We start from the raw sequence: 576,716 nt of genomic DNA, 5'->3' as shown, positions 1-576,716 counted from the left end.
GGAATAAGCCCTGGGGCCAGACCTCTGCCCCAGAGATCACCCTGGAGTTGATCCAAGGTCCTTGGAGGATGACGGAAGCCCAAAGTCCAGACTGAGCTTCCAGCCAAAGGGGGCATTTTTCAGATAATTGCCCTGGATCCTAACTCCACATTCCTCTAGCTGTCAAGAGAATTCTATCTGGTTGTGGCTTTTGAAGCTGGGTTTATTTAGAGCAAAGTAAACAACTGGGTTCCAGAGATGAACCACACTGATCTTACATCAGTGTCTTTTCTGATTGGTTGAATTTTTTGTTCTTCAGCCATCAGCGATACCACATCGTCACTGTCTGTGAGCCATTTTGATGGTGACATGTTACATTCCCAGGAACCTTATTTTTCAGCTGTGACACACAGGACCATTGACACCCACGTGCCCACACACTGCCATAAGCTGTCTTCATGTTCTGTGCATTCCCAGCTGTCACCCTCACCTCTTTCCTTCAAGAACATGTGTGGGAATAAAAAGAATGAGTGTGATGTTACTAGAGGTATCCACTTGGATGAGTTCCTTAACCTCTCTGAGCCTCAGTTTCCACATTTGTAAACTGTAATTGAAATACACATGCTCTGGGTTGGGGAGGGGTTGGGGAGGGGTCTTCCAGGGTGTGGAAGAAGGAAGGCATGATTTGTCAGAGCAAATTTTTATCCCAACTTCTCCACAACATTCACATCCATAGACTAGATGACATTCTTGAGTTGTAAAGAATGAGATACTCACAATAAAATACCAAAATTTGCATTATCATTGCCATTACTATTACAAATATTACTATTATCAACAACAACAGTGATGCTATTAACAGTTGCTATGTATCAGATATTTACTACATGGCAAGCAGACTGCAAAATGAGATACATCTCATATTTCATTCATTCCTTAAAACCACCCTCTGAAATTAGACTTCATGTAGGTAGGTTTTACCATTGCTCTGGCTTAGAGGACTAGATGAGTGGGTCCCAGAGTGGAGGAACAGATCTAGGTGGTCTGCATAGAGACCCAGAGTCCTCCAGTGCCCACCAGCCAACACGAGCATCGTCTGCTGCTGCCATCAGGAAGCCGTGTGGGTTCTTACTGCCTCGGAGCCTCCAGCTTCCATCCCAGTGAGAAGCATTGCCCATGCTGAGGGGCTGCACTAGTCATCCTGCCTCTGGGTGCCCAGGGAAGACATCCCATCCTCAGCAGCCAACAAAGTTGTTACTGCCTAAAATCACACAGCAGAAGTGATGTCTATCTGGCTTCAACATGTGCAGTGCTCCTGTGACATTTTCCACATGACCCGTAACACTAGTAAGCTCCCCTGATCACAACGAACACTGGAGTCAAAAGCACCAGGAAGACTGGAGAGGCATGGAGCCCTTCTGATGGGCCTGTGCATCTTCCTTGTAGCCAGGGCAGTGGTAAAACACACCCACATTAGTGTTGTTTTGAGAGATGAAGGAGTATGAGATATATGATATTAAGCACAGTCCCTGGGACATTATAAATAATAGTGATTGTTATTATTAGTAAATAATACCATACCAATAAAGTAAAGAGTGTGCAAGCATTGGTACAGGCAAGCCTTGGAGATACTGCAGGCTTGGTTCCAGACCACTGCACTAAAGTGAATATCACAATAAAGCAAGTCACACAAATATTTTTGTTTCCTGGTACATAGTTCACACCATATTATAGTCTATTAAGTGTGCAATAGCATTGTGCCTAAAAAAAACAATGCACATGCCTTAATTTAAAAGTACTTTATTATTTAAAAAAATGCTAACCATCATCTGAGCCTTCAGCGAGTCATAATCTTTTTGCAGGTGGAGGGTCTTGCCTCCATGTTGGTGGTTGCTGAAGGTTGGGGTGGCTGCAGCAATTTCTTAAAACAAAAGAACAATGAATTTGCAACTTTGATTGACCCTTCCTTTCATGAATGATCTCTTTGTAGCCTGCAAGGCTGTGTGATAGCATTTCACCCATAGTAGAATGTCTTTCAAAATTGGAGTCAATCCTCTCAAACCCTGCTAATGTTTTATAAAATAAGTTGATGTAATATTCTAAATTTTTTGTTGTCATTTCAACAATCTGCACAGCAGCTTCACTGGAGAAGCTTTCATCCAAAGAAACCACTTTCTTTGCTCACCAGTAAGAAGCAGCTCCTCATCCATCAAGTTTTATGAAGAGATACAGTAATTCAGTCCCATCTTTAGGCTCCACTTCTAATTCTAGCTCTTTTGCTGTTCCATCGCATCTGCAGTGACTTCCTCCACTGAAGTCTTGAATGCCTCAAAGTCATCCAGGAGGGTTGGAATCAACTTCTTCCAAACTCCAGTTAATGTTGATATGTTGACCTCTTCCCATGAATCATGAATGTTCTTCATGGCATCTAGAATGGTGAATACTTTCCAGAAGGTTTTCAATTGACTTTGCCCAGATCCATCAGAGAAATCACTACCTATGGCAGCTATAGCCTTACAAAATATATTTCTTAAATAATAAGACCTGAAATTTGAAATGACTCCCTGATCCATGAGCTGCAGAATGGATGTTGCGTTACCAGGCCTGAAAACATCATTAATCTCTTTGTACATCTCCATCAGAGTTCTTGGGTAACTAGGTGCCTTGTCAATGAGCCGTAATATTTTGAAAGGAATATTTTTTTCTGAGCAGTAGGTCTCAACAGTGGGCTTAAGATGTTCAGTCAGCCCTGTTGTAAACAGATGTGCTGTCATCCAGGCTTTGTTGTTCCTTTTACAGAGCACAGGCAGAGTAGATTTAGCATAATTCTTAAGAGCCCTAGAATTTTGAAATGCTAAATGAGCACTGGCTTCAATTTCAAGTCACCAGCTGCATTAGCCCCTAACAAAAGTGTCAGCCTGTCCTTTGAAACTTTGAAGTAAGGCATTGACTTCTCCTCTATGAAAGCCCTAGATGGCATCTTCTTCCAATATAGGCTGTTTTGTTTACACTGAAAATCTGTTGCTTAGTGTAGCCACCTTCATGAATATCTTAGCTAGACTTTGTGGAGAAATTGCTGCAGCTTCTACATCAGCACTTGCTGCTTCACCTTACTCTTTGATGTTACGGAGATGTTCCTGTCTCTAGAAATGGCCACTGATGAACTGGCCACAGGGTGTGGATATAAACACTGGAAAAAGTAACCTGAAACAACCTGATGCAGACATGAAACATCGTATCTCACTGGCATCCGGCCAGGATATTGACAGTGTCATGTTAGATCTAAGTGTTCTTGCTTTCAAGGTCATTCTAGCCAGAATAAAACTCTTCAAATCACTAGTACCTCATGGTTTTTGTCTTGTGTTTTTAGTGTGTCTAGAGCTCTTACTAATAAGTGCCCATTTCACTCTCTTTCCATAGTTATGTTAAGTCATGCTGAGATTGAATTCCTTTGCTCATCTTTCAGCCTAAGATAAACCTCATTTTCTTACCTTAGATGTAGAGTCTTTGAGTCTTGGAGCCAAAAAAGCCCTCAAGCCCATTAATCTGGTGCTATCTCACAGAACAGTCTGCCAGGATGGAATATTCCAGATCTGCACTGTCTTGTGTGGTCACCACAAGACACAGGTGCCTACTGAGCCCTTCAAGTGTGGCTCATGTGACTGAGCAATTGAATTTTTAATATTATCTAATTTTAATGAATTCAAATTTAAATAGCCTTTTGTGGCTAGTGCTGTTTCCTGGATGATGAAGATCTACTTCAATCCCTTCATTTCACCCATGAGTCCCACCATCAGTGACCCAGACACAAGCACACACCAGTTACAGGTACAGAGAAGCACAGAAAGCACTGAGTGCTGTCTTCATCCGTGTGAGCTCCTACAGCAAAGTGCCATGGACTGGGTGGCCTACAAACAATAGAAATGTGTTTCTCACAGTCTGGAAGCTGGAAGGGTCAGGTACCAGCATGGTCGAGTTCTGGCAAGAGCCTGCTTCCTGGTTCAGAGACAGTGGGCTTTTCACTGTGTCCTCACATGGAGGAAGGGGGACAGAGGTCTCTGGGGTCTCTTTTATAAGGGCACTAATCCCATTCGGGAGGGTTCCTCCCCACCTCCAAATACCATCATATTAGGGATTAGGTGTCAACAAATGAATTTGGGGGAAGGGTTGCAAACATTCAGTCAAAAGCAATTGCCAGGCTTCCCTGGTGGCACAGTGGTTGAGAGTCCACCTGCTGATGCAGGGGACACTGGTTCATGCCCCGGTCCAGGAGGATCCCACATGCCATGGAGTGGCTGGGCCCGTGAGCCATGGGCGCTGAGCCTGCACGTCTGGAGCCTGTGCTCCACAGCAGGAGAGGCCACAACAGTGAGAGGCCTGCGTACAGCAAAAAAAAAAAAAAAAAAAAAAGCAATTGCCAACTCTGTTTTTTCTATCATATCATGCTCGCACTCACTTGTCCCCAGGCAGAAACAGCTTGCCACATGCCCACTCAGGGTATTGGGAGGGAGGGTGGGTGGGGAGATGGGCAGATGCAAGCTGCTTTGGTTGTCTTGGTACATCAACTATGCAAACACTCTGAGGAGACAGGAAAAATATAAAACATCTTGTTTGAAATACTAAAAGTTAAGGAAAAGCAGAAGATTGTAGTGATGTGGGGCCATGTTTGCCTCATCTAAAGGTAAAGGTCACTGTTAATGAGAACTAAATAGACACTATTCTTCTCCTGCCCAAGGTTGTAAAATGTGTGGAGAAAGGAAACTGACTGCTTAGGGGACAAAGATAAAGCTGTTTTCCTTGCTCATGAGACAGGTGCCCTTTTGATTGCCTGAGTTTTGTGTGGCTTTAGGATTGTGAAGGATGGGAAATAATAAAGTGCTGCTTTCTCCATCTGGAAGCACTGTGACTTCATCTGTATGTTCTATAGCTAAATCTAGAAAGAGTGACATTACTAAATATTGGCAAGGATGTGGAGCAACTGGAACCTTCCCATGGTGCTGGGGATAGTGGAAAGATGGTACGAGCACTTGAGAAATATGTTGGAACTTTCTCATAAAGTTAAGGCTAACACCTATTCTATGGTGCAAAATTCTTCTTCTAGATATTACCCAAAAGAAATAAAAATGTTTCCATAAAAAACCTGTATAAGCATGCTCATAGCAGCCTTATTCATAATAACTAAGTACTGCAAACAACCCAATGTCCATTAACAAGTGAATAGATAAATTGTACAATTGACTATTACTACTGAGCAATAAATATGAACATACTAACATTACACCCAGTCATGTGGATGAATCTCAACAACATTATGCTGAGAAAAAGAAGACAGACATAAAAGAGTATATATTGGTTGAGATCATTTATATGAAGACTGGAAATATGTGATGGATATCGAGAGGGGTTGACTCTGGGAGGAGAATGAGGAAACTTGCTGGGCACAGAGAATGTTCTTATCATGATGCTTGCGATGGTACGTGGATGCATACCTTTGTCAAAACTTATCAAACTGCAAACTTAATATCTATGTATTTTACTGGATGCAATTTAGACTTCAATTAAAAAATTAAAAGTAAAGTGATCTATTATAGCCATAAAAATCAACTTTTGACCTTGTTCTACTTGTTTTATTTCCCTAATGTGGTCTACTTTAAAATTAATTCATCTTGTGGACTAATCACAAACTGTCATCATTTGGACTATAAGTACATTTGATAAAACCCTGCAGAAAGGTCCATAGTTCATTTCTCTTCTGTTAAACCATTCCGCTTGTCTTTTTAAATTTTAATTGTAAATGTGTTTCCTGTTTTAGTAACGGGAATAGCATTGAATTTGGGGGGATGTCTGTTGAATTCAGGTGATACCTATCTGATCAGTTAGCACTTTGAGTTACCAGAAGTGTTATTGCTCACTTTGGGGTTAAAATTTTCTGGAAGTTGTTCATTTTTCTCAAGAAAGCAGAATATTTTCCTTCTAGAGTAGTGAATTAAGAATGACCCTATTAGGCACATCAATATCCACGTTGTACATAATGGCTTCCTTTTTTTTCTTGTCCTGTTGGTTCTCAGATTCTTCGTTTAATTAAAAATGGAAAAAAAAAAAAAGCAGTTTCAGTCTTTACCCCAAACCCAATCTTCCCAGAGCCTCAGAGACTGATCCTTTGGTTGTTTGACGTAAGCAAGTTGGCTCCATGGTGACTGATCTGGTATTTGCTGAAATTACCCAGCGCGTAGTAAGCAAGGGTCAGTCATTAAGAGGCATGAACCACAGGTCATCTGAGCCCTAGTCTGGTTTTCTTGTTGTTATGAGAATGGAGCCCGAGGTCACTAGAGACTAGATCCTTAAAAAGAAAGATTAGAAACTGCTCTTTTTTTTTTTTTTTTAACATCTTTATTGGGGTATAATTGCTTTACAATGGTGTGTTAGTTTCTGCTTTATAACAAAGTGAATCAGTTATACATATACATATGTTCCCATATCTCTTCCCTCTTGCGTCTCCCTCCCTCCCACCCTCCCTATCCCACCCCTCCAGGCTGTCACAAAGCACAGAGCCAATATCCCTGTGCCATGCGGCTGCTTCCCACTAGCTATCTACCTTACTACGTTTGTTAGTGTGTATATGTCCATGACTCTCTCTCGCCCCGTCACAGCTCACCCTTCCCCATCCCCATAACCTCAAGTCCGTTCTCTAGGAGATCTGCGTCTTTATTCCTGCCTTACCCCTAGGTTCTTCATGACATTTTATTTTTCTTAAATTCCATATATATGTGTTAGCATACGGTATTTGTCTTTTTCTTTCTGACTTACTTCACTGTGTATGACAGAAACTGCTCTTTAACACAACCTTGCAGCTAGTCAGCCACCTGGGATGGGAAAATTCATGAGTAGATAAAGAGAGCTCTGCGTTTTCTCTCTTTGTCTCCCTAAAAGGAAGAGGACATTCCAGGCTTGGGAACACTTTCCAGCTGTGCTGTAGTGATAATTCTGCTCTCCCTTCTGTGTTGATTCCCCTAACTAACTATAAGCAATATTAGGTTTGGTATTGAAATGACAAACGGCTTGATGTTTAGCAGGACATCAAATTTATTTTGTGGAAAATACTGTTGCTTTACTCTATAGCAACATTCAAGCGAGAATGGGCAGCCCAAGGAATTATTGTTCATATTTTTGGCTTTTGGCAAACCTCATTTTCCTTTTGATTCACTGTCTGCTTAACTTCTTTTGGCTTTCTGTTCTGCTGGCCTTGGGTGAGCAATTTTATTTATAACCCAGAGAAAACGAGTTTTAGGTGGGGTTCACCAGAGACCAAGATTTATGTTAAAATACTTTATTGGGAAGAATTCCCAGGAAGAAAAAAAATAAGATAGTGGGGGGGCGCGGGGCGGGGGAGATTTGATGAGGAACAGAAGGAAACTGATCAGGAGGGCAGGTCCAAACAGCTCACCAAGGCCAGTTCCAAACCTGCGGGGGGCGGGGGGCCTGCAGAAGGGCGCTATCTCAAACAGGTGAGAGACTTGGGGTATTTATACTTGCGTGTCCGTCAACAGTAGGTAAAGGCTGTCCCAGGAGGGCACAAAGGTCCAGGCCCTCCCAGCTTTCTGCACATGAAACAAAGGGAACGCTGGTCCCCAGGACAGTCCTCTGGCAAAGAGACCCCTGTTCCAGCTGTCTGTCTAGCTGCAGGCTTCTCCTTTGGGGCCTGTGGTGGGACAAAGCCGACCCCTTCCTTCTGTATTCTATTCTTCCCTCCTTACTGCTTTCTTTTCCCTTTTCCTCCTATTCTCCTAAAAGCAACCTTCTGAATAGTGGGCTGATGAGGCTGGGTTTTGGTTTTGCTTTTTTTATTTGAAAAAATGAATATTCATTGAAGATACTTAGACCATAATTTAGTTTGATACATGCCCACCTGCAAGTCCATCCAAGGAAGAAAGAGGCTCCAGAGGAAAAAATGTAACATGATGTTACCTGCAAGAGATAGTGTGGCACAGACCCATGAGCAGCAACAAAGGGAGAATATAGTGCTTGTCTTACCTTTATGTCTTTGTGTGAGTTACACACAGACACAGACATAAACACCTCAGTTTTCATCCAAAAACATCAATATTAAACACAAATTTGAATTTTTTTAGTTTCTCCTCATTCACTGCTAGCCAACTTCCTCATTCATCCAGTTTCCACTTTGGCACTGACTCTTGATCTTTCTCTCTCTCTCTTTTTTTTTTTAAATTAGTTTTTATTGGAGCATAGTTGCTTTACAATGTTGTGTTAGTTTGGTTTTGCTTTTAAACCCCTTGGCTAATTTCTCAGATTGTTCCCACTGTCCCGGTACAGTACTTTGAAGATTTTTTTTCCCAGTTTTATTTTACTCTTAAAAGAACATCAAATCAACGTTCTGTGAGGCTCCCTCAGGCTCTTTTGAGTTCCTGTCATACCAGGCAAGTCAGACAATGGTTCACTCTGTTTCCTTCCTCTTAATCGCTCCCTTTCTATCCTGCCATGACTGTATCCACTTTGGGGATCTTGAGTTTATAGTATGTTTCAGTGTATGTCTAGAACATATAGACTTCATATCAGTTAGGGTTGCTTCAAGAAATATAATAGCAACAACCACAAAACAACAATGAAGACCACAGAGGCTTAAACAAATAAGGTTCATTTGTCTTGCTGGGAAGCTTGGAAGGAAGCAGTTGGTAGAATGGCTGGATAACATCTAGGACCCAGATCTTCTTTCTTCCTTTATGCTCTGCCATCTTTAGCACATTGCCTTTCACACTCATGTTAATCATTGTACAGGGACAGGATGGCTGCTGTATTTCAAGGCATCACATCCACATTCAAAGAAGAAAGAAAATGGAGGGATCACGCTAATACCATCTGCTCCTTTTGTTGGAAAAGCAAAAGCTTTTCTATGATCTCCCCAACAGATGTTTCATGATGCCTTTTTGGCTAGAATGTGACCAAGTTGCCTCTCCAACAGCAAGGGAAGCTGAGGAGCAAATATGTCAGACAAGAAGGTGAAAAGGAGAAGGCATGAGAAAGAGTGTTGTGTTAGCCAATGAGCTGTAGTGGCCAGAGGTACCGTGGAAATACTTGAATTGGTAGAAATGTTTATATTTTCCTCCAATAGCTTTTGTGGCTTAAAATGAATAGGCTTTTCACTTGGTCAGGACAATCTTTCTCTCTCTCTCTCTCTCTCTCTCTCTCTCGCTCGCTCTCTCTCTCTCTCTCTCTCTCTATATATATAATGTATAGTATATTATGTATTATACATTAAGAAAATATATCTACAGTTTTTGCTGGAGAACTTCAGGTTATTAATTGGACATATTAGGTTTGTCTAACATTTCACTAGGCACATGATCAATATATATTTGAAATCTGAATGAATAGCAAATAATTCTGCTGAAGAAAAATGTAAACCACATTTTTTCAGCATTGTTATACTTATTAGCAAGAAAATCACATAATATTTAGTAGCTGTTCCCAAAAGTAAGCTAGCTTTCCAATGAAGAGATTTGTCCTCACTATTATTTTTAAATTGTGAAGGAACCACATTTAAATGATAATCCTATCAAAATAATCTCACACAATTATCCTTTCAAGTGCGATATTCATTTTTAATAGTGCCATCTTTTTGTCATTTGAGATTTCCACTTCTCAGGGGTTTCCTTACACGTTCTTATCTCTGACAGATGCCTCAGGGAAGAAAAACAGCTCAGGCAGTTGGTAGAAGAATGAGGAAGGATATGGTTTTGAAAAATTGCAAAACCTACTGGAGTCCAATATCACTCATTATGTGAATTAATATAATTAAATGCAATTTAATTTGTAGTGTAATTAAAAAGAGTGTAAATGGCTCTATTCTTCCAATTCTGACATTCCACCCAGAAGCTCTTTCTTCTGACATCATCAGTCAATGATTTATGGGCTTCCTCACTTTGCCTGGCATCACCAATGAGTTTCTACAATCTGAGTGGGCTGTCTGGGGAGTGATGATTCAAAGTCCATGGCTACTGGGCTTTTCTTTATGTCTAAGGTACTAGGCCAGATTCTACTCCAGGAGGAGATAAAATGAGAAGTTGCTGGAACACTTTGCAAGAGGCATCCAGCTGCACATTGTTCTTCAACTCCTAAGGGCATCCCTGCTAAAACGATAGCTGCTTAGTTTCCAGAGTCAAAGTTACTGATAAAGCCCAAAGGCTTTCTCCCAGTACACAGTGTTTGTGTGTGTGTGTGTGTGTGTGTGTGTGTGTGCGGGCATGCGTGTGTGTATGAGAAAGAGAAAGAACACCTTGATTGGAATGGTGAAGGAGGCCCCATTGCCTGTTTATTCTCAAGACTTGATGGAGGTTATTGTTCTTCCTTCAAAAGCCCACCTCTGCGTAGGTAAAAGCTTTTCCTAGTAGACCATGAATCATTAACATCCTGTCCTTCTGAAGAGCTGAAAACAAGACAGCTTAATGCAAAATTCCAGGCTGTAAAGAACTGTTGTTAAGACTGAGTTTTGGTGGAAGGTGAGCACAGGCCTGGAACCATATATGTCACAGTGTATCTTTTACAACCCAACCTTAAGCTATAATATAAACTTAAAGCCTCATCAGAGCATTCTCTGTTAGTTTGGGGTTTGGTGGGACAGGAAAGAGGAAAGGTATGGAAGGAATAAGGAACAAAGAGAGAGTGCAGAAAACATTTTGGGACTTCCCCAGTGATGCAGTGGTTAAGAATCTGCCTGCCAACACAGGGGACACAGGTTTGATCCTCGGTCTGGGAAGATCCCACATGCCACAGAGCAACTAAGCCCATGAGCCACAACTACTGAGCCCATGCACCACAGCTACTGAAGACCGTGTACCCTAGAGCCCGCGTGCTGCAACTACTGAGCCCACGCTCTGCAACCACTGAAGCCCGTGTGCCTAAAGCCCATGCTCTGAAACAAGAGAAGCCACCACAATGAGAAGCCCATGCACCACAAGAAGAGTAACCCCCGCTCACTGCAACTAGAGAAAGCCTGCGTGCAGTTACGAAGACCCAACACAGCCAAAAAAGAAAATGAATTGAAGAAAGAAAATATTTTGAAAGCAATAGAAACTTGGCAATGTTGGATTTGCTCTGGGTTTTGTTTTGTTTTTTTCATTTATTGAAGCAATTTTCATACATAGTTGCATGTTCACAACAGAGAACTGGTTCCATTATACAAAATGTCCCACTTGGAACTTTGCAAGTTCTGAATGGAAAATCATCTTTTTCAGCTTAATTCCTTCTGGCAAAATTTCATATACACAGACTGCTGTGTGCTTCTTGGAAACTGTTGATTATACCAAGCTGTAAGGGAATTGAAAGTATCTTTGGTCACTGTGTAAGCACTTTATTTCTTCCTTTTGCCATTTACCAATTCAATGCATCTGTGTTGACAGCTAAAAACTGAAGATTAAATTAGAGGAAGGTTCTTATGGCATTTTAAGATTATGTTAAACACTTGAACACTAGCAATTCTCCAAGATGGATATGGCTCCTGTGATCTTTCATCAAGATTTATGACCAGTGTTTCCGTCACTGACAGTATCAAAAAGCTACAGCGGCCAGGGAGCGTTCTCAGCCCCACAGCAAAGGGATATGATTATATTCTCCAGTGGAAGTTAAGACTTCCTGTTGCTTTTTTTCCTCTAGTGAAAACAATGGTTTCTGGTTATCCCAAGGGTATTGTGACTTCATGAAACACCACTTCATAAAACCAGCTCTGCAGTTGTTGAAGGGGACCTAGGAGAGGTGGTGAATTTCTCTTCTGGAAGATGGCTGGGAAAATAAGATTCTAGGCCAGCACCTATTACTGTCCAGGGAGAGCTTGGGCTTTATCAGAAACGATGATTGCTTGACAGAAGATTTATTTCTCCTGCTTCAGCCTGGCATTGTGCACATGGTCATTGCAAGCAGAACACTTATCAGTGTTTCCCAAGAAGGCTTTTGCTAGAGGAAATCAACCTCTCTTACTTTTATGTTATCAACAGAGAAGGAAAGAGATGAGAAAGCTAGAAGAATGGAGAGCATTTTCTTTCTCTTTCTTGCTTTTTTTCTCTTGTTGGTGTTCATTTCTTTCCTCTTCTATTTTTATTCTTCTGTTGCGTTTTTATCTTCTTTTTGTTGTCTTACTCATGTCCAATCATGTTTTCTGTCTCTTTACTTTGCTTTCTTCCCCCTTTCTTCATTCAAGAGGAAATCTTCTCTCCTGAGTGGAGGAAAGGCATAGGTTAGGGGAGGAGCATGGAGTAAAAACAGAGGCATTGGTGATGTCCTGGTCCTTCAGTTGGGCTGGTGGGCTCTACCTTCAACATACATCTAGCAACAGACCACTTGCCCCCACTGCTGCTGCCATAGTTTAATCCACCCCCGTCTCTTACCTACATTATTATGTTAGCTTTCCAACCCATCATTCTCATCCTACTTTTCCCCCTTGATGCTTAAAACATCAACCATAGGGACCCTGCTAAAAGTTAAATCACTACTGTTCTCAACCCTTCAATGGTTTCAGAATAAATTTGGGTTCCTTAGAGTGGTCCATTAACCTCCATTAACAGACTGCTTGCAACCCCTGCTGCTTCCTGCCACCCTCTTCCTTGTTCACCACACCCCAACTGATATTAAGCAGGACCCTGTGGGCCTCCTGGGAACAAAAGCCTTTCTGTGTCCCCAATTTCTTGATTACAGGATGTAGTCTTCCTTCAGTCTCCATGACCTTCCCTGAGTTCCAACTGGCAGATTCAAGCAGTTGTTAATTAGGGAAGGGAGGGGATTCAGAGACAAGGGAGGAGTGGCAGAGAAACAATAGTGCAGCCTTGGGGCAGGGTCCTGGTTCCCCATCAAGGGATACACATAACAATATCTTTGAGCTGTTTTGCAGATACTGAAACCCCCACCAGGTGGGAGAAGTTAACTATGCTGCCCACAAGCACAAGTAGACCCCAGACCAGTTGGAACCAGAAGGTTGATGGTGCTGACTCCTGCTTACCTCACCACCAACCAATCAGAAGAATGTTCATGAGCTGATCACACCCTCTTTGAGCCATTACTATAAAACTTCTCACTACTCTCTCCAAGGGGGGACACACCATTTTGAGGGCATTAGCCCACAGTGGCCCCCTTTGCCTGGCAAAGCAATAAAGCTATTCTTTCCTACTTCACCCAGAACTCTGTCTCTGAGATTTAATTTATGGGTTACAGAGGCCAGATTCGGCTTCATAACTGCTCTGTGCCCATCACCGTTCTGCCCTCAGGGCTCCACAGTCACTCACCTCTCTGCCTGGACAGCTCTTCCCCGAGAGAGAGAGGCTCCCCACCTCCCTGACTTCCTTCATGTTTCTGTTCTAATACCAACCTCTCATCAAAACTTTCCCAGAGGAATCTCTCTAAAATAGCACCCCTTTATCTCTGTCCCCTTTATTTAGCAGTTCTTACCACCTGACTTGTATAATTATTTGCTTATTAATTTCTGTTGTCTCCTTACACTAGAATGTATAATACAGGGATTAGTCTTTATCCCTAAAAGATTGTCCAGAACATTAAGCATAAATGTTTGTGGACTGAGTAAATATAAAGTTATCATACAGCATTTGGCCAACCTCCCTTTCTGTGACACTTGTGTGTTATAAGGCCAGATGTCTTCTTAAAGCCATGTAGGAATGCTGAGACCCTGACCAGAAGCCAGCTGCTTTCTTCTTGATGGCAGCTCTGTGAGCCCATGAGCCTGCCTGCTTCCTAATCCACAGCTCGTGGTCAGAAAGGGTGTGACTTGTCTTGTACTTGATTTAAGCATTTTCTAGCCAGAAGAGTGTGCACCCACCCTCCCCTAGGTCCCAGCTCCAGGGACTGTACCTGTGAGCTGCATTTTTAGCTCTTATTCATGATTCTGCCCCACCTGAGTACCTTTATGCCTGGGCAGTCTGGGGAATTGTAGGTCACCCTTGGGTTCTCGAAAACTAGTCAAAGTGGGAGAGGAAAGTCAAACCCTCTTCCGAGATGACTTGGTGGACTAAGCCACCACCACCCAGACTCTCACAGGACCCTGGAGTATTAGAGCAGGGAAGGATTTGGAAGCCCTTGGAGTACAGTGATATTTAGTTTGTTTACAAGAGCAGTGATGTTTTTTCTTCAAACTAACTCTCCTCTGGAAGCCCAGCATGTCCAACAAACCAAACTGGACCTAAGGCAGAGGCTAGGGTCTGCTGGGCTCTATCCAGCCCCTCCCAGATGGGGTCCTGAGGAATTTTGCAAAGCCAAGAGTTTCTACAGGAAAGAGTGTGGAAACCCCAGGTGTCATCCTATGCCATTGCTTTATAGACAAACAAAGGTTCAGAGGAGTGGAGGGATTTCCCTAAGGTTGCACAGGGAGCAGTCTCCTAATTTCTAGTTTACACCTCTTCCCACCATATACACCATACTCTGCCCATACTCTACCATCTATAAAGTATCTACTATATGCCAATCATCTTACTAGGTGTTTTGCATTTATCATTTCATTTAATCCTTCCAACTACCTTTTGTGATAGATATTATTAATCTCATTTTATTGAACAGAGACTACAAAAGGGCTCCCAGGAAATAAGTAGTGGAGTGTGGATTTGAACTCAAGCCTGTCTCATTCTAAAGACTGTGTTCATTCTGTACCTCAGTTAGAATAAACAGAGAAACAAGCTAAATAAATGTAACAAATGGACCTAACCATGTATAATGACCCAAAAGCCCAAACAAAAATCATTTCTTGTTCTTGTAAAATCACTGTGCAGGTGAACACGTTAGCTAGCGAACTTCACCTTGTAGTCATTTAGGGGCCAAGTGTCAGAGGCTCTGTTTTGTGTAACACAATAGCTTCCAAAGTCACTTTGGATATCATTTTAATTCCAAACAACCAGAGAGGGAAATGGCATGGACAATCACTAAATGGAAAAATGTTATAAGCTCAGTGTGGAAGTGGCATGCTTTCCTTGCACATGGCACTCACTATACACTGGCCACCTGGGGCACCTCAGTGCAAAGAGCTGGGAGCACTGGGCCGTGTAGTTCCCAGACCTGAAGGCACTGCTCTTCGAGAAGTCTACACTAAGCCTCACCAACCAGGAGCTGGGGCACATGCAAAGTTCTGGATTCAATGTTCTTATGAATGACACAGGTTTCAAATGTCCATGGCTATGATCATAGCTGTCGTGAACATTTATTGATTTTTTTTTAATTTCCTACATTCAATCTCCCTTCTTATTTCAGAAGAATCTACCCATATGCCTATTCTTATGGGACACAGTTCCCCTCAACTTCCCTTGCCTCCAGCAGTGAGGACTCAAGCAAGATTTCACCAGTGGATCAGATGGTCCCTCTTGGCCCTTTGGATCTTCTGAGTACGATGCAAAAGCCTGGTGATGCCCGGGTTCACTTGCACCATTTCAGCAGTGCCTGTGGGTGGCCACTTTTTGTGGTTGTGTCCAGCTGTGGGCTGGCATTAAGCCAGAGAATGAGAACCTGTCAAACTGTTCCTGTGATGACTTCTGAAGTCCTTCCGTTCCTACCTGTTTTCCAAGATGTCCCTAACTAGCCACCCCAGCCCCTGCCGTTGGTCAATTCTGTGAACCACCTCCTGATAGCTTTCAAGGATATTTTCTTTTTGCTTGTTACCCAGAGCTGGTTTCTCTCTCCTGGACCCACAACCTTGATTGATACAAAGCTTTTTCAGAGTATGTTGTCTAAATCTGCCTCCACCTGGTCTGCAGCTTGGTTAATTCTGATTAGTCTGGTAACAGCTGGAAACACCATGGTTATTGACAAATCTGGACCCCTGCCTCCTTAAGAGCTGCTGGCACGAGCTGTGCTCTTTTCTTTCTTTCTTTTTTTAAAGATGGGGAGAGTCTACTAGCGACAAAGGTCCCCTGCTTCCTGTGAGAAGAAGGGGGCATGGAGTAAAGAGGCTAGCAGCCTGGCTTCTGCCTGCTCTTTCCAGCCACTGCTCCAAGCAGAATGCAGGGCATAAAACAATTTCTGAAGAATCCTGCATGGTATTTTGTGCGGCAAGATATCTGGCTGGATTAATGTGTGTTGAGGGTGTGAGAGAAAACCTGTGTGTGTGTGTGTGTGTGTGTGTGTGTGTGTGTGTGTGCATGTGTGTGACAGGGAGTGTACACACACATGTGTCAGAGAAGGGAGCCAGGTAACCTGTGCCAGACTCTCCTGAGAAGGGCATGGAAGAAGGAAATGAACAACCAATTTGTTCTCCAGTGAACTTTTAAAAACTGAACATTGTGTGCTTTCTTTCAGACACCCAAATCTGTTGATTGTATTTTTCCCTGCAAGATAGGAATGAACTTTTGGGGTCAAAGAGAGGACCCCAGGCTTAGTATTTTCAGGCCATTAACTGTTAATACAAGGAAATGTGATTGCTGTGCTCTTTAAAGAGAACTTGAGCCCCTGGGGTTGTGGGCATTGCCTTTTGGTATTGATGGAATCCTGATTCAATATTGAAAATAATACTCAATATTTATTGTCAGTCTTTCCCAGGAACAGCTACCTCTGTACTCAAAATTTGTTAAGGCCCCAAAGCATACAGACCTATTTACGTCCTACCTGAATCACACTGGTTCATGGCCCTCCCCCATCTCCTGCCCTTCCTCTTGCTTGATACTCAGGTGTCTGCTCACGGTGGTCCTCTGATATTCTCAGCTCCAGCAATCCCATGGCTGCTTCAGCAATGTTTCATGGACTGAATTTTTGAATCCTCCAAATTCATATGTTGAATCCCTAAACCCAGTACCTCAGAATGTAACAATATTTGGAGAGAGGGCCTTTAAAGAGGTAATTAATTTAAAATTGGGGTCCCAATCCAATCTGACTGATGTCCTTATAAGAAGAGGACATTTGGACACATAAAGAGACACCAGGGATGCAAGTGCACAGAGAAAAGACCCTGTGAGGACACAGTGAGAAGGCGGCCATCTGTAAGCCAAGGAGAGAGGCCTCAGAATGACTTCAACCCTGCTGACAACTTGATCTTGGACTTCTAACCCCCAGAACTATGAGACAATAAATTTCTGTTAGTTTAGCCACCCAGTCTGTGGTGTTTTGTTACAGCAGCCCTAGCCAGCTAATGCAGGCCTTTACTATGACCACAATTGTTGAGACTTGCATTAACCTGTGTTTCTAGTTCCTTGACATCCTGGGGATGGCACCTCCTAGGGTAGCCAATTCCTAGAGATGGTAAAGGCCTCACCTATAAGCACACATAGGCAAATCAACCTCTCCCCAGCCCATGCCCTGCTCCCTTATGGGGCTCTTACAGGGCTCTCACACTCAATACCATGGTCCCCATGCCCTAACTGCCATGGCCAGGTGCCAGACAACTAGAGACAGTCCATCGCCCCAAGACTGACTAAAACTATTTAAACTAACCACGCCTGCTTACCCTGCCTCAACTCTTCCTTCTCAAGGAAGCCCAATGAAGGCCCTTGCCTTCCTCTTCTCCCTCCCTCTGCCTCCCAACCAACCCTCATGCCTCCCCATGTGGCCCTGCATGACCTGCCATGACCCTGCTCTTGGGGCCAATGAGTAACAAACTATCTTTCCAGTGGGAATTGTCTTCTGATCTGTTGGCCTGATCATACCCAAATAGTAATAAAATCTATATTTTAAAACAAGGCTTTTTGTGAAAACCTGAGCCCCACGCAAGAGTGCTGTCCACTAGCTCCCCCATAGCTGAAAACCCTGGAGGTGGCAAAACAATGGTGGTCCTCCTTAGTAAGAACCATGAAGAATTCATACAGAAATGGGGAGAAGGACCCCAACTCTAAGCCGCACCCTCACCTGGCCCTGAAGCAGTACTGCTAATACCCTACAAGCTACAAATCCCCTCAAGAATCTGCACCTTCTGCTATTGCAACAGCTCCTTCCCTCCCTGGAGTCCAAATGAATCCCCAGGACCCAGCTTTGGTAGCTAACCTCAGGCTCCCCTCTCCAGCTTCAAGCACTAAACTTCCTCTTGGAATGTCCCTCCCCCTCATGCAAAGCAGCAACATGCAAATGGATTCTTGTATGTATTGCCCTTCCATGAGCAAATAAGGCTACATTTGTATTGGGGTTAGCCTGGACCTGTCCACATCCACAGCCACCTCTACTAAGAACTCAGCTAATTAAAGTTGTGCGACAGACAGCACCACGAGACACAGTGCCTGCCTCCAGGCTTGGACCACTTGTCCGGGGAGACTAACAGCTAAAGAATGGAGCTGTCTCTGTGCTATTCAGGAAACACAGGCAAATCCCCTGACAGGGTTCAGTGTGGGAGAGATGTCTTCTGACTGGAGCATCAGGATGATGTTGTGAGAGATCAGGGACTTGAGACAAAAAGTCAGCACCATTTTGATGAGGAGGTTAACCAGGAGTTAAGTCCTCTCCCTCTGGCAAAGGTCAGAAGAGTGACTGGCTTACTTAGCCTGGAAAATAAGAAAGTACAGGAAAGTGAAGAGGTTTAAGGCTGCAGAGCAGTTGGTGCCTGACTGAGGAGGCGTCACAGAGAGTACAAATGACATGGGTGACTGGGCTTTGCCCTCAAGATTAGATTTCTTGTAACAGAGATAAATAGTGAAATGTAAGAGAACATATCATTTATAAATTGACATTTAGGGGTCTTGCATATATGATATAGAGCAGGGCCGACAAGCATTTTCCAAGGTTCACATAGTAAATGTCTTATGCTTTGCAGGCCATTTGTTCTCTGTCAGAACTACTCAACTCTGCCATTATATTGAGGAAGCAACCACAGACAATGCATACATGAGCGTCATGGCTGTAATTCTAAGAAAACTTTACTTATGAAAAGTTGTTAGCGAGCTAGATTTGGCCCATAGGCCTCAGTTTGCTGACCACTAGTGCAGGACACAATTTTTAAGTAGTTTGGGTCTCAAAGTCAGGCGCTCTCTTCAAATCTCAGGGAAAAACTAGATTTTGAAGGATGATTACACAAGATGACATGTCCCAGCGTTCAGGAACAAATAACATCTGGAAAATTTGGACCTCACCTTAGATGCATCCTTAGATACATCTAGAAGCTAGGCCTTTCCAGCCAAATACAATGAAACCATCTTCCCCTCTGAAAATCTGAATCCTAACCCTAACACTTAACCTTGGAAAATCTATAAAGTAAGTGTAAGCAAGTGCTCTTTGCTGCAGACCTGAAAGGATTGGTGATCCATCTGTTTGTTCTCAATCCTCTATATTTTTTTAAGCTTATATTTATTGAGCGTCTGCTGTGTGCCAGGTGGTGTGCCCAGAGCTCTCTGAGGATTCTTCACCAATCACACACACACACACACAGAGACACACACACACACACACACACTCCATTCTGGGACCAGGTAGAAGAGATTGTACTAGTGTAAAAAGCTTTAGTTAATATCTCAGAGTTCCACCCTACCACTCATGCAATCCTGTGAAGTCGGCACTATTGTTACTATTCCTATTTAACTGGGAATGAGGAGACTGAGGCTCAAAGAGGCTTGTTACTTACCCAAGATCATATAGTAAGTAAATGAGTCAATTGCAAGCTGGAATTATAACTCAGGTGACTTGACCCAAAGCCGACTGAGTATAGGCTTGGCCTTGTCCATGGCTGTGCTTGACTTCAGCAGATTACTGACCACCTGGGGAAGACATTTAGTCATAAGGAAAAAGACCATTCCTTGTAGGGTTGTCCAGTTTCCTTTGGACAGGACCAAAAACTAGCTGACCATAACGGTCAGCACTGGGGTAGGTCCCAGGCCCTGAAATGAGTCATGGAACACACCCAGATCTCCCATCAGCAGACCAAACCCAAAAGGCAAGTAGCAATGCTGGAGCCAAAGAAGGGAACTCTGGGCCATGGTCATTTCCAGAGAAGCCAAACTGGTCTTGGGTCCAAGGGGCAAGTGTGAGGCTGGATACAGGAGATGAGACACAAGAACCAGAGCCCCAGAGATCAGAAACAAGTCAGGAGGAAGAGGAAGAGACAGGAAGAGCCAAAAACTTCAAAGTATAGACCAAGAGCAAGGCTGGGGCGTGGGGAGTTTGGATTGGATTCTGGTTACGAAGGAAGCAGCAGCACAGCTTAAAACTACAGGCTATGGACAGACAGAAATCATAGAGAATGTCATCATGGAACAGGTGATAATGGGGTTTGAGCTGGTCCTTAAGGGGTTGATGGGGTTGGATTAGACCAGGGAGACCTAAGTCTATGCCTCATCAAGGAACAGCAAGCAGGTATTATAGTTACATGGAATTTAGCAGGAGGTACTGCTTTGGATCCAACTATTCCATGAGTACCCTTGATCTTTACCTCTCCATTTGTCCAAGAATGAAGCATCTCATGTTCATGTAAAGGGATTACCCTGAATCTAACCAGAGGATCTGAGCTTAAGATTCAGGGCAGGGCTTCTGCCAGTGAACACCGAGACAGTGGTATTCTTCTTACAGAACATACACCCCAGGGTTTTATGGCTATATCTTATGAACTCTTGGAGACTTTTCTCAGTTGTACAGCAGGGAATCTATCTTAAAGAACTCTTTGCTCTAGATGTATTAAAATGTGCATATTGCTCAAAATATAGAGCTGTCACTAAGATTCTGAAGCAAGTTGGACATCAATAATAGGTCAATCTGGAAACCTCTGATTCCTCAGAAAGTAAGAATTACACCAAGTGTCTTTCTTCCTTTGCAGAGGACCGTATCCGAGCTTATTATAAATTAAACAATGAATTGAGGCTTTGCTGCTGCTTTGCTGCTGCTTTGCTGCTTCTCCACCCCTCTGGACTCACCTCAGCAAAGGTTCAAGGTCACACTGGCTAAAACTAATTCTGAATTCAGGAATGAAAACTGGGAAGCTAAAGGGTGATCACATGACTGTGTAATGTTAACTTTCCGAAGAACAGACAGAGTAAGGACATGAGCTGACTTGTCAGGACAAAACATCCCTTTCAGATGAAGATCCTGGAACAAGGGTTGTGAGGAAAGACCCGCATGGGAGCAGGCAGGTGCCCTTAGACCATCCTCGAGGGTCATTGGGAAAGATTATGTTGGGGTTCAGTAAAATATAGCAAAGCAAACAGCCTTTGTGCCCCTATTCATTGTAGAAATCTTTAGTACTGTACCCAGGAAAAAAAGTCCAAGAATGATTCAGAAAATCTGCAAAGCAAATGAAGGCCATGGAGGTGCCCACAGCAAATGGGCACCCTGAGTGGATTTAAAATTCTCATCAATCCATCAGTGTGTGGCCACAGTGTTCCCCAAATCTGAGGTCCTGAGAAGCCCCAGGCCCAGCTGGGAGCACACATGAACAGCCCAGGGGCTGTGCCTGAGTCTTAAATCCACACTTAAGAGGGGAGGCAGGCTTTTCAGCTCCCCCACCCCCACCTCCCAACCCAAAGCCACATGAGTGACTCAGGGCCTGTGCAGAGCTTGCTTCCTGATTGTCAGGGGGATGTAGTGGCACGAAGTCTGCTTTATTTCATTTTGTCTGAGGACTGAAAGACAAAAAGATTCTAGCACATGGCACTTTTTCTAAGCAGGAAAACAGCAGATGGGGTACAGGGCTTCTACACAATTATTTTATTACTCTTGGGTTGTTGCTAATGTTTGCTCCATCTCAGAACAGAATTATGGGAAACTTTAATGTCATTAGACAGTTGTGTGCACAAGTGTATATGTGCTGAGTAAGTCTCTGACTGATGGGACGCTGTCCCAGTAGGGTTTTGATTTTGAGCTAATCCAGCCAGTTCCGAGCACAGTTATGAAGCAAAATCAGACCACCAGAATGCAAGTTTTGGGGGGGCCCTTAGAAATCATAGTTGCCAAGCCCCTCATATTACAGATGGAAAATTGAAGCCCAGGGAGGTGACCTTATTTGGAAGATCACACAGCTTGCTGATCACCAAGATGGGTCAAGAACCCAGGACTCCAGCAAGATACAGTGGAAAGAACATTAAGCTATGACCCAGCAGATCTGGGTCCTTGCATCAGGTCTGCCACTCACTGGCTAGCTATGTGATCTCAGATAAGTCACTTAACCTCTCTGAGTTTGTTTCCTTATTTATAAAAATGTCTGTAGCAATTTAATACCAGTCTTTTCTCAGAGGGTGTGAAGGTGCTTTACAAAGTGCTCTACAAAAATGATTGTGTGTACATATGGGGGTGTGTGTGTGTATGTCTATACCAAAATGTAGCCTATACAGTATCATGGGAAACCCTTGGGGAGAAGAGTCCAACTTTGTTAGGATTCTTTTGCTTGTTCCACTGCAAATAATAAATCCCAACTCAAACTTGCTTAGAATGGAAGAAGGGAGGAAGAGAGGGAAGGACAGAGGGAGAGGATGAATGTAATGGAGTTACTGAGATTGGCTTATTGATCCTGTAACTGAAAAGTCCAGAGACAATAGACATCAGATTCAGCTGGATCCAGGGGCTCAAGTGGTGCTGGGTGGTTCCTCCTCTCTCCTCCGTGTCTGTTCTCTTTGATGCCTCTGTTATCAGGCTCTTCACAGTGGCTCCTGGTGGATTCAGGTTCATACACCCTTACACTTGCTAGTCCCAGTGGAAAGAGGAGCTTCTTACTTTCTTTCATCTCATTGAAATATAGGCCTGACTTGTGTCCATCTTTGGACCAATAATGGCCAAAAGGAGAACACACAGTGATTGGTTGAGCCTGGATCAAGTGAGCTCCTTGGAAACTGGGGGTGGAGACATCTTCCCCTAAACAACAAAGAGTGAGGGAAGAGGAATGGCTTCCAAAAAAATGGGGTATCATTACCAGAAGGAGGAGAATGAATCCTGTACAGAGAAAAGACGATGGGAGTAGCTCAGAGTCAGGTGGGCTTAGGCTCCATTCCCTGCCTGTGGAGGCTTGGATGCACGTCTTCACTTCCCTCACTTCACTTCACTGAGAAGGAGCCTCAGTTCTCCTTCTGTGAAGTAGGGAGAATGCTCCTTTCCCCATGGGGAGCAGTGAGGGATACACAGGATACCCTGAACATGGACAGGAAAGTTAAGCAACTGCTGGGAAGAGTAATCAGCTCTTGGGGTACCAATGAGACGATGCCAGAACTGTAACAAGAAAAAGAAAACTGCCTTCTCCCCAGCCAATCAGGAAAGTACTGTATGTGGCTAGAAGCAAGAGGCTCATAAACAATCTGGTGGAGTAAGGAATGGGAACCCAAACCCCTCATCTGCCTCTGGGAGAAGGTGCAACTATTACCTACAGGGCTTGCACTTTGTTTGGGGGACTTTAGACTGTGGAAACAGAGCTGGATCCTGTGGGACAGAGGAGGGGGTGGGGTGCTGCCCACCCCCCTCCACCCCCCAGCCCCCCCACCCCCGTCTTCACCCCATCACCCTCGGGAAGCCCTTGCCTCTCTCCTGCTATGTGGTTATGACATATTTTTAACATGTGGGTTGACAGGGTGTCACATTTAAAAGTAACTTTGCACATAGTCTTTAGTAGATAATTTATGTTCCTTTTTTTTTTTTTTTAATTTTACTTAAGCGGCTGTGTGAGGGATGCCTAGGAACTAAAAGCCACATCACATGACGAATAGGATGAAAGAATTGGAGATGCTTAAAAGAGAGGTAACGATGGCTGGGCAGAGGGACTGTTGTGACTCTTTCCAGGTATTTGAAGGGCTGACAAGGGGAATAGGCAGTAGATGTTCTGAGTCACTCATGGGGCTCAACCAGCAGCCCAGGAGGAATTTAGAGATGAGGAACTTTAGAATAAATGGGGAAGCACTTCTAACTCCTGGGTTTGCCAACAATGAAGTCACTTGCTCTGGAATGTGCTAAGTTTCCCGTCACTTCTCTGTGGGGGTGGGCGTGGGGGACCACCACTTGTGGCTATACCTACAGAGGCTGTCCAGGCCTCCTGTGAATATTTTCCCTGGAGGGTGTGGTAGTAAACGCTCCCCTCACCCTCAGACTTTGCTACCTTAAGTCTTATGCTCTGGCTGACTCCCACCTTCCAGCATCTGCCCCACGGAGCCTGAAGGAATTTTCTAGAACTGTAGAAGGTCACCTTGTCCTCCTGTGTATGGCTGGCTTGAAGGGCTGGGGAATTATTATTATACCCCCAGGAGCAGCCCTCCACCAGCCTCTCAGCAATTGAGGTATAAATATCTCAGCCCCAGGCAGGATGATTCCCAGGACAAGTTTGCACCTTTCCCAGAGCTTCCCTGGGAGCCTGGGCTGCAGTTGCCCATAGAGATGACTTGATAATCATATACCTTCTCTTCTCCACCTCACTTCTCCCTCCCTTGTGGGTGTCCCTAGGGTCACTTGCCAAATAAACTACTTTCACTGGAAGCTTTGTTTTAGGCTATGCGCTGGGGAAGCCCAGATTAGGAGAGGGAGCTTCCAACACTGTTTGTTCATGGAGTCATTTAGCGACCAATACTAGGGGTGACTCTGGCTGGGAGGGACTCCTGGAGGAACTAAGGTGGCTACGAGGAGGTTCCCGTGGGCGGAGAGCACTGATGCACCAGGACACATTCTGTACACAAGGTGGTAAGAAACTTTATGAGATGCAGCCCCAGCAGCAGTCAGGCAATCACCCTGGGAGTCCTTTGGCATCTACTCGGTTTCTACAAGCAAAGAATATTTTTGGAACAAGAGCTCCTAGAGTCTGGGCCTCCTTGCCTTTTTTGGCCAGGCCCTGCATGGGAGTCATCCCATGCACACCCATCCGTGTTCTTAGGAAGCTCTATTTACCAGTAATTCGGTCTTTCCTTCTTATGCTGAAGCCAGGCAGGTGGGAAGCTCACAGCAGGCAAGTGGGCAGGTGTCTAGGCCCTGGACTGCTGAGGAGTAGCAGGCCGAGGCTGCTGCTTTATTTTAGAAATAGAAGGACCAAATCCCCTGATCATCCTACTCATCCTCCCCCAGTTTCAGTCCCAGCTCCTGTCAAGGTTTTGTTAGGTATGTGTTGACCCATCCCTCCCCCACCCCCCAATCCTCTGCCATCACTTTGGGACTCTTCCCTTTTCATCTTTGTTTTTTTTTTTTAAGAACAAAACAGATATATTTCTATTGGACTACCTGATACAGAGGATAGTGTGGTATAGATGGGTAGCCTGAATGGCAAACAATACGTATATATTTTATTTGAAATAAACAAAAATGCTTACACAGCTCAATGCCTCACTTGGAAACAAACACTTGCTTGACTGTATTACTGAGCAAAATCAAAGCTGAAACACAAACACCTTCCTTTTTTGACAGGCATTGGGAGGAAGACACTACTTCGTTTTTAAAAAACTGACCCTCCCTTAAGGCTTGGTCATAGAAGTGTAAACAATGTAAATGAATCCACCTTTACCAGTTGTCCTATCATATCTATGTCACCTGTGTATTCTGAGATCACACCTATACCTGCCAATAAACCTGGGAAGTGGAACACTTCCCTCTTCTTGCTTTGAGCTACCACCACCCTTTTCTTGTGTATGTAGTTCTTCTTTGTGGACAGAAGAAAGGCTTTTTACTGACACCAAGTTTTATGTGTAAGGAGTACAAAGTTTAGTGGGAGACAAAGATATGTAAATAGACAATTAGAAAACAGGAAAAAAGTTATGTGTCCGCCAGGAAGGAAACAGATAAAGAATCTCGTGCAATCACATTATGAAAGACTTATGTAGCTATTAAAGAGTAAAGGTAGATCTACACACATGAAGACGTGGGAAAACATTGATGTCAGGTTTTTTTCAATTAATTATAAAAAAATTTTTTTTAATTAATTACAGCCATGAAAAGACATGGAGGAGCCATAAGTGTGCATTGTTAAGTAAAAGAGGCCAGCCTGAAAAGGAAACATACTGTATGATTCCAACCATGTGACATTCTGGAAAAGGTAAAAGTACAAAGACAGTAAAAAGAGCAGTGGTTGCCAGGAGCTGAGGTGGCGGAGGGGTGATAGGTAGAGCACAGGGGGTTTCAGGGAGGTGACACTATTCTGTGTGACACTGTAGTGGTGGATATGTGACATTGTGTATCTGGCAAACGCACAGAACTGGAACCGTACAACAGAGTGAACCTAATGTAAACTGTGGACTTTAGTTAATAATAATGTATTCATGTTGGCTTATTATTATAACAAATGTACCACACAGAGGAAGGAACCAAGATGTTAGTAATAGGGGAAACCGTGGGGAAGAGGAGTAAATGGGAACCCTCTCTACTATCTGCTCAATTTTCTCTAAACCTAAAACTTCTCTAAGAAATAAAGTCTATGAATTTTTTAAAATTATGAAACTATAGATATAGTGTGATTCCATTTGAATAAAAAATAATTGCATGTGTATGTGTGTATTTCCATGGTTGGACACAGCACTATGTCTAGAAAAACGAATACACAAAAAACTGTTAACAGTTTTTTCTTGCAAAGAGGATCAGTAGCAAAGAAAAGGAAAGCGTCACTTTTTTTGTGGGCCTCTCACTGCTGTGGCCTCTCCCGTTGCGGAGCACAGGCTCCGGACGTGCAGGCTCAGTGGCCATGGCTCACGGGCCCAGCCGCTCCGCAGCATGTGGAATCTTCCCGTACCGGGGCACGAACCCGTGTCCCCTGCATCGGCAGGTGGACTCTCAACCACTGAGCCACCAGGGAAGCCCGAAAGCGTCACTTTTTAATGAAATAGTTCAGATATAAAAAAGTACACTGAATGATATATTGAACACCTGACTGTTCTTCCCCGGCTCCCGTCAACCAACTTCTTTTTTTGTTTTCTATTTTTGTTTTATTATTATTATTACTATTATTGAAGTATAGTTGATTTACAATGTTGTGTTAATTACTGCTATACAGCAAACTGATTCAGTTATACATATATATATATTCTTTTTCATATTCTTTTCCATTGTGGTTTATCTCAGGTTATTGAATATAGTTCCCTGTGCTATACAGGAGGACCTTGTTGTTTATCCGTTCTCTATATAATAGTTTGCATCTGCTAACTCCAACCTCCCACTCCATTCTTCCCCCCAACTCCCTCCCCCTTGGCAACCACAAGTGTGTTCTCTATGTCTGTGAGTCCATCTCTGTTCCATAGATAAGTTCATTTGTGCCATATTTTAGATTCCACATATAAGTGATATAATATGGTATTTGTCTTTCTCTTTCTGACTTACTTCACTTAGTATGATCATCTCTAGTTGCATCTACCATCAACCAGCTTCTGAATCAAAGTATGGGTGAAGGGATCCATACTTGCCACTCTAAGTACTTTTACATTTTACAGTATTAATACATAAGCATGCTTATGTATTAATACTATAATTTTTTTAAATAAAGAAAAAAGCTAGAAAAGTGATAGAACAAGGTGCTGCATGAGAACAAAGGTGAAAATAATGAATCATGCCTTGGGTTGAGGAGAGGTGAAGCTGGGCAGAATTAGAAGAAGAGGGAAAGGGGAGTTAGCAAATGCCAAAACAAAAAGCTGGGATGGATTGAGCTTCTTTAAGGAACTGGAAGTGATTCTGAAAGATGGGGGGCAGGGAGGAGAGAATGTTCCAAGAATTAATATGGAACCTGGACTGTTTGGTTGTGGTTGGATTGTGAATGGCATTCGACAGTGTGGTAAGGAGTTTGGTCTTTATATTATCAGCAAAAAGCATGAGAAGCAGCTTTTAAGGTGGTTCAAGACATGCTGGGGTTTGTCTTGCAGGGAAGAAGCAGCAGGTGGCAAGGACAGGAGCAGGGATCATCAGGAGCCGTCAGTGGCGGCTCCTGCATCCACTTCTTAAGAAGGCATGCATTTTATGTTTTAGTCTCTAAATATTCTGTTCACTTGTATTGGAAAAATAAACCTAAACATTTTCTCCTGATATGTTGAAACAACACAGAGACATGCATAAAAGCCTGTGACGGCCCCCTTCACCCTTCCCTAGCCCAGTTAGACCCCACTGACCCTCACTGTTCTTGGATGTCAAGGTTCAGAGAAGACCACACATTCCCAGCAACCTCAAAAAGGGACATGAACTATCTTCAGGAGGTCTCAGTTAAAAGCAGATATGTTACCTGCGCTGACACTAAATTACCAAATTCCCAGTGATAACATCCTCTTTCTTTAGAGTTGCTTGGATACATTTTATATTTCCTCCTTAATGACATGCCATTAATTTTGTGAGTTCAGAGGTGACTAACCTCTCAGCCGGTATGAATCCAATTGTCTTTTCTAGGAGACAGTCTGATTTTGCCTGTAATGACAAAGGGTCACTATTTGTGAGTATCAATATCAGAAACAGAGATGCATCTTGCTTTGAGGGGTGTTACAGATGGGTTCCTTGAAAGCACAGTCTGCGATGGAGCTTGTGTTCACGAGCATCCACACTGGGGAAGGGAAGGACATGAAGCATATTCAGGCAGAGGGACAGGTCGAACAGCCACGCTGGCCCAGTGATGGCCTCAGCCAACCCCAAAGGGAGTTCCGAAGACAGGAGAGTCCAGAGCTGCTCTGGATCGGGGCAGGAGGGCAGGGTCTTTATATCCCACATCAGTCAGTCGCTGGGTTTGGGCAGCTGGTAGGGGGTGTGATGTTGGGGGAGGCCCCTGTCTTTGGCTCAGGGGATCCCCAAAGGGGCTGCACTGAGAAGATAAGACTTTCATTCCTGAAGGGTTGGCTGAAATAAGTGTCACAATGTCCATCCCAAAGAGGGTATATCTCAGTGTTTCACTGTCTGCCATCCAAGGATGACACAGGGCCTGACCTCCTCTCTTCCCCAGCTTGAGCTTATGCAATGGCCAAGTGCCTTGCAGAACAAGCCCTCAACATTTTTAAGTTAATTTATTTAACAACTGTTTAATGAGTTTCTACCATGAGGCAGATACTGTTTTCAATGCTAAAGTATCACAGCATCACGACAATGAATAAGAACAATAGTGCTTACATTCTAGAGGTGGTGGATACAGATGACAGACAAAAGAACTGACTAGGAGACACAGTGTGAGAAGGTAAGAGTTACTGTGGAACAGGAAGGGAGGACAGGAGGTGTGAGTTAAGGTGGGAGCAGGGTGAGGATTTCCAGGCAGATGGAACAGCAAGTGCAAAGGCCCTGCAGTGAGGTGAGTCAGGGAGGTTTAAGAAATAGCAAGCAGGCCAGTGTGGCTGGAGGAGAATAAAAGAGGCAGAGAATAGCTGCAGGAGAGGCTCAAGAAGTGAGCAGAGAAATTGGGGAAGGACCCTGGGTCTCAAAGAGCCTTGTGGATCATTGTGAGGCCTTAGATCTTCCTCTGAATGAGACAGGCAGCTGGTGGAGGGTTCCGAGCAGAGAGGTGACATGATGTGACATACCTCAACAAGGTCACTGTTGAGAAAAGACTGTGGGAACAAGAGTGAAAGCAGGGAGGCCACCCAATAGCCCCTCGAGGGGATGGTGGCTTGGAGCAGGTGGTAGCAAGGGCGATGCTGAGCAGTGATGGGACACCACATGTTGTCAGGGCAAAGGCAGCAGCATCTGCTGAGGAATCCACCCAAGTAATGAGAAAAAGAGAGGCGTCAAGAAGAGTACAGTGTTTGGCCTGAGACAACTGGGAAGATGTTGTTTCCATTAACTAAGATGGGAGATTCAATGGTAGGGAAGGAACCAGAGCTTAGTTACAGACTTGCTACGTTTCAAAAGATATTAGAACATGCTAGGTTTCCACTGGTTGCCCAGTTTTCATTGGCTACCTGGATTCTCAGTAGAGGGACTACTTTCTTTTTTTAATTTTAATTTTTTTTATTGAATTATAGTTGATTTTCAATGTTTCAGGTGTACTACAAAGTGATTCAGTTATACATATATGTACATATATTCTTTTTTAGATTATTTTCCATTATAGGTTATCACAAGGTACTGAATATAATTCCCTGTGCTATACAGTAGGTCCTTGTTGTTTATCTATGTTATTTATAGTAATGTGTATCTGTTAGTCCCAAATTCTAAATTTATCCCTCCCCTACCCCTCCCCTTTGGTAACCATAAGTTTGTTTTCTATGTCTGTGAGGGGTTACTTTCTGAAGTAGGATCCACGTCTGCCAAAGTATATTATTTTCATGGAATATGCATTCTTCACACCCTGTGCTTTTCCGTCAGAGCACATGGCAGTTTTCAATGATATATACATAATTCTTTGATTAATTTCTGTCTCCCCCACTCACCTGCAAGTTCTGTGAGGAGAGGGAAGTCTGTTTCACTGCCTGATCCCCAGCTTTCAGATCAGTTCCTGCCATGCTCCAACAATTATCTTGAATGAATAAATTGAAACAAATTTTTGTGGAGAAGGAAACTTCTTCCCTTTTCTTTTTTTGTAAAAGCTAACAAAATCCTCAACTAAGAGCAGCCCTACTTCTAATATTTTTAGCCACCAATCAGCCCTCCACACTTCCTCCAGAGTTATGTTTCTAAACCCAGCTCTGGTGGCAAAAAAGCATGGAATTTGGGGGTTCAAAATCTGTGTAACTTAAGCAAGTATATTAACCTTTCTAAACCTTAGGGAATAGTAACAGTACCCTTTTCATAGGTTATTTTTAGGATTAAATAAAATAATTTATGAAAGATGCTTTGTGCAAAGTTTAGCATATAATAAGTGCTTAATAAACATTAGTTATTATTACCACTACTACTCATTATTATTATTATCATCATCATTATTATCATTATTATTTTATCCATCCAACCTCAGAAAGTTCTCATGGCTTACATCAGTGCCTACAGAATGATGTCTAAACTCTACAGCAGGCATCCAGATCCATCATGCTTTGTCACACCTTAATTTCATCGCATTTTTGTCTTTAAAGAGCTTATGATTCATGAGGGCAAAGACAAATTCATAGATGAAAAGTTAAAAGAAAAGAAGAAAACAGATCTCAAAACAACCTCCAAGAAAGGACTAGGAATGGGGATAGAAAGAAATTCTGGGAGTTTAAAGGAGGGAAAAGATACTGGAAGGGAAGAAAACTAATATCTCCCCAGCTGAAGGGACTTCATGGAGCCTTGATAAAGCCAAAGTACTAAAGACAAAGCTCTCAAATCCACTGTCCCAAAGCTTGTGAATCTGGGAAAACAGCTGAATTACATCTTGGCCTCCCTTGCTGAGATGATAGTCTGGTGGAAAGAACCTGGGTGGAAGTACTGTGCTCCACCACCAGCCTGGACAATAAATCTCTCCCGTGTGTGATCTCCCTTTCTCTCCCATCCTCCAAGGGCTTTGGAAACCACATGTGGAGGACACTGATGCACAGGTGGAACGAACATGAATCCCTGTGTGACTATATGGGGCAGAATCCCCAGCGCCACCAACCACATTGCTCTGACAAGAACAAGAAAAAACTTTACTGAAACATGAAGGCTCTTAGTTACAGCAGCTGCCATTACCTACCCTGTCTTGTGCACAGTTAAAACCAAAGGCTGGATTCAGAAGACCTGTGTTTATATCCTAGCTCTGCCACTTAGTTACAGATGAGCCAGGGAAAGTTACTTCATCTGGGAACTGCTGTGAGAATTAAATGGAAAAAGGATTTGTAAACTGTGAATGTGCTGTAAACATTGGATATTATTAGTATTAGTCCATTCTTTCTAAATTGGCCAAATAACAGAGCCTAAGAATAGTATATAGGGATTAGTCATTCTTTCCAAACTAACAAAAAGAAGAACACAGTCTGGGATCTCATGATACTGGTATTAACTCAAGTGTTGGAAAAAGAGTTTGGGTAGATCTGTAGAAGGCTAACGATTCACTTCAGAACTCCTGGAGTTACTTTTCTGCTTTGCTGTTATGGGGTAAAATTTTTGTGAATATTTCAATATTTGCAGGTAACCACAACATTTGCATCTCTTAATAATTCAACTTTTGTTGGGGGAAGGCAACAAGAAGGAAAGAGAGGAGAATTATTTCTAGGTGGAGTTTACCAATTCTTTTCCTCAGAGTCAAATGTATTCTAAGTATTCTTTTTGACAACACGTTGGAGTTGGCTTTTATTTTTTTATTTCTCACAAATATTAACAATTATTTCTTTAACCAGACAATCCAGAAATCATATTCCAATATGGTTTACATTTTTAAGTAAATGATGGAAAGGATCAAAAGAGACTTCCAAGGCTGAGAATTATTCATCTTATAAATCCTACCACATTTCTGAACACTGGGCATGTCTGGGAATGGGTGAGCAGGCTTCCTAGTGTAAGGCTTCGGGTGTGAGGTTTGGAACCCAGGCTCAGTGAAGAATGTGTGAGGCACCAGTGGGAACCTGGGAGGCAGATCACTGATGAGATAAGGCCCTTCCCTTCTGACAGTTCCTGCTGCAGCCAGAGGAAAGGTGAAAGGAAAAGTCTGGTCATTAAAACCATCTGGGCCCTTTATTCCTGGCCCTGGACCCACCCCATTCAGAGGAGATAATTTCTTAAACTAGCCATGCTCCTTTCTTCTTCTTTATGCCTCCACTTCCTGTGTGAATGCCAGGCCCCTCTTCTCCCCATTCTTCTTAAGCTTTTCTTGTTTATTCTTACATTTTGGGGTGAAGGATAATTCTGGAAAATGAAGACACATCCTCCTCCTTTTCTGGATCTTTTCTCCCTGTAGCTGTATTCCCTTCCTTCCTTGTTGACTCTTCTTATAACCATAAGAACTGTTTTCACTTCTTACTGGATTGGGGGCATTGGAATGGGAGTCAGAAGACTGGGCTGCTGCTCATCAGCACATAGATAAAGTGAATTTATTCTCCTTGGACTCAGTATCTCAGCTGTAAAAAGAAAGGAAGGGTAAACTAGTGTGTCTCTCCATCTATTTCTCTCTCAGTTTCTGTGTAAAATCAGGTCCCTATCAACAGCTGAAGAAGAAGGTCTTCAGAATTATCTTGCTAACTTCTAAAGCTCTGCAGTTAAGCAAATGTTCCTTGTATTTGCTGGGTGAGCCATCTGGGTGAATTTCCAAAAGAAGCAAGTTGAAACACTGGAATATGAATAAATTAGGAATCAGTGGAGATGCACCTGGAGAAGTGATCTCAAGCTTCGTTAGGAGGGACATTGCCTTCTATGTTAGATTTGGAACTTTATTCTCTGGATGATGGAGAATCTTGAAAGTATGATCAGATTTGTGTTTTAGAAAGTTCATTCTGATGGTTACATGAGGGATGGTGAAGACAGAAGTCAGCGCCACCAGGTAAAACTACCACTAATTTTTCAGGCAAGAAATGGGGAGGATCTGTATTTTAAAAGTAGACTATATTTGGAAAAAATGGGAGGGGGCCAATTTGATACATTTGGGGATTTTCTGACTGAGGGAGCTGATGTGAGTGGGTGGATGATCACAGTGGACACCTATGGCTTTGTTTACCTAGAATTCTGTGTTTTTACTGAAAAAAAAATACACTTTTTCTTCCGAAAACTGCTTAACTATTTACTTCAAGGGAGATGCCATTGTTTTTCCCATAATTTTGCCCCCGTAGACTTAACTGATTGGTCCACAAAGACACCTCACCTGTGACGATCATGGAACCTCAACTCCTGGAAGCAGGTAATGGATGCAGAGAAGGGCAACTGACTCAAGCCAAGCCAATCAGAGTTCTTGTCCAGATGTTTAACTTGGAACCAAAGCAAGCTTCAGTCAGTCCCTTTTCATGGATAGAAATTTACTAAGGACTGAATTTTGTGACCGCCCCCCACCCCCCAAATTCACATGTTGAAACCCAATCATCAGTGCGATGGTGTTTGGGGTTGAGGATCATGAATGGGATTCATACCCTTATCAGAAATGACACGAGAATGATGCTCTCTCTCCGCCATGTGAAGATACGGTGAGAAGGCAGCGGTCTACAAGCCAGGACATGCATGCGTATCAGACACGAGATCTTCCAGAGTCTTGATGGTAGACTTCCCAGCTTCCAGAACTGTGAAATATTTTTCACTGTTTGTTATTTAAGTCACCCAGTCTATGGTTTGGTTTTTTTTTTTTTTTTTTGTGGTACACGGGCCTCCCACTGCCGTGGCCTCTCCCACTGCGGAGCACAGGCTCCGGACGCGCAGGCCCAGCAGCCACGGCCCATGGGCCCAGCAGCTCTGCGGCATGTGGGATCCTCCCGGACTGGGGCACGAACCCGTATCCCCTGCATCGGCAGGCGGACTCTCAACCACTGCGCCACCAGGGAAGCCCTATGGTATTTTTATTAAAGTTGCAAGATAAAAGATGATGGAGAGGAGTGGGAAGATGGCGGAAGAGTAAGACGCGGAGATCACCTTCCTCCCCACAGATACATCAGAAATACATCTACACATGGAACAACTCCTACATAACACCTACTGAACGCTGGCAGAAGACCTCAGACCTCCCAAAAGGCAAGAAACTCCCCACGTACCTGGGTGGGACAAAAAAAAAAAAAAAAAGAGACAAAATGATAGGGACGGGACCTGCACCAGTGGGAGGGAGCCGTGAAGGAAGAAAGCTTTCCACACACTAGGAAGTCCCTTCGCAAGCGGAGACTGCGGGTGGCGGAGGGGGAAAGCTTCGGAGCCACGGAAGAGAGCACAGCAACAGGGGTGGGGAGGGCAAAGCTGAGAGATTCCCGCACAGAGGATCGGTGCCGAACGGCACGCACCAGCCCGAGAAGCTTGTCTGCTCACCTGCCGGGGCGGGCGGGGCTGGGAACTGAGGCTTGGGCTTCGGTCAGAGCGCAGGGAGAGGACTGGGGTTGGATGCGTGAACACAGCCTGCAGGGGGTTAGTGCACCACGGCTAGCCGGGAGGGAGTCCGGGGAATAGTCTGGACCTACCGAAGAGGCAAGAGACTTTTTCTTCCCTCTTTGTTTCCTGGTGCACGAGGAGAGGGGATTAAGAGCGCTGCTTAAAGGACCTCCAGAGATGGCCGCGAGCTGCAGCTATCAGCGCAGACCCCAGAGACGGGCATGAGACGCTAAGGCTGCTGCCACCAAGAAGCCTGTGTGCGAGCACAGGTCATTATCCACACCCCGCTTCGGGGAGCCTGTGCAGCCTGCCACTGCCAGGGTCCCGGGATCCAGGGACAGCTTCCCCGGGAGAACGCACGGCGAGTCTCAGGCTGATGCAACGTCACGCTAGCCTCTGCTGCCGCAGGCTGGCCCCGCACTCCGTAACCCTCCCTCCCCCACGGCCTGAGTGAGCAAGAGCCCCCGACTCAGCTGCTCCTTTAACCCCGTCCTGTCTGAGCAAAGAACAGACGCCCTCAGGCAACCTACAGGCAGAGGCGGGGCCAAATCCAAAGCTGAAGCCCGGGAGCTGTGCGAACAGAGAAGAGGAAGGGAAATCTCTCCCAGCAGCCTCAGGAGCAGCGGATTAAAGCTCCACTATCAACTTGATGTACCCTGCATCTATGGAACACATGAATAGACAAGGAATCATCCCAAATCGAGGAGGTGGACTTTGAGCGCAAGATTTATTATTTTTTCCCCTTTTCCTCTTTTTGTGAGTGTGTATGTGTATGCTTCTGTGTGAGATTTTCTCTGTATAGCTTTGCTTTCACCATTTGTCCTAGGGTTCTATCCGTCAGTTTTTGCTTTCTTTTGTTTCACTTTAAAAAAATTTTTTTGTCTTAAAAATTATTTTTTATTTTAATAACTTTATTTTATTTTATTTTGTCCTCTTTCTTTCTTTCTTTCTTTCTTTCTTTCTTTCTTTCTTTCTGCTTTTTCTCCCTTTTATTCTGAGCCATGTGGATGAAAGGCTCTTCGTGCTACAGCCAGGAGTCAGTGCTGTGCCTCTGATGTGGAGAGCCAACTTCAGGACACTGGTCCACAAGAGATCTCCCACCTCCACGTAATATCAAATGGCGAAAATATCCCAGAGATCTCCATCTCAACACCAACACCCAGCTTCACTCAGCAACCAGCAAGCTACAGTGCGGGACACCCTATGCCAAACAACTAGCAAGACAGGAACACAACCCTACCCATTAGCAGAGAGGCTGCCTGAAATCATAATAAGTCCACAGACACCTCAAAACACACCACCAGACATGGACCTGCCCAACAGAAACACAAGATCCAGCCTACACAGGCACTAGTCCCCTCCACCAGGAAGCCTACACAACCCACTGAACCAACTTTAGCCACTGGGGACAGACACCAAAAACAACGGGAACTACAAACATGCAGCCTGCAAAAAGGAGACCCCAAATACAGTAAGATAACCAAATTGAGAAGACAGAAAAATACACAGCAGATGAAGGAACAAGATAAAAACCCACCAGACCTAACAAATGAAGAGGAAATAGGCAGTCTACCTGAAAAAGAATTCAGAATAATGATAGTAAAGATGATCCAAAATCTTGGAAATAGAATAGACAAAATGCAAGAAACATTAAACAAGGACCTAGAAGAACTGAAGATGAAACAAGAAATGATGAACAACACAATAAATTAAAAATACTCTAGAAGGGATCAATAGCAGAATAACTGAGGCAGAAGAACAGATAATTGACATGGAAGATAAAATAATGGAAATAACTACTGCAGAGCAGAATAAAGAAAAAAGAATGAAAAGAACTGAGGACAGTCTCAGAGACCTCTGGGACAACATTAAACACAACAACATTCGAATTATAGGGGTCCCAGAAGAAGAAGAGAAAAAGAAAGGGGCTGAGAAAATATTTCAAGAGATTATAGTTGAAAACTTCCATAATATGGGAGAGGAAATAGTTAGTCAAGTCCAGGAAGCACAGGGAGTCCCATACAGAATAAATCCATGGAGAAACATGCCAAGACACATATTAAACAAACTGTCAAAAATTAAATACAAAGAAAACATATTAAAAGCATCAAGGGAAAAACAACAAATAACACACAAGGGAATCCCCATAAGGTTAACAGCTGATCTTTCAGCAGAAACTCTGCAAGCCAGAATGGAGTGGCATACATATTTAAAGTGATGAAGGAGAAAAACCTACAACCAAGATTACTCTACCCAGCAAGGATCTCATTCAGATTTGATGGAGAAATTAAAAGCTTTACAGACAAGCAAAAGCTGAGAGAGTTCAACACCACCAAACCAGCTTTACAACAAATGCTAAAGGAACTTCTCTAGGCAAGAAACACAAGAGAAGGAAAAGACCTACAATAACAAAACCAAGACAATTAAGAAAATGGGAATAGGAACATACATATCGATAATCACCTTAAATGTAAATGGATTAAATATTCCCACCAAAAGACACAGACTGGCTGAATGGGTACAAAAACAAGACCCATATATATGCTGTCTACAAGAGACACACTTCAGACCTAGAGATACATACAGACTGAAAGTGAGGGGATGGAAAAAGATATTCCATGCAAATGGAAACGAAAAGAAAGCTGGAGTAGCAATTCTTATATCAGACAAAATAAACTTTAAAATAAACAGTGTTACATGAGACAAAGAAGGACACTACATAATGATCAAGGGATCGATCCAAGAAGAAGATATAACAATTGTAAATATTTATGCACCCAACATAGGAGCACCTCAATACATAAGGCAAATGCCAACAGCCATAAAAGGGGAAATCGACAGTAACACATTCATAGTAGGGGACTTAAACACCCCACTTTCACCAATGGACAGACCATCAAAATGAAAATCAATAAAGAAACACAAGCTTTAAGTGATACATTAAACAAGATGGACTTAAGTGATATTTATAGGACATTCCATCCAATAACAACAGAATACACATTTTTCTCAAGTGCTCATGGAACATCCTCCAGGATAGATCATATCTTGGGTCACAAATCAAGCCTTGGTAAATTTAAGAAAATTGAAATTGTATCAAGTATCTTTTCCGACCACAACGCTATGAGACTAGATATCAATTACAGGAAAAGATCTGTATAAAATACAAACACATGGAGGCTAAACAATACACTACTTAATAATGAAGTGATCATGAAGAAATCAAAGAGGAAATCAAAAAATACCTAGAAACAAATGACAATGGAGACACGACGACCCAAAACCTATGGGATGCAGCAAAGGCACTTCTAAGAGGGAAGTTTATAGCAATACAATCCTAACTTAAGAAACAGGAAACATCTCAAATAAACAACCTAACGTTGCATCTAAAGCAATTAGAGAAAGAAGAACTAAAACAACCCAAAGTTAGCAGAAGGAAAGAAATCATAAATATCAGATCAGATATAAATGAAAAAGAAATGAAGGAAACAATAGCAAAGATCAATAAAACTAAAAGCTGGTTCTTTAAGGAGACAAAATTGATAAACCATTAGCAAGACTCATCAAGAAAAAAAGGGAGAAGACTCAAATCAATAAAATTAGAAATGAAAAAGGAGAAGTAACAACTGACACTGTAGAAATACAAAAGATCATGAGAGATTACTACAAGCAACTCTATGCCAATAAAATGAACAACCTGGAAGAGATGGACAAATTCTTAGAAATGCACAACCTGCCAAGACTGAGTCAAGAAGAAATAGAAAATATGAACAGACCAATCACAAGCACTGAAATTGAAACTGTGATTAAAAATCTTCCAACAAACAAAAGCCCAGGACCAGATGGCTTCACAGGCGAATTCTATCAAACATTTAGAGAAGAGATAACACCTATCCTTCTCAAACTCTTCCAAAATATAGCAGAGGGAGGAGCACTCCCAAACTCATTCTATGAGGCCACCATCACCCTGATACCAAAACCAGACAAAGATGTCACAAAGAAGGAAAACTACAGGCCAATATCACTGATGAACATAGATGCAAAAATCCTCAACAAATACTAGCAAACAGAATCCAACAGCGCATTAAAAGGATCATACACCATGATCAAGTGGGGTTTATTCCTGGAATGCAAGGATTCTTCAATATACGCAAATCAATCAAGGTGATACACCATATTAAATTCAAGGAAAAAAACCAAATAATCATCTCAATAGATGCAGAGAAAGCTTTTGACAAAATTCAACACCCATTTATGATAAAAACCCTGCAGAAAGTAGGCATAGAGGGAAATTTCCTCAACATAATAAAGGCCATATATGACAAACTCATGGCCAACATCATCCTCAATGGTGAAAAACTGAAGCAATATCCACTAAGAACAGGAACAAGACAAGGTTACCCATCCTCACCACTCTTATTCAACATACTTTTGGAAGTTTTAGCCACAGCAAGCAGAGAATAAAAGGAAATAAAAGGAATCCAAATTGGAAAAGAAGAAGTAAAGCTGTCACTGCTTGCATATGACATGATACTATACATAGAGAATCCTAAAGATGCTACCAGAAAACTACTAGAGCTAATCAATGAATTTGGTAAAGTAGCAGGATACAAAATTAATGCACAGAAATCTCTGGCATTCCTATACACTAATGATGAAAAATCTGAAAGTGAAATCAAGAAAACACTCCCATTTACCATTGCAACAAAAAGAATAAAATATCTAAGAATAAACCTACCTTCAGAGACAAAAGTACTGTATGCAGAAAATTATAAGACACTCATGAAAGAAATCAAAGATGATACAAATAGATGGAGAGATATACCATGTTCTTGGATTGGAAAAATCAACATTGTGAAAATGACTATACTACCCAAAGCAATCTACAAATTCAATGCAATCCCTATCAAACTACCACTGGCATTTTTCACAGAACTAGAACAAAAATTTTCACAATTTGTATGGAAATACAATAGACCCTAAATAGCCGAAGCAATCTTGAGAACGAAAAATGGAGCTGGAGGAATCAGGCTCCCGGACTTCAGACTATACTACAAAGCTACAGTAATCAAGACAGTATGGTACTGGCACAAAAACAGAAATAGAGTTCAATGGAACAGGAGAGAAAGTCCAGAGATAAACCCACACACATATGGTCACCTTATCTTTGATAAAGGAGGCAGGAATGTACAGTGGAGAAAGGACAGCCTCTTCAATAAGTGGTGCTGGGAAAACCGGACAGGTTCATGTAAAAGTATGAGATTAGATCACTCCCTAACACCATACACAAAAATAAGCTCAAAATGGATTAAAGACCTAAATGTAATGCCAGAAACTATCAAACTCTTAGAGGAAAACATAGGTGGAACACTCTATGACATAAATCACAGCAAGATCCTTTTTGATCCACCTCCTAGAGAAATGGAAATAAAAACAAAAATAAACAAATGGGACCTAATGAAACTTAAAAGCTTTTGCACATCAAAGGAAACCATAAACAAGACCAAAAGACAACCCTCAGAATGGGAGAAAATATTTGCAAATGAAGCAACTGACAAAGGATTAATCTCCAAAATTTACAAGCAGCTCATGCTGCTCAATAACAACAACAAAAAAACCCAAACAACCCAATCCAAAAATGGGCAGGAGACCTAAATAGACATTTCTCCAAAGAAGGTATACAAATTGCCAACAAACACATGAAAGAATGCTCAACATCATTAATCATTAGAGAAATGCAAATCAAAACTACAATGAGATATCATCTCACACCAGTCAGAATGGCCATCATCAAAAAATCTAGAAACAATAAATGCTGGAGAGGGTGTGGAGAAAAGGGAACCCTCTTGCACTGCTAGTGAGAATGTGAATTGGTACAGCCACTATGCAGAACAGTATGGAGGTTCCTTAAAAAACTACAAATAGAACTACCATATGACCCAGCAATCCCACTACTGGGCATATACCCTGAGAAAACCATAATTCAAAAAGAGTCATGTACCAAAATGTTCATTGCACTTCTATTTTTGATAGCCAGGAGATGGAAGCAACCTAAGTGTCCATCATCGGATGAATGGATAAAGAAGATGTGGCCCATATATACAATGGAATATTACTCAGCCATAAAAAGAAACGAAATTGAGTTATTTGTAATGAGGTGGATGGACCTAGAGTCTGTCATACAGAGTGAAATGAGTCAGAAAGAGAAAGACAAATACTGTATGCTTACACATATATATGGAATCTAAGAAAAAAAAATGTCATGAAGAACCTAGGGAATAAAGACACCTACCTACTAGAGAATAAGATGGGAATAAAGACACAGACCTACTAGAGAATGGACTTGAGGATATGGGGAGGGGGAAGGGTAAGCTGTGACAAAGTGAGAGAGTGGCATGGACATATATACACTACCAAATGTAAAGTAGATAGCTAATGGGAAGCAGCCGCATAGCACAGGGAGATCAGCTCAGTGCTTTGTGACCACCTAGAGGGGTGGGATAGGGAGGGTGGTAGGGAGGGAGATGCAAGAGGGAAGAAATATGGGGATATATGTATAACTGATTCACTTTGTTATAAAGCAGAAACTAACACACCATTGTAAAGCAATTATACTCCAATAAAGATATTAAAAAAATATAAAAGGGTCTTGACTAATTTCGCAGTCCATTAATTGAGCTGGGAAGAAATAGAGAGAGGCAAGTCTGAGAGAGAGGAGAATGAGGTCAGTTTTGGACACTTTAGGTTGAGTTGCTTTGGACATCCGCATGAAGATTTCCAGATGAAGTGTCCATGATTAAGCTGAAGATCAGAAGATAGATCACATTCTCCAAGTCATCAAAAATATATTGAAAAAGACAAGTCTAAGTCTGATGTCCTATAGTGCATCACTAGATACACCCAAGTCAACACTGATCCTTTTAGGATGACATTGTTTAAGTCAACACCTCTGTTCAGTTGAACTAGCGTTCAATTTACCATTCTCACACTGGTTCAACAATATATCATAAAGTGTTTTCCTAGGAAGCTTGATGAAATCAGGATTGAGTATCTCTCTGGCATCCCCCTAATCTATTTCAGGAGGATCACATAGACATAAGGTAAGCATGGCATTAGCCTGACATGACTTGATCTCGGTGAACATAGCTCCCAACACTGGCTCCAAATCAATGTTGCTGTTTCTAAATATTCATAAATCAATTATCAATAACTTATTTTTTTGGCTAAATCATTTGTCATCATCTAAATCAATAGAACTAAGAAGTAGTAGGTGGGTATACTGAATCTTAAATAAATTCTTCACAAATTATAAGACATTTCTCTTTCAGATCTATTCATGGATGCTTGTGGGCCTCCCAGCAGGGAGGTCCCAGCATTCCATGAACTTAATGGTGCCTATTAATTGTTCTTGTTGTTCTGTTCAGCATGGAAGGGTGCTGCTTCAGAAATGCCAAGTTGACCCCCATAGGAAAAGTATCTTTTTCTTTATGCCACACCAGAGGCTGTGGGCGGCATGCTTGTCCTTTCGAGGCAGAGAAACCTGGGGTGCAAATATTGGTTCCAGCCCTTACATGCTGTGTGATCTTGGGAGAGTTGTTTAAACACGCTGAGCCACAATTTTCCTCATCTGGAAAATAGGAACAATGATTAATTCTTTAGTACATGTGTGAGAATTAAATGTGATAATGTGCTTACTATACTAAAATAGCTCCTCGCACATAATCAGCTTTCGATAAAGAGTAGATGTGACTGTGTTTGCTTATTTGTTTTATTTGATGATGTTGTTTGCTTCTTCCTGTTCCCATTTACCCATGCGTATCAGTGGTCTCAATTCCTTTGCATATCCTTTCTTTCTGGCTTCCTATTTGAATTATTTCTTTCATTTTGGCTGGGCATAGTTCATCTTCAAGAAAAAGCTACAACACATTCCTCTACTGATAAGAGTCATCCATATGGATAGTTTGTATAATTGGTGACCTTCTTAAGCAGCTAGTCAAGAGATGCCCATGGTCATTTCTGTCCACAGACCTGGCACAGTGTTCATTTCTGGGCTGATTCTCCAGTAAGTCCAGGTCAATTAAAACCACACTGTGTAAATTACGTACACTGTACTAAATATGTTCATGTAAGAAATGACACACATGTCATTTCCTATCCCTTTATGAGGTATTCATTTCTTGCTAGTGGAGTTGGCATGACAGCAATGGCTGAGACAAAACTGCCCTGCAAAGTTCAGACAGCAGGGCCTTGCCATGTAATATGCAACATCAAAGCACAGGCAGAGAATAGGCTCAAAGATTTTGTGTCCAGAAAAGCACAAGACCATTGTGGAGTAACCTCCTGAGTAGCTGTCGCATCAATCTACTCCCCCCATACCCACTACATTCCCGCAGTAACACTGTGCTCACTGCCAGCCCTGTTTCTCCTCTAATGCCAGAGAGAGTTTTCTAACTTACAAATATGATTATGTCGCTTTGCTGCGTGGGTCATTCGATGGGCTTGAACAAGGCCCCCGGTGACCCGGACATGGCGCACATACCCGGTCGTGTTTCTCACCACATACAGCCTTCTTTCTGGTCTGTGGTTCGACTGCACTAGAAAGTGGAGTTTTCAGTTTCTCCAGTGCACCACTGACATCTCTCCTCGCAAGCTTTGCCCTGATTAGAACCTCCCTCCACTTCCCCAACTTTTTTGCTTTTTGGCCTAATCTAGATATCGCTTCCTCTGGGAGTCTTTTTCTGATCTGGGTTAATTGCCCCTCTATGAATAAAGACACTGTGAATCATGGAATTTACCACATTATATGGGAATTGCCTTTTTACTTGTCTAGATCAACCTATTAAACTGTAGGGACCATGGGGAAAGATCATGTCCGATTTGCTCATCACTGTGTTGTCAGGACAACACACAGCTCAGCCCAGAGCAGGCCTTTAGTAAGTCCATGTTGAATCAGTGAATGAATGAATGAATGAATGATGACATTAGAAGGTGGCAGGAATCAGAGCTGAGATACCAATCCCAACTATATGAAATGTTTGAGACACATTTATACTAAAAAATTATTTGTTGTTTATCTGAAATTCAAATTTAACTTGGCATCTTACTTGTTAATGAAATGCCTCTTTCTGTATGTCTCAGAAATAAATGTATTAATTTCAACAAAGCCAAATCTTAGACTACTGACTACCTTAGCATTCAATGTAGAGAATAATCATGTTGCTGGTGATGAATAAATTGCTTCTCTTTCTCTTTCTTAAACCATGGGGATTGTGTAGGGTTTTTTTTGCTTGAATTTCAGCATTTCAGTGCCCTGGCTGAATGTGGACCAATATAACATGCATTCCTTTACATACTCTATTGTTCTGAACACCATGGTTGGTTAAATTCCTAGGAAGAGCTGTGACCCTTTAAAATTGCTAAATTCTAATTCTTTTACACATTCCATTGACAGTCTAATTTGCTGACTCTTTTTGGACTCTCCCACTTTTAAATTTTACTTTCATTATTGCACAATCTGTAGTTACTGCTGTTGAGTAACTCATGAGTAATCTGATTTCCTTTTTTAATAAATACAATATATCTCTCTAATTCAGTTTCACCAAAAACTTATCAGACATCCTTTTTAAGATAGAATTTATTTTCTCAGTGAATTAATAAGGGAACAAACACTGATAAGGTTAAGGGCACAAATATTTATAACACAAACTATATCATAAAAAGATATAGGTAACAAAGAAGGGAAAAATCTGTAATATGCAATTGGTTACACAGTTTAATATATTTGTTGAGCATCTAATGGAAAATACAAAAATTACTAGATCACTAGGAATCTTTAACCTAAAATGTCATAAAGAAAATCAATTTAATTCCAAAATTATTCATTTATTAAGAACATAATTATTTATTTCCATTTAAGGTTTTAACCTAGGAGAATTGCAAATAGAAAAATGAGTGCCTTCCAGAAAGAACAGTCTTATTTAGGGGTATGACATAATTTGGCAAGATAAAAGAAATTGACACTACATAAGAGGTACAGAAAAAATTCAGTAAGAAATAAAATGATGTGAGCGAGTTCCCTTCCAACTGGAGGACCCAGGTAAGAAAGGCTTTGTTCCTGGTTTTTACAGACATGGTGGCATCGGTCCTGGGCCTTCATGGGTAGGTAAGATTTCAAGATGGGTGAGAAGGCCCTGCCTTGCAGAAGGGTCCCTGTGGCAAAGCCCTCCTCCACAACTTTGAATTGCTTGAAAACTACATCCTCTAAAGAAGGCCCAGAACAATGATCATACAGTGGCCACAAGTCTGAGAATTTCTGAAATGGCATCATAATTGCTAATAGGGCCTCTAGAGATACTTAAGACACCAACTGAACTGAGAGCATTACTAGAGGTACGCTGAGAAAACATGGGGTGGGGAGCTCTCTGTGTCTGTGACAGTTACGTATAACTAGATTTAGGAACTAACGTGTATTTGAAGATGATGTTTCCAAATAGTGTACCTGTGACTGGATGGTGCAGTCTCTTGAAGCTCTTTCCCTAAGTTTAAATACAACCAGCCTCTCAGTCGACAGACACAAATACTCCTTAAAGAGGTGGCTGCCTTTTCTCAGCTCAGGGGCCCAAGTGCTAGCAGCCTCCATCGGGATGCTTTAGAGGAAGTTTCCATGGGTGTGCTACGGTGTGTAAGGAGACAAGTACAGGAGAGGTTGTGGGGACTTTCGGTTCTGATTCATTTTCTAGGATCATGTAGCTCTCAGTTATCTGGGCCAAAGGGTGTGGAAGGCAACTGCAAAGCACAACCCTAAGCTTTCCCCGTAGCCTCACCTCTGTATCCCAGGATGCTCTCCCAGCAAGCTCTCCTCTCTCGCTTAGTTCTCCTGAGGTCACTGCAGCTGGAGTGTGAGTGTGAGTGGCTGGGGAGGCCAACCATGGAAACAGGAACTACAAAGCTACTTGCCCCAACCTGCATCTCCAAAATCCAGGAAGCTCCACAAACTGAGTTTTTGTAACTCATTTGGCAGCAAAATCTGACCTCACCTGAATTCATTTGAAAACAAAATCTCACCTGGACTGACATGAGGCTATTTAAAGTCTTCAGCCGCCTGGCACAGATACTCACATGCTTTATTGCAGAAATGTAATTTAGTACAGAGTGCTGTCCTGGAGTCTGTTGGGAGTGTAAATAACATACAGTACTTACACTGTACTACTTTTTTAAAAATCCAAGATAATTCTGAACTCTGACATCTGGCCCCAGGATTTTGGATAAGTCCTTGTGGTCCCACAGTACAAAGTGTACCATTGATCAGGCACAGGATAAAGAGCTGAACTCACTCTACAAAAGATAGACCTTGGTTCATTTATTTCTAAATTCTCACCCTTTAGCAAATGAAATTAATATTTTTCTAGATCAATAGGTTTCAATAAGTGATCTTGGGACCCTGGAAATTTGTAAGCTGCTTTATGGGGTCTATACTTTCATTGTTATATAGTAAAAAATATTATCTGTACTTTATAATGACAGCAAAGACATTACTGATAGCTCATTAAAACCAAGTCAATTTCTTCTTCCTACTAGTCTCCCTCTCTCTCCCTCTTTCTCTCTCTCTCTCCCCCCCAACTCCTGTGTGTGTGGAGGGGGCAAGTGAAGAAACTGGCTTCATTGATACTACCAATGTAGTACAAGGCTTTGTACTCAGGAAGTGATTAGGGAAGCATTTACCAGAGAAACAGAATCAACAGGACACACAGAGAGAGAGAATTTATTATAAGAAATTGGTTCATGTGATTATGGAGGCTGGAAAATCCGAAGATTTTCAGGGTGAGCTGGAAAGCTGAAGACCCAGGAAAGCTGATTCAGTCTGAGTCCAAAGGCCTGAGAATCACAAGAGCCCAAGGTGCAATTCCAGGCCGGCAGCCAGTAGGATCGAGATCCACGAGGAGCTAATGTTTTAGTTTGAGTCTGAAGGCAGGAAAAACTCTCTCTTACTCAGAAGAGGATCAATGTTTCTGTTTTACTCAACTTATTGAATGAGGCCCATCCACATTAGGGAAGGAAATCTGCTTTACTCATTCTATTGATTTAAATGTTAGCTTCATCTAAAAACACCCTCACAGAAACTTATAGAAGAATGTTTGACTAAATATCTGGACACCCCATGGCCTGGTCAACTTGACGCAGAAAATTAACCATCACAGACGGAGAACACATGCTTGGAGTTTAATACTCTGTGGTCACCATCTGGGAATTTTCAATACTCTTCACTTGAATTTATATTTTCTAATTGAAGCCCACCCAATCAACATTAAGAACTTACCAGGGTCTTGGATCCTCAATTCACCCAAAGTCCCACCTGCACCACCTTGCAGCCTCCAGGGACCAGTTCTTATCTGCCAGTTCCTGCATCCCTGACTGGTGACGGCTGCAGCCGCGGTTCCTGCACAGGACCTGGGCCTGGGGGGAAGGACCAGGGTCAGGCACCCGGAGGGTCTGCCTTGGTTCTGCGAGTGTCCCTGTGCCTGAGGTCATGTGACATTAAATAGCAGAAACAAATGAAACAACAGCAAAAACACCAAGACACATCAAGAGAAAGACTATGGAAGAAAGGAAAAAACTGTTTTCCTGATTTTTTGAACAGAGGCCTGAATGTCCCTTTTACACAGGAACCTGCGAAGCTCGCAGTTGGCGCTGGATGGGAAGACACTCCAGGAGGCCAGTAGCTGCCTCTTCGGCCTGCACAAACACAAACACATACAGGGTGTTTTTCACTGTTGTGGGGTTTTCTATTTTTGGTGGTATGGATGCGAAAGAAGGAAAAGTTCCAGAATTGGTTAATTCAATGGATATTTTTACCTTGGATCATAACTGACTTTCCTTTCCCTCCTTTCCCGTTGGCAGGCAGCGCAGTCTTGCAGATGCTGGCCAGGGGCTCCCATGACTGTCCTTCTTACTCACTTCCGCCCTGCCAACCTGGTCCAGGAAGAGTCCTCCCCTTCTCCTCCTTCATCCTCTTCTGTCACCATGACTGCCACCCCTGCTACTCTGAAGAGCTGTGGCGGAGTGGGGGAAGATGGCAGAAGAGTAAAAAGCGGAGATTGCCTTCCTCCCCACAAATACATCAGAAATACATCTACATGTGGAACAACTCCTACAGAGCACCCACTGAACGCTGGCAGAAGATCTCAGACCTCCCAAAAGGCAAGAAACTCCCCACGTACCTGGGTAGGACAAAAGAAAAAGGAATAAACAGAGACAAAAGAATAGGGACGGGACCTGCACCAGTGGGAGGGAGCAGTGAAGGAGGAAAGGTTTCCACACACTAGGAAGCCCCTTCGCGGGCGGAGACTGCGGGTGGCGGAGCAGGAAAGCTTCGAGGCAGCGGAGGATAGCGCAGCAACAGGGGTGCGGAGGGCAAAGCTGAGAGATTCCCGCACAGAGGATCGGTGCCGAACGGCACGCACCAGCCCGAGAGGCTTGTCTGCTCACCCGCTGGGTTGGGCGGGGGCTGGGAGCTGAGGCTTGGGCTTCGGTCAGAGCTCAGGGAGAGGACTGGGGTTGGCGGCGTGAACACAGCCTGCAGGGGGTTAGTGCACCAGGGCTAGCCGGGAGGGAGTCAGGGAAAAAGTCTGGACCTGCCGAAGAGGCAAGAGACTTTTTCTTCCCTATTTGTTTCCTGGTGTGCGAGGAGACAGGATTAAGAGCGCTGCTTAAAGGAATTCCAGAGACCGGCGCGAGCCGCGGCTCTCAGTGCAGACCCCAGAGACGGGCATGAGGCGCTAAGGCCGCTGCTGCCGCCACCAAGAAGCCTGTGTGCGAGCACAGATCACTATCCACACCTCCCTTCCCAGGAGTCTGTGCAGCCCGCCACTGCCAGGGTCCCGGGATCCAGGGACAACTTACCTGGGAGAACGCACAGCGAGCCTCAGGCTGGTGCAACGTCACGCTGGCCTCTGCCGCCGCGGGCTTGCCCTGCGTCCGTACCCCTCCCTCACCCCCACCCCGGCCTGAGTGAGCCAGAGCCCCCTAATCAGCTGCTCCTTTAACCCCGTCCTGTCTGAGCAAACAACAGACGCCCTCAGGCAACCTACAGGCAGAGGCGGGGCCAAATCCAAAGCTGAAACCCCGGAACTGTGCGAACAAAGAGAAAGGGAAATTTCTCCCAGCAGCCTCAGGAGCAGCAGAATAAATCTCCACAATCAACCTGATGCACCCTGCCTCGGTGGAATACATGAATAGACAACGAATCATCCCAAAATGAGGAGGTTGACTTTGAAAGCAAGATATATTATTTTTTCCCCTTTTCCTCTTTTTGTGAGTGTGTATGTGTATGCTTCTTTGTGAGATTTTGTCTATATAGCTTTGCTTTCACCATTTGTCCTAGGGTTCTGTCCGTCCATTTTTGGTTGTGTTTTTTTACTTAAAAAAATTATTTTTCTTAATAATTATTTTTTATTTAAATAACTATTTTATATTATTTTATTTTATCCCCTTTCTTTTTTCCTTCCTTCCTTCCTTCCTTCCTTCCTTCCTTTCTTTCTTTCTTTCTTTCTTCCTTTCTTCCTCTTCTTTCTTTCTTTCTTTCTTTCTTTCTTTCTTTCTTTCTTTCTTTCTTTCTACTTTTTCTCCCTTTTATTCTGAGCCATGTGGATGAAAGGCTCTTGGTGCTACAGCCAGGAGTCAGTGCTGTGCCTCTGACGTGGGAGAGCCAACTTCAGGACACTGGTCCACAAGAGATCTCCCACCTCCATGTAATATCAAACGGCGAAAATATCCCAGAGATCTCCATCTCAACACCAACACCCAGCTTCACTCAACAACCAGCAAGCTACAGTGCGGGACACCCTATGCCAAACAACTAGCAAGACAGGAACACAACACCACTCATTAGCAGGGAGTCTGCCTGAAATCATAATAAGTCCACAGACACCTCAAAACACACCACCAGATATGGACCTGCCAAACAGAAAGACAAGATTCAGCCTCATCCACCAGAATACAGGCATTAGTCCCCTCCACCAGGAAGCCTACACAACCCAGTGAATCAACTTTAGCCACTGGGGACAGACACCAAAAACAACGGGAACTATGAACGTGCAGCCTGCAAAAAGGAGACCCCAAACACAGTAAGACAAGCAAAATGAGAAGACAGAAAAACACACAGCAGACGAAGGAACAAGATAAAAACCCACCAGACCTAACAAATGAAGAGGAAATAGGCAGTCTACCTGAAAAAGAATTCAGAATAATGATAGTAAGGATGATCCAAAATCTTGGAAATAGAAGAGAGAAAATGCAAGAAACATTAAACAAGGACCTAGAAGAACTGAAGATGAAACAAGCAATAATGAACAACACAATAAATGAAATTAAAAATACTCTAGAAGGGATCAATAGCAGAATAACTGAGGCAGAAGAACGGATAAGTGACCTGGAAGATAAAATAATGGAAATAACTACTGCAGAGCAGAATAAAGAAAAAAGACTGAAAAGAACTGAGGACAGTCTCAGAGACTTCTGGGACAACATTAAATGCACCAACATTCGAATTAGAGAGGTCCCAGAAGAAGAAGAGAAAAAGAAAGGGACTGAGAAAATATTTGAAGAGATTATAGTTGAAAACTTCCATCATATGGGAAAGGAAACTGTTAATCAAGTCCAGGAAGCACAGAGAGTCCCATACAGGATAAATCCAAGGAGAAACATGCCAAGACACATATTAATCAAACTATCAAAAATTAAATACAAAGAAAAATATTAAAAGCATCAAGGGAAAGACAACAAATAACACACAAGGGAATCCCCATAAGGTTAACAGCTGATCTTTCAGCAGAAACTCTGCAAGCCAGAATGGAGTGGCATACATATTTAAAGTGATGAAGGAGAAAAACCTACAACCAAGATTACTCTACCCAGCAAGGATCTCATTCAGATTTGATGGAGAAATTAAAACCTTTACAGACAGAGAAAAGCTGAGAGAGTTCAGCACCACCAAACCAGCTCTACAACAAATGCTAAAGGAACTTCTCTAGGCAAGAAACACAAGAGAAGGAAAAGACCTACAATAACAAAACCAAGACAATTAAGAAAATGGGAATAGGAACATACATATCGATAATTACCTTAAATGTAAATGGATTAAATGCTCCCACCAAAAGGCACAGACTGGCTGAATGGATACAAAAACAAGACCCATATATATGCTGTCTACAAGAGACCCACATCAGACCTAGAGATACATACAGACTGAAAGTGAGGGGATGGAAAAAGATATTCCATGCAAAGAGAAATCGAAAGAAAGCTGGAGTAGCAATTCTTATATCAGACAAAATAGACTTTAAAATAAACAGTGTTACATGAGACAAAGAAGGACACTACATAATGATCAAGGGATCAATCCAAGAAGAAGATATAACAATTGTAAATATTTATGCACCCAACATAGGAGCACCTCAATACATAAGGCAAATGCCAACAGCCATAAAAGGGGAAATCGACAGTAACACATTCATAGTAGGGGACTTAAACACCCCACTTTCACCAATGGACAGACCATCAAAATGAAAATCAATAAAGAAACACAAGCTTTAAGTGATACATTAAACAAGATGGACTTAAGTGATATTTATAGGACATTCCATCCAATAACAACAGAATACACATTTTTCTCAAGTGCTCATGGAACATCCTCCAGGATAGATCATATCTTGGGTCACAAATCAAGCCTTGGTAAATTTAAGAAAATTGAAATTGTATCAAGTATCTTTTCCGACCACAACGCTATGAGACTAGATATCAATTACAGGAAAAGATCTGTATAAAATACAAACACATGGAGGCTAAACAATACACTACTTAATAATGAAGTGATCATGAAGAAATCAAAGAAGAAATCAAAAAATACCTAGAAACAAATGACAATGGAGACACGACGACCCAAAACCTACGGGATGCAGCAAAAGCAGTTCTAAGAGGGAAGTTTATAGCAATACAATCCTAACTTAAGAAACAGTAAACATCTCGAATTAACAACCTAACCTTGCATCTAAAGCAATTAGAGAAAGAAGAACAAAAAAACCCCAAAGTTAGCAGAAGGAAAGAAATCATAAATATCAGATCAGAAATAAATGAAAAAGAAATGAAGGAAGTGATAACAAAGATCAATAAAACTAAAAGCTGGTTCTTTGAGAAGATAAACAAAATTGATAAACCATTAGCCAGACTCATCAAGAAAAAAAGGGAGAAGACTCAAATCAATAGAATTAGAAACGAAAAAGGAGAAGTATCAACTGACACTGTAGAAATGCAAAAGATCATGAAAGATTACTATAAGCAACTCTATGCCAATAAAATGGACAACCTGGAAGAAATGGACAAATTCTTAGAAATGCACAACCTGCCAAGACTGAGTCAAGAAGAAATAGAAAATATAAACAGACCAATCACAAGCACTGAAATTGAAACTGTGATTAAAAATCTTCCAATAAACAAAAGCCCAGGACCAAATGGCTTCACAGACGAATTCTATCAAACATTTAGAGAAGAGCTAACACCTATCCTTCTCAAACTTTTCCAAAATATAGCAGAGAGGAACACTCCCAAGCTCCTTCTCCAAGGCCACCATCACCCTGATACCAAATCCAGAAAAATATGTCACAAAGAAAGAAAACTACAGGCCAATATCACTGATGAACATAGATGCAAAAATCCTCAACAAATACTAGCAAACAGAATCCAACAGCACATTCAAACGATCATACACCATGATCAAGTGGGGTTTATTCCAGGAATACAAGGATTCTTCAATATACGCAAATCAATCAAGGAGATACAGCATATTAAATTCAAGGAAAAAAACCAAATGATCATCTCAATAGATGCAGAGAAAGCTTTTGACAAAATTCAACACCCATTTATGATAAAAACCCTGCAGAAAGTAGGCATAGAGGGAACTTTCCTCAACATAATGAAGGCCATATATGACAATCCCACAGCCAACATCATCCTCAATGGTAAAAAACTGAAAGCATTTCCACTAAGATCAGGAACAAGACAAGGTTGCCCACTCTCACCACTCTTATTCAACTTAGTTTTGGAACTTTTAGCCACAGCAAGCAGAGAATGAAAGGAAATAAAAGGAATCCAAATCGGAAAAGAAGAAGTAAAGCTGTCACTATTTGCCGGTGACATGATATTATACATAGAGAATCCTAAAGATGCTACCAGAAAACTACTAGAGCTAATCAATGAATTTGGTAAAGTAGCAGATTACAAAATTAATACACAGATATCTCTGGCATTCCTATACAGTAATGATGAAAAATCTGAAAGTGAAATCAAGAAAACAGTCCCATTTACCATTGCAACAAAAAGAATAAAATATCTAAGAATATACCTACCTAAGGAGACAAAAGACCTGTATGCAGAAAATTATAAGACACTCATGAAAGAAATCAAAGATGATACAAATAGATGGAGAGATATACCATGTTCTTGGATTGGAAGAATCAACATTGTGAAAATGACTGTACTACCCAAAGCAATCTACAAATTCAATGCAATCCCTATCAAACTACCACTGGCATCTTTCACAGAACTAGAACAAAAATTTCACAATTTGTATGGAAACACAAAAGACCCCAAATAGTCAAAGCAATCTTGAGAGCGAAAAACGGAGCTGGAGGAATCAGGATCCCAGACTTCAGACTATACTACAAAGCTACAGTAATCAAGACATTATGGTACTGGCACAAAAACAGAAATAGAGTTCAATGGAACAGGAGAGAAAGCCCAGAGATAAACCCATGCACATATGGTCACCTTATCTTTGATAAAGGAGGCAGGAATGTACAGTGGAGAAAGGACAGCCTCTTCAATAAGTGGTGCTGGGAAAACTGGACAGGTTCATGTAAAAGTATGAGATTAGATCACTCCCTAACACCATACACAAAAATAAGCTCAAAATGGATTAAAGACCTAAATGTAAGGCCAGAAACTATCAAACTCTTAGAGGAAAACATAGGTGGAACACTCTATGACATAAATCACAACAAGATCCTTTTTGATCCACCTCCTAGAGAAATGGAAATAAAAACAAAAATAAACAAATGGGACCTAATGAAACTTAAAAGCTTTTGCACATCAAAGGAAACCATAAACAAGATCAAAAGACAACCCTCAGAATGGGAGAAAATATTTGCAAATGAAGCAACTGACAAAGGATTAATCTCCAAAATTTACAAGCAGTTCATGCTGCTCAATAACAGTAACAAAAAAACCCCAAACAACCCAATCCAAAAATGAGCAGAAGACCTAAATAGATATTTCTCCAAAGAAGATATACAGATTGCCAACAAATACACGAATGAGTGCTCAACATCATTAATCATTAGAGAAATGCAAATCAAAACTACAATGAGGGCTTCCCTGGTGGCACAGTGATTGAGAGTCCACATGCCAATGCAGGGGACATGTGTTCTTACCCCGGTCCGGGAAGATCCCACATGCTGCGGAGCAGCTAGGCCCGTGAGCCATGGCCACTGAGCCTGCACATCCAGAGCCTGTGCTCCGCAACAGGAGAGGCCACAACAGTGAGAGGCCCATGTACCACACACACACACACACACACACACAAACTACAATGAGATATCATCTCACACTGGTCAGAATGGCCATCATCAAAAAATCTAGAAACAATAAATGCTGGAGAGGGTGTGCAGAAAAGGGAACACTCTTGCACTGCTGGTGAGAATGTGAATTGGTACAGCCACTATGCAGAACAGTATGGAAGTTCCTTAAAAAACTACAAATAGAACTACCATATGACCCAGCAATCCCACTACTGGACATATACCCTGAGAAAACCGTAATACAAAAAGAGTCATGTACCAAAATGTTCATTGCAGCTCTATTTACAATAGCCGGGAGATGGAAGCAACCTATCCATCAAAAGATGAATGGATAAAGAAGATGTGGCACATATATACAATGGAATATTACACAGCCATAAAAAGAAATGAAATTGAGCTATTTGTAATGAGGTGAATAGACCTAGAGTCTGTCATATAGAGTGAAGTAAGTCAGAAAGAGAAAGACAAATACCGTACGCTAACACATATATATAGAATTTAAGAAAAAAAAATGTCATGAAGAACCTAGGGGTAAGACAGGAATAAAGACACAGACCTACTAGAGAATGGACTTGAGGATATGGGGAGGGGGAAGGGTAAGCTGTGACAAAGCGAGAGAGTGGCATGGAGATATATACATTACCAAACGTAAAATGTATAGCTAGTGGGAAGCAGCCACATAGCACAGGGAGATCAGCTCGGTGCTTTGTGACCACCTAGAGGGGTGGGATAAGGAGAGTGGGAGGGAGGGAGACTCAAGAGGGAAGAGATATGGGAACATATGTATATGTATAACTGATTCACTTTTTTATAAAGCAGAAACTAACACACCATTGTAAAACAATTATACTCCAATAAAGATGTTAAAAAAAAGCTGTCATGCCTTTATCAGGTGCTGACTGTGTTATTGAACGTCTTCCTCACCGCCATTCAGTGGGGTACATGGAGTCACACCCCACTCTGCAGAAGGGGACACAGTGGCTCGGGATCTGAATGGGATCTGTCACCCGGAGGTGATGAGGCTGGAAGCCGCTCCTGGCTGAGCTATTTCTACAGAGCCACCACGTACACGGTAACAGCCTCCCAACTTAAATTGCTCATCTTGTCATATTCAAAAACAAGTCCAAACCTTTTTTCTAGGACTCAGGGCCTCCGTAATACAGCTGTATCTACTTTCTAACCCTATCCCCACTTACTCCCACATTAGTCAGGTCTCTTTCAGTTGCAAGGACAGAAACCCAACATGGCAGAAACACAAGAAGAATTGATTGCTTCCTGTAACTGGAGAGTCCAAGGTGGCACAGGAGTTTTGCTCCAGGCACAGCTGGCTCTGAGATTCAGACTCTGTCCTTAGGATCTCCTTTCTTCCCTTGTGGCTCTTCATCTTCCAAACGGGCTTAATTCTTAGGCAACCTTCTCCGTAACAGCAGCGTTGCCAGTGGCAGAGCTAAATTTACATGGTCTTCATAGCTAGCAATCACACAAAAGAGAAAAGAATCCCTTCTCTTCTTGTATCCTTATTAATCTACCCAAAGGACTCTGCTTGGCTCTGCTTGGGTCATGTGCCTGCTCCAGAGAAGTTCCACGTTCCAGCCCAGGGGCGTACAGCATCCTGATGGCTCAGGCTGAGTCCCACATCCATTCCCTTTAGGTGGCAGGCAGGGCCCTGTGATTGGCAAGAGTAGTGAAGAAGCAATTCCTGAAAGCAAGGGAAGTCAAACACACAAACTAAAATATGTCCATTAGACCTCCTATGTGAGCTGTCAGCTCTGACTGAGCACAGTATACTTTTTCCTGACTCTAGATTACTGTTCATGCTGCCATCTTCCCTCCACAACTTCAGGTTCCAGAATACTCTCTGTTTCTAATGTTTATCCTTAATTTAGGATCTGAATTAAGCCCCCTCTTCTATGAAGCCATATCCACTGTTCCTTCCCAAGGGCATCATAACTTTCTTACTACCTGGGCTTTATTTGTTTATAGGTGCTCCCCATGCTTCAAAGATCTGGGCATGAACCAAGCGAAAGGTCAATGCAGCTTCAGCCTCCCTCTCTGATGAGGTTTAAGTTCTGTGGCCAGTTCAACCCACCTCTGTTTTGCCAGAAACAAGCTTACCTGTTGCCCGAAGCATTGAGTACGATGTTCTATCCTTCCATTTGTCCTGCATTCCCTTGGTGGCACCAGCTTAGGGATTTGGGGTAGTGTTTTTAGCCCCACAAAATAGTATCTCATTCCTCTTTCCTTTCTGTGAGAATTTGCTGTCTGGCATGAAGACAGGAGGTTACCTCCCACTGAGCCAATCCTCTCCCTCCCGTGACCTTCTTGATGCCCTCTCCTCTGTCATTCATCTGGCACTTAGCATAGACCAGCTTGTCCTGTTGGGTATCTTTGCATACTAATATTGACCAATGATTATGATAGACTGTACCACCAAAATAATAACTAGCAATCTGTGGTAGGAAGTCCCAGGTAAACTGTGCAAATAATAATAGAGGTTTTAGTGTATTTATGGAGCCCTTAATAATTGCTCCACTCTGTACTAAGCACTGGCTGGGTGGCATTTGGAAATATGGAAGAGAGAGCCTCTTTCCTTAAGGCAGTGCCATCTTGCTGCAGAGACTAAACTCTTTGAAAATAATGAGAGAACAAGTTCATGCTGCACTACAAACTGTTGACTCTGAGAATGACTGAGCAGCAGGTTTACGGGACTCAAGCAACCAGTTCTGGTCAGTCCAATTTATTTCAAAACCTGGTGCTCATTAGGAATCTACAACAGGAATGAGAACCAAGAATTCATAACATAGGCTGCATATATGGATGGAAACAATGATTGAGTACATAAGACAAATTTGTCAAGAACCTGAAGGACAGAAGCTTAATGAAAGTCAATTGAAGATAGGAAAAGTTCCAGGCCAGATTAATTTTGATTGTGTCAATGTATTACTTACTACATAGCTTCAGCTATAATAACAAAGACCCAAACATAGCAGTGTCTGAAATAAAACAGACAATTCTTTTTCCTTCATGTTAACTGTCCAAATGTGAGCTGTCCAATTTTAATGTGCCAGCTGCCTGGTATCACAAACTCCTATCACAAAAACTCCTTCTATGTTCCTGTTCCGTCATCCTTGGCATGCAGCTTCCATTTGGAAATCTAAGATGGCTAGTCCAGGTTCTGTCATCAAATTTGAATCACAGTAAATGGGAAGAAAAAAAGGGACTAAGAGTGAGTATGCTCATACCATTTAAAGGCATGATTCATAAGTGAAACACATCATTTCTACTAACATTCTATTGGTCAAAACTTAATCTTATGGTCTTACTTAGATGCAAGGGAGGCTGGAAAACATGGTTCTTTGTTGGGCTGCCATTTGCTTAGCTAAAACTGAAAGGGTCCTCTGACTGAAGGAATAATGGTATAACCAGTAGTAAGTAAATTAGAGCTTAAATAGAAGCGGGATGGAGAGATATATGCTTCATCTATTGATCAGTTGCTGAAACAGAAGTGCTTCTAAATTGTTAAATTTAAAAATACTTCTCTTTTGACCTTTAAGCTTCTTTATGTCTCCAATATTTTAGTGTCCATCTTCTGTTCTTTTAATTTCATTGTTCCATCTATCTCTAAGCCTAGCATTCTTGAGGAGCTAACACACCTAACAGGATTAGGACATGGACAAAGGTTAGTTCATTTACTTAGTACATTTTTGTTCAGTGCCTACCATATGCAAAGCACTGTTCTAGGTGCTTGGACACATCAATGAACAAAACCAATACCCCACCTTGTGTAGCTCCTGTTCTGATAGGGGTGGGGAATACACAGAAAAGAAGAAACTTTGGTTTCCACAGGAACAAAGCTAATTGTATCTCTGACAAGACTACAAACTAGAAGGGTGGAGATGACATCCCCTGGTCTATAGCCTTATAAAGGTGGAATACCCTATGTGTGTGCTGTCTAGATGTTTGTTGAAAGATAAATGTAAATAAATATATCTCTATATGTAAATAACAATGTAAATAAATATCTCTTAACAATGTAAATAAATATCTCTCTATAGTCCCTTGGATCAAATTTTCTTTGAGAAAAAACGTTTGGCAACCTTGACTCATTTTTTCATAATCAACTGCATCCATATATACAATAAGACTCTTTTTTTGGTGTATTAGAAACTTAAGTAGGTTAGGCAAGAAAAAAGGTGGCAGTGACAATTTTTTAAAGGATTCTGGGATGTCTTATGTCTTAAAGACAAGCTGCATGATCTTAGGGACAAATGGAACTAAAAATTCAACTGCAGCCAGTACTTTTTCTGTCTCACCTCTCTAGTTGTGAGCTCATTTTTTTCTCTGAATATTGGCTTCCTCCATGGGGTAAGGAACACTGCACGTGCAAATTTCACACCCCATGCTCTCAGACAAGAGAATATGGGATTCTTTGCCACACTCCAGTGTGAAAAACCCCAAGGCAGAACTCCAGCTGGCCTGGCTTGGGTCAGGTGTCTAACCCTATATCAATAATCTATGGCTAAAGAGTTGGGGTAACAGAAAAGACATGATCCTAGGGAAAGAGATCAGATGTGTGGTTACCAGAGGCAGGGGTAGGGAAAGGAGGAACTGGATGCAGGCAGTCAAAAGGCACGAACTTCCAGTTATAAGATAATGTTGTTAAAAGAGCAAATCCTAAGTGTTCTCATCACAAGGTTTTGTTTCTGTATAAGATGATGGCTGTTCACTAAATTTACTGTGGTCATCATTTCATGATGTACGTAAGCCAAACCATTATTCTGTACACCCTAAATTTATGCAATGCTGTATGTCAATTATATCTCAATAAAACTGGAAAAAATAAATACAGAAGAGCAAAGACATGTTTCCTGGGTGCCCACTTCCTGGCTATGCCAACTCAGTTTTGGCATGGAAGCCGTTTGATGGGTTGTCATAAACTATGAGAGTATCTCATCAGTCACTTATCCAAAGAATGATCCCCAAGACAGAGCAGGTTAAGAGCAGAATTATTTTGAGAAAGTGGAATGACTCCATCTGCCATTCAAATTCTAACTCCTCACTTTTTTGAGAGAATAGCAGGTTAGTTAAGCAAAAACTCACAATCAGGAGTATGTGTTAATTGGTTTTGATTTGTTTTGGAATAGGCCTCAGTGTATACATCTTTCGAGTGTATAAGCCTACAGCAAATGGGTGTTCAGGAAGCTCTGCAATATCCACAGATAATTACCTTTAAAACAAAAAACTGAGATATTAATGTAAAAAGTATTCTGCAAACATTTTATTTTAAAATGTCGGGTCCCAGGAAAACAGCTCCAAGTTTATAATCTTTGCATTACGTTTGGTGCTGATGTGCATTATAATTTTTTCTCCTCAAATGAAAATGTTTTGAAGCAAAACTTCTTCCTTCCTTTATGACTCGTCATGGATTGACATCAGAGTTAGTTTTTATTATCTTTTCCTGCCAAGGATTTGTGTAGTTTGACTAACATTGGAATGAGAGGGCAGGGCCTCTGTTTTCTGAGCTTTGTAAAGTCCTTAGTAGCGACAGTGTGTGGGCATCCAGAAATCTTTTAATTATATATACGAGAAATAGAGCATAGTATCTAGCCGCCAATGACATATAAAAGGTCCAGCTTTGACTTCCACATTCAAACCAGTTGAAAAGTTGAAGCTCTTTCCACTAGTGATCCCTCTGCTTTCTTCCTGGGTCAAATCCAGGAAGATTTGAGCTGTCCACAGCTCAAAACCTGTTTCTTTGGTGATCACCTTATGTTTTTCAGCCACCTTAAGTGGCTTGATTTGTTGGTCAATATTACTGAAATAAAAACTAGCTGTTGGTGTAGCCCAAACTGTCAGATCACTGTTTTTCAAGCTGGTATAGTTGGCACTGGTCCCCGTGTGACACTGGGACTTTGTAGATCGTTCCTGCTGTAGAATTCTGGGTGGTCTCGAAGTGCTTTCCAGGAATAAATGGTGCCAAGCCCAGCATTGAGGTGAGGGACATCAGGAAGATGTCCTTTCAAAGCCAAGATGGTCTTTCAGGTTCCAGAATTGTTGGATGGTATTGGCAACCCCCCTCCTCCCACCCACACTGCCGGGCCAGTGAGGAGCAGCACACAGGGCTCCTGGGCCATACCAGCCGCCAAAGGCCCCCTGCAGCTGACAAACAGGCAGTTGTCTATTTTTACTTTGACTACACTCTGCTTCCGTTTACTGCAATCACATCCTCTAAAGACTTATGTCCCCTCCTTCTTCCTCCTTCCTCTTTCTCACCGTTATTTATAAATGCTGTATACTTGTTTATAGAGAAAAGAGCTGCGATGCAACTGCCAACTGAACTTCCAGGTGCCTTTTTTTAAATTTATTTATTGGAGTACAGTTGTTGTACAATGTTATGTTAGTTTCAGGTGCACAGCAAAGTAATTTAGTTATACATATATCCATTCTTTTTCAGATTCTTTTCTCATATAGGTTATCACAGAATATTGAGTAGAGTTCCCTGTGCTATACAGTAGGTCCTTGTTGGTTACCTATCTTATACATAGTAGTGTGTGTATGTTCATCCCAAGCTCCTGATTTATCCCTCCCTACCACGTGCCTTTTAAGCATCAGAGACATTTCTATGCATCTCTTTTTAGTTGTTACCCCTGAATTGAGAAGACCAACAGCAGGATGGTGGTGACTCACACCCAGAACCCAGAAAACAAACACCCACTACTGACTCACATGCTGGAACCGGGGAGATTCTGAGACATTCCTTTGCTGAAAAATGCATATGTGAACAACACTCCACATTCCCGTCTACAGGAGGCCAAGCTGGCCCTTCCTGTTGAGGTGGGAGGAAGTCAAGGCTGTGTCACTAACTCCAACAGGGAGTTTACTGGGTCAGTAGAGGGAGGGCGGTCGGGACTCATATTTCTTTTCTTTTTTTCCAAATGCCCGTTGGAGAAAATCTCATGTATCCTGTGTGAGTCAGTCGTGAGTGTTTCTGCTTCTGGGTAAGGGTGCTGAGTCACCACTCTCCCTCTCCCCTGCTAGTTTTAATTGTGATTTTAATTGGCAGGCTGGTCCTCTGATCAGAGATGTGGGCTTTCATCAGGAGGAGTTTTCTGGCTATGCGGTCCTTGGTTGGCCACTTGGATCTTATAATGATAAAATATTCTTTAGTACTTTTCAAAAGTTCAAAGGGCTTTACCAAAATTTAACCCTGAGGGTTCTCAGTTTATATTTAGATTTAAAAGTGAGTGAAGATGGGGATTTTTTTGTGGCAAAGTGCTTTGAAACCCCGAGATGAAAGGGAACCCCTAGAGAGAAATTAACTTCATTTATTTTTTAAGCAGTATTTTGCATGCATGTGTGGACAAATGTAATCTGAGGCAGCTTGAATTAAGAGCTTCTTCTTCACTCTGCTTGTGACCCTACCTGACTCCAGCTAAAGGACCTCTTTTTCTTTTCACTTCTCTGTTTCCCAAGCCAAGGCCTCTCTGAAAGGGAAGACTGGTTCAGACTTATAATTAACTCTGGTCCCTGACTCTGGGCCTGGACCCCTGTGTGTCTAGGCCTCCCCAGGTGGAGGAATCCAAATACAGCACAGGAAGTGTTACCGAGTCCAAGCTCACTCTGCTTGCCACACAACAGGCCAATAAACTGGAGATGACGTGTTGAGGCAAGGAATACGGAAAGCCTGCAGACCGAGATGGCAGACTGATGTCTCAAAATAACGCTTTTCGGGGTTTGGATGCCAGTTTCTTCTATAGAACTGGAGATGAGGAAGTAAAGTAAATAGGCCATAAGATTTGCAAATGTCCCCTGGAATGGCCAGCCTTGGGGAGGGTATGTGTTAATTTCTTCTTTCTTGCAGCCATTCACAGGTGGGCAGGGTCAGGATGTTTCCCTGAACAAAGGCACTTTGGTTTAACATTCAGGCAGAGGGGCAGGGTTCCCCTAGGCAGGCCATTATGTATAGACAGTATCCTTTTAGTGAACAAAAGCAACAGGAAGCAAAGGTTAAAGTAAAAGAAACAGATCCAACATGTAGACAGATTTGGCTCTTCCCTGCTACAGAAGGGGCATTCGGTGGAGGCCCCAGCTTGGTTTTGCTTCTGTATCTGTTCCGGGAAGGGGGACTCCCTCCAGGGCCCGAGAGTGGGCTCTTGTCTGACACTCAGAAATGAATTGTCCAAGGAGACACACGTGCTGACAAAGCAAGAGACTTAATTGGGAAAGGGTGCCTGGCTGGAGAGCAACAGGATAAGGGAAACCAGCAGAACTGCTCTGTCACGTGGCTGGCAGCCTCAGGTTTTATGGTGATGGGGTTAGTTTCCGGGTTGTCTCAGGCCTATCATTCTGACTCAGGGTCCTTCCTGGTGGCTAGCACATCACTCAGCCAAGATGGATTATAGCGAGAAGGATTCTGGGAGGTTGGTAGGACATATGGACTGGCCTCTCCTTTCTCCTTTTGGCCCCTCCTAAATTCTCCCAGTTAGTTTTCAGCAGCAGCACTATGTTCCTAATTGGGACGTCTCGTTGGGAGACAACTCATGCAAGTGGTTATCATCGTGCCTGGCCAAGGTGGGTGGTTTCGGTCAGCGATTCCCTAACATATCGCTTGCATTCTTCATTGCATTCCTGAGTCCCAGTGCACACCTGGCAGAGCACTCCTAAACTCTTTGGGGCAAGGCTAATGGTATTACCATTCATATTACTAATGTAGTGCAATACTCCTATATTGATTTGTATTTAAATAGAGTTGGCCCTTGAACAATACTGCACTGGTCCACTTATACACGGATTTTTTTCACCAGTAAATACTGCAGTGCTACACAGTCCATGGTTGATTAAAACCAAGGATGTGAAACTGCAGATCTGGAAGGCCAATTGTAAACTTATACATGGATTTTTGACTGTTGGGAGGGTTAGGGCCCCTCACCTCCATGTTGTTCAAGGTCAACTGTAGTTATTGCCTACAGCTCCCATTGTTAAATATTTTGAATTTTACTCTGCTTTGTGAGCTAGGAGAGTGTCTTCCTTCTTAGTTTCATACAGTGCTCAGCATAACATCCTGCTTTATATGTGAAATGCATATACTAATTGATTAAGGAGGAGAATGGAAAACTCCAGCTTCTTGTTTAGGCCATCAGAGTAGTGGAGGGCCAGCTTGGAGTTTCCCTACAAACTGTATTTGGGTGTTTCTAGAAGAAAATTTAGAACTCAAATTCTCCCATTCACTCCCTTGGGGGTTCTGAACTGAGAGAGGGCACACAGAAAATCAATGACTGGATAGGAAACAGAATGCCCTCTGGTTATGGAGAGCTGACCAAAAGGCTGATAGCCTCAGGAAGTCTCTGCTGGAGGCAAAACCCAGAGCTGAGGCCTAAGGTATCTGTTAAGGACTGAATGTTTGCATTTGCCACCCCCATAATTCGTATGTTAAAGACCTAACTCACAATTATGGGGCCTTTGGAAGATAATTAGGTTTATATGAGGTCATAAGGGGAGGGGCCTTCATGATGGGATTAGTGCCCTTATAAGAGATACCAGACAGATATCTCTCTCTCTCCCGCTCCCCACTTTCTGTCTCTACCTCTCTGTCTTACCCTCTTGTTCCCCTTTCTCCCTCCCTACTTGCACAAAAAGAAGAGGTCTTGTGAGGACACAGCAGGAAGGTGGCATTCTGTAAGCCAAGAAGAGAGCTCTCACCAGAACCCAACTACATTGACACCCTCATCTCAGACTACCAACCACTAGAACTGTGAGAAAATTAATTTCTGTTGTTTAAGCCACCAGGCTATGGTATGTTTGTTATAACAGCCTGAGCTGATGAAGACATTGTCCTACTCCCCACTCACTGGATTTTCATGAGAGACTCCAGTCCCACATGCAGAGATTTTGAAATGGAGGGGACCAGTGTGCCTGAGTCCACCCCAAGAAGGCCAGTGGCCTAGAAACAGAAAAATGGTCTATTTCCCCAGATACTAAGAATAGAGGGGAAAGGATGGAGCCTGGTCTCTGCCTTCAAGACACTGCCCATCAGTGTCTCAGGTTTTGACTAATCAGAACTCCTGTTCTGGTGAGTGAGGATGATGGAGGGAAGACAGGACCCTGTTGTGTGCCTTAGGATTACCCAGAAGACACATTCCTACAACTGTACCAAAAGAGGTGGGGTTGGGCTAGAAGTGCAGTTTGCCCCTGGCATCGTGGGGGTATGGGAGGGAATACCCATCTTCTCTCCCCATTGGCTCTGCATCTCCCTACCTCTCCCTGGGCTCTGATGAGATTTGGGAAATGGCAGCTGCAAGCCCAGTCTCATGAACTTACCCATTAGGGCTATGCTTCTCCACCTCACTACACATTGGAATCACTTGAGGTACTTGGGAGACGATTCTGATTTAATTTAATTCTAGGATGTGGTGTGGGTATCAGGATTTTTTAAAGCTCCCCAAATGAATCTAGTGTGCAATCAAGGTTGAGAACAGCTCCAGATGAGCTCTGAGTGAGCACCTGACACAGATCTAGCTCACTAACTTGTCTCATGATTCTGACCTATCTCACACTCCTGTCTGGGCCAAGTGAATGGATTCACTACACATGCAGACACATAAGGTCTTTGCTCAAATTGCTTCATTGTTTTGTGTTTCAACAGACTTGCTGGACCAATAAGGATGAATTGTTCCCTTGCTGTGCCTGAGTTACTACCCAATGAAGTCCACATAATTTCAAAGGATGTGATACTGTCATACATTCTTGGACAATGTGCTCCTAGATTCCATTTTCTGGATCACTTCCTTCCTCCTGTGTGAAAGGACTACAGCAAACATCTAATTTTCCTATCTTTTTTAAAAACAAATAAATTTATTAGCTGTTTATTACAAACCAGGTACTCTGATAGAGGATTTTGAGGCACAGTGTGTCATTTAATCTTTTTTTATGTTTTAATTTTTATCAAAGTTGTATACGTACCTTGTTTTAAAAGTTAAATGAAGCTTCCTATGGAAGTAGGAAGGGCACTTTTATCCCTTCCCCAGTCCCCACTCCCCAAAGGCAACCATGTTTACCCTCAGCTGTTCTAATATTATCCACTATATGTCCACATAACAGGCCTACCCTGCTATTCTTTGATTTTCCCCTTTGAGAGATAATCTGTTGATTTCCTAAAGTGAAAGATGAGGAGTTAATTCTCACTCTGCCTCTACTACACTCACAAATACTTCCTCTCTGATATCCTAATTAAGGCATAGACTTTGGTAAATTTGATCAATACTCAGTTAATTATGTAATATTACCCACAGCTGAACCATGTAATATGCTGATTAGATTTTCTTGCTTGAATAACTTCTTGCTTTCTCTGGATTTAAGAATTATCTCACTTTTTTATTTTCTTAATTTTCTGTGTAAATTATAGTAATTTACCTTCAAACTCTCTTCCAGAAGAATACATCTGTGACTATGTTCAAGTTTATCAGGTAATCCATCAAATTCAAGGTCATCTTTCTTTTTAGAATGATTGCTGGTGGTGTCCTCTTTGTGTTGCTCCAATCTGGACTTGCTGTGCACTGGACATGAGAGCTGGTGTTTGAGGACTTCCCTCATCAGCATCTCAGGTATTACCTTCACCTCTCTCCTGGGTTGGATCTCTGGTTTCTAGAAACTCATGTACTCCTCTTTCTTGGTTTACTCCCTCAACTTATTGCAGTATGTCCTCCAGTAGCTTCCTTAGCAAAGTTGTATGGGAGGAAAATCATTTGAGGCTTTGCATATTCTAGCTTCACAATTGATTGATAGTTTGCCTGAGTATAGAATTCTTGATTGGAAATAATTATCTTTCAGAATTTTGAAGACATTGGTCCATTATCTTCTAGGTTCTAGGATTCTATTGAAAAATTCACTGCCATTCTGAAAACCATCCCTTTGTATATTATGTACTTTTACATTCTGAAAGATTTTAGGATTTTTTTTGTTCTCACTATTATGAAATTTCACAACAATATGCCTTGGCAGGAAGTTTGTTTTTATTTATTGTCCTGACTCTTGTCAGGATCTCTCAGTCTGGAAATTAGTGTTCCTTAGTTCTGGGATATATTCTTGAATTATTTCTTTGACAATTTCTTCTCTATTTTCCATGTTCTCTCTTTCTGGAACTCCTATTAATTAGTTGTTGGATGTTCATGACTTATCCTCTCTTTATTATGTTTTATTTTCTATTTTCCTTCTCTGTATTTTAGTTCTACTTTCTGGGTGTTTTCCTTAATTTCATCTTTTAACTCTTCTATTGAGGTTTTCATTTCTGCTATAATATTACTATTTTTTTCAAAACCACTTTTTATTCTGTTTGTTTTCTCTCTTAAATAGCATTTCATTTGTTTCATGGATATAATATGTTCTTATCTGTCTAAGGATATTTATAGTATTAACTTGAAGTTTGATCCTTCCTGTACAGCTCTGGTTCCTCTAAGTGGCTTTTCCCCCTGTGTGTTGTTGTTTTCTGTATTCTTCATATTAGAGATTTTCCTTGAATGTTGGTATCATTAATTTTTCCACTTATGTTTAATAATGGGAGACTCTAAAGTTGATGGAAGCTCTGAATGTGTGTAATGACCGGCGTAGGCTCTGGGTTACAGAATCCCTGAGGTCAGTAGATTTGGATATTTTCTGTTAAGTTGGTCAGAGTTCTCCAATACAGGCTCTTTCAATCTCCTGTCCAGAGGCAGGTATAGATCTGATTGCCAATGTTCCCAGGGTAGAGGGCTGGACACGTAGGTGGAGAGCATCTTAGAATACTGTGAATTCCTTCATTTAATCTTTTTTTTTTTTTTTTTTTTGGTCATGGATCCTCTCTGCTGAACTGTGCCTAATACTCAGATAAAGAGACCCTGCATTTTACCTTTTCCAGAGAATAAACTTCCAGACTTCTGCCAGGATGGGAGAAGGGCATCTTGCCCAAGTACATGGTGTGGGAGAGGGGATATAGGAACCCAACCACTTTTCACACATCCTTCAACCAGTCTCCTTGTATCAGCATTCTCTTCACCTCCCACTTTCAGAGGGTTTCATCAATTCTTGGACATTTTGATGAATCTTAAGCTAGCTTTCTCCACTGTTGGCTTAAGATTCAGCTTTCTTGAGTTTTCCAATTTGATTGCCACTTGACTATTTGTCTTCGTGTCTCCAAAATTCTGTTTTTTAATTTCCTTTTCTGCTCCATCATTATAGTTTTACTTTTATTGATGCTGCAGTCAGATTTTAAGAGGACTGTGTTCAATCCACCACCTTTATATAGAAGTCATTAAATTCTCACTATATATTAGTGAGAATATATATATAATCTATTATATATGTATACTATACATATTAGATTCTTCACCATGTCTTGGTAAGAAGATAATCCCCATTTTACAGCTGAGAAAACAAAGGCATGACATCACCCAGTTAGTGCAAGATTCAAACCTAGATCTTCTGAGTTCAAATCCATTGTTCTTTCCATCACCCCATTCTGCTTATCTTAAACTTAAAATGTGAAGAAAAAAAAGTTGGTCATGATATTTCAGTGACACTAGAACAAAGGATGGAGTAGCAAGCTGAGTATAAAACAAAGTAGAATTAATGAAGTAACTAAAGATATAAAACTTTGTTTTACTCTGAAGATGTAAAACTATGTATCTCTAAAGAATTTCCCTAAGTAAAATGGAATCTAGGTTACCCAGACAAAAGAATACATGACCAAACTCCTGCCAAAACGTTGCATCCTTTAACCCCAGAGTTACTAAAGTTAAATAGTTATTTCATTCTAAGTAACATAAAGCCACTTAAGTTGGCTCTCACACAGGCAACAAGAAATCATCTCATGAACACTCAAGGACAGGAAACCTCAAATCTTATGTCTAAAAATTATTAAATCTGGAAAAAGACTAAGTTAGAAAATTGGTTTGCTGGGAAATTTAAAAACATAATAATTTTAAGTTTAATGGTTATTAAATGCAAACAAAGTGTTAAGGCCATATAGGTTTGGTTTCCTCTCTAGAAGATCAACATGCAAATAATTTCCAAAATATTTTCTTTCTGTGTATGAACATCATGGAAACTTCTGTGCAGAATTTAGCATAGTTCACTTGCTTGAACCATGTTGTGTTACTAATTTACATTGCTGGATATTTTGTTGTTGTTTTTTAATTTTTAAACTTTCATCTGGAAATTACACAATTTTCTCCAAAAGAAAATTCTTATGCATATTTCCTGGCTCTGAAATATGGTTTTGTAACCACAGAACAAATATTTCTTTACCTATTGATTTTTTTCCCCATTTCACAAGCATGTGCATTTTAAATGGCATTCTGCATGGCTCTGAATGGTACCCTCCCTTAGCAGAGTCACTGATAGAGCCGTGAGGGGCTTAATGAATATACTAAATATGCTTTCCAAAAATAGATTCCAATTCTTATACATTTTCAGCAATGACTGTTGTTTGAATGTTTACAAGGTAACATAGATCAAATTTTGAGACTGACTGTTTGGTGGTGTCTCCTGGATAGCTTCAACCCATACTGGTAAAAGTATATCTATCATTATCAATTGATATTCCATCCTTGTCTGAGAACTAAGTTAGGATTAAGTAATATTTTGAACAGCCAAATTTGTTCTGTTTCTTGATTTTGTCTATGGAAAACCCTTTCAGTTGTGTTCAGATCTGGTTTTCTTCTGAGCTTGGCATTTCTGCTTTGGTTCCAAACTGTGAATTACTCTAACCGAAGTAATGGGTTGCTTTGAGCATCATTTTTTTTAAATTGAGGTAACCCTGTTTTATAACATTATATTGATTTCACTTGTACAACATTGTATTTCAACTTCTGAATATACTATAGTGTTGAACATCATTTTTAATTGGAGAGACAGAAATTCCAGCATAGCTCCAGATCATAAGTCTTGTTGCCAAAAATTTTCCCGAGTGACAGCACGTGTGTATTTGTGATCTATTGGAGAGTTTGGGTGTCCCAGAATGATGAGTAGGAAAATGAGCACTTTAAGGCAAATGGTGAACTGACTCAGAGAGGCTCCTCCAATCCTTTGAGGTCACTTGCCCTCTTAGGAAGGGTGTGTGTGCATGTGTACGTGTGTGTGTGTGTGTGTGTGTGTGTGTGTGTGTGTGTGCGCGTGTGTGTTTTCTGGAATTACAGAAACTATGATCACTGGTCTATCAGGTTCCATATTGAACCTCTGGTCCCAAAATGAAATGGCCAACATTTCTGTGCTCAGAACAGTTAAAGTCCCTAAACAATTTTCAAAGTCTTTTATCCGAGACATTTCTATGAGTAGGCACAGAGATCCTGAATGCATCATACAATTGGACTGAAGCCTGGAAATTTACCCCAGTGTGTTTGAACAAACCATAGCCCACAAATACCATATTTTTTATATTGGAACATTCCTTTCCTTTTTAAAAGAGACTTAGCATCTGTCTTATCCCTTTTGCACATTCTTGAATAGTTGAAGTATCAGTCTCAAAAGTCTTTTCAAAATTTCACTTTTATCCTTTTACAAGACTAGGAAACAATAGATCAAGAAGGTAAATGCTGGATCCTCAATTTAAACTGTATTAAACATGTTTTTTCAGCTTATAAGAATCCTTTATCTCTCTGTCTGTCTGTCTCTCTCTCACACACACACAAAACACATGTAAACAAGCACATGCACACATACACACAGTATATATAACATGAGTAATAATGTTATTTATGGAGTTAACAATGTCAAATGATTACAGTACAGTCTATTTATTATATACACTCACATATACAGATAATATATGAGTACACATCTTTTCTGCTTTAGTTGATCATATAGTGAGATGAACTATGTTGATATGGGAGGACAGAATCAGGTAAAATACAGTTGAATCTGATGATTTCAGATATTTTCTGAATAACTGCAATTATTCATTCACCAAACTTTTGAATATTTTCTAGATGTCCCAGACTCTGTTCTAGGCTTTTGGAATATAAAGATGAAAACCATCTGCCTTGGGCTTCCCTGGTGGCGCAGTGGTTGAGAGTCCGCCTGCCGATGCAGGGGACACGGGATCGTGCCCCGGCCCGGGAAGATCCCACATGCCGTGGAGCGGCTGGGCCCGTGAGCCATGGCCGCTGAGCCTGCGCATCCGGAGCCTGTGCTCCGCAACGGGAGAGGCCACAACAGTGAGAGGCCCAAGTACCGCAAAAAAAAAAAAAAAAAAAAAACCATCTGCCTTGTGTAGGAGACAGAGGCACAAACATAAGTTACAGTTCATGAGACAAATATTGTAAAGAGATTTCTGAGCAATGTGCTAGGGAAGTGCTGTAGACTGAATGTTTGTGTCCCCAGAATTCATAGGTAGAAATTGAATCCCCAATGTGGTGGTGTTTTGGGGGTGGGGTGTTTGGGAAGTGATTAGGTCATGAAGACAGAGTCCTCGTGAACAGGATTAGTGCCCTCATAAAAAAGACCCCACAGAGCTCTTTTGCCCCTCCTGCCATGAGAGGACACAGCAAGAAGACAGCTATCTGTGAACCAGACACTGAATCTGCCAGTGCCTTGGAGTTCCCAGCCTCTAGACTGTGAGAAATAGATTTCTGTTGTTTATAAGACACCATGCCATGGGATTCCATTATAGCAGCCCAAACTGACTAAGACAGGGAGCAAAAATTTAAGCTACTATCCTACATGATGGAGCTTTCACAGAAGGGACACATTTCACTTGAAACGTGAAGCATGAGCAAAACTAGCCTGGCTTAGAAAAGGGTCAAATGCATTCCTGGAAGAAGTGCTACATCATGCCAATGGGGGTTGAGCAGATTTTATTTATAAGATGCCCAAAATATAAATCAATTGATTTTTGTAAGTGGGATATTTTTATTTATGGAGCCATCCTTGGAGTCATCTTGGGCTCCTCCATTCTCACATATACCATATCCAAGCTACTGGCAAATGTTATTGGCAAAATCTCTATGTTCAAAACACATCTCAAATCAGACCACTTCCCCCCATCTCCATTACTACTAGCTATCATCTCTTGCCTGGACTACTACAAAAACATTTCAGTTGGTTGTGTTGTTTTTCTGTTGCTGTGTAACAAATTACCACAAACCATGCACATGTATTATCTCACAATTTAAAACCATGCACATTAATTATCTCACAGTTTCCATGGATCCGGAAGGAGTCTGGAAATAGCTTAACTGACCCTGCTCAGCATCTGACAGTCTGTAATCAAGATGTTGGCAGGCTGCATTCTCATCTGGAGGTTCAACTAAGGAAGGATCCACCTCCTAGTTAACTCAAATAGTTGGCAAAATTCAGTGTCTTGTGGTTGTAGAACTTAGGGCTCAGCTTCTTACCAGCTCTTGGCTGGGGACTGCCTTGCCCATAGGTCCTAGAGGTCTCTGACACATGGCCCACTCCTAGGCCATAGATGGTTTGCTTCTTCAACAGAATCAAGAGAATGTCTCACATTCCAGTCTGCTAAGATGAAGTCTTATGTAATGCAACATAACTGTGACATTGAATCCCATCACCTTTGCCATATTCTGTTCATTAGAAGTAAGTCATAGGTTCTGCCTGAATTCAGGGAGAGTACCAATACGAGGGTATAGCTTATTAGAAATCAACTTAAAGAGTGTCCACTACATTGGTCTTTCAACTTCACTTATGTCCTCCAACCGTTTATTCTCCATGCAGTAGCCAGAGTGATCCTTTAAAAATGAAAACTAACAATACCATTCTTTTGCTCACAACCCTCTACTGGCTTAGAATAAGGCCTATGAGATCATGCATATATGAACACTGGCTACCTAACTTGCTTCATTTTTCACCAGTCTTTCCCCTGCTTATTTCTCTTCAGCCACATGGGAATCTTTGTTGCTCCTCAACCATGCCAAGCACGCTTCTGCTTGAGGGTCTTTGCAGCTATTTTCTCTACCTCAAACACTACCCCAACAGAACTTTATGACTTGAACCCTCTCTTCATTTAGGTGTTTGTTCAAAAGTCACTTTCTCAGAGAGCACTTCTCAGAATCCTCCAACCTAAAATATCCCCTCCACTATGCATCTCTACATCTTTCCCATACCATATTTTATTCCTAGCTCTTATCTCTAGAATATACTTGTTCATCTATTCATTGACTGTCTCTTCCACTAGAACTTAAGCTTCATGAGGACAGGGACCTTGTCTATCTTATTCACTATTGTTTTCCCCGTGTCTACGTCATTGCCTAGAATTAAGTTGGCACTTAGCATCTTGTGTGTGAATGAATATTGAAAGGAGTTAAGACACAAAATAAAACTTTTCAAAATATTTTATATTGTCACTGATAATATGTTGAATTCTTCTAGCAAGTGGTGACTAAGCCCTAAACTATATCATGAAATCTTTCTCATGATTTGGTTTTATTGGAATAGTGAAGAACAATCAATATCTCAAGTGAGATTTAAAGTCACCTGGGCAACCTCAGAGTGGTTGATATTTCTTAGTTGTCAAATGATCAGAATTAACATTACTAATAGTGGAGAACTGGACTTTAACACAAAAGGAGGCAATAATGGAAAAAGAAGAGATAAAGACATAAGACATGTAGAAAACAAATAGCAAAATGTAAATAGCAAAGGAAATTCTACTTTATCAGTAATTACATTAAATATAAGTGATTAAACACTCCAATTAATAGGCAAAGATTTGTAGAATGGATTTTTTAAATGATTCAAATATATGCTGTCTACAAGCAACATACTTTAGATTCAAGACAAATAGGTTAAAAGTAAAATGATAGAAAAACATATACCATTCAAACGGCAATCAAAAGAGAGCTGGACTGGCTATATTAATATCAGACCAAATAAACTTTAAGATAAAATTTTTACTAGACAAAAAAAAACAACACATTTTGTAATGATAAATTGGTCAATGCATCTGGAAGATATAACAATTATAAACTTATATGTACCTGACAACAGAGCCCTCAAATTCATGAAGCAAAAATGTCAGAATTTAAGGGAGAAGTAGAAAATTCAATAGTAATAACTGGACACACCAATACTCTACTTTAATAATGAATAGAACAGCTGGACAGAAGATTACCATGGAGAAAGAAGATTTGAACAACACTACAAACCAACCTGACATAACAAACATCTATAGAACACCCAACAAATGCTAAATACACATTCTTCTCAAGTGAACTTGGAGTATTCTTCAGAATGGACCATATATTAAGCCTTATAAAAGAAGTCTTAAAAAATTTAAAAAGATTGAAGTCATACAAAGTATGTTTTCTGACCATAAAAAAAAATGAAGTTAGAAATCAATAACAGAAGAAACTCGGGGAAATTCATAAATACTGGAAATTACATGACACACTCATAAACAACTAATGGGTCAAAGAAGAAATCACATGACCTTAGGAATACTTTTAGATGAATGAAAACAAAAGCACAACATATAGCATAACTTATGGGATACAATGAAAGCAATGCTCACTTTATAGTTCTAAATGCCTATATAAAAAGAAAAAAGCTCTCAAATCAATAACCTACCCTTTCACCTTAAGAAACTAGGGAAAGAAAGAACAAACTTAACCCAAAGCAAGCAGAAGGAAGGAAATAATGAAGATTACAGCAGAAACAAATGAAATAGGGAATAGAAGAACAATAGAGAAAATAAAAACACCCAAACTGTGGTTCTTTGAAAGCACCAAAATAATTGACAATATTTAGCTAGGTTGACAAAGAAAGGAAGAGGACTCAGAGTACTAAAACCAAGAACGAAAGAGGTGATACTATTACCAACCCAACAGAAATAAAAAGGACTATAAGGGATTATTATAAACAATTGTATACTAACAAATAAGATAACCTAGATGAAATGGACAAATATCTAGAGTGCCAGGAAAAATCAATGTGGAAAGAATAGTCCAGCAAATAGTGCTAGGTCAACTGGTATTCACATGCAAAATAATGAAGTTGGTCACCTACCTCATAACATATACAAAATTTAACCCAAAAAATGGATCAAAGACCTAAATATGTAAGAGTTAAATCTATAAAACCCTTATTAGAGTAAGCCTATGTGTATATCTTCATGACCCTGGATTAGGCAATGGTTTCTTAAATATGACACCTAAAGCATAATCCGCCAGAGAAAACATAAACTGGACTTTATAAAAATTTTAAACTTTTATGCATCAAGAAAGTGAAAAGAAACCCACCAAATGGGAGAAAATATTTGCAAATCATATATCTGATAAGGGTCTGGTATCCAGAATATATGAAGCATATTTATAGCTCAATAATAAAATGCAGCCCAATTAAAAACTGGGCAAAGGTTTTGATTAGATAATTCTCCAGAGAAGATAAACAAATGACCAATAGGCACATGAAAGGATGCTCACCATCATTAGTCATTAGAGAAATGCAAATCAAAATCACAGTGAGAGCAATTTCTCACCCACTAGGATCACTTTAATCAAAAAGGTGGACAATAACAAGTGTTGGGAAGGTTGTGAAGAATTTGGAACACTCCAAGATTGCTGGTGTGAATAAAATGGTGATCTTTATTCTGTTAAAAATTCTGGTAATTCTTCAAAATTTTAAACATAGAGTTACCATAACGTCTGGCAATTCCATTGTAGGCATATAGTCAAGAAAATTGAAAACATATATTCACACAAAAACTTGTACAGGAACGTTCAGAACAATATTATTCATAATAGCTAAGAACTAGAAACAATTAGAATGTCCATCAACTAATAAATGGATAAAGAAAATGTGATATATCCATACAGTGAAATATTTTTCAACTATGAAAAGGAGTGAAGAATACTGCTATGACATGGATGAACCTTAAAAACATGCTAAGTAGAAGAAGGCACACACAAAAGGCCACATATGATGTGATTCCCTTTATATGAAATTTCTAGGATATGCCAATTGCTAGAGACATAAAGGAGATTTTTGGTTTCCAGAGGTTAGTAGGAGGAGGGAATGAGGACTTACTGTTAGTTTTCATCCAGTTTCTTTTAGGAGTGATGAATATTTTTGAATTAAGTAGTGGTGATGAATGTATAACCTTGTGAATTTACCAAAAACCCTGAAATATATACTTTTAAAAAGTGAATTTGATGGTATTTAAATTATATGTCAATTTTAAAAAAAGAATCTAAGAACCTAGGAAATTCATAAAGAAGGAATCATTGTGAGGAATCATTTAAGTGACTAAAGAGACATGGCTCTTCGTAGAGTCCACAGCAAGTGTGGGAAACCTCATCCTGTTGCTAGACCTACCTTGGACCTGATCTCATTCAATCTTAGCATTGCTCTGATCATAATGGCTGTGATAGGAGAGAAAACCTTTCCCCCCATTCCCTTCCCTGATGGTGGATGCTGTTCTTCACTTTGTCCAAATGTCCGCCACTCCGCTCAAGAAAGCAATCTGCTACTCCTTTTTTCCTCCATTTTTCTTTCTCATCCTTTCCCCTGCTCTTTTTTTCTCATGCCCCTCCTCTGTCAGTCATGCTTTTCTTTCTCTTTTTCCATCTACTCACCTCTCTGTCTCTATTTCCCATCCTTTGTTCCCATCTATTCTTTCTTCTCATCCTCTTTGTTTCCTCTCTTAACTGGCCACAATGTGGAAATAAAACATATTTTAAAGTATTTTTGTAAGACATGTACTTTTTGGCTGTCTTTGCATAGGTAAAAAAAGAAGTGATTTTGATGTTTAATAATTCTTTAAGAAAAAACAGCTCTAAATTAATTACAAGGTTGGTTTTGCTTTAGGAGATGTAACCAGCAATTAAAAAAACCATTATCCACCCATGCTATATGACTAGTTACAAATAAATAATTGAGGTAAGATACTTTCATGAACATTATAAAGTGATTTGTAAATATGAGCAGATATTGCGGGTAAACACTGATAATATCTAGTGTGGTGGTACTCACTAACAGTTCTTAATTATCATTCAGCTGTTTTATGTGTAGACATGCCTGAGTTAACCATTTAGGCTACAAAGCAAAAGCCTCCCACACAGACAGTTTTGTTTGACGCATAAACCTGATCACATTTACCCTCAGGAATGTCCTTTTTGAATTAAAAAAACACAGTACGGGTTGCAAGCTCGCCTGCTGTGAACCCATCTTCAGAATACTGATTATTCTCTGTCGTTCATCTGGAAGAGCGAGTAAGTACAAAAAGAATACCATTAACCACCAGTTGTCATCTTCAAATAAAATTCTCATCTCTGGCTTGAATGTTGCAATGAAAGAGTCACTGTTTTCTTGTGCGACTAGGTCAAGAGAAATGCTTATTTTTTTCTTAACTGTCATTTTATGAAAAGAGCCTATCCATTTGTTGACAAAACATTAAGAAAACGAACTGGTTAAGTTTCACAGGACTTCAAGATTGAAATTCTAGTGCCCACAGTAGCAGTGTCAGAGTGATGAGGCATCCAGATAATGATCTCAGAAACCTTCCCAAACAATGTGACTATTTCAGTAGAAGGAGGGAGGGGGGGAAAAGACTGACTTAATTCTTTGGTCTGTCCCTAAGAGGCCATCTATCCTGTCTTGGAGAGACAAAGTGCTTTACTGTGAGGATCACTTTGGTGGTGTATTGGTACAACTCTTACTGAAAGATTAGAATTATTTTAAAATGTTAAGTTTTAGGCACTCTGAGGAGGGCTGAAGAACATGGATTCCCATTGACTGGTTCCAGTAGTCAGCCCACTGGCACCTTTAAGATTCCCCCAGTGTCGTTTGAGAAGCTTCGTATTCACTTGTCTTCCTTAAGCCTCACAAAGGCTCTGTGTCTGGGTCTGCTGGCTGTTCAGCAAGAATGTTTCCTCTTCTTCCTGCACACAACGCTAGACCACATTTCCCAGGCTCCCTTGCGGTTAGTTGTGGCTGTGAGTCTGAATTCCAACCAATGGAACACGTGCAGAAATGATTTGTGCCATTTCTGAGCCAAGCCTTTTAAGAGATGGCTATGTCTCCTCCTCGCTCTATTTCTTCCTTTACTGACTGGATGCTGATGAAAGTGAGTCCTCAGGGAAGCGAGGGCTACGTGGCACCCAGGACACAGTACAAAGGGGCCTGAGGTGCAGGAGAGCCTCCCATCACCCAGAAACAACTTACCTGAGCAAGAAATAAACTTGTATTAGGCTTGCATATTTTATATTTTGAGGTCTATTTATTACAACTGCTAGGATGACCCTAACTAATAAGGCACTTGAGTAGCTAGCAATTAAAGGAGGCAGCGCCAATGGATGTACCTTCTTGAAACTCATGGGAAACATTTCAGAAACATAATCCTTTCACCTTTTCTTTCTTTTGTTTCTCATTTTTAGTCTACCATTGGCTCACTTTGTATTTTCATGTTTTAACTGATTAATTTGTTGGTAGTGATAGCTCTTCTATAAATCTTGTCACCTCCACCCCCACCCCCCAAACACACACCAAATAAGACTGAGTTTGGAAAAAGTCACCAGGAAAGATTTTCATAAATTCTCCAAGGATGAAAATGAGAGTGATGGGAGCTTAGTGAGTGAGAGGCTGAGTGGTGATTAATGGGAGGCCTCAGGGAGCATACAGGGGCCTTGTTTCCCCGCAATGATAGTGAGAAGACACAGCTGCTCATTAAGGATGATGGTGGATTATTTTCAGGTATGTTAAGTTTTTAAATTCTCATTCAACAAAATGCACATTGTTTACATTCCATCTACCTATTCAACTGTCAAAAAGTAGATGTAGGCGTAGCATGAACAGCCTGCTGGATAGCATGAACCATCTAATTTATAGTCTTTTTTTCTTGCTTCTTGGGGATTTTGATTTTATTAAATATGGTAATGGATAGTAACTTAGGGAGCGTTCAGGTAAAGAAACTGATCCAGAGTGCCTACTCAATGAAATTGATCTGATAATTTCTGCAGTTTAAGAAATAATTTATTTTAAATTGTTTTATTTACCTGGATATAGATTAAAATGTGAACATTTTTATTAAAAACACTGTCTTCAATTTAAAATACACAATCTTTGAAGCATTGAGTTATGAGACAAGTGTATATCACATTTTATTGTAAGAAAGCTGAATGAAAAATTCTGGAAATATTTGTTGAACCCTTCTGTATATCAGGTGCTGTTACACTTGTCTCCCATGGGTCAACCAAATCTACACGCTTTATTTTTCCATACATTTTAGTAGTAGAATACACAAATATATACTAACACCTTCCAAGATTTTGTGACACCATCTTATATATAAATCTTATATATACTAGGCAGAGTGCACAGATGATAGTAAATCTAAATGAATGAATTTTTATCCCTCTTGATCTTATTTTATTTGTGTCGTAGGTCAGGTTCCTGAGAAACAGACTCTGAGATTCTAAGAGAGTCATTCAGAAGTTTAATTTGAGGGTGCTGTCAGGAATAGTACTTGTGAAGAGTAAGGAAAGCAGAACAGGCAAAGGGAGAAGGTAAACCATGATGCAATTGCAAAAGAAGCCTCAGTTGATCCCATGAGGAGCTTAGGAACTGGGATGGTCCTTCAGAGTTGTTCCAAACTGAGACAAAGTGTCTGGGTCTTTTTGGATGCAGGCTATCCCCAGGGTGGAGCATAATCTTGGGCAAGGTAGCTTCCTTCAGCTGAGGACAATTTTGGAAAAGGAACTGAGTTGTGAGCCATCAGCTGCCAATATCCCTCAGCAGGAGGGGTGAGTTCCTTGATCCAAGAGGGATGTGTTGGGCACACAGCATCCACTGTCAGCACACTATGTGAGATTGTATCATTTTGTCATAAAAAGAGAAACGACAGGATAGAAATAAGCAAAGGGAGAAATGAGGGTAAAAAGGGAAGAGAAGGAAAATAATACATCAGTATTTTGGGAAAAAGGGAAAGTATAGTTTTCACCGAAAGGCCTCATCCAGGTCCTCTTCTTCTGTGAAGTATCAGTATTTGGGAAAAAGTATCAGTATTTGGGAAAAAGGGAAAGTAAATAAATCTAAAAATAAAAATTTGTGTGTACCAGCCACTGTGATTTCACGCACAGCACATTCCTGGGGAAGGTAGTTGCTAAAATGGCCAAGGTCACAGAATGAGAGTTTTGGAAAACACCTGTGAATCAGAGGATTGTGCCATAACCTTCAAAGCACATGAAAATGAATGGAAATGCATCCTGTTAAACTATTTCCTAACAGAGGTCATTCAGTCATAAGAACACTTTCAGAGCACGAAGAAGCAGGTTTGTTGAATATTGATGCTGTAAGTGAAAGAACTTAAATTTAGCAAATTTGAATCTTGGCTTATCTATGAATTGTCAACTTTTAATCATCCTATGGATGATTTGTTTTTGTTTTTTGGGTTTTTTTTTGCGGTACGCGGGCCTCTCACCATTTTGGCCTCTCCCGTTGCGGAGCACAGGCTCTGGACACGCAGGCCTAGTGGCCATGGCTCACGGGCCCAGCCGCTCCGCGGCATGTGGGATCTTCCTGGACTGGGGCACGAACCAGTGTCCCCTGCATCGGCAGGTGGACTCTCAACCACTGCGCCACCAGGGAAGCCCTATGGATGATTTTTAAATGATGTTCATTTGGCTTTGGAATTTCTTACAAGAATTTTGGGAGGAGCCCACTGATCATCTTGGTTTGGGTTTCCCCAGAAACGGACCTGAGACAAAAATTCAAGGGCTAGTAGTTTCCTGGGGAAACTATGTGGTTTTATTTGTTTGTTTGTTTGTTTGTTTGTTTGGTCTTTCAAAAAGCTGTATTTGGCATAAGCTAATGCCACTGCTAGTGCTGCCAGTGGCCAGGCACAGACACAGAAGGTCCTGAGGAGCTGGGCAGAAAGGAGAATGTGCAGGCAGAGCAGGAAATAGCCAGCTCACGTCCCTGTCCCAGGAGCCCAGAAGGATAAAGGCCGTGCAGTAAAGGGTAACATACAGTCCTCCTCTTTGGTCACACAAAGGCCCTATCATGGGCCTGGGAGGTGAGATGGCTGAGGGGTGCAGGCTCTGCCCTCGGACTCCAAGCTTTAGGCTCATCACATTGAGGTGGTAATGCAGTGAGAGGCGAGGCAAGGAGACAGAGCAGTCAGGCTGGTAATCTCTGGCTCCTAGGAGCTGCCCTTGTCCTTGTCATCCATGAGGTCATACCACTGGACTGCACCCTGGGAAAGGTCTATCTCAGCGAGGTCCAACTGCACCTTCCTCAGCAGCTCACGCTCTCTTGACATGAAGGAGGAACTAGACTTCACAGAGACATCCAGCTTTCGCCGAAAGGCCTCATCCAGGGGCAATTTCCACTCAAACTGTTCATTGAATTCAGGATTTAGGGTCCTCTTCTTCTGTGAGGACTTCCTCTTGGTGCCCCAGTTCTTGTCTGGCAGTAGCAACAGTGACACGTAGGGGTCGGGGGGATACCGTCCATTTTGTCGAAAGGCCCAGCAACTGTGAATGATGCTGACCAGCTTGCGTTCTTCACTGTAGTACCAAACAGTCAGTTTCACCTGGCCCAGAGTCCAGGCTGGAGCCTCAAGGGGACTGTCACTGTGTGTTAGGCGCTGCCGGAGCTCTGGGGCTGAGGAAGTGTTGTGAGGGAGTCCCCCCACCCCCCCGCCGAGCTCTGGTTCTTCGCTCAGAGAAGAGGAGCTGTGGCTGTAGCTGTGGCTGTGAACTTTCACCCCTGAGTGCTGGGACACCAGGATCCCTAGCTGTGCTTGCAGTAGCTTCTGCCCTGGACCATTGCTGAGCACAAACCAGTGGTCCAAGCAGAGCTGGTCAGCCACGAGGAGCTCAGAGAGAGGCAAGGATAACAAGCCCAGTGTGCCAGTCCCCTCACCCGGAACCTGCAACTCCAGGCTCTCAGAGTTTGGTTTCCTGATGAGAGAGGAGGCACTCCTGACATTTGGAAAACAGTCTTAGTTTTATGAGAAGTATTTCCCAAAGCAAGAGTAGCATAAGGGCTGGAAGGCTTGGTACCTTTTCGGAGCTGCAGGTCCTCAGCTCGCTCCAGGTAGACAGAGAGCAGGGCTGCGCCAGTTCTGCACTCTTCTCAGTCTGGATCAGACGGTTCATCTGCAGCACCGCCTCTAACTCAGCAGCAGTGGGACGGGGGGGTCAGACGCAAGTGTAGGCAGCCAGATGAGACATCCTCCAGGGTCAGCCACTCATCAGGGAAGCCATTGTTTAGGACTGTGGTGAGACTCACTTTACACCTGCCCAGAAAGTCATCCTTGTCCAGGTCCTTGTCAAAAACCTCAATCTCTAGCTCTTGGCCTGGAATTGATGTGACGATCACCTCAAAGGCCTCGTTCCAATGGGGATTGAGATCTTCCTCAACAACGCGGCTCTGGAAGCTTCGTCCTCCCAGATTTAGGAAATGTTAGATGGTAGCAGGTGATGATATAGGGATGGAGAATGCAGCCTATCAAAGGTAGTCAGGAGCTTAACCCTACTATGAAAAACAAAACACACTGGAGAATTATCTTGACGGAAGGGCAAGGAAGCAGGGGTACTAGTCACCAGGGCTTATTGTTCTCTCAACTTCAGGTCTGCTTTGTGCCCAGGGGGAGCAGTCTCCCTGGGCTTAAGGAAGTGGCCGGGAGGGACAGAGAGGCAGAAACTGACGGTTGGAAGCCTGCAAATCAAGCCTGAGGGGTGCATGCAGGGAACTGTCAAGGCAGCCTCTGCTACATTGATGGTCTGAATGTATTTTTCTTGTTATGATATTAAAGTTAGTTTCCATCCCTGAGAATGTGCCAAGTTGTGGCCAAGGGAGAGAGAGCTGGCTGTGTGCCAAGAAACAGGAGGAAACCCTTGTGAGATTAGACATTTGAGCATGGGCTGGGCACAGGGCCATGGAGGGTTGACAGCAGCCTGAGCAGGCACTCACGCCATAGGAAACGTCCTGTAGATGAGAGCTCATTATGGTCACCAAAGGTGAAAGATGGGGGAAGAGATAAATTGGGAGACTGGGATTGACATATACACACTACTATACATAGAATAGATAACCAACAAGGACCTACTGTATAGCACAGGGAACTCTGCTCAATATTCTGTGATAACTTACATGGGAAAAGAATTTGAAAATGAATAGATATATGTATATGTATACATATACATGAATCACTTTGCCATACACCTAAAACTAACACAACATTGTAAATCAACTATAGTCCAATAGAAAATAAATTTTAAAATAAATAAATGAGAGCTCACACGAGTAGTTTCCTCCAGTCGTCCATTTGGACCATAAGACTCCTGAGCTGGAGAATAATGGCAGAGTGGAAAGTTTTCAGGTGGCAGTTACCTTGGTCCTGTGCCAGGTGTATTACTCACTGCTCACAAAACTCCAGCTGGTATTTACCACCCAGCAAAAGGGGAAAGAAAAGAGAAGTTCTTCTGCTGATTTTCATGTCATAGAAGGCATGAAAGAGGAGACAATGCATTGAGGAAGAATGAGAAAATTTTCCCATGGTCTTCATTTATTTTTATCACAGGATATCAGTTGTTTGTACCACTTTAGGGAAAATAAGAATCTAAAGAGTTTTGATTCTTTAACTAAATTTTGTTTATTAGCCTCATATCTAAGGAAATCACATTTAATCGGCTCACTTCCTGAAGAGCTAGTTTGATATCCTTGACTTAGATTACTGCTGTACAGTTAGGGTCAGCTTCCCCCTCTCCTCCCATGCAGAGCTGAAGGGCAATGTTGGGGCTACCAGGACATGCAGTAAAGGATGAACAAGAGACGTCCTGACCCTGCACATTTTCTTATGTCTTCACTAAGAAAATCCCCCTAAAAATTTAATCTGTTAAAAACCAGCCAGGATCATATTACCAAAGAGGAAGGTGTTTAATTCATTCATTTATCTAACAAATATTTATGTACTTTATGGAAAATGTACAGAGAGCTGAGAGGGAGGCAAAAATGAGTGGGCCATGTCTCTAGTCCTTAGGGAACTTATTGGTATTCAACACGGAAGGCATGAAAGCAATTAATTATAACCCAACACGAAGTGAAATGGTACTCTGATATCCTGTGAGAACATTAGTGGTGATAGCCCTTCTCTCATTAAGTCTTATTACCCTTTTATTTCATGCCACATTATTTAGCGGTTTTTAAAATTTCTGCCCTCAATGGTTGCCTATGGCTTTCCCAGCTCAAATGATAACCTTCTTATGGTCGGAAAGGAGACAGTAAAAGCTGTGTTTCCTGACCTTTAAGTGTGTACAAATGTCCACAGTTCTGCACATCCAACAAGCTCCTTGGACCAGCTCTGCTATCCCTTACAGCACTCGCCACACCGTTCAGCAAATCAGATTCAGATTCCAAATTACTTTTGAAACTATCAGTCACTTTTATTGCACCTGACAGGAAAGCTAGGGATTGCTAAAATACAGTAGATACTTCATGTGCTCAGAAAGTTGTAGGGCAAATTGAATGTGTTAGGATACCATCTCCCCAACATTTACCCCATGATGCTATTCTATGTGCACAGGCCTAAAGATTAAACAGAAACACATATCCCATGCTTTTTAAAGGGAACGAAATGTGTCTTCATATTTTACCTGTGGTCCATTTATGGAATTGCTGAGATAACATTCCCCCAGCGTTGTTATATTTGCTTTGCAGAGTAAGTTCTTTTGTAAGGAAGGGTGTGGAACTGAGCGCTGTTAACAGGCCCCAGAACAGCGCTCAGGTTTCAATGCTGTGTCACAATTTTAGAACAACGGGTGGCCAGAGCCTATAGCTAATCTTGTCCAGGCCTCCAAAGAAGCATGCTCAATGCAGGTTTCAGCCTGCTCTGTCTTGATACTTCTGCTCCCCACCTACCAGATTAATATTGAAGGGAATTCTACATGCCTCAATCTTCTGTATCCAAGCTCTTCCTTATACCGTGCAAGTCCCCTTTAGTTACCTAGTGCCTCCCATACCTCCCCAAACTGCCCTCTACTGCCTCTCCTTTGACCCTGACTGCTCTCTCTGCCAAATTTCCCACTCTTTGGAACTTTTCTTCTTCGCACTGCAACTTGAATGATTTTATACAACATAGGTCTGATCAAGTCATTCACTGTCTTAAATTCCTCTAAATGTCTCCCATTGCCCTCAGAAAATGTTGGAATTCCCTAACATAATGGAGAAAGCCCCCTCTTCCCACTTGCCAGCCCTGAAATGTGTATTCCTGATCTAGCCAACCTCTTCAGGTCCTGCAATGTCCCATGCTCTCCACCCCTAGTTCATCCAGGGCTATTTCCTCTGTCTACAATCTTCCTCTGGTTTTATTCCTCCTCTACTTTAGGTTTCACTGAGCAGTATCTGTACTGGGGACTCCTTCCTTGACACCAGGACACAAGCTACCATGGTCTGCTTGTGTTTGTATCAATGCTCTTAAACGCTGCAGGATCATTTCCTCTTTTCTTATCTGCTCTCCCTGTTAAGACATAGAGGTTCCTGGACAGGCCTTGTCTTTGTCTTGTTTGCATGCTACACATGTGGCCTAGCACACAGTGGGTTCTCACTAGGGCCATCTACAGGAGCACTTGGAAGGGAGATGAACATTTGGGGTTTAACGCTCATCAGTGCAGTCTTGAAATTCTGAATCATTTGTCTTTGGATTTAATGTTTTATAAGTGAAGTCAATGGAATGATGGAGCATGTAACAGGGGCGTGGAGCCTAGGCTCCCACCTGGTCCCACCTAGTTCCACCTGGTCCCTGGGAGGCTCCTCCACCTCCAACCCGTGATCACTGTCTCCCTCGCCCATTCCCCTCCAGCACCCCACTTTGGTGCAGGAACAATGAGGGATTGGGCAGGTTCTTGTGCTCACATGTGGAGTCCTGCACAGAGTCTGCAGCATCTGTGAGGATATGCACTCTCTTTGCAAGTACCCATGTGTCCAAGGGGACATGATGCTGAGCAGCAAATAAAAAACGAAAGGACAGGTTGAGAAGGAGACTCAGAAGAAAAAAACAAACACTTTTTTTCTCCTTTTTGAACAAGGTACCCTGCATTTTTATTTTGCACTGGGCCCCACAAATTATGTAACTATCTCTGGCTCTCCATGAGTGTTCGTTGAATAGATGAATCAGAGGAATTTGATGAGCCAAATGCATGTTTCTTCAAAGCAACCACCCTGATGGATTTTCCAGTAGTTGTAATTTCCTGTAACATTTTTGGAACTTCTTTTTGAGAAGGTCACCATTTGGTCACAAATATTTTTTAAACATTTATTACACCAGGTTCTGGTGTACAGCAGTGAACTATTCAGATAAGGCTATGGAAAATCTTCATCCTTAAAATTGCTTTGGGGTGGATTTACTTCTCTAAAGAAGTCAGAAGTCTCTGAGGGGTCATATCTGGTGAATAAAGCGGGCTATAAAACTAAGTAATATCAATAATACCACTTGGGACTAAAATAAACTTTTTAACTATGGAACCATAAATTAAAAACACTGGGTTTCTTATGTGAGTAAACTGGTTCTGAAGATAATTTTCAAATATAAGTTTCAAAAACATTTTGAATTACTTTTAGTAAATGAAGAGTATCTCAAGGGGACTAACTTGAAGCATAAATTATACTTTAAATATAGAAACTCTGGAGTAAATAATTTTTGAAGAAAGCTTTTTTGGGTAATTTCTGTGTTTTTAATTTTCTTAAACATTACTTTTTCCATCTAATTCCATACACAAGAGAAATCTGCAGCTGATCAAAATGTGGTTATTAGTAATAACCTGCTTCCATGATCGCATTGTTCTTACAATGTCCATCATGATTTGTTTGCTTCTCTACTAGAGCTTCCAAATTATGATTTTGTTCATCATTTTTGGAGCCCTGTGATAACCTACTTATTCTGCAGTACATCTCCTATCTAGGCTGGTCCCTGTTAGCTGTGTTATTTTAACCTCTTAGCGCCTTAGTTTCCTCATAGGATTGTGAGGAATATTAACACATGAAAAGACTTTAGACTACTACCTGGCGAACAGTAAATGCCACATAAGAATTTCATTACAATAATTGCTATGATCTGGCCCCATGCATCCAGGCAAGGTGTAGGCAAAATTGTTCTCTAATGGGACAGACAGTAGATAATTGAGGCTTTGTGGGTCAGATGATCTCTGTCACAACTACTCAAGTCTATTGTTGTAATGCTGAAATCACCCTTAGACCATACTTTTATGAATGGGCATGACTAAGTTTTAACAAAACTTTATTTGCAGAAACAGGTGGCCGGTCAGTTGTGCCCATGGGCAATTCATCTGCTGACCATCCCTGCCCCCCACCCACAGACACACCTTTTTGACAGGTGAGTGTGAAAGCTTACCCAGGAGTCAAGAGTAAGTAGCAATGGTGACCTCAGTCCTCTGAAGTCCAGGTCACAGTAGTAACAGGCTTCTCTAGGTGTGATGGCCCATAGTGAGGGCAGAGGTGCCATCTCTGTGGACAGTGCCATGGGGGCTGGTGGAGGTAGTAGAGTAGATAGGCTACAGCTGGAGAACTCCATGTAGCTCACTCTCCAGAATTAATTCTGTCCTGACAAGTTGATTCAATGAGCATTTTATAAACATCTGCTCAGTGGCTACGTATGCAATCATTTACTGTATTTTCATGGTAGCCTACTGTATAATTTATTTAACTATACAAGGGCCATACTTCAACCAATTAATAGTCAATACTCATCTCTAATTTAATCTTTCAAAAACTAGAGAAAAATTTTTTCTATAATATTCTTTGCCTGTATAGTTCTTGGTGAGTCTAAATATTAGAAGAAAGTGGAACCCTATTCAATTGTACTGGCCCTTCACCTGCTTGGCAATCTCTTCCCCTCAGAGTGGCCTCAAAGGAGCCAGGAAGTTATGTCTTGTATTTTTTTTTCATATCAGATCAGCATGCAATATGCTTGCCTAAGTAATAAGTATTATCTAGATAGATAGGTAGATATGGACAGGATATTTGTTTTCTCTATGAATGTGATGTCTTAATGTGTCTGGCAGTCAGCGTCTCCTCTTTTGCAATACTCTTCCCGTTTTGCTCGGGTACTCTCCTTAAGGTAACAAAAGGTCACTCCCTCCCAGAGTATAATATATTCTACGTTCCATTGTGCTTTCCAGAGGCAGGGTTTTACCTACAAGCTTGAGGATGATTCAGACTTAAAGTGGTCTCTTATTAGATACAACAAAAGAAATTTTGATTCACTGATTGATTGATTCAAGAAATGTCTACTCAGCTGCTCATCATATGTACCACACAGGTCCTTGGAGGGGCAGGAATGAATAGATACCATTTCTGCTCTCATGGAACTTGCTGTTTGCTGGTAGAGGCACATGTTAAACAGTTATCAAACAGATAAGATAGCATGTAATTAGAACTAGCAAGAACTGATAGAAAGGAAATGAAAGTTTGTAATATATCTCAAATATTGCTGGTCATAGTAATCATCTAGGGCCCTTGCTAAAATAATGGATTTCTTTTGGCCCCATCACAGATATGCTGAATCATGATCTCTAGGGAACTCCATATATTTCACAAGTAGCCCAGACAATCCTTATGAACAAGCACACTTGGAAAACGCTGGTCGAACAGAATTTAAAGCAAAGACGACTCTAACTTCCAACCAGGCTTTCATTCTAAAGAAGGCTTATTTGGCACATCTTTGAAGATTGGTTATAATAAGTGGCAGAAAACTTCCAATTCAAATTTGTGTTTGCTGATGCTGATGACCTATGGACTTGAATGCCACCTTTATGAAACCTTCATTAGGTTGCTAGGCAATGGGCTACTCTACCAGCTGGATTTAGTTTCCTAGATACAAGACTTTCTGAAACTCCTGCAGTTTTCTTTCTCTTCACTAAAAAAAAAAAATTCTTATCCAGAAAATATGCCATTGAGAATATTTATTTAATAACTTAACAATCTTCTCCCTTTGGAACCCCCAGCATACTCAACAGACTTCATGGCAGGCTTTAGTTTAACCCATTCAGGTTTTGACTTGGCCTCAATGAGAGAAGTGGTCCCTCTTAACAGGTTATGAATATCTTTATACTGTATTTACACTGTTTAGCTTTAATGTGTTTGGCTTTTTAAAAGTGGTATTTAAGTTTGGAATATTCCTATTGTAAAACATTGTAAAATTTCCACTAGTATTTTAGACTATTTTGTATTAAAAATAATGTTTACAGCTTTTTTCTCAATTAAATATAATTTATTCATAGTAGATATTTGTAGAACCTACAAAGAATGAAATTTTAAATTTAGAAATCACCCATAATCCTACAACTCAGCAACATCTGTTAGCATTTTAGTCTATTGTTAATTTTTAATATTTTAATTAAATTTTAATATTACTTTCAATTGATCACTCACTGATAGATAGTTATAACTGGGATTATACTCTATATCAAGTTTGTATCCAGATCTTTTAACAAAACTTGATACCATGAGCATTTTTCCATTAAAGTTTAGAATGTCTTTTTGATGAGTACATTATATTCTATCATACTGGTATGCAAACATTTATTTAATAATTTTTTCATTGCTTCAGTTTTATATGGTTTTAAACTTTTCACTTTCACACATAACATCGGCATAAACTCCTTTGTATGTAAATCCATATCTGTAGCTATGACATCTTACAAGACAGTCCTAGTCATGAAATTGCTGGATTGAAGTATATGCTTTTTTTTGAGATTAATACATGCTGCCAAATTGCTTTTCAGGAATTGAAAGGATTCTATCCTTGAGTAGATGGATCCACAGGGACCAATAAACACTAGGAAATAGATGTGATTTATGGATGCACCAATTAGCCTCCATGTGTTCTGTGATCCCAGACTTGTATTCCTAACTCTGACAATATATTTTCACAAATGCATACCATTGGTAGCACATGGAAAGAGCCATATCAACTTATCTCTGCTATTGCACCAAAGTCCTGAAGAACATGTCTTACTGATGATAAGTACCAGGCTATCTTTATATACAAAGGGCAGCTAATGACTGGAACCGTGGTCTGTATCTCTGCTTATATTATAAGCACTATTGTTAATTGTTGTTTAAAGGGGTGATACAGCTAGTGAATAATAATACTAATCACTGGTGAATAATAATACTAAGATTCCTATTCGTGAGGGATATATTCTCAGTCCTCAAACGGAAACAAATTCTCAGTGCTTTTTCTTGTTAATTGTCTCTAAGAAAAGATGAAATGCTCGTGCTCATTACTTCATACCTTGTAAAATATCTTTTTCAGCTTTCTCTCCCCACTCAACTTTCAATTGTGTATAATGTCTCCATGAACCTTAGTTATGAAAAACAAGTAAAAGGAAAGCTTACCTTTTCAGTAACTTTTCAGTCCTAGTTACCCCAAGTTACAAGGACACAATTATATTTAAGAGAAGTTGTTGTGCGGGTGGGTGTGCCCAGTGATGTGTGATGAACTGCTATTCCCACCAAATGAATCAATTGGTATAAGAAAGGTACCATAATTTATTTGAATAGACTGGGGCTTGGGTTGCATGTGTGTGTGTGTGTGTGTGTGTGTGTGTGTGTGTGTGTGTAAGACAGAGAGAGAGACAGAGAGAGAGAGAAAGGGAAAAGTATGTGTCCTGTTTCACATACAAGTGCAGGTCGTACCCTATATTTGGCTTCTGGCCTCAAACAGTGAAGATTGCAGAAATCTCCAGAATGATGAGAACATTCAGAAGCACCTCAAAGGCTTATGTTCCCACTTAATCTGATTTCTTTCCACTCTCTGTTGGCAATTCCTTACCAACCTGAGTTTAGCAAAGCTACAGAACAATGAGAGATACTCAAACTGGCCGGGTGGGGATGAACCCCTAACCATAGGTAACTGTCTTTAAGAGAAATCTTAAGGGAGAGGGACAGTGTGGGTGTGCGACAGGAAAGGAGGCTGGAAGAAGACACGTAGAAGTGGAAGCTGCTCCTACCACAGGAGGAGAGAGTCTCCACACCAGAGTTCTAAAAAGTAGCATCCCCAGGGCTCTCTGTAGTTAAAGTAGGTACAGCACCATTCTGTCAAATATTTTCTTATGTATTATCTTATTTGGCTTTTGCAACATCTTTGAAATAAACAGAACAAGTATTACAGGTCTGCAATCCTTTATTTGAAACCCTTAAGGCCAGATATTTTAGATTTCAGAATTTATCAGAATTTAGACAAGTGATATAATGCCAGTTATGTATGTTATGAAACACCCCTAGTAGAGTCTGGGACAACATCCTGTTTTCAGACACATTAATATTTCAGTAGTGAGGAATATGGGCATCTACAGTAAGGAGATAAAGACTATAAATAGCCTCATCTCAGTCTAGGTTAGGTTTTTGTAACCAAATGAGTTATGAAAAGCCATAAGTTTTTCAGAGATTTATGAAGGTTGCAACTGAAGATAAGGAATTATGGCCTCAATTATCCCCATTTTATAGATGAGGAAACAGAAGTCCAGAGGCATTAAGTGATATATTCAACGTTAGTTTTAGATTATTTTAAAATGGGATTATTATGAATATCCCAAGATTATCTAAAACAATATAAGTACTTACTTTAACATTCACTCATGGAAAGTTTTGTTCTGAGCATTTTGATTCCTTGGCAAAAAATGTTTTTTCTATCTCTGTCTCCCTGAAGTCTATTACGTTTTTGTATTGTTTCTCAAAATGGGACCTTGAGATTTTAGATTCCCCTTTGGTTCAGATGAGTGCTTCTCCAAAATTCATTGTAGTCTCAGTCATGAACATGGTTGAAGGGAGCACTTTCGTAAAAGGGGTAAACATTTATCGAAACTTAACTATATATAAAGAGTGGTTCTGAGAAGAAAAAAAATAAGCCACAAGGGTCTTTCAGTGCTTCCCTAGCCCAAGCACTAAGAGGAATAGCCTTTGGAAAGCAACAAAAATATAAACCACACTCAGATGTGCCTAGGTGTGACCAATATAGACTCTGACTTTGAAAGAACACTGCCTACATCAAAACATACAACACTCTTTAAAAGGAGTTTGCTGGCACATCTCGGAGTGCCAATCCTGTACTCACTTGCCGCTTGTTCCTCAACAGTAGATGACACTATTCCAATGCCTGAGCAAACTAGATGGTGACCAGTGACTATGAACTGACTCAGAAAACCTCAACATTATTGAAGAAACAATGAGCTGAGAGTCAGCTAGTCTAGTCCAGTCGGTCCCAGGCCCCTTCCTAACTTGCTATGTTATTTGGCCATGATAGTGCTTACAATCTTTAGTTTCAGTAATTATAGTTACTTTTGAATATATGTGCATAAAAGAATTCAGAAACAGACACACAAAAGGTTTTGTATGTATTAGTAAGAAACCAAAATCGTTGAAAAGGGTCCATTGTACAGAGAGTTCCCCTACGTGACCTGCCCCACACAGGCACAGCCTCCCCCATTATCAACATCCCCCACGAGATGGTGCATTTGTTACAACTGATGAATCTACATTGACACATCATAATCACCCAAAGTCCATAGTTTACCTTAGGGTTCACTCTTGGTGGTGTATATTCTATGGGTTTAGACAAATGTGTAATGACATGTATCCGTCATTATGGTATCATACAGAGTAAAAATACTCTGTGCTCTCCCTATTCATCCACATTCACCATCCCCCCACCAATCCCTGGCAACAAGTGATCTTTTACTGTCTTCATAGTTTTGCCTTTTCCAGAATGTCATACAGTTGTAATCATATAGTATGTAGCCTTTTCAGATTGGCTTCTTTTACTTAGTAATATGTATTTAAGTGTTTTCAGTGTCTTTTCACAGCTTGATAGCTCATTTCTTTTTAGTGCTGAATAATATTTCATTGTATATTCAGTTTATTTTTTCTATTAACCTACTGAAAGACATCTTAATTATTTCCAAGTTTTGGCAATTATGAAGAAAGCTACTATAAAACATTGGTTTATGTGTATACATAAGTTTTCAGCTCCTTTGGGTAAATACCTAGAAGCACAATTGCTGAATCATATGGTTAGAGTATGTTTATTTTTGTAAGAAACCACCAAACTGTCTTCTAAAGTGGCTGTTCCATTTTGCATTCCCACCAGCAATGAATGAGAGTTCCTGTTGCTCCATATCCTTACCAGTATTTGGAGCTGTCAGTGTTATGGATTTTGGCCATTCAAACAGGCGTGCAGTGTTATCTCATGGTTGTTTTAATTTGCATTTCCCTAATAACATATGATGTTGAGCATATTTTCATATGCTTAACTGCCATCTCTATATCTTCTTTGGTAAGCTGTCTGTTAAAGTCTTTGGCCTATTTTTTAATTGGGTGTGTATTATTTTATTGTTGAGTTTTAAGAGCTCTTTACATATTTCAGATAATAGTCCATTACCAGATGTACCATTTGCAAATAATTTCTCTCTTAAAATGCTTTTTTAAGTCTTGAAGGGGAAGTGTCCCTATCAAGGAAGAGGAATGATGGTGATCGTGGTGTTACATTCTAGGTGAACTGTATGTGTACACATAGATTTCCTGTCACATTTACCTTGATCTTAGTGATCTGTATCCTTCTCTCTCTCTCTCTCTCTCTCTGCTTAACTCTTCAAGTAATAATATGCTCCAGAGTGTCTGGGAGGATACTGGCCTAGGGATTTAGTGCTTCAGTGGAGACAGGTAAATTTCACAGACTATATACATCCAGATCAGTTTTCAGTTCCAGACATGTTTATCCTGAGGACATCAAATTTAACCTGTTCATGGACATGGATCATCTTTGGTTGTTCCTCCTGCAGCTTCTAGACCTAAGGAGTCACTATGTTCTATCAATTTTACTTCCAAACTATCTCTTATATCAGACTTACATTTTCTATTTCCTTTGTCATTGCCTTAGCCCATGCTTTGTAACCCAGGGCCATCCAATAGAAATATAATGTGAGCCACATATGTAATTTAAAATTTTCTAGTAGCCACATTTAAAAATGTCAAAAGACATAGGGGAAATTAATTTTAATGTTTATTTAACCCAACATATCTAAAATATTTTCATTTCAACATGTAATCAATATGAATAACAAGATTCCACTCTTCTTGTGTGTGTCAAATCTTTTAAGCTTGCAGCACATCTCATTTAACATGTGCCATATTTCAAGGGCTCAATAACCACCATGTTGAGCAGTGCAGTTTGCACCAATCTTGTTCTTAGCATCTCTCCTTTCCATCCTTTTATATAGTCTGTAATATATCATTTCCCTCCTTAATGCCCTCTGATGATGTGTCTGTAACTGCATGTAGCAAAAAGTCCAATTTCCTTAGTGCTGTTCACTCATTCATTCCATATTTTTTATGTACCCACCATGTGCCAGGTACTCCAGGGTGTCCCCAGTGACAAGACAGGTGTGGTCTCTGCCCCTGAGAAGTGTAATGGGAATTACACTCTAATGGGAATGTAAGCTCCTCAGGGGCCTGGTGAATAAGGCTCTTCCTTTTGTATGAGCTTAAGCCCACCTTTTTCCCACCTCATGGTTTCCCAAACAGATAATCATAACGAATGTGTAATGAGTGTTTCTTGTCTGTTATGTGCTGTGCCTTATGCTCTCACGGAACACCCATGACAGTGCCACTATTACCCCAATTACAGTGTCCAGAGGGGTTCTAAAAAGAAGACTGGCAAGGTGGGTGACTTGCCTACAGACACAACCACTAGCACAAAGGGAATCAGCCCCATGCAGTTTGCCTCCAGAGAGGAGGATGCTTCGCCATTGGACTACCCTGCCTTTTCAGGTGATGCCATTGATTTTGTTGTTGCTTCTGCTTGTAATGCCCTTCTTCTCCCCATGCTTATTTGATGAAGTTATGCCTTTATCATTCATGACTCAGTTTAAATCTACTGTATCTCTGTAGCTTTTTCAGACACCTTCATATGCATCCTTTTCTCACAGTTGACAGTCCCCTGCCCCTTCTACCTCTAGCAAAAGTCATCCCACTCTCCTTCATTGAGATTCCCACGTTAGAGTGTACATATTGCATTGCTGGCATTTGTTTCTATATCAGTCTCCACTCAGAACTCCATGAGATCAGGTCTGTTTTTTTGTCTTGTTTCAGCTTATCTGTAGGCCTAGCCTGCAGAAATAAGAGGAACAATTTTTTCAACTATTTTCCTTTTGTCTTTTCCCCACTGAGGCTGCTCTGATGCTCTTGTAAACACTATTCCAAGGATTTTAGTTTTCCTTATAGAATCAGATGATTGGGAATATTTAAGTTTCAGCTAGCACCAAGAAGAGGCAATGAAGAGATAAAGAATTGTCAAAGGATCCTCTGCTAAAGGATGGTTCCAAGCTGTTCAAAATGACAGAGAAACTGCTATTTTTCTTTAAAAAATATGTTCTGGCTCATAGAGAGTTGTTGGTGGGAAGATTATTCACGCCTCAGGATGAAGATCTTGCCAAGGGGTTGTATCCAAGTCCCTGCTAGTATTACCTACTGTTCCAGAAACCCAGGAAGTGTACTGAATCTGGGATATAGCTAAATGTCATTAATTTTAGGTGCTACAAGTTCATCATGAGTGATGAATTTAGGTTCAGATTCACCTTTGGTTAGCAAATGTTTCCCTGTGCTACATTTTGGATGAGTATTTAAAATACTAAGAGAACAATTTGCCTTTCAGAACCTTTGAACATTTTATAGCCATCACCATTTGCATGAAAGCAATTTTAATACATTATCTTCTTTACTTACTGCAACCATCGCCTCGGGATGAACTCTGGCTGAATATGAATTAAGTGGGCAATTGAGAGTAATCAGTTCTATAATTCAGACCTTTACTACACTATTTTTCCAGCAGGTGGGATGAACTGAGGAGTGGAAAAAGTGCATGGCAACAGAGAGGTCACTCAAAAAATAATTGTGGATTAAATAAACCAAGGGCTTATTATTTTCTTTTCACAAGTTGGATTAAGAGAAACTCATTTTCTAGCATGGTCTCCTGAACATATATTTTTAAGCCCTTCTTGAAGTTGCCTACTTAGCTCTTTCAACTCTGGCACCAAGGGTATAGGTTCCTATTTTGCTCCTGTCACTACTTTGGCCACATCCCCAGATTTCTCCCAGGATGCTCCTAGGTCTTAAAGGAAGTTTACCTCCCCCCTTCCCCACCTCCCAAATTCATTCAATTAACACAGGTACTGAAAGCTTACAAAGGCCAACCACTCTTCTAGGTATGCTGGGAATATAACAGGAAAATGAAACAGGCAAAAAAATTACTGTTTGCATGAAGCTTACATGGAGCAAACATTTTTTAAAAAATTAATTAATTAATTAATTAATTTTTGGCTGTGTTGGGTCTTTGTTGCTGCGTGCGGGATTTTCTCTAGCTGCGGTGAGCGGGGGCTACTCTTCGTTGCAGTGCGGCGGGCTTCTCGTTGGGTGGCTTCTCTTGTTGCAGAGCACGGGCTCTAGGCATGCGGGCCTCAGTAGTTGTGGCACTCGGGCTTAGTAGTTGTGGCTCGCAGGCTCTGGAGCACAGGCTCAGTAGTTGTGGTGCACGGGCCCAGCTGCTCCGTGGCATGTGGGATCTTCCCGGACTAGGGCTCAAACCCGTGTCCCCTGCACTGGCAGGTGGATTCTTAACCACTGTGCCACCAGGGAAGCCTGGAGCACACATTAATCTGTGTTTGATGTTAAAATTAATCGATAATTTAAAAATTAATTGATAGTCAACCTAAGAAAGAAGTGGACAATTTTATTCGAGCCAATCTGAGGGTTATAACCCAGAAGATAGTCTTTCAGAAGGCTCTGAGGACTGATCTGCCCATTAGAGGTCAAAGCACAGCTATGTAAGTTTTTGAGACAAACAGTTATATATCAAAGTATATTGACAGTTTACATAGTCCAACAAGGTGATAGTGGGTCATTGTGACCCCTTACAGGATTGAGAAAGGAATGTTATCTCCTAAGGAATTACCTTGCTGGTGCCAGGAGGATATTGCCTTTTTTTTTTTTTTTTTTTTTTTTTTGGCTAGTAGGCATTCCTGTGTCTTCTAAGGGGATCTAATTAATGTGTAATGCAGATGCACAATACACATGAAAGGGGAGAGGGTAGTGGCTCAGATGGCAGAAAAAAGTGCATGTTAAATTTTTCTTGTCTTGCCTTTAAAATAATTTTGTTACATCAGTGTGTGTGTGTGTGTGTGTGTGTGTATACAGATGATAAACATAATGAGGCATAAATATATAGAATGTTATAAAAGAATAACTGCTGTATAGAAAAATAAAGCAGAGAAAGGGAATAGAAGATGTTCTGTATACACTAATTAGTTTTTTGGTAGGGAGGCTGCATTTTAAGAGACCCCAGAACTAATTCTTCAATATAAATCATATTTACCTTGTGATGGTATGGGTAAAAGTGATTGAAGCCTTAAACAACTTTAGGAGGCTCTTTTATTTTTTTTTGATTCCAGTTCCTCTCTTTCTCCATATTCTTTCCTTTTCATTCTTGTTTCATCTTTTCATCCCTTTTGCTTGTTGCTGTACAACTTTCTTTAATGAATCATTAGAATGGTGCAATACAACACTTCCACTAACTAGGATTTAAAACCAGTTACCTCTCTGAAGCTCAGCTTCTTCATCTGTAAAATGGGGATAACAGAAAACATACTGTGGTGTTGTGAGGATTAGAGATGCAGCATGTTTGCCTTAATGTAACAGTGTCTAATTGTAGGCTTCTTTATACTGTAAGTGAATAATGGGTGCCCACCTAGAAGTAACTCTCTGGGAAATTTAGAAAAAAAGGGGACTAAGACCCAAACCAGGAAGGAGTCATCCAGCATACTTAACTATTTCTGACAAAGGGCTTTACTAATATCTATTTTGAGATGGATAGGGTAAGCGCTCCAGACTTGCTGGAATATAAAGTTTCCTTCCATAGCACTGATTTAGCTCTTCCCAGCTAATCTTTTTGTTCTCTTTTTTAAACACGCAAGACAACCTAGTAAACAATAATGCCTCTAATAAGCATGCTATGTTTCGGGTACGTTTAAGGATAGAAATTCACTTGATCCTTCAATGACCCTGTGTAGCAGGCACCGTCACCATGCGCAGTTAGAGCTGTGGATATTGGGGGGGGGTGCCCCAGACGGTGGACTTAGGTGTGGGTGCCGCAGTGGTGCCCGGTCAGGGGCGCAAGCACACAAGGACACCTGGCCAGGAATGCTCCCTGTTTCACTGGCCCCAAGTTGGAGTTCGTCACAACAGAACAGAGAAAAAAACCTTGCAGCACTCCTAACGACCCGTTAGTTTCTTTGGGGTTCCCGTGAGCGCCCCTGTAATGGGCAGCGACCTTCTTCCCTCCTGCCACGAGGAACGTGGTTAGGAGGTAGGCGCCATGGTGACCCCCAGCCCCCCTCGGACTAGGAAAACGAGCTACACGCTAGTCTTGGTCACTTAAGATTTTACAGAGGGGCGGGCCTCCTGAGGAGGTGGCGTGGCGCCGGGATGAGTGTGGAAACCCGAAGGCCTCCGAGTGGCTGGAACGCCCACCTCCCTCCCACCCTCCCGCTTCACCTCTGGGCTGCCTGGCCGCCGGGCCAGGACTCGCCTGGGAGGACCCCGGCCAGCCGGGGGCGTGGCGCCAGGGGGCGGGCGTGTGGGCGGGGCCTAATGCGTCACGGCCTGGCCCCGCCCCCGGGCCTCTGCGGCGCCCTCCTCCCCGCCTCGGCCTCCCTCCAGCTCAGTGCTTGCTCCACGTTCCACGCTGCGGCCTCGAGAGCCCGCGAGAGGCAGCTTCGCGGTCTCCGCGCACGCGCCTCAGTCTCTGTCTCACGGCTTTCCCCACGCGAGCGCCTCGCTCACGAGCGCACGTTCGTTTCCCCTCGCGCGTCCGGCTCTCGGCCGCGGCGGCGGCGGCAGCGGGCGGACCGCGCCGGCTGGACGGCCGACCATGGAGGCGGACGGGGCCGGAGAGCAGATGAGACCGCTTCTCACCCGGGTAACGAGAAGGGTGCGGGCGGCGGGGCTCCTTGGCAGGCGGGCGCGGGGCGCGGCGGACAAAGGCTGGGGCGCGGCGGGCCGGCCGCAGGTCCCGGGTCGGGCCCCCCCACCGCAGGCGGCCGGCGCGCCGGGGCAGCCCCTTTGTGTGACCGCCCGGAGCTGGGGGCGGGCGGCGCGGCGCCAAGGAGGCCGGCGTGGGGGGCCGGCAGCGCGCCGCCGGCATCCCGGCTGCCGCGTCCCGGGGTCTCGGCATCCGGGGGGCCCGGCAGCCCGCGAGCTCGGCCGGTCAACAGCCGGACAGGCGCCTCCTCCTCTCCGCGGGGCTCGCCTCTCCTTGCCGGCGTTCTCCCCGTCAGGTCTCGGTTCCAGTGGCCTTGGCGCTGGACTTGAGGTCAGACCGTCGATAAACCCATCCTCTCCCCGCGAGGAGGAGCGCGGCCCCACCTGGCTAAGCCACAGGCCGTGGTGAGGAGCTGGTTAAATCTTCTCCGTCTTCCCTGTTTCCCCACCCGCCTGCCGCACGCTTTGTTCCGGGACTTCTCCGGCCGCGTGGACGAGCCGCCTGCGTTGGCGGCCAAGGCTGCGTCTCAGTGCCGACTCTGCCCGGCCAGCCTCCTCCTCTCCTGGCGAGAACCCGAGTGTCTTCCTGCCGCAGGCCAAGTGCAAAGTGGAAGGTGTTCTGACCCTGCGCGCTGCTCTTTACAGCAGCCTAGCAAAAGCGCGTTTTCCGCTGAAGCTGGGGGTGGCTTCAGGGTGAGATGGGAGTGGGGGTGGGCTTTCAAAAGGTCGGCATTCGCATTTGGGATGCCGGACGGGTGGCCCACGCTCAAGAAACTGACTTCCTGCTTTCATATAGGATGCATAGGTACCCACGGTTGTGATTCTTTCCTCCCTTCATAGTTCGTGACTCAAAGGGCATAGAGGTGTTAGAAATTTTCCTGCTTCCAGCTCTCACTTGGTGACCAGGAAAGGAGGGAAGGTTGCAGTGAAAAACGTCCAGTCTTTCACAACTAACAGGAAAATTGCTTTTCACATATTTTTATTAAAGAATTTCACTTATCCCCCACCCCACTCCCCCCGTCCTTTTAAAGGTTATTGTACGGGCCTGGAGAGTAGCCATTCATCATTTCAACATGTTCAACTATAAATTCTCAAAACGTGGAGAAAAACTTAGTCTCCAGACAGTGAAGTCATTTAGCAGTGGTTTTTGGGAAGATCACTCATATTGATGGTAATGGAATCCTGGAAGCTCGTTTGTCCTAAGGATCTTCTGTAATTCTTTGTGTGGCCTTTGAATAAACTGTTTTAGATGTATTTCTTAGCACCTTCCCTGATACTATGTATCAGATACACTTGGCTGTTCTTAAATTTATTATTTGCAAACTTTCAATTCAGAACAGTAAAGAGCCTCAGCGTTTACATAAACAAAACTGGAGAGAAACTATGATGTGTTCTCAAATATTGCCTCCTTAGCTAGCAAAGGAGGCCTCTGATAATGCCATTGCTTTCCAAATCATTCATTCATTCATTGTGATAACACTACTTAGAACCCATTCTGTAGTACCCAACAAGACAGAACCAGCTCTGCTCAAATGAGGGAGACAAATGACAAAGGGATTATCAAACACCGTTATTAATGGCATGGCAGGGGAGCATTTTGGAAGGGTATACCTCCTAAATCTTGGGAAGATAAGACTTGGCTACAGTAACCATGTACAAATTGATAATATAAATCAAATATGGTAAGCTATCATACAGTCTAAAAATAGAATGAGAGAACAGGAGAACTGTTGGTTTAAGTAGTAGAGACTATTACTTGAAAACTGGGAAGAGGAACTATTTGTATTGACAAAATTAACTCTTTCCTCACTGATTTTCCAATGGTAAATGCATGTCATAAAAGTGGAAGATTATGGTATTCATCAGTCATAACTTCTCTAACCCCTAGCCAACTGCTTAGCATAGTAAAAAAAAAGAATAAAATTATTACTCCTAAAATTCTATCTTAGATAAGTAATTATGCAAAAATTTTTGAATAAATTGGTGGCAGTTTATATTACTCTGAAACTGGAGCCCATCTGTTTCATAAATCAGGCTCTAAGGTTTCTTCTGCTCTTAAAATTCTGTAATTTTCATTGATTATGGTTTTGAGGAAAGGCATTTATCTTATAGAAAAAAATGCAACTTTTGTTTGCTTTGTACAAAAACTCATTATCCTAGGCCTCCCTGAGAATTGATTTGAACTGTCATTCTTATTTTCTGGTATAGATTAAATCCTGTTACAACAAATAGCACTGTTTAGAAGGTTCCCAGGTTTTAGCAAATGTTCTACTTTTAAGCACTATATGATTTAACAGGATTCTGTTAATAATTGTTATGTAATTTCATTCATTTTACCACTACCTATTAAGTATCTCCTAGGTGGCAGGCACTGGGGATATAAGCAGAAAAGGTAGGCAGAAACCTAACCTCACTGAGTTTATTTTGGCATGTGTAGTGAATACAGTGATAGCATTTGCATTCCTGCTAATTCCACTTGTGAGTGCCAGTTAAAACATTTTCATGAGTTAGAAATACTTTTAGAAAAGTAGTTGTTAGTAGAAATGAAAGAATTTAACAACCTGGTATGAATTCAGTGGTGATTGGCAGTAGAAGGTGTTTTGGTAGGTCTTTAAGTATGCATTCTCTTTGGGGAGCTCTCTGACTAGGTATGGTTAGCTCTAGAGATATTAAGCACCCCAGGCACATTATAAGGATTTTAGTTCCCTTTTGGCCTTATAGTTGGTACCTCTGGGCCACGATCTGTGGATATGTAATAAAGGGAACAATAGCAAATCTGTCAGCAGTCCAACTGAAACTGTGGGACAGTTGAGTTGGATTGAAGAATTGGTTTATTTGGTAACTGAGCTGGGGAAGTACACAGGTTTTCTTCTAAGAGAACTTAAGATATGAAAATAGAGTGTTTTGTTACACTAAACTCCTGTTAATTGAGTAGGTTAAAATCGAAAGCCAAAGTAACCTGGTGTTGGAGGAACCTGGTATGTTATTTTAGTGGTATGTGGTGTGCTAAAACCTTGGCACTTATACTTGTCAACATCCTGTAATGGGTTTTTCTTCCTCTTTCCTTCCCTTTCTTTCTTACTGTATTTTGCTGCAAATGTGATCTTCAAGTAGATAGTATCTGCAACTCACAAAATGGGCCATTTATATCAAGGAGCATACAGGTGATTCATAGGGTTAATATTATAGATTATTCATTGTGGCTTTTGATTTATATTATAGCTTTCTCTTATTGATTAAGGATTCTTCTATAGTTACTACTTTTTTGCATACATTATTTCCAATTTTGCAATAAGCATGTATCAGTAATAAAGATAAGTATTTATATATGTGAAGGTTCAGTTAGCTACCTCCCCCTCTTTTTTAGCCTCCTTTTGAACAAGAGAATTTTTGATTCCTGTACAAAGCGGGTATATTCCAAGGTTCTAACTTAAAATGAAGTTTGCCTCTGTTTTTGTTAGCAGACAACTTGATGTATTTTGTTGAGTAGTACTCATTGAATTTTACAACTTGGGGAGACTTTTAGGATTATTTGTAATTGTAGTTGACCCTTGAACAGCACAGAAGTTAGGGGTTCTGACTCTCCATGCAGTGGAAAATCCTCTGTATCTGCAGTTCCACATCCACAGATTCAATCACCTGTGGATCGTGTAGAGATGTGGTATGTGTTTGTTGAAAAAATATCCGCATATAAGTGGACCTGCGTTGTTAAAGGGTCAGCTGTATAATGATAATAAACCATGAAGGGGTCTGTGGTTGGCATAGTGTTACGATGGTGTTTGGTGATGCTGCTGCTGACAGTCTTCCTGAGGGCAGAGGGCCAGCAGACTGGAGTAGTCCTGGATTCCTAAAGTACTGACTCTTTGCTTCCATGGGCTGAATGCTTTTCAGTGACTGCTGTAAGATGAGAGTGGCCAAACACTATTTCAGTGCTTGATTTAGGAAGATAATGAGATTATGCTATAGATTTGCATATTTATCTGGAGCTGATATACCAGTATAGAAAGGTTCTAGTTTGGCTATTTTAAGCATATTTTCAGATTTCCTCCAATGAGGTTATTTTTAAGTATTTTAATTTTTCTTTAGCCATAGTTTGAATTTTTTTTTCTTTCTTTTTTTTTTTTTTGCGGTACGAGGGCCTCTCACTGTTGTGGCCTTTCCCGCTGCGGAGCACAGGCTCCGAACGCGCAGGCTCAGCGGCCATGGATCACGGGCCCAGCTGCTCCACAGCATGTGGAATCTTCCCGTAACCAGGGCACGAAGCCGTGTCCCCTGCATCGGCAGGCGGACTCTCAACCACTGCGCCACCAGGGAAGCCCCATAGTTTGAATTTTGATAAGTTTATTTAGAGCAGTTTTTTGGGGGGGCACAGTATCACAGTGAAGGGTAAAACACAATATACCTTTCATAACAAAATAGAAAAGATGCACTAATATTTTTAATATTCTTTCTTTTTCTTTGTAGAGAGTGTTATGTTGACTGGTATCATTTGGTTCTCATTCTTTTCGCATGTCAGGCAGTATAGAATCGCCTTCTCTCCGGATTCTAGGACTGCATTGCTTCTTTTTGTCAGATTGCTCGATTTGGAGAGCTGTTGAGTTGTATATCATCTCTCATGAGACATTTGGGAAATGGATATATCTTTGAAAATGGATTCACATGTGCAAGATGCCTGTACTCATATAGAGCATGAGAAGGGACAAGATGATACTCAAAATCTTTTTTTCTCATAATTTCCCATAACATAATTAACACTTGGTGCTTTTGTGCTTGGTGCCTGTTCTTTTATATACAGAATATTTTCAGCCTAATACTACTCTTTATTCTGGAAAAAATACTGACAATACTTACACAGAACTCCTCTCACTTTAGGAATTGATACATTCAACAACAACAAAAAAGGAATAAAGCAAATTTATGTATAGTAGACTCTTCCCATTGAGTTCATTGGAGATGTTTCTGTTAAAATAAGTCCTTAAGGAACAAATTTTTGTTGAGAATTCAAATTAGAAGTTCCCATTGTACTATACTTTGGCTACTGGGATATTATCTTGATCTAGAAAACATCTTTCCTTTTCAAAATTTTAGCACTTTTTAATATTTGCCATGGGTGGGTGGGATTCTGGGGGGACGAAGTGTCAGGGAAGGGAGGGAAGAGGGTATTACAGGGCTGTGTTTGTCTGAATTATGACAGATGAAACTTTAGCATCAGGCTTGATGAGAGGAGCCTGGACTGGGCTTCAGCCCCTACTGGTTCTGTCTTCCAAATGCTCTTCGGTATCACCCTCAAAACCAAATGTGGTGGCCCTGCATGTATCACCTTTTCAATTTAATACCTCTTCTCTCCTAATCATTATAGCATGACTGTAATCATGCTTGGGGATTCTTTGATCTGCATTTAAAGCACACAGAATTTTTTTTGTTTCTCCTGGGCATTTACACAGTCATGTTCAAATTTGCTGCAGTTATATTTCTAGTAGATACTACTGTCTAATGTAAAATGTATTGCGTTTTTAAAATCCCAGATAAGATTACACATTGTATAAGATGAATTAAAGGCCAACTTTCTTAATCCTGTAAGAACCTAATTTATTTATTTAAAATAAGAGACAACTGTGTAAAAATCAGACCACAACCCCTTGTAAAAGTTCCCACAGTAATTTAATAGAATTTACTTTGCCTGATATCATTAATTGTTAAATATGATCCCTTTGAGTATGCTTTATTCACTTTGCACCAAGGAACACCTCATGGCGAATTTTCTGCTGGTTTTTCATTAGCTTTGCATGAAAAGTACTCTGAGTTCTGTCCTAGAGTTGGGTATTGATGGTGCCATAGATAATATAGCACTGTCTATTTAAAATTGCTTCTAAAATAGATATGCCCATGGGGACTGTGGAAGGGCCTCAGGGGTCTGTGAATCCCCAGAAGCTGAAAAATTTTAAGTTTATATGCATTATCTAGGAGAGGGTCAAATAGTTTTACATTCAGATCTCAAAGGGGTTTATAATTCAGAAAATAGCCAAGACCTAGTCTAAAAATTAGCTCAGTTTGGTTTTGTGCCTTCATTGAAAGTTCATAGTCTTATATTTTGCTTAACTAGATGACAGTAGTTATTATTATTATTTTTTTGGCAGTCATTGATAAGAACTTTTTTTATTAGAAAGTAATACAAAAATATAAATAAAATTATATTATTAGGTTGTATTTGGCTATAAGTTACATAACTTCAACTCCAAGTGATTTAACAAAAGGAAATTTACCATCTTGTTATCTCACATGATGAGAATACAGACTTGGTAACAATTCAGCGACTCATTGCTTTCATTAAGAACTCATATTCCATCCATTACTCTACCGTGCCATTTAGTGGGGAGGCTTTGGTCTTAGACTGGCTCTCATGTTCACAAGGTGGCTGTAGCATTTCGATCACATTCTAAAGCAACGTTATCCAAAGACAGCAGAGACCCTCTGTTGTGCAACATTTTTTAGGAATAAGGAAACCTTTCCCAAAAGCCACTTGACAGACTTCCCCATATGTTTTACTGACCAGAATTCTGTTACATGCCCTTTTTTTTTAACATCTTTATTGGAGTATAATTGCTTTACAATGGTGTGTTAGTTTCTTCTGTATAACAAAGTGAATCAGCTATACGTATACATATATCCCCATGTCTCCTCCGTCTTGCATCTCCCTCCCACCCTCCCTGTCCCACCGCTCTAGGTGGACACAAGTACCGAGCTGATCTCCCTGTGCTATGCGACTGCTTCCCACTAGCTATCTATTTTACATTTGGTAGTGTATATATGTCCATGCCACTCTCTCACTTCGTAGATGACAGTAATTATTAAATTCACCCCAGTATTTGCTAAAGTTTGTTTTGCAAAATACTATACACCTGTAGAAGGTTTTGCAAAAGAACCATCCTGTAACCAAATTAAGTTCAGCAAATGTCATGTGCTATACTTTTGGGAGATTCACAGTGCACAATTAAAGGCTCTGAGAAAGACATTCAGCTTTGATGGGGAGAGAATGCAGCCATGTGGGGTAGAAATTTCTGATGGTTCTTACAAAATATGAACAATAGGTCACTGGGAATTCCCTGGCAGTCTAGTAGTTAGGGCTCTGTGCTTCCACGGCAGGGGACACAGGTTCAATCCCTGGTCTGGGAACTGAAACCCCGCATGCTACGCGGCGCCCCCTCCCCGCCCCCCTGAAAAAAAGTAGGTCACTAATATGTTGTGTTATTATAAGTCTAAGAAAGCAAATCCTATGGTATTTATAATTCACTTTGTTACAGTAACAGGAGAGATTTGAAAAATGTATCACTTAAGAAGATACTTTGGAAGCAACATGATAGGGCACTGTATGAATAAATTATGGTATATCCACACCGTAGGTTGCTACAGCTATGAAAAAGGAATGAGGAAGATCTCTGTACTGATGTGGAGAGATCTCTAGGATAAATTGATTTAAAAAAATCAAGGTGTGGGTCAGAAGATACTATTTCATGCCTTTTCTCTAAGGGGAGTAATAAGAATGTATATTTGTACTTACTAGTATTTGTATAAATACCCTGGAAATATTATCAAAAAACTAATAAAAACGATTGCCATTGAGGGTATGAGGGAACAGGACTTGAGACAAGAGTGGGAACAAAACTTCAGTGTACGGTAAGTCCCCTACGTAGGAACTTTCAAAGATATGAACATGCATGTCCAATCGTGTAAGTTAGTTCATGTGTCTGGCGTACATTGTCACATGCGTGCATCCTCTACAAGTGATTGTACTTTTGTGTACTTTACAGTACTGTATAGAGTACAGTAGTACAGTATCTTTATTTCAAGCCCAGGATGTCTGGAAGCAAGTGTAAAATCAGCAGTGATGTAGCTGGTACTGCTAAGAAGTGCCTGGAATTGGAGGCCCAGAGAAAGGACAGAGAGAGACAAGAGGAAGAAGTAACTGAAGAACCGAAGAGATTCACGATGCAGGAAATGGCAAGGGGATTTTCTTTATTTGAGGAGGCATTGTTAGTTTTTGAGGCACAGAACCCGAAAGTGGAACGGTACACAAAGGTTGCAGCAGCCATTCAGAAGGCAGTCCAGTGCTACCGTGTCATCTGTGGTGAAAAAAAAGAGCTACTACCCAGACATCACTGGATCGTTCTTTCAAGAGGGTAGATAGAATTGAATCCAGCAAGGAACCAGAACCTGTGCCATCAATGTCAGGCATGAGTGAAATTGCAGCTTGCCCTCCGTCTCCTATTGCTGACGATCCTTCAGCTCTACCACCTCCCACCTCCTTTCCCTCCTCCAGTCAGTAACTCTTCTTGCCTGTTCACTTGATGCCAGTCCCTGTATGCCAGCTGTTGTACTGTACCATTGTACTTTTCAAGGTACTGGACTGTAAAATTAAAAATGTTTTTATTTTTTGTGTTCGTTTGTTTTTTATAGAATATTTGTGTGAAAAGTATGATAAATTTATTACAGTACAGTACTATACAGCTGATTGTATTAGGTGGGTACCTAGGCTAACTTTGTTGGACTTACGAACAAATTGGACTTATGAATGTGCTCTCAGAATGGAACTCGTTCATATGCAGGGGACACACACTGTATACCTTGCAATATAGTTTTGATTTTTGAACCATGCAAACATATTCAGTAAAATAGGATGATTTCTTATATTGTTTTATGTCATGGGTTGACATATTTATCTAGCTATTTCATGAAAGAGAATTGTATAGCTGTCGATATAGTGTAATATATTATGAACTACGTAATTTTTCATGTTCTAAAGGTGCCATATAACAATACATGTCTATCAGTAAAATCAGATACTACAGCCTAATTATGATAATGAATGCTCGATTCCTTTGGAAATTTTAAGTTTGCATGTTATTGATGTCCTGATCCTTCTCTCCCTTTTAACTTCTTTCTATCAAGGGATTTAGATTAGTGAGGAGTCAGTGGAAGGTAGGATGTGGGAAGAGACTGAGGGTGATGCTGTTATAAATGAAAGTGCCTTAGGTGTAAGGAAGTAACTGCCTGGTTATATATATGTCTTTAAACTTTGTTTTCCTTTATGATGTTTATACTTCCCTTCGATTGAGGATCATATACATTAAAAAAATTATCCAGGTTAATTACATTTGTTGAGAGTACCGTGGCACAGTTGCAGGGGCCCCACTCGCATTGCTGTCCTGTGTCTGCTCCGGAAGGCAGCATCTGCCTTGCTGACTGGCTTCTCTGGGCTGTGCAGCATGGCATTGCTCTGGGAAGATGCCCCTGTAACTGCAGGTTCCTCCTGTTCTGTGTAATCCATGTGAAACGTCTAGCCCTACACTTTAAAAAATTAGTTACACGTAAAACTAAAGAAATGATTTCCACTTAGCCAGTTTTTAGAAGCCAGTAATTTGGAAAAGAGCGATGATCATTTTTTTCCCTCTCCTGAAGGTGTTTTTATATTTCCATTTGAGTGTAAACCTCAGTGATATTCTGAGACTACAGCACCTCAGATGAAACAGTGAAACCCCACTGAAGACTGCTAACTCTTCCTTCAATCGCAGCACTGGCGGTGAAGAATGTCATTTTTCTCACATTGATGTGCGTCACTTATCTAGGATTTTTGGTTTTAACCTTGCTGTGGCTAAGTTGGTGAAGAACTGGAAACTGACTTTTTAGAGAAAGCCTGCTTTGAGCCATGCATTTTTTTTGGCATCTTTAAATCACTTACTATTCCTGTTGCAGATGTGAACTCATAGGCAGAGAGGGTTTCTGAAATTTCCCAGGCCATACGGTTAGTAAGAGGCTAACCTGAGATTTGAACTCATGGTTGTTGCCAGACCACTGCTTATTCCTCGTCTTCCATCTCTCATTAGTCTGGAGTAATGAGAGATCCCTGTTTGTCAGTACCTTAACATTAAGCATACTAGGTGATTTTATTGGTGTGATAGTTGAAAGCTCTATTTGCCTCAGATAACTGTGGTTTTCTTCTATATTTAAAAGCTTTATTACTATAACTTTTGTGAATTAGTTGCTAATATTACAGAAGTTAAATATTTTAATGAAATTTGCCCCTTTGCCTCCAGGTTCTCTGAGGGCTGGGATAGAACTTTTCTGGATCATTACTCAGTTCTCAACTAAGTCTGTTCTAGGTTTTCAAACATAGAAGGTATTCAGTGAATATTTGTTCAGTGAACGAATGCTAGGATAATGCCATGAACTCAGATTTGAAATTGAATATATTTCTAGTTAATTGTTTAATCAGTAACTTAATAAATTTTATAACTTTTATTTGTGGTTAAGAGAAAGGCTTCTACTTTGCTTGATATAACTGCCAGTAGAAGAGAATAGAATGTTCCTTTCCTTGGTTCTGTTGAGGGGGAATATTGAATAAATGGTTTGGATTGATCCCAAAGTAAGAGTACTTAACATTTTTTTTTAACCTGAGCTAGGATTTTAGGCAAGTGAGCATTAAGCATCATTAAAATGAAAATTTTATGACTCTTAAGATATTTTCACAAGTTTGAAATACATATCTATTGATTGTTGGAAAACAGTAGGTATTTTACTTATATATTAATACTTCTATAATAGTTTCTTCATGAAAATTAGTGACTTTCAAAATATATGATTATAGCCAATGGCAAGAAAAGGGATCTCAAATCCCAGATATGATGTCAGCTGTTATATATATTGGTTTAAAATTGTGCTGTTTTTATTAATTCTTTAGAATTATTACTTACATAATAGAACGTTTTTGTTCATCTGCTTTTAATTTTGTACCCTTGAGGTTTGTGGACCCTCTTCCTTCCTGGACTCTGCCTCCCTAACTTTGCAGTCCACGCATCACTGCCTGTGCAGGTGCTGTAAGTAACCAGTGCACTGACTCAGCATCCTTCAGTATTCTGTGCTTATTTCTGTTTTCCTTTAATTGTTCCCAGATGACCTCATAATATGTTCAGGAGGAACTTCCTTTTCGATTTTTGCATGTGCCATTAGCAGTATCCTCAGGATAAGGTTCTGTTAGGAGCCTGTTTATGTCTGGCCAACTTGTAATAACGGATTCATTCAGACTAAAATTGGCCTTCGTTTGGTCTTTCGTTTTATTTTATTGAACTATTTTTATTCAGTAATAGGAAATTTACTAAATAACCACAAGCCCAAAACCTCTTTTTCAAAACAAGGTAAAATTTGGAAGTAGCTTAACTTTAGTCCCTGGTGTAACAACTACATGCTTGGGTTTCAGACACACCTGGGTTCCGTATCCCTAATCTGCCACCAGGTGGCCTTGGGCAGCTACCATCTTTGAATCTCATTTTTCTCATCTGTATAATTGATATTATAATACTTACAGGGCTTTTTCATGATTAAGGAAAGGAATATACTGTATAAAATGCTAACTGTGACCTTGGAAACTTGTTATGAATATTCATCCTGTGTTCTTATAAATTAGAGTTAGTGTACATATTGATTGAAGAAATAGGTAGAAAATAGAAAGCCTTAACTCCCCTTAAACCCTGGCATTGAGAGATTCTGATTAGCTCTGTGCGGAGGGACTATGTATTAGGAAACACTTGGTTTTCCTCCTGTGCTTCTCGTCTATGCTCATGCAACTACTACCCTTGCAGCAGTTCTGACATCAGATGTGTGCGGGTTGTTCCCACACCAAGCAGTTCTGTGACAGTGGCTGAGTGTTCTGTAATCTTACTCAGTTCTGACACTCCATCTGCAGATGGTGTCAGGTGTCATGGGCTCAGTCTCACAAGGCTGCCTGCCCCCCGCCCCCACCCCTTCAGATGCCACTTGCAAGTCCTGATGGCCCCCTGGGCATCTGAGTCATTAGCTATAAATCAGAGGTTTCCGTGACTCCCTCCTTGGAGCTGATTAATTTGGTAGAGTGGCTCACGGAACTCAGGAAAAGTTTACTTACCATTTGCCAACTTACTATAAAAGGGTGTGATAAAGGATACAGATGAACATCCAGATGAAAGAGATACACAGGGCCAGGTATATGGGAGGTGCCGTCTCTGGGAAGCCACTCTCCCACTTACTCCATGTGTTCAGGAACCCAGAAGCTCTCCGAATGCCTTACTTGTGGGATTTTTATGGAGGCTTCATCATGTAGGCATGACAGTCATTAAATCCTTCTCCAGTCCCCTCCCCTCTCTGGAGAACGGGGACTGGGGCTGAAAGTTCCAAGCTTCTTGTCATGGCTTAGTCTTTCTGGTGACCACCCCCATCCAGGAGCCCACCCAGTCACCTCATTAGAACAAGACACTGCTGTCACCCAGGAAACTCCAAGGGATTTAGGAGCCCTGTGTCAGGAACTGGGGTCAGAGACCAAATACTAGAACAAAAGATGTTCTTAGTGCTGTATTACTTAGGAAATTACAAGGGCTTTAGGAGTTCTGTGCCAGGAACTGGGGACAGAGACCAATATATATATTTATTGGTCTCTTATCTCACAGGTTAGATAATGGGTTATTGCCTTACACCTCAGATTTAAAAGAATATAATTATATTTTGACAAAGTGTTCAGAAGTTTAAAGCATAATATAGTTATTTTTCTTTAAATAATTTTAACCATTTGACAAAACATTTAAAATGTGATATATGTCTCTCCTTTTAAAAATAGACTACGATCATTAGCTTTAGGCTTGTGGGTATTTTTAATCTTATCTTGTTTTAATTATTTTCTTTTGTCATTGAATTTCTTATCTACTATAGATTTGTTATAGATAACAAATGAAATCTTGTAGTTATTAAATGGGATGGGGGAAGGGTTTTCTGCTATGTCACTGGCACAAATTTTACCACCTACTATGGATGGTCTTCTAATTCTTGGCTTGTTGTAGATTGCTGGGGTTGCTAGATAGCTTAATACTGTCTTGATGAGATTTTACAGTATTTTCTTGTTAGGATATCAGAATTTAGTCTGCAGGGTATTACAATGCAAAAGAGTTTCACACACTGCTTGGCAGAGTAGGTATAAGATAGTTCCTAGTTATTCTGCTGAGGCATGATAATAAGAAATTATACTTTATAAAGAGTTCATAGTTTCTTCTTAAATTTAATTGTCATTTATATTATTTTTTCTGTAATCTGAAGTAACAAGAATGTATTTTATTGGATAAAGTGAATGTTCTGAGTTTTGTTTTGCATATACATACACACATACATACATATAAATGTATACACAGTCATTTTATATACATGATTATGTGTTTATTTGAATCATTGGCTAATTAAACAACATAGAGACACTTAGGAATTTTCAGATTAACTATGTAACATTGAATTTTATTGAGTTCAAATAGTCAAGTTTTCATTCTGTTTTACAAACATGTGATTTCTCATGGGAGTTTTAAAGTAAGGCAGTTTGTTTTAAGGACGGCAGTACGGACTTAATTAAGTTAACTGTACTTTTCTGAGGTTGATGTTTTCTTACCTACATTTTTCAAGCTACTTCAAATCATTTTTAAAGACAGTTTTGATAGACTAAGATATAAATAAATAAAAGTAATTTTATTGATTAGAAATCAAAACATAGTATCTTAACATAATGATCTCACAGCAAGGTATGACCTCCCCCAAATTTAGAATTCACATTGGAGGTGTGAGGAGGGGTGGGCGATAAGGTGGTAAAGGGGGATGAGGGAAAGGATTTTAGATTAAATTTCATCATTTCAGATCACAGTTGAAAATTACCAGTTGCCTGTTTTGCATAATTGCATCTACTCAGTTTTTATATGTTAACTTATTTTGCTATCATCTGCTAATTGCATTGATTTAGCAATAAATGGGTTTAAAAGGTTAAGTGCTGAATATTGAGTGGATTAGCCATGAGGGATTGTTTTACACTTGCAGTGCTGGTGCTTCTCCCCTTATGGTTGTGAACTTCAGATAGTTAGGGGCAGTCTGAGATGACAGTTTGGTGGCAGTGAATTTCAGATCATTGGGAATTGCTTCATCTCCCTGTGTCTAGAATAGCCAGAGAGAGGTATCTGATGGAGGAGTAAATCGTGTTCATTGAGAAAATTTGTGTAGAAAGCCAAAATGATAACATTTTCCAAGCAGCCTCAAGAGAATGGTCTAGATACCTTAATAAAGGAGCATTGGTAGACTAACTTTGGTTGGGCCTGTGGGTAGGGGCCAATTACTGTTTAAATGCCTTGAATCACTGTAGTGTCACAGCTTTTATCTTAGTTTGTTGTCTGAAGTAAATAAACTTGACCTGTGGTTTACAGAGTGCAGGTCTAGGGTCTTTAGTGAGAATGTTTTACTTACTGTGTGGGTTGTGAAATACAGCTTTAACTTGCTCCTCTTCACCTTGTCCTCCACTTTTCAAAGTAACCATGGAGTTAAAACCCTGACGAGCCTGTGCTTGTCCAGCTTTTAAAGTACAGATCTTCCTCAACTTACGGTGGGGTTATGTTTCGATAAACCCTTCGTTAGTTCAGAATATCCTAAGTTGAAATTGCTTTTAACACACTTAACCTACAGGACAGCAGAGCTTAGCCTATCTGAGATGTGCTCAGGACACTTAACCTTAGTCTATAGCTGGGCACAGTTATCTATCTCAAAGCCTAATTTATGATAAAGCATTGAAAAATATCTCATGTAATTTATTGAATACTGTACTGAAGGTGAAAAGTGGAATGGTTGTCTGGGTACAGAATGGTTGTAAGTGTGTTGGTTTGGTTGTTTACACTCAGGATTGTGTGGCTGAGTGGGAGCTGTGGCCGCCCAGCCTCAGCAGAGAGGGTCATCCTATGTATTGCTAGCCTGGGAAAAGATCAAAATTCAAAAATGGAAGTACGGTTTCTACCAGATGTGTATTGGTTTAGTACCATGGTAAAGTGGAAAAATTGTTAAGTTGAACCATTTGAAGTTGGGGACCATCTAAAATTTAGGGCGGGTTATCCCACGTATTCATTGTCTCTGAATTGTCTCACTGTTTTCCAAACTGCAGGTTGTGACTTGTTAGTGGTTGCAGAAACAAGTAGTGGATTATCACAAGCATTAAAAAAGAAAAGAAGGGCTTCCCTGGTGGCACAGTGGTTGGGAGTCTGCCTGCCGATGCAGGGGACACGGGTTCGTGCCCCGGTCTGGGAAGATCCCACATGCCGCGGAGCGGCTGGGCCCGTGAGCCATGGCTGCTGGGCCTGCGCGTCCGGAGCCTGTGCTCCGCAGCGGGAGAGGCCACAACAGTGAGCGGCCCACGTACCGCAAAAAAAAAAAAAAAAAAAAAAAAAGAAAAGAAACAGGAGTAGAAAATAACAATACATTGCAATAGTAAGGGCAAATATTGTTTTGTGGAACTTTTGTTTTATATATACATACGCAGACATGTAAACAGATATATGCATACTGGTTGTGATGTAAAATGTATTCCCAGGGGTTGCTATTAAAAAAAATTTTTTTTAATCCCTTTCTATAAATTAACATTTGATTGCATTCATTTAGGAATAATATTTACACTTTTTTCATTTAAAAGTTTAACATATGCAAGTAAGTATATAGATGAGACGCTGTTACTTGACTTATAAATTAATGCTACATCAGCAGTTTTTATATTGGAGAATTGAACTTCATATTTCATTAATAGTAGCTTACTGGGTCTATGTATAATAAATGAAGTGTAATGAAAAGGAAGAACTGTCAACAGATTTCTATTCATTTTCAAACTCTCATCAACTAATTCTTTAGGCTTGTGAGCAAAAAAAAATTTATAATATTTGCAATTAGTCTGTTTAGTCTGTTTGACCCAGAAGTACCTGAAATACTGCAATATTTTTAATGAGACTATCCTTTGGAAAGGACCTATATGGAAGATGCTGTAGAGATCTTGCCTTTACTGTTGAATCAGTACTCTATTAGTACAGTTTAAGTGCTTTGAGATTTTTTTAAGAGGCAAGATGAGAAGCGTGGAATGCTTAGTGACATTGAATTAGAAGAGGCTTGAAAGAAGACAGGTATTGTTTATTGTATTGGATAATCCTTAGAGACTGAACTATAATATAAGACTCAGTATATTTTCAGATTAAGTATCTGAAAGTGAAAAAAGCAGAGTATGTTCCTGTATGATTTAACTTTTTGTGCGTATATTCAATAATTATTATTAATATTGAATACTGAAGTAGGTCAAAAGTAAATATTGACTATCTCTTGGAGGTGGAATTTGAAGGTAGACAGATTATTATGTTTTAGTTTTCAAAATTTTTAGAGTGTGTAATATTTTTGTAAAATAATGTATTTTTAAGTATCTGAAGTTATCCCCTTATAGCCATTTCCCACACAGATCAGTCAAATGATTATCTCTAGAAGAGTTAAATTATTTTTTGGGGATTGGATAAAATGGTCAGTCATGTTTTTCGGAGACTGCCAACTGTATCATCATTTTTGGCACCATAGCAATGGCTTTTAATTGCTATGCGTTTTCAATACCTGTGTGTTTTGTTTTTAATGTGAAGATGGTTGTAGTGAAAACCATTTTCACATAATTGAAGTTTAGGCTTTTGAAGAGTTTAAGTGTGTTTAGGCATGCCTCTCATCTTACCAGAAGCCCTCTAAATTACGTAGGCCATTCTAGAAATGAGTCTCTTTAAGAAGTTTTCAAGGCTAATCAATGTGTAAGTTTTTGATGACTGTTACAGAAGTTGACAATGAAACTATGATAAGAATTTATGCCCATTTCTAATTTACAGGGTCATTAACGTGATTTGGTAACCAGTATATTCCCATCATTCTTATCCTTTGAACTTCGAGGATTCTTTGTTGCTTATTCTCCCCCCACCCTTTTCTTCCCCTCTTTCCACTGTTTGCACTTTCTTTCATATCTAGTTAGAATCTGTGGCCCATATATATTTCATTTAAACACCTAAGCTGTTACCTAGTTTTTTCTTCCAGAATCTTTTTTTGAAGGGCATTCATTCGATACTTGCCAAGGCTTTTAAAAATAAAATTGTTAAGTTGATGGTTTTCCTTACTTTTCCTTTCTGTGCTCTTAACTGCATGTTTCCAGTCCCTCACCCAGACTTGCCCCACTGTGAACAGTAGTCATTACATTTCTTATTCTTTACATGGAAGCAGTCACTGCTGCCAAATGCTGCATGAGAAACTGTTTGAGACAGACATTTCATAAAGATGTACTTTATGAAAGTTCATTTACTTCGCAGGATATATATTTGTAAAGTATAAAAATTTAAAAATAGCATCAGGACTTACTTGGTGGCACAGTGGTTAAGAGTCCGCCTGCCAATGCAGGGGACACGGGTTCGAGCCCTGGTCTGGGAAGATCCCACATGCTGCGGAGCAACTAAGCCCGCGAGCCACAACTACTGAGCCTGAGTGCCACAAATAATGAAGCCTTCGCGACTAGAGCCCGTGCTCTGCCAACAAGAGAAGGCACTGCAGTGAGAAGCCTGCACACCTCAATGAAGAGTAGCCTCCGCTTGCTGCAACTAGAGAAAGCCCACGCACAGCAACAAAGACCCAACGCAGCCAAAAATAAGTATTAAAAAAAATAATAAATAAATTTATAAAAAAAAAAGAAAACATACTTATGGTTTAAAAAATAGCATTTGTATAGAGATATCTAATAGTATTAGTCACTTTGTAAAGTAATTGATTTTATATAATTTTCAGTTTTTATTATAAATTAGGGTGATATTTCTGATATTGCTAATAGTTTGTTTTTTTAATTTTTTTATTTATTGATAATAGTTTAACTGAATATTTACTCATGTGCTGTGAGTAGTGTTAGAACATAACCCTGTCAGTCACATGTGATAGTGTAACGTTCCTATTGTACAAATGAGGAAAATGAGTCTCAGGAAGATGAGGCCTTTGTGCACGTTCACTCAGCTGGTAAATCGAGGAATCAGAGTTCACACCCAGGCTGTCTGGCCCTCAAGCTGGTACAGTAAGTGCCCTTAATATCCATCTTAATATTGTGGAAAATGCTCACAAAGCAAACATAAAATACCTTTTGTGCTCAATCCTGTCGTCTTCTTAATATGAATGGGAATGTTTGTAGTGGATATATGTAGTGGATATAGCCTATGTCTTTCTAAAAGTTAAAAGATAATGGTTTTCGTTGATGGTATTTAGCCAGTTTTTTCCCCTCTTCCTGCTGAGAGAACTGATTGAAAGTATGTTATTACCTTGGCATATCTGTTGAACTTTTGAGGCTTATGCTGTGTAGCCGTAGCACCCTGTATCTTTCTTCCCTGTTACCTACTAAAGTGTAGTCAGCTATTGTAAATGTTGACACCTGACTCACAGTCTTCCCGTAGGTCCCCTAGGCTGAGTCCTGTTATTGTCTTAGGTTATTTGAGAGTGCCAGTGGGGTGACCCATATCAGTTTGTTGATTTTTCTCATCTGCCAGGGCCCTTACTTCCATTCTGCAATGCTCATGGCCTTATGGCCTTAACTTCTGGAGCTCCTCCTGTATAAGTGAATTTTTTTGTGTGTGGGACGCGGGCCTCTCACTGTTGTGGCCTCTCCCGTTGCGGAGCACAGGCTCCGAACGTGCAGGCTTGGTGGCCATGGCTCACGGGCCTAGCTGCTCCGCGGCATGTGGGATCTTCCCGGACCGGGGCACGAACCCGTGTCCCCTGCATTGGCAGGCGGACTCTCAACCACTGCGCCACCAGGGAAGCCCGTGAATTCTTAAATTTAGATATTTGAGTCTAACCACAAGCTCCTTTTTTTTTTTTTTTAAAGCTTTCTTCTCTTACTCTACTAATCCCATAATTCTTATTCTTTGAACTTTGAGGCTCTTGAGTCACATACTACCCCCATCCCCCGCTTTTTTTTGGTCCACTGTCTCCACGGCCCTATCCAGTTTAGAATGCACGGCCCATATCCAGCCTCTGTCTTGTTTGAGAGAGAATACCATCATGTCTATTAGTATTAAATATGTTGGTAAATCCCTAATTCTTAATCAATCTAACTGCTGAGATTGCTCAACACAAGTGGAAAATTGTTACGCAGCCTTATAGGTTGGTACCCCTCTCCATTCAGGTTTCTCTCTGGTTCCTCAGAGATAGAAAATACTCCCCTGTCTTTCTAATTCTCTCCTATTCTCTGCAGTGGGTACATTGAACATTCCCTGCTCTCTTCAGACTGTATCCTCTCACCCCTCAATCCTAGGAAATGCTGCTACTTTCTTCACAGAGTCAGTAGAAGATGCCAGAAGGGAGCTCCCATCCACTGCTATTTCCACTTGGATAACTCAGCTGAGACTTAACATGTTTTACAACTTATCAAACCTTCCCTTCTTTCTGCATTTCTTATCTCAGTGAATGGGTACCACTCTCTGTTTGGTTACTCAGATTTGAAAATGTGAGCATTATCTATGACTTTTCTCTCCCTCTACCCAAACACCAAATCCAGTGGACTCAGCATCCTAACTGTCTCTAGTTAAGTTCTGTTTCTTTCCATATTTCCTTTGACCATCATATTTGCCATTGTCTGGAATAATGCAGCACCCTTCTAGTTGGCTTCCAGTGTTAAAGAAAAAATATTCTGTTAAGGAAAAAATTATTCAGTGACCCTTGTTAAAGAATGAAAGCAGACTTTTTAAGGGAGGCTGTCATGGTGGGTGTAGGGACTACTGCAGTGGGGGAGAGATATGGGACTCAACTCTTAACAAGGACAAGTGGCCATTTATATCCAAGAAGCAGGGGTAGGGGGCAGTGGGTGGAAAATTGCTAAGAGGAAACATCAGAGGGAGGCGGGTTCTTGTTAGAACAACTCAGCCGAGTTGCTGAAGTCAGGACAGGGTGATAAGATACTGATGATGAAGGATTTTCACCAAATTGACTTAGCAAGATTCTTGCTCATGCTGGATTCTACAGGGACAGAGAGGGAAGCTGGAGATTGGCTCAGAGGATCCTAGTTAAAGTTTGGCCAAAGGAGAGAGTCTTTATTATAATTCTCTACACTGTTACCTTGCTAGAGAGACCTCCCCTGTTTAAAGCCCATTGCTCTCAGAATGAGTCTGAAACTTACCTAGGTCCTGAAAGGTCCTGCCCATTTTGTCTGCTCCATCTTTTTCTGACCATAGTCGGTGTATTTTAGTTATTTGAACACAGTAGACTTTTCTCATCTCTGGACCTGGTATTCCTAGTACAGTGCCTGGCACATAGTAGGCACTTGATAAATATCTGTTAGATGATTACGTGAATAAAGGAGCAAATGAAGAGTGTATTGTAGTAGAAGGATAGGTATAACAATCTCGGAAATATATAGATGTCCAAATGATTCAGGTAGTTTAAAAATACACTTAAAATCTTTTATTCAACTGCAGAATTAGTTGATAATGCAGGGACGACTTGGCTGTTCAGAATAGTGTATACTGTAATTTCAATTAGATGTAAATTTTGTATAAAATGAATGGAGAACCATTTGCATTGAGGAAGCCTTTGATATAAAAGTTGGTGCTCACTTTCCTTACATTCAGGTTTGCATGCAGTGTCATGGCTTATAGTTCTTGGTTGTTTCTTCATCTGTCTCTTAGACTCATGAGGAGGTGACTTAAATTAATATGAAACCATTATCACAACTGGAAAGGCAGTGAAGCATTTGTCTTCCCTCTGCTAGGAGATTTTTTTTAACCTTTCTAAATGTCAGTGCTTTCTAATTAAAACAGATAAAAGCTCTATATGACTTGCTTCCAACCTATCTAGTATAGAACATTGTGTTTTGTTTTTATCACTAAGAATCTATTGCATACATAGAGTCAATACAATTCTGCATAAAGAAAATTATATCTTCAAGGAGCTTGAAATAAGTTGGGAAATGGTGGAGAATATGTAGAAAATAAATTCAGTTTTACTTAAATATAAAATCTAAAAGTAACATAGTAGGGCCAGTAAAGATGATCATGTAGTAGGATGGTACTAATAGTAAATATTTAATTGAGGGCTTATTTTGTGCCAGGAACTTTTCTAAGCACATTATATTCATTATCTTGTTTAATTTTTATCAGCTATTAGTTGAAAGTACTGTTATTATCCACATTCTACAAATGAGGACACTGAGGTCCAGTGAGGTTATAGCTTGCCTACCTAGTAAGTAGGAGAGCTAGGATTTGAATTTAGGCTATCTGGATCTAGAACCTATACTCATTAATGTTTTATCTTCAGCCAAAATAAACTAGTTGACAAATTGCATTATGTGTATATTGGTACAGTTTTCAGTAAATTTCATGGTAACAAAATTTGTGGAGATAGTTTTCTGGATTAGGTCATTAATTAAAAGCTGTTTTTCGAACATATGTAAATCAATAACTTAATGAAATTTTATGCAATGTTTCATTAATTAAACATGATTTTGCTTTCTGTGTTGTACTTTATTTCTTCCATAGACACCTATTTTAAGGTTGCTGTCTATTTTCCAAATGATGTAACCATTCCTACATCCACCTTCCATCTTCCAAAAATTCTGTGAAATCTCTGATTTGTTGTAGCTTTTTCTATTGTCTTTATCCTTGTCAGTTTATCCTTTTAAAAATTAATTTACTATCATGTTAGTAATATGGGAAGAAGAGATAAACCCAAACCCAAATCTTTGATTTCTCATGTTATCTTGATGACCTCCAAGTTGTTTTTCTTTACTCCTCTTCCTTCTGTAAGCATAGAATGAGTTACTATTGTAAGGAAGTTTTATTTTTATTCACATAAAATGTTTCTCTTGTTAGAGAACAAATATGGAACAATATTGGGAGAATATGAAATAAAATGTCTGACCATAGTGTGTGTTTGAATTGAACTGAATTACTAAAAGTGCTTAAAGTTAGATTATATTCTATTGAGCATGAGGCTAATTGCCTGTGAATGAATTTTCATTCAGATTTGGGTAATTTGAAAGGTAAATATTATCTTGACTCTTTAAAATTAATTTATTTATTTTTGGCTGCATTGGGTCTTCATTGTTACGCATGTGGGCTTTCTCTAGTTGCAGTGAGCAGGGGCTACTCTTTGTTGCAGTGCACGGGCTTCTCATTGCAGTGGCTTCTCTTGTTGCAGAGCATGGGCTCTAGGCACGCAGGCTTCGGTAGTTACGGCACGCGGACTCAGTAGTTGTGGCTCGCAGGCTCAGTAGTTATGGCGCACGGGCTGAGTTGCTCTGCAGCATATGGGATCTTCCCGGACCAGGGCTTGAACCCATGTCCCCTGCATTGGCAGGCGGATTCTTAACCACTGTGCCACCAGGGAAGTCCCTATCTTGATTCTTTAAAAGTAACTAATATCAAGGAGTAAATGGCAACAGCCATTTGTAATTGGTAAAGACCTGCCAGTTTGCTTGCATAACAATTAAATTTGGCAATATTTTAATCTTAAATTCTTAAATTACTGCTGTTTCAGAAATGACAGCTTTTATCTCAGTAAGTAAAAAACAAATGGAAGGAATTGTGTGAGTGTTCCAGGCAGGGTTCTTTTGGTTGCCCGGTGTCAGAAGTATATTTAAACTGTAGTCTTTAACTACAAGTTTAAATAAGCGTTAGATACTTGTTCTAAGTTTGTAGAGTTTTTGCTGAACAAAAACTTCAGAAAGAGGAAGGAGAACAGAAAACAGCTACCTCTAATCTTTATCTTTCTCATCTCTGATGTATGGCTTCTTTGTCAGGTACCACTTAAAGTCGCTTATTTCTTATATCTGCATCTACTTCAATCCCCCCCCTCTCTTTTTTTCTGTCAAGCTGACTGAGTCTCTAGTCTGCATCCTTCTAAGCAGGGTAGGACTATGAATTTTAATTTAGCAGATTAACCAGAAAACTGTGTTGTGGTGAAATGCACACAGGAACAAGTTACAGTGATTTTCTAGTGTAGTTAGTTGGTCTGGATGAGTCAGTGTAGAGGTGCTCTGCATTTCAAAAACCTGAGTGTTCGACCTGTAAAGTTTTAAAAGTATGCATTTAAAAAACATTTCTATCTCGCCTTTAGCTGAAAGTGTTATATTGAAACTACAGTAGGCATATTTTTTAGAATACAATTATCCACATGACATCATTTATATGTCTATACACTGAGATCAGGTAGCTTTCAGTGAAACTCTAAATGCAAGTTCAAGATGCATTTCTTAAAAAAAAAAAAGATGCATTTCTTCCTGTAGGGTTCATTTGCTAAATGTAGTTTTTATTAAAGGATGGAGGCTTTAGGTTATGTTTGCGTTCATGGTGACTTATGAGGAAGAATCTGGTAAATTTTTTTTTCTTCACAGCATTTTAAAGTGCTGGAAGTGAGTAGCAGCTCCCAGTTATCTTTAAAGCAGTGGTTCTCAAATGGGTGTGAGTGTCGGGGTGTGTTTTTACTTCTTAAGGGGCATTTGACAATTCCTGGATATATTTTGTTTGTCACAACTGGGGAGAGAAGTGTTATGTATGCTACTTGTGTGGAGTAGGTAGAGGCCAGATACTCTACTGACTATGCTGCAATGCACAGGACCACCCCACAGCAGAGAAGTATCCAGCCCGAAAGCCAACAGTGCTAGAGCTGAGCAACCCTGTCCGTAGACTCAAGGATTATAGAGCAAAAAGGTCACAAGGTTCAAAATAGAGAAGATAGAGGATTTTTTGGACTTAGAAAAATCACCCCTCACTGGTTTTGAATGTCTTAGAGGGAGTGAGAGAGGAGTTCACTTCTGCTGAAAGCTTGAGTTTAAATATATCTGAATTCACTTATTAAGCCATATTTTGACTTTGGTAATTGTGTTTTAAACCAGTTTCAGTTGTATTTAAATTCTTACCAATCAGATTATTTTTTAATATCTTAGATTAATTTTCCTAGCTAATGGTAGCCCAAGATGAGACCTACAAGAACGAAAAATAATTAATATTTAGGAACACTATAACTAAACTAATATTTTCTCAATGTAAATATAAATTGAACTACATATTCTTTCTTCCTAACATTTAAATGTGGAGTATTATTAACAAAAATACAGATACACTTTGCCAAGTACACTTGTCATTTTCTGTCATGATGTGTATGTTTCTGGAAAGTTTTTGATAAAACAGACAATTTTTATCCTGTGTTAACTATATTTTATCTGTGAATTAGATTCTTCAACTGTTTAATTCTCATGAAATTACAGATATACTTCTAAGTATGTTTAAAAACAAAATTCCAAAATGCTGCGGGTATTTGAAACAGCGTTAAAAACATGACTGGAATTCTATTTCACTGTAACACGTTGAGTATTCAGTGGTAAGTATAAATGCCCATATGAAGAATTTGACTCCACTATATCCTGAATATCCTAATATATAAACGGAATATTTATTCAATAGTTTTTTACCTTCTTAGTATTTAAGTGTTTTTTGAATGAAATTAAATGTCCAGGTTTTTTAAAAAAAACTGTCAGGGAAGTTTTTTCAAACTCAGTTTCTTTGCTCTTCATCATAAACACAGCATGAGAGAAAAAATCCACATGTCTAATGATGGCCACCAGATGGAGAGCTTATACTACACTGGTGAAGGCTAGTGATAGGTGGTGAAAACTGAATTGGTGTGAGTGGTGATATTTAGCAACGGTGAAAGGTGTGGACTGGCAGTGCTACTCTTCGAAACGTGTTTTAAAATTAGACAGGTTTCCATTTGTTTTACAGGAGGTTTTCTTCTTTTCTTGGCTGCTTGCTTCAAATATCTCTGTGGAAACCAAATTAAAACAATATCTTCACGTATTTATTATAATATTGATGCTGATTTTATTTTGTTAAAGTTTTTGCTTTTTATGGTAGTTACTAGCTGTTACTGAATTTCTAATACATTTAAAGCATTCAAAAATAATTAGGTGAATGTTTTTGTGACTGAATACTTGATATTTTACTTATAATTCCCTAAAATAAGGCAGATGAGCAAATAAAATTACATGTAATATAACTTAGGGGAAGGTATGTGGCCTAGCGGAAAGAGCTTAGGCTGTGAAGTCAGATGGACCTGGGTTGGAAAATGATCAGCCAGTTTACCTTACAGAGTTTCTTACAGTGAGAATTAAAAATAATGTTTGTAAGTGGCCTGCTGAAAAGTGCATGTCCCTGCAGGCGACGACATGATTTTAAATTCTAGCTTCTCCACGTACAGCTGTGGGGTCTTGGGAAAATTACTTAATTTTAGAGCCTAAATTTATTCTTTTATATGTTTAAGGTAGTAATACCTTATCCTAGAATAGTTTTATCCTTTGTAAAACATAAAAATGTGATCATAGTAAGCATATAACTCTACAACTTGCTTGTTCCTTACCAATATATTCCTGACTGCTTGACTGGGAGCTTGTAGTTCTGTCTCATCTTTATACTTCATAATATTCCACGGTAACCAGCCATTCCCATATTTATTTACTTTCAGGTTGTTTTCTGTTTTTGCCAGTTTGAACAGTAAACATTCTTGACCGCATCTTTATGTGGAGTAGGTACCCAAAAGTGATACTGCTACACAAAGGATATTCTCAAAATTTTAAATGAATTCTTGCTAGCTTACTCTCCAGAAAGTTTTGAGCAACTTACATTCCCACTAGAAAGTATGAGAGTGTCTCTGTGTCTCCCTGCCTTTGTGAGCTTTAGATGTTAGACTTTTTTTTGTTTTTTTTGCTAATCTGATGGATAAAATTTGTTGAACCACCAGTGAGAGTATCCATCTTAATATGTGGTTATTTATTGGCCATTTGTATTTTCTCTTAATGGAATTACTTGGTTCACATTCTTTGTCCATTTTTGTATTCCTTTCACTTCCCTGTAAAATCAAGAATTTTCTTGATTACAAATATTTAATGCCATGTCTGTTATACTGCGTATATTTCCTCTTGTTCTACCTTGTCTCTTTATTGTCTTCTTTGCTTTAGACGAATGTTGGATTTTTTATTTTCTTGTAGATACTATCTATCTGTCTTTCTAGATATCTATCTATTTTATTGCAACATTGGGTCTTCATTGCTGCGGGTGGGCTTTTCTCTAGTTGCGGCGAGTGGGGGCTATTCTTCGTTGCAGTGCACAGGCTTCTCATTGCACTGGCTTCTTCTGTTGTGAAGCACGGGCTCTAGGCACACGGGCTTCCGTAGTTGTGTCATGTGGGCTCAGTAGTTGTGGCTTGCAGCCTCTAGAGCGCAGGCTCAGTAGTTGTGGTGCACGGGCTTAGTTGCTCCGCAGCATGTGGGATCTGCCTGGACCAGGGCTCGAACCCGTGTCTCCTGAATTGGCAGGTGGATTCGTAAGCACTGCGCCACCAGGAAAGTCCGAATTTTTTTTTTTTAATACAGTAAAAAAATCTATATCAGTCTTTTTCTTTATGACTTCTAGGTTTCTCATCTTGCCGAAGAATACATCCCCACTCCAGTAATATAAAGTACTATTCTAAATTTTAAATACTACCCTTCAAATTATCTTTAATCCATTATAATTTATTTTTACCTGTGGTTTGATGTAGACAGCTTCATCAAATTGGAGAGCCAAGTGGTCCTTCCTGCAATATATATTTAATCTGTTTCTTCATTCTGTTTTGTCTTGAAAATATTTACTATATTGAATTGTTTCCATTTTGGTACCATACTGTTTAGCTTACCATAGGTTTTTGGTATATTGGAATATTTATTAGGCATAGTGCTCCCTTATTTTTTTCATGATTTTATTGAGAATTCTAGTTTTTATGGAAACTTCAAAATCATTTAAAAAAGATAAACATAACCCTTTGGGATTCCGATTCACTTTATAATTTCTATATTAGTATAGAAAGCTTTATTATTTTTTTCTTGGTATATTTAAAGTCTACCCACCCAGGAGAATAGAGTATAAACTTTAGATTATTTAGTGTCCTTCAATAAAATTTTATAGTTTTTTTAGATTAAATTTATTCCTATGTAGTTTATCATTTTGTCCTTATAGGACAAAAATCCTTATAGGATCTTTTTCTACCTCTATCTCTAGTTTGCTATCTGTAGTTTAAAGAAAAGCTATTGGTGTTTATTTATCTTGTAACTGGCTGCCATCAAATGAATCTTTTCATTTGTGCTAATTGGTGGAATCTATTGTATTTTAGGTACACAATGATATCATCTGCAAATAAAGATAATTTTGGGTTTTTAAAATTCTGTTTCTTTGTTACATTAGCTACAGCATACAAATTGATGGATTATCCTAGAGATAGTGGAGACTTATGACTCATATAAAGAGTGAACTCTTTAGTATTTTGCACTTTAATATGTTTGCTTTCGGTAACTGGTCAATAATCTCATCATTTTTAGGCAGGTTCTTTTTATTCCCATTATACTTAAGTCACAAGGAAAGGGACCTACTTGACTTTAATGTTTGAGAGGGTCTCTTTTTCTGTTGGTCCAGTCATTAATCTTGATTCTGAATCAGATAGTATTTAAGTAATCCTAATATTCCCAATTATTATTATTATTGTTATTTTTAGTTAGGACTTCAATATAATAAATTTTTCGGGGAAACAATTCAGTCCATAACAGGCAGGGAATGTAAAACAAACAAAAGCAATTATAAAAGCTCCTGGAAGTATGAGAGGCTGAGCAAGAGAATGTGTTCACAACTCCAACTTGATAATAGTCTCTGTCCTCTTCCTCCACTTCCTTCTATAACATTCATTTTTAAACCCACATTTCCCTGAGAGTCTACAGTTATTACCTAAGATAATGCACTTGTCACTCAGGGCCTGCTCAGTTTAAAGGCTCATATCTCTTTTTCATTCTAGCAAATTCTCATAGTTTATTTTAGGTAATAATTTCCTTTAATCCATTTTCTGTTTACCCTTTTTAGCTCTCATACTATTTGGAAGTTGAACCTTGTGAATTGGTTGATTGTTTATCTCTCTTATCTTTAATGTTTTCCAACTCTTCTTTTTATTACACTGTTTGAGATATTTTATCTTCGAAGTCTTAGCCCTTTTATACATTGAAAATCTTATTTTTAATTTTCCAAAGTTCTTTCTTGTTCTGTTTCTTGGTGATAATGTAGTTATTTATTTTAGTTATTTTTAATTCAAGTAAAACGTACATAAACATGTACAAATAGTAAATGTGGCCAATTATCAGAAAGTAAACAAATCCATGTAACTATCACTTTAGAAAGAAATAGTAGAACATTGCTAGCGTTCCAGAAAGACCCTCTTAAGCATCTTCCGCATCATTGCTTCCTCCCTCCTGCTGTAACACTATCCTGACTAAAAACATAAGAATAGTTTTATATGTTTGGCTTTTTTCTCTCAAGATTATGTGAGATTTATCCATGTTCTTGCCTGTAGCAGTGGTTTGTTTAGTTTCACTGTTTCATGGAATTACATTGTATGAATATACCACAATCTATTTGTATTCTTGTTTTTGGATATGTGGATCATTTCCAGTTTCATATTACTATGAATAATGCTGCTATGAACATTCTTTTACATGTCTTTTTGGTGCATGTATGTATACATTTTTGTTGGATGTGTTAGCATGGGTTTTCCCAGAAGTAGAGTCTGAGACAAGGGCTCTGCAGGTAATTTATTTGTGAAGTGAGATCAAGAAGCAAGAGTGATGGACAGGGAATTAAAGAGATGCGAGGAAGCCTCTGCGAGCATAAGTGAGAGACTGGCCATTGCAGTGAGTGGCTGGCCCTCAGTCCCGCAGGCCCTCAGAGGACCCTTGTGTACTGTGTCTCAGACCTGTCTGCCTGAAGGATGGAGGAGGCATGCAAAGCATTTATCAGCTTCCCAAACCCCACTGGTTAGGGGTGGCCACCAGGGCATTACCTCCATGTACTTCTGGGTAGTGCATGCACATGTGCCTTCAAATGCTTTTGAACACAGGTTTTAAAATTTTAGAATTAGCTAGAGGACACAGCTTAGAAGACTTCATTATAAATATGGAGAATGTAAGTGTTATCAATCTTGATATAAAAATGAAAATCTAATTAAAACCGAGATGTGGAAGGGAGATTGTAAGTGAAAAAGGTATATGTGGGTGAAAAAAAATCTAATTTTTCTTTTTGTAGAATAAACAGATATTGTCTCAAATGGTACATTATTTAAAATTATGATGTCAACCAAGAACAATTATAAGGCAGAAACAGAAAGTAGTTATATTTGGTCAGTGGAAGTGGGATGGGAGGAATGCTTATTTGGGAACACTTCTGTAAGACTTGAATTTTTCTACTATACACAGGTTAATTTAATAAATAAAAATTAAAATGTAGTTTCCGTATACTGATGCAGAAAAAACAAGGATTTTTAAGTGGAAAAAAGTAAGTTATGTATACAACAATGAGTTGTACGTAGCTACCTTTTTTGGTAAGTGTATATGCATATATGCTTATATTTGTGTTATGAAGATGGAGAAAAGGTTGAAAATCGGGCAGAGAAACCAAGGGAACAAGTGAGACTTTTTTGATCCGTGTAAACATATTTATTGCTAAGTGAAATAAGCCAGATACAGAATGACAAATCCTGTCTGATTTCACTTATACGTGGAATCTAAAATAGTCAAAATCATGGAAACAGAGAGTAGAATGGTGGTTGCCAGGGACTAGGAGGTGGGGAAAATGAAGAGGTGATGGTCAAAGGGTACAAAGTTTCAGTTAAGCAAGATAAGTAATATGTACAGCATAGTGCCTATAGCTAACAGTACCACATTGTATACTTAACATTTTTTAAGAGTAGATCTTACAAGTTAAGTGTTCTTAACACGCACATGAACAGGCACACACACACAAATAATAATGATAATATGGGGCTGGGAGGAAACTTTGAGAGGTGACAGATATGTCTGTGGTCTTGAAGGTGGTGATGGCTTCATGAGTGTATACTTACCCCAAACTCAATCGAGTTGTATATATTAAATATGTATAGCTTTTTACATGCCAGTCATACCTCAATAGATTGGTTTAAAAGGATTAAGTATTGCTGTAAAATAAAACTGAAAAGAAATCTTTAAAGGACTAGCCAGATTAAAATTCCTGAGTTTATATTTGAGTTAATATCTTTATTTTTCAAGAAAGTAGTAGACTAAAACTGACTTCACCTTTCTATTTAACCTGTAAAACTTGATTTAAAATTGTTATTTGAATATTGGTTTAGTAGTGCCCAGGATAGTGTCATAACAGGTAACATATTGGAAAGATGGATATTCTGTATTTTGATGAATAACATTTGTTTTGCAATTTGGGAAATTAAAAAATTGTATGCACCGAATTCCTCCTTTTCCCCTGAGGCCTGTTAAGCTTCTTCTTTTTCTCTCTCCCTCCCTTCCTTCTACCTAAGTCCCTATGCTGAGGGCTCTTGTAATCCAGTGGGCGTGAGACATGTGCCACACCAGAAGTTTAAGCTCTTAAATACCAGTGGCAAGGGCCAAGAATTTCCACAGCAGGTAAATTTCAAGAAGTCATTGTGGAAATTGGTTTTGAACCTAATTGTTTGTAGATGTTCTTTACTCCAGGATTGATGTATTGAGGATTTTAAAAATCAGTGAATAACATACATTTTTATTTGTTTCTTCAGATTTATGTTCATTTGCCAAGTGTAAATCATAGAAGGGTTGAAGTTTTTAAAAATTTTTATTGTAGCTGTTGATGTCATTGGGGTCTCCAATTCTTAGAGAAGCTTACTAAAACCAAAGCTGTACTTGAAGACTGTGTCATGTCTTTTGCCTGGTATCTACTGTTTCATATAGATCATGGAAGATTAAAATAAAGTTTTTTTGGGCTTCCCTGGTGGCGCAGTGGTTGAGAGTCCGCCTGCCAATGCGGGGGACACGGGTTTGTGCCCCGGTCCGGGAAGATCCCACGTGCCGCGGAGCGGCTAGGCCCATGAGCCATGGCCGCTGAGCCTGCGCGTCCGGAGCCTGTGCTCTGCAGGGGGAGAGGCCACAGCAGTGAGAGGCCCGCATACCGCAAAAAATAAAAATAAAATAAAATAAAGTGTTTTTTTGTTTGATATATATTATTTCAATTTAAACTTCTTATTTTGTTATTTGGTGCATGTTGTCAGTAAGTTCTACAGGATTAGCTGGTAGTAAGACTTTACTTTTGGGATATAGATATTTCTATAGAAATTATCATTTGTTTGCTTTGTTTACCAGGAAGCAAGTCTGTCTATTCACAGAACATATTTCTGATTTAATTTAGATTACATTTTATTTGAATTCAGTAAACGTTTTATTTTATTCATCTGTGTTCAGTTAGAATTTTGTTTTATTCAACTATTATTGAAAATTTTTTCTTAAATTTTATTATATGTAGTTGGAGTAGAAGAAAAGTATGAATTGAGAAGGACTAGGTTTGAATCCTAAATCCACTGCCTACTAGCTCTGGGACTTTGGAGAAGTGACTTCACTTCTCTGAGCTTTAGTCAGAGCTGAGAGGAGAAAATGAAATATCTGAATGTGCTGTATAATATATATGATAATGTTTAGCATAGTTTTAGCACATAATAGGTATAATAAATATGTTTTATCATTTTTCTAGAAAACAGAATAACAAGATAATACTTTTTAATCTTCTCTCCTTCTATACACATTAAAATATTCATTGAACAAACAGCATCATAGAGAAAATGAAAAGAATATTCACCTACAATTCTTCAGTTCTATTTTTTATATATATATATTATTATTATTATTATTTTTGTGTGTGTGTGGTACGCGAGCCTCTCACTGTTGTGGCCTCTCCCGTTGCGGAGCACAGGCTCCGGATGCGCAGGCTCAGCAGCCATGGCTCACGGGCCCAGCCGCTCCGAGGCATGTGGGATCTTCCGGGACCGGGGCACAAACCCGTGTCCCCTGCACCGGCAGGTGGACTCTCAACCACTGCGCCACCAGGGAAGCCCAGTTCTGTATTTTAAACCTGAATTTTTTAATCGTTCTCAAAGTGCTATTCAGGGACCCCTGCCAGTCCCTGAAATCCTTTCAGAGGATCTGCAAGATCAAAATTACTTTCATAATAATACTGGGACACTACTTCCCTTTTTCCCCTGGGTTGAAGTTTGTGCGGATGGTGTGGGAGCAGTGCTGGGTGAGACTCAGGGAGGCACCAGGCAGCACCACCAGGCACTCTCCGTTTAAAAGCAAAACAAAACTGTTCACTGAAGAAAAGAATGTCCTTGATGAAGCAGTAAAAACTTATGATTTTGTTAAATCTGAGCCTTTGAGAACACATTGCTGTAATATTCCAAATGACAGAATAGGAAGCATGCATAGAAATACATCTGTATACTGAGGTACAGTGGGTTGTCTGGAGAAAAAGCTCTGGTGTGTTTGCTTGAATTGTGAGCTCCTCTAGCTGCTTTTTTTCTCAGGATGCCATTTTTACTTGAAAGAACGGACAAACTAACTATGATTATTCAGACTTGACCTTCGACAGATATTTCCTCAGAAAGAAATGAAGTGAGCCTGTCACTTCAAGAAAAACAACTCATGGTACTTGCTACTAATGATAATGAGTCTAGCTTTCATAAAACAAAATTATAGTTTTAAAAAACGTATCTGTTCTCAACACTTAAAACTTACGAGATTGATAATATTAACAAATGTGATTTTTAAAAATATTGTATAATGAAGTGTGGAATTTTACAAATGGATGAGAGGTCCATTCAAAGTATATGATAGACCAATGGATTTTAATGTAGCAGTATGTAAAACATTCACTTGAAATGGTTTCAGATTCCACCTTGCAACCTAACCTTTAAGAATGACTACTTGTTGGGCTTCCCTGGTGGTGGCTTCACGGGTGCCCTTCTACTTACAGAAGTAGATATGAGAATCCAATCATCTTCTCTTAAGTCAGATATTAAGAGATTTGAAAAAATGTAAAAGCTATTCTCACTAAATCTTGTTTTGTTTTTGAAAATTTTTTTAACTAAAATGTTATTTATGTTAACATGTAATGGCTTTATTTTTAAAAATGAATTTAAATAAATATTTTAAAGTTTTCTTAGTTTTACTTCCAATATCGTTAGTATAGATGGTAAACTTTATAAACAAAGGCCCTTTGAGGTCTTACGTAGTCTTTAAGGGTGGAAAGAGATCTTGAGTCCGAAGGTTAGAGGGGTGCTGCTTATTACCTTTTCCCTTTTAGCTGTTATCCATATGAATACTTAACTGGGAGTAAAATGATAATTAAAGCCACAATATGACTTATTAATCCTGTTATTAGTATATGGTTACAATAAGTTGGTATAAATATAGTAATGATAAAAAGGCAAAACTCTCTTCAGGCGAAAATATATTTGGATCTTTCCTGAATTTAAATGAAATTAAGAGCTAGATTTAACTATGTTGTTGAAAATTTATTCTCTAAAAAAAAAAATACACACACCCATTACATATATCCTTAGTGTATGCTTTCTTTTGAATTAATTGTTATAGAAAGGTTGCAGTTGAAAACTGGTTGCTACATTCTTCTTTTGGTATTTTCAGTTATAACTAAATGTGTGTATTACTTGTCAGATCTCTTATGCTCTGACCCTGCGTAAGCGGTAGTTATTAGCTTGGAAGATTAGGTAACTTAGAGGACCCTGATTGGTTGTACCATGAAAGCAACTTAGAGGGTTCATCTGTGTAAAGCACAGTGACCTAAATCAGCTATGTCCTCACTGCCCCTGGACTCTGCAAGGGACTTAATGCACTACACTATCAAAAACAAGGCATTTATATACCACTATGGAAAGATTTCGGCTGGAGAAGAAGTTACCTGTATGTACGCAGTTATGATCTTGTGTTTTATTTATGAACAAGTTTGAATCTTTCAGAGTTTAATAGTGAAGCTTGAAGAAATGTCAGGCTTACTAGCACTGGCTTAGAATAGTATCATCCTCTGTGTCCTTGGCTGTGGAAGTCATCTGCTGAAAGGAGTAAATCCTTGTGTTATATTAACAATGTCTGTAGCATTTTTATTATTCTGTAGAATTCATTTTTTGATTAGTTAGTATTACTTGAATGAGGCTTTAAGCAGTTTTATATGGCTAAGATGTTAGGAAAGAAATTACTTTGTCTTAATGGTTAAATATGTTTTGAAGCTAAACTGAAGTATTTGATAACTGAAATTACATGGTTAATAATCATAATTTATGGGAGGTGTTACTTTTGGGCTGTAGCCATATGTCTTATAATGAAGAAATTACTTTGTGATAGGGATCTTCTGATGCTGTTTTAATAATGGATTTCGTAAACCTCAGGTGTCAGAAGAGGATAATAGCCTAGGTTTATGACTTTATTGTTAAATAATCTTTTAACACTCCTTTCCCCCTAATATACCTTTGGCATGTTAAAGTCTCATTTTTATCATTTGACCAAGACAGTAATTGTGAATTTTGGCTTTTCAGGCAGGGTAAATGACTATGAGAGACATTGGTAAGACCTGTTTGATACAAAACTTAGATTAGATTTTGCTGGGAATTCCTACTAGTGAATTGAATTTTGATTTTATCATGTGTTGGTGCTGGGCTTTTTTGTTTATAAACTGATTGATTAAATTCCAAACTATTGAGTACCTATCTATGTTTAAGCTTTAATTGTGTTCATAAGGAGGCCTTAAGTGTATCCAATATAAATTTTTTAGCCCAGTGTCTTGTCCTTTGGAATATACACAGCAGTCAATGAGTATTTAACCAAGGCCCAGGCCCTGCTTGATGCTGAGGAGACAGTGGTGAGCAAAATGGACATGATTCCCTTCTTCTTGGAGCTTATTGTTCAGGCTGGGAAACAGTTAAGCAGCTAGTTACATAAATATATAATTACAAGTTTTAATAAATACTATAAAGTACTGTGTATTCTCAGCTTGTATTACAGTGACCTTGGTCTCTTGTCTCCTGGATAAAGAACAAGTCCCTTAAGCTCTGTGGGGTGTGTGTGTGTGTGTGTGTGTGTGTGTGTGTGTGTGTGTGTGTGTAAAATGAGAAGATTGAAATGGAAAAGTAAAACCCATCCATACCTATGAGTCTGTGAGACCTCATTTATTCATCAGGAATGGAGAAGATAATTCATTTACGCCTTGATTTCTTATCATGGGGAGCCCTACCTTAGCTGTAAATTAACTGATAAGCTGGCCATTTGATTATATTACAGTTTTTTATTCACTGATGTATCCTCCGTATCTGGAATGATGCTCAGCACATAGTGTACTTACACTCAGTAGATATTTGTTGAATGAATGGATGAGTCCAAACTCCTAGTCTTTATTTAAGGAAATGAGACTTTTTTTTATGGTCCATCAGATTCATACGGTCAGGGGTATTAACCAGGGAAAGAATAGGCAAATAGACCATCTTGCTGAGGGATTTCCTGGTTTTCTCTTGTCGATTTTTGGTAAAAAAAATTCAGTGGAATTCTAAAAATACCTAGCTAACGATAACCCCAACTGACCGAAATTGGGGAATTTTGACAGAATACCTGCTAGACCTTCTGCTATAAAACATCTACTGGATCTTTGTGTATGTGTGTTTTTCCTTTTGTGCAGAATGCCTGTACTTTTCTATACATTTTAGTTACTGATAAAGTTGAGGTAGTTTTTTTAAAAGCCCATTTCAGAAATAGATTTTATTATTATCCTCATTTCTGTTAATCAATTTATATATACTCGATAACCTAAAGTAAGTGATTCCTATGTGTTTTTTGGTGTGTGTGCTGAGTTAGAACTTGGAATGAATATAAGTATCTCCTCATAGCAAGAGTGCCATAAATATTTGTGATTTATAATTTCAGATAGAACCTAATGAGGCTTTCCATTTGTCCATGACTCTTGTGCTTTGTAATGAAGTTTCTGACAATAGTGTTTCACTAATAATCTTCTTTATTATTGGAATCTGTCAATTGTGAGTTTTTACACCTCACACCTCTTTGAGTTCTCTTGCTCTCATATTCTTTGACCTCTTCACTTTTTCCCTTTGTAACTTTTTCTTAGGGTGTGTATTTAAAATAAAAATTTCTGAAACTTTGTGTTCCAGTATCTGAATCTATCCAGTTCCTCCTCTGTCTGGTGACAAAGCATTTTTCCCAGGGTTTTAAATTTTTTTCTGTCGGAATCACATGATTGCCTGAGTTTAAAATTTGTGATTTTAAATTGCTTTCATTTTCCATATACCTTTTATGTCTCGTCCATCTATTTTAGAGTAATGAATCAATCAAAAAATGCCAAGTGAATTCTTTAGAAACTGAATATCATTCTTTGGCTTTTTATTTTGTGAAACAGTATTCACTGATGATTTCTCCTTTTACCTGGATTAGGAAAGGTTATTTGCTTACCCTTAAGCGTTTTGCCCATAAATTTAAAGTTTTTTTAATATTAAGTTCAACTCTTGGTAGTAGGTGGGATAAGATTGGGAATTGGCAATATTTGGAAGAAATAGATTTAGGGTTGCTTGTAATACAGTGAAAGTATATAGTAACTTTACAGTGTTTTCTTGTGAATTGGAATGTATATTTCATTTTCTGAAGGATTAAAACAATGTGAATGAAGTGAGAGTGGTCCCTATAAGGCCTCCTAAAATGGTTAAGGGCAGGAAGCAGCCTCTCTTGAAGAGCATTTTAAATATATATAGCTTAAGTCTGTAACATAACTGAGGACATGGTGTGCAGACTGGCATGCAGCAGAATCACACAGAGGTTATTGAAAATACGGGTGCTTGGGCTCCACCTAAACTACTGGTCAGCATCTCCAGCACTGGGCACAGGAAGCTGAATTTTAACAAACTCTCTAGGTGTGTCTGAATTTATAATATATCATAAAATCTGAAAATCTCTTAAAGTAATACAGTTCTAGATCCTTATGAGAGTTAGTTGCCTTCTCTTGGCATTTCATCCTAGATGCTTAGGAACGCATTTCCTATGAATAATTCTCCTATACAACCACAATACTATTTCAGGATATATTTTGAATCTTCATATCAGTTTTAATTAGGAAATTAATAGGTATTTGTTTCTGTAATTGTTAAGACTTTGCTAATTAATCTAGTTTTAAAGCTGTATGGTAGATGAGAAAGCATTTTTAGTCTCCATATTTAGATTCAGTAAAATGTGGGCCTCTTCTGTGCTTGTGCCCTTGTGCTTGGCACACTCACATGGCACCTCGCCTCACAGCTCTTTCAAGGGCAAGTAACACTTGTGGATGAGGACCAAGTAGATAGGTGACATGGCTTTCAAAAGATTTTATACTTAAGTCTACCTCTGTGTTCACATGGTTAAAATAAATCAAAGCAATATAAGAAAAACAATAAATCCAGAAGTCAGAGGTAACCAGTTATACTGTTTGCTTGTATGTTCTTTCAGTTTCAGTGTTCATTGTGTAAATTCAGATATTCCTCTTCTAGGGACTTTCTTATACAGAAAGTAGTATGCTGTACGTGTGGTTCTCTACCTTGTGTGTATTTCATTTTATAATAGGTCTTAAATATTTTTCATGTCAGTATATAGCATCTTAATTTTTTTTAGTAGCTTGGTATTCCATCAGATACATTGCCATTCCTCTTTTAAGGGCCCCTGGGGATGGTTTCCAGTCTTTTCCAGTTACAAGCTGCAGTAAATAACCTTGCACATTTGTTATGTCGTATAAAGAGAATTTAAACTTTCTTAGTGATCTTATATGGATAATTCTTAAATCTGTTGTCTTCTGTGTTGTAGAGCAGTTGTATTCTGGATAGTTACCTTATTTTATAAATAAAAAATTGAAACCAAGGCAAAATAATTTTCTTAAGATTAGAGTGAGTCAATCTTGCATTGGTATACTTAGGGTGCCTTTTTATTCTTCCATGTATTTGAGTTTTCCCAGTGCCTTGGCTTTATTTCATTTTAGGTAGGCTTTATAAGGACTGGCTTGTGTGGCTTACTCATCTGAGGTTAGGAATGAAAACATTTTGATGTCAGGGGTGGCTCTTTGCTTTTGCTATTTTTAGTTTTCCACTATATTCTTGGAGTTAAAAAATGAAGAAGAGTTTTTTCTAGATGCAGATTTAAAAATAACTGACACATTAAATCGAAACTTGAATTTATTCTTTTTAAAAATTACCAAAATTACATTTTTATTGTTAACAGAAAATTAAACACTACAGGGTTGTCTGTTTCTGCTTCCCCAGCCATCCATGTGACACAGTGTCAGTGGTTTGATGTTTAACCTTTTAAATATTTACATGTATTTTTTACATCTATTTCAAAAAGGAACTCAAATAAAATTGTACTTTATATAGTGTCTTAACTAGATCTGTATTTAGAAACATGGCTTAAAGCTTATCCTAAGGTGATAGAATTAAAAATGCAGTGTTTTTTCAGAAGTGTATTTTTACCTTGAAACGTCAATCCCTTCGTTCTGAGGGATATATTTATCCCTCAGGAAATATATATATTTTCAATATATAGCCATATGCACCTGCATATTTCGATGAGTTACTTGTAATATGTTGAGATGGGCAATGTGTGTGCCTTTCTGATTCATGTTTCACAGTTGTTGAAAAGTAGATAATGTTTTTAAGGGAAGAATGCAGATACCCCCTCCCTGTTTTTTTTTTTTTTAAACAGTGTTGTGTTGTAAATTTTCCAGACTTCAAAAATTTTAACCTTAGTTTTTTCTACAAGTTACGCATGAAAGCATTCTCATTGAAAACCCAAACAGTAACAATAAAATTATATATTCACTTGGCTTTGAGTCACTTACTCCAGGCTTCAAAGAGGGTATCTAAGGAGAGCAAGGTGAGTGGACCATGAGAAGATGGATAGATGGACATCCTCTTTTTTACATGCCCCTTTTGGCACACGTGGCAGTATTTTTCTGTGATAGATGTTTACAGGTCAAAGAGTATGTGTATTTTAAATAAATAAATATTGTGAGCTTGCCCAACTTCAGCTGTTTCATAGTGTTAGCTGATTAGTGTTAGTACATCTAAACATGTAAGTACGTCTGCATATGAATAAGAGGTTTTTTTGTTTGTTTGTTAAGGATGAGAGTTAAGTATATTGTTTTGCTTCCTTGGCAGTTCTGTTGAAACGCAAGTTTGGAATGGGAGCAGTTAATCCCTTTTAGAATACACAGTGTGCTACCTCTTGGATCATACAACATCTGTGTCTTTTGTTTGAGAGGCAGCTTCTTTTTTGTACCTACCTGTGCATGCTTAGTGACTAAATAGCATGACATCATTGGAGGAATGGTTTTAGAGTGTGGTATGCATAATGGATGGTAATGATTAGTTCTTCATTCTTGTACATGTGTGTGTGTTTCCTACTTTAGCCTTTCCTCAATATTAAGGGAGTGTGACTGCTGTGAGGTAGGTTACCACACATACAGCTGTCTCTTCTTTCTTAGTCTACTATATGAAAACGTATAATGGTCTACACAGCCTGTTTCCCAGTCCTTTAGATATAAAGCCTTAGCAAGTCATTTAACTTCTGAGTTTCCTGTATTAAATTGAATCCCAGTCCTTTAGAGTCATACAAGTACCTCTTGATATCCAGATCTATTTGATTCTACAGTTTGGATATCTAGCCTTCCTTCAGAAAGTAAGTTTGGATATTGAGATCTGCATTTTCTTAATATACTGTGTCTGTTTCTGAGTTTCGGGTAGCAAATAGTGAGGGTTTGGATAGTAGGGAATATATTTGAAAATTTAATCAAATTGATTCAGTTCCTGAGTTTTAAGATATAAGAATTAAGACACTGAGAGTTTGGATAGCAAGGAATAATTGTATATGAATTTATTTTGTATGCACTGAAAAAAAAACCCTATACCCAAAAAGTAAGATATTTTAAGGTCAAGAGTTAGAGGAGACCTTAAAAGATCATTTTACCCAAACTCCTGTTTGATCCTTTCTAAAACAAACTGGCCCTCCAATTGATGCTTGGACATGGAAAGTGGTGAGAAGCTGACTGCGTTATATGTCCTTGTGGTTTATTGTTTTAAGTGGAGAGGAAGTGCTAGGCAGTGAGCAACCACAGAGACCATGGGGAAAAATGACTGTCATCTGATGGATAAAATAACTTCCTTCTAGAAAACTGATAGTGGAGTACTATAAAGTTATCAATTAAAGCATAAAGACCATGAAAGAGAACAAATTAGATTAGTTCTTTTCTTTCTTGAAAGCTGTTGGGGTTTTTTTCCTCTTCTCCTTTGGGAGGTTTGTAGTACTTTGCTTCTTTCTGAGCAGGAATATCATCCATTTCCAGTTGCCCATCTTTTGCCTGCCCTGAATGGCTGGTTAGGTCATCTACCTCTTCATCAATCCCTCGCTCCTTTCTGCTCATTTCTGTGTTTTTTTAGCCTCTTCCTGGGCCATCCTTTTCCTTCCGTTCATCTCTTGCTTTGATCCTTTGACAGAGGCATTGTGGGACAGGATTTCTCCAGTATGAGTGCCTTTCCAAATGAGGTTCCATATTCTGGGTTCCTCTGTACTACACACATGCACACTCCACAAACTGATCCATGTCACCCTTGAAGTTCAGATAGGCCTTTGTCACATCAGTCTGCTCTTCCTCAGAACCTTTGTCTATCTTTTCAGAACCTTGAGTGTCCTCCTCCAGTGTGTGTCCCAGTCCCCCGTATGGTTGAGTACAGCGGAGTCCTTATCCACTGTCCCCTGCTCGTTGTACTCTGCTCTCTCGTCTTTGTCACTTAAGACGGAACAGACTTCCCTGAGGAACTGGAAGTGGCAGGTGCTGTCCTCCTCATCACTCTTGCCCACTGAGTCTGGGTGCACCTGTAGGGCCACCTCATGGTGGCTCTGCTGGCCATGCCCGTCAGCAGTGAAGGTCTGTGAGGCTGCAGAGCCCTGCTGGGCATGAGGCCAGTGTGAGCCACAGCTCACATTAAGACCTCTGAAGGGAAGGGGCTTCGTCCATCTGTCTCAGTCAGTGACGCAGAATCTTGTACATACTAAGTTCATAATAAGTAGTTAATGAGGATTATATAATGTTCTTTTGAAAGTTAAGAAGTTGAGAAGGGAAATTTAAGCTAAAATTTTCTTTTAAAAATAGTCTGTGTAGTGTTTTACAGTAAATATGGTTAGTCTTTTTGTTGAGCTGAAGAATGGAACAAAATTGTAAAGGTTGACTTCCACAACTCAAAGCTGGACTCTCCTTAGAGGTTACATTTTGGCATGGCTTTTCCTTTGTAGAGAAATAAAAAGTTCATATAACTTTGATTGTTTCTTGGTAACTTATGACTGAAAGTGATACTACATGTTAAGTCTATGGACTTATTTTTGATCATTATATGTTTAACCATAATCCAATCCAATATCCAATGTAGCTGAGCTAATAAGCGGGGTTTTTTTTTTTTTTTTTTGGTTAAGAGTACCTAGGAGCAAAAAAAAAAAAAAGAAGAAGAAGGAAAGAAAAAAAGTATTCTATATTGCTATCTAAGTGTTTCCCTCGTCCCCGATTTTCTTTAATTTCTGATCTGGAGGGTTGTTCCATTGAAGTGAGTATGTGTACCAGTTACCAGTAACTTCCATAGAAGACCAGTGAAAAATCTTTGTCATTTCAGTTCTTTCCATGAGATTTTTGAATGGTCTTCTGTGGATTAAAAAAAAAAAAGCCTATAAACATACTTTTGAAAGAATACAGTTAGCTGTATTACGAATTCAGTTCTTTGAGAGGAAGGCAATCTGTTACATATTTTTGGCTGTGTCAAATAACACACCCTAGTAAGTAGGTCCTCAGTATATATTGATTTCATGAGTGAATGGGAATAATTTCTTTTTAGGGTCCCGATGAAGAAGCTGTTGTAGATCTTGGCAAAACCAGCTCAACTGTGAACACCAAGTTTGAAAAAGAAGAACTAGAAAGTAAGTTTGTTTAAAATAACTTGATTAGCAGGATAAATTACTAATGAATGTTTGTTAGTGTCCTTTACCTATTATTTGTTGAAATATTTGTTGTTGTCATTGTAGAGCATACATTTAGAAGAGTGTTCAGCACTTTTCTAAATATAGTTTAAAGAAGAATAATACAGCAAAACCCCATTTAACCACTACCCATATCTGCAAATAGAACATTCCCTGAAATATAAATATCAGAATGCTTTTCAAACTTTACTGATGGTTACCATTACTTATCTTGGAAATTGAAATGCCACAATTATAAAATGAGTTAATTCTTTAATTGTTTTTCTAACAGCCTGGGTAATTTGAATTATGAGCAAACTATAGCGTGCCAGACTAATAAGCCACAGTTATGACTGGTTGTCATCTAAATGTTCATTTTATATGTCTGTTAATCAGCCTTTTAAAGTACTTATAAAAACCTCAGCATAGAATTGTGTAGCAAATGAGTTATTTGCCAATCTGTTTTTCCTGAGCCGGAAGAAGTCCTGACAAATGGTTTTTTTGTTTCTTTCTTTTTTTTGAAATAATTTTAGATTTACAGAAGAGTTGCAAGGGTAGTACAGAGTGTCCCCTGTATACGTTTCACCCAGCTTTTTCTAATGTTAACATTTTATTTAGGTGTAAGTTTATGAAAATGAAGAAATTAACATTGATACAATACTACTAACTAAACTACAGATTTTATTCAGATTTTACTAGTTTTTCCACTGATGTTCTTTTTCTGTCCCAGGATCCTGTTGAACAGCTCAGGTTGTGATAGGACACTTAGTTGTCAGGTCTCCTTAGTCTCCTGTAATCTATGACAATTTCTAGATCTTTCCCCCTTTTTCATGACCTTGACATTTGGAAGAGTAGTGGTTAGATACTAATAGAATGTCCCAAAATGTGGGTTTGTCTAATGTCACATTGTGACATTATAATCTCATAGCCCAGATCATGGGTATGTGAGGAGCATACCACATGTGATGTGCCCCTCTCACCTGTGGACAGGTGTTATTGACATAACTTAGCCTGTTATCGACATAACTTACCCTGTTATGTTAACCCTGAACACTTGCTTAAGGTGGTGTTCGTGGCAGATGTTTTGATAGACTTATTTTGGGGGTCTTTTTGAGACCTATATTTTTGAGTTAAAGTCTTCTGTGACAGCTGAATGGGGCCATTGCTTTACAAAAAGAGGTGGAAAGAGACACAAATAAGTGTTCTCCACATTTGCTTCCTGAAATGGAAAAAAAACCTTATTTTAAAGTAACCTGTGTATCTAGTGTATTTATCAGTCGATGGTATTAGCCCTTGGTGTAATTAGCCCTTGGTATAACAGAGCCCTTGGTGCTCTGTAAAATAAGAGAAGTAACAGGAGACTAGCATTGTTAATTACATGAACTTATACATAATTCTTTTTTTTTTCTTTTTTTTTTTTTTGGCGGTACGCGGGCCTTTCACTCTTGTGGCCTCTCCCGTTGCGGAGCACGCGCAGGCTCAGCAGCCATGGCTCATGGGCCCAGCCGCCCCGCGGAATGTGGGTCTTCCTGGACCGGGGCATGAACCCGTGTCCCCTGCATCGGTAGGTGGACTCTCAACCACTGCGCCACCAGGGAAGCCCCATAGTTCTTTTTTATCATAGTAAATTTTGGTATACTTTTTTGTATGTTACTTTTTTTCCTTTTTGGAAAACTGATACTAGCAATACTCAGAGATACTGCAGGTTTGGTTCCAGACCACTGCAATAAAGTGAATATTGCAGTAAAGTGAGTCACATGAATTTTTTTGGTTTCCTAGTGCGTATAAAGGTTATGTTCATGCTATATTGTAGTCTGTTTAAAGTGTGAATAGCATTATGTCTAAAAAACAATGTACATGCCTTAACTAAAACATACTTTATTGCTAAAAAATGGTAACCATCATCTGAGCCTTTAGCAAGTCATAATCTTTTTGCTGGTGGAGGGTCTTGCCTTGATGTTGGTGGCTGCTGACTGATGAGGGTGATAGTGGCTGAAGGTTGGGGTTGATTTCTTAAAATAAGACAACAATAAAGTTTGCCACTTTGACTGACTCCTCTTTTCATGAATGATTTCTCTGTAGCCTGCAAGGCTGTGTGATAGCATTTGACCCACAGTAGAATGTCTTTCAAAATTAGAGTCCTCTCAAACCCTGCCTTTGCCTCTGCTTTATCAACTAAATTTATGCAATATTCTAATCCTTTGTTGTCATTTCAACAATCTTCACAGCAGCTTCACCAGGAGTAGATTTCATCCAAAGAAACCACTTTCTTTGCTCATCAGTAGGAAGCAAGTTTTATCATGAGCTGGCAGCAATTCAGTCCCATCTTTAGGCTCCACTTCTAATTCTAGCTCTTTTGCTGTTTCCATCACATCTGCAGTGACTTTCTCCACTGAAGTCTTGAACTCCTCAAAGTCATCCACAAGGGCTGGAATCAACTTCTTCCAAATGCCTGTTAATGTTGATATTTTGACCTCTTGCCATGAATCATGAATGCTGTCCATGGCATCTGGGAGGGAATGGTGAATCCTTTCCAGAAGGTTTTCAATTAACTTTGCCCAGATCTATCAGAGGAGTCACTATCTGTGGCAGCTATAGCCTTCAAGACCTGAAAGTTGAAATGGCTCATTGATCCATGAGCTGCAGAATGGATGTTGTGTTACCAGGCATGAAAACATCATTAATCTCTTTGTACATCTCCATCAGAGCTCTTGGGTAACTAGGTGCCTTGTCAATGAGCAGTAATACTTTGAAAGGAATCTTTTTTCTGAGCAGTAGGTCTCAACAGTGGGCTTAAAATATTGAGTAAACTCTGTTGTCAACAGATGCGCTGTCATCCAGGTTTTGTATAACCTATAATGGAAAAGAATCTGAAGCTATACACGTGAAACTAACACAATATTGTAAATCAACTAAAGTTAAATAAAAAAGAAAGAACGAAGGAAGGAAGGAAGGAAAAAAGTATATATAGAGCACAGGCAGAATAGACTCGGCATGACTCTTACGGGCCCTAGGATTTTCAGAAGGAAGGAAGGAAAGAAGGAAGGAAGGGAGGGAGGGAGGGAGGAAGGACGGAAAGGAAGGAAGGAAGGAAAAAAAATACATATATAGAGCACAGGCAGAATAGACTGAGCATGACTCTTAAGGGCCCTAGGATTTTCAGAATGGTAAATGAACATTGGCTTCAACTTCACGTCACCAGCTGCATTAGCATGCATGTCCTTTGAAGTTAGGCGTTTGTCTTCTCCTCTAGCTATGAAAGCCCTAGATGGCATCTTCTTCCAATAGAAGGCTGTTTTGTCTACATTTTATCCAGACCAGTAAAACTTTCTCCTTATCAGCAGTAAGGCTGTTTCACTTTCTTATCATTTGTGTGTTCACTAGAGTAGCACTTTTAATTTCCTTCAAGAACTTTTCCTTTGCTTTCACTTCTTGGCTGTTTGGCACAAGGGGCCTGGCTTTATGCCAGTTTCAGCATGCCTTCCTCACTAGGCTTAATCATTTCTAGCTTCTGATTTAAGGTGAGAGATGTGCGACTCTTTCACTTGAACGGTTAGAGGCCGTTGTAAGGTTTTTAATTGGACTAATTTCAGCATTGCTGTGTCTTAGGGAATAGGGAGGCCCAAGGAGAAGGAGAGAGATGGGTGAACGGATGGTCAGGGGAGCAGTCAGAACACATACAACATGTATCGATTAAGTTCACCATCTTACATGGGCATGGTTTGTGGTGCCTCCAAACAATCACCATAGTAAATCAAAGATCAATGATCATGGACCACCATAACAAATACAATAATAATGAAAAAGTTGGAACCATTGCAAGAATTACTGTCAAAACACGACACAGAGACAGGAGGTGAGCAAATGCTGTTGGAAAAATAGTGCTGATACATTGGTTCAATGCAAGGTTGCCACAAACCTTCTATTTGAAAAAAACACAGTATCTGTGATGTGCAATAAAATGAGGTCTGCCAGTAATGTTTCCGAACATTTTACCAGGTCATCGAGCTGTGTATATAGGTGTCCACGTCCCATTTAGTAAAGAGAGTCGCCGGCGTCACAGGCATCGTGGACACAAACATCACCACCGGAGAAGAAAAGACAAAGACTCAGACAGAGAAGATGGACGGGAATCTCCTTCTTACGGTAAGAGAATGGAAAGTTCTCCATTAACAGTTTAAGGTTCTTTCCTGGAAAGTTTTTTTTTTTAATTAAATATTTCCTTTTTAAAATTGTATTTCTGCTATAACTCAGACACAGTATATGCATTGAGGAATACTAATTGAAGTGAGAATATTTTTTCTACAAGAAAAATGCTTAGTTTATAGGTTAAGATCTACTTAGGATGAGTGAAAAAAGTAAGGGGCTTTGGTTTCTTTATTGTATTCCAGCCTTGGAATTGTAAATGTTGAGTATTGGCACTTAAAATGCAATTTAGGAGGGTTTTTATTTCCTTTTCTCTATTATATATTTCACAATTAACATATGCAATGAACAAATATCTGGAATCCTTAGGCTCCTGGAAGAGATTGAAAAATTTTTTTTTCATTCTTAAATACATTTTTTACCAGAAGATTTTTATCCATAAAGCTGGATTACTTGGTTATCTGTGCAGAAAAGAGTGCTTTGATTTAATAGTATTGTCTTCAGAAGGACAGAATTTTTGTTTGAAAGCAGAGCAATAAAGAAGTGCCAGTAGACAGAGGAAATGATGGGAATCTCAGAAGGCAAAAAAGGCATATGGTAGAGGAAAATGAATTATTATCTGATAATAAAGATTAGTAGTTATTTAAGTGCTCCTGAAAGCTGGAAAGGCGAGAGCCCAAAAAAATAGCTGTGTGGCTTGAGCAGGACATTGCACTCAGTTGACATGTAGGGTGTCACTGGTTTTTTAGGACATCGTGGCCCATATGGCCATCTATGCCATAGGTCCTAGTGTGTGCATTTTCGAGGAGCCATGTGAGCTGCACCCCCTCAGGCACTTGTGTGCTGTGCTGAAGGAAAGTTCTTTTGACGAGGTAAAGAGGGAAAGAATTACTGTGTATACTACAGCTTATGTCATGATCATAAGAAAGAAGATACTGATTGCCTAGTAAAATATTAAGTGCCAATTCTTTGCTAAGTATTCCACCAAGCCCTTGACAACGTGCTTTGACTTAACCTTCTCAGCAGTTTTAAAAAATTAAAGATAGGTATTATTGTTTTCATTATATAGATGGAGAAACTTCAACTTAGGCTAAATGATGGGAATCTCTTAGCCAGAACTAAGAGATACTGATGGCCCAATAAACTATTAAGTGGTCATATAGCTAACAAAAATATGTCACTGGTGAAGGAAAAATCAGTAATTTTAGAAAGCATTATTAGTGGACCTTGATGACATTGGTAGTTGAGAAGTATTTTGCTGTAATTTTGTGAGTGGATCAGTATGCTTCTCTATTTCATTCTGAATAAAAAGGCACACCATATTTTTTATAGGAATGTGGCTTACTAGACTGTAAGTATGTTTATATGTTCACCTGGCTAGGTGGTTTAATGTTCAAGCTGAGGTCTGAAATATGAAGTCTAAATATAGTGGTTTGAAAATAAATTTGGTGGAGAAAATATTTGTAACTTTTTCATAGAGTAATTATGCCTAGAAAAGTTTTATGCCACAGAATTGGGTTTATTTTGGTTTTAACTCCAATCTGTATCCTAGAAATTGCTATGAAGTCCCTTCTTTCTAACCCCCACTCTCCAAAAAGAGATTACACAGGTGTTTTGCTTCTGGACATGATGGAATAACAGGAATTGAATTTGCCCTCCAATTTTAAACACTTAGAAAACTGCACAAGATATATGAAACAGTAATTTTCAGACAATGGACAACAGAGAGCATAGGATGCTGAGCTCTGAGAGAGGGGAAGCAAGTGAGATGACCCCTGTGGTCCTGAGTTCATCCCTGTGAGACAGTTTCCAGGCCACAGCATGAGGAACCAAGACAGAGAGTAGCAGGCTCTCAGAGTTGAGGAGACAGTGTAGAATTTGGGGAGGCCTAGTAGGTTAGGATTTAAGATGTAGAGTGCCAGAGAGTAGAGAGCTACATACAGAGAGTGTTCTAAAGGTCTGAAGAAGGGTCCTTTTAAATCTTTGGCTGGGTACTAGTCTGGGTATGTGTGACAGGAAACTACCTGAGGCTTGATAAATAGCCACCAGAAAGCAGTATGGTAAACAATTCCTGGATTTCACACAAAGACTGAGAATAGGATGTGTTCCCACCAGTCAGAGTGGAAAGACCTTGTGACATATAGGGCATTAGATAGAGGTCTCAGAAGGGTATTGCCTTAGTAGTAGGTCTAAATTAGTTTTACACTAAAGGCTGCACTGGATCTGCTAGAAAAAAAAAAAAAATTGAAAGCAGGTCTTGAAAGAATTAAACTGACTTCAGGTATCTGCATGCTGGAAGAAAGTCTGGTACTACTAAAAGAAATACAGTAAAACCTAGCACCTAACCATGAGAAATGCACAATATCTGACATCCACAAATTATTTGGAATATAATGAAGTAGGAAAATAGGCATAACCAAGAGAAAAATAAATCAATAGAAACAGATCCAGAGGGAGGAGCTTCAAGATGGCGGAAGAGTAAGACGTGGAGATCACCTTCCTACCCACAAATACATCAGAAATACATCTACATGTGGAACAACTCCTACAGAACACCTACTGAACGCTGGCAGAAGACCTCAGACCTCCCAAAAGGCAAGAAACTCCTCACATACCTGGGTAGGGCAAAAGAAAAAAACAGAGACAAAAGAATAGGGACGGGACCTGCACCTCAGGGAGGGAGCTGTGAAGGAAGAAGTTTCCACACACTAGGAAGCCCCTTCACTGGCAGAGATGGGGGTGGCGTGGGGGGGCAGGAGCTTTGGAGCCACGGAGGAGAGCACAGCAACAGGGGTGCAGAGGGCAAAGCGGAGAGATTCCCGCACGGAGGATCGGTGCCTGAGAGGCTTGTCTGCTTACCCACTGGGACGGGTGGGGGCTGGGAGCTGAGGCTCGGGCTACGGAGGTCAGATCCCAGGGAGAGGACTGGGGTTGCCTACGTGAACACAGCCTGAAGGGGGCTAGTGTGCCACAGCTAGCCAGGAGGGAGTCCAGGAAAAAGTCTGGAGCTGCTGAAGAGGCAAGAGACTTCTTCTTGCCTCTTTGTTTCCTCGTGCACGAGGAGAGGGAATTAAGAGTGCTGCTTCAAGGAGCTCCAGAGACGGGCACAAGCTGTGGCTATCAGCGCAGACCCCAGAGACAGGCATGAGACGCTAAGGCTGCTACTGCAGCCACAAAGAAACCTGTGTGCAAGCACAGGTCGCTATCCACATCTCCCCTCCTGGGAGCCTGTGCAGCCTGCCACTGCCAGGGTCCCATGATCAAGGGACAACTTCCCCGGGAGAAAACACGGCGTGCCTCAGGCTGCCGCAATGTTATGCTGGTGTCTGCCGCCGCAGGCTGGCCCCACACTCTGTACCCCTCCCTCCCCCAGGCCTAAGTCAACCAGAGCCCCCAAATCAGCTGCTCCTTTAACCCCGTCCTGTCTGAGCAAACAAAAGACGCTCTCAGGCGACCTACATGCAGAGGTGGGTCCAAATCCAAAGCTGAACCCCGGGAGCTGTGTGAACAAAGAAGAGAAAGGGAAATTTCTCCCAGCAGCCTCAGGAGCAGCGGATTAAATCTCCACAATAAACTTGATGTACCCTGCATCTGTGGAATACCTGAATAGACAACGAATCATCCCAAATTGAGGAGGTGGACTTTGGGAGCAACTATATATATATATTTTTTCCCTTTTTCTCTTTTTGTGAGTGTGTATGTGTATGCTTGTGTGTGTGATTTTGTCTGTATAGCTTTGCTTTTACCATTTGTCCTAGGGATCTGTCAGTCCATTTTATTTGTTTGTTTAGGTTTTTGGTATAGTTTTTAGCACTTGTTATCATTGGTGGATTTGTTTTTTGGTTTGGTTGCTCTCTTCTTTCTTTTTTTCTTAAAAAAATTTTTTTTTAATCTTTTTTATTTTAATAACTTTATTTTCTTTTACATTATTTTATTTTATCTTCGTCTTTCTTTCTTTTTTTTCCCTCCCTTTTATTCTGAGCCATAAGGATGACAGGCTCTTGGTGGTCCAGCCAGATGTCAGGGCTGTGCCTCTGAGGTGGGAGAGCCAAGTTCAGGACACTGGTCAACAAGAGACCTCCCAGCTCCACGTAATATCAAAGGGCGAAAGTCTCCCAGAGATCTCCATCTCAACGCCAAGACCCAGCTCCACTCAACAACCAGAAAGCTACAGGACTGTACACCCTATGCCAAATAACTAGCAAAACAGGAACACAACCCCATCCATTAACAGAGAGGCTTCCTAAAATCATAATAAGGCCACAAACACCTGAAAATGCACCACCAGACATGGACCTGCCCACCAAAAAGACAAGATCCAGCCTCATCCACCAGAATACAGACACTAGTCCCCTCCACCAGGAAGCCTACACAACCCACTGAACCAACCTTAGCCACTGGGAACAGACACCAAAAATAATGGGAACTACGAACGTGCAGCCTGCGAAAAGGAGACCCCAAACACAGTAAGTTAAGCAAAATGAGAAGACAGAGAAACACACAGCAGATGAAGGATCAAGATAAAAACCCACCAGACCTAACAAATGAAGAGGAAATAGGCAGTATATCTGAAAAAGATTTCAGAAAAATGACAGTAAAGATGATCCAAAATCTTGGAAATAGAATGGAGAAAATACAAGAAAAGTTTAACAAGGTCCTAGAAGAACTAAAGAGCAAACAAACAGTGATGAACAACACAATAAATGAAATTAAAAATTCTCTAGAAGGGATCAATAGCAGAATAACTGAGTCAGAAGAACAGATAAGTGACCTGGAAGATAAAATAATGGAAATAACTACTGCAGAGCAGAATAAAGAAAAAAGAATGAAAAGAATGAAGGACCATCTCAGACACCTCTGAGACAACATTAAGCGTGCCAACATTCGAATTATAGGGGTCCCAGAAGGAGAAGAGAAAAAGAAAGGGACTGAGAAAATATTTGAAGAGATTATAGTTGAAAGGTTCCCTAAAATGGGAAATGAAATAGTTAATCAAGTCCAGGAAGCACAGAGAGTCCCATACAGCATAAATCCAAGGAGAAATACACCAAGACACATATTAATCAAACTATCAAAAATTAAAGATAAAGAAAACATATTAAAAGCAGCAGGGGAAAAACAACAAATAACACACAAGGGAATCCCCATAAGGTTAATAGGTGATCTTTCAGCAGAAACTCTGCAAGCCAGAAGGGAGTGGCAGTATTTAAAGTGATGAAGGAGAAAAACCTACAACCAAGATTACTCTGCCCAGCAAGAATCTCATTCAGATTTGATGGAGAAATTAAAAGCTTTACAGACAAGCAAAAGCTGAGAGAGATCAGCACCACCAAACCAGCTTTACAACAAATGCTAAAGGAACTTCTCTAGGTAGGAAAACAAGAGAAGGAAAAGACCTACAGTAACAAACCCAAAACAATTAAAAAAAATAGTAATACGAACATACATATCAATAATTACCTTAAATGTAAATGGATTAAATGCTCCAACCAAAAGATATAGCCTGGCTGAATGGATACAAAAACAAGACCTGTATATATGCAGTCTACAAGGGACCCACTTCAGACCTAGGGACACATACAGACTGAAAGTGAGGGGATGGAAAAAGATATTCCATGCAAATGGAAATCAAAAGAAAGCTGGAGTAGCAATTCTCATATCAGACAAAATAGACTTTAACACAAACACTATTACAACAGACAAAGAAGGACACTACATAATGATCAGGGGATCAATCCAAGAAGATATAACAATTGTAAATATTTATACACCCAACATAGCATCTCAATACATAAGGCAAATACTAACAGACATAAAAGGGAAATTGACAGTAACACAATCATAGTAGGGGACTTAGCACCCCATTTTCACCAATGGACAGATCATCCAAAATGAGAATAAATAAGGAAGCACAAGCTTTAAATGATGCATTAAAGAAGATGGGCTTAAATGATAATTATAGGACATTCCATCCAGAAACAACAGAATACACATTCTTCTCAAGTGCTCATGGAACATTCTCCAGGATAGATCATATCTTCTTGGGTCACAAATGAAGACTGGGTAAATTTAAGAAAATTGAAATCATATCAAGTGTCTTTTCCAACCACAGTGCTGTGAGACTAGATATCAATTACAAGACAGAATCTGTAAAAAATACAAACACATGGAGGCTAAACAATACACTAATAACCAAGAGATCACTCTAGAAATCAAAGAGTAAATAAAAAAAATACCTAGAAACAAATGACAATGAAAACACCATGACCCAAGACCCAAAACCTATGGGATGCAGCAAAAGCAGTTTTAAGACGGAAGTTTATAGCAATACAGTCCTACCTTAAGAACAAGAAATATCTCAAATAATCAACCTAACCTTACACCTAAAGCAATTAGAGAAAGAAGAACAAAAAAACACCGAAGTTAGCAGAAAGAAAGACATCATAAAGATCACATCAGAAATAAATGAAAAAGAAATGAAGGAAACAATAGCAAAGATCAATAAAAATAAAAGCTGGTTCTTTGAGAAGATAAACAAAATTGATAAACTATTAGCCAGATGCATCCAAAAAAAAAAGAGAGAAGACTCAAATCAATAGAATTAGAAATGAGAAGAGAGAAGTAACAACCGACACTGCAGAAATACAAAGGATCATGAGAGATTACTAAAAGCAACTATATGCCAATAAAATGGACAACCTGGAAGAAATTCTTTTTTTTTAATTAAAATTTTTTTTTTTATTTTTGGCTGTGTTGGGTCTTCATTTCTGTGCGAGGGCTTTCTCTAGTTGTGGCAAGTGGGGGCCACTCTTCATCACGATGCGTGGGCCTCTCACTATCACGGCCTCTCTTGTTGCGGAGCACAGGCTCTAGACGCGGAGGCTCAGTAGTTGTGGCTCACGGGCCTAGTTGCTCTGCGGTATGTGGGATCTCCCATACCAGGGCTCGAACACGTGTCCCCTGCATTAGCAGGCATATTCTCAACCACTGCGCCACCAAGGAAGCCCTGGACAAATTCTTAGAAATGCACAACCTTCCAAGACTGAACCAGGAAGAAATAGAAAATATGAACAGACCAATCACAAGCACTGAAATGGAAACTGTGATTAAAAATCTTCCAACAAACAAAAGCCCAGGACCAGATGGCTTCACAGGCGAAATCTATCAAACATTTAGAGAAGAACTAAAACCTATCCTTCTCAAACTCTTCCAAAATATAGCAGAGGGAGGAACATTCCCAAACTCATACGAGGCCACCATCACCCTGATACCAAAACCAAACAACGATGTCCCAAAGAAAACTACATGCCAATATCACTGATGAACATAGATGCAAAACTCCTCAACAAAATACTAGCAAACATAATCCAACAGCACATTCAAAGGATCATACAGCCTGATCAAGTGAGGTTTATCTCAGGAATGCAAGAATTCTTCAATATACACAAATCAGTCAATGTGATACACCATATTAAGAAATTGAAGGAGAAAAACCATATGATCATCTCTAGATGCAGAGAAACTTTCGACAAAATTCAGCACCCATTTATGATTAAAAACCCTGCAGAAAGTAGGCATAGAGGGAACTTTCCTCAACATAATAAAGGCCATATATGACAAACCCATAGTCAACATCGTCCTCAATGGTGAAAAACTGACACCATGTCCACTAAGAACAGGAACAAGACAAGGTTGCCCACTCTCACCACTATTATTCAACATAGTTTTGGAAGTTTTAGCCACAGCAATCAGAGAAGAAAAAGAAATAAAAGGAATCCAAATCATAAAAGAAGAAGTAAAGTTGTCACTGTTTGCAGATGACATATTATACCTAGAGAATCCTAAAGATGCTACCAGAAAACTAGTAGATCTAATCAATGAATTTTGTAAATTAGAAGGATGCAAAATTAATGCACACAAATCTCTTGCATTCCTATACACTAATGATGAAAAATCTGAAATTGAAATCAAGAAAACACTCCCATTTACCATTTCAACAAAAAGAATAAAATATCTAGGAATAAACCTACCTAAAGAGACAATGACCTGTATGCAGAAATTTTAAGACACCGATGAAAGAAATTAAATATGATACAAATAGATAGAGAGATATACCATGCTCTTGGATTGGAAGAATCAACATTGTCAAAATGAGTATAGTACCCAAAGCAATCTACAGATTCAATGCAATCCCTATCAAACTGCCACTGGTATTTTTCACAGAACTAGCACAAAAAATTTCACAATTTGTATGGAAACGCAATATTGAGAATGAAAAACGGAGTTGGAGGAATCAGGCTCCCTGACTTCAGACTGTACTACAAAGCTACAGTAATCAAGACAGTATGGTACTGGCACAAAAATAGAAATATAGATCCATGGTACAGGATAGAAAGTCCAGAGATAAACCAATGCACATATGCTCACCTTATCTTTGATAAAGGAGGCCAGAATATACAATGGAGAAAGACAGCCTCTTCAATAAGTGGTGCTGGGAAAACTGGACAGCTACATGTAAAAGAATGAAATTAGAACACTCCCTAACACCATACACAAAGGTAAATTCAAAATGGTGTAAAGACCTAAATGTAATGCCAGACACTATAAAACTCTTAGAGGAAAACATAGGCAGAACACTCCATGACATAAATCACAGCAAGATCCTTTTTGACCCACCTCCTAGAGAAATGGAAATAAAAAGAAAAATAAACAAATGGGACCTAATGGAATATGAAAGCCTTTGCACAGCAAAGGAAACCATAAACAAGACTAAAAGACAATCCTCTGAATGGGAGAAAATATTTGTGAATGAAGCAACTTGCAAAGGATTAATCTTCAAAATTTACAAGCAGCTTATGCAACTCAATATCAAAAAAGCAAATAACCCAATCCAAAAATGGGCAGAAGACCTAAATAGACATTTCTCCAAAGAAGATATACAGATTGCCAACAAACATATGAAAGAATGCTCAACATCATTAATTATTAGAAAATGCAAATCAAAACTACAGTGGGATATCTCACACTGGTCAGAATGGCCATCATCAAGAAATCTACAGAGTGCTGGAGAGGGTGTGGAGAAAAGGGAACCCTCTTGCGCTGTTGGTGGGAATGTAAATTGATACAGCTACTATGGAAAACATTATGGAGGTTCCTTAAAATCTAAAAGTAGGGGGGGAATCAAGGTGGCAGAGTAGAAGGACGTACTCTCACTCCCTCTTGGGAGAACACCAGAATCACAACTGGCTGCTGGACAATCATTGACAGGAAGACACTGGAACTCACCAAAAAAGATATCCCACATCCAAAGACAAAGGAGAAGCCACAATGAGACGGTAGGACGGGTGCAATCACAGTAAAATCAAGTCCCATAACTGGTGGGTGGGTGACTCACAGAGTGGAGAACACTTATACCACAGAAGTCCACCCACTGGAGTGAAGGTTCTGAGCCTCATGTCAGGCTTCCCAACCTATGGGTCTGGCAACAGGAGGAGGAATTCCTAGAGAATCAGAATTTGAAGCCTAGTGGGAATTGACTGCAGGACTTTGACAGGACTGGGGGAAACAGAGACTGCACCCTTGGAGGGCACACACAAAGTACTCTGTGCATCGGGACCCAGGGGAAGGAGCAGTGACCCCAGGGGAGAGTGAACCAGACCTACTTGCTGGCGATGGAGGATCTCCTGCAGAGGCAGGGAAGGGGGGCTGTGGCTCACCGTGGGGACAAGGACACTGACAGTAGAAGTTCTGGGAAGTACTCCTTGGCATGAGCCCTCCCAGAGTCTGTCATTAGCCCCACCAAAGAGCCCAAGTAGGCTCCAGTGTTGGGTTGCCTCAGGCCAAACAATGAACAGGTGGTGAACCCAGCCCCACCCATCAAGTCAAGTGGATTAAAGTTTTACTGAGCTCCGCCCACCAGAGCAACAGTCAGCTCTACCCACCACCAGTCCCTCCCATCAGTCGTTTAGCCTCATCCACCAGAGGGCAGACAGCAGAAGCAAGAACTACAATCCTGCAGCCTGTAGAACAAAAACCACATTCACAGAAAGATAGACAAGACAAAAAGGCAGAGGGCTATGTACCAGATGAAGGAACAAGATAAAACCCCAGAAAAATAACTAAATGAAGTGGATACAGGCAGCCTTCCAGAAAAAGAATTCAGAATAATGATAGTGAAGATGATCCAGGACCTCAGAAAAGAAAGGAGGCAAAAATTGAAAAGATGCAAGAAATGTTAAACGAAGACCTAGAAGAATTAAAGAACAAACAGAGATGAACAATAAAATAACTGAAGTGAAAACTACACTAGAAGGAATCAATAGCAGAATAACTGAGGTAGAAGAACGGATAAGTGACCTGGAAGACAAAATGCTGGAATTCACTGCTGTGGAAGAGAGTAAAGAAAAAAGAATGAAAAGAAGTGAAGACAGCCTAAGAGACCTCTGGGGCAACATTAAATAAAACAACATTTGCATTATAGGGGTCCCAGAAGGAGAAGAGAGAGAGAAAGGACCAGAGAAAATATTTGAAGAGATTATAGTTGAAAACTTCCCTAACATGGGAAAGGAAATAGCCACCCAAGTCCAGGAAGCGCAGCGAGTCCCATACAGGATAAACCCAAGGAGAAACATGCTGAGACACATAATAATCATATTGGCAAAAATTAAAGACAAAGAAAAGTTATTGAAAGCAGCAAGGGAAAAACGAAAAATAACATACAAGGGAACTCCCATAAGGTTAACAGATTATTTCTTAGCAGAAACTCTACAAGCCAGAAGGGAGTGGCATTATATACTTAAAGTGATGAAACAGAAGAACCTACAACCAAGATTACTCTACCCGGCAAGGATCTCATTCAGTTTCGATAGAGAAATCAAAAGCTTTACAGAGAAGCAAACCGTTAAGAGAATTCAGCACCACCAAACCAGCTCTACAACAAATGCTAAAGGAACTTCTCTAAGTGGAAACACAAGAGAGGAAAAGGACCTACAAAAACAAACCCAAAACAATTAAGAAAATGTTCACAGGAACATACATATCGATAATTACCTTAAACGTAATGGATTAAATGCTCCAACCAAAAGACACAGACTGGCTGAATGGATACAAAAAAAAAGACCCACATATATGCTGTGTACAAGCGACCCACTTCAGAGCTAGGGACACATTCAGAATGAAAGTGAGGGGATGAAAAAAGATATTCCATGCAAATGGAAATCAGAAGAAAGCTGGAGTAGCAATACTCATATCAGATAAAATAGGCTTTAAAATAAAGAATGTTACAAGAGACAAGGAAGGACACTACATAATGATCAAGGGATCAATCCAAGAAGAAGATATAACGATTATAAATATATATGCACCCAACATAGGAGCACCTCAATACATAAGGCAACTGCTAACAGCTATAAAAGAGGAAATTGACAGTAACACAATAATAGTGGGGGACTTTAACACCTCACTTAACACCAATGGACAGATCATCCAAAATGAAAATAAATAAGGAAGCAGAAGCTTTAAATGACACAATAGACCAGATAGATTTAATTGATATTTATAGGACATTCCATCCCAAAACAGCAGATTACACTTTCTTCTCAAGTGCACACAGAACATTCTCCAGGATAGATCACATCTTGGTTCACAAATCAGTCCTCAGTAAGTTTAAGAAAATTGAAATCATATCAAGCATCTTTTCTGACCACAATGCTATGAGATTAGAAGCAAATTACGGGAAGAAAAACGTAAAAAACACAAACACATGGAGGCTAGACAATACGTTTCTAAACAACCAAGAGAGCACTGAAGAAATAAAGAGGAAATCAAAAAATACCTAGAGACAAATGACAATGGAAACACGACGATCCAAAACCTATGGGATGCTGCGAAAGCAGTTCTAAGAGAGAAGTTTATAGGAATACAATGTTACCTCAAGAAACAAGAAAAATCTCAAGTAAACAATCTAACCTTACACCTAAAGGAACTAGAGAAAGAAGGAGAAACAAAACCCAAAGTTAGTAGAAGGAAAGAAATCACAAAGAGCAGAGCAGAAGTAAATGAACTAGAAACAAAGAAAGCAACAGCAAAGATCAATAAAACTAAAGCCTGGTTCTTTGAGAAGATAAACAAAATTGATAAACCTTTAGCCAGACTCAATAAAAAAGAGGGAGAGGACTCATCAATAAAATTAGAAATGTAAAGGAGAAGTTACAACAGACACCGCAGAAATACAAAGCATCCTAAGAGACTACTACTAGCAACTCTGTGCCAAAAAAATGGACAACCTGGAAGAAATTGACAAATTCTCAGAAAGGTATAACCTTCCAAGACTGAGCCAGGAAGAAACAGAAAATATGAACAGACCAATCACAAGTAATGAAATTGAAACTGTGATTAAAAATCTTCCAAGAAACAAAAGTCCTGGACCAGATGGCTTCACAGGTGAATTCTATCAAACATTGAGAGAAGAGCTAACACCCGTCCTTGTCAAACTCTTCCACAAAATTGCAGAGGAAGGAACACTCCCAAACTCATTCTATGAGAGCACCATCACCCTGATACCAAAACCAGACAAAGGTACCACTAAAAAAGAAAATTACAGACCAATATTACTGATGAGTATAGATGCAAAATCCTCAACAAAATACTAGCAAACAGAATCCAACAACACATTAAATGGATCATACAACATGATCAAGTGGGATTTATCCCAGTGATGCAAGGATTCTTCAATATACGCAAATCAGTCAATGTGATGCACCATATTAACAAATTGAAGAATAAAAACCATATGATCATTTCAACAGATGTGGAAAAAGCTTTTGACAAAATTCAGCACAAATTTATGATAAAAACTCCAGAAGGTGGGCATAGAGGGAACCTGCCTCAACATACAAAGGCCATATACGACAAAGCCACAGCCAACATCCTGCTCAATGGTGAAAAACTGAAAGCATTTCCTCTAAGATCAGGAACGAGACAAGGATGTCCACTCTCACCACTATTATTCAACATAGATTTGGAAGTCCTACCCACGGCAATCAGAAAAAAAAAGAAATAAAAGGAATACAAATTGGAAAGGAAGAAGTAAAACTGTCACTGTTTTCAGATGACATGATACTATACATAGAGAATCCTAAAAATGCCTCCAGAAAACTACTATAATCAATGAATTTGGTAAAGTTGCAGGGTCTAAAATTAATGCACAGAAATCTCTTGTATTCCTATACACTAATGATGAAAAATCGGAAGTGTTTCCATAATTTCTTTTTCAATTTACCATTGCAACAAAAAGAATAAAACACCAGGCATTAAACCAGCTAGGGAGACAAAAGACCTGTATGCAGAAAAGTATAAGACACTGATGAAAGAAATTAAAGACGATACAAACAGTTGGAGAGACATTACCATGTTCCTGGATTGGAATAATCAATATTGTGAAAATGACTATACTACCCAAAGCCATCTACAGATTCAATGCAATCCCTATCAAATTACCAATGGCATTTTTTATAGAAGTAGAACTAAAAATCTTAAAATTTGTATGGAGACGCAAAAGTCCCTTAATAGCCAAAGCAACCTTGAAGGAAAAAAACGGAGCTGGAGGAATCAGACTCCCTGACTTTAGACTATACTACAAAGCTACAGTCATCAAGACAATATGGTACTGGCACAAAAACGAAACGTAGATCAATGGAACAAGATGCAGAGCCCAGAGATAAACCCACGCACCTATGGTCAAGTAATCTATGACAAAGGAGGCAGAGATATACAATGGAGAAAAGACAGTCTCTTCAATAAGTGGTGCTGGGAAAACTGGACAGCTACATATAAAAGAATGAAATTAGAACCCTCCCTAACAATAAAAATAAACTCAAAATGGATTCGAGACCTAAATGTAAGACCGGACACTATAAAACTCTTAGAGCAAAACATAGGAAGAACACTCTTTGACATAAATCACAGCAAGATCTTTTTTGATCCACCTCCTACAGTAATGGAAATGAAAACAAAAATAAACAAATGGGACCTCATGAAACTTCACAGCTTTTGCACAGCAAAGGAAACCATAAACAAGATGAAGAAAGAACCCTCAGAATGGGAGAAAATATTTGCAAACGAATCAATGGACAAAGGATTAATCTCCAAAATATATAAACAGGTCATGCAGCTCTATTAAAGAAACAACGCAATCAAAAAGTGGGCAGAAGACCTAAATAGATATTTCTCCAAGGAAGACATACAGATGGCCAAGAAGCACATGGAAAGCTGCTCTACATCACTAATTATTAGAGAAATGCAAATCAAAACTACAATGAGGTATCACCTCACACCAGTTAGAATGGGCATCATCAGAAAATCTACAAACAACAAATGCTGGAGAGGGTGTGGAGAAAAGGGAATCCTCTTGCACTGTCGGTGGGAGTGTAAATTGATACAGCCACTATGGAGGTTCCTTAAAAAACTAAAAATAGAATCACCGTATGATGCAGCAATCTCACTACTGGGCATATACCCAGAGAAAACCATAATTCAAAAAGACACGTGCACCCCAATGTTCATTGCAGCACTATTTACAATAGCCAGATCATGGAAGCAACCTAAATGCCCATCGACAGACGAATGGATAAAGAAGTTGTGGTACATATATACAATGGAATATTACTCAGCCATTAAAAGGAACGAAATTGTCATTTGTTTAGACGTGGATTAATCTAGAGGCTGTCATACAGAGTGAAGTAAGTCAGAAAGAGGAAAAAAAATGCCATATGCTAACACATATATATGGAATCTTTAAAAAAATGATTATTAAAAACCTTCAGGCAAGACAGGAATAAAGACACAGACCTACTAGAGAGTGGACTTGAGGATATGGGGAGGGGAAGGGTAAGCTGGGACAAAGTGAGAGAGTGGCATGGACATATATACACTACCTAACATAAAATAGATAGCTAGTGGGAAGCAGCTGCATAGCAGAGGGAGATCAGCTCAGTGCTTTGTGACCACCTAGATGGGTGGGATAGGGACGGTGGGAGGGAGGGAGACACAAGAGGGAAGAGATATGGGGACATATGTATATGTATAACTGACTCACTTTGTTATAAAGTGGAAACTAACACACCATTTTAAAGCAATTATACTCTAATAAAGATGTTAAAAAAAAAAACAGATCCAGAAATCACAAAGTTAATGGATTTCAAAAACAAGCATGTTAAAGCAATATAATAAATATGCTTCATATGTTCAAGAAGAGAGAGACTGAAAATATATGAAAGTCCCACATGGAAATTATACAGATGAAAAATGCAATATCTCAAATGAGTATTACGCTAGATAAGATTAACAGATGAGTTGAAATTACAGAATAAAAAAGATAAGTGACTTTTGAAGATATTGTGATAGAAACTAATAAAAATGAAACAAAAAAAGGCTGAAGACCAATAAACAGCATCAGTAATTTGTTGGACAGTATCAGGTAGTCTATCATATGTATAATTGGAGTGCCAGAAAAATTTCCAAAATTAATAAGAAGTCTGAACTCACAGGTCCAAGGAGTTCAGCAAAACGCAAGGAGAAGAAACATGAAGAAAAACTGCACAAAGTTACATAAAAATTAAACTGCTGAAACCAAGACATAACAGTCCTAGATGTATATAACAACGGCTTCAAAATCCATGAAACAAAAACTGAAAAAATTGAAAAGAGGAAGAGAGAAATCCACAAGTATAGCTGGAGATTGCAACTCTCCTTTCTCAGTAATGGATAGAGCAAGTTATCAAAAAATCAGTAAGGATATAGAAGACCTAAATAACACACTGTAAGTCAGATTGATAGTCACATGCATAGAACATTTCACCCAACCACAGCAGAATACACATTCTTTACAATTGCATATTGAAGATTTAACCAAGATCATATTCTAGACCATAAAGCAAGTCTTAATACATTTAAAAAGACTGGAAGTGTATTCTCTGACCACAAATAGAATTAAACTAAAAAGATATTATGAAAAATGCCCAGATAATTGGAAATTAAGCACGAAGTTTCTCAGTAACCCATGGGTTAAAGATGCAGTCACATCAGAAATTAGAAAATATGTTGAACTCAAGAAAACGAAAACACGGTACAGGCAGAAAATTGAGAGAAAATCTTGCAAAGTGAGGACACAGTTCTGACACGCACAGGTTTCATTTAGCATGGTAATGTGCAAAGTGAGGACTGCCTACATATTAGAATTTGTTAGATATTGCTAAAGCAGTGCTTAGAGAAAAACGTATAGCATTTAGTTTTTATACTAGAAAAGAAGGGACTTCCCTGGTGGCACAGTGGTAGATACTCCGTGCTCCCAGTGAAGGGGGCCCAGGTTCGATCCCTGGTCCAGGAACTGGACTTCACATGCATGCCGCAGGTGGGAATTCGGGAGTTCGCATGCCACAACTGAGGAGCCTACCTGTTGCAACTAAGACCCAGTGCAAACAAATAAATTTAAATAAAGAGGTTAATTTAAAAAACGCAGAATAAGAAAGACCTAATCAATGATTTAAGCTTGTAACTTAAGAAATTGAAGGAAAAAATAGAGCAAATTAAGCCTAAATAAACAAAAGAAAGGAAACAATAAAAATGAAAGCAGAAATGAATAAAATAAAAATCAGACCAGTAGTAGCAAAAATCTGTCAGACTGCAATCTGGTTCTTTGAAAAGATCAATAAAATTGAGAAATCTAAATAGCCAAACTGATCAGGTGAGGGAAAAAAAGATACAAATGACCAGCACCAGAAATTTTCAGTACAGATTCTACATATTAAAGAATAAGGAGGGAATATTATGAATGATTTTATGCCAACAAAATTGATACTTCAGATTAAGTGGGGAAGTTTCTTAGGAATACATGCTGTTAAGCAGAAATGGATAACTTGGATTATCCTACATGTATAAAAGGAAATTGAATTTGTAGTCTAAAGCATTCTCACAATGGAAATTTACTCCCAAATGGCATCAAACATATAAGAAAGAAATAACACAGACTCTGCTAGAAAATTGAAGATGAGGGAACACTTTCCCATTCATATTGTGAATCTAGCATTTCCCTGATACCAAAACCTGATGAAGATGTTACAATAGAATAAAACTACACACTAATTATTTCTCATGAATATAGATTCAGAAATCCTTAACAAAATAAAAGCATATCTAATCCAGCAATACTTAAGAGGGATAATACATCATGATGGTGGTAGTCTGAATAGTGGCCCCTACAGTGTCCATATTCCTACTGTCTGGAACCTGTGAATGTTAACCTTATTTGGCAAAAGTGCTGCATCTCTAGATGTGACTAAGTTAAAGGATTTTGAGAAGTGGGGATTATGCTGGATTAATGCAGATGGGCCAGATTCATCACAAGGAGTCAGAAGGTCAGAGAGGAGACAGTAGTTACAGTGATGGAATGAGGAGGCATCCAGACCTAAGGAATGTAGGCAGCCTCCAGAAGCTAGAAAAGGTAAGGAAATGGATTTTCCCCTAGAGCCTCCAGAAAGAACCAGCTCATGATTTTTTAGCCCTGTGTAAAATTCATTTTGGACTTATGGTCTCCAGAACTGTAAGAGAATAAATTTGTGTTATTTAAGCCACCACGTTTGTGGAAATTTGTAATAGCAGCAATAGGAAATTAATACGATAAACAAGTGGAAATGCAGGGTTGGTTTAAAATTTAAACATCTATCAGTGTAAATAAACATATTAATAGTATAAAGGAGAAAAACCCATATAATCATATCAATAAGACAGAAAAAGCCTTTGACAAAATTCCACCCCCCTTGTTTGCTAGGAGTTAAAACTGTCTTTAGATAAATTCTATTTATCTACATCTAACAAATTCTATTTATTTAGAAATTTTCTAAATTCTATTCTAGAATTTTATCTCCTTGCAAACTAGGAATATTAGAAAACTTCTTCAGTGTGATATAGAGCATTTAGAAATGCTGGTGAAAGACTGAATGTTTTCTCCCAACATGGTACTGGCACACGTAGCCAGTGTAATAAGGCAAGAAAGAAATAAAATGCATCCAGAAAGTAAATGAAGTAAAATTGTTTTTATTCACAGTTACAGAATCATATGTGTAGCAAATCCTAAGCAATCTACAAAACTACAGAACTGAGTGAGTTTAACAAGGTTACAGGATACAAAATCAGTGTACAGAAATCAACTGTATTTCTATATAGTAGCAATGAGCAATCAGAAACTGAAATAAAAAACAACACAATAGGGCTTCCCTGGTGGCGCAGTGGTTGGGAGTCCACCTGCCGGTGCAGGGGACACGGGTTTGTGCCCCGGTCCGGGAGGATCCCACATGCCGCAGAGCGGCTGGGCCCGTGAGCCATGGCCGCTGAGCCTGCGCGTCTGGAGCCTGTGCTCCGCAGCGGGAGAGGCCACAACAGTGAGAGGCCCGTGTACCTCAAAAAAAAAAAAAAAACACCACCACAATAGCACCAGAAGTATTACTTGGGGATGAATTTCACAAAAGATGTGCAAGACCTAATTGTTGAAAGGTTCAAATATTAGGAAGTTCAGTTACATTGTGTTTTTGTTTGTCCTGCATTGGTCTTAGAGTATTCCTTCATTATGAAGACCCATGTCGTGTACATGCTGGACAAGTTTCAGATATGTTTTTCATACTGCCTCTTCCCGTTTTTTCTCTTTCTGGAGTTTTTCTTGTGCGACGTTTTTATTCTGTTTTCTATATCTCTTAACCTTGCGTGTTTTGTCTTATTTGTCATTGATGCATTCTGTGTAACCTCCTCCTTATTTCTGTCTTTTCCTTTAACAATTTTACTTCTAATCTTTTTTTTCCAATAAATTTATTTATTTATTTTTGGCTGTGTTGGGTCTTCGTTGCTGCACGCGGGCTTTCTCTAATTGCGGCGAGCGGAGGCTACTCTGTTGCGGTGCACAGGCTTCTCATTGCGGTGGCTTCTCTTATTGTGGAGCACAGGCTCTAGGTGCGTGGGCTTCAATAGTTGTGGCACGCGGGCTCTAGAGCACAGGCTCAGTAGTTGTGGCGCACGGGCACAGTTGCTCTGTGGCATGTGGGATCTTCCAGGACCAGGGCTTGAACCTGTGTCCCTTGCGTTGGCAGGTGGATTCTTAACCACTGTGCCACCAAGGAAGTCCTTCTAATTTACTTTTTAACCTGTTTTAATATCCCTCTTGCAGCTATAAGTTCCTGGAGGTTTGTTTACCTAGATGTAAATTTTGTGTTTGACCTCCTCTATTATATTTGGAAGAATTTGATTTTGTTTTTAATTGATGCTTGTTGTATGCTTCAGTGTTTATTCTGGGACCCCTGGGGCTTTCAACTGTCCTGGACTAGAATGTACGCTAATTTCTCTGTTTGGGGATCCTGTACCACACAAGTAGTTTAAAACTCAGATGTCATGAGCAGCAGTGACCTGTCTACCTCCCTAACCTCAGCTGACAGACTTTTGCTTCTCCATGATAGTAGGAAAAGTTAGTTTTGAGTTTTCTCATCCTGTTTTTTGAACTTGGGGATTTCTTTTTTTACTCTTGAACTTAACTACATATTAATTAAATATTTGAAATGTTGTATATTATCTAACATTTCCATCTATTTTTGGTGAGGAAAAGGTCCTGTCTCATGCATAGTGTTTTCTTGGTTTGGGATGTTGCTTACTGTTATTTGTTTGATTTACATTGGTTTGTTAAAGATTAATGTGACTTTAACATATAATTTTTCTTTTTAATCTGTGGAGGTGATCTTTCTGTGAAATTCTTTTGTTCTAGATTGTTGGTCCTTGTTTCCTTCCAGAATTATAGTATTTTAATAATAATGAAAAGAAATTTGTTCTGATGGAATATATTTATAAGAAAAGCATTTCATTTTCAAAATTTTGAATTTACCTTTGTATTAATTGAGGAAAATTTTGAGTGTATATTTTTAAATTCTGATTTTGTCAAGACACACCATCCCAGAGAGTCCAGTTCATTCTGGGTACCGAAGATGATGATGAAGAACACATTCCCCATGATCTCTTCACGGAAATGGATGAGCTGTGCTACAGAGATGGAGAAGAGTATGAATGGAAAGAAACTGCCAGGTGATGATACTCTCTCAGTTTTTAACTGCCTTTACTTGGTTTCTTTTTGTAATGAGAATATAAGATTGAAATTGAGACATCCAGTACTTTAAAACAATGAGTAGAGAATTTCCTTCTGTTTGGAAATTTTATCTTTATTCTCAAAATTTGTTTCCTTAAATAATTCTTAATACTATAATATAAGAAAAGGAAATATGTTACTGTAGATTTTAATGTCTTTAATTAGAGGAAACAAGTTTGAAAAATCAATGTCTTGCATATTTAAAGTTTAAAATAAGATTGGAAGCTGAAACTGAAATTCCAGAGTTTGTTTCTGTAAACTTACTACAGTGATAGCTAGAATAGAAAGAGGAACTACAAAGATAACTTGTGCCTATCGACATTATAGACCATTAGCCTAATTTGTAAAAATGTGTTTGTAGCGAAATTTTGTTTTGGTGGTGGTGATCTTTGTTTCTGTTTAAAAGAAAAAGCTTATGTTTATCATATTAAAATAAACAAATGGAATCATTATTTGTAAAATATTGTTATACATTATACATTTCAGATGGCTGAAATTTGAAGAGGATGTTGAAGACGGTGGTGACCGGTGGAGTAAGCCTTACGTGGCGACCCTCTCTTTGCACAGTCTTTTTGAACTGAGAAGTTGCATCCTAAATGGAACAGTCATGCTGGATATGAGAGCAGGCACTCTTGATGAAATAGCAGGTGATAGCAAAGTGACTTCTTTATAGTTAAATTGTATTGAAGTTAGAGATACTTAAATAAGGAAAATAAAGTGGAATTTTAGACCATTGATTTGACAGTTACATGTTGAGCTTCCATTCTGTGCAGGGCAGTATGAGGAGTAGACATATAAATAACCCTTTTTGTCTTTGATAAGTATGGAGTCTAAAAGATTAAATTAGAGAGATGTAACTACAGTTATCAAGAAGAAAGTGACTAGTGCCATAAGCAAGATATGGAGTCTGTTCTCTGGAAATGCAGAGGAAGGAGCTTTTTGTTTCTTTGTTTTTTGGACCAAGGTATCTGGGGAAGATACAGAGAGTACATTAACTATTCAACTTATCCATAGAATTTGAACACATGGCGATAGGGAGCAGGGTGGTGCAAGAGAAAAGAAAGTATTCTAAGGAGGAGGAAGAGAAGGAAGAAAAGTCTAGAAAGTATAGACAGCTATGAATCTCAGAAAAGTCAATTATCTGTGAGTATACAGATTTCTTGAGATATGTTAGAAAAATAAATTAGAGGTGGATTGTGACTAGCCTTGAATTACTGGGTTAAGAAATTGGATTTTATTTGGTAGGCATTTTGGCTCTCAGTGATTTTTAAGTTGGAGAATAGTATGATCTTGATGTGTGTCAGGGATATCATTCTGGCAAGAAGAGGTAGGGTGGCTTTGGATAAGGAGATTAGAAGCAAGGAGGTCATTTATTCTCTTGGAATGTCTAAGCAAGAAGATGACGATCTATGTCTGGTAGGTAGTAGCAATGGAAACAAAGGAGAGAAAATTGAAGGATACTGTGGAGGTAGAAAGAAGGAAAAGATAGCTGTGATAAAGCTATTTGGTCATTAACTGAAGTTGCTCAAAACCAATATCAAGTTCAATAGTAATAAATTTGATAGTGAGACTACCATTATAGATTGTCCAATATAAAAACAAAAAACTATTGTATTTGATCTTCAAGAGGACCGTAAATTTATTAGAATTTCTCAGGCTAGAAATACCAGTATGTTGATATTACCAGATTGATAGATTTGACCTTGTGCTGCAAATCTTTAAGTTATGGAAGTCCTTTCTTGTTCTATATAAATGACTGAAAAACTGAGTAGGATTAGGAATATTGAATTCAGACATATTCAATATGTCTTACTTTGCCTTTTAATGATCACGTAATACAATATAATATTTTAGTAAATGTATAATCCAGTGTTCATTTGTATGGTAGCCTGTAGTCATGGTGTTGCTGTTAAGAGTTTACCTGCTAGGTTGATCTAATTTTCTCTTAGAGGAACCTTATCATAGATTTGAAAGCCTGACTGTTTTATATCAAGTTACTGCCACTTTTAAAAAATATTTATATGTCCTTTATAAATTAAAAATAGTCCAGGACTTCCCTGGTGGCGCAGTGGTTGGGAGTCCGCCTGCCGATGCAGGGGACACGGGTTCGTGCCCCGGTCCAGGAGGATCCCTCATGCCGCGGAGCAGCTGGGCCCGTGAGCCATGGCTGCTGAGCCTGTGCGTCCGGAGCCTGCGCTCCGCAACGGGGGAGGCCACGGCAGTGAGAGGCCCACGTACCTCAAAAAAAAAAAAAAAAAAAAAAAATAGTCCAGGCACCGCAGTAATGTATAAAATGTCATTGCCATCAATCTCCCCATTTCCCACACCTCCCTCACAGCCTGATATAGTCATCTTTCTAAAACTTATTACTTCATATTTTATCTATTCAGTTACTCACTGGTTTTTCTACCTGTGGATGAGTGAGAGCAGAAACTTGATCTGCTTAGTTAATTGCTATATTCCCAACACGTAATAGGTACTCAGTAAATAGTTAATGATTGAATGAATGAGTACAGATACTCATCTACAGTTTTGGGGAAAAGTATGAGGTGAAGCAAGAAAATACCTTCACTTCTTAGGAAGCCAATATTTGAATATCCATTTTAATAGAATTTATTGTATCATCAGTAAAGCACCTTCAACTATATAGGAAGGTTATTGGTGAATAACAGTAGCTTTTCAATAAATACTAGTATTTATTAAAATAAGGGTCTCTATTAATATGTTCATTTTTGTTGGATAATGTTCATATTTATCTTTATGCATCCATTATTCAATATTAGAAGAGAATGATACTTTCTAGAGCTATTTAAGAATCTTATTTTTCTGGTAAGATTTCACTTAAGATTTATTCTGTGTTATAGTCATCCAAGTATTAGTTTATTTAATAAAAATGATTGTTATCTATGTATTTTTTCTTTGCCTAGATATGGTATTGGACAACATGATCGCCTCTGGCCAGTTGGACGAGTCCATAAGAGAGAATGTCAGAGAAGCCCTTCTGAAGAGGCACCATCATCAGAATGAGAAAAGGTTCACCAGCCGGATTCCCCTTGTTCGATCTTTTGCAGATATAGGCAAGAAACATTCTGACCCTCACTTGCTTGAAAGGAATGGTGAGATAAGTTGTGGCATTCCTTTTTTGCTAACACGTCTACACTAATGGCATTCCAGTGTGTTACAATTAGCATTCAGGAAAAGAAACATATTTTTTCTAGATAATTACATAGGCCTTTATCTTTTTAATTCTCTTTAAAATAATAATTTGTGCATTTAAAGATTTCATTTCTAAAATGTCTTTACAGCGTGACAGAATTATCTGTAGAAATTACTTAGATGAAAAAATTAAGCATTTACTCTGTTAAAATGGGATAAGTATTGGTAATATTTAAACACTACACTATACGTAACCCTGAATTACTCTCCTTCTTGCTTTTTTGTTTCTGCTGAAGAATTCTTGTATATTTGATAAAAGAGCCATAAATTATTATCTATAAATTTAATCTTTTGAAAATTTTAAGTCTTGTGTTTGGGCCTTTAATATTAGATTTTTCCTGGAGATTTTTTTTTTTTCTCCTGAGTATACTTTACTTGCTAGGCATAAGCAAGTATTTTGGGGTTGGTCTGCTGATTTCACTGCTTTTTATTTACATAATTGGTGAAAGGTTTTTGTGCTTGTTCCTGTTTTATGCTAGGGATGATGCAGTTGATTTTTTCAAGCCATTGAGAATGGCACAGACCCACACACTGCTGCTCTCCCCTCTCATTCACGGTCTAGCATGGGTTATGTGGGACATGGGGAGAATGTGTTTTTGTAGCCATTTACCTCTGTCACTGTCTTAAGGCTGGCATGCTATCACTGGGGTTCTGTTTTGGGTCTCAAAGATGCTCTGATGACAGTGACTGGAAAAATCCAGTTGCAAAGAATTGGAGCTGGTTTTGAGGGTCACTGCTGCCTCTAGTTGCTACCATTACCCAAGGCTTGTGAGAATTACAGTGAAGAGGAGTGGAGGATGGGCCACAAATCCTTCTGCTCATCTTTTCTGTCTCTGAAAAGCGTATGGCTTTTAACTGTTCTACAAGCACACAGTCACAGGTGGTAGGATATAACATGTTTAAAGTTGACAGTACTTAGTTATCGTTTGCAGCTCAGTGTAAGATAATTAAGTCCATTTTCTTCTGAGCATTTGACCAATAAAACTCTTTAATCTATTTAAAATTGTGCCTTTCTATATTCAAGGAACCTTAAGAATGAAAGAAATCTCTTATGGACCTAAGTTCAATCTGAAAGCAAGCCATCTATGTCATGTCTTTTTTTCACCTTTCCATGTATTGCATATGCTCTACTTCAGTGAAGTGAATTTGTTTGCCTAGAGAGACCATATTAAATCTTTCTTCCCCATATGCAGTGGTTCCTGATTATTCTCCAATTGTCAGTTGATTCCTTTTAATCATAAGACAACGCCTGTTTTCTTTTAGATGCCATTTTAGCATGGGCATTTCATTATTTTGTTATAGTTGTAATTTAACAATTTTTTCTGCATGTAGCTTATTTTTTAACTAAATAGTGGTGGTTTATGGATTAAAAGTTCATATTTTTAATATTTCTGGGATCTCTTGAGCATGTAGCTTTGATTACTTAGATCATGTGGGGTTGTTATATTTCTCATGCTTTTCCTGAAAAAACAATGTTATTCCATTAAGCCACACTTAATTAGAATAAACAAGTTTTTGAAGTATAACTATACCTGACGTTTTGAAATACTGTAGACTTAACTTCCTCATCACTCTTGTTGGTAAGAAATACTTTATTCTTAGCTAGTTAAGTTAGAGATTGTATGTATTTGTTTTAATTTATCTGCTGCCTTAGAAATGTAAGCATATTTTAGGGCATTTATTAATACCAGATAATGAGCTCAAGAATATGTATCTTTTAAAATTGACGTTTCTCTTTTGAAAAAAAAAATTCCTATAACATGTCTTATGTTTTTAAATTTTACTTGAGAGTGCTATCAGTAGGTGATGCCCTATTGGCTTAATGTTATTGATATCACCTTTAAGTTAAGAATTATTAGATACCATTAATGTGGACTTTTCTTATGAGAGAATATGTAGTGGTTCGGTGCAATGTAGATAAAATGCACTAAATATCAGTGCTGTTAAGTTTTGTTTTGGGTTTTATTTCTTAGATTATTTTTGTGTTATATTCTGATTTGCTATTTATCATTTTTTTAAGCAGCAGCTTTCCATTGATATTATTCTTTAATTTTAAAGCCACACTATTGGACATTCTCATTACTAACAGAATATCGTCCCTGACCATCTATCATTAGCATTGTTTTTTATTTTTTGTTTTGATTTTTGGATACACCTTCAGAGAACTAATTACAGTTTAAGGCATTTTTCAGTGATTTTCTAATATTTAAAAATCTGATTGTTATACTAACCCTGATAGCATGAATTTGAAATTTTGGATCTTTTTTAAACCTTGCAGTTTATGGTGTAAATTGATATTTTGTGTCTCATTTGTCTTCTGCAGTGAACTTCATCACTTTTCATTTATTTGTTTTATCTCAGGGGAAGGCCTTTCAGCCTCCCGCCACTCTTTGCGAACAGGTCTGTCTGCCTCAAACCTTTCATTGAGAGGAGAATCACCTTTATCTCTTCTTCTCAGTCATCTTCTTCCTTCTTCGAGAGCTGGAACCCCTGCAGGCTCGAAGTGTACAACCCCAGTACCTACCCCTCAGAACAGTCCTCCTTCCAGCCCTAGGCTCAGTCGCCTGAACTCCAGAAGTTCCCAGCAGAGGCAGCTTCAGGCCCCAGAGCTACTGGTTTCACCTGCCAGTGACGATATTCCCACAGTAGTAATTCATCCGCCTGAGGAAGACTTAGAAGCACTGCGAGGCCAGGAGCAGAAGAATGAGGAAAATGTTGACATAACTTCAGGCAACTATTCAAAGTCCTCCATGTGTGGTGCTTTCTGCCTCTAGATCACTTGCACTTGGAATGCCTTTCAAGCACATAGCTTTAGCAGCATACATAGATAATGCTTATAATTTATTTTGACTTCTGCATGTTTTTTTCTTTATAGTATATTACAGAGAAGGATAGAATTATTTAAAATTTTAAAAAGACTCCAAATAAGACTACACATAATTTAATTTTTTTTTCAAAAAATTTCACTGAGATTTTACAGGTCAGTGCATTTGAATGGTTCAAAAAATGTAGACATTTTTACAAGTAATCTTTTAATTTGCCGTGATTAAAAAAATGGTGGCTCTTCTTGTGCATTTCATTCCATAAGGTGAATGAACACATGTTTTACATAAAGTAAAATGAGGTGATATGCCTTTTATCTACTATTTGGTGCTTTTGTTCAAGGAATGCAGTATGTTTTAACCTTCCTAACAAAAAATAGAATTGAATGTTCTTTTTCTCATTTTGTCTCCTGGGATCATCATTATTTCAAGACTAGTTTTATAATTTGGCATAGACTTTACTTGTCCTTTATTTAATGCCATATCTATTTTTAATCCTAATTCACCTTGAAATTTTCAGGACTAGAGTTCCAATAGTTGTGGCTAGGATATATTTCTATGTGAATTAGAAAAATTATTTCTTAGTGCATAAAAGGTTTGTAACTGACTTAAGGGTTATTATATATTATTATAATTTTGGCTTTTCCTCTTATATATTAATTATATGTATATTTATACATATTTATCTTTCTACCCAATTCATATGAAGAAGTATTCTTTTTTTTTTTATTTTGCGGTACGCGGGCCTCTCACTGTTGTGGCCTCTCCCGCTGCACAGGCTCGGGACATGCAGGCTCAGCGGCCATGGCTCACAGGCCCAGCCGCTCCGCGGCATGTGGGATCTTCCCAGACCGGGGCACGAACCCATGTCCCCTGCATCTGCAGGCGGACTCTCAACCACTGCGCCACCAGGGAAGCCCTAAAAAAGTATTCTTTAGTGACTATGTTTTACTGACAGCTAAGCATCAACGTGACATATGAACACTAACTATAGTGGTTTTAATCACATAATTATTATCACATTTCTGCATAACACTGAATAATATGTAACGCTTCAATAGTAGCTTATAGTTAGTAGCCTGTTTGATGTGTATAAAATTTTGTGTAAGTTGGGTGGATATACCTATTTTCAGAAACTCAGGCTCAGCCCCTGGATCATATATCTAGTAAGTGACAGCCCATGTCCTCTGACTAAACATCCTGTGTTCCTACCAGTATATGACCAACCAGCCTCTCCTTCTCTTTATTGGCTGTATCCAGACATACTAAATACATTTAATCAAAGCTCATTGTAGTTGCCAAAAAAAGATGATACTTTTAGAAGTTAAAAAATAGAAGTTTTATGGTTAAATCATTGTAACATTAATTATGATAGTACTTATAGTAACCATTGTTTCATAGGTTGTCACACACAGTGATGTGTACTTTTCAAATATCATATTTCTAATTTGTCTAACAATTTGATGAGTTCATGTTATCGCTGTTTGTAAAATGAAGAAAATTAAGACTTAGAGATGTTAAGGTTATACCGTAAATGACCAGAGCAAGGACTTGAACCCAGATCCACATACAACAAAATCTATAGTATAGAATTTAATTGTAAATTTTAATACTCTGTGGAAAAGATAGAGTATTATATAATGAGGTAACTAAACAAAAGAAAAAATCTAGAAATAATTACTCAGAAATAACAAACATTCTTATTTTAATTAAAAAGGACTAGCAAGGTTTACTACTTTTCTTGAACAAAAATGACTTCAAAGTTACTTCCCCTTGCATTTGTTTTTACCTATATCTGTCAGTAATACTGGACAGTTCTTGTTTTACCAGTTTCAATGTTATCAGTGATAAGGGACTATAAATTTTATATGGGAAGGAAGGGATGTACAGGTTCACAATGGCTTATTAGGTCATGTTGTTAAGAGGATAAAAAGAGCAATTAACTGAAAATTGAGGGACATGATTAAATTATTTCCCCCTCTGCCATTAAGTATGCCATGAGATTTATTAGCCTTTCTGAAGAAAAGAAATTAGAACGTAGGGAAGAGGGAATTTCTAAGGAAAAGGGAGAGCTCATAATTACTGTTTAAGAAGACATTTATAGGAGGAATGTAATTACAATAATAGGGGCAACTCTATATTATTCCTTGCCTTAGTTACCTTTGCTGCTTAGAGCAGCTGGAAACTCTATAAGTTTTCCTGAAGTCTGATGAAGAAGGTGGCCTTGGCATCATTTTTGAGAGACTAATGTCATAGATTTTTGTGGCACGGGGTCATGATTTGTGAATATCTGTAGTAAAAAGAAAAAAAGAAAGTGGTGTTTCCCAGTAGTTATTTTTTGGAGAATAATTATGTAAAAGACGTAACTCACTTTTAGTGTTTGTAACTGTCTTCTGACTCAGTGTTTCTCACCTTCGGCACTATTGACCTTTTGGGGTGGACACTTCTTTGTGGTGGGGGATGTCTTGTGCGTTGTCGGATGTTGAGCAGCACCCTTGGCCTCCACTCACTAGCCGCCAGTACACTCCCTAGTGGTGACAACCAAAGATGTCTCTAGACGTTGCCAGATGTCTCTGGGGGGCAGAATCTTCCCCAGATGAGAACCACTGCTCCAAATACTTCTACTTTCAAACTTTTAATGACAGAAAACTGATATCTTTGATTTCTGTTTCTCTAGGTAGCTTTGCTATTTTAAGAAAAAGAATGTAAGGCACAATAATAGATTTACCAGGGTATGATTTTTAAATCCCAGTACTGATTGTATACATACTCATATTTGTTTTTTCTTTTGCTCAAAGCAAGTAAAGTCCTTCTGAGTTATTTGTGCTAATGATAGTTTTAATTTTGGGGAATTTACTCATTTAATTCTGAGCTGTAGGAATTTACTGTAGGAGCAGGGATACTTCCTTAACCTTTTGAGGAAATAGCTTTAACTTAGCTGAGAGTAGGAAGGATTGCATGGAGAAGGCGATGGTGGGATCTCTAAGGTGTGCCTGGCATGCTGACTTTAACAGGTTCAAGATGACCAGGTGAGCCCATGACTTCACGTCATCTCTTCTGGCTTTGTCAGTATTGAGTTGTATATTATTTCTTCTTCCCATTCTACTGTATCCTTGTTTTCCCCCAGAGCCTTCTCCCCATTCCACTCTTCTCCCCAAAATCTGGTGCCTGGGACTGTTCTGGGAAGCTGTGCCTATGTTTTTTTTTGGTTACACGTTTGCAGGTTGGATGCATTTAGTAGTTAGCAGTGTGTGTGTGTTGATGGTCATTGCAGTTGCTGCCAGGGCCTTAATGATACTCTTCATTTTCTTGTGTGGGAGTTGGTGGAAACCACTGAAAAATACTGGTTCACTTTTTTTTTCCACTTGGGCATGTATTTTAATAAAGGAATGGACTCTATAATGGAAGTGTAGGGACAAAGTTCAAAGAAGAGGCTAAAATGGTGATAAATTAGTTGAGTTTTAGGAAATAGTTTTTATTTCAGAATTGTTTAATACTTCTAGGGAATGAGCACATGGCTAAGGGGATTGCACATACTTTTTACACTGAGATTTTTGGGTCAGAGTGACATCCTAGCGTAGATATTTAACATAGAAGTGGGTATCACAAAGGTCTTCTTTCACTAAGTTTAAGCAGTAAACTCAAATGACTTAAAGTTACTAGTGTATGTTGTATTCTGTAAAAATGAAAACTCCCTTAGAGGCATTGAATATATCTGATATGCTTAAAATTTTGGAACTCAGTTACGAATATTAACTTTAAAGTTTATAGGATCTAACTACAAACAATTTAATTGAACTTCTGTGGGTCACTAGATTGTCTTGAGTGGCAGAGTTAAAACTAAAAGTAAAGACTGTTGTAATTGTCTAGTGCATCTTCTCCTGTGATACTCAGTGTTTTGGGTAATATTAAATCTGTATTCTTGAACTAAAAAGTCTTGGGTGTTTTGAAAAAATTGGATACATTTAATGGTAGAAATCTGTGTTAAGTACTTAAACATTTTTGAGATTTGAACTTTATGCAAAATTCGTAGTGGTAATGATTGATCATATTCTACTGGGTGTTTTTATGTTATTATGTGAATTGTTGCTGAGTGTTACTTGAAATGAGTATACATAATGCATGAACATATCTCTATCATTTGTAATACAAATAAGCTAATTTAATAGAACGTGTATCTAAAATAGTAAAAACATTACTATTATGTTTTAACATATTTCTTAGGAATAATGACAGTAGGCAGCACATAAATTTCACACAAGAGAATGAAAATTCTTGAGGAAACTGTTAAGATTAGGGATGATTATGGCAAAATTCGTGTACGTTTAGTTGACGTAGCTCTTAACATTTTCTGAGTTACATTTAGGTTTTATCAGAAATTTTATATTGTTATTGATGTAAGTGTGCTAGACATCATTAAGCTAACTTAATGATGTGGAGTTCATGTGTCTATTGGATACCTTGAAAATGGATGCCCTAAGTATTTCTAGTGGTGATCAGACCCAGGTCTTCTACCTTCTACTCACTTTTTCTCTTTTTTCAAAAGGCCACCATTTTTGTAAATGCCAATTATATTATTTAAAATGTTAAAATATATAGCTTCATTATTGCTTAAAATGTTAATCTACTCTTGCTGGTATGGTACTAACACTTGGCACCTTTTTTTTTTTTTTAACCTAGCACATTTGCTTTTAATAAACCATCACTTTCAGGATATGAGCAGATTCAGGTTACAAAGTGAATTTTCTCCTTACTAGTTTGGAATTTGTTTGTTCTTAAATACAGGTATTTTGGCCTCTCCACAGTCTGCACCTGGAAACTTGGACAATAGTAAAAGTGGAGAAATTAAAGGTAATGGAAGTGGAGGAAGCAGAGAAAATAGTACTGTTGACTTCAGCAAGGTAATTCTGTTACTAACTATACATTTTCATAGTCATTTTTACTGAGAAAATTGTAGCAATGTGGCTTTCTTAACATTGATTATAATAATTTTTTAATAACTGGTGCCTATAAACCTGCATGTGATGCTTATGATATGTTAATTTATGATCAGAAATTGTGAGAAAGGTAACAGTCTCATAGCACTTGAATAACATTATATCTTACTAGTGTTAGAAATTCTGAAAAAAGAATACATGAATAATATGGTATTTTCATCTATACCTACCCATAGATATCATGAAACTTCAGTACCTTTTGAATTACAGTCGTTTGTTCTGGAGCTACTAGAAAGATTAATTCTGGTAATGATGTTATAGCAGTAATGATTCAGCTTTTTCTCGGCTGTAATGTGATCCCAGAATTATTGTCTTATGGTGTCAGTACTTTCTGGAATGTCACTGGGAAACATTGGTGCTTCCCCATGGGTAGGTAAAGGTAAAGGCATGGATTTAAAAACAATTCACCTATCTCAACTATGATTTTGAATTGTGGTAGACGAGTATTTAAATGAAATATAAAAAGAACTTATTTCAAAAGAACAGGACAAAAAACTACAAGTTCAAATTACAATTGAATTTAAAGCATACTTTGTGAGTACTGCCCCTGAATAATTGATCCCCTGTGGCCATTGTAAATTTTTTTATTGGTATTTACTATAGGATACGATGTCAGACTTTTAAGATTCATCTTTTAAGCCTTAATCTTATGATGCAAATTCTATAAATCACATTTTGCAGAAAAGGCATTTAAATGATGATTTGCGGTATAGCTTTGCTGAGCTTTATGCTCTAAAATTATAAAAAGCTTTGCCAAAAAAAAGCCTTGCTTATGGGACATTGTACTGTTCTAAGTCGATCATATTTTTACTGGTGCACCAATTATTTCAGATGAGTGTAAAGTGTTCAGTAACTAAATTGCAACGAATAAATTACTATAGTTTAAGTTATAGATCTCCTCTAGACATGGCAGATGCCATTTACTTTTGTTCCTCTGTCACAGTTTTCCTTTTTTTACTTGGTCTGTCCTTGTGTACACCTCCTTATCTCCTGTTGGGCAGGAGTCTGCCTCCTGGCACTGTAGTTGTGGCACACTGGGTGTGGGACTCAAGAGGCCCGCTGTAAGTGCTGGTTTTATTTTAATAGATAGCCCTGTAAGTGGTTGTTTAGTGCCTTGTGTGAAACTGCGTATAAACGAAGAAGTTGCCATACTTTGATATTATGCTCGTAACCTTTTCTTTGTAATTATACACAGACAACTGAATTTGATTATATAGCACTACCATATATGTATACCAATTATGGCTATTTTAGTTTTAAATAAACATAACTTTTCCCGCTTAATGAGAATACTGGGGGATGCCCAGAGTTCTTTAAAATAAAAAGGACTTATAAAAATATATAAAATATAAAGGAACTAATTGATTTCTAAGATTAAACAATAGATAATAATTAAATGAATATTTTTAGCACTGTGTATAATTTCATGGACCACTGTTAGCTTGTGAACTATATTTTTGTCTTTAATAGTTTTTAATGAATACTGCTATATTCATTGAAAATTTTCTCTAGTTTGTATGTTTGGTAATTTAGATCTCTGAAGTAGTAAAGACTATGACAGTAAAACAGTTGGGAGTATTGTTTGGTAGATGTGTTTTGCTTGCTTTTTTGTACTTGTCTTTTGTATTTGTGAGAATTTTGGCATTTTTACATCCTTTAGATCACCAGTTTTGATTAGCAAATAGTAGTCTTAAAAGCATCTTTTCTTTCCTATTTCCCTCTGGTCTTATTAATACCATGCACACTTTATTTTTAATTATTACTTATTTGTCACTAGGTTGATATGAATTTCATGAGAAAAATTCCTTCAGGAGCTGAGGCATCCAATGTTCTGGTGGGAGAGGTGGATTTTTTGGAAAGACCTATAATTGCGTTTGTGAGACTGGCTCCTGCAGTTCTTCTCTCAGGGCTGACCGAGGTCCCTGTTCCTACAAGGTAAAGAGAGGGTTAATTCCAATTTACATTCTCCCAGAATGTCCAAAATCTAAAAAATTTTATTCACTGAAGGAACATGTTGCTTTATGCAGCATAGCAAGCACAGGGAGATCGGCTCGGTGCTTTGGGATGACGTAGAAGGGTGGGATAGGAAGGATGGGAGGGAGGCTCAAGAGGGAGGGGATATGGGGACATGTGTATGCATGTGGCTGATTCGCTTTGTTGTGCAACAGAAACTAATACGGTATTGTGAAGCAATTATGCTCCAATAAAGATCTGTTTAAAAAATTGATAAATTTAAAAGCTCAAATTATAAATTAAAAAAAATACATTGGATTTATATTTTTACAAGAAGTGCGGTATCTTGGGAGCCTTGGTTTAAAAAACAGTTCATCATTTTAGACATAGTATGTTCTGTGCAGGCACTGAAGTCAGAGAGAATGGAACTGAATCCTTGCTCTGCCACTTTTTGTGGGACGGTCAAGCCAGACTTCAGTTCTCTAAGCTTTATTTGTAAAATGAGGGTAGCAGTACCTCACAGGGTTGATTAAATGTAATAATGCCTCTGAATTAGGCAAAATGCTTTGTTCTGACCTGATCAAATCTTCTGTTCAGTATACATTATAAGTAAAAATTAAAATGGGGGTCATATCCTTACGAATTAGCAAGTTGTGTTATAAAGGGTTATCAATTTGTTAGCTACTGATTGTATAAACTTAATTACAAATGAGAATAATTAAAAATATTTTTTTCTTATTCATATAATAGTAAACAAGAAGAATTAATTGCAGCTTGATTGAAATATATGTGCCAGTTCTTAATAAGCTTTACTGAATTGCATTAACGGTATAGTATTAAGATAAATGAGAAGAATAATTTCATAGATTCACATTTAAATTCTTACAAAGCAGGAAGCTGAATACTTCCAGTTTGGATTATTGTGAATATTAATATTTTACTGTAGTGTGAACAATGATATAACTAAGTAGGAAGTTAAGTAATTTTTATTTAGTCACTATAAATAAATTAAAATCAAATAATAAGAGGTTTGATGTTAAATTTGGAGTTGTAAATAAAAATGCTTTTCCTTCCAAAGGGATTAGTCCCATATTTACCACATTAGTGTCTTTATCCAGACTGTAGTTTGAGGGATCATGGATTTCTTGTGCATACTCTTAGCTATTTTATTAAGCCAAAGTAAATACTTAAATGGGATTAGTATTCACTTTATTTACTAATTTACTTTTTTTCATCAGTACAGACCAGAAAAAATTGTTACTCAAAATTCAAAAGGATATCGAAGATGGGAACTTTTAATGTAAAACACCAATTCCTTAAGTACTTTTTTACTCTAAGGAAGATGAAAAGTAATAACTTGGTAGAAAGTTATTTATGAATGCCTTTCGTAGTTTTGTGATCTGTTTTCATCTGAATAGAGTTCCATCCTCTTTTCAGCCATTGGTGTGTGAGGACGGAAAAGAGGTCTGAGTGTTGTTTCTGTGTTTACATTTGAATGATTTCTTTATGATTCCTAGATTTATGTGTGTATGTTGTTTATGTTTAAATCTGTGTTTTCATGTTTCCTTAGGTTTTTGTTTCTGTTATTGGGTCCTGCAGGCAAGGCGCCACAGTACCACGAAATTGGAAGATCAATAGCCACTCTCATGACGGATGAGGTAATTAAAATGCCCTTTGACATGGACACTAATTAAAAAGCATATAATGCATATTATAGTTCTCCTTTCATAGTGAAGCTTAAAAAATTGTCCTTGTTTGTCTTTACTATTTTATCTCATATTCACTATTTGCCTTTTGCAAGGTCTTTAGGACCTTTCTGTCAGGGATCAGTGGATACTGTTTGGTTTCCTCCCTCCCCCCCCACCCCAAGTTGAAATTATTTACCATCTTCTTGACATTTTGAAATTTTCTTCATCCTGCATTTCAGGATATTGGTTCTTTGGGTTTTCCTCAGGACTTTGTGTTTTCCCCTTTTTTCTTTATAATTTCTTGCTTTTGCGGACTTCATCTTTGACCATGGCCTGTATTGATCAGGACTTTGTCTCTTTGGGAGAGAGCTTTATAGTCGGGTACTTGTTAGACATCTCTGCTTTGTGTCCCTAAGGCATCTGAAACCCCACATGTCTGAACTGACCTCCTTTCTCTGTTCTGTCTCAGTCAGTAACCAGATTTAATTGATTTTACCTTTTCTGTGTATTTTGCATTTAATCTACCATCTCCTTTCCATCTGCACCATCACTTCTCCCTCCAGCTTAGACTCTCTTACCTTCTTTTCTTTGGTGACAAAAGTGGATCATATGGACCTTTCTCTTACAGTATTTTCCTCTGTACTATCAGTAATATGCAGATTTGAATAAATCATTTCCTTGATCCAGATGTATCAATGACATCCTATTGTATATTTGTTTAAATTTAAAATCTTTACCGTTGTCTTAATAGGGTCTGCCTAATCTAGCCTCTGTACGCTTTTTTTTTTGGAAATTTACATGCTATGACTGAGTAGTCACCTTTTCTCTACCACTTGCTCCGTCCACATCAGCTTCCTTTTTGTTCCTCAGATGTGCTATGCCCACTGCTGCCCCTGGACATTGCTGCTCTTCCCTTTGCCTGAGTGCTCACTCTACCACCTCCACCCCACCCTATGCATGCTTTGTCCCTCATTTCAGACAGATTTCTCCTGTAGTGTTTCCTTCTCTAAGAGACCTTCCTTGGCCACCCAGTTCTTCCCCATCAGCTTCCCTTCCTTTACCCTGCTTTATTTTTATAGGCACATTTATTATTACCTACAGTTGTGTATTTATGTAATTACCTGTTTCACTGTCTTTCCCCCTGAGTTCTTGAGTGTAGGGACTTTGCCATATCTGTGTCCATAGTGCTCAGAATTGTGCCTGCCAAATAGTAGGCACTCAGTAAATATAAATGATCAAATTAGTTATTTAAGTAAGATTGTTAGCATACCCATGATTATTCCTTTAGGATAAATGACATTAAAATGTCATAAAAGTAAATGATGCACCTACAGTATTATTTTATTCTGTATTTATTATTTCCCAAGTAAAATATTCTTTTTAAAAATTGTTGTGTATTAACACATCACTGGTTTCTTTTGTTGTTTGTTACTCTTAATTCATCTGGTAGTACTAATAGTGGGTTATTTTTTAAAGTTATTAGCGAGAGTGGGAACAAGAGTTAAGGTAATTATGTAGAGTTATGATATCGAAAGTGGATTACTATGTGTAGAATTTTCTTTCAGCTTTACAATCCTTTTACTCAATATATGTATTTTTCTTTAGATTTTTCATGATGTAGCTTATAAAGCAAAAGACAGAAATGACCTCCTATCTGGAATTGATGAATTTTTAGATCAAGTGACTGTCCTACCTCCAGGAGAGTGGGACCCTTCCATACGCATAGAGCCGCCGAAGAGCGTTCCTTCTCAGGTGAGAATCCACACAGTACTTCTTGGTTTATACATTTTTAAAACTCAAAAACTATATGAAGAACTACTCTCAAAGAAGTTGTTCCCCACTGTGTCCTGTTTGCCTTCTTACCCCCGTCCCCACCTCCTGTGGGTCACCATTTGTTTTAGTTTTTTGTTATCCTTCCAGCTTTTATTTAGTACGGGGAAATATGAACATATAGTCTTGTTCTCTCCTCTTTCTTACCAGAAGTTAACATCCTATTTGTAGTGTTCTGCACCTTGCTTTTCTCATGTAACAATATTTCCTGGGGATCTGATCATAAGAAATCATAGAAATACTCCTTCTTCCTTTCCTCACAGCTGTGTTTTATTCCAGTATGGATGCACCATAGTTTGTCCTGTTTCTGGTGCAGGTTGTTTTCAGTCTTTTGCTATTACAAACTATACCGTAGTGTTCATATTGCCATTTTAGTCTTGTGCAGATGTGTCTGTCCGTAGGATGGATTCACGCGAATAAAATTGCTGGCTCACGTGGGAATTTATTTATAATTTTAGCAGATATTACCAGAATCTCCTCTTCAGGTTGAACTGTTGTGGACTCATTTTGGTGATGAATGAGAATGCCTGTTTCCCTACAGCCTCAATAGCACAGTGTGTTGTCAAACTTTTGGATATTTGTCAGTCTGATAGGTATCATTATCTTACTATATCTGGTATTTTAATGTGGTTTTAATTTGCATTTCTGTAATTAGTCAAGTTGAATATTCCTGAATATTTTTTGCTCATCACCCTCCATCACTTTTTTTAACATTTAAATCATTTGTTGATCCTTTTGAATTTATCATGACGTATTATGTAGAGAATGCATGCAGTTTGTCTTTTTTCTAAATTGCAGCCTGGTTGTCCCTATTTATTAAAAAGCATTTCTCCACTTGATTGGTGATGTTCTTTATCATTTATTAAATTTCCATATGCATTCAGGTCTGTTTCTGGAATTTCTTTTCCAGTGGTCTGTCTATTCATGGACCAATTTCACACTTTAATTTCTGAGGCTTTTTGTTATATTTTAATATCTGGTAGGTCTGCATTCATTCTCAACCTCTCTCTTACTCTTGTTTTTCTGAATTTTCTTGGCCATCTTTGCATATTTATTTTTCACATGAGCTTTAAAATCAGCTTTTTACTTACAGAAATAAGATGTGATTTAAAAAAAATTGTGATGGAAATTAAATTTCCAAATGAACTGAGGGAAAGTTGACATCTTTATAATATTGAATCTATTCAAGAACATGGTACATCTTTCCCCAGTTGTTTTCCTATTTCAAGTCAGTTTTTGTGTCCTTAAAGAATATTATAAAGTTCTCCTTATCTGTGCCTTACACACTTCTTGGTGAGTGTATTCATAAGTATTTTATCTTTGTTTCTATTATAAATGAGATCTTTGTTCCATTATATCATCTGCTTGTTGCTTTATATATATATATATATATATATATTTTTATATGTATGTATATACACACACACATATATATATATTTATGAAGGCTATTGGTTATTGTATATTTCTTTTGTATCCTGCTACCTTTCTTAATGCTTTTATTGTATGTAGTAGTTTTTTAGTCATGTAATCTGCAATAAGAGATAATTTTATCCCTTATTGTGTAATTCTTATACCTCTAACAAGTTTTCTGTTAATTGTATTGATTAAAATCTCTAATAGTTTTAAGTAGTAGTTGACTTTAAAGGGCATTTCTTAATTTTTTCCTGATTGTAGTCAATATTCCTAGTGTTTCTCTCATTAAGTTACTGTCTTTAGTGCCAAAGTACACATTTTATCATGTTAAGAAAGTACCCTAATTTCTGTTTTATTGAAATTTTTAATATAAGTGAATGTTGAATTTTGTCAAAGGGCTTTTTAGCATCTCTGGAGATGATCGTATAAATTTTATTTATCGGGCTTCCCTGGTGGTGCAGTGGTTGAGAGTCCGCCTGCTGATGCAGGGGACACGGGTTCATGCCCCGGTCAGGGAAGATCCCACATGCCGCGGAACAGCTGGGCCCATGAGCTGTGGCCGCTGAGCCTGTGCCCCGCAACGGGAGAGGCCACAACAGTGAGAGGCCCGCGTACCACCAAAAAAATATATATATATTTATCAGTTATCATGGTAAATCTCATTAATAGGTTCTTTAATTTGAAAGCACTCTTGCATTGTTGGAATAAGCCAACTTGGGCTTTACAGTGCCTGTACTCTTTGTCTAATGTTTTATTTAAGTTGTTTGCATCCTTTGTTTGTAAGTGATTGGTATATAGATTTTTGTGCAGTCTTCACATTTTGGTATCATCATTATTCTTGTTTCATAAAAACAAATTCGTAAGTTTTCCTTTTTCTGTGTTCTTTAAACCTTAAGTGGTTTGGAATAATTTGGTTCTGAAAGTTTGAAAGATTTCTTTATTAAAATTTTCTGAGCTTAACTCTTGTGTCGTAGACTTCAACAACTTGCTTATTTCTTCTGTGGAAATTGGTTTGTGTAAGCTTTCTCTTTTTTCTGGAGTCAGTTTTGGTAAACTGTATACCATAGAAAATTACCTATTTTCTGGTGTCGATTTTGGGAAATTATGTTTTTTGGTATATTACCCATTTCATCAGAATTTTTCATTTATTTGCAGAGGGTTGTGTTGTGCAGTCTGTCTCTCTCTTTGTACATATATTTCTTATATATATGTAAAATTTATGAAGTTGCTCTCTTGTCATATCTTTGGTTGTATATTAGCTAATAGTTTATCATATTTTTCCAGTAGAGCAGCTTTTAAAATTTATTTCAGTTCTCCTTTTTAAAAAAGTATATTGTGGAGCTTCCCTGGTGGTGCAGTGGTTGGGAGTGCGCCTGCTGATGCAGAGGACGCGGGTTCGTGCCCCGGTCCGGGAGGATCCCATATCTCGCGGAGCGGCTGGGCCCGTGAGCCATGGCCGCTAAGCCTGCGCCTCTGTGCTCCGCAGCGGGAGGGGCCGCAGCAGTGAGAGGCCCGTGTACTGCAAAAAAAAAAAAAAAAAAGTATATTGTGTTTTGTAACTCGATTTCTGCTTTTAGCAGCTTTATTTTATTCCTTTCACCATCCTTCAAAAGATTTTTTTCACATTTCCTGAATTAAATGCTTAATACACTTATTTTTATTCTTCCAGTTTTCTTAATGTAAGTGCTTCATTTTCTTGAATGAAGCTTTTGCTGTATCCCATAGATTGTGGTATATAGTATTTTTCTTTAGATTTGTTTTCTAGGAATTCTGTAATTTTGTTTTCCCTTTCCCCTTTGAGCTATGATGTAAGTTAGTTTTAATTTTGACATTTTCTTTTTTTTTTTTTTTGGCGGTATGCGGGCCTCTCACTGCTGTGGCCTCTCCCGTTGCGGAGCACAGGCTCCGGACGCGCAGGCTCAGCGGCCATGGCTCACGGGCCTAGCCGCTCCGCAGCATGTGGGGTCTTCCCAGGCCGGGGCACGAACCTGTGTCCCCTGCATCGGCAGGTGGACGCTCAACCACTGTGCCACCAGGGAAGCCCCAATTTTGGCATTTTCAAATGGTGATCTTATGATTATAGATAAGTTGTGCTGCTCTATAAATACTGAACATGTGAACCAGGGAATTTAAGTCTTTAGTTGATCCAGAGTCTTTGATCCGGGGGACCTCCTAGGATAAACACCACCCCCAACCCCGTCTTTTTCTTCCTCCTCTTCCCTCTCCCTTTCTCTTTGGTCTCCTCTCTCTCCCTCTAGCGGTCTCCCACCCACCCCAACCCAAACCCCGCCACCCACCCACCCCCCCTGCACATGCGCGCATATGCGCGCACACACATACACACACACACACACACTTTTTTTAGTCCAGCAACCTCTGACCTTTGGAGGTAACAAATTAAAAGCTCACTCTGGTGAGGAGGAGGAGATCTTTTATCATGAGAATAGTACTCTTGAATTTGTAATAAAACTTAATTGGAAATTGATTTTTATGAAAATTTGTTTAATAACTTGTGCTACTTATGTCTTAAGGGAAGTATTTTAAAAAGGAAAAAAATAGCATTTACTCTTAATGTAAAGTGTATTTTTTCTATAGTTAACATGAGTAAGATTTAAAAAATTCTAGTTGGAGAGATGCTTTATTGGATATTTCTGCTTCTGTTGCTGAGTAGTAATTTGAAATGGGGTGTGTGGGTGTTTTATAGTTTATCTGATATTAGAATATAAAGCAGAAGAAAACAGTATAAATTTGAAATATTAATAGAGACAAATTTTAGATTCTATTTCAAAGTACAGTTTCTTTAAAGTGGAAGTTTACGTTAGGAAGCATTTTTTTCTAGGAATACTGGTTAGATATATAATCAGTATGATATCTCATGTTCCCTCTAATTGAAGATGCCTTCTCAGCTTCCTTAAAACAATTCTGAAAATGTGTTTTTTGTGAAATGCAGGAAAAGAGAAAGATTCCTGTATTTCCCAATGGATCTGCCCCCAGCTCGGGTGAGACCCCTAAGGAGGCCCCACACCATGCTGGGCCTGAGCTACAGAGGACTGGACGGTGGGTACAGATACTGATACAGTGTGGGTGTCTTTTAGGGGCTAGAGATTGATTTGATGGAAAAGGCATAAGCATTCTTTTTCTTTGCAAATATTTGGAAAGTAATTTTGTACAGTATTTTTTCCATATTTTAAAAAATGTATATTATTTTATAGGTATATAATGTTAAGGATAATTAATATGCACTTTAAAGTAGTTTACTAGACTATATTGGGCTCTGTATACCAGGATTTAATTTAAAATGAAAATATTATGCAGCATATGTTAAGAGTATTGTAGTTCTATAGTAGGTTAATTTAACTGCCTGTACAGAAGGTTCTTGAGGAAAGTGTGGTGTCCTATTGCCATTCTCATATGAAGTTAGAGAATTATGGGAACAGAGAGGAATTGTAACCAATGTGTCGTGTGTGTGCATAGATGTAAAACTCTTCCATGAGCAGTACATCATGAGGTAATGTAAAATTCGACAGACAAGCATAATTAAACCGTAGTAATAGTCTCTGGAAACCTAGTTAGAAAAATTGTTGCAGAAGTTAATTTTTGGAATAAAGAACAGAAATGTTACCAGTGCAAACATTGTCTTAAAATATTTTGTAGAGGTAGAAAATGATATGGTATTACCATTGTGTAGAAAAAAGCATGTGGATGTTGATACTGTTTTATCCATTGGTGGTCCCTATAGAACTAAAGATCTTGAAGCTTAAATATTTGTTTAAAAATCCAGGATAGCTTATACAGGATGTCTTAATTCATTGACTAATATAGTAGTCTCTGAGTATAATAGAGTAAGACTCTGTCCCCATGCGAAAGGGGCTTATTTAAGTTATTATTATTATTACTTCTTCAGACTTAAAACTGAGGTAGGGTTAGTCACTGAGAAGTACCAAGCCATACCCCCAGTGATCTCATGTTACCCTAGAGTCTCATATAAATGATTGATTTGATGATATACTTTCATTTTCTAGATTATCATTGGCACCATTTTTATTGCAAGTTGGCACCTTTTTTTACAGTTTTCTCAGTCCCCTTGCTGTCATATTATTTATAGGATAACTTCTTCCAGGTGTCAATGTATGTTTAGGCTTTATTTCAGTATTAACTTTGGAAAAAGCTAGAATGGTAAAGCTTGAAACATCTAAAGCATTTGAAAGCATAAGATTAATTTGTTTGGTGTATTTTTCTGCAGTAAGGATTTGAATGATATTTTATGAGTCACAAAATCTTTTTAAATTACTGATTTGTCACCGGTATTTATTGAGTACCTACTATTTCCCAGGCAGTGTTCTAGACACTGGAGATAATGGCAGTGAATAAGAAAAGGTCCCTGCCCCTCACAGAGCTTATATTGTAGTGGAATGCTTTCAAGTTAGATGTATCCAAAAGTCTGATTTTAAAAAACACTGAAATGATAAGTCATTGAAATGATTTGATATGCAAATATAGATTTTAAATTTACTAACTAAAACCTCTTAGTTTTATTAATATGCACACTGGTTTGACTACATATACAGTAAATTACATACACTGAAATAGTTTTTAGGCTTTTTTTCTAGACCAGAAGTATTCATGTGTTTGAAGTACTAAAATTTTAAAACTAAAATTATTTAATTCACTACTTGAGTGGGCCTGAGCATACTATATTCATATTAAAGGGTATTTGGGGACTTATGATTATATTATAATTGCATTCCTGGTATTTCTGACACTTGCCTTTAAGATTTATAATATAAATAATGATTAATAGCATTGCTTATGCACATTTTCATGAATGGGTTGTTAGGTTTTATTTATTTTTATTATGTATTTCCTTGCACATTTGTGTTTGATATCTATTGCATTTACTCATATAGTCATTTGCCTGTAGTCTTTTCAGTATATAGTCCATATGATACAGATGTTTGTGTCTCTTTTAACTTAGTGAGGTCTGCCTTTCCACTATCAGTGGATTAGATTAAATGAGTTTGTCTTCTATAATTTATACCATTATTTAAATAGGATATTGATTTTTGTTGACAAAACACTAGGCACCAGCAGTTTTATGTAGCCCATAGTTTTAGTTTGAACTAGCCAGAATCCTCTAGTGTACAGTTTGACGAGTTTCATCTCACCTATTTAGGCTTTTTGGTGGTTTGATACTTGACATCAAAAGGAAAGCACCTTTTTTCTTGAGTGACTTCAAGGATGCATTAAGTCTGCAGTGCCTGGCCTCGATTCTTTTCCTATACTGTGCCTGTATGTCTCCTGTAATCACTTTTGGAGGGCTGCTTGGAGAAGCTACAGAAGGCAGAATAGTGAGTACAAAGATTGGTAGTGGCCAGGCTCTTAGCTCTTCAGAGGCAAGTGTCTGTGTGCATTTGTCTCACTATTCATACTTTTATTTGAAGAGTCTACCCACAGCATGATTAACCTGTCCCAAAGCAGACTTCCCCCAAAGGTAATTGCAATGGAAAACATGGGGAAGCCATTTGAACAGGAGAAGATGCACAGTTGAGGTAAAAAAAAAAAAAAAAAAAAAAAAAAAGAAAGAAAGAAAGAAAAAAGTTTGTCATGGCTTGCTGGATGAATGGTTTTATAAATTGAGTAAAAGGCTTGTATTGTCTTTGTGGGGGGAGTGGGTGGGAGGAGACAGATCAATTGAACTGATTCTGGGTGGGTCATGGGTGGGAGAATTTATCCGTGGGGTCACTTTGTATCCTTTAAGGCATCATAGGATTAGTTAGAGCCATATGATTAACATTAACTAATCCACCCTGGCAGGTCCCCTGGGCTAGACTGTTTGGAAGAAGGGAGCATAATTCTGGACAAATGATGGATTTTTGAAGTGGTGTTTAATTTTGCTGTTATTAAATTTGTGTGAATGTTGCCAAAGTGTTAATTGGAAAGTATAACTGAAAACTGCATCTATATTTTGATATGACTAGAATGAAAGTTTTTATGTTTTTTGTTCTTAGTGATACTGTATTGGGGCTGTGGGGGCCTGATATTGGAACAGCATCTAGTGCTTCGTGAAATTTGGAAAGATTTTTTGTTGCTGTTTATATACATTTTAATGGCGTTTAAATGAGACAGTTTGTGATTCCTAAGTATATTTTGTTTAATGATATTCACTGTTTAGAGAAAATTTATTTTTTACAGATAAAAGGTTAAAAACCAACCAATTCTAAGTAGTAATAATTGTTCAATTAAAGTATTTCATAAGCTGAACATGAGATAAACCTGACAACTGAAATTTCCTTTCAACTCAATTTATTTTTGATTATTTAGATTCTTTTATATTATTCTTTTATATTATTATAGCAAAATAGATATTTTTAGTAAGTTTCTTTATGTGCTGTCACAAGTTGTACATGTAACTCTGCTGATCCCTGAGGAAGTGTGTCGTGTCTGTTACCATCATGGAAATACTGTTTCTTTCCTCTTGGACTGTCACTCACTGCCTGCCCGTCTCATCCTGCTGTTTAATACCCTGTGCATGTGATAGAGCTTTAGGCACTAGAGGAACATAGACAAGGGTAAGACATGGGCATGTGTCATCTATCCTCAGGGTCCTAACCTAGGAGAAAAAGATAGGATAGTATATATGTAGTTACTATGTCGTGGTGTTCTGTGCCACACGTGAGTGAGGTAAAGGAAGAGCTGTAGGAGTTGTAATAATTTAGAATAGAGAAATCGGAAATATTATGGAGGGAAATGATATGGAGATGATGCGTTTATTTTCAGATGCCTTATTGGAACTTCAGGTAGAAATGGAGACATTAGGAGGTGCAGTTCCAGAATTTATAGAGTGGTAAGAAAGAAATATGAAAATTGGGAAACTGAAAATAAATGAGGTTAACAATGTAAAGGGAGAGAAGAAGAGGAAAAAAGTGTGGGAAGTTATCCCCATTTATGAAATGGAGGAAGGATGAGAATGAGGAGAACAATGGCCCAGAGAATTAGACACAGGCACAATCAGAGCTCTGAAAGAGGAGTCAGGATGATGTAATTTTGTAAAAACCAAAATAGAGGTGTAGAGAAGGAGGAAGATCAGCAGGGATTGTTCAGTGCTATACAGTGGAGAGGCGTATGGGGGAGATTAGGGGAGGGCTTCTGGTGGGTAAAATGGAAGCTTTTGAATGTGGGTTAGTTAGGGCAGTATAGGGAGGGCTGTGATTTCTTTAGGGAAAGACAGGTTTTAGTTTGGGAATGAACATAGAAACAGTTTAAAAATTGGGAAAAAGTAGGTCTGGGTAAAAGAACCTAGTAAATGTGGCAATGAGGGGTTTGGGGAATGGTGAAAGGAAGGTCTTCACCTGGAAGTTTCTGCTCTTTCAATACAACATTGAGGAGGGAAAGTAATTTTGCGCCCAACTGCCTTCCCCACCCCATTAGCATTTCTTTATTTGCCATTTCCTTGTTTCTCTGCTCAATTTTTTGCTTTCTATTTCTAGATGTTGTTTAGACATTTTTTCCTTTGATTTGAACTCTAAATTCATTCCTAAATATACATATTATAATTGAACTAAAGATTTTATAATAGCTTAGTAGTGTCTTCCAGGACAATCTCTTGTTTGTCTGTGGGCAAGAAAACAAATTTATATCATACAATTCATAAATACATTATTAATATGAACACTTATTCATTTTGCCGAAAGTCTAGTTTGTATGTGGGTTTGATCCTATTTTTATACTAATAATTGAGTGTTACTTTTACTACATACTATTCTTATGTTGTGATTTTGATTTTGGAACATGCTCTTATTACTGATGATGATAATTGCTACCATTTATTGAGTGCATTCCATATGCCAGACAGTGTGCTTGCTAGTGTTTTCAGAAACACTGCTGCTTTAAGTTCTCCTGGCTATCATCACCCACATTTAAAAATGAGAAAAGTTGGGCTGGACAAGTCTGAGATACGGCCATGGTTTAGCACCTGGTGGGAAGCAGTCTTCTACTTCAGATCTGGTTCTGAAGCCCTGCTCTCTGCCTGCTGCTGGGTTGCCTCTCAAGTTCCAGGAGGCTTGTTTCTCACAAGTGTCTTGTCTTTGCTTTACCGATGATGGGCTTTTCCTTTCTTAATTGTATATCCCAGTTGACCTTGATGTTTGTGAATGGTAAACCGTTTTCTTTCTGACCCCTCCCCTCTGTCGAGTGTCATAGCCTATATGCCTTAGCAACTGATAACCTAATCAGTTAGGATGTAATGTTGGTAGTGAAACAAAATTGGCCTACTAGCTTTGATTTAAGGTTTCTATGAGTCTTTCATTTTATCATTTTTACCAAACTTTAATAATAATATTTCCTCATGTATGGTTTCTAGGAGTTTTTTAAGGAGATTTTTCATCTATTATTTATGTTAAGCAATTCATGTTTTATATATGTTGGTTAAGCCCATCATATTAGATTAATTTCTTTAAAATGTATGGGAAATTGCACTTTAGAAGCAAGTTTGAGAATGATAGTTTCAAATTTGAGCATGCTAATTTCTTGTTCATCTACTTGAAGGAGTCTTTTTTTTTGTAGCACACCACATCGAGCATTTAGTATGTTTTTTATTTTCTTAAATGAACTATTTCAGACATGCAAAAATATTCAAAATAATGTATACATCTTTATACTCACCATAGGCTTAAGAAGTAAAACATGTATAGATAGGGTTGGAGCCTCTGTGTCCATCTTCCATTTACCCCTTTTTCCTTACCTCCTGTAGTACTGAGTTTTAAATTAGGGTTGATTATAAAAGTTCACCTTTAATATGCTAAAACAAAACAATTTTTCTATGTATTTAAAATATATTTGTAATTTTCCATATTTAAAATTTAAATTTGAGATTTAAAGTTGCATTTGCTTTATTTTTTTAACCACTTGATTAATATTTTTATTTTCCAGGTATCTTATATATGTGTATTATAGTAGGTTAGAGATATATTTATGATGTATTACCTTTATTCGTTTCTTTTTTCCTTAAACAGAGTGCAATAGAGTCTCTTTTTGGAGCATCATTAACTGGGATTGCCTATTCGTTGTTTGCTGGGCAACCTCTAACAATATTGGGGAGCACAGGTCCAGTTTTAGTGTTTGAAAAAATTTTATTTAAATTCTGCAGGTATGTAATAGTTACCTACTTGTCACATTTGTTTATGTATGTTTATAATTATATATTATTGTTACTAACTTTAGTTAAAAGTACATTGTATATTTAATAGCTGAAAAAGAGGATCTGATGAGTATACATATTTTCAATATTTTGGGGCTACTGTGTGGTCAACCCTACTCTGGCTCCTACTCTCATCCCCAGTCACCTTGAATTTAAACTCAGTGGATTTGAGTGCTGATAAGAAGATCACTTGAGGGACAATAAAAGTCCTTTGTGTTAGCAAATTTCAACCTAGTAAGAAGGTAGTTAATCTGAATTATTTATTATACGGTATGTTGGTCTTCTAAAGGAAGTTTAGAAAGCAGTGGATCTCGAAGGCTCACGCTGACTTTACCCAGCAAGCCTGTGTCACAGAGGGAGCTGCAGCTCACAGTGTGGGGTTAGTGCAGATTACTGGAGCTGGTAGCCTCGGAATTTGACATGGCAGTACTATTCCTTTTGTGAGATAAATGCAGTTGAATATTTTAGTCTGAAACAACTTGATGCTGTTAAATGTTTGATTCACTAATTTCTCTTGTTTGGATTCTTTTGCCACTGGACAAGCTGATTCTGATTCTGATCTGGCACAGTACACACATAAATAGAGAATGTAGTGGCCTCAAGTGTTTTAGACTCCCTGGTAGTAATTTCTTATTTGAAATTGAATTGGAAAATGAAGTCACTGTGGTGATACTGGTGGTAGAGGAGCTGGTGGTGGTGGGGCTGGGGCGTGGCTGCCGTGTTGACGCTGGAGCATCTGGGTCTTCAGAGAGAGCGACATACATCCACTTGTTCTACAGGCTGCTTATCTGTCATTTACTCCTGATAACTGATTTCTAAAGTGAGGTCTTTGTTTTTAAAATATTTATTGCCTAGTAGATTTTCACTGTAAACCTTTTGTATAAGTAAAATATAATCATTAAGTCTACTAATAAGAAGCTAGTCTTCAGTTGAAGCAGAAAAACACATAGAGCTTTCTTTAGTCATTATTTTGTTATTCTGTAATGTGTTCTCTTTTAGAAATCTTAAGTTTTTATACTGTTCTTATTGTTTGTTATGAAAATTTTAAGTACCAGTACTGTTTGGCATGTATATGTTGATCATGTCCACATTTTTCTTTCTAAACAGAGATTATCACCTTTCCTATCTGTCTTTGAGAACCAGTATAGGTCTGTGGACTTCTTTCTTGTGCATTGTTTTGGTTGCGACAGATGCAAGCAGCCTTGTGTGTTACATCACCCGGTTCACTGAGGAGGCTTTCGCAGCTCTCATTTGCATCATATTCATCTATGAGGCTTTGGAGAAGCTCTTCCATTTAGGAGAAATATATGCATTTAATATGCACAACAATTTAGATGAACTGACCAGCTACTCGTAAGTGTTTCTGTTTCCCCTAATAGTAAATGTATTTTTGCAGAGGTGTCTGAGCAAAAGAAAATGGACTTTTTGCAATGTGATGCTCACTGTATATCTAGCTATAACTACCCAACTAGCAATACGGAGGTTGACTTGTTTGTTACAGATGAGATCTTACCAAAGCACACAGTGGATGTAAACGCGGTTGTACAAATTCAGTCATTTTTATTCACTGAAACAATTTGTCCAAGTGTGTGTATTTTTGGTTTTATGTGTAAATTGGATTGACCAATTTAAATTCAGTTGTTTGGCAACTAACCACCATATATTTATATATTCTTCATGTTTTGCATTTTCATTAACGTTTTTGAAACTTGATCATTTTTATTGGAAGTTATTTTAAAGTGTAATTTCAGTGCAGTGTTGTATGTTGTTCAGTGGATTATTTTCTTTGTGATAAGAAAAGCATGAAATGAAAATATTTTAGGACTCTAGAATAAAATAGGATTTGAGAAGTAATTATAATAGTTACAAAGGGTTGGCAAACTTGTTTAAACTTGAAAAAGGTTATTAAAATTAGACATACCGAGGTAGATGCCTGTATTTGCTGTCTTGAGCACAGTTGGTATGAGCATGAGCCTGCATTTGATTAACTTTCCTGGAGGAACGTGGTTACCAAAAGCCTTCCTTCCTCCTGCCCCCCTCGGCCCCAGTCCCTCACTTCACACCCCTCCTCCTCTCGCTGTCCTCACACACTCTCGACTTTGATGCACAGAGGAGGGAGGGATGTGAAACTTCCTATAAGACATTGACCTATTTGAAAATATTAGTGACACTTTGATGCCAAATCTATTTTGTGTCATTTTCTTTGTTCTTAAACTAGTTAATTTTTTAAATGTTATTTGTTGTCTTCTCTCTTTCCCTGCTACTTTGATCTTTAAAAAGCATGGTTTTTATAGCTAGTGCCAACCAGTTAGAGCACTGTTTCCTACCTGTGAACATCATTTGTTCAGCTAACATTCTGTGACCAGGCACTGTGTTAGGAATGTTGAGTAATATATTCATGTCAGTGTTTGCCATTCATATCGTAGCCCCTTTTGTGTATGAAGAAACTGAGGCTCGTGGAGGTTAAAACTTGACTTGGGTCAAACAGCTAGTAAATGATAGAGCCTCAGTTGAATCCAAAGTCCAGCCACCTGCCTTTTCTCAAACAGCTCATAATCCAATTGAGAATATTCTTGTTTCTTTTCATTTTTTAAATCCATATTTAGAGATTTCTTGGCTTATGTATGTGTTTCTAGCTTTTTCAGGCAGGTGAGATAGTTCTGGATATGAACTGAACTCTCTGATTGCTTTGACTCTCCTAGTCCTGTCCTGAAAAACTATGTTTGACCTATTACTTTAAGGATGGATCTTAAGATGAGTAAAGGATGAGCATGAGCAGGTAGGGCTAGAATTAGTAGGAGTATAGCTTATACTGGTTCCCAGTGCATGTTGTGTGTGTGTAGATGGGAAGGCGGCAGCGGCTCCTGTGGAGGTAAGTGGTAAGATTTAGTGGAGGCTGACCGTGTTAAACATGGTGGTGTCTTCTCAGATTTTTAAAGAAAATAGTACTGCCCCAAGGGATATATCTAACCAGTTTCATTAAGTAAACATTTTATTGGTATTTCTATTAGCTTTGTTATATTTATATAAGCCAAACTTTATTCCATTCCATTGTTTCTGATATTTTCACTTTTTAGTCTCCATGCTTTGCAACATGGAAAAAAGTTAAGAAGTTAAAAGCTACTCCATTGTGTGACTGATTTAATAAAATGTAAACATGAAATGCAGAATGGTTAAAACTACCCAATTCTGATTTCTCAGATGTGTATGTGTTGAGCCTTCTAACCCTGGCAATGAAACTCTGAAGGTGTGGGAGGAAAGGAATGTAACGGCACACAACATTCCCTGGGGGAACCTCACTGTCTCTGTGAGTATATGTGAAGTGAAGGCTGGTGCAAACAGTAACCTTGTTATTTAGCTTTTCCTTAGTAAACCTAAATTTCCTTCTTGATTGATGGATATCATATGTTTTCAGAATATAGAGTTGTGTTGACCAAATAGAAGTTACCACATTTTTATTTATCATGTACTGAAGTGTATAGGTTGAAAAGAATGAAGCTGGTAGGAAGGGAGATCAAGATGGACTATATTTGGCTTCCAAGATATTAATTATTAAAAAGATTTGAATAGTCTTCTGGTTTCTAATTCCTCTTGGATTCATAAGTTCATAGGCCTGTGGTTGCTGGTCCTCAGGTCGACAGTTCCAGCAGCTCTTACCCACTTGCGCCTTCTGTTGATCAGTCCATCTGCTCCGGCAACTGCTTATTTAGAAGATGAGGAATGCTCGTACTGAACCTGTTTACCTTGTAGAGACTAGTATGACTTCAGCACTGAAGGAAAGGAAAGGAAAGGAAAAAGGACAGAAACATATAATGAGCACCTACTGGGTACTGAGCACTATTACATACATATTTTTGTATTCTGTTGGGAAATGTTGTCCTAGCCCTAGAAATATCTGTTTTGGACACTTCCCAGGTTGGGATTTAGAAATAAAGATGTCCAGTGATGCTGGCAATATCAATTAAAACCAAGATCCCTTGAGCTTCTCTGGTGCTTTTTATATCATGTAAGCAATTGTAGGTCATTCTTTTCTCTCTAAGGGTGATAGCTCCTAAATATGTAACTGGAGGGATTTCATCTGAAATTTTATCCCATTGATAATTTACATCTGCACTGTCCGGTACAGTAGTCACTGCCATATGTGTCTATTTAACTGTACGTTCAATAAAATTAATTAAAAGTTCAGTTTCTTGGCTTCACTAGCCATGTTCCAAGTGCTCAGTCCTGTCGAGTGACTGACTGCTGGCTGGCTGTACAGGACGGTGCAGATACCTGACATCTTATCATCACAGACAGTTCTGGGGACAGTGCTGATGTAAAGCACTGTGTGTCAGTAATCAGCTTAGAATAATACTTTACTGTTTTATATTAGAATAATATTTTATTAACTCTATTTTGTTGTGAAAGAGGTAGAGTTAATAGAGGTGCCTATATGAAAGTGATTTGTTAAAAAAGCTCATTTCATGATGAATAGGGTGTCTTAATATTTTAGATTATGTATATGGTCTTTTCAGTGTATTTTCTTGATATCCATCAGGGCCATGTTAGGTTTTTTTGTGTAGCTATAGCTTTTATTTCTATGATCCATGTTGTAAATTGTAGGATTACTAATCTTAGCACGTAGAAATTGAGAATAATGGAAACTTTGTTTTTCTTTCAGTAAACCTGAGTTGTATTTTATTTTTGCGGTATGCGGGCCTCTCACTGTTGTGGCCTCTCCCGTTGCGGAGCACAGGCTCCGGGCGCGCAGGCTCAGCGGCCATGGCTGAGCCTAGCCATGGCCGCTGGGCCTAGCCGCTCCGCGGCATGTGGGATCTTCCCAGACCGGCAGGCGGACTCTCAACCACTGCGCCACCAGGGAAGCCCTGAGTTGTATTTTTAAAATGAGTCTCATTAGAATCTAAGTAAGGAAAAAAGGACTTCAGTTGCATGTGCCTTTGTTAATCTCTGGTTGCCTTTCAGTTATTTTTCCCCCCAGAGGAAAATCAAGTCAATATATTTCTATAATTGTATTGTATTATGTTATATTATTGACTATATTATTGATTTTATTAATGGAAATATTTCAGTGGTCACTTTACTGCTCACAGTCCCATGCGTTAATCTCACCATCAGAAAAGTCAGAAAGGGACTTCCCTGGTGGCACAGTGGTTGAGAATCTGCCTGCCAATGCAGGGGACACGGGTTCGAGCCCTGGTCTGGGAAGATCCCACATGCCGCGGAGCAACTAGGCCCGTGAGCCACAACTGCTGAGCCTGCGCATCTGGAGGCCGCGATAGTGGGAGGCCCGCGCACCGCGATGAAGGGTGGCCCCCACTTGCCGCAACTAGAGAAAGCCCTCGCACAGAAACAAAGACCCAACACAGCCAAAACTAACTAAATAAATAAAAGCTGAGCTGATGTCCTTCTTCACTAAAAGAAAAAGAAAGAAAAGTCAGAAAAGCCAAGCACAGTTTTTATTATTGATTCGAATTTAATAGTTTAACCATCTCTTATTCAGCATTCTAAAGGCAGAGTCGTAATTTTCTATAGCTTTTGTTGTAAGCAACTTGTTCAGAGGTAAAGGAAAGACAGTGAAATTGTTGAACAAGAATGCAAACAAATATTTGGGAATTAATAAAAGGCTTATATTGAGATATATGAGCCTTTCACTAAAGGAAATAAGGAGTTGAAAGAAAGGAGTGGAGTGTATGATGTGAATAACTTGACAAAAATACAGTATTTCATTTCAGTGACTTAAGATGCAGATTTGTCAAACCATGACCTCTCTGAACTCAGGATATGTTTTAAAATTGATTGTGTGTTAATGTTGACTTGATAGTGTTTTTTCTAAGTGAAACATAAAATAATGGTGTGCCTTATGATCAGTAGCATCTTAGAGTCAAAGAAGTTCTTAGTAATTTATTGGCTGTCTGAGAATCCCCTTCAATCCCTTCCTTTTTCTGTTTTTTCCCCTTTTTTCAGGAATGTAAAATCTTTCATGGTACATTTGTAGGATCAGCTTGTAGTCTCCATGGACCTTATATTCCAGATGTGCTCTTTTGGTGTGTCATCTTATTTTTCACAACATTTTTTCTGTCTTCATTCCTCAAGCAGTTTAAGACCAAGCGCTATTTTCCTACCAAGGTAATTGGGGTTTAATTTTGGAGTTCTTGTAATAGTCATGCTTTTAGTTTTCATTTCCTTGGTTTGGTTTATTTCAAAACAATAAGATATTGTTTGAAGTTAGTACTTTATGTCATATAGCTATAAAGAAATTATTCATAGTGAAAAGTGTATATTCCATGTCTGAGCTAACAGTAGGAAGACAATGCTATCATGAGAGATGATAGGTTAGTTGTCAAATGTGTTTCTTATCTTTTGCAAAAAATATTAGTTATAAATGTATTTCACTGATACATTGTCACTAATTAAAAAAAACCTCATTCACACTTTCTAGTGGCATATTTTAGTCTGTGAAAGATATGAATTATTTAGAAAGGACACATAGTATTTTTGTGTTTATACTAACGAAACCCCTTTAACATAGGTGCGATCGACAATCAGTGACTTTGCTGTATTTCTCACCATAGTAATAATGGTTGCAATTGACTACCTTGTAGGAGTTCCATCTCCTAAACTTCATGTTCCTGAAAAATTCGAGGTAAGGATTAAAACACTTGGCTATTTGTTACTTGGGAATACCAAAGTACTTTAAAGTGAGATACCACCTCCTAAGTAGTTATTTCTAAAATATGCATAGTCTCTCTGAAGAGCTGATGCTTTGAAAGCAAAAATTATATATATGCCTCACATATATAAAAAAATGAAAGGATGAACAGAGACAAGTGAACATATTTAGGAAATAAGCAAGAAGGTATCAAAGCTGGCCCATCAGGTAGAGTGAATGAAAATATTCATGGTGAGGAGTTGGGAGTCATTTAAAATTTTTGACCCTTCTCTCATAGCTGGAGTTCACAATATACTTTCCAGGTGAAAGAAACATTCTTTATTCCTTTATAAAGGAGTAACTCAAACTTGAATTTATAAGAGTGGCAAGGGGATCCTCATTAAAATTTTTAGAAGGGTGGTATATCTGACAGTAATTGGAAAGCTTTGTGTAACACTTCCCAGCAGAATCAAGAGAGAATCAATTTTTTTTTCCACAAGAAAAATGATACTTAATCTGAGCATCCATGAACTCTTTGGTTTCATTAGCAAACTACAGTTCTTTGGTATACAGTATATCATGTGCATAACACAGCATTTGATAATTATTTTCCCTTCTAAGTTAGAGGTGGTAGCTTTTGAATACTTTCTGGAAATTTTTAATAGTCAAATATTTGTGTCACTGCTTATATTTACATTTAACTAATTATATGACTTCTTTTATAAGCAGAAGATTTAAAGGGGATTAGGAATAAGGAATATAACGAAGATAAATTTAGTCTGTTCTCTCTCTCTGGGATTGAAAAATAACATCATTTTAAAAACCAGGGTGCTCAAAAGTAGAGGTGGAAAATGATCCAGCAAAATTGTATAAATCTATATTTTTATCTAAAAATAAGAAAAATTAAGCTTTATAATATTTATTGTATGAATTTTACTGTAAGGATAATTATAAGTAACATAATACATAAATGAGTATAGCATCATTGGGTATATATTTTTTTGCTGCTAAGAGTATATAATTTTTTTTTTTTTTTTTTTTTTGCGGTACGTGGGCCTCTCACTGCTGTGGCCTCCCCCGTTGCGGAGCACAGGCTCCGGACGCGCAGGCTCAGTGGCCATGGTTCACGGGCCCAGCCGCTCCGCAGCATGCGGGATCCTCCCGGACCAGGGCACGAACCCGCATCCCCTGCATCGGCAGGCGGACTCTCAGCCACTGCCCCACCAGGGAAGCCCCAAGAGTATATAATTTAAAAAGTTTTGGAGACCTTTGTTTAAAAGCATAGATATTGAGCCACTAAAGATTTTAGGCCATTAAGAGGTGACTATATCAAAGTATTCTGTTTTTACCAAGTCTTACAAATAGACAAAACTATAAATTATATTAATGTAATTTCCTGTAATCCTGGTCCCATTTCCTTATTCTGGTTCCAAATATATCCTTGTTATTCATTTATCTAGCTTTCAAGTAGCAAACTGATTTCAAGGGGTTTAAAATACACTTGGGGAAACAAGTTAAGAAACAGTTAAGAATATATGCATTGTATACATAAAACATTTATTCATGTGCAGTATTGAATATGAAGCAGTATAATGTATATCAGTGTGGGAAAATTATAATATCTGTATTCAAAAACAGTAAATTTCCCTTTTGTGTTGACAGATGTTTTCATGTAGAAAAAACAGGCTTAATATGACACCTAAGTAATAGAAGCATTTAAATTTCAATATATCCAATATCCTCCAAGAATGCTAAACTCTTATGATCTCTAAAAATGTTTTATTATAAAAAAATTTTATGTTAACAGCATTGAAATAGATTTTTAAAGTGCCAGATTTTTGTCAGCCAATGCTTTGGAAAAATAGTGTAGCGAGGCCCAGTTCTACTTTAGTACTGACCCTGACAAGATCACTAGTCTGTAGGATCTCCAAAGCAGTTTAGATTAGGAGTTGATCTAGTAGGTAGATTGATTTCACTTTATATGAAGTAGATAGGCATGTGTTGAAAGGACACTCTACTTCACTTATCTATTCCTGCATAACAAACCTCCCAAAACATCATACCTTTAAACGACAGCACTTTTTTTGTTCATAAATGTGCGACAGTTGGGACTAGGCTTAACTGGGTAGTGCTCTGGTCTCCTGGTTTGAGATCTTATACGTGGCTGCAGTCTTTATTGCCTTGATGGGAGCATGTCTGGGTGCTCAGTTCAGACGGCTGAAGAAGCTGGGTAATTGCCTCCCACCCCTGTCTCATCACATTGTGTCTCATCACATTGTGTCTCATCCTCAAGAAAGCTTATCCAGGCTTACTCAGAGCTTAATCTCAGGGTTCCAGAAGGGTTAGAGAAGAAGCAGCAGGGTCCCTTGAGATCAGGACTCAGAAATCACAGGGTTACTTTGGCCTTATTCCCAGGTTCAAGGGGAGGAAATAGACTCCCCTTCTAGGTGGAAAGAGTGGCTGAGTCACGGGGACAAGAGACCTGCCTCTAGGGATGAGAATTCCTATGGCTGTCTCTGCAAATAATTCACAATATATCCCAATATTTAATCCAGTCCTTTCCGATCCCTTGGCATTTGTTGGGGTAGACACAGTCTGTGCTGTGGAAATTTTGTGCAGTAGGAGAAGGAAGCTTTTTTTTCTTTCCTTCTTTTAATCCTTAAATGTTTTAACAGCCTACTGATACAAATAGGGGCTGGATCATAAGCCCTTTGGGAGAAAATCCTTGGTGGACCTTATTAATAGCTGCTATTCCAGCTCTGCTTTGTACCATTCTCATCTTTATGGATCAACAAATTACAGCTGTAATCATAAACAGAAAGGAGCACAAGTTGAAGGTAATTTTAAAATTTTGTCCCAAGAATTGTTTCTTTGAGTTGGAGATGGTGAAAATTAATTTCTTCTCTCTTTATAAGTAGTATAGAGTTTTAACCTAAAAGAACAATATAGGCTTACAAATATTCATGTTTGTTTCACTTTTCAGAAAGGAGCTGGCTATCACCTTGACTTGCTCGTGGTTGGTGTTATGTTGGGAGTTTGCTCTGTCATGGGACTTCCATGGTTTGTGGCTGCAACAGTGTTGTCAATAAGTCATGTCAACAGCCTAAAAGTTGAATCTGAATGTTCTGCTCCAGGGGAACAACCCAAGTTTTTGGGAATTCGTGAACAGCGGGTTACAGGGCTAATGATTTTTATTCTAATGGGCCTGTCTGTGTTCATGACTTCAGTACTAAAGGTAAAAAATCTCTTTATTGCAATGTTTTAAAATCTTTCTTTATCATAAAATTTATACTTGGTTGTATGAAAATGAAACATTAAAATATCTAAAATTAGTTTCATTTCCTAGAATTTACTTGGAAAATAATATTTTGGAATGGTGGTTAGTGTAGTAGGCATCAGTGTTAGATTGTATCCTTTTAAAAAATAATGTAGTTTAAACAAACAAAAAATAATAATAATGTAAAAGGGTAGTATTAAAGACTATAGAGTTTAGGAAGGAGTTAATCCATGGCTTAGTTATGATCTAAAAGAAGAATATACCAGAGGATTTTATAAGCATATTAGAGGAAATAATATTGAAAGATAGATGAAACAGTTATTTGACCACAATGTAAAAAATAATATTGCTATTAATTGAATTAATACATTCTTCCTGACAAAGAACGTATTAACGAAATGAATGTATTAAATGAAATATGAGTAGTAACACTCATTAGGAAAACAAAACGAGCTAATACTATAAATGAAGCATGTAAGAAATTATACTTTATGATAAACCTCTTTTAGTCACATCTGATCTTTACTGTACACATTCTACCTAATCTAGTGATTTAATAAAAAACAATAGCCATAGCAAACATAGCTAAGTATCTAATCTTAAATCTTCTATTCATCATGGAAGAGCTCAACTCCATTTTTTTTGGTGTTTCAGTTATGTTTGTTGTAAAGAAAATAAGTAAAAAGTTGTAAACTATTTATAAATTAGGGTACAAACGTGGAGTGTGTACGTGTGTGTGTGTTACATATTAACTAAAAGAATTGTAGTTAATACTAGAATTCTTTGGCCTCCTTTCATGGAGCCAATTAATTGACCAAATATTTGTTGAGTACTTTCTGTGCTATTAAGTACTGAGGCAACAATAATAAATAGGACACTTTATTGTCTACTTTGAAAAACTTGGCAATCTACTTGGTGAAACAGATAGGCAAATGGGCAATTACTGCATAGTGGTGAGTATATTGTTAGAGGTGCTTGGGACAAGAGGAGGAATGTGTAGTGCAGTCTTATGGGGATGCTGCGTCTCCTGATGAAGGTTGCCCTTTACATTTTTTAAGTAGTTCTAAAAATTTTTAAGTATTAACTGCTTATAGGCAGAAAAATTCAAGTAGAATATCAAGAAAGCTCTAAAATAAAAAGTTAGTCTATTTTCTCTCACTTTCCAAAAGCAACTCTCCAGAGGTAAACTTTTTACTCCTTTGTTTTTTAAGTTATTTTGTTAGTTAACACCATTATAGATTTATATACTTTTATAATTTTATTTTTCACTTTATTATCTTTAGACTGAATCTCTTTGCCTAAGACAGTGATTCTTAAAGTCTAGTTCAAGGACCTCTGGGAGTCCCTGACACTCTGTCCGGGGTCTGCAGGAGCCTCCCTTTCCCATTTATGTGACTGTGTTGAGGCCGGGTTGTCTTCATAGACTTTGGCCAGAACGATATATTGTAGCAGATTTAATGCAGGTGCAGATATGAGAGTGTAGTCGTCTTCTGTTAAGCCACCCGTTAAAGAGATTTACAGAAATACAGAACAGCGCTGCCCTTCTCACCTAATCTTATGTTCTTTGGAAATTATAGTTTTCCAGTAAAAATATGTTTTTTATATTAACTTGTAATAGGTTTATTATTATTTCAAAGTGAGTTTAAAAATAACTATTGGGACATCCCTGCTGGCGCAGTGGTTAAGAATCTGCCTGCCAATGCAGAGGACATGGGTTTGATTCCTGTTCTGGGAAGATCCCACATACTGTGGAGCAACTAAGCCCGTGCGCCACAACTACTGAGTCCGCGTACGCCACAGCTACTGAAGCCCATGTGCCTAGAGCCCGTACTCTGCAACAAGAGAAGCCACTGCAATGAGAAGCCTGTGCACTGCAACACAGAGTAGTCCCTGCCCTCTGCAACTAGAGAAAGCCCGCGTGTAGCAACCCAACACAGCCAAAAATAAAATAAAAAAACTATTTAAAATTTTTCTTTTAATTTCTAATATGGTGAATATCTATTTCCCACATACCTATATACCTATTTATATATCTATACCTATGTCTCTCTTTCTCTCTCTCTCTCTCTCTCTCTCTCTCTCTCTCTCTCTCTCTCTCTCTATATATATATATATATATATATATATTCCACATAAGAGTATTTGGGGGGAGGGTCCTCAGTACTTTTTAGGAGTATAAAGGGGTCCTGAGACCAAAAACTTGAGAGCCTCTGACCTAAGTTTATGTCTTTCATGAGGATTTACCCCAAACATCCCATTCTCCCTTTCATCAGTTGTTTTTGGTTGGCTGTGTTTTTAGTTTTATTATTATTGTAAAGGTTACCAACATTTACACTCTGTGCTTTTTCTGTAAGTTAAATTATAGCAATGTAAGCCCTCTGGGAACACGTAATCAGTATTATGATGAAATAAATATTCGCTGAGGACTAGGCGGTGTGATCAGCCTGCGTAGAGGCAGAAATAACCCTTATTTCCCCAGACTCCTGCGGTTTCAGAATAATAGTCCAAGCCGCAAGACCTGAGAAGTTTTCTTAATATTTGTTGACTTCTCTTACTTAAAAAAAAGTACATATACAGGTTCCACTTTTTCTTGTATTTCTTTTTTGTATTTCTAAAGGAATTCCTTGAGTAATTTTTTCATGTCTGGTACCATAATTAGTAAACTTTCAGAGTTCTTGCATGTTTCAAAATTACCCTCTATGATTGATAGATGGATATTCATTTCAAGTTTCAAATTTATTTTTCTTTGAGTCTTAAAGTTATTGTTGCCTAGAGATCAGTGGTTCTAGTAAGAGGTCTGATATCTATTTGGTTTTTGTGTCTTCAGAAGCATCTTTTTCCTTTCTAGAAGCTACCAAAATATCCTTTTTACTCTTAGAGTTTGGAAATTTCACTAGGATATTTAGGTAAATAGAAACTTTTAATTTACCTTGCTTCTCTCTCTGTGGGTCATTTTACTCTAGAAACTTATGCCTTTAACTGTGGGAGTGTTCTTCAGTTCTTTATTTCCTTTTCTTTATTTTCTCTTAGATATTTCTTCACTTTCAATTAGACAGATACTAGACTTTCCAGATATGTTGTTACATTCCTCTTCTCTACTCTCTCTCACTGTTAAAATTTCCTCTATTTTCTTTATCATTTTATTGATCTCTTTAGTCTTATCAAAATCGTTGTTACAAAATTCTTTTAAATTATTTTGATAATTGTATCTTTAATTTCTGGGAGTTTTTTTTTTCATTCTGGTTATTCATTTCTCTTAGCATTCTGAAGTTGCTTTATGGATTAAATATTTTCTTGAGATTCCCTGAGGATACTGATTAGATTTTTGATATGTTTTCTTTTCTCCCACGGTCCTTAGTTAAGGACATACGAGGTTGTTTACTAGAGAATGAGTGTGATTCTCCTCTGGCTGTTAGGTCTTTTTTCTTTATAGGTCTCTCCCTTGGGTGAGTGCTGATTGTGGTGTTTGAATCAATGAATGGGGCCTGTTGCTGGCTTTCCTGTGGGATGTCTGGGCATGGACTAGGTAGGCAGTTTGGGATCCCCCTAACTGCCAAAGTAACAAGGACATTCTTTTTCAGGCTGGTGTTTGTTTATTATACGTATTGTAAATGGTATTGTATAGCAGTCACTGTAGGGGTAGTGATAGTAATAATAATGGCTAACCCTTTTTGAGTGATTGATATGTACCATGTGCTTTTCTGAATATTTTATGAATTTGAAGTTTTTTAATCTTCAAGGCAATCTGATACAGAAACTAAAATAGAGAGATTAAGGCTCAAGAAGAGGTAAACTGGGTTTTTAGGCCAAGTAGTCTGATTGTAGTACTTCTGCTCTTAACCACGGAACACAGTCCCTTCTTAGGAGGGAACATGTAGATGGTAAATGATTCTTCAAGGAGGTTATTGTTTACTAGCATTTTTCTTTGTTATAGAAAAGTCTCATCACTGAAAGATCTTTTAACTCTATCTCATAGGCACTGACTATGTTTTTATGTATTTTTTATGTGAAATTGTTCTGGTAACATGGGTTCTAATTGTGGTCATTTTACTTACAGTTTATTCCAATGCCTGTTCTGTATGGTGTTTTCCTTTATATGGGAGTTTCCTCATTAAAAGGAATCCAGGCAAGTCTTAAGCATTTAATAACTTTCTAAAAAAAACTTAAACATTTTATATTTGCAATGATTGTTTTTCTGATGGTAGTGATTTATTCTCTGATATTTTGGGGGCAGGTTAACTAGTGACTTCAAATCCACATTTTCCAAGTAATTATTGCTTACTGAACATTTTTTTCCCCCTGAGAGTGAGATCATGAACTGTTATGTCCTTACCTATTTTTAATTGAAGCTAATGAAAGGTAACTATCAATGAAGACTAGTATAGTAAGAGGGAGGATCAAAAGGATTGGAATGGGGGGAAAGGGGCTATTTCTGACATGTTAGAACAGTAATTTCAGTTGCTTAAAAAGAAAGTGTAGATATTAGTCTTCTATAACCATGGTAATAACCTGCCATTTGTATGGTGCAGTACAGTTTATAGAGCCTAGTATACAGATGATTTTCTGTGATCCTCAAAACAACTTTGGGATATGAAAGGAAGAAGTACTAATTTTGTAAATCATGAAACAGAAATAGACTTACTGAAGGTTTTTAACTAAGTAAGCAGTGGAGCCAAGGCTAGAATCTAGTGTTTTCACTACTCTGTTTTGTCTTATTTGTAATATTTCTTGGGAAACAAGCTGATAGAATGAATTAGGATTTGTGTGAATCCAGCCTTAGTGTAGAACGTGTAGCTGCTCAGGCAGGGTTGGCACCACTCACCCAGTCCTGGCCGTGAGCAGCGTGTGGTCCCGAGCTGCCGGCTTCCGGCTGCCGGGTATCTCAGACGCACCAGCATTTTTTTTTTCAACACAGTCCAGTATCTACTCTCCAGTGGTCAAGAGATGATCTCATTAACTCAGCTGATTGTTTTACAACAATTTTGTGGGTTATGTAGGGCTGATCTTATTCCCGGTTTATAAATGAGGAAATTAAAACTCAAAAGGACCAAGGGATTGGCTCATAGTTTCCTTTTCAGTGGGTGAAAAATTAGTAATTGTTACCTCAGGTTATTTTCATAAAATTGGTAATGTTAGACTTAGAAAGTACCTTGGGAGATTGTTACTCTTTTATTTTACATATTAGAAAACAAGGTCAGAGAGATTAAATGACTTGTACATTTGGTTATAGCAGATAAATTTATCAAAATATTTTAATTCCCCAATTTAAAACATTTTGACTTGAGTTTTCTGATTAATGAATTACATTTGTTTAAGTGGTTGCCTTGATTTTTTTTTTTTCTCCTTGGATCAAGATGTTGTAAACTGAAACATTCTCCTGTGTTATCACGGCATATCAGGGAAGTTAGAGTTTAAATCACAAAACCCTAAAGCAGAATACAATTTCTTTTCCTAAGTAACAGAAATGATATTTTTGTTGAAAACTTTTTCTTGTTTTGCTTTCCATTCGATATCCAGTTTTTTGACCGTATAAAATTATTTGGAATGCCTGCTAAGCACCAGCCCGACCTGATTTACCTCCGCTACGTGCCCCTCTGGAAGGTCCACGTCTTCACAGTCGTCCAGCTCACCTGTCTGATCCTCTTGTGGGTGATAAAAGCTTCGGCTGCTGCAGTAGTTTTTCCCATGATGGTAAGTTTTTTTTTTTTTTTCAGACTTTATCACTAATTAATAACATTTTTATGTGTTTTGGTAGTACTTATCTTACTAATATTTATAATTGACTTTGAGTAAAGGATTTTAAGCACCTTAGGTGTTTTGAAATGTGAATTAGCCCTTTCTAGCTGTGAAACCAATAGTTTTCAAAATTGAATTTGCTTGTCATTTTCTAATTTTGGTTTGTTTTTGATTTTTAGTCCTTGGGTATAGAACACTGTTCCGTATTTTTAAACAATTTCAGAGTTTAGGACGTTTATGAAGCAAATATGGTAGCCTAACTTAAAAAGCAGAGCAACCAGAGCAACATGGTTCTTTAATAGGCTATTTCAATACATCTTTTTCAGAAATTAATAGATCTAGAAGTCAAAAAGTAATAAAGATTATAGATGATATTAATAATTCATTACATTATCATATACTTTAATAATTATTCATAATTTAATCATTAAATTATCACATTTCAAAATTGCATTTTGCAAATAGGGAATAGGCATCCTTTTGTAAATATTATGCAAAAGTTGGTTTATGTACATGGCCAAAAAGAAAATCTTTAAAAATTAAAAAGTTGTGAAAATTATACAGTTAATATTCCCTGATCACAGATAAATTAAGTTATAAATGAATAGTGAAAAGTCACTAAAAAATATTCAAAATTATATACCATGTTCTTTGTTTTGCATACTTAGTATTATAAAAATGTCACTTCCAAGTATGAAGCCTACTAGTTTTATTGCATGTGTGTTTCTGTGTGTGGGGGGGGTTGGTATCAGTGTGAACTGGGTAATTTTAAAGTTTATAGAGAAAAATAATACCAGAGCCACAACAACATGGATGGTAGAAATATTCTGTATCTTACTGGGGTTGCTTTACAAGAGTACATGTATTTTTCAGAAGCATTAAACTCTACACCTGATATTTTTTTATTTACTATATGTAAATTGTATATTAATGAAAAGATAAAGATATAATAAATACCAGAGAATAACAAAACAAAGATAATTATAATTCAGAATTCCTAGCTGGGTGCAGGGGTGAGGGGCTTGACTGTTCCTATGCTAATACCATGGTGTTTTTTTTTTTTTTTTAAAGGGAATTCCTTTATTTTTATTTATTTATTTGTTTGTTTGTTTATTTATTTATGGCTGTGTTGGGTCTTCATTTCTGTGCGAGGGCTTTCTCTAGTTGCGGCAAGTGGGAGCCACTCTTCATCGCAGTGCTCGGGCCTCTCACTATTGTGGCCTCTCTTGTTGCGGAGCACAGGCTCCAGACGCGCAGGCTCAGTAGTTGGCTCATGGGCCTAGCTGCTCCGCGGCATGTGGGACCTTCCCAGACCAGGGCTCGAACCCGTGTCCCCTGCATTGGCAGGCAGATTCTCAACCACTGCGCCACCAGGGAAGCCCACCATAGTGTTTTGATAACTGAATATTTACAAATTGCTGTCAAGTCAGCATAGCTAATACAGTATGAAGTTGGCATAGGAATTGACAAATAGATCAGAAAAACAGACTAATGAGTCCAGAAATTTGTAAGGATATATGAGAATTTACCGCCTGAATAACATAAGCGGATTATTTCATTAAAGGTGTTAATTCATTTAAATGGGAAAATTTAGTATATAGTATTAGAAGATTTGACTGAATACTGGGAGCTAAATAAAGTTGCTATCTTATCATATTCAGAAAGAAATAATAAATCAATTCAGGATTTAAATGTTAAAATGAATTGTAGTAGAAAATCTTGAAGATTATTTGTATAATCCAGTGATTGAAGGTAATTTTTCAAAGAAGGTAGATAAATCCAACAGTAAAAGAAAGATGATATGTTTGACCACATGATAATTGTTTTGTTTGTCCTTATTAAAATCAGATAGTGAACTGGGAGAAAATATTTGTAACATATAAGACAGGTAAAGTGTTTCTGTCCAAACTACACAGAACTTTTAGGAATTCATGAACAGAAGTCAATTGAAACCCTCCTCAGTGTTGGTGGGAATGTAAATTGGTTCAGCCACTATGGAGAATAGTATGGAGGTTCCTCAGAAAACTAAAAATAGAGCTGCTACCGTATGATCCAGCAGTCCTACCCCTGGGCATGTATCCAGAGAAAACCATAATTCGAAAAATACATGCACCCCAGTATTTATTGCAGCACAATATAATAGCCAAGACATGGAAGCAACCTAAATGTCCATCAACAGATGAATGGATAAAGATGATGTGGTATTTATATATACAATGGAATGTCACTCAGCCATAAAAAAGAATGAAATAATGCCATTTGTAGCAACATGGTTGGACCTAGAGATTATCATACTAAGTGAAGTAAGTCAGATAGAGAAAGTCAAATATCATATGATATCACTTATATATGGAATCTAAAAAAAAAAGATACAAAGGAACTTCTTTACAAAACAGAAACAGACTCACAGACATAGAAAACAAACATACGGTTACCAAAGGGGAAAGGTGGTGGGGAGGGACATATTAGGAGTTTGGGATTAACATATACACACTACTATTGTACATATAAAAGGTAATCCACAAGGACCTATTGTATAGCACAGGGAACTCTACTCAATATTCTGTAATAACCTCTATGGGAGAAGAATCTGAAAAAGAATATAGGTACATGTATATGTATAACTGCATCACTTTGCTGTACACCTGAAACTAACACAACATTGTGAATCAACTATACTCCAATATAAAATAAGAATTTTTTTAAATTAAGTAAAAAACAAAAACAGAAGAGGAAATACAAATGTCCAGTGAACATTTGAAAACATCTTCAACCTTAGCAGCAGTTAAAGGAAAGCAAATTAAAGAATAACGTGTCTTTTTCACTAATATAATTTGAAAGTTAAAACCTAATGCTGGAAAATGGGTTCTCTAATGCATTGCTGAAGAGATTTTTAAAAATTATATCTACTTAAATAATGTACATAATGTAAAGTAATCATAAAAATTAATAATCATGTTTGTGAAGACACTCATCATGGTTAATCTGCTTTATAGTTTTATGCAGAGTTCAAGGGATTTATATAGGAAAAGGCTAAAAATCTCATTTCCTTTATGTCTTTGAGCAGAAAGTTGAAAAAGATAAATAGGTGACTCAGTTTCTTTGAAATAAGATGGTGTATGGGGCTTCCCTGGTGGCGCAGTGGTTGAGAGTCCGCCTGCCGATGCAGGGGACACGGGTTCGTGCCCCGGTCCGGGAAGATCCCACATGCCGCGGAGCGGCTGGGCCGGTGAGCCATGGCCGCTGAGCCTGCGCGTCCAGAGCCTGTGCTCCGCAACGGGAGAGGCCACAACAGTGAGAGGCCCACGTAAAAACAAAAACAAACAAACAAACAAAAAAATAAGATGGTGTATGAAGTCATTTTAAAATAAAATATGTGAAGTACTTTTCAATTTACGATTTAATAAATACTTTTTCTCCAAGTGATATAATTTGCATATTTTTAGATGTTACTTAATATTCTCTCCATCACTTTTTAAAGGTTCTTGCGTTAGTCTTTGTACGCAAACTCATGGATCTGTGTTTCACAAAGAGAGAGCTTAGTTGGCTTGATGATCTCATGCCAGAAAGTAAGAAAAAGAAGGAAGACGACAAAAAGAAAAAAGAGAAAGAGGTAAAAAAAGAATTTTAAATATACACTGTTCACTTCTTTTTTAATATTTTGTACCAAGTAGCAAGCACTATTATAGTCACTTTGATGGAATCAACTCCTTTAGTCCTCCTAAGAACCTTATTATTATAAAGTGTAGGTACTTTTATTATCCCCACTTTACAAATGAGGAAACAGAGAGCGAGAGAGAGAGAGAGAGAGAGAGAGAGAGGTTAGTAGGTAGTTTGTCCTAAACACAGGCTCTTACCCATTTTACCAACTTGCCTTTATCCCTTGCCTTTATGTACATTTATGTTAAATGTACATAAGTACATTTTAGCATACATTTTAATTTTAACAGCATTTTAATAATCTGGCATATATTGGGTTGGCCAAAAAGCTTGTTTGGGTTTTTCGGTAACATCAAATGAACTTTTTGGCCAACCCAGTGTAAGGACAAAAAGGACTTTAAGTAAATATCTTTTTACAGAAAGTATAGTAAAACTTTAGTCTTTATATTCAATATTATGTACCCTTAGTTGATTTGTATACTGAGATTTACATAAATACTCTTTTCTGAATTTGATTTTTTTTAAGTAACCAGCTCAATATTATAACCTAGTAAGAAGGACAAATAAAACACTTGAGTATGTAGCATAGGTGATTTTGTTGATTTTAGTGCCTCACTTAATTTTCCCATTCAGAATATTGTTTGAAAATCAAAGATAAGAAGATATACATTTTTTAAAGTTGTGGTCCTATTTAAATAGATCTCAGAATTGCTGGGGGTTTTTTCTAATTTTTGAGGGAAATCAGCATAATTTATAACTTATTGCATAGTATTTATGGAAAAGCATTTATTAAAGTTTTGCAGACAAATGCGTTTAGGGCTTGTTGGCATTTTTTCATGGTTTCGATTGATTTTTCAGTGCTGATTTATGGCAAAATTACTGGTTGTGTATTTACTTTTCAACAAAAATTTTGACTTTTTAATTAGGACACTAATTAAAACATTTGAATTGAGTCTCCAAAATTTTTAAGAGCTTTGTTTCCTTCAAAGCTATATATGTATGTAAATGTTTATGAACTTGATGATTTTTCAAATAGGGTATAATCTATTTATAAAATACTTAGGTAAAATTGCTTGCTTATTCCTGTATCAGGGAGAATAAGGTTATTTGCATATCACAAAACAAAAGTAAAGCTGGCTTAAACACAAGAGCTTATTTTCTCCTATAAAAGGAATCTTGAAAGTAAGTGATCTGGTGTGATGGCTCCACAAAGTTATCAGGAACTCTGCTGCTTTTCTCCCAGCTCGGCATAGACTTTTCATCCTCAGAATCCCCTGATGGGTCAGAAGCGCTGCTGAGTTTGAGCTATCATGTCAGCATCAGAGACAGCAGGAGGTAGACCGTGGATATCTCCACCCTGCCCTCCAGAAATGGCATCCAGGAATTTCCACTGGCACCACACTGAGTTGCAAGGAGTGCTGGGAAATTTAGTTTAGGTTTTATTTTTTTATCTTTTATTATTTTTGTTAAAACTGGGTGCATCGCCACCCCCAAGTAGTGGGATTTTTATCAGTAAGACAGAGGAGAGAATGCTCTTTCTGTCTTTCCTGTACTGACCACCCCTCCCCATTATAATTGTGTCATGATTTTGGCTGTTTCATAGCTAAGGTGTTCTCAACCTGGGGTGAGTTTCTGATGGTCAAAAAGGGGCTGCTACTGGCATCTAGTGGCCTGCTGAACATCCTGCATACACAGGACTGCCTCCCAGACAATTGTTTGGCTCTAAATGTCAGTATTGCTGAGATTGAGAAACCCTGCCTTATCCAAGTGAGGTTTTGCTTATATTATAATGAGAGTTATGAGGTTTCACAAAATTTTGTCGCTCATTGTATGCCTGTGTCATAGTTGATAATAAAATTTATGTAGCTAAATTGATATTTAAACAGTATCAGTGACTAACTTACAGAGGTGAAAGTTACAACCTCTTAAAATTAATCTTTACAAGTGGTTTTCAGCTTGTGCTACAAGTATGTGTTCATGGTAAAATTTTCAGTCATGGCAGATTAAATAATGTCAGTTTGGTTTTCTGATTCTTTAAGATATTAATATATTAATTGGTCCTCCTGGAAATATTCTGGGAAAAGTAATCTCTTCATGTATGTGCTTTAAAGGAAGCTGAGAGAATGCTTCAAGCTGGTGAAGATACTGTGCATCTTCCATTTGAAGGGGGAAGCCTCTTGCAGATTCCAGTTAAGGCGCTAAAATACAGGTGAGATGCAGCTTCATCCTTTAAAATGTGCTTCATTTACATGTCAGATGCATGAATAAGCCATGCAATGTTTCTTTAAAGTCGCGTTACCTGTTTTTTAAAAGATGACAAACACTGCATCTGACATGTGGGCTAAAGGAGGGCTTCCTGTAGGTGGAAAAGAAAGTCACTGGCTCATCCCCCTTCTCACTTGTAGGAAGGAGTGAAGGAGACCTTGGCATCCATGCCAAGCAGAGATTGTCTTGTCGTTCATCACTCCTTCTGTTTCAGTGAAGTTTAAAATCAGTCTTAGAATATTCCCATTCTCTCAGTAGTACAGCTTTTTTTTTTCTGCCTTTCATTATGACTGGGGTTGGTGTATGCTGGAAAATAAACATTTTTAATCCATTTTTTGATAACCTGTGACAATGTGACTATGTTTAGAGGCCCTAGAACTCTCCTGCGGTTTCCAAAGGTGTGATTTGAGCATTGGCAGTGACGGGTCATACTAGGGAAAAATTAAGTTTCATATATAGTTTATCATGTATGATTTTGGCGATTTATATTTGAATCTAAGAACTAAGTACAGAGGTTGGGAGATGTAAGCTTTTTTGTAGATTAAAAACCTCTATTATTTATGTACACCTGATTCTTCTACACATTTATTCTATTTATGACTGGCCACTTATAGAAGAAAAGTCAGTTTTAGAATATATATAGGTTCCTTCCTTGACCAGTTAATGGAAAATGTTTGTTGATATTTAATTATCTTGCTTCAACCTTTTTTCATTTTTAACTTATGTTTATAGTTTTTATAAGGGCGCATTTGGACTTGTACATGTTGATTAGTTTTGATAAATGAATTCACAAGTAATTTTTCTCTTTTGTCATTGGTATTAACTTGTATCATTGGTATTATTCTTTGTCACCTTTCATGATTTTCCCTCAAATTTGTATATACCTAAAATTAAATGCCAGGTATAGACATTTTGATATATCCAAATAGAGTGCTCTGCTTCTCTAGATTCTGTAAATGTTTGTTAAATGAATTAATGTATTGACTTTGTTGCTAAAAAGTGTATAGGAACTGCCGTGGTAGTTACTGGTGACTCACCAGTTTGCTGAGATTGTTTGCCACTTAATTTCTGCAGGTCCTGCATTATCTCTTTCTCACTGTGATTACACATGGATCTTGACAAATTTAAATGGAGTCCATGCTTACACTGTCAAATATTTAACAAAAAGAATGAGTATATGTATATTTACTTTTGTCTTTTAAATGATGACGTGAACCATGATTAATGTCATTTGGATTAAAACTTGAACATCCAGAATGCCAGGAACTGACTGACCTGTTTATTTGCCAGAATTTTAAATCTTAAGTAGCTTTGAATTACTTGCCATGAAAATGGAGTGAGATAACATGAAAGCATCTGGAAACCATAAAGTCCTATAAAATATGAAAATAATTTATTTAATGTAGACAAAATTTTTCCCATCTAGTTTTATTTTGGGGAAAAACAAAATGTATACTTTCTTCAAAAAAGGTCTCAATTTCTACTAACGGGAAAGTTCTTAGAGAAGATCATTTAGAAGCTAGAAAGTGCTTCAAGAACTTCTCTCTTCAGTTATTTGAAGTTGGCAACTGAGCAAAAAAACGTTTTCTTGGGGTAGACAGGGTTTCAAGTTGGATGGCTCTGCCATGGTGAATTTGGGTGTCCAAATTTGTGCACTTTTAAAAACTTCACTTAGTGAAGCAGCCATTCCTAGAGAGTCTCCAGTGGCCGCTTCACTCTTTACTGCAGTCTTACATCATAAACGACGTGAGATTTAAAGTGTGAACAGGTGACTGCTCTTTAGTCATTTATAACCTGGCTGCCAGCACATTGTTAATTTAACATCTCATTTGACATTTGTATTTGTCGCTTGTTTGCATGAAATGTTTTCCTTTTGGTGAAGAAAAAGGACTAGCAAATATATTCCTGTTAACTTCCTAGTACTTTCATGTCCAAACTGACAACCTTGAGCCCAAAATTATTATGGATATCTTCATTATTGGATTTGGGGTCTTGAGGTAATTTTTGCAATATTTCACAGAGACATGGAATGGTTACATTTGTTTCTTATAATGAAAGGACAGTATTTGGATTTTGATAAATTTTATATAGTAACACCTTCATACTAAAAATATTACTGATATGGTAATACCAGCTAAAAGCAGTACTTATAAACCTTTTTTGTGTGTTATCTGTTGAAGTATTTTAATTTCTAATTTTAAAGTGTCCCATTTCCCAGAATTCTTTTTAATGATTTTTAAAAGCTATGAAAAAGGGCTTCCCTGGTGGCGCAGTGGTTGAGAGTCCGCCTGCCGATGCAGGGGACACAGGTTCGTGCCCCGGTCCAAGAAGATCCCACATGCCGTGGAGCGGCTGGGCCCGTGAGCCATGGCCACTGAGCCTGCGTGTCCGGAGCCTGTGCTCCACAACTGGAGAGGCCACAACAGTGAGAGGCCCACGTACCACAAAAAATAAATAAAAGCTATGAAAAAAATTTTTTTAAATCCTAATTGTAATTTTTCTTTACATACTTTGGATAGTTGTTTGCTGCAATTGAAATTTGTGCAGATTATAAAAGTTTTCTAACTGACTTGAGGCTGTATCACTTTTTATATTTATAAGCACATTAATATATTCCTTTATGTTATTTCAATAGTATACTTATAGCCAAGATAATCACCTTTGGGCATCATTGCCAATTTAATTAGTCTCATTGCTAGTTTTGATTATAAAGAAAGATGCAATTCCCCTTTAGACCTTTATAATAGAACTCCAAAATACTGCTATCTTGCTAGATCTTGGTTTAAGTGCATGACAAAGAATTTTCTCAATTTTAAGTTGATGAAAGCAAATATGATATAGATAATAGGAATGACTATTAATGCTTTTGCAAGTACTGAATACTAACCAGAAAGTGTATTTGTTCTTCAGTGTTGATCCCTCAGTTGTTAACATATCAGATGAAATGGCCAAAACTGCACAGTGGAAGGCACTGTCCATGAATACTGAGAATGCCAAAGTAACCAGATCTAACACGAGGTAGCTGTAATGATTTATGCATTTTCTAACTATAGCCAACTTTCAGTTTACTTATGGATAGCTATTCAGGAAAACCATTGTCTTAACTTAACAAAACCAACCTTTTTTTCTTCCTCTTATTCTTCCTTCTTCCTTTCATCTATCCATCATTTCATGTATACTGGAAGCAGATATAGGTGCTGATTGTTCTGTTATTTTTTAAATTTATAGTTGCCTATTTCAAAAAAGAATTGTTTTGTAATAAAAATGAATATATACATAAGGAATAAATATATAAAAGATCAGAAGCCATATAAAGAAAGATAATTACTAGGGATTGAATACTAAAATAGAATACTACCTCAATCATGCTTTCTGATGGTCCAAAAAAAAAGGCTTTCTTTTGTTTTGCTTTGTTTCAGCCTACTATTTCTTCTGGCAAGGTAAACATTTTCCTAGAAGATATTTGTAAGAAATTTAATCCATGGGAGTAAAGGCCATTCAGTTTTATAATGGACCATGTATTACACAACTGTTTCATAACCCCTTGCTTATATTTCTTGTTATGTAATAACCCTTTTTTCTTTCTTTCCCACTCACTTCAAGACCTAAACCTCAGGAATTCTGGCTTGATAATCATTAGTACGTTGATCCCTTAGGTCTCTGGAGAAATTAGGTATTATCCTGTAGAGTACTCAGTCATTCATAGTCAACAAATTTTTTTTTTTGGTGTTCACTTTGTGCCAGATGCTGTGTTGGGTGTCAGTATATTCTGCTTGGGTGTCAAAAATTAAAACTTTTCCAGGCAAGCAATCACATAGCTATTTCTGCTTCGTTATTGTCTTTCTGGCAACTGTCTTGATAATGATTGATTAAGTTTTTCTCCCAAGATATCTTTCCCTACCTGCTTTTAGAACCTTGCTCCTACTTAATCTCAGTTATCAACTCTTTTGGCTTTTCTCTCATCATTTCTTGAGTTTTAATTCTCTAATGTAGACTGTTTACTTCACTTCTATCTTTGATCTCAAAAGTTTTTAAGTTAAACTTTTTGTCATTTTGGATTATTTCATGCAGCCAGAATTTCACTAGATACTCTTTTTACTCTTAGTAACTTTTCGCACCTTGTCAGCACCCCTGGCCCAGAATGTTAGTATAGTTAGGATAAATAGAAAGACCTTAGAGTAGTAGTATTTTGTCTTTTATACTTCTGCCTTTCAGTCAGGTTGCCCCTCAATTCAAAATCACATGGGAAGAAAGGGAATGTTTTGTTACATTGTTGAACAGAAAAATGTTTGGGTTATCTTCCTTCAGTTTTGTCTGGAGAAGGCAGCAAACCATAGCGTGTTTCTATCTTTTGCAAAATTTTCAAAGCCCAGATATTCATGTTACAATTAAATCAAATCAGTTAATCAGTTAAATCCATATACATGGAATCATTGTATTTGATATTAACTTGAAAATGTAGAATTGTATTTTGATCTTGTATTTATGAACCAAATTTGGGGAGATAAGATTTGTTACATTTTGCAGGAAATTATTTGATGCTTATTTATATTGAGAAAGATTAATTTTTAATGAATTTGTCAGTAAAATAAAAGTCAAATGCTACAACTGTTCATATATAAAGTAAAACTATTGTCAAGCACAGTCATCTTACACTGACCAATTTTAAGGAGCTCCTCTTCAGTTGTAAGAAAAATGTGAAATTTAGTGGCAAAAATATCTTTAAAAAACTAAGACTTTTTAATATTTGCCTTTCCAGTTAAGTTTACTGATATGAAAAGAAAGCAGTAAGATAGAAATAGCAAGTTGTATGTTTATGGTATTAATAGTTGTCTCAAAAGGCTCTTATGGATATTTACTGTTGGCCATGTTTGAATGTAATATTTAGCCATCTCAAAATTATTTATTCTCATTCTTTGTTTTAAATAGCCCTGAAAAACCTGTAAGTGTGAAAATAAGTTTTGAAGATGAACCAACAAAGAAATATATGGATGCTGAAACTTCATTATAGAATTGAACCAAGAGGAATTATTTATAGATATATATACATATATATGTATGTATATATAATATTTCATGTCACTATATATAACAATATTGTATGTCATGCCATTTATGCATGACTATGGGGTTTTTTGAAGTAGTGTCTGAAGTTTGTTAGGAGCACCATGGAGACTGTGTATATAATGAAATGGTCTCTTAGAAGTGAGGTACATGATTCTTACTAGTCAAATATTTATTTTTCTGTTGGAAAATTTTTTCCTGTTCTGCAATAGAAAAATGTGGGGAAATGCATTCAATCTACTTTTCTTTAAATCTGTTTGTTCATCAGTGGCAGTCCATACCAACCTTCAGTGATACGTATTTAAATTTTTTCATTGAGTTGCTAGAAATGTTTCCATATTACTTCCTTTCTGCTAATGCTTTGTGGGAAGAACAGGGCGTCTCTGCCAGTGCTGGGGCACAGATGGGGCCGTATCCTGGCTGCTGTGTGTGTGTTGCATTACATGCATGTCCATCATGTTTCACAGGTGATGGGAACTTTTTCACTATAAAGTTAGAACAGTGGAAACTTTCTAGATAAGAACTATAATTTTGACCTTTATGTTTTTGACATTTATTTTAAACTTTAAAACCTCCGCATCTAGGTCTCCATTCTAATAAACAAGTATAATTGCAGGTGATTTTATAATTTAACTCCCATACCACTCATTAGTTTTTGAATTTTAAAAGCTATAAAATACCAATTTATGATAGTTAAATTTTGTTGCCTTTGTAGAAATTTTTTTCTGAATCCTAGTAGTCTATTAGAGCCCCAAATGCCCACTCTTCTCTGCCTTTGCTGTCCTTTACTTAAAATGTGGTTTAGTTTGTATCAGGTTCAAGTTCTTGATTATTTTTCTATTATAAGTAGTATGATTAAATAATCAGGAGTCAGAATTCTCTTAAGTGGGTTTAAGATCAGTATTACTTTATTACGAATTACCTTTCATTTTCCGTTTACGTTGTTCTTTCTGTTGTATAGGTAATATTTAATAGATTTCATTTTAAAATATTTTATTTATTTTAATTGATATGATGCTTAAATATTATATAAACATTTGAAAAGGTAACATATAGAGTAAATTGTTAATATAAATAGTTGGTGCTCACTTGCATTTATGGTTTATTATCTGAGAGCAGTTGATAGATTTTACATCTTTGATATAAAGCACTGCCATATTTGTATTTTAAAAGAAATTTAGACCTATTATGTATAGCTCAGATTGATGACATTCTTCCTAGTTTGTGTTTGTATGTTTTATTTAGATTTTGCTTTTCTAAGCTGTCTTTTTAACTTCTAGCAAATCTTTTTAGTCATCTTTTATATACTTTTACCTCCATATGAAATAAATAAATGTTGTTCTTGTTAAGCCTGTAGGACTGGATGAATGGGGTTGTGAAACTGATTTGGCAAGAGGATGATTTCTAAAAACCAAATGAGTATTGAGAAGCCACTGAAATATCGAAAATAATAACATGAATGTTAGGATGAAAATTTTAATGGAATTCCGATGCTTCCTTTAATCATTTTTAATTAAAGTACAAAAGTAAGAAGAATTGATCTTATAGATCATGAGCAATGCCAAAAGCTGATATTTTAGCAATTCTAGCAATCCATTCTAAACTACTTAACTAATAAAATTTCTACATCTAAGACCATGTGATCCAATTCTAGTTAAAATAATGGATTCAACTTCTGCCTCATATGGGAGGTTGGAAATGTAGCTGATTTTCTTTAGAAAATGTAGCTGGCACCATTTGGTACTGCCTAAAGAAGAGAGATGCTGTCAGCACTTGATGAGAGAGTATTACCCACGGTGCTTGTTACTGTTTATAAGCTTCCATTGAAGTGATTCCTTTTTATTCATAGCAGCAGAATCATTTCCAAAGACCCCAGTATTTGCTGCTATGATTTTGTATCTCCCCGATGAACCTGAACAAGAGGATTTCCTTACACCATTCCCTAGTGTCTGGATGTCACAGGGTTAACAAATGTGCTTTTTTACGGGAAGTAATTTTAAAATTTGAACTGAAATCTACCTGGGATCATAGTGTTTATGTGATTTTATTTATGAATACTGGTTGTCCAGTGCCAGAAAAACCATGACGTGCAAAATGCTTTGCACTCAGTGTTTTTACTATGTTTCTAATTGTTAGTAGTTTCTACTTTCTTTTGACTACTTGACTTACAAAATGATCTGATTGACTACTTCATTGAAAAGCAAAGGTAACTCATGTTTAATAGCTTGTTTATGTGGTTATGATATTTTTCCACTATTTTTGAAAAATAACAATCATGGATAGCATTCTTTGAAAAACAGTGAAAAATGTAATTTACTACATATATTGCTTTTTAAATGTTGCCTTAAACAGGTATAGATGAGCAGTAGTAATTGCTATGTACTGATTTACCTCAAGGTGAAAAAGAATTAAACCTGTGCATATTCCATTTATAAAATAAATTCATATAAACAGCCCTGCACTTTTTCAGATGCCTTGGTTTCCAGGATGGAGCTCAGTGCTACTGAGTACCCTGGCCGCAGGGCCACCTCAGGATATTCTTTCCTCCACCTATTTTATTTATTTATAGACATCTGTTTACAAGGACTGTAATACATCCTCATGTTGACCATCTGAAATTCACTTTCACTTGAATGCTATTTCACTCTAAAATTGCCGCTTTTGAGAAGACAATGAACTAAAAACTTCCTTATGATAAAAGGATGATGCTATATATTCTCTAATGATATTAGATATACGAAGTGAGGCACACGATCTTTCTAATGGGTGTTGTATATGTGAGTATGCTTGTGTGAATGATGTTGTCAATCATAAATCTCTCAAGTTGTTTAAAAAAGCTGTGGCATATCATTGTTCATATTTGCCAAGCATATAAAATGTGTAGGACAGAATTTTTTATGTGCTAACGCATGTATTTATAAAGCAGATTTCTTTACCACTCAAAATTACTTTCGTTTTCTCCATCTAAAAAAAAGTTTCTTCCATATACCTAAAGTTTATATATATATATAATAGCTTTATAACTTTTACCTTTTGCAAAAGCAGGTTCAAAATTCTGTAAAAAGGAAAATGGTTTCCGAAACAGAGGTATGACACCAGAGCTTGCTGTTTTTAAAGGACTGTATCATGTATATAAGTTCTGTAAATGTGCTCAACAGTGTAACATGTGAATCCTGTTTTAAAGTGCTCAGATTTCGGATGTGTAAGCCATTAATATAACATTGTAATTCAAAAACGTTTAAATTAAATAATTTAATGTTTTAAATTTATTTATGTAGATCACATCATTGTTATCATATGCAGTAGAACTATGTGAACTGTCTTGGTTTAGTCCAACAATTATTTTTTTAGAAAGTAAACTTAAAGAGTTTAAGGACATCCAAAATTTAAAATAGTGTTCATACTTCAAAATTTGGCAATTTTAATGTAAAGTTGGTTCTTTTCTAACTTTTCAAAAAGTAATTTGAGTGTCGATAATAGGAAAACATAGTTGGAAATGGAATTGTCTAAAGATCATTTTTAAAAATTTAATTAGCATATATTGACTTCTACATTTGTCTTAGAGTACTTGTTAACAGTTGTTTTTTTAATCAGAATTTTGTGCGTTGATGATTCTTGTGTTGTGGCTTTTCTTTTGTTACTTTCATATTAAGAGCTTTTTTTTTTGTAGGGGGGGTTCTCTTCCAATGTTTACTACATTTAAATAAATAGAAATTGAATTTTATTGTTCATTTATACAGTATTTGATAGCTTGGTATAATAACAGTACAGTTCTAATTTTTATGACTTTTATAATTATACAATGATAATATTTTCTTTTATAATAAAATCCAAAGTAAACATTTAAAATGTAGAAGTGATATTTTTCATCTATATGAAGTACAAGTATCTACCAAGTCTATAATGTGAATAATCCTGCCTTTCAAATCTGTTTCATAATATTAGAAGAAAACTATTTTTGGAGATGTTATTGAAGTTGAAAGATCAATAAAAGTCTACTGAATCAGTTGTTGAATATTGTCTTTATTTTGATATTAGAAGAGCTGCATGTCTTTCTCATGAGAACCTGATAGGGGATGGAGAAAAATAAGTGATTTTTATTTCCTGCCTCCTAATTTTCCTAAGCAGAAGACAGAAAAGAGGAAACAGTGAGAAAAGAAGACGAAACAAAATAGTGTATGTTTCACAATGATTTTTTGATAGTTAAGAAATACTGAAATTAAAGCCCTTTAAGATAGGCTGATCCATTATTTTCCCTATTTTAAAACACATCTGTTTAGAATAGAATTTTGCAATGGGATATGTAATAAACACACATCACATTACATGATATGTAATGAGCATGTTAATACTGAACTTTCATAGACTCAAGGCTTTTTTGTTTTTAATGGCTAATTTCATTATGAAATTTTTTTAGTAATAGCTAATGACAGGCCTTGGTTTGTTTTCCATTAGGCACGTATGTAACAATTTCCTCCTGTGTTTTCTGCACTGTAAAGTTTCTGATATCCCACAATGAATTTGTCAATTTACTATTCCCATCAACAGAACTTTGAGATTTTTGTGGGGGTTGGGGGCGGGGAGAAGAAGGGAAATAGGGAGTTTCTCACTAGTTTTTGTTTGATCTTGGTGCTTAAGGTATATCTGATCTCTCCAGTATCAGTTCAGTGACCTTTATCTCACTACCTCTATGCTTTTAATGAAAACATTCCTATTGTTTGGAAAACCTTCCTTTCTGTTTCTCTGCTATTCTTGCAAAGCTCAATTTAAGTTCTACATTTTCTACAAATTGTGCTCTGCCTTGTGCTGTGTTCTGTAAGATCATTCTCCTGCCTCCACACAAGAGTGTGTCTGGGGCTTCCCTGGTGGCACAGTGGTTGAGAGTCCGCCTGCCGATGCAGGGGACACGGGTTTGTGCCTCGGTCCTGGAAGATCCCACATGCCGCGAAGCGGCTGGGCCCGTGAGCCATGGCCGCTGAGCCTGTGCGTCTGGAGCCTCTGCTCCACAACGGGAGAGGCCACAACCGTGAGAGGCCTGCGTACCGCAAAAAAAAAAAAATGCCCTCTTTTTGTTTGTTTTTTTGTCCTAGACCAGTGATCTAGGAGTATTTTAGAAATTTGGTGAATTATTTTTTTCTTCTTGTTGATTCTGAATATTTATTTTAATACCTATTTAAGTTAATTTTATTCGTTCCTTATAGTTACACGTTACACTCTTTTACTTCCGAAGTACGTAATTTACATTATCTGTGGATTCACCTCAGGATAGTAAAAAGAGTATTCAAAAATACCAGAAGGGGATGTTAGGTCTTACAGATTTGGACCCTACCACATCAGCCATGAGCTTGATGCAGGCGTGACCCCTCTGGGGTCGTGTATATTTCTCACAGAGTATAGTGTGGGCCCTGGGTGGGTGTGGTGCTCCTCTCCTGGAGAGCCCGGTGTGTCCCATGCTTCATAATCATCTCTGCAATTTTCAGTTACATTCAGGGAAGGCCAAAACATTGGTTTAAGATTTTATTTTATTTTTATTTTATTTCATTTTTTACATCTTTATTGGAGTATAATTGCTTTACAATGGTGTGTTAGTTTCTGCTTTATAACAAAGTGAATCAGTTATACATATACATATGTTCCCATATCTCTTCCCTTTTGCGTCTCCCTCCCTCCCACACTCCCTATCCCACCCCTCCAGGCGGTCACAAAGCACCGAGCTGATCTCCCTGTGCTATGCGGCTGCTTCCCACTAGCTATATGTACCTTACGTTTGGTAGTGTATATATGTCCATGAAGAACCTAGGGGTAAGACAGGAATAAAGACACAGACCTACTAGAGAATGGACTTGAGGATATGGGGAGGGGGAAGGGTAAGCTGTGACAAAGCAAGATTTTATTTTAAGAGAGAAGAAAGGTGGGAAGCACATTCAATATTCTGATAAAGAAAAGTTCAGAGGAGTAATTTTGTCTCCTGCATAATGTTTAAAATGTCTGTAGAGAATACTTTTTCTACTCAGCATCAGTCTGCCTTCCCCCTCAACTTTTTGTGTTTTGATTGGTAACATTATTTCTACTGGTTTTATGTTTTCTGAAGTATAATTAGTTCTGCTCCATTCACCTGAGTTTGACTTTCATCTCACCTTTCTGTATTTCCAAAATGGTACCTTACTGTTTTCGTTTTAAGTAAGTATTTTCAAGTACTCAGACCTAAGTGTTGTTATTCCATTAGGCCTACTTTTCATTATTATTCAAAGCAGAGAAACATCACGGAAGCATTCACTGTATTCATTTTAAATCAGGTTTTGGGAGGTTGAATCACCACACTAATTGACATTCCTGTGGGCACTTGGAGCAACATTAAGATGGGATTGAGTAGGTCCTAGATTAAATTGTCCGGGGGACAGACAGCATGGTGGTTAAGACTGGGCTCTGGATTGAAATTCTAGGTTCTCCCCTGCCTCCATCACTTACCAGCTCTGCCCTGTTGGGCCTCCATGTTACAACTCTAAACTAGGATGAAAAATAACCAGATGGGGGCTTCCTTGGTGGCGCAGTGGATAAGACTCTGCCTGCCAATGCAGGGGACACGGGTTTAAGCCCTGGTCCAGGAAGATCCCACCTGCTGCAGAGCAACCAAGCCCGCGAGCCACAACGACTGAGCCTGTGTGCCTCAACTACTGAAACCCTCACGCCCAGAGCCCGTGCTCTGCAACAAGAGAAGCCACCACAATGAGAAGCCCGTGCACTGCAACGAAGAGTAGCCCCCGCTCGCTGCAACTAGAGAAAGCCCGGATACAGCAACGAAGACCCAACGCAGCCAAAAATAAATAAATAAAAAATAAGCAGATGATGTGAAGAGTAGGTGAAATAACGAGGAAAGAGTTTGGAACAGTCCCTGGCACAAAATAAACGCTCAATATTTTTCATTTTTTGAAGCTTCACAATGTAAAGAGTATTTTTTTAAAAAAAGCTTTAATAAAATTAAAATTTTTTCAATAAAAAGAAGCTTCAGACTTTCACAAAAGGTGAAGAGCCTTGCCCAGTGCCACAAAACGAACTAGTGACAGGTGTCCCACACAGCTCACTCGTACTTTCACGCCAGAGTCGCTGAAACTGTCTCCACGTTACACGAAAGCTATTCAGCAGGTACCGTTGATCTTTTTCAAACTAAGTATCTGCTTTGGAAGATAACTGATTTTTAGTCCATAACAATTCTTGAAATTAAACACCCCAAAATGAAGCTGCTTTCTCTCCTACCCATTTTATTTCAAACGCTGAAGGTTGGCACACCGAGTCCAGAAAAACCGACAGCGTTTAGGAAACCCTGGGTGGCAGGCAGCCCGAGGTCGGGGTGAGGAGGCTACCGCCGCCAACAGGCCCTCAAGCCCCACCCGACAGCGCGCGCTGCGGCCCGGCCCTGCGCGTCTCCGGTTGCTACGGCAACCCGAGGCCGGCGTCCCCGTCGCCACGGCGTTCGGCGGGCCGCAGCATGGCTACCTCTGATTGGCTGGGGCGCCCTGCCGGTGGAAGAAGAGGTGTCGGCATTGGCTGAGGACGCTCCGGCTTCATGGCCGGAAGGAGGATTGGATTGATGCACCAACGGTGCTGCTGGCAGCAGTGCCCCCGAGGTGGAGGGGACCAGGCGCGGGCTAGGGGAGAGGAGGACGGGCCCCCGATCCAGAGCAGCGTTACAGTAAGTAGCAAAGACGATGAGAAGGGCGATTTCGAGCTTGGCCTGAAGGAGGGGCCCTCCCTTGGGCGCGGTGAGTGGGGCCGGAGCGGGCGTTCCTCTGCCGGCGCGCGGTTTCAGGCAGGGTCTCCAGGGAGATGTCCGCAGGTGCTTGTGGAGCGGCCCGAGGCCTCGGAGTGAGCTCCCCTCGGCAGGAGGCAGGGCAGAGAGTGCGGGCTGTCGGGCGTGCGGGAGTCACTGTGAGCCTGTCTCATAGCAGACGGGTTGGTGTTAGCGAATGGATGGTGGGAAAGTGCCATCAACCATGCGTGATGGTCCTTTCAGTTCCATAAGGACTTATTCTGGTTACAGGAAGCCTGAGTGTGTCTCTTCCAATCTGCTCCTACACTCCGGAGGCTCCTTCATAAAACCCTTTATGGGCGTCGCTTCTCTGCCTTCCCCTTATGTTATGATGCTGCTCTGACAGTCCCTCTGCTTCTCTGCTCAACGTGAGTGAGCCTGTTCAGTTCCAGGCCTTCAGGTGCCTTCAGGCACCACATGTCAGCTGATTACTTGAAAACCTCCACCTCTAGCCTAGGCTGCTCCACTAAGCACCAGACCCCAAAACCCAACCGCGAGTTAACTCCACACGTGCACAACCCTAAACACCATCTTCCCCATTCCCACAGAGTGCTTCACCCTTGGATTCCCTGTCTTGGGCACCAAGATACAAAAACCACATCTGGACAATATCTTTGACACTTACTGCCGCTTCTGCATTTCTACCGGTTATCAAGGCTATACCTTCTTAATAGCTGTCAAATCAATTCCCACATTAATAAATCCCTTCTCACTACATTAGAATTTCCACCAGTTTCTTGGTTAAATTCAACACCCATCCACCTTTCCTGATGGCAGTTTGGCCCTATCTAATCCATTTTTCTCTCTATTGTTAGACTGATCTTTCCAAAAAACATATAAGGGTATTTCACTTCCTGCCAAGACTCCCTGTCATCCTCATCCACACTTCTTAGTTAGGCCGTCCATCAGCAGTTCCATCTTTGTTCCCAGAACATGCCACATTCTCTCCTGTGTGTGCTGATGTCCCCTGTTGCTCACACTGCCTTCAATGGACTCCACTTTTGCACCTTCCCCAACCCTGCTCTCACTCCCCAGTCATTCTCTGAATGTTGCCTAATTGCTTTTCTGCTTCCTCCTCTAGACTCTCTGAGCGCAGAGGTCAGGTTTGTCTTCCTCACCATTTGTTGTGTCTATCATAGCACCCTGCAAGTAGCAGGGGCTCAACAAATACTGGTTAAATGAATGATTCTCTAAAACAAGAAGTTACTGTTTTTCATAGCATCCAGTAAAGCTTTCATTTATAAAAGATGAATGTTGAACTTCCAGGTTTTACTTTAATTTCAAGATCCTTGGTTTGGAAACTATTTCAATTCACAGTCTGTATTTCATGCCATAATCATTTTAATGGTAGCTGTTGTTATATGGCATAAGTTTAACATGGGAAAGAGAGAGAGTACAGTGCAGTTTGCAAGAGATAGGCTTTGAGTCAGACATGCGTGGGTTTGAATCCTGGCTCCAACATTTTAGCTCTGTGGCCACTTATCTGTGGCTTCGTTATCTGTACAATGGGCTAATAATAACCCCCACCTCATAGGATTATATTAAAGACTAAATGTGTATAACCCATATCAAGTGCACAGTGCCTTATACTTAATAAATTTTCGCATGTCTAAAAACTAGAAACATTCACATGGATGTTTGTAGCAGCTTAATTCACAATTGCCAATACCTGCAAACAACCAAGATGTCCTTCAGTGGGTGAATGGATAAATTAGCTGTGGTACATCCAGACAATGGAATTGCTGAAAAGAAGTTAACTCTCAAGCCATGAAAAGACATGGGGGAAAGTTAAGTGCATATTACTAAGAAAAGAAGCCAGTTTGAAAAGGCTATATACTGTATGATTCCAACTACATGACATTCTGGAAAGAGTAAAACTTTGGAGACAGTGAAAAGATCAGTGGTTGTCAGGGGTTAGCTGAGGGTGGGGGAGATATGAATAAGCAGAGCACAAGGATTTTTAGGACAGTGAAAATACTCTGTGTGACACTATAATGATGGATACATGTCATTATATGTTTGTCTAAACCTACAGAATGTACAACACCAAGAGTGAACCCTAAGGTAACCTATGGACATTGAGTGATTATGATGTGTCAATGTAGGTTCATTCTTTTATTTATTTATTTATTTATTTATGGCTGTGTTGGGTCGTCGTTTCTGTGCGAGGGCTTTCTATAGTTGTGGCGAGCAGGGGCCACTCTTCATCACGGTGCACAGGCCTCTCACTGTCACGGCCTCTCTTGTTGCGGAGCACAGGTTCCAGGCGCGTAGGCTCAGTAGTTGTGGCTCGCGGGCTTAGTTGCTCCGCAGCATGTGGGATCTTCCCAGACCAGGGCTCGAACCCGTGTCCCCTGCATTGGCAGGCAGATTCTCAACCACTGCGCCACCAAGGAAGTCCCTGTAGGTTCATTCTTGGTAATAAATGTACCATTCTGGTAAGGAGGGAGGCTCTGCAGGTGTAGGGGTAGGGGGTATATGGGAAATCTCTGTACCTTCCTCTCAAATTTGTTGTAAACTTAAAACTGCCCTAAAAAATAGTCTTAAAAAAGAAGTAAAAGAAACACTGAAAGTTGGAATTGTGAAATTTCCATGGTCAGCTCACAAAAGGTAAAAATCAATCTTTTAATTCAGTCAAGTACAATTTCTAGGACATCATCCTCCTACCCAGTCACACTATACTACTTGATCACAAACTTTGTTCTGATACAGGTAAGAGACTCATTCAGTGACAACTTATTGACCATCTGATGGATCCAGGGCGCTCTGCCAGATAAAGGCGAGGCAAAAGAAAGTGTAACCAGTAAAGTCTCAAGTAAGTGAAAGAAGGGCCTGGAATGTCACTAGGCCTGTCTCAGCCGGTCAGACTTTGAGGTCAGAGTCAGAGTGGGCTGAGTGGAGCCCTTGGAGAGGTGGAGAGGAGGTAGAAGTTTACTGGGCGTCCAGAAGGGAGCATAACCAAGTCCCTGTGCCCTCAGAGCCCAGGATCCCAGGGGTGGTAGCCCAGAGTCCATAGAATTCAGACTCATGCTAGGTGCATGGGTTCAAATTCCAGCTCTGCCACTGCTGGACACAGGGCGTCTGCCAAGTTGCTTCATCTCGGCACTTCAATTTCCTTACATATACAGTGGAGTTGTTGTGAGTATTACATGAATCAGTAGAGACAAATTTCCTAGAACTATGGTAGGTACATAGGAAGTACCAGGTACATGTTAGCTGTTTCTATTATGTTTTACCTGGGGGAGAGAAATAAGTTAAGAGATAACAATAAAGAGGATGGGGGTGGGGGGATAGAAAGTGTCACCTTGGGAACAGGTTATGTGGCTTGGATTTGGAAATGAGTCTTACATTTTTGAGACTTGGTCTTCCACAGGAAAGTGAACTCTATGTGTACTCATATATCCGCCTGACATGTGTGATTAAAAAAAAACATGAAAACGAGCACTGAATAAAATAGATGGTTTTTCGTTTGGTAAAATGATTGTTCATTCATATCTAGAAGTCAAACTTCCCTTCATCTCAGCTGAAATCTGCAACAGTCATTAATAAAGGTCATGCACTCACATCCATGGGGGTGGCTCAACTCAGAGCTTATTCAGTCTTGTATTAGGAATAGTTATAGTTGACAGGGAGTCTAGCTTCACAACCCTCAAGAGAGTCAAAGTGACAAAATCACAATCAAATGGCACATATCTAGAAGAGAGACTAAAAAACCCTCCTACAAAAATTGAAATAAAAACAAGAGACAGAATGGATAAAGCACAGCAGCCATTCATCTTGGGCCAGCAGGAAAAAGTTACCCAGTATATAGTGTATTTTGCATAAATGACAGGGAACTTTTAATTAATTTGAGAAAAGTCTGTCTGAAGTAATATTTGGTTACTAAGGTGATAAACATTTACCTAGAAAATTCACTTAGGCAGATAGAGAGCTGGATAAAGGCCACCAATAAGTGAAAGTATAGCGTTCAATTAACAGGGAAGGCCCTGCCTGGCTTTAAATTCCTGCTCTGCCACCAGAGGTTTAAAGCTCTGTGACTTGGACAAATTACTTAACCTCTATGGGCCTCAGTTCTGTCATCTGTGAAATGGGGACAGTAAAGGTAGTTGCCTTATAGCTTTGTTAGGAGAATTATATTAGTTAACGTATGAAAGCAATTAGAATGGTGCTGGCACAGGGTAAGCCCCATGTAAACATTTGCTTTTATTATTGTTGTTACTATTGCCAGATATGAGATCTTAGCCAAGTTACTGAAGCTCAGCACCTCAGTTCCTTCATCTGTGAGTTGGAGATACAACACAACCATCTCCTAGGGTTGTTTTAGGATTAAACAAATACATGAAAGTGCTTATAATTGTAAACCCGAAATAACATCAGGTGTAACAAATTAAAATGAAGACTATTTGTGACATTAAAAATAAAACTTTTTTTTCATTTTATGTCTAGTATTTGTCATCAGTGAACCAAAGTCAGTGAATATAAGCAAATGACTTAAAATAAGCATGACTGAAGTAATAGTAATATTACCAATGATAGTATTTACAACAGCTGTCATAATAACAACTTAGCTAGCTACAGACAGTTTTTTGTTTTGTTGGTGCCACACCACGTGGCATGTGGGAATCTTAGTTCCCCAACCAGGGATCAAACCTGGGCCCTAACCACTGGACCACCAGGGAATTCCCCTGGACAGTTTTAAAGGAGTTTCACTTTATTTTATTTAGTTCCACCTACCATCTTATAATGGGGATATAATTATGTCTATTTTTTGGTAAATGAGGAAACTAATAATCAGAGAGGCCCGGGGACTTTTTGAGGTCACTCAGCAGGCATGTAGAAACCAGGTCTACTCCATCACTGCTGCTCCTTTCACCTGCATCCCAGCCGTGTAACAGGAAGACTTCATAGTCCCAAGCCTGTTAGCTCTCATCAGTGGAGACCACAGCATTCATATAATGTGTGTGTGTGTGTGTGTGTGCTACACTTGACATAAATGTGAATACTCATTCCTGTAGGAAATGTTATTGTCCTATCGTGTATACTTGAGGTAGCCCATATTTAACACAAATATCTTATTTACCTTGTGGCTTCCCTGTGTTTATAAAGAGATTTTTGTCAAACCAACATTCTGTAATAACTAGATGCTGGTCAGCTGGGGCAAATGTATCATTTGCTGATAGTTTTTTTCATAATCTTTATTCTCCATCTATAAACAATGATCCTCCGGTTATAGCTGGAGCTTCCCAACCACATTTCTCTTGGGATTTGTTTATTCATTCATTCATTCATCAATCATTTATTGAATACTTCTTTTGTTATAAACTAGCAATGCTGTGCTGGATGTTGGGGATGAGCAAACTGGCTGTCATCCACATCCCTGACTAGTTTATAGTAAGCTAGAGGAGACAGATGCATAGTTATTGAATTATTGCCTGAATCTGCCCCTTTATTAAGAGCTTCAAGGCAGGGAGGTCAGTGAAAATTTCCTTAAAGAATGAATACTTGAGTTGAGATGGATGAGCCTTCCAGGGCTTTCTGCACTAATCTGGCACTTGAGTCTAGGAATAAAGGTCGCAGGAGTGCAGGAAAAGCAGGCCTGGGGCAGGGACACACGGCCCAGGTCTGAGTGGAGCTGTTGCGGGCAGAGGCTTCATCTCACAGGGCACCTCAAATCCTCCTTACATTTGTTTTTATGCCGAGAGAAATGGGAAGCCCATGAAGGCTCAATTGGTCAGATCTGTACCATAAAAAGGGTGCTTTTGATGCTGTGTGGAGAACAGACTTCTTGTTGGGAGGAGAGAGAAACTGGAAGTTGGGAGTCCATTTAGGAAGTGGTTCCTGTAGTTCAGGTGGGCAATGATGAGGACGAGGGTGTTGGCAGTGAGGATGGAGAGAAGTGGGCAGACAGGGACTGTACTGAATAGAAAAATAGTGAGCTAATGAGTAAGGGCCTTAGGAAGAGGAAGTGTCATTTTTCCAAGGTTCATGCCCAAGGGCTCTTCTTGAGTTGAGATTATTTGAGGATCTTCTGTTCTATGAGCTGGCCGTAGCCTTGGAGGCCACCATCAACCCCAACCCAGCTCATCTGCTCCCTGTCTCCCCAAACCACTCTCAAGATCTGGCCTCCCTCCCTTTGTGCATCGCCTGAAGTATTCTTCCCCTGCCCCGGCCATTCTCCTAGACCTGCTTCACAGCTGTCACATGTGCCTTTTCATGGCTCTTTCTTCAGCCCACAGTGGTCTCTCTTTCCCTTAAATTCATTCAATTTATAATCTCCTTGGGAAACTAATTTTCTCTGCTTTTTGACATTTCTAGTGTTCTTATTTAATCCCTTGTATTAGGCCGAACCATAAGAAATTGTTCTTTTTTTTTAAAGGCCCAATATCAGCAGTTTCATGTTGTTTAACCTACATATTTCTCATTTCCCACACTTGCTGAGTTATGGATGGATGTTTTTGCAGCATCCAGTAGTGTCTTGTGCATAGTCAGCACACGATAAATTAAAAATGCACTTAAATGTTATTAGATGAAACAAAAGTTATTCAGTGCCACCAATTATTAGGAACATCAGTGTGTTTACCCAGTGTTCTCTTTACTCTTTGAGGGTCTAGGGGATTGGGCTGAATCCATACTCACTTATTATCATGTCTTATTTCCATGATGGCTAACTTTGGGGAGAAGGCAATTTTTTTTTACCATGTCTTATTCAGTGCAGTATCCTCAGTGCCTAGCATATATGAGGAAATCAAAAATTGTTTCTTGAAGGAATGAATAAACATTGTCACCTTTCTCTGTCTCACAGAAACAGAATTGAATGTAATCTTACTATGTTTGGAGGTCAATGAATAAAGAGAAATTTGGTGTGCTACTTTATTTATTTTCATTGACTGGTTAGTATAAATTCTTTCTTCATACCATCTGGACCTTTTTTCCCCTTTACAATATCACTACTTAATACATGGGTCTTAGGTTCATTCTACCCTTTGTCACGAATAGACTTGGGTAAGCAGCCACACAAGGCATGAGCACAGACTATCACAAACATTGTGCAGTGGCAGTTGAGGGGGCCCCCAGGAAATCCATTCCTATCTGCAGGCATTACCCTTTGTCACAAAAGATATGAGTTAAAATGGGAATACATCTTGAAAATAGGAAAATGATAATGGTGCCTATTGTCATATATTCTAGTTAACTTTGGAACAGCACTCTCAGTCCACCTTGGGTTACTATTCACCAGAAGAAGATGAAGGCAAACTCCTAAGGGAGTGTCTAACCTGTAGTAGGTGCTCAATAGATATTCAGGGGAATGAGTGGGAGACAGTCAGAATACTCTTATCATGTTTTATTCTTTTACCCCCAAGTGCTTGTTTAACTAGAAAATAGAAGGTTGTTTAAAGAATAAAGTGTGCATAAGGAAGGTGTCAAGTCTGCTGACTCGGGAGCAAGGACATGACAGTACTTGCCTTCGGCTGATGCCACTTTTGCCAATGGCAGTTCTGTAGCAAATGCATCTTTGTTTGGCACCACGCGATGGTATTAAAATACAACACCTACCTAGTTCTCATGAGTGAACCAGGATGAATGGATGTGTATTTGTAAGCACGCCAGGGTCCAGTTGCATTTAACCAATACACTTAAACACATTTTCCTTATTTCTGGGTGCTCTATGTGAATTATATCTTATTTAAAATTATATCTTATTTTAACCACTTTTTTCAAATTTTAAAGGAATTTTAAGGAAATATGTCTACATTAAAGGAATTGGAGTAATGATTTTTCATTTTGCATTTCCATCTATTTGTGGGGCTGAAAGTTCTGTAAGTTTTTAGTACCTACCTGAGCACAGACAGACTGCATCTTGACATCTAACATGGAGGTTAGCTGTCATTCAGCCAAGGAAAGAAGGACTCCCTGTTGTTGGTACAAGAAGTTCTAACTTCCGTGGTAGGGTTCATGACACTTTATTTTAGTGCCTTTTCAAAAATAATAAAGCTGATGTAGCAAAGTGGTAATTAACCTTAGTCATGCCAAACTCTTACTGCTATTATGTTCTAAGTGCTGGTTTTATTTTTTTTAACCATTAGTAAAGGTAGTAAATAAAATGGAATAGTTACAAAGATGCAACCTAAGTGATTAGAAGGAAAAACATGTATCTGTGGGATATGAAGCTATTTCCCAAAATGAATCAAATGATTTTTCTGTTTTGTCTTTAGAAAAGATGAGGCCATTTAAGGATCTCTCGAATAGCTAAGGCAATTGTGGTATAAAAAGGAATTTCTGGGCAGGGAATCTGAAAACCATATCATAAATACTCGCCATGTTATTTAGTTAGTGGGTTTATATTGCACAATTTAGATTAATTACAATCAATTAATTTTACCATGGCATGGATAATCTCTCTGTCATACGTGTTTACCCTGCAATTACTGAGTGAGGTGTGTGTCTCTGGGGACTTTCTTTTATTATTAACCCAAATTTCAGGTGACATCAGGAGAATGAATTACTTTCGAGAGTTTCTTTTTTAAAATGGGTTTAAAAATTCAACAATGAGTCAGAACTGTGATTATGCCTGTACTTGACTAGGGCTGTAAACACCAAACTATTTGACTATCTGATCTGAGATAGTATTTGGGTTCCATGACTGAGAGGTACAGAGGAAAGATACTGAATGTTTCTGTCCTTAAAGTAATATGCACTTGTATTTTATATGTAATCTTTCACTTCTATACCCATTCCATTTTAAGAAAAAATACTAAATTTCACATTTTCCATTTAGAATCAAAGGAAAATCTCCATATGAATATAAGTGAATACAAGTGTTTGTGTAGCAAGTATCATAATCTCTGGCCTCATCTCATCTGTAAAATAAATGTTAGAAAATGAGTGGTTTTCTATTTTTATTTTTAGCAGTGGAACCTTGTTTTCAAATGAAACTGTACAGAGACCCCCAGAGAAATAGGACATAGTGCATTCAGCCACTCTTACCCTCCCCTGGTTGTCCTGGAATTGACAATGACTGGGTTAGTCCTTTCAGGCACTCCACGTAGGGCAGTGATTCTCAGAGGATCATCTAGGGTCACTGTGAAAACAATATTGTTATTTGAAAGGAGAACCCTCAGGTGCCTAGGCCAGTGCTATTGAGGTAATCTTCAGACTTGTGTTACTGGTCCATGAGGGAGAGATACAAAATTGAGAGCAAGCATTGAGAAATGTTTATAGCAATTTGACATTGCTGTGCTATCCAAGCACATGATCAGTGATGGGCTTATTTTTCTGGATACGATATGGACCAGAAGTGTTGATCCATAATAGATTGGAAAAAAAAACTTTATGGATAATTTGAGAAGCACTGTTCATGAATATTTTCTTATTTAGGACTCCAATTTTCCTCCTAAAGATTGAATAAGTTAGATCATTCCTGAGTGTGTTCAATATTATTATAGCATTACAAATACTTATCAGTTGATTTGATTTATAAGGAAGCTTTATGAAAGATCTTTGAACTAAAGGAATAATGACATTGGTTTTTAAAAATATTTTATTCATCCATTCATTAATTTTTTTCAATAAATATTTATTGTTTGCCTACCATGTGTCTGGTGAATACAGGAGACCCAATCCTGCTTTATGGGGTCATCAGGCAATTGCCATACTTTTTGCACAGGTTTGCAGCGTGGGGAGTACAGGCTTCCCTGGGCTCTGAGGAGGAGCACCAGACTTGGTTGGGGGCGGGGGGGTGGTGGGTGGTCAAGGGAGGTTCTAATCCCCAAATTAGTAATTGTTAAAAAGCAAATAATTCACAAACTTTGGTAAAAATACCTGAGCCACTCCTTACTGATTGTGACACAAATATTTTTTGAGTCCATACGCTGTGCTTACCCTGTGCCACTTGCTGTTCTGTGTGTGAGGATAAAGCAGACACAGTCCCTGCCCACATGGGGCTTATTATCAAGTGCATGGAGACCAGTGAATGGCTAGGAGTTCTCCTGATGTTGATGAGCCCCACAAGGAAATAAAACAGGGTAGAGTGGTGAGTGTGAGCATGTGATGGTGAATGGGTCGCAGAGTAGTTCTCAGCAAGGAGGTGACATCTGAGTTGAGGCTGAGTGACCTGAAGGAGCTGAGCTGCAGTGGGCTGAGGGTGAGGGAGACGATGGAAGAGCTCAGAGAAGTCAGGGTCAAAGCAAGAGGGAACTGCCTTCGACTCTGCTCTGTGTGCATCTGCAGCCAGGCCCTTGCAGCCCCATCACCCACGCTCATCCTTGGGGGATGTGGGCATCCACAGAGCCCCCATCCCTAAGGCCTGTTTGTGTGTCCCAGGTATTGGCTTCAAAGTTCTTTTGCTTCTAATAGCCAGCTCCTGGGTCTCTTTTTGGGAGGACTGCTCAAGCTACTGGAGGCTCTTTGCCCCCAGTCAGCAGTGCCTGTGTCACAGAACCAAACTCAGGTCTGCTTGTCCACTCACAGTAAAGCCAATCTACTGACACCCAGCTGTGGCGAAGGAAAGTGCAGTCTATCGCAGGGGCCAGCAAGGAGTCCAGGCAGCTAGTGCTCAAAAAGCCTAAACTCCCCAATGTGTTTCAGCAAAACATTTTTAAAGGCCAGGTGAGGGAGGGGAGTCCCAGGGTATATGATCCACTCATGCACAATTGTCTGGTTGGTTGATGGTGAGGTTACAGGGTATTAACATTATCAATCCTTAGATGCCAATAGGTGCTTACGATTATCAACTAGTTAATTTCTTCCTTTTGATGGTGGTTTTAGCATCTGTAAAACAAGTCGGGAAATGTGCATCAGATACTACTTCGGAGAGGAGCTACAGCAGAGGATGGGGGAGGGGTCTGCCCCAGGAAGGCCCCATAGGATCCTGCTCCCTTACACCTGAGGGGCTAGGACCTCCCTCAGGGCCCTTTACCAACCACTCCTTCCCTCAGGTTTGGACACTGGCTCTGAGGCAAACTCTACCTGCACGGCTCTTGCCCTCACTTGCCCTCTGAGGAACACTTCCTCAGAAAGTTGTTTGCTTCTAGGAAATGACTTAAGAGATGAACTGTCCTCCCTGCCACCCACCAGTTTTGAAGTATAGCCTTTGGTATAGTGTTATCATTTTTGTTAATTAAAGATGGGATTAAATTAAATATTTTATAGTATTCCCAAGTTCTTGAAGTTTTTTTGTTTTTGGAACAGCTTCCATTTTAACAGCCATCAAGTGGAAAGGATTTTGTTTTTTATCCTAAAGGCAATTGCCTATTTCTTCTGATTCTGGTGAATTTGTTTACTGTTCAATTAAGTGAAACATTTCCAGAGAGTTATCTATTTTCACTCTTCCAGCTCACAGAGTAGAAGCTAATCTTAAACTGATAAAACTATTAGAGGATTATTTCCTGTTCACACACTGGGTCAATAAAATTACAGAGATTAAACAAGGGAATAAGACAGAGTGTTTAGCAGGGTTTGATTGTGGGAGATATCATCTAGCATCAGAAGCCTGTGAGCTTTTCCACACATTTTCATGTACTAATCACTGTGACTTTCACGTCCCTGTTTCTAAAATGGTCTGGAGCTATGGTTTGAGCAGAATTTGAAGCTGACAGGCCAGTGTGTCTATGTGGAATTTTCCCTCTGTTCTTCAGGGAAAAGTAAAGTTAGATTATATTTATTTTGACTGGATTTCCATTTATTTTAGAACTTTTGGGGCATTTTAATATCTATATATGAAAAGCACTTGGATCTCTTGCTTTTGAAAAATTATGTACAGATCATCCATTCTTCCTCTTTTCCTCCCTACTTCTCCCTTTGTTCCTTCCTTTTTTCTTTCTTTCTTTTAAACAGATGCTAAATCATCTCTCTATCTGAATATCTCACAAAACATAGTTTAAAGTTCCTAAGTGGGTTTTTCTTTGCTTGTAGTAGAATCCTATATCTGGGATATCCTCTTTTATCTTTAGTAGTTTTCTGTCTGAGATTGGACATAGTAAGCGTTCAATAAATATTTCTTGAAGGAATGAAGCCATGGTGCTAGGTCCTGGGCACAATCCTAAAATATTGATATTGTGCTTTTCTTGGTGTGCATCTGTGATGAGAGCCTTGCTTTTCAGCTTTTAGTTCCAGCTCAACTATTTGTCACAAGTATGACAACAATATTGGGAAAATAATTTTTAAATCCTTAGATAAACTGTGTTTGTTCATTTCACAAAATTAAATGTCACTAGATTCTGTTGCAGTAAAATACCCATTGGCACATTCCTTTTGCCTGTAAATACCTCTGAAACACTTGGATTTTGACCATCAATTTCATAATACATTGAGGCATGGAATTATAGGACAATAAGGCATGATTTTTCATGCCTGAAAAACACTCTGAAGTCTAGCAGTAGCATTGAAGCGCAACTGGAAAATTTTACATCCAGTCAAGAATTAAACCAATAGTACATTTAATTTTGTATTTGCTAGGTAATTGAAAGTATGAGTATCTTCAACTTTCTTTTTGTTTCTATTCTAAAACAATTTAGTCAGAAATTGATTAAGGAAAGGGTAAACAAATAAATTGTTTCCATTAGTGAACTCATAATAACCTTTTGAGTAGGAGTGGGAAATAGTATTAAAATTTATCCTAGGAAGGGTGACCAACCATAATGACTACAAAGCCTAATTCAGAAGAGTGAGATGCCTATTGGGTTGTGTTCCCAGGCTGGCAGCCTCACTGTCTGGATTGTTAAAACACAAAATTCAACTGAGTACATTTTGAAGATCTTATTGGCTTTATTCAGTGAGTCATGAATGGGCAGCATTCAATCTAGCAGATAGAAAGGAGCTCTGAGGAACTGTACAAATGAAAGACTTTTATAGGCAGAAGAGGGCAGGAGCGAGGAAGTTATTCTTCATTAGGAGTTAGTCAAAAAACGGATTGGTTATTGCAAGGTTACTTTTCCTAAAGAGGATAGAGGGTTTTATCAGGCAGCTTGCCTAACTAGTGCTGATCAGGAGATTCCTGATTGGCTAGTTTAAGTTCCCATTTCTGGGAGAGACAAAACTGTAATTAAGTTAAGTTTGGTGACCCAGAGATTAGCATAAACAACTCCATTGTCTAAAACAATGCGCCCATTGTCTTATTTTTAACAGGATGTTTGAGTGAGTCCAGGGGCTGTGCAAGACTGACCCAATTCTTGCAGAAGAGGTTATGACTAGAGTTGACTCACATGGGGATTCAGCTTAAAAACTTTAGGAATTCTGGAAACCCAAGGACACTTTGTGTGTTGCCCTTGAGACTGTAATGCTTATTTGCAAGTGGGTGGAGCTTTCTCTGGGATTTTTAGGGGCATGACCACGATGAGAGAGGAACTCCCTGAAGTAGCAGCGTACTCTACTGTTAAGGAAACTTGCCGAGAAAGACAAGTAAGATGGCATAAAAGTGTCAGTTGGACTTCAGGTATTTGCTTATGCATATTTTGGAAACCCCAAATTGGGGCACTTTTCCTGACAAGCAGAACAATACTTGTTGGGGTAATGGGTCAGAATATTTGAAATCAAGAATGACTCAGAAAATATAGGCTAAAGTACTACTATAATTATAAGCTATGCCCTAAATGTATCCAAAGGCCTTTGAATGATAAATAGTAAATGTTATTCATATTAGCATTTATATTGCTATATTACAAATAAATGTTAGTTTGTGCATATTTAAATAAATGTTATAAGTGAATTTTGCCTGCATTAATTGAGAATATGTTGGAGCACATAACCCAACTAAAGTTTTTCCTTCTAGTTTACTTTGAAAGGAATGTGATGTTAATTCTGGGGCATTGATGTTTTACAATGCCTGATCAAGACAAAAAAGTGAAGACCACAGAAAAATCAACCGATAAAAAACAACAAGGAATCATCACCAGGTAACTCCCTTCTGAGTCTTTGCTAATTATTAACTCAGGCAGTGGCCAGCAACCAGATTTAATGGCTTTTTGAGAAATAGAGTAGATCCTTGACAACTGCTGCTCTGGGGTACAGTGTTTACTGAAATGTTTGTGCATTTCTAGAGTTCTACAGAAACATTTAGCATGTATATGTTTCAGTCTATAAAAGCAGGCCTCCAAGTAGCAGTGTTCTATGTTACTAGTGGGTAACATGACTAGTTCACCTGGAGTCTTCTGTTGGTTGACACTGTGTTATTCTTTTTTTTTTTTTTAACATCTTTATTGGAGTATAATTGCTTTACAATGTCATGTTAGTTTCTGCTGTATAACAAAGTGAATCAGCTATATGTATACACATATCCCCATATCCCCTTGTGTTATTCTTTCTCCTAGGGACTATTCAGATCTTAAAAGACTTCTGTGCCTTTTGAACGTTCAGTCAAGCAAACAACAGGTAGTGTTTTCAAAGAATGTGCGTCTATTAACGACAGAGAAATCACATGTTTCCAAAGGGATCCATTTAACATCATGTGAACGATAAGTCTATTTTTCTTTGTTCTTTCTTATGTTTTGTCTTTCTTCTAGCTGTTTCTTTCATACCTGTCAGGTTCAGGATGCAAGACTCTGTATCCACAGCCTTTTCATTCTTTTGCTCTCATGCCTGGGGCCCGCTTTATCCTCTGTTCAGTGCCATGTGTCCTAATCAGCAAAAGCATTTCAGTATAGAAACAGAGCTCTCTTCATTTGAATGCCCAATGTTTGAAACTGCAGAGCTCTAGGGAAGTTGATTTCTCCAAAACACTGTTCATCACCTTTCCCTTCGTCTCTGCTTCCCCACTTCTGAGGCTGCCGACTTGCTACAGCACCACTTTTGATGCTTGCTGCAAATTATATCTCACCAAAAACAGGGGAAAGGAAGGAGTGAGTTTTGGCTATTTTTACAATAGAATTTTTTTTTTTAATAGACAGAGGAAGAATGGTACTGCTGCTTGAATTTATCTCTAAATGTTTCTTTTTGGTTTAGCTTCTGTCAGACTTTAGAGAGTCAAGAGATTAGAGGCTATCCATGGAGGTTTAGGGAATAACACAGAAATGCTAATAATAATGAAGACAGCTTATTTAGCACAGTAAATTAGTAAATGGCAAGGATGGGATTTGAACCCCGGGAGCCAGACTCCAAAGTCAACTGTGGTATACTTGTTAAGTAAATTTGTTTATGAGCTCATGTGGTAATACAGCCCTACTGGCTTTTGTTATATCCACTAAACCTACCAGAGAACTACAGCATTTACAACATTTTTTTTATTGAAGTATAGTTGATTTACAATATTATATTAGTTGCAGTGGTACAACATAATGATTAAATCTTTTTAAGATTATACTCCATTTATAGTTATTGTAAAATATTGACTATGTTCCCTGTGCTGTACAATATATCCTTGTAGCTTATTTATTTTATACATAGTAGTTTGTACCTCTTAATCCCCTACCCCTATATCACCCCTCCTCACTTCCCTTTCCCCTCTGGTAACCACTAGTTTATTCTCTGTGAGTCTGTTTCTGTTTTGTTATACATATTCGTTTGTTTATTTTTAAGATTCCGCATATAAGTGATAACATACAGGATTTGTCTTTCTCTGATTTATTTCACTAAGGTTAATAATTTCTAGGTCCAACCATATTGTTGCAAATGGCAATATTTCATTCTCTTTTATAGCTGAGTGAATTCCATTGTGTGTATGTGTGTGTGTGTGTGTGTGTGTGATATATACGTGTGATATGTATATCATCTACATAAATCTGTTGATGGGCATTTAGGTTGCTTCCATATTATGGCTATTGTAAATAATACTGCTATGAACATTAGGGTGCACGTAACTTTTCAAATTAGTGTTTTTGTTTTCCTTGGATATATACCCAGGAGTGGAATTACTGGATCATATGGTAGTTCTATCTTTAGTTTTTTGAGGAACCTCCATACTGTTTTCCATAGTGGCTGCACCTGTTTACATTCGCACCAGCAGTGTTCCCTTTTCTCCACATCCTTGCCAACATTTGTTACATGTTGTCTTTGTGATGAGAGCCATTCTGATGGGTGTGAGGTGATATCTCATTGTGGTTTTGATTTGCATTTCCCTGATGATTAGCAAGGTTGAGCATCTTTTCATGTCCCTGTTGGCCATCTGTATGTCTTCTTTGCAAAAATGTCTATTCAGGTCTTCTGCCCATTTTTTAATCATATTGTTTGTTTTTTTGATATTGAGTTGTATTAGCTATTTATATATTTTAGGTATTAACCCCTTACTGGTCATCATCATTTGTGAATATTTTCTCCCATTCAGTAGGTTGTCTTTTCATTATGTTGATGGTTTCTTTGCTATACAAAAGCTTTTAAGTTTAATTATATCCCATTTGTTTAGTTTTGCTTTTGTTTCCTTTGCTTTAGGAGACAGAACCAAAAAAATATTGCTACAGGTTATGTCAAGGAATGTTTTCTTCTAGGAGTTTTATGGTTTCCAGTCTTACATTTGGGTCTTTGATCCATTTTGAGTTTGTTTTTGTATATAGTGTGAGAAAATGTTCTAATTTCATTCTTTTACATGTACCTGTTCAGTTTTCCCAGCACCACTTATTGAAGAGACTGTCTTTTCCCCATTGTATATTCTTGCCTCCTTTGTCATAGATTAATTGACCATAAGTTTGTGGGTTCTTTTCTGGGCTCTTGATCTATGTGTCTTTTTTGGTGCCAATACCATACTGTTTTGATCACTTGTAGCTTTGTAGTACAGTTTGAAGTCAAGGAGTTTGATCCCTCCAGCTTTGTTCTTTTTTCTCAAGATTGCTTTGGCTATCCAGGGTCTATTGTAGTTCCATAAAAATTTTAGGATTATTTGTCCTAGCTCTGTGAAAAATATCATAGGTGTTTTGATAGGGATTCCACTAACTCTGTAGATTGCTTGGGTAGTATGGACATTTTAATGATATTAATTCTTACAATCCACAAACACAGGATATCGTTCCATTTCTTTGGTGTCTTCAATTTCCTTCATCAGTGTCATATAGTTGTTGTTTTTTTTTAACATCTTTATTAGAGTATAATTGCTTTACAATGGTGTGTCAGTCTCTGCTCCATAACAAAGTGAATCAGCCATACACATACATATGTCCCCACATCTCCCCCCTCCCGCATCTCCCCCACTCCCACCCTCCCCATCCCACCCCTCCAGGTGGTCACAAAGCACCGAGCTGATCTCCCTGTGCTATGCGGCTGCTTCCCACCAGCTATCTATTTTACGTTTGGTAGTGTAAATATGTCCATGCCACTCTCTCACTTTGTCCCAACTTACCCTTCCCCCTCCCCGTGTCAATGTCATATAGTTTTTAGAGTATAAGTCTTTTACCTCCTCAGTTAAGTTTATTTCTATGTATTTTATTCTTTTGGATGCAATTATAAATGGGATTGTTTTCTTGCTTTCTCTTTCTGATAGTTCATTATTAGTGTATGGAAAAGCAACATTTTTTGTATATTAATCTTGTATCTTGCAGCTTTACTGAATTCATTTATTAGTTCTAATAGTTTTTGGTTGGAGACTATAGGGTTTTATGTATATAGTATCATGTTATCTGAAACTACTGACAGTTTTACTTCTTCCCTTCCAATTGGGATGCCTTTTATTTCTTTTTCTTGTTTGATTGCTGTGGCTAGAACTTCTAATACTGTGTTAAATGCATGTGAGGAGAGTGGACATCTTTGTCTTTTTTGTGATTTTAGAGGAAAAGCTTTCAGCTTTTCACCATTGAGTATGATGTTAGGTGTGGGTTTGTCATATATGATCCTTATTATGTTGAGATGTGTTCCCTATACCAACTTTGATGAGAGTTTTTATCATGAATGGATGTTGAATTTTGTCAGATGCTTTTTCTGAGTCTATTGAGGTGATCATGTGATTTTTATCCTTCCTTTTGTTAATGGTGTGTATCACATTAGTTTATTTGTATATATCCTTGTGACCCTGGAATAAATCCCAGTTGATCATGGTGTATGACCCTTTTATGTATTATTGAATTTGGTTTGCTAGTGTTTTGTTGAGAATTTTTGCATTTATGTTCATCAGAAATATTGGCCTGTAAGTTCTTTTTTTGTAGTGTCTCTGTCTGGTTTTGGAATCAGAATAATGATGGCCTTGTAAAATGCATTTGGGAGTGTTCCCTCCTCTTCAATCTTTGGTAGTAGATTGAAAAGGATAGGCATTAGCTCTTCTTCGAAAGTTTGGTAGAATTCCCTCGTGAACCTGTTTGGTCCTGGACTTTTGTTGGCAGAGAATTGTTTAAACTTCTAATTCAGTTTCACTACTAGTGTTCTGTATGTTCAGGTTGTCAATTTCCTCCTCATTGGTCTTAGAAGATTGTATATTTCTAGAAATATATCCATTTCTTCTAGGTCTTCCAGTTTGTTTGCATATAACTGTTTGAAGTATTCTCTTTAGATTTTTTGTATCTCTTTGATATTGGTTGTTATTTCTCCTCTTTCACTTCTTATTTTGTTTATTTGAATCCTCTCTCTTTTTTTCTTGATGAGTCTGGCTAAAGGCTTATCAATTTTATCTTTTCAAAAAAAAAAGCAGCATTGGATTCATTGATGTTTTGTATTGTTTTTTGGTCACTATTTTATTTATTTTCTCTCTGATCTTTATTATTTCCTTCCTTCTGCTGACTTTGGGCCTTGTTTCTTCTTCTTTTTCTGATTCCTATAGATGAATGGTTAGGTAGTTTATCTGAGTTTTTCTTGTTTCTTGATATAGGCCTGTATCACTATAAACTTCCCTCTTCAAAATGCTTTTGCTGTATCCTATATAGATTTTGGAAAATTGTGTTTTTATTTTCATTTGTCTCAAGGTATTTTCTAATTTCCTCTGATTTTTTTTTTTTTTTTTTTTTGCAGTATGTGGGCCTCTCACTGTTGTGGCCTCTGCCGTTGCGGAGCACAGGCTCCGGACATGCAGGCTCAGCGGCCATGGCTCATGGGCCTAGCTGCTCCACGGCATGTGGGATCTTCCCGGACCGAGGCACGAACCCACGTCCCCTGCATTGGCAGGTGGACTCTCAACCACTGCGCCACCAGGGAAGCCCTGATTTTTTTTTTTTTAAGTGACCCATTGACTTTTTTAGTAACATGTTGTTTACTCTCCAGTGTTCATTTTTCTATTTTTCTTCCTGTAATTGATATCTAGTTTCAAACCATTGTGGTTAGAAAAAATGCTTGATATAATTTCTATCCTCTTCAATTCATTGAGACTTGTTTTGTGGCTGAGCATGTGATCTATCCTGGAGAATGTCCCATGTGTAGTTGAAAATAACATATATTCTACTGTTTTTGGATGAAATGTCCTTTATATATCTATTAAGTCCAACTGATCTAATGTGTGATTAAGACCACTGTTTCCTTATTGATTTTCTCTCTGGATGATCTGTCCATTGATGTAAGTGGGGTGTTAAAGTCCCCACTGTACAGTAATACAGTCCCTTACTGTTACTGTATTATTGTTAACTTCTCCTTTTATGTCTGTTAGTATTTGCTTTATATATTTATGTGCATCTATAATAGGTGCATGTGTGTTAACGAATTTTTATCCATTTCTTGTATTGATCCCTTTATCATAATGCTCTTCTTTGTCTTTTGTTGTAGACTTCGTTTTAAAGTCTACTCTGTCTGATGTTAGTGTTGCTACACCAGCTTTCTTGTCATTTCAATTTTCATGAAATATTTTTTTCCATCCCTTCACTTTCAGTCTGTTGGTGTCTGTAGCTCTGAAGTGCATTTCTTCATTAAGCAGCATATAGATGGGTCTTGTTTTTTTATCCTGTCAGTCACCATATGTCTTTTGGTTGGGGCACTTAGTCCATTGACTTTTAAAGTGATTATTGATAGGTGTGTACTTATTGCCATTTTGTTCATTGTTTGCTGGTTGTTTTGGTAGTTCTTCTCTGTTCTTCTTTTTGTTTCTTTCCCTATGGTTTGATGATTTTCTTTAGTAGTATATTTATGTTACTTTCTCTCTTGTTTTTGTGTACCTATTGTAGGTTTTTGATTTGTGGTTACCATGGGGTTTATATATATGTTGACTTATAACTATATCTACTTGTTTTAAACTGATAATTATTTAAGTTGAAACATATTCTAAAAGATCTACATTTTTTACTCCCCTCCCCCATGTTATGTCTTTTTGATGTCATCTTCATGTTTATCCCTTAACAGTTTGTTGTAGTTATAGTTGATTATACAACTTTTTTCAAATCTTTCTACTAGCTTATTTAAGTGGTTGATCCACAGCCTATACCATATATTTGCCTTTACTAGTGGAATTTTTTTCTTTCCTCTAAATTCTTACTTCTTGTTGTAGCCTTTTCTTTGCCAGTTAAAGAATACCCTTTAACGCTTCTTGTAGGGTCATTTTAGTACTGATGAACTCTGTTAATTTTTGCTTGTCTGAAAAGCTCTTTATCTCTCCTTCAATCATGAATAATAACCTTGCTGGGTAGAGTATCCTAGGTTTTAGATTTTTCTACTTTCAGCTCTTTAAATATATCTGCCACTCCCTCCTGGCCTGCAAAGTTTCTGCAGAAAAATCAGCTGATAGCATTATGGGAGTTCCCTTGTATGTGACTGTATTTTTCTCTTGCTGCCTTTTGAATTCTCTCTTTCTCTTGAACTTTTGTCATTTTAATTACGATATGCCTTGGTGTGGGTCTCTTTGGGTTCATCTTGTTTGGGACCCTCTGTGCTTCTCATACCTGAATATCTGTTCTTTCTAAAGGTTTGGGAAGTTTTCAGCCAGAATTTTATCAAATACATTTTTGACCCCTGTCTCTCGCTCTTCTCCTTCTGGAATCTCTATAATGAGCGTGTTAGTATGCTTGATGTTTGTCCTAGAGGTCCCTTATTCAGTTGTCACTTTTTAAATTTGCTTTACTTTTTGCTGTTCTGATTGAGTGGTTTCTATCTTCCAGATCACTTATACATTCCTGTGTATTGTCTAGTCTGCGGTTTATTACTTGTATTGTGTTTTTCATTTCAGGTATTGTAGTCTTCAGCTCTGACTGGTTCTGTTTTATATTTTCTAGGTTTTTTGTTAAAATACTCACTGTGTTCATCTATTCTTTACCCACGTTCAGTTAGCATTCTCATTAATAATGCTTTGAACTCTTTACCTGGTAAAAATTATTTATCTCTGTTTCATTAGTTGTGTTTTTTTCAGGTTTTTTTTTTCTTCTTCTTTCATTTGGAACAAATTCCTCTGTCTTCTTATTTTGCTTAACTTTCTCTGTCTCTGTGCAATTACATGAAACAGTTACCTAATCTGGTCTTGAAGTCATGTCCTTGTGTGGGAGCATACCTATGCAGGCTGTGTGTGCCCAGTGGCTTTGGTGGGAGAGCTGGATCTGACGTGAGCCCGAGGTCATGTCTTCCCCCAGAGTGTGCTGGCAGCTCTCACTATGGTTGGAGGTGGGGCGGGAGACAGAGGGGATAGAGCCAGAGCCAGGTGTGAGCCAGGGCTTCTCCTGTACTTAGTGGCCATCACTGCTCTATCAGGGGCAAGGTGGGGCCCGAGTTGCTGGAGCAGAAGCCCTGAGGGTTGGGTCTAAGTTAGACCCACCGCCTCTGTGAAAGCCAGTAAAGGCCACCCTCACTCTGTTTGGATGCTGTGCTGGGTCCAAGCTGGCTCTGTCCCCCTCCAAGTGTGAACCCTCCTCAGCTCTGGCGGCCTTCACTCTAGTGGGGGACTGTGCTGGATCTAGAGGGGCCAGAGCAGGCATGCGGCATGGGCTGGGGTGTGCGCTGGGGTGGTCGCGGGAAACCAGCCAGAGCCACAGGCAGTTTCAGTCTGCTTCCTCTGCCTTGTTCCCATGAGTAATCAAGCGTGTGAATGCTCTTCATGGGCAGAGTCTTTGTTTCTTACAGCCCTCCTGTAAGTCCCACTGGTTTTCAAATCAGCTAAGGGGACTCATCTTTCCAGTGTCGGCCCCCAGGTCTGGGGTTCCCAATATGTGGTTCGAACCCCTCACTCCCTAGGGAGGATCTCTGAACCCGTGATATTATCCTCCTCTTCTGTGTCTCCTCCCAGGGGCACAGGTCGACCCCATCACTTCTCCTCCAGTTGAGGCACAGAGAAGTTAAATGGCTTTCTCGAGATCATACAGCCAACTAATGGTAGGTACAGATCTAACCAAATACTCCATCTTTGCAATGTGTGCCTCTAACCACTGAGATATCTTTTAAATGACTTGGGAAGTTAAATTAAAAAAATAGCTGGATAAGCATTGATTTGAAGAAAACATGGCCTTAAAATATTTTTCTCCTCTTCCTTCTTCTCTGTTTTTAAGCCTATAACCCCAGAAACTCTTTTCTTCTCATCTGTCTATTTCAGCATCACTTACTCTTTGTCCATCTCCACACGGCTAAAACAGTCTTCCTGGCCCACTGCTCACTGATAGTCATGAGTGGGTGCCACACATCAAGTTCACTGTTTCTTAGTAAAGGAAGCACAGTGACTCAGCATACAGATTTGGTTGTATCAATAGTTTCCATTCTTTCTCACTGTACATCCTAAGATGTAACCAGAATGTCAAGTATTTCTACTTTTTGCTTTTTCTCAAATTTGTCCTTCTCCCAAGTTTCTTTTCTATAAAATCTTACCTATTTCCAGGGCTAAGATCTAATGATAGCACCTCCATAAAAAAGCTTTCCTTTATCTTCCATTCCAGAAGTGATCCCTTTCTTCCCAAAGTACCTTCTTTCAACATTATAGCATTATTTTTTTCTGTGCTTTGGAAAGACTTGTCTACATTTCTAATTTCCTGAGAGATTATACGTTTCCAGCTTTGACTTTTGCTTCCGGTTCACCGTATCCTCTATTCGGTGAGCTCTTGATCAGTTTTCACCAAATTGAATTGTAACTTAAAAATTAGATGACCTCATGGATACGTATAACCACCTGGCTAGTGTAAAAGAGACACCAGTGGTGGGTTTGGGCTCTGCTTGTCCAGTTTTGAAGTCCATGATCACTGGATCTGTTGTGCCTTCTCTCAACACCACTCCCTTGCTAACACCTGACAGACTTAAAGTAAATTTAAGAGTTTTGCCACCTTTAACCAATTTTAGAATTTGCATTCTGTTGTCTGACAAGTTCACGTGGCATATCTTTTTGTAAAATATTTCATACGTTCAAAAATGCATTTTTGTAATGCTTGAATTATTCAGAAAGTGCATAGTTCTAAGAAAAAAATGAAAATAACTGCTCATTTATATAAATGTCTTGAGGGTGACAAAATTCATTCTTAATTCTGTTTATAAAACTTTCATGCATTTATGATTTTGAAATAATAAATGTTATTCTAAACACCCTATTCTCCTTTCTGTAAAATAATGCGGAGACATTTATAGGAGAAGAAAGATATTGGAGAGGATAAATCAAGAATTTGTTTATATCTTGATTGCTCCAGAAAGAGAGTAAGGTGGCTTATGAAGATATGTAAAGTACTCAGATTATCATAAAAGAAAAGCAAGGTTTGGGAACAAAGTAGACTCAGAGTCCAGAGGAAATGACCATCAAAATATGCAAGTTGGCCACACATTAGGCTCTAAGATCTTTAGCAGTCAGTTTGAAAAGGGAAGCCTGGGGATTAAGGCCCACTCACCTGAATTTCTGTTCTAACAAGACCTGACCTGTCACTTGCAAATGAACCAAGATGGCTAATTAAGCAGTTGCAGAGGGAAGTGTACTTTGTGGGTTTGGGCAGAGAATTATAAGAACTGGATGTCCTTCATCTGAATTTCTAATGAGCCAAGCCCTTCCTCATTGCTGCGTCTGTTCCCCTGTTCTACTTTCGCTCTCTTCCCGTTTGCTCTGTGAGCCTCTGCGTACCTTGCTTCACCATCTTAGAGACTGCTGTTCTGAGGACAGTTCTGTTGTCACAGAAGTGGGGACAGAGACACACTGAGGCAGAGGAGCCCTTTCATCGTAAGCAGGGTAAGAATAATCATAATCCAGTAAAACCAAATACTTCAAGAAAAAGAATTGCCCCAGGGTTGTTGAAGCAAAGTAAAGTCATAAAGTTGGTTGGAGGTTTCACCAGAGATTTTCACAAGTCTTGAAATAATTTGCCTTGAGCTGGAATTAAATTTTTTTCCTACATTTAAAACCATAGGGAGCTGAGAAATTGGTTTGCAATTAGGAAAAAAAAACAGATGAAAGAAAGATAGAAAAATAATTCATTACAGGCCCATTACTTGCCTTGAAATAAAAGAGGTCTTGATAGATGCTGTGGAAAGAAAAAGTCTAAGGCACTGTTGTGCTCTGAGACACCAGGACTAGGAACGGCAGTTATGGTTTCCACGGCCAGTGGACACTTGAATCCTGTAGGAGAGGCATGGGCAGTGGCTGGGCAGATTCTGAGGAGGATGAGGAGGCCACTTTTAGCTCAAGTCACAGGAAAGGACATGGTTCTTGGAAAATGGTCTGGCTGTCCTCTGGTGGAATTGATGGGAAAGGCATTCTGGGTGAAGCGAGTAAAATAATCAGATATCTGAAGGAAAGAAAATAACACACACTGAAGCAAAATGGTGACTAGACATTTCTGTTGAAAGTAGTGATAAATAAAGCTGTAAGAAACTGTGCAATGTCTGAAGGCCTATCTACAAATTTTGTATCTATCACATAAGCAACAGAGAAGGTTGAAATTTCCAGACAGAAGTGACATGATCAAAGTTTTAGGAAGGTCCTTCTCTTGAATCTCTAGTCTCTTTCCTTTCCACTTATGCTACTCAAGCTGCTCAGGGACCTGCCACTTTCTAGAGCATATGTAGTTTTTCTCTGCCTTCCAGCCTGTGCAAAAATCTGCCTGGAATACTCTGGAATATTCCAGGCATCCTGGTTCAGGACCCACCCTATCTCTCTTTTACTTTCTACCACAACAAACCCTTGTTCACTCATTTTGCTGTGTGTTCTAGTGCTAGATGACCCCCGACCCCCCATTGGGCTGTAAACTTTTTGAGAAGGAAGAGGCTGTGGCTGTCCTGCTCACTATATACCCAGTGTCTCACACATCTGGCAAGAGATGTGTCTGCAACACACACACTGAGCGAATGAACTTGTCTGGAGATGAATCAGTTTAGCAAAGAGACTGGGGATGAAGTGAACTTCCCATTCCACAGTAGGTAAAGTAGGTATCCCATTCCCATTGGATCTGTGAGAGGTGCTAAGAACAGAAAGACAGACAGATGTGATGCTGCCCTCAGGGTGGCCAAATTCAGGGGGAAAGGCTGATGTGTTGTGCAGACATAGTATGGGATTGTGATAAGTGCTGTAAGAGAGATTGGCACAGTAATGCCACTGGGGAGGCAGTGACTGGCTCCACCAGGGAGGCTGGGGCAGGTGATCTCCAGGAGCTGTGTGTGCTGAGCCCTGAAAAGTGGTCAGCAGCTGTGTCCGCAGCATGCTCCTGGGCAGGAATGGATGCATGCTTACACTGCATGCTTTCTGGGATGGTGACCAGTTTAATGCACCTACAACTTGAGGAGTTGTTTTTATTCACCCCAATTTTTTGTTTATTTATTTTATGTGGACTTATAGTCAAATCTAACATTGTAAAAGGAGATGACGCTGGGCTGAAAGACAGGGAAAGAACACAGGGGGACAGATTTTCATCTCAGCCTGAAGGAAAACTTGGGCAAGAGTAGGACTCTGAAAAGCAAGTGGGCTGACTCAAGATAGTGTTTCTCATCATTGGTGATACATCAGAGATGCTGGAGGATTGAGAGTGTTGGAGAGGAAGGGCGATTGCCTGGATTTGAATCCCAGCTGTGCCCCTTGTGAACTATGGGCCCTAAGTAACTTAGCCCTCTGTGCCTTAGTCCTCTCATCATAAAATGGTATTTACTTCATACGGTCGTTATGAGGATTAAATAGATTTAAACCTGCAAAACACTTAGAACAGTGCCTGGCATGTGGTAACTACCACACAAGTGTTATCTGTGTTGATGGTGATGATGATAATCATGATGGTGATCATCATCATTATGATGATTATTATGGTGGTGATGATGGTGATGATGATTGGAGGCTGAATCCTATGCCTTTCGAGGAAGTTTTCAAATCTGAGAGTCTATAAGTCTGTCATTTGTAGGAAGGGACACACTTTTAAATTATCTATATGAATTTGTGTTATGCTACATTTATGATGCTGAAAATTCAGATTTTGAGTTGCCCAAAATAACCCATCGGAGGTAGTGTATCTTAACAGAACTAATGGCTTAACATGACAGAAGTCTGTAAGGGGCTGCTCACCTGGCCTTTCCACTCTGGATACCCCGACTGTGGCTATTTCAGATGGTGAGATTTCACTGGACCTACTTATGTGGTAGATAAAGGATTCACAAAGAGCCAAAGGGACTGGGGAGCCAAGAGAAAAGGCTGTAAGCTTTGAACTGGGTTTCAAACTCACGTTACTTTTATCTGAAGAAGGCTGGTTGCTTATAGATTCTCCTGTTAAGTTCCTGGTCTTTGCAACTATAGATGTCAAGTCTTTCTCATCCACTGCGTGTGCATGAGTGGATTCCCAACACCAGCTGCCCGTGCTGCTGCCGAAGGGAATGGCTGCAAGCTGCTGCCGCTTTCTGCCCTCTCCCTGGAGTGCACTGGGCTTGTTCTCTCTGTGCTGGCTACCTTCTCTTTGGCAGTCACTATTCTGGCAGTTGTGGTGACGGCAAGGGGGTTTGAGAGCCCTTGGGCCTGGAAAACCTATTTCTTGTTTTCTGCGTCATTCCACGTCCTGAGTAACACAGGACAGTCTGCTCATTGCTGTGACTTCATGCCTAGCATCATTTGGGTTATCACATCTAATCATCTAATTTGGAAGGTCAAATCTCATTTATTTAGCAAATTCATCTGTGCAATGAGAATAATTTGGGGGATTAAAAGAGTATAAAGCACTGAGAACTATGCCTGGCACATAGCAAGTGCTTTATAAATTCTAAGTCATTTAGTTTTCATAATAACTTTGAACTACATAGAATTATTATGATTTTCATTGTAATGATGTGGAAACTGATGTACAGAGAGATTAAGTAACTTTCAAGATCATGCAGTTGTCTAAGAGTAGATTTCAACCCAGGGCATCTGGCCTAGAGTTCGTTCTCTTAACCACTGAGCATTGTGCCTCAAGTGCCTGTGGCCTGTTGTCTTGTGGTGGCCCACTGAACTGAGATAGAAATGTAGTTTTACAGGATATAAGATTTATTATTAATATTTTGAGAATTCAACTATGGGTGGCATATGATGAAGAAAGGTTTGCTTCCTATTAAAGAACGCCCTTATTAGAATGTATCTATCAGCTGACTGCCTTGTGGGAAGTCCAGCATATTCTCTTTAGATGAGGAAACCATGTCTTTAAGCAGACTTCTATCAAATGCTTTGATGAAATAGGACAATAAGCATAGCATATTGTAGCATTATTTGATAATTATAATATATAGGACAGAATGATTTACTGAAAATAAAAGTTTATTTTGTTATACTATGCTTTCCGTACCTCATCTGTAAAATCTTAGCTAATTATAGAACATTCCTCATTTGTGCTTTGGAAAGAATAGGGTATTTGTTTGCACTTTGTTCAGCTTTGCTGTGGTACAAGAAACAATTCTCAGGGTTATCCCAATTATAGGTAAATGTTGGTAAGTGACACTACTTGAATACTGATAACATCACAGTTTACTATATAAATAATTACCAGTTAATATTGTAAATGGGGGCATGCTCAAATTGTTTTAGTTAATGTAAATTTTTCCTTTTCTTATGGTTAATTCTAAAATATATTTTCATGACTTTTATAAACATGATTGAGGAATCAGGATATTCAGACTGATTAAAAGTGATAGTATCTCTTTACCTTTACAACTCTTCCAGTTGGCAAGCAGTGTACGTGACGGGTAAGGATGAAGAATGAGTGAAGATGACTCACTCTCAGTTTGGGGCTCCACTCTAGGCCAGAGAGTTTCTAGCTGTATCTGTCAGCTCTCTGTTCTGATTGCACGTTTGAATTGCCCAAGAAGCTGCAAAAGCGCCTAATGCCCAGGCCTCCCCCAGGTCTGGATCCCCAGGACTGTGTAAGGTACTAGGGATACAACATTGAACAGCGATAGGAAAGCTCCTGCTTGTGTCGAGCTGACAGTATAACCAAGGAGACTGAAAATACATAAATAACTGTAAGATATCAGGTGGTGTTACAAGCTATGAAGAAAAAGCAGCATAAGATAGAGTAAATGTTTAAGTCAAGGATGTCTAAATCTTGGAAAACTCCTACATTTGACATAGCTAACTTGTTAATTGTTGGCTCGGGGAAACACTCATTCCCTTCACTGTTGCCTCTGCTTTTGTGACTGTCTTTATCCTGTGCTGAATTGTCATCCTCAAGTCCTCTGTGCCTTTATTTCTGTAGCTTCCAGCCATTAACTTCGATAGTGCCAGAAGCAGCATGACGAAGTCTGAGCCTGCCATCAGGGTGGGTGGACATGGAGCTCGAGGTCAGTGGCACGAGTCCACAGAAGCCATTGAACTTGAAAATTTTAGGTAAGAAATCCAGTATGTCCCTTACCTTCAGCAGCCTGGGCCGCTAATTAGCCCAAAGATTTATTTAAGTTTGTCACAGGAGCTAAAATTTAAAACCCATTTTAAAATTTACCATGGAGATTCTTAGTTTAATAATTTTAGTTAGTGCTTAACCTGTTCCCATAAGTACTGTGTGAATAGCAGGCTGAATGGCTGCAGGTGAAAGTGACATGGGAGTTTCAGGATACCTTCTTGACATACATTTAGTGTTTGCTCCATGAAGAAATGGCTCAGGCTGTTGACCTGATGAGGCTGATAACAAGCTTTGTCTTTAGCTTTTGGCTGGTGCATATCTTGCCAGCTGTGAGGAGGCATAAAGAAGCACCTGCTGTGAGCAGATGTGATGGCTGAAGGCTGTGGTTGTCAAGGCCATGAGGCTTTCAGTTGAAGCATCACCCTCCCCTTTCACGTTGAAAGTGTCAGCCCCTGTTTTGCTCTCCTGTTGCCATGGAGACCTCTTAGAAGCTGCACATTGTTGTGGGCCACCCTCCTTCCAGGAGCTGGTTCTCCCTATTTTACAGTTTGTTAAGGTCATTTGGCACTAAGTGTCATGTAAATAATGAATGACATGAAATATCAATATATATATTCTATGGCCATTATCAAAAAATCTACAAACAATAAATGGTGGAGAGGGTGTGGAGAAAAGGGAACCCTCTTGCACTGTTGGGGGGAATGTAAATTGATACAGCCGCTATGGAGAACAGTATGGAGGTTCCTTAAAAAACTAAAAATAAAACTACCATGCGACCCAGCAATCCCACTACTGGGCATATACCCTGAGAAAACCATAATTCAAAAAGAGTCATGTACCAAAATGTTCATTGCAGCTCTATTTACAATAGCCAGGACATGGAAGCAACCTAAGTGTCCATCAACAGATGAATAGATAAAGAAGATGTGGCACATATATACAATGGAATATTACTCAGCCATAAAAAGAAATGAAATTGAATTATTTGTTGTGAGGCGGATGGACCTAGAGTCTGTCATACAGAGTGAAGTAAGTCAGAAAGAGAAAAACAAATACCGTATATGCTAACACATATATATGGAATCTAAAAAAAAAAAATGGTCATGAAACCTAGGGGCAAGATGGGAATAAAGACACAGACCTACTAGAGAATGGACTTGAGGATATGGGGAAGGGGAAGGGGAAGCTGGGACAAAGTGAGAGAGTGTCATGGACATATATACACTACCAAACGTAAAATAGATAGCTAGTGGGAAGCAGCCGCAGAGCACAGGGAGATCAGCTCGGTGCTTTGTGACCACCTAGAGGGGTGGGATAGGGAGCATGGGAGGGAAGGAGACGCAAGAGGGAAGAGATATGGGGACATATGTATATGTATAACTGATTCGCTTTGTTATAAAGCAGAAACTAACACACCATTGGAAAGCAATTATAATCCAATAAAGATGTTAAAAAATTTAAATATATATATATAAATAAATATTCTAGAATGATAATTTATTTATTTGGCCTAGGTTTTGTTTCTCTGTTATTTTATGACAATGACTTTAATAGTCCACAAACATCACATGATGTTACATGAGTTAATATTTTTAAAATACATGTTTAGTGAGGAACACAAAATTCTTTAAAAATTGTTACATATTCAGTCTGCCCATGTCCATGTACTAAGAATTGACAGCCCTGGCTAACTTAGGGACACACAGTCAGTCCCATGACACCTGAAAGACTGTGAAGGCAGAACAGAACAAATGGCAATAATAAGGATACAAAACCTGCCTCTGAGGTGGTGCATCCATGTAATTCCAGCGTATTTCTCCTAGATCTTAAAATTGGTCTATTTTCTTTTTCTTTTTAATTTATCTATATTTGTTACAACTTTTAAAGCAGAATGTGACTTGAGCACTACGTCTCCATTCACAAAACTTGCTCCGAGTCACTTTTCAAACAGGTTTACAACATGCCTAGATAGGCTTAAATTGGTCTATTTTAATGGGCACAAAAATATTGTATTGTATATGCCATAGTGATATGACCCTTTTGTGCATTACCTCTTATCCTTTCCCAGTTTTAAAGTGGAATGCTTTGGGATATTTTTAACCTCTCTGATGGCTGTAATATCAGGAAAGAAAAAACTGAAGCTAGAATATCTCACAACTTTGTTTTACACACACCCACACCCACAATCCACAACCACAGTTGAAGTGGTGTTGACCACAAGGAAATATGCATGGCATCCAGTGGTGTTAACAACTAGAGCGGCCACAAGCCATTGTGGGTAGTAAAGTAAAGGGAGGGATTCTTGTCTGCCTGTTTCATGGCTGTCTAGATCATGTGCCCAATCATTCTTTCTCTCCATATGCCCTTTTCTTCCCTCACACAAGTTTTAGCTCTTAAATGTTTATAGGGAATAATTTAGTTAATGTGGTAAAATGAAATATATATGCTATAATCTTTATTATTAACTTTATAATTGAATTTCTACTTCCTGTTTTAACAACTGATACTTGCTTTGGTGATATATTGAATCCCAAAAATCCCTCAGTATCTTCATGCATACAGGTGATCTTTCTCTGCATTGGTAATTTTGAGGCAGCCTAAATAATTTTTACTATAAAATGCTTTTCTGTTTGTTTCATCTCAGTATAAACTACAAGAATGAGAGAAATTTCAGCACACATCCCCAGCATAAACTATTTCAGGAGATTTTTACAGCCTTGGTGAAAAATAGACTCATATGCAGGTAAGATTGTCCCAGGAAAGAAAAAGACATTTGCCCAAGAATGGCATATTTTATATATCTTATTTCTAGCATATGGTTTGAAGCAGTTTACAAGACTGAACATAGCATGCTCAAAAGGCAAAACAGAGCAAAGACCATTTCGAACGAGGTGAATGAATAGGCATTGCAGATGACCTCATTTAGATCACTCTGGTTAGGCCTGAATTTAGCTGAATTTTATGATAGACAGGCAAAATGAGATTTTCTCTCTGTTCTGGGTTGCTTGCAGTGAGAGCTATGCTGCTGCCAGACTTTGGGAGCAAACTTTGTTGGGAGAAGGAGGTTCCCAGCATCCTTCATGGGCGGACATGGCCTTATACTCTTCCCGGGAGGCCCAGACTCTTTCTGCACAGGCACTGGCTGAAAAGTCCATGAAGAACCTTGAATCTTCTCCATCACTTTGGGACTTGATTGAGATATCTGAATTCTGTTCCAGTGAGATGCGAAAAATTATGCTTATTCTGGAAAATAGGAAATATCTTAATAATTTAATGCCTGGCCGAAATAAAACTCTGACTTGGTCCAGTGCTGTAGGTGACTGTAAGTAGAAAAGCATCCCTAAATACAATCTAAGTGGTGGTCTAATAATTTGATCTTTTGGGTGGGTTATTTAGTATTGCATATTTATGTACTGGACAGTGACTGCCAACTACATTGGCTTAGTTTAAAACAATCCAAGGTTGGGACTGCATCTGCCATGCCTTTTTACTTGGTTTAAGCAGAAGATTATTAGACTTGCTCAGATGATACAAGAAGCCTAGAATCTTTACCAAGGTTATGTAATTTGGTCACAGCTCAGCTCTTGACAATATACTCAAAGACTGTTAAAAGATTAATGACCTTTGCAAAGGACCTGAAGTTGTCCTAGACTGTTTCTTCTTGAGCTTGATGAGAGTAGAGCAATGGTTAGTAGCAGAGTAATTATGCCTGAAATGGTATTGGAAAATGAAGTTCTTTAATTTGTTTTGAAGACAGCTATCATAGACTCCTCAGTGGATGTCCAGTAGGCCATTTGTCAGGTTGGTACTTTGGGTGAAGGCAGAAGATTTCCTATATTAAGGATGTAGAGACCTTACTGTGTCTCTGCACTGAAGGCACTGGGTGCAGGAATTGTTAGGGAAAACAGCTGGGTAAGGGTTGGCATCCAGCCGTTGAAAGAGATCTTAACAATTCTGAAGTCAAGAGATCTCTTGTCAGGACCTTTTCAGATTCTTAGTGATTAATGAGGCATCTTAGATTGGATGGAGTTACAGGCTTGCAACATGATCAGTCCCTGGAAATCTTTAAACCAGGAAGCGATGATTATAAATGTCTTTGCTTTCATAGTAGGAGAAGGAATTTAGCAATGTTGAACATTAAGAGCATCATTTTATGTCATCCTTTCACTGCTGAGAGGTTGTTTTGTTCAGTTCTATTCTAAAAGCAGGGTTGGGTAAAAGATGGATTAAGTACAAAGGTCTTCCATTGTTTCTCACCCCAGATAACCTCGTTTGTTTGGTCAGAACTACCTTTTTTTGTTTCTTTACCCTCTAGCTTTAGACTAACAGAAGAATTACATCTCAGGGCCTTTCCTGGTATGGCTTCCTATCCCCTTTCTTTGTGAGCATCAGATTTGATGTTGCCTGGAAGGCTTGGATTCAATTCAATAAACAAATTATTGATCATCACTATGTGCAAGGAAGAGAGGGAGCACGTGGTGGAGAAGGAAGAGAGGGTGAAAATACAAAGATGAGTAGGACATGTGGTCCCTTTCTTCCTAGGGACTCACTCTGATCAGCCAGTTACCCAGCATCTCAATACAAAGAAAATGTAATAAATATAAACTGTATTAATACAAACAAGGGATGGATGAGATTGCAGGGGTGGGGGTGTGGTCTTTGGTCCAATTCTGGTTATAGATAAGGTTGGCATATTCTGGATGTTATGCTGTTCAAGTTTACCCTGAGAATATGGCTGACTGGGAATTTATTCTCATCTACTTATGCCCAATTGACATTCTTCTTCTTGTCCCTCTTCTATTTCACTTTCCCCAACTGCAGTCTCCCCTAGACCACACTTCTGGATACCCCCTTTTCCGGGTTTTTTCCCTAAGGTTGACCTGTGATTGAGCCTTTGTTCTCAGAAATAAAATTACCAAGCAGCATCTGAAATGAGACAAGAATTGTTAACCCAGAGTCAGATAAGGCAAGATCGCACAGTAGATCTCAAAGGGCAAGCACTGAACCTGAGGTTACTCTGGGTTACACATGGCAATGAATCTTGATGAGTGGCAGGGTATGGAAATGAATTTTCATCTTCTAACTTTTCTTTCTGCCCTAAGATCATTTGTCCACAGTAGAGTCTGCCATTAGAAAATACACCCACTTCTTTTTCATCTCATTTGCCTGTGCAGGAAAGCACAAAGGGTTATGAGATTATGTAGGGAAGTAAAAATTGTTACAAAGCTGACACATTTCCCAGTTAACTGTCTACTATACAGTCGGCCTCTACTCCAGTATCTCTTTTGTGTAACTGTTCCTCTGAGGCCCCTGTCGGTCCATTCCCTGCTGATTGCCAGCTGATGTGAAGATTCTGTAATATAATACAAATAAAACATAATCTAATTTGTGAAACAAACTAGGGAATCTGGCTAAAGATGTAGAATTCCATGAAGTTACTGAAAGTGATGGTGCTGAACTGGTGGGATCTGACAGATGAGGCCCTGCCAGAATCAGACGGCTTGACAATTGTAGAAGTTACAAGGAAGGTGACAGGATGGAACTTCAGAAAAGCATGTTTTGAATAGCAAAGAATAGGAGAGGGCATTAGGAAAAATTGGTGGATCTTTCTAATATATTTGCAGAAATGAACCTCTTTTATGCTGCAAAAGTGAAAAGTAAATTCGAGGAAATTGGATCATGTTATATGACTTTGTCAGAAAACATATGCCAAAAAGTGTCAGCAGAACCCATTCTTGCTTTGTTCTAGTCATTAGGGCAGAGTTGCATTATAAGTTAAATTTTGTTAAATGTAAGATAAAATATATCTAAGTTTTATAGGTTTTTTTTGTTTGTTTTTGGATTTTTTTGCGGTACACGGGCCTCTCACTGTTGTGGCCTCTCCTGTTGTGGAGCACAGGCTCCGGACGCGCAGGCTCAGCGGCCATGGCTCACGGGCCTAGCCGCTCCGCGGCATGGGGGATCCTCCTGGACCGGGGCACGAACCCGTGTCCCCCGCATCGGCAGGTGGACTCTCAACCACTGCGCCACCAGGGAAGCCCCCCTTATTGCTTTTAATCATTTTTCTTTGTCTTTAATTTTTGTCAATTTGATTACTCTCTGTCTGTGTCTCAGCATGATTCTCCTTGGGTTTATGCTACCTGGGATTCTCTGCGCTTCCTGGACTTGGGTGGCTATTTCCCATGTTAGGGAAGTTTTCGACTATAATCTCTTCAAATATTTTCTCAGGTCCTTCCTCTCTCTCTTCTCCGTCTGGGACCCCTATAATGCAAATGTTGTTGCATTTAATGTTGTCCCAGAGGACTCTTAGGCTGTCTTCATTTCTTTTCATTCTTTTTTCTTTATTCTGTTCCACAGCAGTGAATTCCACCATTCTGTCTTCCAGGTCACTTATTCGTTCTTCTGCCTCAGTTATTCTGCTATTGATTCCTTCTACTGTATTTTTCATTTCAGTCATTGTATTGTTCATCTCTGTTTGTTTGTTCTTTAATTCTTCTAGGTGTTTGTTCTTTAATTCTTCTAGGTGTTTGTTAAACATTTCTTGCATCTTCTTGATCTTTGCCTCCATTCTTTTTCCGAGGTCCTGGATCATCTTCAGTTTCATTATTCTGAATTCTTTTTCTGGAAGGTTATCTATCTCCACTTCATTTCATTGTTTTTCTGGAGTTTTATCTTGTTCCTTCATCTGCTACATAGTCCTCTGCCTTTTCATTTTGTCTGTCTTTCTGTGAATGTGGTTTTCATTCCACAGGCTGCAGGATTATAGTTTTTCTTGCTTCTGCTCTCTGCCCTCTGGTGGATGAGGCTATCTAAGAGGCTTGTGGAAGCTTCCTGATGGGAGGGACTGGTGGTGGGTACAGCTGGGTGTTGCTCTGGCGGGCAGAGCTCAGTAAAACTTTAATCCACTTGTCTGCTGTTGTATGGGGCTGAGTTCCCTCCCTATTGGTTGTTTGGCCTGAAGCAACCCATCACTGGAGGCTACAGGGTCTTTGGTGGGGCTAATGGTGGACTCTGGGAGGGCTCATGCCAAGGAGTGCTTCCCAAAACTTCTGCTGCCAGTGTCCTTGTCCCCACATTGAGGCACAACCACCCCCCACCTCTGCAGGAGACCCTCCAACACTAGCAGGTAGGTCTGGTTCAGTCTCCTATGGGGTCACTCCTCCTTCCCCCTGGGTCCTGATGTGCACACTACTTTGTGTGTGCCCTCCAAGAGTGGAATTTCTGTTTCCTCTGGTCCTATCGAAGTCCTGCAATCAAATCTGGCCAGCTTTCAAAGTCTGATTCTCTGGGAATTCCTCCTCCCGTTTCCAGACCCCGAGGTTGGGAAGCCTGAAGTGGAGCTCAGAACCTTCACTCCACTGGGTAGGCTTCTGTGGTATAATTGTTCTCCAGTTTGTGAGTCACCCACCCAGTGGTTATGGGATATGATTTTATTGTGATTATGCCCCTCCTACCACCTCACTGGGGCTTCTCCTTTGTCTTTGGATGTGGGGTATCTTTTTTGGTGAGTTCCAGTGTCTTCCTGTTGATGATTGTTCAGCAGTTACTTGTGATTCTGGTGCTCTTGCAAGAGGGAGTTAGCGCACGTCCTTCTACTCTGCCATCTTGAACAAATCTCCTCAACTGTATGTGCTTTTATGCAGAGTAGAATCCTTTAGAATCTTGTCTTTTTGTCTCCCTTTTGTTCTAAGTTTCACAATGTTAAATGTAGAAAGGAAGAAAATAAGCTTGTAGGCCTCAAGCTGATTCCTAACTTGGAGGAAATATCTAGCTCTTACATGTTAATTTCTCCTAAAATGTTATTTAGAGTTTATCCCAAACTTAAATTGCGTATACACGCACACTATATGTATATATGCACACACAAAAGCGTCATCCAATTAGAGCTGGAATGGACCCTGAAGACAAAATCCATTCCACCTCATTTGAGAGATCCAGTAGCTGAGGGGCTGAGGCACAACCTTGACTAGTACTGTGTTCTCCTCTGCCTTGCGGATTCTCTGGTTCTTTATTAGCCAAAGTATTGGGTTTGCCAAAAAGTGCCTTTGGTTTTTAAGAAAAAATAAAAGACACATTTTTCATTTTCACCAAGAACTTTATTGAACAATGTATTCACGCTTTTGTTCCACTGGCCAGTTTTCAGGCAACTTCATAATTCCATCTTCCCAAAACTTTTTATCTTTTTGAACAAAGAACTGTTCCAAGTGCCTTTTACAGCCTTCCAGGGAATTGAAATTTTTTTCCATTAACAGAATTTTGTAAAGACTAAAATAAATGGAAATCTGTAGGTGCAATGTCCTGTGAATATGGCGGTTGAATCAGAACTTCCCAGCCAAGCTGTAACAGTTTTTGCCAGGTCATCAAAGAAATATGTGGCCTTGTGTTATCCTGATGGAAGATTGTGCATTTTCTGTTGACTAATTCTGGATGCTTTTCATTGAGTGCTGCTTTCAATTGACTGCTTTCAATTGGGAGCAGTACTTGTTGGAATTGATTGATTGGTTTTCTGGAAGGAGCTCATAATAGAGGACTCCCTTCCAATCCCACCATACACACAACATCACTTTCTTTGGATGAAGACCAGCCTTTGGTGTGGTTGGTGGTGGTTCATTTTGCTTGCCCCACGATCTCTTCCATTCCACATTATTGTACAGTATCCACTTTTCATCACCCATCACAATTTGTTTAAAAAACGGAATTTTTTTCGTTACTTCTATGTAGGGAATCGCATGTGGAAATACAGTCAAGAAGGTTTTTTTTGCTTAACTTATGGGGAACCCAAACATCAAAGTGATGAGCATAACCAAGCTGGTGCAAATGATTTTCAACACTTAATTTGGATATTTTGAGTATCTCCCATGTGGTAAAATGTTGATTGTTCTCATTTAATATCTCAATTTGATTGCTATCAACTTCAACTGGTCTACTCAGCCGTGGAGCATCGTCCAACAACAAATCGGCAGCACGAAACTTCGCAAACCACTTTTGACACGTCCGATCAGTCACAGCACCTTCTGTATACACTGCACAAATCTTCTTTTGCGTTTCAGTTGTGTTTTTACCTTTCTTGAAATAATAAAGCATAATATGCCGAAAATGTTGCTTTTTTTCTTCCATCTTCAATATTAAAATGGCTACACAAAAATTCACCAATTTTGATGTCTTTTTTCAAATGCATGCTGATATGACAACTGTCACATACAATCTAACAAAATTGTTTCGAATGAAGTTGAAGAAAACTAAGTGCTACTAGAGCCATCTTACGGAAAAAACTGAACAAACCTTTTGGCCAACCCAATATGTTTAAAATTGGTTTTCAGGTTTGCCCCACAGAAAAGTGTCACTTGAGTAATTATGTTCTCTTTTCCACTATTGCTTCTTGTGAAACTCATTCACTTGGATGTCTAACAGGTATGAAATTAAAATGTTCCCACCTTCCCAGGAAATGACTGCTTGTTGGCCATACATAAGCACCAGAACCTGTTTTAAACCTGACCAAATCAGTAAGTGACAGCTTCCCATCAGTACATGAGCTTCTGAGAGCCAGGGAGTAAGCTGGAACACATTCCAGGAATTCCCTTTCCATGGCTAAAATCAATCAGTCCCCCAAAACCCCCACTTATGAAAGTCCACCCGTTCCTGAACTCCTCTATCAGCTTTGCTTTGAGAGACTAAAGTACAGCTCTCTCCTGCTATAAATTAGTCTTTTCTTTCATGTATTGATTGGTGGACTTCTTTGGGCATCTCAAAGCTAACATGCCAAAAATGGGACTTTTGATTTTTCTTACTCAACTTGCCTTCCTCTCAACTTTAGTCTTTCCCAGCTATTAACCTAGTCCTAGCTGCCACTGTCTCTTGCTTGGACCATTGCAGTGGGCTAACTGGGCTCCTGGCTTTGACCCTTGACTCCCTATGGTATGGTGTTCCTAACAGCACATCCAAAAGGGTCTTTTCAGAATTTCTGTCACATAATGTCAGTCCTCTGCTTAAAGCCTTCCCGTGACTCTCCAGAATAAAAAGTCCAAAATCCCTATTCCTATTCTACAAAAGACCTACAGAACTGGCTCCTACCACCTCTGTAACTTCAGCTCCCATTACGCTGTCTTTGCTCAGTTTGTTCCAGCCCCCAAGGGCTTCCTTGCGCAAACTAGTGCACTCCTGCTCAGGAGCTAGATACTTAACTCTTCCGCTGTTCTGACCTTGACTCACTCCTCAGTTCACTCAGATGCTAACCGTATCAGAAAACCCTTCTCTGACTCTCCTAAAATAGCATTCTCAGGACTCCCTAAACCCTTAACTTTAGGGTTGTTTTTCTCTGGTCACCACCTAATGTGCAGTTTTGTTTGTTTATGTGTGTTATTGGTCTTCTTTCTCTAAATGGTAACCTCTGTGAACACAAGGGCATGGTTTTGTCCAGGCTATAGTCCTGGGCATGTAACAGTGCCTGGCTCCCAGGAGGTGATCAGCAAATATCTGAAAGCATTCAATCTCTGAAACTTTCACCAGCCATGGAGAAGAAACAGCTAGAACAGTCCTTTCTACTCAATATCTGTCTGACTTTTGGGACCAACATGATGAATTGGATGGACCTCTGACTGGGTGTCTCTTCTGGGACAGGTTTAATGGATGACACTACCCATTAAGAATAGTGGAACAAGTCAGTAAATATTCCTTGAATACTCATTTATAATTCATTTCTTCACGTTTTCTTATTCCTTTTAAGTTTTACATGTCTATTTTGATGTGAATTTTGCTTTTACAACTATCCAAAAAAATAGGGCTCTGTCATATGAATTTGAGGTAATATTTATACTGAAACAGGTTTGAATTTCTCCACTTTTAAATTTTTAGTGAAAGGTGGTAGTTTTTTGGTGGTGGTTGTTTTGTGCGTTAATGAAAAGGGCAATCTAAATAACACCTCCTCTGAAGATGCTGCTTTTTCTGGGTGAGAGCCAGCTGAGGTTGTGACCTCTGGCATTTGCATCAGCCCCTGGATGGAGTTTACCCCAGACCGTGTGACTCTCAGTGCTCAGCCCTGCAGCTTTGTGACTCTCACATCGCATACTGGTTTCTTCGACTGAATGGGAAGGTGAAACCCCAACTACCCTTTCTCTTTTCAAATGCTATGTCTCTGGTGGTACCATTTTTCCTTCTCTTTTTTTATACTGATAGCAGAAAATGGCATCTGATGCCGAAAGCGATGTGGCAGGTGGTCGTGGACAAAGGCCGTGGGGCCTGGTCATACTGCCATGTGGTAATAGTCCTGTGAAAGCAGTGGCAAAAGTTCAGTCACAAGAGGGGATAAATATTTGCCTGGTCATGAATCTGCTGCTGTGCAGCTACTCTATTGGAACACAGCCTCCAGGGAAACACTGTCTTTGCCGACAGACAAGGTTTTCAGAGCTACCTCAGGAGACCCCTCACCACTGTGCAGAACATGCCTGCCCCCGCAGTAGATGTATCTAAGACCCCCTTTCTGTGCCGGGTGGAGGTGGGGGATGCGGGAGCCCTGGCCTGGGAGTCAGGGCCCAGCTCTGCTACCTATGCGCACTCTTGGACAAGTCACCTGGCTCCTCCTCAGTCAAACAAAGGCAGCCATCTTTAGAGTCTGTCATTATTATTCTCTGTAATCCTCTGCTTACACTAGACTCAGTGCGTTTCCTAGTCCCCCGACTCTTGGCAAACAGAGCTCTATATCACCTTACAGAACATGCCATTCCCCATGAACAGCAGAGCTCCAGTCAGTGAGCCAGGTACTTGGGTGAGGGGGGAGGTTGAGGGCTGGAAGCCATGGAGGGAACAACTGCTCCTCAGAGGTCAGCGCTCAGAGGGGAGGCCCTGCAGGACCCAGACACCAGGAATTCTATTTACATTTACAATAGGCCAGAATCACATAGAAATATTAATAGCTTTGGGCCACAGTTCTAAATTGTAGAACAAAAAAATGCCATTTGCTTGGAACAGAACTTTGAGACTTTTCTGGAACTCTTCATTTGTTTGCACTCCTTTTATGGTAAAAACAAAACAAAAACCATTCTGGAATTCCTTTTCTTTTCTTTTTTTTTTTTAGAGGTGAGAAGAAACAGAACAAAAAAACCTTTTCATATTTAATGTGAAAAAACATTTGAAAGGCCATGGACTTTCCTCATGAAGATTGTATATTCTTAAGAGGAAAAATTTCAGTACACACATATTTGTAGTGTGAGTCATCTCTCGGTATGTCCCATGGCTTCTCCTCTTAAATAATGAAGAACAGCCAGCATTAAACCTCGGGAGGTTACCAGCAGCTGTTGCAACTGGATCATTATTCCTGTTAGATCTTTGGGATGTAGTGTCTGCACTGCAGTGCAGGCTACACTCTATCTTTAGATGACCCCAGCACCTGGAAGGGAAACTAGTCATGCGCCATCCCTCTACTTATGAGATTAAAGGTATTCTCTCTCTAATAGGAGCCTCAGAATAACCACATCCTTACAAGTGTTCCCAGAGGTGACTGTTTTAAATTCAAAAGGTACTTCAAATTTGCATTATTTTTCCCAGTACAGGGAACTTAGGATGAAATATAGTGCAGCTTCCCACTGTGGCCTTGGATAATTCTGCCTGGCTGCAGGCCTTAGATGGGTTGAGTCCTGCCTTTATTTTCAGAAGAAACTGAACTTTGCCTCCGTAGCAGAGGTGTCACTGTCGTGGTGCCCTGGCTATAGGAGGGCTGTGATGTTGCTGGTGGCTGTGGCAGGCAGCTCTTGCCAGGAGCCTTGGTGATGGCAGGAGGAGTGACTCGCAGCCAGTGATGTTCTTGGGACATCTTGCTCAACCTCTATTTGCAGAGCCAGGCCTCTGCTGGGGGCTCTAATTTATAAGAAGCAGTCAAACATCCTTGGGAATATAAGGCTACGGGAAAAACATATTTCCAACTTCCTTCCCATGAGCTAAGTTAGTAGATGGAAGAAACAGTGAGTGGCTTGGGGCGGAGTGTAAGGGGGCTGGGCTGGGGGTGAAACCTCCAGTGGCAGGAACCACAGATGTTTGGCTTGCCTTCTAGGAGGGTGTGTCTCGTGCACTCAGGTCTGAGATGGGCAGGTTTGGGACAGAGTTGAATTTCTCAGGATTGTGGAAGAGTCAAAACTGAATTTCCCACCAAATGTCAAGGATCAATATTGGACAAGCCATGCAAGGGTTGGCTTGGGACTGCAGCTCAAGTAAATGCTTCACTTGACTGAGGGGCAGATCTTTAAAGTATCCTAACTTTGCTGGATGTACAACCAGCTCAGCTGTGGAGGTGCGAGAGGGTGGGAGAAACTATGTGGATTCTATTCCAAGGTAGCTTCCATTATCTTTCTCTGTTTTTCTTGGCTATGTATGAAATAGCAGACACATTTTGTTTTAGGTTTTTGTTAACATTTGCACCCAGTGCCACTGTTGGACTAGTTTGGAGGGCAGTGTAAGACGTGTCACCTGGCAGGGACTAACTTCCACAGGTGATGCAGGCAGGTCCAGTGCTCAGCAGTGCTCAGACCCCCTTCCTCACCTTAGGAGTCCAGGCTGTGCTGTGTTGGTGGCTTCTGCACCTTGACATACACTTTGGTTAGAACAACTGCATGTGACTGGCCTCATGTCATGTCGGAGGACATCTATATAGTTGTATGGGAGGTTCCAGTGTTAAAAAGTCACAGAAGTCTGCTTCATGGGAAGCACCAAAGGCACAGGTTCCAAGCCCAGCCCAGCCATGTTATGAGAGGGTCAGTGTGTCTGAGAGAGCATGGGTGGGAGCAGTGGAGAACGGAGGGAATGAGGTCTGAGAGGCAGTGGGGAGGCCGGGTCCTGTAGGGCCTCAGGGGCCGTGAGGACTGAGTGAGAGGAGAACTGTTGGAGGAGGGCAGGGGAGGGTGTTTGTCTCCTTGGCAGATGTGTGAAGATTGAAGTTGGGGACAAAGATGGAAGCAAGAAAGCCAGATGGGAGGCTTTTGCAATGGTTCAAGCAAAAGATGATGGCGGCTTGAACCAGGGTCATAGAAGGCGAGGGAGTGAGAAGTTGATCTCGGAGAGACAGCGGTGAGTGGTCTTGAAGCAGGATCCTATTTCCCTGCCTAGGAATTGGAGCTGCGTAGCCTGGATGAAAACCAGGAATCCTAGCTGCTAGTCCAGCAGGGGCTGGAGGCTAGAAGCAAAGTTCCCCTGGCTCTTGCCCCTGTTTGAAAGCAAGAATGAATCAAGGAGGCAAAAACAGGTACAAAGTTTATTATTAGAGACACAGCACAACATGTGGAGAACACATAGAGAAACAGTGTATTTAGACAGAAGCAAAACAGGAGTACACACCTGGAGGGAAAGGGTGTGGGCATCCTCCTGAATGAGGAGTGCAATAAAGAGGCGATTAAATCATTTATATGGGGCGGTTCTTCTGGGTCTTCCTTCTGCTCTGGCCAGTTATCTCGCTTCTTTCCCCACACCTGACCTGTCCTACTGCCCTGCCCGATATGTGTGCACATCTTTTTGCCAAGATGGATTCCAGTGCAGAGGCTAACGGAGGTTTGACAGCACCTGTTATGGGATGATGTCGCCCCTTTTTGACCCCAAAGGAGCCTTCCTGTGCATGTGCAGTCAGGGAGGTTTCCTTGACTTCAGTAGTGATAGATGTGGTCGTTTTATCTCTTTACTCTCCCTCAGAGCTCAGCTCCTGTCACTAGCTCTGTCCTTGGAGTGTCCAGGGAAAACAAAGCTCCAATTTATTCTGCTTGACGAACTCCAGTGGCTCAGCCCAGGGGCCCATCTACCTCCTACCTCAAAGTGGTGGGAATGGGGAGATATTTTAAAGGTAGAGCAGACAGGATGTGCTGAGGGATTAGATGAAAGATGTGAGGGAAGTAGAGGAGGTGAGAAAACACCCAGGGTTTCGGTCTGATCAACTGGAGGCCTGGAGGGGTGAGGCGTGTTTGTGGCGGGGGGTTGGGGGGGCGGCGGGGCATGAATTCGGTTTCAGACGTGCTGTCAGCTGAGACTCAGGAAGCCGTGGGTCCCGGCCTCAGCCTGGGCTCTGTTCCTACAGGTTCTTGGGCAGAAGCATCCTTACATAGTGCCATGAAAGGCCCTTCGCAGTGTTCACGCTCTGCAGCCTGAGTGGCAACACTGGAGCAGCCTGAAAATTTTTCCCAGTTTGAATTTTTTTTACTACTAACTCTAACTGGCACAGAGAAGCTGAGCAGTGAAGTAGAAGCTGCTCACGGAGGCACAGCAGCTGGGACGGGTGCTGGGTGTACCGATGACCCCACCCCAGAGTGACGGGGGTGCTGCGCCGACCACTCTGCTCCCTCGAGCTGGAACCCACTGAGCGAGCCGTGCCTGCAGTGAGCCCCAGCCGTGCTGGTGGCCCCTGTGACTCGGGCTTCAGTCGAGGACTGGGTGGCAGCGTCCATGTGAGCGGCTGGGCCCTGGCACCCCGCTCTGGAGTTTTGAGTCCACTTTGCCCGCAGGCCCGGAGAGCAGCAGTGCCTGAGAACTTGCTCCCTAGTCCCTGCTGCAGCACCCTCCACACACACTGTGACAGCCGTTTTGGGAGCAGGAAAACCAGGGTGCTTGCCTCCGTGGGGGTGGGGGGTCCTTGGAGGTGAGGCTGGCACAGAAGGGCCCTTGCCCACTTGGCTTCCCCACTCCTCACCCCTGCTCTCCACTCCAGGTGGACTCCCCGAGAGCATGTCCTCAATCACTCACACGCACACCAATCTTCATGGAAGAGTCTGCTTCCAGGAAGACTGATCTAAGGTGTAAGAAAATACTTCATCACAATGTTTCCCACAGGGAGCGCTGAAGTGCCCTGGGAGCTGCAGAGAACCCCCAGGGGTGTTGTGGGATATTTTTAAATTTCAAGGAAAACAGCAATGATACACAACATCTGTCAGACACAGTGCAAACTACTCAGGTAGTTACAGTTTCCACATTAGATTGTACTGCCTTCCCTTAGATGATGGCTTACTTTTCTGTAGCTGGGTTTTCAGTGGTTACTGTGACAAAAAGCAAGTGCCCTGGGAAAGTCAGGTGGAAGAGGGAATGGAGGTAATGGTGTTAGATCTGATTCCAAGGCTGGAGAAGTTGTTTAGTGTCCACAGGTGCACACACCCCATCAGTAAGTAAATGTGATTAAGAATAAAATAAAAAGACTTTTTTTTTAGTGTCTGTGTATTATTTTTTCAAATGGATACTAAGTTATCAGGGTATCAAGTCTTTTAAAGTTGAACCCTTTAGCTATTTCTTTTGGTCAGGGGCTGCCGTGAGTCAGTAAGGTCCCTGTGAACCAAATAATTTTGGGGACCTCTACTTTGTAGTGACAATGACAGTTTCTATGTGTTTTGCATTAAAATGTGTCAAGTGTTCAAGAATCAAATAACAGTCCCTATTGCAGACTGTTTGAGATAAACTAATGCTCTTCCTTTAGACGTTTTTTATTCTTCTTGCATTGTTCATAAACTGTCACGTTGGCCTTTAAACATGAACAAACATGTTCTCTCTTGTTTTCTTCTTTCAGAGAGTGGGTTGATCGAGCCCCATCTCTTCATTTTCTGAGAGTATTAATTTGTCTGAGACTTCTAGTGAGGGATCCACGTTATCAGGTTGGTTGCAAAAAATAAAAATATTTTTTACTTGTTTGAAGATGAAAAAAAACCTGGTGGGCTTTTCTTTGAAGCAGAGCATGGTAACTTTTTCTTTTCCTCTCTCACAACTCAGTAGTTTCCAAATTTGGGAAGTATCTCACCTGCTATTTAAAATGATAGGAGAGAAGTGATTTAATGGGGACAAAAACACCTGTAAATTTCTACTCTATTACACATGGGATGAAGTGGATTGAACTTCGGGTCTATGCTTGCATTATCTCCTGGCATTTTAAACGATAGTCAGTTTGGAGAGGTGTACACTTGGCCACACCTTCGAGCATGCTTATGCCAAGCAGCTCAGTAGGTCAAAGTCAGCAGCGACAAGTGGGGGCTTCCTCAGGGGGCTCCAGGGGCAGTGAGTGGGAAAGGCAGGGCCTGCAGCTTTGGTAGCTGCTCCAGAGCCATGCTTGTCCCAGAGTCCAGCCTCAGACCCTGAGTTAGAGGTGAGCAAGGGGCCTCCCACTTGTCTCAGAGGAGGTGCCTGCAGGCAGGAATCTCACCTCCTCTCACTAGTTAGTTAAATGTGCGGCCGTAGTTTAGTGCCTCTTAAACTTTAAAGTGCAGAGGAATCACCTGGGGATCTTGTAAATGCGGATGTGGATTCTGTAGTTGTACCCTGAGACCCACGATTCTGCTGAGGCCACTGGTTCATGGCCCACATTTTGATTAGCAAGAACTTAGTGCTTTAGCAGTGAGGCTCTAAAGAAAGGCTTACCTAACACTTCACCTGGATCATGAAAGTTGTTCCGTCTAGTCTCAGCTGCTAAGATAGCTGCTTTTATAAAGCAGAAGTTCCTAAACTTTCTGTGCATCAGGAACACTTGGAAGACTTAAAGATTGCTGGCACCCACCCCCACAGTTTCTGATTCAGTAAGTTTGGGGAGGGCCTGGAAATCTGCATTTCTAACAACTTTTCCCAGGTGATGCTGATGCTGCTGGTCAGGGGACCACAGTTTGAGAACACAGGCAGAACCACTGCCCAACCAATTTGGAGAAGCCTCCAAATTGCTTATGAACCATTACTGTTTCTTCTTGCCAGTGTTAAATATCTAAAGAGCATTCTTACTATCCTTATTATTCATACATGCTTCAGTCATTTTCACAGATTGTTTTTTTTCCTAAGAAGTATCTCCTTTTATGCCCTGTCCTGATAAGCTACGGGGATGCTCAGACCACTCTGAAGCTCTTTTATTTTGGATTCAGTTTTATTGATGAATTATTATTTGAGTCAGAATAATAATAATTTCATTACCCCAATAACCATCTTTTCCAAACTTGGCATTTAAAAAAAAAAAAAAGCGTTCTGGTACTAGCCAGCTACAGAGCCTGCTCTGATTTGAGTCTCCTGGGATTCATGATGGCTTCAATCTTTTCTTTAGAAGAGTCACTCCCTTCCTCATTCCGTATTCTAAGCTGTCTTTGTGCTGTTCTAGTTTAGCCAACCACAGTCATTTGAATATCTTACATACTTCAAATGGCTTTCTGTCCTGGTTGCTCACAGTTTTCTGGGAATTTTCCTTTTCTCCTGTGAGAAAAGCTGTGTGGGTCACGCATGGTGAGGGTGGGCCATGTGCTTCACTTTGCCTGGGTCACCCCCATGAGCTCCTTGTCCACAAGTCATTATTAATAGCCCCCTGTACACCCCACAGGCCTCAGCTTGGGTAAGAACACTGTGTATATAATATTAATATAACTATTCATGGAAGAGGGTGGATTTTTAGCAGAAGGTCTAGTTTTTTGACTTATAGAAGTTAGCAAAATATTTGCCTTTGACATGTTTGCTCAGAGAATTGATGGCCCTTGTGTCATACTCTGCTGATCTTCATCTGAAGTATTGCCTTTCTTGGGCTACCCTGGTGGCGCAGTGGTTGAGAGTCTGCCTGCTGATGCAGGGGACACAGGTTCGTGCCCCGGTCCGGGAAGATCCCACATGCCGCGGAGCGGCTGGGCCCGTGAGCCATGGCCGCTGAGCCTGCGCCTCCGGAGCCTGTACTCTGCAACGGGAGAGGTCACAACAGTGAGAGGCCTGCGTACCGCAAAATAAAAATAAAGTATTGCCTTTCTTAATCTAGTTCTTGATGGGCTGGAACAAGGTTGACTGGATTGCCCTCTAAAGGGAAGAATCCCATGACCTCTTTGCTTATGGGATTTTATGACCAAAACACGTATGAAGCCAAACCTCCCATTGATTTCCAGTCTTTCCATAGAAGGGGGTGCTCCCTGAATCTCTCCTCCTGGCACTCTGTCCACAAAGAGGAGCAGTTGTTTAACATCTTGAGTTGCCAAGAATTTTTGGCTGAAGTCACATAGTAATGCTGGGGTTTACTACAACTTGTGCCAACAAATGTCAGCACGCCTCTGCCCTCTCGAGGCCTTCCCTTCCTCTCTTGGTGAGTCAGTACTGCAGGATCCACAGTGGCTGTTCCAGACCATCTCCACTTCTCATACCCAGACCCCTCCTACCCCTGTCATTCTTATCAGATTACAGCATTACCTGTTTTATAGGCGAAACTGAAGCCATCCCAGTAGGAGTGTTCATATTTTCTTTGTTGCTTGAAATATTCGGATTATCATGCACCTTTGCGTCCCTTCTTATTTCTGAAGAAAACCCTCCTCCTTGCCAAGGTTCAGCCTTCCATCTGTTTTCTTTGTTACAGTGTCAGTGGCTCCCTTTCTGTTTTCTTTTATCATAAAATGCCCTTTTCTTGACCTGCTATCCCCTTAAGCCTTCATCTCACCTTCATCACTGCATTCATTGAAAGGTCAGACTATAGGTCTTGAACTCACTCCCTTTCTTTTACAACTGATGTGTTGTAGAAATTTTCATTGAATATTATGTACAAGGTTCTCTCTGGAAGTCATTTAAGAAGATCATGGTGGGCCATGATCCAGTCGTCATTTCTTGACCCAGAGGCTCCAGTATATGCTTAATGGAGGTTCCAGCAAGAAAAGAGTGGAAGGGATGAAAGAGAAGCCATTTTTAAAGAAAAATTTCTTAGTTTTCCATAATTAAAGGGCGACATATGTTTGGAGATTTCAAGTGTAGTTGGAGTCCCAAGCAGGATAAAGGTAAAAGTCCACCTGGACTCCTTACAGTAAGCTGTCGTAACACATTGCTTATCAAGGATAAAGGGAAAATTCTTTTTTTGTTAAATTTATTTATTTATTTATTTATTTATGGCCGTGTTGGGTCTTTGTTGCTGCTCACGGGCTTTCTCTAGTTGCGGTGACCGGGGGCTACTCTTTGTTGCCATGCTCAGGCTTCTCATTGCAGTGGCTTCTCTTATTGCGGAGCAAGGGCTCTAGGTGTGCGGGCTTCAGTAGTTGTGGCACATGGGCTCAGTATTTGTGGCTCGCGGGCTCTAGAGCGCAGGCTCAGTAGTTGTGACGCATGGGCTTAGTTGCTACATGGCATGTGGGATCTTCCCAGACCAGGGCTTGAACTCATGTCCCCTGCATTGGCAGGCGGATTCTTAACCACTGTGCCACCAGGGAAGTCCTAAGAAAAATTCTTAAAAGCCCCTAAGCTACATTTACATCAGCTACAACAATAAAAGGAGAGTGGAGCTGTGTGGCCTTCTCCCCGCTGCCCTTGCACCCCAAGCCTTTCTTTAGCAACCCATACCCTTTGCCACATTTTCTGTTTGCCTTCACTGATCCTGAGAACCTCTAGCTCTTACTCATCATTTTTTCTTTTTCTTTTTTCTGTATTATTTACCTGCTCCTTTTTTAAATTCTGCCTTTCTAAATGTTAACCTTCCCCAAAGTTATTTTCTTTGTCATCTTCTCCCCTGTCTTCCAAGCTCTTGGCTTCAACTATCATTTTGTTGTTGTTGTTCTTTGCTCACAAGCACATTTCTCCAGCCTCAGACTTTTCCATTCATTTAAGTCCCAAATTTCCAGGTATATGTTGGGCAGCGATCCTGATGACACAGTAGCACAGTGATTCTCAAGTGTGATCTGGGGACCGTCATCGGTCCCTGAAACTCTTCCAGGGGTCCCACAAGGTCAAAACTATCTTAAAAGTGATGCTACAGTGTTATTTGCCTTTTCACTCTCACTCTCTTACAAGTGTGCAGTGGAGCTTTGTAAAGGCTACAGGATGTGTAATGACGGAACATATGCTTGTGTACTCTTGTGTTTTAAAAATTCCTCACTTTTAATGTCTAATATGATATATATAAATAGATAGAACCCACATAAACAGAAGCTCTTTGGGATTCTCAGTAATTTCTAAGTGTGTAAAGGCATACAGATGCCAAAGAGTTAGAGAGCCTGATATGCACAGGACCCTCAGTAACTGCACAGGGTCCTCTTCGTCCCCCCTCTCCTCCAACCTGCAGAATCAGCTCCTGATTCTGTTAATGGCACCACCTTTCCTCCAGACTCCAAGGCAGGAAACTTTTCCTCACCCGCTACGAGACTTTTAGAAGAGTAGTTACTAATACACCTGGAAAGATAAGTAAAGGCCAGGGCATAGGGGGGCCTTCAACTGAGACGGAGGGATGAGAGGTGTGGAACCCTGACAGCAGAGGCATGGGTGGTGGGTCAGGGCGCAGCACTCAGAGCTCACTGCTCTGCTGGCCGAGAGGCCCAGGGGAGTGTGTCTAAGGGCCCCAATGCTCTGGGCCGCAGTGACATCGTGCTGGACTGACAACAGCCAGATTGGTGTTGCAGGGTGCTCCATTGTTCTATATAGTTTTTATCAGTATTATGTTATTGTATCAATTTTTTAAAAAGAGAAAAATTCTGGGAATGGGTAGAGCAAGGACATTTGTTCACATGTGGCTCATTGAACTGAAGTTCAGATTGATGGGGACTTTCTCCAGGCCATTAGTTTCAGAAGTCCAGAGCCCAGTCCCATGAGCCTCCAGCCCATGCCGGGGAGGAGGGCTGAGGTGGGGAAGGGCATTCAGTCCTGTTTGCTTTTCAGATCAGTAACCAGGAATGCTGAGCCCAGGGGTGTGCGTGCCTCGTGGTCTTCTCTCCCATAGACGCTGGCAGGTCAGAGCAGGCGTGTCCCCGCAGCGCTCCAGTCTCTGTCGGGGCCTCGGGGAAAGTGTTTGTTTAACAAATGGAGCGTAACTGCTTGAGTGCATTTTCCCCTTATTGTACTTTATAGCAGCGCTTCTCTCACGGTGCTCCACAGGACTTGGTCAGTATTCTGTGAAAAGAAATGTGCTCTGCCCGGTGATATGTAGGAAAGCTGCACACGGGTTCTCCCACTAGAGACTTACAGTGCACGGCAGCATATTAAAGCTCGGAGGCATTTTTAATTTTACTGAGGAGTTTTAGTCTACGATAAGATAATTTGTTACATTCTGTTTAACCTACCATTTGATCATGAAATTTTTTTTTTTAAGAATACCTAGTACCACCCACTGCACAGAATAAAATGATTATTCCCAGGAGAGAGTTTGGGAAACATGGGCTTAGTTCCATATTGTTAACATTGATTGTTGGATAGATATATTTTTGTCAAGGTAAACATTTAAAGATGACCATGACCAATCATTTAACCATTATTCTCTCCCTGGTGTCTTCTCCCTCCCAAGCTTCAAATTTAAATTTCCTTTATGTCAGCGATGCCAGATTTCAGTCTTCTGCCCTGGCCTCATTTTTCCCCGGGCTGTTGTTCTTTTGTCACTTGGATACACCACCAGCAACTCAGCATGTCCAGACTCAGTCTCCTTGTCTACCCAGCCTATTCTCCCCTTCCCGGGTTCATCGTGTCCTTGCCCCCAGTCACCCTGGCTCTCAGACAGAGATGCCTCCTGCACTCCCTTCCTGCCCTCGGCCCTTTCACGCCCAGTTGGTCACACCACTGCCAAGACAGCCCACCTGTCCACTCCCTTCTTGCAACCCACAGGGCTTCCCTCCATGCCCCTGCCTCTCCAGTTCATTCTAAGACTAGAGGGACGATGTGCTCACGGCTGATTCTGATTGGCCCTTGTTCGCACCTTTTCATCAGGCCCGAATGGCAAAGTTCAAATTCAGGCTCATGTCCACGTCTGAATGGACATGTCCAGTTTATCTCACCCTATTTTTCTAACATTATTCCCAAAGATTCCCTTCATGGTGTTAGGGAGGTGCTTTTCACAGTAATAGAACATCTTGATGTTCTTTCTACGCAACTTCTATGCACCTTTGAGCCTCTTTGTTCTCTTTGCTTGGAATCCCCTTTATTTCCTCCTCTCCCCCCATGTCTTCTCAGCACATCTATCCATCCTTCTAAGCCCATTCAGAGGCTACCACCCTTACAAAGTTTTCCTTAGTCCTCTCAGCAGGCTATTATATGTCCCTCCTCTGCAACATCACAGCACCTCATGTATAACTTTCTTATAACACTTACCAATTCTATCTTCAATTCCAGTTATTTGTACATCTGCCTTATGCTTGCTTGCAGCTCAGTGAAGTCAGCCTCTGTCATCTATATATTTGTGTCCCCTTCAGAGCCTAACCCAGGGATCTTACCTAACAGGAATGAAAAAAAAAATATTTGCTGCAAAAATATGTGTCTTTTTATGGCTGAGTAATTTTCCATTGTATATATGTGCCACATCTTCTTTATCCATTCATCTTTTGATGGACACTTAGGTTGCTTCCATGTCCTGGCTATTGTAAATAGAGCTGCAATGAACATTTTGGTACATGACTCTTTTTGAATTATGGTTTTCTCAGGGTATATGCCCAGTAGTGGGATTGCTGGGTCATATGGTAGTTCTATTTTTAGTTTTTTAAGGAACCTCCATACTGTTCTCCATAGTGGCTGTATCACTTTACATTCCCACCAACAGTGTAAGAGGGTTCCCTCTTACACCATCTTCAGCATTTATTGTTTGTGGATTTTTTGATGATGGCCATTCTGACCGGTGTGAGGTGATATCTCATTGTAGTTTTGATTTGCATTTCTCTAATGATTAATGATGTTGAGCATTCTTTCATGTGTTTGTTGGCAATCTGTATACCTTCTTTAGAGAAATGTCTATTTAGGTCTCCTGCCCATGTTTGGATTGGGTTGTTTAAAACGAAATTGAGATATTTGTAGTGAGGTGGATGGACCTAGAGTCTGTCATACAGAGTGAAGTAAGTGAGAAAGAGAGAAACAAATACCATATGTTAACACGTATATATGGAATCTAAGAAAAAAAAAAGTCATGAAGAACCTAGGGGTAAGACAGGAATAAAGACACAGACCTACTAGAGAATGGACTTGAGGATATGGGGAGGGGGAAGGGTAAGCTGTGACAAAGTGAGAGAGTGGCATGGACACATATACACTACCAAACGCAAAATAGATAGCTAGTGGGAAGCAGCCGCATAGCACAGGGAGATCAGCTCGGTGCTTTGTGACCGCCTGGAGGGGTGGGATAGGGTTGGTGGGAGGGAGGGAGATGCAAGAGGGAAGAGATATGGGAAAATATGTATATATATATGTATAACTGATTCACTTTGTTATAAAGCAGAAACTAACACACCATTGTAAAGCAATTATACTCCAATAAAGATGTTAAAAAAATATATAAGTGGTTTTAAAATGTTATTTTTATATGTATAAAATTTCCACCAAAATTAGTGATAATGTATACAATATTCTTACGTTCTTTAATTATAGGTCTTCTAAAGTGAATAGCAATCATGGGAATTCAAATTAATAGGTGGTCATAGAACGATTTTTAATAGCGTTATAAATGTACCTTTATTCTTAATTTAAACAAGGGTATGTCGCTTCCAAATTCCCTTCACACAGAATAAGGAAACCTTGACCCAGGAGGCCTTGAGCCCCTGAGCCTTTCCTCAGCTGCCCACTCAGCTTCCGGGTAGAACGAGATCGCGCCCTCACAGTCACGTACTCATTGCCCTGAACTTTCCAGAGTTGGAATGTTGGCTAATGTTTGTATTTCAAATAACTTCCTTGTGTGCATAGAAAGTGAGGAGAGAGGTGTCAATACAGAGTTACACAGGTTAGGGCCACCTGAAACCCATTAACCCCAAGATAAATGTCAGTGTGGGTAACCTGAGAGCATCAACTGTTAGGAGAGCTCCAAACCAGTTCCTTTCACAACTCCAGCCTCCCAGCACTCTCTCTCTTAATAAGCACTTTTCAGAAGTTTCATGCAGTGCCTTGTTATTGGGAATTGATTTTAAAGACCTATATCCGAGGACATTTTGCAATGATTATCCTTACATTAGTTTAGGATAAGCCACATCATTTTAAGGAGAAGCCCTGTCGTCTAGTCTACTAGAGCAATGCTGCTCAGATTTTATTGGGCGTGTGAATTTCCCAGGGATCTTGTTGAAATTCATAGTGTCATTCAGCAGGTCTGGGGGGAGTAGGAGATTCTGCATTTCTAATCAGCTCCAGATGGTGTTTTTGCTGCTGGTCCATGGGCCACACTAGGCAGAGGCCTAGAGGAAGGTCCTGGGATTCAGTGATGCTGGATTCTTATCCAGGCTCTGTCACTTAGGCAAATGGTTTACCATTCTGGGTCTTAGTTTTCCTACTCTGTAATATGAGGGTGTTGAAGGGAATGATATCTAACAGCTTTTTCCAGCTCTAACATTTTATGATGACATGAGAGGAAGTAAAAAGAATTAGGAGTCAGGCTGCAGTTCTGAGCATACTTACATTCTCTTAATCTCAACCCAACTTTCATTCATATTTATTAATAACTTATCTTAAATATAGTATGACTGGAAAACATTAAAGTTTTCCATATTTATGTTAGAATGTGGGTCTTCAAAGAATAATTAAAACTCATAACTTAATAAATAGATTGCATGTAAAATACATTCCCCCCACCACTCTCATCTTTCATGTGTGTTCTGTTGTTTTTATTTTATCAGGAAATACTCCATAGCTTGGGTGGGATTGAAAACCTAGCTCAGGTAAGATTCCTTTTGTGGTGGCTGGTTTTGCCTTTCTCTTTTAGGCAGAGATTACACAGGTGTGTGACAGAAGATGTCTTTCTTACCTTAGCTGCATGCCAAGGAGAGGAGCAGGCAGGGTTGTGAGTGTGAGCATGAGGCAGGATACACACAGAGCAGGGAGGGACTCGTGACATTTTCTCTTGGCTAATTGGGCTCACTTTACCCAGCCTGTTGAAACTAGAAAGTTCTATCAATATAAAAGGTCACCTGTCTTTAGTTAGTAAAGAAAATAAATAGGTGTTGTCTGGCAGGCCCCAGGCTTCAGCATTGCACACACCAAATGGTGGGAGAAAATATTGGTTATGAAGATGTTCATAACTTTTCCACACAAAAAAGAATTGCTGTGCTCACTAAAATATTAAAAATAAATGACAATGTGAGGAATGATCTTGACTTCATTTATTTTTCTGCTTTGGTAACTACTGAGGCAAAGTAAGGAGGTGAATATATATGCTGAGACAGTCCAATGTTTGGGCTTACTAATACAATCAAACAAAATTTCCAGGCATGGAAACAGTTGAAACAGCCCATTCTCCTGAAATCTATACCATGTATGGAAAGAATAATTTTCATAATAAACCCGTGGCCCTACAAACTCATCCTGAGTTATTAATGGATGATTAATTTTAATGACAATTTAATATTAAATCTATTTTATTATTTTTTTATTGGGAAATTGATAAAACATATCTTGTTTTTATTTTTAAGAAAATTTTTAATTGGCTAGAGGTTTAGCTCATTTAATGAAATAATCTTTAATAAAATTATATTGTAAAGGATCTTTTTATCCATTCTACTTTCATTAAAATGTCAGAAATTTATGTGTGTTTCTCTGAACTTATTACAATCAGTCATCCACAGTGAGGGATTATTAGACTACCCCATACATTTCATTCTGATTATTGCTATCTGCTTGTATGCTGGTTAGATATAATTTAGGATGTTATAAAACATAAGGTCGATAAAATATATGCAGTGTGTTATTAAAATTCTGCTGAAAAGTTACATTGAAGAATTAAAATTCTATGTACTATATTATTGCATCTTACTTGTATCTTTTATTTGGAGGCTAAATTGCAACACAAATTTATCCAGTTAGGAGTCATCTTGGGACTTTTGAGAGTTTAAACAATCTTTCCAGGTCCCTCCCTCCACTTTGGGGTGTTCCACAGAAGCCAAGAACCCAGAAACCCACTCCCTTCTGCCCTTGTGTGAAGCAGACCCAGGGGCACCAAGTATTGTTTGGTGAAGCTGTTGTGCCACCTACAGCTCATTTTCAGAAGTGCACAACCTTTCCCCTCACCTGCTGTGTGCTTGAGCGTCCTCCCCTCTGATTCGCCTGTCGGTCTCCCCCTCCCCCCACCGCAGTACATGGAGATCGTGGCCCACGGGTACCTCGGCTCCGGGGAGGCGCAGCACAGCGTGGACAAGCTGGTCAACATGACGTGTAAGCGCGGTCCCGGGACGCAGCTGGCCTTCCGGGCATAGCATTTGCAGCAGGGAAGGGGGGACGCTTTGAATACTCACGGGGGTCCCCACACAGCTATGAGCTTGAGAGTCCATGCCAGCTGTTATGCTCAGTGGCAAAATGTACCCAGAGGGGAGATTTTTAAATCACAGTTCTTACCTTGAAAAACCCGATTTCATGTTTTAAAAGATTTTCATTGAGCACAAGCTTAGTTTATTTAGTGCAAGAGAGATTTCCTTCCATAAAAACAAATTTTGGTAAAAATATTTTTTGCCTCCTTCGATTTCTATTAAAATGTCAGAGACTATTCATTTTTCATCTGTAAGATTGGAGTAATAACAATACCCACTTACAAAGCTTCTCTTTTTGGAAGCTCTTCCCAGCCCACCTTCCGTGCTCCCTGGATTTGATGAGTGCACACTCCTGCTCTCGTGAGAGTGAGCCCACTTTCTTTGTGTGCACAGGACAGGACCTTAATTCTCAATTCCAGGGAGAGAGGAATCTGTGGTGAGCCTCAGGGACCAGGAAGATTCTGTGAGGCCAGCCGTTCCCCTCCACTGAGGAACCTTGCTAAGTCCATCACATGAAATCTTTATGGGGACTATCTTTGAAGAATAGGTTTCACTATGAACTTGTAATGATATTAAGGAACTCATTCAACTTTAAGTGGAAGGGAAGGTTTAATTTTCTTGCTATCTCCAAATTTTATTATTATAACAGTAATATATAATAAATACTAGTTGAGCTTGAAAGGTGATTCTTGAAGTAAAAAAAATCAACCCTGTCCCTCCTCCCTCCATTGTCCTTTTTGTGTGGCCTGTGTTCCCATTTGTCCTTCCTTTGCTTGCCCATCAGTACTTGAGACCTGAGGCTCTATGAGCACTGACCCCCTTTAAGCTTCAAATCCCTCATTGAGATATTCCATTCCTTTATAGATATTTTTCAAAAACTTGCTGCTGTCAAAGACCAAAGAGAATGGGTCACCACAAGCAGAGCCCACAAGGTGAGTGGTCCCAGAAGGAGTTCCTGCTTCAGCTTCATATGGTGGTGGTTCACATGCTAGAGTCCAGAGCCCTTGTGGTCAAGCCATGTGTAATTATAATTCTCAAGCCTGCTAACCTAGCCTAAAATTGCCAATCTCTGCTAACCTGCCTAAGGAGTAAATATAGAAACAGCAAATAAAGGTTTTCTGAAACTTTTTTCTTTGTTCTATGTCATTTAATTCTTTATTGCTTAATCAACTAAGTTTATTGCTTAATTTAAATGTTGCTTGTAAAACCTTGACTATATATAAACTGACCCTAGGTGTGTGTTTACAAATAAATAAATAAATACATATATGTGTATGTATACATATAAATACATTCCATTTGACACATGAGGTTATATTAGTTTGAACCATGTGAAATTACCCTGGTGTGTAGGTCAATTTCATATGGTTTAACTTCATAATAAGATGGTTTAGTATTATAAGCCTATGGGTCAAATACATATTTCAAGATGAATGAATGCAGGTTTAATCAAAACAGACTACATTTATATTTACAGCAAAACTATTTAGCTGGTAGCTGCCTAGAGCCAGGTTTCAATAATTTGTTGAGTTTTTATATCCCAGGAAGCCACTTTCCAGCATATATTAGAGCAAAGTTGCCTAAAATGTGTTAACACATGCTGCTCATTGTATGGGGGGGGGGTGATTCTTAGTGATAATACAGGTCAACATTTTTTATTTCAATAGCTATATATTTCACTGATATCACTTAGAATTTGAAGAACATATTTGAGTAGCATTAAGGTGTTAAGGGTGGACATGACAAAAATTGTGAAATGATATATCAGTGACTGCATTTTGAGAAATATTATGTTAGAAGACAGAAAGCAAAAAGTGAGAAAAGAAAAAGAGGAAGGGATCTGAGAAACAAAGATAATAATAGCTCCATAGAAAATGCATAAGATCATAAAGGGGAAAAACCCACATAATAGAAACCCAAAATCAGCCTAGTAGTTGTTATACAGGTCTGAATAACAGGTCTGAGCTGTTATACAGCTCTGGTCTGAAGTATGTTTGGGTGTGTGCTTTGGGGGACCCTGAGTTCTAAAAATTTAGAGGGAAAATATGTAAATTTGTAGTAATGGGAATCCCGAGAAGGTGACTGATAAGATATAGACGACTCCCAACTCAGTGATGTTACTCAGAAATTTGAGAGGCAAATGGATTGTCTGGTAGTGTTAGCATATCTTGCTTAGTTTGGGAAAAAATAACAGTCTTCAACATTTTGTTGAAAAAGTACTTTCATAATTTGGAAAGTGCCTGCCACAATGCCAATGCCCAACTCAGAATGAGTGCTCAGTGACTGGTCGCTACCAGAAGACAGAGAGCAGACAGCGTGGGCACTTGGAAGTAGAGGGCCATGTATCGTGGTCCCTTTGCTTCCTGTCCTGGGCAAGTAATGCTTACAAGGAGCTCGTCTGAAGAGGGGGTGGATGCCTGCCCCTTAAGAACTGGGGATTGTGAATGTTTAACAAATTTTGAGGTTAAGCCTCTATGATCTTTAGAAGGAAACATACTGTTCAAGAAGCTTGTAGTACTTACATAATTAAACCTTATTTTACTTCATTTTTCAGACATTAGTAAATTTACTCAGTGCCCGAGATACTAACGTTCTGTTGGGTGCCCTTCTGGCTGTGGCTAGTTTAGCTGAAAGGTGAGTGTATTTTAATAAGTTCTGCTGCTTTAGCAACTCAGATGGAAGAAATGCAAAATAGATCAGTTTCTCTATTTATTTTGTCATCTACTTAGTTAAAATTTGTGAAAAATAAACATGAAGTACCATAACTATACTGAAAAGGATCCGGGATAGAAAAGCATCATTTTAGAATTTAAGTTGGAGCAGCAAAGCAGTTTAAAATTTTCTTTTTTTTTCCCTGACTAGAAATATTTACCTAGTTTTTTCATCCAACCCTCAGTTACTTCTACTTTCAAAATTACACAATATGTCTTGGAAGTTGAATCTCCCTGACTTGTTTTCTTCATTCTCTCCCCTATTTATATTTTAACATTTTCAAATATTTTTGCCCTTTAAAAAATTCTAGATAACCCCTACAGATGTTATGATTATTTTAAATTAAAAAGCTTTAAATATGTTTTTATACCAGTAAGTGGATCACTGCTTTTTTGTTTTTTGGGTTTTTTTCCAACTTAATTGAGGACTAATTGACAAATATAATTTTATGTATTTGAAGTGTACAACATAATGATTTGATACACATATACACTGTGGAATGATTACCAAGTCAAGATAATTAATACATCCATCACCTCTCATAGTTAACTCTTTTTTTTGGTTTTGTGACGAGAACATGTAAGATCTCTCAGCAACTTTCAAGTGCACAACCCCATATTATTAACTGTAGTTGCTGTGCTGCACATTGGATCCTTAGTGCTCATTCTTCTTATAACTGAAAGTTTGTACCCTTTAACCTACATCTCCCTGTTTCCCCCTACTTCCAGCCCCTAGTAAACACCCTCCATTCTATTCTGTTTCTATGTAGTCGGTTTTGTTTGTTTATTTTAGATTCCACATATAAGTGATACCGTATGGTAGTTGCCCTTCTCTGTTTGGCTTATTTCATTTAACAGATTGTTCTCTAGGTTCATCCATATTGTCACAAATGACAGGACTTTTTATGGCTGAACAATATTCAATTATAACTATATATAAATATTCAATTATATATATAAATATGTATATCACATTTTCTTTAACCACTTCATCTATCAAAGGATATATAAGGTCATTTCTATATCTTGGCTACTGTGAGTAACGCTGATCATTGCTTTTTTGTGAACAGCATATGATTCCCTTTCTCCAAAGGAAATCATGTTATCATCATACTGTTATTAAACAAATTTAAATTTATGACATATAATACTTATTGAATGTCGGAGTTTAATGTAGCCCTGCCCCATAGAGCTACATTGCATTTTGTTTCTCCTCCTGGGATAATATGAGGGCTAAGATATTAAATACATGGATATGGTAAAATACATTTTTCATAGTTACTAATACTTTTCAATTTGTAGTCCAGAATGTAGGGAGAAAATAAGTGAACTCAACATTGTAGAAAATCTGCTGATGATTTTACATGAATATGACTTGCTTTCCAAAAGGTAGGACTGCTAACAGGGGAAAATGACAGTGTCTGACATTTAATGAAAATGATTATTATTATTTTACTTATGTTATTTACATTGTTAACTGAATATCATGCGTCAACTTGGCATTTATCTTCTATTTAAGTTTATATAAAGTAACCAATAGCAAAGAGATATATCGATTTGTCTCTGGTCCTGCTTTACTTCTAGAACTGGTCATAGATTTGAAATATATAAATCTCATGATTACATCTTTAATATTTTTTATTACATTTATTTACATCCTGTCTCCTTAAGGAAAGAAACTCTGAGGTGGCTCTACTTTCAGTAATTTCAGATTGTGTGTTGAATAAGTGATTAGATTCCTAAAATCTATTTTGCTTAAGGCAAGTAAAATACATTAAGATAGCTACTGACTTATTTCATGACCAAAACAGAATCTAGAGTAAAATGAACTCATTTTCACTTGAACTACCTATTGCCCTAAAAACTTACTGTATCCAGATATTTATTAGATTACCTGCATTATATGATATTTAGTCGAGTAAGTCATAATTTTCTAAAGAGGCAAATAGTTAACAGAAATCCCAAGCAATAAAACACTGACATTTAACTCATAGTAAATCCCTTGAATTCTTCATCTAAGCCAATTTAACCCTCTTTTACAAACTATACTTAGACTTGGTTGTCTGAATTGATTCACCCAATAGCCTCTGCACAGGTGTTGGAAAACCAAAGATGAATAAGATATGGTTGCATGGTGTAGGAGAGGGGCAGACACACAAATCATCAGTTTCACCACAACATTGTAGGTGGTGTGGTCAGTCGATGCACAGGATAGATACCCTGAGGGCATGGAGCAGCACCTCCAATCAGAGCGAGGGGTCATGCCAAGTCTCCTAAAAGAAGGAGCAGTTGTCTAGGCAGAGGAAGAGAGCAAGTGAAAACAGAATATGCTCCCACCTGGAGGCCTGCAGTGCTGTGTGAGAGAGGAGCGTGCATGGGTGGGCGCAGCTACAGCAGAGTGCAGGAGGTAGGCTGCCAGAAAACTAGTTAGATAAGTTGGCTTATAAGTTAGATAATAAGTTAGATAAGTTAGAAATAGAGCTAATTTTGATAAGTTAGAAATAGAGCTAATTTTGGCCAGGCCTTCTACATGCCAGGCCCTGCTCTAAGCACTTTTGTGTTTTAACTTGTTTGATCTACAATTCTCTTTCTATATTTTATAGATGAGATACCTTTAGCGAGGTCATGATGGGCTCTTTGTGCCTAGTAGTGTGGTTTTTATCATGAACATGGAGACTCACAGATTTTAATCATGATCAGATTGATTTTGTGGGGACAGTTATTCTGATTGCAGTGTGTGGAGTGTGGAATTTAGCCACACAATGAGATCCACTTAGAACAAGGAGGGTATTTTTGGTGTAGAAAGTTTGAGAAGGTGAAGAGTACTGTCTACCAAAGAACATATGTCAGAGCATAAAAGTTTGGGAGGGAGAGGAGCCATGGAAAATTAGCTCAGGGAAAGGAATTGTGAAGCAGGATGAGAATGGAAATATTGGCGAGCAGAGTGACAGAGAAGCTTATATCTTGAGCATAATCGAGGCTCAAAAGGATGGAGGGGCAGTGGGTTTAGCTAGCTGCAGGACTCACAGAAGAATTAACCCCAGTGCTTGCCCAAAGGCTCTCCACTGGTTGGAGAAGAAGGGAGTGTCTTGGAGGATTCCCAGTCTTTGGCTTGGAAATTGAAAAGACTGTGGTGTCCTGAGTCCAGATCAGGGACATAAATGGAAGGGCTGATTTGGGGAGGAGGATAATGACTGAGTTTAGAAAGAGTGGGGTTAGTGCCTGTGGAACAGTTAAGTGACTGCTGGAACCTCTATAGGTTTGGAGTGATGCCTGGGCTGAGATCACAGTGCCAGGGTAGAGGGAGTGTTTGAAGCCATAGGAATAAATAACACCATCCAGGAAGAGTGTTCAGAGTGTGAGCCTGGAGGATTCAGGACAGCTCTATGAAACGTCTATAATCATAATGTTTCAGAGCTTAGTTGAACCTTATGTCTTATGCCATCATTATCTTTATTTTACTCTCCAGATATTCACTGAGCACTTTGCATTTAATTTCCCTGGATCATAGTGTTTTTGCCATCAGGTATTAATGTCTTATTTTTGCAATCACATAGTAAGTTTCTGAAGACTAGGATAAAGCTTTTATATTTCTTTTGTCTTGAGCATAATTCAGGTCCCATTGTATGTACTTGATGCCTGTTTGCTCGTTAGTAGGTTTTTAGCCAGACTAATGGGGATACCATGAGGATATGACTTAGAAAGTGGTCCAGAAACTATGACCTGCAGGCTAAATTTGGCTCCCTGCCTGTTTTTGTGAATAAAGATTTATTGGCACACAGCCATGCCCATTGGTTTTCATGTGTTGTCTGTGGCTGCTTTTGCACATGTTGGCATGGCTGGGTACTCATGACAGAGACTGTATGGCCCATAGAGCTGCAAACACTTGGCTGTGATCCAGCCCTCTACAGAGAACATGAGCTGACTGTGACATAGAGCCTGTTAGCGCGACCGTCCGTGCATGTCGGCAGCTCCGTGTGAATCAAGTCAAGCCACCACTGAGCTGAGTCTCCCCTCCCGCCCATCCCTCGCAGGCTCTCGGCTGAGCTGCTGCGCCTGCTCTGTGCCGAGCGCCAGGTGAGAGAGCAGGTGAAGCTCTACGAGGGTGTCCCCATCCTCCTCAGCTTGCTGCACTCAGACCACCTACAGCTGCTGTGGAGCGTCGTCTGGATCCTGGTTCAGATTTGTGAGGACCCTGAGATCAGTGTGGAAATTTGCATTTGGGGAGGCATCAAGCAGCTTCTTCATATTTTACGAGGGTGAGTCAGAGTAGGCTTTGGCCTGCTTCACTCTGGCTGATGAAGGCTGGGGTCTCAGCTGTTCGAGGGCAGGGTGGGCATGTGCTCAGCTGGCTCCCTCCCATTCTTTGGTCATTCATGTTCTACAGAGTCATTTTTACTTGTTGCAAACAGGCTCTAAATCAATGTCAGGAGCGTTCATCTTTTCAGCTCCTTGGGAGCCCTGACATATTTTTTGAATCACCAGCCTGCATTAAAGTAACGGATGTATGATCCTTAGTTAAAATAGGGGGAAATACGGTTATTCAAATGATTCCATGTTACTGACCCTGGGCCAGTTGCTCCTCTTTTCTCTCTAATCTCCGTGGCAGTGCTCTGAGGTGGATTAAGACCTTGTTGTCTCTCTTTTAAAAGTAGAATCTGGGGCTTCCCTGGTGGCGCAGTGGTTGAGAGTCCGCCTGCTGATGCAGGGGACACGGGTTCGTGGCCCGGTCCGGGAAGATTCCGCATGCTGCAGAGCGGCTGGGCCTGTGAGCCATGGCCGCTGAGCCTGTGCTCCACAACGGGAGAGGCCACAACAGTGAGAGGCCCGCGTACCGCAAAAAAAAAAAAACAAAAAAAAGAATCTGGTGGTATTCAAAGCCATAAATCTGGGGAAGGAATGGCTTGTTAAAATAGTTTCAAACTGAAATTCTCTTGAATTATGTTGCAAAAATTATAACAATAACAAAAAATAGTAGATATGGTATTGTATTACAAGTATTGAAGTATTGAATAACAATATTACTGGTACCACCAATGGGAAGGATCTATTACCTAAAATTATTATAGAGCATAATTCATCCCCCTAGGTGCTGAATCAAAGTTGAAAAGGATTATATCTGCCTGGAAAAAGATCACAGTTATCTGTAGTATGTAAATAAAGTTCATTCTAATAAAAGCAGAGTAACATCAATTTTAATATGACTTGTTATCAAATCAATATTATTCAGACTTTGTGCTTATTGTGCCTGATAACTTGATATTGTGGAGCTATGTGTCATCAGCTCCATTCTCTGAAGGAACTTTCCAAAGCATAAGAACAGACTAGAGATATGAACCGTGACTTTGTTAACAATTTCTGTCATTACCAAAACCAAGGAAATAATGTGTAGACTGTTAACAATCTACTTGCTTTTATGAATATCACATAAAAATCTCAAGTACTTTAAAGTATAAATTATAAATCTTTCGTTAGTATTGTGGCATAATGAGCTAGCCCCACAGTCAAAGTAATTATGATTGCAAGGGTTTTTTTCCACTTGAGTTTATAGGATGATGGTGGTGGTTATTTTTGTCCATCATACGTATTACAGTGGCTGTGGGTAGCCCTCGTGGAGAGCAGCTATTTTCTTGATGATAAAATTAAATTATATAATAGTTAAGCAATACTTCAAGGGCAAAACCTGCCTTTTGACAACATAGAACTGAGTTTAATATAAGGTACTAGTTTTCCCCTTTTGGAGGAACCATTCTTGATAGAAAAGAGTTCTTTCACATCTAAAGAGTAATTTTCCCAGTCCACTTCTATGGTACAATGTTAGAAATGTCTTCCCTGGGAAGAAGATGTATGTCAATACTTACTCTATATTAAATATGGCTCAGTGCTCTGGGAGAATTTATTACACCAGCTGTGTAAACAATATCCTTTCAGAGATGGGCTGCCTGGAGCTGGTACAAGGGGTGAGGTTGCCAGGTTGTCTGCTGGCTTGAGTATGAACAGCCTCTGTTGTCAAGGTGGTTTATAGGAAATCTGTTCACGCCCATTCACCTGCAGTCCCAAACTCAAAGGCAGTTACTAAAAGGTTACATACTCTTGATCAGATAGAGTGATCCCTAAAATTCAAGTTTTAACATAATTAAAGATCATTGACTGCAACTATTCCATTACCTTCCCTATGCTCCCCGAAAGAAGGGCAGAGGGCCCAGATGACACAGGAGGGAGGCCAGGGAGACTCCATCCACTTTACGTTTGGGTATATAGAAATCTACATAGAGCTGCTGCCATAAAAATAAATGCATGAAAAAACATGGCAACCATGTAAAACAGAAGGGAACAAAGCAGATAAAGACAGACGAATGATCTATTGTGGAAGATGTTGCACTAAGTAAACAGAAAAACAAATGCTTTATTTTATCAAAGACATTAAACAGAACATGAAGTTTATGAAATGAGATTAAAGATGAGATGATAGGGTAGTAAAAAGGAGAATAGAATGATTGTGAAGCTGGGAAAGAAGATGAGGACTGAACAACATGCAGAGACTGAGTACCAGAAAGAATGTGGAGTTAGTGAAAGGAAGGGCGTGCTTGAAAACTTACACACGATGCAGAGGAGGAAGACAAGGGAATAAGAACAACATAAAATGAAGGATATGGCCTGCAGAAGATGGGTTCTCAACACGTGGATAATTGATATCCCTAAGGTAGAGAACAAAACAAAAGGAAATTTTGGAAAGCCTCAATCATCTAATAGAAGAGAACTTTCCTAAAATAAAAGAAGATTGGAATTTAATGGAAAAAGACAAAACTCAGAATGATGAAGACTGAGATGTATTCAAGTAAATGGCAGAAGAATAGAGTTCAAAACAAAGGCAGCCATGTGCAAAATAGAGAGATGACTCCTACCTCACACTTCACACAAAAATCATGTCTGAGTGGATTGGAAGGTCACACAGGAGAAAACTTTATGACCTGGGGAGGCAAAGATTTATAAAACGGGAATCAGAAAGCACTGACCATGAACTACCATTGATAAATTGGTCTGTGCATTAACTTTTCTTTTTCAGGGACAGAAATTTTGTTTCTGATCGTTCCTCCATTGGAAGCCTGTCTAGTGCCAATGCGGCAGGCCAAATCCAGCAGCTTCATTTGTCAGAAGATTTCAGCCCTCGGGAAATACAAGAAAATACTTTCTCTCTTCAAGCAGGTATTTATATCATATTATTATGTTTCATTATTTGATACTGTTTAACCTTGTATTATTCTATTATAAAATTATAATGATATATTAATTATATTTATAACTTAAAAAATGTGAAGTTAAATTCATGTGGATGCCTGAAACTTCTTGGTACCAGTGTTGGACTTGCAGGTTAAAGACACCCCAAACTTTCCTCTGCTTGCCAAGTTCTGTGGCCTAACCTGTTAGCCCTCTAAAGTAGTTCATACTCGGATTATAAGGGTTAATTTGGATAATATATTTAAAGTACGCACTATTTACCTGACCATTGTCCATGTACATTGAGCACGTGCTCCACACAGGGCACATGTTGGGTATGGGGCTGACGGTGCCTGCCCCCCCCACTCCATGCACAGCGGGGTGCATTAGGGGTGCCCCACAGGCTGCCATGAGGTGTGCATGCATGTGAGCTACACGAAGAAGAAAGGTACCAGCCAGCACAACTCAGGTGCCTTTCTCCCAGAGACGTGCCAGAGGGAAAATTAGTGTTTTTTGAGGAATGTCTCTGCCAACAAAATTCTCTGAGGCAGGGAGCGAGATTGCTGATGTGCAAGTGCCGCCATGGCCACGACAGACACGGCATTTGGTGGTTTTCGTTGCAGCCTGCTGTGCGGCCCTCACGGAACTGGTGCTCGACGACACCAACGCCCACCAGGTGGTTCAGGTGAGAGGACAGGGTGCCAGGACCTGTCACGATGGAGGGAGCCCACCTCAGGTGACACCTGTATCCTGGAACATGGCTTAAAAATATTGTAATATGTCTTATTTAACATTTAGAATTCCATTTTATATTCTTGTCCTTCCTCTTTTAACTCAGCTTAAAAAGAACTGCCATGTAGGTAACTGATGGTGTTTATTCCCAATATTACGTGCAGTCTATTTCATTTTCTTTATCTTTTTTTTTAAAGCTACTCTGAATTGTTTTCTGTTTTTACATCTTTATTGGAGTATAATTGCTTTACAATGGTGTGTTAGTTTCTGCTTTATAACAAAGTGAATCAGTTATACATATACATATGTTCCCATATCTCCTCCCTCTTGCGTCTCCCTCCCTCCCACCCTCCCTATCTCATCCATCCAGGTGGTCACAAAACACCGAGCTGATCTCCCTGTGCTATGCGGCTGCGTCCCACTAGCTATCTATTTTACGTTTGGTAGTGTATATATGTCCATGCCACTCTCTCACTTTGTCACAGCTTACCCTTCCCCCTCGCCATATCCTCAAGTCCCTTCTCTAGTAGATCTGTGTCTTTATTCCCATCTTACCCCTAGGTTCTTCATGACATTTTTTTTCTTATATTCCATATATATGTGTTAGCATACTGTATTTGTCTTTCTCTTTCTGACTTACTTCACTCTGTATGACAGACTCTAGGTCCATCCACCTCACTGCAAATAACTCAATTTCGTTTCTTTTTATGGCTGAGTAATAATATTCCATTGCATATACCTGCCACATCTTCTTTATCCATTCATCCGATGATGGACACTTATGTTGTTTCCATCTCCTGGCTATTGTAAATAGAGCTGCAATGAACATTTTGGTACATGACTCTTTTTGAATTATGTTTTTCTCAGGGTATATGCCCAGTAGTGGGATTGACACATGAAAGAATGCTCAACATCATTAATCATTAGAGAAATGCAAATCAAAACTACAATGAGATATCATCTCACATCGGTCACAATGGCAATCATCAAAATATCTAGAAACAATAAATGCTGGAGAGGGTGCGGAGAAAAGGGATCACTCTTGCACTGCTGGTGGGAATGTGAATTGGTACAGCCACTATGGAGGTTCCTTAAAAAACTACAAATAGAACTACCATATGACCCAGTATTCTGAATTGTTTTAATTTAATTGTTTTAATTCCTATGGGGCATAGGACACCATGAGTTAAGGATAGCAGTCACTTTAAGAGGACATGAAGTTATTCAGCTAGAGGTGATTAAAACACACCAAACAAAATATTTATTGCCAGGAAACTGATTTCACAGAGCACACAAAGCATAATTCATTAACCAATTCACTACATATACAGTCATATGTGTGTGTGTGTGTGTGTGTGTGTGAATACACACATTTGTATACAACCCTATTCTATTATAAAAGTTATTTCCTGCTTGTTGAATTTTACAGAGAAAAGGTTTTTTTGTTCAGTACATCAACTTAAAAATACATAAATTCATAAAGTTAGTAACGGATCATGTCAGCAGTGATCAGAGTCCCTGGGGAAGCTCAGCAGGTCAGGGTGGCTGCTGAGGCAGGGGGAGGCTCAGTCCTGTTATCATTGCTTGCTGTCTTGGCCTCTGGAAAAATATTTAGCCTAAGTTTTGACTTTGTCATGTATAAAACAAGGAAATTACAGACTAATTCACAGAACAGCTATGAAGACTAAATGTAATAAGGCAGGTAAAGCTCTTCACAGTTATAATATAAATGCCCACATAGAGTAGAGTTCAGTAAATTATGTATTTAATAGATAATAAAAAATGTAGCAATAAGGTAATACTTTTTGTTCATTCCCCCATGTCTGTATTTGTATTAGAATAAGGCTAGAAAGATGTTAACCGTTTATACAAATAACTTTCATTTTTAAAAATCTATGATTTTTCTCTTATTTTTCTATCTTCTTTTCTATACTAGTTTATCTACATGTATTGTTTAACAAAACAATAAAGGGAGAAATATTTCATAATTAGATATTTAAAATGCAAAATATAAAGGCATTTGGATCCCTTTACTGCCCCCTTTTTTTGCCCCCTACTCTTTGTTTTTAAAGTATTTAAATCACTTTTAATTGATATACTTTGTTATTTATAATCTTTAACGACAGTTGAGATTTTATGATGTGGTTATAGTCGTTGATGTTTAAAAGTATTACACTGACATTTTTAGTATTGTCCTGTAATATTTACTCCTGATTCCAAAATTATACTAACATTTCTTCTTTAATATTTTAAAATTGTTCCTTCCTTCTTTATGCTGTGTATCTCCATAGCATTGTTGCTGGTCACTGATAACATGGCATCTTTATTCTTCCAGGAAAATGGTATATATACAATAGCAAAATTAATTTTACGAAATAAACAAAAGAATGCAGCAAAAACTAATCTATTACAGGTAATAAACATATCCATTATTCTTTAACATCAAGTTACTGGAATCTGGGGAAATTTTGGTAATATAATCTATGAATTTTAGAATTTTTAGGTTAGCACTGGTCCCCTGTACTGACCGAGAGGGAAGAATATCTGGTGAGGGAGGCTGGCATGGAAACAAATGCTGTTAAAACAATGTAGAGGGGCTTCCCTGGTGGCACAGTGGTTGAGAGTCTGCCTGCCGATGCAGGGGACACGGGTTCATGCGCCGGTCCGGGAAGATCCCACATGCCGCGGAGCGGCTAGGCCCATGAGCCATGGCCACTGAGCCTGCGTATCTGGAGCCTGTGCTCTGCAACGGGAAAGGCCACAACAGTGAGAGGCCCACATACGGCAAAAAAAAAAAAAAACCCAAAAAACAATGTAGAAGGCTTAACAGTAGTTTCTCTGTAGGGATTTAGGTGATTTTATTTAGACATTTCTTTGCTTATCTGTAAGTTCTATGTTTTAAAAACATTGCTTGTGTATCAAAATAATACTACGGGGAAAATTATGTGCCATCTTTAAGCACGGACCACAGTCAGTAGCATTTCACCTTTACAAAGGCAAACCTGTAAAATGGATCTTGATGGATGAGCTGGTGCTGGTCAGGTGAGTAAAGGGATAGAAGTGGGCACCCATGATATCTGCTCCAGGGCGGACGGGCATCCGCACAGAGAGAAGAGCGTGGACAAAGGACAGGAGCCTGGCAGCTTAGAGTGTGCTTAGGCTGCTCAGTGGGGTGGATGTGGGGTGTGGGGTAGAGGGAGTACCTTAGGACAGCGGTCCCCAACCTTTCTGGCACCAGAGACTGGTTTTGTGGAAGACACGTTTTCCATGGATGGGAGCGGGGGTGGGGGCAGAATTCAGGCAGTAATGGGAGCGATGGGGAGCGATGGGGAGTGGCAGATGAAGCTTTGCTCGCTCACCTGCTGCTCACCTCCTGCTGTGCGGTCCAGTTCCTAACAGGCCACGGACCAGTACCGGTCCATGGTCCAGGTGTTGGGGACCCCTACCTTATGAGATGAGGCCTGGAAGGTAAGAAGGGGCCACATTATGCAGGGTTCTATGTGCTTTTTTGAGGAGTGGACACCAGGGGGCAAGTGTCCCCAAAGACATTGGCATGATAAAATCAATTTAAAGTAAGCCTTTGCAGTAGCTGCAGCTTATCTCTTTTTCAAGTCGTTAGAACAGGAAGTAAAAAACAACATTTGCCTTCAATCTGATTTAAGAGCTTTCAGCCAGAATGATGGTCAAACCTAGCAGAGAATTTTTGGTGGTATCTGTGGGCTGGCAGGCAGAGATTTTGGAGAGCTACCACTGAGAACACACAGGCGTGGGACTTACTTCTCTAGTACAGCACTGATGCATGACACTGTGCTGGACCATGGTAAAGTACACTCCCTCCTGCACATGTATTCTGTTAAGCCAGTAGAGGCTTTTAAAGAATATGTATGGAAATTCTTTCAAGGCACATGCATGTTCCTTGCTTCTCACAGTCTCCACTGCTTTCTCACCAGTCTCCTTCGTGTGGTCTTGTTATCTGCCTGGCTTCTCCAGACAGTTTTGTTTGTGACCCTTCTATATTCAGATCACTAATTTCATGAAATGATTCCAGATTCGAATTCAGCAGACCCTGGTCACCCCAGTGGTGGCCTATTGTACAGGTACAGCTGCAAGCCTGGGGCTCTCTCTTTTTTCTCAGCACTGCAAAATGTCCAGTGTTTATTTTTCTTTGTTAAAGTCTCACAGGCCTCTTTCTGAGTGTTCTCAGGAGTTACTGTAGATGGTTCTATCTGGGGAATGCTTTAGACCTTACTCAAGAGACCAATTTGTCAAGTTTGAGTCCAGTGTGCCTGTGGCTATTTTTATGTCATTATTTCTAGTGTTTATTTTCTCAGAGAAACTATATAAATACTGAGGCATACATAGCAGGCTAGAAAGAAAATAAACCTTGAGCTCCTGGAAATCTTGGGACATTTGGTTTTCTCGGCGTAGGAGTTTTATTTCTTGTCTCTCTGCTCCTTCTGTACTTTCTAGAAAGGAACTAATGACAGGCACTGAGTGAAACAAGGCCCAGATCCCTAGCCTTCCACAACGCAAATACTTTTTAAACATGAGAACTGGCCCAGGTGTTGATGTTGTCTGTTTTCAGTTACAAGCTGTGGCTCCCACAGAGACCAGCCACACTCACTAAAAAGCCACGTTAATGTTCACTTCATGATCATGCTATCCTGAAAATGTTTTACTTTGTTCAGCTACCATTTGAGAATCATATATCCTTTTATTTCCAGTGTTATGCTTTCAGAGCCTTGAGGTTTCTCTTCAGTATGGAAAGAAACAGACCACTCTTTAAAAGGTATGAGCTTAGAGAAATTTAAGTGATCAGTGGTCATTAGAGTCAACTGTTTTCATGTACCTGATTTAGATGCAAACAGTAAGAGAATAAAGAGTCAGTATGCAAAACATGTGCCTTCAGATTTCTTAAAATCCACAGATAATACTGAGCAGCCCTAGTGATATCTTAACTCTGAAAATTCACAAAATGATGAGGAAAGCACATGAATCACATCAACACAACTCTTTTAATTACATGTAACTGCTATGGTTTTTAGTTTTTCTTTTTTAAGACATTAACATTTTTAATGGATGAAATAAAAATATGTGCTTGTTTTTGCCCATTCAGAAATGTCCAAAGTTGATCTAGTCATTTCCTTTTAATCAATAGAAAAGAAAGTATTTGTCTGGATGTCCTTAACAGTATAGGAACCCATTTGAAGGGGAGGAGGCTGGATGTTCCTGGATCAGAAGGTTGTGTGGTGAGCATGACAGAAAAACCACCACCTTGGGAAGCAGACCGTGGTTACCTACAGGTGTGGTCTGCGTGCCATAGAGGTGGCAGGTTAGCCAAATCGTAGGCCCAAGTTCTTACTAGAATTTTATTGATAAGGCAAAATGGAAATAAAATCTTGAGTTAATATAACATCTTTTGTTTGGAAGAATGGGGCATTTTATGTTTTTATTTTATTTCTATATAACAGTTGAATTTAGGGGAAGAAAAGGAAGTATTCGTTATTCATTATAACCTTTCATTTCAAGGCCCTAAATCATCCACATCAGTGGACTTAAAGATTTTAATAAACCTAAACCCTTGAAACCAGTAGCTTGGAAATGATGCATAAATCTCTTCATTTTTTAAATTCACCTGTATTTTAATTTTATTTTCATGAGGACTAAATCAAATTGTATTTGTGAAAGTGCTCTGTGCTCAATAAACAACCAATAAACATTCATTCCTAGTATATTTAATACTACACCCCCAAATGTCTTACAAATAAGATTTTTGTAAAATCTGTATCATATCTTATTGTAGCAAAAAACATATAACATGACATCTACCCTCTTAAATTTTTGTGTGCAATACAGTGTTCTTAACTATAAGCACAGTGTCATACAGTAGATCTCTGGAACTTTCCTTTCCAATTGTTTTTCCTTACCTCTTAAGAACTGTGTCTCTAGTTTATTTTCATGAGATAAGTTGGTGAGTATTATTCCCCCATTTGTTGGCAGTGTATTTAATGTAATTTACCTATAAGTGAGCCAGGTCCAAAAGGGAAGGAATGGGCCAGAGTTTCCAACTCCTATAGGAAGTATGTGTGTGTATTTTTCTCTGTAGACTTTTCCCCACCGACTTGTTTGAGATCTTCATTGACATAGGACATTATGTTCGTGATATCAGTGCTTATGAAGAATTAGTATCAAAGTTGAATTTATTAGTGGTAAGTCTTGAGCTTTAAATATTTTGTCAGGCTGCTATGCAGTTAGGATGCAGTTATCATAGCAACCCATTTCCTTTTCATTTTTTGGTTAGGAGGATGAACTGAAGCAAATTGCTGAAAATATTGAAAGCATTAATCAGAATAAAGCTCCTTCGAAATATATAGGCAACTATGCAGTTTTGGATCATCTTGGAAGTGGAGCTTTTGGCTGTGTTTACAAGGTGACCTTGCCCTTGAACAACATTTCCAATGTTCCCAAACAAACTGCATGTCTCCCTGCACACCCACACACAAGTGAATTGGAGCCCTTGTCAGTGAACAAATAGATATAAAAATTAGAATGGTTGTTTCTGTACAACAGATAGCTGCACTGATGTTGTCTTACCTTAGCTCTCAGCTCTAGAAGTTGGTCACTGACCTTTGAAGAAAAAAGCTGTCACTAATCTCTCATACAAATAGTCAAAATGGTTTGTCCCAATGCATGACACATTCTCCAAGTTCACACCAGTGTTTCTGTATGTACCAAGTAAAATCCTATGAAATATTGCAGACTGATCCAGGATATACCAATTTTTTTGAGGTGAGCTTAGTGTAAATACAAATTTACTTTTTAAAGATATATGACTTATTTAGATGATTTGGCTTAATCATGTGACCTTATTAATCTAATCACTTTCTTCCCCTCTCTACTCCCAAACCATTCTTTTTTTTTTTTTTTTTGTCTCCTTTATTTTAGGTTAGAAAGCATAGTGGTCAAAATCTTTTAGCAATGAAAGAAGTCAATTTACATAACCCAGCATTTGGAAAGGATAAAAAAGATCGAGACAGCAGTGTAAGGAATATTGTTTCTGAATTAACCATAATTAAAGAGCAGGTAAATGCTTTTGTTTATGAAGACGGTTTCCTTAAATAAATGTCATCAAAAAAAGTAGAATTCATGTGCTGTCCTTGTCCATGCTGTGTAAGAACTGGTTCTGTTTAATATAATTGGCATTGAGGTGATATCAATCACCAGGTTTTCTCCTAAGGCTTGACACTGAACCATAGACATAACTATATCAGGGCCAGGGATGCAGAACAATTGAGTTCACAGCACAGAGAGTATTATATATGAGAAAGCATATTCGTTTCCTTCTTATTATATTGTAGAATATTTGGTTACTTTGTTACATGCATAAGAATATGACTAAGACTTCCCTGACTTTTGTCAAATGGAACCAAGTTGTTAACGTTCCTCAGATATGGCTTATGTAATCTAAAATGTGAATTTTCAAGATGGGTTATTATTTATTGACAGAAGCAAAACATTCTAACATAATGTTCACAACTCATGTATCATTATGAAGGTTTGTTTCAGGAAAAAGAATAAACGTGTCAGAGAGAAATGGGAATTCTTTTTGTGATCAAAGAACACATTGGTTTTTTTTCAACTTTCTTTATTTATACATTCATTATGAATACTGTTTGTCTGTAACTCCTGGGGAGACCTATCAGTTCATGGCTCTTTGTTTTCAAATAGTTAAATTTGCATAGCATCTGTGCTAGGACATAACCATAAATATGAAGATCTTTATTCATTGAAATCTCTAGTTCCACTCCAATTTATAATTTACAGTAAATATCATTAATAGGTTGTTTTATAGTTGACTTTTATGTACAAAGAGATTAGATTTTGAAAAGTTAGTGTTTGCTCATATTCCAACACTCTAGCCTTGGGTGGTGTGCTGTTTCATAGCACAAGGCTAGAGCATGGCTTTTGCCCTAGGCTGGTCTAATATCTTCATTTGAACCCAAATCTGGATGTAGTCCTGGCCAGTGAGCTAGGTCTAGAATATGGTTCTATTGCTTACCTAGTTCCATATTGTTTAAAATCTGCTGGCCATTTGCTAGTTGATGAGGTAGACTATTGGTTTTAGTATATTTTCTAAGAAAAGAAAGTGTCAGGGTGGGGCCATATAAGAGACCTCTGCTTGAACTTTGAGGGAGCTCAAAATTGTAGAACTGTGCTTGCACCACGGGCTTAAACCAATGAAAGGACAGTAAATTGAGGTCAAAAAGGAGGAGGTAATGGCAGACAGAAGTGAGAGAAATGGGACTAGAAAGGGAGAGTGTATTTGTTAATATTAAAATTAAGCTGCAGTAACAAAGAAGCCCCAAAGTGCATGGGCTTGAAGGAGAGGTCTCACCGTGCAATGGGTTTTGTCTTCCTGTGAGTCCAGGGTGTGGTGCTCTGCTCCATGAGGTCACACAGGGATGCCCACTCTTCCTCTCCCATTGCACCTGCCAAGGCACATTTATATCTGCTGGTGCACCCGGCGTTTTGGGTTCAGACACAGGATTCCCCTCACACTCCACTGGGGAGAACTCAGGGATGAGCCCCTTGAGGCTGTGAGAGAGACTGAGAGGTGTGATCTGTGATGGAGAAGCACATCCTGCTACAAGTCGATGGAGTGGAGGAGTGTGAGAGCAGATTTTTGGTGGACAACCAGTAGACTCTCCTTCAAAAGAAGGCAAGAAGAAAGGCCAGAAAGAGATGCAAGCCATTTATGATGTACCAGTGACTATTCTGAGATAAAACAAATTTCAGTTTACTTAGAAACTCAAATTGTAAATAAACAACCACAAAAATTTAGTATTCTTGTAGAAAAGTATTATGTTATTATTATGTTATTAGAAGATGTGGCACATATATACAATGGAATATTACTCAGCCATAAAAAGAAATGAAATTGAGCTATTTGTAATGAGGTGGATAGACCTAGAGTCTGTCATACAGAGTGAAGTAAGTCAGAAAGAGAAAGACAAATACCGTATGCTAACACATATATATGGAATTTAAGAAAAAAAAATGTCATGAAGAACCTAGGGGTAAGACAGGAATAAAGACACAGACCTACTAGAGAATGGACTTGAGGATATGGGGAGGGGGAAGGGTAAGCTGTGACAAAGCGAGAGAGTGGCATGGACATATATACACTACCAAACATAAGGTAGATAGCTAGTGGGAAGCAGCTGCATAGCACAGGGAGATCAGCTTGGTGCTTTGTGACTGCCTGGAGGGGTGGGATAGGGAGGGTGGGAGGGAGGGAGATGCAAGAGGGAAGAGATATGGGAAAATATGTATATGTATATGTATAACTGATTCACTTTGTTATAAAGCAGAAACTAACACACCATTGTAAAGCAATTATACTCCAATAACAATGTAAAAAAAAAAAACACACTACAAAATAACACATTGCTCAAAGAAAAAGTCTCATATAAATTGGAAATTTTTTTGAACTAAATGAAAATACAACTTATAAAAATCTGTGGGCTGCAATGAAAGCACTGTTTAGAAAGATACATATACATATAAATATATATATATATAAAATATTAAATGTATGTATTAAAAGACAGAAATATCTAAGCTCCTTATTCTAAGTTTCCGTCTTAAAGAAAAAAGAGCAATTCAAGCCTTAAACAAGCAGAAGAAATAAAAGTAAAACAGAAATTAATGAAATAAAAAACAAGAATTCCATATAAAAAATCAACAATATTAAAAGTTTATTCTTTAAAAGACCAGTAAAGTTGATAAATGTCTAGCTCGACTAATCTTGGAAAAAAAAGAAAGACAGACACAGATTACCAATATCAGAAATGAAAGAGGGGTCATCCTTACTGATCACATGAACATTAAAAGGGTAAAAAAAAAAAAAATACTGCATAAAACTCTATAGCCACAGATTTGACCATGTAGGAGAAAAGGATCAATTTCTTAAAACACACAAACTACCAGAACTCATACAAGGAGAAATAAGATAATCTGAATAGGAATACATCTATTAAAGAAATTCCATCAAAAAAAAAATAGAATTTCCATGTTACATTCTGAGGTAAACTATGCCAAAGAGAAATTGTTGCTCTCTTTGGTGCCTGGACACTTTTTGTTGAGGTATAATTGACATATGACTGCATATTAGTTTCAGGTGTACAACATGATGATTCAGTATTTGTATGTATTGTGACATGATCACCATAGTAAATCCAGTTAACATCTACCACATGTAGTTACACATTTCTTCCTTGTGATAAGAACTTTTAGATGGCAAGGAAGACCTTATTCAGGACCACTGCAATAGAAGTCCAACTATTAGAGTAGAGGAGAGAGATTGAATTCAACTCTGAACACAACAGGGATGGCTGGGGATTTACAACCAAAAGGCAGGGCTAGGGGGGTCAAAGGATGGAAAGTTACTAAGAGGAATTTGGTTAGTTATCAAGTTGGGGGAAGAAAAACTTGATTAGGTAACAAAGATGGGGGGATGAGGAACTTGATTGGATATCCAGAGGGCAGAGATGCTCACTAAACTGGCTTAGCAGGATTCTTGCTGAAATCAGGCAGGCCAAGGAGGAGGCCTGGTCCAGAGGAGGACTCTGAGGAGCCTGACCTAATTTTGTTCAAGGATGGAGTCCTTGGCAATTATTACTGTTATTTTAATGGAGTTAATAACTCCTAGGTTATTTCAGTTTCAAACTAATAATTTTGGAGAGCATAGAAAGACACCAGTCGTGTAAATAGACACAGTGTATATAAACATTTAAGTGGCAGGGGGAGGTTAAGAGCATAGGTATATGTGTTCAAAATTAATTGTTTCATTTCAGTTTTCTCCTTTATGCAGTCTGTGTGTGATGTTGGAACAGGAAGTGTTAAATTAATTCTTAAGATAGCTTCCAGTTCTACAGTCCTCTAATTTAGTTAAATTAGGTGATAAAGCACAATCAGTTTTCAATTCTATTTGGTAAGGCTATATGGGAGATTGCTATTTTCAGAACAGTTTTGTGAGCAGCAAATAAAAAGAATCCTGAAAAATTAGATGATATCTTGAAATGCTTTGTTTTATAAATATAAATATGATGATTTCTTTGTTGTTTTCAAGTATGAAATCCAACTAAATTGTCTGTGAAAACAAGTTTATATTTTGAAGTAGTATAATGTTTGTTATTTATTTTCTTATAGCTTTATCATCCCAATGTTGTACGCTATTACAAAACATTTCTGGAAAGTAAGTGTGAGTTTCCATGATATTTCTAATAATGTATCTATGTTACTTACATATTTTTATTTTAGAATGTTACAAAATAAGCTTAGTCGACTATTTTCTCTACCTTTTTTGTTGTCTGTATGACCTTGGATGGCATTTCTTGATCAGTGAGACACTGATAATCAATGATCAAAAGATACTTATAAAATTCTTAGATCCCTATATGTAAGACTGCATGAACAAACCAAAATAATAATTATTGCTATTTTCATATACAAAAAGCCCATAGTAGGATCAGGAGAAAAGAAAACTAAAGGTTGGTAGCTTCTTTAAGAAAGAATGACATTTTTTTGTCATCTTTTAGAAAAAATGACATTTTCCACCCGCCAAATAAATAGGATCTAGATTTTTTGAGATTTCTTTTTCTTCAAGTTCAGGTAATTGCCACAAGGTGGCGATAGAGCCCTGACTGATTCTGCGTCATCATTGGGATGATGGAATATGGAATCAAATCTTGAGGTGAAACCAAACTCAGTCACTTGTTTTAAAAAAAATAGGACATTTGACTGAAGTAATATACATATTAATAGACCTTATATGCTTCACCTGTGAAATTTCAAAATAAATCTCCTTTAAAGGGGCTTCCTTGCTGCCTCTTTATCAGTGCTATTGTTATGCAAACCTGTTGTGTACTTTGCCATGTTATGATTTTACCCATCTCCCTTCCTCTGGTTGACTCAGAGGAACTCAGTGCTGAAACTCCTCAGTACATCCTGCCCCCTTGGCCATTTGTTCTTGATATTAGAATAATTTCCCATAATTTAGTGCATATCCCATCATAAAGAGATCTAGACTAGCTTCTGACTTGTACTGAAGTGACATAACTTGTCTTAATTTAAAAACAAAATAACCTGACTTCTCCCAAAAAGAATTGGCAGTGGCTTAAAAATACATAAGATAGGGCTTCCTTCGTGGCGCAGTGGTTGAGAGTCCGCCTGCCGATGCAGGGGACACGGGTTCGTGCCCCAATCCGGGAAGATCCCACATGCCGCGGAGCGGCTGGGCCCGTGGGCCATGGCCGCTGAGCCTGCGCGTCCGGAGCCTGTGCTCCGCAACGGGAGAGGCCACAACAGTGAGAGGCCCGCATACCGAAAAAAAAAAAAAAAAGCATAAGATAAAATAGATTAAGAAATCATGATAAAAGGAAATAAAAGGTGAGAAAATTAATGTTAGGGGCAAGATTAGTACATACAGTAAATATTTCTTGGGATTATGAAGAATTGGAAACAATATAAATGTCAATCTTTAGGAGAATGATTAAATAAATTATGATACATCTGTATTGTGGAATACTATGTAACCAACAGAAAGAATGGCGTGGGTCTGTGTGTACTGACGAACATATAAGAATGTTGAATGAAAAAGGTATAAGTTGCAGAATATGCATGGTGTGGCTTCATTTCTGTAAATGTTGTATATATACATATTTTACATACATCCAAAACATTACAAAAGATACATATCACATACTGTTGTTAATAGTTACATATTGACTTTGGAGGAGAAAGTAGAATTTACTTGTTTCTTGGCATCCAAAGCAAAGAGACAAACCCAGTCAGTTATGTGAGGTTCCTGGGATCCATGAGCTGAAATCTGGAGGAGGCCAGCTTTCTCAGCTCTTGAGCTGGCATCACAGAAATTTCCATCATGGGTGGTATATCCAGTGGGGTCATTGCTAAACCACGGTATGATTTCATTGTAAAATACTGTAAGGTAAATCTACGAGACTGAAGAACAGTGCAGTTTAATGTCTGAATGTCTGGCTTGATTTAAAGGTAAATTTTAGACCATTGAAAGGAAAGCTGGGTTTACCTGTTCTTCAGGGAATCCTCCATGATTTGGGATCATTTACTTGCTCTCTTTGGTGCCTCTCAACCCTTCCACATCCTGGTGTACATAGAAAATGATAAAGTTTGCCAGCGTAAACTTATGCTAGGAGGTTGCCTGTAGCTGAAAGAGACTGTTGCTGGGCTCCGATTGTCCCCAAGACCCCCTCGCCCCCAGCCCCTCCAGAGCTGATTGGGTCCATGTCTCTAACTCTTTTGTGTTGTGCCCTGAACACCCATTGGGAAACTTGGATTCTAATTCATAAGTTTTTTCAAAATGTCTATATTGAATTTATTTCTATTACCTTTTCTTGTTTTTTATATAGATGATAGGTTGTATATAGTTATGGAGCTTATAGAAGGGGCCCCTCTTGGAGAACATTTCAGTTCTTTGAAGGAAAAACAACATCATTTTGCTGAAGAGAGACTATGGAAAATATTTATACAGGTATCTTTTATCTTCATTAACTTTTTCTATGAAACAGTAAACTTCTGAGCTGATTTCCTAGAATTGTGTGTAGTGATCATGAGTGGCTGTCTTATCTGTATATATAGGGGAAATAACATTTGTTTGTTCTTTGCTGTTTGAAGCTGTGCCTAGCTCTTCGGTACTTACACAAGGAGAAGAGGATCATCCATAGAGACCTGACGCCAAACAACATTATGTTGGGGGATAAGGACAGAGTAACAGTTAGTAAGTATAAAAATCTGAAAATTTTCAACTTGAGAGTCTCTGAATATTATTCTAGGGCAGAGTTGTTCGATAGAACTTTCTGCACTGAATGGCGTGTTCTCTGTCTGCACTGTCTGGTATGGCAGCCACTGGCCACATGTGGCTATCAGGCACTTGAAACGTGTCTGATAGCCTATGTGCCTGAGGATATGAATTTTAAATTATATCAAATTTATTTAATTTAAATATCCCTATGTGACTAGTGGATACTGTATTGGACAGTGACTAGTGTAGTTCTTGATGACTGATTTGTATTTTGCCTATATGAGAGAATAAAATACTCTTAGGTTGCTTGGGCATTTAATTCCTAAATCAATGGTTTCTAGGTTTTTTTCCTTTCTGTAGAACACTTCTTCATCAACAAAGCCTTTTAGAACCACCACATGAGCACATTGTTGGACTATTTTAATATAGTCTGTGACATATGGGTAACAAATGTACATATCAAGGGCTGTAAAAAATCCAGCCATTTGTATACTTCAACATTTTCACTTTTTATCACAATATTTTCAACTGTAGCAGGTAAGTTGTCTAATTCTTAATCATAAGTTAAAATGAACTTTTTAGCTTAGAGCGATATATTAGCTTTCTCCTGCCCTCTTCACTCACGAACACTTAAGTTACTCCCATGGACTATTAATGGTTTGCCAACTGTAAGTAGGGAGACATCTCTAAATCAGTGGTCTGCAAATATTTGTGATCATGAAATTCCATTAGTAAATTCTTTTGATAATACACTCCAGTATATCAATATGTATGCTTATTTATGAATTCTGTACACATATCACTGTATAATTATTCTATAGTACATACAGTCAACAGAAATAAACTATAAAGGGGTACATTAAAATTCAAAATAGGGGTGTTGATATTTTTCACCCCACCCCCACCCACCAGTGGATTGCCTTAGGCACCCAGCTTTGGAGGCCACTGCCCTAAATTTTATTGATGTGAAAGACATTTGACAACATTTTAAAGCTGAGTCTCTTAGTTTTGGAAGAATCTGATTCCTCATGAAGGCAATTCCAAATGTACACATTTACCCATAACCACATGCTCAGTAACAACGATTAGATTCACTGTCCAGATTTTTTAGAGTAGAACATGTTATATCAGTTTAAAAAATAAAAAATATCCTAAAACAGAAGTTTTATTGATAACCTTCAATGCAAAGTTACTTGGAAATATTTCAAGCCAGTGCTTTGTGAAATGTGAGATGAGACCAAATAATTGTGACTCTTCATCTCAGATACACATTTGCTTAATCATTAGAAGTTAATCATAATTTTGTTCATCATAAGCTTTTTACTTTTTATAAATTACACTTGTGTTTCCTTAATACTATTTATATGCTTGTAGATATTTTAATTTATAAGTTAATAAGGATTATTATAAATTGTGTATTTGAATTTCATAGCAAACAGTATATATAATTTTAAATAGTATTAAATAGATTTGTTTAATCCTTCTAAGATGACTATTCAGGTCATATTTTCTGAGTAATAGCCAACCCCACATTCCATTTTCTTACTAAGATTAGCTGCAGTCATTTCCTTTGGTTACATTTAAATACATTGAGATTAATCTTTTATTGTAGTAGCCTGATTTATTTTCTTTCTAAACTTATTTTAAGTAATTTTTATATTTATTTTCTTTAACCAGTAGCACACATAAAAATGGTTTACAAAATAAAATAGTGCTAAAAATCTTATAAAGAAAAGCCTACCTCTTTGCAACCCCCAGTTCCATTTCCCTAAAACAATCACTTTTCAGTCTTTTTAGCTCTTTCTTCTAGTATCTGGCTTTCCATTGTGATAGTTGAAGATTCAATTTTCTTATTTTTTCTTTGTCCCCATCTGCCATCCTGCAATACACTTATAGCACAATTTGGGGTTAAATCAGCATTCAGTATTTACATTATTACTACTGTATAATTATTGTTCAATGTTGATTACCTCTCCTTCCTTATAGACCTTTTGTTTTTTCTAGAGTTAATAATTGCCTTCCTGTTTATTTTCCTAGTTTTCTGTGTACCTTTTATTTCTTCTTCACAAATCTTCTAAAAGGATTATAAAAGCCCTCTCTGTACTATTTCCACATGGTCAAACATGACAGTTACTCTCAGTTTTTTTTTTCCTGGACACCCATTTCCTACACCTCTTTGCTGTAATGTAGACCGGGTTTGACTTTAGGTCTGCTGCACAGCCATTGTCCTGGAACTTTCATGCTCCTTTTTTTTTTTTTTAATTTGGCCACACTGTGGCTTGTGGAATCTCAGTTCCCTGACCAGGGATTGAACCTGGGCTACCGCAGTGAAAGCACCAAATCCTAACCACTAGACCACCAGGGAATTCCCATGCTCCTTTTCTGATCAGAGTCTCTATTTCCTACATCTTGTCTCTTTCTCTTTCTTTTCTAACTCCCCTATTTTGCCAAAGTGTATCTTCTAGTACTTTCCGAGGAAAAAGTGCTTTGGAAGTTATAATTTTTACTTTAAAAAATTTTCTTATTTAGAAATTTTTGAGGTATAAGTGACATATAACATTATATTATTTTCAGGTGAACAGCATAATGATTTGATATTTGTATACACTGGAGCCTGCAAGCAGTTGGGTGGAGCTGGGTCTTGGTATCTAGATGGAGACCTCCAGGAGAGCTCATGTTAATTAATATTCCGTGGGGCCTGGAATTCTCTGGTGCTCCAGTGTCCTGGACTCCCACCCCAGAGGCTCAGGCCTGACCCATGGCCAGGGAACAAAGACCCCACAGGGCAAGTGGCACAGCAAAAAAAAAAAAAAAAAAAGGAGGGCTTCCCTGGTGGCGCAGTGGTTGAGAGTACGCCTGCTGATGCAGGGGACACGGGTTCGTGCCCCAGTCCGGGAAGATCCCACATGCCGCAGAGCGGCTGGGCCCGTGAGCTATGGCTGCTGAGCTTGCGCGTCCAGAGCCTGTGGTCCGCAACGGGAGAGGCCACAACAGTGAGAGGCCCGCGTACCGCAAAAAAAAAAAAGAAGAAGGAAAAAAAAAGGAAAAGAAGACAGACAAACAAAACACAAGACAAATGATAAAAACAAAGAGGAAAAAAAAGAGAAAACTAAAATCAAGAAAACAAACAAACAAACAAAACAACCCCAAAGTGAAAACGAACAATAAAAACAAAACTAACAAAAACAAAAAGCAAAACAAAAGCAGAAAGCAAACTAAAAAAAAAAAGCAAAGAAAATGTAAAACACACAAAAATGATCAAAAATGTTTATATCTAAAAACAAAACAAAAACAAGAAAAAACACAAAATAACAAAAAGTAAAGTAAAAGTAGAAAAATAAAAAATATATTAAAAATGTTTATAAAGAAAAGAAAAAATAAATAAAAACAATAACAACAACAGAACAAAACAAAAAATAACAGTAATAATAATATTTTCCTGGGGCCTCAGCTGTTAGTGTCCTTGCCCCCACCATGAGCCACAGCCAACCCCACCTCCCCAGGAGGCCTTCCAATACCTCTAGGTAGGTCTCTGGACCCACTATGGGCACTGTGGGGCCAGCTCAGCCTCTGACTTGGCCCGACTCCTATGTGTACTTGCCCCCAAAGTCCACAGCTGCTAGAGCTAGACTGGTCTCAGTTGTGGGAGCACTCGTTGTCCCTTAGATATTCCATAGACAAAGGGTTTACCAAGCTGATCATGGGGATTTAATCCACAGCTTGTGCAGCTGCACAGAGAGATTTCCATTCCTCTTCCTTATTCGCACCGCCCCTGGGGCTCAGCTTTGGTTTTGGCCTCACCTCTGCATGTGGGCTGCCCTCAGGCATCTGTTCCCTGCCCAGGCAAGAGAGAATGAAAGCAGCAGCTGATTGGAGCACACTTGCTCACTCAGGCCAGGGAGGAATAGGGCTGCCACAACTGGAGTGTGTGAGAAGTGCCTCCATGTTTTTTTTGGGGGGGTTGTTTGTTTGGTTTTTACCGTCCACATATAAGTGAGATTATGCAGTATGTCTTTGACTTATTTCACTTAGTATAATGCCTTCAGGGTCCATCCATGTTACTGCAAGTGGCAAGATTTCATTCTTTTTTATGGCTGAATCATATATGTAGGTATGTATGTGTATACATGTATATATATGTATGTGTATAATGCATATATACATATGAGTAAATATATGTAGATATAGATACATATATACACATACATTTTCTTTATTCACTCATTTATGATAGCTCTTAGGTTGCTTCCATATCTTGGCTATTTTAAGTAATGCTGCAATTAACTCTTTTCAAATTAATATTTTTGTTTTCTTTGGATAAATACCCAGAAGTGGAATTGCTAGATCTATGATAGTTTTATTGTTAATATTTTTAGGAACCTCCATAGGTTTTCCAAGGTGGTTGCACGAATTTACATTCCTACCAACAGTGCACAAGGGTTCCCTTTCCTTCACATCCTCACCAATGCTTGTTTTTTTTTTTTTTTGCCTTTTTGATGATAGCCATTCTAACAGGTGTGAAGTGATATATCTCATGTGGTTGTGATTCGTATTTCCTTGATGATTAGGAATATTGAACATCTTATCATGTACCTGTTGGCCATCGTATGTCTTCTTTGGGAAAATATCTATTCAGATCTGCCCATTTTTCAATCAGACTGTTTTTGGGATTTTTTTGTTTTTGCTACAGAGTTGTATGAGTTCTTTATATATTTTCAGCATTGACCCTGTATTGGATGTGATTTGCAAATCTTTTCTCCCATTCAGTAGCTTGCCTTTTTATTTTGTTAATGGTTTTCTTTCCTGTGCAGAAGGTTTTTAGTTTGATGAAGTCCCACTTGTGTATTTTTGCTTTAGTTGCTTTGCTTTGGGTGTCAATTCTAAAAATCATTGCCAAGATCAATGTCAAGGAGCCTACGTTTTCTTCTAGGAGTTTTATGGTTTTGGGTCTTACATTCAAGTCTTTAATCCATTTTGACTTAACTTTTGTGTATGGTATAAGATAGCAGTCCAGTTTCATTCTTTTGCATGTGGCTGTCCAGTTTTCCCAACACCACTGGAAGTTTTAATTTTTAGATGCTTATATGTCACAAAATATTTTTGAGGGACCCTCATATTTGGTTGTTAGTTTGGCTAGGTGTAATCTTCTCAGAAGAACATGATTATCCTTCCAAATTTTGAAGGCATTACTCCAGTCTTCTAGTATCCCATTTTGCTGTTAGAAAATCCAATGGTATTCTAATTCCTGTTGCTTGATACATGAGTTGTTTTATGTCTCTGGAAACTTTTAGGATGCTCACTTTATCCACTGCTTTGGGTGGGTCTCTTTTCATTCAGTGTGTCTGAAACTAGGTCTGCTCTTCAATCTGGAGACTTAAAACTTCACTCCTGGGAAATTTTCCCACACTGTTTTTTCACTACTTTTCTTCCATCTGCTTTCTGTGTTTCCTCTTCTAGAATTCCTATTATTCTTAGATGTTGTATATTCTAAATACATAAGTCCCTTACGTACGAACCTTCAAGTTGTGAACTTTCAAAGATGTGAACGTGCATTCCACCAATGTCAGGTGTGAGTAAAATTGCAGCTTGCCCTCCATCTCTTATTGCTGATGACCCTTCAGCTCTACCATCTCCCACCTCCTCTCCCTCCTCCAGTCAGTATCTCTTCTTGCCTGGTCACTTGGTGCCAGCCCCTATATGCCAGCTGTTGTACTGCACTTTTCAAGGTACTGTACTGTAAGATTAAAAATGTTTCCTTTATTTTTTGTGTTTGTTTTTTATGTATTATTTGTGTGAAAAGTATTATAAACCTATTACAGTACAGTACTATATAGTCAATTGTGTTAGTTGGGTACCTAGGCTAACTTTGTGGGACTTACGAACAAATTGGACTTATGAATGCACTTCAGAACAGGACTCATTTGTATGTCGGGGACTTGCTGTAGTCTAATTTTTAAAATAATTGTTCTCTTAGTTTTCAGCTCTTTGTACTTTATAGTTATTTCTATAACTTTATTTTCTAGTGATTATATTGAATATTTAATTTTGATTAATATATTTTTAATCCCCTCAAATTTCATCTTGTTCCTTATTCCATTTTCATGGAATCTTGATTTTATTCTCTCTCAGTATAATATAGACTTTTCTCTTCCACACCCTGAATTGTTTCTGTATCTTTTGGATCCATCTTTGGTTTTTTTTTTCCCTGGTTCATGTGCTCTCTATTTCCTGTTGGAGATTTTCCTCAAATGTCTGTTGATCTAAGCTGGCCCTTAATACTTATGAGAAACATATTAAAAAGGCTGTGTGTTCCAGTTAAGGGTGTCATCTGGTGGACTTTAGAGCACAGTGAAAAATTTCCTTAGGAGACCCCCAATGTCATTGCTTAAACTTTTTCCAGATAATGCACTCCCAATATCTTGCCTGAGATGATGTTCTTCTGTCTGCTGTCATTCTGGGAGCAGTGTGGATGAAGAGGTCTCAGGGAGCAACGTTCAGTTGATAGATTTTCACTGAATGCCCATGAGTTCAGCCTCACTCTGCTTGGTGCTTTTCTGGTTCAGCTTCTTTGCAAAATGTCTATTTTTCTTCTAGTGACAAAGAGAACTCAATTTACTGGTAGCACCATGTGTGAGTATGGGACAGGACCTGGGGACTTGACTTTAATTCCTGGGGACTTGATTTGTACTTCACTTCTGCCTTGGGCAGCACCCTTTTGGCCTTTCTATTCTCAGGCACATGGGTTAGGACGCCTGCTGTGTACCATCCTTCCTCTACTTCCCATCTTCCAAAACTTCATTGGAATATATCATCCTCTGTTGTCACATCTCATTGTCCCTGTGGGTATCTTTTCAAGGAAAATTCCTTTCCCTTCACTTTAGCAAGGTTTTGAGAGCTAGAAGAGATAAACACATAAGTCATTATTAAGTCCACACATTGAACTTAACAAAATACCCCACTTCCCTTGTTTGCTCTATAACTTTAATAAATATACTTATACTTTACTCACACTCAAATTGTAAAGGATTCCCTAGAAAAAGTTACTTTGTTTTACAAAAATAATAAAACCTTAATTTTTTTTCTTTGTCCTGCCCCTCATTGCAAGTCTGCCTAACCTTATTCTTATTACTATTTATTAGGCTTATACTTAAGTGTTATTAATTTAAAAATTATTTTCAATTTTTTAGACTTTTTAGCTTTAAGTGAGGCAACATTTTTCTAGTTTCAAATAAAGAAGCAGTGATAAATCTCAGAACAGAATTTTATCCTAGTTCAGTTTCTCTCCACTAAAGTAATTATTTGCAGGACATGAATGGGCTGCCATTATTTTCAATGAGTATAAAATGATTTTATGACTATGAAGATAATCCATAGAGAACTGACATCACTATTTAAAAATATTTAAAATAAAATATAGTGATGAAATATGTTTTTCAGTGTTTATCACTATTGATATAAATATGGACATTAGACACTCTTGTTTCTAAGAAGGGTTATCGTTAAATTAAAATCTTACGGCATTAATTTGAAACGAAATGTATAAAATTCCCATAATTTGAGAGGTTTAAATAAAGTTGCAATTCATAAAGCCTATAAAAATGGGCCGTGGTACACACGTGAAAGCATATCTCAAAAGAGGGACAACTGTGTCGTATTTTATTTTTCTCTTTTCTTTTGCTAGGTTTATTTACTCCCAGAAAAGAAGCACAGAATTACCAAGTGATGTTTAAGATGCATGAGACAAAATATATTGAAAATATGACCAGAAAAAAGAGTTGTAGAAAAACTAAAATTGCCTTCTTCTCCTCTTTTTTCTCAATGTAGGTGAATGAGATGATTTAAGATTGAGCTTGGTTTGCAATTATTTATATAGCAAGTGGAGTTTGCCTTCATGAGGCAGAAGAAAGTAATAACATATTTGGGTATGTGTAGTTTTACAAATGGTATCTAATTTAATGTCTAAATATGTTTACATTTAAAAGATTGGATTTTTCAATGATTTGGGCCATGAAACATGCCCAGATCTCGCCCCCGAGTATATTTACAGACTTGGAGGCCACACAAGGGAGCAGACCCTGACTCAGGGGCACACCAGGTGAAGCCCAAAGTTGGCCCTAAATGCTGCCAGCTGCCTGCTGCCAAGTAGGAGAGAATCTGCTGAAAGGGAACTTGCCTCTGAACCCACCATTTCACATTTCTTGGCTTTTCAAATACACATTTTAATGTAAAACCTGCATGCCCCCTTTTCTTCCCTGCTCCCAAATATAAAAGGAAGAAAAAGGAAAAAACAAAACTCATTAAGCTATAGGTAATAGATTTCAGACATGGGCTTTGGCGCATGACTCAAGAGGTCACATGTTCATCCTGCAACCAAACAGGCCGTGCATATTTCTAGATGTTTCTCCAATGACATGTGGCTGTTGCTACTGGTAATAACAAGGGCATACTCAAGTCAATGGAACATTTATCAAAGGCTCAAATGCTCATCAAATGCCATTGTATGCTAGACATGTGGGGGTGGGTAGAAGGTGAAAGCCATGGTCTCTGTCCCCTGAGTCTTACGGGAAGGACTTTCAGTTCTTCACTCAGCAATTATTTTCTGAGCTGCCGTATCCTGTGGTGAACAAGGCAAGCATTCCAGACATGATCACTATCTTCATGGAGCTTATAGTTGTATTACAGGATGATAAAGCCTAGAGTATTGTCTATGCAAAATATATTAGGATGGGACATGTTATGCTGTAGTAATAAGTAATGTGAAAGTCTCAGCAGCTTAAAACAGTGGCAAACTACAGCCTGTGGGACAAATCCAGCTGTGGCCTGTCTTCTTACGCCCTGTTAGTTAAGAGGGTTTTACATTTTTAAATGGTGTTAAAAGGAAGAATATATGGCAGTTACCATATATGGCCCCAACAGCTTAAATATTTATCATCTGCCCCATTATAGAAAAAGTCTGTCCACCATGGCTTAAAACAGCAAGGTCTCTGTCTTGTTCATAATACATGAGCATTGTAGGTCAGTAAGGGAGCTGTGCTCAGAGATCAGGCTGGCTGAAGACCTCCATACCTGCTTCCACATCAGAGGTAGGGAAGAGAGAGCATGGCAAACCATACCTCAGCTCTCAAAGCTCTGCCCTGAAGTTTCAGATATTACTTCTGCTCAGAATTCATTGGTCAAAGCCAGCCAAGTTCACCAGGGTGAGGATATGTTCCTCCCCCAGAAAGAATGTGGGTGAGCAGTTATATAGTCTTCCACAACTATCACGCACAGGAGAAAATGTGACTAATTCCGCCTGGGGGAGCCTTCTGGTGAGGAGCTGGGCAGGACAGGTAACAGCGTTTCAGGTAGGGGTACAGCAAATGCAAAGGATTAGAGACCCAAATCAGTACAGCGTGCCGAGGGGCTAGCAAGATGCTCAGTAGAGGCTTTGGTGGGTGAGAGCTGGGACTCTGACATCTGTTCAGAGATTTAGCTTCAAGATTTCAGACTGAAAACTATGTGATCAGATTTGGGATGGAGAGATCATTGTGATGGCAGGTGAGGGGGCACCGTGGAGAACAACTGGAGACAGATCCCCAGTATAGGAGGTGGATCGGTTTGGATATATTTGGGTGCAAAAAGCCAGGATGCCAATGGTTTAATACACGAGGACATGTAGTTATCTCATAACAAAGGAAGTGGAGGTGAGCAGTGCCAGGACTGGTTCAGCAGCTCAAGGAGGTCAGATACAATCTAGGTTTTTCTGTTCTTTCTCTCCATTTTCTTCAGCAGATTGGCCAGAGCTCCAGGCATTATTACCAAATCCAAAGACAGGAATCAGGGTGGCAGTTAGGGTGAAAGATCAGATTCTTCTTTTTGAATAGCTACTCCTTTTATCATAGAAGAAAATCTTTTACAGGGGTCTTTCACAGGGATTCCTGTTAGACTTATTACATTATTTTGGCCAAAGCGAACTCATGCAACCACCCCTGACTGTAAGGGAGACTCTCTAGGTGAGCTCCCAGCCTGTACAGCTGGAGATGGGAAAGGGAGGTGGGGGTGGTCAATGGCTTTTGGAGAGCTAGTCTGTGGTATTTGCCGCTAAAGCTCTTGCAATTTTCCGTAAAGACGTGTAAGTTTTACCCATGGCAGCAGAAGAAAAGGATGTGGCAGAAGGATTATACTCAGCAGTTATTTGGGACCCAGAGTTAAAAAGGTTGCTAGCCAGTTAATGAGGTGTGACAACAGTTGAGAAAGAGTCTGAGTTTATGAAGATTGTGACACCATTGACAGAGAATTAGGTGAGGAAATTTAAGGTGTGAGATTTCTAACATGCTAAGTTAGAAATGCGATTATAGCCTTTTCCTGGTTAAAATTCTTCAAGTAGCTCCCCATGACATTTAAGATAGAGTTTAGATTCCCTAGGGCACCCAAGGCCCTTTCCTCCTGATCTCTCCTTGCCTTTTGCTCTGGACTCATGGGACAGATTTCTGTTTCCTGAATAGACCAGTCTGTGGTTGTATTGCTCTGTGGCTTCCAAAGTGTTACTCTCTCGGTCCAGAATGCCCTGCTGCTACTCACTTCTAATGCCACTCCTCCAGGTGGCATCTTTGATGTCCTCATCCAATAGGTTCCGAGTCTGGGCTTCCTTAGTACACTGGCCTGGCCTCGCTCACTGCACATAAGACATTGGTTTATTGCCAATCCCTCCTTGAGGTAAGGGAAACCAATTTCCTTGACTTTGTTCCTCTCAAAGCATTTAATAAATATTTGTTGAATAAATAGTTAGAAGAATGAATGAACAAGTGAATGAATGAATTTTGAGATCTTGATATGATAGCCAAGATCGCCTAAGCAGAGTGCTTTAATGCAAGAGGAATTGGGGATTAAGGTGGAAAGCAGGTCCATAAATGGGGAAAGATACAAGCAGTTCCCACTATCATCTCAGCAAACAGTGTAACCCAAAGTTATCTAAAGGAAAGATTTTACTTTCTGAATGCCACCAAAATTTGAGAAATCAAATTAGACCTGTCTTGATATTGAAGAATCCCTGGCATTTTAAGTGTTTCTAAAGGATTAGAGGATTTTAATTATTGTTGGTTGGCTCAACTGTGGCTGAGAAATCTGTGTCATTAGAGGAAAAATGAATTAGTTAGGTCTCTTGACCTAACTTCTTGTTTTGAGCCTGTTCTGTGGTTTATTTCCTATTAATCAGATTTAGTGTCTATACGAGTTGAGCTGACACAGAACTTGAGTGCTCTCAAAGGTCTACAGAATATTGAGTCACTTGTATTGCATACCCTCATAGCATCTGTTGTTGGAAGGGTAGCCACAGAATTTCTGGTATTTCTCTCATGTCGCCCTCATGTTACTAAAAAACAAGAATGTTTTCTGTCAAGTCCACCACAGTTTCCTTATATTGCCATGAAGAAGTATTGAAGCAAATTCAGTCAAATCCAACTTCTAAAAAAATTTTAAGATTATTGATTTTATGACCATTAGTGGGTCATTCTGCAGTTCTGAGATTTGAATAGCAGTTGCATTGAGGAAAAGATGAGAATAGTAATCGGGAGAAAGTCACAGCAGGGTGAGTTCCTAACGCTGGTGGTTAGTCTCTTCTGGTGAGACAATAGGCTGGGTGAGAGAATATGGAGGCACCAAATCTTTACCACTTTAGGAAAAACTTAGAAATAAAGACTTTCCAATGTTGGGTTAATCAGAAGTTTTGGATTTATATGTCCATATAAAAGCACCAAAGATGAAAGATAATAAAGTAGAGATTATTTTAGTGTGTGTTTTCATATGGGCATATTGGGATATAATTTAGTTCTTTGAGAAAATGTTTAATATAAGAAGTAGAATCTGATGTGCTCTGGACACATTATTTTTATTCTGGGAGATTTCCCGAAGTGTGTTCTGTGAAGCAGCATTGAGAGTAGGTGGGAGTGTCTGTTTTTACAGAGACTAATTCAGCAATGTATGGTACTACACATCTGATTTTCTGATCAGTCTGCCCACCCTCCTAAGTGTAATGAAGGCATTGGAGCCTTTTAGATTCTTGAATCATGCCACAAACAGTGGCAGACCATATACATTTGTTCTCTTTATCTATGTGTTTGTTATCATTTGTTTTGTTTGTTTTGATTTTTAGATTCCATATATAAGTACAATCCTATGGTATTTGTCTTTGTCTGACTTACTTCACTAAGCATAATGCCCTCTAAGGCTGAGTAATATTCCACTGTGTGTGTGTGTGTGTGTGTATTTATATATATATATATATATATATATATATATATATATATATATATATATATATATATATATATATATCACACCATCTTTATCCATTCATCTCTTGATGAGCACTTAAGTTGCTTTCATATCTTGGCTATTGTAAACAATGCTTCAGTGAACATAAGGGTGCGTATATATTTTTGAGTTAGTGTTTTTGTTTTCTTTGGGTAATATTCAGAAGTGAAATTGCTGGATTGTATCGTAGTTCTATTCTTAATTTTTTGAGGAACCTCCATACTGTTTCCATAGTGGCAGTACTAATTTACAATCCTATCAATAGTATACAAGGGTTCCCTTTTCTCTACATCCAACATTTGTTATTTGTGGTCTTTTTGATAATAGCCATTCTGACAGGTATGAGGTGATATCTTACTGTGTTTTGGGTTAGCATTTCCCGGATGATTAGTGACATTGAGCATTTTTTCATGTGTCTGTTGGCCAGCTGTATGTCTTCTTTGGAAAAATGTCTGTTCAGGTCCTCTGCCCATTTTCTAATCAGTTTTCTTTTTTATGTTGAGTTGTATGGCTGTTTATATATTTATATGTCATTTGCAAATATCTTCTCCCATTCAGTGGGCAGCCTTTTCATTTTCTTGGTATCTCCTATAGCTGTGCAAAAGATTTTTAGTTTGATGTAGTTCAATTTGTTTATCTTTGCTTTTTTATTTCCCTTGTTTGAGGAGACATATAAAAAAAATCCTAAGACCAATTTCAATGCCAAACAATGCCTGTTTTCTCCGAGGAAATTTATGGTTTCATTTAAGTCTTTAATCCATCTTGAATTTATTTTTTTGCATGGTGTGAGAAAGTAGTCCAGTTTGATTCTTTTGCATGTAGCTGTTCAGCTTTCCCAACACCATTTATTGAAGAGGCTTTCTTTGCTCCATTTTATAATCTTACCTTTGTCATAGATTAATTCACCACATAAGCATGAGTTTATTTCTGGGCTCTCTATTCTGTTTCATTCACTTGTGTGTTTGTTTTTGTGTCAGTACCATACTGTTTTGATAGCTGTAGTTTTGTAGGATAGTTTGAAACCAGGGAGCATGATACCTCCAGCTTTGTCCTTTTTTTCTCAAGATGCCTTGGCTATTCAGGGTCTAATTTCCATAGAAATTAGAATTATTTGTTCTAGTTCTGTGAAAAATGGCTTTGGTATTTTGACAGGGATTGGATTGACTCTGTAGATGTCCTTGGGTAATATGGTCATTTTAGCAATATTAATTCTTCCAATACATGAGCATGGTGTATCTTTCCATTTGTTTGTGTCGTCTTCAATTTTCTTCAGCAGTGTATTATAGTTTTCTGAGTACAAGTCTTTTAGGTCTTTGGTTAGGTGTATTCCTATGTATTTTATTCTTTTTTGATGCAATTGTAAATGGAATTGTTTTCTTAATTTCTGTTTCTGATAGTTTGTTGTTAATGTAAAGCATGCAATGGACTTCTGTATATTAATTTTGTATTCTGCCACTTTACTCAATTCATTTATTAGTTCTAATAGTTTTGGTAGCATCTTTAGGATTTTGTATATATAGTATCATGTCACCTGCAAACAGTGAGTTTTACTTCTGCCTTTCCAATTTGGCTTCCTTTTATTTCTTTTTCTTGTCTGATTGATATAGCTAGGAGTTCCAATGCTATGTTGAATAAAAGTGGCAAGACTGGGCATCCTGTCTTGTTCCTGATCTTAGAGGAAATTCTTTCAACTTTTCATCATTGAGTAAATGATGAAAGTAAATAAAGGTTATATATGGTCTTTATTATGTTGAGGTATGTTCCCTCTGTACCCACTTTGTTGAGAGTTTTTATCATAAGTGGATGTTGAATTTTGTCAGAAGCTTTTTCTGTGTCTATTAAGATGATCATATGATTTTTATTTTTCAGTTTGTTAATGTGGTGTATGATATTGATTGATTTGTGGATGTTGAACCATCCTTGCATCCCTGGGATAAATCCCACTTGATCATGGTGTATGATCCTTTTAACGTATTGTTCACTTCAGTTTGTTAATGTTTTGTTGAAAATTTTTGCATCTATATTTATCAGTGATACTGACCTGTAAATTGTGTGTGTGTGTGATGTATTTGTCTGATTTTGGTATCAGGTTGATTCCGGCCTTATAGAATGAGTTCAGAAGTATTTTTTTCCTCTTTAATTTTTTGGAATAATTTGGAAAGGATAGGTGTTAATTCTTCTTTAAATATTTTATAGAATTCACCTGTGAAGCTGTCTGGTCCTGGAATTTGGTTTGTTCAGAGTTTTTTATATTATTATTATTACTGATTCAATTTCCTTACTGGTAATTGGCCTGTTCATATTTTCTATTTCTTGTTTAGTCTTGGGAGATTGTATGTTTCTAGAAATTTATCCATTTCTTTTAGGTTACCCATATTATTGACATGTAATTGTTCATTGTTATCTCTTATGGTTCTTTTATTTCTGTGGTGTCAGGTGTAACTTCTCTTTCATTTCTGATTTTATTTATTTGGGCACTCTCCCTTTTTTCTTGATGAGTCTGTCTAAAGGTTTATCGATTTTGTTTATCTTTTTAAAGAACCAACTCTTTATTTCATTGATTTTTTTGTATTGTGTATTTAGTCTCTATTTCACTTATTTCCACTCTGATCTGTAATATTTTTTTCATTCTACTAACTTTGGGTTTTACTTGTTGTTGTTTTTCCTAGTGCTTTTAGGTGTAAGATTAGATTTTGTTTTAGGGTTTTTCTTATTTTCTGAGACAGACTTGTATTGCTTTTAGAACTGTGTTTGCTGTATCTCATAGATTTTGGATTGTTGTGTTTCCATTTTCATTTGTCTCAAGGTTTTTTTTTTTTTCTCTTTGATATTTTTCACTGACCCATTAGATGTTTAGTAGCATATTGTTTGGACTCCATGTGTTTGTGTTTTTTACAGTTTTTTTTTTCTTTTTTAGTAGTTGATGTCTAGTCTCATACCATTGTGGTCAGAAAAGATGCATTATGTGATTTCAGTCTTCTTAAATTTATTGAGACGTGGTTTGTGGGCTAGCACGTGATCTATCCTGGAGAATATTCCATGTGCACTTGAAAAGAATGTGTATTCTGCTTTTTTTGGTTGGAATGTTTTGCATATATCTATTAATATACAGATTAATATATCTAATCTATACCAGATTGCTGGTATAATGTGTCATTAAGACCTTACTGATTTTATGTATGGATGATCTGTCCACTGATGTAAGTGGGGTGTTAAAGTCCCCCATTATTATTGTGTTACTGTCAATTTCTACCTTTATGTCTGCTAATATATGCTTTATATATTTAGGTGCTCCTATGTTGGGTATGTATATATGTATGTATACATAAGTATATATTCTCTTGTTGAATTGATCCTTTTCTCATTATGTAATGTCCTTCTTTGTCTCTTGTTACAAATCTTTGTTTTAAAGTCTATTTTGTCTAATATCAATATTGCTTCCTCTGCTTTTTTTTTTTCATTTCCACTTGCATGGAATATCTTTTTATATCCCCTCACTTTCAGTCTGTGTGTGTCTTTAGGTCTGAAGTGAGTCTGTTATAGGCAGCATATACGTGAGTCTTGTTTTTGTTTCCATTCAGCCATTCTATGTCTTTTGATTGGAGCATTTATTCCATTTACATTTAAAGTAATTATGGATAGGTATGTTCTTATTGCCATTTTGTTAACTATTTTCTGGATTTTAGGGAATTCCATTTTAGACTTGATTAGACTTTCACTTGTTGAATTAGAAATAATATTGTAAATATCAGCTGTACTTCATTTGGAGGAAGGTCAGAGGGAAGTTTTGGGGGTAGGGATTAGAAATCTGCATGATCTACAGAGGCAGATGTGCCAGTGGGACAGGGATTTTCTGAGGAAAACTTTCTGAGCATCTTTCTGGGAAACACTTCTCATCCCCTGTGCAGCCCTACACTGACAGGATGTTACTGATAATTCCATTGCTATGAAAGTTGAAGGTTACCTCTGCATTTACTGAAGCAGAAGGAAAGGGCAGAATAGTGGATGTAGTGGGGTTGCAAGGTGGACATCTTTCTTCTGGTTTCTTGTATAGTTATGCTCAAGCAGAATCTTCTGTCATTGCCAAGTATTATGGGGATCTTAACTTATCACTTCCTAAAATTGTCAGAGTCACTCCTTGTTTTCATTTTGCTCAGGAAAGACATTTTAAAATGACACAAATTTTAGCTATGCTTTGAAGGATAGGAGAAACTGCCCATAACTACATCTCTTGATTATTTACTATGAGATAAAAGTTATACATCCTTTATCTCATCCAATACTCTCAAGCACATTCCCATCTTTACAGATAATGAAGAAGTTTAGAGAGGTTAGGAAAGTTGCTTAAATCACCCAAGTAATTGGTTGACAGAGCCAGGGATGAACCATGTCTGCTTCTAGAGTTCATCTTTTAACCGAGTCTCTTTATAGTATTCCCTTAGGGAAGCCATTTCAGGCAAAGAAAAAGGCAGGCTTAAGGGCACCCAGGTGCTCATAATCAAGTGTGGTACAAGGGTGAGGCCAATACTTTGTTGGAGTGGACATTTAGATTGGCTGATAATGAGAGAGGTCAGTCATCTGAGCATGGCCTGCAGAGTCCTTTATCCCTGATTCTCTACCCTCTGGCAAGCCTGGCTTTTTCTCAGTTCCTCAGTGGACCATGCTCCCTTGATCACAGGACCTTTGTATATGTAGCTTCCTCAGCATGGAAGTCTCTTCTCCTCTTTCTTTTCTTACCTAGTTAACACCTGCCCTCCTTCATATATTCATTCAACCATTTTATCACAGAAGCTTTTCCTGATCAGCTGTGTCCCTTACATTACCCTCTCATAATATCATATATCTACCTGTTCTTTAATGATCTTATCCTAACTGTAAATTTACATTTATATGTATGATTCTTGGTTTAATGTGTATCTCTGCCGTTGGTCCTAAGGGTTGTGTCAATATGGATGGTTTCTTACCTAGTTAACACCTGTCCTCCTTCATATATTCATTCAACCACCATTTTATCACAGAAGCTTTTCCTGATCAGCTGTGTCCCTTACATTACCCTCTCATAATATCATATATCTACCTGTTCTTTAATGATCTTATCCTAACTGTAAATTTACATTTATATGTGTGATTCTTGGTTTAATGTGTATCTCTGCCACTGGTCCTAAGGGTTGTGTCAATATGGATGGTTTCTGATGTGGTTACCATCTTATCTTTAGTACCTAGCCCGTTACCTGGAACATAGTATATACTTAGTGGATATTTGTTGGACAAATAAGTGAATCAGTGAGTACATGTACCATCTTGAAGGCCAGATAGGGCAGCTGGAAACTTTATAAAGAATAGTAATCAGGAGACCTTCTGATACTTAATGGGGACCTACTGTGATGAAGGCAGGGGTTGGTAGATTTTCCCACTGTTAAATACTTTGTAGAATAGATTATAAGGAAAAGCTTTCTGATGAGGTACACCTGAGTTATTGCAGGAGTAGAGAGGGCCTGGGCTACTGGCATATTTAAACTGTGATCACAGAAACAATTGGAAATTCAGATATAAGACCTGGTGAGTGAGTAAGTATAGGAGCAAGAGAGACGTGTCAGAGACTTCAAGGCTAGGCAGTGGGGAAGATGTGATGTTATCTGCGGTTTGGGATATCCCAGATGGGGTGTGAAGAGGCAGGTGCTTCATAGGGCTAGGGGTGAATCCCCAGACAAAGACTAGGGCTTTCTGTCTTGGCTGTGAACTTGGGAGCTTCTGACAGACATGTGATGGATGAAAGCTCATGTGGAGAAGAATGGGAACACTTTATATCTGTGCAGTATTTCCAAATGCTTCTCATCCATTGTCATAGTTTTATTTGAGAAACCCCTGCAAGAAGTAAGTTTATAGGCCATTTTTTTGAGAACACAGAGTAGTGAGTGATGTAACCAATGTTGCACAGATAGGAAACAACAGAGCAAGAATCTAGGGTCTCAACCACACATCTTTTCCATCTGAAAGTTGACAGCTTCAGGCTGTAGCATAAAGATTCTACAGTCTTTAACATTTTTGGTATCATTTGTTCTACCAAAGGAGAGGGTTTTTACCCTTTTTAATATGTGCTATATATAAAATGTTTTCTGTTGTCATTTTTAAATTTCTATTTTAGCACATGAATGCTGTTATGACCACACTTTCTGAAATAAAACCTTTTCCTCCACTCCAAATATGGTCACAGATGTGGAAAGAGTAATAAAAACATTAATGCTGCTACCAGAATTTTCTAAATAGCCAAACAATATTAGATTTTTTCCTCTTTAAGAGTATTTCTTGACCATCGGTGATTTTGCAGACAGCTGTCCAAGTTTCTGCCATTGTCTCAATTAACTGGAGTGAGTAGAGTCATTGTGAGTGCCACTCCTTGGTTTTTTGCCTTTCAAAATCAGTGGCATTTTTATAGAAACAGGATAATTTCTATGTAGCATTAGAACTAAAAGTCAAAGTATTATTTTAGATAGTAAGTTGGTCAAAGTTTATGTATGCCAAAATTATAGTGAGCTCCCCAAAATATTGAAACACTATGCTATTTCTACCAGTTTTCTCCATTGCACTATAGAGAAATGGAAAAGTTATAGCAAGCCATCTAGCTTTTGCATAGTTCTTAAAAACACCTTGTAGAGCTTAGCCCTCTCATTTGTCAGTAGTACTACTGTATCGAGAGGACAGATAGATAAATATACTCAGACATATGCATATATGTCTATATATGTATCGAAAGATACATCTCCATCTGTCTACAGTGATAAACCACACAAAATCTTTGCTCTCATGAATCTTGCATTCTGGTTAGGAATTACAGACCCCAATACGTAAATGAATATTACGTAAATAAAAACAAAGAAAGTAATTTCAGATTGAAAGATAGTAAGAATTAAATAAATATAATAGGAGAGTATTGAGGAAAGGGATGAGTTTTTTTTGTTTGTTTTTGTTTTTGTTTTTGTTTTGCGGTACGGGTGCCTCTCACTGCTGCGGCCTCCCCCACTGCGGAACACAGGCCCCAGATGCGCAGGCCCAGCGGCGACGGCCCACGGGCCCAGCCACTCCGCGGCACGCGGGATCCTCCCCGACCGGGGCACGAACCCGCGCCCCCTGTATCGCCAGGCAGACTCCCAACCACTGCGCCACCAGAGAAGCCCAGGGATGAGTTTTTGATAATATGGTCAAGAAAGACCGTTCTGAAAACCCAGATCATGTATGGCCTTTTAGGCCTTGTAGTTTGGTCTTTATTCTTAGTATCTATCAGAAGCCTTTAAAGAATTTTAACCTTTAGGTAGTGATATCTGCTTTAGGTCTTTCAAAGATCATTGTGACTCTGGTATGGAGAATTATGTTTTGGAGGGTAGTGATGGCTGTGGGGAGTCTGCTTAGAAAGTATAGTTCAGTAGCCTCGATGAGAGTTCGTGGTGTCCTGGACTAGGTGATAGTGGTTGTATTAATTATCCATTATTGTGTAACCAATTACCACAAAGCTTAGTGGCTTAAGACAACAAACATTTATTTTCTCACCATTTCAAGGGGCAGGAATCCAGCAGCAGCTTAGCTGGATGATTCTGGCTCAAGGTCTCTCATGAGGCTTCAGTCAAGCTGTCAGCCAGGGCTGCATCATCTGAAGCCTTGACTTGGCCTGGGTGTCCACTTCCAAGAAGGCTCACTCACATGGTGGGCAATTAGTTCTGGCTTTTGTCTGGAACTTGGCCTCTCATTCACCAGGACCCCTCTTCTCTATGTGGCCTCTTCAGCAGAATAGCCTGGACTAGGCAAATATTTCTTAACTATAACATCAAGGGACTTCCCTCGTGGTCCAGTGGTTAAGTCTCCGTGCTCCCAATGCAGGCGGCCCAGGTTCGATCCCTTGTCGGGGAACTAAGATCCCACATACTGCAACTAAGCCTGCGTGCTCTAGAGCCCACACACCACAACTAGAAAGCCCACACGCTGCAACTAGGGAGGCCCACTTGCCAAAAGAAGACCCAGCACAGCCAGAGTAAAATAAATAAATGAAAATAAACTATAACATAAAAACCATAATATATATATATAAATTAATTCATTGAACTTCGTTAATGTTTAAAATTTCTGTTCTATGAAAGTTATTACTAAGAGGATGAAAAAACAAGTTGAAGACAAGGAGAAAATATTTGTAGATCATCTATCTGACAAAGAATTAGTATCAATAATACAAATAATAAGAAAGCTCAGTAATAAGAAAACAAACAACCCCATGACAAAATGGGCCAAACTTTGAACAAGCACTTCATTAAAGAAGATACACAGATGGCAAATAAATACATAAAAAATGTTCAGCACCATTAGTCATTAGGGAAATGCAAATGAAAGCTATACTGAGCTATCACTACATACTAGTTAAAATGGCTAATTAAAAAACCCCTGATAACTTAAAATGCTGGTGAGGAGGCAGAAGCAACTAGAACTCTCATACATTTCTGGTGAGAACACAATGGAAACTATTTTGGCTTGGTAGTTTTTTATGAAATTAAACATACACTTATCATAGGATCCAGTAATCCCACTCCAAGGAATCTATCAAAGAGAAATAAAAAATTATCTTCGCACAAAAATTTGTATGCAATTATTGCACTTACTTGGATGTGTAGTGCAATCTTGAATAGGAATGGTAAGAGTGGACATCCTTGCCTTTTTCTCTTTGTATCCTTGAGTTTATACTACCTTGTCTTAATTACTATGGACTTGTAATAATTCTTAATATACTATAGAAAACTTCGTCCTCTTTTATATTAAACTCCATGGCTCCTCTTGGCAGTTTCTATTTCTATATGAATTTTATACTCAATTTGTGAAGTTCTGCCCAAAATATGAAGACATATGATTGGAATTACATAAATTAGTTTAGGAAGAATGAAATCTATATAATATTGAAAATCCCAATCCATGAATTTGGACTTTCTCTCCATTAATTTTAATCTTCTTTAATGACTCTGTAACAAAATTTTATAATTTTCCCTGCATAGGTCTTTCATGTCCTTTGTCATATTATTCCTAGATATTTGTTCCTATGATGGTATTGTAATTAGTATGTTTTCTTTCTTTCTTTTTTTTTTGAAAGGAAAGAGAAAATAATGTTTTCTGATTTATTTGAAAAATTCAGTTATCAAGGCACATTAAAAATGTTCTTATATGACAATCTCTTCAAAATATCTATCAATATATTAACAAGATGGCTATATCTTTTTTTAATTTTTCTTTGCTTTAATTGAGATATAATTGACCTACAACATTGTATTAGTTTCAGCTGTGTAACTTAATGATTCGATATTTGTTATATACTGTGAAATGGTCACCATAAGTCAAGATAACATCCAGCCTTGTTTTTTTGATCTTAAGGGAAAGACATTCAATCTTTTAACATTAACTAGAAAGTTAGCAGTAGGTTTTTCATAGATGCCCTTTATCAGGTTAAGGAAATGCCTGTCTATTTTCCACTTTGCTAAAAGGAATAGATACTGAATTTTCTCAAATTCTTCTTATACAACTATTGAGATGTTTGTATGATTTCCTTCTCTAATGTTCTGATCTGGTGAACTATATTGATTAATTTTTAAATGTTGGATCAGCATTGTATTTTTGGCATAAACCCCACTTGGTTATTATGTGTTATCCTTTTTAATATATCCCTAGATTGGATTTACTTATTTTTTGTATCTATTCTCATGGGGAATACTGTTCTGTGCTTTTCTTTTCTTGTAATGTCTTTGTATGGACTTGTTCAGGGTAATGTTGACTTCATAAAATGAGTTAGGAAGTGTTCTCTCCTCTTCTATTTTCTGGTAGAGTTTATGCATAACTGATATTTATCCCTTAAGTGTTTGGTTGAATTTGTAAATAAAATGGTTTGGGCCTGATTTTTCTTTGTTGGCAGTATTGTATTCTGTTTTGATAAGAATTTGGGGCTTTAGAATTGAGCAACATCAAATTCATGTCTAACTCTGTTCATTTCTCCCTGAGAAACCCTGAGCAAGGCACTAATTCTCTTTGAGCCTCAGTTTCTTCATATATAAAATGGGTGGTTGTGAAGATTAAATAGCGATATACATCAGTTGATTATCACTATGCTATACTACACTTGCATATGTTAACTTATTCAGATTTTAATATTATAGCGCTACTATCTATATTATTACAATCACTATTTTACAGATAAGAAAACTATTGCAAAGAGAGATTAAATAACTTGCCCAGGGTTACTCAGGTAGCACATAATGAAGCCAGGATTTGAACTGAGCCTGTTTGGTTCCAGAGTCCTTGCCTTTAAGCACTAACAGGCACTAACTATAATAATTCCTATTGCACTGTGAGTATTAAAACAGACAATATATGTAAGCAGCTAAATTTGTGCTAGTTCAAAGTTGTTGTTTTGTAAATGGATATTATTATTAATAACATGAATTAATATTACTTTGAAGTCAAAGGTACTCCAGAATATTTTCAACCTGTCAAAGACACTTTAGAATAGATAATCAAATACTTTTTATTAAAATTCATTACTGTGAAATTCCATACATATTTAGTACACTTAAAAAGTGATATTGTGAACATCAAACTATTAGGAATAGCAACTTGAATTTTTGCCCTGGTTCAACACTGTCTTTTTGTTTAATTCTAGTAATTAAACCTCTTGAAATGTTTGTAAATCCATACAATGATAATAGGAATAATATCTGTTTCTACCACTTTGATCTAAGTTATTGAGTGGCTTAAAAAATAGAAGTATGTGAAGGTGCTTTGAAAAATATAGCTAATGCTAATATTAAATATAAATATTTAGTGTTCTAGTTTAAAAATTAGAATCCATTGTATTAATATAATTATATTATTATATAAGTATTTTGAGATGATTGTGAACATTATTATTTACTATGACTTTGTACAAATAGATACCATCCATTTCAGGTTTTCAGACCTTCATGGTGATTATTTAGGCTTACCATATTTGTTTATTTTTTTAGCTGGATGAGGTGATGACTGCCATATGCCAAAACATTAGATTCATTTTATTTATTTGAAAATTATAAAGGGTAATCTAAAAAAGTAGAATCACGGGGCTTCCCTGGTGGCGCAGTGGTTGAGAGTCCGCCTGCCGATGCAGGGGACACGGGTTCATTCCCTGGTCCGGGAAGATCCCACATGCCGCGGAGCGGCTGGGCCCGTGAGCCATGGCCGCTGGGCCTGCGCGTCCGGAGCCTGTGCTCCACAACGGGAGAGGCCACAACAGTGAGAGGCCCGCGTACAGAAAAAAAAAAAAAAGTAGAATCACAAGTTCAATAAGTACTTTGTCCTATCTTCCAGTCAGAAAGACTCTTTTAATATTTTTTAATGAAACCTCATTATGTCAATATATATAGCATAATGACCTAATGTATGTACACCATTAATGAAGGCTGGGAGTGGTTCAGAAGATTGGCGCATGGGGCATTTTGACAGGGAAAACAAGAAAAGCTTTCTCTTGTGAATTGTAATAGCTTTTTTCTTTGTTTTGTTTTGTTTTGTTTTTGCAGAATGTTAAAAGCTAAGGAACAATGCTAATTCTGGGAAAATATAATCAAATTGTTTTGTTTCTTGAATTGTAGCTGACTTTGGCCTGGCAAAGCAAAAACAAGAAAGCAGCAAACTTACATCTGTTGTAGGAACAATTCTGTATTCCTGGTAAGGACAATTATTTTATGGCTCTCTAACACCTTTTTTTAACTGGTTTGGGCTTTCATTTCTTTTCTTGGCTTGCAAAGGAAAGATATTTACATATTTAATAAGTTTTCCTCAATTATCCAGGTAATACACATGTATAGAATCGTACCATTATGTGTTTAAAATAACAAACTATCTTTCCTTTAAGGTAACTCTGCCCCTCAATTACTTGTAATTGAAGTGATCTTTAGCACACAGTAGGTGTACAGAGTTGTTGAATGAATCTGTGAATGAATTAGTAGACTTGTTACGCAATATGACACTTGGAACATTTTATTGCATCTATTTTATATATGATTCTTTTACTCTCTTTCCATCTATAGACATTCAAGGTCAAGGAAAGGGTTTTTATGTCCTAATACCTGTCCCAGCATCTGGCAAATAATAGGTGCTGAATAAATTTTATTATGTGAATGAATAAATGATGATATATATACTTACACATATATTTACAAAGTTGGTGCTTCTTGGGTAAATGAGCATTATTTTGATGAATTGAGACTTTTTTAGCATGCTTTTTAGGGTTCCTTTGCAATCCATTAATTATCATGAAGTGAGAATCTTCTTTTGCTGATCACATATCATTTGTCTGAATCTGTTGAAATTAGCAAACAGATATGGTAGTCCGTAGATGCAGCAGATTTCAGGGAAATATTCTGAAATTTCATTTGTCGGGTCAAGCAATCAAGACGCTTCCATCTTCTTTTTTTAATCTGGTCTATTATGCAGCAGAGTCCTGGGGGTAGGATTCAGAATGAATCTTCTCCAAGGAGGGTGGAATTTGGAAATAACAGCTCCAGTTTACAAAGTGCTTTCATACAAGAATGTGCAACATAGTGTTTTTAAGGGGTGAATTTATTTTGCTAGAAATTTCTTACATCTTTGTTTTTGAAACTAGCTTCATGGGAAGATGTAGAGATTGGTGGCCAGGCTAATATTGTACCTTGAAAACTGATAGTTTATCTGGGCACTTAATCTCTTAATAATAAGGATATGACTCACCCATTACTTGTTGCTGGAATAATAGTTTTCATTTGTTCTACTTTGTATTCTTTTTCAAAAATAATAAAAGCTTAATCATAAAAGTGTTAAATAATCATATATTCCTGAACAGATTTGATTGTCAATCAAAATTACAGAACAAATAAAATACAAACTAAAAATAAGCACATTTATTCCCAAGACTGTGAATTCAGTTTAGAATTGCTATTATGATAATTTTGTGTGTGTGTTGAGGTGGGGGGCAGGAAATCTATAGAGTATGTAAGAAGAAATCTAAAACATGACAACTATTTTGTTTTATTAGCCCAAAGATGGATTCATATTTTCTTTTAATTTTTAAATTAACTACAGAGTTAGGAAAGCTGAACCTCCTAATACAGTTAAGGTATTATTTCACTTAGGAATATCACAAATGTATGACCGTTCATCTTTCTATCAAGCTCTTTGTTCTTTTAAATTGCTTTAAAATATTTATTTCTACTCCCTGATCCCACCTTCCTCTCTCCTGGTTGTTAGAAATGCCCCTTGTATTTTATAATACAAGGTTTTACAATAAACTTAGGCTCACAAACCAGAGTTAAAAGAACTCTGTTCTAAATTACATTCCATTACTTTCTTACTTCGGGATTTTCCAAAAGACAAGAATCCAAGTGAAATAGTTTATTTAGTAGGTGGTTCCATGAAATAGTGGTGGGGGGTCGGGGCGGGGGAGGAAATGAGACAGAGAAGGGAAAGCAGCCAGTACAGGAAACATTAATAATCAGATCCAGACTTCCCTGGTGGCGCAGTGGTTGAGAATCCGCCTGCCAATGCAGGGGACACAGGTTCGATCCCTGGTCCTGGAAGATCCCACATGCCACGGAGCAACTAAGCCCATGCACCACAACTACTGAGCCTGTGCTCTAGACCCCGTGAGCCACAACTACTGAGCCTGCATGCTGCAACTACTGAAGTCTGCGTGCCTAGAGCCTGGTGCTCCACAGTAAGAGGCCAACACAATGAGAAGCCTTCGCACCACAACTAAGAGTAACCCCCACTCACCTCAACTATAGAAAGCCCACATGCAGCAATGAAGACCCAACACAGCCATAAATAAATACATTTATTTTTAAAAAATCAGATCCATAGATTATTATCTGGGATACATTGTACGAGATGTTTCAGAGTTGTCCTATATGCCAAATTAAATGTAGGGGTTTTGGGGTTTTGTTCTTTTCTCAGCCACAAGTGACTAAGGGCTACTCCATGGGTGACCTTCAGTCACTCCTGGCCTCCTGGGGTGGCTGGGAGGAAGCCCCCAGGCAGAGAGTCATGGGACCTTGTTCACTGCATGATGTCAAGGACATGCACTGGAAATGTCAGCTGTATAATCTCTCAAATTCTAATTATTCCAAATTTAAGATGTTTCCTAATATATTGTTTGACATGTCCAATTACTTTTGAATATTTTTATATCCTTCCCTTTGGGTTTTCTCTGAGTTTGTGAATTGAACAAAAGTAAAACAAATATCACAGTCTCTACCCTGAGTCTCATACCTTCATGCCTTTTCTTGAATTGTCCCTTCATCTATTTCCAGGGTATTTCTCTCCACATTCTGTAATCTTTGTGTAATTCTTATGAGCTCCTCTGAGCCAATTCATGTGGACCTGGGATGCCTGCCCCAGCTCTCCACGTTCCCCAGAGTTTGATGTTCCCATATCATTTTGCTCTTTGCTTTTGCCTTTGCTTCCTCAGGTATTAACTTATTTAATAGCAGAAAGTTCTTTATCAACTTTTGCAGGAAGTGCCTGGGAGCATTCTCTTTTTTTTAATATTTGTTATTTATTTATTTGGTTGCACTGGGTCTTAGTTGCAACCGGTGGGCTCCTTGGTTGTGGCTCGTGGGCTCCTTAGTTGCAGCCAGCAGTCTCCTTAGTTGCAGCTGACAGGCTCCTTAGTTGCAGCACATGGGCTCCTTAGTTTTGTCCGGCAGGATCCATAGGTGTGGCTCTCCTGCTCCTTAGTTGTGGCACATGTGCTCCTTAGTTTCAGCCAGCAGTCTCCTTAGTTTCAGCTGGCAGGCTCCTTAGTTGCAGCGCATGGGCCCCTTAGTTGTGGCAGGTGGGATCCTTAGTTGTGGCATGTGAACTCTTAGTTGTGGCATGCATGTGGGATCTAGTTCCCTGACCAGGGATCAGACCCAGGCCCCCTGCATTGGGACCTTGGAATCTTACCCACTGCACCACCAGGGAAGTCCCATCGGATCATTCTTTATATCTCAGCTGCTAGATAAGTGGTTTGTGGGCACTGGACTGATTGTGCTATGGGCACTGGACTGATTGTGCTGGAACAGAAGTTCCATAAAACCTTTTCTTATCTGATTATTATCTTATCTTATTTCTTATCTGATTATTATCATTATTAGGCAGGTCTTTATTATCCTTCTCATGGAGAATATTCTCCAAATATGGTCCTTGGTTCCATTTTTTATCTCTACGTCTTACTCCAATTCCAGAGTCCAAAACTGTACACTTCCTTCAACTGCATTTTCAGAGCAGAATTTAGAGTTTGACACTCTGAGATACATTTTGGGCTAGTTCTTCACAGAACGTTATTTGGGATTTCTGGATAATAAACAAGTATGATCTAATAAAAATAGAAAACTTTGACTAATCCTGGAATGGGAATTCTTTGCGACTTTATTGCTTAGTGTAATCCCATTCATGTTATTACATTAGATAATTTTTTTAAAGCTACTAAAGTTTTCATTGGATGGATCAAAATAAACCTGTAGGAAAACCTGAACAAGTAGACACAGTGAAACCTGCCCAACTTCTAACTGTACTTCTCAAGTTCTTAAGGAATCTCCAAGCTCTGAGACTCTTAATTGACTTAAAACACTTCAGTAGCCTCCAGTTCACACAGTTCACAGACCATGTCCTCAGTTGGGCTACAGGAGGACAGCCCTGCATTCTCTGTCTCTGCCATGTCTTCCTGCTGTACCTCCACCCAGACTTCACTACTCTTAGCTGCTCCCTGCATGTTCCCTGTGGCCACAGGGCTTTTGCACATGCTGCTCTCTCTGCCTGGAATACTGCTTTTCCCACTTGTCATCTGGTTAACTCTTCTCACCCTTCACCTCTCAGCTAGAATGTAGCCTCCTCAGGCAAACCCCCCAAAACAGGGCAGGATGCCCCTGGCCTACACACACCATGCACTTGTCCTTCACAAGGTGGAATTTTATATTTATTTTGTGATAGGCCACTATCCCCAGCACTGAGCCCGAGTGTGGTTTATAGGCTCATGAGAAATATTTACTATATGAGTGATCCAGTACTTGTATGACTATGAACAGTACCCGAAATAATGGTAATAAAATAAAGGAAATTTCTCCCTCACACTGTAACAAACCTTCCACCCCGTCAGCTGCCCCTTCACCTGTGCCTTCAGATTTCCAATGTGCGCCCACCGGGTGCTCCTCCTCCAGAGCTGCAGCTCACCTCCTTTCTTCCTCCTGCTCTCTGTTAAATGTTCCCTTCTGTAGAGAGGTTTTCCTGATCATCTGCCCCAAATAGCAACCTCCTTCAGACTCCATCCCTTTATTTTTTCATAGCATTTGTCTCTCTCTGGCATTATGTTGTATTTTGATTAGTGTATCATGTGTCTCCCACTAAAACACAGCCTCCACAACAGTAGAGCTGTTAACTGTTTTGTTCACTGTTGTTTCCCTGCTCCTCTAGGAGCAGACTGACAGAATACTAATAAATATTTTGAATTATTAAAGTGAAAATAAGTTATTCTGGTTTTGTCTTAAAATGTCTTTTTTGAACTTTATTGAAGAGTAATTGGGAAAAATTGACAAATATAATTGTATATATTTAGAATGTATAACACGATTTGATATACATTTGTGAAATGATTACCAAGATCAGTATAATTAACAAATCCATCACCTCACATAATTAACGCTTTTTTGTTGTTGTTCTGAGAATACTAAGATTTACTCTCGGGACTTTTAAGTACACAGGAGCATGTTATTAACTATAGTCACCATGCCATACATTAGATCCTCAGAACTCATTCTTCTCATAACTGAAAATTTGTACCATTTGATCTATATCATCCCATTTCTTCCTCCCCCCAGCCTGTGGCAACTACCATTCTACTCTCTCTGTTTATACGAAATCAACTTTTTTTTTTTACTTTGTCTGGCTTATTTCAACTAGAATAATGTCCTCTAGGTTCAACCATGGTGTTGCAAATTACAAGATTTCCTTCTTTTTAATGGTTGAAAAATATAAATATTCCATTGTACATAATGTGTACCACATTCTGTGCTTTAATGTGATTAAAAATCCATGTGCATTTTTATCAAGCTCTAAGGCACTAACATATTTTTTAATTGAAGTATAGTTGATTTCCAATATTGTTAGTTTCAGGTGTGCAGCAAAGTGATTCATATTTTTTTAGATTATAATCCATTATACGTTATTACAAGATCATTGGTATAATTCTCTGTGCAGTACAGCATATCCTTGTTGACTATCTATTTTATATACAGTAGTTTGTTAATGCAGTACCCCCACTTCCTCACTTCCTCTCCTCTTTGGTAACCATAAGTTTGTTTTCTATGTCTGTTGAGTCTGTTTTTCTGTTTTGCTATACACTTATTTGTATTAGTTTTTAGATTCCACATATAAATGATATCATACATGACATGTCTTTCTCTAACTTATTTCACTAAGCATAATAATCTCTAGCTTCATCCACGTTGCTGCAAATGGCAGAATTTTATTCTTTTTTTATGGCTTAGTAGAATTTTGTTGTATATATATATAGATAGATAGATAGATAGATATGTATATATATCTATCTATATATATATATACACCACATCTTCCTTTTTTATTTAAAAAGTTATTGATGTAATATTGGTTTATAACATAAGTATCATGTGTAAAACATTATATTTCCTTTTTTTTTTTTTTGCGGTACATGGGCCTCTCACTGTCGTGGCCTCTCCCATTGCGGAGCACAGGCTCCAGATGCGCAGGCTCAGTGGCCATGGCTCACGGGCCTAGCCGCCCTGCGGCATGTGGGATCTTCCCGGACCAGGGCACGAACTCGTGTCCCCTGCATTGGCAGGTGGACTCTCAACCACTGCGCCACCAGGAAAGCCCCATTATATTTCTTTTTCAGTATACAGTGCAGTGTGTTCACCACCAAAAGTTTAGTTTCTATCTGTCACCATACAACTGACCCACTTTGCCCATTTCACACCCCCCTCCCACCCCTTCCCATCTGGTAACCACTACTCTGTTCTCAGTATCTCCAGGTTTGTTTGTTTTGGTTATTTATTTTGTTTTGTTTTCTTGTTTTTTTTTATATTCCATATGTGAGTGAAATCATACTGTATTTGTCTTTCTCCATCTGACTTACTTAATTTAGCATAAGATGTTCAAGGTCCATCCATGTTGTTGCAAATGGCAAGATTGCGTTGTTTTATGGCTGAGTAGTATTTCATTGTATATATATATATATATATATATATATATATATATATATGTACACCACATCTTCTCTATCCATCATCTGTTGATGGGCACTTAGGTTGTTTCCATATCTTGGATACTGTAAATCATGAACATAGAGGTGAATATAAATTTTCACATTACTGTTTTCATATTCTTTGAATAAATACCCAGAAGTGGAATACCTGGATCATATGGTAGTTCTATTAATTTTTTGAGGAATCTTCATACTGTTTTCCATAACGGCTGCAGCAATTTAAAATTCTCTAATTTTATTAATTATACCAGCTACATACTTTCTCTCATAATTCTTTTTTTTCTTTTTTCTTTTTTTTTTTGTGGTACGCAGGCCTCTCACTGTTGTGGCCTCTCCCGTTGCAGAGCACAGGCTCCGGATGCACAGGTTCAGCAGCCATGGCTCATGGGCCCAGCTGCTCCGAGGCATGTGGGTTCTTCCCGGACTGGGGCACAAACCCACGTCCCCTGCATCGGCAGGTGGACTGTCAACCACTGCGCCACCAGGGAAGCCCTCATAATTCTTTTTTTAAAGTGAAGTCTAGTTGATTTACAATGTTGTGCCAATTTCTGCTGTATAGCAAAGTGACTCAGTTATAGAAATATATGCAGTTTTTTAATATTCTTTTCCATTATGGTTTATCCTAGGAGATTGGATATAGTTTCCTGTGCTGTACAGTAGGACCATATTGTTTATCCATTCTATATATAATAGTTTGCATCTACCAATCCCAAACTCCTAGTCCACGCCTCTCCCTCCCACCCAACCCTTGGAAGCCACAAATCTGTTCTCTATCTCTATGAATTTCTGCTTTGTAGGTAGGTGCATTTGTGCCATATTTTAGATTCCACATGTAAGTGATATCATATGGTATTTGTCTTTCTCTTTCTAACTTACTTCACTTAGTATGATAAACTCTAGTCGCATCCATGTTGCTGCAAATGGCAGTATTTTGTTCTTTTTAATGGCTGAGTAATATTCCATTGTATATGTGTACCACATCTTCTTTATCCATTCATCTGTCAATGGACATTTAGGTTGTTTCCATGTTTTGGCTGTTGTGAATAGTGCTGCCATGAACACAGGGGTGTATGTATCTTTTTGAATTATAGTTTTGTCCGGGTATATGCCCAGGACTGGGATTGCTGGATCATATGGTAATTGTATTTTTAGTTTTCTGAGACAGCTCCATACTGTTCTCCATAGTGGCTGCACCAATTTACATTCCCACCAACAGTGTAGGAGGGTTCCCCTTTCTCCACACCCTCTCCAGCATTTACTGTTTGGAGACTTTTTTGATGATAGCCATTCTGACCAGTGTGAGGTGATACCTCACTGTAGTTCTGATTTGCATTTCTCTAATAATTAGTGGTATTGAGCATCCTTTCATGTGCCTACTGGCCATCTGTATGTCTTCTTTAGAGAAATGTCGATTAAGGTCTTCTACACATTATTTCATTGGGTTGTTTGTTTTTTTGTTGTTGAGTTGTATGAGCTGATTGTATATTTTGGAGATTAAGCCCTTCTCAGTCGCATCATTTGCAAATATTTTCTCCCATTCTGTAGGTTTCTTCATTTTTCTTTTTTATGGTTTCCTTTGCTGTGCAAAACCTTGTAAGTTTGACTAGGTCCCATTTATTTATTTTTGTTTTTATTTCTATTGTCTTGGGAGACTGACCTAAGAAAACACTGCTGTAACTTATGTCAGAGAACGTTTTGCCTGTGCTCTCTTCTAGAAGTTTTGTGGTATTATGTCTTATGTTTGAGTCACTATGCCATTTTAAGTTTACTTTTGTGCATGGTGTGAGAGTGTATTCTAACTTCATTGATTTACATGCAGCTAACTTTCCCAGCACTACTTGCTGAAGAACTTCTTCCCATTTTATATTCTTGCCTCCTTTGTCAAAGATTAATTGACCATGTGGATTTATTTCTGGGCTCTCTATTCTGTTCCATTGATCCTTATGTCTATTTTTGTACCAATACCACACTGTTTTGATTACTGTAGTTTTGTAGTATTGTCTGAAGTCTGGGAGAGTTATGCCTCCTGCTTTGTTTTTTTTCCTCAGCATTGCTTTGGCAATTCTGGATCTTTTATGGTTCCATATAAATTTTTGGATTATTTGTTCTAGTTCTGTGAAAAGTATCATGGGTAATTTGATAAGGATCATATAAAATCTGCAGAATGCTTTGGGTAGTCTTGTTCCTGATCTTAGTGGAAATGCTTTCAGTTTTCCACCATTGAGGACAATGTTGGCTGTGGGTTTGTCATATATGGCCTTTATTATGTTGAGGAAAGTTCCCTCTGTGCCTACTTTCTGCAGAGTTTTGATCATAAATGGGTGTTGAACTTTGTCAAAAGCTTTCTCTGCATCTATTGAGATGATCATATGGTTTTTCTCCTTCAATTTGTTAATATGGTGTATCACGTTGATTGATTTGCATATATTGAAGAATCCTTGCATTCCTGGAGTAAACCCCACTTGATCATGGTGTATGATCCATTTAATGTGCTGTTGGATTCTGTTTGCTAGTATTTTGTTGAGCATTTTTGCATCTATCTTCATCAGTGATATTGGCCTGTAGTTTTCTTTCTTTGTGACATCCTTGTCTGGTTTTGGTATCAGGGTGATGGTGACCTCGTAGAATGAGTTTGGGAGTGTTCCTCCCTCTGCTATATTTTGGAAGAGTTTGAGAAGGATAGGTGTTAGCTCTTCTCTAATTGTTTGATAGAATTCGCCTGTGAAACCATCTGGTCCTGGGCTTTTGTTTGTTGGAAGATTTTTAATCACAGTTTCAATTTCAGTGCTTGTGATTGGTCTGTTCATATTTTCTATTTCTTCCTGATTCAGTCTTGGCAGGCTGTGCCTTTCTAAGAATTTGTCCATTTCTTCCAGGTTGTGCATTTTAATGGCAGAGAGTTGCTTGTAGTTATCTCTCATGATCTTTTGTCAGTTGTTACTTCCCCTTTTTCATTTCTAATTCTATTGATTTGAGTCTTCTCCCTTTTTTTTTTTGATGAGTCTGGCTAATGGTTTATCAATTTTGTTTATCTTCTCAAAGAACCAGCTTTTAGTTTTATTGATCTTTGCTATTGTCTCCTTCATCTCTTTTTCATTTATTTCTGATCTGATTTTTATGATTTCTTTCCTTCTGCTAGCTTTGGGTTTTTTTTGTTCTGTTTCTCTAATTGCTTTAGGTGCAAGGTTATGTTGTTTATTCGAGATGTTTCCTGTTTCTTAAGGTAGGATTGTATTGCTATAAACTTCCCTCTTAGAACTGCTTTTGCTGCATCCCATAGATTTTGAGTCGTTGTGTCTCCATTGTCATTTGTTTCTAGGTATTTTTTGATTTCCTCTTTGATTTCTTCAGTGATCACTTCATTGTTAAGTAGTGTATTGTTTAGCCTCCATGTGTTTGTATTTTGTACAGATCTTTTCCTGTAATTGATATCTAGTCTCATAGCGTTGTGGTCAGAAAAGATACTTGATACAATTTCAATTTTCCTAAGTTTACCAAGGGTTGATTTGTGACCCAAGATATGATCTATCCTGGAGAATGTTCCATGAGCACTTGAGAAAAATGTGTATTCTGTTGTTTTTGGATGGAATGTCCTATAAATATCAATTAAGTCCGTCTTGTTTAATGTATCTTTTAAAGCTTGGTTTTCCTTATTTATTTTCATTTTGGATGATCTGTCCATGGGTGAAAGTGGGGTGTTAAAGTCCCCTACTATGAATGTGTTACTGTCTATTTCCCCTTTTATGGCTGTTAGTATTTGCCTTATGTATTGAGGTGCTCCTATGTTGGGTGCATAAATATTTACTATTGTTATATGTTCTTCTTGGATAGATCCCTTCATCATTATGTAGTGTCCTTCTTTTTCTCTTCTAATAGTCTTTATTTTAAAGTCTATTTTGTCTGATATGAGAATTGCTACTCCAGCTTTCTTTTGGTTTCATTTTCATGAAATACCTTTTTTCATCCCCTTACTTTCAGTCTATATGTGTCTCTAGGTCTGAAGTGTGTCTCTTGTAGACAGCAAATATATGGGTCTTGCTTTTGTATCCATTCAGCCAATCTGTGTCTTTTGGTGGGAGCATTTAGTCCATTTACATTTAAGGTAATTATCAATATGTATGTTCCTATTCCCATTTTCTTAATTGTTTTGGGTTTGTTGTTGTAGGTCTTTTCCTTCTCTTGTGTTTCTTACCTAGAGAAGTTACTTTAGCAGTTGTTGAAAAGCTGGTTTGGTGGTGCTGAACTCTCTCAGCTTTTGCTTGTCGGTAAAGGTTTTAATTTCTCCATCAAATCTGAATGAGATCCTTGCTGGGTAGAGTAATCTTGGTTGCAGGTTTTTCTCCTTCATCACTTTAAATATGTCCTGCCAGTCCCTTCTGGCTTGCAGAGTTTCTGCTGAAAGATCAGCTGTTAACCTTATGGGGATTCCCTTGTGTGTTATTTGTTGTTTTTCCCTTGCTGCTTTTAATATGTTTTTTTGTATTTAATTTTTGACAGTTTGATTAATATGTGTCTTGGCATGTTTCTCCTTCGATTTATCCTGTATGGGACTCTCTGTGCTTCCTGGACTTGAATACTATTTCCTTCCCATATTAGGGAAGTTTTCAACTATAATCTCTTCAAATATTTTCTCAGTCCCTTTCTTTTTCTCTTCTTCTTCTGGAACCCCTATAATTCAAATGTTGGTGCATTTAATATTGTCCCAGAGGTCTCTGAGACTGTCCTCAGTTCTTTTCATTCTTTTTTCTTTATTCTGCTCTGCAGTAGCTATTTCCACTATTTTATCTTCCAGGTCACTTATCCGTTCTTCTGCCTCAGTTATTCTGCTATTGATCCCATCTGGAGTATTTTTCATTTCATTTATTGTGTTGTTCATCATTGTTTGTTTCATCTTTAGTTCTTCTAGGTCTTTTTTAAATGTTTCTTGCATTTTGTCTATTCTATTTCCAAGATTTTGGATCATCTTTACTATCATTATTCTGAATTCTTTTTCAGGTAGACTGCCTATTTCCTCTTCATTTGTTAGGTCTGGTGGGTTTTTATCTTGCTCCTTCATCTGCTGTGTGTGTTTCTGTCTTCTCATTTTGCTTATCTTACTGTGTTTGGGGTCTCCTTTTTGCAGGCTGCAGGTTCGTAGTTCCCATTGTTTTTGGTGTGTGTCCCCAGTGGCTAAGGTTGCTTCAGTGGGTTGTGTAGGCTTCCTGGTGGAGGGGTCTAGTGCCTGTGTTCTCGTGGATGAGGCTGGATCTTGTCTTTCTGGTGGGCAGGTCCACGTCTTGTGGTGTGTTTTGGGGTGTCTGTCAACTTATTATGATTTCGGGCAGCCTCTCTGCTAATGGGTGGGGTTGTGTTCCTGTCTTGCTAGTTGTTTGGCATAGGACGTCCAGCACTGTAGCTTGCTGGTCGTTGAGTGAAGCTGGGTGCTGGTGTTGAGATGGAGATCTCTGGGAGATTTTCGCCATTTGATATTATGTGCAGCTGGGAGGCCTCTTGTGGACCAGTGTCCTGAAGTTGGCTCTTCCACCTCAGAGGCACAGCACTAACTCCTGGCTGCAGCACCAAGAGCCTTTCATCCACACGGCTCAGAAGAAAAGGGATAAAAAGTAGAAAGAAAGAATTAGTAGAAGTAGAAAGAAAGGAGGGAGGGAGGGATGGAGGGAGCAAGGAAGGAAGGAGGGAAGGAAGGAAAAAAAGAAAGAAAGAAGATAAAGTAAAATAAAATAAAGTAAGACAAAATATAATAAAGTTATTAAAATAAAAAAATAATTATTAAGAGGAAAAAAACTCAAAAAACAAAAAAACAGATGGGTAGAACCCTGGAACAAATGGTGGAAGCAAAGGTATACAGACAAAATCTCACACAGAAGCATACACATACACACTCACAAAAAGAGGAAAAGAGGAAAAAATCATAAATCTTGCTATCAAAGTCCACCTCCTCAATTTGGGATGATTTGTTGTCTAAAGGAGGGAAGGAAGGAAAGAAAGAATGAAGATAAAGTAAAATAAAATACGGTTATTAAAATAAAAAGTAATTATTAAGAAAAAGAAAAGACAGACGGATAGAACCCTCGGACAAATGGTGGAAGCAAAGCTATACAGACAAAATCTCACACAGAAGCATACACATACACACAAAAAAAGGAAAAGGGGAAAGAATAATAAATCTTGCTCTCAAAGTCCACCTCCTTAATTTGGGATGATTCGTTGTCTATTCATGTATTCCACAGATGCAGGGTACATCAAGTTGATTGTGGATCTTTAATCTGCTGCTTCTGTGGCTGCTGGGAGAGATTTCCCTTTCTCTTCTTTGTTCTCACATCTCACAGGGGCTCAGCTTTGGATTTGGCCCCGCCTGTGCGTGTAGGTCGCCGGAGGGCGTCTGTTCTTTGCTCACACAGGACGGGGTTAAAGGAGCCGCTGATTCGGAGGCTCTGGCTCACTCAGGCCGGGGGTAGAGAGGGTCACGGAGTGCAGGGTGAGCCTGCGGCGGCAGAGGCTGGCGTACCGTTGCACCAGCCTGTGGCGCGCTGTGCGTTCTCCCGGGGGAGTTGTCCCTGGATCCCGGGACGCTGGCAGTGGCGGGCTGCACAGGCTCCCCAGAAGGGGGTTGTGGATAGTGACCTGTGTTCACACACAGGCTTCTTGGTGGTGGTAGCAGCAGCCTTAGCATCTCATGTCTGTCTCTGTGGTCTGCGCTTTTAGCCGCGGCTTGCGCCCGTCTCTGGAGCTCCTTTAAGCAGCGTTCTTAATCCCGTCTCCTCGCGCACCAGGAAATAAAGAGGGAAGAAAAAGTCTCTTGCCTCTTCGGCAGGTCCAGACTTTTCCCCAGACTCCCTCCCGGCCAGCCGTGGCGCACTAACCCACTGCAGGCTGTGTTCACGCTGCCAACCCCAGTCCTCTCCCTGGGATCTGACCGAAGCCCGAGCCTCAGCTCACAGCCCCGCCCGCCCCGGCGGGTGAGCAGACAAGCCTCTTGGGCTGGTGAGTGCCGGTCGATACCGATCCTCTGTGCGGGAATCTCTCTGCTTTGCCCTCCGCACACCTGTTGCTGTGCTCTCCTCCATGGCTGCGAAGCTCCCCCACTCCGCCACCCGCAGTCTCCGCCTGCGAAGGGGCTTCCTAGTGTGTGGACACTTTTCCTCCTTCACAGCTCCCTCCCGCAGGTGCAGAACCCGTCCCTATCCTTTTGTCTCTGTTTATTCTTTTTTCTTTTGCCCTACCCAGGTACGTGGGGGGGTTTCTTGCCTTTTGGGAGGTCTGAGGTCTTCTGCCAGCGTTCAGTAGGTGTTCTGTTGGAGTTGTTCCACTTGTAGACCTTGGCGCAATTTTAAAAGGTGTTTTTTTTTTTAAATTCCCTTTCTAATTCATTGTTAGTGTAAAGAAATGCAACCAATTTCTGAATGTTACTCTTGTGTCCTGCTACTTTGCTGAATTCATTTATTAGATCTAGTAGTTTTTGTATGGAGTCCTTAGGGTTTTCTATATATAGTATCCTGTCATCTGCATATAGTGACAACTTTACCTCTTCCCTTCCAATTTGGATACCTTTTATTTCTTTTTCTTGTATGATTGCTGTGACCAGGACTTCCAATACTATGTTGGATAGAAGTAGTGAGAGTGGGCATCCTTGTCTTGTTCCAGATTTTAGAAGGAAGGCTTTCAGCTTTTCACCATTAAGTATCATATTGGCTGTGGGTTTGTCATAAATAGCTTTTACTATGTTGAGATATGTCCCCTGTATACCCACTTTGGTAAGTGTTTTTGTCATGAATGGATGTTGAATTTTGTCAAATACTTTTTCTGCATCTATTGAGATAATCATGTGGTTTTTTCCTTTTCTTTTGTTAATGTGGTGTATTACACTGATTGATTTGCATATATTGAACCATCCTTGTGAACTTGGGATGAATCCCACTTGGACACGGTGTATGATCTTCTTTATGTGTTGTTGGATTCAGTTTGCTAATATCTTATTGAGAATTTTTGCATCTATATTCATCAAAGATGTTGGCCTATAATTTTCTTTCTTGGTGGTGTCTTTGTTTGGTTTTGGTATCAGGGTGGTGGTGGATTCATAGAATGTGTTTGGGAGTGTTCCCTCCTCTTCAATCTTTCTCAAGATTTTGAGAAGAATTGGTGTAAGTTCTTTGTATGTTTGGAAGAATTCACCTGTGAAGCCATCTGGTCCTGAAGTTTTGTTTTGTAGGGAGTTTTTAAATTACAGATTCTTTTTCACTTCTAGTGATTGGTCTGTTCACTAGATTCTCCTTGATTCAGTTTTGGTGGGCTATGTTTTTAGAAATTTGTCCATTTCTTCTAGGTTGTCAAATTTGTTGGCATATAGTTGTTCATAGCAATCTCTTAGGGTTTTTTGCATTTCTGTGGTATCAATTGAGATTTCTCCTTTTTCCCTTCTTTTTTTGTTTATTTGGGTTCTCTCGCTTTTCTTCTCGGTGAGTGTGGCCAGAGGTTTGTCAATTTTGTTTACCATTTCAAATAACCAGCTCTTGGTTTTATTGATCTTCTCTATTTTTTAAACTCTATTTTATTTATTTTCTCCCTGATCTTTATTATTTCCTTCCTAATACTGAGTTTTTGTTGTTGTTGTTCCTTTTCTAATTCTTTTAGGTGGTAGGTTAGGTTTTTTATTTGAGATTTTTCTTGTTTTTAAGGAAAGTCATATTGCTATGAACTTGCCTCTAAGAACTGCTTTTGCTGCATTCCATAGATTTTGTGTGGTTGTGTTTTCATTGTCATTTGTCTCAAGGTATTTTTAAATTTCCTTTTTGATTTCCTTGTTGACTCATTGGTGTTTTAGAAGCATGTTGTTTAGTCTCCATGTAATCATTTTTTTCTCTCATTTCTTTTCCCATGGTAGATTTCTAGTTTCATGCCCTTGTACATACTGCAGCTTCTTTATCCAATCACTGTTGATGGACACTTGGATTGTTTCCATGTCTTCACTATTGTAAATAATGCTGCTATGAACATTGGGGTACATGTATTTTTTCAAATTAGTGTTCTCATTTTTTTCCAGATATATAACCAGATATGAAATTGCTGGATCATATGATAGTTCTATTTTCAGTTTTTTAAGGATCCTCCATACTGTCTTCACAGTGGCTGCACCAATTTACTCCCACCAATAGTATAGGAGGGCTCCTCTTTCTCCATACCCTCGCCAGCATTTATTATTGTAGACGTTTTGATGATGACCATTCAGACTGGGGTGAGGTGGTACCTCATGCAGCTTTGATTTTCATTTCTCTAATAATTAGCAGTGTTGAATGTCTTTTCATGGGCCTGTTAACTATCTGTATGTCTTCATTGGAAAACTGTCTATTTTAGACTTCTGCCCATTTTTGTTTGGGTTGTTTGTGTTTTGATATTGAGTTATATGAGCTGTTTGTATATTTTGGTTATTAACCCTTTGTTGGTTGCATTATTTGCAAATATTTTCTCCCATTCTGTAGGTTGTCTTTTAACTTCATTGATGGTTTCCTAGCACCAACATATTTTTGAACTGTTCTGACTTTTGCCTCAATGAAGCCTCGAGTGAAAATGTTTTTAGTTTGAAACAGTTAGTACATACTTGGTGCTAGGGTCTGTTCTATTTTATTTTTTTCCCATTTATTTGCTGTATCTTTATATCTTCCATAGTTACTAGAACAGTGAATAATGAGTTCAAGTAAGATGTTATCATTTAAAAAAAATAAAATGTGGAATGGTTATAAATTACTTAGACAAGTATTCTTCTGTGACTGATATATTGGCCCTGAGGGAAATTGCTAAAGAGGAATTTTCAAGAATAAGAGCATAATTGGAAAAAGAATGTAATATTGACAGGCAGGTTGGTAGGGTCATTATTAAAAGCACAGGCTCTGGAATAATACTGGGTTTAAGTCCTGGGTCTGCTGTTGAGGGTTAAAAGTTATTGGACTTCTCTGTGCCTCAGTTTCCTCATCTGTAATCTGGGGATATTAATAGTGCCCACCTTCTAGGATTATTGTGAGATTAAAAGTGGTGATGCATGTTGAGTGCTTGTAACAGTGCCTGGCTGGCATATGGTAAGCACTCACTAGACAATAGTGATTGTTTGCTGTTAGTCTGAAATGTGAAAGGATAGTGCTCATTTGAATATATAGATTGTATTGTGCCTAATAATCAGATTAATTTCTTAATAGTCACAGTAGAGAAGAATTACTTATGCTGTGTATACATATAGCTCCTTCTCCCTCTCCATCTCTATATTTGCTCCCTGTGAGGCTGCCTTGGTACTAGTAGGGACTAGGATTTTTCTACCTGCCAGGCCCAAGCAGCTGAGGAGTGTGAAAGGGAAAAAAGTGCTAAGCATGCAAAGGCAGGGAATGAGAGGAACAGAGCTTTCCATAATCATGCCTTGATGGGTGGGATGTGAGAATACTTTCACTTGTAATTGCTTCTGTTTATGGCTTCTCTGTCCGGTGGGGTAAGATTTACCTGAATAATAGCACCCTTCCCTGCACTCAATAACTGCCCCTCCCCCACCGAATTGTTTTATTACAGTATCTGCTTTGGAGGGAATTTTGAGTGAACTCAGGATTTAATTGCACAAATTGAACTCTAAATACATCTATTTAAAATTTATTTTTTATCAAAATATAGTTGATTTACAATGTTGTTGTTAGTTTCAGGTATACAGCAAAGTGATTCAGTTATATATACGTATATTCTTTTTCAGATTTTTTTCCATATAGGTTATTAAAAAATATTGAGTATAGTTCCCTGTGTTATACAATAGGTCCTTATTGTTTACCTATTTTAGTGTGTATATGTTACTCCCAAATTCCTAATTTATCACTTCCCTGCTTTCCCCTTTGGTAACCATAAGTTTGTTTTCTATGTCTGTGAGTCTGTTTCTTTTTTGTAAATAAATTCATTTGTATCATTTTTTTAGATTCCACATATGAGTGCTATCATATGATACTTGTTTTTCTCTGTCTGACTTCATTAGTATGATAATCTCTATGTCCATCCATGTTGCTGCAAATGGCATTATTTCATTCTTTTTATGGCTGAGTAATATTGCATTATATCTATATCTTTATATATATCTATATATATTTATATATCACATCTTTATGCATTCCTCTGTTGATGGGCACTTTGGTTGCTTCCATGTCTTGGCTATTGTAAATAGTACTGCAATGAATATTGAGGTGCATGTATCTTTTTGAATTATGGTTTTCTCTTGGATATATGCCCAGAAGTAGGATTGCAGAATCATATGGTAGCTCTATGTTTAGTTTTTTAAGGAACCTCCATACTGTTCTCCATAGTGACTGCACCAATTTACATTCCCATCAACAGTGTAGGAGGGTTCTCTTTTCTCCACACCCTCTCCAGCATTTATTATTTGTAGACTTTTTCATCATGGCCATTCCGACTGGTGTGAAGTGATATCTCATGGTAGTTTTGATTTGCATTTCTCTAATAATTAGCAATATTGAGGATTTTTTCATGTGACTTTTGGCTATCCATATGTCTTCTTTGGAGAAATGTCTATCTAGATTCTGCCCATTTTTTGATCAAGTTGTGTGTTTTGTTGATATTGAGTTATATTAGCTCTTTATATATTTTGGATATTAAGCCCTTATCAGATGCATCGTTTACAAACATATTCTCCCATTCAGTAGGTTAACTTTTCAATTTGTTGATTATTTTCTTCACTGTGCTAAAGCTTTTAAGTTTAATTAGGTCCATTTGTTTATTTTTGCTATTGTTCCCTTGCCTGAGGTGACAGATCCAGAAAGATATTGCTGAGACTTATGTCAAAGAGGGCACTGGCTATGTTTTCTTCTAGGAGTTTTATGGTTTCTGGTCTTACATTTAGATCTTTAATCCATTTTCAGTTTACTTTTGTATATAGTGTGAGAAAATGTTCTAATTTTATTCTTTCACATGTAACTGTTTTCCCAACACCACTTATTGAAGAGCCTGTCTTTTCCCCATTGTATATTCTTGTCTCCTTTTTCATAGGTTAATTGGCCATATGTGCATTGTTTCATTTCTGGGCTCTCTATTCTGTTCCATTGGTCTATGTATCTGTTTTGTGCCAGTATCATAGTGGTTTTTTTTTGTTTTGTTTTTGTTTTTGTTTTTGCAGTACACGGGCCTCTCACTGTTGTGGCCTCTCCCGTTGTGGAGCACAGGCTCTGGACGCTCAGGCTCAGTGGCCATGGCTCACGGGCCCAGCCACTCCGCGGCATGTGAGATCCTCCCGGACTGGGGCACGAACCCATGTCCTCTGCATCAGCAGACGGACTGTCAACCACTGTGCCATCAGGGAAGCCCCATAGTGTTTTGATTACTGTAGCTTTGTAGTATAGTCTGAGGTCAGCAAGTGTGATACCTCCAGCTTTGTTCTTTTTTTTCAAGATTGCTTTGGCTCTTTGGGGTCTTTTGTGGTTCCATACAAATTTTAGCATTATTTGTTCTAGTTCTGTGAAAAATGTCATTGGTATTTTGATAGTTACTGCATTAAATCTGTAGATTGCCTTGAGTAGAATGAACATTTAAAATTTTTTAATCCTTCCAATCCATGAACATGTGATATCTTTCCATTTATTTATTCAATTCCTTAATCAGTGTCTTATAGTTTTCAGAGTATGGGTCTTTCACCTCCTTGGTTAAGTTTATTTGTAGGTATTTTATTCTTTTTGATGCAATTTTAAGTGACATTATTTGCTTGCTTTCTCTTTATGATAGTTCATTATTAATGTTTAGAAAAGCAACAGATTTCTGTATATTAATCTTGTATCTTGCAACTTCAGTGAATTCATTTATTAGCTCTTATAGTTTTCTGGTGGAGACTTCAGGGTTTTCTATACATGTCATCTGAAAATAGTGACAGTTTTACTTCTTCCCTTCCAATTTGGATTCCTTTTATTTCTTTTTCTTGTCTAATTGCTGTAACTAGGATATCCAATATTATGTTAAATAGAAATGGTGAGAGTGGGCATATTTGTCTTGAAATAGAAATGGTGAGAGTGGGCATACTTGTCTTGTTTTAGTTTTTCACCATTGTGCATGATGTTAGCTGTGGGTTTGTAACAAATGGCTTTTTTGTTGTGGTATGTTCCCTCTATATCAACTTTTTTGAGAGTTTTTATCATGAATGGGTGTTGAATTTTGTCCAATGCTTTTCTGCATCTATTGAGATGAGCATGTGATTTTTACCCTTCTTTTTGTTATTGTGGTGTATCACATTGATTGATTTGTGGATATTGAACCATCATAGCATCCCTGCTATAAATCCCACTGGATCACAGTGAATTATCCTTTTTATATATTGTTGAATTTGGTTTGCTAACATTTTGTTGAGGATTATTGCACCTTTATTAATCAGAGATATTGGGTTGTAATTTTCTTTTTTCTGTAATGTCTGTCTTGTTTTGGTATCAGGATAATCGTAGCCTTGTAGAATGAATTTGGGAGTATTTCCTCCTCTTAAGTTTTTTTGGATACTTTGAGAAGGATAGGTATTAACTCTTCTTTATATGCTTGGTAGAATTTCCCTGAGCTGTTTGGTCTTGGACTTCCGTTTGCTGGGCATTTTGTTGTTGTTCCAAATTTAGTTTCACTACTAGTGATTGGTCTTGTTCAGATTGTCTGTTTCTTCCTGATTCAGTCTTGGCATGTGTATTTTTCTAGAAATTTGTCCATTTCTTCTAGATTGTCCAATTTGTTGGCATATAACCGTTTGTAGTATTCTCTTATGATTTTTTTGTATCGCTATGGTATTGGTTATTTCTCCTCTTTCATTTCTTATTCTGCTTATTTGGGTCCTTGCAATTTTGTTCTTAATAAGCATTGCTAAAGGCTTACCAATTTTGTTTTCCTGTTAAAAAAAAACTAGCCCTTGGTTTCATAGATTTATTCTATTTTTTTTTTGTTTTTCTCAATTTTATTTATTCCCACTCTGATCTTTTTATGATCTCCTTCCTCTGCTGACTTTGGACTTAGTTTGTTCTTCTTTTTCTAAGGTTAAGATGTTTATTTGAGAGATTTTTCTTGTTTCTCGAGGTAGGCCTGTATCATTATAAACTTCCCTCTGAGAACTTCTTTTGCTTTTTCCCATAGATTTTGGAAAGTTGTGCTTTTATTTTCATTTGTTTCAAGGTATTTTCTGATTTTGTCTTTGAATTCTTCATTGACCCATTAGTTTTTTTCATAGCATGTTGTTTAGTCTCCCCATGTTTGTTTTCCCCCTTTTTTTCCTGTAATTGCTTTCTAGTTTCATGCCATTGTGGTTGGAAAAGATGCTTGATATAATTTGTATCCTCTTAAATTTCTTGAGACTTGTTTTGTAGCCTAGAATGTGACCTATCCTGGAGAAAATATTATGTGCACTTGAAAAGAATGTGTATTTTGCCTTTTTTAGATGCAATGTCCTGTAATGTCTATTAAATCCAACTGGTCTAATGTGTTATTTAAGGCCAGTGTTTCCTTATTGATTTTCTGTTCAGAAAATCTGTCCATTGATGTAAGTGGGGTGTTAAAGTCCCTTAATATTATTGTATTACTGTCAGTTTATCCTTTTATATCCGTTAATACTTGCTTTAGTTATTTAGGTGCTCCGTACTAGATGCGTATATGTTTACGAATGTTCTATCTCTTCTTGTATCAATCCTTTATCGTTATATAATGTGCTTCTTTGTTTTTTATTATAGACTTTGTTTTAAAGTCTATATTGTCAGATATGAGTATTGCTACCACAGTTTTCCTTTTGTTTCACATGGAATATCTTTTTCCATCCCCTCACTTTCAGTCTGTGTGTGTCTTTAGCTATGAAGTGAGTCTCTTGTAGGCAGCATATAGATGGGTCTTTTTTTTTTCTATCCAATCAGCCACTCTATGTATTTGGTTTGGGGCATTTAGTCCAAGTGATTATTGATAGGTATGTACTTATTGCCATTTTGTTATTTGTTTTCTGGGGTTTTTTTTTGTAGTTCTTCTCTGTTCTTTTCATTTTCTTTTAGTCTCTTACCTTATGCTTTGATGACCCTCATTAGTGTTAAGTTTGTATTCCTCTCTAGTGTTTGTATACCTATTATAGGTTTGATTTGTGGTTACTATGCAGGTCATATATGTTGACCTGTATCTACTTGTTTTAAATTGATAGTCATTTAAATTCAAATACATTCTCTAAAAGCTCTACATTTTTTACTCCCTTCCCCAAGCCTTGTGTTTTTGGTGTCATGTTTTGTTTTGTTTTGTTTGCAGTACGCGGGCCTCTCACTGTTGTGGCCTCTGTTGTGGCCTGTTGTGGCACAGGCTCCGGACATGCAGGCTCAGTGGCCATGGCTCACGGGCCCAGCCACTCCGCGGCATGTGGGATCTTCCTGGACCGGGGCATGAACCCCTGCATCAGCAGGTGGACTCTCAACCACCGCGCCACCAGGGAAGCCCCAGGTGTCATATTTTAAATCATCGTGGCTATCCTAAATATTCATGTAGTTATAGTTGATTTTACAATTTTTGTGTTTTAATCTTTTAACCTATTAATCTTATTTAATGGTTGACCCACAGCCTTTACCAGAAGGATTTTCCCCTTCCTATAATTTCTTCCTTCTTGTAGTAACCTTTTCTTTTTCACTGAAAGAAGACCCTTTAACACTTCTTGAAAGATTGGTTTGGTAATGATGAACTCCTTTAGTTTTTATTTGTCTGAGAAGCCCTTTATCCCTTCTTCAATTGTGAATGACAGCCTTGCTGGGTAGAGTATCCTAAGTGGTAGGTTTTTTTTTCCCTTTCAGTACTTTGAATATATCATACCACTCCCTTCTGGCCTGCAATGTTTCTGCAGAAAGATCAGCTGAAAGCCTTATGGGAGTTCCCTGTAACTGTTTTGACTCTTTGTTTTTCTCTTGCTGCTTTTAGAATCCTCTCTTTAACTTTTGCCATTTTAATTATGATAGGTCTTGGTGGGAGTCTCATTGTGTTCATCTTGCTTGGGACCCTCTGTGCTTCCTATACCTGAATATCTGTTTCCTTCTTTGGTGTCAGGAAATTTTTGAGTCATGATTTCATCAAATACATTTTGTACCCCTTTCTCTCTCTCTTCTCCTTCTGGGACCCATATTATATGGATGTTAGTATGCATGATGTTGACGTAGAGCTCCCTTAAACTAGCCTCATTTTTTTAAAATTTTTTTTTTTGGTGTTCTGGTTGGGTAATTTCCATTATTCTATCTCCCAGATCACTAATATGCTCTTCTGTATCACCTCATCTGCTGTTAATTCCCTCTACTGTACTTTTCATACCAGTTATTGTATTCTTCAGTTCTTTTTTTTTAATATTTTCTAGTTCTTTATTAAAATTCTCACTGTGTTCTTGTATTCTTTTTTTCCCCAAGTTCAGTTAGCATTTTCATTACTATTGCTTTGAACTCTTTATCAGGTAAATTATTTATCTCTGTTTCATTAAGATTTTCTTTTCAGGGTTTTTTCTTGTTATTTCTTTTGAAATGTATTCTTCTCTGTCTTCTCATTTTGTTTGACTTCCTCTGTCTCTGTAAAATTAGGTGAAACAGTTACCTACTCTGATCTTGAAAGTGTGTCCTTGTGTGGGACTGTCCCTATGAAGTCTGTGTGTGCCCAGTGGCTTTGGTGGGAGAGCTGGGTCTGACATTAGCATAGGCCACGTCTTCTCCCAGTGTGCGCTGGCAGCTACCACCTTGGTGGGAGGTAGGGGCAGAGTTGGAGGGGCTAGAGCCAGAGCCAGGTGCAAGCTGGGCCTTCTCCTCTGCTCAGTGGCCATCACCACCCTGTCAAGGGTGCGGTCAGAGCCACAGGGGTTGGAACAGAAGCCCTGAGGAAGTTGGGTTTCTTCCAGGTGTGCTGGCAGTCTCAGCCTTGGTTTGGGATATAGATTCAGGGCCTGAGGGCTTGAGGCTGTACTTCTTTTCTGATTTCACTTTATCCCTGATGTGCTTGCTTGGCTAGAGGCTGGGTTGTGGCTGGAGGGGTTGGTATCACACTACTGAGCTGAGTTTGCTCCCTCCCAAGAGTGCACAGGGACACATGTGCTGGCAATGGCTGCCTACACCCTGGTCAGAGGCAGGGCTTGGATCCAAGCCAGCTCTGTTCCCTCCAAGTGTGCACACTCTCGTAGTTAGTGGCACCCTCTGCTTTAGTGGGAAGCAGTGCTGGAGCAAGAGGGGCTAGAGCAGGAGCCAGGTGAGGGGTGGGCGGGGGGTGTAATGCAGTAGCCCTGGCTAGCTGGTCAGAGCCCCTGGCAGTTTTCAATGTGCTGCCTCCACACTTTGACTGGGAGCAAGCAAGTCTGTGTGCTCTTCAACAGCAGAGGCCCAGTTTCTTATAGCCCTTTGGTAAGCCCCACTGGGTTTCAAACCAGCTAAGGGGCTTGTCTTCCAGTGTTGTATCCCAGGGCTGGGCTGTCCAATGTGGGGCCGGAATCCCTCACTCCCCAGGGAAGATCCTTGAGCCTGTGATGTCCCCTCCTCTCCTGTGTCCCTGCTAAGGGTGAAGGTCCCGACCACATCATTCTCCCTTCCTACCGGACTCCGTGTGGATCTTTCTTTACAGCCTTGGTTGCAGAAGAGCTGTTCTGCTCTTCCCCAGGTTGATTTCAGCAAGAGTTGTTGTTTGGATGTGTTCATGAGTGGAGGTGAGCCCAGCATGCTCCTAACCTGCCGCCTTGATCATCACACCTCCCATGGTCCATTTGTTTAATTGCCCACACTCCTCACTGTATTTATATTTAATTTGTTTCCATTATAGGCCTCTTAATAGCATCCATAAAGCATTAGGATTAGAGGAACCTGAAAAAGACCATTTAATTTGTTTTCCTTTCTTGAAGCCAAGACCTAATAAATGCTTATTTGGTTTATTTTTCACCATCTTCATGACAGGTTAAGGGGAAAACATCTTTTAGAAAAGTGGTTTATAAATTCTTTTCATTTTGTGCCTATAAAAATTTCTTTACCAAGAAAGACAAAAAACCAAAAGTGTTCCTATGTCAAATGAAGTCCTTCTCTTATAACTTGACATTTGTTTTGGATTTTAGTGGCCATGCAAAGCAGCTGGTCACTACTTACCATTTAATAATTTTTCACATACTGAAAAATTCTTTAAGTCTTTTTTTCTAAATTTATTTCCTATTTATTCATAGTTCTAACAATTTAAATCAGACTTATAGATATTCCACAAAAGAATCTTCTCATTCCAAACCTTCCATGTCTTAGGAAAGTTGCATGAATTAATCTGATAAGGAGGAATCCCAATTTCTTTTTTAAAGTGCAATTTCAGTGTAGCATTTTTGACTCAAATATATATTTTTACTTCAGGACTGATGGAGCAAATTAAAATTCTAAATGCCCCCAAAATATTTTCCAATCTTTCTTCTCTTCCCATTCTCCTTCCCCATGATCACCCTCACTACAAATCCTGGAGTTCCATACACAGTTGGGCTTCAGGCAATTTGGAAAGAATTTGATCAAAAGTAAATTGGTTGTGGTGATAATATAATCAAAATAAAGAAATTACTATGAATAATTATTTTTCATCACTGATTTTTAAAATTTATTGCTAATTTTCAGGAATTTTTACATTGTTTTTGGACATATAAACATTCTAACCTATTTAAAATATTTTCCTTTTATTCCCTGTGTATTTGGTATTTTATTTAATTCATTTTCAGTTATTGTGGTTATTGTACAGTTGAAATGTGACGCTGGTTGGGTTGTTTAGGTAAATATTTGTAAGTGATAGTATAGTAATGTGTTTGTTGACCTAGGAGCCTATCTACAATATATTGTTAATTGAAAAGTTAGATTACCAATTATATATATATAATATATATATAATATATATAATCCATTTAAAACAGAATTATCTAAAAATATTGTCAAATCTGGCAGGCTTTCTATTGTTTCTTTATTACAAAAGCAGTGTATTCTGTTGACCTGAAATAACTAGATTGCCAGATATTTCTCCAACCAAGATGAGTTTATTCTGGATCAGCAGAGAATTGCAGCTTTGGGGTCTACAACCATGGTGAGCTACATGCAAGTCCCAGCACACTGGGGGAAGGAGAACACTTTTACAGAGAGGAAGAGGAATTCAGGAGGGCTGTAGTAAACAGAGTCCATAGCTTTTCATGGACTGAGTCCTTGCTGGGAAAGAAGAGTCTTTCTTCTTGTTGGTCTCAGCTATCTTTGCAGGGCACCAGAGCCACCACTCTGGTCTCTCAACTCTATTTAATTGAGGTTTCTATATATCAGTTTTCATATTTTTCCCTTTTGTTCAAGACCTTTCTCTGAAAGTATCACTGATCAGGAGTCAGGTTTTCTAGTTTCAGCAGCTTTTTTGTCCCTCCAAGTCAGGAAAGACCTTTCCTGGGTGTGGTTTCTCACATCAGAAGGAAAGTACACAGATTGGAAACCTACTGAGGTCACACTCAAGTAACAAGGAATGGTGGGAGGGAGAACTCTCAGGCACTTTTTATCTAAAGCCCATATGTTATCAAGACCAAGGACACTGGAGATCACATGATGGTGTTATGTCATCATCAAACATTTGGTGACAAACTTCCAACAGACCTGGTCCAGCTATCTTGCAAAAGCTGTGTCGTCAGATGTCATCTGCTCCAATTCTGGGAAATCTTTACTTTCAGGTCACCAGGTGATGTGCAGGCTCAGTCAGGGTTTGGTGCTTTCTCTGGGTGTGTCATGAGAATCCAAAGAGAGTCTTCCTTGGAGTTTTGTGGCACAAGGGTTGGTTAACAGTATTTCATGGGGCCTTTTCAGCAAGAGTGAAGAGCATTTATTCTGGAGGTGTCTATTTCAATAGACAAAATCTCCAGGTTGCAATGTGTGATGCTTAAAGTCTTTGTCTCTTGAGAGCACACTGAGAAAAGATTGCTCTACCCAAAACATGGTTGTTTTTTGTTTTTTGGGGTTTTTTTGCGGTACACAGGCCTCTCACTGTTGTGGCCTCTCCCGTTGTGGAGCACAGGATCTGGACGTGCAGGTTCAGTGGCCATGGCTCACGGGGCCAGCCACTCTGAGGCATGTGGGATCTTCCCGGACCGGAGCATGAACCCATGTCCCCTGCATCGGCAGGCAGACCCTCAACCACTGTACCACCAGGGAAGCCCAACATGGTTTTTTTTTTGGTTTTTGTTTTTGGTTATTTTTAATAGAAGCAATTAGGGCTTTGCAATGTTGGAGCACCTCTCCTTTTATCAGTTGTGGGTCAAAAGAAGCAGGAGCCTAGTGCATTGGGTGTCCTGTGACCACCTCAAAGGGTGAGAGTTTGAGTTCCGAAAGGGTGGATCTGAGATTTAGAACGACCAACATGAATGCTGTTGGCCAAGGTGTATGGAGGGCCTCTAAAAATTTTGCCAGTTGAGTCCTATAATGCCATTATTGCATTCAACTAAACCAGAAGATTGAGGATGGTAATCACAGTGAAAGTGCTATAAGACAAGCCAAAGAGTACAGATGTGCTGAAGCACCTGGCCAGTAAAATGGGTTTCTTGATCCCTATGAAGTTTGAGAGAAGTTCCCCAGGTAGGGATATTCTTTTACAAAAGGACTTTAGCCACAGAGGAGGCGGTAGCCTGTCTGCAAGGGAAGGCTTCAGTTCAGTGTGAAAACATACAGACCAACACTAAAACATATTTACATCCATGAAACAGAGGAAGTTGTATGAAATCCATTTGCCAGAACTTGAATGGTCCATTAGGCAATTTAAAATGTCTGGGAGCAGTATGAACAGTTTCTCTGGGTTGTATTTTAGGTGGGACAAGTGAGGCAGGCACCTTTTGTAGCCTCATTTATGTTTCCCCACCAGTATTGATTCATGAAGGCTGTCATTTTGTCAGTAGGCCAGTGGTTGAATGCATGCACAGTGGTGAGGAGTGAGAATTTTAGAGCCTTAGGTGGGACTGGGTTGTTATTTGGTTCAAACCAGAGGTTTCTCTTTTATCAAACCAAAAATTGTTGAATTTCCAACAATTTCCAATTGTTGTTTTTCCTTTCCTGAGGCCAGTTGTTGGGCTTCTCTAGCCAGTTTTTCTAAACTATCATTTGGGGAAATATCCCTTTGGACCGTGACAGAGGTTTGGCTACTGTTGGTCCCTTTAAGGGCAGCATTCCTTGTGGAAATGTCAGCAAGGTTATTTCCCCTGGTTTCCAGAGAGTCAAGTTTAGAATGCCCTGGAATCTAAGTGGCCGGTAGCAGTATTACATTTAATAATTCCTGAACATAGGGGCCAGTTTAAATTTCATTTCCTCTGGAAGTAAGGAAGACACATTTCTTCCACATTATTTCAAAATCATGAGCTACTCTGAAAGCATATCAGTATAAATATTGGCAGTTTTGTCCTAGGCTAAAGTACAAGCCCATGTAAGAGTACAATTCATCCTGTTGGGTTGAAGTAGCCATAGGTAAAGATGCTGACTCAACAACATTAAAATAAGTTGTAATAGCATCCTCAGCAGAGTATTTGCCATTGTTACCTTTTAAATAAGAACCACCAGTGAACCATGAAAAGTCACCTTTACCCAAGGATTTTCTGTAGGTCATTTCAAGGAGTCAGGAAGTGGTCCATCAGCGTTAAACAGTCATAAGGGAATTAAGCAGTGATGGAGGGATGAAAAGTAGCCAGGTTAAGGTTATTACAACGTAAAAGAATTATGTGAGGGACAGGTAACAAAAATACTTCATAGGAGGTGAGGTGGCTTGATGAGAAGTGTTGGGCATGATGAGAATTCCGAAGGGATTCTGCTGCATGAGGTACAAAAATGGTTAAAGGGTATACTATAATTTTCTCAGTAGCCTTCACCAAAAGAGAAGTAGCTATAATGGCTCTAAAGCAAGGCGGGTATCCTTGTGCCACAGGGTCCAGTTGCTGACTATAATATACTATGGGTTGATGGTGGTCCCCGTGTTTTTGGGTCAGTACTGCAAGGGCATTACCTTCCTTTTCATATACAAAAGGAAAAGGGGAATCTGATAATTGGGATGCCCAAGAGCAGGTGGGTTCATCAAACTCTCTTTTAAGGCCTTGAAAGCTATGTCATCCGGTTCTTCCCATAAAATTGAGTTCGGGTTGTTATTGTTGAGAGGTTTGGCCGTAAGAGAGAAATTTGGAATCCAGTTTTGGCGATCACCAACTAGCCTGAGAAAACCTCGAAGTTGGTGCTTAGTTTTGGGTTTGGGGAAACTTAGGACAGCATGAAGTCTATCTGGATCTGGGTGTAGCCCCTGTTCTAAGCTGCCCTAAAAGTGGAACCTGGGTTTGGCAAACTGCAATGTTTTTTTGGTGACCTTATGTCCCCTTAAGGCTAAAAGCTGTAACAAGTGAATGCTGTTTTCCTGTGAGGAGGCTTGAGAAGGAAAGCAAAGAAGCAAGTCATCTACATACTGCAACAAAGTAGAAACTCTAGGGAATTTTATATCATTCAGATCAGCCTTCAGGATTTGTGAGAAATAAAAAGGATTCAGCAAAATCCTGAGGTACTACTGCCCGGGTGAATTATTTTCTTCCTAAGTGAAGGCAAAAGGGTATTGGCCACGCCCCCTCGACGTCCTTGCCATACTTCGTGCCGCAGTCTCCGGACCCCAGCCTCCGCTTTCTCTCGCCATGGATCCCAACTGCTCCTGCACCGCGGGTGGATCCTGCACGTGTGCCGGCTCCTGCAAATGCAAAGAGTGCAAATGCACCTCCTGCAAGAAGAGCTGCTGCTCCTGCTGCCCTCCGGGCTGTGCCAAGTGTGCCCAGGGCTGCATCTGCAAAGGGGCCTCGGAAAAGCTGCTGTGCCTGATGTCGCGGAGAGCCTGCCCCGGGTGTAAATAGAGCAACCAGGACAAACCTACATTCCTCTTTTTTTCTTTTTGTCCTATAAAATATAAGAATGATAATAAAAGTGGCTGGCTTTAAAAAAAAAAAAAGGGTATTGGCCAGCTTCATCATCTAGAATACTAAAGAATGTACTGCATAAATCAATTTCAGTAAAGAACTGACTTCCAGTTGGAATGGATGTTAGTAATGTACCAGGATTAGGAGCAACAGGGTACCCAGAGATAACAATGTTGTGTATTGCTCAGAGGTGTTACTGACCAGGGTTCTTGGCCTCCTTAATCCATAGAAATTGATAAAAGGCCAGATGAGAAGTTCAGATAAGCTTTATTGGGACTCATGCTGCAGCAGGAGGGAGCAAAAACAAGTAACAGGGTCCCTTGCTCGCTCCCTAAGCTGGGGGGGGGGGGGAAGGGGCGAGCTGGTCCCTTAAATGGGGTGAGCCTAGTGGGAGATACATGGGTCGGACTGGAGGGGTGGCTTAGGTGGTCTGCCCCCCCACTTGGTGCTGCTGTGTGCAGGGATCATGCAGAGGACCTGCTTTTGATCGTGACACCTCAGAAGTGGCAGTTGGGTTTTTGGTCTTTTTGTATCTTGTTGTTCATAATTTGTACCAACTGCACATGTAAGCAGTTATTTTTAATCCCTTAGAGTTTCTTTGTATTTTTTTGCTCAAGGAGACTAGGAGACCTTTGCCCAGGTGTAAGCACTACAGCAAAGGGTCCCAGGTCCCAGGTCCCACCCTATTTCAGAGGTCCTGGACAAACCTCCACCCTCAGCCCTTAAGTTTTCTTACCAATAAAACAGCTATGTTATAGGGACAACGGATAATGAGGCTTTGAGCCTTGTAATTTTCTATTACGGGTTTTATGCCTTGAAGTGCTTCTTTATTTATAGGATATTGATTAATTATTGGAAGAAGTTTTGAGGGATCTGGTTTTTGTTTTCTTTTATTTTGTTTTGTTTTGTTTTGTTTTGTTTGCGGTATGCGGGCCTCTCACTGTTGCGGCCCCTCCCGCTGCGGAGCACAGGCTCCAGACGCGCAGGCTCTGCGGCCATGGCTCATGGGCCCAGCCGCTCCGAGCCATGTGGAATCTTCCCGGACCGGGGCACGAACCCGCGTCCCCTGCATCGGCAGGCGGACTCTCAACCACTGCGCCACCAGGGAAGCCCCTGTTGTTGTTGTTTTTTAAACATCTTTATTGGAGTATAATTGCCTTACAGTGTTGTGTTAGTTTCTGCTGTATAACAAATTGAATCTGCTATATGCATACATATATCCGCATATCCCCTCCCTCTTGCATCTCCCTCCCACCCTCCTTATCCCACCCATCTAGATGGTCGCAAAGCATGGAGCTGATCTCCCTGTGCCATGCAGCTGCTTCCCACTAGCTAGCTATTTTACATTTGGTCGTGTATATATGTCCATTCCACTCTCTCACTTCGTCCAAGCTTACCCTTCCCACTCCCCGTGTCCTCAATTCCATTCTCTATGTCTGCATCTTTATTCCTGTCCTGCACCTAAGTTTATCAGAACCATTTTTTTTTAGATTCCATATATACATGTTAGCATACACTATTTCTTTTTCCCTTTCTGACTTATTTCACTATGTATGACAGACTCTAGGTCCATCCACCTCACTACAAATAACTCAATTTCATTTCTTTTTATGGCTGAGTAATATTCCATTGTATATATGTGCCACATCTTCTTTATCCATTCATCTATTGATGGACACACTTAGGTTGTTTCCGTCTCTGGGCTATTGCAAATAGTGCTGAATGAACATTGTGGTACATGACTCTTTTTGAATTATGGTTTTCTCAGTGTATATGCCCAGTAGTAGGATTGCTGGGTCATATGGTTGATCTATTTTCAGTTTTTTAAGGAACCTACATACTGTTCTCCATAGTGGCTGTACCAAATAACGTTCCAACCAACAGTGCAAGAGGGTTCCCTTTTCTCCACAACCTCTCCAGCATTTATTGTTTGTAGATTTTTTGATGATGGCCATTCTGACTGGTGTAGGTGATACCTCATTGTAGTTTTGATTTGCATTTCTCTAATGATTAGTGATGTTGAAGATCTTTTCATTTGTTTGTTGGCAATCTGTGTATCTTTTTGGAGAACTGTCTATTTAAGTCTTCTGCCCATTTTTGGATTGGGTTTTTTTTTTTTTTTTTTTTGATATTGAGCTGCATGAGCAGCTTGTAAATTTTGGAGATTAATCCTTTGTCAGTTGTTACATTTGCAAATATTTTCTCCCATTCTGAGGGTTGTCTTTTGGTCTTGTTTATTGTTTCCTTTGCTGTGTAAAAGTTTAAGTTTCATTAGGTCCCATTTGTTTATTTTTGGTTTTATTTCCATTTCTTTAGGAGGTGGGTCAAAAAGGATCTTGCTGTGATTTATGTCATACAGTGTTTTGCCTATGTTTTCCTCTAAGAGTTTTATAGTGTCTGTCCTTACATTTAGGTCTTTAATCCATTTTGAGTTTATTTTTGTGTATGGTGTTAGGAAGTGTTCTAATTTCATTCTTTTACATGTAGCTGTCCAGTTTTCCCAGCACCACTTACTGAAGAGGATGTCTTTTCTCCATTGTATACTCTTGCCTCCCTTATCAAAGATAAGGTGACAGTATGTGCGGGGGTTTATCTCTGGGCTTTCTATCCTGTTCCATTGATCTATATTTCTATTTTTGTGCCACTACCATACTGTCTTGATTACTGTAGCTTTGTAGTATAGTCTGAAGTCAGAGAGCCTGATTCCTCCAGCTCTGTTTTCCTTTCTCAAGATTGTTTTGGCTATTCGGGGTCTTTTGTGTTTCCATACAAATTGTGAAATTTTTTGTTCCAGTTCTGAGTAAAATTCCATTGGTAGTTTGATAGGGATTGCATTGAATCTGTAGATTGCTTTGGGTAGTAGAGACATTTTCACAATGTTGATTCTTCTAATCCAAGAACATGGTATATCTCTCCATCTATTTGTATCATCTTTGATTTCTTTCATCAGTGTCTTATAATTTTCTGCATACGGGTCTTTTGTCTCCTTAGGTAGGTTTATTCCTAGATATTTTATTCTTTTTGTTGCAATGGTAAATGGGAGTGTTTTCTTGATTTCACTTTCAGATTTTTCATCATTAGTATATAGGAATGCCAGAGATTTCTGTGCATTGATTTTGTATTCTGCTACTTTACCAAATTCATTGATTAGCTCTAGTAGTTTTCTGGTAGCATCTTTAGGATTCTCTATGTATAGTGTCATGTCATCTGCAAACAGTGACAGCTTTACTTCTTCTTTTCTGATTTGGATTCCTTTTATTTCCTTTTCTTCTCTGATTGCTGTGGCTAAAACTTCCAAAACTATGTTGAATAAGAGTGGTGAGAGTGGGCAACCTTGTCTTGTTCCTGATCTTTGTGGAAATGCTTTCAGTTTTTCACCATTGAGGATGATGTTTGCTGTGGGCTTGTCATATATGGCCTTTATTATGTTGAGGAAAGTTCCCTCTATGCCTACTTTATGCAGGGTTTTTATCATAAATGGGTGTTGAATTTTGTCAAAAGCTTTCTCTGCATCTATTGAGATGATCATATGGTTTTTCTCCTTCAATTTGTTAATATGGTTTATCACATTGATAGATTTGCGTATATTGAAGAATCCTTGCATTCCTGGAGTAAACCCCACTTGATCATGGTGTATGATCCTTTTAATGTGCTGTTGGATTCTGTCTGCTAGCATTTTGTTGAGGATTTTTGCATCTATGTTCATCAGTGATATTGGCCTGTAGTTTTCTTTCTTTGTGACATCCTTGTCTGCTTTTGGTATCAAGGTGATGGTGGCCTCATAGAAGGAATTTGGGAGCGTTCCTCCCTCTGCTATATTTTGGAAGAGTTTGAGAAGGATAGGTATTAGCTCTTCTCTAAATGTTTGATAGAATTCGTCTGTGAAGCCATCTGGTCCTGGGCTTTTGTTTGTTGGAAGATTTTTAATTACAGTTTCAATTTCAGTGCTTGTGATTGGCCTTTCATATTTTCTATTTCTTCCTGATTCAGTCTTGGCAGGTTGTGCACTTCTAAGAATTTGTCCATTTCTTCCAGATTGTCCATTTTATTGGCTTAGAGTTGCTTGTAGTAATATCTCATGATCTTTTGTATTTCTGCACTGTCAGTTGTTACTTTTCCTTTTTCATTTCTAATTCTATTGATTTGAGTCTTCTCCCTGTTTTTCTTGATGAGTCTGGCTAGTGGTTTATCAATTTTGTTTATCTTCTCAAAGAACCAGCTTTTAGTTTTATTGATCTTTGCTATTGTTTCCTTCATTTCTTTTTCATTTGTTTCTGATCTGATTTTTATGATTTCTTTCCTTCTGCTAGCTTTGGGGTTTTTTTGTTCTTCTTTCTCTAATTGCTTGAGGTGCAAGGTTAGGTTGTTTATTTGAGATGTTTCCTGCTTCTTAATGTGGGTTTGTATTGCTTAAACTTCCCCCTTAGAACTGCTTTTGCTGCATCCCATGGGTTTTGGGTCGTTGTGTCTCCATTGTCATTTGTTTCTAGGTATTTTTTATTTCCTCTTTGATTTCTTCAGTGATCACTTCATTGTTAAGTAGTGTATTGTTTAGCCTCCATGTGTTTGTATTTTTTACAGATCTTTTCCTGTAATTGATATCTAGTCTCATGGCGTTGTGGTCAGAAAAGATACCTGATACAATTTCAATTTTCTTAAATTTACCAAGGCTTGATTTGTGACCCAAGATATGATCTATCCTGGAGAATGTTCCATGAGCACTTGAGAAAAATGTGTATTCTGTTGTTCTTGGATGGAATTTCCTATAAATATCAATTAAGTCCATCTTGTCTAATGTATCATTTAAAGCTTGTGTCTCCTTATTTATTTTCATTTTGGATGATCGGTCCTCTGGTGAAAGTGGGGTATTAAAGTCCCCTATTATGAATGTGTTACTGTCGATTTCCCCTTTTATGGTTGTTAGTATTTGCCTTATGTATTGAAGTGCTCCTATGTTAGGTGCATAAATATTTACAATTGTTATATCTTCTTCTTGGATCGATCCCTTGATCATTATGTAGTGTCCTTGTCTCTTTTAATAGTCCTTATTTTAAAGTCTATTTTGTCTGATATGAGAATTGCTACTCCAGCTTTCTTTTGGTTTCCATTTGCATGGAATATCTTTTTCCATCCCCTTACTTTCAGTCTGTATGTGTCCCTAGGTCTGAAGTGGGTCTCTTGTAGACAGCATATATAAGGGTCTTGTTTTTGTATCCATTCAGCCAATCTGTATCTTTTGGTGGGAGCATTTAGTCCATTTACATTTAAGGTAATTATCTATATGTATGTTCCTATTCCCATTTTCTAAATTGTTTTGGGTTCATTATTATAGGTCTTTTCCTTCTCTTGTGTTTCTTGCCTAGAGAAGTTCCTTTAGCATTTGTTGTAGAGCTGGTTTGGTCATGCTGAACTCTCTCAGCTTTTGCTTGTCTGTAAAGGTTTTAATTTCTCCATCAAATCTGAATGAGATCCTTGCTGGGTAGAGTAATCTTGGTTGCAGGTTTTTCTCCTTCATCACTTTCAGTATGTCCTGCCACTCCCTTCTGGCTTGTAGGGTTTCTGCTGAGAGATCAGCTGTTAACCTTATGGGGATTCCCTTGTGTGTTATTTGTTGTTTTTCCCTTGCTGCTTTTAATATGCTTTCTTTGTATTTAATTTTTGACAGTTTGATTAATATGTGTCTTGGCGTATTTCTCCTTGGATTTATCCTGTATGGGACTCTCTGTGCTTCCTGGACTTGATTAATTATTTCTTTTCCCATATTAGGGAAGTTTTCAACTGTAATCTCTTCAAATATTTTCTCAGTCCCTTTCTTTTTCTCTTCTTCTTCTGGAACCCCTATAATTTGAATGTTGGTGCGTTTAATGTTGTCCCAGAGGTCTCTGAGACTGTCCTCAGTTCTTTTCATTCTTTTTTCTTTATTCTGCTCTGCAGTAGTTATTTCCACTATTTTATCTTCCAGGTCACTTATCCGTTCTTCTGCCTCAGTTATTCTGCTATTGATCCCATCTAGAGTACTTTTAATTTCATCTATTGTGTTGTTCATCATTGCTTGTTTCATCTTTATTTCTTCTAGGTCCTTGTTAACTGTTTCTTGCATTTTGTCCATTCTATTTCCAAGATTTCGGATCATCCTTACTATCATTATTCTGAATTCTTTTTCAGGTAGACTGCCTATTTCCTCTTCATTTGTTAGGTCTGGTGCATTTTTATCTTGCTCCTTTATCTGCTGTGTGTTTTTCTGTCTTCTCATTTTGCTTATCTTACTGTGTTTGGGGTCTCCTTTTTGCAGGCTGCAGGTTCGTAGTTCCCGCTGTTTTTGACGTTTGTCTCCAGTGGCTAAGGTTGGTTCAGTGGGTTGTGTAGGCTTCCTGGTGGAGGGGACTAGTGCCCGTGTTGTGGTGGATGAGGCTGGATCTTGTCTCTCTAGTGGGCAGGTTCACGTCTGGTGGTGTGTTTTGGGTTGTCTGTGGCCTTATTATGATTTTAGGCAGCCTATCTGCTAATGGGTGGGGTTGTGTTCTTGTTTTGCTAGTTGTTTGGTGTAGGTTGTCCAGCACTGTGGCTTGCTGGTCATTGAGTGAAGCTGGGTGCTGGTGTTAAGATGGAGGTCTCTGGGAGATTTTCGCCGTTTGATATTATACGGAGCTGGGAGGTCTCTTGTTGACCAGTGTCCTGAAGTTGGCTCTCCTACCTCAGAGGCAGAGCCCTGACTCCTGGCTGGAGTACCAAGAGACTTTCATCCACACGGCTCAGAATAAAAGGGAGAAAAAGTAGAGAGAATTAGTAGAAGTATGAGGAAAGAATGAAGGAAAGGAGGGAAGGAAGGAAGAAAGAAAGAAAGAAAAGCAAAGAAGGAAAGAAGACAAGAAGGAAAGAAAGGAGGGAGGGAGGGAGGGAGGAAGGAAGGAGGGAAAGAAGGAAAAAAGACAGAAAGAAGGAAGATACAGTAAAAATAAAATAAGGTATAATAAAGCTATTGAATTAAAAAATACTTATTTAGAAAAAAAAAAGGACGGATAGAACCTTAGGACAAATTTTGGAAGCAAAGCTATACAGACAAAATCTTACACAGAAGCATACACATACACCCTCACAAAAAGAGGTAAAGGGGGAAAAATCATAAATCTTGCTCTCAGAGACCACCTCCTCAATTTGGGATGATTCGTTGTCTAAAGGAGGGAAGGAAGGAAGGAAAGAAAGAAAGAGAAAGAACGAAGGTAAAGTATAATAAAGTTATTAAAATTAAAATTAATTATTAAGAAAAAAATTTTTTTAAAAACCAGGGACAAATAGAACCCTAGGACAAATGGTGGAAGCAAGACTATACAGACAAGATCTCTCACAGAAGCATACACATACACATTCACAAAAAGAGGAAAAGGGAAAAAAATCATAGATCTTGCTCCTAAAGTCCACCTCCTTAATTTGGGTTGATTGGTTGTCTATTCAGGTATTCCACAGATGCAGGGTATATCAAGTTGATTGTGGAGCTTTAATCCGCTGCTTCTGAGGCTGCTGGGAGAGATTTCCCTTTCTCTTCTTTGTTCTCACATCTCACAGGGGCTCAGCTTTGGATTTGGCCCTGCCTCTGCATGTAGGTCGCTGGAGGGCGTCTGTTTTTTGCTCAGACAGGACGGGGTTAAAGGAGCCGCTGATTCGGGGGCTCTGGCGCACTCAGGCCGGGGGGGAGGGAGGGGCACTGCGTGCGGGGCGGGCCTGCGGCGGCAGATGCCGGCGTGACTTTGTACCAGCCTGAGGCCCGCCGTGCGTTCTCCCGGGGAAGTTGTCCCTGGATCCCGGGAACCTGGCAGTGGCGGGCTGCACAGGCTCCGCGGAAGAGGGGTGCGGAGAGTGACCTGTGCTCGCACACAGGCCCCTTGGTGGTGGCAGCAGCAGCCTTAGCATCTCCCGCCCGTCTCTGGGGTCCGTGCTTTTAGCCGCGGCTCGCGCCCGTCTCTGGGGTCCGCGCTTTTAGCCGCGGCTTGCGCCCGTCTCTGTAGTTCCTTTAAGCAGCGCTCTTAAACCCCTCTCCTCGCGCACCAGGAAACAAAGAGGGAAGAAAAAGTCTCTTGCCTCTTCGGCAGGTGCAAACTTTTTCCCGGACTCCCTCCTGGCTAGCCGTGGTGCACTAACCCCTTCAGGCTATGTTCAAGCCGCCAACCACAGTCCTCTCCCTGCGCTCCGTCCGAAACCGAAACCGGAGCCTCAGCTCGCAGCCCCGCCCACCCCGGCGGGTGAGCAGACAAGCTTCTCGGGCTGGTGAGTGCCGGTCGGCACCTATCCTCTGTGCGAGAATCTCCCCGCTTTGCCCTCCGCACCCCGTTGCTGTGCACTTCTCCGCGGCCCCGAAGCTCCCCTCTCCGCCTCCCGCAGTCTCCGCCCACGAAGGGGCTTCCTAGTGTGTGGAAACTTTTCCTCCTTCACAGCTCCCTCCCACTGGTGCAGGTGCCGTCCCTATTCTTTTGTCTCTTTTTTCTTTCTTTCTTTTGCCCTACCCGGGTACGTGGGGAGTTTCTTGCGTTTTGGGAAGTCTGAGGTCTTCTGCCAGCCTTCAGTAGGTGTTCTGTAGGAGTTGTTCCACGTGTAGATGTATTTCTGGTGTATCTGTGGGAAGGAAGGTGATCTCCGCGTCTTACTCTTCTGCCATCTTCAAGGTTCCCCCCCCATTTATTTAGTCTTGAAGGTTTTTACCTTACTCCTTCATCTGTAACAAATTTCTTTTTCATTTCTTTTTTTTTCTTTTTTTTGGATGGGTGGTGCTGTATTCCTGTCTTACTGGTTGTTTGGCCTGAGGCATCCAGCAGTGGAGTTTGCAGACAGTTTGATAGAGCTGGGTCTTGGTGCTGAGATGAGGACCTCCAGGAGGCCTCACTCTTATTGATATTCCCTGAGGTCTGAGGTTCTCTTTTTCTCCAGTGGTTTGGACTTGGAGCTCCCACCACAGGAGCTCGGGCCCAACCTCTGGCCTGGGAACCAAGATTCCACAAGCTTTGTGGCACAGTGAAAAAAAAAAAAAAAGGAAGAAAGAAAGAAGAAAAGGAGAAGTACAATATCAAAGAATAAAAAACAAAATAAAATTAGAAAGATAAAAAATATATTAGGAAAAATAAAACTCTAATTGAAACAAATGCAACATGTTAAGATAAAACCAAACAGAAAAAAGGAAAAAAAAAAAGTGTGTGGGGGGGAACAATCCAAAAGGAGAGATCACTAACAAAATATAAAGAATAAAGTAAAATTAGAAAAAAGATTTATTAGGAAAAATAAAAATATAAAAGAATCAACAACAATGAATCAAGAAGGCAAAACAGAACCCCAATCTAAAGGAGGAAAAAAGAAAAGAAAAGAAAAGAAAAGAAAAGCCCTGACTATGGGGGCAGAATTTAGGCAGGGGGTGGAACTTAGGCAGGGGCGTGGGTTTGGGTGGGCTGGGGCAACGTTCAAGCATGGGGCAGGACCTCTAGTTAAGACCTCTGCAGAAGGGGAGAGGCAGCAAGTCAAAAGGTGGGCCTCTGGAGTGTGGGGGTTCTGGAGTTTGGAGGTGGGGCCCTGAGTGAGGCTATGTGGATTGGGTTTAGGCCCAGCTCGTTGGAGGGGGGTCTCCGAATGTAGGGGTAGGGCCCTGAGTAGGGGTGCAGGAGCGGCGCTTGGGTTCTGCACTCTAGGAGGGAGGCTCCAAGGGCAGAGGATTAGGCCCAGTAGTCCAACAGGCCCCAGTGCCTAAGTGGACAGGGAAAGCACTGGCCCTATTCCCTTCTGTTCCTTCACACCCCTCCCCCACTGTCTCCCCCAGGGTCTCCCCCATTACAGCTGGATCCCTAACCGTGGGTGGGTCCCACTGGGTGTAGGAACTCCTGCCCTCCCCCAGCCACCCCTCAGGACTGCGGGTCCTGGAGGTCCGACCTTTACTTTTGCTCCCCCTTCCCGCCCTCCCACTCCCTCAGGATCTGCACGGATGGAGGGGACCTCGGTGAACAGAGGATCAAGCCCAGGACCTCAACAGGTTCCTGGGGGGCCAAGTGGGCAGGGGAAATCTGACCACACTCCCTTTTGATCCTCTGCCCTCAAATGGTTCCCCAATTTCCCCGTTTGGGCATGGGATACCTTCCCCTCCCCCAGCCACCCCTCAGGGGCACCAATCTCGTCCTGCCTCCACTTCTCCTCCCCCTTCACTCCCCCCATGCCCCACGTCCTACCCGGTCACTGGGGGTTCCTCCCATCCCCTTAGGTGTCCGTCGTCCCCCACCGGTGCCTGGTAGGTGCCCTAGTTCGAGGCATCTGTTTGAATGTTGATGGGAGGTGCACTGAGAATTTTGCCAACATCAGTTTGAGATTTTGCCTGTAAGGAAGGTGGTAGCTGATTTAGTAGAGACAAATGATCAGTATTTCCAGAATCTGCTCTAGTACCATCAGAGATGGAACAAATAAAAGATGTAGAGGGGTCATTTAATTCACCTGGAGAATTACTTGGATGACTACTGTCAATTTATAGAACTATTTCCCCCTTTTAGGAGAAAGAAATTCCAGCATGTTACTTCTCTAAGAATTCTAGGCCTAATAAATGTGTAGGAGTAGAGGAACTAAGGAGAAAAGGGTGTGTATCTTTCAAAGGGCCTAAACAAAAGGGAATAGGTTCAGAGACAGGAACCTTTTGAGGTTCATTATGAGTTAGGAAAGACAGGGCCAGGCCCAAGGACAGCCTCCCCATGCTAGGCATTAGGCAGAAGGCAAAGCCACCTCCTTATTTTGCACTTAATGAGGCATGGAGGAATGGCATCTAGAACAGCAACTTTGTAGTATCTGAGCAAGAAACTTTAACCATGAAAACCATGGAGCATGTGCAATCAAAATGCACATGTTGCTGATTACCCTGTACGACCTTCCACGTGTGGTGCTCGACTAGTAAGGGATGGTTTAAGGGAAAACAGCTCTTGTATGGTGGCTTCAGGAGACAAATGTGCAGGAATGCCTAATGCCTATACATGAGGAGGCTGTCCTTGGGCCCAGCCCTGTCTTTCCTGCTTCAATTAGAGATCCCACTATTTGAAGTGTTTTAGTACTCCAAGGCAGGGGCTGCTTCATAGTAGTGGGGTTGAGCACCAAGAGTGTGGCTCTAGTGTCAGCCTGAGAGATTCATCCCCAATCGGGAAAAATGTTTCCAGAATCTGGAAAAATGTTTCCCCAATCTGGAAAAATGTTTCTCCGAGTCAATTAAGGAGGAGGATTGGGAAGAGGCCCTGTAGTTCCTCAGAGCCCCATCACTGAGAATTGGGAAGATGATGGAAAGACTGGTTAGAGGGCTGAAGGCACCTAAAGTGTAAATTTGTAACAATCATTTTTCCAATGTCCTGGCTCTTTGTGATAGTAGCAAAAACTAGAAGGGTTTTGGTTTCGTTTAGGAGCCTTCAGGTGATAGAGTGGAAGAGTAAGAATTTTGGTGACCTTCCTTGGAGGTGACCCATTGAGTACAAGAGAGCTGGTTTGCCATTAACTAAATCTGGAGTGGACATAGTTTCCCATTCCATCCTGGTCCTTTTTACTAAAAGGGAAAAGTCCCTGTTCAGCCCATTAATAAACATAGATTTAAAAGCTACTAGGGTAGAATCATCATCTGAAGGAAGACCAGAATTTTCTTTAGAAACAGTCTGAAGTTTATTGTAATAGTCATGAACAGGTTCATTAGATTTTTGTGTTCAAGCCTGAATTTTGTTCTGATCAACAGGCTTTGGAAAAGCCCTAGAAATTGCTTATTGAAGTCACCTAGCAATTGCCTGAGCATGATCATATAATAAGTTAGGGGGCTAGGCTCCCAGTTGTAATTCTAGAGACCTTTCAGGACTTTCCCAATTAGCAATTTTCATCCAATACTGGGCCTGGCCTTTACCAACAAGCACATGAACTAGGTGATATAAGTCAGAGAAACCAGGTTGATAAATCTGAATGACTATATTAAATCCCTCAGCAAATCTGTATAGATCTTTAGTTACTTTGGGAAAATCCTTGACTATGGCTCTCAGCTTCAGTCAAGGGAATATAAGAAATTAAAAGTTTAGCTTCTGGATTCTCAGAAGGCTTGATATTAAAGGAACCATTTCTGTTAACTTCAGAGGAAAAATGAGAGGGGAGAGTTTCAGAGAAAAGGGAAGTTTGGTGAGAGAATTAGTATTGTTGCTGAAACCTGGCTTCTGTTCACCAGTGCCAAATAGAGACGCTGAGACAGAGTTTGGAGAAGTAGAAAAGAGTGTCTTTATTGCTTTGCCAGGCAAAGGAGGCCATAGCAGGCTAACACCCTCAAGACTGTGCCCCTCTTCCTGGGAAATAGGAAGGGGTCTTATAGTTTCAGGGTGGAAAATAGGGCTGTAGATAAGGATCGGGGCTGATGAAGTCTTGCATTTTTCTTTCCTCGTGGAGACACTGAGATCATCAGAGCTGGCGTCAGGTGGTTCTGGTGGTCCTTGAGGTTATTGTTCCATGACCTTCTTTCTAGAATGAAGAATGCTCACAAAGGAAAGGAGTGTTAGGGACTGTTGTCTTGGAGAAGTAAACACCAGGTGCACAGTACAACTTTAACTGGAAGGCAGTCATTTTCAGAGTGCAATTAAACAAGAAAGAGAGGGGGGAAAAGCAGAAAGAATAAGGGCTGAACAAGGGCTAACAACCTGGGGGGCGTCTCATCTAGTTTCTGCTACAGCAGTGTTGGGGGACTGATGGCCTAGGGGAGGCATGTGCAGCATAGAATGCAGAGAGACAAGATGTTATCAGAGGGAGACAAAGAAGCTGAGGGAGAGGAAACTGAGACTTTGGGAGCCATTTTTATCTTTTTATCATTTGTTTGCCTTAGTTAATCTTAAAGTCTTATTTTACCAAGAGGCAATTTGAGACTCTTGATAACATTGGGAAGCCTCAAAATACCAGTTAAAATCAGCATTTCACTTAGTTCTAGAAATTTTTGAGCTACTGTAGTCCAATCTGGATTTAAGGAAATTCGATTTGAGGATTTCAAAAATTCCCCATAATGGCCATTGATGTTCTAAATTGCCTTTGGTCAGGTCAGTCCATTTAGTTAGAAATGCACATGAGAAAGGGCCATGGTTTTTAAACATAAAATTCGCCAGAGTCCCTATGGGGGAGACATCTTCAAAATACTTAGATAACTGGAATCCCATTTCTTAGAGGTTTTTCCTCTAGAGTAAAGAACAATTTTCAAATAGCTTAAACAGTTTACAGCACAAGTAGTATAATCTAAACAGCTTGCAAGCTAATCCCACCTGGTCCTAAGGAGGAGACAGCATGGTCCTGGAGGAGCCTGACTGAGGCTTTTATTTTAGGCAGTCTCCACAGGCATCCAAAGGAATAGGCTGAAGGCTGAAAAACCCAGCACCGTTTCAGAGAAACAACCCCTGTTCCCAAAGGAATAGGTTGAACATCTCGGCCTGTTTCAGTGAAATAGCCTAATCTCAAAATCAGTCCCAAATGCCAAACAAGTACTCACATACAGAACAGGGCCTTGACCAGAAAGATGAAACCTTTAAAGAGATCCTAAATAAAGCCTGGAGAGCTTCAAATGCAAAGAAGGCCTGAGCTTAGATCCAGGAGAAAGATGTACTTTCAACCTCCAAGGTTGGTGAGAAAGGCAGTGAGTGACAGTGGGCTCAATTGAGGGTACCACAGCTGTTTGCTCACCAGCCTCACAGCTGTCAGGTGTCTTCTCTGATCCCTATATGGGCCACCAAAATGTTTACCTGAAACAAAAAGACTTAGTTTTTTTGCCAGCGAAGATGGGTTTATTTGGGATCAGCAGAGAATTGCTGTTCGAGGTCTGCAGACATAGCAAGCCACATGCAGGTCTCTACACGAAAAGGGAAGGAGAACACTTCATGGTGTTGCCGACCTCTCAGCTTCTGTGCACCAATGCTGAACAGAAATATGGAGACAGAGATTTTAGAGGATAAGAGATGGCTTTATTCCTTTGCCAGGCAAAGGGGAAAACACATCAGGCTAGTGCTTCAAGAACTGTGCCCGCTTCCCTGGGGAATTGGAGAGGATTTTATAGGTGAGGTTTGCAGTCTGGGGTATATGATAAGGATCAAAGTAGTGAAGGTCTTGCATTTTTCTTCTTCTTGCATTATTTCAAAACAGTCATAGCTGGCGTCAGGCAGCCTAGTAATTGGGTCCATTTATCTCTGGTTTATCCGCCTGCAACTTTCTGAAAAGCTACAGGGGTGATTTGTTACAAGGGAGTGCAGAGAATGTAAACACCAGGAGCAGGATGTAATTTACATAGAGTTAGGGAGTGATAGGTTAGCTTTGTGAAGTACAAATCTATTTACAGACACTACAGATTAGTAACAGTTAAAATAAAACCATGAGTGATTAACTCTTTCAGGCTTGCTCCTTCTCTAGCCTGTTCACTGTTCCCTTTATTTTCTTTGTTCTCAGGAGAGGGAAAAAAACCTCACCTCTATTTTTATTGCAACAATAGGGAGGAAAAGGAAGTCAGGAGACTGCAGGAAACAAAGAGTCCAGGGCTTGTCATTGGCTGAATCCTGGCCAGGAAAGGAGTCTTTCTTCTTCCTGTTGGGCTCTGCTGTCATCAGAGGGTGTGAGAACACCCACTTTGGTCTCCTGACTCTATTTATATTAGATTTCTGTTTATTAATTTTTACGATTCTCATTGCTGAAAATAAAGAAAAAATTCCATTAAGAACACTCATAATCCTACTAATCCTGAGGTGGGGAACAAACTCACAGAAGACAACTTGGCATCCCAATGTCAAATCCTTTCTTATGAAAACCATACACACACACACACACACACACACACACACACACACACACTCACTGATGTTAACGAATGCTTTCCTGTACCTTCAGTTGTAATATCTGAATTACATTTTATTGTCTGGATAAATCATAATTTATTCAACCAGCCCTTTTTTTTTTAAGACATTCAAATTCCAGCTTCTCCCTAATTCATATAACACAGGGCATATATAATCGGCTAAAAATTAACTTGAAATAAGAAAGCAAAAGAATTTTTAATGGCAAAATAATTATCAATATATGGAAAATCCAATGACTGGGAATATTCATTGGTGATCAATTTCTCATTTTCTAAAGAAATTTTCATTTTCACCAGATTTTTTTCTTGACCACTAAATTAAAAATAGCTAGTTAGAAGTTCCTATGCCTTTATATATATCTGTGTCAGAGTTTGAACTAGGTCAGTCTTAACTTGAATGCTTTTTGTCTAGGTCGTTTCTGACCAAATTGTTGGCCACTGGCAAAGTAGTCACGCATATGGCTCTTCCCCAATTAACAAGACCTCTTCTCATATCTGTTCATATACAGTTAACAAAAGATGTGTATGCTCTTGTCATATGAGTAAAATTGTTTCCTTAGTTAATGCTATCACCTACCTAGTGATATATATTTTCAAGTTTTGTACTGTTGACTGAAAAAAATACACAACCTAAAAGTTGAGAAGTATGTTTTGCTTGGTGCACAAAACTGAGGACTTCAGCCTGGAAGACAGCCTCTCAGATAGGTCTGAGCGACTGCTCCCAAGAGGTAAGGGAGGAGCCAGGATATATAGGGGTTTTTGCAAAATAGTCGGAACATCAAAGATTACTGTTAATAAAAGGAAACCAGACATCTCAAGTTAAGGAATTTAGTGCTTATCTAGGTATGGAAAGAACAAGAGTCTGAACTTACTGAAATCATTCCTTTAATATACACCTTAGCTATCTGGGGCCAGTGTCCTGTTCTTTCCCAGTCTGGGTCCCCTCAGGGATCACCCTAGGGGTCAGTGGTAGTGGCTTAATGGCCTCAGCATCCTTTGTTTGCTGATATGGCAGGCAACATTTTTTATTCACAGTACTAATGAATGAATGGCAAATAATCTGTGTTTTGATGGAATCCAGTGTTTATAACAACCCCCCTCTGCTGCCACATAGATGGGGAATAGCAGAGCAAGCCTGGCGGAGGACATGGGTAGTTGAAGGGGCATCAGGAGATTAGTGAAATGAGAAATCAGTGTGTGCAGAGGCTTCTGTGGAGAGGGTGTTTGACCGAGTAAGGTTTGGATTAATGGCAAGAGGGAGGAGTTTGAACTTCACCTTTACACTAGAGACTCTGCTCCCTACTTCGGAAGAGAACTTCCACAGGCTTTGCTTCCATGTCCTCCCAGCTGCCTGCCCCATGCCCCTGAATGGCCTGCACTCCTGCAGTCCTAGTGGAGACCATTTTCTCCAGACAAGCCCTCTCAATTCTGCATCATTAATTTCTCTGCCTCCAGTGACTCATTCCTACCAATTGACTAGCATACTGACATTTTTTTCCCATCTTAAAAAACAAAAACTCATATATTTCCCTTTCTCTTCCAGCTACTGACCCACTTTTCTCTGTTCTTTCAAAACAAAACTCTCTGAAAGAGAGGTATATAGTAGGTGCTCAGTAAATAATTTTTCAATGAATGAACAAATGAAAACACTTTTAAGGGAGTAAGGCTTTTGTGGTAATCCAGGTGTAAGCCGATTTAAGCCTGCTGTTAACGAGAATAAAAAAGAAAGGGGATGTGGGGGAAGGAAGTATATTAAAAATCTCCATAACTTCCTCTCAATTTTGTTGTAAACCTAAAAGTGCTCTAAAAAAATAAGTCTTTAAAAAAGAGGAGGTAGTATATAAACTTCGAAGGAAAAATTAAAAATCTTTGATGACATGTTATATACAGTTGATTCTTGAACAACACAAATTTGAACTATGAGAGTTTTTTCAGAGACATGAGTTTTTCACTAGTTTTTTTCACTTCACTACTGGAGTTTTTACTCCAGTACTACACGACATGGTTGGTTGAACCTGAGTGTGCGGAACTGCGGGTACTGAGGACCAGCTATAAATTAAATATGGATTTTCAACAGCATGGAGGGGCGTACTGATCTTGGAGAGACAGCAATGAGCAGTCCTGAAGAGACATCTTAGTTCTCTGCCCAGGAATTGAACCTGGGTAGCCTGAATGAAAACCAGGAATCCTAGCTGCTAGTTCACCAGGGGCTAGTGGCTAGAGGCAAAATTCTCCTGGCTCTTACCCCCATTGAAAGCAAGAATGTTTCAATGAGGCAAAAACTGTAAAAACAGGTACAAAGTTTATTATTAGAGGCACAGCACAAGGTATGCGAGAGCACGCAAAGAAACAGTTTATTTTACTTAAGTCAGAAGCTAGGCAGAAATACACACCCAGAGAGAAGGGGTGTGGGAGTCCTCTCTAATGAGGAGGAGCACAGTAAAGAGGTGATTTAAATCCTGTATATAGGACAGTCCTTGTGGGTCTTTGTTTACCTTTGGCTAATTATCTTGTTTCTTTTTCCACCCTCCCCAAGATGCATGTGCAACTTTTTGTTGAGATGGATCCCACCACAGAGGCCTGTGGGTGTATGTCCACACTTATTATGGGGTGGCACCCCCTCCCTTTTTGACACCCAAGGAGCCTTCCTTTGCATGTGCAGACAGGAAGTGTTCCTTGACCTCAGGAGTGGTCATCTTATCTCTTTACTTCAGCAGAGCTCAGCTTCTGCCACTAGCTTTGTCCTTGGAGTGTCTGGGTGAGAACAAAGCTTCAATTTTACTCCACTTGACAGACACCAGTTGTCTGGCCCAGGGGCCCATCTATCTCCTACCTCAGTACCCCTAAACCCTGCATTGTTCAAGGGTCAACTGTATATGTAACATAGGAGAAGAAATAGCCTGTAATTTTAGCATTCTATGTTTGATAATAAGATTAATTGGTGGCACAATGGATGGATATACTTGATAGAAGTGATTTGTTTTCTTGCTTCAAATATTTTCATTTTCAATTTATCATATACCTTTTCTTCTAAGAATAAAAACCCTATCATCTTAATATTACAGATACTTGTTGACCAGGTAATCTTTTATTTCTCATTAGACTCCTCTTGATTTTGGCAATTTCTCAGATTTTTCTTGTTTTTAATGACCTTGGAAGTTTTGAGAATTATTGGTTAAGAATTTCATAGAATTTCCTCAATTGGGATTTGTCTGATATTTTTCTAATAATTAGACTGGAATATGTTTGGGGAGGAAGATCACAGGTGTAAATTGCCATTCTCTTTTCATGGGTACATACTATCAATATGACTTAACACTGTTGATGTTAATCTTGATCAGCTGGCTGGAGATAGTGTTTATCAGGTCTCTCTACTGTAAAGTTACTCTTTTTTTTTTCTTTCTATAGGGTACTTTTTGAAAGAAAGTCACTACATGCACCCCAAACTTAAGGAGTAGGGAATTATGCTTCATTTCCTTAAGGTGGAGTCTCCACATAAATTATTTGTCATTTTTCAAGAGATTTGTCTATTGCCTCCTGTTTTTTATTTATTTGGTTTTTTAAAATTTATATCAGTATGGACTCACGGATAATTATTTTATACCCTGGGTTATAATCTAATAAAACTTTCAGTGAGCTGAATTGTGTCCCCCTCCCAAATTCATACGTTAACACCCTAAACCCCAATGTGATGTTATTTGGAGATTGTTGCCTTTGGGAAGTTAAGTAGATTTAGATGAGGTCACGAAGGTGGGGGCCTCATGATGGGATTAGTGGTCTTATAAGAAGAGACATCAGAAACTCTGCTCAATCTCTCTCTCTCTCTTTCTCTGCCATGTGAGGACACAGCAACCACCTGTAGGCCAGGAAGAAGGCCCTCATTGGGGAACAGAATTAGCCAGCACCTTGCTCTTGGATTTCCCAGATTCCTGAATTGTGAGAAATAAATTCCTGTTTATTTCTATTTAAGCCACCCCGTTATTGGTATTTTATTATGGCAGCCCAAGCTGACTAATACAATACTTTATTTTGTTGTTCAAACTTTTCTACATTTGGCCATTGGGAGCTGGTTGACTTGTCTTCCATACCCCTCTGGCATACCCCCAATCATTGTGCTTTTTTTTTCTTTAGACTAACTTTCTGGAACTAGAAGATGCTCCAGGTTCATTTAGTATATTTCTTGCCCCAGTCCTATTATCAGTCATTTCTCCAATGGTCCTGATTCTTTTAATTGGAGAATGGTGTTAAAAACCAAGATCCCTGGTGGCACAGTGGTTGAGAGTCCACCTGCCAATGCAGGGGACGCGGGTTTGTGCCCCGGTCCAGGAAGATTCCCACATGCCGTGGAGCGGCTAGGCCCGTGAGCCATGGCCACTGAGCCTGCGCATCCAGAGCCTGCGCTCCGCAACAGGAGAGGCCACAACAGTGAGAGGCCTGTGTACCGCAAAAAAAAAAAAAAAAAAAACCAAGATCTGGTGCTAAGTGTGCTCATTGCTACTAGGAGGTCATCAATTCTAGGCCTTTTCATCTGACAGAATGAAAGGATATATATGTGCACAGGATATATATGTGCAAGGATATATATGTGCATAGTAACCTGTGTATATTCACATAACTATAAATATTTTCATATGTAACCATCTATATTAATATTAAGCTAAACATGGGTTTATACTGTTGTCTCCAACTCTAATCTGTTACCTCCTTGTAGAGTACCCCTACTCCTTTCCTTGCTTATCTGTAACCTTTCTTCCACTCCCAATAGTGAGAAACCTGGCTTCTGCCATCTGCCACTCATTTACTTAATTGTTGAATTCTGGTATACATGTATAGCAGTATCAAAATTGTTAATCTTTACCCCTATGAGAAACAACTTTATTAACTAGAGTATAGTCCTCATCTTTTGCCTGTCATCTTACTGCCTCTAAAATATGGAATGCATCACAGATTTGCACGTCATCCTTGTGCCGAGGTCATGCTAATTTTCACGTGTCATTCTAATTTTAGTATATGTGCTGACAAAATGAGCACAATAATCAAACTTTTAACAAAGATGACAACATGACCACTGTAGGAAAGAAGAATATACTGTCTACACTCAGAACCTTTTAACATATCATTTCATTTCATTTACTTTGTAAATGTACTTTGTTGCATTTAAAGGAAAGAAGTTGCCCTCCCAACTTACGTAAATCATCATAGTATTGAATTATTTGTGAAATAGCAAAATGTTCATATTTTAAACTGTTTTGAAAAACATCTAGATTCAATACTTTCCTTGTTTACTTCAATAATGAGTAAATAAGAATCTTTGGCAATTAGCAACCTAATTGTTCACATCAGTGAGGGACTACTAATGGAATTTAAAAATCTAAACAGTTTGTCTTTTTAAAAAATTATATTAAGCATCCTTCCTTCCTCATCATTTTTCCACATTGCTTTCAGTATCAGTTTGTAAATTTATGCCTTTTTAAAACAGAGGTAGTATTTAGATAAACTTTCCTCCAGCCCCCTCTCAAAGGTTGCTGATTATGAGCTATGTTGACTTATTTATTAAAATATAGTAATAAGTAAAGAATGTCCTTGCCATCTACCTAACTATACTATCCCTGGCTTCACTTAAAATTTTTTCCAGCTTTATTGAGGTATTATTGGCAATTAAAAATTGTATATGTTTGAGGTTTACAATGTGATGTTTTGATATTTGTATACATTGTGAAATGATTATACAACCAAGCTAATTAATATATCTATTACTTCAAAAGATTCAATTATCACATTACTTGTGATGTACTTTCTTAGCAAATTTCAAGTATACAATACATTATTATTAAATATAGTCACCATGTACGTTAGGTCAGCAATAATAAAAATGATAATATTTTAATTGAAGTACAACTTATAATGGCTGTAAGTTTTTACACATTTAATTGCATATGTTTAACCTTTACCAGAAAAACCCTTATTTTTATTAAATATCATAAATTATGCTTTACTTTACCATTAAAAGATTTTAGATGACCAAATCACATAGGAATATCCAGTTTTTAAAATACAGAGGAATATTTCTGATTGGGAAAGAGAAAACCAATTTTATTTTATTTATTTATCTTTTGCGGTACGTGGGCCTTTCACTGTTGTGGCCTCTCCCGTTGCGGAGCACAGGCTCCAAACACACAGGCTCAGCGGCCATGGCTCACGGGCCCAGCCGCTCCGCGGCATGTGGGATCTTCCCGGACCGGAGCACGAACCTGTGTCCCCTGCATCGGCAGGCGGACTCTCAACCACTGCGCCACCAGGAAAGCCCGAGAAAACCCATTTTAAAGTGTGTGTGTGTGTGTGTGTGTGTGTGTGTGTGTGTGTGTACTATTTAACTTCTTTCTCTTAAGTGAGCATTGCTAGCTGTAACTCTGTATTTCTTTAAATGTGGTTGGGCTCACCTTAAGTGGAGAAATTGGAAATTATTACAAGACAGTGAATTATTTTACAATGGTTTTCTAAACAATAATCACCAAAATAAGTAGTGATTGAGTCATTACTTTAGCCATATTTCCCAAAAGCTGGGTTCTTTTTAAAGATGAAAAACACATGAATAGTTTTTCTTCATAGAACCTGTTGCCATAAAAAAATACCACAGCCTGGGTAGCTTAAACAACAGAAATTTATTTGAAGGCTGAAATCCAAGATCAAGATGTTGGCAGGTTTGGTTTCCTCTGAGGCCTCTCCTTGGCTCGCAAATGCCAGCCCCGCCTTCTTCCTGCCTCTTCCCGTGGTTGTTCCTTGCACACTCCTGGTGTCTCTTCCTCTTCTAATACAGACACCAGTCATACTGGATTAGGGCCACCCCAATGGCAGCTCTGATCAGCTCATGCAGGCCTTATCTGTATATACAGTTACATTCTGAGGTACTGGGGGTTGGGACTCAACACATGAATTTTGCGGGGACACACATAACATAACAGAACATTTTGTGTGACTTTTGGAAATCAGGCTCTGTCTTGTGTTTGCCATTGCTTTTAATTGTAATTATGAAACTCTTTTATCTTAGAGAATATTTGAAGTTGGACCCCAGAAGCAAAGTGATAGTTGGCAACTGTGTTGTCTTTTATTGCCCTTTCTTGTTCTCTTCCAGAGAAGTGATTCTCTGTCTTTTTCAGGGAGGCATGGACAGCTTTGAGAATCTGATGAAAGCTGTCATGTCAGTTAACTTTGACTAAGGACCTCAAAACTTAGTGGTTACAATAACCTTTTTATTCTTCTTCTTCTCAATATACTGTGCGCTGGCTGGATTGAGCTGGGATTGCTTATCTGTGTTGTCTGGGCTCACCTGTGCATTGTGGTCACCTGGTTTTCAAAGGCTTCACTGATGGATGTGGTGGTAGAGTGGCTGTGGGTAGGGGTGCTGGAGGTAACTGAGCCATGTGATGCTCATCTTCCAGCAGGCAAGCCTGGGCTCAATCACCTGCTTGTGATTGTAGGGTTTTCAAGAGCAGGAAGAGAGAGCAAGCCACAAAGAGTAAGTGCTTTTCCATTCTCTCCTTGCATCACTTTTCCTGATGTCTTCTTGGCCAAAGCAAGTTATATGGTTAAGCCCAGATTCAAGGGGTACAAAATAGAGTCCATCTTTTATTGGGAGGAGTGGCACAGCCATATTGCAAAGGGGCATGCCTGTGGGGATGAAAGGAGTGTGTGGTCTCTAGTGAGATGAAGGAAGAGATGGAATGATGAGAAAAATAAACTAAGTAAATTCTACTCTTACAAGAGTTTTCCTCTACACTGAGTAGTTATCTTTTGAGGAAAAATGAAGGCTGTCCTCCAGAGAAGTACAGACACTGGCTGTTGAGAGTGAAAGCACACAGGAAACAGGAAATGGAAAAGAGATCTGAGGGGGTGATGGGTGGAGCACTCACAGCACCTGCTTCCTGAGCTTTTGGAAATATGAAATCTTCTGAGTTCTCAGTAGATTAAAACATGAGCCATTTGTGTGGAGCCAAGGACATTTTTTTGTTGAAGACATTTTTTTCCTTTTATGGCATTTTTTAATGTGAGCAGTTGATCGAGTGACAACAGGGGACACTTTTATACACTTAGGACCAGTAGAGCCCTGGAAATCACCCCGGATTCCCCCATTGCCATATTATTGAACTCAAAGACAGTACCTATGGAAATGCTTAACTGAGAGATCTTGAAATCTCACTTCTTCTGTAAATACATAATGTAAATCTTAAACCAGGAATCATTTTCCATAATCTCACAAGAATTGCAACTCCTTGGTTATTCTTAACAACCAATACTTGCTCTGTACTGATACCAATTTATGAGTTTCTTTATATCTTAGTCCACTGCCCAAGTTAACCATTAATTCCTACTCCATTAATTTAGAGGGTTGAGCACAGTCCTAAATACATACTTTAGAACTGAATCATCAAACTACTTAATTTAGGGTGTGTGTGTGTGCTGAGTGCTTTTAACACTTCGCTGAGTTTCAGTTTACAAATATGAGAGAGGAAACTTCTATCAGTTCAAAATATCCAAGGGAACTACCCACCCCTCCACTTTAAAAAAAATGTCAAGCCCATAAACCCTCACAGCTTAACTTCATTTAAAGGCTGACAGCATCCTTATTCAGACTAGATATGAAATTTCAGAAGAGATGAACATGATGTAAGTTGTCATTTTCTGCAACACATTTAAATATGGTCTTGCTTCCTACTTTATAAGCTAGCATTGAATAGCAAAGGGATGGTGCTATGTCAGTCAATTTTGCTCATAATAATGCTGCATAACAAATCACCATGAAATCTCAGTGGCATTCAACAATAAGCATTTATTGTCAGACTCACAGGTCTGTGGGTCTCCTGGGCTGGGTCTCCTTCAGGCTGCAGGTTTATGTGTGCAGATCTGCTCCATGTGTCTTGTGCTGGGCCTAGGCTGGGCTATCCTAGCTACCTGGGATACGATGTTCTTTTGGACAGAAGCTCCTGTAGGGACAAATGGAAGCACTCAACACCTGTTAAGACTGAGGCCCTGATCTGTTGCACTGCCACTTCCACATTCCACTGGCCAACACAACAAAAGCAAAGGCAGGAGTGGGTAGGAAACACTGCCCACCAAGAAGAAGGAGTGGGGTATTCAAAACCTCCAGAATAGAGAGAACTGGGGCCAGTCATTCCGTCTACCACAGAGGGGTAGTTGTTTCTGGAAGTAAAAGGACATTTAATAGGAGTTGTTTATTGACATTTATTGCTTAAATTAGAATTGCTTCGTTGTGCTTCTTGATTCACCTGAGTCTGAGAGAATTCAAAGATACATCTTAATATGTTTACTTGAAATGATGATCGAGTTTCCATTTTTTTCTTATATCTCCAACTATAGCTTGAAAATTGAACTTTTTTCTGTACTGACTTCTCCCTTTTTCATTGTGCATTAACATCCTTATTTTAATTCAGCCCTGAGGTGCTGAAGAGTGAGCCGTATGGGGAGAAGGCTGATGTCTGGGCAGCAGGCTGCATCCTTTATCAGATGGCGACTCTGAATCCTCCCTTCTACAGCACAAACATGCTCTCCCTGGCCACAAAAGTAAGCAACCTTGGAAGACAAAAGGGTCTCATGTTGCCAAAAACACCATTCCTTTTCTTCTTAAGTAGAACCTTTGTGATTTTAATAAAACTGTCACTTAAAAGCAGTCATTGTTTTATTAACCACATGATCCAGTTTATTTTTCCTCCTTTCTTCTAAATCTACATCATGTGCTATGGCACATTTCCCCTTATAATTGTCTTCAATTTATCATAGAAAATTATAAAAATAAATATATCAAACTGCTTTTGGTCTTTTTTCTTAATTGTGGTTTGAACTGCCCTCAATCTATCATATTGTATTATCCTACACATCATTTATTATGAATCTGAGGTTAACTTTAACTCAGCTTGAAGAATACAGTTCTATGCTCAAGAACAGTTTAATTAATGCTAATTTTTAATTTGCTGGGATATTTTTGTTTCTGATGAAAATATGTGCATGAAATTATGATGCTTGTTAAGTAACTCTTGTGTCGTGGCCAAGTATCACCACTCAAAGGTACCTGTGGCTCCTTTACTTCCATCATTCTAGTCTGTTTATTTTGCAGATAGTGGAGGCAGTATATGAACCAGTACCAGAAGGCATCTATTCTGAAAAGGTGACCACTATCATCAGCAGGTAATTAGTCTCATAACTTCAAACCTATAGGGATTATCAAGAAATACCTCATATCTATGCAAATTCACTATGTAAATATTAAGAGGAAGAGGAAGGGCTCTCAAATAATCCAAAGCTAGAAAAATATTTGTGCATCACCAGTCATAGGGACCATTTGGAAGCCAACCAAGTGTCCAAGAGGAAGTAGTACATTCACTTGAAATATTATGCAACCATTAGATTGATTATTCAGAGGGCTTTATATCAACCTGTAAAGTAAGTATGATCTGCTAAATAGACATTTCTCCAAAGAAGGTATATAGATGGTCAAGAGGCACATGAAAAGATGTTCAACATCACTAATTATTAGAGAAATGCAAATCAAAACTATGAGGTAATCACCTCACACCGGTTAGAATGGCCATCATCAAAAAATCTACAAACCATAAATGCTGGAACGGGTGTGGAGAAAAGGAAACCTCATACACTGTTGGTGGGAATGTAAATTGATACAGCCACTATGGAGAACAGTATGGAAGTTCCTTAAAAAACTAAAAATAGAACTACCATATGATCCAGCAATCCCACTCCTGGGTATATATCCAGAGAAAACCATAATTTGAAAGTGTACATGCACCCCAATATTCACTGCAGCACTATTTACAATAGCCAGCACATGGAAGCAACCTAAATGTCCATTGGCAGAGGAATGGATAAAGATGTGGTACATATATACTATGGAATATTACTCAGCCATAAAAAAGAAGGAAATAATGCCATTTGCAGCAACATGGATGGACCTAGAGATTGTCATAATGAGTGAAGTAAGTCAGACAGAGAAAGACAAATATCATATGATAGCGCTTATATGTGCAATCTAAAAAAAATGGTACATATGAACCTGTTTACAAAACAGAAATTGAGTCACAGATGTAGAAAACAAACTTATGGTTACCAAGGGGGAAAGGGAGGGGCGATAAATTGGGAGATTGGGATTGACATATACACACTACTATATTTAAAAGATAATAAATAAAAACCTATTGTATAGCATAGGGAACTCTATTCAGTGCTCTGTAATGACCTATATGGGAATGAAGTCTGGAGGAGAGTGGATATAGGTACATGTATGGTTGATTCACTTTGCTGCATAGCAGAAACTAATGCAACATTGTAAATCAACTATATGCCAATAAAAAATTAATTAAAAATTTTTTAATTAAAAAATGAAAACAAAAAAACAAGTATGATCTGAAACTAAGTAAAACAAACAAAATGTACAGGTACTTATAGCTATGAAAAAAACATAAAATGTGCATGAATATGGAAAAGACTAGACAAGAACATATGAAACTGAAAAAGGCCATGTTAGATGATAAAATTGCAAGCATTTTTTCCTTTTTATTTTTAAGAAATATTTTAATTTTTCAAAGAAACTCAGAAAGAAGTGCTCCATATATCCATATAGTAGGAATTTAATGAAAGTCCTTATCCCTATAGAGTCTCAAAGTTCTGCCCCCACAGGGCTTGTCCCAGCTCATCCCTAACCCTTCCCCTCCCACTTTCCCTCTGCTCCCTCCACTCCAACCACAGGGAGCTCCTTGCTACTGCTCTTCCCTTTTCCTGGCACTCTCTTCCCTCTGATACACACAGTGGCACAGGCCCTTACTTCCTCTGGTTTCTGAGGAAACTGGGTCTCTGAAAAATCAGGGCACCTGCCCTGATGCCCCCACAACCTCTCCAGACTCTCTTGTCCCCTTGACCAAGTTCACAGCACCCACCACCCCTAACACATTATACATGTGCATGCAGACTTGTTCTTTTATTGTCTCTCTTCCCCACCAGAATGAAAACTCCACAAGAATGGGGACTTTTTCAGTTTAGTTTATAGCTATTCAGTGCCCACAGCAATGCCTAGTACAAAGTAGACCCTTAACAATTTACTGGTTATATGAATAAATGACTCATTTACCTGGCTGATCGTTATTTCTGGACCATTTTACGACCTTAAATTGGCCCAAGATTACTACTCTGCCCCATCAAGCTGAGTCAAATCCTTATTGTGATAATAGAAATCCTAGGGTCACCCCAGATGGAAACTTTATCTATCCCCTTGCCCAATTCCTTTAAATCTCAATTCTGTATCTATCCTAGCTCTTGGCACCACCTCTGATGCAATGTAATAAGCATATTTTCATGGCTATGCCCCTTTCCCTTTTATTTTCTCCTTCCAGCCCATTGTTTAGCATTAATAGATACTCCTCACGTTTGTGGGATTATATCTTGAATCTTACCTTGCTCAGCCCAATGCTGCCCTACAATATTAAGTGCCTCAGGCCCAGCTGGGGCTGAATTTCACTAACTGTGGACTCTGAGCAGACAATTTGACTATTCTTTCAGCAGCTCTGTTTCCTCATCTGGTAAAATGGGGATCATAATAGTACCAACCTTATCAAGCTCATATGATGATTATAACATGCAGATCACTTAGCATAGAGCTTTGGCAAATGGTAAATCTTGAGCAATGTTGGCAGTTATTATTATAAATATTGTGGGAAATGAGCTGAAACCCCTTTCTAAATCATCTAAATTCCGCGTTACACTAGATCCACCCTACTGCTAATGAATCCATACAAATGTATTTAAACTGCTCATCTCCTGTTATCTGCTATTTGTTTTCTGGAAAGTGCCTTAAAAATTCAAGAAGTCTCCAGAGAGGTCAAGACAAGAATATCAGAGTTACTCATTTAATTTCTCCTTTTCTTAGGTATTTGAGTGCCACGAAAAATAGGAGAGGGTAGTGCAGAGAAAAAGTACAGAGACATTATTCTGATTTTGTGGCCTTGGGCAAACAGGACAATAATTTGCTTATGACAGGCTTCCTGGCTATTGGTGTCCACGCCTCTTGGAGCTAGGAGGTTAGTGGAAAAGTCAGATATCAGCATTATCATGAAAAGGTTAAGAACATCAATAGGTTCTAGAATTGAGTGGATTCTAATCCCCACTCTTCCACTCACCTTAACCTTCCCAAGACCCACTTTCCTCATCTGTGATATATAGGTAGCAATAGTAACTACTCATGGCTTGCTTTGAAGCCTAAATAAGATCATGCTTGTGATGGTCTTAGCACAGTTCCCAGCATGTAGTGAGCCCTCAATTAATTTAGGTATTGTTATTAATAATGTTATTATTTATGGAATGAAGTATATAAAAATTATGATAAATTTGATGAAGGATGGTAAAAGGGGCAACGAGAGATTACAGAAGGACTTGGTCTAGTTTGGGGATTTGGGAAAGATTTTCTCTGAAGAAAGGACATGTAATCTGAGACCTGAACTTCACTACTTCTCAAATAGTAAACAGAGTGGAAAAAGCATTTCATAGACCCACATCTCTGAAGGCTTTCCTGAGCAAAAGAGCTTGTTAATTTGAAGAACTGAAAAAAGTTGGAGATGCAGCATGTCAAGTAAGGGAGAGAATAGCCAGCAAATGGCCCTGGGAGGCTGACAGGACCCAGGTTGACAGGTTCTACAGGCCACACTGAGGGTTTTGAATTTTTATCTCCAGTATTGAGGAGAGGACTGAAGGGTTATTAACAGATTGAGATATAGTGAAAATTTCTTTAGCAGAGATCATTCTGGCTGATCTCCAGGGAATAGACTGAAGGGAATGAGAGTGGGAAGGAGAACCAGGTTCAGCTGTCCACTGAGAGATGATGGAGGCTTTGACTAGAGTGGTGGTGTTGATGGAAAGAAGTGGGTTGTTCCCACTGTGGGCTGGAATTTGAGTCAACAAGTTTTGGAGTACAATCGTAAGATGTTTAAAAAATACTTCAGTTAACTGGGAAAATGGAATGGCATCGAGAATATGAAAACAATTGGATTTATTATGTGGAACCTCAGCAAATGGAGCCAAGACCATGGAATGGAAGTTCTGGGGTGGGGCCAAGGTGAGCTCGCCATTAGGAAGTGTATGTCAGAATTAGAGCTATCCACAGTGGAGCAGGCTGCTGATGGATGGTGAGTTCCCTGTCACCAGAGTGTTTAAGAGGATGAATGAACACTATTAGGGGACTCCAGATGAAATGTTCTGAGTACACTTTTAATTCAAAATACTAAGGTGCCATAATTAGTAGGAAATGACAATTTAATTTTAAAGCTGACTACAAATTAAGATTGCAGTATGCAGCCTATAACAGATATAGTTTTCATTTAAAGTTATGCAAGACAGTGGGTTCACATTGTGAAGTTTTATCTTTAGAAAATTTGACATAAAACCAAAATCAGTTGTGAGTTGCATGCAATTACATACTTGAATTGCTTTGGATTTTCAGTCTTTAAAAATTAAGTTTCAGGGACTTCCCTGGTGGTGCAGTGGTTGAGAATCTGCTTGCCAATGCAGGGGACACGGGTTCAAGACCTGGTCTGGGAAGATCCCACATGCCTCGGAGCAACTAAGCCCATGCGCCACAACTATTGAGCCTGCGCTCTAGAGCCTGCAAGCCACAACTACTGAGTCCACGTGCCACAACTACTGAAGCCCACATGCCTAGAGCCTGAGCTCTGCAACAAGAGAAGCCACCGCAATGAGAAGCCTGCGCACCGCAATGAAGGGTAGCCCCTGCTCGCCGCAACTAGAGAAATCCCGCACGAAGCAATGAAGACCCAACAACGAAGACCCAATGCAGCCAAAAATAAATAAATAAATAAATAATTTTAAAAATTAAGTTTCAAAAGAACTAGGGAACAAATACAATTTCCTGTTTTCTTACCTTAGCAGACTTTTAAATTGGGAGAATAACTTAGTAACCCTGAAGAGTTTGAGGCAGAAAATAAATATATTTTACTGCTCTGCTCAGTACCAGCATTACTATTTTTACCTTCCAGTACACTGTTAAGAGAATGTTATCTATTTACTTTCTAAAGTAAGAACTTGCTTTAAAGTAAAGGAAGGACATTTCCTTTTATGCACACAATATTCCCATTGCCTGTTTTCTCTGTCTGTGCTTGGTTGCATAAGCTCTCTGGCACTTTGTTTCAGAGGCAGTCATAAGGACTAAAGAAATTAGTTTTGGCTAGTTCTAAGGACAAGTGGATCTTTGCATTTTCCATCCTATCTTCAACTCTTTGTTTCTTTTCTTTTTTTTTAAGATTTAATTTTATTTAATTTTGGCTGCGTTGGGTCTTCGTTGCTGCGCGCGGGCTTTCTCTAGTTGTGGTGAGCAGGTAGGGCTATTCTTCTTTGTGGTGCATGAGCTTCTCCTTGTGGTGGCTTCTCTTGCTGTGGAGCATGGGCCTTAGGCACGCAGGCTCAGTAGTTGTGGCGCACGGGCTTAGTTGCTCCGCAACATGTGGGATATTCCCAGACCAGGGATGAAACCTATGTCCTGTGCATTGGCATTCAGATTCTTAACGACTGCACCACTGGGGAAGTCCCACCTCTTTGTTTCTTAAAACATGAAATGAAGACAGTTGAACATTGTATCCCTTTACTTCTTTCATCTGGTTTCTCAGAGTAGAGTGGGGACGAAGTGGGTAGCATGAGTGGAATATCCCAGATTTTTTTTCTAAAACGTGATTTTATGCTTATTTGATTAGAGAATCATTAAAGCATTCAGTTGCTCTTAAGAATTTCTCTGAAATATCCAAGCAGGGAGGCATTTCACAGCAATGAGGATAAACTGGAACTTCTGGTAGGAGATATTCCTAAGATTCCAAAAGTGTATACCGAAATATTTTAGGTTATAGACAGGTAAATTCTTAGATGTTAGGCTTAGTTCATTTGTTCATTTGTTCATTCATTCATTTGCTGAGTACCCATCAGGACCCAGATTCCATTTTACATGCAGAGGAGATCATGGTGAAGGAGACACAGGTCCCTCCTCTCAACAAGTTTGCAGTTTCCAGTGGTGAAACAGACCATTATGATACAATGGTTACAGTAGTTTTACGTATTGAAATATAGACAGTGCAATGAGAACATGTAAAAGGGGGACAGTGAGTCTGTCTAAGGGTGTCCAAGAAGTCTTCCTAATGGAGACTTGGAAAAGAGTGGTAAGCACATAAGGGATGTGGTTTGGGAAAGAGTAGATACAATCAGCAAAAACCAAATTCAAGCAGAGTGAATAAAATAACCAAGAAATGGGGGCATAGGTGAGCCATGGGCTGTTTGGGAAAGAACAAGTAGGAGCATTTGGTGTGTTGCTGTGGGGGGAAGAGGGGGTGAGGCTGTGGAGGGAGGTAAGGGCTAGTTTAGGAGGAGCTTGTATCACATGCAGGGAGTTTTAATTTTGTCCTTTTGGGCCATGAGGGGATATTGAGGAATTCTGAGCAGAGGAGTGATGTCATCAGTTTTGGAATATTTTTCTGGTAGCAGTTTACAATATGGATCAGAGGTGGACAAGAGATGTGCGTGTCATTTAGGAGACTGTTTCAGTGGTCCAAGCAAGTGATGATGAAATAGGCCAATAGCCATGGGATTACAGGGGAATGATACGGATTTGAGAAATATTTAGGAGGTAGAAGCCACAGGCTTTGGTGTTGGTTGAATGAGGGAGGAGGTGGAAGAGAAAGAAAATTGTGGATTTTCTTTTTAATTTATTGGGCACTTTACAGGGATGGCTTCATTTAATCACCATACCAGCTTGATGTAGTAGATACTATGATTATCCCATTTTACAGATTATAGTCCCAGGCTATCTGGGATTTAGAAGCTAAACCTTACCCAAGATCAGAGTTAATAAAGGGCGAGCCAGGATTTAACCCCCAACAATCAGACCCAGAGCCTGCAGGCCTAATTATGATCCTAAACTGCATCTCCCAGGTGGTTCCTTTTCTGATGATGGCAAACATAGGAAGGGGAGTAGCTTTGGGAGAGGAGGAGATAACTAAATGCCAGAACAGAGGCCATTCTGAATTCCATTTACCATAATATATAACTGTATAATTTGTAAAACTAGCTTACATTGCTTTATTATTTAAAAAAATAAAAAGCTCAGCTGATAATTCAACTGACAGTACCTTGAATCAATTTAAATATCTGCAGACTAAGAATTTAGAACTTAGAATTCAGACTAAGACTTTAGAATATCTGCACTAATGAAAGGGGTTTTTGTAGTCATAATCAACACTTGGTCAACTGAGCATTTTTATCTGCTTTAATCCCTTTTGCTAATTAAGTGAACGTGAGGAACCAGATTTAATTAAAAGTGAAGTTGAACACTTAGCTTCTTTTGTGATTATAAGTGAAAGTAAGAAACTTGAATACAGTATTCAAGGTCATGAAATTCTTAATAATTTTATCTTTGAATTTGTGTTTTAGAAGTGAAGTCTGATGGGACAAGGAGCATGTGTGTTGGGGGCTTGGACCCTAGTGTACATGTGGTCCCTCCAGCTCCCTGGCTTAAGTTCTCAGCCACCTGATTCCAGCCCTCTGGGCCTCTGCCTGGCCTCCAGCTCCACCTTCCTGTCCCTGTCCCATTGCTGCTGCCCTCTACCTGGTATGGTGATTGGGTGTGTCAGCAAAGGAGGACTGTGTTCCACCTTTATGCCTCACCCCCCATAGGATATGGAGGCAGGCAAGGAGATGGTCAGGGTAGAGTAGGTGCCCTGTTGTATCTGGGGTAGGACAAAGAAGAGGCCATCCCTGACCAGGCTGGTGGCACCCTGGCTTGTTTGGAGGGTGATTCAGTGGGGGCCTCTTGCTGGCCTCTAATCCAGGTACCAATTGCATACTGCTGTCATGGAGGTTGCAATATCTTGGGGGGTTTCTTATCTACCATCAACTGGGATGCTGGACTATGGGAAGGGGAGATTGACTTCCTCACTCCCTGCTGGGGCCTCACAATTATGTGGGACACCCCCCAAATTATGTAGTTGGCCCTGTCTCCTCAATCTCTTGCCTTATTTTGTATATAATAAATGCATAGACTGAACTTTGTTAAGTAAGAATTCAGCAAATATGTCTGTCATAACCATAGTGCAAGCCCCCTTTGTTAGAACTTGAAAAAAAATAGCATAAAGATAAAGCATGAAATGATAATGACTTAAAATTTGATTAAGACGTGCATATTATACTCATGGTTATTAAAGTCAAGAAAGGAGAGAGAGATCAAAGTTGCAGATTAGGAGGATGCTGGGCTCACCTCCACTCATCCAAACAACAGCTCTTGTTGAAATCAACCTGGGGACAAGCAGAACAGCTCTTCTGCAACCAAGGCTGTAAAGAAAGATCCACACGGAGTCCGGTAGGAAGGGAGAATGATGTGGTCGGGACCTTCACCCTTAGCAGGGACACAGGAGAGGAGGGGACATCACAGGCTCAGGGATCCTCCCTGGGGAGTGAGGGATTCCAGCCACACATTGGACAGCCCAGCCCTGGGATACAACACTGGAAGACAAGCCCCTTAGCTGGTTTGAAACCCAGTGGGGCTTACCAAAGGGCTATAAGAAACTGGGCCTCTGCTGTTGAAGAGCACACAGACTTGCTTGCTCCCAGTCAAAGTGTGGAGGCAGCACATTGAAAACTGCCAGGGGCTCTGACCAGCTAGCCAGGGCTACTGCATTACACCCCCCGCCCACCCCTCACCTGGCTCCTGCTGTAGCCCCTCTTGCTCCAACACTGCTCTCCACTAAGGCAGAGTGTGCCACTAACTACAAGAGTTTGCACACTTGGAGGGAACAGAGCTGGCTTGGATCCCAGCCCTGCCTCTGACCAGGGCATAGGCAGCCATTGCCAGCACATGTGTCCCTGTGCACTCTTGGGAGGGAGCAAACTCAGCTCAGTAGTGTGATACCAACCCCTCCAGCCACAACCCAGCCTCTAGCCAAGCAAGCACATCAGGGATAAAGTGAAATCAGAAAAGAAGTACAGCCTTAAGCCCTCAGGCCCTGAATCTATACCCCAAACCAAGGCTGAGACTGCCATCACACCTGGAAGAAACCCAAATTCTTCAGGGCTCCTGCTCCAGCCCCTGTGGTTCTCACCGCACCCTTGACAGGGTGGTGATGGCCACTGACTGAGCAGAGGAGAAGCCCTAGCTTGCACCTTCTCTGCACAAGAAGCCTGTGTGCAAGCACAGGTCACTATCCACACCTCCCCTCCCAGGAAACTGTGCAGCCTGCCACTGCCAGGGTCCTGTGATCCAGGGACAACTTCCCCAGGAGAACGCATGGTGTGCCTCAGGCTGTTGCAACATCATGCTGGCCTCTGCTGCCACAGGTTCGCCCTCCATTTCGTACCCATCCCTACCCCCTGGCCTGAGTGAGCCAGAGCCCCATAATCAGCTGCTACTTTAAACCCGTTCTGTGTGGTGGGAACAGACACACTCAGGCAACTTATATGCAGAGGCAGGGTCAAATCCAAAGCCGAACCCCAAGAGCTGTGTCAACAAAGAAGAGAAAGGGAAATTTCTCCCAGCAGCCTCAGGAGCAGTGGAATAAATCTCCACAGCCAACTTGATATACTCTGCATCACTGGAATACGTGAATAGACAAGAAATAATCCCAAATTTGAGGTGGTGGACTTTAAGAGCAATTGTAGACTTGGGGTTTGCTTTCTGTATATAATTTCTTTCTGGTTTTATGTTTATCTTAGTTTAGTATTTAGAGTTTATTATCATAGGTAGATTTGTTTATTGACTTAGTGGCTCTCTTCCTTTATGTTTTCTTTTTTTAAAATTTATATATATATAGATTTTTTTTCCTTTTTCTCTTTTTGTGAGTGTGTATGTGTATGCTTCTTTGTGTGATTTTGTCTGTATAGCTTTGCTTTTACCATTTGTCCTAGGGTTCTGTCAGTTCGTTTTTTTTTTCTTTTTTAGTATAGTTTTTCATGCTTGTTATCATTGGTGGATTTGTTTTTTGCTTTGGTTGCTCTCCTCTTTCTTTCTTTCTTTCTTTTCTTTTTTTATTACTTTTTATTTTTTCATTATTAATATTTTTTTAATTTTTTATTTTAATAACTGTATTTTATTTATTTTTCTTTCTTTCTTTCTTTTTTCTCCCATTTCTTTGAGCTGTGTGGCTGACAGGATCTTATTGCTCTGGCCGGGTGTCAGGCCTGTGCCTCTGAGGTGGGAGAGCTGAGTTCAGGACATTGGTCCACCAGAGGCTTCCCAGCTCCACATAATATCAAACAGTGAAAGCTCTCCCAAAGATCTCCATGTAAATGCTAAGACCCAGCTTCACTCAAGAATCCACAAGCTACAGTGCTGGACACCCTATGCCAAACAACTAGCAAGAAGGGAACACATCCCCACCCATTAGCAGAGAGGCTGCCTAAAATCATAATAAAGTCACAGGAACCCCAAAACACACCACTGGACGTGGTCCTGCCCACCAGAAAGACAAGATCCAGCCTCATGCACCAGAATACAGGCACCAGTCCCCTTAAACAGGAAGCCTATACAACCCACTGAACCAAACTTAGCCACTGGGGGCAGACAGCAAAAACAACAGGAACTACAAACGTACAGTCTGTGAAAAGGAGATCCCAAACACAGTAAGAAAAGCAAAATGAGAAGACAGAGAAACACACAGCAGATGAAGGAGCAAGGTAAAAACCCACCAGACCAAACAAATGAAGAGGAAATAGGCAGTCTACTTGAAAAAGAATTCAGGGTAATGATGGTAAAGATGATCTAAAATCTTGGAAGTACAATGGAGAAAATACAGGAAACATTTAACAATGACCTAGAAGAACTAAAGAGCAAACAAACAATGATGAAGAACACAATAAATAAATTAAATTTTTTTAGAAGGAATGAGTAGCAGAATAACTGAGGCAGAAGAACGAATAAGTGACGTGCAAGATAAAATAGTGGAAATAAGTACTGCAGAGCAGAATAAAGGAAAAAGAATGAAAAGATTTGAGGATAGTCTTAGAGACCTCTGGGACAACATTAAATATACCAACATTCAAATTATAGGGGTCCCAGAAGAAGAAGAGAAAAAGAAAGGGACTGAGAAAATATTTGAAGAGATTATAGTTGAACACTTCCCTAATATGGGAAAGGAAATGTCAAGTCCAAGAAGTGCAGGGAATCCCATACAGGGTAAATCCAAGGAGAAACATGCCAAGACACTTATTAATCAAACTATCAAGAATTAAATACAAAGAAAAAATATTAAAAGCAACAAGTGAAAAACAACAAATAACATACAAGGGGATCCCCATAAGGTTAACAGCTGATCTTTCAGCAGAAACTCTGCAAGCCAGAAGGGACTGGCAAGACATATTTAAAGTGAAGAAAGGGAAAAACCTACAACAAAGATTACTCTACCCAGCAAGCATCTCATGCAGATTTAATGGAGAAATTAACACCTTTACAAACAAACAAAAGCTGACAGAATTCAGCACCACGAAACCAGCTTTACAACTTTAGCTTTACAAATGCTAAGGGAACTTCTCTAGGCGGGAAACACAAGAGAAGGAAGAGGCCTACAATAACAAACACAAAGCAATTAAGAAAATGGTAATAGGAACATACATATTGAAAACTACATAAATGTAAATGTATTAAATGCTCCGACCAAAAGACATAGACTGGCTGAATGCATACAAAAAGAAGACCCATATACATGCTGTCTACAGGAGACCCACTTCAGACTTAGGGACACATACAGACTGAAAGTGAGGGGATGGAAAAAGATATTCCATGCAAATGGAAATCAAAAGAAAGCTGGAGTGGCAATTCTCATATCAGACAAAATAGATTTTAAAATAAAGACTATTAGAAGAGACAAAGAAGGATACTACATAGTGATCAAGGGATCAATCCAAGAGAAGATATAGCAATTATAAATATATGTGCCCCCACATCGGAGCACCTCAATACATAAGGCAAATGCTAACAATCATAAAACGGGAAACTGACAGAAACACAATCATAGTATGGGACTTTAACACCCCATTTTCACCAATGGACAGATCATCCAAAATGAAAATAAATAAGAAAACACAAGCTTTAAATGATACATTACACAAGATGCCCTTAATTGATGTTTATAGGACATTCCATCCAAAAATAACACAATACACTTTCTTCTCAAGTGCTCAAGGAATGTTCTCCAGGATAGATCATATCTTGGGTCACAGATCAAGCCTTTGTAAATTTAAGAAAATTGAAATTGTGTCAAGTATCTATTCCAACCACAACGCTATGAGACTAGATACAAATTACAGGAAAAAAATCTATAAAATACAAACAGATGGAGGCTAAACCGTACACTACTAAATAACCAATAAATTACTGAAGAAATCAAAGAGGAAATTGAGAGATACCTAGAAACAAATGACAATGAAAACCTGATGACCCAAAACCTATGGGATGCAGCAAAAGCAGTTCTAAGAGGGAAGTTTATAGCAATATGATCCTACTCCAGAAACAAGAAACCTCTCAAGTAAACAACCAAACCTAACACCTAAAGCAACAAGAAGAACAGAAAAACCCTAAAGTTAGCAGAAGGAAAGAAATAGACATCAGATCAGAAATAAATGAAAAATAAATGAAGGAAATGATAGCAAAGATCAATAAAACTAAAAGCTGGTTCTTTGAGAAGATAAACAAAATTGATAAACCATTAGCCAGTCTCATCAAGAAAAAACCAGAGAAAACTCAAATCAATAGAATTAGAAATGAAAAAGGAGAAGTAACAACTGACACTGCACAAATACAAAAGATGATAAGAGATTACTACAAGCAACTCTATGCCAATAAAATGGACAACCTGGAAGAAATGGACAAATTCTTAGAAGTGCACAACCTGCCAAGACTGAATCAGGAAGAAATAGAAAATATGAACAGACCAATCACAAGCACTGAAATTGAAACTGTGATTAAAAATCTTACAACAAACAAAAGCCCAGGACCAGATGGCTTCACAGGCGAATTCTATCAAACATTTAGAGAAGAGCTAATACCTATCCTTCTCAAACTCTTCCAAAATATAGCAGAGGGAGGAACACTCCCAAACTCATTCTACGAGGCCACCATCATCCTGATACCAAAACCAGACAAAGATGTCACAAAGAAAGAAAACTACAGGCCAGTATCACTGATGAACGTAGATGCAGAAATCCTCAACAAAATACTAGAAAACAGTATCCAACTGCACATTAACAGGAGCATACACCATGATCAAGTGGAGTTTATCCCAGGAATGCAAGGATTCTTCAATATATGCAAATCAATCAATGTGGTAAGCCATATTAATAAATTGAAGGATAAAAACCATATGATCATCTCAATAGATGCAGTAAAGCTCTTGACAAAATTCAACACCCATTTATGATAAAAACCCTCCAGAGAGCAGGCATAGAGGGAACTTACCTCAACATAATAAAGGCCATATATGACAAACCCACAGACAACATCTTTCTCAATGGTGAATAACTGAAACCATTTCCTCTAAGATCAGGAAGAAGACAAGGTTGTCCACTCTCACCACTATTATTCAACATAATTTTGGACGTTTTAGCCACAGCAATCAGAGAAGAAAAAGAAATAAAAGGAATCCAAATCAAAAAGAAGTAAAGCTGTCACTGTTTGCAGATGACATGATACTATATATAGAGAATCCTAAAGATGCTACCAGAAAACTACTAGAGCTAATCAATGAATTTGGTAAAGTAGCAGGATACAAAATTAATGCACAGAAATCTTTTGCATTCCTATTCACTAATGATGAAAAATCGAAAGAGAAGTTAAGGAAGCACTCCCATTTACCACTGCAACAAAAATAATAAAATACCTAGGGATAAACCTACCTTCAGAGACAAAAGTCATGTATGCAGAAAACTATAAGACACTCATGGAAGAAGTTAAAGATGATACAAATAGATGGAGAGATATACCATGTTCTTGGATTGGAAGAATCAATATTGTGAAAATGACTATACTACCCAAAGCAATCTATGGATTCAATGCAGTCCCTATCAAATTACCAACGGCATTTTTCACAGAACTAGAACAAAAAATTTCACAATTTCTATGGAAATACAAAAGACCCCGAATAGCCAAAGCAGTCTTGAGAAAGAAAGATGGAGCTGGAGGAATCAGGCTCCCGGACTTCAGACTATACTATAAAGCTACAGTAATCAAGACATTATGGTACTGACAAAAAAAAAACAGAAATATAGATCAATGGAACAGGATAGAAAGCCCAGAGATAAACCCCCACAATATGTTCACCTTATCTTTGATAAAGGAGGCAAGAGTATACAATGGAGAAAAGACAGCCTCTTCAATAAGTGGTGCTGGGAAAACTGGACAGCTACATGTAAAAGAATGAAATTAGAACACTTCCTAACACCATACAGAAAAATAAACTCAAAATGGATTAAAAACCTTAATGTCAGGCCAGACACTTTAAAACTCGTAGAGGAAAGCATAGGCAGACCAGTCTATGACGTAAATCACAGCAAGATCTTCTTTGACCCACCTCCTAGAGAAATGGAAATAAAAACAAAAATAAACAAATGGGACCTAATGAAACTTAAAAGCTTTTGCACAGCAAAGGAAACAATAAACAAGACAAAACGACAACCCTCAGAATGGGAGAAAATATTTGCAAATGAAGCAACTGACAGGGTTTAATCTCCAAAATATACAAGCAGCTCATGCAGTTCAATATCAAAAAACAAACAACCCAATCCAAACATGGGCAGAAGTCCTAAATAGACATTTCTCCAAAGAAGATATACAGATTGCCAACAAACACATGAAATAATGCTCAACATCACTAATCATTAGAGAAATGCAAATCAAAACTACAATGATGTGTCACCTCACACCAGTCTGAATGGCCATAATCAAAAAATCTACAAATAATAAATGCTGGAGAGGGTGTGGAGAAAAGGGAACCCTCTTGCACTGTTGGTGGGAATGTAAATTGATACAGCCAGTATGGAGAACAGTATGGAGGTTCCTTAAAAAACTGAAAATAGAACTACCATATGACCCAGCAATCCCGCTACTGGGCACATACCCTGAAAAAACCATAGTTCAAAAAGTGTCGTGTGCCACAATGTTCATTGCAGCTCTATTTACAATAGCCAGGACATGGAAGCAACCTAAGTGTCCATCAACAGATGAATGGATAAAGAAGATGTGGTACATATATACAATGGAATATTACTCAGCCATAAAAAGAAACGAAATTGAGTTATTTTTAATGAAGTGGATGGACCTAGAGTATGTCATACAGAGTGGAGTAAGTTAGAAAGAGAAGAACAAATACCATTTACTAACAGATATGTATGGAATCTAAAAGAAAAATGGTTTTGAAGAACCTAGGCACAGGACAGGAATAAAGACACAGATGTAAAGAATGGACTTGAGGACACAGGGAAGGGGAAGTGTAAGGTGGGATGAAGTGAGAGAGTGACATGGACATAGATACCCTACCAAATGTAAAATAGATAGCTACTGGGAAGCAGCCATATGGCACAGGGATTTCAGCTCGGTTCTTTGTGACCACCTAGAGGGGTGGGTTATGGAGGGTGGTGGGAAGGAGTTGCAAGAGGGAGGAGATATGGGGATATAAGTATATATATATGTAAAGCTGATTCACTTTGTTATAAAGCAGAAACTAACACACCATTGTAAGGCAATTATACTCCAATAAAGAAAAAAAGAATAAAAAGAAAAAAAATAAAATAAAGGCAGCAAGAGAAAAACAGTCAGTTACAGGGAACTTCCATAAGGCTTTCAGCTGATTTTTCTGCAGAAACATTGCAGGCCACAGGGAGTGGTATGATATATTTAACGTACTGAAAAGAAAAAGCAAAACAAAAACCCTAGCCCTACCACCTAGGATACCAGCAGGGTTATCATTAGATTGTCTCTAAAATCAGGTACAAGGATGCCCACTCTCACCATTTCTACCATTTCTAGGTAACATAGTACTGGAATTCCTAGGCACAGCAGTCAGACAAGAAAAAGAAATAAAAGGCATCCAAATTGGAAGGGAAAAAGTAAAATTGTCACTATTTGCAGATGACATGATACTATATATATAAAACCCTAAGTTCTCCACCAAAAAACCATTAGAACTACTAAGTGATTCAGTAAATCAGGATACAACATTATTACATGGAAATCTGTTGATTTTTAAACAACATATAATAATGAATTCTCAGAAAGAGAATGTAAGAAAATAATGCCATTTATGGTTGCTTCACAAAGAATAAAATACATAGGAATTATCTCAGCCATATAAAAGAACGAAATTTTGCCATTTGCAACTACATGGATGGACTTAGAGGGTATCATGCTAATTGAACTAAGTCAGACAGAGAAAGAAAAATACTGTATCTTATCACATATATTAATCTAAAAAGTAAAACAAACGAATGAATATAACAAAATAGGACAGACTCATAGATACAGTGAACAAACCAGTGGGTAGAGGGGTTGGGGGAGAGGCAAGATAAGGGAAGGGGATTAAGAGGTACACTACTAGATATGAAATAGATATAAGGATATATTGTACAGCACAGGGACTATAGCCAATATTTTATAATAACTTTAAATGGAATACAATCTATAAAAATATTCAATCACTATGTTGTATACCTGAAACTACTCTAACATTGTAAATCATCTACAATTTAGAATAAAAGAAAAATAAAATAAATAAATAAATGCAAAGAAAACTCAAGGACAAATAATTAGAAAAATAACAAGTTAGAGTGTTATTTTCACTTCTGTTATTAATAGTAATTGTGAGTAATAATTCTTGAGTCTTGCCTGGAGACATTAGTATAGTTGAAAGTTGTATTAACTTCGGGTTGCTAAATCAAATACAGGATGTGAAAATTAGATATTTTAGTCAAAGTCCAAATAAGTTAAATTTTATTGAGAAGTACACATAACTTCATTGAAATTAGAGCTTTTGAATTAAAAAGATAGACAAATATTGTAGTGAGGACCAGAATGTTTTAAATTATGCTAACCAGTGATCTTGATAATTGGTTACACAAGCATCTAGAATAGCCTTCTCTTAGTGTTTAGCTGTGACAGAAACAATGCTCCCTTTAGCAGGCTGATTGATATTTCCTACTGCCAAAATTCGAGAATTTTTTTTTTTTTTTTGCGGTACGCAGGCCTCACTGTTGTGGCCTCTCCCGTAGCGGAGCACAGGCTCAGCGGCCATGGCTCACGGGCCTAGCCGCTCCGCGGCATGTGAGATCTTCCCGGACCGGGGCACGAACCCATGTCCCCTGCATCGGCAGGTGGACTCTCAACCACTGCGCCACCAGGGAAGCCCCGAGAAAATTTTTAGCATGTGATTTGTCAAATTATCTACTGTTAAAAATTATGAAGCACACCTTAAACCTCTATGTAACTGGGTTGAATTTTATTTTTATGACATCATGCTTTATAAGACTCTCACTAATCAAAGTTGTTGACATTGCCCCTATACAGCTGGAAAAGGCCAAAATGTTGTTATCTGCCCACCCCCCAAGAATCCTGCCTTCCTTTTGGTGCATCAGGTGTGATCATCAGGGCCTATATTATTGGGATCATTCTTTGTTTAACTGGCCAATGAGTTGGAGTGGTTTTAGAAAATAACCACTTACACAAGAAGATGCAGACCCCACCTGCCCATCCTGAGACTGGGAGCAGCTTCCTGTGCAGCCTGTAACCCTTGCCCACCAGCCTAGCTGCAAAGAGAACAGTGCTGCTCCCTCTCCTCCCCAAACTTTCCAAATGCCTTTTGAGAGGTCTTCGATGCAAAGCTATGCTTGATGTCCACCTTGCCCGGGTTCTCTTGGGTGCAAACATCATGGGGGACACACAGCAGAATTTAAACTTGGCCCTTCACACCCCGTGGCCTGGTCCCGATTTTGACTAGAGGGCTGTAATTAGGTTATCTTCCCTTAGATGCCTCACTCCTGATGCAGAAACCCGCCCAGATATTGTAGAAGTCAGCTCCATGATATCAGATGTCATGATGAAGTATGTAGATAATTTATCCGCATCCCAGCTGACCTTGGAGAAGAAGCTGGAACGGGAACGGAGACACACACAGAGGTATTTTATGGAAGCCAACCGGAACACAGTCATGTGTCAGCACGAGCCGGTTCTTCTCTCTCAAGTAAGTGGAAATCTTTCAGTCTCTTCAGGATGCATTCTGATGGACTCTCTGAGGCTGTTCTTGCTTGTGTTGAGGAAAATTCATCTTAAGTTAGAAAAATATTAATTGCTACATGTGATATTTACTACTATAGAGATACATATTTACACCCATTTTGATCTTATAGAAAATTAAGTCAATATAATTGACGTTCCAAAGAACTAACCCATAATTTGTTGTAAATTACAAAACCAGAGGTATCAAAAAGATATCTTAGAAATTCTTTAAGTTTGTAATATGATCTTTGTATAAGTAGCAGTGACCGCTTATATTCAATTTATTCAGCAATCTTGGAAATATAGATGAAACTATTGTGTCAGTTTAAAGAAGGAAATAATATTTACCTTAAAATTTTTTTCTTATTAGTCTGTGTAATTGATTTCATTACTGTTTTTGGTGGTAATAATTTTGCCATGGTACAAATCAGAATATGTACTTTTATTTTTCATGACATTAACCTTTAAATTATTTTGATATTTAAGTTTATTTCTGAGTATACTTGAAAAAGGGATGCCAAAGCCACAGACTTCCGCAAGTGCATGTGATGGTGCCTGTGACGCCCTTGTTTTATTTTCTCTCTGCCTTTGTTGTATCATGACCCATGACTTATCCTTTACTCACGCTCTGGTTTCCCTGAAAGCAGGGATTTAGTAAGGGGCACTTCAACACATAAATGTTCTTTTTTAACCCTCCTGAGGATGGGCCCAGCACAATAGGGTTACAAAGCCCATCCTTGATCAGGATACCTGGTCACTAAATTCCTTGCCAGGATCTGCCTCAGCTGGGAAAATTATATAAGAATTAGTCTCCCCCGCACACTGCGATGAAGAGTGGCCCCTGCTCGCTGCAACTAGAGAAAACCCTCACACAGAAACGAAGACCCAACACGGCCAAAAATAAATAAATTAATTAATTAATTTTAAAAAAAGAATTAGTCTCCAAGAAGAGCCAGTTTTGATTTCTGGAATAACAGCATTTCCAGCAACCTTTTCTTTTTTTTAGAAGGAAAGCAATACTATTTGGTTGTTTATCTTTTCATGCTTGGAATCCGGAAGTTAAAGATTCAATCAATATAATTTTGGTGGGTTTTTAAAATTTTTATTTCATTTTTTATGTTTTTATTACAGTCATACCTTTTATTTCACTTTTCATGTTTTTTTAATTGAGGTATAGTTGATTTACAATATTATATTACTTTCAGGTATATAACATAGTGGTTCATAATTTTTCCATTTATACTCCATTCAAAGTTTTTATAAAATAATAACTATATTCCTAGTGCTGTACATAGCATCCTTGTATCTTATTTATTTTATACCTAGTAGTTTGTGTCTCCTAATTCCCTACCCTTATCTTGCCCCTCCTCCTTCCGTCTCCCCACTGGAAACCACTAGTTTGTTCTCTATATATGTGAGTCTATTTGTTTTATTATATTCATTTGTTTGTTTTATTTTTTTGAGATTCCACATACAACTGATATCATACAGTATTTGTTTTTCTCTGTCTGACTTATTTCACTAAGCATAATACCCTCCAGGTCCATCCATTTGGTTGCAAACAGCAAAATTTCATTCTTTTTTTATGGCTGAGTGGTATTCTACTGCATATATATGTACCACATCTTCTTTATAGTATTCTGCTTATGTTTTCTTTTAGGAGTTTTATTGATTCCAGTCTTACATTTAGGTCTTTAATCCATTTTGAAGTTATTTTCCTATATGCTGTGAGAAAATGTTTTAATTTCATTATTTTACATGTAGCTGTCCAGTATTCCTAGCATCACTTATTGAAGAGACTGTCTTTTCCCCATTGTATATTCTTGCCTTCTTTGTCATAGATTAATAGACCAGAAGTGCATGGGTTCATTCCAGGCTGTCTATTCTAACCCATTGATCTATGTATCCGTTTTTGTGCCAGTACCATACTGTATTGATGACTGTAGCTTTGTAATATAGTCTGAAGGGAGCATGATACCTCCAGCTCTGAGGCTTTTCTCAAGATTGCTTTGGCTATTTAAGATCTTTTGTGTTTTCATACACACTTTAGAATTTTTTTTCTACTTCTATGAAAAATAGCACTGATATTTTGATAGGGATTGCATTGAATCTGTACGTTGCCTTAGGTAGTATGATCATTTTTACAATGTTAATTCTTCCAATCCATGGACACAGTATCACTTGTCATCTTTTTTGTCCTCTTCAGTTTTTTTCTTCAGTGTCTTAGTGTTTTCCAATGCTTTAATGTCTTAAAGTTGTCCAGTTTTCCAACTCCAATTAAGGAGTTTTAACCTCCTTAATTAGGTTTTTTTTTTTTGATGGATGGTAAATGGGATTGTTTTCCTAACTTCTCTTTCTGATAGTTTGTTCTTAATGTGTAGAAATGTAACAGATTTCTGTATATTAATTTTGTATCCTGAAACATTACTGAATTCATTGATGAGTTATAGTAGTTTTTGGTGCTGCCTTTAAGATTTTCTATGTTTAGTACCACATCATCTGCAAATAGTGACAATTTTACTTCTTTCTTTTCAATTTGGATTCCATTTGCTTCTTTTTCTTGTCTGATTGCTACGGCTAGGACTTCCAATATTATGTTGAAGAAAAGTGGCAAGAATGGGCATCCTTGTCTTGTTCCTGATCTTAGAGGAAATGCTTTTAGCTCTTCACTTTTTAGTAGGCTGTTAGCTGTGGGTTTATCATATATGGGCTTTATTATGATGAGGTATGTTCCTTCTATACCCAGTTTGTGGAGAGTTTTTAATTGTAAGTGGATGTTGAATTTTGTCAAAACCTTTTTCTGCATCTATTAAGATGATCATATGATTTTTATTCTTCAATTTCTTTTTTTTTAAGTAGAGTTGATTTACAGTGTTGTGATAGTTTCTGGTGTACAGCAGGGTGATTCAGTTTTTGTATATATATGTTATTCTTTATCAGATTCTATTCCATTATAGGTTATTACAAGATATTGAATATAGTTCCCTGTTCCATAGAGTAGGTCCTGGTTGTTTTTCTACCTTATATATAATAGTGTGTATTTGTTAATCCCAAACTCCTAACTTATCACTCCTCCTTTCCCCTTTGGTAACCATAAGTTTGTTTTCTGTGTCTGTGAGTCAGTTTCTGTTTTGTAAATAAGTTCATTTGTGTCTTTTTTTTAGATTCCACATATAAGTGATATCATGTGATATTTGTCTTTCTCTGACTTCACTTAGTATGATAATCTATAGGCTCATTCACGTTGCTGCAAATTACATTATTTTATTCTTTTTTATGTCTGGGTAATATTTCATGGTATACATATATACCATATCTTCTTTATCCATTCATCTAGTGATGGACATTTAGGTTGCTTCCATGTCTTGGCTATTGTAAATAGTGCTGCTATGAACATTGGGGTGCATGTATCTTTTCAAATTAGAGTTTTCTTTGGATATATGCCCAGGAGTGGGATTGCTGGATCATATGGCAACTCTATTTTTAGTATTTTGAGGAACATCCATACTATTCTCTATAGTAGCTGCACAAATTTACATTCCTACCAACAGTGTAGGAGAATTCCCTTTCCTCCACACCTTCTCCAGCACTTATTATTTATAGACTTTTTGATGATGACCATTCAGACTGGTGTGAAGTGATATCTCATTGTAGTTTTGATTTGCATTTCTCTAATAATTAGCAATATTGAACATCTTCTCATGTGCCTTTTGTCCATCTCTATGCCGTTTTTGGAGAAATGTCAATTTAGGTCTTCTGTCCTTTTTTGATTGTTTTTTTTGTTTTTTGGATATTGAGTTGTATGAGCTGTTTGTATATTTTGGAGATTATTCCCTTGTCAGTCGCATCACTTGCAAATATTTTCCCAGTCTGTAGGTTGTCTTATTGTTTTGTTTCCTTTGATTAGGTCTCATTTGTTTATTTTTGCTTTTATTTCTTTTGCCTTAGGAGACAGATCCAAAAAAATATTGCTACAATTTATGTCAAAGAGTATTCTGCCTATGTTCTCTTCTGGGAGTTTTATGGTGTCATGTCTTATAATTAATCCTTTAAGCCATTTTGAGTTTATTTTTGTGTATGGTTTGAGGATGTGTTCTAAGTTCATTTATTTACATGCAGCTATTCAGCTTTCCCACCACCACTTCATGAAGAGACTGTCTTTTCTCCATTGTATTTTCTTGCCTCCTTTGTCAAAGATTAATTGACCATAGGTGTGTGGGTTTATTTCTGAGCTCTCTCTTCTATTGCAGTGATCTATATGTCTCTTTTTGTGCCAATACCATGCAGTTTTGATTGCTGTAGCTTTGTAGCATTGTCTGAAGTCTGTGAGGTTATGCCTCTAGCTCTCTTCCTTTTTCCTCAGGATTACTTTGGCAATTCTGGGTCTTTTTGTGGTTCCACATAAATTTTAGGGTTATTTGTTCTAGTTCATTGAAAGATGTCATGGGTAATTTGATAGGGATTGTATTAAACCTGTAGATTGCTTTGGATAGTATGGCCATTTTAATAATATTAATTCTTTCATTCCAGGATCATGGGATATATTTCTATTTCTTCTAATCATCTTCAATTTCCTTTAAAAATATTTTATATTTTTTGGGATATAAGTCTTTCACCTCCTTGGTCAGGTTTATGCCTAAGTACTATTTTGTTTGTTTGGTGCAATTTTAAAGGGGATTTTTTTTTAACTTTCTTCTTCTGATATTTCATTGTTAGTGAAAAGAAATGCAACCAATTTCTGTATGTTAATCTTGTATCCTGCTACCTTGCTGAACTCATTGATCAATTCTAGTAATTTTTGTGTGGAGTCTTTAGGGTTTTCTATATGTGTATATGCATCATATCATCTGCATATAATGACAATTTCACCTCTTCCCTTCCAATTTGGATACCTTTAATTTCCTTGTCTTGTCTGACTGCTGTGGCTCAGAAATTTGATACTATATTGAATAGAAATCATGAGAGTGGGTATCCTTGTGTCGTTCCTTGAATCTAGTGAGAAGGCTTTCAACTTTTCACCACTGAGTATTATGTTGGCTGTATTTTTGTCATAAATAGCTTTTATTATTCTGAATTATGCTCTATACCCACTTTGGTGTGAGTATTTTTTATGAAAGGATGTTGAATTTTATCAGATGCTTTTTCTGCATCTATTGAAATGATCATGTGGTTTTTGTCTTTTCTTCTGTTGATAATGGTGTATCACATTGATTGATTTACATATGTGGAACCATCCTTGTGACCCTGGGATGAATCCAGCTTGATCATGGTATATGAAAAAGGATTTTTATATGTTGTTGGATTTGGTTTACTAATATTTTGTTGAGGACTTTTGCATCTATATCCATCAAAGATATTGGCCTATAATTTTCTTTTTGGTAGTGTCTTTGTCTGGTTTTAGTGTCAGGGTTATGGTGGCTTCATAGAATGACTGCAGGAGTGTTCCCTTCTTTTCAGTCTTTTGGAAGAGGTTGAGAAGGATTGGTATATATTCTTCTTTGTATGTTTATAGAATTCCCCAGTGGAGCCATCTGGTCCTGGACTTTTGTTTGCAGGGAGGTTTGGGTTTTTTTTAATTATTATTACAGATTCTATTTCACTTCTAGTGATTGGTCTGTTCAATTATCTATTTCCTTTTGATTCAGTTTTGGCAGGCTGTATGTTTCTAGAAACTTTTCCATTTCTTCTAGGTTGTCCAATTTGTTAACATATAATTGTTCATAGTATTCTCTTTTATTTTTTGGGTATTTCTACGGTATTGGTTGTTATTTCTCTTCTTTCATTTTCTTATTTTCTTTCTTTGGGTCCTCTCTCTTTCCTTCTTGGTGAGTTCCTCACTTTGTTAATGTGGTGTTTCACAGCGATTGATTTGTGGATTTGAACCATTCTTGCATCCCTGAGATAAATCCCACTTGATGAAGATGTATGATCCTTTTAATGTATTGTTGAATACGGTTTACTAATATTTTCTTGAGAATTTTGCATTTATGTACATCAGTGATATTAGTCAGTAGTCTTTTTTATTATATCTTGGTCTGGCTTTGGTATAGTGTAATATTGGCCTTTTAGAATGTGTTCAAAAGTGTTTCTCTCTCTGAAACTTTTTGGAATAGTTTGTGAAGGATAGGTGCTAACTCTTTTCTAAATGTTTGGTAGAGTTTACCTGTGAAGGACCTGGTCCTGGACTTTAGTTTGTTGGATTTTTTATTACTATTTTAATTTCATTACTGGTAATTTTTCTGTTCATGTTTTCTATTTTTTCCAGGTTCAGTCTTGGGAGGTTCTACATTTCTTGGAATTTGTCCATTACTTCTTGTTTGTCCATTTTATTGGCATACAATCATTTATAGAACTCTCTCATGATTCTTTGTATTTCTGTGGTGTTTGTAAGCTCTCATTTTTCATTTCTGATTATATTGATTTGAACCCTCTGTCTTTTTCTCATTTTTTTCATAGTGAATCTGGCTAAAGGTTTATCAATTTTGTTTATATTTTCAAGACAATTGCTCTTAGATTCACTGATCTTTTTTTTCTTGTATTGTTGTGGGGTGTTTTTTTTTTTTTTTTTTTTTGATCTCTATTTCATTTATTTCTCCTCTGATCTTTACGTTTTCTTTCCTACTGTTAACTTTGGGTTTTCTTCATTCTTCTTTTTCAAATTCCGTTAGGTGTAAGGTTAAGTTGGGTTTTTTGTTGGTTTTTTGGGGGGAGGGTTGTTTGTTAGGTTTTGGTTTTGGGTGGGGTTTTTTTCAATTTTTTCTTGTTTCCTAAGGTAGGCTTGTATTGCTATAAATTGCAATCTTTGAAATGCTTTTGCTGCATCCCATAGATTTTGGACTGTTGTGTTTCATTTTTGTTTGCCTACAAGTATTTTTTGATTTCCTCTTTGATTTCTTCAGTAATCCATTTGTTGTTTAGTAGCATATTGTTTAGCCTTCATGTGTTTGTGTATTTTGCAGTTTTTTTCTTGTAGTTGATTCTAGTCTCATAACATTATGGTCAGAAAATACACTTGATATGATTTCATTTTTCTTAAATTTACTGAGACTTATTTTGTCACCTAACATGTGATCTATCCTGGAGAATGTTCCATGAATACTTGAAAGGAATGTGTATTCTTCTGCTTTTCGATGGAGTGTTTTATGTATATCTATTAAGTCTATTTGGTCTAGTGTGTCATTTAAGACCAATGTTTCCTTATTGATTTTCTGTCTGGATGTACTCCATTGATGTAAGTTGAGTGTTAAAGTCCTCTGCTATTATTGTGCTACTGTCAATCTCTCTAATTATGTTTGTTAATATTTGCTCTATGTATTTAGGTATTTATGTTGGGTGCTTATATATTTAAAATTGTTATATCTTCTTCTTCGCCCTCAATCATTGTAAAATTCTTCAGTCTTTTTACAGTCTTTGTTTTAAAGGCTATTTTGTCTAATTATTGCTACTCCAGCTTTCTTTTCATTTACACTTGCATGGAATACCTTTTCCATCCCCTCACTTTCAGTCTGTGTGTGCCTTTTGATTTGAAATGAGTGTCTTGTAGGAAACATATATGTGGATCTTGCTTTTTTATCCATTCAGCCACTCTGTGTCTTTTGATTAGAGCATTTAGTTCATGTACATTTAAAGTAATTATTGATAGGTATGTACTTATTGCCATTTTGTCAATTGTTTTGTGGTTGTTGTTGTAGTTATTTTTGTGTTCTTTCTTCTTTTGTTCTCTTCACCTGTGGCTTGAGGACTATCTTTAGTGTTATGTTGGGATTTTTTTCTCTTTTTTTTGTATGTCTATCATAGATTTTTGTTTTGTTATTACCATGAGGTTTATATATAGCTATATGCACATATATAAACACACAGATATACATTTTTAAATTTTAAGTTGCTGATCTCAATTTAAATTGCAGAAGGACTTCCGGGAAGATGGCAGAAGAGTAAGACGTGGAGATCACCTTCCTCCCCACAGATACACCAGAAATACATCTACACGTGGAACAACTCCTACAGAACACCTACTGAACGCTGGCAGAAGACCTCAGACCTCCCAAAAGGCAAGAAATCCCCCACGTACCTGGGTAGGGCAAAAGAAAAAAGAATAAACAGAGACAAAAGGATAGGGATGGGACCTGCACCAGTGGGAGGGAGCTGTGAAGGAGGAAAGGTTTCCACACACTAGGAAACCCCTTCGCAGGCAGAGACTGCAGGTGGCGGTTGTGGGGGGGGGTTAGCAGCCACAGAGGAGAGCACAGCAACAGGGGTGCAGAGGGCAAAGTGGAGAGATTCTGGCACAGAGGAAGGGCCGACTGGTACTCACCAGCCCAAGAGGCTTGTCTGCTCCCCCAATGGGGTGGGTGGGGCTGGGAGCTGAGGCTCGGGCTTCAGTCGGAGCGCAGGGAGAGGACTGGGGTTGGCGGCATGAACACAGCCTGCAGGGGGTTAGTGCACCACAGCTAGCCAGGAGGGAGTCCAGGGAAAAGTCTGGACCTGCTGAAGAGGCAAGAAACATTTTCTTCCCTCTTTGTTTCCTGGTGTGTGAGGAGAGGGGATTAAGAGCGCTGCTTAAAGGAGCTCCAGAGACGGGTGCGAGCTGCAGCTAAAAGTGCAGATCCCAGAGACAGACATGAGATGCTAAGGCTGCTGCTGCTGCCACCAAGAAGCCTGTGTGCGAGCACAGGTCACTATCCACACCCCCTTCCGGGGAGCCTGTGCAGCCCACCACTGCCAGGGTCCCGTGATCCAGGGACAACTCCCCCGGGAGAATGCACAGCGCACCTCAGGTTGGTGCAACATCACGCTGGCCTCTGCTGCTGCAGGCTCGCCCTGCACTCCATGACTCTCCCTCCCCCCGGCCTGAGTGAGCCAGAGCCCCCGAATCAACGGCTCCTTTAACCCCGTCCTGTCTGAGCAAAGAACAGATGCCCTCCGGCGACCTACACGCAGAGGTGGGGCCAAATCCAAAGCTGAGCCCCCAGGAGCTGTGAGAACAAAGAAGAGAAAGGGAAATCTCTCCCAGCAGCCTCAGCAGCAGTGGATTAAAGCTCCACAATCAACTTGATGTACCCTGCATCTGTGGAATACATTAATAGACAACAAATCAATCCAAATTAAGGAGGTGGACTTTGAGGGCAAGATTTATTATTTTTCCATCTTTTCCTCGTTTTGTGAGTGTGTATGTCTATACTTCTGTGTGAGATTTTGTCTGTATAGCTTTGCTTCCACCATTTGTCCGAGGGTTCTATCCACCCGTTTTTTTTAAAAAATTTTTTCTTAAAAATTATTTTTTATTTTAATAACTTTATTTTACTTTATCTCCATTTCTTCTTACCTTCCTTCCCTCCTTTAGACAAGAATTATCCCAAATTGAGGTGGTGGACTTTGAGAGCAAGTTTTATGATTTTTTCCCCTTTTCCTCTTTTTGTGAATGTATATGTGTATGCTTCTGTGTGACATTTTGTCTGTATAGCTTTGCTTCCACCATTTGTCCCAAGGTTCTATCTATCCGTTTTTTTGTTTTTTGGGTTTTTTTCCTCTAAATAATTTTTCTTTATTTTAATAAATTTATATATTTTATCTTACTTTATTTTATTTTACTTTATATGCTTTATTTCTTTTTTTCCTTCCTTCCCTCCTTTCTTCCTTCCTTCTTCTCTCCCTCCCTCCTCCCTCACTCCTTTCTTTCTTTCTTTCCTTCTTTCTTTCTACTTCTACTAATTCTTTCTTTCTACTTTTTCTCCCTTTTCTTCTGAGCTGTGTGGATGAAAGGCTCTTGGTGCTGCAGCCAGGAGTTACTGCTGTTCCTCTGAGGTGGGAGAGCCAACTTCAGGACACTGGTCCACAACAGACTTCCCAGCTGCACATAATATCAAATGGCGAAAATCTCCCAGAGATCTCCATTTCAACACCAGCACCCAGCTTCACTCAACAACCAGCAATCTACAGTGCTGGACACCCTATGCCCAACAAATAGCAAGACAGGCACACAACCCCACCCATTAGCAGAGAGGCTGCCCCAAATCATAATAAGTCCACAGACACCCCAAAAAACACCACTGGACGTGGACCTGCTCACCAGAAAGAGAAGATCCAGCCTCATCCACCAGAACACAGGCACTAGTCCCCTCCACCAGGAAGCCTACACAACCCACTGAACCAACCTTAGCCACTGGGGAGAGACACCAAAATCAACGGGAACTACGAACCTGTAGCCTGCAAAAAGGAGACCCCAAACACAGTAACATAAGCAAAATGGGAAGACAGAAAAACACACAGCAGATGAAGAATCAAGATAAAAACCCACCAGACCTAACAAATGAAGAGGAAATAGGCAGTCTACCTGAAAAAGAATTCAGAATAATGATAATAAAGATGATCCAAAATCTTGGAAATAGAATAGACAAAATGCAAGAAACATTTAACAAGGACCTAGAAGAACTAAAGATGAAACAAACAATGATGAACAACACAATAAATGAAATGAAAAATACTCTACATGGTATCAGTAGCAGAATAACTGACTCGGAAGAATGGATAAGTGACCTGGAAGATAAAATAGTGGAAATAACTACTGCAGAGCAGAATAAAGAAAAAAGAATGAAAAGAACTGAGGACAGTCTCAGAGACCTCTGGGACAACATTAAACGCACCAACATTCGTATTATAGGGGTTCCAGAAGAAGAAGAGGAAAAGAAAGGGACTGAGAAAATATTTCAAGAGATTATAGTTGAAAACTTCCCTAATATGGGAAAGGAAATAGTTATTCAAGTCCAGGAAGCACAGAGAGTCCCATACAGGATAAATCGAAGGAGAAACATGCCAAGACACATATTAATCAAACTGTCAAAAATTAAATACAAAGAAAACATATTAAAAGCAGCAAGGGAAAAACAACAAATAACACACAGGGGAATCCCCATAAGGTTAACAGCTGATCTTTCAGCAGAAACTCTGCAAGCCAGAAGGGACTGGAAGGACATATTTAAAGTGATGAAGGAGAAAAACCTGCAACCAAGATTACTCTACCCAGTAAGGAACTCATTCAGATTTGATGAAGAATTTCAAATCTTTACAGACAAGCAAAAGCTGAGAGAGTTCACCATGACCAAACCAGCTCTACAACAAATGCTAAAGGAACTTCTCTAGGCAAGACACAACAGAAAGAAAAGACCTGCAATAACGAACCCAAAACAATTAAGAAAATGGGAATAGGAACATACATATCGATAATTACCTTAAATGTAAATGGACTAAATGCTCCCACCAAAAGATACAGATTGGCTGAATGGATACAAAAACAAGACCCATATATATGCTGTCTAAAAGAGACCCACTTCACACCTAGAAACACATACAGACTGAAAGTAAGGGGATGCAAAAAGATATTTCATGCAAATGGAAACAAAAGAAAGCTGGAGTAGCAGTTTTCATATCAGACAAAATAAACTTTAAAATAAAGACTATAAGAAGAGACAAAGAAGGACACTACATAATGGTCAAGGGATCGAACCAAGATGAAGATATAACAATTGTAAATATTTATGCACGCAACATAGGAGCACCTCAATACATAAGGCAAATACTAACAGCAATAAAAGGGGAAATCGACAGTAACACATTCATAGTAGGGGACTTTAACACCCCACTTTCACCAGAGGACCAATCATCCAAAATGAAAATAAATAAGGAAACACAAGCTTTAAATGATACATTAGACAACATGGACTTAATTGATATTTATAGGAAATTCCATCCAAGAACAACGGAATACACATTTTTCTCTAGTGCTCATAGAACATTCTCCAGGATAGATCATATCTTGGGTCACAAATCAACCCTTGCTAAATTTAAGAAAATTGAAATTGTATCAAGTATCTTTTCCGACCACAACGCTATGAGACTAGATATCAATTACAGGGAAAGATCTGTACAAAATACAAACACATGGAGGCTAAACAATACACTACTTAATAACGAAGTGATCACTGAAGAAATCAAAGAGGAAATCAAAAAATACCTAGAAACAAATGGCAATGGAGACACGACGACCCAAAATCTATGGGATGCAGCAAAAGCAGTTCTAAGAGGGAAGTTACAGCAATACAATCCTACCTTAAGAAACAGGAAGCATCTCGAATAAATAACCTAACCTTGCACTGCAAGCGGTTAGAGAAAGAAGAACAAAAAAAACCCAACGTTTGCAGAAGGAAAGAAACCATAAAAATTAGATCAGAAATAAATGAAAACGAAATGAAGGAAACGATAGCAAAGATAAATAAAACTAAAAGCTGGTTCTTTGAGAAGATAAACACAATTGATAAACCATTAGCCAGTCTCATCAAGAAAAAAAGGGAGAAGACTCAAATCAATAGAATTAGAAATGAAAAAGGAGAAGTAACAACTGACACTGCACAAATACAAAAGATGATGAGAGATTACTACAAGCAACTCTATGTAAATAAAATGGACAACCTGGAAGAAATGGACAAATTCTTAGAAATGCACAACCTGCCAAGACTGAAACAGGAAGAAATAGAAAATATGAACAGACCAATCACAAGCACTGAAATTGAAACTGTGATTAAAAATCTTCCAACAAACAAAAGCCCGGGACCAGATGGCTTCACAGGCGAATTCTATCAGACATTTAGAGAAGAGGTAACACCTATCCTTCTCAAACTCTTCCAAAATATAGCAGAGGGAGGAACACTCCCAAACTCATTCTATGAGGCCAACATCACCCTGATACCAAAACCAGACAAGGATGTCACAAAGAAAGAAAACTACAGGCCAATATCACTGATGAACATAGATGTAAAAATGCTCAACAAAATACTAGCAAACAGAATCCAACAGCAGATTAAACGGATCATACACCATGATCAAGTGGGGTTTATTCCAGGAATGCAAGGATTCTTCAATATATGCAAATCAATCAACGTGATACACCATATTAACAAATTGAAGGAGAAAAACCATATGATCATCTCAATAGATGCAGAGAAAGCTTTGACAAAATTCAACACGCATTTATGATAAAAACCCTGCAGAAAGTAGGCATAGAGGGAACTTTCCTCAACATAATAAAGGCCATATATGACAAACCCACTGCCAACATCATCCTCAATGGTGAAGAAATGAAAGTATTTCCACTAAGATCAGGAAAAAGACAAGGTTGCCCACTCTTACCACTCTTATTCAACATAGTTTTGGAAGTTTTAGCCACAGCAATAAGAGAAGAAAAGGAAATAAAAGGAATCCAAATCAGAAAAGAATAAGTAAAGCTGTCACTATTTGCAGATGACATGATACTATACATAGAGAACCCTAAAGATGCTAAAAGAAAACTACTAGAGCTAATCAATGAATTTGGTAAAGTAGCAGGATACAAAATTAATGCACAGAAATCTCTGGCATTCCTCTACACTAATGATGAAAAATCTGAAGTGAAATCAAGAAAACACTCCCATTTACCATTGGAACAAAAAGAATAAAATATCTAGGAATAAACCTACCTAAGGAGACAAAAGACCCGTATGCAGAAAATTATAAGACACTGATGAAGGAAATTAAAGATGATACAAATAGATGGAGAGATATACCATGTCCTTGGATTGGAAGAATCAACATTGTGAAAATGACTCTACTACCCAAAGCAATCTACAGATTCAATGCAATCCCTATCAAACTCCCACTGGCATTTTTCACAGAACTAGAACAAAAAAATTCACAATTTGTATGGAAACACAAAAGACCCCGAATAGCCAAAGCCATCTTGCGAAAGAAAAGTGGAGCTGGAGGAATCAGGCTCCCTGACTTCAGACTACACTACAAACTACAGTAATCAAGACATTATGGTACTGGCACAAAAACAGAAATATAGATCAATGGAACAGGATAGAAAACCCAGAGATAAACCCACACACATATGGTCACCTTGTCTTTGATAAAGGAGGCAGGAATGTACAGTGGAGAAAGGACAGCCTCTTCAGTAAGTGGCGCTGGGAAAACTGGACAGCTACATGTAAAACTATGAGATTAGATCACTCCCTAACACCATACACAAAAATTAGCTCAAGATGGATTAAAGACCTAAATGTAAGGCCAGAAACTATCAAACTCTTAGAGGAAAACATAGCAGGACACTCTATGACATAAATCACAGCAAGGTCCTTTTTGACCCACCTCCTAGAGAAATGGAAATAAAAACAAAAATAAACAAATGGGACCTAATGAAGCTTCAAAGCTTTTGCACAGCAAAGGAAACCATAAACAAGACCAAAAGACAACACTCAGAATGGGAGAAAATATTTGCAAATGAAGCAACTGACAAAGGATTAATCTCCAGATTTTATAAGCAGCTCATGCAGCTTAATAATGAAAAAACAAACAACCCAATCCAAAAATGGGCAGAAGACCTAAATAGACATTTCTCCAAAGAAGATATACAGACTGCCAACAAACACATGAAAGCATGCTCAACATCACTCATCGTTAGAGAAATGCAAATCAAAACTACAATGAGATATCATCTCACACCAGTCAGAATGGCCATCATCAAAAAATCTACAAATAATAAATGCTGGAGAGAGAGTGGAGAAAAGGGAACCCTCTTGCACTGTTGGTGGGAATGTCAATTGATACAGCCACTGTGGAGAACAGTATGGAGGTTCCTTAAAAAACTACAAATAGAACTACCGTATGATCCAGCAATCCCACTACTCGGCATATACCCTGAGAAAACCATAATTCACAAAGAGTCATGTACCAAAATGTTCATTGCAGATCTATTTACAATAACCCAGAGTTGGAAACAACCTAAGTGTCCATCATCAGATGAATGGTTAAAGAAGATGTGGCACATATATACAATGGAATATTACTCAGCCATAAAAAAACGAAATTGAGCCACTTGTAATGAGGTGGATAGACCTAGAGCCTGTCATACAGAGTGAAGTAAGTCAGAAAGAGAGAGACAAATACCGTATGCTAACACATATATATGGAATTTAAGAAAAAAATATCATGAAGAACCTAGGGGTAAGACAGGAATAAAGACACAGACCTACTAGAGAATGGACTTGAGGATATGGGGAGGGGGAAGTGTAAGCTGTGACAAAGCAAGAGAGAGGCATGGACATATATACACTACCAAACGTAAGGTAGATAGCTAGTGGGAAGCAGCCGCATAGCACAGGGAGATCAGCTCGGTGCTTTGTGACCTCCTGGAGGGGTGGGATAGGGAGGGTGAGAGGGAGGGAGATGCAAGCGGCAAGAGATATGGGAACATATGTATATATATAACTGATTCATTCTGTTGTAAAGCAGAAACTAACACACCATTGTAAAGCAATTATACTCCAATAAAGATGTTAAAAAAAGGAAAAAATAAATAATAAATTGCATTTTAACAATCCTGCAATCTAAGTTCTCTCCCACCATGATTTCTGTTTTTGACATCATATTTTACATCATTTTTGTTTTGTGTACCCCTTAATTACTTGTTGCTGACTAAATGCTTTTATTGCTTTTGTCTTTTAACCTTTCTACTATCTTCGTACATGTATATTTACTTTTACCAGTGAGACTTTTCCTTTCGTAATTTTTCTGTTTTTAGTTGGGCCTTTTTCACTTGGAGAAGTACCTTTAACATTTCTTGTAAAGCTGGTTTGGTGGTGCTGAACTCTTAGAGCTTTTGCTTGTCTGTAAAACTCTTCATCTCCATCAAATCTGAATGAGAGCCTTGCCAAGTAGAATATTCTTGGTTGTAAGTTTTTCCCTTTCATTATTTTAACTATATCATGCCACTCCCTTCTGGCCTGCAGTTTCTGCTGAAAAGTCAACTGATAGTTTTATGAGAGTTCCATTGTATGTAACTTCTTGCTATTTTTTTTTTTGCTGCTTTTAATATTCTTTCTTTATCTCTAATTTTTGCCATTTTAATTACAATTGACTTGTTGTGGTCCTCTTTGGGGTGATCCTGTTTGGGACTCTCTGTGCTTCCTGAACCTGGATACCTATTTCCTTTCCCAGGTTCAGGGAGTTCTTCAAATATATTCTCTGCCTCTTTCTCTCTTTTCTTCTTCTGGTACCCCTATACCCTATAATGTGAATGTTAGCATGTTTGACATTGTCTCAAATGTCTCTTAACCTATCCTCATTCCTCTTTTTCTTTTTTCTCTCCAGCTTCAGTGATTTCCACTACTCTGTCTTCCAGCTCACTGATCTGTTCCTCTATATCATCCAATCTACTGTTGATTCCTTTTAGTGTTTTCTTCATGTCAGTTATTGTATTCTTCATCTCTGTTTGGTTCTTCTTTATATTTTCTAACTCTTTGTTAAAACTTCTGACTTCTCACTCTGTTCATTCAATCTTTTCCTCACTTCTTTGATCATCTTTATCATCAGTCATTACCTTGAACTCTGTATTGGGTAGATTGCCTCTCTCTACTTCACTTAGTTCTTCTTCTGGGGTTTTATCATGTTTCTTCTTTGGGAACATATTCCTCTGTCACCTCATTTTGTCTAGTTTTCTGTTTTTATTTCTGTGTATTTGGTAGGTTTCTTAAATTTCCTGACTTTAGAGAAGTAGTCTTTTGTAGGAAACATCCTATGCATCCTGGCAGTACACTCCCCTCTGTCAGCAGAGCTATGTGCTCTAGGGTTGCCCCCTATGTGGGCTGCATGGGTCTTCTTTTGTGGCAGGTTGACCACTGTGAGTGCTCTGGTAGGTGTGGCTGGCCCCTGGTCTAGTTGGTTGCCTGTCAGCTGCTGGTTGTGGGGCCGGGTCATGACACAGCTGACTGCTGAGCCACTGGTGGTGACATAACTAATGATGGCCCACTGGTGGTGGAGCTGTGGGTCCTGGGGTGGGTGTTGTGGAGCCTGTGTTCCCATGTCTAGTGTTGGCCTGCTTTGGGGCTGATTTCTGACACAGCTGGCTGTGGGTTCTGAGGTTTCTCAAAGCTGTTGCTGGTCCACTGGTGAGTGGGGCTGGATTCCAGGGTAGCTGGCTTAGGGGCCCAAGATTTATCAGAACTGGTTTTGGTCTATTGGTGGGCAGGGCCCAGGCCCAGGAAGTCCTAGGGCTGATGTAGGCTTGCTGATGGGTTGGCTGGCTCCTGACAAGGCAGGCTGAAAGTTTGCAGTGGTCATGGTACTGGTATCTGCCCACTAGTTTGTGGGACCAGATCACAGGGTAACTAGCTGGAAGACCTGAGGATCCCTGGTCTAGTGCTTGTGCATTGGTGTATGGGGCTGGTTTCTGGGCCTTCTGGTGGACAGGGTCTTTTTCCATGGCAGCTGTGGGCTCAGGGGGTCTTATGGAAACTGGTCTGCTGATGAGTGGAGCTATATCTTCTCCTGACTATCTGCTTGATCTGAGGCTTCCCAGCACTTGCTCCTACAGGCTGGTGGGCAGGGCTGGGGCCAGTCCTAGTGCTGATAAGCTGGAGGGAGGACTCCACAATGGCACTTGCAGCAACAGTGTCCACATGGTAGAACGAGCTCCCCAAAGTGGCCACCGTCAATGTCCATGTCCCCAGGGGAGCTCCACGTGCCTCCTTCTCCTCTGGAAGACTCTCCAAGATCAGCAGGTGGGTATGACCCAGGCTCCTTTCAAGTAATTTCTTATTCCCTAGGTGCTGGAGTGTGTGAACTTTTGTGTGTGTCATATAATAGTGGAGTCTCTGTGTCCTCCTGTCTTCTGGCTCTCCTGAAAGTAAACCCAGCTGGCCTTCAAAAACAAATGTTCTGGGGTCTCGTCTTCCTGGTGCAGGACCCCCAGGAAGTCCTGGGGGGGACTGGGAGCCTGATGGGATGGGGAGCCTGATGGGGAGCCTGATGGGATGGGGAGCCTGATGTGGGGCTCAGACCCATTTCTCTTTGGTGAGAACCTCTGCAATTGTAATTATCTTCCCGTTTGAGGGTCACCCACCCAGAGGTATGGGTCTTGACTTACCGTGTCCCTGTCCCTCCTACCTGTCTTGTTGTGGTTCCTTCTTTATATCTTTAGTTGTAGAAGATATTTTCTGTTAGATTCCAGTCTTTTTCTTCAATAGTTGCTCTGTAAATACTTGTTGTTTTGGTGTGTCCATAGGAGAAGGTGAGCTTAAGGTCTTTCTACTCCTCCATCTTGGCCACCTACCTCCAGAATTATTCTACATTTCTATTCCTTAGTGCTACATTTTCTTTTGTCAGATTGCACAGACCTTTGTTACTCAGCATCTTGCCACATCCATTCTTTTTTGTCCAGTGGTAGCTTGCAGACCCACTTTTTGTAGTTATGGACTGAATGAATTCTATAGCATATGTATAGGTGGAACTAAGGATGCCACTTCAGCACAAATATTTTTAATAATACTTTAGTCATTTTAATATATATTCTAATGAGTTTTAAGTCCTGCAGAAGAAAGGAAAGAAGTGGGTATTACCAACTGAATTTCTCTTTCAGGAATCCTTTGAGAAGGCAAGCTTGAGTAGAAGCAGCAGTGGAGCAGGAAGCCTGAAAAGTGAGCTTTCAGAAAGCACAGACCTGCCGCCTGAGGGCTTCCAGGCCCCCTGTGATAAGGACGAAGACCGAGCCTGTGCTGGAATCTTGTCAGATGATAACTTCAACTTGGAAAATATTGAGAAAGGTATTTCTAGTGAAAGGGTTACAACAAGAATGAACTCTTGACTTCTTTCTGTTTCAAGGTTCATTTTCTCTTTATTTTTTTTATTAATGTGCAGATATATATTCAGAGTTCGATGATGAATTGGACACTTTGGATAACTCAAGCAGCTCCAGTTCAAGCCCTTTGAAGGAATCTACATTCAGTAAGTTTTCTTTTTACCAGTTTGTGGGACTTCAGCAGGTAGAGGTCTGGGAATCATACTTGGGAGTCAAGTAGATGTCATCACACTTACATAAATGAGTAGTTTGTTTCTCAGGTGTAATGCTAATTAGGACAGGTGTGTCTGTCAGTCTTACAGAGCCCAAAGGCCAACGGGCACTGTGGTTTTCCATTGCCTCCAGTCAAATGAACAGTTTCATTATTTCTTCCAGCAAATGCAGGTTCTAACTGGGGAGTGGAGATAACTTATTTGGAGACAGACTAAGTAACCACAGGAGTAATGGAAGTGACCTTTCATGAGTCTGTTGATTAGAGGTCAGAAACCTGGAGAAGAAATTAGTCTTGGTGTAGACTAAGTTTTGTACAATTTTATTTACATTAATATAAAGGGATATATTTTCCTTAAAACACTAAAGTAAAATAAATGTTTTAATTGTTGAGAATTATAAAAAGAAGCTATGTAAATTCAGTAAATATGTTCATCTTTACTCTTAATTTGAAACAGTAAAAAAAAAAATCAGACTGGGGTATGAGAAAGTAAAGATATATTTAGATAAAATTTAAAGAATCTTCCTCACAGAAAGATAGGATTCAATTCCCTGAACAAATCTGAAACTGAAATAAAAGATCAGTTAAAATAGAAAATGGAGAGAAAAAAATAACTCTTTAAAAAGAGTAAATTGATGGAATATTAAATAAGATAGGTAGAAATACTCTGAAATAAATTAAGTCTAAATAATCCCCTCTCATCAATGACTATACTGTGAAAATTTCATAATAAATGGTTTAAAATAGTGTCCCTAAGGATCAGAGTAGAACTCTAAGTATTTTGCTTCATTCTTTGTCCCTTTCGAAAATTAATTGGTCCATAAAAATGGAGAATAGATGTTCCAGATTTTCTGGGGCAACCCCAAATTCCAACACTCTGTTCTGTTTTCCCTATAAATTCCTGCCTGATAAATAAAATATCTTGATTTGCAATTGGGAAAACATGAATATTATGCAGTAAAAATATTTGTGCATTTAAACATATGTAGGAAATTCTAGAAGCAATTAATTACTAACTGAGATGAATTTTTAGATGATGGGATATTATGTATCCCCAGTAACAAGGATGGGGAGGGTCAGTGGGGAAGTGATAAAGGAAAGTTGGACCCTTACACTTTCATGTGGTTACTTCTAGCTTTCTTGGTAAGGGATTTAGGATGATTATGACACAGATATTTTATGAACTTTTTAGCTACTAACAATGGAGTTTCTTTGTTTAGCACCTTTTCTTTGAGAAAAGACCTTTAAACAAACCTGTCAAGTAAATAGTAATATGCAATATTATATTTTGCTGATGCTATAATAAATGAAGACAATCTTTACAGTAGGTACAATTGGTTAGATATTTTTTAAACAAACAAATGAGTGAATAAATAAAAGATCTGCCACAGGAAAATGTTAAGTTATTTTTATTTTATTGTTTCAGTCACTTTAAAGAGAAGTTTTAGTGCTTCAGGAGGAGAAAGACAATCCCAAAAAAGGTATGTAGACATTGAGCTCCTAGAAATATTTTTAGACTCTGCAGAGCTGAGCTTTTGGTGGCTAAATTGATGCCTGATAACAGAAGTTATGTGGGTATGTGGTACCAGAGGCTATTGGAGCCCACCCTCCCAGAACTGATTGTACTTTACCAAGGAGTGTACTGGGAAGAGCACTAAGCTTGGGCCTGGGTTTTAGTCTGGCTTTGTGATCCTCAGCCACTCAGTTAGTCTCTCTGAGCTCAAGGGTGGCCCAGGGAGGTAGGGCTTCATGAAATCATCTGGAGGTGTGGCTCCTTATACCTTGTTTTTCTACACCCCTGGGGTATAGGTCTTATGCTCATTGCAAACGTGGCAAATGTGGATCACATCACACCCACATCCAGCCAGCAGGAAGTGGGATGGGAAATAGAGACATGCCCTTCATTTTATGGATATGACCCAGACGTTGTGTTCTTCCCTCCTGCTCACAGATCAGTGGCCACATCTAGCTGCAAGGGAGAATGAATATGTTTGGAGGATTCTGTTTTAAAAGAAGGAATTGTTATTTTGGAATGACTAGCAGTTTCTGCAATAGTTGTCTCTTGGGCTAAGAACTAAAATGAAACTCTTTGATTTGGCCTTTTGCAAGTCCCTGGTAACCTTCATAAGAGCTTTTCAATGGCCTTGGGTGAGACTGGTGGTGGGAAGCCTGATCATGGTGGTTTTAGAAGTTACAGAGGCAGAGATGGAGAGCAATTGAAGAAAGGAGTGGGCTGACAGTGAGCTGGTAGGGAATGTCTGATGGAAAAGGGCCTTCTAGGATCAGGATGACTGTGGGGTGTGTGGACTGAGGAGAAGCAGCTTATGGAGAGGAGAGATTGAAGATGGTTCCCAGTCTCAGAGCAGCTTGGAGCTAGAGAGCAGGCCTGAAGGGATAGCCATCAACTGTGTCTGAAGAAAGAGAGGCAAAGATAAAATTAAGCTAGAGAGGCAGAGGAGAGGGATATTAGGGAAGATTGTACTTGGTGTTTTTGATTTTGGACACACAAAGCATTGAGCGGTAGCTTGCAGTGAGCAGCGGCTGGAAGCAAGACCTTAGTTCCCTGACTGGGAATCAAACCCCGGTCACCTGGGTGGAAACCAGGAATCTTAACTGCTAGACCACAGGGACAGCAGCTAGAGTCTAAATCCCCAGTCCTTGTCTGCCTTGTAAGGAGGAATCTGACAAGGAGACAGTTGGTATAGAAGAAAGTAAAGTGTTTACTAGAAAAGCAGAGTAGATGCGGAAAGACACACTGGTGAACTCAGCAAGAGAGTTGCAGAAGTCCCGCCTTTGGGAAGTTTAAATCCTTTATAAGGGGGCAGTCTTCTGGGCCTTTGTCTTCTTGGCCAATCGACTTGCTTTGACCCCATGGCTAATTTATCTCAGGACCCTCCCCTCCGTATGCACACACACCTCAGTCAAGATGGATTTCATCACAAGGGTGTCTGAGAGGGAAAACAGCAAGACATTATGGTCTGGCCTCCCCTGCATTTTTGACCCCATGGAGCCTTCCTGCATACCTGTAGTGCTTTCCTTCTTCCAAGGATGGGAAATGTGTGACTTCTTGATCTTCTAACAGAGTTTAGCCCCTCTTTCTTCCTGCCATAAAATTGTCCAATGTCTAGTTATTTACCCTATTCCTGTTGTTGTTCCTTTTTTTTTTTTACCTTTATTGGAGTATAACTGCTTTACAATGGTGTGTTAGTTTCTGCTTTATAACAAAGTGAATCAGTTATACATATACATATGTTCCCAGATCTCCTCCCTCCTGCATCTCCCTCCCTATCCCACCCCTCCAGGTGGTCAAAAAGCACCGAGCTGATATCCCTGTGCTATGCAGCTGCCTCCCACTAGCTATCTTACACTTGGTAGTGTATATATGTCCATGCCACTCTAACGCCTCATCACAGCTTACCCTTCCAGCTCCCCAAATCCTCAAGTCCATTCTCTAGTAGGTCTGTGTCTTTATTCCCGTCTTACCCCTAGGTTCTTCTTGAACATTTTTTTCTTAAATTTAATGTATATGTGTTAGCATACGTTACCTTTCTCTCTCTTTCTCACTTACTTCACTCTGTATGACAGACTCCAGGTCCATCCACCTCATTACAAGTAGCTCAATTTCGTTTTGTTTTATGGCTGCGTAATAATCCATTGTATATATGTGCCACATCTTCTTTATCCATTCATCCGATGATGGGCACTTAGGTTGTTTCCATCTCTGGCTATTGTAAATAGAGCTGCAATGAACATTTTGGTACATGACTCTTTTTGAATTATGGTTTTCTCAGGGTATTGCTGGGTCATATAGTAGTTCTATTTGTAGTTCTTTAAGAAATCTCCATACTGTTCTCCATAGTGGCTGTTCCAATTCACATTCCCACCAGCAGTGTAAGAGCGTTCCCTTTTCTCCACACCCTCTCCATCATTTATTATTTGTAGACTTTTTGATGATGGCCATTCTGACTGGTGTGAGATGATATCTCATTGTAGTTTTGATTTGCATTTCTCTAATGATTAATGATGTTGAGCATTCTTTCATGTGTTTGTTGGCAGTCTGTATATCTTCTTTGGAGAAATGTCTATTTAGGTCTTCTGCCCATTTTTGGATTGGGTTGTTTGTTTTCTTGTTATTGAGCTGCATGAACTGCTTATAAATTTTAGAGATTAATCCTTTGTCAGTTGCTTCATTTGCAAATATTTTCTCCCATTCTGAGTGTTGTCTTTTGGTCTTGTTTATGGTTTCCTTTGCTGTGCAAAAGCTTTGAAGTTTCATTAGGTCCCATTTGTTTATTTTTGTTTTTATTTCCATTTCTCTAGGAGGTGGGTCAAAAAGGACCTTGCTGTGATTTATGTCATAGAGTGTCCTGCCTATGTTTTCCTCTAAGAGTTTGATAGTTTCTGGCCTTACATTTAGGTCTTTAATCCATCTTGAGCTTATTTTTGTGTATAGTGTTAGGGAGTGATCTAATCTCATAGTTTTACATGTAGCTGTCCAGTTTTCCCAGCACCACTTATTGAAGAGGCTGTCCTATCTCCACTGTACATACTCCCTCCTTTACCAAAGATAAGGTGATCATATGTGCGTGGGTTTATCTCTGGGCTTTCTATCCTGTTCCATTGATCTATCGTTCTGTTTTTGTGCCAGTACCATAATGTCTTGATTACTGTAGTTTGTAGTGTAGTCTGAAGTCAGGGAACCAGATTCCTCCATCTCCATTTTTCGTTCTCAAGATTGCTTTGGCTACTCGGGGTCTTTTGTGTTTCCATACAAATTGTGAATTTTTTTGTTCTAGTTCTGTGAAAAATGCCAGTGGGAGTTTGATAGGGATCACACTGAATCTGTAGATTGCTTTGGGTAGTAGAGTCATTTTCACAATGTTGATTCTTCCAATCCAAGAACATGGTATATCTCTCCATCTATTTGTATCATCTTTAATTTCTTTCATCAGTGTCTTATAATTTTCTGCATACAGGTCTTTTGTCTCCTTAGGTAGGTTTATTCCTAGATATTTTATTCTTTTTGTTGCAATGGTAAATGGGAGTGTTTTCTTGATTTAATTTTCATATTTTTATCATTAGTGTAAAGGAATGCCAGAGATTTCTGTGCATTAATTTTGTATCCTGCTACTTTACCAAATTCATTGTTTAGCTCTAGTAGTTTTCTTTTAGCACCTTTCGGATTCTCTATGTATAGTATCATGTCATCTGCAAATAGTGACAGCTTTACTTCTTCTTTTCCGATTTAGATTCCTTTTATTTCCTTTTCTTCTCTGATTGCTGTGGCTAAAACTTCCAAAACTATGTTGAATAAGAGTGGTGGGAGTGGGCAACCTTGTCTTGTTCCTGATCTTAGTGGAAATGCTTTCAGTTTTTCACGATTGAAGACGATGTTGGCTGTGGGTTTCTCATATATGGCCTTTATTATATTGAGGAAAGTTCCCTCTATGCCTACTTTCTGCAGGGTTTTTATCATAAATTCGTGTTGAATTTTGTTGAAAGCTTTCTCTGCCTCTATTGAGATGATCATATGGTTTCTCTCCTTCAATTTGTTAATATGGTGTACCATGTTGATTGATTTGTGAATATTGAAGAATCCTTGCATTCCTGGAATAAACCCCACTTGATCATGGTGTATGATCCTTTTAATGTGCTGTTGGATTCTGTTTGCTAGTATTTTGTTGAGGATTTTTGCATCTATGTTCATCAGTGATATTGGCCTGTAATTTTCTTTCTTTGTGACATCCTTGTCTGGTTTTGGTATCAGGGTGATGGTGGCCTCATACAATGAGTTTGGGAGTGTTCCTCCCTCTGCTATATTTTGGAAGAGTTTGAGAAGGATAGGTGTTACCTCTTCTCTAAATGTTTGATAGAATTCGCCTGTGAAGCCATCTGGTTCTGGGCTTTTGTTTGTTGGAAGATTTTTAATCACAGTTTCAATTTAAGTGCTTGTGATTGGTCTATTCATATTTTCTATTTCTTCCTGATTCAGTCTTGGCAGGTTGTGCATTTCTAAGAATTTGTCCATTTCTTCCAGGTTGTCCATTTTATTGGCATAGAGTTGCTTGTAGTAATCTCTTATCATCTTTTGTATTTGTGCAGTGTCAGTTGTTACTTCTCCTTTTTCATTTCTAATTCTATTGATTTGAGTCTTCTCCCTTTTTTTCTTGATGAGACTGGCTAATGGTTTATCAATTGTGTTTATCTTCTCAAAGAACCAGCTTTTAGTTTTATTTATCTTTGCTATCGTTTCCTTCATTTCTTTTTCATTTTTTTCTGATCTGATTTTTTTTTTTTTCAGTATGCGGGCTTCTCACTGTTTTGGCCTCTCCCATTGTGGAGCACAGGCTCCGGACGCACAGGCTCAGTGGCCATGACTCACGGGCCTAGCCACTCCACAGCATGCGGGATCTTTCCAGATCCGGGCATGAACCCATGTCCCCCGCATGCGCAGGTGGACTCTTAACCACTGCGCCACCAGGGAAGCCCTGATCTGATTTTTATGATTTCTTTCCTTCTGCTAACTTTGGGGTTTTTTTTTTCTTCTTTCTCTAATTGCTTTCAGTGCAAGGTTAGGTTGTTTATTTGAGATGTTTCCTGTTTCTTAAGGTAGGATTGTATTGCTATAAACTGCCCTCTTAGAACTGCTTTTGCTGCATCCCATAGATTTTGGGTCGTCGTGTCTCCATTGCCATTTGTTTTTAGGTATTTTTTGATTTCCTCTTTGATTTCTTCAGTGATCACTTCGTTATTAAGTAGTGTGTTATTTAGCCTCCATGTGTTTGTATTTTGTACAGATCTTTCCCTGTAATTGATATCTAGTCTCATAGCATTGTGGTCGGAAAAGATACTTGATACAATTTCAATTTTCTTAAATTTACCAAGGGTTGATTTGTGACCCAAGATATGATCTATCCTGGAGAATGTTCTATAAGCACTAGAGAAAAATGTGTATTCTGTTGTTCTTGGATGGAATTTCCTATAAATATCAATTAAGTCCGTCTTGTCTAATGTATCATTTAAAGCTTGTATTTCCTTATTTATTTGCATTTGGCTGATCTCTCCATTGGTGAAAGTGGGGTGTTAAAGTCCCCTACTATGAATGTGTTACTGTCGATTTCCCCTTTTATGGCTGTTAGTATTTGCCTTATGTATTGTGGTGCTCCTATGTTGGGTGCATAAATATTTACAATTGTTATATCTTCTTCTTGGATCGATCCCTTGACCATTATATAGTGTCCTTCTTTGTCTCTTCTAATAGTCTTTATTTTAAAGTCTATTTTAAAGTCTATCTGATATGAGACTTGCTACTCCAGCTTTCTTTTGCTTTCCATTTGCATGGAATACCTTTTTCCATCCCTTTTAGTCTGTATGTGTCTCTAGGTCTGAAGTGGGTCTCTTGTAGACAGCATATATATGGGTCTTGTTTTTGTATCCATTCAGCCAATCTGTATCTTTTGGTGGGAGCATTTAGTCCATTTACATTTAAGGTAATTATCGATATGTATGTTCCTATTCCCATTTTCTTAATTGTTTTAGGTTCGTTATTTTAGGTCTTTTCCTTCTGTTGTGTTTCTTGCCTAGAGAAGTTCCTTTAGCATTTGTTTTAAAGCTGGTTTGGTGGTGCTGAACTCTCTCAGCTTTTGCTTGTCTGTAAAGATTTTAATTTCTTCATCAAATCTGAATGAGTTCCTTGCTGGGTAGAGTAATCTTGGTTGCAGGTTTTTCTCCTTCATCACCTTAAGTATGTCCTGCCAGTCCCTTCTGGCTTGCAGAGTTTCTGCTGAAAGATTAGCTGTTAACCTTATGGGGATTCCCCTGTGTGTTATTTGTTGTTTTTCCCTTGCTGCTTTTAATATGTTTTCTTTGTATTTAATTTTTGACAGTTTGATTAATATGTGTCTTGGCATGTTTCTCCTTCGATTTATCCTGTATGGGACTCTCTGTGCTTCCTGGACTTGATTAACTATTTCCTTTCCCATATTAGGGAACTTTTCAACTACAATCTCTTCAAGTATTTTCTCAGTCCCTTTCTTTTTCTCTTCTTCTTCTGGAACCCCTATAATTCGAATGTTGGTGCATTTAATGTTGTCCCAGAGGTCTCTGAGACTGTCCTCAGTTCTTTTTATTCTTTTTTCTTTATTCTGCTCTGCAGTAGTTATTTCCACTATTTTATCTTCCAGACCACTTATCCGTTCTTCTGCATCAGTTATTCTGCTATTGCTCCCATGTAGAGTATTTTGCATTTCATTTATTGTGTTGTTCATCATTGTTGTTTCATCTTTAGTTCTTCTAGGTCCTTGTTAAATGTTTCTTGCATTTTCTCTATTCTATTTCCAAGATTTTTTTTTTTTTTTGTGGTGCACGGGCCTCTCACCGCCGTGGCCTCTCCTGTTGTGGAGCACAGGCTACAGACGTGCAGGCCCAGCAGCCATGGCTCACGGACCCAGTCGTTCTGTGGCACGTGGGATCCTCCCAGACTGGGGCACAAACCCGCATCCCCCGCATTGGCAGGTGGACTCTCAACCACTGCGCCACCAGGGAAGCCCTATTTCCAAGATTTTGGATCATCTTTACTATCATTATTCTGAATTCTTTTTCCAGTTGACTGCCTATTTCCTCTTCATTTATTAGGTCTGATGGGTTTTTTCCTGCTCCTTCATCTGCTGTGTGTTTTTCTGTCTTCTCATTTTGCTTATCTTACTGTGTTTGGGGTCTCCTTTTTGCAGGCTACAAGTACGTAGTTCCCGTTGTTTTTGGTGTCTCTCCCCAGTGGCTGAAGTTGGTTCAGTGGGTTGTGTAGGCTTCCTGGTGGAGGGGACTAGTGCCTGTGTTCTGGTGGATGAGGCTGGATCTTCTCTTTCTGGTGAGCAGGTCCACGTCCAGTGGTGTGTTTTGGCGTGTCTGTGGACTTATTATGATTTCAGGCAGCCTCTCTGCTAATGGGTGGGGTTGTGTGCCTGTCTTGCTATTTGTTTGGCATAGGGTGTCCAGCACTGTAGCTTGCTGGTCGTTGAGTCAAGCTGGGTGCTGGTGTTGAGATGGAGATCTCTGGGAGATTTTTGTCGTTTGATATTATGTGGAGCTGAGAGGTCTCTTGTAGACCAGTGTCCTGAAGTTGGCTCTTCCACCTCAGAGGCACAGCACCAACTCCTGGTTGCAGCACCAAGAGCCTTTCATCCACACGGCTCAGAATAAAAGGGAGAAAAAGCAGGTAGAAAGAAAGAAAGAAAGAACAAAAGAAAGAAAGAAAGAAAGAAAGAAAGAAAGAAAGAAAGAAAGAAAGAAAGAAAGAAAGAAAGAAAGAAAAGAAAGAAAAGAAAGAAGGAAGGAAAGAGAAAGAAAGAATGAAAAAAAGAAAGAAAGAAGGAAGGAAACAATGGAGGGAGGGAGGGAGTAAGGAAGGAAGGATGGAAAGAAGGGAAGAAAGAAAGAAAGAAGATAAAATAAAATAAAGTAAGATAAAATTAAATAAAGTTATTAAAATAAAAAATAATTATTAAGAAAAAAATTATTTTAAGGAAAAAAAAAGAAAATGGACGGATACAACCCTAGACAAATGGTGGAAGCAAAGCTATACAGACAAAATCTCACACAGAATCATACACATACACACTCACAAAAAGAGGAAAAGGGGAAAAATTAATATATCTTGCTCCCAAATTCCACCTCCTCAATTTGGGATGATTTGTTGTCTATTCAGGTATTCCACAGATGCAGGGTACATCAAGTTGATTGTGGAGCCTTAATCCGCTGCTTCTGAGGCTACTGGGAGAGATTTCCCTTTCTCCTCTTTGTTCTCACAGCTCCTGGGGCTCAGCTCTGGATTTGGCCCCGCCTCTGCATGTAGGACGCCGGAGGGCGTGGGTTCTTCACTCAGACAGCACGGTGTTAAAGGAGCAGCTGCTTCAGGGACTCTGGCTCACTCAGGCCGGGGGGAGGGAGAGGTACGGAGTGCAGGTGATCCTGTGGCAGCAGAGGCCGGCGTGACGTTGCACCAGCCTGAAGTGCACCGTGCATTCTCCCGGGGAAGTTGTCCCGGGATCACGGGACCCTGGCAGTGGCGGGCTGCACAGGCTCCCCGGAAGGGGTGTGTGGATAGTGACCTGTTCTTGCACACAGGCTTCTTGGTGCCGGCAGCAGCAGCCTTAGCATCTCATGCACGTCTCTGGGGTCCGCGGTTCGCGACGTCTCTGGAGCTCCTCTTAATCCCCTCTCCTCATGCACCAAGAAATAAAGAGGGAAGAAAAAGTCTCTTACCTCTTCAGCAGGTCCAGACTTTTCCCCGGACTCCCTCCCGGCTAGCCATGGTGCACTAACTCCCTGCAGTCTGTGTTCACGCCGCCATCCCAGTCCTCTCCCGGCATCTGACCAAAGTCAGAGCCTCAGCCCCCAGTCCTGCTCGCTCCAGCAGGGGAACAGACAAGCCTCTCAGGCTGGTGAGTGCTGGTCGGTCCTGATCCTCTGTGCAGGAGTCTCCCCGCTTTGCACCCCGCACCCCTGTTGCTGTGCTCTCCTCTGCGGCTCCGAACCTTTCCCCCTCTGCCACCCGCAGTCTCCGCCCAAGATGGGGCTTCCTCATGTGTGGAAACCTTTCCTCCTTCACAGCTCCCTCTCACTGGTGCAGGTCCCATTCTTATCCTTTTGTCTCTGTTTATTCTTTTTGCTTTTGCCCTACCCAGGTACATGGGGACTTTCTTGCCTTTTGGGAGGTCTGAGGTCTTCTGCCAGTGTTCAGTAGGTGTTCTGTAGGAGTTGTTCCACGTGTAGATTTATTTCTGGTGTATCTGTTGGGAGGAAGGTGATCTCCACATCTTACTCTTCCGCCATCTTCCCCTCGTCCTGTTATTTCTTATATTGAAGTGTAGGTCTCAAAATGTAGACAGGAGGCTGGTCATAAATAATGTAGCCCAGAGCCCATTTGTCTCTTGCCTCAGGAAATGTAAACAGGAGGCTGGTAGTGAATGTCTGGCCTGGAGCCCATCTTTTTTTGCACCAGGAAATGCGAATAGGAGGCCGGTTGTAAATGTCTAGCCTGGAGCCCATCTACCTCCTGCCTCAGTTTCTGTTTATTAGATGATGTTCCAGCTCACTGCTGAGAGGACAGTCTAGTCTGAGGAGTGTGATCAACTGGTAAGAGCCAGCGTTGAAATGGCAGGGGACTGAGCAGGGACAGGCAGAGGGCTGCCAGCAGCTCTGGGTCTATGGAAGCAGTGCAGGCCAGGCCATGTGTAAGTGGGTGTGCTTTACCAGTCAGGCTTTGTGGATACAGGAAGAAACCTGACTCAGGCTGACTTATGCCACAGTGGGGTTCATTGGAAGGCTTTCAAGGACTCACATAATTAGGGAACTTGTAGAATCAACCTATGAAGGGATAGGAGCCAGGTCAGCCCCTGAAGTCTGTGGAGGAGGCACCCCTGGAAGACTTGTCAAGGCTCTAATGCCCGCCTGAATGAGCTCCCAGCTTGTTTGCTTTGTCTCTGTGTCGCCTCTCTTAGGATCCAGTGTCCTGCAACAGAATTGGGTTGGCCTGGCTTGGATCAGGCCCTATTCTCTGCTGTGGAGAGGTCTGAGCCCCTTCACTGGCAGCCCCTTTGGGTCCCTCGGGGGCCTTGCCACAGGGAGCAGGTGTGGATGCCTAGCAGTCCAAATGGGACCACAGTCACTGCTGGGTATGAGGGTGCCAGGAAGAGCATAAGGGAAATGAATTTCAGAATGAAGAACCTGCCTAGTGAAACCTTGAGGGCTTCAGTTAGGTGGCAAAGGAAGGGTCACATAGAAAATATTTTTTTTTGTTTTGTTTAGTCAAATACACAACATCACTGATAACTTTATCTTTTCCAAGTGAGGGTCAGGAAGGGTTAGGGTGGAGACTTTTTACTTCCTAAATCTTTTCTGATGTCACTAGAAACAAAACCCAAGGAAACCTATCAGACTGCATAATATACCAGCAGGATCACTATATCCTGAAGGACCTCTCCCACTTCCCATCTCTGGATGCCCACCCCAACCCAGCAGCTCTGCTTCTACTTGCTGTGGACAAGGAAGCCACACACAGGAGCCTGGAACATGGGAGCTCTTGCCTGCTCAGCCCAAGAAGTGAGGGGACAGGTGTGGGAGATGTGAGCCTGGCCGTGGAGCTGGGGGTCTGAGCAGCACCATGGAGTGGGTATGTCCTCCTCAACTCTGGCACCAGAGCTTCTCTACCTTAACCACATCATGAGTTCAGTAGACTTTTGTGAGCTGGTCTGGAAATCTGTCCACTGCCTGCATGGGGAAATGTTCCATGTGTTCTTCTCAAATAACTAACAAGTGCTCTTTGGAATCTAACTACTCCCTTTTAAGGTTTGTGATTATTTATATTTTTAAGAACATTATCAAAAGGTTTTTCCTCTATGATTGGATGTTTTACTCAGTGATACAAAGTTGCATAAATATATAGAAGAGATGCAAAACAATTATTTTAATACAAAAATAAATTATGACATATGGGTGAACTCCCTAATTAAGAGAATTTTATATTAAGATGGAAATTTTCAATCAGGTGAATTTAGGAATCTTAGCATTGCCAAATAAATCTAGTCCTTTTTTCTAAAAGGATTCATGGAAAATTGGCTTGTTTGCAAGAGTTCAGCTATTTAAAAACAAAGGAAACATATGTATTAGAGCTTGAAATGCTTTTTAAAACCTAGTCATTATCTAAACATTTTTAGAAAATTGGGTAAACTAGAATAATCAGAAAAAGGAAGTTCAATTTGAATCTCATTGAAAGAGAGAGAGTACAGAGTGGGCTTTAACTTGGGGTTAACGACCAAGTTAAACAGGCAGAAAATGGAAGATGGTCCAGACGTTGAGGTTGATGAATCAGCAGGAGCAGGCATAAGTAAACAGGTGAATAAGGTCTGAGCTAAAATAACATGTGCAAAGCTGTGCCATGTGTGGGACAGTGTGACATGCCATCAGGCAACACATGTTGGTTTAAGGCAAGCTCTCTTCTCTCAAGGAACTTACGATGGAGGGGAGACAAAGGCAGACTTAAGAAGAAAATAAATGACAAAAAGCCTATGATTCATACCAAATAAGAGCAGAGAAAATTAATAACTTTTTGACTTTCTTCCAGGTATTCCCCAGAGCTTCAATGAATTAAAAGGAGACAATTCTAAAATATATTTATAATTTCTTCAAAAGTCATTGAATAAGGCTAAAGTTATTTGCAATCTAATTTGTTTAGAATTATCCTGGGTTTCTTGGTTTAATATTAACTGTAAACCCCTCCTGCAAAATATTTAAAAGCTAAATGAAAAGTTAGAATCTAAAAGAAGATAGCAGAGCTACAAAATATAATAAAAATCAATTGAAAATCAAGCCTGCAGATATTTTTGGCTATTTTGTGCCACATATTAAATGGTAGAAGAGTTACAATGAGACCCTGATTAGCTCTCCCAAGAGCTCCTTATTGGCTCCTAAAACAAGGGAGTTGGTCCCCAAAAGAAAAAGCCACAGAGGGGTGCTTACTTGATCTGAGCATGGTGTCCAGAGTTTAGAATTCAGACATGGTCCTGGCTCGTGGTACACAGAGAAAGCTTAAGGATAAACTCGTAATTTTGGTCATCTCAGATATCAGGAGCTAGATTTAAGCCAATTGCCTGCTAAAGATCCAAGGTACCTCCCTAGTAACTTGAGGTAGACTTTCTTGAGCAACTGGGCCAGGCAAATGTACAAAACATGACCAAATGAAACTAGAAAGGGCAGCTCCTGCCTCCTCAGAGAGGTATTGAATTCTCAAGGCTGGTGAAAGGAAACATGATATTAGAACTGGAAGGCATCCTGGTGATGTGATCCAAGCCGTCCCGTCATCAGATGATAAAAAGTTTTTCAGGAATGTAATTACATATAATGTAATTACATTAATTAGTGGCAAGACCCAGAAAGAGTCTCCAACTCTTAGATGTCCACGTTCCTTCTATGAACTATTTAGCAGAATTCACTTGAAGCCAGAAAATAATTCCTTTGGGCTCCTTTTCTTGCCAAACTCCCCCCAGATCTCAGCCCTCCATCCCCAAATCACCAGAAGTCCTGAAAGCCAAACTCAAAGCTGAGATATTAGATCAGCAGAGAGTTCCCCATTCCTTGACTCTGGAAATGCAGCCTTTCACTCATTTGTAGCAGAGGTGCATCTCCAAATCTCCACTACCAGGTCTCCAGATATTAACTTTCTCCCACCAGGATGTCATGTAGCAGCCATTCCAGGGCTCTCCTGGACCCCTAGAAGACCTGGAGATGTCAGTGTAGCATTTTTAATATTACAGAAGTAGCCCATGGGGAATTTCCAGTTGACCCACATTCCCTAACAAACTGCAAGTATATTCACTAAGGATAATTTGCTTTTAGTTATGCCTTTGGTTTACTAGAATAGAGATTTGATTTTACATCTTTATTCTTTGCATGTAATTGAAGAGTCATAAATAAGAGTGTCACTTGGGATACTCCTCCAGATGTTTATTAATCTGAGTGGTCACCAAGTAGCTGCTTTAACTTCAATTGCTCATACTCTCTCAAGGGCTAACTAGTTAGCTGTCCTGAAGATACAGAAGCATGAGATAACTAAATCTGACTTACATTTAAGTTTCATTTAGTAAGTAACAAAAGGCAGATGAAAGTTAATTTTGTATTTTCATATATTGTTGTTAATGAATGCACACACAGATCTTGTGATGGTCTATATGAGTAACTTTGTTGAATGAGAATGTGAGAAATTATTTTGTTCTAAGAGCTTCAGTGATGTATAATTCACACAAAGTAAATTACACCTATTTAAAGTGTGAGATTTGATTTTTTGAGTATGCATATGCCTGTGAAAACACAATTAAGAGAGTGGACGTATCCATCCAGAAGTGTCCTTGTGACCAGTTGTGCCCCTCACTCCTGCTCCTCACTCCCACCCTAGGCAATCATTGAGCTGCTTGCTGCACTGTAGATTAGTTTGCATTCTAGAATTTAATATGAATGGGACTAAATAGGACCTACTCTCATTTGTCTGGACTTGCTTCCAGTTGGCAAAATTAATTTCAGCATAATTAATTTGAAATCTGTCTATATTGTTTTATGTATCAATAGTTCATTCCTTTTTATTGTTAAGTAGTATACCATTGTATGGATATGCCATGGGCTGTTTATCCATTTATCTGTTAATTGACATTTGAGTTCCACTGTTTGGCTGTTACAAATAAAGCTGTGATGAACATTTGTGTCTGTATGGACACATACTCCTTTCCTTTGGGGTAAGTGCCTATAAGTGAAATGGCTGGGTCATATGGTAGGTGTATGCTTAACTTTTTGAGAAACTGCCAAACTGTTTTCTAGAATGGTTGTATAATTTTTCCATTCCCAGTTTGAGAGATTTGAACTCACATGTTGAAGTTAATTATAGTATTTGTGGAAATCATCTTTTATTTTGATGTTTGCATCCCTGAAATCATAAGGAGTAAGAGGGAAAATGGAATTGACTTTTCATGGTCAAACTCTCACAAAATATTATCTACTTTGAAATAATCATATGAAATAAATATCCTTATTGTTGATGTTTGTTTGATGTTTTGTGCACATTGACAGAGTTAGCCAAAAGCTGAGGTAATGTCTGTGTCAAGAAAAAAGCAATTAAAAATTCAATAATTAGAACTTTCTTTGAAATTTCCAACTTTAATCATTTTCAATTATCTAAGTGATGTAAAAATCTCCTGCCTCCATTACTAATTGCTGGGAGAAAATTACAAATAGGCTTGGCCTTACCAGTTTCTGTCTGGGTTTTATATTCTCACTCAGTTGATATATATGTTGATAGTTCTAATTCAATAAATCATAGCATTTTATTTCAGTTTACAAATAAATTGTCCTGTATAATGGAATTTGGTAATACACACAGGAGCTTCAGCCTCTTTGTCACATACACTAAAGTCCCTGTAAGCTTTGGTTATTGTATTATGACCTTCTATAAAATCCACTGATTCATCAATTAATATTTATTACTGTGTGATGGCATATACCAGACTATGCCTGGTCCATCTTTGCATTTCCCAGGGCACAGTGTATTGCACATAGGTGCCAGTCCACAAATATTTGTCAATTAATAGATGAATGACTGTTTTAGCAAAAATTCTGTATCTCTCTATGTAATTGGACTAAAACCTCACCTCCTGGCTTGAACCTACAGCCTTTGCCACAGTCAACAGCTTAAGCTCTTTTAAGACCATGTTGCTCAGGCAGTAAGATTTTGCCATGCATCCTTGCATCCTGTTGCCAAGGCAACAGTGTACAGTTGACAGGCTGGTTTTAGACATCGGATGTTTGCAGGATCAGAGATGCCTGTGGTTCACAGCTTCTTTGATGAATCAATGTATGCATAATTGTATTCAAGGATGTGTGCCTGACTCTAGTCTTTGTGTATAAGGATGATTGTGGGCATTTGTGACCATCCAGTATCATACATGTGACTGGAAAGACCTTGTGTGATCTCAGGACCTAGAGATCTTGCCTCCCTTTAGCAGAAGTCTTGCTTATTTTGACTTGCAGCTATAGAGAATAGAGACCACCCACTCCTTTTTCATAATCCAGTTTCTAAAAATTCAGATCTAGTTTCACTTAATTGAATAAATACTCTTAATCACTGCTTGCCAGAATTAACCTGGCCTAGTAGCCAAAGTCACAGTCAAGCAGCTTACAAAAACAATTATCAGTAAGACCATTGTATTCCTTTTCTATGGCAGTTCTAAAATTTCCTGGCTTATTGCTTATTAGTTTCTAGCTGTTATTGGAGCCCCAGGAGCACTATGACACTTTCCTGCAGTGATACCAACTCCATTAACATTAAAAAGCCCTTAATGAGAAGGAGAAGGCAACCCTACATAATGTCACTTATTCATGCGGGACATGTTTATGAGTGTCACCACCTGAAAGAGACTTTCAAGCTGTAAAATGCTAGTGAGCTCAGATGGTGTGTTTGCATCATCTTAATGTTTTAAACCATACCTCTCATTTCATAAGGTTAAAGATTTATTTCTATCAGCATCAAATACTATTGACTACTTTTCATAATTGAATTAAATGACGTGATGCACTTACAGTGCATGTGAAAATATTTCCTTAATTCAGAGCTATATTTAAAAGAATTTTGTGAGACACAAAATTTTAGACTCCATCTGCTTCATGACCAGCACTCCTCTGACAAAATAATTATCCAAGTAATTTACCTCACACTTGAATTAATCAGTGAAAACTTGACTTAAAAAATTACAAAGCTAATACCTCCAATTGCCACCTTACCTGTAGTAGTCAGCTAAGGTGAAAGTAGTAGACTAACACTCATTCAGTGCTTCAATTTCTGTTTTGGCTTATGAATTCTGCATGAATTCACACCATTTCCTTGAACAAAATATATTTTTTACTGAAGTATAGTTGATTTACAATATTGTGGTAGTTTCAGGTGTACAGCATAGTAGTTTGTACTTCGTTATAAGTTATTACAAGATAATAGCTATAATTCCCTATGCTATACAATATATCCTTATTGCTTATCTATTTTATACATAGTAGTTTTTATCTTTTAATCCTATATCCTTAGCTTGCCCTTCCATTCTTCCCTCACCCCTTTGGTAATCACTAGTTTGTTTTCTACATCTGTGAGTCTGTTTTGCATAAATGTTCATTTGTATTATATATTAGATCCCACATAAGTGATATCCTACAGCATTTGTCTTTCCCTGTCTGACTTATTTCACTAAGCATGATATTTCTAGGTCTATGCATGTTGCTGCAAATGGCAGACTCTCATTCTTTCTTATAGCAGTGTAATGTTCATACATATGTATATTACAAACAAGTATATATAAATATATACATATATATATGTACCACATCTCCTTTATCCATTCATCTGTTGATGGGCACTAGGATTGCCTGGCTATTGTAAGTAGTGCTGCTTTGAACATTGGGATGCATGTATCTTTTCAAATTAGTATTTTTGTTTTCTCTGGATATATATCCAGGAGGAGAATTGCTGGATCATATGATAATTCTATTTTTAGTTTCTTGAGGAACCTCCATACTATTTTCCATAGGGCTGCATTAATTTACATTCCTGTCAACAGTTTATGAGGGTTCCCATTTCTCCACACCCTCTCCAACATTTGTTATTTGTAGACTTTTAAAAAATTTATTTATTTTATTTATTTATTTTTGGCTGCATTGGGTCTTCATTGCTGTGCATGGGCTTTCTCTAGTTGTGGCAAGTGGGGGCAACTCTTCATTGGGGTGTGCGGGCTTCTCATTGTGGTGGCTTCTCTTGCTACAGAGCATGGGCTCTAGGCACGTGGGCTTCAGTAGTTGTGGCACGTGGGCTCAGTAGTTGTGGCTCGGGGGCTCTAGAGCACAGGCTCAGTAGTTGTGGTGCAAGGGCTTAGTTGCTCCACGGCATGTGGGATCTTCCCTGACCAGGGCTCGAACCTGTGTCCCCTGCATTGGCAGGCAGATTCTTAACCACTGTGCCACCAGGGAAACCCTATTTGTAGACTTTTTGATGATGGCTATTCTGACTGGTGTAAGGTGATATCTCATTGTGGTTTTGGATTTCTCTAATAATTAGCAATGTTGACCATCTTTTCATGTGCCTGTTAGCCATCTGTATGTCTACTTAGGAAAAATATCTATTCTGATCTCTTTCCAGTTTTTGATTGGGTTGTTTGATTTGTTTTTTTCTTTAATATTGAGTTGCATGAGCTCTTTGTATATTTAGGATATTAACACCTAGTTGGTCATATCAATTACAAATATTTTCTCCCAGTCCATAGTTTTTATTTTCATTTTGTCAATGATTTCCTTAGTTGTGCAAAACCTTTAAAGTTTGATTAGGTTCCATTTGTTTATTTTTGCTTTTATTTGCTTTGCCTTAGGAGAAAGATCCAAAAAAAGATTGGCACAATTTATGTCAAAGAGTGTTTTCCCTATGTTCTCTTCTAGGAGTTTTGTGATATCATGTCTTATATTTAGGTCTTTAAACCATTTTGAGTTTATTTTTGTGTATGGTGTGAGGGAGTGTTCTAATTTCATTGATTTACCTATAGCTGTCCAGTTTTCCCAACACCACTTGTTGAAGAGACTGTCTTTTATCCACTGTATGTTCTCGGCTTTGTTTGTCATAGATTAATTGGCAGTAGGTGTGTGGGTTTATTTCTGGGCTCTGTATGCTGTTCCATTGATCCATATGTCTGTTTTGTGCCAATACCACGCTGTTTTGATTACCGAAGCTTTGTAGTATTGTCTGGAGTCTAGAAGAGTTATGCCTCCAGATTTCTTCTTCTTGCTCAGGACTACTGTGACAATTCTGGGTCTTTGGTAGTTCCATGTAAATTTTAGGATTATTTGTTCTATTCTGCGAAAAATGTCATGAGTATTTCGATAGGGATCACATTAAATCTGTTGATTGCTTTGGGTAGTATGGCCATTTTAACAATATTAATTCTTCCAATTCAAGAGCATATTTCCATTTCTTTGAACCATCTTCAGTTTCCTTTATCAATATTTTATGGATTTTGGTGTATAGGTCTTTCACCTCCTTCATTAAGTTTATTCTTAGCTATTTTATTTTATTTTTTGACATGATTTTAAACGGGATTGTTTTTCACTTTCTATTTCTGATATTTCATTGTTAGTGTAAAGAAATGCAACAGATTTCAGTATATTAATCTTGTATCCTGCTACCTTGCTGAATTCATTTTTTAGTTCTAATAGTTTTTGTGTGGAGTCTTTAGGTTTCTCTATATAAAGTATCATGTCATCTGCAAATAGTGACAGTTTTACCTCTTCCCTTCCAATTTGGACATATTTGTTTCTTTTTCTTGATTTCAGACTGCTGTGGCTAGGACTTTCAATACTATGTTGAATAGAAGTGGTAAGAATGGGCATCCTTGTCTTTTTCCTGAATTTAGCAGGAAGGCTTTCAACTTTTCATTATTGAGTATTATGTTGGCTTTGGGTTTGTTGTAAGTGGCTTTTATTTTGTTGAGATATGTTCCCTCTATACACACTTTGGTGAGAGTTTTATCATGAATGGATATTGAATTTTGTCAAATGCTTTTTCTGCATCTATTGAGATGATCATGTGGTTTTTGTCTTTCCTTTTGTTAATGTGGTGTATCACGTTGATTGATTTGTGTAAAGAACCATCCTTGGAATGAATTCAGCTTGATCACAGTGTATGATCCTTTTTATATATTGTTGGATTCAGTTTGCTAATATTCTGTTGAGGATTTTTACATCTGTATCCATCAAAGATATTGGCCTATAATTTCCTTTATTTTTGGTAGTGTCTTTGTCTGGCTTTGGTATCAAAGTTATGGTGGCTTCATAGAGAAAGAATTTGGGAGTCCTCAATCTTTTGGAAGAGTTTGAGAAGATAGGTATAACTTCTTCTTTGTATGTTTGGTAGAATTCCCCAGTGAAGCTATCCAGTCTGGACTTTGTTTTCAGAGTTTTGTTTCTATTACATATTCTATTTCACTTCTACAGATTGGTCTGTTCAAACTATCTATTCCTTCTTGATTCAATTTTGGCAAGCTGTATATTTCTAGAAACCTTTCCATTTCCCCTAGGTTGTCCAATATGTTGGCTTATAACTGTTCATAGTATTCTCTTATGATTTTCTGTATTTTTTGATATCAGTTGTTATTTCTCCTCTTTTCTTTCTTATTTTGTTTATTTGGGTCTTCTCCCTTTTATTCTTGGTGAGCCTGGCTAGAGGTTTGTTGATTTTTCTTTTCTTTTCAAAAAACCAGATCTTGATCTTATTGATCTTTCCATTGTTTTTATTTTCTATTTTATTTACTTCCTTTGTTTACTGTTGCCTTCTTCTGACTTTGGGTTTTGTTTGTTCTTCTTTTTCTAATTTTTGTAAGTGTAAGTTAGGTTGTTTATTTGAAATTTTTCTTGTTTTTTGAGGAAGACCTGTATCACTGAGCACTTTCCTTTTAGCACTGCTTTTGCTGCATTCCATAGATTTTGTAAAGTTGTGTTTCATTGTCATTTGTCTCGAGATAGTTTCTGATTCATTCTATGATGGCATCAAGGCCCATTATTTATTTGTTTGTTTGTTTATTTACTTATTATTTTTGGCTGCATTGGGTCTTTTTTTATATATATACGTTTATTGGAGAATAATTGCTTTATAATGCTGAGTTAGTTACTGGTTTATAACAAACTGAATCAGCTATACATATACATAAATCCCCATATCTCTTCCCTCTTACATCTCTCTCCCTCCCACACTCCCTATCCCAGCCCTCTATGTGGTCACAAGGCACCGAGTTGATCTCCCTGTGCTATGTGGCTGCTTCCCATTAAAGATCTACTCTACATTTGGTAGTGTATATATGTCCATGCTACTCTCTCACTTTGTCCTAGCTTACCCTTCCCCCTCCCCGTGTCCGCAAGTCCATTCTCTAGTAGGTCTGCATTTCTAATCCCATCCTGCCCCTAGGTTCTTCATGACTTTTTTTTTCTTTTTTGTTTTTAGATTCCATATACATGTGTTAGAATATGGTATTTGTTTTTCTCTTTCTAACTTACTTCGCTCTGTATGACAGACTCTAGGTCCATCCACCTCAGTACAAATAACTAAATTTCATTTCTTTTTATGGCTCAGTAATATTCCATTGTATATATGTGCCACATCTTCTTTATCCATTCATCTGTTGATGGACACTTAGGTTGCTTCCATGTCCTGGCTATTGTAAATAGAGCTGGAATGAACATTGTGGTACAAGGCACTTTTTGAATTATGGTTTTCTCAGGGTATATGCCCAGTAGTGGGATTGCTGGTTCATATGGTAGTTGTATTTTTAGTTTTTTAAGGAACCTCCATACTATTCTGCATAGTGGCTGCATCAATTTACATTCCCACCAACAGTGCAAGAGTGTTCCCTTTTCTGCACACCCTCTCCAGCATTTATTGTTTGTAGATTTTTTGATGATGGTCATTCTGACTGGTGTGAGATGATGTCTCAATGTAGTTTTGATTTGCATTTCTCGAATGATTAATGATGTTGAGAATTCTTTTATCTGTTTGTTGGCAATCTGTATATCTTCTTTGGAGAAATGTCTGTTTAGGTCTTCTACCCATTTCTGGATTATATATATATTTTTTTTATATTCAGCTGTATGAGCAGCTCGTAAATTTTGGAAGTTAATCCTTTGTCAGTTGCTTCATTTGCAAATATTTTCTCCCATTCTGAGGGTTGTCTTTTCGTCTTGTTTATTGTTACCTTTGCTGTGCAAAAGCTTTTAAGTTTCATTAGGTCCCATTTGTTTATTTTTATTTCCATTTCTCTAGAAGGTGGGTCAAAAAGAACCTTGCTGTGATTTATGTCATACAGTGTTCTGCCTATGTTTTGCTCTAAGAGTTTTATAGTGTCTGGCTTTACATTTAGGTCTTTAATCCATTTTGAGTTTATTTTTGTGTATGGTGTTAGGGAGTGTTCTAATTTCTTTCTTTACATGTAGCTGTCCAGTTTTCACAGCACCACTTATTGAAGAGGTTGTCTTTTCTCCATTGTATATTCTTGCATCCTTTATCAAATATAAGGTGACCATATGTGCGTGGGTTAAACTCTGACTTTCCATCCTGTTCCATTGATCTATATTTCTATTTTTGTTCAAGTACCATACTGTCTTGATTACTGTAGCTTTGTAGTATAGTCTGAAGTCTGGGAGCCTGATTCCTCCAGCTCCATTTTTCATTCTCAAGATTGCTTTGGCTATTCAGGGTCTTTTGTGTTTCCATACAAATTGTGAAATTTTTTGTGCTACTTCTGTGAAACATGCCAGTGGTAGTTTGATAGGGATCACACTGAATCTGTAGATTGCTTTGGGTAGTAGAGTCATCTTCACAATGTTGATTCTTCCAATCCAAGAACATGGTATATCTCTCCATCTATTTGTATCATCTTTAATTTCTTTCAACAGTGTCTTATAATTTTCTGCATATAGGTCTTTTGTCTCCTTAGGTAGGTTTATTCCTAGATATTTTATTCTTTTAGTTGCAATGGTAAATGGGAGTGTTTTCTTAATTTCACTTTCAGATTTTTCATCAGCAGTGTTTAGGAATGCTAGAGATTTCTGTGCATTAATTTTGTATCCTGCTACTTTACTGAATTCATTGATTAGCTCTAGTAGTTTTCTACTAAAATCTTTAGGATTCTCTATGTATAGTATCATGGCATCTGCAAACAGTGACACATTTACTTCTTCTTTTCTGATTTGGATTACCTTTATTTCTTTTTATTCTCCAATTGCTGTGGCTAAAACTTCCAAAATTATGTTGAATAAGAGTGGTGAGAGTGGGCAACCACTCTTGTTCCTGATCTTAGTGGATATGGTTTCAGTTTTTCACCATTGAGGATGATGTTGGCTGTGTGTCAATATAGCCTTTATTATGTTGAGGAAATTTCCCTCTATGCTGACTTTCTGCAGGGTTTTTATCATAAATGGGTGTTGAATTTTGCTGAAAGCTTTCTCTGCATCGATTGACATGATCATATGGTTTTTCTCCTTCAATTTGTTAATATGGTGTATCACATTGATTGATTTGCATATATTGAAGAATCCTTGCATTCTTGAGATAAACCCCACTTGATCATAGTGTATGATCCTTTTAATGAGTTGTTGGATTCTGTTTGCTAGTATTTTGTTGAGGATTTTTGCACCTATGTTCATCAGTGATATTGGCCTGTAGTTTTCCTTCTTTGTTACATCTTTGTCTGCTTTTGGTATCAGGGTGATCGTGGCCTCGTAGAATGAGTTTGGGAGTGTTCCTCCCTCTGCTATATTTTGAAAGAGTTTGAGGAAGATAGGTGTTAGCTCTTCTCTAAATGTTTGATAAAATTCGCCTGTGAAGCCATCTGATCCTGAGCTTTTGTTTGTTGGAAGATTTTTAATCACAGTTTCAATTTCAGTGCTTGTGGTTGGTCTGTTCATATTTTCTATTTCTTCCTGATTCAGTCTTGGCACATTGTGCATTTCTAAGAATTTGTCCATTTCTTCCAGGTTGTCCATTTTATTGGCATAGTGTTGCTTGCAGTAATCTCCCATTATCCTTTGTATTTCTGCAGTGTCAGTTGTTACTTATCCTTTTTCATTTCTAATTCTATTGATTTGAGTCTTCTCCCTTTTTTTCTTGATGAGACTGGCTAATAGTTTATCAATTTTGTTTATCTTCTCAAAGAACCAGCTTTTAGTTTTATTGATATTTGCTATCGTTTCCTTCATTTCTTTTTCATTTATTTCTGATCTGATCATTATGATTTCTTCCTTCTGCTAACTTTGGGGTTTTTTGTTCTTCTTCTCTAATTGCTTTAGCTGTAAGGTTGTGTTGTTTATTTGAGACGTTTCCTGTTTCTTAAAGTAGGGTTTTATTGCTATAAACTTCCCTCTTAGAACTGCTTTTGCTGCATCCCATAGGTTTTGTGTTGCTGTGTTTTCATTGTCATTTGTTTCTAGGTATTTTCTGATTTCCTCTTTGATTTCTTCAGTGATCACTTCGTTATTAAGTAGTGTATTGTTTAGCCTCCATGTGCCTGTATTTTTAACAGCTTGTTTCCTGTAATTGATATCTAGTCTCATAGCGTTAGAGTTGGAAAAGATACTTGATATGATTTCAAATTTTTTATATTTACCAAGGCTTGATTTGTGACCCAATATATGATCTATCCTGGAGAATGTTCCATGAGCACTTGAGAAGGATGTGTGTTCTGTTATTTTTAGATGGAATGTCCTATGAATATCAATTATGTCCATCTTGTGTAATGTGCCATTTAAATCTTGTGTTTCCTATTTATTTTCATTTTGGATGTTCTGTCCATTGGTGAAAGTGGGGGGTTAAAGTCCCCTACTATGATTGTGTTACTGTTGATTTCCCCTTTTATGACAGTTAGTATTTGCCTTATGTATTGTGGTGCTCCTATGTTAGGTGCATAAATATTTACAATTGTTATATCTTCTTCTTGGATTGATCCCTTGATCATTATGTAGTGTCCCTCTTTGTCTCTTCTAATAGTCTTTATTTTAAAGTCTATTTTATCTTATATGAGAATTGCTACTCCAGCTTTCTTTAGATTTCTATTTGCATGGAATATCTTTTTCCATCCCCTCACTTTCAGTCTGTATGTGTCCCTAGGTCTGAAGTGGGTCTCTTGTAGACAGCATATATATATATTTTTGTATCCATTCAGCCAGTCTATGTGTACTGGTGGAGCATTTAATCCATTTACATTTAAGGTAACTATCAATATGTATGTTCCTATTCCCATTTTCTTAATTGTTTTGGGTTTGTAATTGTAGGTCTTTTCCTTCTCTTTTGTTTCCTGCCTAGAGAAGTTCCTTTAGCATTTGTTGAAAAGCTGGTTTGGTGGTGCTGAATTCTGTTAGCTTTTGCTTGTCTGTAAAGCTTTTAATTTCTCCATCAAATCTGAATGAGATCCTTGCTGGGTGGAGTAATCTTGGTTGTAGGTTTTTCTCCTTCATCACTTTAAGTATGACCTGCCAGTCCCTTTTGGCTTGTAGAGTTTCTGCTGAGAGATCAGCTGTTAACCTTATGGGGATTCCCTTGTGTGTTGTTTGTTGTTTTTCCCTTGCTGCTTTTAATATGTTTTCTTTGTATTTAATTTTAACAGTTTGATTAATATGTGTCTTGGCATGTTTCTCCTTGGATTTATTCTGTATGGGACTCTCTCTGCTTCCTGGACTTGATTAACTATTTCCTTTCCCATATTAGGGAAGTTTTCAACTATAACCTCTTCAAATATGTTCTCAGTCCCTTTCTTTTTCTCTTCTTCTTCTGGAAACCCTATAATTCGAATGTTGGTGCATTTAATGTTGTCCCAGAGGTCTCTGAGACTGTCCTCAGTTCTTTTCATTCTTTTTTCTTTATTCTGCTCTGCAGTACTTATTTCCACTATTTTATCTTCCGGGTCACTTATCCATTCTTCTGCCTCAGTTATTCTGCTCTTGATACCTTCTAGAGAATCTTTCATTTCATTTATTGTGTTCTTCATCATTGTTTGTTTGCTCTTTAGTTCTTCTAGGTCATTGTTAATTGTTTCCTGTTTTTTCTCCATTGTATTTCCAAGATTTTAGATCATCTTTACCATCATCACTCTGAATTCTTTTTCAGGTAGACTGCCTATTTCCTCTTCATTTGTTAGGTCTTGTTGGTTTTTACCTTGCTCCTTCATCTGCTGTGTGTTTTTCTGTCATCTCATTTTGCTTAACTTACTATGTTTGGGGTGTCCTTTTCACAGGCTGCAGATTCGTAGTTCCCGTTGTTTTTGGTGTCTGTCCCCAGTGGCTGGGTTTGGTTCAGTGGGTTGTGTAGGCTTCCTGGTGGAAGGGACTAGTGCCTGTGTTCTGGTGGATGATGCTGGATCTTGTATTTCTGTTGGGCAGATCCATGTCTTGTGGTGTGTTTTGGGGTGTCTTATTATGATTATGATTATGGACTTATTATGATTTGAGGCTGCCACTCTGCTAATGGATGGGGTTGTGTTCCTGTCTTGCTAGTTGTTTGGCATAGGGTGTCCAGCACTGTAGCTTCCTGGTCATTGAGTGAGGTTGAGTCTTGGCATTCTGATGGAGACCTCTGGGAGATTTTCACCATTTGATATTACGTGGAACTGCGAGGTCTCTTGTGGGCCAGTGTCCTGAAGTTGGTTTTCCCACCTCAGAGGCACAGCCCTGATGCCTAGCTGGAGTACCAAGAGCCTTTCATCCACACAGCTCAGAATAAAAGGGAGAAAAAATAGAAAGAAAGAAAAAAAGAAGATAAAGTAATATAAAATAAAGTTATTAAAATAAAAATTTAAAAATACTTATTAAGAAAAAGATTTTAAAGGTAAAACAAAACAAAAAAAACCCTGACAGACTGAACCCTAGGACAACTGGTAAAAGCAAAGCTATACAGACAAAGTCACACACAGAAGCTTACACATACACACTCACAAAAAGAGAAAAAGGGGAAAAAATATTTCTCTTTGCTCCCAAAGTCCACCTCCTCATATTGGGATGATTCATTGTCTATACAGGTATTCCACAGATGCAGGGTACATCAAGTTGATTGTGGAGATTTAATCCGCTGTTCCTGAGGCTGCTGGGAGTAATTTTCCTTTCTCTTCTTTGTTCGCACAGCTCCCAGGGTTCAGCTTTTTTTTGACCCACCTCTGCCTGTAGGTCGCCTGAGGGCATCTGTTCTTCACTCAGACAGGACGGGGTTAAAGGAGCAGCTGATTCGGGGGCTCTGGCTCCCTCAGGCCTGGGCAAGGGAAGGGTACAGAGTGTGGTGCAAGCCTGCGGTTGCAGAGGCCATCATGACGTTGCAACAGCCTGAGGTGCGCTGTGTGTTCTCCCGGGGAAGTTGTCCCTGGATCACGGGACCCTGGCAGTGGTGGGCTGCACAGGCTTCCAGGAGGGGAGGTGTGGATAGTGACCTGTGTTTGCACACAGGCTTCTTGGTGGCAGCAGCAGCAGCCTTAGCATCCCATGCCCATCTGTGCAGTTCGCGCTGATAGCCGCGGCTCTTGCCCGTTTCTGGAGCTCCTTTAAGTGGTTCTCTTAATCCCGTCTCCTCGAGCACCAGGAAACAAATAGGGAAGAAAAAGTCTTTTGCCTCTTTGGCAGGTCCAGACATTTTCCTGGACTCCCTCCTGGCTAGCTGTGGCGCACTAATCCCTTCAGGCTGCGTTCACGCAGCCAACCCCAGTCCTCTCCCTGGGATCCAACCTCTAAAGCCCTAACGGCAGCTCCCAGCCCCCACCCGCCCCAGCTGGTGAGCAGACAAGCCTCTCGGGCTGGTGAGTGCTGGTCGGCACCATTCCTCTATGTGGGAATCTCTCTGCTTTGCCCTCTGCTCCCCTGTTGCTGCGCTCTCGTCCGTGGCTCTGAAGCTCCCCGCCTCTGCCACCCGCAGTCTCTGCCCTTGAAGGGGCTTCCTAGTGTGTGGAAACCTTTCCTACTCCACAGCTCCCTCCCAGTGGTGCAGGTCCCATTCCTATTCTTTTGTCTCTGATTTTTCTTTTTTGTTTTTCCCTACCCAGGTATGTGGGGAGTTTCTTGCCTTTTGGGAGGTCTGAGGTCTTCTGCCAGCGTTCAGTAGGTATTCTATAGGAGCTGTTCCACATGTAGATGTATTTCTGATGTATTTGTGGAGGGAAGGTGATCTCCACGTCTTACTCTTCTGCCATCTTGAAGCTCCTCCAATCCATTGAAATTTAAAGTAATTATTGATAAGTATATACTTTTAGTCATTTTAAATCTTGTTTTCCATTTGATTTTGTAGTTCTTCTTTGATCATTTCTTCTTTTTGTTTTTCCTTTTGTGGTTTGATGGTTTCCTTTTTTATTATGCTTGAGTTCCTTTCTTTTTGATTTTTGCGAATCTATTGTATGTTTTTGATTAGTTGTTACCCTGGTTTTCAAGTATGTTGACCTATAACTATATCTACCTGCTTTAAACTGATAGTCATATAAGTTCAAACACATCAAATCTTCTAAAAGATCTACACTTTTTACTCTCCTCCCCTATGTTTTATATTTTGATGTCCTATTTTACATCTTCATGTTTATCCTTTTTCTGTTAATTATAGTTATAATCACTTCTATGAAACTTTTTTGATTGTTTTTTAATCTATGTGCTGGCTCATTTAAGTGATTTTCAATCATTTTTGTATATTTGCCTTCCCTATTGTGAGTTTCCCTTTCCTATAGATTCTTGTTTCTTTTCCTTTAGAGAAGACCCTTCAACATTTCTTTTTTAAAAAATCATTTATTGGGCTTCCCTGTTGGCACAGTGGTTGAGAGTCCACCTGCTGACGCAGGGGACACGGGTTTGTGCCCCAGTCCAGGAAGACCCCAGCTGTGAGCCATGTCCGCTGAGCCTGTGCGTCCAGAACCTGTGCTCCACAATGGGAGAGGCCACAACAGTGAGAGGCCCGAGTACCACAAAAAAACCCAAAAAAACATTTATTTATTTAGGCTGAGCTGGGTCTTAGTTGCAGCACACAGGATCTTCCTTGAAGCATGTGGGATCTTTAGTTGCAGCATGCGGGATCTTTTAGTTGTGGAATGTGGACTCTTAGTTGCAGCGTGCGGACTTCTTAGTTGAGGCATGCAGACTTCTTAGTTGTAGCATGCAGAATCTTAGTTGTGGCATGCGGACTCTTAGTTGTGGCAGGCATGCAGGATCTAGTTTTCTGACCAGGGATCAAACCTGGTCCCCCTGCATTGGGAGCGTGGTGTCTTACCTACTGGACCACCAGGGATTTTAGGATAGGTTTACTATTGCTGTTCTTTTAGGTTTTGCTTGTCTAAGAAGATCTTTATTTCTCCTTCTATTTTAAATGATAATCTTACTGGATAGAGTATTCTAGGTTACAGGTTTTTCCCTTTCAGCACTTTTAATATATCATGCCACGCTATTCAGGCCTGGAAATTTTCTGCAGAGAATCAGCTGATAGCCTTAGGGGATTCTCTTGTATATGACTATTGTTCTCTTGCTGCCTTTAGAATACTCTTTATCTTTAACTTTTGCCATTTTAATTATTATATGTCTTGATGTGGGTCTGTTTGGGTTCATCTTGTTTGGGACCCTCTGTGCTTCCTGTACCTAAATATGTTTCCTTCTTCAGGTTTAGGAAGTTTTCAGCCATAATTTCTCAAATACCTTTTGGCTCCTCTTCTCTCTCTGCTCTCCTATAATGTGAATGTTGGAATGCTTAATGTTATAACCAGAGATCTCTTAAATTGCATTCATTTTTTAATGAATTTATTTATTTTATTTATATTTATTTTTGGCTGTGTTGGGTCTTTGTTGCTGTGCACAGGCTTCGTCTAGTTGTGGTGAGCGGGGGCTACTCTTCATTGTGGTGCACAGGCTTCTCATTGCAGTGGCTTCTCTGGTTGAGGCGCATGGGCTCTAAATGCACAGGCTTCAGTAGTTGTGGCTCGTGGGCTCTAGAGTGCAGGCTCAGTAGTTGTGGTGCAAGGGCTTAGTTGCTCCATGGCATGTGGGATCTTCCAGGGCCAGGGCTCAAACCCATGTCCCCTGCATTGGCAGGCAGATTCTTGACCACTGTGCCACCAGGAAAGCCCTGCATTCATTTTATAAGTTTGTTTTTCTTTCTACTGTCTGATTCAGTGATTTCCATTATTCTATCTTCCAGGTCATATATGCATTCTCTGTATCACCTAGTCTGATATTCGTTTCTTCTAGTGTGTTTTTTATTTCAGCTATTGAGTTATTTATTTCAGATTGGGTCTTTTTTATATTTTAATGTTCAGTGTTGAGATCAGTTCTTTTTCTTTATTCAGTTAATTTTTTATTAACTGTGTTTTAAATTCTTTCTGGTAAATTGTTTATTTCTGTTTCATTATTTTTTCAGGAGTTTTCTTTTGCTTTTCCAATTGAGAGTAGTTCCTCTTTTATTTAGCTTAGCTTTTCTCTGCCTCTATGGATTTAGGTGAAACAGTTATCTGTTGCAGTCTTTAAATGGCTGTTTTTATGTGGGAGCATCCCTTTGCAGACTGTGTGTGCCTGCCTTTGATGGGAGAGCTGGATTTGATGTGGATGTGCTGGTAGCTATCACGTTGGTAGGGGGTGGTGCTGGAGATGGAGGGGCTAGAGATGGCAACAGATCTGAGGCAGGACTTGCTCCCTGCTGAGTAGCCAACACTGCTCTGTCAGGGGTGTGGTCTGCTTTCAAATTGCCAGAGCAGAAGCCCTTACAGTCGACCTCAAGCTGGCTCTATTCCCTTTAAGTGTGTTTTTTTTCCCTCTTCCCTGCACCAGGACCTTTGCCCCAGTGAAGTGGGGTGCTGAAATAAGTGTGGTCTGTACAATGACAGAGGTCTAATTCACTGCCTGTATAGCATCTGCAGCTACACTCAGATGCAGACTCAGGTTCAAACCCCCTTTTTCTCTCATGGCCAATCACTTCCCCCTGCCTCTGCCACCACCCAACCCCCCGACATTTGTGGAGCCACTCCACTGGGCTAGCAGAGATTTATGTGGACTCTTGGTGTGTGTCGGAGGTTAGCTGTGGTAGAGCAGCCCCCATCAGAATCTGGGAAAGTTCTGGGATGCTGCTTGAGCAAGCACCAGTAATAACCACTGCTGCCACTCCTGTGCTCCACCCTGGGACCAGGTTGCCTACGTGTCTCAAGGTCAAGTCTTTTTCCTGGTCCTGGCCACCCTAGATCCAGTGCCATGCTGTTTTGTGGAGTAAGTGAGGCCAGAGCATGCGCTCCTCAGGAGCTTACCAGCACCTGCTTCTCCCAGCTCTTCTAATTTTTGCACTGGACCTCCACCAGCAAACAAGACTTGTTTCCTCTGTGTAGAAATCCCAGGGCTGACATAACCAGTGTGTGGCTAAACCCACTCACTCCACAGGGTGGTTGCCCACCTATGCAATCTCCCTTTTCCTCTGAGTCCCCTCCCAGGGGCACAGGTCCTGGCTCAATCATTTCTCCTCCCTTCCTATGTGATTTCTGTGTATCTTTGGTTGTAGCAGACTCCATCTGCCAGTTTCTATTTAATTTACAGTGGGAATTGTTCCACATGTAGATGTATTTTTGACGTGTTCATGGGAGGAGGTGAGCTCTGCCATCTTGATCACACATTTTTTTAACATCTTTATTGGAGTATAATTGCTGTAAAATGGTGTGTTAGTTTCTGCTTTATAACAAAGTGAATCACTTATACATATACATATGTTCCCATATCACTTCCCTCTTGCGTCTCCCTCCCTCCCACCCTCCCTATCCCACCCTCTAGGTTGTCACAAAGCACCTAGATGATATCCCTGTGCTATTCAGCTGCTTCCCACTAGCTATCTATTTTACATTTGGTAGTGTATATATGTCCATGCCACTCTCTCGCCTTGTCACAACTTACACTTCCCCCTCCCCACATCCTCAAGTCCATTCTCTAGTAGGTCTGTGTCTTTATTCCTGTCTTACCCCTAGGTGCTTCATGACATTTTTTTCCTTAAATTCCATATATATGTGTTAGAATACGGTATTTGTCTTTCTCTTTTTGACTTACTTCACTCTGTATGACAGACTCTAGGTCCATCCACCTCATTACAAGTAGCTCAATTTCATTTCTTTTCATGGCTGAGTAATATACCATTGTATATATGTGCCACATTTTCTTTATCCATTCATCCGATGATGGACACTTAGGTTGTTTCCATCTCTGGGCTATTGTAAATGGAGCTGCAATGAACATTTTGGTACATGACTCTTTTTCAATTATGGTTTTCTCAGGGTACATGCCCAGTAGTGGGATTGCTGGGTCATATGGTGGTACTATTTGTAGTTTTTTAAGGAACCTCCATACTGTTCTCCATAGTGGCTGTACCAAGTCACATTCCCACCAGCAATGCAAGAGTGTTCCCTTGTCTCCACACCCTCTCCAGCATTTATTGTTTCCAGATTTTCTGATTATGGCCATTCTGACTGGTGTGAGATGATATCTCGTTGTAGTTTTGATTTGCATTTCTCTAATGATTAATGATGTTAAGCATTCTTTCATGTGTTGTTGGCAGTCTGTATACCTTCTTTGGAGAAATGTCTATTTAGGTCTTCTGCCCACTTTTGGATTGGGTTGTTTGTTTTTTTGTTATTGAGCTGAATGAGCTGCTTATAAATTTATGAGATTAATCCTTTGTCAGTTGCTTCATAGGCAAATATTTTCTCCCATTCTGAGGGTTGTCTTTTGGTCTTGTTTATGGTTTCCTTTGCTGTGCAAAAGCTTTGAAGTTTCATTAGGTCCCAATTGTTTATTTTTGTTTTTATTTCCATTTCTCTAGGAGGTGGGTCAAAAAGGACCTTGCTGTGATTTATGTCATAGAGTGTCCTGCCTATGTTTTCCTCTAAGAGTTTGATAGTTTCTGGCATTACTTTTAGGTCTTTACTCCATTTTGAGCTTATTTTTGTGTATGGTGTTAGGGAGTGATCTAATCTCATACTTTTATATGTAGCTGTCCAGTTTTCCCAGCACCACTTATTGAAGAGGCTGACCTTTCTCCACTGTACATTCCTGCCTCCTTTATCAAAGGTAAGGTGACCATATGTGCATGGGTTTATCTCTGGGCTTTCTATCCTGTTCCATTGATCTATCTTTCTGTTTCTGTGCCAGTACCATACTGTCTTGATTACTGTAGCTTTGTAGTATAGTTTGAAGTCAGGGAGCCTGATTCCTCCATGTCTATTTTTCGTTCTCAAGATTGCTTTGGCTATTCAGGGTCTTTTGTGTTTCCATACAAATTGTGAAATTTTTTGTTCTAGTTCTGCGAAAAATGCCATTGGTAGTTTGATAGGGACTGCATTGAATCTGTAGATTGCTTTGGGTAGTAGAGTCATTTTCACAATGTTGATTCTTCCTAATCACAGTTTCAATTTCAGTGCTTGTGGTTGGTCTGTTCATATTTTCTATTTCTTCCTGATTCAGTCTTGGCAGGTTGTGCATTTCTAAGAATTTGTCCATTTCTTCCAGTTTGTCCATTTTATTGGCATAGAGTTGCTTGTAGTAATCTCTCATGATCTTTTGTATTTCTGTGGTGTCACTTGTTACTTCTCCCTTTTCATTTCTAATTCTATTGATTTGAATCTTCTCCCTTTTTTTCTTGATGAGTCTGGCTAATGGTTTATCAATTTTGTTTATCTTCTCAAAGAACCAGCTTTTAGTTTTATTGATCTTTGCTATCATTTCCTTCATTTCTTTTTCATTTATTGCTGATCTGATCTTTATGATTTCTTTCCTTCTGCTAACTTTGGGGTTTTTTTGTTCTTCTTTCTCTAATTGCTTTCGGTGCAAGATTAGGTTGTTTATTCGAGATGCTTCCTGTTTCTTAAGGTAGGATTGTATTGCTGTAAAATTCCCTCTTAGAACTGCTTTTGCTGCATCCCATAAGTTTTGGGTCATGGTGTCTCCATTGTCATTTGTTTCTACGTATTTTTTGATTTCCTCTTTGATTTCTTAGTGATCACTTCGTTATTAAGTAGTGTATTGTTTAGCCTCCATGTGTTTGTATTTTGTACAGATCTTTTCCTGTAATTGATATCTAGTCTCATAGTGTTGTTGTCGGAAAAGATACTTGATACAGTTTCAATTTTCTTACATTTACCAAGGGTTGATTTTGACCGAAGATATGATCTATCCTGGAGAATGTTCCATGAACACTTTAGGAAAATGTGTATTCTGTTGTTTTTGGATGGAATGTCCTATAAATATCAATTAAGTCCATCTTGTTTAATGTATAATTTAAAGCTTGTATTTCCTTATTTAATTTCATTTTGGATGATCTGTCCATTGGTGAAAGTGGGGTATTAAAGTCCCCTACTATGAATGTGTTACTGTCGATTTCCCCTTTTATTGCTGTTAGTATTTGCCTTATGTATTGAGGTGCTCCTATGTTGGGTGCATAAATACTTACAACTGTTATATCTTCTTCTTGGATCGATCCCTTGATCATTATGTAGTGTCCTTCTTTGTCTCTTCTAATAGTCTTTATTTTAAATTCTATTTTGTCTGAAATGAGAATTGCTACTCCAGCTTTCTTTTGGTCTCCATTTGCATGGAATATCTTTTTCCGTGCCCTTACTTTCAGTCTGTATGTGTTCTAGGTCTGTAGTGGGTCTCTTGTAGACAGCAAATATATCGGTTTTGTTTTTGTATCCATTCAGCCAGTCTGTGTCTTTTGGTGGGAGCATTTAGTCCATTTACATTTAAGGTGATTATCGATATGTATGTTCCTATTCCCATTTTCTTAATTGTTTTAGGTTTGTTATTGTAGGTCTTTTACTTCTCTTGTGTTTCTTGACTAGAGAAGTTCCTTTGGCATTTATTGTAAAGCTGGTTTGGTGGTGCTGAACTCTCTCAGCTTTTGCTTGTCTGTAAAGATTTTAATTTCTCCATCAAATCTGAATGAGATCCTTGTTGGGTAGAGTAATCTTGGTTGCTCTTATTTCTCCTTCATCACTTTAAATATGTCCTGCCAGTCCGTTCTGGTTTGCAGAGTTTCTGCTGAAAGATCAGCTGTTAACCTTATTGGGATTCCCTTGTGTATTATTTGTTGTTTTTCCCTTGCTGCTTTTAATATGTTTTCTTTGTATTTAATTTTTGACAGTTTGATTAATATGTGTCTTGGCATGTTTCTCCTTGGATTTATCCTGTATGGGACTCTCTGTGCTTCCTGGACTTGATTAACTATTTCCTTTCCCATATTAGGGAAGTTTTCAACTATAATCTCTTCAAATATGTTCTCAGTCCTTTTCTTTTTCTCTTCTTCTGTGACCCCTATAATTCAAATGTTAGTGCATTTAATGTTGTCCCAGAGGTCTCTGAGACTGTCCTCAGTTCTTTTCATTCTTTTTTCTTTATTCTGCTCTGCTGTATTTACTTCCACTACTTTATCTTCCAGGTCACTTATCCATTCTTCTGCCTCAGTTATTCTGCTATTGATCCCATCTAGAGTATTTTTAATTTCAATTATTGTGTTGTTCATCATTGCTTGTTTCATCTTTAGTTCTTCTAGGTCCTTGTTAAATGTTTCTTGCATTTTGTCTATTCTATTTCCAAGATTTTGGATCATCTTTACTGTCATTATTCTGAATTCTTTTTAAGGTAGACTTCCTATTTCTTCTTCATTTGTTAGGTCTGGTGGGTTTTTATCTTGCTCCTTCATCTGCTGTGTGTTTTTCTCTCTTCTCCTTTTGCTTATCTTACTGTTTGGGGTCTCCTTTTTGAAGGCTGCATGTTCGTAGTTCCCATTGTTTTTGGTGCCTGTCTCCAGTGGCTAAAATGGTTCAGTGGGTTGTGTAGGCTTCCTGGTGGAGGGGAGTAGTGCCTGTATTCTGGTGGATGAGGCTGGATCTTGTCTTTCTGGTTGGCAGTCCACGCCTGGTGGTATGTTTTGGGGTGTCTGTGGACTTATTATGATTTTAGGCAGCCTCCTTGCTAATGATGGGGTTGTGTTCTTGTCTTACTAGTTGTTTGGCATAGCGTACCAGCACTGTAGCTTGCTGGCCGATGAGTGAAGATGGGTGCTGGTGTTGAGATAGAGATCTCTGGGAGATTTTTGCCATTTGATATTATGTGGTGCTGGGAGGTATCTTGTGGACAAGTGTCCTGAAATTGGCTCTCCCACCTCAGAGGCACAGCACTGACTCCTGGCTGCAGCACCAGGAGCCTTTCATCCACTTGGCTTAGAATTAAAGGGAGAAAAAGTAGAAAGAAAGAAAGAAAGAAAGAAAGAAAGAAAGAAAGAAAGAAAGAAAGAAAAGGAAAGAAAGAAGCAAGGCAGGGAGGAAGGAAGGAAGGAAGGAAGGAAGGTGGCAGGAAAGGAAAGAAAGTAAGAAAGAAGATAAAATAAAATAAAATAAGATAGAATAAAGTTATTAAAATAAGAAATAATTATTAAGAAAAACAAACAAACAAAAAATGGATGGATAGAACCCTAGGACAAATGGCTGAAGCAAAGCTATACAAACAAAATCACACACATAAGCATACACATACACAATCACAAAAATAGGAAAAGGGGAAAAAATAATAAATCTTGCTCTAAAAGTCCACCTCTGCCATTTGGGGTGATTCCTTGTCTATTCAGGTATTCCACAGATGCAGGGTACATCAAGTTGATTGTGGAGCTTTAATCTGCTGCTGCTGAGGCTGCTGGGAGAGATTTCTCTTTCTCTTCTTTTTCTCACAGCTCCCAGGGCTCTGCTTTGCATTTGGCCCCGCCTCTGTGTGTAAGTCACTGGAGGGCGTCTGTTCTTCGCTCAGACAGAACGGGGTTAAAGGAGCCGCTGAGTTGGGGGCTCTTGCTCACTCAGGCTGTGGGAAAGGGACGGCTACAGAGTGTGGGACAAGTCTGCAGTGGCAGAGACCGGCATGACGTTGCACCAGCCTGAGGTGTGCCGTGCGTTCTCCCGGGGAAGTTGTCCCTGGATCCCGGGACCCTGGCAACGGCGGGCTGCACAGTCTCCCCGGAAGGAGGGTGTGGAGAGTGACCTGTGCTCATACACAGGCTTCTTGGTGGTGGCAGCAGCAGCCTTAGCATCTCATGCCCGTCCCTGGTGTCCGCGCTTTTAGCCGCAGCTCGCGCCACTCTCTGGAGCTCCTTTAAGCAGCACTCTTAATCTCTTCTCCTCGTGCACCAGGGAACAAAGAGGGAAGAAAATGTCTCTTGCCTCTTTAGCAGGTCCAGACTTTTCCCCGGACTCCATCCTGGCTAGCCATGGTGCACTAACCCCCTGTGTTCACGCCGCCAACCCCAGTCCTCTCCCACCATCTGACCAAAGTCTGAGCCTCAGCTCCCAGTCCCGCCCACCCCGGCGTGTGAGCAGACAAGCCTCTCGGGCTGGTGAGTGCTGGTCAGCACCAATCCTCTGTGTGGGAATCTCTCCGCTTTGCCCTCTGCACCCCTGTTGCTGTGCTCCCCTCTGCAGCTCCAAACGTTTCCCCCTCCGCCACCCACAGTCTCTGCCCGCGAAGGGGCTTCTTAATGTGTGGAAACCTTTCCTCCTTCACAGCTCCCTCCCACTGGTGCAGGTCCCATCCCTATCCTTTTTTCTCTGTTTATTCTTTTTTCTTTTGCCCTACCCAGGTACGTGGGGACTTTCTTGCCTTTTGGGAGGTCTGAGGTCTTCTGCCAGCATTCAGTAGGTGTTCTGTAGGAGTTTTTCCACGTGTAGATGTTTTTCTGTTGTATCCGTGGGGAGGAAGGTGATCTCCCCATCTTACTCTTCCACCATCTTCCCCTCGTTCCCCGATCACACATTTTTTAATACGTAAAAATGTTTGAAATTTTGGATTTTCAGGACCACTGGAATGGTCATCTAGTTAACTCAGCACGTTCATGGTCACTAGCTATCAAGATCACCCACAAACTTATGAATAAAATACTTCCATAAGCTACATTTTTATTCGTTTTTTTTTCTGGAAGAAGAAGGATTTATTACTTGCAGCAAGTAAGGAGGACACTAGGGATGTTTCCCAAAGCAGTGTCTCACTGAACAGCAAAAATTGGGGACATTTCATGTAGGGGCTTGGGTTTTACAGAGTCCAGGTTTTAGTTGATTGAAGTTATGAGGGTCAGAAAAAGTCAACATCATCATTCCTTATGTTCCAGTTGATCTACTGGTTGAACACTTCAAGCCAGTCTTTACCATTGAAACAAAACTGGAAGTCTTTCCAACTGATATATCCTCTTTGCTACTGTTAGTTGCCTGATAACAATGATGTGTCTCTGCTGCATTCTTTTGTTCCCTTAAGATCATTAATTACTGAGACCTGTTCAAGGACAAGCATTGTGGCCAGGCTTAGATCACAAAATGTCTTAGGTCAAAAATGGATTCTTTTCTGTCAAGAAAGCCATGCCTAGTTCTCTTTCTCTGAGAAGCCCCTACCCTATCTGCTTACAAAATCCCCCTTTGAGATATTTCACTCGTCAATCTTGAGGGTACAGGGCTGAAGGCACGTCTTCTGTATTTGCTTCCTATGGAGAATGTGCATTGTAGTCTCCATAGTTAGAGGAGTGAAACTCTCTCTTGCTTCTAGAGCTAAATAAATTTGGGGATCCATCGAAGTAGTGCATGAACCTCACTTGGACAGCATTATTCTAACAGGTGTAGGAGAGGCATAGCAGGAGAGACAATTAACAATGACCTTGCAACCTCAGTAGCAGAGACTCGCACCAAGAGCCCCCCAAACCAAATTATTTTTCTGATATTTTCCCTAATCTGGAAAGGGGACTATTCACAGAGGTTTGATTTTTCATATATGTATAGGGTGAGTCATATTAGAAGACTCTTCAGGTATAAAAAAACAGCATTCAATATATATTATACCATAAGTGCCTCCTTGCTAGGCTGTTAAAATATCAAGAACCACTTCATACGGCCACCTTTTTCATCATAGAAACTTCTACGTTCAGCAGATTGACAGCCTGATTATTATCATTTTAATTCTTGCTGGGTAAATTTCATTAAGGCCTCCTGTGAGTGGTGAGGTCCTCTATTTTTGAGTTCTAAATGCATTCCCCTCCTTAATGGCCAAAGTAAATGTATGATGCATGTTTGATAGGCCACAAAACAGGCCTCTCTAGTCAGTAAAGTTTAAGTTAAACCATGTATAAGCCAGAATGACTTCCCCATACCTCAAAATGAAAATTTTCCCATCACTTCCCCTTTTGATTACAAATCTTTCAATAAACCAAAATATTTGTCCTTTGGTGCCAGGGTGGTTTCTGCCAACCTTGGGTGCATCATGTCCCTTGGTGCTGGGCCTCCTTTTTGTTAATACGTAGATATTTGCTTTGTTATCCACATTGGGGGGAAACTAATCAGATATCATGAACAAGCTCAGAGGTATGCTAATGGAGAAACATAGGGCCTCATCCAAAGTCGTGGGGCATCTGATCTTCTTCTAAAAACAGATTGCTGTGATAAGCTTCAGAAACAAACTTAGGGGACTTCCCTGTGGTCTAGTGGTAAAGAATCCTGCTTCCAATGCAGGGGACTTGGGTTCAATCCCTGGTTGGGGAACTAAGATCCCGCATGCCATGGGACAACTAAGCCCACAGACCACAATTACTGAGCCCACGTGCCTCAGCTAGAGAGCCCGCATGCTGCAAACTGCAAAACCCATGTGCACTGGAGCCCATGCACCACAACTAGAGAGTGAATACCTGCACACCACAACTAGAGAGAAGCCCGTGCACCACAATGAATATCCTGCGCACTGCAACAAAAGATGCCGTATGCTACAACAAAGATTCCACATGCCGCAACTAAGACCTGGAGCAGCCAAAAATAATAAATAAATAACTTAATTAATTTAAAAAATAATATTAAAAAGAAACAAAATATATTTTTAATAATTCATTTAAACTTTACAATTATGTAGCATAATGACAAGAAGCTATCTGGGAGTTGAGTCTTAGACAGTAAATACAAACCTCAGTTAACAAAACTAGAATTTAATATCCACTGAGACATCATCTTTTTCTCTCTAAAATTACCCTCATTTTTACCAAATATAGCCAAATTAAGATTAATTTGTTTGCAAATTAAGTCTTATTTCAGTAAACTTTGCCTAATTACTTACATAAGGAGTCTCAGACTGAACTTTAAAAATAAAAAAATCTTCTCAGGGCCAGGAAAGCCATGCCAAGGGCTTGTCACAGACTTTGCCTTGCAGATTTGGGTGAATTCTTCCCTTTTTGAGGGTCCAAAAATATCACCAGTAAGTAGGTGACCTTCCTTGTTTACTGGATAAAGCTACTGGGAACCTATAAGTTACCAATTTCTGGGGGGATCAGGTAGAGAGAGAAGATAAATGTTTCAATTCCACTTACAGAAGTGTAATTTACCAAATTGCTGTAAGTCATAACTAGCTTGAGAGAAAGGGTTTCCTTATATCTGGAAAACACAGATTAAAACCAGTAATAATTCTGATAAAAACCGAAAAAATTAGAACCATATTTACCAGTTCACTCAGTCGTATGTAACTAATCCCTTTTGTTAACAGTTTTATGATGCTATCAGGGTTTCCATTAGGATTCTTTAATTTATTTACCCATTTCAGCAGTAGGATCTGAAAGTTATCAGAAACCTGTACTTGTCAAAAATGTCTTTTCTATGAATCATCTTGAAATGAAGTATTTTTGTAAAAACACCAGAATAAAATAAGTGTCTATGAATGACAAAAGACTTAAAAAGCATGGTTAAACACCTGACCATAATGCAACTGACAAAGAAACTTGGCTCTAACTTTGGAAAGCTTATCACTCTGTGATAATTACTTTCCTTGTAATTTGACATATACCAAATAATCCTAATTAGTTTAATATTTTTCTCTGAGATGCCTTAGGGGCCCTCTGAAGAATCTTAAAGTTAGCTGGAGGTCAAAAGAACTTTAATTAGAATTTGATACTGGGAAGTTTGTCAAAAATATCAAAAAGTTTCAAAAGACTTGGTCAAATAGAATCATTGGTCACTGTGAAACAATACTTATTCATTTTACCAAAGTGACAAAAGATTCCAAAAGCAAACACAGATCACTTAAAGGCAAAGAAACTTACACAATCTGTTATCAAATGTAGCATTCCAAGAAAACTTATTTCTCTTTACACAGAGAGACACAAAATCCAGTCCTGCACCAGCCTACTCTTAATAACAAAATTCATTTACCTAAGTAAATTTAATCCAATCTTGGAAAATCCTGACCATGTACAAAACTCTTTTCCCAGTGTTCCTTTTCAAGTAAACCTTCTACAGCTTTCTGTATCTATATTATTTTGTCCCTTACTTTCTTTTCTATTCAGAAATAACCAGCTATAGAATAAAACTACCCTTTTACTTTCCTAACAGAATGCAGTTCCATTCCTCATACCTTCCTTTACTAAAACACACGTCTATTTAACTGGCATACTGAAATGTTTCCCTTATTATTTTAATAGATTTAATTACATATATTATAATTTTAACCCTTAAAAACCTTAATCTCTATCAAAAGCCAAGAAGCAAGTAATTGTGAACTGTTTGTCAAACAGCATTTCCTAATTGGAAAATTTATGAATATATTCTATAACCTCTAAGAATCATACATTTTCTCACAGCAGAATTTCTTTATTTTAACATCTTTATTGGAGTATAATTGCTTTACAATGTTGTATTAGTTTCTGCTGTATAACAAACTGAATCAGTTATATGTATATGTATATCCCCATATCCCCTCCCTCTTGTGCCTCCTTCCCACCCTCCCTATCCAACCCCTCTAGGTGGTCACAAAGCACCAAGCTGATCTCCCTGTGCTATGCAGCTGCTTCCCACTAGCTATCTATTTTACATTTGGTAGTGTTTATATGTCAATGCTACTCTCCCACTTTGTCCCAGCTTACCTTTCCCCCCCACCCCGTGTCCTCAAGTCCATTCTCTACATCTGTGTAATTATTCCTGTCCTGCCCCTAGGTTCATCAGACCCATTTTTTTAATTCCATATATATGTGTGTTAGCATATGGTATTTAAATGTTTTTCATTTTCTGACTTACTTCACTCTGTATGACAAACTCTACACCCATCCACCTGACTATAAATAACTCAATTTTGTTTCTCTTTATGGCTAATATTCCTTTGTATATATGTGCCACATCTTCTTTATCCATTCATCTGTCAGTGGACTCTTAGGATGCTTCCATGTCCTGGCTATTGTAAATAGAGCTGCAATGAACATTGTGGTACATGACTCTTTGAATTATGGTTTTCTCAGGGAATATGCCCAGTAGTGGGATTGCTGGGTCGTATGGTAGTTCTATTTTTAGTTTTTTAAGGAACCTCCATACTGTTCTCTATAGTGGCTGTATCAATTTACATGCCCACCAACAATGCAACAGGGTTCCCTTTTCTCCACACCCTATACAGCATTTACTGTTTGTAGATTTTTTTGATGATGGCCGTTCTGACTGGTGTGGGGTGATACCTCATTGGGGTTTTTACTTGCATTTCTCTAATGATTAGTGATGTTGAGCATCCTTTCATGTGTTTGTTGGCAATCTGTATATCTTCTTTGGAGAAAGGCCTATTTAGGTCTTCTGACCATTTTTTGATTGGGTTCTTTGTTTTTTTTATAGTGACCTGCATTAGCTGCTTGTATATTTTCAAGATTATTCCTTTGTCAGTTGCTTTGTTGGAAATGTTTCTCCCATTCTGAGTGTTGTCTTTTAGTCTTTTTTATGGTTTCCTTTACTGTGCAAAACTTTTACATTTCATTAAGTCCCATTTGCTTATTTTTATTTCCATTTCTCTAGGAGGTGAGTCAAAAAGGATCTTTCTGTGATTTATGTCATAGAGTGTTCTGCCTATGTTTTCCTCTTAAGAGTTTTATTCTGTCTCTCCTTACCTTTAGATCTTTAATCCCTCTTGAGTTTATTTTTGTGTATGGTATAAGGAAGTGTTCTAATTTTATTCTTTAACATGTAGCTGTCCAGTTTTCCCAGCACCACTTATTGAAGAGGCTGTCTTTTTTCCATTGTATATTCTTGCCTCCTTTATCAAAGATAAGATGACCATAGGTGCGAGGGTTTATCTCTGGACTGTCTATCCTGTTCTATTGATCTATATTTCTGTTTTTGTGCCAATACCATACTGTCTTGCATACTGTAGCTTTGTAGTATAGTCTGAAGTCAGGGAGCTTAATTCTTCCAGCTCCAGTTTTCTTTCTGAAAATTGTTTTGGCTCTTAGAGGTCTTTTGTGTTTCCATACAAATTGTGAAATTTTTTGTTCTAGTTTTGTGAAATATGCCATTGGTAGTTTGATAGGGATTGCATTGAATCTGTAGATTGTTTGGGTAGTATAGTCATTTTTGCAATGTTGATTCTTCCAATCCAAGAACATGGTATATCTCTCCATCTGTTTCTATCATCTTTAATTTCTTCCATCAGTGTCTTATAGTTTTCTGCATGCAAGTCTTTTGTTTCCTTAGGTAAGTTTATTCCTAGATATTTTATTCTTTTTGTTGCAATGGTAAATGGGAGTGTTTCCTTAATTTCTCTTTCATATTTTTCATCATTAGTGTATAAGAATGCAAGAGATTTCTCTGCATTAAGTTTGTATCCTGCTACTTTACCAAATTCATTGATTAGCTCTAGTACTTTTCTGGTAGCATCTTTCGGATTCTCCATGTATAGTATCATGTCATCTGCAAACAGTGAAAGCTTTACTTCTTCTTTTTGATTTAGATTCCTTTTCTTTCTTTTTATTCTCTGATTGCTGTGGCTAAAACTTCCAAAACTATGTTGAGTAATAATGGTGACAGTGGGCAACCTTGTCCTGTTCCTGATCTTAGAGGAAATGGTTTCAGTTTTTCACTATTGAGAATGATGCTGGCTGTGGGTTTGTCATTTATGGCCTTCATTATGTTGAAGTAGGTTCCCTCTATGCCCACTTTCTGGAAATTTTTTATCATAAATAGGTGTTGAATTTTGTCACAAGCTTTTTCTGCATCTGTTGAGATGATCATATGCTTTTTTATCCTTCAATTTGATAATATGGTGTATCACATTGTTTGTTTTGCATATATGAAGAATCCTTGCATTCCTGGGATAAACCCCACTTGATCATGGTGTATGATCCTTTTAATGTGCTGCTGGATTGTGTTTGCTAGTATTTTGTTGAGGATTTTTGCACCTATGTTCATCAGTGATATTGGCCTGTAGTTTTCTTTTTTTGTGACATCTTTGTCCGGTTTTGGTATCAGGGTGATGGTGGCCTCGTAGAATGAGTTTGGGAGTATTCCTCCCCCTGCTATATTTTGGAAGAGTTTGAGAAGGATAGGTGTTAGCTCTTCTCTAAATATTTGATAGAATTCACCTGTGAAGCCATCTGGTCCTGGGCTTTTGTTTGTTCGAAGATTTTTAATCACAGTTTCAATTTCAGTGCTTGTGGTTGGTCTGTTCATATTTTCTATTTCTTCCTGGTTCAGTTGGAAGATTGTACTTTTCTAAGAATTTGTCCATTTCTTCCAGGTTGTCCATTTTATTGGCATATAGTTGCTTGTAGTAATCGCTCATGATCCTTTGTATTTGTGCAGTGTCAGTTGTTACTTCTCCTTTTTCATTTCTAATTCTGTTGATTTGAGTCTTCTCCCCCCTCTTTTTGATGAGTGTCACTAAAGGTTTATCAATTTTGTTTATCTTCTCAAAGAACCAGCTTTATTGATCTTTGCTGTTGTTTCCTTCATTTCTTTTTCATTTATTTCTGATCTAATCTTTATGATTTCTTTCCTTCTGCTCCCCCTGGGTCTTTTTTTCTTCTTTCTCTAATTACTGTAGGTGTAAGTTTAGGTTGTTTGAGATGTTTCTTGTTTCTTGAGGTAGGATCGTATTGCTATAAACTTCTCTCTTAGAACTGCTTTTGCTGCATCCTATAGGTTTTGGGTTGTCGTATTTTCATTGCCATTTGTTTCTAGGTATTTTTGATTTCCTCTTTGATTTCTTCGGCTATCTCTTGGTTACTTAGTAGTGTACTGTTTAGCCTCCATGTGTTTGTATTTTTTATAGTTTTTTTTTTCCTGTAATTGATATCTAGTCTCATTGCATTGTGGTCGGAAAACATGCTTGGTATGATTTCAATTTTCTTAACTTTACCAAGGCTTTGATTTGTGACCCAAGATATTATCTATCCTGCAGAGTGTTCCATGTGCACTTGAGAAGTGTATTCTGTTGTTTTTGGATGGAGTGTCCTATAAATATCAATTAAGTCCATCTGGTCTAATGTGTCATTTAAAGCTTGTGTTTCCTTATTTATTTTCATTTTGGATGATCTGTCCATTGGTAAATGTGGGGTGTTAAATTCCCCTACTATGATTGTGTTACTGTCAATTTCCCCTCTTATGGCTGTTAGCATTTTTCTTATGTATTGAGGTGTTCTTATGTTGGGTGCATAAATATTTACAATTGTTATATCTTCCTCTTGGATTGATCCCTTGATCATTATGTACTGTCATTCTTTGTCTCTTGTAATACTCTTTATTTTAAAGTCACTTTGTCTGATATGAGTACTGCTACTTCCCCTTTCTTTTGATTTCCATTTGCATGGAATATATTTTTCCATCCCTTCACTTTCAGTCTGTATGTGTCCCTAGGTCTGAAGTGGGTCTCTCGTAGACAGCATATATACGGGTCTGGTTTCTATACCCATTCAGCCAGTCTGTGTCTTTTGGGCAGAGCATTAAATCCATTCACATTTAAGGTAATTTTCGGTATGTATGTTCCTATTTAGCTGTGTTCAGTTTTTTTGTAGGTCTTTTCCCTCTGTTGTGTTTTCTGCCTAGAGAAGTTACTTTAACATTTGTTGTTATGCTGAATTCTCTCAGCATTTGCTTGTTTGTAAAGGTTTTAATTTCTCCACGAATCTGAATGAGATCCTTGCTCGTGGAGTAATCTTGGTTGTAAGTTTTTCCCTCTAATCACTTTAAATATGTCCTGCCACCCCCTTCTGGCTTGCAGAGTTTTTGCAAAGATCAGCTTTGATCTTTCTGCAAAGATCCTTCAGAGTTTTTGAAATATCAACTGTTACCCTTATGGGGATTCCCTTGTATGTTATTTGTTGCTTTTCCCTTGTGCTTTTAATATTTTTTCTTTGCATTTAATTGTTGATAATTTCATTAATATGTGTCTTGGTATGTTTCTCCTTGGATTTATCCTGTGCTTCCTGGACTTGATTGACTATTTCCTTTCCCATGTTAAGGAAGTTTTCGACTCTAATCTCTTCAAATATTTTCTCAGACACTTTCTTTTTCTCTTCTTCCTGTGGGACCCCTATAATCCGAATATTGGTCCATTTAATGTTGTCTCAGAGGTCTCTGAGACTGTCCTCAATTCTTTTCATTCTTTTTTCTTTATTCTGCTCTGCAGCAGTTATTTCCACTATTCTATCTTCCAGGTCACTTATCTGTTTCTCTGCCTCAGTTATTCTGCTATTGATTCCTTCTAGAATGTTTTTAATTTCATTTATTGTGCTGTTCCTCATTGTTTGTTTGCTCTTTAGTTCTTCTAGGTCCTTGTTAAACGTTTCTTGTATTTTCTCCATTCTATTTCCAAGATTTTGGATCATCTTTACTATCATTACTCTGAATTCTTTTTTCAGGTAGACTGCCTATTCCTTCTTCATTTTTTTGGTTTGGTGGCTTTTTACCTTGCTCCTTATCTGCTGCATATTTCTCTGTCTTCTCATTTTGTTTAACTTACTGTGTTTGGGGTTTCCTTTTCACAGGCTGCAATTTGTAGCTCCCGTTAATTTGGGTGTCCGCCCACAGTGGGTGAGGTTGGTTCAGTGGCTTGTGTAGGCTTCCTGGTGGAGGGGACTGGTACCTGTGGGTGAGGCTGGATCTTGTCCTTCTGGTGGGAAGGGCCACATCTGGTAGTGTGTTTTGGGGTGTCTGTGAACTTAATATGACTTTAGGCTGCCTCTCTGCTGATGGGTGGGGTTGTGTTCCTGTCTTGCTCATTGTTTGGCATGGGGCATCCAGCACTGGAGATTGCTGGTCATTGGGTGGAGCTGGGTCTTTGTGTTGAGATGGAGATCTCTGGGAGAGCTCTCACCAAGTGATATTACATAGGTCTGGGAGGTCTCTGGTGGTCCAATATCCTGGACTTGGCTGTCTCACCTTGGAGGCTCAGGCCCAACACCTGGCTGGAGCACCGAGACCCTGCCAGCCACACGGCTCAGAAGAAAAGGAAGAAAAAAAAAAACCTGAACAGATAGAACCCCAAGCCAAATGGTAAAAGCAAAACTAAACAGACAAAATCACTCAAAGAAACAAACACACACACTCATAAAAAGAAAACAATCAAACAACATCAAAAAACGAACAGAGAGAACCCTAGGACAAATGGTAAAACAAACCAAAACAGAAAACATCACACAAAGAAACATACACACACACACTCAGAAGAAGAGAAAAAAGGAGAAAAAAATAATAATAATAAATATTTTTTAAAAAAGGAAGAGAGCAACCAAACCACTAAACAAATCCACCAATGATAGCAAGCACTAAAAACTAAACTAAGATAAAAAAAAAATCAGATACATAATGCAAACCCCAAGTTTACAGTTGCTCCCAACGTCCACCACCTCAATTTTGGAAACATTCATTGTCTATTCCAGTATTCCACAGATGCAGTGTTTATCAAGTTGATTGTGGGGATTTAATCCACTGCTCCTGAGGCTGCATGGAAAAATTTCCCTTTATCTTCTTTGTTCACACAGCTCCTGGGGTTCAGCTTTAGTTTTGACCCCACCTCTGCATTTAGGCCACCCTCAGACATCTGTTCCTGACAGGAGGGTGTTAAAGCAGTGGCTGATTAGGGCTCTCTTGCTCATTCAGGCCAGGGAGAGGGAGGGGTGCTGTAGTCATAATTGGAATGCAGGGCAAGCCTGTGGTGGCAGAGGCCAGCATGACATTGCAACAGCCTGAGGCATGCCATGGGTTCTCCTGGGGAAATTGTCTCTGGATCACGGGGCCCTGGCAGTGACATGCTGCACAGGCTCTGGGGGTGTTGGGAGTGTGTGTAGGACCTGCACTTGCACACAGGATTCTTGGTGGCAGCAGTGACAGCAGTAGCGGTCAATACATGTCCCTGGGGTCTGAGCTGAGAGCTACAGCTCATGCCCACCTCTGGAGTTCACTTATGCAGTGCTTTGTCGTCTATGGGCACACAGAGTAGGACTCCCCTCACCTTGCGCACCCCAAAACAATGGTCTCTTGCATCTCCAGCAGGTCCAGACTTTTTCCCGGACTCCCTCCAGGCTAGCTTTGGTGCACTAACCCCCTTCACGCTGTCTTCACGCAGCCAACCCCCGTCCTCTCCTTGTGGTCTGACTGCCAAAGCCCGAGCCTCAGCTCTCAGGCCCCACTCACCCCGGTGGGTGAGCAGACAAACATCTCAGGCTAATGAGTGCTGGTCGGCAGTGATCCTCTGTGTGGGAATCTCTCCACTTTGCTGTCTGCACCCCTGTTGCTGCACTCTCCTCTGTGGTGTGGCTCCAAATCTTCCCCACTGCCCACCCCTCGTCCCCACCAGTGAATGGGCTTCCTAGTGTGTGGGAACGTTTTATCTTTCACAGCTCCCTCTCAGAGGCACAGGTCCCATCCCTATTCTTTTGTCTCTGTTTTTTCTTTTCTCTTTTGCCCTATCCAGGTATGTGGGGATTTTCTTGCCTTTGGGAAAGTCTGAGGTCTTCTGCCAGCGTTCAGTAGGTGTCCTGTAGGAGTTGTTCCATGTGTACATGTATTTTTGATGTATTTGTGGGGAGGAAGGTGATCTCCACGTCTTATTCCTCTGCCATCTTGAAGGTCTTCTCATAGCAGAATTTCTTGCCTCAATGTGCTACATGTCTTTAAGAAACCCAAACATCTTTAGTTTCCCCTCATAAGAAGACAAAAGTAGATAAACTTAGACCTGTTTAGCAAGTAGTGTTCCAGTGTTTTATTTTATTTGAAATAACCTGGATGGTCAATAATTCCTATCATTTAATTTAATATAGTAAAACTAAATTTTCAAGTTGCCAAAATCAGGAGAGACTATTTTAGATAAACATTCCCAAAACGCAATTTTTTTAAGTTCAACTAAAGAAACCTCTTATCTCATGTACATTTAATTTATTTAAGATTTAATTATACCAAGTTCTTTTCCTTGCTGACAAATTTGACTCTCAGTATAATGAAAGTATTATTCTTAATACTGATGACTCTAAAGACATGTCTATATTAATTAAACGAACAAACAAGCTTGTTTTTGCTCATTAAGGATTAGTCCTAGATCACATGACCCTGAAATTTATTTTGGCCAGTTTTCTTTATATTTAGAAATATTTAACTTGTAAGCATTTACTTTTCTTTAGGCCAATTAAATACAGCTCATCTACAAGTTACTTTTTATATAAAGACAGATGGAACCAGAGATCTCCTAGCCCCATTTTAAACTTAGTTATGAACCAGGTATTATAATATAAAATACACTGGTTTATAATGGTTGGAATAAGTTAAAAAAAATTTTTAACTTCTCTTTCCCCTTCTCCCTCTCAGTCTCAGGAATTACAGGTGGTCTAGATAAGTGTTTCTGAGAGCCCTCATAGAACATTTACATCTCAAGGTGAGACTGATTTGGAGTCTTAAAGATCTATTTGCCTGTCCCCAGGTGACTCAGCTGGAGTCTCAGATGACCCAGTTTGAGTTCTCGACAACTCAATGACAAGGACCCAAAGGTTCTGAGCTACTTGTGGGTCCTCAGATCTCCTGGGGAACCAAAACTGAATTTCCTGAGCTTAGCCTAGAACCATATTTCTTAGGGGTTCTTGTCTCTGAGAGAGGCTTCCGGAGACCAATGGTGGGGAATGACAGGGAGGGGTGGACCCGAAAAAGACATATACACAGATCCAAACTAACTGATCAAGATGAGAGACAGATTAACACTAAAGACATGCTCTTGGCCTCCTGATTATATCCTGAAGGTGAGAGTGCTTCAGGGATTGTGACTATGGATGATTTACATGTTCCTGGTTGCACGGATGCATGCTTCAGGTCAGCAGGGAAACTAGAGCCAGTCTGCCCTGATCCATGACCAACTTATACTTTCATGGGACTCTCCAAGTGGTGAGCACACTGATGGGTCTTCAGTGCTTGACCTGTGCCCACAATTGTGGCAGAGACTCACAAAAGCAGTTGGACAAACAAAACCACATAAAACCAAGATCCTTCCAAATTCACTGATGAAGACTTGAAACAAACCAATGACAGAAATTTAAACTAAAGACACAAGAAACAAAGAGGTGATCTTCCTGTGCGGTGGCCTCCAGAGGACTTTGTCCAGCCCAACTCCTCACTCACTTAGCCCTCTGCTAGAACAGAGTTTGTCCAGCTCCTCACTCACCTGGCATTTCTGGCCAGGCAAAGCCAGTGACCCTGTGTTGGGCATCCCCAGGACACTACCCTGACCCATGAAAGGTATCTCAATCAAGGATATTTGGGAGGGTTTGTCTTTCCAGATGAGTGCTCCCAGATCAGATGCTTGGCTGTTTTCAGATCTCAGACTTATTCCAGTAGGGCTCGTTGACTCAGAGGTCAAGGGCAAGGGCTAAATCACCCTGTTCTTTTGGCTGGCCACCTGTTGGCCTTGAGTCAGAGAGCCGTCTGGCTGGATTTGTTACCAAATTGGTCACCTGGAGCCACACCAGTGTCCTAGTTCAGGCCGAGGCCCCTAGCCCCCCAAGACCCCAGGGAGGTTCTTTGTGGCTCAGATTCGCACAGCCAATAACAAAACCAGTGCTGAGACTGGAATAGCACAAGCTTTATTCAATGGCCAAAGAATGGCACAAATCAACTTCTTTGTCTCACAATCCCTTAGACTCTTCGAGCAACATGGGGGTGTCTCACAGTCCCTCAGACTCTGACCTGACCTCTAAGACTGGAGAAGAGAGGAATGTCTTGCAATTCCTTGGACTCTCAGAGCCAACCTGGCCAGACCAGATTAACTGTGCAGTTCTTGAGTCATTTCTTCTCTCCCGTTGAGATGGGGACAGAACCCTGAAGCTGATTTGTGGGATAAACACCTCTCACCTCTCCAAAGGGACTCTCCAGATCAAGAAGTCCAGAGCAGCTTCTGAGCCCATTCAGCAAGTTGAGGTGCATAGACCTGAAAAATCAGGCACCAAGAGGGATTCCCCTATGCCCTTCCCCTTAGATCCCCCAGCAACATAGACAAATTCACCCGGGTGAACTGCTGCAGCCCACTGCGTTGCCTCTTGGGAGCTGGAGCAACACAAAGGGGTTAGGTGAGAGGTCCCACCAGAGTCATCAAAATTTGTCACCTGCAAACTGTGTTCTCCTTTTAGTGGGTGTCAAGTCAAAAGACACAACCAAGACAAAGATCAGGAGAAGGAAGTATTTATTACTTGTAGCAAGTAAGGAGATCACTGGGGATCTTTCCCAAAGCCGTGTCTCCTCAACGTTTAAGATAGTGGGGTCCATGAAGTATTGTGCAGCTGTGTGGCATGTCTGTAAGCCTCAGTCATAATGTTTATGAAGACAATGACTAACATCTTCTACAGAAGTGTCTGGAATGCAATGTCACGTACGGGGGCCACTGGCAACATGTGACTCGAGCTGTTGAACTGTAGCTAGTTTGACTGAGGAACTGAATTTTAAATTTCATTTAAATATTAATGTGTAGTTTGCATTGTATTTCTGTTGGACAGTGCTGGACTTGTCCAGAAGGCTAAGGGGCAGGGCTATGCACTTGCCCTTCCTGATGTATAGCCTTCATGCCAGGATGTGAGTTGCTCCTCAGCCCAGTGCTGAAGCTTCCGCCACACGCATATGGGCACTGCTGAGATTATGCCCCTCTTTGAAAATTTGAGAGAAGGGGGCATCCCTTTTCTTTATTTAAACGTGCCACCTTATTCCAGGTGTTGGGAGAATGTATTACCTATGCAAAGATGGCGAGTTTCATTTAATTTTCAAGGCTCTGGAAATATGGGCTGGGAATGAGACACAAAACGTAAATAGAATCAAGAGAGGGCTGGTTTGGTAGGGGATTAGAAGGATGGGAATGGATAGGGAAGGAACTCACAGTTGGATGCACAGATTTTGGTATTATTATAGTAATCGAGTGGTGGGTAGCTGAGTGCCAAATTTGTTATGCTTCATGACTTAGGTATGTGTTTCATGTATGTATCAAAACTTCTGTGATTAAAATGAAAGGGTTGGGGTAAGAAAATTATCAATCATGTTTATTTGTATTTGAGTCCCTATGTTCATTCCAACTCAATATACACACATGTGCCATATGTGAACATGTTTGATGTACTTTTGTTGCATTGTATTAAATTTAAGTATGGTTCTTATCATTTGTCAGGGCACAGATGTTTCTTATTTCATTTTAAAAACTATTAAGAAATTGACTTTAGATTACACTAGAAAAAACAAGCTTGAAGGTTATTTATGGCTGTCCTTAGTAGGGTCTAATGACCCTTCCACTAGGTGGAAGCCATGGAGACCAACTTGCAAAATGTTCAGGAAATCCAGAATTTTAGGGTAGGGCAAACAAGTAATGTTAATAGCACTGAGAACTTAAGGAAAAATATAGTCCTCTTAAATGCAAAAATCATCTCATTTCATAGGAAGAGTTATAGTTTCTTCTTTAAGACAGCAGGAGTAAAGCATGGAAAATACTACATAAAAATTTTTAAATGGTTTTGCTTTTTAATACAAAATAAGTATTTTGATTTTAAAAGTAACAAAATCATTCAAGGTACTGTACTAAGATTTAGGCTCGTAATTATTCTTAGAGCTTATAAACAACTGTGATAGGACAAGGTTCTTCCATTTGGTCATAGAATGTCAGTTCTGCTCTGGGTTCATATATGTCTATTTTCTCTCTTTATTAAACTCTTGAGGGCGTCTTGAGGAAAAATAAACCTATATTTTCCTATGTAAACCATAGCGGGGTATAAGCTTTCAGTAAATGTTAGTCAAATCCAAGTTGAATAACTCCTTCTAATTCTGTTTTCAGAGACTTCACTGGTGGAATAGGATCAAGACCAAGGCCAGGTAATTTAGTGTTGGCAGCAATAACATCATACACACCTCCCTGAAATTCAGTGCAATTCATATTACAGTTTCATATATTTCCCCCTTTTATTTCTTCAGCTTTGCTGCCTCTTTACCTGCTTCTGAAAGTGCCACCCCTCATGCTCAGGGCCCAGGTTAAGGAGCTAGAGGCCGAGTTAGTGATGGGGTGGCAGTCCCATAGCCTTCCCGCTGTGATAACCTTAGTACAGTAACTAGTAACTTTAGTACAGTAACTTTAGTACAGTAACTTTAGTTACTTTAGTACAGTAACTTTAGTTAACTTTAGTTACAGGTAACTTTAGTACAGTCAGGTACTAAAGGTAACTTTAGTATAGTCAACCAGAGAATCTTATTTTATTTGTCCATCATTATTAGCTTGGCATGTTAACAGTATCAAAATGCTTTCTGTATTCACTTATTTGATGAAATATATAGGCTGTTTTACTAAAATTTGTATTTTTGCTTGGTAGGAATGTTAGCCAGTTGAATTTTGATGCTTATAGTGCATACCTACTAACAAAAAAAAGTAACCTTGTTTTACATACATATTTCTATAAGCTCTACACCTATATGATATGAGTAAGCATATCTTTTCTTCTATCTCTGTTACTCTGACACAGATAATTTTAATTATTTGTATTTGATTAAAGCAGTGTTATATCACATTGTTTCTCTAATAATGTAAAAATTATGGATTCTTAAAACATAAAAGTTTATAGTAATTGTTTGAGAAAAAAGAGTGTATTCCTTAATATTTCTAATTTCTATTAAAGAGGATCAAAGTTCAACAGTAATAGTAAAGTTTTTAACTAAACCTGGACAATTCAGGAAAAAAACTTAGTGACTGTGCTTTTAACATATGTGTATGACTCGAGTATAAAGTTCTATTTTACTACTTTGGTTAATTTGGAATTATTGCTTAATGTTATTTTCACTTTGGCTTCCTTAATTCACATTCTTTTGTAGAGTTAATAGGTATAGTGAACAAAGGAGATGTGAATTGATTTACTGTAATATTAGTCCATGTCTCCACATTTATTAAATTTGCTTTGGAAGAGTTATTGACAGTTTGGGGCCAATCTGTCACTATCAGCATAGATGCAAAAAACAGATAGCTTTGTTATTAGCATATCTAAAGCTGTCATGCTGACCATGCTCTACTCCTGCTATTTTGGCATAAGGTAAGTTCATAACATAATCATGAAGTTAAAATAATTGTCATTGATTGGTTTTATAATAGTGATAGCAGAATACATACATATGTAAGCAATTTGCAGTTCAGTTGTGATTCATAATAAGAATTATTTTTCCTAAAGGGTATGTTGAGTTAGCTAGTTTAAGACTTGACTTTATGTCAGCAAAATTGATCAGATCTCTGGATAGTTAAACAAACTATTTAGCACAGTTAACATGTAATATATAATATTTCTTAGACCTACAGTTTGTTATACTATCTACTTTTTAAAAATTTACTGATTCATATATTTTAAATTTAAAACAGAATGTACTATAGCATTTTAAGTGTTGTCAGTGAATGCTAAAGTTTACCTATAAATGAGTGATTAGTTTCAACTAATCTTGTAGAACACAGTAATGCATATGAGGAAATTTGGGTTACTACTTACAAGTTATTCCACTTTCCAGTAAAACAAAAGATTTTTTTTCTTCATCTTAATGCAAAATGTTTTTTCTGCATATTATAAAAGTCATACTTTTTAAAATGTTGCAGGTAAAATTGGACTATTGGTTGCTTTATCAAATCATAAACAACTGGTACCAGTCCCATCCACTTAGATCACCTTCTCTGCAAATCAGTATTCTTTCCATTATGTATAACCAATAGCTATAGTCCTGTATTGCCTAAGTGCTCTGGAAAAAAATTGTCAGAGATGAGAGAATTTTGTCAAAACCTGGGTATGCTCCCAGGACTATATCTAGTATGTGAACATCATTTTCCATGTGCTATGGCAGAACAAAGGGTGAGAACTATTATTTTAGAGTGCTAAGTGACTGTATTAGAATATGATCTTGCCTATATTGTACTCCTAAAATGTGAACTTCTAGGTTCATATTGTGGTCATACAGCAGTATTTGATGTACCTCCAAACTCCTATAAAACAAATAACCATGAAGCTGTTTCAAGTTAACACTATTAAAAATCCTCTTGTTCTGTCTTTTGATACTAACTAGATTGTATAAATTATTTGATAAGATATTCTTTAGGTTAAATAACAGACTAGTTCTCTGACAACAGAGTTGAAAATTTAGGAACTTCTATACTGAATGGATGAAAATATTAACAGTAATTAACATGGAATCAATGAATGAATAAACACTTTTTACACATATTAATTATTTTAGCTCTATTTCCCTAACCTTTGTCACTTATAGATTACCATGGCACAAATTTGGCTGTATCTGAGTACCATCTATATTACTATTTTCCAAATATCGATTTCTTTAATTTGACTTACTTTCTCAACTTAAAGTTATCTAAAGGGAAGTTTATATTTTTGTTACAAATGGGAAACCAGAATAGCGTCACTTGCCATAATAGGTGACAATTATAAAAAATAAATGCAAATCTAAGCAAAACAATATTATTAAATTCTAGTAGATACTGTTATCTGCTTATCCTGAGATCTGTTTTCTTTGTTATGAAGGAACATTAGCTCATATCTCAAAGATGGTGATGACATACTTGTTCCATACTGAAACTTAACCCTTGATATAATCAGTAGAAAGAAAAGAAAACTGGAAAAGGAATACCTTTTATACCTGATCTACTTACTGTGTAACGTTATGCTTTTAAGTGCCTCTAGCTGCAGGAAACTCAGTTATGTCCAAAAGTTCTCGGGATGAATAATTTTTTAAATTGAAGTATAGTTGGTTTACAATATTATATTAGCTTCAGGTGTACAACATTGATTCTCTATTTTCATAGATTATACTCCACTTAAAGTTATAAAATATTGGCTCTATTTCCTGTGCTGTACATTACATCCTTGTATCTTATTTATTTTATATGTAATAGTTTGTACCTCTTAAACCCCTTCCCCTAATTTGCACCTCCCCCTCTCCCCGCTGGTAACCACTAGTTTATTCTCTGTATCTGTAAGTCTATTTCTGTTTTGTTCTATTCATTTGTATGCTTTATTTTTTAGATTCCACATGTAACTGAAACATACACTGTATTTGTCCTTCTCTGTATGACTTATTTCATTAAGCATAATATTCTCTAGGTCCATCCACATTGCTGAAAATGTCAGAATTTCATTCATTTTTATGGCTGAGTAATATGCCATTGTATATATACACCACATCTTCTTTATCCATTCATCTGTTAGTGGGCAGTTGAGTTGTTTTCACATCTTGGCAATTGTAAATAATGCTATAATGAAATTGGGATGCATACATCTTTTTGAATCAGTGTTTTTGTTTTCTTCAGATATATAATCAGAAGTGGGATTGCTGGATCATATGGTAGTTCTATTTTTAATTTTTTGTGGAAACTCCATGCTGTTTCCCATAGTGGCTGAACCAATTTACACTCCCACCACCAGTGTGCTAGGGTATTTATGTGTTGTCTTTTTGATGATAGCCATTCTGACAGTTGTGAGATGATCTCTCATGGTGGTTTTGATTTGCATTTCCCTGATTAGCAAGGTTGAGCATATTTTCATGTGCCTGTTGGCCAGCTGTGTGTCTTCTATGGAGAAATGTCTATTCAGGTGCTCTGTCCATTTTTAATTTTTTTATATTGAATTTTATGTGTTCTTTATTTATTTTGGATAGTCACCCCTTACCAGACATATCATTTGCAAATATCTTCTCCTATTCAGTAGTCTGTTTTTTCCTTTTGTCTATTGTTTGATTCACTGTGCAAAAGCTTTTAACTTTCATTAGGTCTGATTTGTTTATTTTTGCATTTGTTTGCCTTGTCTGAGTAGACATATTTAAAAAATATTGCTAAGACCTATGTCAAAGTGTGTACTGCCTATGTTTTCTTCTAGTTTTATGGTTTCTAGTCTTACATTTAAGTCTTTAATCTCCATTTTGAGTTTATTTTTGTATATGTTATGAGGAAATGTTCTAATCTCATTGTTTTACATGTAGCTATCCAGTTTTCCCAGCATCATTTGTTGAAGAGATTGTCTTTTCCCCATTATATGTTCTTGCCTCCTTTGTCATAGATTAGGTGACCACATGTGTGTGGGTTTATTTCTGGGCTCTCTACTCAGCTATGTGTCTGTTTTTGTGCCAGTACCATACTGTTTCTGACTACCATAGCTTTGTAGTATAGTCTGAAGTCAGGGAGCATGATACCTTCAGCTTCGTTCTTTTTTCTCAATATTGTTTTGGCTCTTCAGGATCTTTTGTGGTTCTATATATTTTAAAATTATTTGTTCTAGTTCCATGAAAAATGTCATTGGTATTTGATAGGTATTGCATTAAATCTATACATTGCATTGGGTAGTATGGACATTTTAATAATATTATTTCTTCCAATCCATGAGTGCAGGATACTTTTCCATTTTTTTGTATCATCTTCAGTTTCTTTCATCAATGTCTTCTAGCTTTTTGATTATAAGTCTTTCAATTTCTTGGTTAAATTTATTCTAAGATATTTTATTCTTTTTGGTGTGATTATAAATGAGGTTGTTTTCTTAATTTCTCTTTATGATAGTTCATTGTTAGTGTACAGAAAGCAACAGATTTCTGTATATTAATTTTGTGTCAGTTCTGTAAAAATAATTTATTGGTTCTGTTGTCTATAGGGTCAAATTAATCAAACAATTGGATATTTTGAATTGGAAAAATGTCTAGGGTCTTTTATGTATATAAAAGAAATAGTCCTTCCCTGTTGAGATAGGGGAAATGATGTTGTATATTTGTGAAAATTAAATCATACCAAAACATATGATGAGAAATTTATTCTTTGTCAAGTTAATAGGGTACATTTTAATGTTATGGGTGCTATTTGTGTAGGTCAAATGTAAATTTTGGGGAGTGTCAGTCAAACCCAAATTTAAAATGCAAATATAATGTCAACTAAGACTATGGCCAACTTTGACTGGATTAACACTGATGTTTCTCTCTCCTTTGCTGGGTTTTTCATTTTTCAGCAGCTAACACCCAGGCACTGAACTAATAGATGGGAATTATTATGCTCTGCATTTTGAATAGAAATTTTCTCTTCATGATTTCCAGGCTCTTAATTATCATACTAGATGACTGAGAATCTATTTTTATACTTGTCTTTTGTTCATAAAGATTACGTCTATGTAAAGTAGTCAATGTTTCATCCAAATACTCCAGAGAGCACAGCTATATTCTAGTTGTCCTTATTATGAGCAACTTTCAGTAGCTTGCTTTCAAGTTAGTTATTAACATAGAATACTTAATACTAGATATCACAATTGCCAAGGTGATTTTTTGTAAATGCCTTCTCTAATTTTATTGTATAGCAATTCTTTTAGCATGTGAAATGTGCTTACCAGACTTTAATCAAAACTCTTATAATACTAGTCTACACTATGCAATTTGACATATAATTATATATTTTTCTATATTGTTTGTTGGGATTTGGGTATGTTAGTCATATTTTGCAACCATATTATAAGCATCTTTAGTAAAGTTTGCATATATCTTGAGTATTTCCTCTGAGATCAGCCCCCTGAAAACTACTTATTTTGTAACTGATGCAGACCTACCACTGTTTAAACCCTTGTTTATTCTTGCTATTGAGAGCAACTGAGTAAGTAATCTTGTGATTACTTAAAGACTAGGGGGAAAATGATATTTTAATGTTAGACTTCAGATTGGGGAAGAGGTGGGAGATAACACATTTTCTCTATCAGTGATGAATTGCGTCCTAGTTCTTCATGCCAGGCAGGCACTGGGGGAGTGTGGACCAGTTGTAGATTTTTACATATTCTTTGGAGGACAATGTCTTTTCAAAAAGGTACTCAATCTCACAAATTTATTGATGGTTCCAATCCAAGCCTAAGTGCAGACTGCAAATTAGCTGTTAACACAGCCCACAACACTGCCCCGGGGGTTTCTGCACTGGGAAAAGGCTAAATGAAAGGAGGAGAAGAAAGCTACACCACCCTCTGGTAGGAGTAAAGGGAGGTCTATGTGGCTTGGGTGATGATTGTAGCTTAGTGTACAAATAATTGAGTCAATGTAGAAAAGTAGGGCTTTCAAATTCCAAATTGCCATTATTAATGATTACTGAGATTCAAAAAGTGGTTTCAGGACTTCCTTGGTGCTGCAGTGGTTAAGAATCCACCTGCCAATGCAGGGGACATGGGTTCAAACCCTAGTCCAGGAAGATCCCACATGCTGCAGAGCAACTAAGCCCATTGACCACAACTACTGAGCCTTGCTCTAGACCCTGTGAGCCACAACTATTGAGCCTGTGCTCTAGAGCCCATGAGCCACAACTACTGAGCCTGCGTGCTGCAACTACTGAAGCCTGTGTACCTAGATCCCATGCTCCACAACAAGAGAAGCCACTGCAGGGAGAAGCCCGCCCACTGCAACAAAGAGTAACCCCCATTCGCCACAACCAGAGAAAGCCTGTGCGCAGCAGCTAAGACCCAACACAGCCAAAAATAATAATATTTATTTATTATTTTAAAAAAGTTGTTTCAGAGTGCTTACAACTACCCTTTGAATTGTTGTCATACAGTAATTTGAGTATTGCAGATGGTGACTGGTGAGTAAATAGTAATGAGAAACAGGCAAGAGGCCTCTTCTGGTTGGACCACCTTCCTGCCCTCCAATACAGCTGAGATCTCATTCATTGTTAATTGACATTCCTCACTGTGGATTCCATAGATTATTTGGGATGTTTTAGATGACATGTTAATTAAAATTTTTAAACTTATTTATTTATAAGTTTCTTATTTATCTATAAGAAGCTACTTATTGTTTCTTACCACATTGGAGTCAAAAAGCACAATTTTTTTTAATTTATTTATTTTTTATTTATTTTTGGCTGTGTTCAGTCTTTGTTGCTGTGCATGGGCTGTCTCTAGTTGCAGCAAGTGGGAGCTACTCTTCATTGCAGCGCACAGGCTTCTCATTGTGGTGGCTTCTGTTGCTGTGGAACACAGGCTCTAGGCACGTGGGCTTCAGTAGTTGTGACATGTGGGCTCAGTAGTTGTGGCTCACGGGCTCTAGAGCACAGGCTCAGTAGCTGTGGCACAAGGACTTAGTTGCTCCGTGGCATATGGGATCTTCCCAGACCAGGGCTCGAACCTGTGTCCCCTGCATTGGCAGGCAGATTCTCAACCACCATGCCATGAGGGAAGCCAAAAAGCACAATTCTTAAAGTTATTTTTTAGCAATAATCCTAGTTTTATTTAAATTCCCTTAATGATGGGACCAGATGGAGGACAGAAGAGCCTGTTCAAGAGCATTTGGAGACAGGGATTTTTATAGTTGTATAAGTATATTTTTATAGTTGTGGAAGTATATATAGTATATATATATATATATATATATATATATATATATATATAGTAAAATAAGTATATATATAGTAAAGAAAAGCTGAAGCAACATTGCTAAATTAAGCATAAGATTGGCAAATTTTCTGTGGGGCAATAAAGGCATATCATTTTTGTGATTAACGTCTTGATTGGCCTATAAAGTCATACCAACATGTCAATTTCTATAGGTTAACCACTAACTCTACAGGACTGTAACTGCCTTCACCTTTATCGGTGTGGATTAAGAGTATTAGATTAGAATCAAGTAAAGCTATTAGAAAATGTCGTAACATGATATCAGAGAATCAAGCAATGATTATTTTGTCTGTTTTCCATGATTGAGATAAATTTTTCTTGTCCAGGTAATTGAATGAGAAGAGGGTTCCTAGCTTTTCTTTCTGTTCCTTTTAGTTTGATTGGTTAGCTTTTGCATACATAGTGCTGAACACAGTGTATTTTCACAGCACAATATTTTCTTCTTGAGAATTCTGAGCTTCAATAGAGTTGACTTTCAGAGAAAAAAAGGTTCCCTCTAGTAGGAATAAAGGGGGCCAATATGACTTGGTTAGTGATTGTAGCATAGTAGAAGAACAACTAAGTCAATGGATAAGGGCCAAGCTATATGGACTAGGCCAAATGCATGTTATTTTTAGGCCACAAATTCAGGGGGAAAAAAGTCTAACTTTCTATATTTTCCCAAAACTGAACTTAATTTTTATATTAAGCCCCTATTCCACATCTCAGAAAACATAATCAATTAGCCTAAATGCAAATTTCAATGTGTTGGTGATTTCTTTATCATATCAGGCTTAAAGTCAGACAAACAGAATTGCAGTCCTCTTTCTTCTTCTTCTTCCCTGAGTGGTATTTTTGTTCCAAGGATTCAGTTGGCATCATTGTACTGAGGCTTTGAGGCTGCCTGTGCTGGTATCTGCTCTGAGTACTGGGTCGGGGTCACCCTTCCACGTTGCTGTCCTGTGAAGTGGGCACAGCCCTCCCTGACTTCCAGCTCCCAGTACACGTTCCCATTTCTGTCTGTGTCCCCTTGACATGAAGGCAGGACTTCTGTGGGGCAAGCTCTTTGCTCTGTCAGCTCACCTTCTCAGGGGTCTGGGAAGGTTAGCCTACTCTTCCACACTCTCTGGGTTTGGAGACTTGGGGGCTGAGCCTCTGACACCCTAGGAAGCTGTCTCTCCTGCCCAATTCCATCCCAGGTCATATGGTGCAGGGAACATCTGCATGGCTAGGACCTCTCAGAGCTCGCTGTGGGAACTGTGCCCCCAGCCTTTCCACTCTTGAATCCCCAAATGTAGAGACTTCTATCAAACATCTCTGCCCTCCTCACTGCCCCCACCAAAGACTTTGCCCAAGTGAGCTGGAATTTGAATCTCTTCTGAGACCTTCTTTCCTTCTCATATGTCTTTGTCCTTCCTCCTCAAAGAAGCTTTATCTTATCCAGGAGGGGCAGGAAGAAGAGTTTGTTCAGCTACAGGTCCTGTGAATCTCTCTGCCTTTTGCTTAGACTAATGCTTTTAAAGTCCAGGAACGTATCCTCTCTGTTCCCTGGTTCCTCTCTACCTCCCCATCTTGGGGCAGTGCTTGCCTCACTCTGCTTCTTGATAACAGGAGGTTCATGAGGTCAAAAGTAAGTGTGGGAAATAATACAACAGTGAATTCTTCACACAGCATCTTGCCATGTGTATTATGTAGTCATTTTAAGGGGATTGGCAACTTTAAATATCCTGAGATTATATATTTTGAAAAAAATAAAGACAGAGAGAATTTGGAATAGGATGAAACTCTAATCCTCACACACACACAAATTAAGCCTGAACAAGATGTGAGATGCATTATGTAAAGGTGATTCAGCCAGCATTCAAGAGTGAAGGACCTCAAAGCAGCCTTGCTTCTTTGGCATTTAAACAGCTTGTTTCTGAAGCTGGAATGAAAGGGAGTGGAAGGAAACTGGTCACCCGGGGTGAAAGGTGCTGAGGCTTTATTGCAGCTTCCTGTCATCTTGTCGGAAGTTCTACCAGGGGCTGGACCGTGGGGGGACTAGACCCAGAACCTTGAGTCTCTTCCTAATAATTTCTACCTGATTGTGGAACCATCTATTGGTCTGTGTTGGGAAAGATTCCATGCCCACACCTCCTGGTCATCATCTTCTCTCTCACTTCCCTCTCTCCCACGGAGGGAGTCATTTAACAACTCAGGTCCAAGCTTCGTCCTCTCCTCAGCTCCTGCTCCCCACAGACAGTCACCATGTGCTGCTCCATGCCGGGCCTGACTTAGGCCCTAGGCCTCTTCTCATGAGATCACCTTTCCTGAAATCACCATCTGCTGTGGTCCCTGGCTCCCTCTGCAGATGTACCCAGTACTATACCTTTTCATGGTACTGCACACAGGGAAAACTGAACACTCTGCCGTTCTCCAGATGTGGCACTCACTTAGCTGACTCCTGTCCTTTGCTGAAACTGTTTTTCTACTCAGAAGCTGCCACTCAAATATACCCTCCCTCACACCAAATCCATGTCCTGTGCCTACTGAAAGCCTATTCATTCTTCATGGTCTTCTCAGATGAAATGTTTGCATCAGTTCTCTGTCCTTCAACCGTGGCCCTCTAAATGGACCTCCCATGAACCCCTTGTGAATACAACATTCTTTGTCTAATTTTGCTGCCTTCTATGCACTGGGCACAGAGGTTCATTGCTGAGAATTTGCAGATTTAAGCTACAATTCAGTTACTTTATTTCCTTTTCACAAAAGTAGAGGAAAGAGACCAGAGCAAATCTGTTCACTGTACTTAAATTTAAAAGGTTGTCTTTCAACAGGGCAGTTGGTCCCATATGGAGAAGCCATGTATGTTTTAGCCCCCTTTATAAAAGGAAACTATTTTTTTAACTTTTTCAGGGAGCTCCTGCTCAATACTTTCTCTTCTCCAGTTGTTCAAAAATTCCTGATTCTTAGCAGAAAGAATTCAGAAAAATAGTAGGTTGATACTATATCATGGTCAATTGGGGGAACATGAATAATCCATCTTTTGTTCAATTTGTAGTAATTAACAGTTTCAGAGTTTGTGTTGTGAATTGTGGTTTCAATAGACTGGATATATGATGTAAATCAAGTCTCAAAGAACGAGTAATGGGCAACTAACTTGGCTATTGTAATGTGCCATGAGATAATAAAGCAGATATAGTACACTGCACAGGCTACAAAGACATAATGCTTCCAGTTTATTACTTGTACATGCTTTCCAAAAATATTTGATCCATTAAATGTTCAAAGGTATAGTCAGAACATGTTAAAAGTAGCAACTCCTTTTAAGAAAAAGTGGTATTTCAGGTGTGGGAAGGAGCATCTATATTATGTTATATTGTCCATAATTTCATGGTCTCCCAGTGACAAGTTAGGAGACTAAGTCAGTGTAGAGTTTAGGGCCCACCTTGTTGCATGTCCCAGTTCTTCAGTCTTGGTTACAATCTCGTTAATTTCAGTCATCTATAAAATGGGGATAGAAACAACTACCATTCAGAATAGTTGTGAGGATCACATGAGACTAAATGTGTAAAACCCTTGCCAACACCTCCTCCAGGTCCTCCTACCCACCACCACAGAGGGGAAATGTAGCTGTTTAATGTCATGCTAACTACACAGTAAGCTAGCAAATATAAATTTTTTTACACCCTAAGTAAATTGCCTCTTATAATGAATTTTGTAGTTTCCTTCTAAGTTTTAAAACACTAATTAAGTTCACTATTTTAATAAAAACCATAAAATGAATATAAAGTATTCCAATGTAAACTTTGATTTTATTTAAATTTTAATGAGACCAAATGCTTTCTATCTTTCACAGTAGGAACCATATAGATATGAATCATGGGCATACTATATATGACTGACGTTGGAATATGATCAGCTTCTATGATGGCTTTTTTTTTTTTTTTTTGCCATGCTCCCCTACTTGCAGGATCTTAGTTTTCCAACCAAGGATCCAACCCAGGCCCTTGGCAGTGAGAGCATAGATTCCTAACCACTTGTCCACCCTTTAAATTGAAAAGAAGTAACAAATTAGGTGAAAATACTTTTAACATGTAAAATACAATAAAAGAATTAGTAGTCAGACAATGTAAAGAGCACTTACAAATCAATAAGAAAAAAATGCTTGGGACACAAACAGAAAATCACCAAAGAAGTACAATAACCTCGTCAGCATTCAGATAAACAAAAAATAAAACAAAATCAGCTTGGCAAAATTGAAAAGTTTGATTATAATGTTGATCACGATATAGAAAAATGGATTCTCTTCTGATCAGAGTGCAAATTGATTCAGCCACTTTAAAATGTATTTGTTAAAATAGGAAATATGTGTATCAAAGGGCCCAGCTATTTAATTTCTCCTTATTTACCCTAAAGACCTCTTGTACTATGCACAGTGAGGCACGCACATATATACCCACTGCAGCATCATTTATAATCATGAGAAATTGAAAAAAAAACTAAGTTCCCATCAAGACGGAAGTGACTAAGAAACTATAATGCATGCAGGACATGTAGTACTGTTCAATAGTGGTCATAAAGAATAAGTTATAACTGGGTGTGTTGATAAAAAAGAATCTCCATGACAGACTGAGAATAAACATTGTAAAACAGTCTTATAATGTGTCACCATTTATTTAAAAAGAGGGAAATAAAGCATGAGATAATACTATAGATTTTCTACAATACTAGCTTTCAAAGTCTTTTTGGAAGTAAGTCTTTTTGGAAATGACACTTAGTAAGACACACATTTTATATCTCAACTGGGTGGATCCTTACTACATACAATGCACTTTGAAATTTTTATATCCTATTCTATTTCATTTCATGCCATTCCATTCCATTTTTCAAAATGCTGGTCATGACTCATTAAACAGATTTAGGACTCAACTGCAGTTTGAAAAATATTGTTCTGAAGATACACACTGAAGTACGTAAATAGAAAAGTAACTGGAAGGCAACACACCAAGCTGATATCAGAGGTTTCTTCTGGGGAGGTGGCTGATGGGTGGTGGTTCCAGGGACCCTCGAAGTCTCTTCTGTGATACTTAGGTTGTTTTACATTTCTTTGCTTGTTTTACGATGGGCATGTGTAATTACACATTTTAGGATTTATTTTTTAACGAGTAAGCAACCAAAACTATTTTCAAAACTCAAGGACTTACCTTATGGTCAAAGGTCTTAAGGAAAATAATTTTAAGCAATTTTGTATATTGAGTAATTCAGAAGGCACACATTCTAGCTAACTGTCTCTGTTTTTATATCTAGCCACAGATGAATACATTCTTGTGGCAAGGTAGACATCCCACTCAAAATGTCATCACAAATCTAAGAACTCTCTGCCATGCTGTGAGATTTTAACTCATTACCTATGAATGAAAGTCCATATACCAAAAACATAAAGTAATCAACATAAGTGTGATCAAAAGCCGTCCAGTTTCAGAAAATACAAAGTTAGTCTTCCTATAGCAACATCAACTTGGCCACATTAGTTTTGGATATCAGTCTAGACAAACAAATAATTACATTTTAAGAATTATTTCTGCAAAGAAGCACCATTGTAGAAAATATGACATATATACTATTGGCCATCTCTTCAGGCTGGAGCAGATACTTCCAGCTCTCTGTTTTCTATTTCAGAGCTACCTTAATTCTTTCTGATTTACCTTCACATTTTTACCCTAAGGGTAATTTACTAAACCTCATCTTAATGGCAAGTAATTGTTGCTTAAAAGGAGTTAGACACAGTTCCTAGAGGAGGTAGATCCTTTAAATTGCAAACATTTAAACAGGGTATTAAATGAAGATGAACTAGAGCTAGATGATTTCTTGTGTGAATTTCTTAACAAACTCAGTAAAGATACCCATAAGGAAAATAATATTTCTTTCAATGTTATATTTATTTTCTTTTTTGTGGTTTGTGTCCTAAACATACATTTTGGTATGCTAATAATAAAACAAGTTGGATCTTTTAATGGCCACATTAAATTTTCTCTATAAATGTTTTGAAAACAAGTTTTTATGGTAAAATATGCAAACTTTCTCAGAAAGCATTTATATAAGAATCATTTTTCAAAATCTTAGCTGTTGCTAAAGCAATTATTGTATTCACATTTAATTTCATGTGCTCAAAATTGTCTGGAGGTAAGAAAAGAAGGACTTTGGAAATTTTCTTTAAAAGAGAAATTGGCAAGAAAAACGTTATTTCAGAAAGTATGCTACATGTTATTGGGAGGAAGGGAAAGAGCAGGAATGTGGGAGAGAGAATAATATACATCCACATATCTGAAGTCTCTCTTCTATTTTCTCTAGTGTGGATCTGAGGGTGAGAAGAGGCAGAGGGGACCTTGTGGCTAATACAGGGGTCAAGGCCATTCCTTTAAATAGCTTTACATTCCTCAAAGTTAAGAATGGGCCACTTGTGGCTATGACATTTGAATCTGGGAAAGCAGCTTATATGCAGTTTGATACCAAGCTAGCCTAGAACTGTGAAAGTGATGTGGCTCTGTGATGAGAATTCAGGATAAATTATAGATGTGTCTTATTTAGACCTGAAGAGAAATCTCAGTGAAAATTATAATTTGTAATAATCAAGGGTTGGGAAGTAACATAATTTTCAAACCCTTGATTATTACAAATTATGTTTTTTTTGTTTGCTCTTTAAGATTGCCTATTCACTATTTGCATTTTAGTAGTTTTAATAAAATTAGTTTTATTTGCTACTGAGGGCAAATGAATTTAAAATTTTTAAGTGTGATAATCTCTTAACTGCACATATCTGAAGCCCAACTTTTCAATGGCCACAGTATCCAAGACACCACTGACCTTGTGGCAGCCTGGTGTAATTGCAGGCAAAATTTCCAAGTGATAAACAGTCTTTAAGATGTTACAAATGATAACATTATTATGTTACTTAGAGGTCTAAGAAGTAGAAGGAAAGAATTGTGCATCCCATATCATAAAATATTGAAGTGTAACAAGGTCTCTACATATTTTCTAATTGGTAGGATGAGAGTATTTTTTTTAGAATTTTACCCCATTTTCCACTTAATACCACTTGTGAAGGGGAAAAGGGTCTTGATTAACTGCAGAATTTTTCATCCACAGCATCTGCAGGAATTGCTGTGTCCCAGAGGAAAGTACGTCAGATCAGTGATCCTATTCAGCAGATCTTAATCCAGCTGCACAAAATCATCTACATCACTCAGGTCAGTGTGCTAGCTTTTTATTTCCTTTTTATCTTAAGTACAAGTTTGGTGCTAACATTGGTAAGGAACTACTTTGAGAAACTTTCAGTTCGAGTGATGCTTGTTCTTATTCTCTCCAACTATATATATTTGGGAACACCTTAGCTTAGCAGCAGAGCTGGGAAGGTCATAGGTTAAAAGAAGCAGATAAGTCAAGTTTTCCCTGTGACTCCTAACCTGCTCTTTTACTGCTAGTGCCCAACCAAAAACAAACTTCAACACAAATGGCCCTTTAATATGGGGGTGAAAGTGAGGACAGAGCTGGGCTACAGGAAAGAAAGGAAAGTAGTTCCCTAATCCTGACGAGGCTGGGATAAAACCAAGACCTCTCAAAAAACTGAAAACACAAAATTCAGGATTTTAAAAACTTTTTCTAAATCTCAGTGACCCTTAGGCATTGGGGAAGTAATCACTGGTTACAAATTATTTACAGAAATCTTTCTAACGATAAGGAAGTTGAATGGTCATTTACCAAAGTTAGGTACTGTTAATAAGAAAACAAATCTTGTAGATAAATAAGTGTAGATATTTGGACAAGAAAGTAACTATTATTTTGAAGTTTAAGGCTGTATGTCTTAATATGTAGTTCATTCATCTGTTCATTTTTTCATTTAACATTTAATTACTAGATGCCTACTATGTACCATCCACTATTCTAGGCACTTGAGACATATCAATGAGCAAAACATATAAACATTCCCTCACCCTAAGATTCAGAGACCCAGTCTGATGATTCTGTCAGTTGCCAATTGTGGCAATTCCAATTAAATATTCAGGTACTAGAGAGAAATATCACCAGGCCAGTGGAACAACTGGGCCCATTATAAGTCTAACTTGGGCTAATATGCCTCCCCCCTCAAAGAAGCAAACAAGCAAAAAAAAAACCATTTTGATTAGTGTACCACGGTGGCATTATAAGACTCTAGGAAATAGAGTCAGTTTATGACTGGTGTCCAGTATTCCCTGAAAGCCTGTGTACTTCCTTCTTCTCTGTGAGCAGTCACCCTAATAGATAGCTGCAGGGCTCTCTGGAGAAGGGTTGGAGGAAATTTTATTTATTTTATATTTATTTTATAAATTTTATTTATTGCATAGGTATAGCAATGTTTCAGGGCCCTTCCTCAAGGAGCCCCAGCTTTCCCACTAATTAAGGGGCATTTGGTCTTTGAATTGACCAACGTCTAGAAACTATTTGAGAGGTGGTGACTCTCAATTGAGGGCAACAGTAACTCAAATCACATTTTTGAGTTACTAGAGTGTCTTTTCTGTTATATGGATTAAGGAATACTCTAGTAGGATGACCACATGTTTCTTTCCCAAGAGCACCCCGATCAATTAACTACCATCAGAGATCTCTGTGGGCCAGGCATTCTCATTAACAGTAAACATCCCTGCCACCCTTTATGGTAAATGCTCCCAACTTGTCACTGGTGGTCAGGGGCTGCCTCTTGGCCTCTGCTCCTCTGGGATCACATCATCCGCACTGGAACCTTGTACTTTCAGTGTCATATCTGGCCTACAAAGGAGAGCAACTGTAAGGTCTTCAAGGATGCTCGTTCTGCCCTCTCCAATGTGTTTCTCACTGCTTTAGTGAAAGTGAAGCCTAACCTGGCCTCTGTACCCTGACACTGAATTAAATCTTGGACACAGAGTTTTGGGTGAAGTAGAAAAGAATAGCTTTATTGCTTTGCCAGGCAAAGGGGGCCACAGCAGGCTAATGCCGTCAAAACTCTGTGTCCCTACCTGGAGTGGGTAGTGAGGAGTTTTATGGGAATGGTTCAAAGCGGGCATCATTAGCTCGTGGACATTCTTCTGATTGGTTGGTGGCGAGGTAACTGGGAGTCAGCATCATCAACCTTCTGGTTCCAACCGGTCTGCGGTCTACGTGCTTGTGGGCAGCATACAGTTAACTTCTCCCAACTGGTGGGTGTTTCAGTATCTGCAAAACAGCTCAAAGATATTGTGTGTATCCCTTAATGGGGACCCAGGACCCTTCCCCAAGGCTGAACTATTGTTCCTCTTGACTGCTCCTCCCTTGTCTCTGCATGCCCTCCCTTCCCTAATTAGCAACTGCTTAAATCTGCCAGTTGGAACTCAGGGAAGGTCATGGAGGCTGAATGAAACCTATTTCCTATAATCAAAGAAATGGGGGGCACAGAAAGCCTTTTGTGCCCAGGAGCCCCACAGGGTCCTGTGTGGTATCAAAAGAAATGGCTTCTGAGTGTTCTTGCTAAATGAAATTGGGAAGTGAGTGTGCAGGTCACCCATGGTAAATCTATCCCAGCATTCCTGTCTCTCCAAGCCTTTGAATTTCCTCCTCCACAAGCAAGAGAAGCTCTGGCATTTTATCCTCATTAAATGTAGGCCACCATTGAGTCCAGGTTTTAGTATACCTCCAGCTGCATGAACTAATATACTAAATCTAAACTCTCTAGTAAGCACACACATTTGAATGAATTCAGCTTGATATAGTGCTATATTTCATCCTTCTTGGCCTGACACCCTTAGAATCCACTCCTGCACATGTTCTCTGGGTTGCTGCTGATATGGAATAGCAAAATCTTTTGATTCAATTCTTTTGATGAAGAGCAGATAGGGAAATGTACAAGTTCCTCTGGATCATACTGAGATATGACCCTTGTTGCTGACTTAAAGCTCACTGTTGTGGGTCTTAAGAGGAATGAGCATCCCTTTTTAAGATATTACCCCTCATCTGTCCTAGGTGAGGTTAGTGTAGAGTTTTGAAGCAAAAGAAGTCTTATCTTCTCAGATGCAGGGTTTCAAGCTACTTCCACTGGCAATGATGGCTCAGAGTGAGTTGAGTTTCAAGACTGTCAGTTTTATCTGGGTCCAACAACATGTCCCTACTTGGAGTTTTAGTATCCTAATCTTTTTTTCTAACTTTTGCATGAGAAACTTTGTGAAATGTACATTCAGCTGACATTGTAATTCAGCAACCTGATCAATTAGATTTGTGTTTGATTATCAGCCATACCAGTGCTGTGGTAGCAAGAAATACATTCTATTATGGCTGACATGGAATCTTTCTGGCTCTTAGACTATGAATTGAGCTGAGAGTTAAAGGACCCAGGCTTGTCATGTCTCTCTGTAAGTGCCCCAGTGCATCTAAAGGACCCACCCACCCCACCATCCTCGTGGTCTTCATACTGCCTGACAGTCAAGTGTAGCAGCCACTCAAGCTTCCAGGGTACTCGCTTCAGTTGGCTCTTCATCCAGGTGACAACTGACTAACTGTGAGGCCACTGCATGCCATGGATTACTATCATCCTCTGTCCTATTGGCAAACAACCCAACAGTGGGCTCAGTTCCAAGGATACAGTCAAATCAATTTCCAAATGCCATCTCTATGGCTTCTCCTGGACATTCCTGGAACCAAATCTGTTTCAGTGAGGGTCTATTCAGGGGACAGAAACCAAACTGATTTCAACAAGGAAGGTTTCACATAAAGAATTGTTTAAGGGCTTCCCTGGTGGCGCAGTGGTTGGGAGTCTGCCTGCCGAAGCAGGGGACACGGGTTCATGCCCTGGTCTGGGAGGGTCCCACGTGCTGCAGAGTGGCTGGGCCCGTGAGCCATGGCCGCTAAGCCTGCGTGCCCAGAGCCTGTGCTCCACAACGGGAGAGGCCACAACAGTGAGAGGCCCGAGTACCACAAAAAAAAAAAGAATTGTTTAAGAATTACTACTAATAATAGGGTATTATCTACTGAGGAGGGGAAGAGAAATCTAAAGACTATAAGAAGAGCAGATAGGGAAGTCACTACTTATAGGACTGAGGCAGAGCACCCAAGAAAGGAACAAAATAGAAGAGGACACCCTCATCCTGGGCTGAGGTCCAGACCTCACTGGAAAGCCAGAGAAATGTCCTGAGGTACTGTGCTGTAGACTTGCTGGAAATCAGCATGTAAGAGTGGTGTGCTGGGAATTGCCCACTAGGAACTGCCCTCTCTGGGACCAGGGGAGGCTGCCCACTGGTAGGTGCTGCTCCATGGAACTCTCTGGAAAGCTGCCTGCAGGGTTGGTGGCACTGAATCTGGCTGGGGGTGAGCACAGCTGGGGGTCCCCATTCCTACTGACCATTCACTGCTGCCAAAATAAGGCAAGGCAGGAGCATCACTGGAACCAGAAAGACAGGCTCCATCCTCCACTAGTGCCCTCTGCAGAGAGAGCTGAACATCCAGCCAGCTGACAAGGGATATATGTTCCAGTGTCACAAGCAGGGCAATGAAGGTGGATTTGGAGCTGAGAGTAAACAAACTTACAACTGGCACAGTTAGCCTGGGGGCTCAACAAGGGACTTATTTGGGACCTGCCCACCTCTAACTTCTCACTGTTTCCCCTTTGACTTCTGCCCAGCCTGGAGAGTAGCCTGGCTCTTATCTATCATATTTGGGTTATTTTTGGGGGTTTAAAAATTTTTTAACCAAATCTGATATTCTTTTCAGTTACCCTGAGGGCCAGCCTTTTGAAGGCTCAAGAGTCTAAAACTGATTACCCTTTTCTCCATTTTCTTCTGTCAACCTTTCCTTTAGGCAATCCTGCAGAACTGTCTACCTGATTAAATGAAAGTGGGTGAAGGGGCATAAGAACATAGGATGGGGGAGAAAATTGGTTAATAAGTCAAAATGTAATCTTCCATATCTCTATCGAGTAAAGATATTCAAAATTACATTTCCATTTAAATACTGATATAGATACATGGAGAAGAATTCTTAACTTCAGTGCTATGGAAATAACTTCAAATAGCTTGTTGGTTACCTTAATGATTCACTACTAAATTGAAAGAAAATATCCTTTGAAATTTAAATATAATTTCCATATGCGTGTCCTGCTAATTTTTATATTAAAAAACTTTTGAAATGGATGTATTTTGTTTCTTTATTGGAGTTCAAAGTATTATAAAGCAAGAATGAAACTATTATAAACACCTTATTATTATGTTCTTACACTGCCAGCATAACAAATGATTTCATACTTTTGGCAAGATGGAATTCCTTGCTACAAGTTAAGATATAACCACGGTGGTTGTAAAAATGTATTTCCAGAATACTTAAGTTTATGACATTGCTCATAGTAAGGAATGATTCCTCTTTGGGGAACCTTAAATTACAGTGCTAAACAAAGTCACTGCCTTTCAAATAAAGGAGATAAATACAAGTCTAAACATTACTCTCACATATTTACCAAAGCTTAAAGACCAAGGTCAATTTTTTCTGTTCCGTAATTGCAAAGGAAAACTTCTGAAAGTAAAACTGAACGGACAAACAAACAAAAAACCCTTCTTGTTCACATATTTATTTACTAAATTCCTGCAGACTTAAGCTGTGGTAGCACCCTGAATTGCAGAGCCAGATCCCTTCTGACAACCAACAAGTGACTTTAAATGGGAAACTGCTTACTTTTGGCTGGTGGTGGCCTTATCCAGTTTCCATGGAGAGAGATATGTGGAAAATATCTAAAAGCAACTATTTTAAAAGACAGGATGTTAGCATCCTAACTCTGCCTTCAGTGAGTTGACATCTGTTTTCATCAAAAATAAGATGGGGTCTGCTGGAGAAGATCGTGGAAGAGTAAGACATGGAGATCACCTTCCTCCCAACAGATACATCAGAAATACATCTACACGTGGACCTGCTCCTATAGAACCCCCACTGATTGCTGGCAGAAGACCTCAGACCTCCCAAAAGGCAAGAAATTCCCCACATACCTGGGTAGGGCAAAAGAAAAAAGAAAAAAAGGAGACAAAAGAATAGGGACTGGACCTGCACCAGTGGGAGGGAGCTGTGAAGGAGGAAAGGTTTCCACACACTAGAAGCCCCTTCATGGGCAGAGACTGCGGGTGGCGGAGGGGGGAAGCTTCAGAGCCATGGAGGAGAGTGCAGCAACAGTGGTGAGGAGGGCAAAGCGGGGAGATTGCCGCACAGAGAATCGGTGCCGACCAGCACTCACCAGCCCGAGAGGCTTCTCTGTTCACCCACGGGGACGGGCGGAGCTGGGAGCTGAGGCTCAGACTTTGGTCTGATGCTGGGAGAGTACTGGCAGCGGGAACACAGCCTGAAGGGGTTAGTGCACCACGGCTAGCCTGGAGGGAGTCTGGGAGAAGTCTGGAGCTGCCGAAGAGACAAGAGACATTTTCTTGCCTCTTTGTTTCCTGGTGCGCGAGGAGAGGGGATTAAGAACGCTGCTTAAAGGAGCTCCAGAGACAGGCGCAAGCTGCGGCTATCAGCGCAGATCCCAGGAACGGGCATGAGACACAGGCTGCTGCTGCCGCCACCAAGAAGTCTGTGTGCGAGCACAGTTCACTATCTGCACCTCCCCTCTGGGGAGCCTGTGCAGCCCGCCACTGCCAGGGTCCTGTGATCCAGGGACAAGTTCCCCGGGAGAACACACAGTGCACACCTCAGGCTGGTGCAAGGTCATGCCGGGCTCTGCCGCCACAGGCTCACCCTACATCTGTACCCCACCCTCCCGCCAGCCTGAGTGAGTCAGAACCACCGAATCAGAGGCTCCTTTAACCCCATCCTGTCTGAGTGAAGAACAGATGCCCTCAGGTGGGCTACACGCAGACGCAGGGCCAAATCCAAAGCTGAAACATGGGAGCTCTGTGAACAAAGAAGAAAAAGGGAAATTTCTCCCAGCAGCCTCAGAAGCAGCAGATTAAAGCTCCACAATCAACTTGAAGTACTCTGAATCTGTGGAATACCTGAATAGACAACGAATGAATCATCCCAAATTGAGGAGGTTGACTTTGGGAGCAAGATATATTATTTTCTCCTCTTTTCCACTTTTTGTGAGTGTGTATGTGTATGCTACTGTGTGAGATTTTGTCTGTATGGCTTTGCTTTCACCATTTGTCCTATGGTTCTGACTGTCTGGGGTTTTTTTCTTTTTACTTAAAAATATTTGTTTTCTTAATAATTACTTTTATTTTGTAACTATTTTATTTTATCTTACTTTATTTTATTTTATCCTCTTTCTTTCTTTCTTTCCTTCTATTTTTCCTCCCTTTTATTCTGAGCCATGTGGACAGGCTCTTGGTGCTCCAGCCAGGCATCAGGGCTGTGCCTCTGAGGTGGGAGAGCCAATTTCAGGACACTGGTTCACAAGAGACCTCCATGCTCCAAGTAATATCAAATGGCGAAAATCTCCCAGGTATCTCCATCTCAACACCAAGACCCAGCTTCACTCAACGACCAGCAAGCTACAGTGCTGCACACCCTATGCCAAACAACTAGCAAGACAGGAACAAAACCCCAACCATTAGCAGAGAGGCTGCCTAAAATCATAATAAGGCCACAGACACGCCAAAACACACCACCAGACGTGGACCTGCCCACCAGAGAGACAAGATCCAGCCTCATCCACCAGAGCACAGGCACTAGTGCCCTCAACCAGGAGACCTACACAACCCACTGAACCAACCTTAGCCACTGGGGACAGACACCAAAAGCAACGGAAACTACGAACCTGCAGCCTGCAAAAAGGAGACCCCAAACACAGTAACATAAGCAAAATGAGAAGACAGAAAAACACACAGATGAAGGAGCAAGGTAAAAACCAACGACACCTAACAAATGAAGAGGAAACAGGCAGTCTACCTAAACAAGAATTCAGAATAATGGTAGTAAAGATGATCCAAAATCTTGGAAATAGAATAGAGACAATGCAAGAAACATTTAACAAGGACCTGGAAGAGCTAAAGAGGAAACAAGCAATGATCAACAACACAATAAATGAAATTTAAAATAATCTAGATGGGATTAATAGCAGAATAACTGAGGCAGAAGAAAGGATAAGTGACCTGGAAGATAAAATAGTGGAAATAACTACTGTAGAGCAGAGTAAAGAAAAAAGAATGAAAAGAACTGAGGACAGTCTCAGAGACCTCTGGGACAACATCAAATGCACCAACATTCGAATTATAGGGGTCCCAGAAGAAGAAGAGAAAAAGAAAGGGACTGAGAAATTATTTGAAGAGATTATGGTTGAAAACTTCCCTAATATGGGAAAGGAAATAGTTAATCAAGTACAGGAAGCACAGAGAGTCCCATACAGGGTAAATCCAAGGAGAAACATGCCAAGACACATACTAATCAAACTATCAAAAATTAAATACAAAGAAAACATATTGAAAGCAGCAAGGGAAAAACATCAAATAACACACAAGGGAATCCCCATAAGGTTAACAGCTGATCTTTCAGCAGAAACTCTGCAAGACAGAAGGGAGTGGCAGGACATATTTAAAGTGATGAAGGAGAAAAACCTACAACAAAGATTACTCTACCCAGCAAGGATCTCATTCAGATTTATTTTTATTTATTTATTTTTTTTGCAGTACATGGGCCTCGCACTGTTGTGGCCTGTCCCATTGTGGAGCACAGACTCCAAACATGCATGTAAAGCAGCCATGGCTCACGGGCCCAGCTGCTCCACAGAGTGTGGGACCTTCCCAGACCGGGGCACAAACCTGTGTCCCCTGCATTGGCAGCTGGATGCTCAACCACTGTGCCACCAGGGAAGCCCCTCTCATTCACATTTGATGGAGAAGTTAAAACCTTTACAGACAAGCAAAAGCTGAGAGAGTTCAGCACCACCAAACCAGCTTTACAACAAATGCTAAGGGAACTTCTCTAGGCAAGAAAACAAGAGAAGGAAAAGACCTACAATAACAAACCCAAAACAATGAAGAAAATGGGAATAGGAACATACATATCGATAATTACCTTAAATGTAAATGCTCCCACCAAAAGACACAGACTGGCTGAGCATACAAAAAGAAGACCCATATATATGCTGTCTACAAGAGACCTACTTCAGACCTAAGGACACATACAAACTGAAAGTGAGGAGATGGAAAAAGATGTTCCATGAATACGGAAATCAGAAGAAAGCTGGAGTGGCAATTCTCATATCAGACAAAATAGACTTTAAAATAAAGACTATTACAAGAGACAAAGAAGGACACTACATAATGATCAAGGGATCTATCCAAGAAGAACATATAACAATTGTAAATATTTATGCACCCAACATAGGAGCACCTCAATACATAAGGCAAATACTAACAGCCATAAAAGGGGAAATCGACAGTAACACATTCATAGTAGGGGACTTTATCACCCCACTTTCACCAATGGACAGATCATCCAAAAGGAAAATAAATAAGGAAACACAAGCTTTAAATGATACATTAAACAAGATGGACTTAATTGATATTTATAGGACATTTCATCCAAAAACAACAGAATAAACATTTTCCAAAGGTGCTCATGGAACATTCTCCAGGATAGATCATATATTGGGTTAAAAATGTAGCCTTGGTAAATTTAAGAAAATTGAAATCATATCAAGTATCTTTTCTGACCACAACGCCATGAGACTAGATATCAATTACAGGAAAAGATCTGTAAAAAATACAAACAGATGGAGGCTAAACAATACACTACTTAATAACGAAGTGATCACTGAAGAAATCAAAGAGGAAATCAAAAAATACCTAGAAACAAATGACAATGGAGACATGATGACACAATACACATGGGATGCAGCAAAAGCAGTTCTAAGAGGGAAGTTTATAGCAATACAATCCTACCTTAAGAAACAGGAAACATCTCAAATACACAACCTAACCTTGCATCTAAAGCAATTAGAGAAAAAAGAACAAAAAAAAACCCCAAAGTTAGCAGAAGGAAAGAAATCATAAAGATCAGATCAGAAATAAATGAAAAAGAAATGAAGGAAATGATAACAAAGACCAATAAAACTAAAGCTGGTTCTTTGAGAAGATAATCAAAATTGATAAACCATTAGCCGGACTCATCAAGAAAAATAGGGAGAAGACTCGAATCAATAGAATATGAAATGAAAATGGAGAAGTAAGAACTGACACTGCAGAAATAAAAAGATGATGAGAGATTACTACAAGAAACCTTATGCCAATAAAATGGACAACCTGGAAGAAATGAACAAATTCTTTGAAATACACAACCTGCCGAGACTGATCCAGGAAGAAATAGAAAATATGAACAGACCAATCACAAGCACTGAAATTGAAACTGTGATTAAAAACCTTGCAACACTACCCTCCTTTCCTTCTTTCTTTCCTCATACTTCTACTAATTCCCTCTACTTTTTCTCCCTTTTATCCTGAGCCTTGTGGATGAAAAGCTCTTGGTGCTCCAGCCAGGAGGCAGGGCTCTGCCTCTGAGGTAGGAGAGCCAACTTCAGGACACTGGTCAACAAGAGACCTCCCAGCTCCACATAATATCAAATGGCGAAAATCTCCCAGAGACCTCCATCTTAACACCAACACCCAGCTTCACTCAACGACCAGCAAGCCACAGTGCTGGAAAACCTATGCCAAACAACTAGCAAAACAGGAACACAACCCCACCCATTAGCAGAGAGGCTGCCTAAAATCATAAGGCCACAGACACCCCAAAACACACCACCAGACGTGAACCTGCCCACTAGAGAGACAAGATCCAGCCTCAACCACCACAACACAGGCACTAGTCCCCTCCACCAGGAAGCCTACACAACCCACTGAACCAACCTTAGCCACTGGAGACAGACATCAAAAACAGGAGGAACTACGAACCTGCAGCCTGCAAAAAGGAGACCCCAAACACAGAAAGATAAGCAAAATGAGAAGACAGAAAAACACACAGCAGTTAAAGGAGCAAGATAAAAATGCACCAGACCTAACAAATGAAGAGGAAATAGGCAGTCTACCTGAAAAAGAATTCAGAATAATGATAGTAAGGTTGATCCAAAATCTTGGAGATAGAATGGACAAAATGCAAGAATCAGTTAACAAGGACCTAGAAGAACTAAAGATGAAACAAGCAACGATGAACAATACAATAAATGAAATTAAAAGTACTCTAGATGGGATCAATAGCAGAATAACTGAGGCAGAAGAATGGAAAAGTGACCTGGAAGACAAAATAGTGGAAATAACTACTGCAGAGCAGAATAAAGAAAAAGGAATGAAAAGAACTGAGGACAGTCTCAGAGACCTCTGGGACAACATTAAACGCACCAACATTCGAATTATAGGGGTTCCAGAAGAAGAAGAGAAAAAGAAAGGGACTGAGAAAATATTTGAAGAGATTATAGTTGAAAACTTCCCTAATATGGGAAAGGAAATAGTTAAGTCCAGGAAGCCCAGAGAGTCCCATACAGGATAAATACAAGGAGAAATACGCCAAGACACATATTAATCAAACTGTCAAAAATTAAATACAAAGAAAGCATATTAAAAGCAGCAAGGGAAAAACAACAAATAACACACAAGGGAATCCCCATAAGGTTAACAGCTGATCTCTCAGCAGAAACCCTACAAGCCAGAAGGGAGTGGCAGGACATACTGAAAGTGATGAAGGAGAAAAACCTGCAGCCAAGACTACTCTACCCAGCAAGGATCTCATTCAGATTTGATGGAGAAATTAAAACCTTTACAGACAAGCAAAAGCTGAGAGAGTTCAGCACCACCAAACCAGCTTTACAACAAATGCTAAAGGATCTTCTCTAGGCAAGAAACACAAGAGAAGGAAAAGACCTATAATAACGAACCCAAAACAATGAAGAAAATGGGAATAGGAACATACATATCGATAATTACCTTAAATGTAAATGGACTAAATGCTCCCACCAAAAGACACAGATTGGCTGAATGGATACAAAAACAAGACCCTTATATATGCTGGCTACAAGAGACCCACTTCAGACCTAGAGACACATACAGACTGAAAGTAAGGGGATGGAAAAAGATATTCCATGCAAATGGAAACCAAAAGAAAGCTGGAGTAGCAATTCTCATATCAGACAAAATAGACTTTAAAATAAGAACTATTAAAAGAGACAAAGAAGGACACTACATAATGATCAAGGGATCGATCCAAGAAGAAGATATAACAATTGTAAATATTTATGCACCCAACATAGGAGCACCTCAATACATAAGGCAAATACTAACAGCCATAAAAGGGGAAATCGACAGTAACACATTCATAGTAGGGGACTTAAACACCCCACTTTCACCCATGGACAGATCATCCAAAATGAAAATAAATAAAGAAACACAAGCTTTAAATGATACATTAAACAAGATGGACTTAATTGATATTTATAGGACACTCCATCCAAAAACAACAGAATACACATTTTTCTCAAGTGCTCATGGAACATTCTCCAGGATAGATCATATCTTAGGTCACAAATCAAGCCTTGGTAAATTTAAGAAAATTGAAATTGTATCAAGTATCTTTTCTGACCACAACGCCATGAGACTCGATATCAATTACAGGAAAAGATCTGTACAAAATACAAACACATGGAGGCTAAACAATACACTACTTAATAATGAAGCGATCACTGAAGAAATCAAAGAGGAAATCAAAAAATACCTAGAAACAAATGACAATGGAGACACAACGACCCAAAACCTGTGGGATGCAGCAAAAGCAGTTCTAAGGAGGAAGTTTATAGCAATACAAGCCCACCTTAAGAAGCAGGAAACATCTCAAATAAACAACCTAACCTTGCACCTCAAGCAATTAGAGAAAGAACAAAAAAACCCCAAAGCTAGCAGAAGGAAAGAAATCATAAAAATCAGATCAGAAACAAATGAAAAAGAAATGAAGGAAACAATAGCAAAGATCAATAAAACTAAAAGCTGGTTCTTTGAGAAGACAAACAAAATAGATAAACCACTAGCCAGACTCATCAAGAAAAAAAGGGAGAAGACTCAAATCAATAGAATTAGAAATGAAAAAGGAGAAGTAACAAGTGACACTGCAGAAATAAAAGAGATCATGAGAGATTACTACAAGCAACTCTATGCCAATAAAATGGACAATCTGGAAGAAATGGACAAATTCTTAGAAATGCACAACCTGCCAAGACTGAATCAGGAAGAAATAGAAAATATGAACAGACCAATCACAAGCACTGAAATTGAAACTGTGATTAAAAATCTTCCAACAAAGAAAAGACCAGGACCAGATGGCTTCATAGGTGAATTCTATCAAACATTTAGAGAAGAGGTAACACCTATCCTTCTCAAACTCTTCCAAAATATAGCAGAGGGAGGAACACTCCCAAACTCCTTCTACGAGGCCACCATCACCTTGATACCAAAAGCAGACAAGGATGTCACAAAGAAAGAAAACTACAGGCCAATATCACTGATGAACATAGATGCAAAAATCCTCAACAAAATACTAGCAAACAGAATCCAACAGCGCATTAAAAGGATCATACACCATGATCAAGTGGGGTTTATTCCAGGAATGCAAGGATTCTTCAATATATGCAAATCTATCAATGTGATAAACCATATTAACAAATTGAAGGAGAAAAACCATATGATCATCTCAATAGATGCAGAGAAAGCTTTTGACAAAATTCAACACCCATTTATGATAAAAACCCTGCATAAAGTAGGCATAGAGGGAACTTTCCTCAACATAATAAAGGCCATATATGACAAGCCCACAGCAAACATCATCCTCAATGGTGAAAAACTGAAAGCATTTCCACTAAGATCAGGAACAAGACAAGGTTGCCCACTCTCACCACTCTTATTCAACATAGTTTTGGAAGTTTTAGCCACAGCAATCAGAGAAGAAAAGGAAATAAAAGGAATCCAAATCGGAATAGAAGAAGTAAAGCTGTCACTGTTTGCAGATGACATGATCCTATACATAGAGAAGCCTAAAGATGCTACCAGAAAACTACTAGAGCTAATCAATGAATTTGGTAAAGTGGCAGGATACAAAATTAATGCACAGAAATCTCTGGCATTCCTATATACTAATGATGAAATATCTGAAAGTGAAATCAAGAAAACACTCCCATTTACCATTGCAACAAAAAGAATAAAATATCTAGGAATAAACCTACCTAAGGAGACAAAAGACCTATATGCAGAAAATTATAAGACACTGATGAAAGAAATTAAAGATGATACAAATAGATGGAGAGATATACCATGTTCTTGGATTGGAAGAATCAACGTTGTGAAAATGACTCTACTACCCAAAGCAATCTATAGATTCAATGCAATCCCTATCAAACTACCACTGGCATTTTTCACAGAACTAGAACAAAAAATTTTGCAATTTATATCGAAACACAAAAGACCCCGAATAGCCAAAGCAATCTTGAGAATGAAAGAAGGAACTGGAGGAATCAGGCTCCCTGACTTCAGACTATACTACAAAGCTACAGTTATCAAGACGGTATGGTACTGGCACAAAAACAGAAAGATAGATCAATGGAACAGGATAGAAAGCCCAGAGATAAACCCACGCACATATGATCAGCTTATCTTTGATAAAGGTGGCAGTAATGTACAGTGGAGAAAGGACAGCCTCTTCAATAAGTGGTGCTGGGAAAACTGGACAGGTACATGTAAAAGTATGAGATTAGATCACTCCCTAACACCATACACAAAAATAAGCTCAAAATGGATTAAAGACCTAAATGTAAGGCCAGAAACTATCAACTCTTAGAGGAAAACATAGGCAGAACACTCTATGACATAAATCACAGCAAGATCCTTTCTGACCCACCTCCTAGAGTAATGGAAATAAAAACAAAAATAAACAAATGGGACCTAATGAAACTTCAAAGCTTTTGCACAGCAAAGGAAACCAGAAACAAGACCAAAAGACAACCCTCAGAATGGGAGAAAATATTTGCAAATGAAGCAACCGACAAAGGATTAATCTCCAAAATTTACAAGCAGCTCATGCAGCTCAATAACAAGAAAACAAACAAACCAATCCAAAAATGGGCAGAAGACCTAAATAGACATTTCTCCAAAGAAGATATACAGACTGCCAACAAACACATGAAAGAATGCTCAACATCATTAATCATTAGAGAAATGCAAATCAAAACTACAATGAGATATCATCTCACACCAGTCAGAATGGCCATCATCAAAAAATCTAGAAACAATAAATGCTGGAGAGGGTGTGGAGAAAAGGGAACACTCTTGCACTGCTGGTGGGAATGTGAATTGGTTCAGCCACTGGAGAACAGTATAGAGGTTCCTTAAAAACTACAAATAGAACTACCATATGACCCAGCAATCCCACTACTGGGCATATACCCTGAGAAAACCAAAATTCAAAAAGAGTCATGTACCAAAATGTTCATTGCAGCTCTATTTACAATAGCCCGGAGATGGAAACAACCTAAGTGCCCATCATCGGATGAATGGATAAAGAAGATGTGACACATATATACAATGGAATATTACTCAGCCATAAAAAGAAACGAAATTGAGCTATTTGTAATGAGGTGGATAGACCTAGAGTCTGTCATACAGAGTGAAGTAAGTCAGAAAGAAAAAGACAAATACCGTATGCTAACACATATATATGGAATTTAAGGAAAAAAATGTCATGAAGAACCTAGTGGTAAAGCAGGAATAAAGACGCAGACCTCCTAGAGAACGGACTTGAAGTTATGGGGAGGGGGAAGGGTGAGCTGTGACAGGGCGAGAGAGAGTCATGGGCATATACACACTAACAAACGTAGTAAGGTAGATAGCTAGTGGGAAGCAGCCGCATGGCACAGGGATATTGGCTCGGTGCTTTGTGACAGCCTGGAGGGGTGGAATAGGGAGGGTGGGAGGGAGGGAGACGCAAGAGGGAAGACATATGGGAACATATGTTTATGTATGACTGATTCACTTTGTTATAAAGCAGAAACTAACACACCATTGTAAAGCAATTATACCCCAATAAAGATGTTAAAAAAAAAAAAACAAACCTTCCAACAAACAAAAGCCCAGGACCAGATGGATTCACAGGCGAATTCTATCAAACATTTGGAGAAGAGGTAACACCTATCCTTCTCAAACTCTTCCAAAATAGAGCAGAGGGAGGAACACTCCCAAACTCATTCTACAAGGCCACCATCACCCTGAAACTAACACCAGAAAAGAAGTCACAAAGAAAGAAAACTACAGGCCAATATCACAGATGAACCTAGTTGCAAAATTCCTGAACAAAATACTAGCAAACAGCATCCAACAGCACATTAAAAGGATCATACACCAAGATCAAGTGGGGTTTATGCCAAGAATGGAAGGATTCTTCAATATACGCAAATCAATCAACGTGATACACCATATTAATAAATCAAGGAGAAAAACCGTAAGATCCTCTCAATAGATGCAGAGAAAGCTTTTGACAAAATTCAGCACCCATTTATAATTTTAAAACCCTGCAGAAAGTCGGCATAGAGGGAGCTTTCCTCTACATAATAAAGGCCATATATGACAAACTCATAGCCAATATCGTCCTCAATGGTGAAAAACTGAAAGCATTTCCACTAAGATCAGGAACAAGACAAGGTTGCCCACTCTCACCACTTTTATTCAACATAGTTTTGCAAGTTCTAGTCACATCAATCAGAGAAGAAAAAGAAAGAAAAGGAATCCAAATTGGAAACGAAGAAGTAAAACTGTCACTGTTTGCAGATGCCATGATACTATACATAGAGAATCCTAAAGATGTTACTAGAAAACTACTAGAGCTAAACAATGAATTCGGTAAAGTAGCTGGATACAAAATTAATGCACAGAAATCTCTCACATTCGTATACACTAATGATGAAAAATCTGAAAGTAAAATTAAGAAAACACTGCCATTTACCATTGCAACAAAAAGAATAAAATATCTAGGAATAAACCTACCTAAGGAGACAAAAGACCTGTATGCAGAAAACTATAAGACACTGCTGAAAGAAATTAAAGATAATGCCACAGATGGGGAGATATACCACGTTCTTGGATTGGAAGAATCAACATTGTGAAGATGACTCTACTACCCAAAGGATTCTACAGATTCAATGCAATCCCTATCAAACTACCACTGGCATTTTTCACAGAACTAGAAGAAAAGATTTCAAAATTTGGCCTTCCCTGGTGGCGCAGTGGTTGAGAGTCCGCCTGCCGATGCAGGGGACATGGGTTCATGCCCCAGTCTGGGAGAATCCCACATGCCGCAGAGTGACTGGGCCTGTGAGCCATGGCTGCTGGGCCTGTGCATCCAGAGCCTGTGCTCCACAATGGGAGAGGCCACAACAGTGAGAGGCCCACGTACTGCAAAAATATATATATATATATATTTCACAATTTGTATGGAAACACAAAAGACCCCAAATAGCCAAAGCAATCTTGAGAATGAAAAATGAGGCTGGAGGAATCAGACTCCCTGACTTCAGACTATACTACAAAGCTACAGTAATCAAGACAGTATGGCACAAGAACAGAAATATAGATCAATGGAACAGGATAGAAGCCCAGAGATAAACTCACAAACATGTGGTCACCTTATCTTTGATAAAGGAGGCAAGAATATACAGTGGAGAAAAGACAGCCTCTTCAATAAGTGGTGCTGAGAAAACTGTACAGGTACAAGTAAAAGTATGAAATTAGAACACTCCCTAACACCATACACAAAAATAAACTCAAAATGTATTGAAGACCTAAATGTAAGGCCAGACACTATAAAACTCTTAGAGGAAAACCTAGGTGGCACATTCTATGACATAAATCACAGCAAGGTCCTTTTTGACCCACCTCCTAGAGAAATGGAAATAAAAACAAAAATAAACAATTGGGACCTAATGAATCTTAAAAGCTTTTGCACAGTGAAGGAAACCATAAACAAGACCAAAAGACAACCCTCAGAATGGGAGAAAATATTTTCAAATGAAGCAACTGACAAAGGATTAAACTCATAAATTTATAAGCAACTCATGCAGCTCAATAACAAAAAAACAAACAAACCAATCCAAAAACAGGCAGAAGACCTAAATAGACATTTCTCCAAAGAAGATATACAGATTGCCAACAAAGACATGAAAGAATGCTCAATGTCATCAATCATTAGAGAAATGCAAATCAAAACTACAATGAGATATCATCTCTCACCAGTCAGAATGGCCATCATCAAAAAATCTAGAAACAATAAATGCTGGAGAGGGTGTGGAGAAAAGGGAACCCTCTTGCACTGTTGGTGGGAATGTAAGTTGATACAGCCACTATGGAGAACAGTGTGGAGGTTTCTTTAAAAACTACAAATAGAACTACCATATGACCCAGCAATCCCACTACTGGTCATATACCCTGAGAAAACCATAATTCAAAATGAGTCATGTACCAAAATGTTCATTGCAGCTCTATTTACAATAGCCGGGATATGGAAGCAGCCTAAATGTCCCCCAACAGATGAATTGATAAAGAAGATGTGGCACATATATACATTGGAATATTACTCAGCCATATAAAGTAACGAAATTGAGTTATTTGTGGTGAGGTGGATGGACCTAGAGTCTGTCTTACAGAGCGAAGTATGTCAGAAAGAGGAAAACAAATATCATATGCTAACACATATGTATGGAATCTAAGAAAAAGAAAAAGAGGTCATGAAGAACCTAGGGGTAAGACGGGAATAAAGACACAGACCTACTAAAGCATGGACTTTAGGATATGGGGAGGGGGAGGGGGAGGCTGTGATGAGGTGAGAGAGTGGCATGGACATATATACACTACCAAGCGTAAAGTGGATAGCTAGTGGGAAGCAGCCCTGTAGCACAGGGAGATCAGCTAGGTGGTTTGTGACCACCTAGAGGGGTGGGATAGGGAAGGTGGGAGGGAGGGAGAGGTAGGAGGGAAGATATATGAGAACATGTGTATATGTATAACTGATTCACTTTGTTATAAAGCAGAAACTAACACACTATTGTAAAGCAATTATACTCCAATAAAGATATTAAAATAAATAAATAAATAAGATGGGAATCTTCAGACCCTAAGCTGAGAATGAAATCAGTGGTTCATTTCCATTGCTGGAAACCAAAATCGATCTTTGAGCATACAAGGTGACTAAAGTACATACATTATCTTTTAGTAGGAGTCTTTATGTGTTATTGCTTAGGTAGAACCTGTGCAGGCAACTAAGGTTTGGATTTAACTCTATAGTAAAGATTTGATTGTTATGTTAAATAAATGCTTTAAAAATCCACATATACCAATCTCCTCTTAAATAGTAATATGTCAAAATAACTTTTTTCAGTAGAAAATATATTGTTTGAGTCACTATCAAAGGGGGCCCTGTGGGCTACTGATGGTCTGCCAATCTATTTTTGGAGATACTAGTTCTTTAGAAAGAATCCATATATTATGTTTGAGAAAACCTACAATATAAATGTATAAGATTTCTCTTTTTTTCTGCTGTTATTTTATTTGGTATGATAAAAACAAACAAAAACCACCCTTTTAGACTTGTGACATTGAAGGAATCATTACCTTCTCTAGAATCAGTTTCTTCATCAGTAAAATTCAGGTAGCTTATGGGACTATTGTGATAAAGGAAATAAAGTATGTGAAATGTTTATAAAGTGCTATACTAGTGTAATGCTAGTGGATGGTATTTGCTCTCGAACAATAGTTGTGCTGGTAGACTCACTACCTCAGAAAGTATCTTGAGTGTTATATAAGGTCTGATTTCCTCACCTATAGGATAGTACCTGCTTTATAAGTTTATTGTCGAGAAAAAAGTGAGCTAATGCACATGAAAGAGTAACCATAGTGCCTGGCACATACAAGTCATAGGTATTAGTAATTTTATTCTTAGTATTATAATTTTTATATATATAAATATCATCTGCAGTTTTAAATTATGTGTGAGTCATCATTCTGTGAAAAATTTTTAATTCTTCCATGAAAACTTTAAAGATAGGGTGCTGTCGCTTGTGATAATTATTCTGATAAGATACAGTAGCTTTCTAATACTGCCCTGTATATGAATCTTAAGTTGATTGAATATTAACTTATGCAAGAAAGTTTTTGTGAGGATTAATTCAAACCATCAGGAGTAGTAAAAGCAATTCTAAGTTAACTAGAGGCTTATCAAGTTATATGAAGAGCAAGGTTTTAAGAGTATCTGAATTAATGTTATAGTGATGGCTGCCACAACCAGGGTAGGTCACTTTTGAAGGACGCATTGGTGCTGTAGCAGACAGTGAGGTATGTCAGAAAGGGCTGCTACCTTTCCCCTTGACAGGTAGAATCATGCTGGGCATCAACTAGAAGGTCCTGGGCCAACACTGCCCTTTGGTGTTTGACGTAGGGAGTGGCAACTTCTGGGGGGTAACAGTAGGGAATTATCAAGACCAAAACTCTGTCTTGAGGAACTTTCCCTTACCTTCTCCACTCAAACCTGTGGCTTCCTACTATTTACTTATTAAATCTAACTCATCCTGCTGAGCCCTAATGGATACAAATTCATTTCTCTCTCTTCTTGATAAGTTTGGCCCCTCCAATCTGATCTCTCTCCAGCTGTATATTCAGAAGCAGGCCTCTGACTCTGTACTAATGCAGATGTATGCTTCCTGGTCCAAAGTGTCAGATCCTTCAGGACAAGGACCATAATGAGAGTGTTCAGCATGGTTCTGGGCATGATACAAGCACTTAAGCATTCATAGAATGCATCTTTCCTTGTAAGTCTGTTGTTTACAAAATTCAATTTATACACGCAACTAATATATAATTTAGTCATTCTATGAAAAAATAATATAAATAAAATGAAAGAACAGTAACATAATTAGAAGTAGCCTTTTGAAAGAGAGCAGAGTAATGTGTTTCTTCTGGATTGTAGAATGAAAAATTGTAACGTTCAGTCATGCTATTTGGAGTAAAATTTAAATTCTTATTTAGTCCTGTTGAGTGAATATTGCTACCCTCACAAATTCTTCCTGGGAGTCAGCTATACATAGTTAACAATGTGCTTATAATGATTTTCTCATTTTATGCAGCTTCCTCCAGCTTTGCACCACAATTTGAAAAGAAGGGTTATAGAGAGATTCAAGAAATCCCTCTTCAGCCAGCAGAGTAACCCTTGTAATTTGAAATCTGAAATTAAAAAGGTATAGTATTCTATATATAGGAATTCTTCTTTGACTAACAAAAAAACATCATGAGAATTAAATTTTATACCTCCTGTGTTTGTATCCTCTATTTAAAGCTCTGCCCTCTACTAAAGGATATTATCAATGTTTGTCTTAGTCCATTTGGGCTGTTATAGTAAAAATACCATAAAGTGTGGAGTTTATAAACAGCAAGAATTTATTGCTTATGGTTCTGGAAGCTGGCAGTTCAAGATCGGGGTACCAACATAGCCCCTAAATTGAGATTTGCAACTCTAAAAAAGTCAGTTAACCATCTGAGGCCATGATTTTTATCACCTATGAGGGTGGAACGAACAATTTCTAAGGTTCTTTTCATCTTCAACATTCTATGGTCTCCTAGACTTTGGGTACTGGTAAATAGTTCTATTCTTACATAAGGAAACTAAATCACAAAGAGATTAAATCAACCAGACAGAAAGAAAATTGTTTATTTCTGGTTAATACAACTTGGCAATAGGAAATCCGTTTGACCTGGTCAGTAGCCATTTTGAGGTGGTCACAGGCTCCCATTCTCCTGTCCCAGAAAGACACAAGACCCAAATAGCTTGGGCCCAGTTGTGTAAAGATGCTTGATCCCACTCCAATTTTGTGTATTTTTTAAAAACTTCAGCATATACTTAAACTTTGGCACAAGCATGCTGCCAATGAACTTTTTCTTTAAGGTTTCTTTTTCTTTTACTGTATCCAATCTGTAGTATAAATTAACTCATAATTTGGGCAATGTTGGAAGACAGAGGGAACCAAAAGTGCCCACTGAACTGAGAAGGTATCTTGAGACAGAAAATCGAGGCAGGCAGCTCCATGTAATCAATGGACCAGTTTATTACAGGATAAGTTACAGGGTGGGATCTGGATCAGGTGGACAATGACCCAGAAGCATTCACAGCTGCACTCCACACCTCTGAGAGGGGACATTGGGACAGTTTTATAGTTAACCAAGGAGTTGGGGGGCTGCTCGGAAATAGGACGTGCCTTCCTAAGTCAAGTTTTATGAATGGGTAACTGTCTCGTGGGCGCTGGGAATACGTCAGCAAAGGTCTTCATCATTGTTTAGGGACTAACAGAGCATGGAGGCCACCTGGTCCTAATGATTATTAAACAATGTCTCTTAACTACAAAGCTCCTAATGACAGAGAAGTGATTTATTGTGTGGTACAGTCCTGGATAGGGTCAGCGGGAGGACAGGAGGAGCTGTATGGGCCCAAGGTAGCATCAGTTATGCTAACGGTCATATAGGTTCTTTGATAAGAAATGCAAACCGTATGTTTTTGCTTTTTTGCCTTACATCAGTGGTGTCTGCACATACACAAACAGGAGATGGGGAAAAAAACGCATAGCTGCAGGTAAACAAAACATAAACCCTACCTCATCTGAGATTAGAGATTTTATGGGTTGTCTTGGCAAATAAGGCCGAGAAACAAAGCTAGGGGAGATCAAAACAGAAGTGGAAGAGACTTCAGATATTTATTGTAGGATATTCACATATTGCATCATGAATACCAATAAATAGATTTTAAAGACAGAAGCTCAAGTCTCCCATGAAAACGTTACATATTGATAAGTTTTATATTCTTATTAAAATGATATTCAGAATAATCCAGTTTGTACACACATTTATTTTAACAGAAATCCTAGCTTTATGAGAGGAAGGAGCCTGCTGCAAACTGAGACGTGAAGGGGGCTGCGACCTGTCCCTGCTCCGTGTTTCCAGCAGCGCCTGTCCTTAGCGCAAATCATCATCTCTTTTGTGACTTAGGTTTTCAGTTTGGCCTCCTTCCTTGGTGTCTTTCTTTTCCTTCTTTTGTTTAGCTGTGCCACCCATTCCCAACCTTGTGTGCTTCCTCTGCTGTGGTGGCATCTCTCACAGAAGCATCTCATCTCTGTTCTTAGTCTGGGGCATATGGGGACCGAAGGGGCCATAGATTCATCCTCCTTTCAACTGGGTTAAGACACAGATTAAATTATCCTATGAAGAATGCTATGGTCTCCTCATCTGATATTATAAGCCTGTGGTGGTTCATATGCTTATGAAGTGTACCCTACAATCAGGGGCAGGCCTCGCCTCCTATGAGCTAAAGAAATTGGAAGCCTGGGATATTAACCAGCTCCTCCATTAACACTTTTCTTAATTTTCCTTGTGCAGAATTAATCTCCCCCTCTATGCTTCAATCACTTTTTCACTCATATCTTTGTGTTTTAAATAGCTTTTTATTCAAAAGATATTTAGTTCACATGTCTGTTTACTTAAGGGTAGTGAGTTTATCTTGTTCATCTTTGATTCCCCAGAGTTGTACACCATGCCTGGTAGATGCTTAATGAATAATTGTTGAATATAGAATAAATTCTAGATTGATAGACATATTCTATATAACATATCCTATATTGGTTCTATTCTTTATTGATATATAAATATTGATAAATATATTTATATATTTCTCCATGAACAAAAAGAAGCCCTCCTGCTCCCAGTCTAAACCTAAATGAGAAAAGTTTGTGACCTGTTTTTCCCCCTTTCTGGTGTAATTTTTAGTTAGTGACAATTTTTTTCAGAAATGGCTTTTTCATCCCCTGTACAATCATAGAGGAGTAGCCCATTAACCTTTGAATGACACGGTCACCCCACACTATGGCCGTGGAAGAAGTGGTGACAACATATAAAGTGCATGTGATTTCCACCCTCCCCTCTGAAGCTTCTCCTAAAATCTGGGGACTCCATGTCTGCAGTTTGAAGGAGTCATTATGGGATGATTGCAACTTACTTATAAGTGGCCTGAGGCACAGCAGGATGGACAGAAGGGTCAAAACATGGAAGAGCCCTTTTCTAAGAAGTGAGCCTTTTTATTTATGACTCACCTGAGGTGTCTTCAGTCCAGGCTGCTCAACCTTGGCTAGAATTGCAGGGTGAACAAAGCATCTTTGCAATTGTATAGGTGTCTTTGAGAACTAGGGTTTGCAGCATGGGAGAAAGAAGAAACAGAAACAAAGTAGAAAATACTAATTCAAATTAGAAGTATCAATATGAATCAGTACGAATTCATAATAGATCTTATCTTTAAAAAAGACACATATTTCCTAAATTTCACTAAAATGATATAGAAACGAAGCAAGCAGCAGTGAGCTCCCTTTGCACCCATGGCTTTGGAAGTATAGCCCATTACAGCTCTTGAGCAGGAACTGAACGAGACTAGGCTGGAATATCTTGACATAACAGAATACATGGCGAGGACAGAATACAATACAATACAGAATACAATACAAGGACTACTGAGCGCGTGTCAAAAGGACTCAGGAGCCAACAAAGAGGCTCTCACAGACTATCTATTGGATAATTAAAGCGTCAATAAGAATAATAACCAAAATTGATTGAAAGCATTAACTAATGTTTAAATCTGAGAGTTCACAATAGTAAAAAAAGAAAGAGAAAAAATCTCTCATTGGTTACCCTTTGGAAGATTTCATTAGTTTGAAAATTGTTTACAAAAGGAAAGAATCAAACATTTATTCTGCCTTTCTCCTATGAATTCTATCTTAGGGTAACTAAATTGATGAGGGGGAAGTTTCTCATTAAAGAAGTACTTCAGGGGGGCTTCCCTGGTGGCGCAGTGGTTGAGAGTCCGTCTGCCCATGCAGGGGACACGGGTTCGTGCCCCGGTCTGGGAAGATCCCACATGCAGCGGAGCGGCTGGGCCTGTGAGCCATGGCCACTGAGCCTGTGAGTCCAGAGCCTGTCCTCCGCAATGGGAGAGGTCACAGCAGTGAGAGGCCCGCGTACCGCACAAAAAACAAAAAAAAAAAAAAAAAAAAGAAGTACTTCAGCTAATAAGTACTGAAGGAATAAAAAATATTGTCATTTTGCAGCCCCTGAATGAAATAATGGATCTGACATGATCACTACTGGCTGCTGACATCACACAAAGAGGAACAAGCGGACAGTACATGCCTCCTGATGGATGTGCACAGCACATCTGTGAAATGTACATGCTAAACACTTGAATCTGCATCTGATCAGCCTCTAAGATTTAAGCATAAGAAAATAGTGAGTGTAAATATTTCTGTTAACAAAGTGATCTATAAAGTCTAATAAAAACTAATAGAAAGGAGCTGTAGGTTAGAAAAAATGAAAAATAAGGCAATATTTTATGTCTTAACATGTTATGTAATTCAGTCAAAGAGGGCAAGAACAATCTAAAGAAAAAAAAGATCAGAGGACTGTTGAGTGAAGTGTGATAAAACATGTTGAAACATTTCTCATTTCTGACACCTAATTTCATTTATTTTGGCTTAATTTCCTTCAGAGTTCTATCTCAGTTGATTAGGTTCCAAATCATTTATGTAGTTGTTCTACAGCAAAAATAGCCTTATTTTATGATATGGAAAAGAAGATAAAATTGGGGGAATTTAATGAGGATTAAATTTGTAGTTTCTCCTACAAATTTTATTTTCTCTATTTAGTTTTTGCCTAAAAAGTACTATATACTCAATTGACAAATAAAGTGATAAAATTGTTCAATATTTGCTCAAAATTAGTGGTTTTTTGGGGAGAGAGGTAGTATATAGTGATATAATATTTTCTCTAATATTTACTTGACTTGTTTAGTTCAAAAGTGCATACAATTATTTGCTCCTTAGAACTGTAGATGTTTATTCAGAGCAGAAGAGCCCTTTTTTAAAAATTTATTTTTTATTGAAGTATAGTTGATTTACAATGTTTTGTTAGTTTCTGGTGTACAGCAAAGTGATTCATTTATACATATATATGTATAAAGAATATATATATATTCTTTTCTCATATTCTTTTCCATTATGGTTTATGATAGGATACTGAATACAGTCCTCTGTCCTCTAGAGTAGGATCTTGTTGTTCCTCCATTCTATATGTATAGAATGTTTGCATCTGCTAATTCCAGACTCCCAATCCATCCCTCCCCTCCCCTCTCCTCCTTGGCAACCACAAATCTGTTCTCTGTGTGTGTGAATCTGTTTGTGTCATATTTTTGATTCCACATATAAGTGATATCATATGGATTTATCTTTCTGAATTAGTTCACTTAAATGAAAATCTCTAGGTCCATCCATGTTGCTTCAAATGGCATTATTTCATTCTTATTTTATAGCTGAATAGTATTCCATTGCATATATACACCACGTGTTCTTTATCCATTCATCTGTTGATGGACACTTAGGTTGCTTCCATGTCTTGGCTATTGTAAATAGTGCTGCTATAAATATTGGGGTACATGTATCTTTTCAAATTATAGTTTTCTCTGGATGTATGCCCAGGGGAGGGGTTGCTGGATCATATGGCTACTCTATTTTTAGTTTTTTGAAGAACCTCCATACTGTTTTCCATAGTGGCTGCACCAATTTACATTCCCACCAACAGTGTAGGAGGGTTCCCCTTTCTCCACACCCTCTCCAGAATTTATTGTTTGTAGATTTTTTGATGATGACCATTCTGACCCATGTGAGGTGGTACCTCATTGTAGCTTTGATTTGCATTTCTCTAATAAGTCGTGATGTTGAGCATCTTTTCATATGCCTCATGGCCATCTGTATGTCTTCTTTGGAGAAATGTCAATTTAGGTCTTCTGCCATTTTTTGATTGGGTTTTTTTGTTACTGAGTTTTATGAGCTATTTGTATATTTTGGAAATTAATCCCTTGTCGGTAGCATTGTTTGCAAATATTTTCTTCCAGTCCATAGGTTGCCAGTCCGTAGGTTGTTTATGGTTTCCTTTGCTGTGCAAAAGCTTATATGTTTAATTAGGCCCTATTTGTTTATTTTTACTTTTATTTCTATCGTCTTAAGAGACTGACCTAGGAAAACGTTGGTATGATTTATGTCAGAGAAAGTTTTGCCTATGTTCTCTTCTAGGAGTTTTACGGTGTCATGTCTTATATTTAAGTCTTTAAACCATTTTGAGTTTGTTTTTGTGTATGGTGTGAGAGTGTGTTCTAACTTCATTGATTTACATGTGGCTGTCCAGGTTTCCCAACACCACTTGCCTAAGACTGTCTTTTTTCCATTTTATATTCTTACCTCCTTTGTTGAAGATTAATTGACTGTAGGTATGTGGGTTTATTTCTGAGCTCTATATTTTGTTCCATTGATCCATATGTCTGTTTTTGTGCCAGTACTGTGCTGTTTTGATTGCTGTAGGCTTGTAGTATTGTCTGAAGTCTGGGAGGGTTATGTCTCCTACTTTGTTCTTTTTCCTCGGGATTGCTTTGGCAATTCTGGGTCTTTTATGATTCCATATAAATTTTAGGATTATTTGTTCTAGTTCTGTGAAAAATGTCATGGGTAATTCGATAGGGATTGCATTAAATCTGTAGATTGTTTTGGGTATGACCATTTTAACGATATTAATTCTTCCAATCCAAGAGCATGGGATATTTTTCCATTTCTTTGAATCACTTTTAGTTTCCTTTATTAATGTTTTATAGTTCTCAGTGTACAAGCCTCTCACCTCCTTGGTCAGGTTTATTCCTAGTTTTTTTTTTGTTGAGATTTTAAAAGGGATTTTTTTTTTTACTTTCCCTTTCTGATATTTCATTGTTAGTGTAAAGAAATGCAACAGATTTCTGTATGTTAATCTCGTATCCTGCTACCTTGCTGAATTCATTTACCAGTTCTAGTAGATTTTGTGTGGAGTCTTCAGGGTTTTATATAAACAGCATCATATCATCTGAATATAATGACAATTTTACCTCTCCCCTTCCAATCTGGATACCTTTTATTTCTTTTTCTTGTCTGACTGCTGTGACTCGAACTTCCAATACTGTGTTGAAGAGAAATGATGAGAGATTTTAACAGGAAGGCTTTCAGCTTTTCATCAGAGTATTATATTCGCTGTGGATTTGTCATAAATAGCTATTATGATGTTGAGATATGGTCACTCTATACCCACTTTGGTGAGAGTTTTCAACATCATTCAACATCATGAATGAATGTTGAGTTTTATCAAATGTTTTCTCTGCATCTATTGAGATGACCATGTGGTTTTTGTCTTTTCTTTTGTTGATGTGGTGTATCACACTGATTGATTTGCATGTGTTGAGCCATCCTTATGACCCTGGGATGAAACCCACTTAGTCATGGTGTATGAACTTTTTTATGTGTTGTTGGATTCAGTTTGCCAATATTTTGTTAAGAATTTTTGCATCTATATTCTTCAAAGATATTGGCCTGTAATTTTCTTTTTCAGTAGTTTCTTTATCTGGTTTTGGTATCAGGGTGATGGTGGCTTCAAAGAATGACTTTGGGAGTGTTCCCTCCTCTTCAGTCTTTTGGAAGAGTTTGAAAAGGATCAGTATAACTTCTTTGTATGTTCAGTAGAATTCCTCAGTGAAGCCTGAACTTTTGTTTGCAGGGAGTTGGTGTGGTTTTTTGTGTGTTTTTTACATTTTCTATTTCACCTCTAGTGATTGGTCTCATTATCTATTTCTTTTTCATTCAGTTTTGGTGGGCTGTATGTTTCTAGAAACTTGTCCATTTCTTCTAGGTTGTCCAATTTGTTGGCATATAGTTGTTCATAGTATTCTCTTATGTTTTTTTCTATTTCTGTGGTATCGGTTTTTATTTCTCACTTTCATTTCTTACTTTATTTTGGTCCTCTCTCTTTTCTTCTTGGTGGGCCTGGCCAGAGGTTTGTTGACTTTGTTTACCCTTTTAAATAATCAGCTATTTTACTGTATTTTTCTACTCTTTTTAAGTCTCTATTTATTCCCTCTCTGATCATTATTATTTCCTTCCTTCTGCTAACTTTAGGTTTTGTTTGTTCTTCTTTTTCTAATTCTTTTAGGTAGTAGGTTAGGTTGTTTATTTGAGATTTTTCTTGTTTTTTGAGGAAGGCCTATATGGCTATGAACTTCCCTCTAAGGACTGCTTTTGCTGTATCCCATAGATTTTGTATGGTTGTGTTTTCATTGTCATTTGTCTCAAGGTATTTTTAAATTTCCTCTTTGATTTGATCATTGACCCTTTGGTTTTTTAGTAGCATCTTGTTTATTCTACATGTAATCATTTTTTCTCATTTCTCTTTTTGTGCTTGATTTCTAGTTCCATGCCATTGTGTTCAGAAAAGATGCTTGAAATAATTTCTATCCTCTTAAATTTGTTGAGTCTTGTTTTGTGACCTAGTATGTGGTCAATCCTAGAGAATGTTTCTTTATCTTTCTTTATGGCCTTTGCTTTAAAGTCTATTTTGTCTGATATGAGTATTGCTACCCACACTTTCTTGTCATTTCCATTTGCATGAAATATCTTTTACCATCCCCTCATTTTCAATCTATGTGTGTCCTTTGCCCTAAAGTGGGTCTCTTGTAGGCAGCATATTATAGGCTCTTGTGTTTTTTTAATCAAATCTGCCACTCTATGTCTTTTGATTGCAGCATTTAGGCAATTGACATTTAAGGTAATTATTGATAGATGTGCATTTATTGCCATTTTACACCTTGTTTTCCAGGTGATTTTGTATTTCTTCTTTGTTCCTTTTCTTTTCTTTCTTTTTTTTCTTTCTTTTTTTTTTTTGTAGTTTGATGGTTTTCTTTTATATTTGCTTGAGTTCCTTCCTTACTGGTTTTTGGTGAATCTATTGTATGTTTTTCATTTGTGGTCACCCTGTTTTTCAAGTATGCTAGCCCATTCCTATATCTACTTGCTTCAGACTGGTAAAGACTCAAACACATTCTTTAAAAAAATGTACATTTTTCTTATTCTCCCCCTCCACATTTTATGATTTTGATATCCTTTTTTACACCTTCATGTTTATCCTTTTGCTGTTCATTGTAGTTATCGCTTTCACACACACAAAAAAAATTTTAACATCTTTATTGGAGTATAATTGCTTTACAATGGTGTGTTAGTTTCTGTTTTATAACAAAGTGAATCAGTTATACATATACATATATCCCCATATCTCTTCCCTCTTGCACCTCCCTCCCACCCTCCCTATCCCACCCCTTTAGGTGGTCACAAAGCACCGAGCTGATCTCCCTGTGTTAGGTGGCTGCTTTCCACTAGCTATCTATTTTACGTTTGGTAGTGTATATATGTCCATGCCCCTCTCTCACTTTTTCCCAGCTTACCCTTCCCCCTCCCCATATCCTCAGGTTCATTCTCTAGTAGGTCTGCATCTTTATTCCCATCTTGTCCCTAGGTTCTTCATGACATTTTTTTTTTTTAGATTCCATATATATGTGTTAACAAAAAGAGTCTTGTACCAAAATGTTCATTGCAGCTCTATTTACAATAGCCAGGACATGGAAGCAACCTAAGTGTCCATCGACAGATGAATGGATAAAGAAGATGTGGCACATATATACAATGGAATATTACTCAGCCATAAAAAGAAACGAAATTGAGTTATTTGTAGTGAGGTGGATGGACCTAGAATCTGTCATACAGAGTGAAGTAAGTCAGAAAGAGAAAAACAAATACCATATGCTAACACAAAAATTTTTTGATGTTTTAAAAAATCTGTGTACTGGCTTATTTAAATGATTTACTTTCCAATTGTGATTTTTCTCTTTCCTATTGATTCTTGCTTCTTTTGTATTTAGAGAAGAATTTTCAATATTTCTTTTAGGATAGGTTTAGTATCACTGTATTCTCTAAGTTTTTGCTTGTCTGAGAAATTCTTTATCCCTCCTTTTATTCTAAATGATAATCTTGCTGGGTAGAGTATACTAGGTTGCAGGTATTTCCTTTTCAAGACTTTGAATATATCTTGCCACTCCTAGCCTGCAACATCTGTAGAGAAATCAGCTGATAGCCTTATGGGGGTTCCCTTGTAATGAATTCTTTGTTTTTCTCTTGGTGCCTTTAAAATCCTCTATTTAACTTTTGCCATTTTAGTTATAATATGTCTTGGTGTAGGTCTGTTTGGATTCATCTTGTTTGGGATCCTCTGCACTTCCTATACCTGGATGTCCATTTCCTTCTTTAGGTTTGGGAAGTTTTCAGCCATGATTCTTCAAATATATTTTCTATCCCCTTTTTTCTTTCCTCTCCTTCTGGGATCCCTATTATGTGTAGATTGGCATGCTTCATATTATCCCATAGGTCTTGTATATTGCTTTCATTTTGTTTTCATTTGTCTTTCTTTCTGCTTTCAGATTTGGTGATTTCCATTATTCTATCTTCCAGATCACTTATTTGTTCTTCTGTGTTATTCAATTTTCCATTTATTGCCTTTAGCTCAGTTTTCATCTCAGCAAATGAGTTTTATATTTCTTCTTGGTTCCTCTTTATAGTTTCTGGTTCCTTTTTATAGTAATCTACATTTCTATTGATAGACTTTCTTAATCCCTTCAATATTTTTATTACCTCCATTTTGAACTCAGAGTCTATTAGACTGAAGAAGTCTGTTTCATTGTTTGTACTTTCAGGTGAATTCTCTTGATCTTTTAATTGGGAGTGATTTCTCTGTTTCTTCATTTTACTTGTATTTCTCTGACTCTATGAGTTTAGGAGAAAGAGTTATCTACTGTGGTCTTGGAGAGCTGTTTTTATGTGGGAGAGTTCCTGTGTAGCCTGCGTGGGTTTAATATTTTTGGTGCAAGTGCTGCTTTTAGTATGGATGCCTGCTGGGTCTTTCCCCAGTGTGTACTGGCTGTTATCCCTTTGATAGTGGGTGTGACTGGTGTTTTGATGACCAGAGTCTGCACTAGATATGAGTGGGCCCTCCTCTTTGCTCTGTGGTTGTCACAATCCTGTCAGGGACAGGGTCTACTTTCTAGTGTTTGGAGTAGAAGCCCCCATATCCGTTTCTGACTGCAGCATGAGGTAGGCAAGATTGAAGCCCTCACACTAGGAGAGGAGCCACTGAGTATTCTTCAGCAGGAGCTCTCCACCCAGGAGTGTGCTCGGTGGTGTTGCCTGTCACCTGTTGTGTGAGCTCACAAAGTATACTGTTGCTGGCACTGCCCTCGGCCCTGCCTTAACTGTGGGAATGCAATTGGCCCCAGTGTCCCTCAGGCACTGTGTTCACAAAGTCACCAGTGCAGATCCATAGGCACCAATCCACTGAAGTCAGGTACCAAGACCACAGTAGTCATGCACTTGAACCCATTGTAGGAGATATGGAAGCAGCCCAGACTCTGGCCCTGCCTCCTTGTGCACGTACCTGCAAAGCCGACAGCTGCTAATGCTGGACTTGCCCCAGCCACGGGAGCACCTGTTGTCCACTTGGATGTCCTGCAGGCACTGAGTTTACAAAGCTGGTGGCAGTGGCATAAATCTGCAGATGGCACAGCCACAGGGAGAGGGCTCAGATTTCAGCCCTGCTTCCTAAGTTGCACAACTCTGTGCAACTTAGGATGAACTCTGATTTCAGCCTCACCTCTGAATGTGGGCAGCCTGTTGGTGCTTGTGTGCTCCCAGAAGTCACAGAGGTGGCACTGAACCAGCTGTGATCATGCTGAGAAAGAGGCTGCTATGATGGTCCCTGTCCCTCCCTTCCTGCACCTGTTAACAACACTTCACTTCTATGGCAGACCTGGTCTCCTTCCTCCACATACCCCTGGTTGTGGCCCAAAGCATAGTCCTGCCCCTTTAGGCTGTCCCTGCACATCCAGCCCCAGTCCTCTCCCTGTGTCTGTGTTCTGAATCCTGAGATTCAGCACCCAGCCCCTGCCCACAGCAGCAGATGCACGTCTCAGGCTGGGGAGTGCAGGGAGGCGGTGCAGACCCTCTGTGCTGGTCTCTTGCTGTTCTGCCTGTCTCAAGCCAGCTGATACTCTCTCTTCTGAGCTTCTGGATCTCCCTTTCTGTCCTGAGTGATCTCCCCACTGGTGAAGGGGTTTCCCAGGGTGAGGGAACCTTTCCTCTTTCACAGCTCCCTCCCAGGGGTGCCGGTCCTGTCTCACTTCCTTTATTTTTTTTCTTTTGTCCTACTTGGTTATGTGGTGATCTCTCTTGCAATTTTGGCTGTCTGAGACCTTCTGTCAGCATTCAGTAGGTATTCTGTGAGAGTTGTTCTACATATAGATGTATTTTTGACGTATTTGTGGGAGGAGGTGAGATCCGCTTCCTATTCCACCATCTCGATTGGAGTCCCCAGAAGAGCCCTTTTATGTCAGTTCAGAAGGAATTTTCTTACACATTCTTCCAAACAGAACATACATGCCAAAGATGGGAGGTACACCTCTTAGCTCATGAGCCAAGAGAGGGCCCCACAGTGCCGGTCTGGGACTGCTGAGCCACCTCACAGCTTCAGCCAGCCTGAGAGGCCACTGCTTTGAAAGATTCTGTTGTATCACACATATTTCCACCTACTGGGTGAACATTTACTTTGTCATCTGGTATGTCCAGAATTGAACTCACCACCTGCTTCCTTCCTTTGTCCACATCGAATATCATTGGAAGCATCCATTATCATTCTGCTCAGTCTTTAAACCTTGTGGTCACTTTCAACTGTTCCACTTTATCTCTTGCATCTCCTAAGTCATTAACACCTGGGGAATATTCATAGTGTAGGTGGTTTTGGTTGGCCTTTGATGTTATAGCCCTGGGTTCTAGCCCTGGTTCTACCACTTACTAGCTATGCTCCTTGAGCAAATTACTTTACTTCTCAGATTCCTCATCTGTAAAATGAGGATAATGCCTACCTTACAAAGTAGTTGTAAGAACAAAATAGAATGTCAAATGTATCTAGAATGTAGTAAGTACTCAATCAATGGCATAGGTGCTATCATTGTTATTAAGTGGGAATATTTGGTCTTCCATAGCTATTCCTTCCTTTTGGTTTCCACCTAGTCCAAACTCTTAGCACCCCTCTCTTGCACTAGTGTCACACTTCTTGCTGATCTACTTGTTCTCCAATTCATTTTGCCAGACTTTTTCCAGTGTTCCTAAACACTTATGTCCAGTTTCATGCCTCACCATCTAACTCCAAGTCCCACTGCCTAGGCCTCCGTTATTTGCAGGAGCTTCCTCATGATCTGCCTATGTTCACCCTGAAGTCCCAGCCCCATCCAAATTGTTACATATATTGCTTCCAGAGTGATCTCTTCAAAACAGAAATCTGATCATGTCACACACACACACACACACACACACACACACACACACACACACACCACAGAACATTGTCCAGGGGGCTCTTAGTATAAAATGCCAAAATCCCCGCCAATGGTGTTCACAGTCCTGTTTGGTCCAAGCCCTGCCTCTCTCTCCACCCTCACCTCATACCACTCTTGCCCTTTGCTGTCTCCACACTGACTACAGTGCCCATCTACCATGCTGCTTCCTCCCAAGTCTGCACATGCTCTTTCCTCTGCCTATAATGTTCTTCCCACTCCATCCTTTACTCACTCTGACCCTTTATTTTGGCTCTCAGCATAAGCATCATTTTCTCAGGAAAGCCTTCCCTAAGTTAAATCTGTCTGTTACCTCTTAGAACCACAGGCCTTGCCTTCAATGCTTTCAGCATATTTACAATTTTGCAAATATACAAGTGGATATTTCACAGACATAATTCTCCCTAATTAGGCAGTAAGCTCCAAGAATACAATATTTAGCTACCATTGATTGTTTTCATTGTTTGGATCTGTGCATGACACACAATAGTTGATTTTAAAAATACTCCCAGGAAGCTGCAGTTCAAGATTGTGGAGTAGAAGGATGTGCTCTCACTCCCTCTTGAGAGAGCACTGAAATCACAACTAAGTACTGAACAGTCATTGACAGGAAGACACTGGAACTCACCAAAAAAGATATGCCTCATCCAAAGACAAAGGAGAAGCCACAGTGAGATGGTAGGAGGGGCACAATCATAATAAAATCAAATCCCATAACTGCTGGGTGGGTGACTCACAAACTGGAGAACACTTATACCACAGAAATCCACCCACTGGAGTGAAGGTTCTGAGGCCCACATCAGGCTTCCCAACCTGGGAACTCTGCAATGGGAGGAAGAATTCCTAGAGAATCAGAATTTGAAGCCTAGTGGGATTTGATTGCAGGACTTCAACAGGATTGGGGGAAACAGAGACTCCACTCTTGGAGGGCACAAACAAAGTAGTGTGCACATTGGGACCCAGGGGAAGGGGCAGTGACCCCATAGGAGACTGAACAAACCTACCTGCTAGTGTTGGAAGGCCTCCTGCAGAGGCAGGAGGTGGCTGTGTCTCACTGTGAAGACAAGGACAATGGTGGCAGAAGTTCTGGGAAGTACTCCTTGGCGTGAACCCTCCCAGAGTCTGCCATTAGCCACACCAAAGAGCCCAGGAAGGCTCCAGTGTTGGGTCGCCTCAGGCCAAACAACTAACAGGGAGGGAAGCCAGCCCCACCCATCAGCAGAGAAGCATCTGCTTCTCAGTAAAGTTTTACTGAGCTCTGTCCACCAGAGCAACAGCCAGCTCTACCCACCACCAGTCCCTCCCTCAGGAAACTTGCTGAAGCCTCTAAGATAGCCTCATCCACCAGAGGCAGAGAGCAGAAGCAAGAAGAACTACAATCCTGCAGCCTATAGAACAAAAACCACATTCACAGAAAGAGAGACACGATGAAAAGGCAGAAGGCTATGTACCAGATGCAGGAACAAGGTAAAACCCCAGAAAAACAACTAAATGAAGTAGAGATAGGCAACCTTCCAGAAAAAGAATTCAGAATAATGATAGTGAAGATGATCCAGGACCTTGGAAAAAGAATGGAGGCAAAGATCGAGAAGATGCAAGAAATGTTTGACAATGACCGAGAAGAATTAAAGAACAAACAGAGATGAACAATACAATAACTGAAATGAAAACTACACTAGAAGGAATCAATAGCAGAATAACTGAGGCAGAAGAATGGATAAGTGACCTGGAAGACAGAATGGTGGAATTCACTGCTGCAGAACAGAATAAACGAAAAAAGAATGAAAAGAAATTAAGACAGCCTAAGAGACCTCTGGGACAACATTAAATGCAACAACATTTGCATTATATGGGTTCCAGAAGGAGAAGAGAGAGAGAAAGGACCCAAGGAAATCTTTGAAGAGATTATAGTCAAAAACTTCCCTAACATGGGTAAAGAAATAGCCACCCAAGTCCAGGGAGTGAAGAGAGTCCCATACAGGATAAACCAAGGGAGAAACACACTGAGACACATAGTAATCAAATTGGAAAAAATTAAAGACAGAAAAATTATTGAAAGCAGCAAGGGAAAAAATGACAAATAACATAAAAGGGAACTCCCATAAGGTTAACAGCTGATTTCTCAGCAGAAACTCTACAAGCCAGAAGGGAGTGGCATGACATTTTAAAGTGATGAAAAGGAAGAACATACAACTAAGATTACTCTACCTGTCAAGGATCTCATTCAGATTCAATGGAGAAAACAAAAGCTTTACAGACAAGCAAAAGCTAAGAGAATTCAGCACCACCAAACCAGCTCTACAACAAATGCTAAAGGAAATTCTCTAAGTGGGAAACACAGAGAAGAAAAGGACCTACAAAAACAAACCCAAACCAATGAACAAAATGGTAATAGGGGGCTTCTCTGTTGGTGCAGTGGTTGAGAGTCCACCTGCTGATGCAGGGGACACAGGTTCGTGCCCTGGTCCAGGAAGATCCCACATGCCGCGGAGCAGCTGGGCCCATGAGCCATGGCCACTGAGCCTGCACGTCCAGAGCCTGTGCTCCACAACGGGAGAGGCCACAACAGTGAGAGCCCCATGTACCGCAAAACAAACAAAAAATGGTAATAGGAACATACATATAGATAATTACCTTAAATGTGAACAGATTACAGGCTCCAATGAAAAGACACAGGCTCGCTGAATAAGTACGAAAACAAGACCCATATATATGCTGTCTACAGGAGACCCACTTCAGACATAGGAATACATACAGACTGAAAGTGAGAGGGTGGAAAAAGATATTTCATGCAAATGGAAATCAAAAGAAAGCAGGAGTAGCAATACTCATATCAGATAAAATAGACTTTAAAATAATGAATGTTACAAGAGACAAGGAAGGACACTACATAATGATCAAGGGATCACTCCAAGAAGATATACCAATTATAAATATATATGAACCCAACAGTGGAGCACCTCAATACATAAGGCAACTGCTAACAGCTATAAAAGAGGAAATCGATAGTAACACAGTAATAGCGGTGGACTTTAACACCTCACTTACACCAATGCACAGATCATCCAAACAGAAAATTAATAAGGAAACAAGCTTCCCTGGTGGTGCAGTGGTTGAGAGACCACCTGCCGATGCAGGGGATGCAGGTTTGTGCCCTGGTCCGGGAAGATCCCACATGCCACGGAGCGTCTGGGCCTGTGAGCCATGGCCGCTGAGCCTGTGCATCCAGAGCCTGTGCTCTGCAATGGGAGAGGCCACAACAGTGAGAGGCCCGTGTACCACAAAAAAATAAAAATAAAAAAATAAGGAAACACAAGCTTTAAATTACACAATAGACCAGATAGATTTAATTGATATTTATAGGACATTCCATTAAAAAACAGATTACACTTTTTCCTCAAGTGCACGTGGAACATTCTCCAGGATAGATCACACCTTGGGTCACAAATCAAGCCTCAGTAAATTTAAGAAAATTAAAATCATGTCAAGCATCTTTTCTGACGACAACACTAAGATTAGAAATCAACTACAGGGAAAAAAACGTAAAAAATACAAACACGTGGAGGCTAAACAACATGTTACTAAATAACCAAGAGATCACTGAAGATATCAAAGAGGAAATCAAAACATACCTAGAGAAAAATGGCAACGAAAACACAATGATCCAAAACCAATGGGATGCAGCAAAAGCAGTTCTAAGAGGGAAGTTTATAGCAATACAAGCCTACCTTAAGAAACAACAAATATCTCAAATAAACAACCTAACTTTACACCTAAAGGAACTAGAGAAAGAACAAACAAAACCCAAACTTAGTAGAAGGAAAGAGATCATAAAGAACAGAGCAGAAATAAATGAAATAGAAATCAACAAAACTAAAAGCTGGTTCTTTGAGAAGATAAACAAAATTGATAAACCATTAGCCAGACTCATCAAGAAAAAGAGGGAGAGGCCTCAAATCAATAAAATTAGAAATGAAAAAGGAGAAGTTACAACAGACACTGCAGAAATACAAAGCATCCTAAGAAACAACTACAAGCAATTCTATGCCAATAAAATGGACAACCTGGAAGAAATGGACAAATTCTTAGGGAGGTATAACCTTCTAAGACTGAGCCAGGAAGAAACAGAAAATATGAACAGACCAATCACAAGTAATGAAATTGAAACTGTGATTAAAAATCTTCCAACAAACAAAAGTCCAGCACCAGGCTTCACAGGTGAATTCTATCAAGCATTTAGAGAAGAACTAACACCCATCCTTCTCAAACTCTTCCAAAAATTGCAGACGAAGGAACACTCCCAAACTCATTCTATGAGGCCACCATCACCCTGATACCACAACCAGACAAAGATACTACAAAAAAAGAAAATTACAGACCAATATCACTAATGAATATAGATGCAAAAATCCTCAACAATATACTAGCAAACAGAATCCAACAACACATTAAAAGGATCACACACCTTGATCAAGTGGGATTTATCCCAGGGATGCAAGGATTCTTCAATATACACAAATCAATGTGATACACCATATTAACAAATTGAAGAAGAAAAACGATATGATCATCTCAATAGATGCAGAAAAAGCCTTTGACAAAATTCAGCACCCATTTATGATAAAAACTCTCGGAAAGTGGGCATAGAGGGAACCTACTTTAACATAATAAAGTCCATGTATGACAAACCCACAGCAAACATCATTCTCAATGGTGAAAAACTGAAAGCATCTCCTCTAAGAGCAGGAACAAGACAAGGATGTCCACTCTCACCACTATTATTCAACATAGGTTTGGAAGCCCTAGCCATGGCAATCAGAGAAGAAAAAGAAATGAAAGGAATCCAAATTGGAAAAGAAGTAAAGCTGTCACTGTTTGCAGATGACATGATACTACACATAGAGAATCCTAAAGATGCCACCAGAAAACTACTAGAGCTAATCAGTGAATTTGGTAAAGTTGCAGGGTACAAAATTAATGTACAGAAATCTCTTGCATTCCTACACACTAATGATAAAAAATCTGAAAGAGAAATTAAGGAAACATTCCCATTTACCATTGCAACAAAAAGAATAAAATGCCTAGGAATAAACCTACCTAGGGAGACAAAAGACCTGTATGCAGAAAACTATAAGACACTGCTGAAAGAAATTAAAGATAATACCAACAGATGGGGAGATATACCACGTTCTTGGATTGGAAGAATCAACATTGCGAAAATGACTCTACCACCCAAGGCATATTACAGATTCAATGCAATCCCTGTCAAAATACCAATGACCTTTTTCACAAAACTAGAACAAAAAAGTTCACAATTTGTGTGGAATCACAAAACACCCTGAACAGCCAAATCAATTCTCAGAAAGAAAAATGGAGCTGGAAGAATCAGGCTCTCTGACTTCAGAGTATACTACAAAGCTACAGTAAACAAGACAGTATGGTATTGGCACAAAAACAGAAATATAGATCAATGGAACAGGATAGACAGCCCAGAGATAAACCCTCGCACCTATGGTCACCTTATCTTTGTTAAAGGAGGCAAGAATATACAATGGAGAAAAGTCAGCCTCTTCAATAAGTGGTGCTGGGAAAACTGGGAAGCTACATGTAAAAGAATGAAATTAGAACACTCTCTAACACCATACACAAAAATAAACTCAAAATGGATTAGAGACCTAAATGTAAGACCGGACACTATAAAACTCTTAGAGGAAAACATAGGAAGAACACGCTTTGACATAAATCAGAGCAAGATCTTTTTTGATCCACCTTGTAGAGTAATGGAGATAAAAACAAAAATAAACAAATGGGACCTAATGAAACTAAAAAGCTTTTGCAAAACAAAGGAAACTACAAACAAGATGAAAAGACAACCCTCAGAATGGGAGAAAATATTTGCAAATGAATCAACTGACAAAGGATTAATCTCCAAAATATATAAACAGCTCATGCAGCTCGATATTAAAGAAACAGACAACCCAATCCAAAAATGGGCAGAAAACCTAAATAGACATTTCTCCAAAGAAGACATACAGATGCCAAAAGGCACATAAAAAGCTGCTCAACATCACTAATTATTAGAGAAATGCAAATCAAAACTACAATGAGGTATCACCTCACACCAGTTAGAATGGGCATCATCAGAAAATCTACAAACAACAAATGCTGGAGAGGGTGTGGAGAAAAAGGACCCTCTTGCACTGTTGGTGGGAAGGTAAATTGATACAGCCACTATGGAGAACAGTATGGAAGTTCCTTAAGAAACTAAAAATAGAACTACCATATGACACAGCAATCCCACTACTGGGCATATACCCAGAGAAAACTATAATTCAAAAAGATACATACACCCCAATGTTCATTGTAGCACTATTTACAATAGCCAGGACATGGAAGCAACCTAAATTCCCATCAACAGACGGATGGATAAAGAAGATGTGGTACATATATACAATGGAATATTCCTCAGCCATAAAAAGGAATGAAACTGAGTCATTTGTAGAGATGTGGATGGATCTAGAGACTGTCATACAGAGTGAAGTAAGTCAGAAAGAGAAAAACAAATATCGTATGTTAATGCATATATGTGGAACCTAGAAAAACAGTACAGATGAACTGGTTTGCAGGGCAGAAATTGAGACACAGATGTAAAGAAGAAAAGTATGGACACCAAGGGGGGAACATGAGGGGGGGGTGTTTTGTGATGAATTGGGACATTGGGATTGACATATATACACTAATATGTATAAAATGGATAACTAAAAAGAACCTTTTGTTTTTTTGTTTTTATAAATTTATTTTATTTTATTTATTTTTGGCTGTGTTGGGTCTTCGTTGCTGTGCATGATCTTTCTCTAATTGCAGTGAGTAGGGGCTACTCTTCGTTGCGGTGCGCGGGCTTCTCATTGCAGTGGCTTCTCTTGTTGTAGAGCTCGGACTCTAGGTGCGCAGGCTTCAGTAGTTGTGGCACATGGGCTCAGTAGTTGTGGCTTGTGGGCTGTAGAGTGCAGGCTCAGTAGTTGCGGCACACGGGGCTTAGTTGCTCCATGGCATATGGGATCTTCCCGGACCAGGGCTCGAACCCCTGTCCCCTGCATTGGCAGGTGGATTCTTAACCACTGCGCCACCAGGGAAGCCCCTGAACCTGCTATTTTTTAAAAAAGAATACTCCCTGGGAACTTCCCTGGTGGTCCAGTGGTTAAGACTCTGTGCTTCCAATGCAGGGGCCATGGGTTTGATCCCTGGTCAGGGAGCTAAGATCCCACATGCCGTGTAGTGTGGCTAAAAAATATTTAAATTTTTTAAAATTTTAAGTTAAAGAATGTTTTTGAATAAAAAATACTCCCTGAATTAATGAATAACACTTGTGTTCCTCTCTTCAACCTAAATCCCCAAGCCTCTATAACATGGACTAATGTCATAGCCCTTTATCACTTTGCCATTAATATGCAATACCCAGACTGTGCCCTCAAGTTCCTCTCACCTGGAATGTTCACTTGACTTCCTTGCATCCCACCCAATTCCAGCCTTTGAGTTTCAGCTCTAGTGTTTCTTCTACAGAGCTTCTGAAAACCATGCTGGTCTTCATGAAGCATCCTTTTTTGTGTAAGCTTAGATCTCACGGTCTCATTTCACACTTCATTATTTAATGCATTGCCCTCTTGTTTTATATACATTAGACTATTTTTCCAGTCAATTTGCAAGTCTCATGGAGGCCAGATCATTTCTGTGTCCTCCATGGTGCCCAGCATGGTGCTAATAAGCTAGGCAGATCATCAGTGTATGTGGATTGAAAGGTTTACATTTCTGATTTACAAAACCTGCTCAGGTCACATAGTAAGGGGCAAAAAAGATTTGCTGAAAGAATATAGTATACATCAAAAAACTGAACTGCAAAACAAAGTTCTGGAAATTTCCTAGGATAAAAATAAATGTATCTGGGTCTCAAACACAAGACTAAAAATTTTAGTCCTTGGCTTCTTCCATGGTCCCATCCCTCTGAGAATTCACAGTTCTTAGGCTAGAAGACTGCTAGTGTGACACTGGCTCTGGAAACATCAAACACTCCTCTCTTCAAAGTTTGAATCAATGAAAAGAACTTGTCCTGTCATCTTAAAATGACTCTTTTGACCTCTCCATGTAACAATTCACATATGATACTGTGCATCTTCCTGTCTGTGAAATCTTTAGGATTCCAAGGTGTTCACTTAATAATTAAGTTGACTTAAATAAGCTTTCTAAGAAATAATTGGGATGAACATTTCAGGCAGCCAAATTACTCCTATGCTCAACCATATGAAAAAAAAATCCATCTGAAGTCACTTGGAAGGTAATACCAGGAAATCATTTTCAGCATTAAAAGACATATTAAGAAGTTCAGTTGGAATAATCTACTACCTTAGATATTAGAACTACAGAATGCTTAAGGCTATCTGCATTGCCTCCTAATAGAACTGATGAGAAAGTTATTAAGTGAATAAAATCTTCCTGCATTACACTATTACAGTCTTACAATCTTGTCATTTTACAGATGGGTTATTAATTTTATCAGTTGTCACTAAAGTAAGGAAAATAAATTTTCAAGACTATAAAAGGATGATTCATATCTTTTTTCTAATGTGTAGCATTCGTTGGCAATATGAAGACTGGAAAACTCAAAAATGATTTTTATTTATAGTATCCAAAGCATATTGATGGAATAATTATCAATTGCTAATATAAAATGTTTATATTAATGTATAAAATGCATAATGTATACAGTGAAGTACATATACAACTCCATGAACTTTTACATATATATTCACCCATGTGACCACCACCCATATCGATATATAGAACACTTCCAGCCCAGAAGAAGGCTCCTGCCTGCCTTTTCCTGGTCAAACTCTACTACCTGTTACAATGTAATCATTGTCCTGATCTCTGTCACCATTGGTTAGCTTTTCTCGGTTGTGAAAATATGTGTAAATGAAGTTATACATTGTGTATCCTTTTGTGTCTGGCTTCTTTTGCTCAACACTCATCCATCTTGCTGTGTATATCCACAGTGTGTTCTTTTTCATGTTTGGCAAAATTCCATTGGATAAGCACACCACAATATATTTATCTATCCTGTGGGCATTTGGGGGTCTTCCAGTTTTTGATTATTACGAATAAATGTGCTACGAACATTCTTGTACATGTCTTTTCATGAACAGAAGTACTCATTTCTCTTGTGTGTGTATATCCAAGAGTGGGATTGTTGGCTTAAAGTGTGGGCATATTTGTGAACTGCCAAACAATTTGCTCAAATGATTGAACCATGTTATGTTTTAATTCATGAATAGAGTTTGTGAATCCAAGGTAACAACTATCGAATAGTCTAAATTGTGCCTTTTGTTTCTGGTTTATTAATATGTATCGACATTTTAAAAGTATATTGTTTTACACAGGCGCAAAAACTTGGCCAGCTCAAGTGTTAGTTGGAATTAAAGGTGAAAGGATTTTGAAACTTTCATTTAAAAAACTCATCATTATAGAACGGCATTAAACAATTGGAACTTTAATAAGTTCTGACATTTAGTGAATTACTCTTTCCTTTACAGTGTTGGGAATTAATGTTTGGAGATTAAAATTAATTAATAGTAATTTAGGGGCTTCCCTGGTGGCGCAGTGGTTGCGAGTCCACCTGCCGATGCAGGGGACACGGGTTTGTGCCCCGGTCCGGGAAGATCCCACATGCCGCGGAGCGGCTGGGCCCGTGAGCCATGGCCACTGAGCCTGCACATCCGGAGCCTGTGCTCCGCAACGGGAGAGGTCACAACAGTGAGAGGCCCGCGTATCGCCAAAAAAAAAGTAATTTAGAAAAATGTATTAAGAAATGTGTTTGCCTTGGTCAAACAAGAATGATCTGGGCTAAAAATTATGTTTTGTTGAATGATTGGAGTTCATTCCTCCTACACCTGACAAAAATAACATTTTGATATCTCAGGCCCATGCCATTATTTTTCTATCCAGTTTTATTTTGTTCTTATAAAGCTATATAGTATTTTTTTTATTTTCATGTGACCAGGAATTATCTACTTGCTTTCACTGTAATTTGCCTGCATCTAATTTATCTTTTTTTTTTAAAGGAAGAAGATTGGTCTTTATCTGTATACAAGGGATTGACAACAGAAGAGCACTAATTTTTCTGGGCAGAGACGCACACAGAGGTCTCATGTCATTTGATTCTGAATGCAAAATAAGATGCAGTTTTGCTTTTTCTGTTTCAGTTATCTCAGGGATCTCCAGAACCAATTGAGCCCAACTTTTTCACAGCAGATTACCATTTATTGCATCATTCATCAGGTCGAAACAGCCTATCCCCAAATAACCCAACAGGTAATGGTCTTCAACACAGGAAATCTGGCTTTCACAAAGAAATAGATTGTTTGTATCAACAGCTATCCTTAAAAGATTATCTTCAATTTAAAATGAAAACAGAGTTTATTTTGATTATCTGTGGTGACAGTTGGAAGGACATACAGTAGGAATTTAGAAATTCCCTGAGATTTATTTTACACACTTGTGACACCTTCCTTGATCATTTATTAATACCATAAGCAAACAGAATCTGTGTGGGTAAATTGTATTTCCTTTTACTTCTTCTTATCTGGTGATGGGAAATCAAATGCTCAAAAACATCCAGGGGGATAAAAAGCAGAAATGAAGAGCTTGAATAAAACAGAAAATTTGACACTTACCTGAAGAATCCACATCAGACATATTTAATTTTTTTTCTTTTTTGAAAAAATTTCTCATAGGGAGGCAATATAACATAGGGATTAAAGGTATGTATTCTGTAAACCAGGATGCCTAGATTCAAATCTCAGCTCAAGCTCTTAGTAGCTGACCTTGAGCAAATTATTTGACCTCACTGAACCCCAGTTTTCTTGCCTGTAAAATGGGAACAAAAATGGTAACCATCTTAGGATTATAGCAATGATCAGTGTAAATATATAAAAAGTACTTAGCCAGTAGTAGGGACTCAGCATAATGTAATTTTTCTTGTGATATTTTTGACCTCAGAAGAGATCTTCAAGCTACTCTGAGGTTACAGAATTCCTAAATAATTTCGGAATCCCTGTAAACTATAGTTATATCTCTCAGTGGGGCAGACAGATGTGAAACTTTTACTGTTAAATGAAAACTTGCCATCTACTCAGACAAAAAATAAGCCTAATCCTGTTGTGCTTTTGAAGTTGCCTAATTTAGGCAAATCACTTCATGTACTAATTATCAAACTTTCCCTAAGTCTTGGACTCCTAGGATACAGCTAAACTGGGTAGACAGAACTGCATTTAAAATCATCCCTGAGAAATCTGTAAGATCGAGATAAACTGTTATCTAAAGTCATTTGCTTTTATTTATTTTTAATTGAACTATAGTTGATTTATAATATTGTGTTAGTTTCAGGTGTACAGAAAAGTGATCCAGATATATATATATTCTTTTTCAGATTCTTTTCCTTTTCCTTTATAGGTTATTAAAAATATTAAATATAGTTCCCAGTGCTATACAGTAAATCATTATTGTTTATATATTTTATATATAGTAGAGTGCATCTGTTAATCCCATATGCCTAATTTATCCCTCCCCCCCTTTCCCCTTTGGTAACCATAGGTTTGTTTTCTATGTCTGTGAGTCTGTTTCTGTTTTGTAAATAAGTTCATTTGTATTATTTTTTAGATTCCACAGATAAGTGATATCATATAATATTTGTCTTTCTGACTTACTTCACGTAGTACGATGTGGTATATATATATATATATCATTGAATATTAGCCATAAAAAAGAATAAAATCTTGACATATGCAGCAACATGTATGGATCTAGAGATTATCATACTAAGTGAAGTAAAGTCATTTGCATCCCCCTGGGCAGGTAGGTCAGTCACAGGCCAGACTTCTTACCACAGCAGCCCTGCTGAGTGAAGAACTCTGGTGGAAGTCTCTCAGCATCCTGAGAGGGAGTTGACAGGCTCTTCCAGAAGCTGGATGCTCCTACCCAGAGCAGACCAGGTGTGTCCCTAGTCATGGCAGCCTGGACAGAAGCAAAGACAGCAGAACCAGGGAGCACTTTGGGCAACACCTTTAAGCTGGGCTTGAAAAACAAGCTGCCAGCACTCACATCCTTGTGCGTCCTCTTAACCTTCAACCCATTCTCTTTTCTCTCTCCTAAGTAAGTGGCAGGGGAGCTCCTGGGCCTCCATGTGATAAGTGTTGATTGACCTGAGTGGAAACTGGTCAACATTGCTTTGGGTGGTGCTGGGGTTTGTTAATGTGCTGGTATATCATACTCAGACCAAACCTCAAAAGAATTACTGTCTTCTGATTTTAAATGTATTTTATTCCCTCCTGGCAGCCATAGCCAAGGGTTAGACCTTTGTTGTCCTCCTCTGGCTATTTCTGCCTTCCTCTAAGAATTTGGTTTTTTTCTAGCACATATCTACTCTTTTTGCCTTGTGGATTAGGAATAGTTTCTTAATCTTTTATTTGCCTATCAGGAGGTTTGTGTTTAGAACCACTCCTCACCTATCCTTACACACACACACACACACACACACACACACCCCTAACTTAATTGGCCAATTTATACCATGAGCAATGCACATAAATCTTGTGTATTATTTTGTGATGGCCACCCCAAAAGCCAAGATAATTTGGAATGTGTTTGTAAGTACTCATCTTCATCACTAAGAAACTGACCTCTTTTCACTGCATGTGAATCATAATTGCCAATAAAATCTAAGAAAACATGAACCAAATGTCAGGCTTTTCATAATTTATCTATTTCAGGTCTACCCTCCAGCTTTGATTTGGAGCAGGGGATAACATATGAACAGATGCAGGTGAGGTTTTTGTGGTGCCTCTGAATGATTTTATTTTGTTGCTTTTAATTCAATACTAACCTGATATTTTTTAACTTTAGATTGTGATTGAAGAAGTCCTAGAGGAAAATGGTTATTACAATTTTACTTCTAACAGGTGAGATCTAGAAATGTGAAAATTCAATTTAGACCATTGGATATTAGATCTAATTTCTCTATCCTTGATTCTAGAGGTTTTCCCCAACCTTCTATTTTAAACACTTTTGTAAAATATCTTGGCTTAGACTTGATACAACTGTGAGTAGAATGTATGTTGACCATATTTTATATGGATGCAGCTGCTGTATTCTTGGTTGAAAAAGAAAGGGTGATCACTTAGTAGTAATTTACTCCTACATAATGAAATGGAAAATTATTTCTACATTTTTTTTTAAATTAAGCATGTTTGTCCCATATTGGAAGAGCCGAAACTCAAATGTCCATGACTAAAATCTAGCAATTATTTGTATAGAATGCAAGGGGGAAAGTGCAACTAAACAAAGAATCACTTCTGGTGAATTTAAGATATGTTTGTGGGAAAGGGATTTGTTGTTATGTGTTCCCATTTGCTTACCCTAAAAAGAAATTGCAGTTTACTGGGGCTGTGTTATCTTCTAAAATAATCATTATTGGTGATCTAAAAATATACTCTATTTTATATCAATTTCATTCAGTTATGGATTCCTGCAATTTTACTGTTGGGCACAGTTTAGGGCACAAAGATTTGAGTACAATTAGTTTGAGAGGCAATCCCAAGAAACTCTGGTAAGGGATTGAAGAAATAATTCAATAAAGATTTCATTTTCAAGTAAGTTACTGTTGTGGTGGTTGGAGCTTGATCCCATTGTGGAAATCTGAGAGCCAGTGGAGAACATGTACCTCAATTCTCCCACTTATGGGCTGAGGGAGCTGGGATGGTATTTATCTCTAATTTCCATTAGTCATCGTTTGAGGCCTTTTTCCCCAGAGGACGTTAGTTCCCTGGCATTTCTGGCCTTCTGTAAGGGTGGACAAAGAAGATTCTAGAGACCAGAGATATCCTCAGGAAAAGAAACGCAGGTGCTGGCCGTAAGGAATCAGGCCAGCATGCTTTGAAGTGCTTTGAAAGAGGGGATATGGGCGCTGACAGTGTCTGCTATACATGAGCTGTCTCTTGACTTTTCCAAGGAGCCCACTCATAACAGAAGCATCAAATTGACGATGAGTAACCACTTACACATCCTATATGGCCAAAGTTGCCTTAGGAGACATAGTCCAGTGGAGTTTGTTTTCCCTAAGTGGGCTTTTCTACCTGGAGGAATAACCTTCCTGTCTAGCTAATGAAACTATCTGTTGACCACTATTTAAAGTATTCTAGAAGTCTTCCCCAAAGATAACTGTTAGCCGTGGAAAGAGAAAGAGGTCTCAAGAACATTCTATTAAGGTCATTATATTGAAATTAGAATATTTTTTGAGGTTAGGTTAGCCTTTTTTTTCCCTGTTTCAGTGAGTTGTTCTTATGAATCACAGATAAGATTATTCAGCTGCTTGCTCTTTTGGCTTGATAATATATTTCCAAAATACTATCTTTGTACATTTAGTCCTGTTGTGATTTGTAACCACAGAGAAATGATGAGTAATTCTCATTTTCCAAGGGTATATTGTTAATAGAAATAACCATCTCCATTATAACTCTTCTCCCCCCATCCCTGGAGGGATTTTGGATTTTCATTTTTTCCTCTTGATCTGAGTACATCCAGCCTTCCATGGATAGTATGAATGTCTCTGTTCTTGACTCTCAGCAACTTATTATTTCAAGTGCCATTGGCTTGTAGTGGGGCAAAAGTCATGCTTATCATTTTTTTAATCACATTTTCTCAGAGACTCAGGATCATGGGCAATGGATGTCTTCAAATTTTTGCAGAAAATCAGCTAAATATAATGAAAAAACAGGGGTGTAAGGAACTTCGGGAAGCTCTTATAAGAGCTCTTATTTTTCCTTTTTTAGAAATAGTAATTCCAGTCTTATTTTGAAATTTATGGTTATTCTTTTCAATTCTACAGTTATTAAGTTTTTAAAAAATCAAACATTACTTCTACTTTCAAAGACATATTCCTGTATTAAAAGAAATTGCAGATTTTCTTCTTATGGTAAATAGACAATAAGAGGCCTAATGACAAAGGTGAAAATTTATTTACAGTTATATTCAGAATTGTGAATATAATATGAAGATATGATTTAAACGATCAAGTTAAAGTAATATATGATGGAAATGACATCAAATTTTCTTAAAATGTTCCAAATAAAAATGAATCATCCATTTAAAAATCCATATAACCAGGGGCTTCTCTGGTGGCGCAGTGGTTGGGAGTCCTCCTGCCGATGCAGGGGATGCGGGTTCGTGCCCCAGTCTGGGAAGATCCCACATGCTGCAAAGCGGCTGGGCCCATGAGCCATGGTCACTGAGCCTGTGCGTCCGGAGCCTGTGTTCCACAATGGGAGAGGCCACAACAGTGAGAGGCCCGTGTACAGCAAAAAAAAAAAAAATCCATATAACCATGATACTCCCTTTTCAGCTCCTAATAGCAGTGATAGCATATATAATTGGGGGAGACAGTTTTCACGGTTTACCAGTGAAAATAACCTTTGGTTGTGCTTAAAGCCATTACTTGTTTACCGATGTTCCCAATTAGTTTCCAAGAAGTAAGTCAGGCTCCACATAGAAGTACCTAATACTTCACAAACTGAAAGTGTACATAATTCCAAATATGAATCAGATCAGCTGTGACAGTCATGATTTTTCCGTGCTCAAAGGATAGAGGATGCCAAATATCACAGGACATGTAGAGGTAATTAGAATCAGTACTTAGAATCAGTACAGTGTATTTTCCCAAATAGGTTTTGTAAATAGCCAATATTATCAAAGATGATAATAGATGTTATATGAAAAATAAAGTTCCATGACCAAATATATTTGGGAAACCCTGAATGTACATTTTTCCATTTTGGGAGAATGTTGACACACATGACTATATTGAAAACTTTGAGATATACTTTAGGAAAGAAGTCTGTTGACCTTGTTTACCCAGTGAATTTCCATCTTTTACTTGGAACACAAGTTGAGAAAACCTTCCCTAGCAATGTGGTTTGAAATAAGAAACATTGTTTTAACTCCTCCACCAGTATCTAGTCAGATCTTCTATTGTTCTCATAATCATCATCATCATCTTAATTGTCATCACAGCCATCATTGCAAAATATTATTAAATGATCCTGATTAATAACCATGCAAAGGGAATTACATACATAAGTCCTGTATTCCTCAAGCTTACAGCTTAAGACTGTCAGTTCAAACCTATACACACATCTACAAAGCATCCAGACAGCAGCTAAAGCATTAAGCCAAGACATGGAACATTTCAGCTTAGATCATAGGGTTTATGTTTAGTTAGGGTTAGAGAGATGCTATTCTCAAATGGAAAGTCTCAGGATAAGGCCATTATCTAGCTATTAGCTGTCTTTGGGGAAGATACCTAGAACTGTTATAAGTAATGGTGAGACTGCTTAGGCAGTTGGTAGGAAGAATGTCTCAGGCACAACATACTGCATTAAAGAAAGTGATAACAAAAATAGAAACAGCAGCAAGGAGCCCTAACCTAAATGAGGGATTTGGGAAGGGGAAGTAGAACTGAGTTGAGATTGCAAGGAAAATGAAACAAGGTCAAAATAAACTGGGCCAGCCCCAGGTGGGCTCTATTTGTGGTCATTTGCAGGGATGTATGATTACCTATATTTTGCACACATTAATATTTAGCTTCCTTACCAGAAGGATACAGCCTGGCGTGCCTTCATTTTATCACTGTTCTAATGAGAGTGAAACTGTTGAGTTTTGTGAATGAATAGATGACCAGCATACCATTCTTTTATACTTAGGGGCACATATTAATATTTTACTTTGTAACAATGAAATATGTGTTGAGAGAAAAAGAAATCTACATTGAATCAACTTGCATTGCTTTAAAATAAGCATTTAATGTACAGGTTACTTTGGATGGGTATTAATTTTTCCACTGTAGGATTATTAGTTCCTATTACATTTATAATTTGAGAAAGAAAATGCTAGCACTGAACTTCAGCAAAAGTCAACTTTCTAAAAATCTCCCCATTCCATCATGTTTAGAATCACCTTTTTATTCATTGTGATTTATTTATTTATATACCTGAGCTACTGCTTTTGAAACTGAATATGTGAACTAAAATATTTGAGACTGTAGAGAACTTCTTCCACTTTTGAATCTTCTAGGTATCACTCCTATCCATGGGGGACCAAGAATCACCCAACCAAAAGATGAAAGTGCTGCATTTTGAATGGACTTGGTTTTCCCAGTGAAGATCAAGTTCTGGACTTCAACCACTACTGGCAAGATGCCCAAAGATTGGGTGCTGCTAAAAGAGTGTGGAAGAGAAAAGACCAACATACCATGGTGCCTGCAGGACCTCTTTCTGGAGGTCCAGTGCTAAGAGGCTTCATCCTTAGGACACATGTATACAGGATGACAGTGTGCTTCTGGGAGAAAATGCTGCAAAATTCATCTGTGAGAAGAAAACCCACTCCTTGCAGAACTTTCCTCCAAGTTAAAAAAAAAATACTTGTCATATTTTTCAAAGGAATCTACTTAGAATTGCTGAAACTGTGTTTAAACGCATCTATGTATAAAAGATAGTTTTAGATAAAGAAAATTATAGAACTCAGAACAGTAATATATTGGGTGATTCACTGTATCCCTCAATGTTTTTAATCTTAAAAGAAATTCAGAATATGTGATCGAATTATTTTGTAGTTTTATTTGTTTGTTTTAATGAAAGGATTGGTTTTCTCTTAACCAGTTGGGTACTAGTGGTCTTGAACAGTATTTGTAACCTTGCACAGCCTCTGGGAATAACAGTCAAATTGTCATATTTAAGCTAAGAATGTATTGATGTATAGTTTGTGTATATGTATATATGCATAGGGGGAGGAGGAAGGTTTTGATTAGGCTAATGTTTTGCTGCTAATCAAACTCATAGTGTTTTTAGGACACTTTGAAGAGTCATAGAGTCTATGAAAGAGATGCAATATTCCATATTCCAAGTCCTGCCTAACTGAAATTACCAACATTGCTTTTAAATTTTTTATTGCTTGAGAATTTGAAATGAAAATAAGTTATATAATAAAATATAAATGTCTTCTTTATTCATTGAAACGTCTCTAGAAAAGAGAACCCAGAGCACCAAAACAGTGTCCCATTCCTGTGTGGGGATAATTTATGGTGAAAATTCTCTAGGTTCTTATTGGGCTAAAATCTCTTCAACTGGCTTCTTATAACTGGTATAATGTCAAGAAATTATTGCCAAATCAGACTGCACTTCTAACTACTTAAGAAGATTTTAAATCTATATAATTAGTAATCTGAAAGCTGAAATTATGCTTTTTATTTACTTCTCACTACGTTCTATCTTATTTACATTGATATGTTTTTAGTATGATCAAATAAAATTTAGTACTGTGGTTGAAACACAATAATCTTTTCTATAGTATGGAAAAATCTCTTAATGTGAATCCATACTATTTTTACAGTTAGTATGTTTAGTACTTAAACTATATCCTATTCTCTTTAACCCATTCCTTTGAAAATTACCAGTGAATCCTTGTCTTTAAGCCAAATTAATAATTACAAACACACTGTAATTTAAAGTAATAGATGAGGATACAGGAATGAAAATTTTCAGTTTTAGCTTTCACCCAAATTCATCCACATGTGAAATTTACATGTGAAGTCAAAAGGCTATGATATTGTTGATTTAAACCAGGAAAAATTCTATTTCTATTCCAGCTTAACTTGAACCTACATGATTATATTTTATCTCTTTTCATGTATGGAATGGGCACATGTCTTTATTGTACAGGAGGCACAGGCCTAGAGGGGCACAAATTTTCATTGTGATAGAAACCAGTATTTAGAAACAAACCAAGCTATAGGGTGAAAGTTTGAACTATAAAGTTCTTCTCAAATGGTGTAGAAAAGCATAGTATTCAGAGGTCACACCTTGGTAAGAAAAGAGAAATTGCTTATTTGAAGGTGTTTTTAAATGCATAAAATTTTTTTAACATCTTTATTGGCGTATAATTGCTTTACAATGGTGTGTTAGTTTCTGCTTTATAACAAAGTGAATCAGTTATACATATACATATGTTCCCATATCTCTTCCCTCTTGTGTCTCCCTCACTCCCACCCTTCCTATCCCACCCCTCTAGGTGGTCACAAAGCACCGAGCTGATCTCCCTGTGCTATAATGCATAAAATTTTAAATGCATACCTTATTGACCAGAAAGGGAGCAAAATGTTTCCAACTAACTTCTAGACCATACAAATGGCAGGTATTATGCTAGAAGTTAGTAAGAATTAACAAAAATAAGCAAACGAATGTCTTTTTCAACAGCAGCTTTAGGCCCATCAACAGCTCTAAGCTGATAGATGCATTCTTTTGCCAAAATGATATATTCTTAAACTACGACAGTCACTGAATCAGCATTCTCCCAGTGCAAGACCAAGACTTTAAGGGAAGGTTAGGCACTGGTAAGGGAAGCGTTTTGTGCAGGGGGTCACATCCCAGCAAGGAGGTTAACAAGGAGCCCCTTCCCTTCACAAGTAAAACAATGATCATTTTGTTTTGACTATCTAAACTGTCTTCTAGTGCAAAGTTGTTACTTGAACTTAGTAGGCCTCATTCTTTTCCTGATTGCATTTCAATTTTTTCTCTTTATTTTATATAATTTTTAAATTCTTTGTTGTGCAATGAAATCTCTGTGATTTCATCTAATTCTAAGTCACTGAATATTTGTATGGGACAGATTATGAATCAGCCTTCTCAGATCATTTTTGATACACAAAATACTTTTTGATTTTGTTTTGACTTCCCTGGTGGTGCAGTGGTTAAGAATCCTCCTGCCAATGCAGGGGCACGGGTTCCATCCCTGGTCCGGGAAGATCCCGCATGCCCAGAGCAACTAAGCCCATGCGCCACAACTACTGAGCCTGCGCTCCTAAAGCCCATGCTCCGCAACAAGAGAAGCCAGTGCAATGAGACGCCCGCACATCACAACGAAGAGTAGCCCCTGCTCACCGCAACTAGAGAAAGCCCACATGCAGCAATGAAGGCCCAATGCAGCCAAAATTTAAAAAAATAAATTTAAAAAGTTAAAAATTAAATTTAAAAAAATATTGTTAAAAAAACTCTATCTGAATATGTGTACTTGAAATTGTCATTTTTTTTTTTTTTTTTTTTGCGGTACACGGACCTCTCACTGTTGTGCACTGTTGTGGCCTCTCCCGTTGTGGAGCACAGGCTCTGGATGCGCAGGCTCAGCGGCCATGGCTCACGGGCCCAGCCGCTCCGCGGCATGTGGGATCTTCCCGGACTGGGGCACGAATCCGTGTCCCCTGCATCGGCAGGCAGACTCTCAACCACTGTGCCACCAGGGAAGCCCCCTGTCATTTCCTTTTTAAAGCAGAATATTTCATTCTCAGGGAAGTGACTGCAGCAGGCATATGTGCTTACTGTTTGTTAACTTTATCTTCTTCCAGAAATGTGATATTTAATTAGAGATCTTCAGAGAATAGTGACATGTACACTAGACCCTGAGCTCATAGATGCATTTCAGAAACTTTCTGGGAAAACAAACACTACTGAGTTTTGTGTGGACATCTATGCGGTTCTGGGTGATATGTGTACATCTATTTTGGCATTCTAAAGCAGAACTTAATTAAGAAACATTGTTATGAAGTTTACCCAAATGATGGAACTGAATTGGAGTTAAGGTCTTCCTAGAGATACCATCTATGACTTATTAAATACTATGAATTTTGATGTTCAAAAACTAACATAGGACTTGTTGATTATGTGCAATCCCAGCAATATCATCAATTAATCACCATTTGTATTTAAGATGTGTGAAGGTGACAATATTGCTTAGTGAATTCCATCAGTATTAATATGTATAGAATCCACATCCTTTTGATATGCTGAATTGAAAAATATATTTATTGCTACCTCTCTCTTTTGTTGGGAATGGTGAGGAGCCATGTACATTAAATATGCTGGATTCCTTTAGAAATGGCTTCAGCTTCTGTCTGAAGGCAGGAAAAACTTTTTAAACCTACCTTTATTGTTTTTCCCTTGACTTTATTTATGTGTATATTCACGAGCACAGAAATCAACTGCAGATACAATGCACAGGCATCAGAACTGACACAGTTTCTCAGCACATTAGAGATACAGCTATGAAGGACTCCCAAGCAAGGGAACCTCAATGCTTCTGTGTCAACCTGGACTCTTTGGATGAAATTCCATCCAAACATGAAATTCTTCATGTTTGACAACTAAATGAGATAACAAGTTATTTTACATATACCTTTATGGTATCTTTCAGATTGTATCCTTTGATGGAAATTTCCAGTTTTGGATAGGTTATTTTTCCAATTGAAATGTGCTGCTATCAGTGTGCTCAACCCTTGAATGCTGTTTTCCATACTGATAGGAAGACACAAATGTCTCAGGGGAACAACTTTGTGATAAAGAAATTCTTATATGTGTCATTACAGTTAAATTGTGTATTATAAATATTACTGTTATGGTTGATTACAATCCTGCTGTGATGTTTTGAAATTTGAAAAATGGACAGGAAAGATTTTATGACTTTGACAGGGTGACTGATGGATATTGCAAATTTTCATGCTCTCTGGGACTATGGGTGATAGTTGTTTTTAAAAATGAAGATCACATGTCCTAAAATCATAGCAGCATTCGTGGTATGTGAGGTGTGCTAGATTTTTTTGCTACACATATATAGCAATTAACTATTAATATAAAAGTTTTTAAATACAGTCTTTTGCTTTATGTTAAAAGTAAATGAACTCTATTCTCAATTGAAAACTGAATATTATTCCTCTAAATGTGACAAGCTTCCTTTTTTCATTCTGTAGTATGAAACTTTGCACTGTACTCAGGAACTGCACTTAGAGGTAGCAAAATTGTATTACAGCAAATATGTGATTCTTCAAGTAAACATGTGGAAGTAGCCTATCTTGTTTCTCCTAAACAAGGTTGGAAGTTTTGTCTTTAGAGAAAGTTACTGTCATTTTGATAGGTTATCAACAAGTCTGAACAGGTGCTTGTAATTGACCTAGTGAACTCACAAATGAAAAATTAGCTGAAGTTTTTGCAAATGTGATGAACTGTTTCCAAAAAAAACAAGTAGAAAGAGGATTGGACTAGAAATAACAAACCAAGAGGAACAAATGTTTTAAGGCCTTAGCACCTTTAAGCCAGACTGAAAGGATCTCATAAAATATTCCTAACCCATGATTTAGTTCTACATTTCAAGCACCAGTTGAGTCAGGGTTCTGAAAAAGAATTATAAGTCTTATAAATGGCATTACATTTTAGCTTTCCTTGCCCTCCATGTCCTCTGTGTTTACCTCACGAATTTTGAAAGAAATGGAGCTGGTTCAGGGATACCTCATGTCCAGAAGGAATAGATGAACTGTTTGGATGAGCCCAACATTAGCACTGAGAGAAATGAATAAATGCAAGCACTCAGAAGTGAAATCCTAACTTGCCAAAGAGGAAAGATGAACCTTTCAAGGAGGTGAGATGATCCCCAGATAAAAACTGCTTTGAGAAGTCAGAGGGCAGGTAGAAGGCCAGTGGTTCCCCAGTGCCTGGCATCACCCAGCAGGCTGGTCACCAGGTGGTGAGCAGTTGGCAAGGGGCCAGGGAGCTCCAGAACTTGAATGATTCCTGTTGCGGGTGTCTTCTGGAGGTAACTGATCACACCTCTCCCCAGTGTGCATTGGACTGTTACCTCAGCACTGTCTCAGGTAAGCAGACCACCCAGCGTAGTAGCAGACGGCCCCCAGTAACTTGTCCTTAGGAGAGGGTCCCTGTGAAGCATTCTAAAGAAACAGCTTTATCTGCTAGTAAGTGAACATGGTTCTCCCCTGGGGACCATGTTTTCTTCCCCATCTTTCATCCATGTTCTCAGGCCCATTTCCTCTGACAGTGCAATAATATTACAAGAAATCTATATGGAACTTAAATAGATAAATGCAAGCAGACTTGCATGTGGCTATACTTAGCTAAATTAGGAAAGAAATACTTCAAGGTACTTCAGTTGTTTGCAAGTAAGCCAGTTGATAAACAAGTTGTGGAAAGATTCCATCTTTTCACTCTTCTAAAATGGAAAACAAAATCACTTAAAAGCTTACCTATGTCTACAAAAATTGTTGTTGAGATTTTGATAGGAATTGTAACCTTGTACTAATTTTAGGAATTCACATCTTTACCACGTAGTTTTCTAATTCATGAATTCAGTATGTCTCTTTGTTTATTGAGATTTCCTTTGATTTCTTTCATCAGATTTGTGTAGTTTCAAGATGTATGCTTTGTTAGACTTACCCCTATTTCAGTTTCTTTTTAATGGTTGTAAGTTTGAATGGTTAAAAATTATTTTTAAAAATTTTATTATCAAGAAAATCACTTAAAAGAAAAATCTTTTGATTGCATTTTGTCTATTGACATTTAGTGGATCAAAACTGAGTTATAATGCTTCCTGTATTCTCTTTTTCCCACTGGTGAGTTTGTGAGGATCAAAAAGAAGTGCAACCCCTAATCTCACGTTGCACAGAGCTTCTAGTTTCTGGACAGCTCTGGGTCTGAGACGAAGGCCTGTGCCCACAGGATGGGAGAGTACTTCCAGTTTGCTCTGAGCCTCAAAGAGAGCATCTTTTTCTTACCAGCCCCATCCCCAGACCTCTCTTCTTTCTCCACACGCCCTCTCACCATTCCTGCCAGAGGAACAGGCTGTCACCAGGTTTCCTGCAGGGAAAGAGAATGCTTGAGGCTCTATGAAGATCTGTGACATGGAGGGACAGTGGGCAGGGAACTCTGTCCTCCTGTGTGAGCACTGAGGCTCCAAGGTGAGATTGGAGGCCTTGGAAGAGAAGAAAACTGGGACTGTTCTGTAAAAGATGTATATAAAAGATGCAAGCACCCTTTATCTTTGCTGTCACTTAAACTCTGTAAAATGCTAAAGAAAATTTAAAATGTATTTTCAACCTTATTGGAAAAGAATTTCTCTTCCATCAAGAGTTTACAAGTGGTCATATTTTTCTCTCAGCAGCTCCCTCAGTCTCTGCTTTTATGCTTTTAAGTGTTTTAAGTGTCTTTTTTTAAAAAAGTTCCAAGCAGGCAATCACATATGTGTCCAAGCTCAAATATGTCCTGAAGCAATGGAAAGCATAGCAATTATCTGTTGTTACAAATGTTACAATCAGGCACCTTAAACTTAGTGACTTAAACTGACAAGAATTTATTCTCTAGTCAGTGGGTCAGCTGGGTGATGTTCTGCTGTTCTGAGCAGGGCTCCCTCATGTGTCTATGATCAGCTGGCTGGTTGTCAGAGTCTGGCTGGTCTAGGATGGACCCAGAGAGGACAGGGTAGCTCTCTTCCATGTGTCCCTCACATCCCTCCAGTAACCTAGCAGATGTATTGTTTTTGTGCTGGTAGCAAGAGTTAAAGAATGTCGAAATGCAAGACACCTTTGTCAAGCCCCTGCTTACATCGTTTTCCCCATTCCACTGGCTAAATCAGATCACACGTTCAAACCCAACGTTAGTGTGGGCAGGTGTATCAGGTTTTTATTGCTGTATAACAAATTGCTATACACTTAGCAGTTGGAAAGTACACACTTTTTCTTTTTCTCTCACAATTTCTGGAGATCAGAAATTTGAGCACACCTCAAGTGAGTTCTCTCATAGCCTGGAATCAAAGTGTGGGCCATGGTCTGGGGTCTCCTCAGAGCCTTAGGATCCTCTTCCAAGCTCATGCAATTTTGGACAGACTTGAGTTCCTTGTATTTGTAGGACAAGGTCTCAGTAATTGAATGCTGCCTCTAGTCCCCTGCCTGGTGACCCTTTCTATAGACAAGACAGTTCACATCAAGGCAGCTTGCTTCTTCAAGGCCAGTAGGAAAGTCAGTCTCCCTCTCTCTGTCTGTCTGTATCTATCTCTCTCTTTCTCATAAGACAGTTTTATAATATAACCAAGTCAAGGGAGTGAAAGTCCATCACCTTTACCATATTCTAGTTGTTACAAGCAAGTCACAGGTGTAGCCTACACACAAGGGGAGGGGATTATACAATAGAATGAATGATTGGGGTCACCTTAGGATGTCTGTCACAGAGAGAAATACCAAAGCCACAGATACAGGTAGACCTGAAAAACTGGGGTCATGAAATATGAAACATCACAATATCAAAATACCTGGAGAAGAAAGAATTGTGTGAGGTAGTCTCATGAAAATAACCTCAGACTACAGGACCTGAATTCTTAGAACATTTTCAGTCTCTGTCCCAAGATTCAGTTAGATGCCTTCAACAGGCTATTTGAAAAATAGATCTAATCCAGAAAATAGGCAAACCAACCTCAGTCACTGACATGAGAAGCAGAAACAGAAATTCTACTTCTTCCAGAAGCCAGAGGGGCTTTCAGTAGCATCACAGTTAACATCCCCCACATACTTCTACCTTGATGCAGTGTGCTTGATTTAATCCTTTATCAAATGGGAACAAATTGATTGTTCTCAGTAATTATGTTTTTATAGCAGAGAACAGGAATTAAATAAGTGAATTATAGAATATAGCTCTATATAGCTACAAATTGCAATCTTAAAAAAATACCTCATAAGCAATGAATACAGGAAAATGTCACCCAAAGTTAAAGATTATTCCTCTCTTCTCAAGATTAAGTGTATATAATTTTATACTCATTTCACTCTTTATATGAAACTGCCCTTATAACACCGATTTAATTTGCTGTCATACTCTAAAGACTAAATGTCATGAATTAATTGTGTACATACACTGTTTTTGTCTCTTGAACCATGCAGACATTTTAACCATTTTTGGTATGTGCAAAACGTTGTTTATATAACTCAGAAAATTTGTTGCAATTTTCCTAATGAACATATAGGTATAAATATTGTGAATTGCTCAGGAAACAAATTACTTAAAGTCTAAATTTATTTTCACATGGAACAAGAAGTAAAGTTGATTAAGGATTTGGGCCCTTGGCTCACATAGACTTGGGTTTGAATGCCAGCTCCATGATTTTCTACTTGGATGACTTCAGACCAAGGACTTAACATTTCTAAGGTTTAGCTTCCACATCTATATAATGGAGATAATAGTAGATTTCGCTTTAAAAGGTTACAGAATCTAGAGTTGATGCAAGAGCTAAGCACTACAATAGGAGTAAGCCACTCAGTACTGTATCAGCCAGACTCCACCCAGGCCCCACAGACCCAGGGCCCTCGGACTATTTCTGTGTGTGTGGCCTCCTGATGCACTTTCTCTCCCGACAGCCTGCATGTCTGAGGAACTGTCCTCAGGGGGAACTTGCTAGAACCCATTTTGCCTGCTGGCAATGGTAACAACTGGTACAGGGAAGCAAGTCCTCCAGCACCCTCACCTCTGACTGAGACAGCTCTGAGGGTACTCTTCACTCTTTCACAGTTCCCTGCACCACGGAGTCAAAGCCACCCTCCACAGCACTGTGCCTGCCTCCCATCCTGCCCCTGTCTCACCTCTCCTCTCACAGTTTCCCTGGTAACACCTACTGATGAATGTGTCCCACATCTCAGGACACACTTCTGGGAAAGCCCCCATAAGGCACTGGCAGAATATAAGAGGCCAAATTAATATTAGCTTAAATTTTTGGTGACAAAGAATGTGGATTGACAATCACTTAATGGTACACATGCCCAAGGAAATGATTCATTGATTGATGTCACTGTGGGGTGTCCTGGTATAGCATCCCCATTAAGCAGAAATTAAACTGGGCATAATGATCTGATGGTTGGGACCACACTCCCTGCTTCCTGTAGCTGTCAGTGGGATAACAGAAATCAGCAGCAAAAACAAAGGATAAACTAACAGTCCACAGCACCTCCCTAGCCTTCTAAAGTAACTTGGAGACATTCCTTCCTGCCCCTGGGTAACCAGCTGCCTCTCTCTGTGATTTATTGTTATACTTTAGATGAAGTCAGGTCAGAATTCCAAGAACAGGAGAGGAAATCGCAGCAAGCAGGGAGAACCCTTAGGGAGGAAATTGTCTTCCTCTGCCTTTATTCACCACACAAACAGAATAACTTCCTCCTGGGGAAGACCTCCCTGCTGTCTAGAACAGATAGAGTCTGCTGACTGTTATTTGGTCTGTAAGAGACATGGGCTGCTATTCTCCCACGTCCTCACTAGTTTTCCTTTGAGAATATTTGTTTCTTTCAAACAACCTCAACCAAAGTAATGAACATTACTTTGCTAATTTATTCTTAAAATGCTTTTGAATTATGCTGATTAATCCTACCATGAACCTTTTAGATGATCTTATCTTCTGCTTTTTCAAAAAATGAATTCTCATGACAGATATATATAAGTTTTAGCATGAAATACATAACAAATGACTACTAAATCTCTTCAAATTGTCAACTGAAAAAAAGTGCACAATGTGAGAGTTGTGAATTAACCTTTACTTGGGGCAAAATGAGGACTATAGTCCAGAGACAGCATTTCAGATAGTGCTCAGAAACTTCTCCAAAGCAGTAGGAGGGAAGGTCAGTATACATGTGATTTTGGTGAAGGGGGTGGGGTACATGCCATCAAGCACATATTTATGCAGAAGGTTTCTGCTAGTCTTGTGAAGGTTACTGCTAGTCATGAGGAGCAGACATCACCAGAAGGATTTTAGTGCTTTACTAGATATGAGAAGATGCAAGAATTGGGCTCATAAAATCTTCTCCTGAAAATATCTGTTAGAAGACCTGTTCTGTCAGTTTTTCCCAGAACACAGAGTGCCTCCTTCCTGATCTCTACCCTAAACTCCATTCAGAGGGTGTTGAAAGTCAGCAGCTGCAGCAGTTCATTATTTGATCCTTGTAGATGTAGATGGCAAAGATGGCAAGTGCAAATTTTTAGTTGGCAAAATGCTTACCAACATTGTTATGGAACCAAACTTAAGTCCGCTCACCAATATATTGACACTGGGAAAGTGCAGCATTTATTGCAGTGTGCCAAGCAAGGAGTCCAGGTAGCTAGTGCTCAAAACATCCAAACTCCCCAATGGGTTTCAGCAAAGCATTTTTAAAGGCCAGGTGAAGGAGAGGGGTCACAGTGTGTGTGATCAGCTTGTGCACAATTCTCTGATTGGTTGATGGTGAGGTAACAGGGCATTAACACTGTCACAGGGCTTAACATTATCAATCCTTAGGCTCCAGTAGGTCTGGGGGCTATGTGCTCATTGTCATCAAGTAGTTAACATTTTCCATTTGGTGGGGGTTTTCACATCTGTAAGACAACTCAGGAAATGTGCATCAGATACTATGGTTTAGGTACTTCAGAGAGGAGCTAAAGCAGAAGATACAGGTGAGCAGTCTGCCCCAGGAAGTCCCCACAGGGTCCTGCTCAGTTACAACCTCTCTGGTAAGTTACACATTAAGAACATTGGAAAATTTTCTATGACTACCTTCAGAGATTGTCATGTTCCCTTTTGTTCCTGTGTCACCTGCCTGGTTGGGCCTCATCATCAATAACACCATTAACGTTTTGACAACAGGTGCTCCAGTTTGGAAAGTGTATTCCAAAGTCAGTGGTGCAGAAAGGCAGGGAGTGGTAGTGAAGTACTTGTTCAAAATCTGCTTGCTCCCTGGGCACCTATGTGAGGAGGAAAATCACTCACTTGTGGCCATGCTCTTAAAGTATTCAGTAGGAAAGGTAGGGAGTAGACTCCCTACACTTGCCCTCCTCCCAGCACAGCACACACACCACTCTTCTGGGAAAGTGGACAGAAGCTTCCCAGTCCTTTACCTATTGGTTAACGTTTCCATGGGTCAATTGAGGGAACACCAAGCTTTATGTTGTCTACAACAATGCATATCAAAACTACAATGAGGTATTATCTCACACTGGTCAGAATGGCCATCATCTGACAAGTTATTGTCTACAAACCATAAATGCTGGAGAGGATGTGGAGAAAAGGCAACCCAGCTACACTGTTGGTGGGAATGTAAATTGGTACAGCCACTACAGAGAAGAGTATGGAGGTTCCTTAAAAAACTAAAGATAGAACTACCATATGATCCAGCAATCCCACTACTGGGCATATATCCAGAGAAAAACATAATTCCAAAAGATACATGCACCCCAATGTTCATTGCAGCACTATTTACAATATCCAAGACATGGAAGCAACATAAATGTCCATCAACAGAGGAATGGATAAAGAACATGTGGTGTATATATACAATGGACTATTAACCATAAAAAAAGAGTGAAATAATGCCACTGGCAGCAACATGGATCGACATAGAGATGATTCTACTAAGTGAAGTTATTCAGACAAAGACAAATATCATATGATATCACTCATATGTGGAATCGAATTTTAAAAAATGATACAAATGAACTTATTTACAAAACAGAAACAGACTCACAGATTTCAAAAACAAACTTATGGTTACCAAATGGGAAGCATAGTGGGGAAGGATAAATTAGGATTTGGGGATTAACATATGCACACTACTATACAGTAAGTTCCTTACATACGAACTTTCAAGCTGTGAACTTTCAAAAATGCAAAGTGCATTCCATCAATGTCAGGCATGAGTGAAATTGCAGTTTGCCCTCCATCTCTGTTGCTGATGATCCTTCAGCTCTACCATCTCCCACCTCCTCTCCCTCCTCCAGTCAGTAACTCTTCTTGCCTGTTCACTTGATGTCAGCCCCTGTATGCCAGCTGTTACTGTACTTCTCAAGGTACTGTATTGTAAGATTAAATATTTTCTTCTTTTGTGTGTTTGTTTTTTATGTATTATTTGTGTAAAAAGTATTATAAACCTATTACAGTACAGTGCTATATAGCCAGTTGTGTTAGTTGGGTACCTAGGCTAACTTCTTTAGACTTACAAATAAATTGGACTTATGAACATGCTCTGAGAACAGAACTCGTTCTTATGTAGGGGACTTAATGTATATAAAAGGGATAACCAACAAGGACCCTGTATAGCACAGGGAATGCTATTCAATATTCTGTAATAGCCTATATGGAAAAGAATCTGAAAAAGAATGGATATATGTATACGTATAACTGAATCACTTTGCTGTACCCCTAAAACAAACACAACATTGTAAATCAACTATACTCCAATAAAATTAAAAATAAAACACTCATCCTAAGAACAAATGAAGTGTATGCATAAACAATGTGTTAATTCCCAAAGACTCCCAACTTGATGGGATGTGATAGATTACTGGGTTGAGTCGTTTGCTCTGACTCTCTCGCCTTACTGATATCAGCTCTATCATGTGATGCACTACAGATATTAACAGCACATGTTGCAACAGTTGTTGGTATGTCTTTGTGTGGTGGGGCATATCATATATTTTTGCCATTTCCATGAAAAAAAACATGCCCTTCTGGTTCAAAGGGGGATGAGCGGTACATGAAACAAATCTCAGTTTGTAGTTTGGAGGCAGGCCCAGGGAATCCCAGACTAGATTAATCAATCCCCAGTGGAACTGTAGCCAAAAGAGTGAGAGTAATTATTGTTGTATTAAGCCATTGAATTTTGGGATACTGTAAAACACACCCCACTTTCAACATTTATTTGACCTCACTTGTCCTACAGTCAATTGAGTCTGCCACATTTTCACCATCCCTTGTTTTGCTCATAGCTTTATTTTCCCTCCTATTCAGCATAGATTCTATGGATCATCATTAAAATTATTTCCTTGTATTCATGATCAACTTTATTACCTGGCAAACCCCTACCCTGATTACATCAACCTGTCACCCCCACCACCACATTTCCAACCCTAGACCTGGTCAGAGAAAACCATACAATCCTGTCAGCTGGTCTCATGAAGCACAAATTGGTGCCACTTATCAGTACTACTGTATGGTTCTAGGGCCCTTTACTCTCACAACCTCCTGTAAGTAATTTTACTTATTTCACTCTAATTATCATTTTTCCAATCTTTATTACCTCCTCCTCCATCTTCACTCTTACTGATAACTCTGATTACTCTTCCACAAGCAACTGGAAGCACTTTCACTTACTCTTTCTATTATATCTACCCAACTCTTGCCTCAGTGCCTATCACTCGACCTTCCCTCTTACTCCCAGGGTTAAACCATCCTTGTCTTAAAACCAGTCCCTTCCTTGTCCACTAGATGCATTTCTTCTCACATATTCAGAGACTGTCCAGGAAACTGTCTTTCCTCTCCTTTCCATCATTAGTTTTTTTCTTTTCTTCGGGATTCTCACATATACACATGGTATGATTTCTTCCATACATATATAAAAGACACACAGTCTTTTAAATCTAATCATCCTTCAGGCTAGTCAAGGTCTAAGACTACAACAAGGGCTGCTATGATGAGAGGACATATAAGTGAGAAAGGAAATCATGGAAAACATGGGAGCTTTTTCTGTGTTTTTATATTTTATACAGCAGGTTCTTATTAGTCGTTAATTTTATACACATCAGTGTATACATATCAATCCCAATCGCCCAATTCATGACACCACTACCCCCACCACCCTGCTGCTTTCCCTGCTTGGTGTCCATACATTTGTTCTCTACATCTGTGTCTCAATTTCTCCCCTGGAAACTGGTTCATCTGTACCATTTCTCTAGGTACCACATATATGCGTTAATATATGATATTTTTCTCTTTCTGACTTACTTCACTCTGTATGACAGTCTCTAGATCTATCCACGTCTCAACAAATGACCCAATTTCATTCCTTTTTATGGCTCAGTAATATTCCATTGTATATATGTACCACATCTTCTTTATTCATTTGTCTGTCAATGGGCATTTAGGTTGCTTCCATGACCTGGTTATTGTAAATAGTGCTGCAATGAACATTGGTGTGCATGGGTGTTTTTGAATTATGGTTTTCTCTGTATATATGCCCCATAGTGGGATTTCTGGATAATATGGTAATTCTATCTTTAGCTTTTTAAGGAACCTCCATTCTGTTCTCCATAGTGCCTGTATCAATTTACATTCCCACCAACAGTGCAAGAGGCTCCCCTTTTCTCCACACCCTCTCCAGCATTTGTTGTTTGTAGATTTTCTAATGCCAATTCTAACTGGTGTGAGGTGATACTTCATTGTAGTTTTGATTTGCATTGCTCTAATAATTAGTGATCTTCAGCAGATTTTATGTGCTTCTTGGACATTTGTATGTCTTCTTTGGAGAAATGTCTGTTTAGGTATTCTGCCCATTTTTGGATTGGGTTTTTTGTTTTTTTAATATTGAGCTGCATGAGCTGTTTATACATTTTGGAGATTAAGCCTTTGTCTGTTGATTCATTTGCTAATATTTTCTCCCATTCTGAGGGCTGTCTTTTCGTCTTGTTTATGGTTTCCTTTGCTGTGCAAAAGCTTTGAAGTTTCATTAGGTTCCATTTGTTTATTTTTATTTACATTACTCTAGGAGGTGGATCAAAAAAGATCTTGCTGTGATTTATGTCTAAGAGTGTTCCTCCTATGTTTTCCTCCAAGAGTTCTATAGTGTCCGGTCTTACATTTAGTTCTCTAATCCATTTTGAGTTTATTTTTGTGTATGGTGTTAGGGAGTGTTCTAATTTCATTCTTTTACATGTTGCTGTCCAGTTTTCCCAGCACAACTTATTGAAGAGGGTGTCTTTTCTCCATTGTATATCCTTGCCTCCTTTGTCATAGATTAGTTGACCATAGGTGCATGGGTTTATCTCTGGGCTTTCTATCCTGTTTCATTTATCTATGTTTCCGTTTTTGTGCCAGTACCATATTGACTTGATTACTGTTGCTTTATAGTGTAGTCTGAAGTCAGGAAGTCTGATTCCTCCAGCTCCATTTTTTTCCCTCAAGACTGCTTTGGCTATTCAGGGTCTTTTGTGCCTCCATACAAATTTGAAGACTTTTTGTTCTAGTTCTGTAAAAATTGGCATTGGTAATTTGATAGGGATTGCATTGAATCTGTAAATTGCTTTGGGTAGTATAGTCATTTTCACAATATTCATTCTTCCAATCCAAGAACATGGTATATCTCTCCACCTGTTGGTATCATCTTCAATTTCTTTCATCAGTGTCTTATAGTTTTCTGCATACAGGTCTTATGTCTCCCTAGGTAGGTTTATTCCTGGATATTTTATTCTTTTTGTTGCAATGGTAAATGGGAGTGTTTCCTTAGTTTCTCTTTCAAATATTTCATCATTAGTGTATAGGATTGCAAGAGATTTCTGTGCATTAATTTTGTAACCTGCAACTTTACCAAATTCATTGATTAGCTTGAGTAGTTTTCTGGTGGCATCTTTAGGATTCTGTATGTATAGTATCATGTCATCTGCAAAGAGTGACAGTTTTACTTCTTTTCCAATTTGGATTCCTTCTATTGCTTTTTCTTCTCTGATTGCCGTGGCTAAGACTTCCAAAGCTATGTTGAATAATAATGGCGAGAGCGGACCTCCTTGTCTTGTTCCTGATCTTAGAAGAAATGCGTTCAGTTTTTCAACTTTGAGAAGGATGTTTCCTGTGGGTTTGTCATATATGGCCTTTTTTATGTTGAGGTTGGTCCCCTCTATGCCCACTTTCTGCAGAGATTTTTTTATCATAAATGGGTGCTGAATTTTGTCAAAAGCTTTTTCTGCATCTATTGAGATGATCATATCGTTTTTCTTCTTCAATTTGTTAATATGGTATCACATTGATTGATTTGCATTATTGAAGAATCATTGCATCCCTGGGATAAATCCTACTTGATCATGGTGTATGATCCTTTTAATAATGTTGTTGGATTCTGTTTGCTAGTATACTGTTGAGGATATTTGCACCTATATTAATCAGTGATGTTGGTCTGTAATTTTCTTTTTTTGTAGTGTCTTTGTCTGGTTGTGGTATCAGGGTGATGGTGGCCTCATAGAATGAGTTTGGGAGTGTTGCTTCGTCTGCAATTTTTTGGAAGAGTTTGAGAAGGATGGGTGTTAGTTCTTCTCTAAATGCTTGATAGAATTCACCTGTGAAGCCTGGTCCTGGATTTTTGTTTGTTGGAGGATTTTTAATCACAGTTTCAATTTCATTACTTGTGATTGGTCTGTTCATATTTTCTGTTTCTTCCTGGCTCAGTCTTGGAAGGTTATACCTAAGAATTTGTCCATTTCTTCCAGGTTGTCCATTTTATTGGTATAGAATTGCTTGTAGTCATCTCTTAGGATGGTTTGTATTTCTGCGGTGTCTGTTGTAACTTCTCCTTTTTTTTTTTTTTCTGTGCAGTATGTGGGCCTCTCACTGCTGTGGCCTCTCCCGTTGCAGAGCACAGGCTCTGGACGCGCAGGTTGAGCAGCCATGGCTCACGGGCCCAGCCGCTCTGTGGCACGTGGGATCCTCCCTGACCAGGTCACGAACCCACGCCCCCTGCATCAGCAGGTGGACTCCCCACCACTGCGCCACCAGGGAAGCCCACTTCTCCTTTTTCATTTCTAATTTCATTGATTTGAGTCCTCTCCCTCTCTTTCTTGATGAGTCTTGCTAATGGTTTATCAATTTTGTTTATCTTCTCAAAGAACCAGCTTTTAGTTTTATTGATCCTTGTTATTGTTTTCTTTGTTTCTATTTCATTTATTTCTGCTCTGATCTTTATGATTTCTTTCTTCCTGCTAACTTTGGCTTTTGTTTGTTCTTCTTTCTCTAGTTCCTTTAGGTGTAAGGTTAGTTTGTTTATTTGAGATTTTTCTTGTTACTTGAAGTGGGCTTGTATAGCTGTAAATATCTCTCTTAGAACTGCTTTTGCTGCATCCCATAGGTGTTGGATCGTCATATTTAATTGTCATTTGTCTCTAGGTATTTTTTGATTTTCTCTTTGATTTCTTCAGTGATGTCTTGGTTGTTTAGTAACATATTGTTTAGTCTCCATGTGTTTATGTTTTTTATGGTTTTTTCCCTGTAATTGAGTTCTAATCTCATAGTGTTGTGGTCAGAAGGGATGATTGATATTATTTCAATTTTCTTAAATTTACTGAGGCTTGATTTGTGACCCAAGATGTGATCTATCCTGGAGAATGTTCCGTGCGCACTTGAGAAGTGTAATCTGCTGTTTTTGGATGGAATGTCATATAAATATCAGTTAAATCTATCCGGTCTATTGTGTCATTTAAAGCTTCTGTTTCCTTTTTTATTTTCATTTTGGATGGTCTGTCCATTGGTTTAAGGGAGGTGTTAAAGTCTCCCACTAATATTGTGTTACTGTCAATTTCCTCTTTTATAGCTGTTAGCAGTTGCCTTATGTATTGAGGTGCTTCTATGTTAGGTTCATATATATTTAATATTGTTATATCTTCTTCTTGGATTGATGCCTTGATCATTATGTAGTGCCCTTCCTTGTCTCTTGTGACATTCTTTATTTTAAAGTCTATTTTATCTGATATGAGTATTGCTACTCCAGCTTTCTTCTGATTTCCATTTGCATGGAATATCTTTTCTCATCCCCTCACTTTCATTCTGAATGTGTCCCTAGGTCTGAAGTGGGTCTCTTTTAGACAGCATGTATGTGGGTCTTTTTTTGTGTGTGTGTCCATTCAGCAAGCCTGTGTCTTTTGGTTGGAGCATTTAATCCATTCATGTTTAAGGTAATTATCTATATGTATGTTCCTATTACCATTTTCTTAATTGTTTTGAGTTTGTTTTTATAGGTCTTTTCTTCTCTTGTGTTTCCCACTTAGAGAAATTCCATTAGCATTTGTTGTAGAGCTGTTTTGGTGGTGCTGAATTCTCTTAGCTTTTGTTTGTCTGTAAAACTTTTGATATATCCGTTGAATCTGAATGAGATCCTTGCCGGGAAGAGTAACTTTGTTCTAGGTTCTTCCCTTTCCTCACTTTAAGTATATCATGCCACTCCCTTCTGGAGGATTTCTGCTGAGAAATCAGCTGTTAACCTTATGGGAGTTCCCTTGTATCTTATTTGTTGTTTTCCCTTGCTGCTTTTAAGAATTTGTCTTCAATTTTTTCCAATTTGATTACTATGTGTCTCGGCATGTTTCTCCTTTGGTTTATTCTGTATGGAACTCTCTGCACTTTCTGGACTTGGGTGGCTATTATTTCCCATGTTAGGGAAGTTTTCGACTACAATCTCTTCAAATATTTTCTCTGGTGCTTTGTCTCTCTCATCTCTTTCTGGGACCCCTATAATGCAAATGTTGTTGTATTTAACATTGTCCCAGAGGTCTCTTAGGTTGTCTTCATTTCTATTCATTATTTTTCCTTTATTCTGTTCTGCAGCAGTGAATTCCACCATTCTGTCTTTCAGATCACTCATCCGTTCTTCTGCCTCAGTTATTCTGCTATTGATTAATTCTAGTGTAGTTTTCATTTCAGTTATTGTATTGTTCATCTCTGTTTGTTTGTTCTTTAATTCTTCTAGGTCTTTGTTAAACATTTCTTGCATCTTCTCAATCTTTGCCTCCATTCTTTCTGTGGGGTCCTGGATCATCTTCACCATCATTATTCAGAATTCGTTTTCTGGAAGGTTGCCTATCTCCACTTCATTTAGTTGCTTTTCTGGGTTTTTATCTTCGTCCTTCATCTGGTACATAGTCCTCTGCCTTTTCATCTTGTCTCTCTTTCTGTGGGTGTGGTTTTTGTTCCACAGGATGCAGGATTGTAGTTCTTCTTGCCTTTGCTCAGGAGCTTTGTTTTACAATTTACAGTGGGTTGATTTTACAGCTTCCCTTAGGGTAAAGTCATAATCATATGCATTGTCTCCTTCATTACAAAGACAGTACAAATGGTATCAAGTGCTGCATCCAGTTTACTTGGGTTCAAGTCTCAACTTCGTCACTTAAGATAGTCATTTAACTTCTCTGTGCCTCAGTTTCCAAATCTGTAAGAATAAAAACAGTACCTTACTCATAGGGGTATGTTGAATTTTAATATTTGTAAAATGCTCAAAACAGGTGTACATACTTGTACATGCTAAAACACTTAATGTTAGCTTAATGTTAGTTGTTTTTCTTAGCTGTTATTCTTACTATTAATTATTATCTCTCACAACTTCCCTGTATCTAAAGAATCCGAGAGCTAGGGCTGGAATTTGTGTCTTGATGCTTTTATTTTTCGTTTGGATTGCTGAGAGGTGATAAAATAATTCATTCTCTCACAATGTGTATTAGGGGTCTACTCTGAGCCAGGCATGGTGAGGCTCACTGGAAGTGAAGAAAACATGAGATAACCTCTTCTTTCAAGATCGTAGGAGAGAAAAACAATGATGTCAGGTCCTCATGTACCAGACTTTGTCTTATCTTCGTTTGAAATCCATGCCTTGGTATTGGGTAAGACAGAACACACAGGCAATCTGAAAATGTATGTGGAAACAGATATGGGTATATGAGAGAAAAAACACATTACAAAATATCATTGACCATGCTCCCCCTTTCCTTAAGCTCTCCATTTTTCTCCAATTGTTCTTTTCTGATGATTCTTATTGCCATCAGTGTACATATCGAGTCGTCCACATGCTGGCTTTTGCAACCTCATTTCCACGCATTTTATCCCTTCTAAACTGTGTTCAGGAACATATTGTAGCATGGTTGTTTCTCATCCTCTACTCCTGCCATTCCCCCTTCCTGATGAAGGCTTCTCCTCTCTTTAGTACTACTCATCTTTCAGGGTTCAGTTCAATTGCCACATCTTTTAGCAGATGCTATCATCAGCCTACCCATATCACCTTGGCACCTATATCTGGGCATGCCAACCTGATTTCCAAATGCCAGATGATCTGACTCTTCAAGAGAGTCTCTGAAGACTGGACTCTGGCCATGGAGTCCATTCTGCTTATGTGTAAGGCTGGCCACAAACAAGGGAATGAACACAATGTCTCTCTCACTGGACTCAGCAGCAGCTCTCACCAATAGCCAGCAGGATGGCTTTTTAGGAGGAATAACTACAAGACGTATGCTGCACACGGGCTCCAAGTTCCTCCAGCAGGACTGATTTTAATAACATGCATCTTTTTTTATTTCCTTTCCCTCTTTTCTTCCCATTACCCACTTGTGTTTCTAGGGACCATTTCCAAAAAAATGTATTTATGCTTTTGCCTTATATCAGGTTCTGCTTCCCTTCTCTCTTGCTTATTGAGAACTGAAAAAATAATTGCTTCTCTACCTATTTTCCTGTAATATTTGTACATACCTCTAATGCCTGATTTATCACAATTTATTAAAATTATTTGTTTATATTTTAGACTTTGAGGTAAAAGAGGCAAGACCCATGTCATTCCAACACGTTATACCTTGCCAGGTGAGCACTTACCACATAACAGGCACCAAATACTTATGGAACCCAACTGTTTTAATTGACTTTCCCTTTTTAACCCCTTTATGGCTGGTATATACCAGCACTTTCCCCCCAATACCTTTTTGTGCAAACACCTTCAATGAAATCTAGCAGTGTTATGCTAATATTCCCTGAACTTCAATAAGCATATCAAAAAGCAGTTATAGACAAATTACAAAGAGGTCCAAAGGGTAAACAGTTTTGTAAGTAGAAAAAGCTCAGCCTAATAGAATTTTGAAGAGTTGTCCATGTTTGTGTGATGATTAAAAAGCAGGAAACTAAGGGTACTGTAAGCAAGGTGCAGTTTTAAATTTCCTCCAGACACTAGGGTCACAAGGTTGTAAAATAAAACTCCACCTGCTTCAGCCACTGGGGAGAGTTCCTAACAGTGAAAGGAAAAGTGCCTAAAAGTGCTTGTCAGAAACCATACATTGACTTAATGGGAAAACAGCCTTTTCCTGCAGGCTGAAATGTTTTCAGTCCTCTTTGGCTGTTTGAGACCAGAGCTTCATACAGCTTTCCATGAAACCCTAGGAAGGTTGGTGTGCAGGCCTCCACCTATTTTACGAGCAACTCCCAATTTCAGTATCAATTTGCTTTCCAGAAGAAACAGGCTCTATAAACATTCATTCACCTGGCATGTAAGAAACACAAACATCTGGTGCATGGCAGACAAACCTCATCACAGTGCAATGGGCATTTCTCTTACATTTGGAACACAGACCTTCACACAGATTACAACTTTCTCTAGATTGAGCAGAATAGTAGATCTCCTAAAGAATATACTATATGCATCACACTTCCAATATACCTTCCACTCTGTCAGAGAACAAAGGGCATAGTGGTTTTTTCCTCTGGAAGGAAACTGTTGGCTACATTCGCAATGGGACGAACCTTGTCTCATATGATTTCTTCAGGGGTTTACCTACCAAGCTCATGGAGGACTCTTCAATGTGCTCAACTTCACGGAGAACAAGCAAAGGTAAGGTTGACGGTGTTTTGGAATGAATCACAACGTACATCACTTCCAACATGAACTTGCCTTCAGAGAACAGTGTTGGAAAACCTTTCTGCTCCTGGCTTGGTAAAAAGGTCATGAGAAGACAAAGGGTCACTATTTGTTTCATACGACCTAAACAAGAATGTTCTTCTGTTCTTATTTAGGTACTTGTTTTTAATGGAAGATTCCAAGTGGCTTATGCAAACACTAGTTTCAAAAAGCTGTGAAATAAAACCCCACCTGATTCAGCTACATGAACTGAGTCCTAAGAGTAAAAGGGCACACAGTGCCTACAACAACTTTATACCAGCTAATGAGTAAACATACCTTGACTGAATGGGAACACAGCCTTTCTCTGAAGGCTAAAAGTCTCTCATCACACCTTGGTCGGTTTGAACACAGGACTTCAGGCAGCTTTCCATGAAACCCTAGAAAAGTCGTTTTACAGATTTCCACACATTTCACTCTCGAGTCAGAAAACATGGTCTACAATCCCTAGGCAAAATGCACAGGTTTCATAAAAGTTACTTTCCCAGGCTTGTAACAAACATCAATAGTTTCTGCATGAGAGACGTGGCTCATCCATAGTGCAATGGCAGCCTTTCTCAATCACGTTTACAACAAAGTTCTGATCGTAGTTGTTGCACAATTTCTCTACATAGAAAAGTTGCCTTTGTGATGACGAGTTTCCTGGAAGGAAATTGAATGTTGCCGTTCCTCGGTAAATGCTCCTACTTCGGTTGTCCTCAGGGAAGGGGAGAACCACACGGGGCCTCTGGCCTTAAGCTAATGTTCAGGTTTTCTCATGAACGAGGTAGGCATGCGACAGACCCCATGCAGCCTTAGTCCCTGGGTTTCTCGAACCCTAGGAAGCATATCAGGTCCTCTCTTGAGTCGCGGGGCTGCACTAGGATCCGAAACGGACTAAAAGGGCCTCCTGTGTCTTCAGGGAGTTGTGAGCAATGCACCGCTGGCAGGAGCTAGATGCCGAGTCATGGGCAGTGAAGGGCTTCGTCGGAGAAACACCTAGATTGGGATAGCTTAGAAACAGCCAGCTATCAGCGTTCTGTTCATTCCTTCATGCAAAACGTGTCTGCTTTTCTGCCGAGCCCAGAGCACACAAAACATACAGTGATTCGACCCCGCCTTCAGGGAACTCGCACGTGATGCAATTTACCCCAGGCGGCCACTGGACTTTCAGTGTAGCCTGAAAATTTTCAGGCTCTCCCTTGAAAGCCAGGTATTCTGGAGATACATTGTACACCCCGGCCTCACTAACCCATGACTTGCTAATCCTTTCACCACAATCACGACCCCATATCACAAAGTGTATCACAAAGTTTACTCAATAAAGGGTCTAGGTGGTCAGCTGAACGTCCAGTAGGGAGTCAGAAACTGCAGCATAAGACACTGTACCCTCGCCTTGGAAACTGAAGCGTGATGGGAAGTTTATTTGGCACACTGGAATGACGACATGTGGCCTCAAGGTTACCTGATGAACAGTGTAGTGGCCTATCTTTTCTTCATTGCAGAATTGCCTTTCTGAGGACAAGTAATATCCCCACCCCCGTGAGGAAAACGTGGCCTTTCACTCCCTGCTAGGTGCTCATCCCTCAGCAATCGTCGGTAAGCCAAACATATAGGAGGACTGACTCCAAGCTAAGGCACTGTTTTGTTCGTCACACAGATAGGCAGGCAACATGTTCCAGGCAGCGTTTGTCAAAGCGGTGCTTTAAGTGTAGGAAGCATTTCTGGTGTCTTAGGACAAACAGGTCTGCACTGGGATACAAAATGAACACGAGGGACCGCCCGTCGCTTCTAAGAGCTGAGAGCAGTGTTCGGCTGAGGACAACCATATGCCGAAAGAAGGGCAGTAAAGGCCTTCTTTTGCTAAACATCTAGCATGTGGTAAGTGAAACAAGTCAAGTATCTCCCTTCTAACGCACTTTGGGAGTACAAACTAGAGAAAGACACAGCAGGGTGAATGCTCTGTGTGGTCCCTTTTGAAAGTAAGGCTGCGAGTGAAACTTTATTTTCCTCATCGGGATTTACAGAGCCACGGGCTCAATTCTCCCCAAGAAACACTGTTGCTGCACAGCTTCTCTTCGTAACACAATTGCCCTCGTGATGACGTGAGTTTCTAGGCAAGAAACTTGGAGGTTGCCATCCCTTGGTAGGTGGTTATCCTTCAGTAGTCTTCAGGGAATGGGCCCACCACATGGGGCCTCTAGCCTCAAGCTAACGTCCAGGTGTTCTCATGACAGACTTAGGGAAGCAACAGATTGCATAGAGCCTTAGTTCCTGTGGTTCTTGAACTCTAGGAAGCATATCAGCTCTCTTTTGGACTCACTTGTCAGGGCTAGGTCCCAAAACGTACTGAGAAAGGACTGCCTGTGTCTTCGGGGAGCCTTGAGCCATCTACTGTCGGGAACAGCTAGATGCCGACTGATGGGCAGTGAAGGGCTTCGTTGTTTACACACCTAGATTGCGATAGCTTGAAAGCAACCCAGTTATCAACGTTCCATGCCTTCCTTCATGCAAAGGGTGTCTGCACTCTGGAGGAACCCTGAGCTGCAGTAGAAAATACAATTAGCCTACCACTGCTCCTGCGAGCTGCTCCATGACGATTGTCTACCTCAAGCGGCAACTACACTTTAAGTCCGGCTTCAAAACCTACAGGGTTTTCCCGAACTGGTAGATAGTCTAGAGAAGTACCGTCACCTAGGCCTAACTAAGCCCTCACCTTGATATCCTTACACCACAGTCAGGACTCCCAGCATGGCAATGGTGACTAGTGTCACGAGCCACTGTGTCCACGGGATGTACAAGAGAGAGTCCGATGCGACTTGTTAATACGCTGCTTTGTGCTGCTGGAAATTGAGGCTTCCTGGGAAAGTTGATTTTCCTCATTGGAAAGTAGAGAGTTTGCGGCCCCAGGGTTACCAGGTAAACACTGTTGTTGCCCATCGTCTCTTTGCTGCACAGTCGTCTTTGGGAGGACTAGTTATCTTCCACGAAAGAACACTTGGCTTTCAATTCCTGCCACGTCCTCATCCCTCCAAAATTGTTCGTGAGTACGCCCACAACCCTGGACGACTCGCCTCAGGCCAACGTTCTACTTCTCTCGTCACAGACATAGGCGGACCGCAGGCTCACGGCAGCGTTTGTCAAAGCGGTGCTTTAAATCTAGGAAGCGATTCTGGCGTCTTATGACACGGGGGTCTGCACTAGGATCCAAGATGTAAATGACGGACTGCCCGTCTTTTCTGGGCCTTGTGAGCAATGCTCAGTTGAGGGCAACTATAGGCCGAAAGAAGGGCTGTGAAGGGCGTCTTTTGTTAAAATGCTAGGATGCGGCAAGTTGAAACGACTGTAGTATCTCCGTGCTATGTGCACCTTGGACGTGGCATGGAGAGACGGAAAGCACAGGGTGAATGCTCTGCGGTCCATTTAGAAACTAAGGCTTGAAGGGAAACTTTATTTTCCTCATTGGGATTTAGAGAGCTGCGGGCTCAGTTCTCCCTGGGAAACAATTGTTGTTGCACAGTTGCCTTTGTGATGACAAGTGAGTTTCCTGGAAGGAGATTGGATGTTGCCGTTCCTCGGTAAGTGCTCCTACTTCAGTTGTCCTCAGGGAAGGGGAGAACCACACGGGGCCTCTGGCCTTAAGCTAATGTTCAGGTTTTCTCATGAACGAGGTAGGCATGCGACAGACCCCATGCAGCCTTAGTCCCTGGGGTTCTCGAACCCTAGGAAGCATATCAGGTCCTCTCTTGAGTCGCGGGGCTGCACTAGGATCCGAAACGGACTAAAAGGGCCTCCTGTGTCTTCAGGGAGTTGTGAGCAATGCACCGCTGGCAGCAGCTAGATGCCGAGTCATGGGCGGTGAAGGGCTTCGGCGAAGAAACACCTAGGTTGGGATAGCTTAGAAACAGCCAGCTATCAGCGTTCTGTTCATTCCTTCATGCAAAACGTGTCTGCTTTTCTGCCGAGCCCAGAGCACACAAAACGTACAGTGATTCGACCCCGCCTTCAGGGAACTCGCACATGATGGAATTTACCCCAGGCGGCCACTGGACTTTCAGTGTAGCCTGAAAAATTTCAGGCTCTCCCTTGAAAGCCAGGTATTCCGGAGATACATTGTACAACCCGGCCTCACTAACCCATGACTTGCTAATCCTTTCACCACAATCACAACCCCGTATCACAAAGTGTATCACAAAGTTTACTCACGAAAGGGTCTAGGTGGTCAGCTGAACGTCCAGTAGGGAGTCAGGAACTGCAGCATAAGACGCTGTGCCCTCGCCTTGGAAACTGAAGCGTGATGGGAACTTTATTTGGCACACTGGAATGTCGACACGCGACTTCAAGGTTACCTGATGGACAGTGTAGTGGCCTATCTTTTCTTCATTGCAGAATTGCCTTTCTGAGGACAAGTGGTTTTCCCCCCCCCCAACCCCGTGAGGCACACGTGGCCTTTCACTCCCTGCTAGGTGCTCATCCCTCAGCAATCGTCGGTGAGCCAGCCAAACATATAGGAGGACTGGCCCCAAGCTAAGGTACCGTTTTGTTCGTCACACAGATAGGCAGGCAACAGGTTCCAGGCAGCGTTTGTCAAAGCGGTACTTTAAGTGTAGGAAGCATTTCTGGTGTCTTAGGACAAACAGGTCTGCACTGGGATCCAAGATGTACACGAGGGACTGCCCGTCGCTTCTAGGAGCTGAGAGCAGTGTTCGGCTGAGGACAACCATATGCCGAAAGAAGGGCAGTAAAGGCCTTCTTTTGCTAAACATCTAGCATGTGGTAAGTGAAACAACTCAAGTATCTCCATTCTAACGCACTTTGGGAGTACAAACTAGAGAAAGACAGAGCAGGGTGAATGCTCTGTGTGGTCCCTTTTGAAAGTAAGGCTGTGAGTGAAACTTTATTTTCCTCATCGGGATTTACAGAGCCGCGGGCTCAATTCTCCCCAAGAAACACTGTTGCTGCACAGCTTCTCTTCGTAACACAATTGCCCTCGTGATGACGTGAGTTTCTAGGCAAGAAACTTGGAGGTTGCCATCCCTTGGTAGGTGGTCAAACTTCAGTAGTCTTCAGGAATGGGCCCACCACATGGGGCCTCTAGCCTCAAGCTAACGTCCAGGTGTTCTCATGACAGACTTAGGGAAGCAACAGATTACATAGAGCCTTAGTCCCTGTGGTTCTTGAACTCTAGGAAACATATCAGCTCTCTTTTGGACTCGCGGGTCAGCGCTAGATTCCGAAATGTACTGAGAAAGGACTGCCTGTGTCTTCGGGGAGCCGTGAACCATCTACCGTCAGGAACAGCTAGATGCCGACTACGGGCAGGGAAGGGCTTCGTTGTGTAGACATCTGGGTTGCGATAGCTTGAAAGCAACCCAGTTATCAACGTTCCATGCCTTCCTTCATGCAAAGGGTGTCTGCGCTCTGGAGGAACCCTGAGCTGCACTGGAAAATACAATTAGCCTACCACTGCTCCTGGGAGCTGCTCCATGACGTCTGACTACCTCAAGCGGCAACTACACTTTAAGTCCGGCTTCAAAACCTACAGGGTTTTCCCGAACTGGTAGATAGTCTAGAGAAGTACTGTCACCTAGGCCTAACTAAGCCCTCACCTTGATATCCTTACACCACAGTCAGGACTCCCAGCACGGCAATGGTGACTAGTGTCACGAGCCACTGTGTCCACGGGATGTACAAGAGAGAGTCCGATGCGACTTGTTAATACGCTGCTTTGTCCTGCTGGAAAATGAGGCGTCCTGGGAAAGTTGATTTTCCTCATTGCAAAGTAGAGAGTTTGCGGCCTCAGGGTTACCTGGTAAACACTGTTGTTGCCCATCTTCTCTTTGCTGCACAGTCGTCTTTGGGAGGACTAGTTATCTTCCATGAAAGAACACTTGGCTTTCAATTCCTGCCACGTCCTCATCCCTCAAAAATCGTTCGTGAGTACGCCCACAACCCCGGACGACTCGCCTCAAGCCAACGTTCTACTTCTCTCATCACAGACATAGGCGGGCCGCAAGCTCACGGCAGCATTTGTCAAAACGGTGCTTTAAATCTAGGAAGCGTTTCTGGTGTCTTAGGACACGGGTGTCTGCACTAGGATCCAAGATATAAACGACGGACTGCCCGTCCTTTCTGGGCCTTGTGAGCAGTGCTCAGTTGAGGGCAAGTATAGGCTGAAAGAAGGGCTGTGAAGGGTGTCTTTTGTTAAAATGCTAGGATGCGGCAAGTTGAAACGACTGTAGTATCTCCGTGCTATGCGCACCTTGGACGTGCCATGGAGAGACGGAAACAACAGGGTGAATGCTCTGCGGTCCATTTAGAAACTAAGGCTTGAAGGGAAACTTTATTTTCCTCATTGGGATTTAGAGAGCTGCGGGCTCAGTTCTCCCTGGGAAACAGTGTTGTTGCACAGTTGCCTTTGTGATGACAAGTGAGTTTCCTGGAAGGAAATTGGATGTTGCCGTTCCTCGGTAAGTGCTCCTACTTCGGTTGTCCTCAGGGAAGGGGAGAACCACACGGGGCCTCTGGCCTTAAGCTAATGTTCAGGTTTTCTCATGAACGAGGTAGGCATGCAACAGACGCCATGCAGCCTAAGTCTCTGTGTTTCTTGAACCCTAGGAAGAATATCAGGTCTCTCCTGAGTTGCCGGTCTGCAATAGGATCTGAAACGGACTAAAAGGGCCTCCTGTGTCTTCAGGGAGTTGTGAGCAATGCACCGCTGGCAGGAGCTAGATGCCGAGTCATGGGCAGTGAAGGGCTTCGTCGGAGAAACACCTAGGTTGGGATAGCTTAGAAACAGCCAGCTATCAGCATTCTGTTCATTCCTTCATGCGAAACGTGTCTGCTTTTCTGCCGAACCTAGAGCACACAAAACGTACAGTGATTCGACCCCGCCTTCAGGGAACTCGCACGTGATGGAATTTAGCCCAGGCGGCCACAGGACATTCAGTGTAGCCTGAAAAATTTCAGGCTCTCCCTTGAAAGCCAGGTATTCCGGTGATACATTGTACACCCCAGCCTTCCTAACCCATGACTTGCTAATCCTTTCACCATGATCATGACCCCGTATCACAAAGTGTATCACAAAGTTTACTCACGAAAGGGTCTAGGTGGTCAGCTGAACGTCCAGTAGGGAGTCAGGAACTGCAGCATAAGACGCTGTGCCCTCGCCTTGGAAACTGAAGCGTGATGGGAACTTTATTTGGCACACTGGAATGTCGACACGCGACTTCAAGGTTACCTGATGGACAGTGTAGTGGCCTATCTTTTCTTCATTGCAGAATTGCCTTTCTGAGGACAAGTGGTTTCCCCCCCCCAACCCCGTGAGGCACACGTGGCCTTTCACTCCCTGCTAGGTGCTCATCCCTCAGCAATCGTCGGTGAGCAAGCCAAACATATAGCAGGACTGGCCCCAAGCTAAGGTACCGTTTTGTTCGTCACACAGATAGGCAGGCAACAGGTTCCAGGCAGCGTTTGTCAAAGCGGTACTTTAAGTGTAGGAAGCATTTCTGGTGTCTTAGGACAAACAGGTCTGCACTGGGATCCAAGATGTACGCGAGGGACTGCCCGTCGCTTCTAGGAGCTGAGAGCAGTGTTCGGCTGAGGACAACCATATGCCGAAAGAAGGGCAGTAAAGGCCTTCTTTTGCTAAACATCTAGCATGTGGTAAGTGAAACAAGTCAAGTATCTCCGTTCTAACGCACCTTGGGAGTACAAACTAGAGAAAGACAGAGCAGGGTGAATGCTCTGTGTGGTCCCTTTTGAAAGTAAGGCTGCGAGTGAAACTTTATTTTCCTCATCGGGATTTACAGAGCCGCGGGCTCAATTCTCCCCAAGAAACACTGTTGCTGCACAGCTTCTCTTCGTAACACAATTGCCCTCGTGATGACGTGAGTTTCTAGGCAAGAAACTTGGAGGTTGCCATCCCTTGGTAGGTGGTCAAACTTCAGTAGTCTTCAGGAATGGGCCCACCACATGGGGCCTCTAGCCTCAAGCTAACGTCCAGGTGTTCTCATGACAGACTTAGGGAAGCAACAGATTGCATAGAGCCTTAGTCCCTGTGGTTCTTGAACTCTAGGAAACATATCAGCTCTCTTTTGGACTCGCGGGTCAGCGCTAGATTCCGAAATGTACTGAGAAAGGACTGCCTGTGTCTTCGGGGAGCCGTGAACCATCTACCGTCAGGAACAGCTAGATGCCGACTACGGGCAGGGAAGGGCTTCGTTGTGTAGACATCTGGGTTGCGATAGCTTGAAAGCAACCCAGTTATCAACGTTCCATGCCTTCCTTCATGCAAAGGGTGTCTGCGCTCTGGAGGAACCCTGAGCTGCAGTAGAAAATACAATTAGCCTACCACTGCTCCTGCGAGCTGCTCCATGACGTCTGACTACCTCAAGCGGCAACTACACTTTAAGTCCGGCTTCAAAACCTACAGGGTTTTCCCGAACTGGTAGATAGTCTAGAGAAGTACTGTCACCTAGGCCTAACTAAGCCCTCACCTTGATATCCTTACACCACAGTCAGGACTCCCAGCATGGCAATGGTGACTAGTGTCACGAGCCACTGTGTCCACGGGATGTACAAGAGAGAGTCCGATGCGACTTGTTAATACGCTGCTTTGTCCTGCTGGAAAATGAGGCTTCCTGGGAAAGTTGATTTTCCTCATTGCAAAGTAGAGAGTTTGCGGCCTCAGGGTTACCTGGTAAACACTGTTGTTGCCCATCTTCTCTTTGCTGCACAGTCGTCTTTGGGAGGACTAGTTATCTTCCATGAAAGAACACTTGGCTTTCAATTCCTGCCACGTCCTCATCCCTCAAAAATCGTTCGTGAGTACGCCCACAACCCCGGACGACTCGCCTCAAGCCAACGTTCTACTTCTCTCATCACAGACATAGGCGGGCCGCAAGCTCACGGCAGCATTTGTCAAAGCGGTGCTTTAAATCTAGGAAGCGTTTCTGGTGTCTTAGGACACGGGTGTCTGCACTAGGATCCAAGATATAAACGACGGACTGCCCGTCCTTTCTGGGCCTTGTGAGCAATGCTCAGTTGAGGGCAAGTATAGGCTGAAAGAAGGGCTGTGAAGGGCGTCTTTTGTTAAAATGCTAGGATGCGGCAAGTTGAAACGACTGTAGTATCTCCGTGCTATGCGCACCTTGGACGTGCCATGGAGAGACGGAAACAACAGGGTGAATGCTCTGCGGTCCATTTAGAAACTAAGGCTTGAAGGGAAACTTTATTTTCCTCATTGGGATTTAGAGAGCTGCGGGCTCAGTTCTCCCTGGGAAACAGTGTTGTTGCACAGTTGCCTTTGTGATGACAAGTGAGTTTCCTGGAAGGAAATTGGATGTTGCCGTTCCTCGGTAAGTGCTCCTACTTCGGTTGTCCTCAGGGAAGGGGAGAACCACACGGGGCCTCTGGTCTTAAGCTAATGTTCAGGTTTTCTCATGAACGAGGTAGGCATGCAACAGACGCCATGCAGCCTAAGTCCCTGTGTTTCTTGAACCCTAGGAAGAATATCAGGTCTCTCCTGAGTTGCCGGTCTGCAATAGGATCTGAAACGGACTAAAAGGGCCTCCTGTGTCTTCAGGGAGTTGTGAGCAATGCACCGCTGGCAGGAGCTAGATGCCGAGTCATGGGCAGTGAAGGGCTTCGTCGGAGAAACACCTAGGTTGGGATAGCTTAGAAACAGCCAGCTATCAGCGTTCTGTTCATTCCTTCATGCGAAACGTGTCTGCTTTTCTGCCGAACCTAGAGCACACAAAACGTACAGTGATTCGACCCCGCCTTCAGGGAACTCGCACGTGATGGAATTTAGCCCAGGCGGCCACAGGACATTCAGTGTAGCCTGAAAAATTTCAGGCTCTCCCTTGAAAGCCAGGTATTCCGGTGATACATTGTACACCCCAGCCTTCCTAACCCATGACTTGCTAATCCTTTCACCATGATCATGACCCCGTATCACAAAGTGTATCACAAAGTTTACTCACGAAAGGGTCTAGGTGGTCAGCTGAACGTCCAGTAGGGAGTCAGGAACTGCAGCATAAGACGCTGTGCCCTCGCCTTGGAAACTGAAGCGTGATGGGAACTTTATTTGGCACACTGGAATGTCGACACGCGACTTCAAGGTTACCTGATGGACAGTGTAGTGGTCTATCTTTTCTTCATTGCAGAATTGCCTTTCTGAGGACAAGTGGTTTCCCCCCCCCCCAACCCCGTGAGGCACACGTGGCCTTTCACTCCCTGCTAGGTGCTCATCCCTCAGCAATCGTCGGTGAGCAAGCCAAACATATAGCAGGACTGGCCCCAAGCTAAGGTACTGTTTTGTTCGTCACACAGATAGGCAGGCAACAGGTTCCAGACAGCGTTTGTCAAAGCGGTACTTTAAGTGTAGGAAGCATTTCTGGTGTCTTAGGACAAACAGGTCTGCACTGGGATCCAAGATGTACACGAGGGACTGCCCGTCGCTTCTAGGAGCTGAGAGCAGTGTTCGGCTGAGGACAACCATATGCCGAAAGAAGGGCAGTAAAAGCCTTCTTTTGCTAAACATCTAGCATGTGGTAAGTGAAACAACTCAAGTATCTCCGTTCTAACGCACCTTGGGAGTACACACTAGAGAAAGACAGAGCAGGGTGAATGCTCTGTGTGGTCCCTTTTGAAAGTAAGGCTGCGAGTGAAACTTTATTTTCCTCATCGGGATTTACAGAGCCGCGGGCTCAATTCTCCCCAAGAAACACTGTTGCTGCACAGCTTCTCTTCGTAACACAATTGCCCTCGTGATGACGTGAGTTTCTAGGCAAGAAACTTGGAGGTTGCCATCCCTTGGTAGGTGGTCAAACTTCAGTAGTCTTCAGGAATGGGCCCACCACATGGGGCCTCTAGCCTCAAGCTAACGTCCAGGTGTTCTCATGACAGACTTAGGGAAGCAACAGATTGCATAGAGCCTTAGTCCCTGTGGTTCTTGAACTCTAGGAAACATATCAGCTCTCTTTTGGACTCGCGGGTCAGCGCTAGATTCTGAAATGTACTGAGAAAGGACTGCCTGTGTCTTCGGGGAGCCGTGAACCATCTACCGTCAGGAACAGCTAGATGCCGACTACGGGCAGGGAAGGGCTTCGTTGTGTAGACATCTGGGTTGCGATAGCTTGAAAGCAACCCAGTTATCAACGTTCCATGCCTTCCTTCATGCAAAGGGTGTCTGCGCTCTGGAGGAACCCTGAGCTGCAGTAGAAAATACAATTAGCCTACCACTGCTCCTGCGAGCTGCTCCATGACGTCTGACTACCTCAAGCGGCAACTACACTTTAAGTCCGGCTTCAAAACCTACAGGGTTTTCCCGAACTGGTAGATAGTCTAGAGAAGTACTGTCACCTAGGCCTAACTAAGCCCTCACCTTGATATCCTTACACCACAGTCAGGACTCCCAGCATGGCAATGGTGACTAGTGTCACGAGCCACTGTGTCCACGGGATGTACAAGAGAGAGTCCGATGCGACTTGTTAATACGCTGCTTTGTCCTGCTGGAAAATGAGGCTTCCTGGGAAAGTTGATTTTCCTCATTGCAAAGTAGAGAGTTTGCGGCCTCAGGGTTACCTGGTAAACACTGTTGTTGCCCATCTTCTCTTTGCTGCACAGTCGTCTTTGGGAGGACTAGTTATCTTCCATGAAAGAACACTTGGCTTTCAATTCCTGCCACGTCCTCATCCCTCAAAAATCGTTCGTGAGTACGCCCACAACCCCGGACGACTCGCCTCAAGCCAACGTTCTACTTCTCTCATCACAGACATAGGCGGGCCGCAAGCTCACGGCAGCATTTGTCAAAGCGGTGCTTTAAATCTAGGAAGCGTTTCTGGTGTCTTAGGACACGGGTGTCTGCACTAGGATCCAAGATATAAACGACGGACTGCCCGTCCTTTCTGGGCCTTGTGAGCAATGCTCAGTTGAGGGCAAGTATAGGCTGAAAGAAGGGCTGTGAAGGGTGTCTTTTGTTAAAATGCTAGGATGCGGCAAGTTGAAACGACTGTAGTATCTCCGTGCTATGCGCACCTTGGACGTGCCATGGAGAGACGGAAACAACAGGGTGAATGCTCTGCGGTCCATTTAGAAACTAAGGCTTGAAGGGAAACTTTATTTTCCTCATTGGGATTTAGAGAGCTGCGGGCTCAGTTCTCCCTGGGAAACAGTGTTGTTGCACAGTTGCCTTTGTGATGACAAGTGAGTTTCCTGGAAGGAAATTGGATGTTGCCGTTCCTCGGTAAGTGCTCCTACTTCGGTTGTCCTCAGGGAAGGGGAGAACCACACGGGGCCTCTGGCCTTAAGCTAATGTTCAGGTTTTCTCATGAACGAGGTAGGCATGCAACAGACGCCATGCAGCCTAAGTCCCTGTGTTTCTTGAACCCTAGGAAGAATATCAGGTCTCTCCTGAGTTGCCGGTCTGCAATAGGATCTGAAACGGACTAAAAGGGCCTCCTGTGTCTTCAGGGAGTTGTGAGCAATGCACCGCTGGCAGGAGCTAGATGCCGAGTCATGGGCAGTGAAGGGCTTCGTCGGAGAAACACCTAGGTTGGGATAGCTTAGAAACAGCCAGCTATCAGCGTTCTGTTCATTCCTTCATGCGAAACGTGTCTGCTTTTCTGCCGAACCTAGAGCACACAAAACGTACAGTGATTCGACCCCGCCTTCAGGGAACTCGCACGTGATGGAATTTAGCCCAGGCGGCCACAGGACATTCAGTGTAGCCTGAAAAATTTCAGGCTCTCCCTTGAAAGCCAGGTATTCCGGTGATACATTGTACACCCCAGCCTTCCTAACCCATGACTTGCTAATCCTTTCACCATGATCATGACCCCGTATCACAAAGTGTATCACAAAGTTTACTCACGAAAGGGTCTAGGTGGTCAGCTGAACGTCCAGTAGGGTGTCAGGAACTGCAGCGTAAGACACTGTGCCCTCGCCTTGGAAACTGAAGCGTGATGGGAACTTTATTTGGCACACTGGAATGTCGACACGCGACTTCAAGGTTACCTGATGGACAGTGTAGTGGCCTATCTTTTCTTCATTGCAGAATTGCCTTTCTGAGGACAAGTGGTTTCCCCCCCCCAACCCCGTGAGGCACACGTGGCCTTTCACTCCCTGCTAGGTGCTCATCCCTCAGCAATCGTCGGTGAGCAAGCCAAACATATAGCAGGACTGGCCCCAAGCTAAGGTACCGTTTTGTTCGTCACACAGATAGGCAGGCAACAGGTTCCAGGCAGCGTTTGTCAAAGCAGTACTTTAAGTGTAGGAAGCATTTCTGGTGTCTTAGGACAAACAGGTCTGCACTGGGATCCAAGATGTACGCGAGGGACTGCCCGTCGCTTCTAGGAGCTGAGAGCAGTGTTCGGCTGAGGACAACCATATGCCGAAAGAAGGGCAGTAAAGGCCTTCTTTTGCTAAACATCTAGCATGTGGTAAGTGAAACAAGTCAAGTATCTCCGTTCTAACGCACCTTGGGAGTAC

The 576,716-nt window shown here is 39.3% G+C and overlaps 3 protein-coding genes across 23 annotated transcripts; all 3 read left to right on the top strand.

Annotated features, from left to right (window-relative positions):
* Positions 1–97,865: 97,865 nt before the first annotated feature.
* On the top strand, positions 97,866–219,118 carry SLC4A7 (solute carrier family 4 member 7). Of its 4 annotated transcripts, XM_079933426.1 has the most exons (26): positions 97,866–98,262; positions 139,998–140,079; positions 144,118–144,264; positions 164,238–164,376; positions 164,924–165,084; positions 167,365–167,553; positions 170,015–170,383; positions 175,261–175,376; positions 177,250–177,407; positions 178,996–179,083; positions 180,719–180,865; positions 185,310–185,416; positions 187,533–187,707; positions 191,371–191,504; positions 192,663–192,908; positions 194,757–194,862; positions 197,520–197,681; positions 198,085–198,198; positions 200,880–201,041; positions 201,188–201,439; positions 205,539–205,607; positions 206,999–207,172; positions 210,699–210,830; positions 212,989–213,086; positions 216,053–216,160; positions 218,072–219,118. In XM_079933426.1, the coding sequence occupies exons 1-26, from the start codon at positions 98,215–98,217 to the stop codon at positions 218,151–218,153; spliced, it is 3,765 nt and encodes a 1,254-aa protein (XP_079789552.1). In that variant the 5' UTR covers positions 97,866–98,214; the 3' UTR covers positions 218,154–219,118. The 4 variants fall into 4 exon arrangements, with proteins under 4 accessions (XP_079789552.1, XP_079789551.1, XP_079789550.1 ...); XM_079933425.1 differs by lacking the exon at positions 170,015–170,383 and having other exon boundaries at positions 192,699–192,908; XM_079933424.1 differs by lacking the exon at positions 170,015–170,383 and having other exon boundaries at positions 192,693–192,908.
* Positions 219,119–225,773: 6,655 nt separating this feature from the next.
* On the top strand, positions 225,774–541,340 carry NEK10 (NIMA related kinase 10). 18 transcript variants are annotated; one of them, XM_079933109.1, is made up of 38 exons: positions 225,781–225,896; positions 228,726–228,828; positions 239,779–239,902; positions 240,317–240,377; positions 254,417–254,547; positions 257,205–257,303; positions 271,080–271,164; positions 280,054–280,095; positions 281,506–281,584; positions 282,541–282,608; positions 284,231–284,310; positions 285,690–285,776; positions 288,422–288,646; positions 291,454–291,593; positions 292,229–292,290; positions 294,673–294,750; positions 297,062–297,126; positions 298,444–298,546; positions 298,639–298,767; positions 299,283–299,420; positions 303,549–303,594; positions 305,786–305,907; positions 306,051–306,153; positions 330,114–330,189; positions 384,006–384,135; positions 384,686–384,756; positions 402,623–402,836; positions 410,779–410,922; positions 421,317–421,500; positions 421,595–421,681; positions 423,173–423,227; positions 474,916–474,953; positions 489,620–489,720; positions 510,621–510,731; positions 534,109–534,217; positions 536,674–536,726; positions 536,807–536,862; positions 541,028–541,340. In XM_079933109.1, the coding sequence occupies exons 3-38, from the start codon at positions 239,829–239,831 to the stop codon at positions 541,074–541,076; spliced, it is 3,495 nt and encodes a 1,164-aa protein (XP_079789235.1). In that variant the 5' UTR covers positions 225,781–225,896; positions 228,726–228,828; positions 239,779–239,828; the 3' UTR covers positions 541,077–541,340. The 18 variants fall into 18 exon arrangements, with proteins under 18 accessions (XP_079789236.1, XP_079789235.1, XP_079789241.1 ...); XM_079933110.1 differs by lacking the exon at positions 228,726–228,828 and having other exon boundaries at positions 225,774–225,896; XM_079933115.1 differs by lacking the exon at positions 240,317–240,377.
* LOC307192540 (metallothionein-1E-like) lies at positions 359,386–359,662 on the top strand. The gene has a single exon (XM_079933530.1). It carries the CDS (start codon positions 359,436–359,438, stop codon positions 359,646–359,648), a length of 213 nt encoding a protein of 70 aa, XP_079789656.1. The 5' UTR covers positions 359,386–359,435; the 3' UTR covers positions 359,649–359,662.
* Positions 541,341–576,716: the final 35,376 nt, after the last annotated feature.

The sequence above is a fragment of the Stenella coeruleoalba genome, assembly GCF_951394435.1.
Source record: "Stenella coeruleoalba genome assembly, chromosome: 10".
NCBI classification, from domain to species: Eukaryota; Metazoa; Chordata; class Mammalia; order Artiodactyla; family Delphinidae; genus Stenella; species Stenella coeruleoalba.
The sequence above is the reverse complement of the archived record's forward strand: the minus strand, read 5'-3'. Positions and strand labels throughout refer to the sequence as shown.

Coding starts and splice junctions, on each gene's coding strand:
- NEK10 (XM_079933110.1), top strand. CDS start 239,829: ATGCCTGATCAAGACAAAAAAGTGAAGACCACAGAAAAATCAACCGAT. Junction 285,777..288,421: donor TATGACTTGCTTTCCAAAAG/GTAGGACTGCTA, acceptor CATCCCTCGCAG/GCTCTCGGCTGAGCTGCTGC. Junction 474,954..489,619: donor AGGATCAAGACCAAGGCCAG/GTAATTTAGTGT, acceptor TTTCATCCACAG/CATCTGCAGGAATTGCTGTG.
- LOC307192540 (XM_079933530.1), top strand. CDS start 359,436: ATGGATCCCAACTGCTCCTGCACCGCGGGTGGATCCTGCACGTGTGCC.
- SLC4A7 (XM_079933426.1), top strand. CDS start 98,215: ATGGAGGCGGACGGGGCCGGAGAGCAGATGAGACCGCTTCTCACCCGG. Junction 170,384..175,260: donor AAATGTTGACATAACTTCAG/GCAACTATTCAA, acceptor TCTTAAATACAG/GTATTTTGGCCTCTCCACAG. Junction 185,417..187,532: donor GAGCTACAGAGGACTGGACG/GTGGGTACAGAT, acceptor TCACCTATTTAG/GCTTTTTGGTGGTTTGATAC.